General features: G+C 35.1%; 19 protein-coding genes, 1 long non-coding RNA gene and 1 pseudogene across 24 annotated transcripts; 10 read left to right on the top strand and 11 right to left on the bottom strand.

Annotated features, from left to right (window-relative positions):
• Window positions 1-14,680: 14,680 nt before the first annotated feature.
• LOC101893628 (pancreatic lipase-related protein 2) lies at window positions 14,681-47,623 on the bottom strand. The gene is made up of 4 exons (XM_020034913.2): window positions 46,733-47,623; window positions 18,224-18,931; window positions 17,995-18,163; window positions 14,681-15,604 (listed from the first exon to the last, which is right to left on the bottom strand). The coding sequence occupies exons 1-4, from the start codon at window positions 46,818-46,820 to the stop codon at window positions 15,472-15,474; spliced, it is 1,098 nt and encodes a 365-aa protein (XP_019890472.1). The 5' UTR covers window positions 46,821-47,623; the 3' UTR covers window positions 14,681-15,471.
• A 12,713-nt stretch (window positions 47,624-60,336) lies between these two features.
• On the top strand, window positions 60,337-65,383 carry LOC101893792 (pancreatic triacylglycerol lipase-like). The gene is made up of 6 exons (XM_020034912.2): window positions 60,337-60,418; window positions 60,479-60,581; window positions 61,824-62,212; window positions 62,271-62,462; window positions 62,522-62,687; window positions 64,608-65,383. Exons 1-6 carry the CDS (start codon window positions 60,358-60,360, stop codon window positions 64,852-64,854), a joined length of 1,158 nt encoding a protein of 385 aa, XP_019890471.1. The 5' UTR covers window positions 60,337-60,357; the 3' UTR covers window positions 64,855-65,383.
• Window positions 65,164-65,836, top strand: LOC131803021 (probable phospholipase A1 magnifin). The gene is made up of 2 exons (XM_059123911.1): window positions 65,164-65,210; window positions 65,277-65,836. Exons 1-2 carry the CDS (start codon window positions 65,164-65,166, stop codon window positions 65,707-65,709), a joined length of 480 nt encoding a protein of 159 aa, XP_058979894.1. The 3' UTR covers window positions 65,710-65,836.
• On the top strand, window positions 65,836-66,431 carry LOC109611740 (inactive pancreatic lipase-related protein 1; the record flags this gene model as incomplete). The annotated part of the gene is made up of 2 exons (XM_020034916.2): window positions 65,836-66,058; window positions 66,120-66,431. Coding segments are annotated over 2 exons (390 nt in total), but the record flags the coding sequence as incomplete, so codon positions are not given.
• A 3,524-nt stretch (window positions 66,432-69,955) lies between these two features.
• On the top strand, window positions 69,956-76,157 carry LOC101893965 (glycerate kinase). The gene is made up of 3 exons (XM_005178093.4): window positions 69,956-70,383; window positions 74,824-75,705; window positions 75,766-76,157. Exons 1-3 carry the CDS (start codon window positions 70,102-70,104, stop codon window positions 76,099-76,101), a joined length of 1,500 nt encoding a protein of 499 aa, XP_005178150.1. The 5' UTR covers window positions 69,956-70,101; the 3' UTR covers window positions 76,102-76,157.
• On the top strand, window positions 70,505-71,090 carry LOC105261481 (protein PPP1R35 homolog). The gene has a single exon (XM_011292000.3). The coding sequence runs from the start codon at window positions 70,652-70,654 to the stop codon at window positions 71,048-71,050; it is 399 nt and encodes a 132-aa protein (XP_011290302.1). The 5' UTR covers window positions 70,505-70,651; the 3' UTR covers window positions 71,051-71,090.
• Window positions 76,158-114,014: 37,857 nt separating the features above from the next.
• On the top strand, window positions 114,015-348,381 carry LOC101892832 (protein decapentaplegic). Of its 3 annotated transcripts, XM_059123976.1 has the most exons (6): window positions 114,015-114,903; window positions 134,218-134,473; window positions 147,747-148,044; window positions 303,314-303,987; window positions 335,050-336,450; window positions 345,427-348,381. In XM_059123976.1, exons 5-6 carry the CDS (start codon window positions 335,064-335,066, stop codon window positions 346,302-346,304), a joined length of 2,265 nt encoding a protein of 754 aa, XP_058979959.1. In that variant the 5' UTR covers window positions 114,015-114,903; window positions 134,218-134,473; window positions 147,747-148,044; window positions 303,314-303,987; window positions 335,050-335,063; the 3' UTR covers window positions 346,305-348,381. The 3 variants fall into 3 exon arrangements, with proteins under 3 accessions (XP_058979959.1, XP_005178144.2, XP_019890473.2); XM_005178087.4 differs by lacking the exons at window positions 114,015-114,903; window positions 134,218-134,473; window positions 147,747-148,044 and adding an exon at window positions 293,858-294,185; XM_020034914.2 differs by lacking the exons at window positions 114,015-114,903; window positions 134,218-134,473; window positions 147,747-148,044; window positions 303,314-303,987 and adding an exon at window positions 334,713-334,907.
• On the bottom strand, window positions 183,078-184,186 carry LOC101893467 (lectin subunit alpha). Its single transcript, XM_059123977.1, has 3 exons — window positions 184,032-184,186; window positions 183,871-183,973; window positions 183,078-183,806 (listed from the first exon to the last, which is right to left on the bottom strand). The coding sequence occupies exons 1-3, from the start codon at window positions 184,152-184,154 to the stop codon at window positions 183,115-183,117; spliced, it is 918 nt and encodes a 305-aa protein (XP_058979960.1). The 5' UTR covers window positions 184,155-184,186; the 3' UTR covers window positions 183,078-183,114.
• LOC109611739 (lectin subunit alpha-like) lies at window positions 187,654-188,779 on the bottom strand. Its single transcript, XM_059123978.1, has 3 exons — window positions 188,639-188,779; window positions 188,478-188,580; window positions 187,654-188,413 (listed from the first exon to the last, which is right to left on the bottom strand). Exons 1-3 carry the CDS (start codon window positions 188,759-188,761, stop codon window positions 187,722-187,724), a joined length of 918 nt encoding a protein of 305 aa, XP_058979961.1. The 5' UTR covers window positions 188,762-188,779; the 3' UTR covers window positions 187,654-187,721.
• Window positions 190,438-191,272, bottom strand: LOC131803055 (lectin subunit alpha-like; annotated as a pseudogene).
• On the bottom strand, window positions 194,472-196,144 carry LOC101893298 (uncharacterized). The gene is made up of 2 exons (XM_005178089.4): window positions 195,985-196,144; window positions 194,472-195,886 (listed from the first exon to the last, which is right to left on the bottom strand). Exons 1-2 carry the CDS (start codon window positions 196,099-196,101, stop codon window positions 194,678-194,680), a joined length of 1,326 nt encoding a protein of 441 aa, XP_005178146.3. The 5' UTR covers window positions 196,102-196,144; the 3' UTR covers window positions 194,472-194,677.
• Window positions 199,394-201,316, bottom strand: LOC101893128 (lectin subunit alpha). Its single transcript, XM_005178088.4, has 3 exons — window positions 201,160-201,316; window positions 200,982-201,093; window positions 199,394-199,747 (listed from the first exon to the last, which is right to left on the bottom strand). The coding sequence occupies exons 1-3, from the start codon at window positions 201,271-201,273 to the stop codon at window positions 199,428-199,430; spliced, it is 546 nt and encodes a 181-aa protein (XP_005178145.2). The 5' UTR covers window positions 201,274-201,316; the 3' UTR covers window positions 199,394-199,427.
• Window positions 348,382-387,669: 39,288 nt separating the features above from the next.
• LOC131803015 (uncharacterized) lies at window positions 387,670-558,540 on the bottom strand. Its single transcript, XR_009342445.1, has 3 exons — window positions 556,552-558,540; window positions 469,375-469,444; window positions 387,670-387,819 (listed from the first exon to the last, which is right to left on the bottom strand). It is a non-coding gene; the product is annotated as an uncharacterized LOC131803015 (long non-coding RNA).
• LOC131803014 (uncharacterized protein DDB_G0271670-like) lies at window positions 532,430-542,277 on the top strand. Of its 3 annotated transcripts, XR_009342444.1 has the most exons (3): window positions 532,430-532,857; window positions 538,600-540,612; window positions 540,746-542,277. XR_009342444.1 is itself a non-coding variant. In XM_059123889.1 (2 exons), exon 2 carries the CDS (start codon window positions 538,691-538,693, stop codon window positions 540,383-540,385), a length of 1,695 nt encoding a protein of 564 aa, XP_058979872.1. In that variant the 5' UTR covers window positions 532,430-532,857; window positions 538,600-538,690; the 3' UTR covers window positions 540,386-540,687. The 3 variants fall into 3 exon arrangements, 2 of the variants coding, with proteins under 2 accessions (XP_058979872.1, XP_058979873.1); XM_059123889.1 differs by lacking the exon at window positions 540,746-542,277 and having other exon boundaries at window positions 538,600-540,687; XM_059123890.1 differs by lacking the exons at window positions 532,430-532,857; window positions 540,746-542,277 and adding an exon at window positions 535,691-535,814 and having other exon boundaries at window positions 538,600-540,687.
• Window positions 543,507-544,489, bottom strand: LOC101899245 (lectin subunit alpha). The gene is made up of 3 exons (XM_005186542.4): window positions 544,329-544,489; window positions 544,147-544,259; window positions 543,507-543,861 (listed from the first exon to the last, which is right to left on the bottom strand). Exons 1-3 carry the CDS (start codon window positions 544,452-544,454, stop codon window positions 543,543-543,545), a joined length of 558 nt encoding a protein of 185 aa, XP_005186599.1. The 5' UTR covers window positions 544,455-544,489; the 3' UTR covers window positions 543,507-543,542.
• On the top strand, window positions 544,789-548,875 carry LOC101898378 (perlucin-like). Its single transcript, XM_005186537.4, has 3 exons — window positions 544,789-544,944; window positions 548,373-548,485; window positions 548,551-548,875. Exons 1-3 carry the CDS (start codon window positions 544,801-544,803, stop codon window positions 548,843-548,845), a joined length of 552 nt encoding a protein of 183 aa, XP_005186594.3. The 5' UTR covers window positions 544,789-544,800; the 3' UTR covers window positions 548,846-548,875.
• Window positions 551,064-551,832, bottom strand: LOC101899073 (lectin subunit alpha-like). The gene is made up of 3 exons (NM_001305118.1): window positions 551,704-551,832; window positions 551,503-551,615; window positions 551,064-551,367 (listed from the first exon to the last, which is right to left on the bottom strand). Exons 1-3 carry the CDS (start codon window positions 551,830-551,832, stop codon window positions 551,064-551,066), a joined length of 546 nt encoding a protein of 181 aa, NP_001292047.1.
• On the top strand, window positions 555,258-559,463 carry LOC101898892 (lectin subunit alpha). Its single transcript, XM_005186540.4, has 3 exons — window positions 555,258-555,416; window positions 555,523-555,634; window positions 559,083-559,463. The coding sequence occupies exons 1-3, from the start codon at window positions 555,303-555,305 to the stop codon at window positions 559,397-559,399; spliced, it is 543 nt and encodes a 180-aa protein (XP_005186597.1). The 5' UTR covers window positions 555,258-555,302; the 3' UTR covers window positions 559,400-559,463.
• A 622-nt stretch (window positions 559,464-560,085) lies between these two features.
• On the bottom strand, window positions 560,086-560,852 carry LOC101898728 (lectin subunit alpha). The gene is made up of 3 exons (XM_011295466.3): window positions 560,721-560,852; window positions 560,549-560,660; window positions 560,086-560,483 (listed from the first exon to the last, which is right to left on the bottom strand). Exons 1-3 carry the CDS (start codon window positions 560,838-560,840, stop codon window positions 560,125-560,127), a joined length of 591 nt encoding a protein of 196 aa, XP_011293768.2. The 5' UTR covers window positions 560,841-560,852; the 3' UTR covers window positions 560,086-560,124.
• A 2,885-nt stretch (window positions 560,853-563,737) lies between these two features.
• LOC101898207 (uncharacterized) lies at window positions 563,738-566,130 on the top strand. The gene is made up of 3 exons (XM_005186536.4): window positions 563,738-563,904; window positions 563,962-564,073; window positions 565,743-566,130. The coding sequence occupies exons 1-3, from the start codon at window positions 563,779-563,781 to the stop codon at window positions 566,009-566,011; spliced, it is 507 nt and encodes a 168-aa protein (XP_005186593.1). The 5' UTR covers window positions 563,738-563,778; the 3' UTR covers window positions 566,012-566,130.
• Window positions 566,131-572,049: 5,919 nt separating this feature from the next.
• LOC101898030 (protein sly1 homolog) lies at window positions 572,050-575,903 on the bottom strand. Its single transcript, XM_005186535.4, has 5 exons — window positions 575,718-575,903; window positions 575,036-575,195; window positions 574,282-574,970; window positions 572,723-573,432; window positions 572,050-572,659 (listed from the first exon to the last, which is right to left on the bottom strand). The coding sequence occupies exons 1-5, from the start codon at window positions 575,743-575,745 to the stop codon at window positions 572,330-572,332; spliced, it is 1,917 nt and encodes a 638-aa protein (XP_005186592.1). The 5' UTR covers window positions 575,746-575,903; the 3' UTR covers window positions 572,050-572,329.
• Between the last annotated feature and the right edge of the window lie 813 nt (window positions 575,904-576,716).

The raw sequence follows: 576,716 nt of genomic DNA, 5'->3' as shown, positions 1-576,716 counted from the left end.
AAAACGCTCAAAAAATCGAAATAAGCATCCGATTATTTCCAAATTTCGCATATATCTATATTTCTATCAAAACAAGATCTTTGAAACCTTCCCCTCAAAAGGGTCAAAATTTAGAATATCTAAAGCGCTTATAAAATGCGAAATATAATGCAGATTCTCCAATAATTTAACCATTACAAGATGGGGTGTGAAGATGAGGTACACCGGCTCACACCTTCTGGTACCTCCACCACAAAGGTCAACATTTTGAGTAAGATGGCATATATCGACCCACTTCTTCCAATACCTCCTCCACAAAGGGTCAACATTTTTAATAATAATAATAATAATAATAATAATAATAATAATAACAATAACTATTATAAAATAAGTCATACTGACTTCAAACTTTGCACGAGAGAAAATTTGGGGCGAGAAAATTGCAAGATTTAACAAAGGAAGGCCATGGTTTCACAAATAGCCACTTATACGGCGAATATCAATGACAAAGTATCTTGTCCTTGTTCAATTCTAATTTTCTCCTTAAACTATTAATTCACATAAACCGGATATATTAATAAAATGTATTTAACAAGGCACTGTATATAAACTTGCACAAAAACGTAGAAAATAATTTGTTACATTTTTGTTATATCGCACACATTATCAATAATTATGATAATATTTTATTATTATTATATTTATAATATACATATACATAATGTTAAATTTAGTATTTAATTGAAATTAAGTTATTCATAATTAAAAATAACTTGAACGAAATAAAAGTGTCGGGCAATGTGTAATAGGAAAATATTTTTTAGAAAAATGAAAAGCAAGATTTCTATACTTCGGCTCAAATTCAAAATTAATTTCTGCAAACTAACTCAGTAACCATTTTGGAATTACGGACAAATTAAAAATACCACATCTTAATAATATTTCAAAAGATGAATGGCTGCATAATTTTTCATTACATTATTTGAAATATTAATAAAACGTACATTTAGTTTTATGTTTTGGTAATTTTTTAATTATTTCAATATCTTCGTACCAAAATTGAGCCGATTATCTGAAATCTTGATGGTATTTATTAAGACATTTTTCTATTTTTATTTTATTTAGTTTGAAATGAGAGCAACTCACTCTCAGGCTGTGTTGACAATAATAAATCCTCTTTAAAAAAAAAATCTAGTCAAAATTAGTTAATGTTTTTTTTTCGTTATATAAAATCTAAGAAAATTGTAAATTAAAATATTAATTAAATAAATATGTTACTATGTATTACGTTATTTTAGAAATAATTTATTAATTATAGTAAAATATTATAATAAAAAATAAAAACAAAATAATGTATATATGTTAAATGCAAATTAAATATAGCAAATCATTAAATGCTTTTGTGAGTACAATTAAGTTAAACTAATTGTGTAAATAGCTATAAATACAAGAAAAATAAATTTATTTAAATTACAAATAAGAAAATATATTTAGACAAATTTATATAAATAGAGCCATAATATGCATATAAAAAGCTAAAATATTGGGTGTCCTAAAATTTTTATAATAAAAATCATATGGAACAAGTAAGCAAAGGCTACAGTCGAGCGGGGCCGACCGTTGAATACCCTACAACACTATAATAAACGATACAGTTTATATAGACGAGATACTCGAAAGAATTCCACAACATATTGTGACAAATAATAAAAGAAAACCATCAGGTTTCGTTCTCTAATTTTCGAATAATAGCAACTTTAACTAATTTGCTCATTTCCAATTTATTGGAAGATGTTGCACGTAAATGGTCTTCCTAGATCTGGAACCAATATTTCCCACAGACCCATAATCTCTCAGAAGTGGCAAAAGATTAACATTTATTATTGGTTTTTGACTGAAACGCATCTATATGGGATACAGACATATGACTATATTCTTCAACGAAATCAGCGTTAACGACATAGTCAGAAGTGTCTCTTTCCTATATTTGTGAATTCCCCAAAAAGTCACTGGAATGGACATTTTCGTATTTTGTCTATAAAAGTTGGAAAACTCCTTCACACATTGAATATTTTTGGATGGCCATCCAAAACTGCTTGGCTTTGGCAATGTCCGGTAACCCCCACTCAAATATGCGTGAGGATCGGGCGATAATTACGACCTGCTGACAATTTTGCAGTTTTTGGTCCATTTCAACCTCTAAATATATGGCGATCATCTCCAAGGCTTCTATTCTGACCCTCATCTTATCCCCATGCAAAATTTCGTAAGGATCGGGCCATAAATGCGATCTGTATATGATATCCTGATATCCTAACTACTTAGTTTTGTCAGCTGTAAAAATATTACCAAATGTTTAATTCAAAATGAAAATATGCCAAAAATATGACAAAATTGAAAAAATATGAGAAAATTTTACAAAATCAATGTTTTCCTCTTTAGAGAGATATTTTTATGAGATTTTTTAGACGTTATTTCTTTCCTGCCAAGAGGCCATTCTGAATTAATGAGAACTGTCGAAATCAGTTCAGCCGTTCTCGACATATAAGAGATCTTTCAAGCATATCTTCTTTGATAGACATATATATATCACATATTTTGCTATATATCCGATTTGATGGATGTTAACATCAATGTAAAGATCAGAATGACCTTGTCATGACTTTGTGATTTCGCCGGGATTTAAAATATTCGCGGTTTAATGAAAAATTTTGAATTTTTTCAACACAAAAGTTATGGTATATTTCACCCGCTAAATATTATCCGATGACAACCCAAATTGGTAGGCTTCTTCCCCGCCCTAAACTCCAGCTACATGCGAAATTCCGCGTCGATTGGTTTATAATTGCGACCTGCAGAGCTACTGCAAAATCCGAAATTTTTTCAGTATATGGTCCATTTCAACCCCTAAACATTTGGGGATCATCTCCAAAAGAAATAGGCTTCTATTCTGACCCAAACCCCACCTTCGTGCAAAATTTCGTTAGGATCGGGCCATAATTGTGACCTGTAGAAGGATTACAAATTAACATGGACAGACGGACAGACGGACAGACGGACGGACGGACATACATAGCTAGATCGACTCAGCTCGGCGAGCTAGGAAGATCCATATATACTTTCCTATGTGGGAAACCAATATTTCGAGGTGTTACATAATTTTTGGGCCAATCAAACTTATAATACCCCCAACACATAGTGTTGTAGGGTATAAAAATCCTCGTTGATAAAAGTCCTTGAAAAAAATATTTTCCACATTGTTACAGTCCATGAAATTATTTTTTTTTTTAATCCCCGTTGTTGCAGTCATTAAAACAAATAATTTTTAAAAAGTCCACCTTGATAATAGTCTTTGAAAGAATTATAATAGCCCACACATAGCCCACGTTGATAAAAGCTCTTGAACAAATGTATTAAAAAAAATCAACTAATAGAAGTCCTTGAAAAAAATTATGAAATATTTAAGTCGATCCTAGTTCTTGAAAAAAATTATTAAAAAAATCCAACTCGATAATTGTCCTTAAAAAGGACTTCTATCCGAAGACTTCCAAAGATTCTGTGCCCAGGAGATCTCTGAAAGACTTCGTCCATAGCAGGCCCCTGAAAGAACTTATCTTTATTGAATACCTCGGAAAGGACTTCCAACTATCTGACAGGACGTTTTACTTGAGAAGACTTAAAACCCCTTCTGTCAGGAGTTTTTTCCAAATAAGACCTCGGAGGACAATTTTATCTATAAATCTCTCTATAAAAGATCCGAGAGGAATCTTTTGCCTAAAAAAGATCTCTGAAGTTTCTATTACCTACAAAAAGTACTTTGAAAGGTCGTTTCATCGTTAAATGACCTATTAGGAACATTCAGGTTGTTAAATACCTCTGAAGGAGCTTTTGTCTATAAAATGGCTCTAGAAATCTTTATTTCCGTTCCCTCTTAAAGATCTTTTCTCCATATAAACATGAGGAGTATTCTGAATGTTGAAGACCTCTTCAGTACATAGAAGACACCCGAGGGATATTCTGTCCGTCGCAGACCCTTGAACATCTATAGAGGATCTCAGGGAGGTTTTTTCTATAAAAAAATACCCTTGAAGGGTCCTATAAGTGACATTCGGGGGGTCTTCTGTCTGTAGAAGTCCCCTGAGCATCCATAGGCAACACCCGGGGGCCTTTTGTCCATAGAAGGCTCCTGAAAGGACTTGTGTCTGTAGAAGACCTCTAAAAGATCTTCTGTCTATAGAAAATACCCGGAAGGTATTCTGTCTATGAAAGCACTCTGGATGGACAATTTATCCATAGAAAACAAATTACGAGTCTTCTGTCCATAGACGACTACTGAAAGGTTTTCTGTCCATAGAAGACACCCGAGGGGTCTTCTGTTAGCAGAAGACTCCTGAAGGATCTTCTGTCTATGAAAGTCCTCAATTCAGTCAGTCTGGCAGCCATCATCTTTTTTTATACTGTCCGAAATATCTTTACAGAATTCCCAATATTTGTATAAGATTCCGCTTCCGGACTCCTTTCGAACTCCCTTGATTGGCCCCCACCAAAAGTTTCATGGTACAGTTAAGGGAAAATTCAACGGTTTAGTTTGCGTTGTGGTCCATTTAGAGCATGGGTAGCTACTTTTAAACCGGTTTAAGGTATAACTTCCCCTAAGTTTCCCAGGCAGATCAATGTAATCGAGCTTAATTAGGTCCAGCACTGCTGTAGGGTACTTAGTCAAAGTTATACTTCCATGCTTAGATTTTAACACTTTTGCCCTCAACCAAATAAAATCGATTTTTCAGTCAATTTTTCTCTAATCATCGAAATATGAATTTTCGTTTTTTTTAAATTTCAAGCCTAAGGCGACTGAAATAGGTTAGAATTTCTCGATCTAGTTCGTATCCGGATCTAGTTCGTATCCGTCCGTCCGTTCGCATGTCTGTCTGGCTGGCTGGTGCGCACGATAACTCTCGATGAGAGTATCCGATTTAGTCCAAACTCGGTACATCGTAATATTATTATCAAATTTAGATCGAGTTCGGAGATGGGCAATATCGGCCCACTACTTCTGGTACCTCCCCCACAAAAGGTCGATATTTTCAAACAAAATATTTTATGGCACAGAAAGAGAAAGTATAGTCCGATTTTGATCCACAATATTCAATATTTTTAATAAAATGGGATATTTCGGTCCAATCCTTCTAATACCTCCCCAACATCGGGACAACATTTTGCATAATAGTAACTATCACAAAATGTGAAATAAGGGTCCTGTAGTCTTCAAATTTCGCATATCACAATATTCTTACCGGCACAAGATGAGGTATGAGGAACGCATGGAACGAACTTTTCCTTCTGATACCTTCCCAAAAACAGATCAATATTTTGAATAAACAAACATTAGGCAACTTTAAAAAACGTAATGTTACACAAGAACTACTATGGAGATATCGTTCTCTCTTTCTGATACCTCCCCCACAAAGGGTCAAATTTTTGAATAATTATAATTTCCATAACATGCGAAATATATCAATGATTTTTTTGCCCACAAGAGATCTGATTTTACAATATTTTTACCAACAAGAGATCTGATCTGAATATGAAATTTATGGCCCCACTCCCGCTGGTACCTTCCGCACTTTTTAACACTATAAATAATTAACTTTTTAACATTATGAATAATTATGCGAAATAAATCAGCGATTTCATTCAAATATCGAGTCAAAATATATTTTTATAAACGGATAAAGGCTGAGGGTATCAATCTGTCGGAAAACCGATTGGTACTCTTTAACTTGTTTAGCTCTACTTTGATAATCTGCTGGTCTTTCCCTGAAATTATTAAAAAAAATTAATTTTGTAGCACAGTGTAATTTACCCTTCTATAGAACTCTAGTTCACATCAATGGATATATATTCATATTTTGGGACACCCTTTATTTGTGAAACGAAATTTTAACATAAGAAATTTTTATAATTTATTTCCAATATATAAATAAATGTGAATTTTTTTTTTGTTTCTAGAAATAAATTTAAATAAATATTAAGATTTGGAAAGTAACATGAAATTCCTTCAGATGTAACTACAAATTCCATTGCTGAGACAGTGACAATAAATACAATTAGTAAGGAATTCTATGACTTACATAAAATGTAATTAATAGTTAAGGAAATATAAAATAAATAAATAAATTTAGAAATTATTATTATTAAGAAAAAAATTAAACAAATTAATTTTGATGTTTTCGAAAAAAATCGATGATTATGGAAAACTATTAATCAACAAAACTAGAATTGTTAATATAAAATAAAATGTCATAATAAAAATAAATATAAAAAAATAAAACTAAATAAAAATAAAACTAAATATATAAAAAATAATTCTATAATAAATTAATATATACATTGTAGCATCCCCCTTTCTGATAAATAACCGCCCACAAACAAAAAAACAAACAAAAAAATCAAACAACCAACCAACAAATTTATGAGTGTTTTATTCTATTGTTTAAATAATAAAAACAAAATCAAAAATAAAAAAAATTAAAATAATGAAAATGTTATTGAAAATAATTTTTAATTCATTTTAAATGTTGATTATTAATATAATTTATGAAATTAAAAAAATGAAACAATTTTGGAAACTAAAACACACAAAATTACCAAACTAACCTATAAATGTAGCAAAAAATCGACTGAAATAAATTTAAAATAAATAAATGACATTAAAACAAAAATAAAATTTAAATATATCGAAAAAAAACCGAACTTTCAATTTGTATGTGTTATTTGCCATACTTCATCTCTATATTTATATATATATATATATATATATATATATATATATATAAATATTTAAAATTATATATAAAAACTAAAAATTTCAAAAAAGACAAATTTAGACAAATTTTCAAATTATTTTGTTTTTTTTTTTCTTAAAAATAATTATACTCCAGCATAAATGAAAATTGATTGCCTAATTTTGAAAATTATATAATCATAATTAATCAATTAAACCACATAACTATAAATAAATTTATATAAAAATCATCCCTAAATAAAATGTAAATTATTATAAACGAATTAAAAGAAAACACAAAATAATTGTGTTATTTAAAATTAACATTTAACATAAACAAACAACAACAGCATACATCATAACCCCCCTAATATTATATACAACACCATAAAATCAAACAAACAAAACAAAAAAATATATAAAATAATTAATAATCATAAAACGAATGTAATGCAAATATTTAAATAAAATGTTAAATTTATTCAAAAAATGACGATGTGGAAATTTCTCTATTTTCTGAAGGATTATCAAGCTTTGGGTGTTTTAATTTTTTGTACAATATATAATTAAATATTTAAAACAAGTTAAAAAGCAGTAAGTTGGAACTTGAAATAAACGGTGAATAATGTAGCTAAAATCATCAAAATATCGTATATAGGGAGGTACCGTTATATCGGAGCTTTGCGAAGACCTGGACTAGCATAGACAATTTTCTGTCACAGGCTGTAGCACTCATTACGAATTTCAAATTCGACATCTCAAACTATTCCGGTGGGTATTGTACCTAAAATCGTCAAAATACCGAATACAGGGAAGTACTGATATATGGGGACTATACGAAGACCGGGACCTGCACAGATAATTTTCTATCATAGGCTGTAGCATCCATTACGAAATTCAAATACCAGATTTGAAACAATTCCGCTTAATAATGTCGCTAAAATCATCAAAATATCGAATATCGGGAGGTACCGTTATATGGGGCTTTATGAAAACGTGGACCTACATAGACCATTTAGGCACTTAACCTGCCTACTCGAAAAATTAATATGTGTGCAAGATTTTAGCCTTCTATCTCAATTCGTTCGAAAGAAAGCGTGATTACAACAGACAGACGGACAGAGAGACAGAGGGATATCGCTAAATCGACTTAGAATTTTACGCTGATCAAGAATATTTATCGAGGAGTTACAAATATGTATTTGTGCATTTGATTGTAACATGGAGAAAAAAGCCGGATAGACCAATAGATCGTTTCAATGATCTTCAAAGAACCAGATTCTAAGTTGATTTATGCATCACCGTCCGTCTGCAGGTCAAATTTATAATCCGATTTGGATAAAATTTTACAAAGGTCGTTTTTTTTTTGGCCCAAGGGAGAGTCCTATTGAGTTGGAGATAATCGGAGCAGATTTGAATATAACTTCCAAAAATACGTACGTCCAACTTGTTTTTTATCGTGTAATATTAATATTAACCCCAACAGGTTGGAATTTAACACATGCAGCCAAATTGAGCATGGAAGCAAATATGCCAAATTTGGTGAAAATCGGTTAAGATATAGTTATAGCTAACATATATAATGTTCATCCGATTTGATATTCTACTCCCCCACAGCCATAATAAGAACTCCATAACAAATACAGCTCAGAAAGTCACAATTTGCAAAATTTTATCAAGATCGGTTCAGACTTGAATGCATACATATTTTATCCGATGCCAGGCTTATTGTGCACCATATGGTTAAAATCAGCCCAACTCCTTTGTGAGCTGTAGTTAGAAAAATTGGATTTATTATTACAATTCGAGAGTTCCATTTGTAATTCGTACGATTTTAATTATAATTGGAGAGTTACATTCGTGAAATTCCTTATATTTCACTTAAAATGTGATTTTTATACCCTACAACACTATGTGTTGGGGGTATGATAAGTTTGATTGGGCCAAAAATTATGTAACACCTCAAAATATTGGTTTCCCAAATAGGAAAGTATATATTTGGATTTTCCTCTCTCGCCGAGCTGAGTCGATCAATGTATGTATGTCCGTCTGTCCATGTTAATTTGAAATCACGCTACAGGTTGCAATTATGGACCGACAGTCACGAAATTTTGCACGGAGGTGATATTTTTGTCAGAATAGAAGCCTTTTGCTTTTGGAGATGACCGCATAATATTTAGGAGTTGAAATGGACCAAAAACTGAAAGATTTCCTAATTTTGCAGTTGCTCTACAGGTCGCAATAATAGACCAATCGACGTGGAATTTAGCATGGGGCTAGAGCTTAGAACTGTGCAGAAGCCTTTCAATTTGAATGGTCATCGGGCAATATTGAGTGGGTGAAATATGTTAAATAATAATCAAACATTCCATTAAAACGCGAATATTTTTAATCCCGGCGAAATCATAAATAGACGAGAAGGTCAATTCTGACCGTTACGTAGAAGCCGATGGTAAATATATAGGATATACAGGTCGAGATGAAAAAACTGCAAACAACTTCAGACTGTTGTCATTTCAAAACCACTCGTCCGACAGCTGTTAAAATTATTCCAGCGACAGCTCATTATATTGTTTACAAGCGTACAAAAGCATTTTGGAGAGGATTTTCCAGAAAAAAAGTTATTCGTGATGGAATTCAAGCGTGATAGTGTGATTTCTTTAGATTTGGCTGGAAAACCACAAGTGGCTGTCGTTAGAGCACTCCAGCATATAAATGCGAATAAATCTCTAATGTCTCGTACCATCGCTCGTTACCGTGATACTCATTCCAGCAACAGCAGCAGAAATGGTTCGAAAAGTAAAGAAGCGACTTGATCGAACACTGCGTCGCAATGGCCGAAAAATGGCGCGTGAGCTGAACATATCGCAATATTCCATTCGCATTCCGGCAAATACTGGAAAATGAGCTCATGGTAAAGCCAATGAAATTCCAAAAAGTACAAGAACTTACACCACAACAGAAAGAAAATAGACTTAAAAGAGGTAAAGAGTTGCTTAGCGTGGCCGAAAGTGGTGAACTGACGAATTTAGTTTTCTCCGATGAGAAAACATTCGTTGTCCAGCAGTTTGTAACCAAACAAAAATATCGTGTTTACTTGCCTTGTCAAAGAGGTCAGCTGACAATGTGCACCTTCGGTTGGCCACCAGAGCTCACGCGCCGGCCATGGTGATGATGTGGGCCGCCATAATAGCCGATGGTCGCTCTCCGCTCGTATTAGTCGACCGTGGCATCAGAATAAATGCCGAATATTATCGCGAAAATATTCTGGAGGGCGTATTAAAGCCTTGGGCACGCAAACATTTTGGCCGAAGACCTTGGACATTTCAACAGGACTCAGCACCATAGCACTCAGCACGCGCCACCCAAGAATGGTTACAAAATGAGATTCCTCGCTTCATTTCCAGCGCACAATGGCCACCAAAATCTCCGGATACCAATCCGTTGGACTATTGAGTCTGGAGTATTTTGGAAACCAAGATTGGTACTAAAAAATACAAAAGTGTCGATCACCTCAAGCAAGCGCTTTGCCGGTAATGGGACAAAATATCGCAGAGCAACATTCGGGCAGCATGTGACGGCTTCATTGGGCGTTTGAAGGCCATAATTCGTGTCAAAGATGACCAATTCGAAATCTGAACTTATTCTAAAATTTGATGCTATTGCCGACATTTTTATACCCTACACCACAAGGTGGTCAAGACATTATGTCTTTGTGCATTTGTTTGTAACAGGCAAAAGGAAACGAGATAGACCCATAGTTCCTTTTGATGATCTGCATAGAATCACATTATGAGTCGATTTATGTATGTCAGTCCGTCTGTCTGTCCATGTATTTTTGTAAACAAAGAGCAGTTCGCATTTATTGCCCTATCCAGATGAAATTTTACACAAATCATTTGTTTGGCCCAAGGACGAACCCTATTGAAACTGGATATAATCGGTAAAGAATTTAGATATAGCTCCCATAGATATCTTCGTCCGATTTGCCTTTTATTGTGCACCAAACGTGTAATATCAGTCCGAATAGTATGGAATTTTGCACGTACGATCAAACTGGATATAGCTATAGCTCCCATATATATTGTTCATCCGATTTGTTATTTTTGTCCTCCGCAACCGTAATATGCACTCTGTAACAACAATATTTGGGGAAATATATCAAATACAGCTCAGAAATACATTTGCTAAATTTTATCGAGATCGGTTCAGATTTGGATATAGCTCCCATATATAACTTCGTCCGATTTACGTTTTATTGTGCGCCAAGCGTCTAATGTTTGTCCAAATTGGATGAAATTTGGCACTTACGACCGAATAGAGTCTAGAAGATAGTATGTCAAATTTGGTGAAGATCGGTTGAGATATTGCTATAGCTCCCATATATATTGTTCATCCGATTTGTTATTTTTGTCCTCCGCAGCCGTAATATGCACTCCGCGACAACGATATTCAGGGAAATATATCAAATACAGCTCAGAAATATCTTTGCCAAATTTTATCAAGATCGGTTGCGATTTGGATATAGCTCCCATATATATTTTTATCCGATTTCAAATTAATTGTTCACCAAATGGGCAATACAATTCCGAATTTAAAAGATACAAATGCTTCGGCATATTTAATCCTTTGAACTTTAAATTATAATTATAATCATAGCGTGTATGATTGAATTCTCCCATAAAAACTTTTAATTGTTATGCGCAGCTCTACTAAATTTGCAAAGTGGTGTAGGGTATCATAAAGTCGGCCCCGCCCGACTTTAAGACTTTCTTTACTGTTTTTTTTTTTAAATTTTATTGATTGAAAACAAACCAGTAAAGAAAGTCTTAAAGTCAGGCGGGGCCGACTTTATGATACCCTTCACCACTTTGCATATTAAGTAGAGCTGCACATAACAAATAAAAGTTTTATGGGGAATTTGTGAGAATTAAATCATACCAATAATTAAATCATAGCAATAATTAAAAGTCCAAAGGAACTAATATATGTGAGGAGATATTCCCCCTCTGAATCGATATCTACTAGATTTGTCGAGGCATTGCGATTTTTTCAATTCGTGCTTGCATTATTCATTTGGTGTACAATAAACTTGAAATCGGATAGATATATATGAGAGCTATATCTAAATCTGAACCTAGCTCGATAAAAATTGGCAAAGGTATTTCTGAGCTGTATTTGATATATTTCCCCAAATACCGTTACTACGGAGTCCATATTACGGCTATGCTGGGTAAATTCAACAAATCGGATGAACAATATGTATGGGAGCTATAGCTATATCTGAACCGATTTCCACCAAATTTGACATACTGGTTTCCAGACACAATTTGATCGTAAGTGCAAAATTCCATTCCATTTGGTCTAATATTACACGTTTGGTTCACAATAAATTGTAAATGGGACGAAGATATATATGGAGACATATACACATATAGTTATATTTTATATATTTCCCCAAATAACGTTGTTACAGATTACATATTACGGCTGCAGAGGACAAAAAAAAAACAAATCGTATGAACAATATATATGAGAGCTATATCTATATCTGAACCGATTTCGATTATATTTGGCATACTTATTTTCAGGTCCAATCTGATTCGTGCAAAATTACATACTATTTGTTCTGAAATTACAATTTCTGTGAACAATATAAGGCAAATTGGACGAAAATATATATGGGAGCTATACTTAAATTTTGACCGATCATCTCCAATTTCAATAGGGTTCGTCTTTGGATTAAACAAATTATTTGTTCAAAATTTCATCTCAATCTGGCAATAAATGCGACCTGTACTTTGTTTACAAAAAGTACATGGACAGACAGAGGGACGGACATGCATAATTCAGAATTTGATTCTATGCAGATCATCAAAAGGAACTATGAGTCTATGTCGTTTCCTTTTGCCTGTTACGAACAAATGCACAAAGACTTGACCACCTTGTGGTATAGGGTATAAAAATATCGGAAATAGCATCAAATTTTAGAATAAGTTCAGATTTTTTCGAATTTTGCACAAATCTGTCTTTTGTCAAGTTCAAAGATGGACTATATGGGTCCACGATATCGTATTGCCCCCATATAACTCTACCCCCATTTATTCGGTATTTTGATGATTTCATCCAAATTTTTTAATGGAATTGTCCTAAAATCTACACAAGGGGTTGCTTCTGAGTACTTAACCCCCTGAAAGAAAATTGTCTATACAGGTTCACGATATCGTATAGTCCCCATATAACTTCACATCCCGATATTTGGTATTTTGATGATTTCAGCCAATTTTTTAATGGAATTGTCTTAAAATTCATCCAAGGGGTTCCTTCTGAGTACTTTACTGCCTAGAAGAGAATTGTCTAAATAGTTCCACGTTTTAGTATAGCGCCCATATAACGGCACCTCCTGATATTCGGTATTTTGATAATTTTTGTGACATTTTTTAGCGGAATTATTTCGTATTTGAAGTTGGTAATAGCCTATGACAAAAATTTTTGTATCCAAGTCCACGTCTTCGTATAGCCCTTCCCGATACTCCGTGTTGTCATAATTTTTGCGACATTATTCACCGTAATTGTAACAAATTTCGTATTTAAGGTTCGTAACGGGTACTTCAGTCCATGACAACAAATTTCGAATGCCGGTCCATGTCTTTGCATAGTCCCCATATAACGGATTTCATTTAAGTGGCAGTTTTCGGATTTTTCTTTTTGAAAATTTGAAATTATTTTGTAATGGTGGAGGGTATTAAAAGTTCGGCCCGACCGAACTTAGCTGCTTTTTTACTTGTTAACTCCTCGAAATTTGCAGTTGATTTAGCGATGTCTGTCTGTCTGCTGTAATCACGCTATCTTTCGAAGGTATTGCACACATGTGTATTTTGCTATATATATTGCCCTATATAACGATACTTCCGAATAATCGGAATTTTTATGATTTTAGCGACATTATTTACCGCAATTACTTAAAATTTCGTATTTGAAGATCTTAACGGGTACTACAGGCTATGACAAAAAAAAAAACACATATGCAGGACCACGTTTTCGTATAGCCCCCATATAACGGAAGATCCCATTATTCCGTATTTTGCACAAGAATTGTTTCAAATTTGGTATTTGAAGTTCGTAATGGATAATACAGCCTTAGATAGAAAATTGTCTGTGCAGGTCCACGTTATGGTATAACGGCTATATTCGGTATTTTTAAAATTTTAAGATTTTTTTAAGGATTTTATTTTTTGAAAATTTCCAAATTTGTTCCGAACTTACTGCTCGAAATTCTTGGTAATAGGCAAGTTAAGTTCGTAAATGGGCCATGTCGGTTCACCTTTTCGTATAGCCTCCATACAACGGTACCTCCCGATATTGGGAATTTTTATGATTTTAGAGACATTATTTACCGCAATTATTTCAAATTTGGTATTTGAAGATCTTAATGGGTACTACAGGCCGTGACAAAAAAATACATACCACGTTTTTGTATAGCCCCCATATAACGGTATATCCCAATATTCGGTATTTTGATGGTTTTAAGAGACATTACAGACCCATAGTGTTTCAAATCCCTGTCTTCGCATAGTCTCCATAAAACGTGATTTTCATTTAGACGGCATTTTTCGACGGATTTTTTTTTTATTTTTTAAGTTTCTTCCAAATGGTGGAGAATATTAAAAGTGCTGCGCGGCCGAACTTATCTGTTTTTTAAATTGTTTTTGTTCGCAAGAGTACTACTGCTCGAATTTGAGCACTAGAGCTTTGGTTGTAGAGGATTGGCCGGATATAGTTTTGAAAATAATGGCGTAAAAACCTGCAATTTAAAGAGCTTCCTCCAATACCTGAAGTTAAAAATTTAAGTTATCGGATGGTTATTTTCGCTTTCTGTCTTCAAATAAAACACATATGGTATTACTGTCTAATGATTAGAAATCGATAATATTCTTTATTTAGATTTTTATTTATTTTACAAAAATAAAATCAATCAATTTGTTCGGCAAACGAATGTAACAATATTTAAACACACAAACAAGATCCCAACAAAAATAATGATTCAATTAAAAAATCTACTGAAAAGGGTCCGCTAAAATAATTATAATAAAAAAAATGTAATGTTAAATATTTATATAATTTATTATTTTAGGGATATAATTATTAATATTAAATGGCTTAAGATTATCTAATGGGATCATAAGGGAAGGACATTTTATTTTTGTTTTCTTTTATATAAGTACATTATGTTCGCTTTCCTGAAATTCGCACAAATGTCAAACGATTTATCTCGTGAGATTTCTATGTCATATTTAGGCCATAAGACTCGTATTTTTATATTTTGAAACAGTTCGTCTAATATGGCCTCAGCCTTTTTAATTTCTGTGCAAATTTCCCATAACTTTTTCCCCTATTCACCCCCATTAGAGAATCTTAACTTCGATGCTTATAACAATGTGTGTGGACCCTTTTTTCGCGATTAAAATTATTTATTATTTAAACTTAACAATTAGCCGCACTTAATCGAAAATCAATGGTGGAAAATAAATACATTTTACAAAACTGCATTCTGTAATAACAAAATTGCAATAAAAACAAATGGCGTATGAAATTACAATCACAAATAAAATAATAATACAACAGAAGGGACGACGAGGGGAGATGAAGAATTCTAAAATTAAAATCACAACGAATTTTTACTAAAATAAAAGAATATATTTTTTTTCCTAAAATTTAGGGACATGGCGTCGTCTTCGTACTCCCAAATATTCGCCGGTTGCTGCTGATCTTCCCTTGCCGGGAAAGCCGCGGGCAAATGGAGGTTTGGCATTTGTCGTGACGTAGTAGGTACCGCGAGCTCTGTAGAAAAAAGACAGACAACAAAAATTTATTAATTAATTATTAAATTCATTATCTAATTATACATTTTGCAGGGTGGGAATATCGGTCAGTTTGTATGGTATCTGGGTGAATGACTTTCTCCCTGTCTTCTGTTGCTGGAAGACTTTCTTCTATGGATAGTAGACCTTCTACAAGTTCTATAGGTGCTAGACCTTTCACGGGTCTTCTATTGGTAAAATATCTCATAAAAGTGTTTTAAAGGTAGAGGACCCTTTTCAGGTATTCTAATGGCAGAATAGCTTCTATAAGTCTTCCTAAGGCAGAAGGCTTTCCATAGGTCTTCCAAGGACAGAAAACCTTCTACAGGTTTTCCAAGAACAGAAGACCTTCTACTGATTTTCTTAAGACAGTACAACTTCTACAGGTCTTCCAAGGACATACGAACTTTTTCTAGGGATAGAAGATCTTCTACATACCTTCCAAGGACAGGAGACTTTCTACAAGTCTTTTGAGCGTTCCAAAGACAGAAGAACTTTACATGCTTTACATGCAACTTTACATAAGAACTTCTACAGTTCTTTTAGGGATAGAAGACCTTCTACAGGTCTTCTACAGATATAAAACATTCTACAAGTCTTCTAGAGATAAAAGACCCTCCAAAGGCTTTCCAAAGACATAAGAACTTCGACAGGTCTTCTAGAGGTTGAAGACTTTCTACAAGTCTTACAAGGACGGAAGACCTTCTACAAATTGTCTAGAGATAGAAGACCTTCCACAGGTTTTCCAAGGATATAAGAACTTCCACTGGTCTTCTTGGAATAGAAGACCTTCTACAAATCTTTTATGGATAGAAGACCTTCTACAGTTCTTACAAGGACAGAAAACCTTCTAAAAGTCTTCCAAAGATCAAAGAATTTTTGCAGGTCCCTAAGGAAAGGAGACCTTTTACAAGTCTTGTACGGATAGAAGACCTTCCACAGGTATTCCAAGGACATAATAAATTCCACAATACTTCAAACGGCAGAATACCTTCTTCAGATCTTCGAATGACATGAGTACTTGAACCGGTTATCTAGGGATAGAAGACATTCCACTGGTCTTCCATCAGGGACACAAGACCTCCCACAGGCCTTCCAAGGACAGGAGACCTTCTACAAGTCTTCTAGAGATAGAAGTACTTCTACAGGTCTTCAAAGTATAGAAGACCTTATACAAGTCTTCAAGGAGTAGAAGACCTTCAACAGGTCTTCCAAGGATTTATGAACTTCCACAGGTCTTCTAGGGATAGAAGGCCTTTTGCAAGTCTTCCAAGGACAGAAGACCTCCTACAAGTGTTCTAGGGATAAAAGACCTTCAACAGGTCTTCCAAGAATTTATGAACTTCCACAGGTCTTCTAGGGATAGGAGACCGTCTACCGGTCGTCTAGGGATAGAAGACCTTATACCGGTCTTCTAGAGATAGAAGACCTTCTACCGGTCGTCTTCTACAGATCTTTCAAGGACAGAAAACCATCTACAAATTTTCCAAAGATCTAAGAATTTCTACAAGTCCCTAAGGATACAAGTCCCTTCGCAGAAGACCTTCTGCAAGTCTTCGAAGGACATAAGACCTTCTACAGGTCTTCTAGGGATAGAAAACTTTATACGGGTCTTACAAGGACAGAAGACCTTTTACAAGTCTTATCTGGATAGAAGACCTTCTACAGGTTTTCCAAGGACAGAACAATATCCACAGGGCTTCTAGGACTTTGTACAGATCTTACAAGGACATAAGAATTTCCTTAGGTCTTCAAGGGATAGAAATCCTTCTACTGGTCTTCTAAGCCCAGAACAATATCCACTGGTCTTCTAGGGACAGAAGACCCTCTAGGGATAGAAGATCTTTTACAGGTCAAAGGACCGTCTACAACTCTTCTTGGGATCGAAGATCTTCCAAGGACAGAAGACCATCCACTAGTCTCTAAGGACACAAGAACTTCTACAGGCCTTAAAAGGGCAGAAGACCTTTTGTAAATCTTTCAAGGACAGAAGACCTCCAATAAGTTTTCTAGGGATAGAAGACGTCCTACAGGTCTCCGACGGATAGAAGACCTCCAATAAGTCTTCTAGGGATAGGAGACGTCCAACAGGTCTTCGATGGATAGAAGACCTCCAACAGGTCAGGACACATGACCTTCTACAGTCCTTCCAAGGACAGAAAACCTACAGGTTTTCTATGAATACAATACCTTCTATCGATAGAAGACTTTCCACAGATCATCCAAGGGCGGAAGGTCTTTTGCAGGTCTTCCAAGGACAGAAGACCGTCTGCACGTCTTCTATATCTTCATAGAAACTCTTAAGCCCTTTTATTGCACTCCGACTTCCCATCCCTGACTTTAGGCTTTGACATCCGAACAATAACTTACTTATGCGAAACATGCTCCCCCATCAGCACATATTCCGAATCCTTGGGTTCACACCAACCTATTAGATAGGTAAATAGATTGGGACATGGTCCAGCATAAAAGCCCTTGGTTGTTGTTATTGACTCAATGAAGTAGGGCGTGACCTTGGTGTGGTCGCAGGCCAGTGTTTCTGAAAAGAAATTACCAAAATTAATTCAATATTCCACTCCAATCGCAACCATTAACTTACGAAAAATGGTCGGTGATCCCACACAAGCTGGTTGACGGGTGCCACCATTGACATAGAAATCCGCATGACCACTGCTATGCCACTGACCCAAAATTCCTGCGCCCGTGTGTAGCACATCAACGAAATGGGCATCACTGGGATCTAAATCCTTGGAATTATTTGTTCCGGCATAGAAGAAAATTGTTGGATCCAATGCCGTAATGCGTCCTATTTTTCCCTCTTCCGGTCGGAGGTAATTGGCCACCAAACCAGCAATATGGGCACCCACACTATAGCCAATAAAATGTATATCATCGGGACGCACTCCCCGCGGATGTCTCAGCAGATATTTCACCAGCTGTGATATACAGAGGCCACCAAATCTTGGTGCCCATTCCATTTGACTGAGGCATGGCTCCTTCACCGCCGAACCATAATCGACAATAATAATGTTGTATTCACCAATTGTGAAATAGGCTTTTCGTATATCCGGACTTGGACTCAGATTACGACCACCTCCAAAGCCATGGATTACAATCTTCGTGGGATGGCGGGGATTGAAGTGTGTATAATAGAGGGCATTGTCATCGAGTACATCTATGAACTCCGGCTCTTCTTGGGTCCTTCGTGTGTACAAATAGAATTGGATTTTGGGATGGGGACATCGAAAGGGTTTCTCCAGACACGATTCGGTGACGTAGACTTGGGTTTGGTTACGATCTTGGGCAGCTGTAAGTACAAGAAAATGAAAGGATATTATAGTTAGGTTGGTAGGCAATATTCTATAAAAAAAAATCTCAGGAACTAAATAGACTTAGAAAAAATATTTCCACAGAAACTGAAATAGAAAAAAAATTTCCTCAGGAACTGAGGAGACTTTTTTCGTTAGAAAAAAATTTCCTCAGGAACTGAGGAGACTTTTTTCGTTAGCAAAAAAATTTCCTCAGGAACTGAGGAGACTTTTTTCGTTAGCAAAAAAATTTCCTCAGGAACTGAGGAGACTTTTTTCGTTAGCAAAAAAATTTCCTCAGGAACTGAGGAGACTTTTTTCGTTAGCAAAAAAATTTCCTCAGGAACTGAGGAGACTTTTTTCGTTAGCAAAAAAATTTCCTCAGGAACTGAGGAGACTTTTTTCGTTAGCAAAAAAATTTCATCAGGAACTGAGGAGACTTTTTTCGTTAGAAAAAATTTCCTCAGGAACTGAGGAGACTTTTTTCGTTAGAAAAAATTTCCTCAGGAACTGAGGAGACTTTTTTCGTTAGAAAAAATTTCCTCAGGAACTGAGGAGACTTTTTTCGTTAGAAAAAATTTCCTCAGGAACTGAGGAGACTTTTTTCGTTAGCAAAAATTTCCTCAGGAACTGAGGAGACTTTTTTCGTTAGCAAAAATTTCCTCAGGAACTGAGGAGACTTTTTTCGTTAGAAAAAAATTTCCTCAGGAACTGAGGAGACTTTTTTCGTTAGAAAAAAATTTCCTCAGGAACTGAGGAGACTTTTTTCGTTAGAAAAAAATTTCCTCAGGAACTGAGGAGACTTTTTTCGTTAGAAAAAAATTTCCTCAGGAACTGAGGAGACTTTTTTCGTTAGAAAAAAATTTCCTCAGGAACTGAGGAGACTTTTTTCGTTAGAAAAAAATTTCCTCAGGAACTGAGGAGACTTTTTTCGTTAGAAAAAAATTTCCTCAGGAACTGAGGAGACTTTTTTCGTTAGAAAAAAATTTCCTCAGGAACTGAGGAGACTTTTTTCGTTAGAAAAAAATTTCCTCAGGAACTGAGGAGACTTTTTTCGTTAGAAAAAAATTTCCTCAGGAACTGAGGAGACTTTTTTCGTTAGAAAAAAATTTCCTCAGGAACTGAGGAGACTTTTTTCGTTAGAAAAAAATTTCCTCAGGAACTGAGGAGACTTTTTTCGTTAGAAAAAAATTTCCTCAGGAACTGAGGAGACTTTTTTCGTTAGAAAAAAATTTCCTCAGGAACTGAGGAGACTTTTTTCGTTAGAAAAAAATTTCCTCAGGAACTGAGGAGACTTTTTTCGTTAGAAAAAAATTTCCTCAGGAACTGAGGAGACTTTTTTCGTTAGAAAAAAATTTCCTCAGGAACTGAGGAGACTTTTTTCGTTAGAAAAAAATTTCCTCAGGAACTGAGGAGACTTTTTTCGTTAGAAAAAAATTTCCTCAGGAACTGAGGAGACTTTTTTCGTTAGAAAAAAATTTCCTCAGGAACTGAGGAGACTTTTTTCGTTAGAAAAAAATTTCCTCAGGAACTGAGGAGACTTTTTTCGTTAGAAAAAAATTTCCTCAGGAACTGAGGAGACTTTTTTCGTTAGAAAAAAATTTCCTCAGGAACTGAGGAGACTTTTTTCGTTAAAAAAATTTCCTCAGGAACTGAGGGGACTTTTTTCGTTAGAAAAAAAATTCTCAGGAAAAATGTCCATAGGAAAGGAAAATGACAAATATTATCACTTATATTTATATTCATCGTTCGTTGGTTCCGTTTCGTTCCATTGTTCACATAACCCATATACCCACCTGGAAATGGAATGCCATGACTCACTCCATGCGAAAAAATAAATACCATCGATAGTTTATTAAACCACTTCGACACACATGCATGCATTTTAAAACAAGAGGATATAAAAATTATAAAATAAACCCCGCTATAAATATGTATGTCTGTATGTACGTGCAATTATGTGGCGCCACTTGGATTGTTTATTGTTTTGCTTCCACTAAATTGTAAATATTTATAAAAAAATGGGAAAAATACCTTTACAACAACAAAATATATTATGAAGCAACAATTCGGTCCCAATGGCGTCACAACTTGTTGTATTGTTTGTCTCCTGGCTACAAATTGTGGCTTGGCTTGGCTTTTGCACAAAAGCAAAACATAATACTAAAATTAAGAGAGAAAAAACTTCCGGTACTTTTACTTTCAGTTAAGCCTTTCTTTCCTCTTTGCGAACGATAGTCTTCTGAAAATGCAAAAACCCAATAAAAAAACAAAAGCAAGTCGCCAACAAGCAACACGGCCACTAAACAATAACATAAACATCCACAGAAACCAGCTCATGACGTATTGGCCCCAAAAAACGAAAACTAAAACCGCCTGCGTGGCTTCCAAACAAAAAGAGGATGGCGATGGCGTTTTGAGGTTTCCAGAAAGTCCCAAATTTACAAGTTTAAATTGCAACCAAGAAAAAAATATGTGAAGTTTGAATCATGCCAATGTGCTGTTGCATGTTTGTCAAGATGAACATGCCAAGCAGTGGGGTAGGTTTGAGAGGAGAATAAAAAAGTTTTAACATATTTTCACATTTGCTAAATAACATTGCCATTTTTTCCCTAGTAAAGACAATTTTCTCGGAGAATTTCTATTGGAAAAAAATGTTGAAGAAAATATTTTAAGGATAATAAAATTAGGATTTTTTCCTGCTCCTTTTGAGGTTTATTGTGACCCCTCCATTTGTCAGTGGCTACCACACCTCTGTTGCTTTGTTTTTTTTTCGAACATTTTCCATATACGGAAAATTTATTTATGTTTGATAAGCAGTGACACATGAAAAATAGTTTTAAGTGTTATTTCCTTGCAACAAGTTTGACCGGACAAAAGTATTGCATAACATTAACAAGTTGAAATGAAATATAGGCAAATTGGCCTTTTGCAGTTATGTTGCAATGGAGGGAAATAAACAACATAATATTACATAAATAAGTATGTATATGAATGAGATCTTCTACGTGTAGAAGATCTTCAAACTAAGGAAATCCTTAATAAGGTCTCCGATCAAAAGAAGAACTGAAGAAGGTCTTCTTTTTTGGAGACATGGCAAAAGTCTTCTATCTATAAAACACCTGAATGATAGAAAAAAATCAGAAGCTGCACAATTTGGGTATCTCATAAAAAAATTCTAAGAGGGTCTTATAGAAGACCTACAGAAGGCATACATCATATATAAAAGAGTAGTTAAATAACTGACTGAGAATCTACGTCCCGATGAAACGACTGAAGCTAAAACCTTGCTGCGTATACTGGTGATAATATACAGGGTGAGATAAAAAAGATAATGTACAGGGTGAGATAAAAAAAACTGCAACAAAGTCAAACGCCATAATTTTTACATTTTTTCTTTTTAATTTTATTGAAAGCAAAAAATGTCGGAAATGGCATCGAATTTTAGAATAAGTTTAGATTTGGTCACCTTTGGCACGAATTATGGCTTTCAGACGGTCACACGCTGCCCGAATGTTGCTCTGCAGTATTTTTGAACTTGCTTGAGGTGATCGACACTTTCGTATTTTTTAGTGCCAACCTTGCTTTCCAAAATACTCCAGACACAATAGTCCACCATCCAGAATATTTTCGGGATAATATTCGACATTTATTCTGATGCCACTGTTAATTAATACGAGCGGAGAGCGACCATCGGCTGTTATGGAGGCCCACACCATCACCGTGGCCAACCGAAGGTGCACATTTTCAGCTGACCTCTTTGGCAAGTAAACACGATCATTTTGTTTATTTTTAAACTGCTGGATAACGAATGTTTTGTCATCGGAGAAAACCAAATTCGGCAGTTGGCACTTCACCACTTTCGGCCAAGCGAAGCAACTCTTTAGCTCTTTTGAGTCTATTTATACACTACACCACAAGGTGGTCAGGGTATTATGTCTTTGTTCATTTGTTTGTAACAGGAAAAAGGAAACGAGATAGACCCATAGTTCCTTTTGATGATCTGCATAGAATCACATTCTGAGTCGATTTATGCATGTCCGTCCGTCCGTCTGTCCATGTATTTTTGTAAACAAAGTACAGGTCGCATTTATTGCCCGATCCAGATGAAGTTGTGCACAGATCATTTGTTTGGCCCAAGGACGAACCCTATTGAAATTGGAGATAATCGGTCAAAATTTAGATATAGCTCCCATATATATCTTCGTCCGATTTGCCATTTATTGTGCACCAAACGTGAAATATCAGCCCGAATTGTATGGAACTTAGCTTATACACTCAAATTAGGCTTAAAAATATGTATGCCAAATTTGATCGGAATCGGTTGAGATATAGCTATAGCTCCCACATATATTTTTCATTCGATTTGTTATTTTTGTCCACCGCCGCCGTAATATGCACTCTGAAAAAACAATATTTGGAGAAATATTTCAAATACAGCTCAGAAATACATTTGCTAAACTTTATCGAGATCGGTTCAGATTTGGATATAGCTCCCATACATAACTTCGTCCGATTTACCTTTTATTGTGCACCAAACGTCTAATATTTGTCCAAATGGGATGGAATTTGGCACTTACGACCGAATTGAGTCTAGAAGCTAGTATGTCAAATTTGGTGAAGATCGGTTCAGATATATAAAGGTACTAAGTGGTACTAACTTTGATATTGGGTAAAGGGATATAGGTTGAATTCTCAATTTTGATACTAAGGTCTCTGTTGGTATCCGGAATTAAGATATAGAGGTGGTTTTGAAAGTGCAATTCGAAAAGTTCTAAGTGGAATTCCAAAATTGATATTAAGGTCTTTGTTGGTATCTAGGGTTGAGATATGGATGTGAGTGAAGGGATAGAGATAAAATTCTAACGCTATCTCCCAATATTCGGTATTTTGACGATTTTAGGTACAATATTCACTGAATTTGTTTGAAATGTCGTATTTGAAGTTCTTAATAGGTACTACAGCCTGTGAAAAAAGTTGCCTAAGCATTTCCACGTTTTCGTATAGACCCCAATATAACGGATATATTCGGTGTTTTTTAGATTTAAACAAAATTTTTCACGCATTTTTTTTTCTTTAAAATTTCGAAATATTGTTCCAAATGGTAGAGGTTCGACCCTGCCGAACTTAATGCTTTTTTACTTGCTTATATTTATTACATTTAAAATTTTGAAGTCCTGGACAAGCCTTTTAAATTGTGGAAATTTAAGAAGATTCTCTAAGGAACTTTTCATGAGTTTCCAAGTTCTGTTTACAACCCAACTAAGTCTTCATTGGGTATATTCAAAACATATCCGAGTACCTTCATAATTTTTGTACTCAAATTGTTGCTTTAGCTTTTGTCATTTAATATTCCCTATATTTCTCTCTTTACAACACCAACAACAACAACAATATGAAAACGAAATTCCCCCCATCACCATGCATCTCACGTTTCTTTGTGCAACATTTACGGCATTTTGGGGTATGACCACGTTTTGCTAAACAAAATGCTGATCAAGCGATTGCCTTTATGGGTTTTCAAAGCACTCTCTCTTTCCCCCTCTCTCTCTCTCTCTCTCTCTGCAACGGCATCGTTGTTCATACATTTGCTGTATGACGTCTGGCTGCCTGTTGCTGTGGTGGTATTACAGCATTTTAGCCGTTTTGTTTTGTTCGCCACTTTCGTTGTATATGAAATGGCTAAGCGGGTCTGTGCTAGCGCTAAAGAAATAGGAAGTTACATTTCTCGAAGCATTCATCCGCTTAACAATCCCATGATTAGATAATCGTGGAAGTTCAAGTCTGGCTGGCTGTGGGGCTTTGCAACAATAAATGTGTCTTTTTCGTATCGCCAGCTGGATGGGGATACCCGTAGCACTCTCTTCTTCTTATTTGGATTTTTGATTTTTTTGTTGTTGTTTTCTTCTTCGTAATAATATCTGTTTTCAAAGAAGCCCATTTATAGTCGGCGATTTAAAAGTAGAAATGGTTTTTAGTGTCAATATGTTAAGAGTATCGGTGACGATAACCATCGTTTCTGAGACGAATATTTAATGTGACAAATGATCATTTTGTGAGCTTTGCACATGCGCAACATTTCGCAAATTGTGGTTGGCTTTCAATTAATGTCTTTTAATAGAATATGAATCGTTATGACATGCTTAAATGTTGAGGCGCCTAGAAAAACGGGGCAAAAGGTTATTTCGATCCGGAAAACATAAATCATGCGGTGTACAGACAATTAAATATTTTAACACGAAGTTTTACCATTGAGGGTAATTGGCCAAACAAAAGACTTAAGATGCAAACTTCGTAAAACAATTGGCAATTCGTAATGACGGGGAGTCCCAAAACCCTTATCAATTATGGCGGAATTTCGATGTTGTTTTATTAATTGAGGAATATTCAGGATCCAAAGTAATGTAAATTAATAAAAGAGTTCGCCGACTGACTGGACTGATTTATCAGCACCCAAACCAAATGCCTGAAGATTGAAGCTTGACATTTTGAAGGAGGTTTAACGTTGGTGAAGGTTCGAAATGAGGCTGTGTTAGAAATTCTCTACTAGAAGGGTAGGAAATATTCGTACCACCATCAGATCTCAACACCAGATACCAACACATATCTCAATGTCAAATTTCGGGATTCTAGCTCTACCCCAACACCCCATTCCCAATTTAGTACAACTATGTACTTTTTGAACAATTTCAGAATGAAATGAAAAAACGGCAACCAATTTGAGACTGCTGTCATTTCTAAGCCACTGGTCCGACAGCTGTTAAAATTATTCCACTGACAGCTCATTATATTGTTTACAAGCGTACAAAAGCATTTTGGTGAGAATTTTTCAGAAAAAAAATTATTCTGGAAAATTCTAGCGTGATAGTGTGATTTCTTCATATTTGGCTGGAAAACCACAAGAGGCTATCGTTAGAGCACTCCAGCATTTAAATGTGAATAAATCGTAATACTGATAGCCTGGTAGCCCGACATCAAGGATGTGGTCGAAAGAAAACAGCAACATCAGCAGAAATGGTGCGAAAAGTAAAGGAGCGACTTGATCGAAACCCGCGTTGCAGTGGCCGAAAAATGGCTCGCAAGCTGAACGTATCGCAATGTTCCATTCGGCAATTATTAAAAAATGAGCTCGGAGTAAAGCCATTGAAATTCCAAAATTTGCAAGAACTTACACCGCAACAAAAAGAAAATAGACTCAAAAGAGCTAAAGAGTTGCTTCGCTTGGCCAAAAGTGGTGAACTGCCTAATTTGGGTTTCTCCGATGAGAAAACATTCGTTATCCAGCAGTTTGTAAGCAAACAAAATGAATGTGTACCTTCGGTTGGCCACCAGAACTCAAGCGCCGGCCATGATGATGGTGTGGGCCGCCATAACAGCCGATAGTCGCACTCCGACGCCAAGGAAGTGGACGGAAGAACACCGCAACATCAGCAGAAATGGTACGAAAAATGAAAAATCGACTTGATCGAAACCCGCGTTGCAGTGGCCAAAAAATGGCTCGTGAGCTGAACATATCGCAATATTCCATTCGGGAAATATTGAAAAATGAGCTCGGCGTAAAGCCATTGAAATTCCAAAAAGTGCAAGAACTTAAACCGCAACAGGAAGAAAATAGACTCAAAAGAGCTAAAGAGTTGCTTTGCTTGGCCGAAAATGATGAACTGCCGAATTTGGGTTTCTCCGTCTCCGATGAGAAAACATTCGTTATCCAGCAGTTTGTAAACAAACAAAATGATCGTGTTTACGTGCCAAAGAGGTCAGCTGTGGCCACAAAATGTGCACCTTCGGTTGGCCACCAGAACTCAAGCGCCGGCCATGATGATGGTGTGGGCCGCCATAACAGCCGATGGTCGCTCTCCGCTAGTATTGATCAACCGTGGCATCAGAATAAATGTCGAATATTATCGCAAAAATATTCTGGAGGGTGTATTAAAGCCTTGGACGCGCAAACATTTTGGCCACAGACCTTGGACATTCCAACAGAACTCTGCACCATCGCACTCAGCACGCGCCACCCAAGAATGGTTACAAAATGAGGTTCCTCGCTTCATTTCCAGCGCACAATGGCCACAAAAATCTCCACATACCAATTCGTTGGACTATTGTGTCTGCAGTATTTTGGAAAACAAGGTTGGCACTAAAAAATACCAAAGGGTCGATGACCTCAAGCAAGAGCTTCGCCGGGAATGGGCCAAAATACCGCAGAGCAACATTCGGGCAGCGTGTGACGCTTTCATTCGCCGTTTGAAGGCCATAATTCGTGGCAAAGGTGACGAATTCGAAAAAAATTCTAAAATTGTATGCTTTTTCTAACATTTTTGCTTTCGTTCAATAATTTTTTTTTAAAAAAATGTAAAAATTATGGCATTTGACTTTGTTGCAGGTTTTTTCATCTCACCCTCCATTTAGACTCCATAAGTGACCCTCATTCCAAATTTAAGAGTTGTAGCTACTACTGATACTGATACAATGGGAACCATATTTATTACTTTTCGTACCGTTCTAGTACGAATTTCAAAAACCCCAGCCTATCTGACACCTTCGGACCAAGAGTGACCCTTAGGCAAAATTTCAAGATTTTAGTTTCCAGCCGTTTCGTCTGGGCGTCTATGAATCATTAACACAATCTCCATTAGTGACTCTCATTCCAAATTTAAGAGTTGTAGCTACTACTGATTCTTCAAATGCAAAGGGTATCATATTTATTACTTTTCGAACCGTTCTAATACGAATTTCCAAAAACCCTGCCTAAACTGACACTTTCGGACCAATAGTGACCCTTAGCCAAAATTTCAAGAGTTAAGCTTCCATCCGTTTCGTCTGGACACCTATAAATCATTATGTCGGTCAGTCAGTCAATCACTTTACTCTTTTATTACTATCGATTACGACTTTCCATCCCTGGCCTCCACACAAATTATCAATTCATTTGGTGTTCCCCCCTGTAGAGGTCATTTAATGGGTTATGCCCAAATTTTAATGGTCTAACATTTGTTCAGAATTTCAAAGACATGCCATTCAACTACAAATGCTACCGTTAACAAGTAATTAAACAATTTTCGAATAACTAATTAGCAAAAACAAAAAGTGTCCGAATTCAAAACACTGTGCTTAGATTTTGCAAAGGAAAGAAAAAATTGGCAATTTTTGCAAATGGAATGTTAAGGCCTTATTTTACACACCGCTGCTGCTGTTAGGCGGTAACAATTTCTCGATGATTCGTTGCAGTAACTGGCCATCGCCCAGCCCTCTCCCACCGCTTCATAGATTGGGGTTTTAGTTATCCAATTTGGCTATGGTGTGGTGACGGTGGTGGTGGTCTGTTACACTTTTTCTCCATTTGGTTGCAAAATGGTATTGCGGTTTATGTTGTTGTTGTCGGATTCATTTACGGTGGCAGTGATTCCATTTCTCTAATTATGGCAACATTGATGACGATCTCGATATGAATGTGGACGTTGTTTAACACAATTGTCCTAGTTTGTTAATGCAAAAAAAAAAAAAATAATATAAGTTATTGGTTTGATGTACTTGTTACTTCTTGGTTATCATAGTCTTCTTTCACACAGTCATTCGTTTACTTTAAGTAGTGGAAATATTGAACAAAACAAATAATATAAACAAAAAGTAATTGATATTGCAACATTTCAAGCGTAACAATTTTGAATTGAAAACCAGCCGTAAATTAGCGATAACATTACGGAAATATTTTTTTGGACTTTCAAAAATTCTCAAACCAAGGCCGAAAAACTGTTATGGTATGAAGTAGCATGGCACAGCCTACAAGACGAATTCTAATGGCGTCTAATTACAAAATTGAAAAGATATGGCATGCAGAACTGCAAAACATAGAATGTAATTAAAAGCAATTGGGAAATAAATTAAATATATGAAGGTCATTTTATAAATGTAAATTGATAGCTTAGGCCTGGAGTACTCCCCAAGAAAAAATCCTTAAAAAATCCACGCCTTGGGGACTTGTAAAAGTCTAGAAAAAAAATCTTTAAAAAATCCACGCCTAGGGAACTTGTAAGAGTCTAGAAAAAAAATCTTTAAAAAATCCACGCCTAGGGAACTTGTAAGAGTCTAGAAAAAAAATCTTTAAAAAATCCACGCCTTGGAGACTTGTGAGAGTCTAGAAAAAATCCACGCCTTGGAGACTTGTGGGAGTCTAGAAAAAATTCACGCCTTGGGGACTTGTAGGAGTCTAGAAAAAATCCACGCCTTGGAGACTTGTGGGAGTCTAGAAAAAATTCACGCCTTGGGGACTTGTAGGAGTCTAGAAAAAATCCACGCCTTGGAGACTTGTGGGAGTCTAGAAAAAATTCACGCCCTGGGGACTTGTAAGAGTCTAGAAAAAATCCACGCCTTGGGGACTTGTAAGAGTCTAGAAAAAATTCACGCCTTGGGGACTTGTAAGAGTCTAGAAAAAAAATCTTAAAAAAATCCACGCCTTGGGGACTTTTAAGAGTCTAGAAAAAAAAATCTTTAAAAAATCCACGCCTTGGGGACTTTTAAGAGTCTAGAAAAAAAATCTTTAAAAAATCCACGCCTTGGGGACTTGAAGGAGTCTAGAAAAAAATCTTTAAAAAATCCACGCCTTGGGGACTTGTAAGAGTCTAGAAAAAAATCTTTAAAAAATCCACGCTTTGGGGACTTGTAAGAGTCTAGAAAAAAATCTTTAAAAAATCCACGCTTTGGGGACTTGTAAGAGTCTAGAAAATATCTTTAAAAAATCCACGCCTTGGAGACTTGTAGGAGTCTAGAAAAATCTTTAAAAAATCCGCACCTTGGGGAGGAGTCTAGAAAATATTTTTAAAAAATCCACGCCTTGGAGACTTGTGGGATCCTATTAAAAATTTTTAAAAAATCCACACCTTGGGGAGGAGTGTAGAAAATATCTTTAACAAATCCATGCCTTCGAGACTTATGGAAGTCTAGAAAAAATCTTTAAAAAAAATCCATGCCTTGGATACTTGTGGGAGTCTAGTAAAAATCCTTAAGCATCCTCTATTTTTAAGGCCCTCCAAAAAAAAAATTTTTTAAACTCCTCCACTTTATTATAAGTTACCAAAATAACTTTTTGAAATTTCACGATTACTGATGGGCTTTTTAAAAACCTGTTTCTAAAAATCCAAGTCTTAATGAATATTATTTCTAGCCTTTTAATAAAGAATTGTGTATAGTTTTCAAGCCTAATTAAAAACTAAAACTACAAAAATTGTGATTTTTTTATATAATTCTTTTTAAAGGTCTATAACAAGTAGTGTATTTTTCAAACACATTTTTAAAGACCAAGATAAAGTCGAGAATTTTTTAAAAATATTTTTTGGAGTGAAGTCAATGCTTAGACTTAGGCAAAGGCCTAAGAAAAGCTTTGGATTTTTTAAAAACATTTTTTTAAAGTCCAGTTAATGCTAGAATTTGTTTAAAAATATTTTTAAGACACGGAAATAGTTAGAAAATTTTTAAAATGATTTTTAAAGGCTTATGAAAAGAAGTGGATTTTTTAAAATTAGAGGGGTAATGAATAGTCTTTGATTTTTTAAAAATATTTGTAATGCACGGCGATAGCCATAGATTTTTAAACTTATTTTTTAAAATATGTTTTTTTTAACAATATTTTTAAAGGTCTATGAAAAGTCATTTTTTTAAATATTTTTTAATATTTTTTTTTAATATTTTTTATTTTTTTATATTTTTAAAGTTCCCAGTTTTAATATTTTAATACATTTCTTTCAAGCCTTTTAATAATGGATTTTTATTTGTGAGGCCTAATAAAAATACTATTAAAAGTATTTTTTCATTTTTTTTTAATATTATTAAATTTTTCATCCTTCTCCATTAATAAACAAACGTTGTTTTTATAAAAAAAAACAACAATAATGGGATTAAGCCTGACTATTTTGCAACAACAAAATTTTTAAATTCCTATCAATTTTTGACGATTTTTAAAGAATATTTTTATTCCCTACATCACTATGTGTTTGGGGTATTATAAGTTTGATTGGACCAAAAATTTTGTAACACCTCGAAATATTTGTCCTGAGGATAGGATGTTATATACACAGTTCGCATTTATGGCCCTCATGAATGGAGGTGATTGTAAAATATTTAGGGGTTGAAATGGATCAAAAATGGAAAAAATTCCTGATTTTATAGTTTATCTAGAGGTCGACTCGGAATTTAGTAAGAAGCTAGAGTTTAGGAGAGGGCAGAAGTCTAGCATTGGATTATATTTATCGGATAAAATAGACCACAATTTTTGTGTGAAAAATCAAAAGTAAAATTTTATTCAAAAAATATTACAAAATGTGAGCATGGAGTCAATAAATATAAATCAAAGTTACAGAGTTCAACATCAAACAATTTTTGGGTGGTCATGATTTATGGCACGTCCTATGGCTGACAAAACAGAGGCTAAGGTGTCTTAGTAAAATAAAAAAACACAAACACAATTGTACCTTTATAACCACATGTTTATTATACATGACACACAACATGCGGCTTAGACGCGGTATGAATGGCTTCTTCAGTTTTTTTTTTCGGTTTACCAATGACAGCTCATTCTGTTTTGTTATTTTTGGAGATGGCCTTTAAATTAAAACCGACGAAAAATGATGAATCGTTCGAGTCTTCTTTGCTATGGACGGTGGCATAGTTTCGTTGTGGTTCCAAGTGTTTTGGTAGCCACAAGCATTTGTTGTTGCTGCTGTAGAGCTTTGCGTTTTGTTATTACACCAACTTTTTGTTATGGTTTATTGAACCATATCGACAAGTTTGCCATAGAATTCAGCAGAAACATGAAAAATATTTTGTTTTGTTACACCGCATTAAGTGGGTGGTGGAAATTCCCTGATAGATTGCAAATATTATGAAAGACAATGGAAAAAAATTAATGCTATCGAAATACTTATTTCGATATAACAAAAAAAGTGAAAAAGAAAGAAAATGTTGATTCATTGAATGAAGGGTTTAATTCACGAGTTCAAAACGAAAGACTTAAGACACAAACTTCATTGAGAAAATTTCATGTTTTGTTTTTCGTTTTGATGTTTGTTTACATAGTTATTTTGTATATACATATGAATATGTCATATGTTTAGTAGTGGTTATAAGTACACACTTGACTTGCACTAAAATACTAGTTTATTTGTCGTCTGATTAGCTAGGCCTAGTCATGTGTGTCGCTCTCACATACATACTTGCCATAATTTATGCTTGTCTCTATAATTTATGACATATCAATGAAATATTGGAACTATAATCAATTTTCCGGTGAGATTGTGTTTTATACTAAACTATATTATTATGTAATTGATATTATTATATAAAAATGTTTATTTGAATTTTTTGAATTACACTGAGGATGAAAAAGGGGCTTTTAAATTTTTATTGAAAACATGCGGTTTTAATAAAAGCATTCTTCGAAAGATCTAAGACAATAGCACCGACGATTCATAAAATCATATTTTTCAAAACTCTACGATCAAGGCGCTAGGAGGCCAAAAAAAATATTTATAAAAAACCATCAAATGGGTGCTTAAGGGTCTTTAAAATCTTATTGAGTATAAAGATTATTAGATTTTTTAAGATTTTTTTCTAGACTCCTCCCCAAGGCGTGGTTATTTTAACGATTTTCTTAGACTCCCCACACGTCCCCAAGGCGTGAATTTTTTAAAGATTTTTTCTACATTCCCACAAGTTTCCAAGGTGTGGACTTTTAAAAGATTTTTATAGACTTTTACAAGAGCCGAAGGAGTGGATTTTTTAAAGATTTTTTTCTAGACTCCCACAAGTCTCGAAGGCGTGGATTTTTTAAAAAATTTTTCTAGACTCCCACAAGTCTTCAAGGCGTGGATTTTTTAAAGATTTTTTCTAAACTGCCACAAGTCCCCAAGGCGTGAATTTTTAAATTTTTTTTTCTAGACTCCCACAAGTCTCCAAAGCGTGGACTTTTCAAAGATTCTTTCTAGACTTCTACAACGCCCGAAGGCGTGGACTTGGCAAAGGTTTTTTCTAGACTCCTACAAGGTCAAAGGCGTGGAATTTTCAAAGATTTTCTCTAAACTCCTACAAGGCTCGAAGTCGTGGAATTTTCAAAGATTTTTTCTAAACTTCTACAAGGCCCGAAGTCGAGGAATTTTCAAAGATTTTTTTCTAAACTCATACAAGGTCCAAAGGCGTGGACTTCTAAAGCCTCAGAAGGCCCGAAGTCGTGGAATTTTCAAAGATTTTTTCTAAACCTCTACAAGGCCCGAAGTCGTGGAATTTTCAAGGATTTTTTCTAAACTTCTACAAGGCCCGAAGTCGAGGAATTTTCAAAGATTTTTTTCTAAACTCATACAAGGTCCAAAGGCGTGGACTTCTAAAGCCTCAGAAGGCCCGAAGTCGTGGAATTTTCAAAGATTTTTTCTAAACCTCTACAAGGCCCGAAGTCGAGGAATTTTCAAAGATTTTTTCTAAACTCATACAAGGTCCAAAGGCGTGGACTTTTCAAAGATTTTTTTCTAAACCCTCAGAAGGCCCGAAGTCGTGGAATTTTCAAGGATTTTTTCTAAACTCCTACAAGGCCCGAAGTCGTGAAATTTTCAAAGATTGTTTTAAACTCCTACAAGGCCCAAAAGCGTGGACTTTTCAAAATTTTTTTTCTAAACTCCTGCAAGGCTCGAAGTCGTGGAATTTTCAAAGATTTTTTCTAACTCCTACAAGGCCCGAAGTCGTGGACTTTTCAAAGATTTTTTTAGACTGCTACAAGGCCCGAAGGCGTGGACTTTTCAAAAATTTTTTCTAAACTACTGCAAGGCTCGAAGTCGTGGAATTTATAAAGATTTTTTCTAACTCCTACAAGGCCCGAAGTCGTGGACTTTTCAAAGATTTTTTTCTAAACCCTCAGAAGGCCCGAAGTCGTGGAATTTTCAAAGATTTTTTCTAAACACCTACAAGGCCCGAAGTCGTGAAATTTTCAAAGATTGTTTCTAAACTCCTACAAGGCCCAAAAGCGTGGACTTTTCAAAAAATTTTTCTAAACTCCTGCAAGGCCCGAAGGCGTGGACTTTTCAAAAATTTTTTATAAACTGCTGCAAGGGTCGAAGTCGTGGAATTTTCAAAGATTTTTTCTAACTCCTACAAGGCCCCAAGTCGTGGACTTTTCAAAGATTTTTTTAGACTGCTACAAGGCCCGAAGGCGTGGACTTTTCAAAGATTTTTTGCTAGACATCTACAAGATATTTCTCTACAAAATATATTAAAAAATCCACGACTTTTTAGAGTCATTTAAAATATTTTTAAAAAAATCCACGACTTTTTAGAATCATTTAAAATATTTTTAAACAATTTACGACTTTTTAGAGTCATTTAAAATATTTTTAAAAAATCAAAAATAAAAATTCCACGACTTTTTAGAGGCCTTTAAAAATAATTTTAAAAAATCCACGACTTTTTAGAGTCATATGCCTTTAAAAATATTTTTAAAAAAATTCACGACTTTTCATATGTCTTTAAAAATATTTTTAAAAAATTCACAACTTTTCATATGCCTTTAAAAATATTTTTAAAATATCTACGACTTTTCATAGGTCTTTAAAAATATTTTTAAAAAATACACGACTTTTCAAAGGCCTTTAAAAATATTTTTAAAAAATCCACGACTTTTCCTAGAGCCTAAAAAATCCACGACTTTTCACAGGCCTTTAAAAATATTTTTAAAAAATCCACGACTTTTCACAGGCCTTTAAAAATATTTTTAAAAAATCCACGACTTTTCACAGGCCTTTAAAAATATTTTTAAAAAATCCACGACTTTTCACAGGCCTTTAAAAATATTTTTAAAAAATCCACGACTTTTCACAGGCCTTTAAAAATATTTTTAAAAAATCCACGACTTTTCACAGGCCTTTAAAAATATTTTTAAAAAATCCACGACTTTTTAGTCTCATTTAAAATATGTTTTAAAAAATCTACGACTTCTCATAGGCCTTTAAAAATATTTTTAAAAAATTCACGACTTTTTAGACTCATTTAAAATATGTTTTAAAAAATCTACGACTTCTCATAGGCCTTTAAAAATATTTTTAAAAAATCCACGACTTTTTAGACTCATATAAAATATGTTTTAAAAAATCTACGACTTCTCATAAGCCTATAAAAATATATTTTTTTTAAATCCACAACTTTTCAAAGACTTTTATATTTTTAAAAAATCCACATGCCTTTAAAAGTAATTTTAAAAAATCCACGACTGCGATATCCCTTAAAAAATAATTTTAAAAAATCCATGACTTTCCAAAATCCTCTAAAAATAACTTAAAAAAATCCTGACTTTCCCTTAATTTATTTTAAATAACCACGACTACTGATATCCCTTCAAAAATAATTTCAAAATAAATAAATTTAAAAATCCTTGCTTGCTAGGCTAAAAATGAAAAATCCACCCTTAAAAACATTGAAATAAACATTTAAAAAAATCCAAATTTACAGCCCCTTATATGCCTCAAAAAATATTCCTCACAGCTTCGTACGGCTGACATTTACGTTTATGATTTGTTGCATATTTTGTAACGTCAAAAATTAATTTTCCAAGGTATTTTGGAGGGTGTAACAAAATATTTTTGCAATACACACCAAAAATATCTCTAAACTTTAACGAGGGTATTAAAAAAAGTAAACCTGCCAGCCGACAGCAACAACCTGTTCATGCAGCCAGTCAAAAATATTGCAACATCATTTTGGTTTTGTTAACAAAAAATCTGAAACCGCCAACTGCCTTGTCACCTTGATTTCAATTTCGTATAGATTATTTGTTTTTGCATTTATTGATTGAAACTAGTACAGAGCTGTAAAAATAAATTATTTATTTGCAAAATGTAATTATGATTTTATGAGATACTACTCATTTGGAGATAGGGTTTAATGGCCTATTCGATTTTTTTTTTTTTGTGAAAAGGAAAAAGTGTGGGTTGAAATTAATATTTATGAATCTAAATCGATAATTACAAATATTTTTATAAACAACTTTGGAATTAATCCCATATCCAGTAATCATTTACTGTATTTTTCGGAGACGTGAAAAAATTGGATGCAAGTGAAGTCTGATCAAAAAGTGGCTAGATTGAAATATCCCAAATTATTTGACTGATTAATTCTAGTCTTAAACCAGTAAGGAAAGGTCAAAAGTAGTGCGGGACCGACTATATGATACCCTACATCACTATGCGGTGTTAAGTAGAGCTCACGTAAGAAAAAAGGTTTATATTGGGAATTTATGTGAAGTAGATCATACCAACTATTAACCTCATATGAATGGGTATCATGCTTTTAGAATAGTCACAATTTGGGAACTATATCCAACTCTGAAAGGATTTTCAATAAATTTGACGGGGTACCAAATAACATTGCTGCATACTACATGATATGACTTCGATAATGACTACATTAAACAATATTTATTGGAGCAATAGATACATATACCGGACAAAGTTTCACTAAATGGTAAAATTCGGCCGCATATGAAACAAGTAAAAAAGCTGTAAGTTCGGCCGGGCCTCCACCATTTGATACAAATTTGGAAATTTCCAAAAAAAAAAAATAAATAAAACTCCTGTTAAAATCTTAATACCAAATATAGTCATTATAATAGGGTCAATACGACGACGAGGACCTACATAGGCAACTTTTGTCATAAGCTATTAAAATATACAAATGCAAAACTTGAAAAAATCTGTTTATAATGTAGCTAAAATCATCAAAATACCGAATATAGGGAGGTACCATGGGTTATAAAACGTGGACCTGCACAGACAATTTTCTGGCATAGGCTTTAGTATTCATTAAGAACTTCAAACACAAAATTTGAAATAGGTCCGATAAATAATGTTTCTAAAATCATCAAAATACCCAATATCGGGAGGAACCGTTATATGGGGGCTATACGAAGACTTGGACCTGCACAAACAATTTTCTGTTGTAGGCTGTAGTATACATTATGAACTTCAAATGCGGAATTTGAAACGATTCCTGTAAATAATATAGCTAAAATCATCAAAATACCGAATATCGGGGGGTACTGGTATGTGGGGGCTTTACAAAGACGTGGACCTACATGGCTCATTTTCTATCTTATGCTGTAGTATCCATTACGAACGTCAAATACCAAATTTGAAATAATTTCGGTGCATAATGTCGCTTAAATCATTAAAATACCAAATATCGGCGGTACCGTTATATGGGGGCTATACGAAGACTTGGACCTACATGACCCATTTTCAATACCAAAAGTCCTGCAGACATAATACACATTTGAGTAAATATTTATCAACTTACTTCATTTCGTTCGGAAGCTAGAGTAATTTCCACAGACGGATAGACGGACGGATTTTGCTAATTCGACATAGAATTTTATGCTGATCAAGAATATATATATACTTTGTGGGGTCGAAAATGTATTTTTCGAGGTGTTACAAACGGAATGACAATCTTAATATACCCTCCATACTATGGTGGAGGGTATAGAAATATATATTCAATTTGTGCTGATAAAAAAATAAATATCGAAGCTATATAAAAACCTGAACCGATCTCGATAAAATTTGGCAGAGGTATTTTCGAGCAGTATCTGACGCCCGGTATCATAAATCATAGTTGTGGAGTGCATATTACGCATTTGACGGACTTATAACTCCAAATCGGATGAACCATATATATGGGAGCCATATATCTGAATCGATTTTTATCAAAATTTGAAGCACTTGCTTTTAGGTTAAGTTCCGTCGAATGTGTTCATTTGGGCATATATATGTCATTTGGTACACAATAAACCTGAAATCGGATAAAGATATACATGGGAGTTATATCCAAATCTGATCCGATTTTGACAAAGACTTTAACACTTATTTTAACACTTATGTATCGGATATCTGGTACCAAAGATTATTGTTGTGGAGGGCATATTACGCATGTAAGGGACCTTAAACCCAAAATTGGATGAAACATATATATGGGAGATGTAGCTATATCTCAAACGATTTTTACCAAATTTGAAGAACTTGTTTTTAGACTGAATTTTGTTGGATGTGACAAAATTCAGGTCATTTGGATTGATATTGGTGCACAATTGACCTAAAATCGGTTGAAGATTTATATGGGAGCTATATCTAAATTTGAACCGATTCTCACCAATTTCAATGGAGTTCGTCCTGGAGCCAGACAAATGTTGCTTGGAAATTTTCATCTCAATTGGATAAAAAATGGGACCTGCATTTTGTTCCCACAAATACATGGAGAGAGGTCGGACGGACGGACGGACGGACGGACTGACATGCATAAATCGACTCAGAAAGTGATCCTCTGAAGATTCTCAAAAGTAACTAGTCGCTTCCTTCCTTTCGTCATACACAAATGCACAAAGACATGATATAAATAAAAGAACACAGTATATAATTAAATCCCAAGGACTACCTGGCTCTTAAAAATCTCGGATATAAAGTTTACAAATCACCAGGAAATGCAATATAATATTTTTTACAATAATAATAATAAAAATAATAATTTTTGTCAATAAAATAATTATATATTTCGTATGGCCTCAAAACACTTGTCATCTTAATAAATGTTTATAACCACACAAATACACACACATAATTACTCAAACATATTATTAAATAACAAAACAATAAACTTGTTAACAACTTTAGTACCAAATGTTAATTGTTTTTCTTTTTTAACAAAAGCAAAAACAAAGAACAAGAAACAAGAATTCTTACAGCCAACATCAAGAACTATAACAAAGAGTGACCTAAAAACACACGCACACACCTGCACTTAAGGCCACAAGCCGAGCAACTCATCTCCAACTGCTCATCATGATCACCACAGCTTTGAAGTTGAGATCAACAGCAAAGCAAAAACCAAACAAGACGAGCCAAATGTTAATTATTTTTAGTGACACTAAAAGTTTGTGGCCTTTTTCCCTTGGCTAACAATTATACGTTTATGATGATAGCCCCGTGTTAAAGTTAGTCACAACAACAATAACAATGGTAGATATAACAACAACAACATTTATAATAATAATATGGTTACCTAAATACGCACAGTCCAACGACAAAACACAATACCAAAACATATGATGTGCAAATTTCGTTGAGAAGTCTTCACTTGTGAGTGTGTGTGCATGTGTGCATGAGTGGGGTAGGTTCGGGTTATAATGTTAAATTACTGGTTGTTATTGTTATTATTTTGAACTGAGAAGATTTTTGCCTTGTTTAAAGGGTGACAATGTACGCCTAATGTTCAAGGTATAAATTTAATTGTTTATTGTTTTTTAATTATTATCACGAAAAGGTTCTTAATTTAAATGACATTTAATAATACAATTATAGTAGTACTAAGGTTTTTTACTTGGAATAGAATAATAATACTAAAATACATTCAATGTTGTTGTTTAAAAAAACAAGTCAAAAAGCTGTAAGTTCGGCCGGGCCCAACTTTGAATACCCTCCACTATTTGGAACGAATTTGGCGATTTTCAAAATAATAAAATCGATTAAAAATTCTCTTAAAACCTCAAAAATGCCGAATGTAGCCGTTATTTTACGGATTATACGACGACGTGGACCTGCATAGGCAAGTTTTGTCATAAGTCATTACAATATTCAAATGCGAAACTTGATAAAATAGGTGAATTATGTAGCTCAAATCATCAAAATACCGAATATAGGGAGGTGCTGTTATATGGGGGCTATACGAAGACGTCGACCTGCACAGACAATTTTCTGTCTTAGGATGTATTATCTATTACGAACTTCAAATACCAAATTTGGAACAGTTCCAGTGAATTATGTCGGTAAAATCATCTAAATACCCAATATCGGCAGGTGCCGTTATATGGGGGATCTATGAAGACTTAGACCTTAAAATCTTTTGTTGCGAATTACACATGCGATGTTTATTTCATTATACCCTCAGCTATATGGCTAGAGAGGGTATATATAGTTTGATACGTCCAAAACGTGTCGCATCGAAATAGTGGTTTTAGACCTTGGGTCTTTTTGTACCAAATCCGTTTTAGGATATTTGGAGTCGATCTAGAAATGTCCGTCAGTTTGTCTGGCTGGTGCGCATGCTCACTGTCGAAGGGAGTTTGATACGTCCAAAACGTGTCGCATCGAAATAGTGGTTTTAGACCCTGGGTCTTTTTGTACCAAATCCGTTTTAGGATATTTGGAGTCGATCTAGAAATGTCCGTCAGTCTGTCTGGCTGGTGCGCATGCTCACTCTCGAAGGGAGTGATTTAAAAAATCCACTACTAACGATAGGCCTTAGAAAATATTTAAAAAAAAAATCCACGACTATCGAAAGCCTTAGAAAATATTTTAAAAAAATCCACGACTATCGAAAGCCTTAAAAAATATTTTAAAAAAATCCACGACTATCGATAAGCCTTAGAAAATATTTTTTAAAAGTCCACGACTATCGAAAGCTATAGAAAATATTTTAACAAAAACCACGACTATCGAAAGCCTTAAAAAATATTTTAAAAAAATCCACGACTATCGAAAGGCCTTAGAAAATATTTTTTTAAAAATCCACGACAATTGATAACCCTTTAGGAAAAAATCCACGACTATCGAAAGGCCTTAGAAAATATTTTGTAAAAAATCCACGATTATTGATAGGCCTTAGAAAATATTAAAAAAAAATCCACGATTATTGATAACCCTTAGAAAATATTTATTTAAAAAATCCACGACTATCGGTAGGCCTTAGAAAATATATTTTAAAAAGTCCACGACTATCGATAGGCCTTAGAAAACATTTTTTAAAAATCTACCACCATTGATAAGCTCTAGAAAATATTTAAAAAAAGTCCACGATTATTGACAACCCTTAGAAAATATTTTTTAAAAAATCCACGACTATCGATAGGCCATAGAAAATATTTTTTAAAAATCCACCACTATTGATAGTCTCATAAAATATTTTAAAAAAATCCACGACTATCGATAGGCCATAGAAAATATTTTTTAAAAATCCACCACTATTGATAGCCTCATAAAATATTTAAAAAAAAGTCCACGATTATTGACAACCCTTAGAAAATATTTTTTAAAAAATCCACGACTATCGATAGGCCATAGAAAATATTTTTTAAAAATCCACCACTATTGATAGCTTCATAAAATATTTAAAAAAAAGTCCATGATTATTGAAAACCCTTAGAAAGTTTTTTTTTAAAAAATCCACGACTATAGCTTTGGAAAATATTTAAAAAAAAATCTTCGACTATCGATATGCCTTAGAAAATATTTTTAAAAAATCCACGACTATCGGAAGGCCTTAGAAAATGTTTTTAAAAAATCCACGACTACAGATAGGCCTTGGAAAATATTTTTAAAAAAATCCACGAATATGGAAAGCCTTAGAAAATATTTTTAAAAAAGCCACGACTATTGATAGGCCTTAGAAAATTATAAAAAAAGTCCACGATTATTGACAACCCTTAGAAAATATTTTTTAAAAAATCCACGACTATCGGTAAGCCTTAGAAAATATTTTTAAAAAATCCAAGACTATCGGTAGGATTTAGAAAATAATTTTTAAAAAAACCCACGACTAGCCGTAGGCCTCAGAAAATATATTTATAAAATCCACGACTACAGATAGGCCTTGGAAAATATTTTTAAAAAAATGTACGACTATCGATAGTCCTCAGAAAATATTTTTTAAAAAATCCACGACTATCGATAGTCCTTAGAAAATATTTTTAAAAAATCCACGACTATCGAAAGTTCTTAGAAAATATTTTTAGAATTTTTTTAAAAATCCACGGCTATTGATAAACCTAAGAAAATATTTTTAAAAATCCACGACCAAAATTATTTTTTTTTAATTTCGCCCAAAAGTCGTATATTTTTTTTTAATAATATTTTGAATGTAATTATTGGATGGATTTTTGCACATAAGGCCACATTAAACCTAGATTTGAAGAAAATCGACGAAGATATAGCTTTAGCGGCCATAAATAAGTTTAAAGCCGATTTGACTTTAAAGCTACTTGATTTCCCTACACCAAATCTAGCTTAATGGTTCGATTACTTCTACATAACCCTGGTTTGAAAGAATCAAACTTTTTTTTGAAATAGTTAACAAGATGCTGATGGTAGGCATCTATTAATAAAAAAATATTTCTTAAGTTTTTCGAGGAATAGAACATCGTTTAAAGGCCTCTGCAAGCGCCCTCGTGGTTAGCATTTTGAAATAGTGCTTTGTCACGCAAGAAATAAATGCAGGAAACTTCTGGTATATAATAAAAGTAGAGGTAGAAATTTTCCAAAAAAAAATATAATTATTATTTTCTGTGTCTAAAAACAAAAAACTTAGGACACAAACTTGGAAATATTGAATTATGAATTTTTTACCTCTTTTTTTCAAGAGTTATAGAATAATGAGTTCTAAAATACAATTTTTTGCCATAATTTGACATATTTTTAACAGTACAAAGTTAAATTAAGTTATTAAATTAAGTTATATGACAGTTCTCCTCTTTAGTTGTTTCAAATTCATTTAGAAAATTTAGAAATGACTCTATTTTCTTTTCTTAAATTTTAGAAAAAATTAGAAATTACTCTGATTTCTTTTCTTAGATTTTATAAAATTAAAATCCACATTTTTCTTTGCCATTCCAAAAATAAGAATATTACCAAAAAAATTAACACATGTTATATGTCACATTACCTTATTGGAAAGATACATCAAATCCCATGCAGATTTAAAAAAAGACAAAAATTAAAACACATTTTAAATTCACTGACATCAAAATCACCCAATGGATTTTCAAACGCCCTATTATTCCATAAAAAATGTAAGCTATCAATAAAATATGCACAATAACGCATAGCTTCATCCTAATTCAATGGACGTACGCTAACAACAAATAAATAAAATAGAAAAAAAAAACATAATTAAAATGCCACTGAACTAAATATATGTTAGCAAGTTTATGCGACAGCGAAAAAAACACATCAAACAATACATAAATAACCGGCAATAATCAGTTTACAATAAGCGAGTAAGCGACTGGCTTGTGAGTGCCATCCGTAGACAAAATATTACTAGAAAATTCCAAAAAAAAAATATGAACGTCATAATAATCGATGCAAAGCAAACATGCATTGCTCAACAACACAAAACCTTGACCCACAGTCCTTTTTTTATTTTTCGGTGGGAAGAAGAAATTTTTGAGAAATCTGAAAAAATTTTGTGTTGCTGAAGATGCATGGGTTGTTTGTAGATTTTAACTTCGACAGATTTGATTTTGGAAAATGTTAAACTATTTTATCGAATTTTCTTACAAGACAAAAGACTTAAGAAACAAACGTTTTGTTTTCCAAGAATAAAAAGACAAACACGAAATTATAATTCACTTTTTTGGAGAAAATTTTTATTTTATTTTTCTCAAACAAAAGACTTAAGGCACGAACGTGAATGTTTAAAATGATAAAAATTTGATTTAGATTCTCATACAAAATCCCCCATATATTGATGTTTGTTGGCAACTTATAAAAAGAGTTTAATCTATAGCATTCTCTAATATTTTCTTTGTATAAAATATCTTTAAAATACCTTCTGTCTTTAGAAGACCTGAATCTGAATCTTTACATTTAGGGGGACAAGGAAACTTCTACTAAAATACCTTCTTGGTTGAAATCACAAAAGAAGATACACAGATTTTAGGTAAATTCTAAGCTCTACACCATTTCGGGTTTTCATCATTTTGAATAGGCAGATTTTAATGGTGACCCCTTTCAATCAATCGTAATTTAAAAAAATCCACGACTACTCAACGATATTTTTAGTAAATCCATGGATACTAATAGGTCAAAGACCCACCCTTTATGGGTCATAAAAATAAATAAATATATTTGTTTTTTAAATTCATGACCGTTAATTTTTACACCCTCAGCCATATGGCTACAGGGTGAGATAAAAGACTGCGAGAAACTCAAACGCCATAATTTTTACATTTTTTTAAATTTTATTGAATGAAAGCAAAAAATGTCGGAAATAGCATCAAATTTTCGAATAAGTTTAGATTTATTCGAATTGGTCAACTTTGCCACGAATTATGGCCTTCAAACGGCCATTGAAACCGTCACACGCTGCCCAAATGTTGGTCTGCGGTATTTTGGCCCATTCCCTGCGAAGCGCTTGCTTGAGGTGATGGACACATTGGTATTTTTTAGTGCCAACCTTGCTTTCCAAAATACTCCAGACACAATAGTCCAACGGATTGGTACCCGGATATTTTTGTGGCCATTGTGCGCTGGAAATGAAGCTGAGTCCTGTTAGAATGTTCAAGGTTTGCGGCCAAAATGTTTGCGTGCCCACGGCTTTAATACACCCTCCAGAATATTTTCGCGATAATATTCAGCATTTATTCTGATGCCACGGTCGACTAATACGAGCGGAGAGCGACCGTCGGCTGTTATGACGGCCCACAGCCAGCGCTTGAGTTCTGGTGGCCAACCGAAGGTGCACATTTTCAGCTGACCTCTTTGGCAAGTAAACACAACGAATGTTTTCTAATCGGAGAAAGCCAAATTAGGCAGTTCACCACTTTCGGCAAAGCGAAGCAACCGATTAGCTCTTTTGAGTCTATTTTCTTTCTGTTGCGGTGTAAGTTCTTGCACTTTTTGGAATTCCAATGGCTCTATTCCGAATGGAATATTGCGATATGTTCAGCTCACGAACCATTTTTCGGCCACTGCGAAGGGGGTTTCGATCGAGTCGCTTCTTTACTTTTCGAACCATTTCTGCTGATGTTGCTGTTTTCTTCCGTTCACTTCCTTGACGTCGGGCTACGCTACCAGTATCGGGGCAACGAGCGATCATACGAGATACAAAAAAATTATTCACATTTAAATGCTGGAGTGCTCCAACGATTGCCAATTGTGGTTTTCCAGCCAAATATAAAAATATCACACTATCACGCTTGAATTCCATCACGAATAACATTTTTTCTGGAAAATTCCCACCAACATGCTTTTGTACGCTTGTAAACAATTTAAGGAACTGTCACTGGAATAATTTTAACAGCTATCGGATGAGTGTCTTAGAAATGACAGCAGTCCGAAGTTGGTTGCAGTTTTTTCATCTCACCCTGTATACCCTCTCTAGCCATATGGCTGAGGATTCAAGATTTTGTAAACGAAACGCTCCAAGTGAAATAAACATCCAACTCTCTTCAAATTTCACACATACAAATATTTTTGCTAACACAAGATCTGTTGTGAAGATGATATATATCTGCGGACCACTTGTGGGACCTTCCCCACAGAGGGTCACAATTTTCAATAACTTTATTAAACAGAACTTGCGAAACGAGTCAGAGATTCTTTAAACCTTGCTTTTTCTAAATATTTCATTCAACCATAAACCAGACAGACGGATGGACGGACATCGCTAGATCGACTCCAAATGTCCTGAAAAAGATTTGGTCCAAAGAGACATAGGGTCTAAACCCGTTACTTCGATGAGGCATGGAGGGTGATATTTACCCTCTCTAACCTTATGGCGGAGGATATAAAATCGAAAGACTTAAGCCACAAACGTGAATATTTAAAATGGTAAAATAACGTCTACGACTACTCAAACATGTCTTAAAAAAATCCATGACTATTGGTAGGCCACTCTGGTTGGGCCCTAAAAATATTTTTTAGAAAATTTAAAAAAAAAATCACAACTAATTAAAGATTTTTTTTAAAACATCCAGTACTATTAATAGGCTAAAAATCCACTTCTTATGTACCCTGAAAATATTTTTAAAATTAATTTCTTTAAATTTCATTAATTTTTTTTAAGTTCACGGCTTTCCACATTTCAAAAAAAATCTATTGAAATATTGATCAGATACTGATATCTGTCGGCAAAAAATAAAAATGCTTTAAAAAAATCATCAATCCAAAATTTTTCTCTCTAAATAGCACCAAAAGATCTTCAATTTTTTGAAGACATAAATCATCACCAAAATTTCGGGTCAATTTCCAGTATGGGACTTTTCACCATTTTTGCAATATTTAAAAAAATGATTTACAACGAATTCCCTTGCATTGACAACAACATTTTAGCTTTTCGGAAATTGTTGCACAAATTTACATGTTTTTCTCATATTTTTTGCAATTCCAATGAATAAATCAAAATCTTACAAAATCCCAAAACAAAAAATCTTAACCTTGATAAAACCGATTGACCTGACTCCGCAACATGTAGGCTCATCATATTTTTACAAAGCCATGTCATTGGGAATATTCCAAAAGATCTTTTTTATGTAAATTCATATTTTTTGTTTTTATTTTAGATGATTTGACATTTTTTTGGGCAAAACAAAAGACTTGAGCCACAAACTTGAACTTATCAAAAGGGCCAAAATAACCTTCAATTAATACCCATCGCCACTACCACCACCGCAAATGCAAATGCACTGTGGCAGGTGTCAAGCAGGGGTAATGAGTCAGCCATTTTTGGATCATTCGAAAAGTCAACAAAACTCAATCCAAACCCACACAAAATCAACAAAAGAAGAAGATCACTACTTTGTTTGGCAAAGTCAAGGGACCCAAAACTGAATTAAAAGAAATGCAAATAAAAGCGAAAGTAAAAGTTTTTTTTGGAAACTTCACAAATCGAAAAAAGTGTCAATGAAATAAACACACACGCACATTTGAGGTACCTCTTCTCCTCCCCCTCCCGCCCAAAAATACAGTTAAACATTTCAAAAAAAAAAAAACATAAAAAATACAAACCGGCATTTATTATCAAACAGCTGAGCGCCAAGGCAAAAATCCATAAATTCCGGAATTTTGGAATGACAGCAACGGTATCCGCACACATATCTGGCTAATAATTCAGCGGGCTTTTGATCTCTTTTCTCTTATTTTTTGGGGTGTAAATATTGAATAGAAATGGAAGGGGGCTGACTGTTGGATAACAGTTCAGGTCAGAGGATTTTCAACATTAATTAGCAGTTATTGGCTAAATACCAAAACAGTATTGGAAATTTAAAGAATTTTTGGTTTTTTTTTTTTTTTTTTGCCGCTGCAATGGCCTTTAACTTGTTTGGCTTATTTGGCTGGTATTGACTTTTTTTGTGGTTGTTGTACCGCCGTTTTTGGTATGCCACTCAGTTGTTGTTATTATGTAATCAATGATTTTTTGTTTTTAAATTTAACGATTCTGTTATTATTTTCAATTTTTTATATCAATTTATTTTTTAAAAGGCCAAGGTTTTACAACAAACTTTTGAACTTCTTCTTTTTTCCACTTCTCTCTTTTTTTAAATATTATTATTATTATTTTTTTTTGTTATAAAGTTATTTATATATCTTTTTCAAATTAATTGTGTTAATAGCCGCTCAATCTTGTTTTATTTTCGACTTTGTGCCTTTTCGTGCTTTTTTAAGACACCAACAACTATTTTGCACCAAAACCAACAATTTGTTGTTTCTTTTAATTTTTTTTTCTTAACCTAAACCATTGGCACACACTTTGCTGTTGTTACTTTTCCATAAAATATATTTCGTTTTGGTTTTCTTTAAGTTAACGTTTCGTTGAATTTTTTTTCGGTGATTGCTTTTTTCCGTCTTCCGTCTGTTGCGTTTGCGCGCTCAAGTAAATCTGCCGTAAATCGAACTTACAACTTTTGCTTTCATTCAGATGCAGTTCCACGGGAGTCTAGTGGTGGAGAGATATTTAAACATGAGAGAGAAAAATGGAGAGGGAGAGAGATACGATGAGCTTAAGTGCTGCAGAGATTTGTAAAACAGTGATGCCAACCATTATACACTACTTTACGTTTTAAGTAACGTAAACGACAAAACAAAAGACTTAAGACACAAACCTGGCTTTGAATAGATGTAAGACATTGTTGGACTTTTCTAAAGAGGCAAGACCATTTATCGGGTTTTTATAAATAAAAATATATTTTAAAAGTTTTTTAAAGATAAAACAGCCTTTGCGATAATTGTTTTTTAATTTTCAATAGAGAAACTCACTTTTATGGTCCTCTGTAAGCAAATGTCTTTCGAGACCTTCAATGACATTAAAATATTTTCTATTTTTAAACCTGGTCGTCTCGAAAACAGCATCACTTACCGAATAATGAGGAGTATTGTATTCCCAAAAAGTATAAAGAAAGCTCTTTCCAAAAACTTTTGTGCCAATTGGAAGCAAGCCAGGGAAAATGATTTTGGAGGAATAATGTATACTATATTCCCACGAAATCGTCCCTATTCTTCAGAAAAAACGCAAAAATACCACAAAAATCCTTCAGACTTCATTCATCGAAATTACGGGTCAATTTCAAGTATGGAAATTTTTACAATTTTTTGAAATGTTTCAATAAATGTTTCAAGAAATACAACGAATTTGCTTGCGTTACGAATATGTTTTAGCAGCTCTTCTAAGAGGCAAGACCTTTTATCGGATGCTACAGATAGAATTTTTTGAAGTTTTCAAAAGATAAAAAGCCTTTTCAATAATAATTTTCAAATGTTCCATAGAGAAACCCCAATTCACGGCCCTATAGACAAATGGCTTGCGATGACATTAAAGACTTATTGAATTTTAATAGATTTTCTTATAAAATTCTCCATTTTTTGATATCTGTCTTTTCGAAAACTATTTTTTTTGAGGTGTCCTAAAGTACATTTTTTTCAAAGCCCTCTACAACAGGGTTTTACATTTTTCGAGTGTTTTTACACATATGGAAGATATTTACGAGTTCTTTAAAAGATTTAATTGGGTGTGATTGTAAATTCGATAGTTAAGGCAGCAATTTTGAAGAACATTTATAAAAAGAGCTTATGGGGTTCGTTTACTTTTACTTTTCAGTTCTTCCATAAAAGAAATTGTCTTTTCGAGTCCATCCATAAATAGCAGACCTTTTGAAAATCTATCATATGCAATACCTGTTTGTGGTTTTCAATTAAAAAATGTCTGTGAGGCGTTCATTAATATAACGCGTCTTTTTAAAATGTTTAATCCTGACAAAAATGACTTCCTAACCAAAATTATTAGATTTCTAAACATTTTTTTTTGTACATCCTCAGCAATTATCGTTAATTTTTAAGAAATTTGTTTAAGGACCTCCTCCGAAAATCTTGGATTTTAAGAAAACAATTTAAGAAAAAAATGAATCTCCAGACGAAAATATTGGATTTTCAAAAACATTTTGCAAGGCCTAAAAACTGAGATTTATTTTAAAATCCTTTTCATAGAAAACCCGACCAAGACTCGGAAATTAAAAAAAAAAAATAGTCTCGAGGACATTTTAAGCGAAATTATAAATTTGTTAAAGAACTTCCTGACCAAAAATTTTTATATTTCTTTCAGAAATTTTCTTCAAGAATCATCAGTCGATACCGAATATTTTTTAAAAAGCCCTTGTTAAGAATATGCTGACCGAAAATAGTAGATTTAAAAATAATTTCTGGATTTTTTTTTTTTTTTTTGAAAATCTTTTATTTTTGGAGACATAAAATCTTTTATTGTTTAAGAAAGCTTTTCAAAGACCTCCTTCCCGAATATTGTGGTTTATGAAGAACATTTTTACTGACCTTCAAGAACTTTCTCTTAACGGCTATTTTTTAAACATTTTCCTTCCATTCAATTTGGTTTTCTCCGATGAGAAAACATTCGTTGTCCAGCAGTTTGTAAACAAACAAAATTATCGTGTTTACTTGCCAAAGAGGTCAGCTGAAAATGTGCACCTTCTGTTGGCCACCGAAACTCAAGCGCCGACCATGGTGTGGGCCGCCATAACAGCCGATAGTCGCTCTCCGCTCGTATTAATCGACCGTGGCATCAGAATAAATGCCGAAAATGAGGTTCCTCACTTCACTTCCAGCGCACAATGACCACCGGATACCAATGCGTTGGACTATTGTGTCTGGAGTATTTTGGAAAACAAGGTTGGTGCTAAAAAATACCAAAGTGTCGATCAACTCAAGCAAGCGCTTCGCCTGGAATGCGCCAAAATATGGCAGAACAACATTAAGGCAGCTTGTGACGATTTCATTGACCGTTTGAAGGCCAAAATTTTTGCCAAGGGTAACCAATTCAAACAATTCTAAACTTATTCTAAAATTTGATACTTTTTCCGACATTTTTTGCTTTCACCCAATAAAATTAAAAAAAAATGCAGTTTTTTTATCCCACCTTGTATATTAAATAGGGGCTGTTCTGTTAAGACTTTTTTTAGGCCCCAACAAATATTAGAAACATAAAAGACTAGCTGGCCCGGTCCGCGTTGCCGGCCCCTACTTTTAGTTTTTAATGCATATTTTTTAAGGCATTATAGAACACTGATCTGAATGATTTCAAAATAGTCAAAGATAATTGGTCTTTTACACCCATTACCTTAAGATAGGAATTAATTTATTTTTGTCATTTAAATTGTGTGTTGGAAAACCCATAAAGTCCATATTTTTCTTCATAGTATAATTCAATAACGATCCAAAAAATAATATTCGTGATTTTTTCATGTTTCTGCCACAATTTGATATTTCGGAGTTCAAAGCATGTAGACGTACATCCCACTTCTACGTTCCCAGCCAATATTCTCTTGAGAGTTAAAAATTCAATAGTATACCAATTTTTTTTTTCTGACCAAACATTGGTTAGGAATGTGGATTTGCGGGTACACTAATGTGGGAACTATACTTAATAAAATGCCTATGTGGACAATTATCTGTAAGACGATTCTCTATCCCAGAGTAGCCTAAATACAATTTTTTAGCCAAATCAATTGATGAATGTGATCAAGACCAAGATGGACTCTACTCCAAAAGTCAAAATATTATGAGAAGAGGTTTTTTACACCCGTAGAAACAAAGATGTCAAATAAAGGCCTGAAAAATGAAAGAAAAATGTCGAAAACCCCGAATATAGCTTAAATTATATAATGGTTATACCAAAACGTGATCATATTTTGCGAGGATGGTTTCTTCTCAAATTACCAACTTTTGCTAAAATGCGTATGAGTAAAATATGGTTAAAATGTAAACTATACTTGAAAAAGGAGTGTACCCTTATCCGGGGGTCATATATCGTGACCTGCAAAAGCGATTTAAGATATCTTGAAAGTTTTTTTTTTTCCTAAATGTCCAATTCGCTCTACCATTTTGCTCCAATGAATTGCATTTTGAGTTCTCATTGGGCGGATTATTGTAATATGAAAGAAATAGGTTCACATATAAGGGTTATACCAAAGCATGGTCCTATTCTTATAATTATTTGAAAAAATGTGTTGTTCTTCTTAAAATCTCAAATTACCAACATTTGATATACATCTGATATATATTTTTAACAACTGATTATTCATGAAACCCCTAGGAAAAATTTAAAACTCTATGGTAACTTTTGCGAAGTATAGAGCAAAATATTTGAGGCCCTTTGTGTTTGGTTAAACTATATAAAATGGACCCTAAAAACGTTTGATCCCCCCTTTTTGGGATTGTTATGTACCAACCAAACTGACTACTGATGATAGCGCATAGTCACCGTATAACGTTTCATGGGAGTTAAGGTTACTTTTAAGGTTTCGGAAGAATTTTCCGAGGAAATGTATCCTTTTCTTTCCAAATTTTCAATTTGCTCCACTATTTTATATAGTTCGCATATAACAGTGCTCTTCATATTCGGTATTTCACTGGTTGCAGTCCCAATGAATTTTGCATTTTAAGTTCTCATTGGATGGATTATTTCCATATCTAGTCAATTTCCATTGAATTTTTTTTTCGATTTTTCCCGATTTGAGAATTTTTGCCATGAGATCTCTTTTATCGTGTTTTTTAGCGATTTTGAAAAAGTAATTATCTTTTAACATTGGTCTAACCGCGTTAAGTTGTTTCGATATCATTTGACTGACTTCCATGCAACCCGCCATCAATTTCAGTTCTCAAGAAATCAAGTCAATTAAATAAATTGGTATTAATATTCGAATTAAAAAAAATATAAAAAAACACTACAAATGTACATTAGAAAAAAGTAAGTCAAAATGGAAAAAAAATCATGCAAAATAAAACATTACTATTGTACATTTCAAAAGTCAAAATGAAAATTTTAATATATCACATTTTTACGCGATTTTTTTGAATATTATCCTTTTCGGAAAAGAGACAATTCCGAATTTGTATGAATCGTTAAAATCGGATCAGCAGATCTTGAGTTATAAGCGTAGTAACTAACACAACTTACATTTATATATATATATATATATATATATATATATATATATATATATAGATAGATTTGTTTTTGTTTTTTTAAGGAATATTTTTCAAATTTCAACAGAAAAAAGCAAACAGTTTGTGAAAGACGATCCCAGCTGTACCACATGGAGTTTGAAGAGTATTTTGAAGCCAATTCCTAGGCTGACCAACGTGAATTTTTAAATTTTTGTTGTATGGCTATTCTACCTTTACAAAGTTGATTTGATATTCTTAAGGACTAAGAGAATCAGGTAATTTTCTCATATAATTTCTCTAAGGACATATTTTAAACATATTTTTAGAACTATTAGAGTATTGATTATTTGGTTCATAGATTTTTGGTAAAGTACTATTAAGACGTAGATTTCATAAATTATTTTTTTTTGTTAAAAAGTATGGACAAATTTTACATCTTCCAAGGTCCATCAAAGGCCTGAATTTATAAAATTGTTTGTCTAAAGATTTTGAGATTAATGATTTTTAAAAACATCTTGTCAGTTATTAATCGTTGAATTAAAAACTATCAGAGTTATGGATTTCTTAAAATATATTTTCCAAAAAAATGGAATTCAAAATATATTAGTTGTGTATTTTATATATATTTTTAATGTATATTCAAGTTGATTTTTTTAGATATTTTTAAAGAGCGTCATATTTTTAAAGTCTATCGAAGTCGTGGAATTTTTAATGTTTTTGAGGTTTATGAATACCGTGGATTTTTTTGTAAGCTCCTTAATAGTTGCAGATTTTTTTAAAGTTACATAGATTTTTGAAAATTTATATTGTCTGTCGTGTTTTTTTTTTTCAATTTCCCAAGGACTATCAGAGTTGTGAATTTATTTTTAATATTATTTTGTAGGTAGTTTTAGATTTGGGGGTTTAAATATTTTTTTCATGAACTACGAGTCGTGGATTTTTAAAAACATTTTTTCAAGGACAATAACACTAACAGTGTATACACAATGAGATTTTCTCAATTCGGATTTTCACAAAAAAAAACTTTATTCATGCAGAGCGATTTTTTACACAACGTATTTTTAAAATTTATAAAATTTTACAATATTTATTCAAAACGGATTTTCAAAGTGTATTGATTTTTGCCATTTTGTTTGTTTATTTGTGAAAACCTTGAACTATATATTTTCTTTGTGCTATTTTGATAAAACATTATTTGCGTTCTACATTTTTCTAACAATAATAGGAAATATCCAATGGCATGTTTATGAGCGTAATTTGATATACCATATTTATGTTTGAAATTTAACAAGGTTAAATTTTTAAATTCTTCAAAAAATAACATTTACTCGCTTTACATTTAAATACCTATTTTTGGACCTGCGTTCGAATAAAAAATCCAAATAGACGGCAATCATAAATTATTAAGACTCTACAACATTTGTATGCAAATTGCCCTATGAATTGGCAAAAACTAAAATACCAACTATGAATGAATAAAATATGCACTTTCATTTTCAGTGCCAAAATGGGTGTGACGGGTGGGAATTCTGTACAAATTTTCGCATTTCGACAATGAAACATCCAAAAAGATTTGGGTGATTTGGCCATCATATCATTGCCCGATGTAGCATTTAATGGTTCTGCCTTGAAGAAAATATTAGTTATCCACCTTTTCAGCGACAGTTCCATGTCTAAGTTACCTGAGGCTATGATAGTTTTTTTGTTGTTTGTTCAAATCAATAGCCATTATTGATATTAATACAAAAATATTCTTAAAAAAATATAGCCCTTAAGGAATATCCTTAAGGAATTCACGATTACAGGTCTTTTAGTCCTTGCAGAAATATTCTTCAAAATTCAAGATTTTGGTTCTTATATCTTATTAGGAAAAAATCGTAAATAAATCCACGATTTCAGCTCTTATGCCCTTTGAAGAAATTTTCTAAAAAAATACACGATTCTAGCTATTACAGTTTTTTTTGAAAAAAAATCCTTAAAATTCCATTATTCCAGCTCTTATATCCACAGAAGGATCCACGACTTCAGCTCTTATAGTCATTGAAGAAAGGACCTGGAAAAATCCACAATTCTAACACTTATAACCTTTTAAGAAATATCCTTACATTGACCAAGGTTCTAGCTCTTATGGCCTTTGAGGAAATACCCTTAAAACTCTTCAATTCTAACTCTTATAGTCCTATAATGAAATATCTTAAACAGAATCCAAGATTCTCGATGATCCAAATAAGATCGATGATTTTTGTTTTTTTGGTTCTTTGAAAAAATATTTAATATCCACGTTTCTGTTGATCCTTTTAAGAAATATTCTTTAATATCCACGTTTCTGTTGATCCTTTTCAAAAATATTCTTTAAAAAATCCACGTTTCTGTTGATCCTTTTCAAAAATATTCTTTAAAAAATCCACGTTTCTGTTGATCCTTTTCAAAAATATTCTTTAAAAAATCCACGTTTTGGTTGATCCTTTTCAAAAATATTCTTTAAAAAATCCACGTTTCTGTTGATCCTTTTCAAAAATATTCTTTAAAAAATCCACGTTTCTGTTGATCCTTTTCAAAAATATTCTTTAAAAAATCCACATTTCTGTTGACACTTTTCAAAAATATTCTTTAAAAAATCCACGTTTCTGTTGATCCTTTTCAAAAATATTCTTTAAAAAATCCACGTTTCTCTTGATACTTTTCAAAAATATTCTTTGAAAAATCCACGTTTCTCTTGATCCTTTTCAAAAATATTCTTTAAAAAATCCACGTTTCTGTTGGTTCTTTTCAAAAATATTCTTTGAAAAATCCACGTTTCTCTTGATACTTTTCAAAAATATTCTTTAAAAAATCCACGTTTCTGTTGATCCTTTTCAAAAATATTCTTTAAAAAATCCACGTTTCTGTTGATTCTTTTCAAAAATATTCTTTAAAAAATCCACGTTTCTGTTGATCCTTTTCAAAAATATTCTTTAAAAAATCCACGTTTCTGTTGATCCTTTTCAAAAATATTCTTTAAAAAATCCACGTTTCTGTTGATCCTTTTCAAAAATATTCTTTAAAAAATCCACGTGTCTGTTGATGCTTTTCAAAAATATTCTTTAAAAAATCCACGTTTCTGTTGATCCTTTTCAAAAATATTCTTTAAAAAATCCACGTTTCTGTCGGTCCTTTTCAAAAATATTCTTTAAAAAATCCACGTTTCAGATGGTCCTTTTCAAAAACATCCTTTAAAAATCCACGTTTCTGCTGATGCTTTTCAAAAATATTCTTCAAAAAATCCTCGTTTCTGCTGATGCTTTTCAAAAATATTCTTCAAAAAATCCACGTTTCTGTTGATACTTTTCAAAAATATTCTTTAAAAAATCCACGTTTCAGATGGTCCTTTTCAAAAACATCCTTTAAAAATCCACGTTTCTGCTGATGCTTTTCAAAAAATATTCTTTAAAAAATCCACGTTTCAGATGGTCCTTTTCAAAAACATCCTTTAAAAATCCACGTTTCTGTTGATGCTTTCAAAAATATTCTTCAAAAAATCCACGTTTCTGTTGATCCTTTTCAAAAAATATTCTTTAAAAAATCCACGTTTCTGTTGATCCTTTTCCAAAATATTCTTTAAAAAATCCAAGTTTCTGTTGGTTCTTTTCAAAAATATTCTTTGAAAAATCCACATTTCTGTTGACCCTTTTCAAAAATATTCTTTAAAAAATCCACGTTTCTGTTGATCCTTTTCAAAAATATTCTTTAAAAAATCCACGTTTCTGTTGATCCTTTTCAAAAATATTCTTTAAAAAATCCACGTTTCTGTTGATCCTTTTCAAAAATATTCTTTGAAAAATCCACGTTTCTGTTGATCCTTTTCAAAAATATTCTTTAAAAAATCCACGTTTCTGTTGATCCATTTCAAAAATATTCTTTAAAAAATCCACGTTTCTGTTGATCCTTTTCAAAAATATTCTTTAAAAAATCCACGTTTCTGTTGATTCTTTTCAAAAATATTCTTTAAAAAATCCACGTTTCTGTTGATCCTTTTCAAAAATATTCTTTAAAAAATCCACGTTTCTGTTGATCCTTTTCAAAAATATTCTTTAAAAAATCCACGTTTTGGTTGATCCTTTTCAAAAATATTCTTTAAAAAATCCACGTTTCTGTTGATCCTTTTCAAAAATATTCTTTAAAAAATCCACGTTTCTGTTGATCCTTTTCAAAAATATTCTTTAAAAAATCCACATTTCTGTTGACACTTTTCAAAAATATTCTTTAAAAAATCCACGTTTCTGTTGATCCTTTTCAAAAATATTCTTTAAAAAATCCACGTTTCTCTTGATACTTTTCAAAAATATTCTTTGAAAAATCCACGTTTCTCTTGATCCTTTTCAAAAATATTCTTTAAAAAATCCACGTTTCTGTTGGTTCTTTTCAAAAATATTCTTTGAAAAATCCACGTTTCTCTTGATACTTTTCAAAAATATTCTTTAAAAAATCCACGTTTCTGTTGATCCTTTTCAAAAATATTCTTTAAAAAATCCACGTTTCTGTTGATTCTTTTCAAAAATATTCTTTAAAAAATCCACGTTTCTGTTGATCCTTTTCAAAAATATTCTTTAAAAAATCCACGTTTCTGTTGATCCTTTTCAAAAATATTCTTTAAAAAATCCACGTTTCTGTTGATCCTTTTCAAAAATATTCTTTAAAAAATCCACGTGTCTGTTGATGCTTTTCAAAAATATTCTTTAAAAAATCCACGTTTCTGTTGATCCTTTTCAAAAATATTCTTTAAAAAATCCACGTTTCTGTCGGTCCTTTTCAAAAATATTCTTTAAAAAATCCACGTTTCAGATGGTCCTTTTCAAAAACATCCTTTAAAAATCCACGTTTCTGCTGATGCTTTTCAAAAATATTCTTCAAAAAATCCTCGTTTCTGCTGATGCTTTTCAAAAATATTCTTCAAAAAATCCACGTTTCTGTTGATACTTTTCAAAAAATATTCTTTAAAAAATCCACGTTTCAGATGGTCCTTTTCAAAAACATCCTTTAAAAATCCACGTTTCTGCTGATGCTTTTCAAAAAATATTCTTTAAAAAATCCACGTTTCAGATGGTCCTTTTCAAAAACATCCTTTAAAAATCCACGTTTCTGTTGATGCTTTCAAAAATATTCTTCAAAAAATCCACGTTTCTGTTGATCCTTTTCAAAAAATATTCTTTAAAAAATCCACGTTTCTGTTGATCCTTTTCCAAAATATTCTTTAAAAAAATCCAAGTTTCTGTTGGTTCTTTTCAAAAATATTCTTTGAAAAATCCACATTTCTGTTGACCCTTTTCAAAAATATTCTTTAAAAAATCCACGTTTCTGTTGATCCTTTTCAAAAATATTCTTTAAAAAATCCACGTTTCTGTTGATCCTTTTCAAAAATATTCTTTAAAAAATCCACGTTTCTGTTGATCCTTTTCAAAAATATTCTTTGAAAAATCCACGTTTCTGTTGATCCTTTTCAAAAATATTCTTTAAAAAATCCACGTTTCTGTTGATCCATTTCAAAAATATTCTTTAAAAAATCCACGTTTCTGTTGATCCTTTTCAAAAATATTCTTTAAAAAATCCACGTTTCTGTTGATTCTTTTCAAAAATATTCTTTAAAAAATCCACGTTTCTGTTGATCCTTTTCAAAAATATTCTTTAAAAAATCCACGTTTCTGTTGATCCTTTTCAAAAATATTCTTTAAAAAATCCACGTGTCTGTTGATGCTTTTCAAAAATATTCTTTAAAAAATCCACGTTTCTGTTGATCCTTTTCAAAAATATTCTTTAAAAAATCCTCGTTTCTGTCGGTCCTTTTCAAAAATATTCTTTAAAAAATCCACGTTTCAGATGGTCCTTTTCAAAAACATCCTTTAAAAATCCACGTTTCTGCTGATGCTTTTCAAAAATATTCTTCAAAAAATCCACGTTTCTGTTGATCCTTTTCAAAAAATATTCTTTAAAAAATCCACGTTTCTGTTGATCCTTTTCCAAAATATTCTTTAAAAAAATCCAAGTTTCTGTTGGTTCTTTTCAAAAATATTCTTTGAAAAATCCACGTTTCTGTTGATCCTTTTCAAAAATATTCTTTAAAAAATCCACGTGTCTGTTGATGCTTTTCAAAAATATTCTTTAAAAAATCCACGTTTCTGTTGATCCTTTTCAAAAATATTCTTTAAAAAATCCTCGTTTCTGTCGGTCCTTTTCAAAAATATTCTTTAAAAAATCCACGTTTCAGATGGTCCTTTTCAAAAACATCCTTTAAAAATCCACGTTTCTGCTGATGCTTTTCAAAAATATTCTTCAAAAAATCCACGTTTCTGTTGATACTTTTCAAAAAATATTCTTTAAAAAATCCACGTTTCAGATGGTCCTTTTCAAAAACATCCTTTAAAAATCCACGTTTCTGCTGATGCTTTTCAAAAAATATTCTTTAAAAAATCCACGTTTCAGATGGTCCTTTTCAAAAACATCCTTTAAAAATCCACGTTTCTGCTGATGCTTTTCAAAAATATTCTTCAAAAAATCCACGTTTCTGTTGATCCTTTTCAAAAAATATTCTTTAAAAAATCCACGTTTCTGTTGATCCTTTTCCAAAATATTCTTTAAAAAAATCCAAGTTTCTGTTGGTTCTTTTCAAAAATATTCTTTGAAAAATCCACATTTCTGTTGACCCTTTTCAAAAATATTCTTTAAAAAATCCACGTTTCTGTTGATCCTTTTCAAAAATATTCTTTAAAAAATCCACGTTTCTGTTGATCCTTTTCAAAAATATTCTTTAAAAAATCCACGTTTCTGTTGATCCTTTTCAAAAATATTCTTTGAAAAATCCACGTTTCTGTTGATCCTTTGCAAAAATATTCTTTAAAAAATCCACGTTTCTGTTGATCCATTTCAAAAATATTCTTTAAAAAATCCACGTTTCTGTTGATCCTTTTCAAAAATATTCTTTAAAAAATCCACGTTTCTGTTGATTCTTTTCAAAAATATTCTTTAAAAAATCCACGTTTCTGTTGATCCTTTTCAAAAATATTCTTTAAAAAATCCACGTTTCTGTTGATGCTTTTCAAAAATATTCTTTAAAAAATCCACGTTTCTGTTGATCCTTTTCAAAAATATTCTTTAAAAAATCCTCGTTTCTGTCGGTCCTTTTCAAAAATATTCTTTAAAAAATCCACGTTTCAGATGGTCCTTTTCAAAAACATCCTTTAAAAATCCACGTTTCTGCTGATGCTTTTCAAAAATATTCTTCAAAAAATCCACGTTTCTGTTGATCCTTTTCAAAAATATTCTTTAAAAAATCCACGGTTCTGTTGATCCTTTTCAAAAATATTCTTTAAAAAATCCACGTTTCTGTTGATCCTTTTCAAAAATATTCTTTAAAAAATCTGCGTTCATTTTTGGTCCTTCAAAAAGTATTCTTTAAAAAATCAACGTTTTTTGGTCCATAAAAAATATTCTTAAAAAACATGTTCTGTTGGTCCTTTTCAAAAATATTCTTTAAAAAATCTACGTTTCGCTTATTCTACGAAAAATATTTTTTACAAAATCCACCTTAAATAGCTATTGTAGACCTTCAAATCCATGGCGTCACTTTTTTACTGTCTTTGATCTCCATTTCACCACACCATGACCCTGAAACCTTGATCCACTATTTCAACATTGACTTTTGAAACAAACAAAAATTACGATTCAAACAAAAAATCTATAAAAAAAAAAGTCGAACAAAAACGAGCGAGTGCCACCGGTGAAATTTTATGAGGGTGTTCAGAAATTCTAATGAAGCTCTAAATCATTGTGACGACATCAACGCCGGCCTAGCTTCCCAAAGCAAGTGGCAAAAGTGGCTAATTTGAAACAAATAAAAAACCAACTAATCAAGTGATAATGAGTGTTCGCCCACCTGGAGAGTTCACCAACTGGTGTGTCACAACAATGACAGAATCGGGTGGCGAACCAAATTGGGTTGAATTCTGTTTCTTTTTTTTTTGAAAAGAAATTAAGACACTAATCAGAAATAAAATTGGAATTCGTTTGAAAATGCGTAACAAAGTGTGGTCTGTGGGCATTGCAACACTTTACCAGTTACATACATTCCTTTGACGTATAAAAGGCCAGAATTTCCAGGCAATTCCATTTATTTTAAGAAAAGTCTTTACAGAAGTTGGGTGTTACCGAAAATGTTGTTAAGACATTTACAAATAATTTCAAATATTTTTGTATTTATAATTCTGATTAAAGGTGTGAAAGTTGTCTGGTTGTGTTGTGAATTTTTGTCAATAAATTGAAATCTTTGTTTAGGTTTTACAAATGGCAATCCCTTTGTGGGCCTATTCGATCCGAAGTGTGTTGTCATCCAGGGTGACTGTCCCAATGAGAATGTTACATTTTGGCTTTATACAAAGTGAGTGGTTACAGAAAGCAAAAAAAAAAAAAAAACAGAAAATAAACAGTAGAACCTTATTAAAATATACAACGAAGAGAAGTAAACCCTCTCTTAAAATACTCCTTTACTAGAAGATCAATTACATGGCTATTCTATGACACGATCATTTGCTCTTCTATGAGACGAGCAATTGCTCTTCTCTGAGACGAGCAATTGCTCTTCTCTGAGACGAGCAATTGCTCTTCTCTGAGACGAGCAATTGCTCTTCTCTGAGACGAGCAATTGCTCTTCTCTAAGACGAGCAATTGCTCTTCTCTAAGACGAGCAATTGCTCTTCTCTAAGACGAGCAATTGCTCTTCTATGAGACGAGCAATTGCTCTTCTATGAGACGAGCAATTGCTCTTCTATGAGACGAGCAATTGCTCTTCTATGAGACGAGCAATTGCTCTTCTATGAGACGAGCAATTGCTCTTCTATGAGACGAGCAATTGCTCTTCTATGAGACGTGAAATTGCTCTTCTATGAGACGAGCAATTGCTCTTCTATGAGACGAACAATTGCTCTTCTATGAGCCGAGCAATCGATCTTCTATGAAACGAGCATTTGCTCTTCTATGAGACGAGCATTAGCTCTTCTATGAGACGAGCATTAGCTCTTCTATGAGACGAGCATTTGCTCTTCTATGAGACGAGCATTTGCTCTTCTATGGGACGAGCATTTGCTCTTCTATGAGCCGAGCATTTGCTCTTCTATGAGCCGAGCATTAGCTCTTCTATGAGACGAGCATTTGCTCTTCTATGAGACGAGCATTTGCTCTTCTATGAGACGAGCATTTGCTCTTCTATGAGACGAGCATTTGCTCTTCTATGAGACGAGCATTAGCTCTTCTATGAGACGAGCATTAGCTCTTCTATGAGACGAGCATTTGCTCTTCTATGAGACGAGCATTTGCTCTTCTATGAGACGAGCATTTGCTCTTCTATGAGACGAGCATCTGCTCTTCTATGAGACGAGCATTTGCTCTTTTATGAGACGAGCAATTGCTCTTCTGTGAAAAGACCCATGGCTCCTCCATGAGAAGATTCGCTGCTCTTCTATCAGAGGACTCATGGTTCTTCTATGAGAAGACCCATGGTTCTTCTATGAGAAGACCCGCTGCTCTTATATGAGAAGACCCGCTGCTCTTCTATGAGAATCTGTATTTTCATGGAAGGGATCTCCGATTATATTCAGTACCCCCTGTTAATTTCCTCTTTCAGTCAAACACAAAATACTCCCCTGAAATTGGATCCCTTGAATCTCTCCCCCGAACTCTTCCAACCCGCCAAACCCCTGTACATAATTTTACATGGTTACACTGGAGATCGTGATTTCTCGCCGAATACGTATATACGGCCAGCTCTATTGGAGACACAAGATGTCAATGTAATTTCCGTGGATTATGGTCCATTGGTTCCATACCCCTGCTATTTTGCTGCCGTACAAAATCTACCATTGGCCAGTAAATGTTTGGGCCATCTCATCAATACCATGGTCGAGCAGAATATTGTGGAAAATGATGATATTCATGTTATTGGTTTCAGTTTGGGGGCCCAGGTGGCGGGACAGACGGCCAATTATCTCAAGAGACGTTTAAAAAGGATAACAGGTAAGTTTTATAAAAATAAAAATAGCTTTTGTTAAATTTAATAAATTTTAAATTTTAGGTCTAGACCCCGCCAAACCCATGTTCGTCACCGTTGGCTCGGATCGCAAATTGGATGCCACAGACGCGGAATTTGTTGATGTCATACACACGGATGTGCTGGGACGTGGTATGTTAAGGTCTATGGGCCATGTGGATTTCTATCCAAACATTGGTCCCTATCAACCGGGCTGTCAAACGGACAACATGGAGGGTGAGAGGCAAAAATTTATAAAAAAAAATATATTTTTAATAATTTTTCATAACCCTCAGATCCCGGCAGCTGTAACCATGATCGAGCGCCTCAGTATTATGCCGAATCTATAAGAAATCCGGAAGGTTTTTGGTCCTACGCCTGTCCCAGTTGGCTGCACAATGTCTTCGGTCTGTGCAATCCCTATTCAAATGATGAAATAATGGGGCATCGGGTTAAGAGGAGGTAAGCAAATAAAAAAGGGAATTATGGATCAACAAACCTGCATTTTTTTAAATTAATTTTTGAAAGGATCAAAAAACGTGGCTTTTTAAAAATTAATTTTTGAAAGAATCAAAAAACGTGAATTTTTTTAAAATTAATTTCTGAAAGAATCAAAAAACGCGGATTTTTTAAAAATTAATTTTTGAAAGAATCAGAAAACGTGGAATTTTTAAAAATTAATTTTTGAAAGAATCAGAATACGTGGATTTTTTAAAAATTAACTTTGAAAGAATCAAGAAACGTCGATTTTTTTAAAAATTAATTTTTGAAAGAATCAAAAGACGTGGATTTTTTAAAAATTAATTTTTGAAAGAATCAAAAAACGTGAATTTTTTAAAAACTAATTTTTGAAAGAATCAAAAAATGTGGATTTTTAAAAATTAATTTTTGAAAGAATCAAAAAACGTGGATTTTTTAAAAATTAATTTTTGAAAGAATCAAAAAACCTGGATTTTTTAAAAATTAATTTTTGAAAGAGTCAAAAAACGTCGATTTTTTAAAAAGTAATTTTTGAAAGAATCAAAAAACGTCGACTTTTTAAATAATTTTTGAAAGAATCAAAAAACGTGGATTTTTTAAAAATTAATTTTTGAAAGAATCAAAAAATGTGAATTTTCTAAAGAATATTTTTGAAAGAATCAAAAAATGTGGATTTATTAAAAATTAATTTTTTAAAGAATCAAAAAACGTGGATTTTTAAAAATTAATTTTTGAAAGAATCAAAAAATGTGGATTTATTAAAAATTAATTTTTTAAAGAATCAAAAAACGTGGATTTTTAAAAATTAATTTTTGAAAGAATCAAAAAATGTGAATTTTCTAAAGAATATTTTTGAAAGAATCAGAAAACGTGGGTTTTTTAAAAATTAATTTTTGAAAGAATTAAAAAACTTGGATTTTTTAAAAATTAATTTTTGAAAAAATCAAAAAACGTGGATTTTTTAAAAATTAATTTTTGAAAGAATCAAAAAACGTGGATTTTTTAAAAATTAATTTTTGAAAGAATCAAAAAACGTGGATTTTTTAAAAATTAATTTTTGAAAGAATCAAAAAACGTGGATTTTTTAAAAATTAATTTTTGAAAGAATCAAAAAACGTGGATTTTTTAAAAATTAATTTTTGAAATAATCAAAAAATGTGGACTTTTTAAAAATTAATTTTTGAAAGAATCAAAAAACGTGGATTTTTTAAAAATTAATTTTTGAAAGAATCAAAAAAACGTGGATTTTTTAAAAATTAATTTTTGAAAAAATCAAAAAACGTGGATTTTTTAAAAATTATTTTTTGAAAGTATCAAAGAACTTGGATTTTTTAAAAAAAAATTTTTGAAAGAATGAAACGTGGATTTTTTTTAAATTTATTTTTGAGAGGATCAACAAACGTGGATTTTTTAAAAATTAATTTTTTAGAGGATCGACAAACGTGGATTTATTAAAAATTAATTTTTGAGAAGATCAACAAACGTGGATTTTTTAGAAATTCATTTTTGAGAGGATCAACAAGCGTGGATTTTTTAGAAATTCATTTTTGAGAGGATCAACAAATGTGGATTTTTTAAAAATTAATTTTTGAGAGGATCAACAAATGTGGATTTTTTAAAAATTAATTTTTGAAAGAATCAAAAAACTTGGAAAAACTTAGATTTTTTAAAAATTAATTTTTGAAAGAATCAAAAAATGTGGATTTTTTCAGTATTCCAGCTTCATAAAAATTCGTATTTATACCAAATTTAGTAATATTTAGTACACATAAGTACGAATTTCGAATGAGGGGAATTTGTCTACGAAAGTACAGATTTTTCCCAAAAAAAATATTGATTTTGAATATTTTAAATATTACCGTTATGTTACCTGTTTCTAAAAAAATATTTTTTCTATTTCAGTGCCTCCGGTTCGTACTTCCTCAAGACCCGTGATAAGTCCCCCTTTGCCATGGGCAAACTTCAATCCCAAAATATGAATGGACGCCGTCAGCCCATACTCTATGACTACAAGGATATTTACGATGACGATTTCGAACCGCAACTGCGAAAAGCCTTTGTTGACTGGACGGATTATGATTTTGTTGAATTTCGAAAAATGACACATTTCGATGAGCGATCAAGTTACAAAACCGTGAGAACGGATTAAAAACAAAACACCAGCATGCAATTACGATGGCATTTTAGAACTAAAGCACAAAAGGCAAACTTGACCTATTTAGATGTAAAAAAATATGATTATTTATATTTATTGTAGATTTAAAAAATATATTTATATTCGAAGCCATAATAAATAAACGCGAGTTTTATTTCGAGTTGGTGTCTGGTGAAAAATGTTTGTCACGAAACGCTTTGTCTTCTTGCTGTTCGAATGTAAGCTTCTGGGGAAACATATCAAAATTTTGAAAGTAAAAAAATTAATAATTTCTTGAAGTCCTCATTACGTTTAGAATAATTAATGGTTTTCCGTGTTATTTTGCCGAAAATAAATGTCCAAACAAGGATGTTGGATTTTGGCTCTACAAAAGGTAAAACCTATTTTTTTTTTTTGTTTTAGAAAAAATTCTAAAGTTTCTCTCTTCACATTTCCAGCAATTCCCCAGATACTCCCTTTTTGTTGGACCCTTTGAACGTTACAGAGGACCTGCTGCAGCCACAATCTTCTTTGGAAATTCTAATACATGGTTTCACTTTGAACAAGGATAAATCACCCAATGCCGAAATAAGACCCCTTTTATTACAGTATACCGAGGCAGATGTCATCAGTGTAGATTATGAGCCCTTGGTCACTCTGCCATGCCTCTATCCATGGGCCATAGAAAATACTCGGGCTGTGGCCAAGTGTTTGGCTGAACTTGTAAGAGATTTTGTGCAAAGGGGATTTTACACCCCCGCCAGCATTCACATAATCGGTTTCAGTTTGGGTGGTCAAATAGCTGGTCTAATGGCAAATCATTTGGATTTTCGAATAGGAAAGATAACAGGTGAGTCCTCTTGGGAATAATGTGTATTTTTTTTTAGAAAAATATCCATTTGCTTCATTCCGCATGATTTGCTTCCATTTATCAAATATGTAGTATACGTTGTTTTTAATCAATTATATTATAAATAAATCATATTTCACCATTTCCATTCCTTTATCTCTCTTTTTTCCACAGCTCTCGATCCTGCCGCCTGGGGTTTCAAGTCTGATGATCCCAAAGACAAACTAGATCCAACGGATGCCGATTTTGTCGATGTCATACACACCGATCCGTTTATATTTTCATTTCTAACGCCGGTTGGTCATGCCGATTTCTATCCAAATTTAGAGACAATTATCCAGCCGGGTTGTAACTTTGGCGAGGAGAGGAGTATATTTTTTCTACTATCGAATACAATTCCATCATACTAAGTATTCTTCAAAATTTTCAGGAAATTGTAACCATTTCCGTTCCGTGATTTACTATGCCGAATCGATTACAACGGATGTGGGATTTTGGTCATATTACTGCGGCAATTTCCTGCATTTCTTGTTGAATAGATGCTACCATTTCGAAGAGGAAAACCAGTTGATGGGTTACTATGTCAGTAATAAGTGAGTAGATCGGAGCATGCAGAAAGAAAGGGAGAAATCAGGGAAGAAAATATAAAAAGTTGATACAGGTCTTATATTTCATCTGCCTCTGTCCGTTAAATTGGAGTTTCGTTAATGAAACTTTGTGTGTCTGCCTCCGGAAATTTGGGATTTCTGAAAAGAAATGAAGATTAGATTATTATTATAAAAATGTGCATTGCTTTTTTTATCCTTTTCACCTCTTGAACAATTTTCTCCTTATTCCTGTTATTAATTAGAAGCTTTTTCTCATTCCAGGGCACGTGGCTCCTACTTCCTTTCCACCGGCTCCTCATCACCCTTTGCAATGGGGACTCCAGCACAGGCGGAGTTAGTGGTGGTAAATGGTATTATTCAAACCATAACTGGATCATAAGAAATTATTGAGAATTGAATTGAAATTGAATAAGATTTCAAAATAAAAAAAAATTTTTTTTGAACCGTCCATGGCCCTTTGGGCCATAAAATATTAAAATTAGTAAAAAGGAAAATTTTCTTTGATTTAGTCTGTGAAAGTGAATGAATTCCAGAAATTATTTAAATAATTCAGTTAAATTCAGTTTAAAACCCTTTATTAGGGCTACATAAAAAATGTGGACCCTGTTGGTTAGAAATTTGGTCTAGATATGAAAAAAATAGCTAAAAAGTATCCATGTCGACTGAAGCATACCCTTAGCCTTTGACCATACAAATGGTAATATTTGTAAAAATTCCCTGCAGAATATTTTTTCAATAAAATATCAAATAAATATTTGCAGAAATTCCTGAGTAATATCAGAAGCACCTTTACAACTATTCTTTGTCAGGATATGCTTAAAAATCTTCTTCAGAAAGTCCAAGAAAAAATCTTGTGGAAAAATACACGATTTCTTTCTACATTTTTCAATTCTCATTGAGAAAAAAATTTGATACATATCCACGATTTTTTCCTCGATAGCTCGAAACAATTGAAAATAATACACAAAGTGTTTGTCTTTTAAAAAAAGATATCCACGATTTTTTCTTCGAGAGTTCAAAACAAATAAAAAAATCCACAAAGTTTTTGTAGAATATATCTTAAAACAAATAAATATGTGTAAAGTTCAGCCGAACAAAAAAAAAAAACCTTTAAAAATAAAAAAAAATCGGGATTGAATATTAGATCTACCTCTTTTTTGGCCAGTGAAATCGGTTGGTACCAGTTTTCTGCTATAATAGTTATTTTCTAGTGCGAGTTTTAAATACCAAATCTAAAAAATGTTTAAATCTATGGCAAAAATCTCAAAAATACCAAATATTCGGAGGTACCGTTACATGGGTGAAACCTGGACATTTTCTAGCAGTCTTCTGCCACAAAAGATCGAACCCACTACAAACTCCCCATACCGAATTTCAAATAATTCCGGTAGAAAATGTGGCTTAAATCAACAGAATACGGAATATCAGGAAGTACCATTACATGGAGGTTATTGGAAAAAGTGGACATATATACACAAAAATCTGCTACAAGAGGCAGAACCCGATACAACTCTAAATACCTATTTTTAAACAATTCTGCTGGAAAATGTGGCTGAAATCGTCCAAAAACCTGATGCGGGAGGTACTGTTGTATGGGGGCTATACGAAGACGTGGACATGCACTGACAATTTTTCGCCTTAGTCTGTAGTATCCATTACGAACTTCAAATACCAAATTTGAAACGATTTTTGTCAGGAGACCTGGGAAATTTGTACCTAATCAATTTTCTGTATAGAGGCTCCTTTATGGTTTAGGCTTTTTTTAAGTTTTTTTTGCTGCCTATGCAGCAACATGGCCGAGCCACCGCCTGATAATAAACCAAAAGATAATTGTCGTTTTATGATTCCACAGAGTTTTAAAATATTTTCCTGTTTGCAAGGCATCGTATCGGATTGATTATTTTCAGATCCTTCAAATATCCCAAAAAAACGATGTTCTCTTTGAGTGACAGTTCTTTGAGCTCTCGAAACCATTTTTGACTTCCCTGCTAAAGTGAATTGAGAGACCAGTAACTTTTTCATAAAATTAACAAATTAATGCTTACAACTTCTTCGGAGCTTAGGACTTCTCTCTTTTGCACAATTTTGAAAACCTTGTTCTCTTACGGGGAAAAGTTTCCGCATCATGTTGTCTCTCCGATGAGCTGGCAACCACCGAGATCTTCTGCCTTAATACCTTGCCATGGTAGAAAAATACAGGCAGATGCATCAACGCTTGGGAGCATTGATGTGTCAAAAATTTTTAAATTTCTTTTCAAATATAAGTAGATTTTTATATGTTTTCTTATACGACGTCATTCGGAGGTTATTATAAAAGACCTTTTTCAACAATTTTTACAAATTTAAATAATTTTTCATTCAACATTTTCAAATCGAACATTCGTTTGACAGTTCATTGCCCCAGCAGCTGCGTCGATGCGTCTACCTATATTCTTCTACCATGTACCTTGCGAGAAGAGAGATACATCATCAGCCTAGAAAAAATATAATTCTAAATTACTTCGGTATATAGCAGGTCTGTTTGGAGATAAATTTGCCAATTTTGTAGATCTTCGGTATATGCTGGCTGAGTGTTCTTCTTAATATTAAAATGTCTTTTTTGAGTACCCATTACTTGAGAGATCTTAGATTGGAAAGTCGGTTATTAGGTGTGTCTGGTTACCCTAAAATTTGTAACAATTGTTACAAATTGTTACTGGAAGTCGTCTGTTAACCCAAAAGTTCTGCAAAAGAGAGCGGTTGGAGAGAGAAATTTTGACAGTTCTTTCAGTGAGAGTTTGCAAATTCTTGCTGGAAAAATTTCTTCTTGCAATCACTTGCAACCCTTCTTCTTCTCATTTATCGACATTCAATCAGATGTTTTCTATTGTTTGTTTATTTCTTTTTGTGCTTTCAATTTGAAAATATTTTTTTGGAATTAGCAAGACTAATAGTTTTTGGAGAAAAACTTTACAAAATGTGAAAAACGTAAATGTTAATATGTAATAAGAAAATAAAAGACTGGAAATAGACATTTTTATTTAAAAAACTTGTAAAATTAGTATTGCTTCCTTTGTTTTAATTCTCCTTATGGGGGACAAATTGGTTTGTTTTGACAAATCAGCTGATTAGTTGCAAGCTTCTGCAGGAATACCGTCTGTTTACTTTTCGCATTTTCCTTGCAAAAGAGAATAAAACTACCTTACTCTCTCAGAAAGAAGTTACTGGACAATTCCTGCAGGAAAAGTAACCAGACACACCTATTGTTGTTAAAACTTTTACATTCGTGCAGTTGTGGAATATGTTTGAGTTTGGCGCCATTGATTCTTTGCATTTTATTCCGATTATTATTTCACTGCAACATAAACTATTACATCTGGTTTGATTACTTTGACTTTCCCACGCTGATGACAGCTCCGATAACTCCTCAGCTTCGAGATAAGTGTATTCATGGCTCAATTGTTGAGCCATAAGTCTATTAATAAATTTAATAACTAATTTCTCATTATAAATCAGAAGATAAATCAAAACTCAATATTTTTAACATCCCAGACATTTACGATACGTTACCACTAATTTAGATTGTGTGTTCGTGTTATCAATTCCCTGATACTCACAACCCGCTCTTCTTCTTCCTCAATTTGGCTTATCATTGAACCAGCTGTTAGTTTGTTTATCCAACTGCCATTGTTAACTTCATTCATTTAATAAATTTAAAACTTCTTATCAGAAGAAAAAGTAAAAAAAGTGGAAAATAGTTTTATTTATTTGATCGGAAAACGTCGCGTATTTTACGAGTGTTCTAAGTGCGTGTGTCGTTTAAATATGTATAACCGCTGGCAACATCTGCAAAATCTTAAAAACATTTTTCTCAAATCTGTCGAGTCTGTGCGTCCCCACAATCTACTATCGGCACGAAATAACTACAATTTAGAACCGCGTTCGGAAGGCAATCGGGTGTTTATACAGTTACAGGGTAAACGGGTCGATATAACCAATAAACGTTGTCATGCAGTGGGTTTTGGTAAAGCCGTGCTGGGTATGGCGGTGGAATTGGAAAAGGCTTTGGGAGACGCACTGAAACAGGGCATACTCAGTATACCAAAGGTAAGTTATCGATTTTTGTGTTATCGTTGTATATTATAAGGCAAAAAGTGGTTGGTGTATTGGATAATACAGCGTTTATTATCGAATATCGTGGTAAATGAATCGAAGCTTGAGAGGGAAAGGAATCAGTTTCCATATGATAGTTGTTGTTATTATTTAGTTTGTAAACAAAGTGAATCCTCTGCCGCCTAAATCCTAGACGAACACAAAATTATCAAAGTTAAACCTCTCTTAACCCCCGTTTTAATTCAAAATAACGCCAACAATCATGTCCTCATTGGAACGACCAAAATTATACACCACTTTGCGACAAATGCGTCAGGCGGAAAAATTACAACATCAGAAGGTTCCTCCATCAGGCGCCGGCGCTGCCGACAATATTCCCACATTGCCCAGTGAGACCACAAAGAAACTTAATTTCGGTGTTACATATAATGTTTTTAAAAACCTACTGCCCTTGAATGTGAACGACTCCTTTTTGCCACCACAGCAACCATCAACGTCGAAAAGTAGTAAAGTGAAGAAACCCACGGAAACTACATTGCAGCCCGACTTGCGAGACTATCTGAAACCAATGCCGCCACTAAAACACATTGTTCCCGAACCGAAATTACAGCTGCAATTTGATTATTCGCGGGGATTTAATGTCTATGAAAATTTGGATTAATTAATTTTAATATCATTGTATACAAATGCATTATATTTTTTTATAAGGATTTACTTTTTTTAATTAATAAACTACAGGGTTACTGCTAATCTTGGCTTCTTTTAGGTAGGGTTTCGGAGGGTATTTGAGAAAAAGGTATGCCATTAATAATAACCCGGCAAAATGTTTTATGCCAGAGAAATAGTCCAGCTATAAGTTCTGGTGATTCCGGACTATATCATTTTAAGTGAAAGAAGTCATGATTTTTGCAAGGGCGCGCTGCAGCAAAGAAGCAGTCTATTTCGAATAATAATCATGTATTTTGCATAGCTCTTTGGAAGTAGATCAAAAAACAGTCGTTAAAATATTTTTACAAATTAAAAAAAAAAAAAATAATTCCTTTGCATACCATCCTCTAACATTATGAAGGAAAGACCTGTCGATGTAATTTTCTACGTTTTAGGGTTTTTAAATTCAATGATTAGCATCGGAAATCTGATATTGTTGAAATATGTGGACTTCAAAAAGCAGTGAAAGGACTACATCTTATTCTATTTTTTGTTGGGAAAGAAATATGTCTGTCAAATGGCCCCCAGGAGCACAATTAAGGGACCATACCCTTTTTATGAAACCGGACCGAAACAAATCGTAATGTATAATTTCCTCGATTACCAATTTTGAGGTTCTGAATAAAGGCTGGAATGTTGGCATAGACGCTAACTTTTACGGGATCCTTAAGGGAAAATTCGTTAAATCACAAGATTGGCCTAACTGTTCAATCACGCTAAATTTCGGAAAAGTTAGGTTGCACCAAATAATTACACCCTGTGGATAGAGAGCCTTCTGAACAATGCCTTCCGTTCCGTCTCAAATATATGCTTTATTTCTTTAATAAGACATAATTCTAAGGAAACAGAATGATATTTCGTTGTCAATGATTAGCATCCAAAGCCTGATTTTGTTGAAATATGAAAAGCAGAATGTCTCATGACTCATCACTTCATCTGCCGAACATATTCTATTTTATTTTGTTGAAAAAAACATGTCTGTCAAATGGTCCCTCCTTTTTTGTGAAAAAAATATCCATGTCCTCGAACACCATTTATGAGGTTATGAATTTACGCTGAGATGTTGGCATATACGCTAAATTTCATGGGATTTTAGAGGGAGAAGTCGCAAGATATTAAATAACAAGATCTCGTATTGCCCTAACTGTTCATTCACCCTTAAATTCGGAAAAGTAAGTTCCATATACCTTGGCGCTGGATATAGAGAGCCTTCTCAAAAATGCCATCCTTTTCAGCGACAAAAGACTTTAAAGGGCGTATCATTTTACTGCTCTTAGTAGAAGGAAGACAGCAAAACTGAATTTTTTTTGTTGATGACACCGTTTTAAAGTTTAAGTTTATGACCAAATGCTGCCCTACCAAAACAATTTTAACAACTTTCGGAATGAAATCTAGAAAATCGGCTGTAAAACTTCAGAATTCAATAACGAATTTAAAACAATCATTACTAGGTATACAAGCAGCTAAGATAATTCTTTTGAAAATGTAGGTAAAATCATCAAAATACCGAATATAGGGAGGAACCGTTGTATGTGGTTATACGAAAACTTTGACCCCTATATTCAGTTATCTGCTAGAAAAAGCGAAGCCTATTATTACCAAAATTTGAGAGAATTTTGTTAAAAATGTAGCTAAAATCATCAAAAATGCCGAATATTGGCTGTATGGAGCTATATGAAGGCTTGGATCTGTATAGGAAATTTTATGTCGTGGAAGGCTGTACCTATTACGAATTTTCAACAATTGTGGATTTACCATGACGTGAACCTATGCATCCCTATTTCAATACCTAAAGTCCTGTAGATCTAAAAAACGTCTGAACTGCAAACACCAAATTTTTAATAATTGGGGCTATACTAAAACTTGGGCCAATATAGTCCCATTTCAATACCAAAAGTCCTGCATGCCTAAAACAAATCTGAGTGAAATTTTATTAACCTACTTCATTTCGCTCGGAAGCTAAAGTGACTTCCTTGGACGGCCATCGCTAAATCGACATAGAATTTTATGCTGATCAATAACATGTACGCTTTGTGGGGTCTAAAATGTACATTAGGAGATGTTACAAGCGAAATGACAAACTAAATATACCCTCCATACTATGGCGTGTTAAAATATCTCAAGAATTTATTAAACAGTTTAGGACTGGAGTAGTCACAAGGGACCTAGAAATTTCCTTAAAAAAATCAATTCACTAAAAAAAATCAAAGCCTTAAACTCCATTACAAAGCATTAAACAATTCTCATCTAGAGTCGCCAATAGAGATGTCAACATTTTTTTAGGAATGGAATTTAGTTAAAGCCTATAAAAAAATCGTCGTCTGGAGTCTACATAAAGGACATACAAAAATCCAAGCCTAGAACCATATTAAAGTTATTAAAAAACTCAAGTTTTAAGGTCCGATAAAAATTGTATTACAAAATCTACGACTGTATCGCCAATTCTCTAGGAAACCAAGAGTTCGTAAAAAAATTAATTTAAAAATCTTCTAAATTCGAAATTCTTCTAAAATTTTTTAAAAATACCTCGTTTGAAGTTATAATAACATAATAAAAAGTCCTCGTCTGGAATTTCCATAAAGGACCTAAAAATTCTTAAAATTTCAAGCCTTAAGCCGTCTTAAAGTCCATTAAAAATCATAGGCCTAGATGCGATTTAAAGTCCATTAAAAATCATTAAAAAATCCACGACTGAAGTCATCATAATGTCCCTTGAAAATTCCTCAAAAACTCAAGCCTAGAGCTGTCTTAAAGTCCATTAAAAAATCCACAAAAGGCCAAAAAGAACTTCAAAAATTCAAAAAAAAAAAAAAAAACAAGCCTAGAGAGGTCTTAAAGTCCCTTTAAAAATTTTGTAAAGAACGTATGGCAGCAATCATAAAAAATTCTTCAAAAATTCATTAAAAAACCACGCCTCAATCAAATCAAATTAATTCTAAATCTACACTTGAAGTCGTATTAAAATTCTTTAAAAATGCATTACAATTTAATTAATACCCATACCTGTGTTTTTCGACCAATCAGAATTTGGAGTCATAAAAAATCTAAAAAGTACTCGCCTTGAGTGGCTCTGTATTGCCTCAAAATCCACAAATGGAGTAGTGCTAAAGTGTATTAAAAGATCCAAACTTGATTGTCGTTTGATGTACATCATATATTCAATTTAAGACCAAGTCTGTGTTTTCCGAGCTCCACATGCTTGTTAGCTTTCTAAGGGGGAAATGGGTCTCTTTAGCAAAATCAAAAAAAAAAAAAAAAAATAAATAAATAAAATAAAAATATTGGGTAATTCAAAATAACTTCTACTTTGGAAAAGATCTGTCAATTATTTTGGTATTGAAAGACCTTCCAACTGGTCGTTGTCTGTTGATTCTACCAAAATACCAACATTTTACTTGACTTTTTCTGAGAAAATGCATTACCTAGAACACCTTTCAACAGCTCTTGTTTTGATATTAGACTTTTAACTGATCAACAGCAGTCTAAAGACCAAATAAATATTAATGAATTCCTTTTGGATAAATAAACTAAATTAAACACTTCTGTTTTTGATCTTCGCATAGAACGAAGATCAGCCCTGTGCTCAACTTAAGTGATCTCGAAGAAAATCAAACCTAAAAAAATATTCATTAAGTCCATCTTAGACTAAGACTAAATTGTAAGCTCAATTTATAAGTTATCTTCATTATTCTAAAATTTTTCTGAGTTCCCAATTTACTTTTGCAGGGCAGTCAGCAACAGTTCCGAGATCTCAAAGAAATGTGCCTCAAAGAGAACACCGTTTTTCGGGTATTTGAAGGAGCTGAAAATAATCAACCCGACACCACAGCCTTGCAGGCAGCAAAAGAAATTAAGCTTCTGGCAGAATCGCTAAACGGCAATGATATTCTCTTTGTCTTAATTTCGGGTGGGGGTTCAGCTTTGCTGCCATTGCCCAAGGACCCCATAAAACTAAATGAAAAAATGCAGCTTGTGAAAAATCTCTCCAATAAAGGAGCCTCTATACAGGAAATGAATCAGGTGCGCATTGCCTTGTCCGCAATAAAAGGTGGTCAGCTGGCTGCCGCCGCTAGTCAAGCATCAGCTGTGATATCATTTGTCATTAGTGATATTGTTGGTGATCCTGTTGATCTGATTGCCAGTGGACCGACATGGGTTTCGTCGACGGCAGTGGGGACAAGGCAAACGACAGCTGAAGAGATTCTAAATAAATATGACTTATGGCAAGATTTGCCGGATCATATGAAAATCCTAATTACCAGTGGCAGTGATAAGGAAGTGTTGCCTCAGCCGAACAACTCGATTTATGTGGTGGGAGATAATCGTGTTGCCACATCGGCTGCTGTGGCCGAGGCCATGTCATGTAACTACAATCCTTTTATTGCCTCCACAACGATGCAGGGCGACATTGAGGGTCTGACAAAAACCTATTGTGATTTTCTGCGGGCAATTTATGATTTCCAAGAGGGCCTCATTGAGGAATATGAGCTGAGAAAGAGATTTCCATTTGATTCGAGGATATTTCAACATTTTCTAAAAACCCTGCTGATGTGTCAGAAATCAGAGAAGCCTTTGCTGCTAATTACGGCTGGGGAGCCCACCGTGAAGGTTGGTGTTTTTTAGAATTTCATTTTTTTAATGAAATGTTGATAATTTGTTCTTTCCCAGGTCTCCGGCTGTGGTCTTGGCGGCCGCAATCAGGAATTGGCTTTACGTTTAGCCCTGGAATTCTATCGTGAGGAACGATTGCGTAAGGTTTGCTTTTTAAGTGCCGGCACTGATGGCATTGATGGACCTACCAATGCTGCTGGAGCTTTAGCTTGCTCAGAAGTGGTGCAAGACTTTTTGTACTCGAAATCAAAAGAGATTTCTGATTTGATTGCATTTGTGGAGAACAACGATTCCTACAATTTTTATAAGCAACTAAAACAGGGAGATTATCATGTGATGACAGGCCACACGGGGACAAACGTTATGGATTTACATTTATTTTTGTTGTTATGAGTTGAAGAGAAGAAAAAGTGCAATAAAATGGTAGATGGAGTAAATAACTGAAATTTTAAGTGGATTTTTATACCCTCTACTTATTAAATGTATCATTCCATTTTTGACACCTCCAAATAGTCGTAGGAGACCCTATTAGGTATTTATATTCGTAATTAGCATAGGATTCTAAGTCGATTTAATTATGTCTGTCTGTCTAACCATTGAAATCAAGATACAGCCCACATTATGTGACCTTGCTAATTTAAATTCGGCAAAATAGTTTGATGTGTGTCTTGGATTGTTTGGTATTGAAAATGAGCTATATCGGCCCACGTTTTCGTATGTGTAACTCCTATCCCGATTTTGATGATTTTAACCAAAATTTTTCCGCGCATTTGTTTCAATTTTGATATTTAAATTTTAATGTGGCATATTATTGTCCCATATAAGCCCACGTATTCCTATAGCCCCCATATCTTCGGATGTTCGGTATTATTTAACATGAACACGAAGCTTCGAAAATTGGCGTAATATTTATAATTGTATTTAGGATAGTTGGTATTAAATTGAGACATATCGGCCCACGTTTTCATATGGGCCCCATATAACGGAACCTTCTGATTTTCAATATTTTACTGATGTCAGCCATATTTTCTATCAGATTTCTTTAAGATTCGGCATTCGGCTCCGGTGGTCGAACATTTTCTATATAGGTCCAAGATTTCCTAGGACCCCCATATATCGATATCTCCCGATTTTCTTTATTTTATGATTTAGGCAACACTTTTCCACGAAATTGTTTTAAATTTGGTATTTAGAGTTTGTAATGGATTTTACCTCCCGTGACATAACACAGGTCCACGTTTTTCATATAGCCCCCTTAAAACGGTATCTTTGGATATTGAAAATTTAAGTCAGATTTTCTAACGGATTTATTTTAAAATTCTTTATTTATAATTGGCGTTGCTCTCTAATTCCGTTGGTCGAACATTATCTATATAGGTCTGTATTTTCCCAGGGACTCCATGTATCGATACCGCCCGTTTTTTTTTTGTATTTGATGATTTTAGCCGCATTTTTAACAGAATTCTTCCTAATTTGGAATTTAAAAATTGTAATTGGTCTTAATTCCCCTGGCATAACATTGTCGGTATTTTTATGCTTTTAGCCACATATTCTCTAGGATTTGTTTAAAATTCGGTATTTGCAGTAAGTATTAGTATCTAGCTCCGGTGCTCGAAAATTTTCTATATTGGTCTACATTTTCCTTGGGCCTTCGTGTACCGATAGCGCCGAATTTTTTATTTTCGCCACATTTATTGGCAGAAATATTTTAAAGTTGGTATTTGAAATTCAGAATAAATGAATACCCCTGCAGATTCATATGCCCACTTTGTGGCATATTGAAGACATAGCCTGCATTTTTCCATCGATTTCACTGAAAGTTTCAGTTTAAACTGAAAGTTGGTCGCATTTTTAGTTTAGGCACTTTTATTGTTTTCTTTGTCCCATGGCGGAGGTTGTTTAAAGTTTGGACCTGCCGAAATTAAGGTTTTTTATACCCTTCGCCATATGACTGCGGGGGATATGTCCGTTTCAGTACGTTGGGAGTCGATCTAGGGTTGTCTGCCTGGCTGGCTAGTACCCAATGTGATCCAAACCTGATACATCGTAATATTATGATCAAACCTTAGATCAAGTTCAGAGATGAGCAATATCGGTCCACTCCTTCTGATAATTTCCCCACAAAAGGTCAAAATGTTTAAAGAAAATATATCACCTCATAGAAATTATCATTTGATTCTGTGCAAACCTTGCCAATTCCAATATTTTTGTCAGTGCTAGGTCAGGTGCGATAATGGACAATATCTTCCCACTCCAGTATCTCCTCCAAAAGGGTCACAATTTGGAATAATTATAACTTCCATAAAATGTGAAATATTTATCCGATTCTCTTCAAATTTCACATATCCTAATATTTTTATTAACACAAGATCTGCTGTGTAAATGGGATATATCGATGTACCTCCACCACAATGGGTCAAAAGTTTGAAAAACCATGAAACGCGAAATAAGCATCTCAATATTTCTATCAACACAATATTTGCTGTGAAGATGGTAGATATCGGTCCACCTCCTTCTGGTACCTCCCCCCAAGAGGTCAAAATTTTGAATAACCAAATAAATTTGTATCCGATTGCCTTCAAATTTCACACATACCAATATTTTTACTAAAACATGATTTGGTGTGAAGGTAGCAAATATAGGACTACTCCTTGAGACACCACCCCCACAAAGGGTCAACATTTTGAAGAACCATATCGATTATAAAATGCGAATTGAACATCTAATTCTCTTCACATTTCACATATGTCAAAATTTTTAATAAAACAAGGCATGTCTGAAGATGGGATATAAAGGACCCCCTAAAAAAGGACCTCACTAAAAAACGCGAAAGAAGCATCCGATTCATCCTAAGCTTCATACATTCCAATATTTCAACTAACACAAGATCTGGTACCTCACGAATATTTCAACATTTTTTAAAAATCAAATATATAATTTTGGATACAAAATTTATTTTCTTTATCCGATGCATAAGGCAGGAATGTTCCCTAATATTAATTGTCTTATTGTTCTGAGGTAAGACCTGTTTTTATGGGCTTCATAGCAGTGCTAACCCATCCTATCCAACCTATTTATTTATTTGTCTTCATCTCATTTGTTTTCCAAGAATTTACACACATTGTCATATTATTCAAAATAACAAAATTTGTTCCAATTAAAATAGTATTGAACTTTGAATGAGCCACTAGACGTTATTGTGTCATCAATGTTGACATGGAGGCAAGACGACAAGGCACACTCATTTCACGCCTAAAGTGTGACCAGTCGTAATGTGGAGACGATGAAGAAAAAAAAAGCAAAAACAAAAGAAAATTGTATTAGCTGTCCATGCGTAGCCATGTGCCTTCTCGCCGAGCAAATTGGGTTCAATTTTAATTTGCATACATAGAAACACACACACACACACCGCCTGATACATAGTTGCAAGTACATCTTTGTCTGCCATGAAAATCTACAATTTGATTCTAATAACTCAAACATATTGCCCCAGGAATGTTTGTTTTGCTGCTGTGGAGATGGATGGACGGAGGGAGAGATGATGGGGGCCCTGTAAATTAAATAAAACAAATTTTCAATTGAACTTTGCATTCGATGGTGTTGCTGTTGTTGTTGTTTTTGAGTATTCCAACGAAATACCAAATTCCATTTTGTGACAGATGACAATTTATGGCAATTGATTGTCTCCAAATGTGTTTTTCTTCTTCTTTTCAGTTTTTTGGTTTTGCATTATTAGATGTATGTATTTCCCGTATAAGGTATTGTGTTTTAGTTTTTAAAAATAATAATTATTATTATGTGTTGGAAATTCCCTCAAAACCTTGGGACATTTGGAATTTTAAATATTTTTTGCTAATTAATTTTGAAATACATTTTATATTATTAAACAGGAGAAGACGTATTGCACAAATACAATTTTTTACAAATTTAACATATCTGCATTTAAAGTTATAAACCTATATGAACATATCGAAATATTGAAATCATTAATAAGTCGGTATAATGGAACTTTCATCAGAATTAATGGTAAAAACATTCCTCCAAGGCGGACACTCAGAAATATGTCTATATAGGGTGAGATAAAAAAAATGCAACAAAGTCAAACGCCATAATTTTTACATTTTTTTTAAAATTTTATTGAATGAAAAAAAAAGTCGGAAATAGCATCAAATTGTAGAATAAGTTTAGTTTTGTTCGAATCGCTCACCTTTGGCACGAATTATGGCCTTCAAAAGGCCAAGGAAACCGTCACACTCTGCCCGAATGTTGCCCTGCGATATTTTGGCCCATTCCCGGCAAAGCACTTGCTTGAGGTGATCGACACTTTGGTATTTTTTAGTTCCAACCTTGCTTTCCAAATACTTCAGATTTCGGATTGGTATCCGGAGATTTTGGTGGCCATTGTGCGCTGGAAATGAAGCGAGGAACCTCATGTTGTAACCATTATTGGATGGCGCGTGCTGAGTGCGATAGTGCTGATTCCTGTTGGAATGTCCAAGGTCTGCGGCCAAAATGTTTGCGTGCCCAAGGCCTTAATACACCCTCCAGAATATTTTTGCGATAATATTCGGCATTTATTCTGATGGCACGGTCGATTAATACGAGCGGAGAGCGACCATCGGTTGTTATGACGGCCTACACCATTACAATGGCCGGCGCTTGAGTTCTGGTAGCCAACCGAATGCTGCTCGGTGGTATTTTGGTCAATTCCCCTCGAAGCGCTTGCTTGAATTGATCGACACTTTGGTATTTTTTAGTGCCAACCTTGCTTTCCAAAATACTCCAGAGACAATAGTCCAACGAATTGGTATCCGGAGATTTTGGTGAAGCGAGAAACCTCATTTTGTAACCATTCCAAGGTCTGTTTGCGTGCCCAAGGCTTTAATACACCCTCCAGAATATCTTCACGATAATATTCGGCATTTATTCTGATGTCACGGTCGATTAATAAGAGGGGAGAGCAACCATCGGCTGTTATGGCGGTCCACACCATCACCATGGTCGGCCCTGGAGTTCTGGTGGCCAACCGGAGGTGCACATTTTCAGCTGAGCTCTTTGGCAAGTAAACACGATCCTTCTGTTTGTTTACAAACTGCTGGGCAACGAATGTTTTCTCATCGGAGAAACCAAAATTTGGCAGTTCACCACTTTCGGCCAAGCGAAGTAACTCTTTAGCTCTTCTGAGTCTATTTTATTTCTGTTGCGGTGTAAGTTCTTGCAGTTCTTGCTGTTTGGAATTTCAATGGCTTTACTCCGAGCTCAATATTTGAAAATGGAATATTGCGATATGTTCAGGTCACGAGCCATTTTTCGGCCACTGCGACGCGGGTTTCGATCAAGTCGCTTCTCTACTTTTCGAACCATTGTTTCTGCTGATGTTCCTGTTTCTTCCGTCCACTTCATTGACGTCGGGCTACGCTACCAGTATCACGGTAACGAGCGATGGCACGAGACATAAAAGCTTTATTCACATTTAAATGCTGGAGTGCTCTAAGGATAGCCTCTTGTGGTTTTCAGGTCAAATCTAAAGAAATCACACCATCATGCTTGAATTCCATCACGAATAATTTTTTTCTGGAAAATTCTCACCATAATGGTTTTGTACGCTTGGAAACAATATAATGAGCAGTCACTGGAATAATTTTAACAGCTGTCGGACGAGTGGCCTAGAAAAGACAGCAGTCTGATATTGGTTGCAGTTTTTTCATCTCACCCTGTATATAAGGAAATTAATGTATAACAATTCCAGCGTCTCCAAATGACAAACAGCCTGAGGTTATAAAAGGACAGCCCCTATGCAATTATTTGCTTAATAGAGGATCAGTTGGTATTTTTAGAAGTGATCGTCTAATAATACTATACCACTAGGTATTTGGTTTGTCACTTGGTCTTTTTCAAATATTTCTTCCTTTTCTTAGAATCCAATTAAATTCAAAATATTCCTAATAGTTTTGCAAGATTTGGGTCAATGTCGAATGACTCAATCGCTTCTTTGCCATCGGAATAATAAAATTTCTTTTCCCCAACGAAGAAAAAAAAACTACATAAAAATGTTTCAATTTATTTTTTATAGCATAATTTTAATCATCTTCGTTTTTTACGACCCCCATCATTTCGCTGGCATCCTCCATCGTGGCACTTCATTATGGTCGCAGTAATTAACAATGCATTAAGCTAAATAAAATATTAATTTGCAACAATTATACAAAAAACACATGTGTCTATATCAACATTTCAACATAGATTTGGAGATTTTTAGAGCGTGTTGCTAACTACCGTTGACCAATAAAATTTATTTAAAATACAAATTTTTATGATTTCCTACATACAATTTTTATTTGGTTAATTGCTGCATGTCTATAAATTTGGCACGTGGTTTGAAAATAGTCTTCATAGACAAACTGGAGGCTAGGCAGTCTGTAGAGACAAGCTGGAGCCCAAGGGCCTCCATAGACGAGCTGCAGTTCAGGGAGTCTCGAGGTATACCAGGTGGAGGCCAGGGAGACTTCATAGACGCGCTGGGGTCAGGTAGTCTCCATAGACAAGCTGGAGGCCAGAGAGCCTCCACAAATCAGATGGAAGCCAGAAAGCCAAGGAGTCTCTATAGGCGAGTTGGTGGTCAAGGTGTCTCTATAGACCAGCTGGTGGACACGGTGTCTCTATAGACGAGCTGGAGGTCAGGAAGCCTCTATAGACGAGCTGCAGGCCAAGGAGCCTCTATAGACGAGCTGGAGGCCAGGAAGTCTCTATAGACGAGCTGGTGGTCAGGGAGTCTCTATAGACGAGCTGGTGGTCAGGGAGTCTCTGTAGACGAGCTGCAGGTCAGGCAGTCTCTATAGACGACCTGTAGGCCAGGGAGTCTCTATAGACGAGCTGGAGGCCAGGGAGTCTTTATAGAGGAGTTGGAGGCCAGGGAGTCTCTATAGAGGAGCTGAAGAGCCCAGGGAGTCTCTATAGAGGAGCTGAAGAGCCCAGGGAGTCTCTATAGAGGACCTGTAGAGCCCAGGGTGTCTCTATAGAGGAGCTGTAGAGCCCAGGGAGTCCCTATAGAGGAGCTGAAGAGCCCAGGGAGTCTCTATAGGTGAACTGGAGCCCAGGGAGTCTCTATAGACGAGCTGGAGGCCAGGGAGTCTCTATAGACGAGCTGAAGGCCAGGGAGTCTCTATAGACGAGCTGGAGGCCAGGGAGTCTCTATAGACGAGCTGGAGGCCAGGGAGTCTCTATAGACGAGCTGGAGGCCAGGGAGTCTCTATAGACGAGGTGGAGGTCAGGGAGTCTCTATAGACGAGCTGGAGGCCAGGGAGTCTCTATAGACGAGCTGGAGGCCAGGGAGTCTCTATAGACGAGCTGGAGGCCAGGGAGCCTCTATAGACGAGCTGGAGGCCAGGGAGCCTCTATAGACGAGCTGAAGGCCAGGGAGCCTCTATAGACGAGCTGGAGGCCAGGGAGTCTCTATAGACGAGCTGGATGCCAGGCAGTCTCTATAGACGAGCTGGATGCCAGGCAGTCTCTATAGACGAGCTGTAGGCCAGGGAGGCTCTATATACAAGCTGGAGGCCAGGGAGCCTCTATAGACGAGCTGGAGGCCAGTGAGTCTCTATAGACGAGCTGGATGCCAGGCAGTCTCTATAGACGAGCTGGGTGTCAGGGAGTCTCTATAGACGAGTTAAAGCATAGGGAGTCTCTATAGACGAGCTAAAGCATAGGGAGTCTCTATAGACGAACTGGAGCCCAGGGAGTATCTATAGGTGAACTTGAGCCCAGGGAGTCTTTATAGACGAGTTGGAGGCCAGGGAGTCTCTATAGACGAGCTGGGTGCCAGGGAGTCTCTATAGACGAGCTGGGTGCCAGGGAGTCTCTATAGATGAGCTGGGTGCCAGGGAGTCTCTATAGACGAGCTGGGTGCCAGACAGTTTCTATAGACGAGCTTGGTGCCAGACAGTCTCTATAGACGAGCTGGGTGCCAGGCAGTCTCTATAGACCAGGGTGTCTCTATAGATGACTTGGAGGCCAAGGAGTCTCTCTAGAGGAGCTGATGGCCAGGGTGTTTCTATAGACGAACTTGAGGCCAGGGAGTCTCTCTAGACGAGCTGGAGGCCAGGGAGTCTCTCTAGACTTGAAGGGCATCTCTTTAGACGATCTTAAGGACTTTTCTATAGACGACCTAAAGGTCGTCTGAATTCCTCACAAAATAGGAAAACATAATTTAATAAAGAATGCATAATTATCTTATGGAACAAAAAGTGGTATGGGACATGATACCTTGACATCTCCTCTAACCTACAAGTGGGAGACTGGTTGGTGCCATTGACCGATCGCTTGAATATGCGATTGCCTTACAACATCACAAAACAACTACAAGAAAGTATCCACAATCCACATGAATACCTTAACAATGACTTCTTAGCCAACTGGACTCCTTTCCAACGTTTATTATAATTCCTCTTGATGTTGTTGTTATTATTATTGTTGCTGCATTCTGACCGAGACAAATGAATAAAAACAACATTAACCAGCGAATTCCTGCTGTTTAAAAATGTTTAGATCATTTAACAGCAGATGTTGCTTTCATTGCTAAGCTTTCGAGCTAGGATAACTAGACCTGTGCTGCCAACGCTGTTGTTGTTGTTAAAGAAAAAAGAAAAAAAAAAAAGAAAATAATCTAAAAATAAAACATAACATAACAATCACTTGACCAACATTCTTCTTTGAGTTGCTGCACCAACAAAAAAGAAGTAAATAAAATCATAGACTTATTGGTGAAATGCGAGGGGTGGTATTCAAAGGTTGGGGAGAGAATGATATATCCATAGAAGAAGACGAAAGGAGGGAGTCCCTAGAGGCGAGTTGGTAGCCATGTGTCTCCAGAGCTCAGAGAGGCAAGCTGAAGCTCAGGGAGTCTTTATGAAGAAGTTGAAGGGCAGGAAGTCGGTATAGACGAGCTGATGTTCAAAGAGTCGTATAGACGAGCTGAAGCTCAGGGAGTCGGTATAGAAGTGCGGAAGCTCAGGGAGTCGGTATAAACGAGCTGAAACTTAGGCAGTCGGTTTATACGAGCTGAAGCTCAGGGATTCGGTATAGACGAGCTGAAGTTCAGGCAGTCGGTTTAGACGAGCTGAAGCTCGGGAGTCAGTATAGACGAGCTGAATCTCAGGAAGTCGTTATAGACCAGCTGAAGCTCAGGGAGTCATTATAGACGAGCTGAAGCTCACGGAGTCATTATGGACGAGCTGAAGCTCACGGAGTCATTATGGACGAGCTGTAGCTAATGGAGTCTCTATAGACGAGTTGGTGGCCAAGGAATCTCTAGATACGAGTTGGTGTCCAATGATTCTCTGTAGACGAGTTGGTGGCCAAGGAGTCTCTATAGACGACTTGGTGGCCAAGGAGTCTCTATAGACGACTTGGTGGCCAAGGAGTCCCTATAGACGACTTGGTGGCCAAGGAGTCTCTATAGACGACTTGGTGGCCAAGGAGTCTCTATAGACGACTTGGTGGCCAAGGAGTCTCTATAGACGACTTGGTGGCCAAGGAGTCTCTATAGACGACTTGGAGGCCACGAAGTCTCTATAGACGACTTGGAGGCCACGGAGTCTCTATAGACGACTTGGAGGCCACGAAGTCTCTATAAACGACTTGGAGGCCACGGAGTCTCTATAGACGACTTGGAGGCCACGAAGTCTCTATAGACGACTTGGTGGCCAAGGAGTCTCTATAGACGACTTGGTGGCCAAGGAGTCTCTATAGACGACTTGGTGGCCAAGGAGTCTCTATAGACGACTTGGTGGCCAAGGAGTCTCTATAGACGACTTGGTGGCCAAGGAGTCTCTATAGACGACTTGGTGGCCAAGGAGTCTCTATAGACGACTTGGTGGCCAAGGAGTCTCTATAGACGACTCGGTGGCCAAGTAGTCTCTAGAGACGAGCTGGTGGCCAAGCTTCCGGGTCTGGAGTCTCACTTTTTTGATTGAAAAAAATCAAGACCTCTGAAATTGAAGCCCCGATTTTTCACTTTCTTCTTACTACAATAAAGGGTTCAAAATCTATGGTTTCTCCAAGGAGTCGGCATAGACGATCTGAAGGGCAGAGAGCCTCCAGGACTGAAGTCTCACTTTTTTGATGGGAAAAAATCAAGACCTCCGAAATTGAAGCCCCGATTTCTCACTTTCTTCTTACTATAATAAAGGGTTAAAATGCATGGTTCCTGAGCCGATCTCGCCCATTCCCTCAACATATTTTTATGAAGCTGCAACAACATAACAATGTCGGAATCCCAACATAAATTTATGCGAGAAAGAGCAACAACAACAACAAAAAAATCCAATCACTTGCAATAATAACGATCGATTATAGAGGTAACTTGTATAATAGTCGAACAGTCTCCAGCCATGGCAGCAATCAAGGCACCAAGACAACAGCACCACAGGCTACCGGCCTTTGCGGCAGTTGTGTACGCAGGAGCATTTTTGAAGAGTTGAAATGCCAGTTTTTTCGATTTTATTTTCTAGGTACTGATGTGCGCCGGTGTTGTTGGTTATGTCTGTGGCAAGCGGGAAGGTGGGCAGGCAGACTCCTTTAAATCGTTGTTGCTGCTCATGCTCGCTGGCGATGTTGCAATTATGCATTGATGATGTTGTGCAGTTAGCTGTTGCTAGAGTCACCAGCAGCCGCAACAGCAGCTCCAGAAAAAGTAGAAAATTTAAATTAAATGCAACAACAACACAAAAATACCACTTATTTTTAGAGTTAAGGAACAACAAAATGTTGTGTATTTAATCAAAACGCTTATGGGTCGTAGCAAGCTTGCAAGCTTGCGATCTTACACACAGGCCAAGTCAACTACGAAATTTAAAGCCACAACATCTCAATGACAACGAAATAGCGCGCTCGGCCAGTAGCTGCAGGAACAGCCGATGGTAGGGGCCAGTCGAAAAAAGACGTCAACAAGTCTAGCTATGAAAATAGTAATGACGACAACATCATCGGCAACAGCAACATCAGCAACAACAACAACAACAAAAGCAATAAAAATACTTTTTATTACTTTGTACTCAAGTCTCCTTAGCAGCTGCATGGATGGATGGCATGTGCGTCCATCTGTCTGTCCGTTTGCCTATCTGATTGGCCTCCACCACTGGAGATTCTTGTGTACTATCTCCTCACAGAAGCCGTTTGCCTGCTCTCCAACCAAAGAAACAACAACAAAAGAATAAACCAAATGACTGTTTAATGTTTAAAAGATGATGTGATCGGTCATAAGTCATTGCTATAAAAAAAGAAGAAGACTCATCTTTCTTCTGCCATACATTATAGACACACGCAGCACACACACACACACTTACCCACATCGCCACGCAAGTACATAAAACGATAATGATATATGTACATATGATCGAAGCTAACCCCGCCGTGGCGGACAAAAGCACCACAGATGGACAACACACCATTGAGTAGTTGCGGACAGATTAGACCAAAACTAGGCACCTTAGGGAGATAGAAATTACAAATCGGTATCTGAAGGAAGGAAAGTGGAGACTTTTCCTTAAATAATATCAACTTGGATACTTTTCTAAAGAAAATCTTAAAATTGGAGACTTTTTCTAAAGCACACTTTAATCTTAACGATTTTCCTATAGAAAAGCAGGCGAATTGGAGACTTTTCCTAAAGTCAGTTTACACTCGGAGACTTTTCTTAAAAAAATCTGCAATTGGAGACTTTTCTTAAAAAAATCTGCAATTGGAGACTTTTCTTATAGAAAAGTCTTCAAGTGGAGACTTCTTCTATAGGAAAGTTTGCAATTGGAGACTTTTCTTATATAAAAGTTTTCAATTCTCTAGTTTGCATTTGGAGACTTTTCCCTATAGAAAAGTTTGCAATTGAAGAATTTTCCCATAGAAAAGTTTACAATTGGAGACATTTCCTAGAGAAAAGTTTGCAATTGGAGACTTTTCCTAGAGAAAAGTTTGCAATTGGAGACTTTTCCTAGAGAAAAGTTTGCAATTGGAGACTTTTCCTAGAGAAAAGTTTGCAATTGGAGACTTTTCTCTATAGAAAAGTTTGCAATTGGAGACTTTTCTCTATAGAAAAGTTTGCAATTGGAGACTTTTCTCTATAAAAAAGTTTGCAATTGGAGACTTTTCTCTATAGAAAAGTTTGCAATTGGAGACATTTCTGTAGAAAAGTTTGCAATTGGAGACTTTTCCTATAGAAAAGTTTACAATTGGAGACTTTTCCAATAGAAAAGTTTACAATTGGAGACTTTTCCCTATAGAAAAGTTTGCAATTGGAGACTTTTCCCATAGAAAAGATTGCAATTGGAGACTTTTCCTATAGAAAAGTTTACAATTGGAGACTTTTTCTATAGAAAAGTTAGCAATTGGAGACTTTTCCTATAGAAAAGTTTGCAATTGGAGACTTTTCCCTATAGAAAAGTTTGCAATTGGAGACTTTTCTCTATAGAAAAGTTTGCAATTGGAGACTTTTCTCTATAGAAAAGTTTGCAATTGGAGACTTTTCTCTATAGAAAAGTTTGCAATTGGAGACTTTTCTCTATAGAAAAGTTTGCAATTGGAGACTTTTCTCTATAGAAAAGTTTGCAATTGGAGACTTTTCTCTATAGAAAAGTTTGCAATTGGAGACTTTTCTCTATAGAAAAGTTTGCAATTGGAGACTTTTCTCTATAAAAAAGTTTGCAATTGGAGACTTTTCTCTATAGAAAAGTTTGCAATTGGAGACATTTCTGTAGAAAAGTTTGCAATTGGAGACTTTTCCCTATAGAAAAGTTTGCAATTGGAGACTTTTCCCTATAGAAAAGTTTGCAATTGGAGACTTTTCCCTATAGAAAAGTTTGCAATTGGAGACTTTTCCCTATAGAGAAGTTTGCAATTGGAGACTTTTCCTATAGAAGAGTCTGCAATTGGAGACTTTTCCTATAGAAAGGTTTTCAATTGGAGACTTTTCCTATAGAGAAGTTTGCAATTGGAGACTTTTCCAATAGAAAAGATTGCGATTGGAGACTTTTCCTACAGAAAAATTTACAATTGGAGACTTTTCCTATAGAAATGTTTGCAATTGGAGACTTTTCTCTATAAAAAAGTTTGCAATTGGAGACTTTTCCTATAGAAAAGTTTGCAATTGGAGACTTTTCCTATAGAAAAGTTTAAAATTGGAGACTTTTCCTATAGAAAAGTTTGCAATTGGAGAATTTTCCTATAGAAAAGTTTGCAATTGGAGACTTTTCCTATAGAAAAGTTTGCAATTGGAGACTTTTCCAATAGAAAAGATTGCGATTGGAGACTTTTCCTACAGAAAAATTTACAATTGGAGACTTTTCCTATAGAAATGTTTGCAATTGGAGACTTTTTTTTATAGAAAAGTTTGCAATTGGAGACTTTTCCTATAGAAGAGTCTGCAATTGGAGACTTTTCCTATAGAAAGGTTTTCAATTGGAGACTTTTCCTATAGAAAAGTTTGCAATTGGAGACTTTTCCTATAGAAAAGTTTGCTACTGGAGACTTTTTCTATAGAAAACTTTGCAATTGGAGAATTTTCCTATAGAAAAGTTTGCAATTGGAGACTTTTCCTATAGAAAAGTTTGCAATTGGAGACTTTTCCAATAGAAAAGATTGCGATTGGAGACTTTTCCTACAGAAAAATTTACAATTGGAGACTTTTCCTATAGAAATGTTTGCAATTGGAGACTTTTTTTTATAGAAAAGTTTGCAATTTGAGACTTTTCCTATAGAAATGTTTGCAATTGGAGACTTTTCCTTTGGAAAAGTTTGCAATTGGAGACTTTTCCTACAGAAAAATTTGCAATTGGAGACTTTTCCTATAGAAAAGTTTGCAATTGGAGACTTTTCCTATAGAAAAGTTTGCAATTTGAGACTTTTCCAATAGAAAAGATTGCGATTGGAGACTTTTCCTACAGAAAAATTTACAATTGGAGACTTTTCATATAGAAATGTTTGCAATTGGAGACTTTTTTATAGAAAAGTTTGCAATTTGAGACTTTTCCTATAGAAATGTTTGCAATTGGAGACTTTTCCTTTGGAAAAGTTTGCAATTGGAGACTTTTCCTACAGAAAAATTTGCAATTGGAGACTTTTCCTATAGAAAAGTTTGTAATTGGAGACTTTTCCTATAGAAAAGTTTGCAATTGGAGACTTTTCCAATAGAAAAGTTTACAATTTCTAAAAATTCAATTCTAAAAAAGTCTCCAATTGCAAACTTTTCTGTACCAAAAGTCTCCAATTGCAAAGTTTTCTATTGAAAAAGTCTCCAATCGCAAACGTTCTATACGAAAAGTTTTCTTTTGCAATGTTTTATTTTTTAAGAAAAGTCGACTGGAGACTTTGAGGATGTTTCCTCCATTACTTCCCATTAGCATTCCCATCCCTGACCACAACTACCCAGTGAAGTTACATTAAACGGCACATGTTTAATGTTTCTTAACTGGCAATATGTCAAAGCTCTTTATGATCAGTGTGATTAACGAAACATCACCCGGACAATGTTTGTGTGTGCGATTGTATGAGTGTTTGTATGGATGTGTGTGTGTGTGTGTGTGAGAGTTAGTGTGGGCAAGTAACACTTTGTGGGTCTGCGGACAATTAATTTTGCCACTTGAAGCGGCAAGTAAATACTTCATTATTCTTCTAGCAACAGTAGCGGCCGGCGAAGATGATCAGTCATCCAGCTGGCTGGCTGGTGAGTGAGCGATCGACTGAGTGAATGGAGGAGCAACATTTTTTTAATTAATAAATCAACGCGACACTTTTTGTGTTTAATGACATTGCGATGGGAAGCGATGGGGATGTGTCGAATGAGTGAGTGTATTTGAAGTGTTGTCTAAGAGAAGAGAAATTTCTCTTTTCTTTTTTTTTTTTGTTTGTTGCTCAGAAGAATGACTTTTATCAGCCAGTAACTGTGCTTGAGAAAAAACAAGATGCTTAATTTGGTAGCTTCTCATTCATCAGGAGCTGCCATATGACCGTCATAATTATTGTCAACAAGAATTTTGAAATGTTCCTACTTTAAGTCATCATCTGCTGGGGTTAGCTAGGCTTTTGGTTCGTGATTGAGATCAAGATCTCATTATGTTTTTTTTCTTCTTTTTGTTTTTGTTATTATTTTCCATGTGATCTGTTAACATTTATGGTTCACAAAAATTCCGCTTGGTTCTCGTGAATGGGGTCGGTGTAATAATTATGAGGAAATAGATTTTAAGTCCCTGAGAAATATTCTTAAAATATAAAATTTTGATAGTCCTTATAAAAAATTTCATAAATATCTTTGCCTATAGATACGATCATTTTATTAATTTTTTTCTTTCAAAAATCCAGGTTTTTAATTTTGACACTCAATGATCTAAAATTCTTGGAATAAATATTCTAAAAATAATCTACAATATTTCTTTTAGGCATTGAAAGATGGATATTTTCTTAAAATTTTTAGATTCCTTTGCAAGAAAATTCAATAATTCTTGAGTATTTTCTCCAAAATTCGGGTTTTAAAAAATTAGTAAAAAATTCTAAAAATGATCCCCAATAATTTTTGTAGCCATTAATAGATTTTTTTTAAATTACAATTTTCAGATTCCTTCATATTATATTCGATGTTCTTAAATCCTACAATTCTTGATTTTTTTTTTCAAAAACCCTAATTAATCTTAGAAAAAATATTCTAAAAATGATCCTCAATTATTTTTGTAAGCATTAGAAGATTTTGTATACCCTAAGCCATATGGCTACACAGAGGGTATATATCATTTGATGCGGCCAAAATGTACCTCATCAAAATAACGATTTTAGACCTTAGGTCTCATTGGATCAAATCCCTTTTAGGACATTTAGAGTCGATCTAGCGCTGTCCGTTCGTCCGTCTGCCTGTCTGGCTGTTCCGCACGATAACTCTCGAAGGGAGTATCCGATTTGGTCCAAACTTGTTAGATCGTAATATTATTCTCAAACTTAGTTCGAGTTCGGAGATGGACAATATCGGTCCACTCCTTCTGGTACCTCCCCCACAAAAGGTCGAAATTTTCAAAAAAAAAAAAATATTTTACTGCACAGAAAAAGAAAGTATCATCCGATTTTGCTCCAACTTTGCAAATCCTAATATTTACATCAGAACTACGTCAGGTTCGAAAATTGACATTATAGGTCCACTCTATCAATTACTTTCTCCTCAAAGGGTCAACATTTTGAATAATTATAACAAATGACACACATCACAATATTCTTATTAACCCAAGGTCTGGCAGGAAGATGGGATACATCGGTCCACTTCTTACCTACCCCCACAAAGGGTTAAAAGTTTAGAATATCCATGAAGGTCATAAAACGCGAAATTAACATCCGAATCCATCATCATCTCAATATTTCCATCAACGCAGATCTGTTTTAAAGATGGTAGAGATCGGGTACCTCTCGCACAAAGGGTCAAAGTTTTGAATAACCAAAACGATTACAAAATCCGAAAAAAAGCATCCGATTCTCTTCATATTTCACACATCCCATTATTTCGACTAAGACAAGATCTGTTGTGAAGATGGGATACATCGGTCCACACCTTCTGGTACACCCCTCCCCCACAAAGGGCGAATTTTGAATATCCATGAAGCTTATTAAAACGCGAAATGAATATCTGATTCCATTCAGTCTTGGTACATCTCAATATTTCCATCAACGCGAGGCCTGTTATAAAGATGGTAGAGATCGGACCATTTCTTCTGGAACCTCCCCCACATAGGGTTTAAGATTTTGAAAACAATTGCTCGAAAAAGGCGAAATATGCATCCAACTCTCTTTAGATTTCACACATACAAACATTTTTGCTAACACAAGACCTGTTGTGAAGATCTGTCAATCCTTTCTGGTATCTCACCTACAAAGGGTCACAATTTTCCATTTATCTGTCATACAAGTCAGCGATTCTTTACAACTCTCTTCATCTAAATATTTTCCCAATCAGAAACCTGAAATGAATGTGGAATTTATGGTTTCGCATAAAATTGGATATAAATGTTCGATTTTCTTGTAGTTTTGTCCACGTCAATATTTTTATCTGTATCAGATGAAGTGTGGAAAAGGAATAATTCGGTCGACTTTATCTGGTACCTCATGTACAGATTTTCTCAAAATGAGCACATATCTCATATAAAGTGAAGGAAGTAGTCGATATAGTCCAAACTTGGCACGTCGCAATATTTACATCATATTTATTAAGGTCCGATACGAAATTGACAATATTGGCCCATTCCTTCGGAACCTACCTACTCCAGAAATCGAAATATATTTTAACAAGTAAGCAAAGGCTATAATCGTGCGGGTCGACCATGTGATGAAGCCCCCTTATGTCCAAATCCATTTGGGAAGATTTCGTTTTTGAAATAATCTCATTGGGCCCAGATGTTACCCTTAGACTTCTTCCCGGGGACATTTGCCCAATATTTACTCACTACGTCGCGTTGTCAGGTATTCAAAACAATTTCACACGATCCATTTTCCAACTAAATATAATCCAATGGTCATCCAAAATGCTCGACATCTTCCTGTTCTTAACCTCTCCTCATGCAAAATTCCGTGTCGATTGGTTTTCAATTGTGATCTGTAGAGCGACTGCAAAATTAGAAAATTTTCCTTTCTTTTTTGCTAATTTGAACCCCTAAATGAACATCTTCAAACACAATGGGCTTTATTTCTGACTCTAGCCCTACTCCTTTGCCAAATTTCGTTAGGATCCAACGACAATTGCAACCTGTATATAATAACCCCAACGCATGGTATTGTAGGGTATAAAAATCGAATATTGACTGAGGGTATACATATAACGGCAAAACCGACTGATCATTTTTGCTTTGTTTTAATTTACAATTTTTAAGTTCCTTACAAAGTATTCTTAATAGTCCACGTTTTCTTGAATTTTTGAAATTTTCCCTAAAATCCTGGTTTGTATTTTGTACTCTTAGAAAAAAAATTTCAAAAATTATTCACAAATTTTCTAACCCTTGAAAGATTATTTTTTTAAATTTACAATTTTAGGATTTCTTGAAAAATATTCTCAAAAATCCCTAATTCTTGAATCTGTTCTCCAAAATTGAGGTAATTAATTTTGACCTTCATACAGGGTTGCCCATATTCGACGACCTATGACTCTTTGGGCCCATTCCAATCGACGAGGCTTGTCCGCAGGCAACATTCTTTGCGTCAATTGAATTTTGTACGGGAACAAATGCAAATCAATGCGAATAATCCGTTGTAAAGTGGACCGAGCCATGCCCAACTGCTGAGAACGGCGTTTTTGGGATGTTCTTGGGGACCTCTCAACACTGGCTCGTACGGCAGCGATATTCTCGGCCGATCGCCTTGGTCGACTTTTATATGGCCTCTTCGGATTAGAAAGAGCCTTACTAGTCGAAAATTTTTCGTATAAACGCTTAATGGTGTTCTTAGAAGGCGCACTTCTCACATTTTTTTTTCATAATTGACTTCTTCTGTTGAACGTAAATTTCAACTATTTCAGAGTGCTCGCGGGGCGGGTATTGGTTCATGGTAAAAATCTGTTTGGACTAACGCTTCAAACGCGGTATGTCATTAAGCGATGTGACATCTCTGTCAAAAGTTATGGCGTTGCCAGATGGGTCCGTCGAATATGGACAACCCTGTATATCTGAAACTCTTTGAAAACTCTGCTTTTGTAGCTCCCTAAGTTCCTTAGAAATGTGTTTCTTACTTTTTAAAATGGATTTTTTTTTTCAAAAATTACTTTCCTTTTTTTTGATTTTCCACCCAAATTACCACACCACCCTCGTGTAATTCTTTCACAAAACCTCACTTGAAAAAAAAAAAAAAAACTACTAAAAATGTCAACATATTATTTCATTTCAGTTATGTCGTCTGTCTCTACCCAGTTAGGTATGTGTGTGGACAATTATAGAGTCCAAATAGTCGCAGACAATTTGACGCTTTTTGCTCCCTCTTTCTCTGACGCGCTAGTTGTCATTGGGTTTTTCTTGCAGCTGTGGAACCCAATTTCTTTGCATTTTATTCTGTTTTTTTTCTTTTTTTGATTCAAATTTTCTGTTCTCCGTTAAGTCATGCATTTCTTTCATACTTCGAATATTATTACAGTGGATTATTGCGGCAACAATGTTCACATGTGTGCGTGCGTGTGTGTGTTTAAATATAGATTGTGATCTAAGTTAACTCTGATCTGGCTTTGAAGTGAAGCAGTTTTGGAGCTCTGGAATGACGGTTCGCAATGTTCTTGATAGATATACCCTACATCGGAAGGTTACAAAGATTGAAAAAAAAGAGGTGAAAAATAAGCGGACGCTGCCTTCGATAGTTATCACGCGTACTAGCCGCTAGACCGACGGACATGGCGAGATCCACTCCAAATGCCCTAAAACAGATTTTGTTTCATAAAACCTAGGGTATCAAACCGATTTGTTTTTTCATTTTTTTAGCTTTTTTACTGCTTTCGCTATGAAATTTGTACTTTTGTGATAATTTTGAATTGGAGCTTTCTCTAAAAGGAGTGGACCTATGTTGGCTGCACTCGAAAGTATCTAAGACTTTGTAAATGTTCATCACAGGAAGATTATCTGCAGGCCTTCGGTTTATAGAAAGCCTCTATAATATCTTCCATTTACGGAGGACCTACTGAAAGTCTTCTGTTTACAGGACCTTTAAAGGTCCTTTGTAGATATATGACGTTTTCAAGGGTTTCTATCTATAGAAGATCCCTTGAGGGCCCTTAATGCTGAGACTTTTTACCTAACCAAGCGTTTTTAACTACAGTTTACCTTTAGGATCTTTTAAAGGATTTGTTTCTATTGAAGATTCTTCCAAACACTTTAATGTAGAAAATACCTTTTGAGGAACCCATATAGAAGATCATCTGAAATTTTTCTACACATAAAATAATTTTGAAAAAGCTTTAGCCTTTAAAGCCTTAATGCCACAAAGGTCTTCCTAGGGCTCTCCTGATTATTTTAAATCTCCTGAGGGTGTTTTAAGTCTAGGGGACATTTATTGCGTTTTCAAAGTCTATTACCTGTATAGGAACTTTAAAAAGGTTATTTTTATATCTTCAGCCATATGACTAAAAGGGAATAACCAATTCAGGCGAAACTTGGTATATCATAATGTTATTAAAAAAACTTAGATCGAGTGGATTTTTTTAGAGGAATATTTTTGAAATTTTTTAAAGAGTAGTTTTTTCAAGGTTCTACAGAAACGTGGATTTTTTAAATAATATTTTGAAAATAACCAGCAGGAACGTCGATTTTTTAAAAAGTAGTTTTTCAAGGATCAACTGAAACGTGTTTTTTTTTAAGAGTTATTTTTTAAGAACCAGCAAAAACGTGGATTTTTCAAAGAGTAGTTTTTCAAGGATCAACAGAAACGTGGATTTTTTTGAAGAGTAGTTTTTCAAGGATCAACAAAAACGTAGATTTTTTAAAGAGTGGTTTTTCAAGGATCAACAAAAACGTCGATTTTCTAAAGAGTAGTTTTTCAGGGATCAACAAAAACGTATATTTTTTAAAGAGCAGTTTTTCAAGGATCAACAAAAACGTGGATTTTTTAAAGAGTACTTTTTAAGGACCAGCAAAAACGTGGATTTTTCAAAGAGTAGTTTTTCAAGGATCAACAAAAACGTGGATTTTTTAAGAGTAGTTTTTCAAGGATAAACAAAAATGTGGATTTTTTAAAGAGTAGTTTTTCAAAGATGAAGTGAAACGTGTTTTTTTAAAGAGTTAATTTAAGGACCTGCAAAAACGTGGATTTTTCAAAGAGTAGTTTTTCAAGGATCAACAGAAACGTGTTTTTTTAAAGAGTTATTTTTTAAGGACCTGCGAAAAACGTGGATTTTTCAAAGAGTAGTTTTTCAAGGATCAACAAAAACGTGGATTTTTTAAAGAGTACTTTTTCAAGGATCAACAAAGGGAGTATCCAATTTAGTTGAAACTTGGTATATCGTAATATTATTATCAAACTTAGATCGAGTTTTGAGATTTGCAATATTGGCCTGCTCCTTCTGGAGGTACCACAAAAGCTCAAATTTTTCAATGAAAATAATTTACTTTTTAGACCAAGAAGGGATAATCTCCACTCCTTCGGAACCACTTCCCCCATAAAAGGTCAAAAGTTTAAATAATCATAAAACAAAATTGAGGGAAAACATCTAACGGCGGAACCGGTGCCTGATACTTTTTAACTTGTTTAATTGTAAGTTCTTTTGAAGGTCTTCAATCTACATAGCACCTTTCTAAGGACCATTCAAGGCCTTTAAACCATCGAAGATCTTTATAAGGTTTTCTCTATGTTAAAAATCTCTACAGAAGATCCTGTACTTTTTCCTATTAATAACTTATAGTAGGCCTTTCAAATGTGAAATAGTAACCATCTGCTTCTACTCGAATCCACCATGACCTCCTTAAACTGTTTCCATTTACTTTTCGTCATTCATTCCATACTACGAGCCTCTCGGTTTTTTCTCTCAATCAAACATGAATTCATTAAAAGTTCGCGGCAACCAGCCGGTATGACGGCCGCTTGTAACAACAACAACAATAATTTGCCATCTGTTATCAGCAAAATCTGAACCGAATTAAAGCGATACATATCGCGAAGAAGCAGAACAGCAACAACAACAAAATTACAAGTCATGAAGCTTCATCCAATGAAATGAAACTGTCATAAAAATAGTTTAGATGTGTCACATTAATTGCGGTCGTTCGCAGTTTGTCTATTTTCTGCAAACATCTGTGTGTGTGTGTGTATGTTTGTGTTTGAAATTATTCGGAATTATGTGAGATTATGGTACGTACCACCGGACGAAATGTTACGATCGAGGAAAAAAAAGTTATGGCATTTATTTTTGATGACCATTTCCCAAACGCATTTCCTTTTTGTCGTCATCGCTTCGAGGAAACGGAAATTCTGCGGAATTTTTATGATGCCACACTTAAAGCGGATGAGTGGGAAGATGAGTATGATTTTTTTTTGTAGAATGAGATACGCTATCGACAGGAAGTCAAATTTCCAATTACATATGTTAGTTCCTTTTTATTATACCCCCCACCATAGTATGGAGGGTACATTTAGTTTGTCATCCCGTTTGTAACACCTCGATAGAGTTTAGACCCCAAAAAGTATATACAGGGTGAGATGAAAAAAACTGCAACCAACTTCAGACTGCTGTCATTTCTAAGCCACTCGTCCGACAGCTATTAAAAATTTTCTCGTGACAGTTCACTATATTGTTTACAAGCGTACAAAAGCATTTTGGTGAGAATTTTCCAGAAAAAAATTAATCGTGATGGAATTCAAGCGTGATAGTGTGATTCCTTTAGATTTGGCTGGAAAACCACGTCGTTGGAGCATTCCATCATTTAAATATGAATAAATATTTTGTGTTTCGTACCATCGCTCGTTGCTGTGATACTGGTAGCGTAGCCCGACGTCAAGGAAGTGGATGGAAGAAAACAGCTACATTAGCAGAATTGGTTCGAAAAGTAAAGAAGCGACTTGGCTCGTGAGCTAAACATATCGCAATATTCCACTCGACAAATATTGAAAAATGAGCTGGGGGTAAAGCCATTGAAATTCCAAAAATCGGCAAGAACTTACACCGCAACAGAAAGAAAATAGACTCAAAAGAGCTAAAGAGTTGCTTCGCTTGGCCGAAAGTGATGAACTGCTGAATTTGGTTTTCGCCAAAGAGGTCAGCTGAAAATGTGCACCTTCGGTTGGCCACCAGAACTTAAACGCCGGCCATGGTGATGGTGAGGGCCGTCATAACAGCCGATGGTCGCTCTCCGCTCGTATTAATCGACCGTGGCATCAAAATAAATGCCAAATATTATCGCGAAAATATTCTGGAGGATGTATTAAAGCCTTCGACACGCAGACATTTTGGCCGCACACCATGGACATTCCAACAGGACTCAACACAATCCCAAAACTGGTTACAAAATGAGGTTTCTCGCTTTATTTCCAACGCACAATGGTCACCAATATCTCCGGATACCAATCCTTTGGACTATTGTGTCTGGAGTATTTTGGAAAGCAAGGTTGGCACTAACAAAAATACCAAAGTGTCGATCACCTCAAGCAAGCGCTTCGCCGGGAATGGGCAAAAATACCGCAGAAAAACATTCGGGTTACAAATTGAGGTTCCTCGCTTCATTTCCAGCGCACAATGGCCACCAAAATCTCCGGATACCAATCCCTTGGACTATCGTGTCTGGAGTATTTTGGAAAGCAAGGTTGGCATAAAAAATACCAACGTGTCAATCACCTCAAGCAAGCGATTCACCGGGAATGGGCCAAAATACCGCAGAACAACATTCGGGCAGCGTGTGACGGTTTCATTGGCCGTTTGAAGGCCATAATTTGTGCCAAAGGTGACCAATTCGAACAAATCTAAACTTATTCTAAAATTTAATGCTATTTCCGACATTTTTTGCTTGCATTCAATAAAATTTATAACAACTGTAAAAATTATGGCGTTTGACTTTGTTTCAGTTTTTTTATCTCACCCTGTACCTCCCTATTTTCGGTAATTTGGTGATTTAAGGGACATTATTAACCAGAAATGTTTAAAATTTCGTATTTTAAGTTCGTAATAGCCTAAAACAGTCTAAGACAGAAAATTGTGTCTGCAGGTCCACGTCTTCGTATACCCCAATATAACGGTACCCCCCGATATTCGGTATTTTAATGATTTTAGCGACATTTTTCACCGGAAATGTTTCAAATTTGGTATTTGAAGTTCGTAATGGAGACTGAAGCCTATGACGGAAAATTGTCTCTGCAGGTCCACTTTTTCGTATAGCCCCCATATAACGGCACCTCCCGAAATTCGGTATTTTGATGATTTTAGCGACATTGCTTACCGGAATTGTTTCAAATTTGGTATTTAAAGTTCGTAATGGATACTAAAGCCTATGACAGAAAATTTTCTGTGCAGGTCCACGTCTTCGTATAGCCCTGCATATAACGGCACCTCCCGAAATTCGGTATTTTCATGATTTTAGCGACATTATTTACCGGAAATGTTTCAAATTCGGTATTTGAAGTTCGTAATGGGTAGTACAGCCTAAGACAGAAAATTGTCTCTGCAGGTCCACGTCTTCGTATAGCCCCCATATACGGGACCTCCCAATATTCGGTATTTTGATGATTTTAGCGACATTATTCACCGAAATTGTTTCAAATTTGGTATTTGAAGTTCGTAATGGATAGTACAGCCTGTGACAGAAAATTGCCTCTGCAGGTCCTTGTCTTCGTATAACCCCCATATCACGGTATTTATGTTCGGTATTTACATAATTCTAGCTACATTATTCTCCGATTTTTCAAGTTTCGCATTTGAATATTTTAATGGCTTATGACAAAAGTTGCCTTTGCAGGTCCACGTCGTCGTATATACCCAAATATAACAACTACATTCGGTATTTTTAGGATTTTAACAGAATTTTTAACCAATTTTATTTTTTTTAATTGTCAAAGTCGTTCCAAATGGTGGAGGGTATTCAAATATCGGCCCGGTCGAACTTATAGCTTTTTTACTTGTTATAATATAAAATAAATTCAAACTTCATAAAGGTCCTAATACCTGAGTTTTTGGAAAAAAATCTATAGCTTTTGATCAAAAATCTTCAAATTTCATTCGTTTCAAAATAAATTCCCATTTAATTCATATTCGGATACCATCTATTCCATCGATTTATGAATATAAAATAACAACAAAAAGCTAACTTTTAATTAAATTGTTTGATATTGTGCAATATGCCCTTAACTATGAAAACAATAACAACAACAGCAACATCAAAATATCAAACAATTTGTTTAAAAAACACAAACACACACGTACACACCAAAAACGGCCTCATACATATATGGCCATAATAAATAATATCACATTCTCAACGGACCTCGCTTGGATAAAAATAGAACTGCTTCGCTTGCAAACATTTCACGATTCAAGCTATCAATTTATTCGAATTTATAATTAATCTCGCAAAAGTAAATACGACATGACTAGCTGCTGCTGCTGCTGCTAGTGGTGGGTGGGTGGATGGAAGGGAAAAATATGGAAATCATTTTTACCGAGTAGCAGCGCAATGAGCTAGCAAGCTGGCCAGCTAGCCAGCGATTGAGCGAGTTTGGCGAACACAAATGTAACACAAACCATCTGAATTATTTATTAACTCAACACAATTCTGATAACTAGCACGGTGGAGATAATCTGCGAACAATTTGAGTGCCTTAAATAAATTAAAAAGGCCTCAGGCTGAGCCGAACCGAAACGTTTTTTACCCTCAAAAGGGTTTTTTGAAAAAAATATTTTTTCAAGGACCAACAGAAACGTGGATTTTTTAAAGAATATTTTTGAAAAGGACCAACAGAAATGTGAATTTTCGAAAAAATATTTTTGAAATGGACCAAGAGAAACGTTGATTTTTTAAAGAATATTTTTGAAAAGGGCCAACAGAAACGTGGATTTTTAAAGAATATTTTTGAAAAGGACCATCTGAAACGTGGATTTTTTAAAAAATATTTTTGAAAAGGACCAACAGACCAAAACGTGGATTTTTTAAAGAATATTTTTGAAAAGGACCAACAGAAACGTGGATTTTTTAAAGAATATTTTTGAAAAGGACCAACAGAAACGTGGATTCTTTAAAGAATATTTTTGAAAAGGACCAACAGAAACGTGGATTCTTTAAAGAATATTTTTGAAAAGGACCATCAGAAACGTGGATTTTTTAAAGAATATTTTTGAAAAGGACCATCAGAAACGTGGATTTTTTAAAGAATATTTTTGAAAAGGACCAACAGAAACGCGGATTTTTTAAAGAATATTTTTAAAGAATATTTTTGAAAAGGACCAACAGAAACGCGGATTTTTTAAAAAATATTTTTGAAAAGGATTAACAAACGTGGACTTTTAAAAAATATTTTTGAAAAGGATTAACAAAACGTGGATTTTTTAAAGAATATTTTTGAAAAGGACCATCTAAATCGTGGATTTTTTCCAGGAATATTTTTGGAAAGGACCAACAGACCAAAACGTGGATTTTTTAAAGAATATTTTTGAAAAGGACCATCTAAAACGTGGATTTTTTCCAGGAATATTTTTGAAAAGGACCATCTAAAACGTGGATTTTTTTTAAAGAATATTTTTGCAAGGATTAACAAACCGTGGATTTTTTAAAGAATATTTTTTCAAACTGTGGATTTTTTAAAGAATATTTTTTCAAGGATTAACAAAACGTGGGTTTTTTAAAGAATATTTTTTCAAACCGTGGATTTTTTAAAGAATATTTTTTCAAACCGTGGATTTTTTAAAGAATATTTTTTCAAACCGTGGATTTTTTAAAGAATATTTTTTCAAACTGTGGATTTTTTAAAGAATATTTTTTCAAGGATTAACAAAACGTGGGTTTTTTAAAGAATATTTTTTCAAACCGTGGATTTTTTAAAGAATATTTTTTCAAACCGTGGATTTTTTAAAGAATATTTTTTCAAACCGTGGATTTTTTAATGAATATTTTTTCAAACCGTGGATTTTTTAAAGAATATTTTTTCAAACCGTGGATTTTTTAAAGAATATTTTTTCAAACCGTGGATTTTTTAAAGAATATTTTTTCAAACCGTGGATTTTTTAAAGAATATTTTTTCAAACCGTGGATTTTTTAAAGAATATTTTTTCAAACCGTGGATTTTTTAAAGAATATTTTTTCAAACCGTGGATTTTTTAAAGAATATTTTTTCAAACCTTGAATTTTTAAAGAATATTTTTTCAAGGATTAACAAAACGTGGATTTTTTAAAGAATATTTTTTCATGGATTAACAAAACGTGAATTTTTTAAAGAATATTTTTTCAAGGATTAAAAAAACGTGAATTTTTCAAGAATATTTTTTAAAGAATATTTTTTCATGGATTAACAAAACGTGGATTTTTTAAAGAATATTTTTTCAAGGATTAAAAAAACGTGAATTTTTCAAGAATATTTTTTCAAGGATTAACAAAACGTGGATTTTTTAAAGAATGGTTTTTAAAGGATTAACAAAACGCGGATTTTTTAAAGAATATTTTTTCAAGGATTAACAAAACGTGGATTTTTTAAAGAATATTTTTTCAAGGATTAACAAAACGTGGATTTTTTAAAGAATATTTTTTCAAGGATTAACAAAACGTGGATTTTTTAAAGAATATTTTTTCAAGGATTAACAAAACGTGGATTTTTTAAAGAATATTTTTTCAAGGATTAACAAAACGTGGATTTTTTAAAGAATATTTTTTCAAGGATTAACAAAACGTGAATTTTTTAAAGAATATTTTTTCAAGGATTAACAAAACGTGAATTTTTGTAAAGAATATTTTTTAAAAAGGCCGTCTGAAAAATTGATTTTTTAAAGAATATTTTTGAAAAAGGCCGTCTGAAAAATGGATTTTTTAAAGAATATTTTTGAAAAAGGCCGTCTGAAAAATGGATTTTTTAAAGAATATTTTTGAAAAAGGCCGTCTGAAAAATGGATTTTTTAAAGAATATTTTTGAAAAAGGCCGTCTGAAAAATGGATTTTTTAAAGAATATTTTTGAAAAGGACCACCTGAAACGTGTATTTTTTAAAGAATATGTTTTCAAGGATTAACAGAATTTGAATTTTTTAAAGCATATTTTTTTAAGAATTAACAAAACTCGGATTTTTTAAAAAATATGTTTTCAAGGATTAGCCAAACTCGGATTTTTATATATTTTTTCAACGTGGATTTGTTAAAGAATATATTTTCCATTCAACTTTGATTTTTTAAATCCCACTGTAGGGTATTTTTAATTGTCAAACAAATACTTAATTTATTCATTATTTATTCTCGATACCCGAGAATTCATTATTGTCGTTGTAATACTATTTTGTTTTAGATCGTTCTCGTCTCTCGCTCTCTTTGGGCACTTCCCATTGTAAAATTGTTCATTTTTGGAATTCTATTCTAAAAATAAACTTAACTAATTTAAATTTTTAATTGGCAACACTTGTTGTTGTTGCTATTAGTATTCGCCTGGTCTTTTTTTGCGGCCAGAGCTTCTGTGGTTTGTTATCTCGACAACAATTGTTTATTATTAGCGACAACAACAGCAACAACAACACTAGCGATAACGATAACAACAAACAAGCAATACCTCTCCATAACTAAAACAAAAAAACTAGAAACAAATGAAATTTTCCCCAAGCCAGGCCATGTTGTTAGTTTCGAACGAGAACAGCTGTAGTGTGGACGACATATGTATGTATGTGTGGGCATGAGTGTATTTGTGTGGGGAGGAGCAGTAGCAGTTGCAGCAGCACTCCACCACCACCGCACAGTGGCAATCCAGAACAGAAGCAACTAGCAGCAATTGCAATTGTAATGGTTCTTCAGGAGAACAACAACAACAGACAATAATTATTGGAAAAAATTTATTTGTGGTTTTCGTCCAGTCGTGATGCAGTTGTTGCTCTGTTTTAATAATTATAATTATTATTATTATGATTTATTATTGTTGTTCGGCTATTTGTTGCTGGTCACCATGATTTGAAGTGTGAAATGTTTGTTGGTTGGTGATAGGTCGGTAGGTTGCTTAGCTTTTTATCCATTCATTCATTCATTCATGCAATCCCATTTTTCCCATTCATTCATACAGATTTGTTTTAGTCGGCAAACCACACCAATTCAAACAAAGAAAAAAAGTAAGCAAGGCTATAGTCGTGCGGGTGCGACCATGTGATACCTTACATCACTACAATATATTATAACGACGGCAAAATCAGGAACATTTGTAGCTGTTGGTCCATTTCAACCCCTAAATATATTGCGGACATCTTTGAAAACAATAGGCCTAGCCCTTCGCGGTTTAATAAAAAATTGACTTTTATTTATTATTGACTATTTCACCCACCAAATATTACCCGATGACCATCAAAATTTGAAGGCTTCTGCCCAGCCCTAAGCTCTAACTCCATGCTAACTTCCGCTTCGGTCGGTCTATAATTGCGACCTATAGAGCAACTGCAAAATCAGGAAATCAATTTTCAACGACTAAATATTATGCGATCATCTCCAAAAGGAATAGGCTTCTATTTTGGCTTTAGGCCCACCTTCATTCTAAATATCGCGAAGATCGGGCCATAATTGCAACCTTTGGAGTGGCGAGCCAGGAAGATCCATATATACTTTCCTATGTGGGAAACCAATATTTCGAGGTGTTACATAATTTTTGGCCCAATCAAACTTATAATACACCCAACACATAGTGTTGTAGGGTACAAAAATAATATTTAGTTTTTAGTTTCAAAAATGTCGACCGTTGAATTGGGGTACCCCAAATTGCAGCCAATGTGTTTAAAATGTGGCCAACAACTTCAAAATCAGCTAGACGGGACAACTAGATATCAACAGTGACCCCGATACCAAATTTCAGAATTATTTAGTTCTATTTAGTACCTTTCGTTTCAATTCCAGTTACCAACAGAGACCTCAATATAAAATTTTGGGATTCCAGTAACATTTCGTATTTTTCGAACAATTATATGGTTTACAAAATCAACTTCATATCGCAATTCCAGATACCTACAGAGGCCTCAACATCAACTTTGGGGGTTTTAGCTTGGTAATATCCTCAATTACCAAATTTAGAACCATTTAGCACGGTTAGTAGTTAGTTTAGTACACATTTCCAAAACCACTCATATATCTCAATCCCAAATACCAATAGAGACTTCAATATCAAATGCCGGCATTCCAGCTGTATCCCTTCATTCATTCAATACCTAATTTATACTATTTAGTACTTTTCGTACAAATATAGGACGCAAACAATTTTCATTACCAACAGACACCTCAGTATCAAATTTTCGGATTTGAACTCTATTCTTTCACCCAATACCAAATATAGTACCATTCTATACTTTTCGTACAAATATAGGACGAAAAAAAGTCTACATATCATACACTATGAGGTCATACAATACCACATTGTTCCAAATATAGTACTATTTAGTAATTTTCGTGCACTTGTAGTACACATTTCCAAAACCACTTTTTATACCATCAGCCATGTGGCTGAGGCCAAAGCTTGCCTAAACAAACTAACGATTTTTGACTCCAGGTTTTCTTTGGGCCTAATCTAGAAGGGAGTATTCGATTTAATTCAAACTTGGTACATCGCCATATTATTATCAAACTTAGATCGAGTTCGAAGATGGGTAATATCGGCCCACTCCTTCTGGTACGTCCCCCACAAAAGTTCGAAATTTTCAAAAAAATATTTTAATTAATTCGATTTTGCTCCAACTTTGCAAATATTTACATAAGTCTGGTGCGAAAATGGACAATATCGGTCAACTCCATCAAGTACCTCCCTCACAAAGGCTCAAAATTTTGCATAATTATAACTCTTATAAAATGTGATATAAAAGTTCGGACCATTCCTTCTGGCACCTATATTATGAAGATCGTGGAGATCTGACCATTTCTTCTGGTACCTCCCATACATAGGGTGGAAGATATTGAAAAACAAAACGCTCAAAGAAAACGAAATAAGCATCCAAATCCATCCATCCATCTCCTCAAATTTCCCACACACAAACATTTTTGGTAACACAAGATCTGTTGTGAAAATGATATACAGGGTGAGACAAAAAAAGTGCAACAAAATCAAACGCCATAATTTTTACTTTTTTTTTATATTTCACTGCGAGCGGTTAGCGACCATCGGCTGTTATGGCGGCCCAAACCTTCACCATGGCCGGCGCTTGATTTCTGATGGCCAATCGAAGGTGTACATTTTCAGCTGACCTCTTGGGCACGTAACACGATCATTTTGTTTGTTTACAAACTGCTGGACAACGAATGTTTTCTCATCGAAAAACAAATTTGGCAGTTCACCACTTTCGGCCAAGCGAAGCAACTCATTAGCTCTTTTGAGTCCATTTTCCTTCTGCTACGGTGCAAGTTCTTGCACTTTTTGAAATTTCGATGGCTTTACCCCGAGCTCATTTTTCAATATTTGCCGATTGGAATTGCGATATGTTTAGCTCACAAGTAATTTTTTGGCCACTGCGACGCGGGTTTCGATCAAGTCGCTTCTTTACTTTTTGAACCATTTCTGCTGATGTTGCTGTTTACTTCTGTCCACTTCCTTGCCGTCGGGCTACGCTACCAGTATCACGGTAGCGTAATTGGAAATTTTTATGAACTACAAATATTTTTTTTAATAGTTTTATCTTTTAAAGAAACACATCAAACCCAAGGAGAGACATACCAGGCCCATTACAGTGTAGGGTATTATTCGTAATATCGAAAATTCCCATCACACAATTTGTGATAATTATCGATTTAATTGGAATTATTTAATTAGTTTTGTTCGACTTGTGCATTTTCACACTTATTAGAATTTATTAGCACAACAACAGCAGCAAAAAAAAAAAAAAAAAAAAAAAAAAACGAAAACAATGGAAGTCAAGTTAATTCAAGTTAGAACCAGTGCAAAATAACAATAGTTTTACGAACAACATGTGGCGTAGAAAAAAGTCGTGATTAATGTAAAATTTTTATTTATTCTTTTATTTTTTTTTTTTTGTTTACAATGGGAAAGTCATTATTGTTATTTAGAATTGTAGAACAACAATAATTATATTTTATTCGAAAAAGAAAAATCTAATAAGGAAGTTTATAAGGCTGGCCTAAAGCAAAAAAAAAAAAAAAAACATTTATTTATTTTAAAATATGGAAGGCTGCAGGTCATCTTGCTCAATTACTACATTTCCGGTACCCATGGCGTATGATGAATAAAATACACCACACGGGTACACCAGTGCGTATGAATGCTGAAACATTGGATTTTTGGGGTACGAAATGAAAAGCTCATGTTTACAAAATCTCAAAGAAAATACCTAATTATCTACCATACAAGAAGCTGTGAGATTTTCTATACAAGATGTTCTGTGGTCTTCTATACAAAAATAACACGTCGTATTCTATATAAGAAGGCCTCGGGGCTTCTGTGCAAAAAGTCTGTTTGTTCTCTATTGTTCTCATGTACTAGCTGATTCTCCCTGTCCTCTGCACGAAAAGACCCTCTTGCCGTCTGCATGAAGGCCCACTGGACTCTTACATGAGGACCCTCTGATCATTCACTTATAGACCATCTAGCTTTCTATTTGAAGACCCTCTGATTTTCTACAGGGTGAGATAAAAAATTGCAACAAGGTCAAAGCCATAATTTTTACATTTTTTTTTAAATTTTATTAAATGAAAGCAAAAAATGTCGGAAATAGCATCAAATTTTAGAATAAGTTTAGATTTGTTTGAATTAGTCACCTTTGGCACGAATTATGGCCTTCAAACGGCCAATGAAACCGTTACACGCTGCCCGAATGTTGATCTGCGGCATTTTGGCCCATTCCCGTCGAAGCGACACTTTGGTATTTTTTAGTGTCATCCTTGCTTTCCAAAATGCTCCAGACATAATAGTCCAACGGATTGGTATCCGGAGATTTTGGTGGCCATGGGGCGCTGGAAATGAAGCCTGGAACCTTATTTTGTAACCATTCTTGAGTGGCGTGTGCGGAGTGCGATTGTGCTGAGTTCTGTTTGATTGTACAAGGTCTGCGGCCAAAATGTTTGTGTGCCCAAGGCTTTAATACACCCTCCAGAATATTTTCGCGATAATATTCGCCATTTATTCTGATGCCACGGTCGATTAATACGAGCGGAGAGCGACCATCGGTTGTTATGGCGCCCTACACCATCACCATAGCCGGCGCTTGAAATCTGGTGGCCAACAGAAGGTGCACATTTTCAGCTGACCTCTTTGGCAAGTACACACGATCATTTTCTTTCTATGAACCATCTGATCTTCTATAAAGAGACCTTCTGGTCCTCTATTTGAAGATACTGGTCGTTTATATAAAGACCCTGTGGTCTTCTATTTGAAGACCCTCTGGTCTTCTATTTAAAGACCCTCTGGTCTTCTATTTGAAGACCCTGTGGTCTTCTATTTAAAGACCTTCTGGTCTTCTATGTGAAGACTCTGTGGTCTTCTATTTGAAGACCCTCTGGTCTTCTATTTTAAGACCACCTGGTCTGTGGTCTTCTATTTGAGGACCCTCTGGTCTTCTATTTGAAGACCCTCTAGTGTTCTATTTAAAGACTTTCTGGTCTTCTATGTGAAGACCCTAAGGTCTTCTATTTAACAACTTCTTTTATATGAAGACCTTCGAGTTTACTATTTGAAGTCCTTCCGGTCTTTTATTCGAAGACTCTCCAGTCGTCTATATGAGGTCTTTTATTTGGACACCCTTTGGTCTTCTATTTGAAGACCTTCTGATATTCTATTTGAAGACCCGTAGGTCTTCTATTTGAATACCCTCTGGCCTCCTACACGAAGACCATCTGATCTTCCATATGAGGACCTTCTGGTCCTCTATATGAAGACCATCTGATCTTCCATATGAGGACCTTCTGGTCCTCTATATGAAGACCCTCTAGTCTTCTATTTGAGGATCTTGTGGTCATCTATTTTAAGACCGTTTAGTCTTTTATTTGGCGACCCTTTGGTCTTCTATTTGAAGACCTTCTGATCTTCTATTTAAAGACCCTCTGCTCTTCTATATGAAGACCCTCTGGCCTTATATACTGATTTTCTACATAGAGATACTCTGGTCTTTTATATGAAGATCCTCTGATCCTCTATATGAAAACCCTCTAGTATTTTGTGTATGGAGGCCCTTTGGTCTTCTATATGAAGACCCTCTTGTCTTCTACTTAAAGACAATTTGGTTTTCTGTTGGAAGACTCTCTAGTCTTCTATTTAAAGACCCTCTGCTCTTTTACATGAAGACATTCTGCTGACGACCTGGTTTTCTGGTCTTCTATTGAAAACAGATCTTCTAGAAGACCTTGTGGTCTTCAATGCAAGAAGGTCATATCCTCTTCTTTTCAATAAAGCCTTCTAGTCTTTATAAAAGATGATCTTCTGGTCTTCGTTACGAGAAGATCTTCGTATCCCCCAAAAGAAAAGCTCTTCTCCTTATTTACTGTGCTACATCTCAGCCTTGTGGTCTCTTTTTTTCACATTCATAGTAACCGGCAGCTAACAAGTAAAACTCTCCACCTGTTGCTGATTTACTTAACAAAATTCTTCTACTTTTTTGTTTAGCTTGTTCTTGTTGTTTTTGTGTAAAAATATTTAATAAAAAAATATTTTGTTGTTTCTCTGAGAAAACGTGTTAATATTAGAAGTTGTTGTTGTTGCTGTTTTTGTCATACCAAGTAAAATCAAGTTTGTGTTTTTTTGTGGATCTTTGCCTAAGCTATGCTGGCGTTGTTGTATTCTTCGATTCCATCTTTTTTTTAAACGCTAGAAGTCTATTAGAAGCAAAAAAAAAAAACAAAGAAACTAGTTTGATTTTTCATTTTACTGCGGCTGTTGTTGTGGTTGTTTGTTGTGGTTGTTATTGTTCTGCAAGTTATTCGGCTGTGATACATAATCACAGGCAGACAGACAGACAACCAAAGTCTAGAGCCTCAAGTGTTACCAACAATAAATTTATGTTTAGGCTCGAACAGGTGGCTTCCATGGCAATTAAGAAAAAAAGACAAAAACAAAACCAAAACCAAAAAAGAATGAAAAGAGTGTTGCTCAAAATCTCCCAAGAGTTGGCACAAGTGTTTTTTATTTCAAAGCACAACAAAAGAGTGGTAGTAACTTTTGAATAAATAGGAGGGTGGTTACAAAAGGTAATATTGGGATTTTTTCAAAGAATATTTTTTAGCCTATTTTTTAGCCTCGGTAACCCTATGGCGGAGAGTATAATCAGGGTTAGGATTTCAGAAATAATCCTCTATTATATCTTCAAAGGTTTTCAAAAAGTAGCATTAAATTCTTCGGTTATACGACTCCTTAAAAATCAGAGGATTAACCCTAAAGACATATTGTTCAGAATACTTTTCTACAGCATAAAAATCATAAAAATGTCAGGAATTTTGGGTGCCTGGACAAAATCCCCACGGTCTGGTATTCTTTTGGTAATAACCTCATAACTCCCATAATAATGTAGAGATTATGTACACTTCCTAAAACGTATGGCCGTTTTCTGTGCGGATGCATATTATATATACAGGGTGAGATGAATAACTGCAAACAACTTCAGACTGCTGTCATTTTTAAGCCACCCGTCCGACAGCTGTTAAAATTATTCCAGTGACAGCTCATTATATGGTTTACAAGCGTACAAAAGCATTTTGGTGAGAATTTTCCAGAAAAAAAGTTATTCGTGATTGAATTCCAGCGTGATAGTGTGATTTCTTTATATATGGCTGGAAAACCACAAGTGGCTATCGTTAGAGCACTCCAGCATTTAATTGTGAATAAATTTTTTGTGTCTCCCACCATCGCTCGTTACCGTGATACTGGTAGCGTAGCCCGGTGTCAAGGAAGTGGACGGAAGAAAACAAGAACATCAGCAGAAATGGTTCGAAAAGTAGAGAAGCGACTTGATCGAAACCCACGTCGCAGTGTCCGAAAAATGCCTCGTGTGCTGAACATATCGCAATATTCCCTTCGTCAAATATTGAAATTTGAGCTCGGGGTAAAGCCATTGAAATTCCAAAAAGTGCAAGAACTTACACCGCAACTGAAAGAAAATGGACTAAAAAGAGCTAAAGAGTTGCTTCGCTTGGCGGAAGTGGTGAACTTACGAATTTGGTTTTCTCCGTCTCCGATGAGAAAACATTCGTTGTCCAGTAGTTTGTAAACAACCAAAATGATCGTGTTTACTTGCCAAAGAGGTCAGCTGAAAATGTGCACCTTCGGTTGGTCACCAGAACTCAAGCGCCGGCCATGGTGTTGGTGTGGGCCGTCATGACAGCCGATGGTCGCTCTCCGCTTGTATTAATGGACCATGGCATCAGAATAAATGCCGAATACCATCGCGAAAATAATCTGGAGGGTGTATTAAAGCCTTGGGCACGAAATTTTGGGCGCAGACCTTGGACATTCCAACAGGACTCACCATCATCGCACTCAGCACGCGCCACCCAAGAATGGTTACAAAATAAGGATCCTCGCTTCATTTCCCGCGCACAATGGCTACCAAAATCTCCGGATACCATTCCGTTGGGCTATTGTGTCTAGAGTATTTTGGAAAGCAGGGTTGGCACAAAAAAATACCAAAGTGTCGATCACCTCATGCAAGCGCTTCGCCGGGAATGGCCCAAAATACCGCAGAGCAATATTCGGGCAGCGTGTCGGTTTTATTGGCCATTTGAAGGCCATAATTCGTGACAAAGGTGACCAATTCGAACAAATCTAAACTTATTCTAAAATTTTATGCTTTTTCCGACATTTTTTGTTTTCATTCAATAAAATTTAAAAAAAAAAAATAGAAATTAATGCGTTTGACTTTTCTGCAGTTTTTTTCTATCTTATCCTGTACATGGGAGCTATAGCTATATCTGGACTGATTTTCTCCAAATTTGATCCACTTGCTTCTAGTCGGAATTCGGTGGGATGTACCAAAATACAGGTCATTTGGACTTATATTAGCCATTTGGTGCCCATTTATCCCGAAATAGGTTGAAGATATATGGGAGCTATAGCTAAATCTGATCTCTTTATTACCAATTTCAATAGGGTTCGTCCTTGGGCCATACAAATATTGTTTGCAAAATTTCATCTCAATGGGATAATAAATGCGACCTGCATTTTGTTCACAAGAATACATGAACGGATGGTCGGACGGACTGACATGCATAAATCGACTCTGAAAGCGATTCTATGAAGATCCTCAAAAGTAACTATGGGTCTATCTCGCTTTCTTCTCCATGTTACATTTGTTTGTAACACTTGGACATAATACCCTTTTAGGGTATTATACCCTTGAGCCGGGCCGAACTTTGAATACCCTTCACCATTTGGAACGAATTTCCAAATTCTCAAAAACAATAAAATCCGTTAAAAATTCTGTTAAAATCTTATAAATACCGAATGTAGCTGTTTAGGGTCTATACGATGACATGGACCTGCATAGGTAACATTTGTCATAAGCCAATACAATATTCAAATGCAAAACTTAAAAAAATCGGTACTAATGTAGATAAAATCATCAAAATACCGAATATCGGGAGGTAGCGTTTTATGAGGGCTATACGAAGACTTAGACCTTCACAGACAATTTTCTGTCTTAGGCTGTAGTATCCATTACGAACTTCAAATACCAAATTTGAAACAATTCGGGTGAATAATGTCGCTAAAATCATCAAAATACCGAATATCGGGAGGTACCGTTATATGGGGGCTATACCAAAACGTGGACCTACATGGCCCATTTTCAATACCAAAAGTCCAGCAGACATAACATACATTTAAGTAAAATTTTATCAATCTATCTCAATTCGTTCGGAAGCTAGAAGGAAAGAATGGCGGACATCCCTAAATCGACATAGAATTGTAAGCTGATCAAGAATATATATACTTTGTGTGGTCTAAAATGTATATTTCGAGGTGTTACAAACGAAATGACAAACTTAATATACCCTCCATACCATGTTGGGTGGAGGGTAAAAAAGTCATATTTATTAGGTCTGTTCCTCGTTGGAAAAATATGCCTTAAAAGTGCACATTGTATTGGTGCTGGACATTTTTTTCTAAATAAGTCCACATTGCATCGATTAAAGAAATCGAGGAGACTTGTCTGTTGACCTCGGGCGATATGCCATCCAAAGAAGTTCTGTAAAATATAGGTAGGTTAGGAAGCGTTTTTTTCTGAGACTCTCCTCAAATATTTCTCAAATTTGGAATGTTGAAAATTTTTCAAAATTTTTGGAAGTTACATGAGATTTCTTTCCTTTCTTAAACTGTGACAGCTATCCAGCACAAGATATTTCCTAGCATCCTCTGCTTGCACTTGTTCGGCTATGTTACTCTTAGTGTTTTGGTTTCTGTTGTCGTTGGCAAACTGCGTGTAAGCCTGCGGCAATGTTAGGCAAATGAGTTGGAATCTACGCTACTCTACACTACATGGCATACTATACCTCTCTACCCTCTCCCAAAGAAATAAGGCACTTATTCGCATGGTTAGGCATCTCCATCTTCATCTCCGCTCCCAGAGTGTGGTAAACAACGAGCAGGTCCAATACAGAGCTGCCGCAGCATCCAAGGCAACAGCCATCCATCCACCCAGTCAGCCAGCCAGCCAGAGAGCCAGCTGGTTAGCTAGTTAGTTAGTCAACCCAGCTGAATGATACAAAAACCACCAGAGCCAGCGAGACGCAGCCATGAAACCAGCAACTAGTGGAGCAAAACAAGCAAAAATCAACAAGCAACAAAAACAACAACATCGTCGTCGTTGTTGGCGACAACAATAACGCCTGTCCGACCGGCCGACCCACCGATCCATCGACCGGGCCAGGCTGTGTGGCGGAGCTGGAAAAAAAAGTAAAACAGCACACACTGAGCGGCGGCGACATGAGACTGCGCCAGCAACTGCTGCTGCCGCCGCCGCCTCTCTTTCGAGCTGGGCTGAGCTGAACCGAACCGAAATGCTGCTGTAGTACCACAACTGATACAAACGGTTATCTTTTTTTCCAAGTCTCAGTCGTAATCAACAACGTGTGAGACGCGCTCGAGAAACTGAAAAACTACAACTTTCAGGTCGTTTCGAAAAAAAAACAACAGCAAAGCAAGAAGAAAGAAGGAAAGAAAAACAAAAACAACAAAAAATAAAACATCGATTCGAAAATAACAACAAATCGAAAAAAAAAACAAAATATATAAAACATAAATACATCAACAATAACATATTTTATAATTGTTGTTATTAGCCGTCATCGTCGTCATTGTTGTTGTTGTTGTTCCTTTTCACATAATTTAAATGTTGTTTTTATTTTGTCGATGTCTACTTGATTTCAAAACAACATGAAACCCCTCTAATCGCCAAAGTCGCCGCCGCCGCGGAGGAAGAAGAAGAAGAAGCTCAAAAAATTAAAGAAATTTTTGTGAATCCAAAAAAAAAAAAAAGAAATAAAAAATCTTCGGAAAAAAGCTAGTTTTAAGGAAGTGTTGTTCGTTACAGGCACAGAGTGTGGGTTTTTTCTTATCGCCAGCGAGGCGAGTTGTTGTGCAAAAAAAAAGTGAGTGTCATGTTCATGTCCATGATTTTATCCAAAAAAAATTAATGAAAATAAAAAAACAACATTGGAAAAATACTATCAACACCTCAAAATCCCCACAAGTGTTTTTGCAGGTGTTCAGCCAGGAAAATTGTTATCATGCAATGTTTTGGAAAAGCCTTGGCAAAATATCCTAAATCATTTTGAAAATGAAAAACAAAAAAAAAATATTTTTGTGATTTGAAAAAAAAAAAATGAAATGAAATATCTCCCATAGCTCGATAGATGTATTAACACAAAAAATTAAAACGAGAAGCAGAAAAAATTGATTCCAAAAGTGGTATAACTACTATTGTGTTTTCAAACAACGGCAACGGCAAAATTGCCGCAGCAGCAGCAGCAATAACAACAAGTATCACAACAACCCCAACAGCAAAATAAAAAAAAATTAAAAAAAAAATAAAAAAAACAAAAAAAAATGAAAATAAATATTTAAATTAAGTTGATGGTAGAAGGCAAATCACTTCATAAAAAGCAAAAAAAAAATATATATATAAAATAACGCCAACAACAACATCAACAAGCAACAGCAATAATCGATCCAACAGATAAAGCTACAAATCCACATCACTAGCAGACAGCGGTAGCCAGTCTGCCAGCCAGCTATGTCAAGCAAACTACACACAACCACTGACTGACCGACCCAACCAATCAACCAACTCGATCAACAACAACCATCATCTAGATTTACAAACAAACAACGATAACAAAAATATAAACATAAATATAAGAAGAAAAAAATAAAAACACCAAAAATAGTAGAAATTTGACAATAAAACAAATCTCAATTACATACTTTTTTTGTGAAAAAAAAGGAAATTTTTCTCTGAGTGTAATGACTGCAGAAGCCATTGAAATTTACTTCCTAATTTTCGAATAAAACATATTCTGCCCAAGCAAAGCCTTTAAAATTATTATTCAAAATTATCATTAAAAGCCTTTAAAATTTTTAAAATCAAATGGAAATTTTGTAAAGGAGTCTCAGCAGATTCCATTCAATGAGAGAGAAAAATTCAGGGTTCTTCTCACACAAATATCCAGTAACACTTGCTTGGAAATTGTTGATTAAAATTCCCAGAAGATGGAAATGACCATGACCTACAATAGATTTTTTTTTATCACGCAAAGCGTTTTTGATTGATGGTAAATTCTATGAGATTACTAGGCATAGAATACTTTTTGTAGGTTTCTGTAGATACCAAGCCTAGAGGGCCTTTCCAAAGCTTTTATTGAAAAACCCTTTCCCTTTCTCTTTGAACCTTTCGAGACCAACTATAAATGTAACAAGTAAAAAAAGCAGTAAATTCCGCCGCCATTTGGAACGAATTATGGAATTTTCAAAAAAAAAAAAAAAAAAAAAAAAATCCATTAAAAATTTAGTTAAAATCTTAAAAATACCGAATATTGGAAGGTGCCGTTATATGGGGGATGTAATATATTGTGTACCTATATAGACAAATCTATGTCTGAGGCTCAAGTACTTACAAAGAACTCCTTGTGTAGAATTTCAGACAATTCCGTTAAAAAATGTGGCTAAAATCATCAAAATACCGAATATCGGGGGAGGTACCGTTATATGGGGGATATACGATATTGTCGATTTATATAGATAATTCCCTTCCAGGGGATAAAGTACTCACAAAGAACTCCTTGTGTAGAATTTCAGACAATTCCGTTGAAAAATATGGCTAAAATTGCCAAAATACCGAATATCGGGGAGGTACCGTTATATGGGGGCCATACGATATCGTGGACCTATATAGACAATTCTCTTTCAGGGGATAACGTAACCACAAAGAACTCCTTGTGTAGAATTTCAGACAATTCCATTGAAAAATGTGGCTAAAATCATCAAAATACCGAATCATCAAAATACCGAACCAAATACGATTTTTTTTGTCATAGGCTGTAGTACCCATTACGAACTTTAAATACGAGATGTGTTACAATTCCGGTGAATAATGTCGCACAAATCATAAAAATACCGAATATCGTGGGGCACCGTTATATGGAGGCTGTACGAAGACGGGGACCTACACTGACAATTTTCTGTTTTAGAATGTAGTACCCATTGCGAACTTCAAATACCAAATTTAAAACATTTTCGATGAATAATGTCGCTTAAATCACCAAAATACCGAATATCGGGAGGTGCCGTTATATGGGGACTATACGAGAACGTGGACCTACATGACCCATTTTGATACCAAAAGCCCTGCAGACATAATATTCATTTGAGTATAATTTTATCAACCTTCTTCATTTCGTTCGGAAGCTAGTGTGATTTCCACAGACGGACGGACATTGCTAAATCGGCATAGAATTTTATGCTGATCAAGTATGTATATACTAAGAAGCTATGTTCGACCCGGCCTGCATAGACATTTTTCTGTCAATTGAACCTACCTATTAGCAAAATACACATGTTAGCCTTCTATATCAATTCGTTCGAAAGATGATTCGTGATTACAACAGACGGACGGAAACGTTAATTGACATAATATACCATCCATAGAATGGTGGAGGGTATAAAAGAACCTTTGGAGACCTTCAACAGATATAAAAACCTTGCAGGTCTTACTACAGACAACGAAGATGTGAGACCTTCCCCAGGTGAAATGTCTCTGTGGCCTTTATTGGCCTTCTATAAATATAAGATTTCTCAGGCATCTTCTATATTTAAAGGACCTTTCATGGGTAATCTTCCTCCTTCTATGGATGGAAGGACCTTTAGATGGGAGATAGAAGTATTATCGGTGCCCGTGTGTACATATACACTCTATTATAGAGCTTCCTTTGGATAACGACGTTTAGAAGTCTTTTATAGACAGAAAGTCTTTCAGAGGCCGATTATTAAGAGCATACCCCTCTGAAGATTTTGATTGAGACAATTCTGTGGCGTACTATAGATAGAAGTTCTCGAAGATAGAAAACCAATTCTACATAAAGACCTTCTATAGTTGGATGGCATTCCAAATGCCTGTCATCGATTTAAAATCCTCATTTTGTAGCTAAAAAATAGTGAAAAGCACTTAAATTCGGCTGGTTAGAACTTTAAGCATTTCGAAAGTAACACTTGAAACCGTTTCTATAAGTGGCGAGGCCAATTTGTTATGGCGAGGTCAAGAACTTAAAATACCAAAATTGAAAAAATAAAAAAACAAGTAAAAAAGTATCAGTCGGTTTGCCGACAGATTTATAGCCTCAGCCTTGAGTTATGATTGCTCAAACTGTTGTGGGGGAGGTTCGGAATCAGTTGGCCAATATTGACCATTTCGTATCTGACCTATGACTGACAAATATTACAACGTGTCTGATTTGGACTATATCGACTACTTCCTATACTTGATATGAGATATTTGGAAATTATTGTAAAATGTGGAAATATGGGTGAGGTAACAGACATAGCGGACCCAAGTATTCCATTTTCATACTTTATGTACAGATAAAAATATTGGTGTGCGCAAAATTTATAGGAAATCGAATCGAACTTATATCCATTTTTAGGCGAAATCATTAATTCCGATGAATTATATTTTCATCTCAGATTTGAGGTTAAGAAAAATGTTTAGATATAGCAAGTTATAAAAAATCGCCTACTTGTTTCGCAAGTTATGACAGATATAAGTATTGAAAATTGTTACCCTTTGTGGGTGAGGTACAAGAAGGTGTTGGCAAATATATATCATCTTCACAACAGATTTTGCATTAGCAAAAATATTTGGATGTGTAAAATTTGAAGAGTTGGATGCTTATCTCGTTTCCTTTGAGCGTTTTGTTTTTCAAAAATCTTGAACCCTATGTGGGGCAGATACCAGAAGAAATGGTCCGATCTCTACCATCTTTATAACAGATCCTGTGTTGATGGAAATATTTACATGTACCAAGTCTGAATGGAATCGGATGTTAATTTCGCGTTTTATGAGCTTCATGGATACTCAAAATGTAAACCCTTTGTGGGGGAGGTACCAGAAGGAGTGGACCGCCCGACCAAGCCTAGGGTTAATAAAAATACTCTGATATGTGTAATTTGAAGACAATCGGTCTCTTATATCACATTTAACGAGATTTATAATTATTCCAAATTTTGACCCTTTGTGGGGGAGGTACTTGATGAAGTGGACCGATATTGTATATATTTGCACCTGACTGAATGGTGCTGACTGATCGGATTATTCTTTTTCTTTCTGTGCAGTAAAATATTTTTTGCCATTTTCGACCTTTTGACCGATTGTGGACCAAATCGGATATTACATTCAAGAGTTATCGTGAGTACCAGCCAGACGGATTGACGGACGGACACTCTAGATCGACTCCAAATGACCTGAAGCGGACTTGGTCCAGAAAGACGTAGGGTCTAGAACCATTATTCGATGAGACACGTTTTGGCCGTATTTAGCCATATGCCTGAGGGTATAAAAACCCACTATAAAGGGTTCCCATTGTCGGAACACTCTAGCCCTTTTATTAACCTACTATAAAAAGAAGATTTTTTGGGGGTCTTCTATTGGTGAAAGATCATTCATAGGACTTCTACGTTTATCAGAGGTCTTCTATACCAGAAAGGACTTTCATACATATTATGAATGATTATCGGAGGCGTATTTAATAGACTTCCTTTTTGTAGTATGGCTTTAAAGGCTTTAAAGTGCGACCTTTCAGAGACCGATTACACTGTGTCGCAATGACCTGAAACATGGTCTGAGGTGGAGGGAAATTACAAGTGGAGGTGGTATTATTCGATCGGGGCCCTATAGTATTTTGCCCTATACTATATCTCTCGAAGGATGTATCCGATTTGGTACATCATAATATTATTATCATACTTTGATCGGGTTCGGAGACGGGCAATATCTTTCCACTCCACTCTATGGGGTACCATACATGTATTTTTATCTATATTTTTATGAAGTGTGAAAATGGAATACTTCGGTCCATTATAGGAGTATATGGTACCTCACACACATGTTACCATATCTAAAGAGAATTAAGTTGTCAATAAAGTCTGAACCTCGCAACATTTATATCATATCTATTTAGGTCCAAAACGAAACAGACAAAACAGATAGACAATATTGACCCATTTATTCGGAACCTACTCAATTTGAATAATCATACCAGAAGTCAAAATATATTGAAATAATCGAACATTGGCTGAGGGTATACATCTGTCGGCAAAACCGACTGATACTCTTAAAGTTGTTAAAATTCATAAATAATTCCACTATCGTTTTTCGGGTGTACTCTTGTTATGCAGGAAGTTGAGCAAAAATTCAGCAACCCAAAAAAAAAAAAAAAAAAAAACCGAAACTAACATTTGGTTTATTTTTTGTGGTTTGTTTTGATCATGATATTCGTAAAGCAGTTTGAACTGGAAAACGGAAGCAATTTGCTGTGGTATTTTTCTACACACCAATAAAGAAAAAAATTATGAACAGAATTTCGTACCTCTATCAGCTTGATCCAGATCTGTAGTGGTAATGGTTTTGGGCATCTTGGAATATTTTTCATTTCGGGGCAAGGAAACTGTAGTGGTGTTGTCATAGGCTTTTCTTTATATATAAAATATATAGTTTTTTTTTTGGTTTTGATTTATTAGAAAAATTCCAATGAACACGTTTTGCGGTTTCGCTGCTTGCTCTCTCCATCTGTCTCTCTCTCTCTCTCTTTGTGGCATCATTCCTGTTCTATTAAAGCTACTCTTGACTTGCGCCAAGCCAAAGGAAGAACAAAAATTCGCAAATGCAACGGAATGAAGACAACAGAGCATCGTCGAAACAAGTGTAATATTTTAATTATGCGATCAGCAAAAAGACAGAGCAGCAGCTAGCAGTAGCAGCGGCGCAGCAGCTACTGCTGAAATATCGGCCATACAACAACTGCCCCTAACTAGTATTTGAATATGGGAAAGCTACTATATCGCACAAACTATTCAGTGAACTCAGTGGCGGTTTAATGGACAATAACTTACCAGATGATAATAAGCGAGTTTTCGCTGTTGTTCTTTGGTTTTTGTTACTTTTGTGGGAAAATCAAAGACCTGGTCGGAGGAATTTTTTGAAGGATTTTTTTTTGTTGAAAACAGAGCTAAGGTGGTCGAAAGTGTAGAGGCCCTATATTTTCTTGTTCGACCACAGGGAAAGGGAGTAGAACATATTTTTAGAATTGAGAAGGGGAATTAACTCGAGGTGTCGTCTATTCCTAAGGGTTAATTATTATCTACTTCATTTTTAAAAAGTATATCTATCGAAAAACTAAACAAAACGGTCAGTTTTCAAGTCCCAAACTCTTTTCTAAACCAGAACCCACATTCTTTCATCTAAAACGTCATATAGCGGTAAATTCAAATAACAATTAATCTCGAAATTAAAATATTCACAAGGAATGACTGCTAAGTAGGAGCACAATAACAACAAACACAACAACAACAGCCTACAGAAGATCGCGACAAGCTGCCATTTTTGGTAATTGTGAATTTATTCTCTTGCTGATTTTTTATTATTCTAATTAGCTGACATTTAAGCGTTTCCATTTCAATGGTCTCCGCGTGAGACGAAATGAAGAACGAATAAAGAAAGAAATCTACGGACATGAGCGACGACTAAAACAAATCATGAAATCTAATTAAAGGGTTATTTTTAAGGGCTATATGAAAGTTCTTCAATGACAAAAAATAAAACCGTATGGGTTTTATTCATTTAAGAATTTTTGAAAATTCTTTCATGCAAACATTGATCGCGAATACGCCTCACGCGGTCCCTCCACTTAGTCCTCAGAATATCTCACTAAAAATGCATCAAAGTTATCTTCAATGCGTCAATTGGAGCGGGCTCTTCTGTATTGACAGGATCTTTGACATAGCCCCATAAAAAAGTCGTAAGGCATCTGGGGGTTGAAAATTTCTAAAATGAGGTAATCGTATTGGATAAAAAAGTAAATCCCAGTACTGATCATCAACAGAAATTTCAACGGAAGAGAACATTGTTGTGAAACTTGATATGACCTTGGAGGTACCGTTATTTGGAACTGTATCAAAATTTGGAAAATTGACACGAGAATTCATAACCCTTTAAGGGATTTGCTTTCATTACCAGTACGAAATTTTCTAAAAAAAATTCTGTAAGAAGGATCTCTACCCCCAAATAATACTAAATACAATTTTTTGCCAACTCGATTGGAAAATGTTGTCAAGACCTCCAAAATAGGTCTCAGCGTTTTGTTTCTAAAAATCTTCAAACCTAGGTACCAAAAGATATGGCATGATCTCTACCATCTCTATAGCAGATCTTGTGTTGATGAAAATATTCAGATGTACCAAGTCTGAGTGGAATCGGATGTTAATTTCACGGATATGGATATTCAAAATGTTGACCTTTTGTGGGGGCGGCACCGGAAGGAGTGGACCGATATATTCCATTTTTACAGCAGACCTTGGGGCAGTAAAAATATTTTGTGTTTAATTGGAAGAGAACCGGATGCTTATTTCGGATTTTATGATCGTTTGGGTTATTTAAAAATTCGACCCTTTGTGGGAGAGGTACAAAAAGGAATGGTCCGATCTCTACCATATTTATATCAGATCTTATTTTTGTGGAAATATTAAAATGTGCCAAGTCTAAATGGAATCGGATGTTAATTTCGTGTTTTATGAGTTTCATGGATATTCAAAATTTTGACCCTTTGTGGGGTAGGTACCAGAAGGAGTGGACTGATATATTTTATTTTCACACCAGACCTTGGGTTAATAAATATATTGTGATGTATGTAATTTGAAGACAATCGGACTCTTACATAACAGTTATTCAAAATGTTGACCCTTTGTGGGGGAGGTACTTGAAAAGGTGGACCGATATTGTCCATCAGTCCATATAATGTAGCACTGATGCAAACATTAGTTGGAGCAAAATCGGATCACCCTTTCTCTTTTCGTTCAGTAAATTATTTTCTTTGAAAATCTTGACATTTTGTGTGGGAGGTAAGAGAAGGAGTGGACCGATATTGCCCACCTCTGAACTCGATCTGAGTTTGACAATAATATTACGATGTACCAAGTTTGGATTAAATCGGATACTCCCTTGGAGAGTTATGGTGTGCACCAGCCAGACAGACGGACACCGCCTCCAAATGTCCTGAAACGGATTTAGTCTAAAGAGACCTAGGGTATAAAACCGTTATTTCGTATCAAATGATATATATTCTCTTTAGCCATATGACAGAGGCTATAAAAAAAAGGATTTTATCTAACGGTTGTAAGTACGGTCCCATGATGCGATCAGCCTATAAACCTCAATGCTTCTGGCTGATCTTCACTCCAAACTTGATAATTCTGCTTTTTTTCGTATCCATTACACCAAAAATAGTTTTCATAATGTAACTAGAAAGTCCACTCAACTTCGTCATCAAAAATATTCTTTAAAAATCCACGTTCTGTTGGTCCTTGGAGGAAATATTTTAAAAATTTTCAATTTTGTTGGTCCTGAAAAATAGCCAAGTTTTCCCTTTATCGAAAATTTATTACTTTTTTACCAAAAAGTCTTAAAAATCGTTCGTTTTGAAGTTTACCAAAAATCATATTAGCTAAACCCTTGCACAATGGTTCCACATGCAATTCTTCCATCCAACGTGATATCTAATCGTAGAAACCAACTCAACATACCCTCAGTAACAAATTTCAGAATTCCATCTCTATTCCAACATCCAGTCAAACATTTTGTGACATTTGGTAGTTTTCTTAGGTTCATAGTACGCATTTCCAAAATCACCTTCACCACCAACAGTGACATCCAGATTTAATTTCGGATACCCGCTTTATTCCTTCCCCCAATACCAAATATAGTACTATTCAGTATTTTTCGTACAATTATAGTTCCACCTCCACATCTCAATTCCAGATACCAAAAGAGACCTCAATCTCAAATTTGAGGATGTCCCGTCCCTTCACCTAATACATAATAAATATAGGATGCATTTTCCAACTAATCTCCATATCTCAATATCAGATGGCAACAGTGACCTAAATATCAAACTTCAGAATTTATCTCTATCCCTTTACCCAATACCAAATATGATACCATTTAGTATTCTTCGTACATTTATAGTACTATTTTCCGAAACTGCCTACATTTCTTAACCACAAACACCAACAGTCACATTTATATCAAATTTCAGTTTTATGCCTTCACCAAATACCACATATAGTCATTAAAGACAATATTTTATAAAAGCCCACTCTTCTCTTGGTCCTTGAAAAAATATTCTTTAAAAAATCCACGTGACCGTTGGTCCTTGAAAAATATTCTTTAAAAAATCCACGTTACCGTTGGTCCTTGAAAAAATATTCTTTAAAAAATCCACGTTACCGTTGGTCCTTTTTAAAAATATTCTTTAAAAAATCCACGTTTCTGTTGGTCCTTTTTTAAAAATATTCTTTAAAAAATGTACTTTTCTCTTCGTTCGTTTCAAAAATATTCTTTAAAAAATCCACGTTTCTGTTGGTCCTTTTCAAAAATATTCTTTATAAAGGTTACAGTTGGTCCTTTTCCTTTCCTTTCCTTTTGAAAAATATTCTTTAAAAACTCCACGTTTCCGTTGGTCCTTTTCAAAAATATTTTTTAAAAATCCACGTTCCGGTTGGTCTTTTTTAAAAAATATTCTTGAAAAAATCCACGTTTCCGTTGGTCCTTTTCAAAAAAAAAAAAAAAATCTTTAAAAAATCTACGTTTCTGTTGGTCCTTTTCAATAATATTTTTTTAAAAATCCACATTTTGAGGGTTCTTCAAAAAATAGTTTTTAAAAAATCCACTTTCTTATGGTTCTTCAAAAATAGTTTTCAAAAATCCACGTTTCTGTTGGTCCTTTTCAAAAAAAACTTTAAAAAATCCACGTATTGTCTGTTGGTCCTTTTCAATAATATTTTTTTAAAAATCCACATTCTTAGGGTTCTTCAAAAAATTGTTTTTGAAAAATCCACATTCTTATGGTTCTTCAAAAAATAGTTTTCAAAAATCCACGTTTCTGTTGGTCCTTTTCAAAAAATATTCTTTAAAAAATCCACGTTTCTGTTGGTCATTTTCAGAAATATTCTTTAAAAAATCCACGTTACCGTTGGTCCTTTTCAAAAATTCTCTTTAAAAAATCCAGGTTACCGTTGGTCCTTGAAAAATTCTTTAAAAAATCCAAGTTTCTGTTGGTCCTTTTCAAAAAAAAAAAAAAAAAAAAAAAAATTAAAAAAATCCAAGTTTCTGTGGGTCCTTTTCAATAATATTTTTTTAAAAATCCACATTTTTAGGGTTCTTCAAAAAATAGTTTTTAAAAAATCCACTTTCTTATGGTTCTTCAAAAAATAGTTTTCAAAAATCCACGTTTCTGTTGGTCCTTTTCAAAAAATATTCTTTAAAAAATCCACGTTTCTGTTGGTCCTTTTCAGAAATATTCTTTAAATAAAAAATCCACGTTTCGTCTGTTGGATCTTTTCAAAAATATTCTTTAAAAAATCCACGTTTTAGTCTGTTGGTCCTTTTCAAAAATATTCTTTAAAAAATCCACGTTTCTGTTGGTCCTTGAAAAAATATTCTTTAAAAAATCCACGTTTCTGTTGGTCCTTGAAAAAATATTCTTTAAAAAAGCCACGTTCTATCGATCCTTGAAAAAAAAATCTTTAAAAAATTCACGTTTGGCCTGTTGGTCCTTGAAAAAATATTCTTTAAAAAATCTACGTTTCAGCTGGTCCTTGAAAAAATATTCTTTAAAAAAGCCACGTTCTATCGATCCTTGAAAAAATATTCTTTAAAAAAGCCACGTTCAATCGATCCTTGAAAAAATATTCTTTAAAAAATCCACGTTCTGTTGGTCGTTAAAAAAATATTCTTTAAAAAATCCATGTTCTGTTGGTCCTTTTCAAAAATATTCTTTAAAAAATCCACGTTCTGTTGGTCGTTGAAAAAATATTGTTTAAAAAATCCATGTTCTGTTGGTCCTTTTCAAAAATATTCTTTAAAAAATCCACGTTCTGTTGGTCGTTGAAAAAATATTCTTTAAAAAATCCATGTTCTGTTGGTCCTTTTCAAAAATATTCTTTAAAAAATCCACGTGTCTGTTGGACCTTTTCAAAAATATTCTTTAAAAAATGGACTTTTTTTTTTGGTTCTTGAAAAACTATAAAAAAAAACTTTTCTGTTGGTGCTTGAAAAAATTTTCATTGTAAATATTTAATTTTATATAATTATTTTCTATAGATAAATGTCGTCCTTTCATAAGATGTCATTTTGTTTTAGAATATGACAAATACTTTTCACTTGAATTAAATCTGTCTCAACGACAAGAAAAAATATTTATTATTGTTGTTTTTGTTTTTCTGATAGAGAGAAAAATAGACTGTCAGACTGATAGACGGGCGGTCGGATCGACCGATGAACGACGAACAAGAAAGGAGAACAAAATATTTAACCACAAGACAAACACGCTCAATGTATGTAGCAGCAGAAAAACAGTAGATGCCAGACTCAGTTTCAATTTCAGCCCACCAGAAACACCGCCACTAACACCACTATCATCTCGCACAACAACAACAACAGCGATGGCGGATTGTTGTGGCTGCATCGACAAGTAATCTGCCCGTCCTGCAGCTACTGCTTTCCATCCATATATTCATTCCACTGATCTGTCAGCCAAGCAGCCGGCCAGCCAACCAGCCAGCCAGTCAACCATCTGAGCTGAGGCTAATCCAAAACCCAACCCAACCAACCACCCCCGGCCTTGCGGAATTATAATAATCTTAGGCTATAGTGTTTCATTAAGGTTCACATGGCAACACGCACATGTGTATGTGTGTCTGTGTGTAGATGTGAGGTACGCAAATGTGCGTTTTTTGCTATAATGCAGAACGACCTAAGTTTTTTGATGGCAGCATCAAAGGACAAAAGTATGGGTTATAGTATAGCATCGTTTTACACAAACTGGACCACAGTTTTGGAGTATATTTTCGAATCTTTTGCTCCATAAAAGGCCAGGGTTTGACAGTACATTGTGGTATAATTAAGCCACGTTTTGTACAAATTTCTTTTGAAATGAGTTCTACCCCTCACCCCCTTTATAATATAATTTTTTTCTTCTTTTTTTTTAACATTTGATGGTTGGATGTCTTTGTCTTTTTTCCACAACGATAGATGTAAGTAAGCCATTCGGTCTGGAAACATTGTTGAGTGATTAAAAATGATTTATCGCTGCTTATAAGCGAATACAACAGCTATATATATTTATGTGTGTGTGTTTAAAGGTATTTGTATGTGCGTATAGCACAAATAGGCTTGTTGTGTGTATGTGAAGAAAAATATGTGTTCATGTGTGGGTGAATGCTATATATAGCTGCGAAAATATTTCCATGTTAGTTTTTTTTCTAATGCCATGTTCCCAGTTTAATAGGAACAGTAGTAATGATAATAACAACAACAATTATAATAGCAATAGCAAAAATAGCAACAACAACAGCTGATTCTGTTGTAACAAAAACACAGAAAACAAAGAGGCGCTTAACAACATAAAAGTGGATCATTTTGAGCGTAAAGTGTCAATATCAACATTTAGACTTTTCGATATTGAATTTCTTGGAATTATGACAACAACAGCAGCAACAACAACAGCAATTAATACAAACAAATTCTCGGTTATATTGCGGTTTGACAATCAGGCTGTTACTACTACAGCTATGGCAGACTACGACAATGACGATGATGATGATGCTAATAATGATGATAAGTCGTAAAGACTACCAGCCAGACAGACCGAAGGCGATGATGAAGCTGTCGTCTGCGATGCATACGTTGTTGTTGTAAATAAAAATAATTGTTGTACGAACACGAAACCCCCGAATATAGTCAAATTTCAAACACGACATCTGTGCGTGAAACTAATTTCTTTCATTACCTGCAAAATTTTTTAAATATTTTTTTAATTTTTTTAAAAATCAACAGAAACGTAGATTTTTTAAAGAAGATCTTTCAAGAATCGAAAGAAACATATATAACAAAAAAAAAAAACATATATATAGAATATTTTTTCCAAGGATCACAAAAACGTAGATTATTTAAAGAATTTTTTTCCAAGGATCACAGAAACGTTGATTTTATAAATAATATTTTTGAAAAGAAACGTGGATTTTTTAAAAAATATTTTTTCAAGGATCAACTGGAACATGGATTTTTTAAAAGAATTTTTTTTCATATACCAACAGAAATGTGATTTTTTTAAAAAAACATTTTTTCAAGGATCATCTGGAACCTAGATTTTTTTAAGAAAAATTTTTTCAAGGATCAACTGTAATGTGGATTTTTCAAAGAATATTTCTTTAAATACCAACAGAAATGTGCATTTTTTTAAAACGGGAACGTGGATTTTTTAAAAAATATTTTTTTAAAAAACAATTGAAAAGTAAATTTTTTTGGGAATATTTTTTCAAGAACTAACTGGAACGAGAATTTTTTAAAAATGATTTTTCCAAGGACTAATTGAAAAGTGATTTTTTTAAAGAATATTTTTTCAAAAACCAACTGGAACGTGGATTTTTTATAAAATATTTTTTTTAGGGATTAACGGCAACGTGGATTTTTTAAAAAAATATTTTTTCAAGGATAAACGGTAACGTGGATTTTTTAAAAAAATATTTTTTTAAGGATAAACGGGAACGTGGATTTTTTAAAAATTATTTTTTCAAGGATCAACGCGAACATGGATTCCTTAAAAAATAATTATTCAAGTATCAGCAGCAATGTGGATTTTTTAAAAAATATTTTTTCAATTATCAAAGCGAACGTGGATTCTTTAAAAAATAATTTTTCAAGTATCAGCAGCAATGTGGATTTTTTAAAAAATATTTTTTCAAGGATCAACGCGAACGTGGATTTAAAAAAAAAATTAAAAACCAATTGAAAAGTGAATTTTCTTGGGAATATTTTTTCAAGAACCAACTGTAACGAGGATTTTTAAAAAAAATTTTTTCAAGGTCCGATTGAAAAGTGATTTTTTAAACATATTTTTTTAAGGATCAACTGGAACGTGGATTTTTCAAAGAATATTTTTTTCCAATACCAACAGGAACGTGAATTTTTTTAAAAAATTTTTTTTTGTCAAGCATCGACTGGAACGTAGATTTTTTAAAAAATATTTTTTCAAGGATCGACTGGAACGTGAATTTTTTAAAAAAAATATTTTTTCAAGGATCAACTGAAACGTGGATTTTTTAAAAAATAATTATTCAAGTATCAGCGGCAATGTGGATTTTTTAAATAATATTTTTCAAGGATCAACTGGAACGTGGATTTTTTTAAAAATAATTTTTCAAGTATCAGCAGCAATGTGGATTTTTAAATAATATTTTTCAAGGATCAACTCGAACGTGGATTTTTTAAAAAATATTTTTTTAAAAACCAATTGAAAAGTGAATTTTCTTGGGAATATTTTTTCAAGACTTAACGGGAACGAGGATTTTTAAAAAAAGTTTTTTTCAACGTCCAATTGAAAAGTGATTTTTTAAAGAATATTTTTTCAAGGACCAACTGGAACGCGAATTTTTGATAAAATAGTTTTTCAAGGATCAACGGGAACATGGATTTTTTAAAAAATAATTTTTCAAGTATCAGCAGTAATGTGGATATTTTTTTCAAGGATCAACGGGAACGTGGATTCTTTAAAAAATATTTTTTTAAAAACCAATTGAAAAGTGAATTTTCTTGGGAATATTTTTTCAAGAACCAACTGTAACGAGGATTTTTTAAAAAAGATTTTTCAAGGACCAATTGAAAAGTGATTTTTTTAAATAAATTTTTTTCAAGGACCAACTGGAACGTGGGTTTTTTAAAAAATAATTTTGCAAGAACCAACTTGAACGTTTACTTTTAAAAAAATATTTTTTTTATAAGCCAATTGAAAAGTGAATTTTCTTGGGAATATTTTTTCAGGAACCAATTGGAACGAGGATTTTTTAAAAAAGATTTTTTCAAGGACCAATTGAAAAGTGTTTTTTTTAAAAAAATATTTTTTCAAGGACCAACTGGAACGTGATTTTTTTAAACCTATTTTTTTCAAGGACCAACTGGAACGAGGATTTTTTAAAAAATATATTTTAAAATACCAACTGGGACGTGGATTTGAACCAATTGATGAAGTGAATTTAAAAAAAAAAGAAAATTTCAAGAACCATCTGGAACGTGATTGTTTAAAAGAGAATATCTTTGAAAAGGACCAGAACAGAAACGTGGATTTTTTAAAGAATATTTTTTCAAGGATTATCAAAAACGTGGATTTTTTTAAGAAACATATTTTTGCAAGGACTAACAAAAACGTGGATTTTTTAAAAAAATATTTTTTAAGGATTAACAAAAACGTGGATTTTTTAACAAATTATTTTTCACGGAGCAACAGAAAGGAGGATTGTTTTGCTGAATATTTTTTCAAGGATTAACAAAAAATTGGATTTAAAAAAAGAAATATTTTCAATGATTAACGAAAACTTGGATTTCTGAAAAAATAGTTTTTGAAGGACCAACTGAAAGGAGGATTGTTTAAAAGAATATATTTGAAAAGACGAACAGAAAGGTTGATTAAAAAAATTTAATGATTAACAATAACGTAGATTTCTGAAAAAATAGTTTTTCAAGGACCAACGGTAAGGAAGATTGTTTTAAGGAATATTTTTGAAAAGGACGAATAGAAACGTGGTTTTTTTAATTTTTTTTCTTTGAAAATGACCAACTGAAACGTGGATATATTTCTTTAGGAACCGATAGAAGCGTGAAATTTTTAAAAAATATTTTTTTAAGGCTGATATGACTGTTTTTTGGAAATTCCTAATAAAAGGTACGAAAAGTACTAAAATGTACTTGAACATAATACTTTGTATTAAACGCTAGAATTCCGAAACTTCAACGAGAGTTGTTGATGTGCCAAAGGGTTTTTGGAAATTCAATCTTTATGGCTACGAAAAGTTCTCAAATGGTACTTAACATCTTAAATTATACCATTTGGTATAATGTTAAAAGATAAAGCTAAAATCTAAAAATTTGTTATTAGAATTGTTCCAGGAATATGAATGTGGTTTTGGCAATGTGTACTAAGTTTGCGAACTGTACTAAGTGGTAATTAATTTGTAACAGTTTGGGTTAAAGTGAACGGATGAAGCTGGAATTTTTGAAATTTTCTACTGAGGTGCCTTTTGGTGGTAGGTTTGTTATAAAGTATTAAATTGTACTAATAGTACTATATTTGGTACAATCCGGTATTGTGTGAACAGATAGTGATTTAAATCTGAAATTTGGTATCAGGTGTGTAACCTGGATATATGGAGTTGGTTTCGGAAGGATGTACTATAATTGTACGAAAAATACTAAATGGTACTTAATTGGGTGAAGGGATTCGGCTGGAATCTTCAAATTTGATATTGAGGCTTCTGTTAGTATCTGGAATTGAGATATGAAGGTGGTTTTGAATATGTGTACTATAACTGTACGAAAAGTACTAAATTTTACTAAAGTGGGAATTGAGTGAAGGGATAGAGATGCAATCCTTAAATTTGATATTTGAATTACTGATGGTATATATGTTTGAATTGTGGCGGTGGTTTGGATATGCGTACTATATTTGTACGAAAAGTACTAAATGGTACTAAATTTGGTATTGGGTGAAGGAGTAGGGCTGGAATCCGTAAATTTGACATTGAGGTGTCTGTTTGTTTCTGGAATTGAGATATGGAGGTGATTTTAGAAATGTGTACTACACGTGCAAGAAGAGTACTAAATAGTACTATATTTAGCACAATTGGGTATTTGGTGAACAAAAAGTGCTTAAAATCTGAAATTTGATATTGGGGTCGCTGTTCATGGGTAGCTTGGGCATATGGAGGTGGTTTCGGAAATATGTGCTATAATTGTAGGAAGAGTACTAAATGGTACTAAATTTGGTATTGGGTGAAGGTATAAAGATACAGGATAGAGCTGAAATCCTGATATTTGATATTTGGATTACTGATGGTATCCGACTTTTTGATTGGGCGATCGTTTCGAAATGCGTTCTATATTTGTATGAAAAGTACTAAATGGTACCATATTTGGTATTGGGTGAAGGAATTGGGCTGGAATCCTCAAATTTAACATTGAGGTCTCTGTTGGTATCTGGAATTGATAAATGTAGGTGAAATGTGTACTAAAAGTGCAAGACAAGTACTAAATAGTACTATATTTGGTACAATTTGGTATTTGGTGAACAAATTATGCTTGAAATCTGAAATTTGGTATTGGGGTCATGTGTAGCCTGGTTATATGGAGGTGGTTGCGGAAATGTGTACTACAATTGTACGAAGAGTACTAAATGGTACTATATTTGGTATTGGGTGAAGGGAAAGATGTATGATTCCGAATATTGATATCTAAATTACTGATGGTATCTGTCTTTGAGATTGGGTGGTAGTTTGGAAATTCGTACTATATTTGTACGAAAGAGTACTAAATGGTACCAAATTTGGTATTTAGTGAAGGGATTGGGCAGGAATCCTCAAATTGAGCCCTCTGTTGGTATCTGGAATTGATTGATATATGTAGGTGATTGTGGAAAAGTGTACTACAAGTGCATGACAAGTACTAAATAGTACTATATTTGGTACAATCTGGTATTTGGTGAATAAATAATGCTTGAAATCTGAAATTTGGTATTGGGGTCACTGTGTAGCTTGGATATATGGAGGTGGTTGCGGAAATGTGTATTGTACGAAAAGTACTAAATAGTACTAAAATTGGTTCTGGGTGCAAAGTTGAGCTGGAATCCTGAAATTTGACATGGATATCACTGTTGTCGCCTGTAGTTGAGAGAAAGAACTGGTCTTGGATATGCATACTATAATTGTACTAAATGGTACTAAATGGTACTAAATTTAGTAAGGACTGAAATTTTAGAGATAAAATTCTAAAATTTAGTATTGAGGTCACTGTTGGCGGGGCGTTGTATTTGGAAATGCGTAGGAAAACTTTACGAAAGGTATAGTAATGAATTTGAGATTGGGTCTTAGGATAGAGCTGGAATTCTGAAATTTAATGTGGAGGTCACTCTTGATATATAGTTTTCAGACAAGGAAGTAAATTTGGCAATGCATACTATGATTTTTCAAAAAGTACCGAATGGTACTAAATTTGCCGTTGAGTGAAAGAAATTTGATATTAAGGTCACTATTGGTGTCTGGGATATAGATAGGGCGGTGGCCAATTTTTATTACGAAAAGGCGTTGAAATAGTTTTGGCCAGAAAAATTGGATGTGGAACCATTGTGCAAGGATTTAGCTAATATGCTCTTCGGTAAATTTCAAATCGAAAGATATTGAAGACTTTTTGGAGGAGCAAAGGATCAACAATTTTAGGTGAAACTTTCACTGACGAAGTTGCGGGCACATGCAAGCATGTTTTAGAGGACTAACAAACCCACAGATCTTGAATTTCGATTCTTGGAACATTTTTCCAATTTTGTAGGTCAACTGTTTTCCAGAACTTTGAAATTTCGTCAGCTCCCGAGTGTCATGGATAATTAAATCGTTTATTATGAGTTATCGTTTTTTGTTGATAATTTTGCATTCATGTGGATGCGTTACGAGTAAATATCGAGAAAATGAGCTTTGTTGTTGTTGTTATTTTTTATATCTGCATTGCCTTCATTGTCGTCGTCATAATACACATCAGCTGTGCCGGCTGCCTGATTTACTTGCATTTAGTTTCGCAAACTGTTATTGTTGTTATTCAGAGCATTTGAGTTGTCATCGCGATATATATATTTTTGTTGTTGTTGTACGAATACTTGTTGGCGCTATTGCTGCTGCTGCCGGTCGAACAAGGGCTGGCTGCCTTGTTGCACTGCTGCTGATCACTTGTAAAAAGCGTGATATCTTTGCAATTTGTTGTTTGTCTGTATTGTAACCGAGAGAGCGAGAAAGAGAGTGAGAATATACAGCAAAAAAAGAAAACTATATCGACTCAAAACCATCGTCGCTTTGGATTTTCCTTCGATTCGCAATTGGATTTATAAGAAAATTATGTAAATAAATATAAAAAAAAAAAAAAAAAAAAAAAAAAAAAAAAAAAAAAAAAAACAGAAATTTAAATAAATTATCATCAACTAAACTTGACGTTCGCCTCAAGTGGCAGGCAGAGCCAATCAATAAAGCTAATCAAATGTTTATTGTGTTCTTTCTTATTTTATATAATTCTTAATTATTTTTTTTCGTTTTTTTTTGTTCTTTTTTTGCAGTGTGTTCTTCCATTTGGTGGAAATGTAATGCAAAATCCTATTGTGTTGTGTTATAGAGAAGAAGAAGAAGAAGAAAAAAATTATAAAAAATATAAAATTCCAATATATTTTAGTGCAATATGTGTTATGTAAATCGCTGCTCTTCTGCGTATCGCTTGTGATAATGGATGCAATTCTCATAACCAGCTGTAATTGGCAATTATTACGATTGCAGCCCAAGGATTTGTGGATACTGGCGGTTATTTGTGAAAATAAGGTGAGTAAAAGAGTCTTGAAAAATATAACCAAAAAAAAAAAAAATAAAATAAAATAAGTAAATAAATAAAATAAAATTATGGTAACAAATGCCTTCTGCTTCCTCAGTGAAAAATACACCTTAAGATTTTAGATTTATATCAACAGTTTGTGTTAGTCTTTCTTATACCCTTCACCATAGTATGGAGGGTATATTAAGTTTGTCATTCCGTTTGTAACACCTCGAAATATACATTTTAGACCCCACAAAGTATATATATTCTTGAGCAGCATAAAATTCTATGTCGATTTAGAGATGTCCCTCCGTCTATGGAAATCACTCTAACTTCCGAACGAAATTAAGTAGTTTGATAAAATTTTACTCAAATGTGTATTATATCTGCATGACTTTTGGTATTGAAAATGGGCCATGTAGGTCCACGTTTTGGTATGGCACCCATATAACGGTACCTCCCGATATTCGGTATTTTGATGATTTTAGCGACATTATTCACCGGAATTGTTTCAAATTTGGTATTTGAAGTTCGAAATAGGTACTACAGCCTTAGACAGAAAATTGCCTGTGCATGTCCACGTTTTCGTATAGCCCCCATACAACGGTACCTCGCGATATTCGGTATTTTGATGATTTTAGCGACATTATTTTCCGGAATTGTTTCAAATTTTGGTATTTGAAGTTCGTAATTAATGCTACAGCCTAAGACAGAAAATTGTCTGTGCAGATCCACGTCTTCATATAGCCCCCATATAACGGTACCTTCCGATATTTGGTATTTTGATGATTCTAGCGACATTATTCACCGGAATTGTTTCAATTTTGGTATTTCAAGTTCGTAATGGATACTACAGCATATAACAGAAAATTGTCTGTGCAGGTCCACGTTTTCGTATGGGCCCCATACGATGGTTCCTCCTTATATTCTGTGTTATGATGATTTTTGCGACATTATTCATCGGAATTATTTCAACATTAGTATTCGAAGTTCGTAATGGATACTGCAACCTAAGTGTCTGTGCAGGTCCACATTTTGGTATAGTACACATTTTAAAATTCACCACCAGATACCAACGGAGACCTCAATATCAAATTTGAGCATACACCCTTCACCCAATACAAAATATAGTACTGTTTAGTACTTTTCGTACAATTATAGTACACATTTCCAAAACCACCTCCATATCGCAATTCCAAATATCAACAGAGACCTCAATATCAAAATTGAGGATTCTAGCTCTATCCCTTTGCTCAGTACCAAATTAAGTACCATTTAGTACTTTTCGAACAAATACAGAACGTATTTCGACACCACCGCAAAATCTCAAACACAGATACCATCAATATTATAATTATTAAATTTCGGAATTTTATCTTTATCCCTTCACCCAATCTCAAATTGTACCGAATATAGTACCATTCAGTACTCTTCGTACAATTATAGTACACATCTGAGAAACCACCTCCACATGTTCAGGCTACACATGAGTACCAAATTTCAGATTTCAAGCATTATCGGCTCATCCAATACACCAAATTGTACCAAATATAGTACTACTTAGTACTTTTCGAGCATTTGTAATACATATTTCCAAAACCACATTTTCCAAACCACTCCTACCAGCAGCAGCGCCCCCAGGAAAGAATTTCAAAAATCTGCTTCATTCGTTCACCCTAAACCAAACTGTTCCAAATCTAGTACCATTTAGTACAGTTCGCAGCCTTAATACACATTTCCATAACCACCTTCATATATCTAACTTACCTTTCAACCTTGATTCTCATATCCATTACCAAATGGTACCATTTAGAAGTTTAGTACCATTTACGAACTTTTCGTAACTTTAAAGTTCGAATTCGTTCCACAATCCCTATTTGTAAAGGGTGATTTTTTTGAGGTTAGGATTTTCATGCATTAGTATTTGACAGATCACGTGGGATTTCAGACATGGTGTCAAAGAGAAAGATGCTCAGTATGCTTTGACATTTCATCATGAATAGACTTACTAACGAGCAACGCTTGCAAATCATTGAATTTTATTACCAAAATCAGTGTTCGGTTCGAAATGTGTTTCGCGCTTTACGTCCGATTTATGGTCTACATAATCGACCAAGTGAGCAAACAATTAATGCGATTGTGACCAAGTTTCGCACTCAGTTTACTTTATTGGACATTAAACCAACCACACGAATGCGTACAGTGCGTACAGAAGAGAATATTGCGTCTGTTTCTGAGAGTGTTGCTGAAGACCGTGAAATGTCGATTCGTCGCCGTTCGCAGCAATTGGGTTTGTGTTATTCGACCATATGGAAGATTTTACGCAAAGTTCTTGGTGTAAGACCGTATAAAATACAGCTCGTGCAAGAACTGAAGCCGAACGATCTGCCACAACGTCGAATTTTCAGTGAATGGGCCCTAGAAAAGTTGGCAAAAAATCCGCTTTTTTATCGACAAATTTTGTTCAGCAATGAGACTCATTTCTGGTTGAATGGCTACGTAAATAAGCAAAATTGCCGCATTTGGAGTGAAGAGCAACCAAAAGCCGTTCAAGAACTGCCCATGCATCCCGAAAAATGCACTGTTTGGTGTAGTTTGCACGCTGGTGGAATCATTGGACCGTATTTTTTCAAAGATGCTGTTGGACGCAACGTTACGGTGAATGGCGATCGCTATCGTTCGATGCTAACAAACTTTTTGTTGCCAAAAATGGAAGGACTGAACTTGGTTGACATGTGATTTCAACAAGATGGCGCTACATGCCACACAGCTCGCGATTCTATGGCCATTTTGAGGGAAAACTTCGGAGAACAATTCATCTCAAGAAATGGACCGGTAAGTTGGCCACCAAGATCATGCGATTACTATTTTTTGTGGGGCTACGTCAAGTCTAAAGTCTACAGAAATAAGGCAGCAACTATTCCAGCTTTGGAAGACAACATTTCCGAAGAAATTCAGGCTATTCCGGCCGAAATGCTCGAAAAAGTTGCCCAAAATTGGACTTTCCGAATGGACCACCTAAGACGCAGCCGCGGTCAACATTTAAATGAAATTATCTTCAAAAAGTAAATGTCATGGACCAATCTAACGTTTCAAATAAAGAACCGATGAGATTTTGCAAATTTTATGCGTTTTTTTTTGAAAAAAAAGTTATCAAGCTCTTAACAAATCACTCTTTATATCTACGTTGCTCTCCATCAATGTCTCTTATTTCAAATTTCACAATTTTAGCTCATTCCGTTTTAATATAAAGTATTCAATTTTTAGTGCCGTTAGTACTTGTCGTACCATATTTGTACAAATTTTCCAAACCAAGATTCTGTAAAAAATCCACGTTTCAGTTGGTCATTGAAAAAATATTCTTTAAAGAATCCACGTTTCAGTTGGTCCTTGAAAAATATTCTTTAAAAAATCCACATATCGGATTGTCCTTGAAAAAATATTATGTGAAAAGTACACGTTTCAGTTGGTCCTTTTCAAAAAGATTATTTGAAAAATCGTCGTTTCAGATGGTCCTTTTCAAAAATATTTTTTAAAAATCCACGTTTCTGAAGGTCCTTGAAAAAATATTTTTGCAAAAAATAGATGTTTCGAGGAGTCTTTGAAAAAGTATTCTTTCAAAAATAGACGTTTCGAGAGTCCTTGAAAAAAATATTCTTTAATTAATTCATGCTTCAATTGGTCCTGGACAAAATATTCTTTAACTAATCCATGTTTCAGTTGGTCCTGGACAAAATATTCTTTCAAAAACAGACGTTTCGTGGAGTCCTTGAAAAAATATTCTTTCAAAAATAGAAGTTTCGGAGGACCCTTGAAAAAATATTCTTTGAAAAATCCTCATTCCTGTTGGTATTTAAAAAAAATATTCTTTAAAAAATCCACGTTTCAGTTGGACCTTGAAAAAATATTCTTTAGAAAATCCACGTTTCAGTTGGTCCTTGAAAAAATATTCTTTGAAAAATCCACATTCCTGTTGGTATTTAAAAAAAATATTCTTTAAAAAATCCACGTTTCAGTTGGACCTTGAAAAAATATTCTTTAGAAAATCCACGTTTCAGTTGGTCCTTGAAAAAATATTCTTTGAAAAATCCACATTCCTGTTGGTATTTAAAAAAAATATTCTTTAAAAAATCCACGTTTCAGTTGGACCTTGAAAAAATATTCTTTAGAAAATCCACGTTTCAGTTGGTCCTTGAAAAAATATTCTTTAAAAAATCCACGTTTGAGTTGGTCCTTGAAAAAATATTCTTTGAAAAATCCACATTCCTGTTGGTATTTAAAAAAAATATTCTTTAAAAAATCCACGTTTCAGTTGTTCCTTGAAAAAATATTCTTTAAAAAATTCACGTTTCAGTTGGTCCTTGAAAAAATATTCTTTAAAAAATCCACGTTTCAGTTGGTCATTGAAAAAATATTCTTTAAAAAATCCACGTTTCTGTTGGTCCTTTTCAAAAATATTCTTTAAAAAATCCACGTTTCAGTTGGTCATTGAAAAAATATTCTTTAAAAAATCCACGTTTCAGTTGGTCATTGAAAAAATATTCTTTAAAAAATCCACGTTTCAGATGGTCCTTGAAAAAAATATTCTTTAAAAAAATCCACGTTTCAGTTGGTCATTGAAAAAATATTCTTTAAAAAATCCACGTTTCAGATGGTCCTTGAAAAAAATATTCTTTAAAAAATCCACGTTTCAGATGGTCCTTGAAAAAAATATTTTTTAAAAAATCCACGTTTCAGATGGTCATTGAAAAAATATTCTTTTAAAAATCCACGTTTCTTTTGGCCTTTTTCAAAAATATTCTTTAAAAAATCCACATTTCTGCTGGTCCTGGAAAAAATATTATTTAAAAAATCCACGTTTCTTTTGGTCTTTTTCAAAAATATTCTTTAAAAAATCCACGTTTCTTTTGGTCTTTTTCAAAAATATTCTTTAAAAAATCCACGTTTCTGTTGTTCCTGGAAAAGAAATATTTTTTAAAAAATCCACGTTTCTGTTGGTCCTTTTCAAAAATATTCTTTAAACGACCCACGTTTCTGTTGGTCCTTTTCAAAAATATTCTTTAAACGATCCACGTTTCTGTTGGTCCTTTTCAAAAATATTCTTTAAAAGATACACGTTTCTGTTGGCCCTTTTCCAAAATATTCTTTAAAAAATCCAAGTTTCTGTTGGTCCCTGAAAAAATATTCTATAAAAAACCACGTTTGACTGTTGGCCCTTTTCAAAAATATTCTTTAAAAAATCCACGTTTCAGAGATTCGTTGAAAAAATATTTTTTAAAAAATCCACGTTTCTGTTGGTCTTTTTCAAAATTATTTTTTAAAAATTCCAGCTTTCTGTTTGTCATTTTCAAAAATATTCTTAAAAAATTAACGTTTTTTTCCTATTCTTTAAAAAATATTCCGTTTCTTTATCACCCATAAATAAAATGTCAATTCTAATCATTTTTTTATTTTATTTTGTTTATTATTCCCCGAACCAATTAAATGTCAACAAATTGCTTTGTGTTTTGTGACATTTCCGGACATTCCATTCAAATTCTCTCAATTCACGCCTGGCCATCACAGCTACATTGTGGCCGCCAATGACAATTCTAATGAGCCGTGTAAATATAGTTCGACAAGTGTTGAAACGACAACAGAACATTTCAACTGACAACCGAACAACGTAATAACAACAAAAATACAGACACACACCTATTACTGCTACCCTTTTCGCAACTAATTTGTCCCGGCGTGTTATTTGTCATGTCGCTGAAATGGTTGGTCATTTTAATTGCGATTTCTCGGTTTCATAGGTGTTAAGGAATGTTGATTGATTTTCCAAATGATTTATTTGAAATAAGTTGTTTCATTAGCGATTGTCGACAATTGTTGGTTTGTTTTGCTGCTGTTTTTGTTATTAGTGGCAGTGGCGTAAATTGGGGTTAGGGTAACAGCAACCAGGGCAGGATGACATTTTTAAAAACGTAAGGTCCCAATTTTTCAAAATATGAAATTTTCCACATAGCATCTGTAGGAAATCTACAACAACAAGTTATTTTTTGGAGAAGGGGTGCTCGACCCCCGCACTCCACGTTTGGCTCTCCATCTCCCTTTTGTTACACTTCAATATTTATAGTATTCCCCTAGTATCACCCCAGAAGGTGAGCCAATATGTAATTTTAAAATGTAATCTATTTCTCAAACTTTGAGAACTGGGCTAGCTACGTCACTGATTTTGCTTCCACAACATTTTCTCATGAAATTATCATTTCATTTTATTTCACTGTCATTTGTAATAATGTAGGCAATTATGTCGACCAGTGCTTAGGCTATGATTTTTTTTTCAAAATAACATTTCTTAATGGAACTGCCGGTAATGAGAGTTTGACACATGTTCTGAAACAAACAATAGCTTTTAATATTAAAGCTTTTATTATTATCTTTCGACGTGGAAGCAGTCAGAAAATAGACCATGTGGCGTATGAGTCATAACATCCATACGCAATGGGGTCAAGAAGGCCACAGAATGTGTTGGGTATGCGTTGGCCATAGAACATCCAATTCAAATTAAATATTTCATCTGGAAGATTTTTTTTTCTAAAATACCAAGATCCTTTTGAGAAAGGATGCCTTCACAAGTCCCAAAAATGTAGCAAGGTATAAAGATTTGGAATGGGAGAGAAAAACCAAAGTGTGTTTACAACACAAGAGATATTTTATTGATTAGATAGCCATTCAAAGGAAATGTTTTCCTTTTATGCAAATTATTATTGAAATAGTTGGATATTTATATCAACAGAAGGGTCGTAAATATTTTCTGTTAATACTTGTAATGAAAGTGCTCAATGTCGTAATAAACTCAATACAAGGGCGTGGTGAGAAAATCGTGACAATAATTCACTTCAAATAATAAATCGCTATGATAGGCTATATTCGAGTTAAGTCGACTATACAATTGAACTTTTGAAAATTTTATATTAATAGAAAACAAAACAAGTAAAAAAGTAGCTTTTAATACCCTCGGGCCCTTCATCATTTTGAAGGACCTTAAAAATTAAAAAAAAACCCTTATAGAGCGGAGGGGGGCTATACCAAGACGTATTCCTTCATAAGTAATTTTTGTTATAGTCTGTGATACCAATTACGAACTTTAAATACAAAATTTTAAAGAATTCTGGTAAAAAATTTCGCTAAAATCATCACCGAATATAGGGAGGTACCGTTATATAGGAGCAATAGGAAGACGTGACCCTGCAAAGACACTTTTTTTGTCATACTTTGTAGTATCCATTACGAACTTCAACTACGAAATTTGAAACGATTCCGGTAAATAATGTCGCTAAAATCATACAAATGGAGGTACCGTTATATGGGGGGTATATGAACACGTAGACCTATACGGCCCACTTACGAACTTAACCTGCCTACGGACAAAATGCACATGTGTGCAAAATCTTAGCCTTCTATCTCAATTCGTTCGAAAGATAGCGTAATTAAAACCGACAGACAGACATCGTTAAATCGGCTTAGAATTTGACACTGATCAAGAATATACAGGGTGAGATAAAAAAACTGCATTAAAGTCAAACGCCATAATTTTTACATTTTTTTTTTAATTTTATTGAATGAAAGCAAAAAATGTCGGAAATATCATCATATTTTAGAATAAGTTTAGATTTGTTCAAATTGGACACCTTTGGCTCGAATTATGGCCTTCAAATGGCCAATGAAACCTTCCAACGCTGCCCGAATGTTGCTCAGCGGTATTTTGGCCTATTCCCGGTGAAGCGCTTGCTTTTATTATACCCTCCACATTGGAAAGAAGGGTATATTAACTTTGTCATTCCGTTTGTAACATCCTTAAATATTCGTCGTAGAACCCTTGAAGTATATATATTTTCATAATCAGCATAAAATTCTAAGTCGATTTAACGATGTCCGCCATATTATTTGACGTAAAGCGCCAAAATTTAGCAGAGCAATTTGTATTGTGTTTAGGATGGTTGGTATTGAAACGGTTGGTTGGTATTGAAACGGTTCTCATATAACGGTTCCTCACGATATTCGGTATTTTGATGGTTTTGCCAAATTTTTTCACTGATTTGTCTGAAAATTGGTATTTGTAGGTTGTAACGGGTTCCAGCTCCGGTGGCGAAACATTGCATGTATGGGTCCATGATTTGGTATAGCCCCCCTATAACGGTACCTCCCGATATTCGGTATTTTGATGGTTTTTGCCACATTTTTTCACTGATATGTCTAAAAATTGGTATTTGTGGGTCATAATGGGTCCTAGTTTGTGTGGCAAAACATTGTATGTATAGGTCCACGTTTCGATATAGTCCCCATATAACGGTACCACCCAATATTCGGTATTTTGATGATTTTTGACACATTTTTTCAAGAATTTCTCTGAAAATTGGTAGTTGTAGATCATAATGGGTCCCAGTTCGTGTGGCGAGTCATTGTAATTATAGGTCCACGCTTTGGTATAGCCCCCATATAACGGTACCTCCCGATATTCGGTAATGTGATGATATTTGCAACATTTTTTCACGGATTTGTCTGAAAATTGGTATTTCTAGGTCATAATGGGTTCTAGCTCCTTTGGCAAAACATTGCATGTGTAGGATTTGGTATAGCCCCCATATAACGATACCTCCCGATATTTGGTTTTTACCTCATTTCTTCTAATGTTTCTTTTACCCTAAGGTGGAGGATATTAAAAGTTTGGCCCGGCCGAACTTAATGTTTTTTTTTACTTGTTTAGTGCCAACCTTGCTTTCCAAAATACTCCAGACAAAATAGTCCAACGGATTGGTATCCGGAGATTTTGGTGGCCATTGTGCGCTGGAAATGAAGCGAGAAACCCCATTTTGTAACCATTCTTGGGTGGCGCGTGCTGAGTGCTATGGTGCTGAATCCTATTGGAATGTCCAAGGTATGCGGCCAAACTGGCTTTAATACACCCTTCAGAATATTTTCGCGATATTATTCCGCATTTATTTTTATGCCACGGTCGATTAATACGAGCGGAGAGGGACCATACGCTGTTATGGCGGCCCACACCATCACCATGGCCGGCGCTTGAGTTATGGTGGCCAACCGAAGGTGCACATTTTTAGGTGACCTCTTTGGCAAGTAAGCACGATCATTTTGTTTGTTTACAAGCTGCTGGACAACGATTGTTTTCTCATCGGAGAAAGCCAATTTAGGTAGTTCACCACTTTCGGCCAAGCAAAGCAAGTCTTTAGCTCTTTTGTAACGAGCGATGATACGAGACACACAAGATTTATTCACATTTAAATGCTGGAGTGCTCTAACGATAGCTACTTGTGGTTTTCCAGCCAAATATAAAGAAATTACATTATCACGCTTGAATTTCATCACGATTAACTTTTTTTCTGGAAAATTCTTACCATAATGCTTCTGTATGCTTGTAAACAATATAATAAGCGGTCACTGGAATAATTTTAACAGCTGTCGGACGAGTAGCTTAGAAATGACAGCAGTCTGAAGTTATTTGCAGTTATTTCATCTAACCCTGTACTTGTTTAGGGCCTTCTAATAGTCTTCTATGTTTTCAATATCTGTAGAGTATTATCTGCAACAGATCCTCGGTCTGTGTCAAGATCTCGAAAATTGTTCTATGCGCCTTCTTTTTTTCTTCCTAGTAATGCCTCTAGATTGCTTTCAAACAGGTCTCACATCTATATAAAGACTACATGCGGCCTTTAGCCTCACCCAGGCCTATAAATGACCATTTGTCAAGAAAAATTAAACGTTTAGAAGGTATTCGCTATATATAAGACCTTTACAGATTTTTCGTTACAGAAACCCTTCAAAGAGTTTTCTTCATATACCCTGTCTTACTGAATGTAATTCTTTCTATTCTATTATAGGGTGCAATCCACGAGGGATTTCCAATTCCAAGTACTACACATGTATAATTTTTTTAACTAACAATAAATATTGTTAATAAATATTAATGAGCGCTCTAATTTATTTCTATGATTTTGTCTTTGGCTTTCAATTTTCTTTTTAAGATTTGGTTTATTATCAATCGTTCTATCGGTTTGTGGTGGACACCGTTGCATTTGTTTAAATAATTGATGCTAATTAATTTTTAAATGTGCAAAAACAGAAAAATTCCATTATTAATAAACTTTTTTTCCTCAGCTGTCATGGCCTGTAATAGAGCAATTATAAGGAATAGAATTGCATTTATTTGCAAATGATTTATTGAAAGTGAAATGGAAATCTCAGGATAAAAAAGTGAGTGAATTTTTAAGGAAGGATCTAATAATGAATAGCGAACTGTATATTTCTTCTTTTGACGCTTTTTGTGTAAAACGAAAATTTATGCATCAAATCAAAAACGAACAGAGAAAAATGTATTAAAAATGATTAGGGAATATTTCCGTTTTTTTTTTTTTTTGAAATATTGATTCAAACATTTTGTGCATATACAAGGGACATATATATCTCTTCTTCTTCTTTTACTTATAGTAGAATTTGATAAAGAATATTTTTTGCTTTGACGTCATCCGTCTAAAATGATGTTTTGTTGGAGATTTTTGCACAAATTCACAAAAAGTTCGGATTTAAATCAAAATGTGTATTTGATATATATGAAATACTGTCGTTAATGTTTGATTTAGACTATTGACGTCTTCTAGGACGTATTGTAGAATTGTATAACAAATAATTTTGTAGAATATTTCGAGTTGCAACGACTTCTTTTGGAAAGAGCTTTCAACCATTTTGTCACTATTACAGCAGATTCTGAATTGGAAATTTGTTAAACTAACATACATACATTCCGATTGCAATTTTCTTAAAAACTATTCTACCTACATATATGGTTTATTTTGAGATTTTTAGTGAAATTTTGTGTAGAATGTTTCTTGTTTTGACACCTTACGCCTAAAACGAACTTTACTGCCACTTTCAGTCTTCAACTCGAAAAAAGTCCGATGAAAAATTTATCAAAAATTAAGGAATTTTTTTGTTTTTTTTTTTTTTGATATACAGTGGAAAACGAGATTTATTTTCTTTGGTGACTTGTAGTAAAATTAGATGAAGAATATTTTTGTCTTTGAATTCACCCTCCTAGAATGTTGCTTTGTTGAAGATTTTTGCAAAAATTAAAAAAAAAAAAACACTTTTTTAAGCTTATAATGTGTTTTCAATATACATGAATTCTTGGCGCTTAGGTAAGATTTAGACCTTTGATGTCTTCTAGGACCTATAGTAGAATATTTTGACCAATAAATTTCCAAAAGTGTGGAGGAGGGGGGAACTTTTCCTCCCTATATTTAGGTTACATTTCGATGTAAACTTTCAAATCGCCGCTACGCGTGTTTTCTTTTTATACCCATATGGCTAGAGAAGATTTGATACGGCCAAAACGTACCTCATCGAAATAACGGTTTTAGGCTCTAGGTCTCTTTGGGCCAAATTCGTTTCAGGACATTTGCAGTCGATCTAGCGATGTCCGTCCGTCCGTCTGTCGGGCTGGTGCGTACGATAACTCTCGAAAGGAGTATCGGTTTTAATCCAAACTTGGTACATATTATCAAACTTAGATTGAGTTCGGATATGGGTAATATCGGTCCATTCCTTCTGGTACCACCTCCAGAAAAGGTCGAAAGACAGGTTAATCCGATTTTGCTCCAACTTTGCAAATCCTAATATTTCCATCCGTACTAAGTCGGGTGCGAAAATGGACAACACCGATCCATTCCATCAAGTACCTCCCTCACAAAGGGTCGACATTTTGAATAATAATAAATAATTACACACTTCGTAATATTTTTACTAACCCAAGGTTTGGTGTGAAGATGGAATATATTGCACCATTCCTTTTAGTACCTCCCCCAAAAAGGGTCAACATTTTGAGTTACCAAAACGATTATAAAATTCGAAATAAGCATCCGGTTCCATTTATGTTTCACACTCCCCAATATTATTATTAACTCAAGATCTGGTTTATAGATGGGATATATCGGTCCGCTCCTTCTGGTACCTCCCCACAAAGGTTCAAAAATGTGAATATCCATGAAGTTCATAAGACGCGAAATTAAAATCCGATTCCATTCAGACTTGGTACATCTCAATATTTCTATCAACACAAGATCTGTTATAACGATGGTCGAAATCGGACCATTCCTTCTGGTGGGTCAACATTTTGAATAACCAAACCAACCATGAAATCCGAAATAAGCATGCGGTTTTCTTCAAATTACACACATCACAATATTTTTATTATCCCAAGGTCTGGTGCGAAGATGATATATCGGACCCCTCCTTCTGGTACCTTTGCCACAAAGGGCCAACATTTTAAGTAGCCATGAAGCTCGAAATTAACATCCGACTCCATTCATGCTTCGCACATCTCAGTATTTCCATATACACAAGATCTGTTATTAAGAGGGTAGAGATCGGACCATTACTTCTGGTATCTACCCCACAAAGGATCGAAGTTTTGAATAACCGAAACGATCATAATAGCCATGAAGCTCATAAAACGCGAAAATAACGTCCGATTCTATTCAAACTTGGTATATCTCAATATTTTCATCAACAAATCTCTGTTATAAAAATGGTAGAGATCTGATCATTTCTTTAAGTTCGTCCTCCTCATGGGATTCAAGATTTTGGTAAACAAAACGCTCAAAGAAAGCGAAATAAGCACCTAACTCTCTTCAAATTTCACACATACAAACATTTTGCTAATACAAGATCTCTTGTGAAGATGGCATACACCTGAGAGCCCCTTCTGGTATCTCACGCAAAAAGCGTCACAATTTTTAATCTGTCATTACTTGGGAAACAAGTGAAATGTTCGATTTTCTTGTAATTTTTGCTCATACCAATATTTTTACCTGTACTGGATGAAGTATGAAAATGAAATACTTCGATTAATTATATCTGGTATATCACGCACATTTTTACATTTTCTAAAAATTATCACATATCTCATATAAAGCGAAGGAAGTAGTCGATATAGAACAAACCTGGCACGTTGCAATATTTATATCATATTTATTAAGGTCCGATACGAGATGGACATTATTGGCACATTCCTTCGTAACCTACTCCATAGAGGGTCAACAAATTTCAAAAGCGAAATTTTCCAAAATGGATTTGGACATAAGGGGACCACTATATTGAGTGTTGTAGGGTATCATATATAGCCCTTCCATATTTGTTATTATTATTATAATTGTTGTAATCATTATTGATATTATTTATACTTTTTCTAATTATATAGTTTTTCGTCTTTTTTCTTTTCAGTGAAAATTAAAAATAGGTGAAAAATAATAGTGCAATATTTGTGAAGAAGTGAATCCTGGAAATTCCGAAGCAATATTTTATACAAAATATATAATTCAATTGAATCATAATTTTAAATAAGTATTCCTCAAATTCAAATATATATCATCAGAAGCAGCTCAGTTCTTTGGTTGGTGATATTGTGATAAAAATTGAAATTGTGTGATTTTCGATCCTGTATTTAAATGAAATGATATTCAACATAGCAATGATAAAGTGAAAACTTTGGAGTACCACTTTCAACAACACAACAAATAAGGTAAGAAACATATTTTCTTTTAATTTTTTTAAGGAGTGAGTATTCTGAAATAATTTTTTTGTAACTGAACTTTAAATTTTTCCTTAAGTTTCTCTATTAAAAAAAACCTAATTTTTCCTTATACCATAATAAGTTGCACACAACATATCTGATGTTTGTTCCCTGTGTCATCTAACTTTCCATTACCTCTTTTTCCCATTACACATAGAGCTACCTACAAATCAGTTGTTTTTTTTTTTCTATAACAAAAAAGAGCTACACCACACATCTGTGGATAAAACGCCAAGATACATTCCTATCTACATTTGATCGAACAGATGCGATAACTAGATGCGCAATAATTTGCAGATGCGTTTTAGCTACTGGTCATTAGCAAATCAGTCGACGACGTAACAACGGTAGCCATGCATAGGGGCATTAAATAGCCCAAGCCAAAAGAAGCTAATGGAGAAGAAGACAACAACTCACAAAAAATGAACAACACAACTTGAAAAACGACTAACAACAATCTAAGACCGGACCGGTGTGCTGCTTATAAATACAACAACATACTTAGGGAAATATTTTGTATGAATCGCATAAACGGAGAGACATATATACATACCCATGCGACGTATATTACATACATGCGAGCATACATTTGAAATTCAAGTTTATTTTACTAGCGCTCAGATTTAAACAAGTCGTAGTCGACGTTGTTGTTGCTGTTGGAATTTGTAAGATTGGGTGGTTGGTGGAATCTGAGTTATTTTGGTTTTCTTTTTTGCCGATGCCACAGTCGCAGCCGCTGCTGCTGCTGCTTTTAAACAGATGTCTTGTCTTCAGTTTTAAGAAAATATTTAAAGCTCGAAAGAAGCAATTTTTTTTTAAATTTGAAGTCATCAAGAAACCTTGAAAGTACAAGAGAAGACCAACAGGTCTTCTATGGGAGAAGACCAACAGGTCTTCTATGGGAGAAGACCGACTGGTCTTCTATGGGAGAAAACTAACTGGCCTTTTATGGGAGAAGACCTTCGGGTCTTCTAAGAGAGAAAACCACCCGCTATTCTATGAGAGAAGAACACCTTCTTGGACAGAAGTCCATCGGGACTTCTATGAGAGTAGATTAATTGGTTTTCTACAGAAGACGAATAAGTGGTCTTCTATAGAAGAAGACCAACTGGTCTTCTATAGAAGAAGAAGACCAACTGGTCTTCTATAGAAGAAGACCAACTGGTCTTCTATAGAAGAAGACCAAGTGGTCTTTTATAGAAGAAGGTCAAGTGGTTTTCTACAGAAGAAGACCAAGTTGTCTTCTATAGAAGAAGACCGAGTGGTTTTCTACAGAAGAAGACCAACGGGTCTTCTATAGAAGAAGACCAACTGGTCTTCTATAGAAGAAGAAGACCAACTGGTCTTCTATAGAAGAAGAAGACCAACTGGTCTTCTCTAAAAGAAGAGCAACTGGCCTTCTCTAAAGGAAGACCAACTGATCTTCTATAGAAGAAGACCTGCTGGTCTTCTATAGAAGAAGACCTGCTGGTCTTCTATAGAAGAATACCTGCTGGTCTTCTATAGAAGAAGACCAACTGGTCTTCTGTAGAAGAAGACCAACTGGTCTTCTGTAGAAGAAGAACTGCTGGTCTTCTATAGAAGAAGACCAATTGGTCTTCTGTAGAAGAAGACCAATTGGTCTTCTGTAGAAGAAGACCTGCTGGTCTTCTATAAAAGAAGACCTGCTGGTCTTCTATAGAAGAAGACCAACTGGTCTTCTGTAGAAGAAGACCAACTGGTCTTCTGTAGAAGAAGAGAAGACCTGCTGGTCTTCTGTAGAAGAAGAGAAGACCTGCTGGTCTTCTATAGCAGAAGACCAACCGGGTCTTCTATAGAAGAAGACCAACCGGGTCTTCTATAGAAGAAGACCAACCGGGTCTTCTATAGAAGAAGACCAACCGGGCTTTCTATAGAAGAAAACCAACCCGGTCTTCTATAGAAGAAGACCAACCGGGTCTTCTATAGAAGAAGACCAACCGGGTCTTCTATAGAAGAAGACCAACCGGGTCTTCTATAGAAGAAGACCAACCGGGTCTTCTATAGAAGAAGACCAACCGGGTCTTCTATAGAAGAAGACCAACTGGTCTTCTATGGACGAAGACCAACTGGTCTTCTATGGACGAAGACCAACTGGTCTTCTATGGACGAAGACCAACTGGTCTTCTATGGACGAAGACCAACAGGTCTTCTATAGAGAAGACCCACTGGTCTTCTATAGACGAAGACCAACTGGTCTTCTATAGAAGAAGACCAACCGGGTCTTCTATAGAAGAAGACCAACCGGGTCTTCTATAGAAGAAGACCAACTGGTCTTCTATAGCAGAAGACCAACTGGTCTTCTATAGCAGAAGACCAACTGGTCTTCTATAGCAGAAGACCAACTGGTCTTCTATAGCAGAAGACCAACTGGTCTTCTATAGCAGAAGACCAACTGGTCTTCTATCGACGAAGACCAACAGGTCTTCTATTGAAGGAGACCGACCGGTCTTCTATATGAAAGAAGACCAACCAGGTCTTTTATGAGCTGCTGGTTTTATATGAGAGAATACCAACTGTTCTTCTGTGAGAAGACTTACTGATTTTCTTTGATTAGATTCTCTGAGAGAACAACCTCCTCTTCCATGAGACATTGATATTGTCCCTCCACGGACCCCCACCATTGTTGCATGGGTTAAATTGATATGCAAAATCGTGTTTGACGACCATCATCATCTTATCATATAGCCATGCAAATTGGGCCTCGATTGCGCACATGCCTAACTTAGAGCAGTCAACACTGAAACAAAGCAACAACAACAACAGCAGCAACATCAGCAACAACATCTACAAAACACCTTGCATTCCAAACGTGATTGTGTTACAAAAACAAGAAGAACAACAAACTTGCACATTTGGTTAAGGTGACTGAAATCTCAAGTGATGGTGGCTACCAACCAGACTTTGGCGCAGCAACCCAATATTATTTGCAAGCGAAAAGAATGCCAAAAACCATAGCTTCAAACATCTAGGCATGCGTGTAGTACTCATTCAATTGTTGATGTTTGTTTTTTCTGTTGCAGCATTGCAACAGCAACTTTCAGAAAGGAAGAAGCCGGTTGGTGATACCAACAAACAATCGAACAAACAAACTTGTTATTGAAAAAATAGCAACAAGTTGATTTAAATATAACAACAAAATCATTTAAGAGAATTGGTGATGTTAAATAACAGCGATGGGATCAGGCGCTGGATAAGGTGATGTTGTGAGAGAATTTTGTTTTGGGGTTAGGTTGGTCATTTCTTTAAAGGATGAAGTTCTAAAAGAATATTCTTCAAAAATATCCACGATTTTTACTATGTGGGTCCATAAACGATTTTCCTAAAAGTACTCGAGTCTAGCTCTGTTATTCCTTAAAAAAGACATTCTTAAAAATCCATGATTATAGCCCTGCATGTGCGTGAAAATATTATTTTTCCCTTATCCAAAAATATTTTGTGAAAAATTCGTATTAAAAAAATGAAGAATCTGTACCAAAGAATTTAAAAGAAGAAGAAATAACTTCAATTAAACTCCCTGAAAATGACTATCGACATTCGAAATATCATAAAAATAAATTAAATTTTAAAAACAAATTCGTATTTTATTAATTCTGAAGCCAAACCGAAAAAACCTTGAAAACCAACGATTACACTGTGAAACAATATTCAGTTTTCTATTTAAATTTTGAAATTAGAGATGAAAAATGAGGACACGTGTATCGGCGTTTTGAAAGTGTATATTACAAAGTAACCTAAATACAAGGGGCAACTTCCCCTCCCCCCATCACCTCTTTTAGACATTTTCGGATTAGTAGTACTCGTAATCCGTGCATTATAAGCATATAGTGTCTTCGGCAATATTGCCGATAAAAATACAAGCAATATTTTGGTCGAAAATTTTAACCCTCAAGCGAGTCAACAAATGGTTCTTTCTGCTGTTTTTCTAAAGATATGGTTAAAAACTCCCTTCAAACGGGGTCGTATCACAAAATATTCTACAATATTATTTGTCGTAAAATTCTACTATACAGGGTGAAATAAGAAAACTTGTTTGAATTGGTCACCATTTGGTACAAATTATGGCCTTAAAACGGTCAATGAAACCCGACAAACGCTGGCCGAAAGTTGCTCTGGGGTATTTTGGCCCATTCCCAGCGAAGCGCTTGCTTGAGGTGATCGACACGTTCGTATTTTTTAGTGCCAATCTTGCTTTCCAAAATACTCCAAAAATACAATAGTCCAACGCATTGGTATCCGGAGATTTTGGTGGCAATTGTGCGCTGGAAATGAAGCGAAGAACCTCATTTTGTAACCATTCTTGGGTGGCGCGTGCTGAGTGCGATGGTGCTGAGTCCTGTTGGAATGTCCAAGGTCTGCGGCCAAAATGTTTGCGTGCCCAAGGCTTTTATATACCCTCCAGAATATTTTCGCGATATAATTAGGCATTTATTCAGATGCCACGGTCGATTAATACGAGCGGAGAGCGACCATCGGCTGTTATGGCGGTCCACACCATCACCATGGGCGGCGCTTGAGTTCTGGTGGCCAACCGAAGGTGCACATTTTCAGCTGACCATTTCAGCTGGCAAGTAAACACCGTAATTTTGTTTGTTTACAAACTGCTGGACAACGAATGTTTTCTCATCGGAGAAACCAAATTCGGCAGTTCACCACTTTCGGCCAAGCAACTCTTTAGCTCTTTTGAGTCTATTTTCTTTCTGTTGCGCTGTTAGTTCTTGGCTTTACCCCGAGCTCATTTTTCAATATTTTCCGAATGGAATATAGCGATATGTTCAACCCATGAGCCATGTTTCGGCCACTGCGACGCGGGTTTCGATCAAATCACTTCTTTACTTTTCAAACCATTTCTGCTGATGTTGCTGTTTTCTTCCGTCCACTTCGTTGACGTCGCAACCAGTATCAGGGTAACGAGCGATGTTACGAGACATAAAAGATTTACTCACATTTAAATGCTGGAGTACTCTAACGATAGCCACTTGTGGTTTTCCAGCCAAATATAAAGAAATCAAACTACGCTCACGCTTGAATTCCACCACGAATAACTTTTTTTCTGGAAAATTCTCACCAAAATGCTTTTGTACGCTTGTAAACAATATAATGGGCTGTCACTGGAATAATTTTAACAGCTGTCGGCCGAATGGCTTAGAAATGACAGCAGTCTGAAGTTGGTTGCAGTTTTTTAATCTCACCCGGTATTTATGGGCTGAAGCCGTACATTGTGGTAGTTTGTGCTAAAATCTCCCACGAAACATCATTTTAGAAGGATGGCATTAAAGAAAAATATATTCTTCATCAAATTTTACTATAAGTCAAAAAGGAAACGAAATCTCTATTCCGCAGGCAACATTCTTTGCGTCGATTGAATTTTGTACGGGAACAAATGCAAATAAATGCGAATAATCCGTTGTAAAGTGGACCGAACCATGCCCAACTGCTGAGAACGGCGTTTTTGGGATGTTTTTGGGGACCTCCAAACATTGGCTCGTACGGCAGCGATATTCTCGGCCGATCGCCTTGGTCGACTTTTATATGGCCTCTTCGGATTAGAAAGAGCCTTACCAGTCGAAAATTTTTCGTACAAACGCTTAATGGTGTTCTTAGAAGGCGCACTTCTCACATTTTTTAATGTTTTAAAAGCACGTTGAGTTTTCACAATTGACTTCTTCTGTTGAATGTAAATTTCAACTATTTCAGAGCGCTCGCGTGGCGTGTATTGGTTCATGGTAAAAATGTGCTTGGACTGACGCTTCAAACGCGGTATGTCATTAAGCGATGTGACATCTCTGTCAAAAGTTATGGCGTTGCCAGATGGGTCCGTCGAATATGGACAACCCTGTATGTCTCCAAAAAAAAAAAAAAAAAAAAAAAAAAAGAAAATATTCCTTTTTTTTAATCAATTTTTCCAGTAACTTTTTCCAAGTCGAAACCTGTCAAAGGAAGAAATATTCTACACAAAATTTCACTATAAATCTCAGAATAAACCATATATACAGGTGCAATAGTCTTTAACAAAATATCGTTCGAAATTTAGGTACAATAAATGAAAATTATTTTACTGCTTGTTTTTCAAAGTAGGAATTGTTTTAAGGGGTATTTTTTTTTCAGCCCGGTAAAACTTGAAATTGTAAAAAATAACACAAAAAGTTAAATTTTAATCAATTTTTTTTTTGAAAATTATTTCGGGCTTATGGGCACCGCTGCTGTTCTTGACGAAGTGCATTCTGGACGTCCAATTTTTGGCCACTTTTTCGAGCTCTGCTGGCCGTATGTCACGAATAACACGAACAATGCTGGCCTCCAAGGCGTCAATTGTTGCTGGTTTATCAGCATAAGCCAGTGACTTCACGTAGCTCCACAGGAAATAATCGAGAGGTGTCAAATCGTACGACCTTGGAGACCAATTGACAGTTCGACTTCTCGAAATCAACTTATCGCCAAATTTTGATTTCAATAGGTCGATGGTTGCGTTCGGCGTATGGCACGTAGCGCCATTCTGTTGAAACAACATCTCCTCCGGATCAATGTCATCCATATTTTTAAACAAAAAAATCATTGATCATGGTGCGGTAACGATCTCCATTGACCGTAACGCGAACTCCGGCCTCATTTTTGAAGAAATAAGGTCCGATGATGCCACCAGCGTTAAAAACGCACCATAAGGTGCATTTTTTTTGGATGTAATGGAGTCTGTATGGTCTCTTGTGGATTGGTCTCACTGTTGATTTACTGTTAATTTAACACGATCCAATCCAAGTAAAAATCTCCCTTTATACTTCATTTTTATGGGAAATTGTCAAAGTAAGAATTATTCTAGACCAAATTTCATTGTGAGTCTCTGAACGAAAAAAAAATTGTACACTCAATATATTCCATGAAAAAATAGCATCACTTCATAAAAAACCTTGGAATTCGTATAAATTCAAAACACATTTAAGGGTTAAAACCGTACATTGTTTGAGTTTGTGCTAAAATCTCCAACAAAGCATCATTTTAGATGGATGACATCAAAGAAAAATATATTCTTCATCAAATTTTACTATAAGTCTCCAAAGAAACGAAATCTCTATTTCTACTGCATATCAATAAGTTATTTGTTATATATGTTTCCAAAAAAAGCGAAAATATTTCGTATTTTTTTAATCAAATTTTCCAAGAACTTTTTCCTAGTGGAAGCCTAAAAGTTACATAAAATATCGTTTTTAGGCGGAAGGTGTCAAAGGAAGAAATATTCTACACAAATTTTCACTGTAAATCTCAGAATAAACCATATATCCAGATGCAATAGTCTTTAACAAAATAACGTTCGAAATTTAGGTACTATAAGTGAAAATTATTTTACTGCTGGTTTTTACTGTTAATTTAACCCGTTTCCATTCCAAGTCAAAACCACCCTTTAGACTTAATTTTTATGGGAAATTATCAAAGTAGGAATTATTCTGGATCAAATTTCAGTGTGAGTCTCTGAACGAAAGAAATTTGTACACTCAATATAAACCATGAAAAAATAACATTAATTTTTGTTAATTTAAAACTTTGTTTATTTCTGAAAAGACATCACTTTTTTCCATTGCGCTGCAAAATTTCTTATAATTTCACTCTAGAATAGCCAGTCTGGGTTGTGGAAACTGAATCTGGAGTCCTTGTTTTCATTTTTAACAATTTCGACTCATATCCAAAGAATTTGGCTCTCTCTCTTTCCTCATTTGACAGATATTTTTGATCCCAATAGAAAACAAATGCTCACTTTCAATTCAAAACAATTACAATATCAAACAACTTTTGCGGCAATTAGCAGTAACGCTAACTGCCAAACCAAAAATGGATATTCACCCATTACCCATTTTTGCAAAGTAGAAAATCAAATATGTCAATATCAATGATGATAATAATAATAATAATAATAATAGTAGCAATAACAATAGTCATTCATTTCAATATTTGAAAAAAATATTAGCATTTTTTTTTCACTCACCGAATGTTTGTTAAATAACCATAAACAAATGCCAGCCGATAATAAGGAAAATATTTGAATTGCGAAATTTTGTTTTTAAAAATAGCACAACATTTGTTAAATGATTTCTAAAATTAGAAGACAGCTTCGTTTGTTTGTTTGGCGGTTTGTTTTTATTGTCAAATTCCTTATGGGGTTGTAAGCAGATAAGCACCTACAATTATTGGCTACCAGCTACCAGAAATACAGTGGGACAAAGTGTGAGTTTATTTATTATTTTGATGTGAAAGTGTTTTTATTATTATTATTTTTTTTTTAATTTAGAACAAAACTTAGTAGTCAGATTGGCTTAGTTTGATATAAAGTATTTTTTCCAACAGAAATTCTCACAAAATCAATTAAAAACTTGCCTTAGACCTTCAAATCTTATTTGAGATCCAGTATTAAAAAAAAAAAAAAAAACAAGTTAAAAAATATCTGTCGGTTTTGGCCGACATATGTATTCCCTCAGTTAATTTTCGACTATCTAAATATATTTTGACTTCTGTTATGATTATTCAAATTGTTGACCCTCTATGGAATAGGTTCTGAAAGAATAGGCCAATATTGTCCATTTCGTATCGGACCTAAATAAATATGACATATAAATTGCGACATGACAGGTTTGGACCTCCTGCGTGAGGTACCAGATATAGTCGACCGAAGTATTCCATTTTCATACTTCATCTAATGCAGATAAAAATATTGGTATGGGCAAAATTACAAGAAAATCGAACATTTATATCCAATTTTATGTGAAATCATAAATTCCGTATTCATCTCAGGTTTTCCAGTTGAGAGAAATAATTAGATATAGTAAGTTGTAAAGAATTTCTGACTTGTTTCGCAAGTTATGACCGATAAAAGTATGGAAAATTGTGACCCTTTGTGGGTGAGGTACCAGAAGAGGTTTGCAGCTATATATCATCTTCACAACAGATCTTGTGTTAGCAAAAATGTTTGTATGTGTGAAATGTGAGAAGAGTTGGATGGTTATTTCGTTTTCCTTGAGCGTTTAAAATGTTAATTTAGCGTTTTATGAGCTCCATGGATATTCAAATTTTGACCCTCTGTGGGGGAGGTACCAAAAGAAATGGACCGATATGTGCCATCTTCACACCATATTTTGTGTTAGCAGAAATAATAGGATGTTTGAAATATGAAGAGAATCGGATGCATATTTCAGGATTTTATAATCGTTTTGTGTTATTAAAAACTTTGACCATTTATGGGTGAGGAATGTTCCGATCTCTACTATCTTTATAAAAAATCTTGTGTTGATATAACTATTGATATGTGTCAAACTGGAATGTGAATGAAACCGGATGTTAATTTAGCGTTTTTATAAGCTTAATAGATATTGATAATTTTGACCCTTGGTGAGGGAGGTACAAAAAGTAGTTGACCGATATATCCCATCTTCACACCAGTTTTAGGTTCATAAAAATATTGGGATGTGTGAAATTTTAAGACAATCGGATTCTTACGTCACAGTTTATAAGAGTTGTAATTTTTTGCGGGGGAGGTACTTAATAGAGTAGGCCGATTTCTTACGTCACAGTTTATAAGAGTTGTAATTTTTTGCGGGGGAGGTACTTAATAGAGTAGGCCATTTCCTGACCTAGCACTGATGCAAATACTGAATTTGCAAAGTTCCAACAAAATCGGATTATCCTTTCTCTTTCGGAAATCGGAAATAGCATCAAATTTTTGAATAAGTTTAGATTTGTTCGAATTGATCACCTTTGGCACGAATTATGGCCTTCAAACGGGCAATGAAACCGTCACGGGCTGCCCGAATGTTGCTCTGCGGTATTGTGGCCCATTCCCGGCGAAGCGTTTGCTTGAGGTGATCGACACTTTGGTATTTTTTAGTGCCAACCTTGCTTTCCAAAATACTCCAGACACAATAGTCCGACGGATTGTTATCCGGAGATTTTGGCGGCCATTGTGCGCTGGAAATGAAGCGAGGAACCTCATTTTGTAAACATTCTTGGGTGGCGCTTGCTGAGTGAGGTCAAAATGTTTGCGTGCGGAAGGCTTTAATACACCCTCCAAAATATTTTCGCGATAATAATTGGCATTTATTCTGATGCCACGGTCGATTAATACGAGCGGAGTACGACCATCGGCTGTTATGGCGGCCCACCATCACCATGGCCAGCGCTTGAGTCCTGGTGGTCAACCAAAGGTGCACGTTTTCAGCTGACCTCTTTGGCAAGTAAACACTCACATTTTGTTTGTTTACAAACTTGTGGAAAACGAATATTTTCTCATCGGAAAAAACAAAATTCGGCTGTTCACCACTTTCGGCCAAGCGAAGCAACTCTTTAGCTCATTTGAGTCTATTTTCTTTCTGTTGCGGTGTAAGTTCTCGAACTTTTTGAAATTCCAATGTCCGAGCTCATTTTTCAATGTTTGCCGAATGGAATATTGCGATATGTTTAGCTCAAGAGCCATTTTTCAATGCCTTTACTCCGAGCTAATTTTTCAATATTTTTCGAATGGAATATTAGGATATGTTCAGCTCAAGAGCCATTTTTCTGCCACTGCCATGCTTTTTTACTTGTCGACCAATTTCTTCTGATGTTTCTGTTTTCTTCCGTCCACGTCCACTTACTTGACGTCTGGCTACGCTACCAGTATCACAGTAACGGGCGATGGTACGGGACACAAAAGATTTATTCACCATTCATATTCATATGCTGGAGTGCTCTAACGATAGCCACTTGTGGTGTTCCAGCCAAATATAAAGAAATCACACTATCACGCTTGAATTCCAACACAAATAACTTTTTTTCTAGAAATTTCTCACCAAAATGCTTTTGTTCGCTTGTAAACAATATAAGGGGCTGTCACTGGAATAATTTTAACAGCTGTCGGACGAGTGGCTTAGAAATGACAGCAGTCTGAAATTGGTTGTAGTTTTTTCATCTCACCCTGTATACCTTCTCTAGCCATATGGATGGGGGTATAAAAATACATTGGAACTATATATCGCCTTATATTTTATACCTCTTTAGCTGAATGTGCCCACCACGGCTCTTGAACTTTACCTTAAATTTAGTTCTTATTTATTTTTAATATCAAAGGTCTAAGATGGCATTTCTATTCCGATTAAATTTATAACTTTTTCACTTTTAAGTTCCAACATCCAAGACGGTACTTTCCAACTGCTCCATTTATAATTTTTCCCCTTTTAACACCCAAGGCCAACGACGGCATTTAGATTCGACGCGTAATCCGATTTTTGCGTTGAACCACGACGGTGCACTTTGACTGGGCTTGCGTTCCACTTACCTTGTAAAATTGATACATGTTCTGGATTGCTTCTCTGATTCCCCACTGAAGCTTTGTCTGCCGTTTATGTCCGTGGTAGAGGATTCCCGGCTTATTTCAATGGCCTTCCCGATGTCGGTCATTGCTGAATCAACCATGTGGCTTATAAAAAACGGGCCCTGTTTACGGCATTGGTGTCAGGATTTATGGGATCTTGTTTACGACATCTTCATGATAAATCAAATATTTTGGGTACAACTGTACTATTCTAATATGAAATTCTGATGTTTCAACAATCTTATAATAATTATTACTTAAATTAACTTTAACAAGAGATCTTTACATAAAAAAATAAATAAATATTAATAATTAAAATTATTAACTGTAGAATTCAAATTGTTACAAAATTTAATTCACAAAAAACAAAATCATCAAAGAATATTTATTATTTGTGTCAAATTGACAAAATTACTTGTCATTTCACTTTCTATAAAAAAATAAATAAAAAAAATCTGCAGCATCACTAAATCCATAATAAAAATATACGACTTCTAGGAAATCATTCGACGCGCTCCCTCCCTTTCGTTAATTATCTAGAAAATCCATTTAATGTAACTATTTATTGTTGGCATTCTCTCTCTCGTTCTCTGCCATGTCTTTATTCGTTCAAATAAGTATCTTGCCAATAAATATTTATATAACGCTCATATATGGGTTCAATGTGTTTATTGCGTGATCGGTTTGACGATTGATAAATCTGTCAATCATTTATGGCAGCTAATTGATTTGCCATTTGGTACGATTTTAAAAATAGATTTTTATTATAAATAGCAATGTGTGTTTGGTTTTAATTGAGAAATATATAATTGCAATGGAATTTATTAATTTCGTTGTTCGCGTGACCCATTTTTATTAACACCGTGCAACAAAAAATTGAAAATTTTCAGATATGGGCGTTTTTTGTTTCAGTTACAAAAATCTGGAAATTTTTGCTAGAATATCGTTTATTTACTTAAAAAAGTAGTGACACTTGCAGCCAAATTTAAGAGGCAATGAAAAAAAAAAATCCACTTTTGTTTGTCCTTGAAAATATTTGGTTCTTAAAAAATATTTTTTAAATAATCCACGTTTCTGTTGGTCCTTGAAAGCATTTTCCCTAAAAAATCTACGTTTCTGTTGGTCCTTGAAAGCATTTTCCCTAAAAAATCTACGTTTCTGTTGGTGCTTGAAGGCATTTTCCCTAAAAAATCCACGCTTGTTTGTCCTTGAAATATTTGGTCTTTAATTTTTTTTTTAAATCCACGTTTCTGTTGGCCCTTGAAAGCATTTTCCCTAAAAAATCCATGTTTCTGTTGGTCCTTGAAAGCATTTTCCCTAAAAAATCTACGTTTCTGTTGGTCCTTGAAAGCATTTTCCTTAAAAAATCCACGTTTGTTTGTCCTTGAAAATATTTGGTCTTAATTTTTTTTTTAAGTCCACGTTTGTTTGTCCTTGAAAACATTTTCCCTAAAAAATCTACGTTTCTGTTGGTCCTTGAAAGCATTTTCCTTAAAAAATCCACGTTTGTTTGTCCTTGAAAATATTTGGTCTTAATTTTTTTTTAAGTCCACGTTTGTTTGTCCTTGAAAACATTTTCCCTAAAAAATCCACGTTTGTTTGCCCTTGAAAATATTTGGTTTTTAAAAAATATTTTTTAAAAAATCCACGTTTATTTGCCCTTGAAAATATTTGGTCTTTAAAAAATATTTTTTAAAAAATCCACGTTTCCTTTGATCATTGAAAATATTGTTGGTCCTTAAAAAATATTTCTTAAAAAATCCACGCTTTTGGATCCTTGCAAAAATATTTTTCTTAAAAAAATCCACGTTTTTGGGCCTTGAAATAATTTTCCTTCAAAAATCCACGTTTGTTGGTCCTTGAAAATATTTTCATTTTGTTGGACCTTAAAAAAAATATTATTTAAAAACCCCACGTTTGTTGGTCCTTGAAAAACATTCTTTAAAAAAATCACACTTCTGTTGTTCCTTGAAAAAATATTCTTTAAAAAATTCAAGTCTCGGTTGGTCCCAAAAAAAAAAAAAAAAATGTGAAAAAAAAATTCTTTAAAAAACCTACGTTTCTGTTGGTCCTTGGAAAAAACATTCTTTAAAAAATCAACGTTTTTTTTGTCTGTTTGTCCTTGAAAAACATTCTTTAAAAAATATACATTTCTGTTGGTCCTTGGAAAAATATTCTTTAAAGAATCCACGTTTCAGATGGTCCTTGAAAAAATATTGTTAAAAAATTCCCCGTTTCTATAGGTCCTTGAAAAAATATTATTAAAAAATTCCTCGTTTCAATAGGTCCTTGAAAAATAGTCTTTAAAAAATCCACGTTTCTTTGGTCCTTGAAAAAATGTTATTTAAAAAATTCCCTGTTTCTATAGGTCCTTGAAAAATAGTCTTTAAAAATCCACGTTTTTTCGTCCTTGAAAAATAGTCTTTAAAAATCCACGTTTTTTCGTCCTTGAAAAAATATTTTTTAAAAAATCCACGTTTTTTTCGTCCTTGAAAAAATATTTTTTTTAAAAAATCCACGTTTTTTTTCGTCCTTGAAAAAATATTTTTTAAAAAATCCACGTTTTAGATGGTCCTTGAAAAAATATTTTTAAAAAAATTTACCGTTTCTGTTCTGCTGGTCCTTGAAAAAATGGTCTTTAAAAAGTCCACGTGTTTTCGTCCTTGAAAAAATATTTTTTAAAAAATCCACGTTTCAGATGGTCTTTGAAAAAATATTTTTAAAAAAAATCACCGTTTCTGTTGGTTTTTGAAAAAATATTCTTTAAAAAATCCACATTTCTGTTGGCCCTTGAAAAAATATTCTTAAAAAAGAGCCACGTTTGTGGTTTCAGAGGCAAAAAGAACGTGGCTTTTTTTTAAGAATACTTCTTCAAGGATCAACCAATTGAACGAAAGGATTTTTAAAGCCACTTTTTTTTGGCTGTTGGTGGTCTTCTAAAATTATGGACTTTCTATGAATATTTCTAGAGATTTTCTGGTAAAACCCCGTGACCTTTACCACGTCACAGATTTCTCTGACATTTAACCTTGCAAAGTCCCTCGGAAGGTCTTCAGTGTATAGAATACCTGTAAACTGCTAACTTGTCTCCCGACCTGATGTTTATATGAATTAGTTTCCAAACAATTTCATTGGTCAAGGTTATGTAAATATTTTCTTAATTTTAGAAAACATATAAACAACAACAAAGGAGAAATAATAATTTTCATTTCCAATGTATGCAGAAGTACGCGTGATGCCTTTTAATATCGCCGAGAACAGCAGCAGATCGCATCATTTACTTCTGTAGTGCTGTCGTCGTGATCATCATCGCATCTACACCGGCAGCAACAATCTTTTGGGGCATCCCATTCCATCTAATCTTATCTACGCATTATTTTGTTGTACAACCAAAAATATTGTTTCTTGGGGAAAGGGGGTAAGCCCCTCGTCTTTCGTCTACTTTGATTTGCCATGGTGCACCACAGGGTTATCTCCATGGGGCGCACTTGCTGCGTTGCTGCTTAGCAATTAAAGATCGCATCATGCCTTGGAATCAAAAATTTCCCAAGCTTTTTGGAAGTCCAATGTTTTTTTTTTTTATGGATGGTGCTGCAATAGAGGAGGGGAGGAGAGGGGGTTAGAGATTCTAGGTCCATAACAGAGAAGTGTGTGTATTTTTTTTAATTTTCTTCTCTTTTTCTTTCTCTCTCTTTCTCTCTTTGTTGTGAATGATGGCTGTGGTGATGATGGTTGGACTGCTTCTGCTTCCTCCCGCCTTTAATGGGGGCTTGTGGTCATCTTCGTGGTCGTTGTTGTTTTGGCATTTAATGACTTTTTTAATTCAATCGATTAAAAATTGGTTAGTTTTTTGTTTTTTGTTTCTACTCTTGGCTGTGCATAAAAATCTCAGCAGGTGTACAAAGTGGAAAGCTATGGACACCAATGCTGATGCTGTGGTATCATCGAAAATGCTGCGTGTGTATGTATGTGTGTGTTGATTGAACATTTTCGAAATACCAAACACAGTATGCAAATGTCATTATTATCAATTTTGAAAACAAGTGTTATTTTTTAAGAAGAAGAAAAAAAAAGAAGAAGAAGAAAAAAAAAAGACAAAGGTATTTAAAAAAATGTGCTGATGGGGGACGGATGTGTGGGTACGAGGGTCCGATAAAAATTTTCTGAATTTTTTTTTTTCTAAATTTAAGCCAAGACGTCCTTGAAAAATATACAAACAATTTAAAAAGTATCAATGGGTTTTGCCGACAAATGTATACCCTCAACCAATATTCGGTTATTTAAATATACCTTGACTTCTCTTTGGTACTTAAAAAAATATCAAATTTAGAAAACTTTGTTTCGCGTTTGCCGGTGTGGGTCGTACCTAGACGAGAAAATCTCAAGCCCCGGTCGAAGGCCGGCTTCTCACAAAAAGTGTCAAATTTAAAAAAGTTGGGTTCGCGTTAGCCGGAGTTGGTCATACCCAGAGAAGTAAAACTCAAGCCCCTGTCGAAGGCCGGCTACTTACAACAACTGTCAAATTTAGAAAAACTTTAGCTTACGTAGCCGGTTGAACGTACCCAGAAGACAATATCTCTGGACCCGAAAAAGGTATTAGCACAAATTGTAGCTTTTTGGAGAGGTAAGAGTGTCAGCAATAATTTGGTATAAATTTGGCTCACCGCCGTAATGGGCCCTTTTTCGACTTTTTGGTGGTTTTATAAAAAATCCGGGTCCAAAAATCGATAATTTGACTATAACTTCCGAACCGTTCCTATCATGTGACCACTTGGTGGATAGATATGTTCATAAGCTTCCCAATGATACCTATATATATAAGTGGATACAGGTCTAGTTCGGGTCTTGAACTCGGACTTTCGGGTCAAAAATCTGAAGTCCCAAATCCACCCCCCCCCCCCAGGAAAAAAATTCTTTCCCGTAACTTCCGAACCGTTCCCATCATGTCACTACTTGTTGGATAGATATGTTCATAAGCTTCCCATCGATACCTATATATATAAGTGGATCCAGGTCTAGTTCGGGTCTTGAACCCGAACTTTCGGGTCAAAAATCTGGGGTTCCGGATTCGCCCCAAGAAAAAAATAGTTTCCCGTAATCACGGCAATAATACCTACCACTGGAAAAAAATTAAGAGTTTTTACTAAACTAGAGTTAAGCCTTTGATCCTTTGTGGGGGAGATACCAGATCGAATGGACCGATCCCATTTTCACAACAGATCTTGTGGTAGTAGAAATAATGGAATGTGTGAAATATGAAGAGAACCGGATGCTTATTACGGATTTAATAATCGTTTCGGTTATTCGAAATTTTGATCCTTTGTGGAGGAGGTACCAGAAGGAATGGTCCGATCTCTTCCATCTTCATAATAGATTTCTTTTGATGATAGAATTATTGAGATGTGCCAAATCTGAATGGAAGCGGATGTTAATTTCTCGTCTAATTAGCTTTATGTATATTCCAAAATTTGACTCTTTGTAGGGGAGATACAATTCCATCTTCACAGCAGATCTTGTGATCTTATGAAGAGAACTGGATGCTTATTTCGGATTTATGATCGTTTTGGTTATTCAAAATGTTGACCCTTTGTGGGGGAGGTACCAGAAGAAATGATTCGATCTCCACCATCTTCATAACAGATCTTGTGTTGATAGAATTATTGAGATGTGCCAAGTCTGGATGGAATCGGATGCTCATTTTGCGTTTGATGAGCTCCATGGATGCTCAGAATTTTGACCCTTTGTGGGGGAGGTACGGGAAGGAGTGGAACGATATATCCCATCTTCTTTGAAGATCTTATTAGTAGAAATAATGGGATGTGTGAAATATGAAGAGTACCGGATGCTTATTTCGGAATTAATAATCATTTCGGTTATTCGAAGTTTTCACCCTTTGTGGGGGAGGTACCAGAAGGAATGGTACGTTCTCTGCCATCTTTATAACAAATCTTGTATTCGTAGAAATATTGAGATTTGTCAAGCCTGAGTGGAATCTCATGTTATTTTGCGTCTTATGTGCTTCAGGGATATTAACAATTTTGACTCTTTATGGGGGAGGTACCAGAAGTAGTGGACCAATATTTCCCATCTACTCACCAGACCTTGGGTTAATGAAAATATTGAGATGTGTGTAGTTTGAAGATAATCTAACTCTTACATAACATTTTATAAGAGTTATATATAATTCAAAATTTTGACCCTTTTTGGGGGAGTTATTAGAAGAAGTGAACCGATATTGTCCATTTTCGCGCCTGACGTAGAATTGATGGACATTTTGGGATTTACAAAGTTGGAGCAAACTTGAAGTATCCTTTCTCTCTCAGTGCAGTAAAATTTTTTTATTAAAAATTTCGACGTTTTCTGGGAGAGGTACCGGAAGGAGTAGAATGATATTGGCCACCTTCAAACTCTTCCTAAGTCCAATAATAATATTAGTATTATTATAATAATATTATTAAGTTTGGACCAAATCGGATACTCCCTTCGAGAGTTGTCGTGTGCACCTCCCAGCCTGTGACGGAAGGACGGAGAACTAGGCTTTAAAATCGGTTTTTCGATGAGGCACATTTTGGCCGTAATAAATGATATACACCCTCTCTAGCCATATGGATGAGGGTATAAAAATAGTTCAAATAGGGTTTTGAGACTATTCGAATTCCCACTTAGTGAGACTAAATTTGTGGAAAAATAATCAAGTTTTTTTTTTTTAATTTTTTGAGAAAAAAAGTTAATTATTCGCAAAACGCTCGTACACAACAACATAACAAATGTGAGATTTTATGGCGTGCGGAAAAATTAACTAAACAAATATTTTTCTAACACATTGTGTTGCTTGTTGCCAAAACAAGGGAAGCAGTCCTACTGAATTCGAATTCTAACCCCCCGCAAAACGGGGCAGAAGCATCATTATTTCTCATCAGTCGATCGGTCTGGAGTGGATGGAACGAACAAGTGTGCCAAACTCTGGATATGATGCCGGCCGGTATGCCATCCATCAGCACCTCACCTCAGCACTGCCTTGTCTCAATTGCTCCCTCCCTCCATTCCCCCAACGAACAACATCAAAATGATCACTTTTGCTTGTGCCATGGCGGACGAGCGGTCTGCCAGCTCGCAATACTTTGGCGAGAAAATCGTAAATCGCATTTGTGAAATATTTTTTGCGTTTTAAACAAAAATCATTTGGCCAGTTTTGTTTATGAAACATTTTCATAGAAATGTTTAAGCGTAACAACAATAGCAGCAGCAGCAACATCTAGTAGTAGATAAGCAATTTTGCAATTACGAAATAACGTAGAAAAACTCAAATTGTTGTTGCTGTTTTATTGTTGAAACAATTTGGCGGAAAATAAAAGTTATTGCCAATATATTTGGATGGAAAAATCAATACGGTGAAAACATTTAAGTGGTAATTGAAGGCATTTAATGGTTCGCATATTTTCCATGGAAAATGGGGAAAATCGATTTGAGTTCCTCTTCAAAAAATGTAAGTTGGGCCGGGCCGAACTTTGAATACCCTCCACCATTTGGAAAGAAATTGGAAAATTATCAAAAAACAAAAAAAACATTCGCCAAGAATTTAAGTTTATATCTTAAAAATACCGAGTATAGCCGTTATATTTGGGGTCTACACGAAGACGTGGACCTGCACTGGCAACTTTTTTCATAAACCGTTTTTTCATAAGCCCTTATAATATTCAAATACGAAACATGAAAAAATGTAGCTAAAATCGTCAAAATACCGAATATATGGAGGTACTGATATATGGGGCCTGTACAATGGCCTTGACCTGCATAGACAATTTTCTGTCATAGACTTTAGTTCCTATTGCGAACTTCGAATACCAAATTTGAAACAATTCCGGTGAATAATGTCGCTAAAATCATCAAAATACCCAATATTGGGAGGTACCGTTATATGGGGGCTATACGAAGACGTGGACCAGCACAGATAATTTTCTTTCTTAGGCTGTAGTATCCATTTCGAACTTCAAATACCAAATTTGAAAAAATTCCGGTGAATAATGTCGCTAAAATCATCAAAATACCCAATATTGGGAGGTATCGTTATATGGGGGCTATATGAAAACGTGGATCTGCATAAGAAATTTTTTGTCATAGGCTATAGTACCCATTACGAATTCTAGGTACGAAACTTTAAACAATTCCGGTGAATAACGTCCTTAAAATTGGCAAATATCGGGAGGTACACTATACGACATCGTGGACCCAGGGAGTAAAGTGCTAGTATGGATTTTTAGACATCCATTGAAAAATTTTGCTAAAATCATCAAAATACCGAATATAGGGAGGTACTGGGGAGGTATTGGGGATATACGATATCGTGGACCTATAAAGACAATAATCTTCCAGGGTAAAGTAAAGTAAAGTACTCACAAGGAAATCCTCATGTGAATTTCAGACAACTTTATTGAAAAAATTGGCTACAATCATCAAAATACCGAATATAGGGTGAAGGGGGGGGGGGGGGGGGGGGTACCGTTGTAATGGTCTAAACGATATCATGAACCTATATAGACAATTCTCTTCCAGAGGGTAAAATACTTCGAAAGAACTTCTTGTATGGGTTTTCAGACAATTCCATTGGGAAATGGGGCTAAAATCACCTAAATACCGAATATCGGGAGATACCGTGGTATGGGGGCTATACGATATCGTGGATCTGTATAGGAAATCATCCTCCAGGGAGTAGAGTACTTGCAAGAAACTACTTGTGTTTAATTTAACACAATTCCATTAAAAAATGTTGATAAAATCATCAAAATATCGAATATCAGGGGGTATGGTTATATGGGCGCTACACGATATCGTGGACCGATATAGCCCGTCTTCGAACTAGACCTACCTGCAGACAAAAGGCTTATCTGTGCAAAATTTTAGCTTCCTAAATTGTCTTAGAATTTTACGCTGATAAAGAATATATATACTTAGTTATGTCTAAAATGATTAATTCGATGAGCTACAAACGGAATGACGAACTTAATATACCCTCAATACTATGTATGGTGGAGGGTATAAAAAAGACTTATGGTATTTTAACAATTCACTTTAAATGTGCAGATTTTATTTGAACTAAATAAAATCTGAGAAGAAGGAAAAAAGCTAATAATTCCGATTAAATAAAATCAAATTTTGGTTTTTATGAGATTCTATTATTTTTTGGTATCGCGCGGAATTATCTACTACATTGCTTGATGAATATTTTTGCAGCTTTTTCGCATATTTTTATAGTATGGAGCACCGGGCCGTAGGACCAGGTGGCTCGGGCCCCAATTCAAAATAAAGAAAGTTTAGATATTTTTGGGGTATTTTGCTTGAAAATTTCAGTTTTTGTCGGCTGGGCCCCCAACCGAAGTGGTTTCGAAAGAAATTTGTAGCTACTATATGGAGGTCTATTATATAACACCACGACATATAAATTTTAGACCACACAAAGTATGTATATTCTTGATCAGCATAAAATAACTCTAGAAACTGAACGAAATGAAGTAGGTTGATATAATTTTACTTATACCAGTTTTAGGTTTTATGGGCTATATAAAACGTGAGATAAAAAAAAAAAAAACTGCAACAAAGTTCAGACTCCTGTCATTTCCAAACCACTCGTCCGACAGCTGTTAAAATTATTCCAGTGACAGCTCATTATATTGTTTACAAGCTTACAAAAGCATTTTGGTGAGAATTTTCCAGAAAAAAAGTTATTCGCAATGGAGTTCAAGCGTGATGGTGTGATTTCTTTATATTTGCCTGGAAAACCACAAGGGGCTATCGTTAGAGCACTCCAGCATTTAAATGTGAATAAATCTTTTGTGTCTTGTACCATCGCTCATTACCGTGATACTGGTAGCGTAAGCCGACGTCAAGGAAGTGAACGGAATAAAACAGCAACATCAGCAGAAATGGTTAGAAAAGTAAAGAAGAGACTTGATCGAAACCCACGTCGCAGTGGCCGAAAAATGGCTCGTGAGCTGAACAAATCGCAATATTTCACTCGCTTTCCGGCAAATATTGAAAAATGAGATCTTGGTAAAGCCATTGAAATTCCAAAAAGTGCAAGAACTTACACCGCAACAGAAAGAAAATAGACTCAAAGGAGCTAAATAGTTGCTTCGCTTGGCCGAAAGTTGTGAACTGCCGAATTTGGTTTTCTCCGATAAGAAAACATTCGTTGTCCAGCAGTTTGTAAACAAACAAAATGATCGTGTTTACTTGCCAAAGAGGTCAGCTGAAAATGTGCACCTTCGGTTGGCCACCAGAACTCAAGCGCCGGCCATGGTGATGGTGTGTTCCGCCATAACAGCCGATGGTCTCTCTCCGTTCGTATTAATTGACCGTGACTTTAGAATAAATGCAGAATATTATCGGCAAAATAATCTGGAGGGTGTATTAAAGCCTTGGGCACGCAAACATTTTGGCCGCAGACCTTGGACATTTCATCATCGCACTCAGCACGGGCCACCCAAGAATGGTTACAAAATAAGGTTCCTTGCTTCATTTGCAGCGCATAATGGCCAACAAAATCTCCGGATACCAATCCGTTGGACTATTGTGTCTGGAGTATTTTGGAAAGCAAGGTTGGCACTGAAAAATACCCAAGTGTTGATTACCTCAAGCAAGCGCTTCGCGGGAAATTGACCAAAATACCGCAGAGCAACATTCGGGCAGCGTGTGACGGTTTCATTGGCCGTTTTAAGGCCATAATTCGTGTCAAAGGTGACCAATTCGAACGAATCTAAACTTATTCATAAATTTTACGCTATTTCCGATTTGTTTCGCTTTCATTCAATAGAATTTTATAAAATTTAAAAATTATGGCGTTTGACTTTGTTTCAATTTTTTCATCTCATCTTGTATCCCAACAATCAACGGCATATTTTGTAGCATTTTACACGTTCATAGTACGAATTTCCAAAATTACGTCCTTCTCTCAACTACAGACACCAGCGGTGAAGTACATATCAAATTTCAGGATTTCAGCTCTATTCCTTGTCCCAATAATGAATTTAGTGACGTTTAGTACTTTTCGTACAAATATAGTACACATTTCCAAACCACCTCAATATCTCAACCACAGATACCATCAAAATGTCATATTGGAGAATTTTATTTCTATTCCTTCAGCCAACACCAAAATGTCGTACCATTTAGTACTTTTTGTACAAATGTAGGACACATGTAGGACCACTTCCGCATTTCCAAAACATTCTACATGCCCCAAATTCACACTGCATATTTTCAAAAGTACCTCCATACCTCAATCATACAATCCCATAGAAATCATGTTTCTGAATTTCAGGATTCCAGCTCCAAACCCAAATTATACCAAATGTAGTACCATTTAGTAAACATAAGTACGAATTTCCAAAATTTCTACATACTCCAATTCAACACTCCCACAGTGATCCCAATTCTAAATTTCAGGTCGCCCAAATCCAAATTGTACCAAATTTAGTGCATGTAGGTACAAATTTCTTAAACTTCCTACTTATTCCACTGCTACACTCCGAGTGTTATCTTATTTCTAAATTTCAGGACCAGCTCTACTGGGTTACCCAAATCCAAATTTAGTACCATTTAGTACACATATGTGAGGACAAATGTCCATAAACATCTAATTGAAATCTTATTTCCAAATTTCAGGAATTCAACTCTACCAGTTCTCCCAAAATTTAAATTGTACCAAATTTAGTACCATGTAGCACTTTTCATGCACAAAAGTACAATATTTTGAGAACTACCTACATATCCGAATCCTACTCTCCGTTAGCAATGTTAATTTCAAATTTCAGGATACCAGCTCCATTCGTTCGATTTATACCAAATTTAGTACCATTTAGTACTTTTCGTATACATGAGTTCACACTTCCAAAACTTCCTCCTTACATCGACCCTACTCCTCAACCTTTATTCCCGTTCTAAATTCCAAGTTTTTAGATCTAAACGTTCACAAGATACGAAATGGTACCAAATATAGTACATTTTAGTACTTTTTGTACACTCATATTGCGATTTTTCAATTTTCCATTAGTACATCCATCATACACTCCATCAGTGACCCACATTTCAAATTAAAGAGTTCTAGCTCTACTAGTTCCTCACATACAAAGGGTACCATATTTGGTACTATTCGTACACTCTTTTAGTTCTAGTACGAATTTCCAAAAACCCAGCCTAAGCTGACAACTTCGGACCAATAGTGACCCTAAACTAAAATTTGAAGATTCATTAACTCCCGTTTTCTTTGGCCATTAATGAATCGTTATGTCAGTCAATTACTGATTTTTTTTCTACATTTCTGTAACTTTCGAATTCTTTCACAACAAAATTTCCAGATTATTTGCTTTGTGCACCTTCATGTTTTTTATGTGGAGCAAAATTGCAACTTTTCATTTCCAGCATTTTTTGGTTCATTTTTGTTAGTAAGCCAAAACGAAAAAATGTGGTAAGAGGTCGAGGTGAACTCATGCACCCATCATCTTCAAGGTTATGAGTTTTCACAAGGTCCACCTTCTCCCATTTTTTTATTGTGCAATCACAATTTTCCTATGTTGGCATTTCGCATCAAAAAAATATTTCCATTTCATTTTTTTTGCAAATCTTCATTATTTTTCGAATTCTTTCTCTTAACGATTTATTTGTTTACTTTTCCACAACCATAAAATTTTATTAACATCCATTGAGTGTCTAAATCAAACATTAAAGATTTTTTATGCGTGATTCCCCCCATGCCAAACAGCAAAAAAGCGATGGGAAATTATACTGCGAAATATTTGGAAATCCGCAATAAATTAAAAGTGGGCTAATAGAGCAGAATTCCATTCCAAAAATATAACTGCTGGAGAACATTAAAAATATTTTTGTTCATTTTTTAAAAAAAATGTGCTAATTAATAATCCAAAAAACAAAAAGAATTAGGTTCTTTAATAGTCAGCCATTATACCTGTCATATATATCAACATATTTATATAAATATTTGATATAAACATATTTGATATAAATATCAACATAAAAATATTCTATAAAAAATCCACGTTTCAGATGGTCCTTGAAAAATATTCTTTAAAAAATCCACGTTTTAGATGATCCTTTTGAAAAATATTCTTTAAAAAATCCACGTTGGTCCTTTTCAAAAATATTCTTTAAAAAATCCACGTTGGTCCTTTTCAAGAATATTCTTTATATATATCCTTTTGAAAAATATTCTTTAAAAAATCCACGTTGGTCCTTTCAAAAATATTTATTAAAAAATACACGTTTCAGATGGTCCTTTTCAAGAATATTCTTTAAAAAATCCACGTTGGTCCTTTTCAAGAATATTCTTTAAAAAATCCACGTTGGTCCTTTTCAAGAATATTCTTTAAAAAATCCACGTTGGTCCTTTTCAAGAATATTCTTTAAAAAATCCACGTTGGTCCTTTTCAAGAATATTCTTTAAAAAATCCACGTTGGTCCTTTTCAAGAATATTCTTTAAAAAATCCACGTTGGTCCTTTTCAAGAATATTCTTTAAAAAATCCACGTTGGTCCTTTTCAAAAATATTCTTTAAAAAATCCACGTTTCAGATGGTCCTTTTCAAAAATATTCTTTAAAAAATCCACGTTTCAGATGGTCCTTTTCAAAAATATTCTTTAAAAAATCCACGTTGGTCCTTTTCAAAAATATTCTTTAAAAAATCCACGTTGGTCCTTTTCAAAAATATTCTTTAAAAAATCCACGTTGGTCCTTTTCAAAAATATTCTTTAAAAAATCCACGTTGGTCCTTTTCAAAAATATTCTTTAAAAAATCCACGTTGGTCCTTTTCAAAAATATTCTTTAAAAAATCCACGTTGGTCCTTTTCAAAAATATTCTTTAAAAAATCCACGTTGGTCCTTTTCAAAAATATTCTTTAAAAAATCCACGTTGGTCCTTTTCAAAAATATTCTTTAAAAAATCCACGTTGGCCCTTTTCAAAAATATTCTTTAAAAAATCCACGTTGGTCCTTTTCAAAAATATTCTTTAAAAAATCCACGTTGGTCCTTTTCAAAAATATTCTTTAAAAAATCCACGTTGGTCCTTTTCAAAAATATTCTTTAAAAAATCCACGTTGGACCTTTTCAAAAATATTCTTTAAAAAATCCACGTTGGTCCTTTTCAAAATATTCTTTAAAAATCCACGTTGGTCCTTTTCAAAAATATTCTTTAAAAAATCCACGTTGGTCCTTTTCAAAAATATCTTTAAAAAATCCACGTTGGTCCTTTTCAAAAATATTCTTTAAAAAATCCACGTTGGTCCTTTTCAAAAATATTCTTTAAAAAATCCACGTTGGTCCTTTTCAAAAATATTCTTTAAAAAATCCACGTTGGTCCTTTTCAAAAATATTCTTTAAAAAATCCACGTTGGTCCTTTTCAAAATATTCTTTAAAAAATCCACGTGGTCTTTTCAAAATATTCTTTAAAAAATCCACGTTGGTCCTTTTCAAAAATATTCTTTAAAAAATCCACGTGGTCCTTTTCAAAAATATTCTTTAAAAAATCCACGTTGGTCCTTTTCAAAAATATTCTTTAAAAAATCCACGTTGGTCCTTTTCAAAAATATTCTTTAAAAAATCCACGTTGGTCCTTTTCAAAAATATTCTTTAAAAAATCCACGTGGTCCTTTTCAAAAATATTCTTTAAAAAATCCACGTTGGTCCTTTTCAAAAATATTCTTTAAAAAATCCACGTTGGTCCTTTTCAAAAATATTCTTTAAAAAATCCACGTTGGTCCTTTTCAAAAATATTCTTTAAAAAATCCACGTTGGTCCTTTTCAAAAATATTCTTTAAAAAATCCACGTTGGTCCTTTTCAAAAATATTCTTTAAAAAATCCACGTTGGTCCTTTTCAAAAATATTCTTTAAAAAATCCACGTTGGTCCTTTTCAAAAATATTCTTTAAAAAATCCACGTTGGTCCTTTTCAAAAATATTCTTTAAAAAATCCACGTTGGTCCTTTTCAAAAATATTCTTTAAAAATCCACGTTGGTCCTTTTCAAAAATATTCTTTAAAAATCCACGTTGGTCCTTTTCAAAAATATTCTTTAAAAAATCCACGTTGGTCCTTTTCAAAAATATTCTTTAAAAAATCCACGTTGGTCCTTTTCAAAAATATTCTTTAAAAAATCCACGTTGGTCCTTTTCAAAAATATTCTTTAAAAAATCCACGTTGGTCCTTTTCAAAAATATTCTTTAAAAAATCCACGTTGGTCCTTTTCAAAAATATTCTTTAAAAAATCCACGTTGGTCCTTTTCAAAAATATTCTTTAAAAAATCCACGTTGGTCCTTTTCAAAAATATTCTTTAAAAAATCCACGTTGGTCCTTTTCAAAATATTCTTTAAAAAATCCACGTTGGTCCTTTTCAAAAATATTCTTTAAAAAATCCACGTTGGTCCTTTTCAAAAATATTCTTTAAAAAATCCACGTTGGTCCTTTTCAAAAATATTCTTTAAAAAATCCACGTTGGTCCTTTTCAAAATATTCTTTAAAAAATCCACGTTGGTCCTTTTCAAAAATATTCTTTAAAAAATCCACGTTGGTCCTTTTCAAAAATATTCTTTAAAAAATCCACGTTGGTCCTTTCAAAAATATTCTTTAAAAAATCCACGTTGGTCCTTTTCAAAATATTCTTTAAAAAATCCACGTTTCAGATGGTCCTTGAAAAAATATTTTTTAAAAAATCCACGTTGGTCCTTTTCAAAAATATTTTTAAAAAATCCACGTTGGTCCTTTTCAAAAATATTCTTTAAAAAATCCACGTTGGTCCTTTTCAAAAATATTCTTTAAAAAATCCACGTTGGTCCTTTTCAAAAATATTCTTTAAAAAATCCACGTTGGTCCTTTTCAAAAATATTCTTTAAAAAATCCACGTTGGTCCTTTTCAAAAATATTCTTTAAAAAATCCACGTTGGTCCTTTTCAAAAATATTCTTTAAAAAATCCACGTTGGTCCTTTTCAAAAATATTCTTTAAAAAATCCACGTTGGTCCTTTTCAAAAATATTCTTTAAAAAATCCACGTTGGTCCTTTTCAAAAATATTCTTTAAAAAATCCACGTTGGTCCTTTTCAAAAATATTCTTTAAAAAATCCACGTTGGTCCTTTTCAAAAATATTCTTTAAAAAATCCACGTTGGTCCTTTTCAAAAATATTCTTTAAAAAATCCACGTTGGTCCTTTTCAAAATATTCTTTAAAAAATCCACGTTGGTCCTTTTCAAAATATTCTTTAAAAAATCCACGTTGGTCCTTTTCAAAATATTCTTTAAAAAATCCACGTTGGTCCTTTTCAAAAATATTCTTTAAAAAATCCACGTTGGTCCTTTTCAAAAATATTCTTTAAAAATCCACGTTGGTCCTTTTCAAAAATATTCTTTAAAAAATCCACGTTGGTCCTTTTCAAAAATATTCTTTAAAAAATCCACGTTGGTCCTTTTCAAAAATATTCTTTAAAAAATCCACGTTGGTCCTTTTCAAAAATATTCTTTAAAAAATCCACGTTGGTCCTTTTCAAAAATATTCTTTAAAAAATCCACGTTGGTCCTTTTCAAAAATATTCTTTAAAAAATCCACGTTTCAGATGGTCCTTGAAAAAATATTTTTTAAAAAATCCACGTTGGTCCTTTTCAAAAATATTCTTTAAAAAATCCACGTTGGTCCTTTTCAAAAATATTCTTTAAAAAATCCACGTTTCAGATGGTCCTTGAAAAAATATTTTTTAAAAAATCCACGTTTCAGATGGTCCTTGAAAAAATATTTTTTAAAAAATCCACGTTGGTCCTTTTCAAAAATATTCTTTAAAAAATCCACGTTTCAGATGGTCCTTGAAAAAATATTTTTTAAAAAATCCACGTTGGTCCTTTTCAAAAATATTCTTTAAAAAATCCACGTTGGTCCTTTTCAAAAATATTCTTTAAAAAATCCACGTTTCAGATGGTCCTTGAAAAAATATTCTTTAAAAAATCCACGTTGGTCCTTTTCAAAAATATTCTTTAAAAAATCCACGTTTCAGATGGTCCTTGAAAAAATATTCTTTACAAAATCCACGTTGGTCCTTTTCAAAAATATTCTTTAAAAAATCCACGTTTCAGATGGTCCTTGAAAAAATATTCTTTAAAAAATCCACGTTGGTCCTTTTCAAAAATATTCTTTAAAAAATCCACGTTGGTCCTTTTCAAAAATATTCTTTAAAAAATCCACGTTGGTCCTTTTCAAAAATATTCTTTAAAAAATCCACGTTGGTCCTTTTCAAAAATATTCTTTAAAAAATCCACGTTGGTCCTTTTCAAAAATATTCTTTAAAAAATCCACGTTGGTCCTTTTCAAAAATATTCTTTAAAAAATCCACGTTGGTCCTTTTCAAAATATTCTTTAAAAAATCCACGTTGGTCCTTTTCAAAAATATTCTTTAAAAAATCCACGTTGGTCCTTTTCAAAAATATTCTTTAAAAAATCCACGTTGGTCCTTTTCAAAAATATTCTTTAAAAAATCCACGTTGGTCCTTTTCAAAAATATTCTTTAAAAAATCCACGTTGGTCCTTTTCAAAAATATTCTTTAAAAAATCCACGTTGGTCCTTTTCAAAAATATTCTTTAAAAAATCCACGTTGGTCCTTTTCAAAAATATTCTTTAAAAAATCCACGTTGGTCCTTTTCAAAAATATTCTTTAAAAAATCCACGTTGGTCCTTTTCAAAAATATTCTTTAAAAAATCCACGTTGGTCCTTTTCAAAAATATTCTTTAAAAAATCCACGTTGGTCCTTTTCAAAAATATTCTTTAAAAAATCCACGTTGGTCCTTTTCAAAAATATTCTTTAAAAATCCACGTTGGTCCTTTTCAAAAATATTCTTTAAAAAATCCACGTTGGTCCTTTTCAAAAATATTCTTTAAAAAATCCACGTTGGTCCTTTCAAAAATATTCTTTAAAAAAATCCACGTTGGTCCGTTTCAAAAATATTCTTTAAAAATCCACGTTCAGATGGTCCTTGAAAAAATATTCTTTAAAAAATCCACGTTTCAGATGGTCCTTAAAAAAATATTCTTTAAAAAATCCACGTTGGTCCTTTTCAAAAATATTCTTTAAAAAAAATCCACGTTCAGATGGTCCTTTTCAAAAATATTCTTTAAAAAATCCACGTTGGTCCTTTTCAAAAATATTCTTTAAAAAATCCACGTTGGTCCTTTTCAAAAATATTCTTTAAAAAATCCACGTTGGTCCTTTTCAAAAATATTCTTTAAAAAATCCACGTTGGTCCTTTTCAAAAATATTCTTTAAAAATCCACGTTGGTCCTTTTCAAAAATATTCTTTAAAAAATCCACGTTGGTCCTTTTCAAAAATATTCTTTAAAAAATCCACGTTGGTCCTTTTCAAAAATATTCTTTAAAAAATCCACGTTGGTCCTTTTCAAAAATATTCTTTAAAAATCCACGTTGGTCCTTTTCAAAATATTCTTTAAAAATCCACGTTGGTCCTTTTCAAAAATATTCTTTAAAAAATCCACGTTGGTCCTTTTCAAAAATATTCTTTAAAAAATCCACGTTGGTCCTTTTCAAAAATATTCTTTAAAAAATCCACGTTGGTCCTTTTCAAAAATATTCTTTAAAAAATCCACGTTTGAGATGGTCCTTTTCAAAAATATTCTTAAAAAAATCCACGTTTCTGTTGGTCCTTTTCAAAAATATTCTTTAAAAAATCCACGTTTGAGATGGTCCTTTTCAAAAATATTCTTTAAAAAATCCACGTTTCTGTTGGTTCTTTTCAAAAATATTCTTTAAAAAATATTCTTTAAAAAATCCTCGTTCGAGATGGTCCTTTTCAAAAATATTCTTTAAAAAAATATTCTTTTAAAAAATATTCTTTCAAAAAACCACGTTTGAGATGGTCCTTTTCAAAAATATTCTTTTAAAAAATGTTCTTTAAAAAATCCACATTTCTGTTGATCCTTTTCAAAAATATTCTTTAAAAAATCCAAGTGTCTGTTGTTCCTTAAAAAATATTTTTTGAAAAAATCCTCGTTTCTTTGGTCCTTAAAAATATATTCTTAAAAAATCCACGTTGTTGTGGGTCCTTGTAAAATTATTTTTTAAAAAATCCATGTTTGGTGATCTGCTGGTGCTTTAAAAGATATATCCACCATCACCCGTTTTGAGTTCTCCAAAAGAGGAATTTTTCTTTGGGAATAGCCCTTTGGGCTACGATTAACACTTTAGCATTTTTTCGTAACTCCTTACAATGAAGGCAAACAAAACAAATTTGTTTATTTACATAGCTTTGAAATGTTTTGTAGATTTTTTTACCTTGCCTCTTGGCCACAAGTAATCATCGAGAAGCCTCTTCACAAAGGAATCCTTTAATTTGCATAATTCTCAGAAGCAACAGCAGCGGCAAAGAATCTGAAACATTTCGTTGCCGACGACTCGCTCTCTCTTTCTGATTTGAAATGTAAACATGTTGACTGTAGCAGCAGTTCGAACAAACAAGCAGACAATCAAATAAACATACAAGCGATTCCTTTCATAATACCTCTCTTTTAACCAGGCCTACGCTGTGTAAACCTAAATCTTCAGATGCCGCAGTGCAGTAGTTAGGCTTGACACACACACACACATAGACATATATATCCATAACAAACAATCACTTCCCCTACCAGCCATTCAATAATTATTCTCATCAACATTCATCGCCTGGATCGTCAGACAGTTCGGTGGTCAACGGCAACAGGTTGTCAAGAAGATGGTAAAGTACTTCAGTTGCATCAAAACAGTAAAAAATGGACATGACTTTATAAAAAGTGCTTCCTCATGTTTGCTGCTGTTTTTGTTGTTGTTGGTGCACAGGGAAATCTCTTAAAAAAACTGAAATTATGTATAGGCCAGGTCTTTTGTTAAATATTTCTCTTTTTTTTTTCAAATTTTTTTTCGAAATGTGGATTTTTATACCCTTAGCCGTATGGCCACAGAGGGTATATGTCATTTGATACGTTGAAAACGTGCCTCCTGGAAAAAAACTGTTTTAGATCAAAGGTCTCTTTGCACCAAATCCGCTTCAAGGCATTTGGAGTCGATCTAGGCGTGTCCATCCATCTATATGTGCACGATAACTTTCGAAGGGAGAGTCCGATTTGGTTCAAACTTGGTACATCGTAACGTTATTTTCAAAATTAGATCGAGTTTGGAGATGGGTAGTATCCTTGGTCCCTCCTCCACAAAAGTCAAAAGATATATTTATCTTCCAATTTTGGTCAAACTTTGCAAATTCTGATATTTGTGTGAGTGCTTGGTCAGATGCGAAATGGACAACATCGGCACGTACCTCCCCCACAAAGGGTCAACATTTTAATTAATAATAGCTCTCATACAATTTCAAATAGGAGCCTGATCTCAATATTTTCTAACACAAGATCAAAATCAGATAGAGTTAGGAGATGGGTAATATCCTTGGTCCCTCCTCCACAATGGTCAAAAGAAAATATCTTCCAAATTTGGTCAAACTTTGCAAATTCTGATATTTGTGTCAGTGCTTGGTGAGATGCGAAATGAACAACTTCGGCACGTACCTCCCCCACAAAGGGTCAACATTTTAAATAATTATAGCTCGCATAAAATTTCAAATAGGAGCCTGATCTCTATATTTTCTAACACAAGACCTGGTATAAAGATATGTTACATCGGCACCTCTTCGTCTGGTACCACCCCCCACAAAGGTCGCAATTTCTAATAATTTGACTGACTGACTTCATGATTCATGAACGCCCAGACAAGACGGCTAAAGGTAGAATCTTGATATTTTGGGTGAGGTTCACTCTTGGTCCGAAGATGTCAAATAAGGCAGGGTTTTTGGAAATTGGTGCTAGAACGGTAGAAAAGTACCTAAAGGTACTAAATATAGTACCCTTTCTATTTGAGGAAGCAGTAGAGCTAGAAATCTTGAATGAGAATTTGGAATGAGGGTCACTGATGGTGTGTATGATAGATGTACCAAAGAATTTTTGGAAATTTGCACTATAAATGTACGAAAATTACAAAAATGTACTATATTTGGTACCATTTTGTGTCATGAAACGGATGGAGATAAAAACTTAACATTTGGAATAGAAATCATGGTTAAAGAATATGGTCGATATAAGGAAGTAATTTTGGAAGTGCGTACTCATGTACGGGAAAAGTACTAAACGGTACCAAATTTGGTACACTTTGAAATTGAAGGAACGAATGGAGCTGGAATCCTGAAATTTGAACTTATGTACACGAAAAGTAAAATATGGTACTAAGTCCGGTACAATTTGGTTTTGGTAGAATCCCAATGGCAAATTTTAGTCTTCCAGCTCAAACCCCTAAACAAATACCAAATTTAGTACCATATAGTGTTTTTCGTATAATTTTAGAATTGATTTTCAAAAACGGTTCCATATCTCAATTCCAGACACCAAACAGTTATCGCAAAATAAAATTTCAGGGTATCACCCTTCACCACAATATCAAATGTAGTAGGATCTAATACTTCCTATAGCATGCATTGTCAAAACAATCTCCCTATCTCAATCTCAGATTCCAAGAGTGATCTTACTTGATCTTACATTACCGAATTTAGTACCATTTAGTACAATTATAGTACAACCAGGTCCTTCTCTCAATCACAGACACCAATCACAGTGACATCTACAGGGTGAGATGAAAAAACTGAAACAATGTCAAACGCCACAATTTTTACATTTTTTTACATATTAATTTTGTCATTCCGTTTGTAACTCCTCGAAATACTCATGTCCGTCTGTCTGTCTGTCCGTCCGTCTGTCTGTTGTAATCACGCTATCTTTCGAACAAATTGAGATAGAAGGCTAAAATTTTGCACACATGTATATTTTGCCGGTAGGCAGATTAAGTTCGTAAATGGGCCATGTAGGTCCAAGTTATCATATAGCCCCCATATAACGGTACTCCCGATATTCGGTATTTTGATGATTTTAGCGACATTATTTACCGGGATTGTTTCAAATTTGGTATTTGAAGTTAGTAATGGATACTACATCCTAAGTTAAGAAATGTGCCATGTAGGTCTACGTCTTCATATAGCCCCGATATAACGGTACCCCCCGATATTCGGTATTTTGATGATTTTAGCGACATTATTTACCGGGATTGTTTCAAATTTCACATGTGAAGTTCGTAATGGATACTTCAGCACGTCGTCGTATAGGCATTCGGTATTTTTAAGATTTTAACAGAAGTTTTAACGGATTATATTTATTTTTTTTTTTGGAAATTGCCAAATTTGTACCGAATGGTGAAGGGTATTAAAAGTTTGGCCCGGCCGAACTTACAGCTTTTTTACTTGTTTAAATTTTCTTGAATGAAAGCAAAAAAAATGTCGGAAATATCATCAAATTTTAGAATAAATTTAAAATTGTTGGAATTGGTCACATTAGGCCCGAATTATGGCCGAATGTTGCTCTGCGGTATTTTGGCCCATTCCCGGCGAAGCGCTTGCTTGAGGTGATCGACACTTTGGTATTTTTTAGTGTCAACCTTGCTTTCCAAAATACTCCAGATACTATAGTCCAACGGATTGGTATCCGGAGATTTTGGTGGCCATTGTGCGCTGGAAATGAAGCGAAGAACCTCATTTTGTAACCATTCTTGGATGGCGCGTGCTGAGTGCAATGGTGCTGAGTTCTGATGGAATGACCAAGATCTGCGGCCAAAATGTTTGCGTGCTTTAATACACCCTCCAGAATATTTTCGCGATAATATTCGGCATTTATTCTGATGCCACGGTCGATTAATACGAGCGGAGAGCGAACATAGGCTGTTATGGCGGCCCACACTATCACCATGGCGGGCGCTTGAGTTTTGGTGGCCAATCGAAGGTGCACATTTTCAGCTGACCTCTTTGGCAAGTAAACACGATCATTTTGTTTCTCAAACTGCTGAACAATGAATGTTTTCTTATCGGAGAAAACCAATTCCGGCAGTTCACCACTTTCGGCCAAGCGAAGCAACTCTTTAGCTCTTTCGGTTCAATTTTCTTTTTGAATTTCAATGGCTTTACCCCGAGCTCATTCTCCAATATTTCCAAAATGGAATATTGCGATACGTTCAGCTCACGAGCCATTTTTCGGCCACTGCGACGCAGGTTTCGATCAAGTCGCTTCTTTACTTTTCGAACCATTTTTGCTGATGTTTCTGTTTTCTTCCGTCTACTTCCGTGAAGTCGGGCTACGCTACCTGTATCACGGTAACGAGCGACGGTACGCGACGCAAAAGATTTATTCACATTTAAATGCTGTAGTGCTCTAACGATAACCACTTGGGGTTTTCCAGCCAAATATAAAGAAATCACACTATCACGCTTGCATTCGATCACGAATAACTTTTTTTCTGAAAAATTCTCACCAAAATGCTTTTGTACGCTTGTAAACAATATAATGAACTGTCGCTGGAATAATTTTTACAGCTGTCGGACGAGTGGCTTAGAAATGACAGCAGTCTGAAGTTGGTTATATTTTTTTCATCTCACCCTGTATATTTCCTATTTATTTTTTTTTTTTTCAATTTTTGTTTTGATTATTTATTGCATAGAAAATCTATTTTCATTTTACACATATATGTGGTATAACAGAAAAGTGAGCGCCGTACTCAAAAATAAATATAATAATACCTATTTGTGGTATTTCGATTTGAGGTCATCTCCTGAATTGATGTTACATTATCGAGTAACCCCTTTAGTTTACCATCCGTCTTTGCCAATGATTCCGAAATCTTTGCTGTGGCCGCAGACTGTGCAATTACTGCCTCTGATGCCAAACGTTTGGCATGTTCTCTGATCTCATCCTGGCCTCGTTTCAAGGACATCAGCATCTCTTTGTGGGAAGAAATCAAAGCTGTTTGATTCAACGCCACATTCAATAGCCGTGACAGCTGTTCGTTAATAGAATTTTTACCACGATTCATTGCCTCCACAAGCCCTTTGGAATCCATTGTTTTGGTTTCTTCAATTTCTTTCTTTTCCCTTTCCAATTGTTGCACTTTTTTCGCCCTTTCATCCAAGAGGACAGCTTTTCTGGCCAGTTCTTCTTTTAACTTCTTTATTTCCTCATTTTTTTCTTTCGCTGCCGGGGTTTCTTCACATATATAGCCTCGAAACTTGCTACAGCGTACATCGTTCCATCCCAGCGCGGGGAAAGTCATTTCCACACAGTTCTCTTCTTTGCTATTCGGTTCGCCACTGTACCAGTTTGTGTAGTCAAATGATTTACCATTCGATATCCATTCAAATGATCGGCTGCTTTTGAGGTCATGTCCGCCAATCCAAACCTGGGCGTTTGCAGCTGAAAATATTGAAAATTATTTTCGGCCAATGTAGGGGTGTAGATTTATGGCACTGTGGCTTACAAAGTCGCAGAGCATCCAGTTGCATCCGCTTGGAATACGAGTCCACAGTTAGTAGTGTCATTTTAAGGCTCGCACAGGCACTCAAGGCTTCGTACCAGGAAAACTGGGTAATTTTTAAAATTTTAGATTTGGATATATATCGCACTGAGACTTAAACTTACCGCCATGGATGTTTCGACATAGTAACTATTACCGTCACTGGTCGTAACGAATTTGCTATAGCCGGCCACCCACAAAAGCTGAACAGCCAGTAACGTCCACAGTAGTGTTCTTCTTGCCTGCATTTCAATATCTCAACTAAAACTTAGCTTGGAAATCGCTTGTAAATAAATGAATATTTTTCATTTGCTCACTCAAGATGATAAGAAACGAAATTTATCGGAATTTTCTGCTGGGTTTTGCCTTTCTATGCAATATAAAAATTACAAAAAAAAAAAAAAAAAAACTTATTGGGAATTGTGTGTCCTACACTGGGCCAAAGAAGAGGTCTTTTATCCATAGAAGGCTTTCAACAAAACGCAATGCGACAAAATTTTATAAATATTTTTTCCAGGGACTAGAAAGGCGTGGATTTTTTACAAATATTTTTTTCAGGGACTAGAAAGCCGTGGATTTTTTATAAATATTTTTCCAGGGACTAGAAAGGCCTGGATTTTTTATAAATATTTTTTTCAGGGACTAGAAAGCCGTGGATTTTTTATAAATATTTTTCCAGGGACTAGAAAGGCGTGGATTTTTTATAAATATTTTTTTCCAAGGACTAGAAAGGCGTGGATTTTTTAATATTTTTTCCAAGGACTGGAAAGGCGAGGATTTTTTTTTAAATATTTTGTCCAAGGACTAGAAAGGCGTGGATTTCTTATAAATATTTTTTACAGGGACTAGAAAGGCGAGGATTTTTTTTTTTAATATTTTGTCCAAGGACAAGAAGGCGTGGATTTCTTATAAATATTTTTTACAGGGACTAGAAAGCCGTGGATTTTTTATAAATATTTTTCCAGGGACTAGAAAGACGTGGATTTTTTTTTAAATATTTTTTCCAAGGACTGGAAAGGCGAGGATTTTTTTTTAATATTTTGTCCAAGGACTAGAAAGGCGTGGATTTCTTATAAATATTTTTTCCAAGGACTAGAAAGGCGTGGATTTCTTATAAATATTTTTTCAGGGACTAGAAAGGCCTGGATTTTTTATAAATTTTTTTTTCAGGGACTAGAAAGCCGTGGATTTTTTATAAATATTTTTCCAGGGACTAGAAAGGCGTGGATTTTTTATAAATATTTTTTTCAGGGACTAGAAAACCGTGGATTTTTTATAAATATTTTTCCAGGGACTAGAAAGGCGTGGATTTTTTTAAATATTTTTTCCAAGGACTAGAAAGGCGTGGATTTTTTTAATTTTTTTTTTTCAAGGACTAGAAAGGCGTGGATTTTTTATAAATATTTTTTTCAGGGACTAGAAAACCGTGGATTTTTATAAATATTTTTCCAGGGACTAGAAAGGCGTGGATTTTTTTAAATATTTTTTCCAAGGACTAGAAAGGCGTGGATTTTTTTAATTTTTTTTTCAAGGACTAGAAAGGCGTGGATTTTTTATAAATATTTTTTCCAGGGACTAGAAAGGCGTGGATTTTTTATAAATATTTTTTCCAGGGACTAGAAAGGCGTGGATTTTTTATAAATATTTTTTCCAGGGACTAGAAAGGCGTGGATTTTTTATAAATATTTTTTCCAGGGACTAGAAAGGCGTGGATTTTTTATAAATACTTTTTCCAGGGACTAGAAAGGCGTGGATTTTTTATAAATATTTTTTCCAGGGACTAGAAAGGCGTGGATTTTTTATAAATATTTTTTCCAGGGACTAGAAAGGCGTGGATTTTTTATAAATATTTTTTCCAGGGACTAGAAAGGCGTGGATTTTTTTAATTTTTTTTTTCAAGGACTAGAAAGGCGTGGATTTTTTATAAATATTTTTTCCAGGGACTAGAAAGGCGTGGATTTTTTATAAATATTTTTTCCAGGGACTAGAAAGGCGTGGATTTTTTATAAATATTTTTTCCAGGGACTAGAAAGGCGTGGATTTTTATAAATATTTTTTCCAGGGACTAGAAAGGCGTGGATTTTTTATAAATACTTTTTCTAGGGACTAGAAAGGCGTGGATTTTTTATAAATACTTTTTCTAGGGACTAGAAAGGCGTGGATTTTTTATAAACATTTTTTCTAGGGACTAGAAAGGCGTGGATTTTTTATAAACATTTTTTCCAGGGACTAGAAAGGCGTGGATATTTTTTCCAAGGACTAGAAAGGCGTGGATTTTTTTAATTTTTTTTTTAAGGACTAGAAAGGCGTGGATTTTTTATAAATATTTTTTCCAGGGTCTACTTCCAGTCGTGGATTTTTTATAAATATTTTTCCAGGAACTAGAAAGGCGTGGATTTTTATATATTCTTTCCATCGACAAGAAAGGCTTGGATTTTTTATAAATATTTTTTCCAGGGACTAGAAAGGCGTGGATTTTTTAAAAATGTTTTTTCCAGGGACTAGAAATGCGTGGATTTTTTTATAAATATTTTTTCCAGGGACTAGAAAGGCGTGGATTTTTTATAAATATTTTTTCCAGGCGTGGATTTTTTAAAAATGTTTTTTCCAGGGACTAGAAAGACGTTGATTTTTTATATATTTTTTCCAGGGAATATTTCAAAGAGTGGATTTTTTTAAAATATTTTTTCCAGCGACTATTGCATAGCGTGGATTTTTAAAAATGTTTTTTCTAGCGACTATTGCCTATCGTGGATTTTCTTAAAATATTTTTTCCAGCGACTATTGCCCAGCGTGGAGTTTTTAAAAATATTTTTTTCTGCGACTATTTCAAATATTCGACCATTATAGCAGACCTGTTTAAAATATTTGCGGATTTACTACCGGGTGAGATGAGAAAACTACAACCAACTTCAGACTGCTGTCGCTTCTAAACCACTCGTCCGACAGCTGTTAAAATTATTCCAGTGATGGCTCATTATATTGTTTACAAGCGTACAAAAGCATTTTGGAGAGAATTTTCTAGAAAAAAAGTTATTCGTGATGGAATTCAAGCGTGATAGTGTGATTTCTTTATATTTGTCTGAAAGAAATGCCACTATCACGCTTGAATTCCATGACGAATAATTTTTTTCTGGAAATTTCTCACCAAAAATTTTTTGTACGCTTGTAAACAATATGATGAACTGTCGCTGGAATAATTTTTACAGCTGTCGGACGAGTGACTTAGAAATGACAGCAGTGTGAAGTTCATTGAATTTTTTTAAGATTTTTTTTAAATATTTTTATAGAAAAAATGTTGAAATATTTTGAGAATTTCTATATGCAGATTTTTAAAAGAATATTTTTTAAGGATCAACAGAAACGTGGATATATTTTTTCAAGGATCAACAGAAACGTGGATTTTTAATTATATATTCTTTCAAGGATCAACAGAAACGTGGATTTTTAAAAGATATATTCTTTCAAGCATCAACAGAAACGTGAAGTTTTAAAGGATATAATCTTTCAAGGACCAACAGAACGTGGATTTTTTAAAGAGTAGTATTTTTTCCAGTATCAACAGAACGTGGTTTTTTGAGTAGTATTTTTGCAAGGACCAACAGGACGTGGATTTTTTAAAGAGTTTTTTTTTTTTCAAGGACCAACAGGACGTTTTTTTAAAGAAAACGTATTTTGAGGACCAACAGGACGTTTTTTTTAAAGAAAACGTATTTTGAGGACCAACAGATCGTGTTTTTTTAATTATTTATTGCATAGAAAAATCTTTTTTCCTCTTACATTTATTTGCTATAACAGAAAAGTGAGCGACGTACTCAAAAATAAATATAATAATACCTATTTGTGGTATTTCGATTTGAGGACATCTCCTGAATTGATGTTACATTATCGAATAACCCCTTTAGTTTACCATCAATCTTTGCCAATGATTCCGACATCCTTGCTGTGACCGTGGACTGTGCAATTAGTGCCTCTGATCCCAAACGTTTGGCATATTCTCTGATCTCATCCTGGCCTCGTTTCAAGGACATCAGCATCTCTTTGTGGGAAGAAATCAAAGCTGTTTGATTCAACGCCACATTCAATAGCCGTGACAGCTGTTCGTTAATAGAATTTTTACCACGATTCATTGCCTCCACAAGCCCTTTGGAATCCATTGCTTTGGTTTCTTCAATTTCTTTCTTTTCCCTTTCCAATTGTTGCACTTTTTTCGCCCTTTCATCCAAGAGGACAGCTTTTCTGGCAAGTTCTTCTTTTAACTTCTTTATTTCCTGATTCTTTTCTTTCGCTGCCGGGGTTTCTTCACATATATAGCCTCGAAACTTGCTACAGCGTACATCGTTCCATCCCAGCGCGGGGAAAGTCATTTCCACACAGTTCTCTTCTTTGCTATTCGGTTCGCCACTGTACCAGTTTCTGTAGTCAAATGATTTACCATTCGATATCCATTCAAATGATCGGCTGCTTTTGAGGTCATGTCCGCCAATCCAAACCTGGGCGTTTGCAGCTGAAAATATTGAAAATTATTTTCGGCCAATGTAGGGGTGTAGATTTAGGGCACTGTGGCTTACAAAGTCGCAGAGCATCCACTTGCATCCGCTTGGAATACGAGTCCACAGTTAGTAGTGTCATTTTAAGGCTCGCACAGGCACTCAAGGCTTCGTACCAGGAAAACTGGGAAATTTTTAAAATTTTAGATTTGGATATATATCGCACTGAGACTTAAACTTACCGCCATGGATGTTTCGACATAGTAACTATTACCGTCACTGGTCGTAGCGAATTTGCTATAGCCGGCCACACACAAAAGCTGAACAGCCAGTAACGTCCACAGTAGTGTTCTTCTTGCCTGCATTTCAATATCTCAACTAAAACTTAGCTTGGAAATCGCTTGTAAATAAATGAATATTTTTCATTTGCTCACTCAAGATGATAAGAAACGAAATTTATCGGAATTTTCTGCTGGGTTTTGCCTTTCTATGCAATATAAAAATTACAAAAAAAAAAAAAACTTATTGGGAATTGTGTGCCCTACACTGGGCCAAAGAAGAGGTCTTTTATCCATAGAAGGCTTTCAACAAAACGCAATGCGACAAAATTTTATAAATATTTTTTCCAGGAACTAGAAAGGCGTGGATTTTTTATAAATATTTTTTCCAGGGACTAGAAAGGCGTGGATTTTTTATAAATATTTTTTCCAGGGACTAGAAAGGCGTGGATTTTTTATAAATATTTTTTCCAGGGACTAGAAAGGCGTGGATTTTTTATAAATATTTTTTCCAGGGACTAGAAAGGCGTGGATTTTTTATAAATATTTTTTCCAGGGTCTTCTTCCAAGCGTGGATTTTTTATAAATATTTTTTCCAGGGATTAGAAAGGCGTGGATTTTTTATAAATATTTTTTCCAGGGTCTACTTCCAAGCTTGGATTTTTTATAAATATTTTTTCCAGGGACTAGAAAGGCGTGGATTTTTTATAAATATTTTTTCCAGGGTCTACTTCCAAGAGTGGATTTTTCATAAATATTTTTTCCAGGGTCTACTTCCAAGAGTGGATTTTTTATAAATATTTTTTCCAGGGTCTACTTCCAAGAGTGGATTTTTTATAAATATTTTTTTCAGGGACTAGAAAGCCGTGGATTTTGTATAAATATTTTTCCAGGGACTAGAAAGGCGTGGATTTTTTATAAATATTTTTTTCAGGGACTAGAAAGCCGTGGATTTTTTTTAAAAATATTTTTTCTAAGGATTAGAAAGACGTGGATTTTTTTAAATATTTTTTCCAAGGACTAGAAAGGCGTGGATTTTTTTTTTAATATTTTTTCCAAGGACTAGAAAGGCCTGGATTTTTTATAAAAATTTTTGCAGGGACTACAAAGTGTGGATTTTTTATAAGTATTTTTCCAGGGACTATTGCCTAGAGTGATTTTTTTTAAAATATTTTTCCAGCGACTAATGCCTAGCGCGGATTTTTTAAAAATTATTTTTCCAACGACTATTGCCCGTCGTCGATTTTTTAAAAATATTTTTTTCAGGGACTATTTCGAATATTAGACCATTATAGCAGACCTTTTCAAAATATTTGCCGACTTACTCCAGGGTGAGATGAGAAAACTGCAACCAACTCCAGACTGCTGTCATTTCTAAACCACTCGTCCGACAGCTGTTAAAATTATTCTAGTGATAGCTCATTATATTGTTTACAAGCGTACAAAAGCATTTTGGAGAGAATTTCCAGAAAAAAAGTTATTCGTGATGGAATTGAAGCGTGATAGTGTGATTTCTTTATATTTGTCGGAAAGAAATGTCACTATCACGCTTGAATTCCATGACGAATAATTTTTTTCTCGAAATTTCTCACCAAAATGCTTTTGTACGCTTGTAAACAATATGATGAACTGTCGCTGGAATAATTTTTACAGCTGTCGGACGAGTGACTTAGAAATGACAGCAGTCTGAAGTTGGTTATATTTTTTCATCTCACCCTCCATATTTCCTATTTAATTTTTTTTTCATTTTTTTTTTTTTTTTTTTGATTATTTATTGCATAGAAAATCTATTTTCATTTTACATATATATGTGGTATAACAGAAAAGTGAGCGACGTACTCAAAAATAAATATAATAATACCTATTTGTGGTATTTCGATTTGAGGTCATCTCCTGAATTGATGTTACATTATCGAGTAACCCCTTTAGTTTACCATCAATCTTTACCAATGATTCCGACATCCTTGCTGTGACCGTTCCAGTTCTTCTTTTAACTTCTTTATTTCCTGATTCTTTTCTTTCGCTGCCGGGGTTTCTTCACATATAAAGCCTCGAAACTTGCTACAGCGTACATCGTTCCATCCCAGCGCGGGGAATGTCATTTCCACACAGTTCTCTTCTTTGCTATTCGGTTCGCCACTCTACCAGTTTGTGTAGTCAAATGATTTACCATTCGATATCCATTCAAATGATCGGCTGCTTTTGAGGTCATGTCCGCCAATCCAAACCTGGGCGTTTGCAGCTGAAAATATTGAAAATTATTTTCGACAAATGTAGGGGTGTATATTTATGGCACTGTGGCTTACAAAGTCGCAGAGCATCCAGTTGCATCCGCTTGGAATACGAGTCCACAGTTAGTAGTGTCATATTAAGCCTCGCACATGCACTCAAGGCTTCGTACCAGGAATACTGGGAAATTTTTAAAATTTTAGATTTGGATATATATCGCACTGAGACTTAAACTTACCGCCATGGAATATTCGACATAGTAACTATTACCGTCACTGGTCGTAACGAATTTGCTATAGCCGGCCACCCACAAAAGCTGAACAGCCAGTAACGTCCACAGTAGTGTTCCTCTTGCCTGCATTTCAATATCTCAACTAAAACTAAGCTTGGAAATCGCTTGTAAATAAATAAATATTTTTCATTTGCTCACTCAAGATGATAAGAAACGAAATTTATCGGAATTTTCTGCTGGGTTTTGCCTTTTTATGCAATATAAAAATTACAAAAAAAAAAAAAAAAACTTATTGGAAATTGTGTGCCCTACACTGGGCCATAGAAGAGGTCTTTTATCAATAGAAGGCTTTAAACAAAACGCAATGCGACAAAAATCAATTTTTTCGAGAATTATGGGGAAAGTCCAGGAGACTATTTCCAAGCATTTTTTAGAAATATTTCTTTTCAGGGACTAGAAGGTCGTACATTTTTTATAAATATTTTTTCCAGGGACTAGAAAGGTGTGGATTTAAACAAAAATTGCAGGGACTAGAAAGGAGTGGATTTTTTAAAAATATTTTTTCAAGGGACTAGAAAGACGTGGATTTTTTTAAAGATATTTTTTCCAGGGAATATTTCCAAGCGTGGATTATTTAAAAATATTTTTTTCCAAGGACTATTTCCAAGCGTGAATTTTTTCAAAGTATTATTTCCAGGGACGTTTTCAAAGCTTGGATTTTTTATAAATATTTTCTAGTGATTAGAAATGCGTGGGTTATTTATAAATATTTTTTCCTGGGTCTATTTCCAAGCGTGATTTTTTAATAAATATTTTTTCCAGGGACTAGAAAGACGTGGATTTTTTTAAATATTTTTCCAGGGACTAGAAAGGAGTGGTTTTTTTTATAAATAATTTTTCCAGGAACTATTTCCGAGGGTGGATTTTTTGTAAATATTTTTCCAGGGACTACAAAGGCGTGAATTTTTTATAAAACATTTTCAGGGACTGGAAAGGCGTGGATTTTTTAGAAATATTTTCTCCAGGGGCTAGAAAGGCTTGGATTTTTTATAAATATTTTTCCAGGGACTAGAAAGGCTTGGATTTTTTTTAAATATTTTTTCCAAAGACTAGAATGGCGTGGATTTCTTATAAATATTTTTTCCAGGGACTATTGCATAGCGTGGATTTTTTATAAATATTCTTTCCATGGACAAGAAAGGCGTGAATTTTTTATAAATATTTTTTCCAGGGATTAGAAAGGCGTGGATTTTTTATAACTATTTTTTCCAGGGACTGGAAAGGCGTGGATTTTTTTATAAATATTTTTTCCAGGGACTAGAAAGACGTTGATTTTTTTTAAATATTTTTTCCAGGCGTGGATTTTTTAAAAATATTCTTCCAGGGACTAGAAATTCGTGGGTTTTTTAGAAATATTTTTTCCTGGGTCTTCTTCCAAGCATGAATTTTTTAAAAATATTTTTTCCAGGGACTATTACCTAGCGTGGATTTTTTAAAAATATTTTTCCAGGAACTGGAAAGGCGTGGATTTTTTAAAAATATTTTTTCCAGGGACTATTGCCTAGCTTGGATTTTTTAAAAATACTTTTTCCAGGAAATGTTTCCAAGCTTGGATTTTTTAAAAATATTTTTTCCAGGGACTAGAAACTCGTGGGTTTTTTATAAATATTTTTTCCTGGGTCTACTTCCAAGCGTGAATTTTTTATAAATATTTTTTCCAGCGACAATTGCCCAGCGTGGAATTTTTAAAAATATTTTTTCCAGCGACAATTGCCCAGCGTGGAATTTTTAAAAATAATTTTTCCAGCGACAATTGCCCAGCGTGGAATTTTTAAAAATAATTTTTCCAGCGATTATTTCAAATATTAGACCATCATAGCAGACCTTTTTAAAATATTTGCGGATTTACTACCGGGCGAGATGACAAAACTACAACCAACTTCAGACTGCTGTCATTTCTAAACCACTCGTCCGACAGCTGTTAAAATTATTCCAGTGACAGCTCATTATATTGTTCACAAGCCTACAAAAGCATTTTGGTGGGAATTTTCCAGAAAAAGAAGATATTCGTGATGGAATTCAAGCGTGATAGTGTGATTTCTTTATACTTGGCTGGAAAACCACAAGTGGCTATCGTTAGAGCACTCCAGCATTTAAATGTGAATAAATCTTTTGTGTCTCGCAACATCGCTCGTTACCGTGATACTGGTAGCGTAGCCCGACGTCAAGGAAGTGGACGGAAGAAAACAGCAACAAAATCAGGAGAAATGGTTCAAAAAGTAAAGAAGCGACTTGATCGAAACCCGCGTAGCAGTGGCCGAAAAATGGCTCGTGAGCTGAACATATCGCAATATTGCATTCGGCAAATATTGAAAAATGAGCTGGGGGGTAAAGCTATTAAAATTCCAAAAAGTGCAAGAACTTACACCGCAACAGAAAGAAAATAAATTCAAAAGATCTAAAGAGTTGCTTCGCTTAGCCGAAAGTGGTGAACTGCCGAATTTGGTTTTCTCCGATGAGACAACATTCGTTGTCCTGCAGTTTGTAAAAAAAAATGATCGTGTTTTCTTGCCAAAGAGGTCAGCTGAGAATGTGCACCTTCGGTTGGTCACCAGAACTCAAGTAAACAGTTTGGCCGCAGACTTTGGACATTCCAACAGGACTCAGCACGCGCCACCCAATAATAGTTAAATTTTTGCACAGATATCGCAATATATTTGAAAATATCGCAATATTCCATTCGCCAAATATTGAAAAATGAGTTCGGGGTAAAGAGGTCAGCTGAGAATGTGCACTTCGGTTGGCCACCAGAACTCAAGCGCCGACCATGCTGATGGTGTGGAGCGTCATAACAGCCGATGGCCGCTCTCCGCTCGTATGAATCGACCGTGGCATCAGAATAAATGCCGAATATTGTCTCGAAAATATTCTGGAGGGTGTATTAAATACATGGGCATGCAAACATTTTGGCTGCAGACCTTGGACATTCCAACAGGACTCAGTACGCGCCACCCAACAAAATGGTTACAAAATGAGGTTACTCGCTTCTCCACCATAATCTCCGGATGCCAATCCGTTGGACTATTGTGCCTGGACTATTTTGAAAAGCAAGGTTGGCACTAAAAAATACCGAAGTGTTGATTACCTTAAGCAAGCGATCCGCCGGGAATGGGCCAAAATTCCGCAGAGCACCATCCGGGCAGCGAGTGACGGTTTCATTGGCGGTTTGAGGGCCATAATTCGTACAGATCTAAACTTATTCCAAAATTTGATGCTATTTCCGAAATTTTTGGCTTTCCTTCAGTAAAATTTTAAAAAAATGTAAAAGTTATGGCATTTGACTTTGTTGCAGTTTTTTTATCTCACCCTGTAATAACAGGGTCTATCAAAAATGTTTTTTTTTTAATTTTTTATTCATTTAAATTTTTGAGTATTTTTTTAATAGTTTTGAGTGGTACAAAGGAATAAAATGTTAAAAATAAAAACTGTATTTTACGATTTGATATAAAATTGCGTGATGCATCATCCCGCTCATACTGCCCTTAGTAGAAATTATAAAAAATTTTAGAAGGCTTTTGAATATTTTGATTTTCCCCAAGTTTATGAAGCAAAATGTTTAGCTTTTCATTCGTTTCCTTCAATGAATCGGTCAATTGTTTAACATTCGCTAGCGTGAGAGAATTTGTAGCTGGTGGCATTCTGGTCTCGGGCGTATGGAGAGAATTTCGATACATCTGAAAGTAGGACTTTTGATATTCATTATTGGAGGATGACAATTGCGTGTTGGCCATTGATGGGTATTCGTTTATATTTGATATTTTGGGGGTATCGGCTGCATTCGTATGGTAAGAGCGATAAGGCCAATGGGATCCACGAAATCTGATAAATGGCTGCATTGTGGGCGACTCATCCGTTATCGCTTCGGTGGTTTCATCTATATGCGATGTGTCAGTCGTTTCATCTTCGGGGGCTTGGTAAAACGAAAGTGGTGGAGGCCAACGATAACCATCATATCTGGGCGACTCATCCGTTATCGTTTCGGTGGTTTCATCTATATACGATGTTTCAGCTGTTACATCTGCAGGGCCTTGGAAAAACGAATGTGATGAATACCAACGATAGCCATCATATCTGGGTGGCAATTCAGTGGTGGTCGATTCCATCTCAACTGTTTCGGCCGAATTGGTAGTGGTCTCCCACCAAGGTTGCCCAGTATTTCCATAAGATGGATAATTTCTCGACCACCCACCAGCATCTAATAGCTGAGATAATTTTTCATCAAGGTTTTTACCCCAATGATTTATATCCTCTTTGATATCCTTGATGTGTTTAGACATATACTCTTCAACTTCTATAGCGCTTCGGTCCATTCGATTTTCATAGACTTCTTTCAAGAGTATTATTTCTCTTCTTTTCTCTGCCACCGCAGGTATCTCTTCACAGACATAGCCACGTTGTACATCACAAGGTGCATCATTCCAGTTCAGATTGGGATATATCATTTCCACACAACGTTCTTTTTTATCGTTCGGTTCTCCTTTAAACCAATTGGTGTAGTCAAATAATTGACTATTCGATATCCATTCAAATTTCCGACTATTTGTGTTGTCATGACCACCTGTCCATAGATGAGAGGCTCCATCTTCTGGAGATATCAGATTGGCCAGCCTTTGACGTTTACCCTCTGAATCAACGGCCACCAGAGCCATATTCAGGCGTACGCAATCACTCAAAGCCTGGTACCAAGTGAACTGGAAGATATAAGCGATTTTAATATATTTTCAAAACCAATTTCCAAATTACACTTGGAATTTTGGAAAATCCATATCCAAAACAGGACTCATTATACCTTATTTGCGGGTTCAATATAGAACACTTCGCCATCACCAGTTTTCACAAATCTCGAACCAGCTACGCAGTACAGTTGGATGGCCAGCGCTATCCCCAGCAGTATTGTTCGAATCATTTCAATTTTTGAACTGAAACAATTGCAGGATGTCGAAGGTTTTTAAATGTGTAAACAATGAAAAAATAAAGCCCTTATCAGCCATATACATGAAGTCTGAGCAACGGATACAATGTTAAATACATTGTTTATATCTTGAGCTTTATGCTACTAAGTGGCATTTATACAGACTTCGAGATAAATTCAAAAATTTATAAAATTCGAAAAAAAAAAAAAGAAAAAAAAACAAAAACAGTTTAGAAAATATCAGTCGATTTTGCCAACAGATGTACCCTCAGGCAATGTTCGATTTTTATACCCTCAACGATACGGCTACAGAGAGTATATATCATTTGATACGGCCAAAACGTTGAAATAACGTTTTTAGACCCTACGTTTAAAACCAAATCCGTTTCAGGGCATTTGGAATCGCTCTAGAGATACCCATCTGTCTGTCTGTCTGGCTGGCTGGTGCGCACGATAACTCTCGAGGGGAGTATCCGATTTGATCCAAACTTGGTACATCGTAATATTATTATCAAACTTAGATCGAGTTCGGAGATGGGCACTGTCGGTCCACTTCTTCGGGTACGTCCCCCACAAAAGATAAACATTTTCCAAAAAAAATATTTTACTTCACAGAAAGAAAATAATCCGATTTTGCTCCAACTTTGCAAATCCTAATATTTACATCAATGCTAGGTCATGTGCGAAAATGGTCAATAGTGGGGTCCACTCATCAAAATTTTGAATATAAATATAAAATAAAAAAAAAATCTGCAACAAAGTCAAACGCCATAATTTTTAAATTTTTTCAAAATTTTATTGAATGAAAGCAAAAAAACTTCGGAAATAGCATCAAATTTTAAAATACGTTTAGATTTGTTCGAATTGGTCACCTTTGGCACGAATTATGGCCTTCAAACGGCGATTGAAATCGTCACACCCTGCCCGAATTTTGCTCTGCGGTATTTTGGCCCATTCCCGGCAAAACGCTTGCTTGAGGTAATCGACACTTTGGTATGTTTTAAGGCCAAACTTGCTTTCCAAATTACTCCAGACACAATGGTCCAACGGATTGGTATCCGGAAATTTTGGTGGTCATTGTGCGCTGGAAATGAAGTGAGGAACCTCATTTTGTAACCATTCTTGGGTGGCGCTAAGTCCTGTTGGCATGTCCAAGGTCTGCGGGTAAAATGTTTGCGTGCCCAAGGCTTTAATACACCCTCCAGAATATTTTCGCGATAATATTCTGCATTTATTCTGATGTCACCGTCGATTAATACGAGCGGTCCACACCATCACCATGGCCGGCACTTGAGTTCTGGTGACCAACCGATCATTTTGCTTGCTTACAAACTCCTGGACAACCATTGTTCATCATCATTGGATAAAATCAAATTCGGCGAAGCAACTCTTTAGGTCTTTTGAGTTTATTTGCTTTCTGTTGCGGTGTAAGTTTTTGCACTCTTTGGAATTTCAATGGCTTTACCCCGAACTCATTTTTCAATATTTGCCGAATGGAATATTGCGATTCGTTCAGCTCACGAGCCATTTTTCGTTTACTGCGACGCGGGTTTCGATCAAGTCGCTTCTTTAACTTTCGGACCATTTCTGCTGATTTTGTTGCTTTTTTCTGCCGTCTACTTCCTTGACGTCGGGCTACGCTACAAGTATCACGGTAACGAGCGATGGTATGAGACACAAAAGATTTATTCAGATTTAAATGCTGGAGATTTCTAACGGTAGCCACTTGTGGTTTTCCAGCCAAATATAAAGAAATGACACTATCACGCTTGAATTCCATCACGAATCGTTTTTTTTTTTCTGGAAAATTTCCACCAATATGCTGCTGTACGCTTGTAAACAATATAATGAGCTGTCACTGGAATAATTTTAACAGCTGCCGGACGAGTAGCTTAGAAATGACAGTAGTCTGAAGTTGGTTGCAGTGTTTTCATCTCACCCTGTATATATATATATATAACTCTCATAGATTGTGATGTAAGAGTCCGATTGTCTTCAAATTACACACATCCCATTATTTTTACTAACACAAGATCTGCTGTATAGATGGAATATATTGGACCACTCCTTCTGGTACCTCCCCAACAAAGGCTCAAAATTTTGAATATCAATGAAGCTCACAAAATGCGAATTTAACATCAGATTTTATTCAGACTTGGTACATCCCCATATTTCCATCAATACAAGATCTCTTATAAAGTTGGTGGAGATCGGACCATTCCTTCTGGTACCTTCCCCACAAAGGGTCAACGTTTTGAATAGCCAAAACGATCATAAAAGCCGAAATAAGTATCCGATTCTCTCCACATTTCACAAATCCCATTATTTATATTAAGACAAGATCTGCTGTGAAGATGGAATATATCGGTCAACACCTTCTGGTACCTCCCCCACAAAGGGTCAACATTTTGAATATCCATGAAATTAAGATCCAATTCCATTCAGACTTTGCAAATCTTTGTATTTCCATCATCACCAGATCTGTTATAAAGATGGTAGAGATCGGGCAATTCCTTCTGGTACCTTCCCCACAAAGGGTTAACATTTTTAATAACCAAAATTATCATAAAATCCGAAATAAGCATCCGGTTCTTATTCATATTTCACACATCCCATTATTTCTATTAACACAAGATCTGCTGTGAAAATGAGATGTATCGGCGCACTCTTTCTGGTACCTGCCCCACAAAGGCTCAAAATGTTTAATATCCATGAAACTCATAAAATGCTAATTGACATCCGATTCCATTTCGACGTGGCACATCTTAATATTTCCATCAACACAAGATCTATTATAAATATGGGAAGGATGGGACCATTTGTTCTGGTACCTTACCTCAAGATTATGATAAACAAAACCCTCAAAGAAGGCGAAATACGCATCTAACTCTCTTTAAATTTCACACATGCAAATATTATTGCTTACAAAAGATCTGTTGTAAAGATGATAAATATCTGCGAACCCCATAAGTGTACCTCACGCTTATTTTAACATTTTCTAAAAATTATCACATATCTCATATAAAGTGAAGGAGGTTGTTGATATAGTCCAAACCTGGCACGCCGCAATATTTATATCTTATTTATTTAGGTCCGATACGAAATGGACAATATTGGTCCATTCCTTCGCGAAACCTGCTCCATAGAGGGTCAAAAATTTGAATAATCATAGCAGAAGTCAAAATAATTTGAATGATCATAGCACAAGTCAAAATATATTTAAATAATCGAACATTGGCTGAGGGTATGCATCTGTCGGCAAAATCGACTGATACTTTTTCGCTCATTTTATTTGTCTTTGATGTGTTCTTCGCCTTTATTTATCTATGACTACCCAATAGATTCCATATATTAACATTGTATTTTTTCAATTCTTTGGACAATTCTCCATTTTCCAAATCTCCAGACTTGGTATTGGTACACTGTAGAATTTCGCACACGAATCCCAGTTTGCTGGTGCATGGAAAATCATGCCATTGCCCAGTGCTGTCGTGAGTCAAAAGGCAATGATCATTGGCAGCGTAATTCGGTTGATCCTTGGCCCAATTGGTGAACGATAATATTTTACCCGTTGTTGCCCAGGTATGGCGTTTATCCACGGCATTGTCATGGGCTGCCATCCAGAATGTCAATTTTTTGGCTACAAAGAGATACGATAAAATAGAATAACAATTTAAAAAGCAATAAGTTCGGCCGGGCCGAACTTAGAATTCCCTCCGCCATTTGGAACAAATTTCAAAATTTTCGAAAAATAGAATCCGTTAAAAATTCTTGTAATTCTACGACGTGAACCTACATAGGCTTTGTTTGTCACGAGCCATTACCACACTCAAATTCGAAACTTGAAATAAACGGTGAATAATGTGGCTAAAATCATCAAAATACGGAATATTGGGAGGTACCATTATAGGGGGGCTATACGAAGACCTCGACCTACACAGACAATTTTCTGTCACAGACTGTAGCATCCATTCACGAACTTCAAATACAACATCTCAAACAATTTCGGTGAGTATTGTACCTAAAATCGTTAAAATACCGAATATAGGGAGGTACTGATATATGAGGCCTGTACGAAAACCTGGACCTGCATAGACAATTTTCTGTCACAGACTGTAGTTCCCATTACGAACTTCAAATACGAAATTTGAAACCATTCCGGTATATAATGTCGCTAAAATCATCAAAATACCGAATATCAGGAGGTACCGTTATATGGGGGCTATACGAAGACGTGGACCTGCACAGACAATTTTCTGTCACAGGCTGTAGCATCCATTACGAACTTCAAATACCAAATTTGAAACAATTCCGGTGAATAATGTCGCCAAAATCATCAAAATACCGAATATTGGGAGGTAATGTTATATGGGGGCTATATGAAGACGTGGACGTGCACAGACAATTTTCTGTCTTAGGTTGTAGTATACATTTTGAACTTCAAATACCAAATTTGAAACGATTCCGGTGAATAATGATGCTAAAATCATTAAAATACCGAATATCGGGAGGTACCGTTATATGGGGGCTATATGAAAACGTGGACCTAAATGGTCCATTTACGAACTTAATCTGCCTACAGGCAAAGTAAGCATGTGTGCAAAATTTTAGCCTTCTATCTCAATTCGTTCGAAAGATAACGTGATTACAACAGACAGATGACAGACAGACGGATAGACGGACAGACAGACGGACGGACATGGCTAAATCGACTTAGAATTTTACCCTGATCATGAATATATATACTTTGTTGGGTCTGACATGAGTATTTCGAGGAGTTACAAACGGAAGTTAATATACCCTCCATAGTATGGTGGAGGTTGTAAAAAATTAAAATCAAAAATAATACCACCCTCTTTTTAGGCTCTACTCACCATAGTTCATCTGAATTATACCATCAATTTGTTGTTGTTTATAGAACGAGTCCAGGGTAATCAGGGTCATATTCCTATTCAAACACTCCTCCCAGGCTTGATACCAATTAAACTGTCCATTGGGAAATCAAGCAGTTAAAAATTACAGATCCTAATTCAACTATTTTTTCCACCTCACCTTCATCTCGTGTTCCACATAATACAGACAGCCATCACTGCTTCGATGCCACTTTTCAATGGGAGAACTCCAAGCCAACGCTGCTAGGGTACACAAAACAATTACGGCTCGCATTTTGGCGATAGACTGAGGATATTTTTGGCAATGTTCGCGTTTTTATACCACCACAAAATTGTACCGAGAAAAAAGGGGGTATTTTTTCTTAACAAAAATAACAAATATTTTTATCAATTTAAAAAAAAAATATTTAATATTGTTGTTATCAGTATATAAAACAATGGGTTTGGAAATGCCCGAAACCAAAAAAATCGTGTATGCAAAATAAACAACGGCTTGCACATCTTACAAGTCCACACATACATTCATATATATATATTTTTTTTGTGTGAACACAAAAAAAGCTCAAAGGGGTTCCCCTATTCGGTATTTGATATTTTAGGAATATTTTTTGGTTAGTCAGATAAGCATAAATGTTTTGATAAAAAATACGTTTTTCAGGCTTTACCGCGAACTTGGATTTTTAAGAATTTTTTTCCCAGCTCCCCCACAATCTGACTTAGGAATAATATCTGGAACTAAAGTGGTTTTACAAATTCACATTCAGAACATGACTACCAGACCGACTGGAAATTACACGGGGAAAATCCAGTAGGTTATGAAAGTAGCGCTAAACAAAGAAGAAGACACGTGAATCGCCGTATTGAAAGTTTACATCGAAAAGAAACCAAAATAGAGAGGGCAAGTCCCCTGCCCTCTTCCGAATTTTTGGAAATTTTCGAATTAATTTTCCTCAGAATCCGTGCATTTTACGTATCTTGTGTCCTTGGCAATATTGCACATCAAAATATGAGAAATATTTTAACCCTCAAGCGAGACAACAAAGGGACCTTTTTGTTCCTTTTTTTCTAAATGTAATTAAAAAACTTCCCTTACCAAGTCAAAACATTCTCCAAAATTATTTACCATAAAATTCTACTATGGGCCCTAGAAGACATCACAAGTGTAAATCTGACCTAAACGCCAAACTTTATACGACAACAAAGCATCATTTTAGAAGGATGATGTCGAAGACAAAAATATTTTTCATCATATTTTACATACTTTTTCCAGGGACTAGAAAGGCGTGGATTTTTTATAAATATTTTTTCCATGGACTAGAAAGGCGTGGATTTTTTATAAATATTTTTTCCATGGACTAGAAAGGCGTGGATTTTTTATCAATATTTTTTTAGGGACTATATATGCGTGAATTTTTTATAAATATTTTTTTCAAGCACTAGGAAGGCGTGGATTTTTTATAAATATTTTCTTTCAGGTACTAGGCGTGGCGTGGATTTTTTAAAAATATTTTTTCAGGGACTAGAAAGGCGTGGATTTTTTAAAAATATCTTTTTCAGGGACTACAAACGCGTGGATTTTTTATAAATATTTTTTTTCAGGTACTAGAAAGGCGTGGATTTTTTATAAATATTTTTCAGGCACTAGAAAGGCGTGGATTTTTTATAAATATTTTTTCCAGGGACTAGAAACGCGTGGATTTTTTATAAATATTTTTTCAGGCACTAGTAAGGCGTGGATTTTTTATAAATATTTTTTTCAGGTACTAGAACGGCGTGGATTTTTTAAAAATATTTTTTTCAGGGACTATTTCCAAGCGTGGATTTTTTAAAACTATTTTCCAGAAACTATTTCCAAGCGTGGATTTTTTAAAACTATTTTTCCAGAAACTATTTCCAAGCGTGGATTTTTTAAAACTATTTTTCCAGGGACTAGAAAAGTGTGGATTTTTTATAGATATTTTTTCCAAAAAATTTTAAAACCATTATAGCAGACCTTTTTAAAATATTTGCGGACTTACTACAGGGTGAGATGAGAAAACTGCAACCAACTTCAGACTGCTGTCATTTCTAAGCCACTCGTCCGACAGCTGTTAAAATTATTCCAGTGACAGCTCCTTACATTGTTTACAAGCTTAGAAAAGCATTTTGGGGAGAATTTTTCAGAATAAAAAGTTATTCGTGATTTCATTCAAGCGTGATATTTGGATTTCTTTATATTTGGTTGCAGAACCACAAGTGGCTATCGTTAGAGCACTTCAGGATTTAAATGTGAATAAATTGTTTGTGTATCGTACCATCGCTCGTTACCGTGATACTTGACGTCGCAAGGAAGTGGACGGATGAAAACAGCAACATTAGCAGAAACGGTTCGAAAAGTACAGAAACGACCGAAACCCGGGTCGCAGTGGCCGAAAAATGACTCGTGAGCTGAACATATCGCAATATTCCATTCGGCAAATATTGAAAAACGAGCTCGGGGTAAAGCCTTTAAAATTTCAAAAAGTGCAAGAACTTGCACCGCAACAGAAAGATAGAAAAATAGATTTAAAGGAGCTAAAGAGTTGCTTCGCTTGGCCGAAAGTGGTGAACTTCCGAATTTGGTTTTCTCCGATGAGAAAATATTATCTTGTTTACTTGCCAAAGAGCTCAGCTGAAAATGTGCACCTTCGGTTGGCCACTGCCAGAACTCAAGTGCTGGCCATGGTGATGCTGTGGGCCGCCATAACAGCCGATTGTCGCTCTCCACGCGTATTATTCCACCGTGGCATCAGAATAAATGCCGAATATTATAGCGAAAATATTCTGGAGGGTGTATGAAAGCCTTGGGCACTCAAACATTTTGACCTCAGACCTTGGACATTCCAACAGAACCCACAGCACCATCGCACTCAGCACGCGCCACCCAAGAATGATTACAAAATGAGGTTCCTTGCTTCATTTCTAGCGCACAATAGCCACCAAAACCTCCGGATACCAATCCGTTGGACTATTGTATCTGGAGTATTTTGGAAGGCAAGATTTGCACTAAAAAATACCAATGTGTCGATCACCTCAAGCAAGCGCTTCGCCGGGAATGGGCCAAAATACCGCAAAGCAACATTCGGGCTGTGTGTGACGGTTTCATTGCCGTTTAAAGTCCAAAATTTGTGCCAAAGGTGACCAATTCGAACAAACTTATTAACTTATTCTAAAATTTGATGCTGTATCCGACATTTTTTGCTCTCATTCAATAACATTGCAGTATTTCACCCTGTATTTATTTAGGTCCTATACCAAATGGACAATGGGAGGAATGGGCCAATAATTCCTTCGGAACCATTCCATAGAGGGTCAACAATTTGAATTATCATAACAGAAGTCAAAATATATTTAAATAATCGAACATTGGCTGAGGATATGCAGCTGTCGGTAATACCGATTGATTTAATTTAACTTGTTCATCTCATACTTTGGGGGTCTTCGGAATGCTTCAGCCGCTTTCCCCGGGTCATGAAAATGAAATATTTATGAAAAACATATTTATTCATTTATTTTTCTTTTTTATCATCCCCCACCCCCCCTAAAATTGTTCTGCAAATTGTTTAATTCCTCAACACGCAACATGTTGCCATACCTTTTTTTGTTACTATTTATTTAAATTAACAACTTAATTTATATTTCCCACGCGTATATTTTATATTGTCAGCGGTGGTAGTATATATTTTGCCAAGAGTGCAAAATACCACAGCGGAAAGATGGCCCACAAATTGGCCACAGAATAATTAGCACAGAGGTGGGTCGGCTGACAATGTGTTCTTAGCGCGTGCTGGACGACTGGCCGGTGTTCAATTTTTCACAACCGCGCAATTGGGCGATTAATTAATCTTTCATCGCTTCAATTTGGCCAAAGCGATATATTTATGTTGTGGCATACTTTCACTGCATTCCGAATGGCGGCGAAGGAAAAAGAAACAATTATAGCCTTCAATAAATTTTTTAAAAATGATATTCTTTCTTTTTTTGGTTTCTCTGCTAGGGATATTAAAATTTTATTGCTCGATACTATGTCAGGAATGCTTAGCAAATTTTCCACAAGAACTTAATCAATTTCGGAGAAAACAAATGCAAACAATTTTAAGCATAAATTTGTTAAATTCTTTCGATTTTATTTATTTATAATTTGAAGGCTAAGGCTTTGATAATTAAAATGGTTGCAAGAGAGGAATTTCTTCACTACAAGATATGAAAAAATATTTTTATTCGATCCCGAAAAGACCTGAACAAGATTTCTCTTCGTTAGAATACTGGAATAAGAAATTCTGTTGAAAGTCTTTCATTTTAAACAAAGCCTTGATTTTTTATACCCTCCACCATAGTATGGAGGGTATGTTTTTCATACCGTTTGTAACACCTCGAAATATACATTTTAGATCCCACAAAGTATATATAGAGTGAGATAAAAAAAACTGCAACAAAGTCAAACGCCTTAATTTTTACATTTTTTTTTTAATTTTATTAAATGAAAGTAAAAAATGCCGGAAATGGTATAAAACTTTAGAATAAGTTTAGATTATTTCGAATTGGTCACCTTTGGCACGAATTATGACCTTCAAACTGTTACACGCTACCCGAATGTTGCTCTGCGGTATTTTGGCCCATTCCCGGCGAAGAGCTTGCTTGAGGTGATCGACACTTTGATATTTTTTGTGCCAACCTTGCTTGCCAAATTACTCCAGGAACAATAGTCCAACGGATTGGTATCCGGATATTTTTGTGGCCATTGTGCTCTGAAAATGAAGCGAGGAAACCTTGGAATGTCCAAGGTCTGTGGTGAAATGTTTTCGTCCCAAGGCTTTAATACACCCTCCAGAATATTTTCGCGATAATATTCGGCATTTATTCTGATGTTACGGTCGATTAATACGAGAGGAGCGCCACCATCGGATGTTATGGTGGCCCACACCTTCAGCATGGCCGTCGCTTGAGTCCTGGTGGCCATCCGAAGGTGCACATTTTCAAATGACCTCTTTGGCAAGTAAACACGATCATTTTGTTTGTTTACAAACTGCTGGACAACGAATGTTTTCTCATCGGAGAAAATCAAATTCGGCATTTCAACACTTTCGGCCAAGCGAATAAACTCTTTAGCTCTTTTGCGTCTATTTTCTTTCTGTTGCGGTATAAGTTCTTGCACTTTCTGGAATTTCAGTGGCTTTACCCCGAACTCATTTTTCAATATTTGCCGAATGGAATATTGCGATATGTTCAGCTCACGGGCCATTTATCGGCCACTGCGACGCGGGTTTTGATCAAGTCGCTTCTTTACTTTTCGAACCATTTCTGCTGATGTTGCTGTTTTCTTCCGTCCACTTCCTTGACGTCGGGCTACGCTAGCAGCATCACGGCAACGAGTTATGTTACAATCTATAAAAGACCTGTCATCAATTGGCCTCTAACAACTCTTTTCTAAATTTAAAACTTACAAAAGCTCTTCAATCCATTGAATATCTGTAAATTCTCTTCTATCCACATAAAAGCTCTTGTATTCATGGATGAGTTCTAAAAGGTATTCATTATAAGGGAGACGTGAAAAAGCTCTACTATCCATAAAAACCCTATAACTGCTCTTTATCCATTGAAGATCCGTAAATTCCCTTGTATCCATATAACTGTTTTTAAAGCTTTTCTATAAATGAAGGACCTGTGAAAGGTCGTCAAGACAACATATGAAAGCTCTTTTACCTATATTCATAACCCGTAAAAGCTTTCTATCAATAGAAGGCATGTAAAAGTTTCCCTGTCCACATAATTATCTTATAAAGATCTTCTATAAATAGATAACTATGAGGAGATGTGAAAAAGCTCTATTGTCCATAGAAACCCTATAAAAGCTCTTTTATCATAGAATACCCGTAAATTCTCATATATCTTTCTCATAACTGGCTTTGAAGCTAACCTATAAATGGAGGAAATGTAAAAGGTCTTCCATTCATAGATAACATGTGAAAGCTCTTCTATCCATATTCATAAAAGCGTAAACGCTTTTCTATCCATAGAGAACCTGTAAATTCTCTTCTGTTCATATAAGACATGTAAAAGCTCTTCTGCTTACATAATTCTCTTATAAAGCTCTTCTATGCAGATTTGTCATCAATTGGTCTTTCAAAGCTTTTATCTAAATTTAAGACTTGGTAAAGCTTTTCTATCCATTGAAGCCCTGAAAAAGGTATTCACTATAAGGAAGACGTGACAAAAGCTCTGTTATACATAGAGACACTATTACGAACCTTTATCCATAGAAGAACCGTAAACTATGTTATATCCCTAAACTCTGTAATAGCTGTTCTATGAATGGAAGACCCGTAAAAGAACTTCCATTATTATTAGATGACATTGCAAAGCTCTTCAATCCATACCCATAAAACATCTTCTCTTCTATCCATAGAAGATCTGTAAATTCTCATCTCACCACATAACTGACTTAAAAAGCTTTTCTATCCATGGATTACCTGCAAAATGTGTTCTTTATAAAGAAGACTTGAAAAAGCTCTGCTGGCATGAAAGGCCTGTAAATGCTCTTCTATCCATATAACAGCCCTTAAAGCTCATCTGTAAATGGAGGACCCGTATAAGGTCTTCCATTCGTAGAGAACCTTCTATTCATATCCATTAAGCAGTAAAAGTTTTTTATCCACTGAAGATCGGTCATCAATTGAAGGTATTTGAAATCTCTCCTCTGAGCAGAAGACATGTAAAATATCATATATACATAAAAATCATATAAAAGCTCTCCTATCAATTGTAGACCTGTAAGTTATTTTCTATCCATGGAAGACATATAAAAAAGCTCTTCTATCCATATAACCCCATTAGAAAGTTTTTATATCCATGAATCGCCTGTAAAATGTGTTCTTTATAAAGAAGACGTGTAAAATATCATATATCCATAGAAATCATATGAAAGCTCTCCTATCCATGGTAGGCCTTTAAATTCCTTCATATCCATGCAAGCAATATAAAAGCTTCTTTGTCCATATAACCCCCTCAGGTAGCTTTTCTATCAATTTTTAAAGAAGAAGTGAAAAAGCACTGCTAAACATAGAAGACCTTTTAATCCTCTCCTTTCCATACAACTGCCTTTAAAGCTATTCTATAAATGCAGGACCCCTAAATGGCGTTCCTTTCATAAAGGACCCGTTAAGGTTCTTCTATCCATATCCACAAAACAGCAAGCGTTTTTAAGGCGTAGAAGATCTGCCATCAGCTGAAGACCTTTGAAAGCTATTTTTTGAGTAGAAGACATGTGAAATATCCTCTATTCATAGAAAAGCTCTCATCTGCATGGAAGACCTATAAATTCTCATCTATCCTTAGAAAACATGTCTATCCATAAGGTCTTTTATTACTCTTAATGTCCTTTTTTTCTAGAAAACATGAAACCTCTTCTATCCATAGAAAGCATATAAATTCTTTCGGGCCCTTGGACCTGTAAAGGCTTCCATTCATAGAAGACAAATAAAGTCATTTCTTCCTCGAAAGCTGAGAATCTGTAAACGATTTTCGATCATCATTACCATAAGTAATTCAATTTTATTTCTTCTCCTCGCTCGCACTCATTCATTGTTGCAATTTTGACAATTATCGTTGTGGAGAAAATGCAACACGCGCCCCCAGTAAATTGCAGTTAATTTACTGAGGTCAGTCGTGTAATTTATGGCGTTGAAAATACCACAAATGTCGATCGAAATGGCCGGTGTAAAGTTTTTCGATTTTGTTTCGATTCAATTGAATTTCGAATAAAAACAATAATAAATGGTCGATTGGCGGCTGGTTGTAAACAAATGCATGGAAAGTGTAGACGTGTAGCAGCGTGTGTGTGTATGTGTGTGAATAGTTTTCCAGAGAAATTGCAATGTGCCACAATGCTACCCCCACCCTCTCAGCTAGCCAATACAAAAGCGCAACACCACTCGTCCGGCCAAGTTAATACGCAACGTAAATGGCCAATTAGTGGCATTGATAAAACCCATACCACCCACCGCGATAAAGAGCAGATAGGACGACGTTTTTACCTTTTAATATCTTCATTTTAATGGCTCAGTGAGTGAGGGAGCTTTTTGTTGTCGGTTCGCTTTGCTTCGTAAAAAAGCGAAACATTTACTTTGCCAATTCACATCTTGTTTATGTTTATTTACACAACTGCGTAGATGCGAACAAAAATAGCAAATGTTGGTGTGGGGAGAGGGTGTGGAGAAACAAGAAAATCGCTGCCAATCGTTCGACCATAATTAAGCAACACAACATGCCACATTTTGAAGAAGAAGAAGAAAAACACACACACTTTTAAGTGTGCATTATTAAAATTTTGTTGAAACAAGATCAATTGGAATTTATTAGATTCTCAGGGTAGAAACTAGCAGGGAGGGTAGCTTAATGAGTAGGGAAATAGAAGAAAGAAGTAAAAAAACTGTAAGTTCGACCGGACCGTACTTTGAATACTCTCCGCCATTTGGAAAGAATTTGGCAATTTTTAAAAGATGAAATCCATAAAAAATTCTGTTACAATCTTAAAATTACCGAATTTAGCCGTTATTTTAGGGTCTATACGACGACGTGGACCTGCACTAGCAACTCAAATGCGACACTTAAAAAAAAATCGGTAAATAATGCAGCTAAAATCATGAAAATACCGAATATAGGGACGAATCATTATATGGGAGCTATACCAAAACGTAGACCTGCACAGGAAATTTTCTGTCTTAGGCTGTAGTATCCTCTACGAACTTCAAATACCAAATTTGAAACAATTCCGGTAAATTCGCTAAAATCTTCAAATTACCGAATATCGGGAGGTGCCGTTATATGGGGGCTATACGAAGACGTGAACCTGCACAAACAATTTTCTGTCTTAGGCTGAAGTATCCATTGCCAACTTCAATTCAAATACCATATTTTAAACACTGCCGGTGAATAATTTCGCATCAAAATACCGAATATCGGGGGGCTATACGAAGACGTAGATCTGGAGAGACACTTTTCTGTCATAGGCTGTAGTATTCATTACGAACCTCAAATACCAAATTTGAAACAATTCCGGTGATTAATGTCGCTAAAATCATGAAAATACCGAATATCGGGAGGTGCCATTATATGGGGGCTATACCAAAACGTGGACCTGCACAGACAATTTTCTGTCATAAGCTGTAGTATCCCTTACGAACTTCAAATACCAAATTTGAAACAATTCCGGTGAATAATGTCGCTTAAATCACCAAAATACCGAATATAAGGAGGTGCCGTTATATAGGGGGGCTATACCAAGACGTGGAGCTACATGACCCATTTTCAATATCAAAAGTCTTGCAGACGTAATATACATTTGAGTAAAATTTTGTCAACCTACGGATCGTACGAAAGTTAGAATGATTTCCACAGACCGATAGACAGACGGACATCGCTAAATCGATTGAGACCCGTGTCGCAGTGGCTTAAAAATGGCTCGTGAGCTGAACATATCACTATATTCCATTCGCAAATATTGAAAAATGAGCTCGGGGTAAAGCCATTGAAATTCCAAAAAGTGCAAGAACCTTCACCGCAACAGAAAGAAAATAGACTCAAAAGAGCTGAAGAATTGTTTTTCTTGGCCGAAAGTGCGAACTGTCGCATTTGGGTTTCTCCGCTCCGATGAGAAAATATTCGTTGTCCAGCAGTTTGTAAACAAACAAAATGATCGGGTTTACTTGCCAAAGAGGTCAGCTGAAAATGTGCACCTTCGTTTGGCCGCTAGAACTCAAGCCTCAAGTCGGCCATGGTGATGGTGTGGACTGCCATAACAGCCGATGGTCGCTCTCCGCTTCGTATTAATCGACCGTGGCATCAGAATAAATGACGAATATTATCGCGAAAATATTCTGAAGGGCGTATTAAAGCCTTGGGCACACAAACATTTTGGCCGCAGACCTTGGACGTTCCAACAGGACTCAGCACCATTGCACTCAGCACGCGCCACCCAAGAGTGATTACGAAATGAGGTTTCTCGCTTCATTTCCAACCCACAATAGCCAGCAAAATCTCCGGATACCAATCCGTTGGACTTTTGTGTCTGGAGTATTTTGGAAAGCAAGGTTGGCACTAAAAAATACCAAGGTCTCGATCACCTCAAGCAAGCGCCTCGCAGGGAATGGTCCAAAATACTGCAGAGCAATATTCGGGCAGCGTGTGACGGTTTCATTGGCCGTTTGAAGGCCATAATTCGTGCCAAAGGTGACCGATTCGAACAAATCTAAATTTATTCTAAAATATGATGCTATTTCCGATATTGTAGTGCAGGATAGGTGCATCAAACGTTTTTTTTTTTTGGAAACTGAAACTTTAAGGTTACGAAAAGTTCTAAATTGATACTAAACTTCTAAAATGGTACCATTTGGTATTACTTAAACGCATAGAGCTTAAAACTTGACATTTTCTCTGAGAGTCAATGTTGGAAAATAGGTTTGATATATGAAGGTTTTAGAAATGTGTACTAATTGTATGAACTGTACTAAATGGTACTAAATTTGTCAAGTTTGGGGTGAACCGATAAAGCTGGAAGTTTGAAATTTGATATTGGGGTCCTTGTTGGTGCTAGATTTGTGATAAAATGGTGGGCTTTGCAAATGTGTACTACAAGTACACCAAAAGTTCTAAATTGTACAAAATTTAGTTCAATCTGTCATTTGGTGAACATATAGTGCTGGAAATCTGAATTTCGGTATTAGGTTCGGTGTTCATGTGTAGCCTGAACATATGCAGGTGATTTTGGAAATATGCACAATAATTGTACGAAAAGTGGTCAATAGGCAGAGCTGAAATCCTGAAATTTGATATGGATGTCAGTGTTGGTGTCTATGGTTAACATATGGAGGTGGTTTTGGGAATGTGTACTACAATTATTCAATTAGTACTAAATGGTAGTAAGTTGTGTATAGGGTGAAGGGATACAGCTGGAATCCCGAAATTTCATATGAAGACCTTTGTGGTCTTATGGTCTCAAATAACTATTTCCATGAGGTTCATATTGATCGATTTTCTAGCCATATGGCTGAGGCTAGGCTAAGTGCCACTTGAACCTGACCAAATTCACCCGGCCTCTTTGGTTGTTTTCTTTTTCAAAATATTTATTAAACAAAATGTGTTCGATGCTCGATGTACTCACACTGTGGTCCATTCATAAAAACGATAACAGAACGAACGCATGGTGCGCATTGTTATTTCGCACGCTCGTTTTACTTAATAAATTATGATTGAAAATTATGCATTTGTTTTTTGTTGATGATGATGATGTTGTTGATGCCACAACTTATTTTATGTTTAATAAACAACGGTATTGAACGATAAAATAATTTTTGAAATTAGGTATGAGAAAAAATGGCCTCTAATACTGGGGGTAAAAAACCAAACGTGGATTTTTTTAAAGAATATTTTTTAAAAGAATCGACAGAAACGTGGATTTTTAAAGAATATTTTTGAAAAGGACCTACAGAAACGTGGATTTTTTAAAGAATATTTTTTAAAAGGACCAACAGAAACGTGGATTTTTTAAAGAATATTTTTTAAAAGGACCAACAGAAACGTGGATTTTTTAAAGATTTTTTTTGGAAAAGGACTAACAGAAACGTGGATTTCTTAAAGATTTTTTTTGGAAAAGGACTAACAGAAACGTGGATTTTTTAAAGAATATTTTTGAAAAGGACCATCTCAAACGTGGATTTTTTAAAGAATATTTTTGAAAAGGAACAACAGAAACGTGGATTTTTTAAAGAATATTTTTGAAAAGGAACAACAGTCCAAAACGTGGATATTTTAAAGAATATTTTTGAAAAGGAACAACAGTCCAAAACGTGGATTTTTTAAAGAATATTTTTGAAAAGGAACAACAGTCCAAAACGTGGATATTTTAAAGAATATTTTTGAAAAGGAACAACAGTCGAAAACGTGGATTTTTTAAAGAATATTTTTGAAAAGGAACAACAGAAACGTGGATTTTTTAAAGAATATTTTTGAAAAGGAACAACAGAAACGTGGATTTTTTAAAGAATATTTTTCAAGGACTAATAGAGCGTAGATTTTTTAAAGAACATTTTTTAAGGACTAATAAGGCGTGGATTTTTTAAAAAATATTTTTCAAGGACTAATAGAGCGTAGATTTTTTAAAGAATATTTTTCAAAGACTAAAAGGGCGTAGATTTTTTAAAGAATATTTTTCAAGGACTAATAGGGCGTAGATTTTTTAAATAACATTTTTCAAGGACTAATAGGGCGTGAATTTTTTTAAAGAATATTTTTTAAGGACTAATAGGGCGTGGATTTTTTTAAAGAATATTTTTTAAGGACTAATAGGGCGTGGATTTTTTTAAAGAATATTTTTCAAGGACTAATAGGGCGTGGATTTTTTTAAAGAATATTTTTCAAAGACTAATAGGGCGTGGATTTCTTTAAAGAATATTTTTCAAGAACTAAAAGGGGTTGTTTTTTTTTTAAGAATATTTTTCAAGAACTAAAAGGGGTTGTTTTTTTTTTAAGAATATTTTTCAAGAACTAAAAGTGGTTGTTTTTTTTAAGAATATTTTTTAAGGACTAATAGGGCGTGTTTTTTTTTTAAAGAATATTTTTCAAGGACTAATAGGGCGTGGATTTGTTTAAAGAATATTTTTCAAAGACTAATAAGGAGTGGATTTTTTTAAGAATATTTTTCAAGGACTAACAGGGCGTGGATTTTTTATTAAGAATATTTTTCAAGGACTAATAAGGCGTGGATTTTTTTAAAGAATATTTTTCAAGGACTAATAGGGCGTGGATTTTTTTAAAGAATATTTTTCAAGGACTAATAGGGCGTGGATTTTTTTAAAGAATATTTTTCAAGGACTAATAGGGCGTGGATTTTTTTAAAGAATATTTTTTAAAGACTTATAGGGCGTGGATTTCTTTAAAGAATATTTTTCAAGGACTAAAAGGGGGTTGTTTTTTTAAGAATATTTTTTAAGGACTAATAGGGCGTGTTTTTTTTTAAGAATATTTTTCAAGGACTAATAGGGCGTGGATTTTTTTAAGAATATTTTTCAAGGACTAACAGGGCGTGGATTTTTTTAAAGAATATTTTTCAAAGACTTATAGGGCGTGGATTTCTTTAAAGAATATTTTTCAAGGACTAAAAGGGGGTTGTTTTTTTTAAGAATATTTTTTAAGGACTAATAGGGCGTGGGTTTTTTTAAAGAATATTTTTCAAGGACTAATAGGGCGTGGATTTTTTTAAAGAATATTTTTCAAGGACTAATAGGGCGTGGATTTTTTTAAAGAATATTTTTCAAGGACTAATAGGGCGTGGATTTTTTTAAAGAATATTTTTCAAGGACTAATAGGGCGTGGATTTTTTTAAAGAATATTTTTCAAGGACTTATAGGGCGTGGATTTTTTTAAAGAATATTTTTCAAGGACTAATATGGCGTGGATTTTTTTTTTAAAGAATATTTTTCAAGGACTAATAGGGCGTGGCTTTTTTTAAAGAATATTTTTCAAGGACTAATATGGCGTGGCTTTTTTTAAAGAATATTTTTCAAGGACTAATAGGGCGTGGCTTTTTTTAAAGAATATTTTTCAAGGACTAATATGGCGTGGCTTTTTTTAAAGAATATTTTTCAAGGACTAATAGGGCGTGGCTTTTTTTAAAGAATATTTTTCAAGGACTAATATGGCGTGGCTTTTTTTAAAGAATATTTTTCAAGGACTAATAGGGCGTGGCTTTTTTTAAAGAATATTTTTCAAAGACCAACTTGATTTTTTAAACATATTCCAGTCCACGTAGTTTCACCTGCAATATTGCTGAAGTCTCTAAATACCTTTAATCAACGGATGACAAGGAGTCTTAGTCCGAAAACTTCAAAAAATTTGGAAGAGGAGGGAACTTGATCCCTCTACTTATTTAGGTTACTTTGCGGGGTATATTTTAAAAACCTCGATACACGTGGTTTCTATTTTTTAGCTCTGATTTCACAATTCGCTGGATTTTTTTCTGTAATGTTTTTTTTTTTTTTTTGTTTTGCACAGAGCTTTTATTTACTGCTTAAGTCGCTTCATCTGTCAAAGGTTATGCCTTAGCTTCCATATATTTATTAAATTTTTTAAACAGTTTTTGCAGTCCTTATTTCAGATCTAACCGAGGTCCATGTTGGGGGGGGGGACTCCTTTTATAACTCCGTGAATTATTTTACCAATTCCAATTGGCTAAGACTTTCCATAGCCCCAGCATAAAAACGGCGCCCAATTGTTGAACAAATGTTAGCAAATTCTTTTAGTTATTAATATTTTCGTTATCCGAGAATTATTATTTTCGGGATCATTTTCCTTCGACAATCCCTCCGTTCACTCTGAATTTGACTAGTTTCATTTATCATTCAAAATATGGTTGGAAATCGCCCTGTGCAAGAGAATGATCCCAAATCTTAGGTGACCACTTGTCTGCAGTAGAAGAAAAGCATTGGGGAGTCCAAACCACACATTCTCTTAGGCATGGGAATTTTTTCTGGCTGTGGTGGCGTTGTGAAAAAATGTTAAGTGACCGAAATGATTCATAAGTTTTACTTCTTCTTGGAGAAAAGATACATTTTTGTTTTTTTTTTGAAGGAAAAAAATCCGAAACTAAACATTTGTATTTTTTTCATTTTGTTTTAATTAATTTACATTAAAATTATTTCCACGAAAACTCATTCAAACTTTTGTGTCTGCAGAGCACGCAGGGCAAATAATGCCATGTCATTCGGATCCGATCCATAATGTAATTGCTTCTGATTCTGCTTCAACGTACACAGACATACCGATACCACATCTAATTAATATGTTAATTTAATGGAGGGATTTTTTAAAATGTTAACAAGGCATGGGTTTTGTTGCAGGGCAAATATTGTGGAACTTTTGAATTAAAAACGAAAACAAAATTACAAAAAAGATGAATAGTAATTCCAGAAAGACCATAGAGAGAACTTCCATCATTGGTAATCTTATTTACAACTTTAAGAGATTCATAAAATTGATAGATTCGAAAAAAACCTGTAAAGGGTCTTCAGGCCATAGAAGACTTTTAAAGAACTTCTCCCTTCCAAAGTCAGATCGAACTTTGCCAATATTTAAAAAATGCTGAATTTTTGAGCCTGAGGTCCTTTGGCCGTGAAATCCTTGAAAAAAATAAAAAAGTTAAGAAGTATTAGTCGGAGTTCCCGACAGATGTATACACTCAGCCAAAGTTCGATTATTTAAATACATTTTGACTTCTGTTATGATTATTAAAATTGTTGACCATTTATGGAGTAGGTTCCGAAGGAAGGGGCCAATATTATCAATTTCCTATCCAATCTAAATAAATATGATATACAGGGTGAGATGAAAAAACTGCAACCAACTTCAGACTGCTGTCCTTTCTAAACCGCTCGTCCGACAGCTGTTAAAATTATTCCAGTGACAGCTCATTATATTGTTTACAAGCGTACAGAAGCATTTTGGTGAGAATTTTTCAGAAAAAAAGAAAGTTATTCGTGATGAAATTCAAGAGTGATAGTGTGATTTCTTTAGATTTGGCTGGAAAACCACAAGTGGCTATCGTTAGAGCACTCCAGCATTTAAATGTGAATAAATGTATTGGTTCTCGTACCATCGTTACCGTTACTGTGATCGTGGTAGCGTAGCCCGTCAAGGAAGTAAAGTAAAAATAAAGGAGCGGCTTGATCGAAAACCTCGTCGCAGTGGCCAAAAATGGCTCGTAAGCTGAACATATCGCAATATTCCATTCGGCAAATATTGAAATATGAGCTCGGGGTAAAGCCATTGAAATTCCAAACAGTGCAAGAACTTACACCGCAATAGAAAGAAAATAGACTCAAAAGAGCTAAAGAGTTGCTTCGCTTGGCCGAAAGTGGTGAACTGTCGAATTTGGGTTTCTCCGTCTCCGATGAGAAAACATTCGTTGTCCAGCAGTTTGTAAACAAACAAAATGATCGTGTTTTCTTGCCAATGAGGTCAGCTGAATATGTGCTCCTTCAGTTGGCCACCAGAACTCAAGCACCGGCAATGGTGATGGTGTGGGCCACCATAACAGCCGATGGTCGCTCTCCACTCGTATTAATCGACTGTGCACGCAAAGATTTTGGCAATGTTGACCATTTGTCGGGGAGGTACCAGAAGGAGTGGACCGATATATTCCATCTACACAGCATGTCTTGTGTTAGTAGAAATAATGGGATGTGTGAAATATGAAGAGAACCGGATGCTTATTTCGGATTTTATAATCGATTCGGTTATTAAAAACTTTGACCCTTTGTGGGGGAGGTACCAGAAGTAATGGTCCGATCTCTATCATCTTTATAACAGATCTTGTGTTGATAGAAATATTGAGATGTGCCAAGTCTGAATGGAATCGCATATTAATTTCGCGTTTTATGATCTTCATAGATATTCAAAATTTTGACCCGTTGTGGGTGAGTCGAAGGAGGTAGGGGGAGTTATCAGAAGACATGATCCGATGCCTGCCATCTTTATAACAGATTTTGTGTTGATGGAATTATTTGGATGTGCCGAATTTAAAAGGAGTCGGATGGTCATGTCGCGTTTAATTAGCTCCGTTGTTATTCAAAATGTTGACCCTTTGTGGGGGAGGTGCCAGTAAGAGTGGATTCATATATTCCAACTTCACATCAGATCTTCTGCTGATGAAAATATTTGGATGTTTGAAATTTAAAGAGAACCGGATGCTTATTTCGGATTTTATAATCGTTTTGGTTATTTAATATTTTGACCCTTTGTGGAGGAGGTACCAAAAGGAGTGGACCGATATATTCCACTTCACACCAGATCCTCTGGTGATAAAAATATTGCATTTTATGAAATTTGAAGAGAATCAGATGCTTAATCTTGATTTTAAAATCGGTTATTCCAAACTTTAACCCTTTGTGGGGGAGGTACCAGAAGGAATGGTCCGATCTCTACCATTCTTTATACGTTTTGATAGAAATATTGGAACAAACCGAGTTTGAAATATGTCGGATGCTCATTTCGCGTTATATGAGCTTCATGGATATTCAAAATTTTGACCCTTTGTGGGGAAGGTACCAAAAGGAGTGGACCGATATACCCCATCTTCACAACAGACTTTTGGTTAATTAAATTATTTCGATATGTTAATTTTTTATTCTAAATATTGTAAATATTAAATTAATTATTCTAAATAGTGACCCTTTGTGGGGGAGGTACTTAATTGAGCGGAACGATAATGTCTATTTTCACTCACACAAATATTGGATTTGCAAAGTTTGAACAAAATCGGATGATCTATTCTTGTTCTATGAGATAATTTATTTTCTGGGAAAATGTTTACCGTTTGTGGGGAGGTACTAGAAGTGAACCTATATATCCCATCGCCACACTACATCTTGTGTTAGTAAAAATACTGGGATATGCGAAATTTCAAGACAAGTGGTATCTTATTTCACATTTTATAATCGTCGAGAGATTCGCAAAGTTTGCGTAAAATCGAATGAGCTAAATTATTTTCTGTTATAATTTTGATATTTTGTGGGGAAGGTACCAGAAGCAGTGGACCGATATTGCCCATCTCCGAACTTGATTTAAGTTCGATAATAATACTACGATGCACCAAGTTTGGAAGAAATCGGAGACTTCATTCGAGAGTTATCGTGCGCACCAGCCAGACGGACGGATACCTCTAGATCGACTCCAAATGTCCTGAAATGGATTTGGTCCAAAGAGACCTAGAGTCTAAATCCGTTATTGTGATGAAGCACGTTTTGGCCGTATCAAATGATATGTATCCCCTGTGTAGCCATATGACAGAGGGTATACAAATCCAAGACCTTTTGGCTATACAGGAATATAATGGCGTCTTCTCCAATGATCCAGATTGAGAATCTTTATGAAAATAATTATTAAACATATAAGCAGAGTGCGGTCAATTCAGGATGCTGAAAACATTTACATGTTTTCTGATGAAAACAAAAATTCGAGTTGGTCTGCAAAAGCAAGCTATGGGATAATGTTGTTGAGAAGAATCTTGGATCTTTGAAGGCTTCGCAGGTGAACTACATCGAGAATAGAAAGACGTCAAATGAAGCCTGAAAAAAGGCTAAAAGTGCTTAAAAACTCATTGGCTGGCCCTATTCAAAAAGTGTTCTCGTATAAGAAGCTATTAAATTTCAACAACGAAAGGACAACAACATTATATCGGAACATTTGAATACATTCTCCAGCATATTAGATCTAAAACAAAAAAAAAAAAAAACACTTCGCATTTTGTGATTCCCCAACTCCAACTGGGCTGCACAGAATTTCATCATTAAATTGAATACAATCTCCCTATGCTTTGTTATTGTAAGCAAAAGCGTGCCAATAGCATTTTCTTATCACAATTGGCAAGCAAGTCAGTCAGTCAGCCTGCAAGCCAGCCGGCAGCCACAAACAAGTAAATCATGAAAAGAAAATAATATTAATAAAATAAACAATTAATGAAACGAACGAAAAAAAAACAAAATAAATAAATAAATGAAAATGAAATTTTATATTCTTGCGGACGCGCTACACGCAATGCAAGACAATGTTGTGAAGCGCCAAAGCGATTTCTTTGGAACATTGGCGCTGATTGCCCTTCTCAATTTGTTCTTATCAGATTGGTGATTAACCCTAAAGATTTTAATAGAGATCAATATAAAAAAAAATGTAGATATAGAATCTAAAGCTAGAATCTTGAAATTTCGAGTGAGGGTTCGAGGGTAGGAAAAATATAGAAAGGTACTAAATATGGTACCCTCTGTACAGGGTGAGCTAACAAACTGCAACAAAGCCAAACGCCATAATTTTTACATTTTTTTTTAATTTTATTGAATGAAAGCAAACAATATCGGAAATGGCATCAAATTTAAGAAAGAGATTAGATTTCTTCGAATTGGTCACCTTTGGCACGAATTATGGCCTTCAAACGGCCAAAGAAAGCGTCACACGCTGCCCCAATGTTGCTCTGCAGTATTTTGGTCCATTCCCGGCGAAGCGCTTGCTTGATGTGATCCACACTTTGCTTTCCAAAATACTCCATATACAATAGACCAACGGATTGGTATCCGGAGATTTTTGTGGCCATTGTGCCCTGGAAATGAAGCGAGGAACCTCATTTTTTAACCATTCTTGGGTGGCGCGTGCTGAGTGCGATGGTGCTCAGTCATGTTGGAATGTCCAAGGTCTGCGGCCAAAACGTTTTGCGTGCCCAAGACTTTAATACACCCTCCATTTATTCTGATGCCACGGTCGATTAATACGAGCGGAAAGCTACCATTGGCTGTTAAGGCGGCCCACACCATCACCATGGCCGGCGCATGAGTTCTGGTGGCTAATCGAAGGTGCACATTTTCAGCTGACCTCTTTGCCAAGTAAACACCATCGTTTTGTTTGTTTACAAACTGATATATAAAGTTCGTAATGTATACTACAGCCTAAGACAGAAAATTGTCTGTGCAGTTCCACATCTTCGTAAAGTCAGCCCTCATATAAAGGTGCCTCCCGATATTCGGTTCTTTAATGATTTTAGCGACATCATTATTTATTTGAAGTTCGTAATGGATACTACATGACAGAAAATTATCTGTGCAGGTCCACGTCTTCGTATAGCTCCCATATAACGGTGCCTTCCGGTACTTTAATGATTTTAGCGACATTAATCACCGGAATTGTTTCAAATTTGGTGTTTGAAGTTCGTAATGGATACTACAGCCTAAGACAGAAAATTGTCTGTGCAGGTCCACGTCTTTGTATGGCCCCCAAAAAATGGTACCTCCCAATATCCGGTATTTTGATGATTTTAGCGACATTATTCACCAATTTTTTTTTTCAAGTTTTGTATTTGAATATTGTAATGGCTTATGACAAGGGTTGCTTATGCAGGTCCACGTCGTCTTATAGACCCTAATATAACTGCTACATTCGATATTTTTAAGATTTCAAAAAAATTTTTAATGGCTTTATTTTTTAAAAAATTGCCAAATTCTATCCAATTAGTGGAGGTTATTCAAAGTTCGGTCCGTCCGAACTTACAGCTTTTTTACTTGTTTATTATACTATTTGTTCTATACAATTTGTTTATTAACATTATCCTTCTCTCTTATAATTTCAGGTAATGATCAGATAAATCCAATATCAAGGTCTAATATGGTAATTATGATAAGTATTTAATATCCCATCAAATATATTTGGGGTTAATTGCATACAAATAATATTTTACAATCAAAGATCTGCTAAAAATCTTGACATTCGTATGTGTGCGTGAGCTGCGTGCACTTGGCCCATCTATGATTTAATTGCATATCATTCGCTTTTAATTTTTTTTTTGGCAAGTCAAAGTTGGTGGCTGGCTGGCTGCTTGCCTAGCTGGGCTATTTACATTCGAAAATCGTAAACAAAATGTTGATTGATTTTTATTGCAAAATTATTTTTCTTCTGGATCAATTCAATTGAAATTGAGAAAGAAATGCCTATTGACTTGATCGACATGTTGAAAAAATTGGCAATCAGGAGAAGCATTTGTGTGCGCGATAATTTGTTTCGCGTGAATGGTTTCGAGGATAGAGGAGAGGACACAGAAAACAGATGTAAACACCATGAGTGAGTTGTTGGTTGGTTCTTGGCACACAATGTTTGGTTTTCGTTTTTGTTTAATAAAATTTGATACAATATTCTTAAGAACATTTGGTAATTAGATACAAAACACGAGCACTGTTGTTTTGTACTATTTGTTTTATTATTTATTCTGTTTGTACTTTGAATCAAAGGGGTACCTTCGATAAGGTGATGGAAAATGAAAATATATTTTCAGGGGTCAACAGAAACGTGGATTTTTTAAAGAATATTTTCGGAAAGGACCATTTGAAACACGGATTTTTTAAAAAATATTTTTTCAAGGATCATCTGAAACGTGGATTTTTTAAAAAATATTCTTTCAAGGACAATCTAAAACGTGGATTTTTTAAAAAATATGTTTTCTAGGACATATTTTTTCAAGGACCTATAGAACGTGGATTTTTTAAAGAATATTTTTTTCAAAGACCTATAGAACGTGGATTTTTTAAAGAATATTTTTTCATGGACTCGTAGAAATTGGGTTTTTTTAAGAATATACTTTCAGGGACCTATAGATTTTTTAAAGAATATTTTGGAAAAGGATCAATTGAACCAGGATTTCTTAAAGAATATTTTTTCAAGGACCAATTGAACCTGGATTTTTTAAAGAATATTTTTGGAAAGTATTAATTGAACTAGGATTTTTTAAAGAATATTTTTGGAAATGACCAATTGAACCTGGATTGTTTAAAGAATATTTTTTCAAGGACCAATTGAACCTGGATTTTTTAAAGAATATTTTTTTTTTTAAATATTTTTAAAAAGTAGTCCTGTAAAAAATATTCTATCAATAGTACAATGTTTTCCTTAACACCCTTTACGAACTAAAAAAAACTACAATAATTCTACAATGTAATACTGTCGTTTTTATGCTTCAATTAAAAAATTGAAATTAAATTAGAATAAATCACGAAATTTTAAAACTCATTGGAAAAAAAAAACTACAACTGAAAACATGTTATATCAAGAGTGCCTAATCTTATTCCATAAGATGTGTAAACATGTACATCCCCCACTCTTCGATGACGATGGGTGGGCGCTCCGATCACCACGCGCTCTCCTTCATTTCGTTTTGGTTAAATGTCAATCTGTTCACAAAGTCATTTAACAACATCATCATCATCATTTTTTTCTTATCCTGGATACGCACTTGTCCGCTGAAATGTTGTTTGATGGATTTGTTGTGTGCAGTTTGATGTCTCTTGGTGTGTATGTGTGTGTGTGTGTGGGTGATGCTGGCCTTTCTTTGTTTTCCAACATATGCTAATATTTGACAAGTTGTTTATTGACATAACAACTAACACACTTTGTATCACCAGCAGTATACAGCATAAAAAACAACAACATCATCTACCTCATCAGCGTTTTAAGTAAATGTTTGTTGTTTGTATTTTGCCACTGAAGATACAACAAAACAATGAAACCGAAATTCACATAAAAAAATAAGGAACGAGAACGTGTTTTTTTCTTAGAGGGACACAGTGGCCTTTGCGTTCGAAAAGGGGGAAGATTTTTTTCAAAGCTATTTCAAGGACTTTTTGAGGATATTTTTTCAGGGACTTGGATTTTTAGGTACATTTTTATTTCAAAACTTACAATGCACGTTGGTCCTTACAAACAGCACCCTACATGTTTAAAAATTCCATGTTGGCCCCCAAAATCAGAGAGTAGTGACTGACTGTCTGATCTAGAATCAACGCCTAGGCGAAAAGGATGAAACTAGAATCTGGAAATTTTGCAAGAAGATCATCTAGGGTTTTCGGAAATTCGTACTAAAAGGGCACGAAAATGTATTAAAAATTGAATACACTCTTTTAGAGTTCTGGAATTTGGAACGAAAGGCACTGATGGAGTCCAGGATATATGTGCCAAAGGGATTTTTGGAAATTCGAATTTTAATGTTACGAAAAGTTCTAAAATGGTACTAAACTTCTAAAAATGGTACCATTTGGTAGGAGATCAAGTTTGGAAAGTAATTTTGATATACGATGGTAGGTTTGTGATATTGAGGTGGTTTTAGAAATGTGTACTACAACTGTACAAAAAGTACTAAATAGTACTATATTTGGTACAATTTGGAATTGGGTGCATAGATAGTGCTTAAAATCAGAAAATTGGTTTTAGGGTCGTTCATGTGTAGCCAGGTGTACTAAAATTATATAAAAAGTACTGCAGTTCTGAAATTTGATAGAGATGTCACTGTTGGTGTTTGTGGTTGAAAGACGGAGCTGTTTTTGGATATGCGTACTATAATAAATATAGAAATGAGGGAAATTAAAGATCTTATATCCTGAAACTCGATATTCAAGCCTTTGTAGGCATCTGGGATTTAGATATGAAGGTGGATCTATAAATGTATACTGCATTTGTTCGATTTGTGCAGTTGGTGTCTGAGAGAAAGAACTGGTTTTGGATAGGCGTACTATAATTGTACTTAATGGCACCAATTTGGTAATGGAGAATGTTAAAGTGCTGATATTTTGAGAATACGTTATTTAACTGTACAAAAAGTACTAAATGGGTCTAAATTAAGTATTGGGTGAAAGGATAGAGATAAAATACCGAAAATGGGTATTGAATTCTCTGTTGGTATATGAAATTGAGATATGACGCTGGTTTTGGAAATGTGTACTATATTTATATGAAATGTAGTAATAAGTAGTAATAAATTTGGTATTAGGTAAAGGAATAGAGTTTGATATACACACATTTTAACATTTTCTAACAGGTCTTCTTATAGCCCCCTTATAACGGTACGTCCCGATATTCGGTATTTAGATGATTTTAGCTACATTATTCACCGATTTTTTTTTTCAAGTTTCTCATTTCAATATTGTAATGGCTTGTGACAAAACTTTCCTATGCAGGTCCACGCCATCCTATAGACCCTAATATAACGTTACATTCTATATTTTTTAGGGTTTTTCAGATTTTTTTTACTTGTTTCTTTTTATATCCTACAACACTATGTGTTGGGGGTATAATAAGTTTGATTGGACCAAAAATTATGTAACACCTCGAAATATTGGTTTCCCACATAGGAATGTATATATGGATCTTCCTATCTCGCCGAGCTAAGTCGATCTAGTTATGTATGTCCGTCCGTCCGTTTGTCCATGTTAATTTGTAATCAAGCTACAGGTCGCAACTATGAACAGATCCTCATGAAATTGAAAATGTAGGTGGGGTTATGGTCAGAATAGAACCCTATTGATTTTGGAGATGATCGCACGATATTTAGGGATTGAAATGGACCAAAAACAGAATAAATTTCTGATTTTGCAGTTGCTCTATAGGCCATAATTATGAACCAATCGACGCAAAAATTTACATGGAGTTAGAATTTAGGAGTGGGCAGAAACCTACCAATCGGAAATTGACTCTAACTTTTATGTAAGAAAATAGGAAAATGTCCACTAAACAGCGAATATTTCCAATCCCAGTCAAATCACAAATACATTAAAAGATTACTTCTGATCGTTAGAGTAATGCTACTAGCCAAGACATCGGATATATAGCAAAATAGGTACAATACATATGTAAAATAATTGATCTTATTTATACTGCTTATAAATCAAGAACCGCTGAGCCGATTTTCACAATTCCCATCAATTCGGAATGGTCTCTTGCCATAACACGATAAAATCTAAGAAAATCGCGGGAAAATATACCAATAACAAAGTGAATATCTTTTGTCGATTTTTTTCAATTTTTGTCATATTTTTTATCGCATGCGATTTTTTCAATTTGACTTACAATTTTGAATTGTAAATTTCCTAAATTTTTACAACCCCCAACACTACGTTTTGAGGGTATTATATGCATATTGCAATTATCGTCCGATCCACACGAAATTTTGCATGGCGGTGCAGAATTAAAGCCTATTAATCAAATAGACTAAAAAAATATTTTTTTTTCTAATTTTGTAGTCGCCCTACAGGCCACAATTGAAAACTAATCAACACGGAATTTCGCATCAGAAGAGAGTTAAGGACAGGGATGAAGTTTAGCATTTTGGATGACCATTGAATTATATTTAGCTGTAAAATGGACCACAACTTTCGTATGAAATTGTTTTGAATGCTTAACAACACTACAGAGTGCGTAAATATTTGCCAAATTCTCCGGGTCAAAAAACTAAGGGTAACCTCTGGGCGTAACTCTTTGACATTATTTCAAAAACAAAATCTTCCAAAATTGATTTGGATATAAGGGAACTTTGAACATATTGTAGTGCTGTAGGGTATCACATGGTCGGCCCCGCACGACTATAGCCTTTGCTTACTTGTTTTTTTTTTTTTTTTTTTTTGTAAAAATGCGACTGTCGCGAATTTTTCTTTAAGATCCTAAAAATAGTGTTTTTACGATTTCACAATTCACATTTTTTATATTTTTTTTCCAATTGTAGTCCTTTGTCTTTACATGGGACCTCATTGATTTTCTTTTTTTTTTTTTTTTTCAAAATATTGACATTGAAATTCATTTGAATTCTTTCCCCGATCCAATAGTCTGTATTGAAATCATTTCCATATTTCCATACAAAAAAAAAAAAAAAAAACACGTAGACGTGATGTCTGCTTTATACATTTCACATTTGTTCGAATTTTGTTTCTCAATTGCGTTCTCGTTGTTGTTGCTTTTATTTTCAACCAAATTTGCATTGTTGGTTTACATCAAAATTTGCTGTTTTTGTTTGCAATTATTATTAATAATTTGTTGCTAAAAATATGCATTCAGTCTAACAAATTATCGCCGTTATGAAATCGGCGATTTTTCACCATCACCACCCCCGCCGACGCTTTCAATAAATTTCGTAATTTGATTCGAAATTTATGGCCATTTGTTAAATAACAATTTTGTTTTGCGATTACATTGTTGACTGGCAGTTTTGGGTTCTCCAAGAAAATGTTGTGGGAATTTGGTAAACAAAACAATTTTTGACAGATTTTTTTGGAGTGTGGGAATGGAAGGCTTTTTATGGCAGAAATTTGAATATTGTTGCATGTAGGTTGGAAGAGGATTTATTTTTTTTCTGAAACATTTAGAGGACTTTTATAAGGGAAATTATGTAAGAAGTCTTCGGTAGATACTCGAGGCTCCATCGAATTTTTTTTTTTAGATTTTCTTTGGAATATACGACCGGTAGCCTAAAAATTGAAGACCTACTTCCATCATTAGTCGTTTGATCATCGAACATGGTTACAACATGTCTTTCAATCAAAATTCCTCACAACATTTGACATCTTCACTTCAATGCCGATCAGACCACACACAGCCCCACTGCAAAGAGTTGAAAACTCCATCAACTAAATAAAATTCCCAAAATGCATGAAGAATCTTAAAATGACGAAATCGTTTTTTTTTTTTTTTTTTTTGGTAACATTACTTAAGCCAATGACTAATTACTGCGGCACGTTTGATTCAACCAATGATGCAACATGGGTGGGCCAAACAGCCAACCAGCCATACTCTAGCAGTAGTCAAGTCTAACAGCCAAACAGTCAGTCATCTCAGCACCTTAATTGTCATCATCTTCAGTAGTTCATCAAAACAAAAAGAAGGAGGAAAAGAAGAAACGATACAAGAAATCCATCAAATCACCCAAAAATTCACTTCAAGTGGACGAACCAACAGCCAATGACAGATTTTAAGTGATTTCGAACATGCAACAAAACAACAACAAATAACGATGATGCCACAAATACACACGCCAACAACATCAAACATCTTCGTTGTTCGGTTGTTTATTATTTATTATTGCAGCAGCTAAATGTAGTACAAAGTGGTAAATATTTCTGCATTTCCAGAAACACAGTGTTTCAAAACGGGAAAAAAGATTCCATCAAAAATGTACCTTAACAAATGAAAGAGGGGGCTATACAAAGACGTGGACCTGCTCAGAAAATTTCTGTCTTAGGCTGTAGTATTCCTTACGAACTTCTAATATCAAATTTGAAACAATTCCGATGAATAATGTCTCAAAAATCATCAAAATACCGAAAATCTGGAGGTACCGTTATATAGGGGGATATACGGTGACGTCACAGACAAGTTTCTATCTTAGGCTGTAGTATCCACTACGAACTTCAAATACCAAATTTGAAACAACTCCAGTGAATAATGTCGCTATACGAAGACGTAGACCTGCACAGACAATTTTCTGTCATAGGCTGTAGTATCCACTGCGATCCTCAGATACCAAATTTGAAATAATTCCGGTAAATAATGTCGCTTAATTCATCAAAACACCGAATATCGGGGGGTACCGATATATGGGGGCTATACCAAACCTTGGACCTGCACAGACAATTTTCTGTCTTAGGCTGTAGTATCCAATACGAACTTCAAATCCCAAATTTGAAACAATTCCGGTGAATAGTGTCGCTAAAATCATCAAAATACCGAATCGGGAGGTACCATTATATGGGGGCTATACGAAGGCGGGGACCTGCATGGACAATTTTCTGTCTTATGCTGTAGTATCCATTGCGAACTACAAATACCAAATTTGAAACAATTCCGGTGAATAATATAGCTAAAATTATCAAAATACCGAATATCGAGAGGTACCCTTACATGTTGCTATACGACGACATGGACCTGCACAGACAATTTTCTGTCATAGGCTGTAGTATCCATTACGAATTTCAAATACCAAATTTGAAACAATTCCGGTGAATAATGTAGCTGAAATCTCAAAATACCGAATATCGGTAGGTACCGTTATATGGGGGCTATACGAATACCAAATTTGAAACAATTCCAGTGATTAATATCGCTTAAGTCACAAAAATACCGAATATCGGGAGGTACCATAATATGGTGGCTATACGAAAACGGGGACCTACACATACAATTTTCTGTCCCAGGCTGTAGTATCAATTACGAACTTCAAATACCAAATTTGAAAAAATTCCGGTGAAGAATGTCGCTAAAATCATCAAAATACCGAAAATCGGAAGGTATCGTTACATAGGGGCAATACGACGACGTGGACCTGCACAAACAATTTTCTGTCATAGGCTGTAGAATCCATTACGAACTTCAAATACCAATTTTGAAACAATTCCGGTGAATAATGTCGCTAAAATCGTCAAAATACCGAAAATAGGTACGTAGCGTTATATAGGGGCTATACCAAGATATGGACCTATATGACCCATTTTCAATACCAAAAGTCCTGCAGACATAACATACATTTGAATAAAATTTTATCAACCTACTTCATTTCGTTTGCAAGCTACAATGATTTCCACAGACGGACGGACAGGGCTAAATCGTCTTAGAATTACACGCTGATCCTGAATACAGGGTGAGATAAAAAAACTTCAACAAGTCAAACGCCATCATTTTTACATTTCTTTTTTTAATTTTATTGAATGAAAGCAAAAAATGTCGGAAATAGCATCAATTTTTTGAATAAGTTTAGATTTGTTCGAATTGGTCACCTTTCGCACGAAAAAGGGCCTTCATACGGCCAATGAAACCGTCACATGCTGCCCGAATTTTGCTCTGCGATATTTTGGCCTATTCCCGGCGAAGCGCTTGCTTGAGGTGATCGACACTTTGATATTTTTTACTGCCAACCTTGCTTTCCAAAATACTCAAGACACAATACTCAAACGGATTGGTATCCGGAGATTTTGGTGGCCATTGTGCGCTGGAAATGAACCGAGGAACCTCATTTTGTAACCATTCTTGGGTGGCGCGTGCTGAGTGCGATGGTGGTGATTCCTGTTAGAATATCTAAGGTCTGCGGCCAAAATGTTTGCGTGCCCAAGGCACACCCTCCAGAATATTTTCGCGCTAATATTTGGAATTTATTCTGATGCCACAATCGATTAATACGAGCGGAGAGCGACCATCGGCTGGTATGGCGGCTCACACCATCACCATGGCCGGTGCTTGAGTTCTGGTGGCCAACCGAAGTTGCACATTTTCAGCTGACCTCTTTGGGAAGTAAACACGATCATTTATGTCTACAAACTAGACAATGAATGTTTTCTCATCGGAGAAAACCAAATTCGGCAGTTCACCACTTTCGGCCAAGCGAAGCAACTCTTTAGCTCTTTTGAGTCTATTTTCTTTCTGTTGCGGTGTAAATTCTTGCACTTTTTGGAATTTCAATGGCTTTACCCCGATCTCATTTTTCAATATTTGCCGAAGAGAATATTGCGATAAGTTCAGCTCGCGAGCCATTTTTCGGCCAATGTGACGCGGGTTTTGATCAAGTCTCTTCTTTACTTTTCGAACTATTTCTGCTGATGTTGGTGTTTTCTTCCGTCCACTTCCTTGACGTCGGGCTACGCTACCAGTATCACGGTAACGAGCGACGGTACTAGACACAAAAGATTTATTAACATTCAAATGCTGGAGTGCTCTAACGATAGCCACGTGTGGTTTTCCAGCCAAATATAAAGAAATCACACTATCACGCTTGAATTCCATCACGAATAACTTTTTTTCTGGAACATTATCACCAAAATTCTTTTGTACCTTTGTAAATAATATAATGAGCTGTTACTGGAATAATTTTAAAAGCTGTCGGTCTAGTGGCTTAGAAATGACAGCAGTCTGAAGTTGGTTGCAGTTTTTTAATCTCACCCCGTATATACTTTGTCGGGTCTAAAATTTATATTTCGAGGTGTTACAAACGGTATGGCAAACTTAATATACCCTTCATACTATGTACAGGGTTGCCCATATTCGACGGACCTTTGGACCCATTCCAATCGACGAGGCTTGTCCGCAGGCAACATTCTTTGCGTCAATTGAATTTTGTACGGGAACAAATGCAAATTAATGCGAACAATCCGTTGTAAAGTGGATCGAGCCATGTCCAACTGCTGAGAACGGCTTTTTTGGGATGTTTTGGGGACCTCTCAACACTGGCTCGTACGGCAGCGATATTCTCAGCCGATCGCCTTGGTCGACTTTTATATGGCCTCTTCGGATTAGAAAGAGCCTTACCAGTCGAAAATTTTTCGTATAAACGCTTAATGGTGTTCTTAGAAGGCGCACTTCTCACATTTGTTTATGTTTTAAAAGCACATTGAGTTTTCACAATTGACTTCTTCTGTTGAATGTAAATTTCAACTATTTCAGAGCGCTCGCGTGGCGTGTATTGGTTCATGGTAAAAATCTGCTTGGACTGACGCTTCAAACGCGGTATGTCATTAAGCGATGTGACATCTCTGTCAAAAGTTATGGCGTTGCCTGATGGGTCTGTCGAATATGGGCAACCCTGCATATTGGAGGGCATTAAAAGGCCTAACACGAACTCTTAGAACGAATCTAAAATTTAAAAATGGAGTTTTCGCCGACAAAGTAAGTGTAGGTTAGCCCCCTTTAATAAAACAGTGCGGGAAAATTCAACGGTTCAATATTTACAGTCAAACTCCTGAAGATTATGAAAGTATAGCTAAAAATAGAAGTCCCGTGATCCTTAGCTTCTTAATAAATAATGGTATGTATGTAGACACACCATGTATCTATAGAATGTATAATTCATACACATATAAACACACATAAACATACATTACTTAGTATTCCGTATTCGTTATGACGTTCGATACTCATTCAAACGGTTTACAGCTATTCGATATTGACATCCGAAGAAAGAGGAGAAATAAACGACGAACAAAATAATGTTATTCTTCAATGAGTGCTAGACGGCTGATGGTTGTTGGCGCATCCCAAAGAAATCCCCAACTCTTGTGTTGTCCGTCTAATCGCATCAAAAATGGTTCAAGTCATGCCAGTAAATATGCCGCCAATGGTCAACAATTTATCGGCAGAAAACAACATACATTTCTATGTCGTCTGCGATTTTCAAGGATCAACTAGACGAAGATGAATTCTTTAGAGGTTTTGTTGAACTGCTCAATGGAGGAGATGGTGGTGTTGTTTGTGATTATGATGCTGGCGCAGCTGATGATGGACCACAACACAAATACTAAATGAGTGTTAACCATCTAACAACCAGCCATCTATGGCGAGGCGCTTAGCTGTGTCCAAATGCATCATAGCCGTTGGAAAACGATCAGTATGCCACAGTCATAGCTGCAAAATATTTTCGTTTGCATTTCTTTCCAGAAATGGCCAACTTTCAATGTTCAAATACCATGAAATCATGACCATATAATATGGTTGATGTTTTTTTTCAGGGAAAAACAAATATGATAAGTAGTATTTGTATGAAGCGATTTGGATTACAGATATTATATTGTCAGAAGCTTGGCATTGAAAATTTGTTAGTGTTCGAAAATATAATTTATTTTTATAAACTAAAATTGATAATATTTTTTTTATAGCACACATTAAGTATACAAATTTCTCTTGTTCGGAGACTCACAATGAAATTTGATCTAGAATATTTCTTCCTTTGACACTTTCCACAAAAAATGAAGTTTTGAGGGAGATTTTGACTTAGAATAGAAATGTGTTAAATTAGAAGAAAAAGAATTTCAACATATATTTTCCGGTTGAATCACATAGATTTAGAACCTAGTTTCCTTTACCACTATCATACCTAGATATATGGTTTATTCTGAGATTTATAGTAAATTTTTGCGTAGAACATTTCTTCTTTTGACACTCTCTGCCTTAAATGAAATCTTATGCTACTTTCATGCATCAATTCAAAAAAGGCTGAGGAAAAAGTGATTAAAAAGTTTTTTTTTTATGTTTTTTTTTTTTTTTTTGTGCAACATTGATGTAAATATTTTTATACCGTCCACCTTGGAAATGAGGGTATATTAACCTTGTCATTCCGTTTGTAACATCCCTAAATATTCATCATTCATCGTCTGTCTGTCTGTTGAAATCAAGATACAGCCCACATTATGTGACGTAGACCTTCAAAAATTGGCAGAACAATTTGTATTGTGCCTAAGATGGTTGGTATTAAAAATGAGATATATCAGTCCACGTATTGGTAAAGTCTCCATATAATGGTACCTTTCAATATTCGGGTTTTTGTTATTTTTTTTCCACGGATTTGTCTACTTTCACAGCCGGAACATTGCTTGCATAGATCTACTTTTTTGTATAGCCCACGTTATATCTCCCGATATTCGGCATTTTGATGATGTTTGCTTCATTTTTCCACGGATATTTATAAAAATTGGTATTTTTTGATCAAAATGGGGTTTAGCTCGGGTGGAGAAATATTGTATGTATAGGTCCACGTTTTGGTATAGCTTCATATGTAGGTACCTCCCGATATTCTGTATTTTCATGATTTTTGTCAAATTTTTTCGTGGATTTGTATAAAAATTGGTATTGGTGGTTCATAATGGGTTTGAGCTCCGGTGGTGAAACATTGTATGTATCCAAGTTGACATATAGTCCGACATCTCCCGACATTCGGTATTTTGATGATTTTTACCACATTTTCCACGAATTCTTCTAAAAATTGGTATTTGTTGGTCAAAATGGGTTCTAGCTCGTATGGCGAAACATTGTATGTATAGGTCCACGTTTTGGTGTAGCCCCCCATGCAACGGTACGTTCCGATATTCGATATTTTGATTAAAATTGGTATTTGCAGTTCATAATGGGTTCTAGCCCGGTGGCAAAACATTGAATATTTATTTCCACGTTTTGCACATATAACCATACCCGCCGGTATTCGGTATTTCGATAATTCTAGTCACATTTACCCACATAGTCGTTTCAAATTTGGTATTTTTGAAGATTTGATAGATGACAATCCTTAAAGTATAATATAACCTATAGAGGTTCCTGTTTTGGTATGGCCCCATGTAACGGCCATACTCACTTTATGGTTTTTTTTCATAAACTTAGCTTGAATTCAGATTCTTTAATATAAAAATGTTTCCTTTACCCTAAGTTGGAGTGTATTGGAGGTTTGGTCTGGCCGAACTTAGTGTTTTTTTACTTGTTTTGATATGGAGAAGAAATAGAGATTTATTTTCTTTCTGACTTGTTGTAAAATTTGATGCAGAATAATTTTAGGTCCGTTACGATAAATTCCGAATTTAACTAGAGCCACGAATTTAACAGAGAAAATAACATAGCTATGTTAACTTAACAGAGCTACATAAAAATTGTTTTTTCCTTAATATTTTTGATTTTTAATTACTTATCGTAAAAAAACGCTAATAAAATGCATTATATAATCATAATTAAATTATATTCCAAAGATCGTAAGGCAACATACACCTATTAACTCGTAGTACAATACTATGTGCCAGGACAAGTTTACACCAAACTGTGCCTTCCAGAACAATTCTGCCGGCACAATATGGGTATCTACGGAAAGCTTATGAAGTCTACTATCGATTGGCATTAACAAAATTATAGGAAGGTCCGGCCAGTTCCGAGGTATATGGTCATTTCTGGAGGTATCCTTGGAACAGGATAACTCCATTGGCCAATATGCCTTCCAGAACAATTCTGCCGGCACAACATGGGTATCTGCGGAAAGCTTATGAAGTCTACTATCCATTGGCATTAACAAAATTATAGGAAGGTCCGGCCAGTTCCGAGGTATATCGTCATTTCTGGAGGTATCCTTGGAACAGGATAACTCCATTGGCCAATATGCCTTCCAGGACAATTCTGCCGGCACAATATGGGTATCTACGGAAAGCTTATGAAGTCTACTATCGATTGGCAAGGCCAATATGCCTTCCAGAACAATTCTGCCGGCACAACATGGGTATCTACGGAAAGCTTATGAAGTCTACTATCCATTGGCATTAACAAAATTATAGGAAGGTCCGGCCAGTTCCGAGGTATATGGTCATTTCTGGAGGTATCCTTGGAACAGGTTCAAATCCAGATTCCAACAATTTTTTCCACATGTTTTTTCTTAATGCCAATGGATAGTAGACTTCATAAGCTTTCCGTAGGTACCCATATTGTACCGGCAGGATTGTCCTGGAAGGCATATTGGCCAATGGAGTTATCCTGTTCAAGGATACCTGCAGAAATGACCATATACCTCGGAACTGGCCGGACCTTCGTATAATTTTGTTAATGCCAGTGGATAGTAGACTTCATAAGCTTTCCGTAGATACCCATATTGTGCCGGCAGAATTGTCCTGGAAGGCATATTGGCCAATGGAGTTATCCTGTTCCATGGATACCTCCAGAAATGACCATATACCTCGGAACTGGCCGGACCTTCCTATAATTTTGTTAATGCCAATCGATAGTAGACTTCATAAGCTTTCCGTAGATACCCATATTGTGCCGGCAGAATTGTCCTGGAAGGCATATTGGCCAATGGAGTTATCCTGTTCCATGGATACCTCCAGAAATGACCATATACCTCGGAACTGGCCGGACCTTCCTATAATTTTGTTAATGCCAATGGATAGTAGACTTCATAAGCTTTCCGTAGATACCCATATTGTGCCGGCAGAATTGTCCTGGAAGGCATATTGGCCAATGGAGTTATCCTGTTCCAAGAATACCTCCCGAAATGACCATATACCTCGGAACTGGCCGGACATTCCTATAATTTTGTTAATGCCAATCGATAGTAGACTTCATAAGCTTTCCGTAGATACCCATATTGTGCCGGCAGAATTGTCCTGGAAGGCATATTGGCCAATGGAGTTATCCTGTTCCAAGGATACCTCCAGAAATGACCATATACCTCGGAACTGGCCGGAACTTCCTATAATTTTGTTAATGCCAATGGATAGTAGACTTCATAAGCTTTCCGTAGATACCCATATTGTGCCGGCAGAATTGTCCTGGAAGGCATATTGGCCAATGGAGTTATCCTGTTCCAAGGATACCTCCAGAAATGACGATATACCTCGGAACTGGCCGGACCTTCCTATAATTTTGTTAATGCCAATGGATAGTAGACTTCATAAGCTTTCCGCAGATACCCATATTGTGCCGGCAGAATTGTTCTGGAAGGCATATTGGCCAATGGAGTTATCCTGTTCCAAGGATACCTCCAGAAATGACCATATACCTCGGAACTGGCCGGACCTTCCTATAATTTTGTTAATGCCAATGGATAGTAGACTTCATAAGCTTTCCGTAGATACCCATGTTGTGCCGGCAGAATTGTTCTGGAAGGCATATTGGCCAATGGAGTTATCCTGTTCCAAGGATACCTCCAGAAATGACCATATACCTCGGAACTGGCCGGACCTTCCTATAATTTTGTTAATGCCAATCGATAGTAGACTTCATAAGCTTTCCGTAGATACCCATATTGTGCCGGCAGAATTGTCCTGGAAGGCATATTGGCCAATGGAGTTATCCTGTTCCAAGGATACCTCCAGAAATGACCATATACCTCGGAACTGGCCGGAACTTCCTATAATTTTGTTAATGCCAATGGATAGTAGACTTCATAAGCTTTCCGTAGATACCCATATTGTGCCGGCAGAATTGTCCTGGAAGGCATTTTGGCCAATGGAGTTATCCTGTTCCAAGAATACCTCCCGAAATGACCATATACCTCGGAACTGGCCGGACATTCCTATAATTTTGTTAATGCCAATCGATAGTAGACTTCATAAGCTTTCCGTAGATACCCATATTGTGCCGGCAGAATTGTCCTGGAAGGCATATTGGCCAATGGAGTTATCCTGTTCCAAGGATACCTCCAGAAATGACCATATACCTCGGAACTGGCCGGAACTTCCTATAATTTTGTTAATGCCAATGGATAGTAGACTTCATAAGCTTTCCGTAGATACCCATATTGTGCCGGCAGAATTGTCCTGGAAGGCATATTGGCCAATGGAGTTATCCTGTTCCAAGGATACCTCCAGAAATGACGATATACCTCGGAACTGGCCGGACCTTCCTATAATTTTGTTAATGCCAATGGATAGTAGACTTCATAAGCTTTCCGCAGATACCCATGTTGTGCCGGCAGAATTGTTCTGGAAGGCATATTGGCCAATGGAGTTATCCTGTTCCAAGGATACCTCCAGAAATGACCATATACCTCGGAACTGGCCGGACCTTCCTATAATTTTGTTAATGCCAATCGATAGTAGACTTCATAAGCTTTCCGTAGATACCCATATTGTGCCGGCAGAATTGTTCTGGAAGGCACAGTTTGGTGTAAACTTGTCCTGGCACATAGTATTGTACTACGAGTTAATAGGTGTATGTTGCCTTACGATCTTTGGAATATAATTTAATTATGATTATATAATGCATTTTATTAGCGTTTTTTTACGATAAGTAATTAAAAATCAAAAATATTAAGGAAAAAACAATTTTTATGTAGCTCTGTTAAGTTAACATAGCTATGTTATTTTCTCTGTTAAATTCGTGGCTCTAGTTAAATTCGGAATTTATCGTAACGGACCTAATAATTTTGTCTTCCTAAATTATGCTATCTATAATGTATATTCATGACAAATCATATTCTAGTATATACTTCCGATGATCCAGTATTAAGGGAATTTTTAACCCTATTTTTTAAAGGACCAAAAATACCTCTGTGTTGATTCGTTTTATGTATAAAATGTTCGACCAAAATATTGCCGAAGATAATGCACCTAAAATGCTAGGAATCCAAGGAGTCCTTATCCGTAAAAGTGAATAAATGTTGAAAGGGTAGAGTGGCAAATTGTTCTCTTTTTAAGGAGGCCCTAAAATGTTGGTAAATTTTTTAAGGTCCTAGGATTTTTTCAAAGATTTTTGATGATCTCGGTCGATTTTAGAAGGATGCTAATGCGTGACTTTTGCAAAGAAAGGTAGTTTGGGTCCCTATAGCATGGATTTTGAACGGGGACTAGTCAAATATTTTTGTCGATTTTAGGAGGTTTAAGGGTTTTATGAATACCCTAAGACGTAGATTTTTATAAATAGTTTAGTTGATTTTAAGAGATTAAGGATTCTGGTTGATTTTAAAGAGGTCCCAATGACGGGATTTGTTTTTAAATATTTGAGTTGATTTTGAAGTACCTAAGTAGAATTTTTTTTTAAGTTGTTGGTCATGTTTAGAATGTTCATAAGACATGAAAGTTTGGTCCCTAAGACGAGGATATCTGAAAATTATTTGGTCAGTCAGATAAGATCTAGTACTCCTTCTAGTACCTCCCCCATAAAGGGTCCAAATTTGGAATATCTAAAACGATTATAAAATGCGAAATGTACTGCAGATCCTCTTCAAATTTCACACACACCAATATTTTTACCAGTACAAAATCTGGTGTAAAGATGGAGTATAGTGGACCACTCCTTCTGAAACCTCCTTCATAAAGGGTCAAATTTTGAATAACCAAAACGCTCATAAAATGCTAACTAAATATTCGATTCCATTCAGACGTGGCACATATTTATATTTCTAATAATACAAGATCTATTATAAAGATGGTAGAGATCGGATCATCCCTTCTGGTACCTCCCCCACAAAGGGTTAAAATTTTGAGTAACCAAAACGAACATAAAATCCGAAATAAGCATCCGGTTTTCTTCAAATTACATACATCACAATATTTTTATTAATCCATGGTGTGGCGTGAAGGTGAAATATATCGGTCCACTCCTTCTGGTACCTCCCCCACAAAGGGTAAAATTTTTGAATATTCATGAAGCTCATAATGCAGGAAATTAACAACTGACTCTATTCAGACTTGGCACATCTCAATATTTCAATATTGTAGAAATCGGACCATTTCTTCTGGTACCTCCCCCACAAAGGGCTAAAATTTTGAATAACCAAAACGATTATTATATCCAAAATAAGCTTCCGGTTCCCTTCATATTTCACACATACCATTATTTCTACTAACACAAGATCTGCTGCAATAATGGGATATATCGGTCCACTCTTTCTGGTACCTCCCCCACAAAGGGTCAACATTTTGAATATTCATGAAGATCATAAAGCAGGTAATTAACATCCGATTCCATTCAGACTTTGTACATTTCAATATTTCCATTAACACAAGATCATATATAAAAATGGTAGAGATCAGACTATTCCTTCAAGTACCTCCCCCACAAAGGGTTAACATTTTGAATAACCAAAATCCGATATAAGCATCCGATTCTCTTCAAATGACACACATCATAATATTTTTATTAGCCCAAGGTCTGGTGTGAAGATGGGATATATCGATTCACTCCTTCTGGGACCTCCCCCACAAAGGGTTAAAATTTTGAATATATATGAAGCTCATAAAGCAGGAAGTGAACAACTGATTCCATTCAGACTTGCCACATCTGAATATTTCTATCAACACAAGATCTGTCTTACCCCCTGGTAAACATTACCATCGTTCTCCACTAATAAACAAACGTTGTTTTTATAAAAACAACAATTAAGGTATTAAGCCTGACATTTTGCTACAATAAAATTATCACATATCTCATAAAAAGTGAAGGAAGTAGTCGATAATTGTCCAAACCTGGGACGCTGCAATGATTATATCATATTTATTTGGGCCCGATACGAAATGGACAATATTGGCCCATTCCTTCGGAGCCTGCTCTATAGAGGGTCAACAATTTGAATAATCATAACAGAAGTCATAATATATTTAAATAATCAAACATTGACTGAGGCCATACATCTGTCGGCAAAACCGACTGACCGACTTTTTAACTTGTTTCTAGTATCTTTTATTATTTCGATCGATATTATATCGATCCTCTTTTTGTGGAACCCTTAGACAATGAAGCCGATCGTATATTTTTATCTCAAACGATTAACAGCAGTGATAGTCAAAGACGACATGTATAACGGACATGTTGTATTGACCCGCGAACAAATTTCTTCATTGTACCTATCAGACAGGGTTGCCCATATTCGACGGACCCGATGACTCTTTGGGCTCATTCCAATCGACGAGGCTTGTCCGCAGGCAACATTCTTTGAGTCAATTGAATTTTGTACGGGAACAAATGCATTCTTGTGGACCTCTCAACACTGGCTCGTACGGCAGCGATATTCTCGGCCGATCGCCTTGGTCGACTTTTATATGGCCTCTTCGGATTTGAAAGAGCCTTACCAGTCGAAAATTTTTCGTATAAACGCTTAATGGTGTTCTTAGAAGGCGCACTTCTCACATTTTTTAATGTTTTAAAAGCACGTTGAGTTTTCACAATTGACTTCTTCTGTTGAATGTAAATTTCAACTATTTCAGAGCGCTCGCGTGGCATGTATTGGTTCCTGGTAAAAATCAGCTTGGAATGACGCTTCAAACGCGGTATGTCATTAAGCGATGTGACATCTTTGTCAAAAGTTATGGCGTTGCCAGATGGGTCCGTCGAATATGGACAACCCTGTATTGACCTGCCAACAAATTTCTTCATTGTAATTATTAAAGTTCCATTCCTTTCCAATTCTTTCATGAGAACACCATCATTTCCCCTTTAACTTCGTAACACCACAACCTAGTTTGATGGGGGCAACACACAGTTCTTCCTTACCCCTTTTTGCTATTAAGTGTTTAACAATACAATTAAAAATTAATTAAGTTAATAAATTAAACAATTAAAAAGTCGATTTTGCGACAACAAATGAAAACATTAGGTTTATAAACAACACGTTACCCCTTTGCCCCCATCCACAGACACCACAACAGTGTCATATGAAATCTAAACCCTATTAAAGGTTAATGGCTTTCCAGAAGACGTAAAAACCCAAACAACAATCCTCTCTCTCACACACACACACACACACACAAATCCCCAATTCACTTGCAATTCCATTTAGCCACTCTTTATTTGTAATTGTATCGAGGGACCTGGGTTCTTTGGTCTCCCGACGAAAGCGTCGGCTGTGCTGGAGCTTTTAACCATGGCATTGTGAGCATTGTCCACACGTCAAACGGCTTGTTGCCAACATTTATGGCATGTTGTAATGTGACGCATGACAATGAATCACTACCACTGCAGCAGCAACAACAACTTCTACTACTGCGGGGCAAAAAAAAATCAATAACAAGATCGTTGGCAGACAGACAGATGGACGAACAGATCCATGCGGTGGTAGGTGGGGAGGGGGGAACCAAAATCCTAGTCTTCTTCATTCTTTGAAGTCGTTGGCATGATTTGCTTTGTATTTTGGTGAATGGAATGGAACGAACACATGGTATGAAGAGGAGCTCTGACAATATATGAATACCTGGATGGATGGATGGATGACTGGTTCGATGGATGGTTAGACTATTGCCAACATCATCATTGTTGTTGTTATTGCTTGCATTCATAGATTGTTGCAGATTGTCAATAAACAAGAGGCGCTTTTATGTTGACCATCTTTGGCTGCCGTAATGTGGCCTCTGCTGCACCGCACCAACTGCTCCACCGGCAATGGTCCACTCATTTTCTGTGTGCTCCGTGCTTCTGTGCCGCCGTGGCCACAAGGAATTAAATGATCGCGTGTATTTACCTTTTATGGTTTGCAAGTGAACGTTTTAATTAGGATAATGAGTTGTTTCCGGTTTCGACTGAACATAAAATACGTTTTTGCCAAGATGTTGCAGCAGCAGCAGCAGTGCCACAGCTCGAATACGCGCCCGGTGCCAATGTTAATGTGCCACATCTATCTGACGCAAAAGTCGCTGAGTTGTACATCTTTAAGATGCACATGACACTATTCTGAGCTACGAAAAAATAAATGAAACAGATTTAAAGTCATAGGCAGTTAGGTCGGTAATGTAGGGCCTTAAATTTATTCCTAAGGAAAGTCAGTCCCAAAAAGTCGGATTTACGCAAAAAATTCGATTAATGAAGGCTTTAGAGAATGGATTTAAAGGAAGTTGGGGATGTTAAAAGTCGCAGATTTTAAAGGATAATTTATGGTCGCAAAAACTTAAATTTTCGGGACTGTTACTAGATTCTCGATGGACCACATAGACGATTTTATAAGGCTTTTGAAAATAAGTGGTCCTAGGGATGTGTATTTTTAAGACATTATGTATAACTCATAAGAGGTGGATTTTGAAAGACTGAAGTAAAGTTCCACAAATTGGATTTTGAAATGGCATTTCTAGAGATTTTAAAAATCCACGTTTTGGACCACCTAAAATCTCTAGAGAGAACCAAAATAAGTTAATTTTTAAAGTATCTAGAAGGTGCTGGGGTGTGGGGTTTTAAAAGATAATTGAAGGACGCAAAAATTTAATTTTCAGGTGTGTTCCTAGATTTTTGGTGGACCCTAAAGGGTTTGGTTTCTATGAGTCTTAGGAAGCCCCTGTGAACATTTATCTTTAAGTTATCATAAGTTGTGGGATCTCAAAGGATAATTTATGGCCGTAAACAATTGAATTTTCAGGACTGTTACTATATTCTTCCCGGAGCCCATAGACGATTTTTAGGAGGGTTTTGAATAAAAAAAATAAGAATAAAAAATAATAATAAGAAAAAAATAAAAGTAAGATGTGTGTGTTTAAGATTTTCTAGTTGGCTCATCAGATGTGGATTTTGAAAGACTAAAGTAAAAGTCCAAAAATTCGACTTTGAAATGATGTTTAGGTTGCCCAAAACAAAGCAAAGGCCCTAAAATAAGTGAATGTTTTTTAAGACTCTAGCAGGTTCAGACGGTGTGGGATTTTGAAGGATAATTAAAGGATGCAAAATCTGGAATTTTTGAGGGTGTTCTTAGATTCTGGGTAGGCCACATATACGTGAATTTTCAGGAACCTCAGGAATCTCCTAGAGGTGTGGATTTTTAGGAACCTCAGGAAGCTCCTAGAGATGTGGATTTTTCAGAAGACCCAGAAAATGTGGTGTTTTAAAGAAAAGTGTACAGGGTGAGGTGAAAAACCTGCAACAAACTTCAGACTGTTGTCATTTCTAAGCCACTCATCCGACAGCTGTTAAAATTATTCCCGTGACAGCTCCTTATATTGTTTACAAGCGTACAAAAGCATTTTGGTGATAATTTTCCAGAAAAAAAGTTGGAATTCAAGCGTGATAGTGTGATTTCTTTATATTTGGCTGGAAAACCACAAGTGGCTATCGTTAGAGCACTCCAGCATTTAAATCTGAATAAATCTTTTGTATCTCGTACCATCGCTCGTTACCGTGATACTGGTAGCGTAGCCCGACGTCAAGGAAGTGGACGGAAGGAAACAGCAACATCAGCAAAAATAGTTCGAAAAGTAAAGAAGCGACTTGATCGAAACCCGCGTCGCAGTGGCCGAAAAATGGCTCGTAAGTTGAACATAACGCAATATTCCATTCGGCAAATATTGAAAAATGAGGTCAGGGTAATGACATTAAAATTCCAAAAAGTGCAAGAACTTACACCGCAACAGAAAAAAATAGACTCAAAAGACCTAAAGAGTTGCTTCGCTTGGCCGAAAATGGTGAACTGGCGAATTCGGTTTTCTCCAATGAGAAAACATTCCTTGTCCAGCAGTTTGTAAACAACCAAAAGGATCGTGTTTACTTGCCAAAGAGGTCAGCTGAAAATGTGCACCTTAGATTGGCCAGCAGAACTTAAGCGCCGGCCGGCCATGGTGATGGTGTGGACCGCTATAACAGCCGATAGTCGCTCTAATTGAATTAATCGACTGTGGCATCAGAATAAATGCCGAATATTATCGCGAAACTATTCTGGAGGGTGTATTATAGCCTTGGGCATGCAAACATTTTGGACGCAGACCTTGGACATTCCAACAGGACTCAGCACCATCGTACTCAGCTTCCTCACTTCATTTCCAGTGCACAATGGCACCAAAATCTCCGGATACCAATCTGTTGGACTACAAGGTATATCCTCCTGGGGATGTGGATTTTTAAGTTCCAGAAGGTGTTGGATTTTAAAGGATAATTTAAGGCCGAAAAAAACTTATATTGTCGGGACTGCTACTAGATTCTCGGAGGACCCCATAGACGATTTTTGGAAAAATTATGAGACCCTAAAGATGTTTATTTTAAGATTTTCTAGATGACCCATAAGAGGTGGATTTTGAAAAACTGAAGTAAAGGTTCAAATTTTGGATTTTGAAATGGTATTTCTAGAGATCTTAAAAAATCCACTTTTTGGACTACCTAAAAAACGGGGATTTTTAAAATCTCTAGAAAGCCCAAAATACGTTTAAGTCCCTAGGAGATCCAGAAGTTGTGTGGTTTTAAAGGATAATTGAAGGACGGTGTTCCTAGATTCTTGGTGGACCCAAAACTCGCTGTTTTTTAGGATTCTTAGGGAGCCCAGGGGGATTTTTAAGGTGTTTTAAAGGCCCAAATCTGCGGGGTTTATACAGATAATTTATGGCCGCAAAATTTTGATTTTTCGGGACTGTTACTTGATTCTCGAAGGACACCATAGACTTTCAAGAAGGTTTCGAAAAAAAAAATAAGAAGCCCTAAAGATGTGTATTTTTAAGATTTTCTGTATGGCTCATAAGAGGTGAATTTTGAAAGTCTAAGATGAAGGTTCAAATAAGTGGATTTTTAAGGGGTTTAGAAGGTCTACAATTTTCGGTGGGTTTTCCTAGATTCTCAGTAAATCACACTGACGGGCATTTTTGGGAACCTCAGAAAGCTCCTACAGAAGTGGATTTTTCTGAAGGCCCAGAAACTATGGTGTTTTAAAGGAAAATGTGTGGCTTCCATAACTTAAATTTCCGGGGGGTGTTTCTACATTCTTGGAGGATCCAAAAGGGTTAGATTTTTAGGAGTCTTATGAATCCCCTTGGCAAGTTTCTTTTTAAGATCTCCAGAAGGCCCAAAAGGTGTAACGTTTGAAAGGATAATTTATGGCAGCAAAAACTTGAATTTTCGGACCTGTGACTAGATTCCCGGTGGACCCCATAGACGTCGATTTTTATGAGTCTCATGACTCATAATTTGTGGTACCCCACAAAATTAAGATTTTAAGGCGTTTTAAAGTGTCTCAAATATGGAGTTTTTACAGATTTGTAGAACGATTTTAAGGGGGTTTTTGAGAGCTTAAGATATGCACACTTCAGAAATGCAAAGATTTTTGAATCGACAAAGACGCGGAATTTAAATGGATCCAAAAAGGTGGTCTTTAAAGCTTTTAGAAAAATAAAATGAAAAGAAAGAAGTAAAGCCTCTAAGAAATGGTGAAATGATGTGAATATAACTAAATTTCCCATATGTAGCCCATATAAAACCCATTTCCGATTTTTTGTTTCGATGAAGAATTCTATCGACATTGTCAACTGATATTGACATGTGTCTACATTTTAGATTCTTTGGACCCAACATGCTTCCAAAAGTATACCACTCATGGTATATCCATTATTTCATTGTGAAGAGTAAATCGAAATTTAACAGCAAAAAAAGCAAAAAAGAAGCAAATCGCAATCCAAGTTTTATGCTTCCTACAGCATATATGGCATGGACTTGCATGCATTTCATCTATTAATGAAATTCATAGATGGATGGATGGATGAATGAATGAATTGATGTTTTCTACACATTCTTTGACTTCGGTCGCTATGATGTGTGTGCGCATGTGCAACATGTTGCAGCAGCAGCAGCCGCGTCTGTTACCAGTTTGGGCTTTGGGCGATGAGTGGACCAACAGTGTCTGACCATTTATGGTCATTTAATGATGATCATGTTGAATCTGCTTTTTTGTTACATTTTATGCGTTCAGTTTTTATAATTTTTTTGTCTTGAGATTTCAGAGTAGAACTGCGTCCCGGTTTCAATACATTTTCTTGTTTATTGTTGTTGCAAACTTAAATTGTAATCACAAGTATGGTTTTGAATTACAAATCAGTCTTCAGATGTTAAGCAGCAGAAAAAAAATCGGAGAAGAAGAACTAGTAGTGATGGTCGGCATGCTAGCCATACCGGCTGAAATAGGTCTTAGCAAGGCTTTGTGTTAAGGGGGGCCACCACCACCAGCTACTAACCAACGTTCCACAACAACAGCATCATCAACCAGATGCCAAACGTCATAACAACATCAATGACAAGTTCAAGACATTGTCAATAATAGTTTAATGGACAATGCAACGATGATGAATTATTTAATGAATACCTGGCTATGGAATTTCAAAAAAAAAAAAGGAACCTAACCTCAACGATGAATGAGAGTTCTTCAACGACACATGTGTGTGTGTACATGGATATGTACGTATGTCATACCAACAGAATATCTTGAATGAGTTGAAGTAGATCTAGTAGTGAATGATTTTCTTGATATTTCTTTTTTTCGAAAGAATTCACAATTTCTTTATTTGGTTATGGACAAGTATGGCATGTTAGGCAGTCCAAGGAAAGGGAATTTTTTAGAAGGACAAAGAGGAAATAACAGACATGAGTTTCATAGAAATTTTGCAGAACATGAACACGCTGAAAGTACATGTTTGGGACGAACTCAATGGAACTGGGAGGATCTCAGAAATCGGTCTGACGACCCTACTTTCATTTCCGAATTTCCCACGGATATCCATGCAAATTTCGTTCATTTTTGGGACGAATTTAATGAGGGATCTCAGAAATCGGTCTGACAACTCTTATTTCCTTACGAATTTCCCACGGATATCCATGCGAATTAGGTCCAGCTTCGGTTCGAAATTCGGCTAAAACTTCAGACTTTCATCCTTCGTTCCACAACACGTCAACTACTCCATATAACTTTCGTTTAGAATTCGGACCAAATTAACATCCGAAATCGTAAGTTTCTTCCGACTTTCGGTTTTAAGACTGATCGAACTCGACAGTATCGTTCGCTGGGTTGTTACGTATTCTTAGTTTCAAAGGGTAACATCAAGTGTTGACAACACTTCCGGAATATTTGATACAGTGCACGTGAAATTTTTAGGGACTTCTTTAGACTCAAAAAACAGTTGGCAGGTTGTCAATATTTTCGGAATGGTTGTAGATCCCTAAAATTACCAAAAATTTGAGATTATTGATATCATTCGATTTTTGCAGGGCTAAGGAGGTTCACAAATTTTTTAGAAATTATTTGTCAAGAAGATTATAAAAGTAAGTATTTAAAGGAATTTTTTCCGAAATAGACCTATAATGTTTTAGGGATTTATGCAGACCTCTGAAAATGGAGGAAAAATGAAGAATAACCAGGAAATTTGTGAAATTTTCACAGGACCAAGCTAGTTAATAAAAGTGGTCTCTGGCAGGAATCTTTTGATTACCCCAAGAATACTTAGAACAAGTGAATGTTTTCAGGAATTTTGGCTAGCCCTAAGAGCGACGATAAAAGTGAATATTTTCTGGAGCTGAAGAAATGAAGAAGAACCAGGAAATTTGTGGAATTTTCACAGTACCAAGCTGGTTAATAAATGTGGTCTATGTCAGGAATCTTTTGACTACCTCAAGAATAGTTAAAACAAGTGTATGTTTTCAGGAATTTTGGCCAGACCTAAGAACGAGAGATTTTTCAGGCGTAAGCAGAAATAAAACAAGTTAGAGGATATCAGTCGGTTTTGCCGACAGATTGATTCCCTCAGCATTTATCCGTTTATTAAAATATATTTTGACATGTTTTATAATATTTCAAATTTTTTTCCTTCTATAGGAGAGCTACCGATGGAGTAGTCTGATATAATCATTGGAGGTGACAGGACTGGATAAAGTGTACATACTCTTTGAAATTGCTCAACTTTCTTGATAAGTTATGTAACACCTCGAAATATACATTTTAGACCCCACAAAGTTGATCAGCATAAAATTCTATATCAATTTAACAATGTCCGTCCCTCTGTCCGTCTGTGGCCCCCATATAACGGTACCTCCCTATATTCGGTATTTTTATGATTTTAGTGACATTATTTACCGGAATTATTTCAAATTTGGTATTCGAAGTTCGTAATGGATACTACAGGATAAGACAGAAAATGGGCCATATAGGTCCACGTCTTCGTATAGCCCCCATATAACGGTACCCCCTGATATTCGGTATTTTGATGATTTTAGCGACATTATTTACCGGAATTGTTTCAAATTTCGCGTTTGAAGTTCGTAATGCATATTACAGCCTGTGACAGAAAATAGTTCGTGCAGGCTTATGACAAAAGTTGCGTATGCAGGTCCACGTCGTCGTATAGACCGTAATATACGGCTACATTCGGTATTTTTAAGATTTTAACAGAATTTTTAATGGATTTTAATTTTTTGAAAATTGGCAGATTTGTACCAAATGGTGGAGGGTATTTAAAGTTCGGTCCGGCCGAACTTACCGCTTTTTTACTTGTTTCAATTCAAACGGCCAATGAAACCGTCACAACTGTATTTTGGCCCATTCCCGGCGAAGCGCTTGCTTGAAGTGATCGACATTTTGGTATTTTTTAGTGCCAACCTTGCTTTCCAAAATACTCCAGACTCAATAGTCCAACGGATTGTTACCCGGAGATTTTGGTGGCCATTGTGCGCTGGAAATGAAGCGAGGAACCTCATTTTGTAACCATTCTTGGGTGGTCGGTGCTGAGTGCGATGGTGCTGAGTCCTGTTGGAATATCCAACGTCTGCTGCCAAAATGTTTGCGTGCCCAAGGCTTTAATACACCCTCCAAAGTATTTTCGCCATAATATTTGACATTTATTCTGATGGCACTCTCGATTAATACGAGCGGAGAACGACCATTGGCTGTTATGGCGGCCCACACCATCACCATGGCTGGCGCTTGAGTTCTGTGGACCCACCGAAGGTGCACATTTTCAGCTGACCTCTTTGGAAAGAAAACATGATCAGTTTGTTTGTTTACAAACTGCTGGACAACGAATGTTTTTCCATCGGAGAGAACCAAATTCGCCAAATTCGGCAGTTCACCACTTTCGGCCAAGCGAAGCAACTCTTTAGCTCTTTTGAGTCTATTCCCTTTCTGTTGCGGTGTAAGTTGATGCACTTTTGGGAATTTCAATGGCTTTACCCCGAGCTCATTTTCCAATATTTTCCGAATGGAATATTGCAATATGTTCAGCTCACGAGCCATTTTTCGGTTACTGCCACGCTGGTTTCGACCATGTTGTTTATTTACTTTTCGAACCATTTCTGCTGATTTTGTTGATGTTTTCTTCCATCGACTTCCTTGACGTCGGGCTACGCTGCCAGTATCACTGTAACGAGCGATGGTGCGAAACACAAACAATTTATTCACATTTAAATGCTGGAGTGCTCTAACGATAGCCATGTGTGGTTTTCCAGCCAAATATGAAGAAATCACACTATCACGCTTGAATTCCATCACGAATAACTTTTTTTCTTTAAAATTGTCACTAAAATGCTTTTGTATGCTTGTTAACAATATAATTAGCTGTCACTGGAATAATTTTAACAGCTGTCGGACGAGTGGCTTAGAAATGGCAGCAGTCTTAAGTTGGTTACAGTTTTTCATCTCACCCAGTTTATATATATTGGTGATCAGCGTAAATTCTAAGACGATTTAGCCGTGTCCGTCTGTTGTACACTAGAGTCAAAACGAATTAAGATATCAAGCTAAAATTTTGCACCGATCAGTCTTTTAGCTGCAGGCAGGTCAAGTTCGAAGATGAGCTATATCGTATAGCCCCTTTATAAGGGAACCGCCCCATATTCTGTATTTTGTTGATTTTAGAGAAATTATTTAATTAAGTTGTCAGAAAATCTACACCAGGAGTTCCTTCTGAGTATTTTACCCCCTGGAAGAGAATTTTCTATAAGTCCACGATATCGTATAGACCCCCCCTCTATGTAACGGTACCGCCGATATTCCGCATTTGATGAAGATTTTGACATTTTTGACCGGGATTGTTTGAAATTTCATAATGGGTACTACAGCCTGATCTTCGTATAGCCCCATACAACGATTTTCTTTTGAGCGGTATTTTTCGACGACATTTTTTTGACAATTTTTCAAGTTCCTTCAAAATGCTAGAGGGTAAAAATTTCGGCCCGGCCGAACTCAGCTGCTTTTTTACTTGTTTAATCTGGGACTAAACGATCTGAATATTCACCAAACATTTGGAATTATTCAATTCTAATGTCCAAAGAAGATTTTAATAGTAGAAGTCAATTTAAAATTCAAGATTTTTAGAGAATAATAAAATAGTCATTGTTCAATAAATTTCGTTTCCTTTTTTAACTCCGAAAAAATTCTTGGAAGTATATTTCTTTTTTGATATCAAAAAATGTTCTCAAATTTTTCTGAGTGTAGCCCCTCTATTGACACCCACTACATCATACATGTTTTTAATTGCCATTTGATTTTTGTTTCAAGTTTGCCCCCCTTTATTTTGATGTGATTCCTCTTTTTTTCAAAATTTTGAAACTTCAAAGTCATTTCAATTAACACCTTGTTGGGTATCTTTTGTTTGTTCTTTCATGACGCTTTTTTCTCCATCTCTTTTTCCCACATCACATCGCATCACATCATCTTACCTTTCTATATTCTTAAACGATCAGAACTTCCAAACTATTCAAATTCGGTGTCTGTTGTTTCGAAGCGGATTTAGGTTGCACCTCACACCTAATTAGTAATAAAATAAAATCGAATTGGAACGCCAGAGAATTGAAACAATAGCAGTCGGGGTCTGTTCCATGGCTAATATTAGATGCCCAAGAGAAAAACAAATATCATCGGTGATGAATAAAAATTATTCTTCCAAATCGTTCGGCCGTCTTGTTATTACACCGATTAGTGTAACAGTTATGGGGAGCCATTAAGTTTTATTAGAGGCCTCCCACCCGACATTGCATCCAATGGCTCGCGTTGGCCCGATGTCGCTGATCGACTAGCGCCACTAAGTGCTATGGAAAGTGGGCGAAGACAGAAATTTCAGAAATTCTTTCGTTTCATTCATTTGCCTGGCTGAATGGCGGTTCTTTTCAAGTTGATTGGTTTTTATTTTTTCTTCGGGTTTTTTTATTTTTTGTTTTATTTGGAGGTTTGTTGTTGTATCATCAACAATTATGCTGCAATTTATTTTGACGTAAACGATTATTGTAATTGCATTTAAATCTTCTCAGACTGACAAGGAGCGCTGCGGCCGGCCATTGTGTGTTGAGAAGTATATTTACTTAACGATGCGATATATTTTTGGCTTCATTTCGGGTTTTGGGGAATGTGGTAGGCTGAAGAGTATTTCTTTTTTTTTTTGGTAAAGAAATGTCGAAATGTTTTGAAATCAATAAACCATTGCCTGTCAATAAACATAAAGGATGGCTGTTGTATTGAAATTCGCTTTATTGGGTCATATGGCCATATTGAAGTGAAATTTCATTTTCGAAATTTTATTCTGGGCATCTGGTATTTGAAAACAGAGTAAGCTGCTGTAGCTCGATTTTCTTTTTGCTGGTTTCAATCGAAAAGTGAAGAATATTTATAAAAAAAAAAAAAAAAAAAACAACAATAAAGGGATAAAGCCTGACCATTTTGTAACAACAAAATACTACGGTATCCCGAACAAACAAGCCAAAACTGTTCCAAAAAACAATTAAAATGGACGTAACACTTTTCATAAAGGACAAACTTTCAATCTTTTTATATAGAAACAATTAAAAAAGCGGCCCATAATAATCGTAAATGTCGCATTATTCCCGAAGATAATCCCATCACAATCAAATGATATATACGATTTTACATACATTGTGCAACAACGACGCCATTTGGTCTACATGCGAAATTGCCATATTTCCAAATGAATTTAAAACTTGTCATATGACCAGAATGTGGTCACATTGTTTTATTCAAACCTACATACATATGTTTTGTTTAAACTTACAATTCCAAAGAATTTTTTTGTTGCACTCAAATCTCAACTGGTCAACTGAACTCAAATATCAGGTGCTACACGAGCGCTGAGCTGCGACAAATGGGAAAAAATAATGTCCATCTATGAAAGTCGATATAAAAGTACGTTACATATGTACAAGTACATATACAACAATTGCATGCAGTGCATTCTACACGATTGATGTACAGCAAATACGTGTGTCATTTAAAACTCATGAACTGAATTTGAACACAAGTCAATCTAGGTAGTTTCAAAAGTAATGTGAACTACGTTTTTTGTGCAATACGTACATTTTGGAGAACGGGGTATTTGATGATAGCTCTGAATTGAATTGGGAAAATATATCAGCAAATCTTAAAAATCAAGTCAATGTTGTTATTATTGAATTTTTAGTTTAATAATAATGAAAACCGTTTTGGGTCATGAAATTGAATTTAGAAATTACAATTACATTGAGTGCTCAGTCAGGTAATTTGTAATATTTTCATTTCGATTGGTGTAAATTAAAAAAGAAAAACTATAATTGAAAAAAATTATAAATTGAACAAGTAAAAAGCTGTTCGGCCAGGCCGAACTTTGAATACCCTCCACTATTTACATCGAATTTGCCAATTTTCACAAAAAAAAAAAAACATTAAAAATTCTGTTAATATCTTAAAAACCCGAATTTAGCCGTTATATTAGGGTCTATACGACGACGTGGACCTGCATAGGCAACTTTTGTCATTACAATATTCAAATGCGAATCTTTAAAAAATTGTTGAATTACGTAGTTAAATCATCAAAATATCGAATATAGGAAGGTTCCATTATATGGGGCTATACCAAAATGTGGACCTGCACAGACAATTTTCTATCATAGGCTGTAGCATTTATTTAAAACTTGAAATACCAAATTGTAAACAATTCCAATGAAAAATGTCGCTAAAATCGCCAAAATACCGAAAATAGGGAGTAACTATTATATGAGGACTATAGGAAGACGTGGACTTGCTCAGATAATTTTCTGTCATAGGCTATAATATCCATTTCGAACTTTCGGGAGGTACCATTATTTGAGGGCTATACGAAGACTTGAACCTGCATAGACAATTTTCTGTCATAGGCTGTAGTATCCATTACAAACTTCAAATACCAAATTCAAAATAATTCCGGTGAATAATGTCGCTAAAATCATCAAAATACCGAATTTTAGGGGGGTGCCGTTATATGGGGGCTATACAAAGGCGTGGACCTACACGATCAATTTTCTGTCATAGGCTGTAGTATCCATTACGAATTTCCAATACGAAATTTCATTTCCGAAACATTTCCGGTTAATAATGTCGCTTAAATCACCAAAATACCGAAAATTGGGAGGTACCATTATATGGGGGCTATACCAAAACGTGGACTTACATGTCCCATTTTCAATACCAAAAGTCCTGCAGACATAGTATACATTTGAGGAAAATTTTATCAACCTACTTCGTTTTGTTCGGCAGCTAGAGTGATTTCCATAGATGGAAGGACATCTCTAAATCGACATAGAATTTTATGCTGATCAAGAATATACATACCTTGTGAGGTCTAAAATGTATATTTCGAGATGTTACAAACGGAATGACAAACTTAATATACCCTCCGTTCTATGGTGGAGGGTATAAAAAGGACAGGATTAATATCTATCTACCTACTGAAAATTAAAAACAGGGTTTAAAAATACCCTTGTATTTTTCCATTGACACGTTAAGAATCTCAAAAATGTATAGATTTTGTCTATTTTGAGTACTTCTCGAAATATGCAAAAAATCGCGTCTTCTGCTAACGTAGGTTTAAAGGTCCCGTATTTTGTCCTTGTTGTCAAAACACCCAAACTTGCAGTGGTTGTGAATATGTCGCGTAAAAACTGACTTTTTTTGTAGAAATCATTCCACTTGTCGATTAGCTCACGTAAAACGGTACCCAGGATTAATTTGTAGATGTGACGTAAACCCACACAGTCTTTTCGATCTTCTACGAATTCCTAAAATTCGTAATGTCCTTCAATTATACATTCATAAAATTCCAGGAGACTATCCCTATAATCTAGAGATCAAAAAATATTCATAAAAATCTAGATCTTCTATTGAAAAAATACTTTTAAATGACTACTCAAAAAAAAAAAAAAATAAATAAATAAAGAAAAAAAAACGAACCTTTATCGATATTCAGTCAAATGAAACCAACTCATATTAGTCTGTTACACCCAAAAGAATGTTTGATTTTCGAAAAATATGTTTCTGCCGCTCAAATTAAATAATCATTTTAGAATAACTTCAAATACCCCTTCCCTCCCAAAAAAAGAAAAAAATCAAAATTATGTAGAAGGTGAGACCTCTGCACTGATCTAGCCATAAAAATCATCGTTTCACACCCATATAAACCCGAAAAACAAACACATCAAACTGTTGAACTCTCCGAAGTAGTGTCAATAAATATCCGCCATAACCATTCCGATAATCATCAATACTCTCAGAGTAATCGTCATCATAATCGTTACCACGATCATCAAAATCATCATTAACACCGCCATTGACATTACCAGAAGCAGAAGCAGAAACAGCCTCCTCCGCAGCAACACCACCACCGCCAACAAAGCCGCCCAGCTCTGGCAAACAATAATAAAAAAATTGGGCAATGCAAGGCATCCAGCCTTAAATGTCCCAACAACATCAGCCAGCCAACCAACCAAACACCACCAGCGAGCACCAATCACCGAGACGCCGTGATAATTGTGAATTGATCGTAACTGTCAATTGTGGCAAGCGTTTGACAGCAGCCAGAGGAAACATCAAATTTTATGATTTCATAAATACAAAACAACCAAAAACAACAAAGATGACGACAAGATTCACTACCAAATTCCAAAATCTCGCCAAGTGCAATCCGAAATTGGGATGAAATGCCAGAGGGATGTGGATTGATTCTTTTCAGGGGCCAGCCAGCATTGCCCAACTTTCACTTTGTTCTGGAATTGTTTTGAATGTTTCGTCTTTTTTTTCCGGAGATTTGTTTATTTAACTTTGCGTTACGATGTTGATATCAATGTTGAATTGTTGTTGTTTTTGTTGTCCCAATAATATAAACAATCGCTGTCAGGAATTACAGACTGGGGGGATACAATCATACATGTCTGCGCAGATACATGTATGGGCGAACTGACTGCTAAGATTACACAACACGACGATAATGTTTATTCAAATGTTGTTGTTGCTTCTGCTCCTGATTGTAATTTTGTTGTTGTTGCTGTTGCTTGGTTATTTGGAGTCTCGTATAAATATTTTCATTTAAATATGATCGTAAATTATGACATTTCAATTACAGTTATACGATTTCACTTTTTTTTGTTTTGAATGTTGATTTTTTTTTTTTTTTTGGTTTCATCTAACCTAGACCCATTGGAAGATTTTTTTGTCTTGTTGTCTGTTCCAAGTCTAGCTTGGTGGTATGGTGTTGATAACAAGGGTCTCCATGGAGTCTAATAGAAATTCCATGCAGTGGGACTTATAAATGAGCAAGAATATTGAAATATTTAGAAGGACTGTCATTTTTTTCGAAGACTCTTTCAGCTCCCTAGTTGTGGATTGTAAATTTATTATTTGTAGGACAATTAGCTTTTTTTTCGAAAAGAAAATATGTTATTATATCTGAAAAGTGCTGTAAATGTTAATCTGATTCTGACCATTGGGCGACAGGATACATCAATTGTTTAGTTGGACGACAGCATTCTTCAAATCTGTTGTTTGGTTTGTCCTTTTGATGACCAACATGTAATTGTAGAAACATCTGAACTGAATAATCTTTAATATTACAAATACGTGCTGCCTGCTTCAGACCTATATAATGGGGTTTTGGATATTTAATCTTAATTCAAATTTTTTTGTTTCAATATTTTGTGAATTCTAAAGATTTTTGAAAAATGCCATAAAAATTGGTTTACAATACCTCAAATATGTTTTTAAATGAAAAAAGGAAAAGCGCATTAAAATCGGCTGCGGTGATCTTTAAATACCCTCCCCAATTTTGAAAGAATTTGGAAATTTTCAAAAAAAAAAAATCCGTTAAAATTTCTGTTAAAACCTTAAAAATACCGAAAACACCCGATATATTGGGGTCTATAGGAATATGTCAATCTGCATTGGAAACTTTTGTCATATGCTATTGCAATATTAAAAATACGAAACTTTAACAAGTTAAAAAGCAGTAAGTTCGGTCGGGCCGAACTTTGAATACCCTCCACCATTTGTAACGAATTTGGAAATTTTCAAAAAATAAAAAATAAAATAAAATCCGTTAAAAATTCTTTTAGAATCTTAAAAATAGAGAATATAGCCGTTATATTGGGATCTATACATAGGCATTGTTTGTCACAAGCCGTTACCAAAAATAAATCATAGAAATAACATATATTGGGAGGTACCGTTATCTCGGAGCTATACGGAGACCTGGACCTGCGTAAACAATTTTCTGTCATAGACTGTAGCACCCATTACGAACTTCAAATACGACATCTCAAACAATTTCGGTGAGTATTCTAGCTAAAACGTCAAAATACCGAATATAGGGAGGTACTGATATATGGGGCCTATACGAAGACCTGGACCTGCATAAACAATTTTCTGTCACAGGCTACGAACTCTAAATACGTAATTTGAAACTATTCCGGTGAATTATGACGCTAAGATCATCAAAATACCCAATATCGGGAGCTACCGTTATATGGGGGCTATACGAAGACGTGGACCTGCACAGGTAATTTTCTGTCTTAGGTTGTAGTATCCATTTCGAACTTCAAATACCAAATTTAAAACAATTCCGGTGAATAAATTCGCTTAAATCACCAAAATATCCCATATTGGGAGCTACCGTTATATGGGGGCTATTCGAAGACGTGGACCTGCACAGACAATTTTTTGTCATAGACTGTAGTATTTATTACGAACTTCAAGTACCAAATTTAAAACAATTCCGGTGAATAATGAAGCCCAAATCATCAAAATTCCGCATATAGGGAGGTACCGAAATATGGGGCTCTTAGAAAACGTGGACCTGCATTGACAATTTTCTATCAGAGGCTGTAGTACCCATTAAAAACTTCAAATACGTCATTTGAAACGATTTCGGTGGATATTGTACCTAAAATCGTCAGCATACCGAATATAGAGAGGTACCCATATATGGGTTGACCTGAAAATTTGACAATTTTCTGTCATAAACGGTGGTACCCATTACGAACTTTAAATACGATATTTTAAACAACTCACATGAATAATGTCACTAAAATCATCGAAATACCGAATATCGGGAGGTACCGTTGAATGGAGGATATACCAAAACGTGGACCTGCGCAGATAATTTTCTGCCATAGGCTGTATTTCTCATTACGAACTTCAAATACCAAATTTGAAACGATTCCGGTGAATAATGTCGTCAAAATCGTCAAAACGCCGAACTTCGGCAGGTCCCATTATATGGGAGCTATACCAAAACATGGAACTACATGGCACATGTTCAATAATATACATTTGATTAAAATTTTATCAATCTACTTCATTTCGTTCGGAAGCTAGAGTGATTTCCACAGACGGCCAGACAGAGGGACATCGCTAAATGGACATAGATCATCAATAATATATACAGGGTGAAATAAAAAACTGCAACAAAGTCAAACGCCACAATTTTTTTTTTAATTTTATTGAATGAAAGCAAAAAAAAGTCGGGAATTGCATCAAATTTTAGAATAAGCTTAGATTTGTTCGAATTTGTCACCTTTGGCACGAATTATGGCCTTCAAACGGCCAATGAAACCGTCACACGCTGCCCGAATGTTGCTCTTCCGTATTTTGACCCATTCCCGGCAAAGCGCTTGCTTGAGGTGATAGACACATTTGTATTTTTAAGTGCCAACCTTGCTTTCCAAAACACTCCAGACACAATAGTACAACGGATTGGAATCCGGAGATTTTGGTGGCCAGTGCGTGTTGGAAATGAAGCGAGGAACCTCATTTTGTAACCATTCTTGGGTGACGCGTGTTGAGTGCGATGGTGCTGTTGAAATGTCCAAGGTCTGCGGCCAAAATGTTTGCGTGCCCAAGGCTTTAACACACCCTCCAGAATATTTTCGCGATAATATTCGGCATTTATTCTGATGCCACGGTCGATTAATACGAGCGGAGAGCGACCATCGGCTGTTATGGCGGTCCACACCATCGCCATGGCCGGCGCTTGCGTTCGGGTGGCCAACCGAAGGTACACATTTTCAGCTGACCTCTTTGGCAAGTAACCACGATCATTTTGTTCGTTTACAAACTGCTGGACAACGAATGTTTCCTCAGCGGAGGAAACCAAATTCGGCAGTTTAACACTTTCGACCAAGCGAAGCAACTATTTAGCTTTTTTGAGTCTATTTTCTTTCTTTTTCTGTTGCGGTGTAAGTTCTTGCACTTTTTGGAATTTCAATGGCTTTTCCCCGAGCTCATTTTTGAATATTTTCCGAATTTAATATTGCGATATGTTCAGCTCACGAGCCATCTTTCGGCCACTGCGACGCAGGTTTCGATAAAGCCGCTTCTTTACTTTTCGAACCATTTCTGCTGATGTTGCTGTTTTTTTCCGTCCTCTTCCTTGACATCGGGCTACGCTGCCAGTATCACTGTAACGAGCGATGGTACGAGACACGAACGATTTATTCACATTCAAATGCTGGAGTGCTCTAACGATAACCACTTGTGGTTTCCAGCCAAATATAAAGAAATCACACTATCACGCTTGAATTAAATCACGTATAACTTTTTGGAACATTCTGGAACATTCTCACTAAAATGCTTTTGTACGCTTGTAAATAATATAATGAGCTGTCACTAGAATAAATTTAACAGCTGTCGGACGAGTGGCTTAGAAATGACAGCAGTCTGAAGTTTTTTTCATTTCACCCTGTATATCCCATATCTTGGCTATCAGCATCACTATAATGGTCAAAAGTGACATTTATATGTATTTGTGATTTGGTCCAGATGAAAAATATTCGCGGTTTAGTAGAAAATTTCGTATTTTTTACATAAAAGTTACGTTTTATATTACCCGCTAAATGTTGTCCGATGTCCTCCAAACTGGTAGGCTTCTGCCCAGACCTAAACTCTAACTCGATGCTAAATTCCGCGTCGATTGCTTTATAATTGTGGCCTCTAGAGCAACAGCAAAAGCAGGAAAATGTTCTATTTTTGATCCATTTCAACCTCTTAATATTATGCAATCATCTCCAAAAACAATAGGCTTCTATTCCGACCCAAATCACAACTCCATTTTCAATTTCGTGAAGATCGGGCCGTAGTTGCGACCTGTAGAGTGATTTCAAATACCGAATATCGGGAAATACGGATATATGGGCCATACAAAAACGTGGACCTTTAAGTGTTTCGCCAAAGGAACTAGAACCCATTATGACCTACAAATACCAATTTTCACCCAAATCCGTAAAAAAAATGTGGCAAAAATAGTCAAAATACCGAACATCGGGAGGTACCGTTATATGGCGGCTATACCAAATCGTGGACCCATACATGCAATGTTTTGCCACCGGAGCTAGAACCTATTATGACCAACTAATTCCAATTTTTAGACAAATCCGTGAAAAGGTGTAGCAAAAATAATCAAAATACGGAATATCGGGAGGTACCTTTATATGTTGGCCATACCAAAGCGTGGACCTATACATGGACCTCGCCACACGAACTGGGACCCGTTATGACCTACAAATACCAATTTTCAGACAAATCCGTGAAAAAAAGAGACATAAATCATCAAAATACCGAATATCGGGAGGTACCGCTTTATGAGGACTATACCAAAACGTGAACCAATATATCTCATTTTCAATACCAACCATCCTAGACACAATACAAATTGCTCTGCTAAATTTTGGCGCTCTACGTCAAATAATGTGGGCTGTATCGTGATTTCAACAGACAGACAGACGGAAATCGTTAAATCGACTTATTATGAATATATACTTTATGGGGTCTACGACGAATATTTAAGAATGTTACAAACGGAATCCTCCCCTCCTTTCCAAGGTGGAGGGTATAAAAACTTATTTGATGCCTCACACCAAACGGTGGTCTATTTGGAAAATTTCAAGATTCTCGTTCTTAAAACCTGCAATCTCTACGAAATATATTATAAGCCGGATAGGACATTGTTCGGTCAACTCTAAATGTTTGCATTTGTGTTTAAATTTATTAATAAAATCTCTTCTTTGGAGACTATAATGAGAATAGTATATTTCCTAATTTTTTTATATAGTTCCCAACTTTTTTTTTTAATATTTGTTGAAAACTAGTCGTTAGACGTTTCAATATGTATAGACTATGGATTTCACTCTATTTATTCCATATTTGCTCCATCACTTCAATATACGTTTATTTTACCATAGATAAGGAGGTATGTCCTGAAAAAAGTGGTGTAAGACTCAATTTCTAAACATAACTTTTAAAATCATTAACATATATATTATGGTGGTACATCCAGCACTTTATCAAAAAACCTCTCCCTTATCTTATCTCTATGCATATCCCAATTTTTCTGCAGAAAATTCTTTTCTTGAAATTTCGACGAGGATATCAGATGCTTTGGAAATTACCATCAATTAAATTCAGGTATTTGTTTTTCCATTGAAACACTTTCACCACACACAGACATGCTGGTCCACAAAGAAGATTTTGCTATGCAGAAGCGGAGGAAAATTACATAAAAAACTAGTAAATTCATTTATCATTGATGACTTATCTGCACACTTTCGGATTAATGCTGGCTGCTGATTTTAATGAATCGAAGAATTGCAATTCAAGGAAAAAAATTAAAACTCTGCCCTGACACAGAAAAACATTGTCGGAGATAACAGCAAACTATAACAAATCGCTGTAATTTTTATCTAGGCAAGATGCCGGGCAGAGGAGAGCTGCACGGAACTGTGGCAACAGCATGCATGTGCCATTGCTTAAATTATTATCAAATGAAGGCAATTGCATTCGACCTCCTGCAGGTCAAGTACTTGAATTCACAGCATGCTTTATATGGGTATTCGGATGGGACACTCAAAACCCACAAAGAGAGACAGAGAGAGGGAGGGAGAACGAAAAAAAACAAACAAAAAGAATGCTATTGCATCTTTTTAATGTAGCAGCAGGAATGGCTGGCCAAAAATTGCACTCATTTCAATGTGTGTGCGTTGTGAATGTGTGTGTGCTACCTTTAAGGTGTCGTCCGTCGTCGCCTTTAAATGAACGTCACACGACATTTGCAACATCTTTTCCAAGCTGGCAAATAGTAAGGAGTATGGGTATGTGTGTGTGTGTGTGGATGGCAACCCGCATAGAGAACGTGGCCATTATTCTCGCACCTTTGTTGACGTTGTTAACTCAGTTGTTATCGCACACATTCGAGTACCTTTTGAAGTGTCTCTGAGCGTGTCATTCGGCATTTGCCAATAAAAGCAAAGAATAGAAAACAGAAAAAAAGAAGAAAATATCAAGGAATGACGGCTGCTTTGCGGCACCCTGTGCCGTTGCCTAACCAACCAGGCATTTGGCAAACGCGACTTGATGTCTTCTCTCTGCACTTTTTTTTTCTTTTTGGGAAAACAAAAGGCCCAGCCAGGATCACCTTGATTGTCAAGCTGTTTGCTTTGGGTTTCACATTGCCATTGTTAGCTAATGTTATGTTACAGGTTGTTGTTGTTGCTGCTCAGGGCGATATGCCAGGATGATGTTACATCCTTGGAAAATAGAAAATTAAATGATCCAGAAGAAAGGAAATCACACACAAATAGAGAACCTGTTGCCTGTTGCACCACTACATACAATAGTTTTTGTGGACTAAAGGATATTTTTTGGTTATTTATTTTTTCATGGTCAATTAATTTTTCAAGTGTTGTCCTTCTAATTAATTAGTAATTGTTATTAATTGTGTGTTTTTTTTTTTTTTCTTTTTTGGTTGCAAGTATTTAATGCTATAATGCACATGAAAGGGAGAGACCATGAAATTGGAAGTTAAAAAGGTTCCTGTTCTTTATTCACAGGAAATAATTTTCCAGGAAATTTCGATTTTTTAACGAAATTTCCTGTTATTAAACCGATGACTTTTTGAAGGCTAAACAAATTCAAAACACACTATCAGAGCTACATAAACTGACTGTTTACGAAATATTTTGCTAAAAACCAACAGATTTTTAAAAGTGAAGGTTGGAGAATATTTTGTTGTTGGTTGTTTGTGGCCGAAAAATGGCTCGTGAGCTGAACAAATCGGCAAATATTGAAAAATTAGCTCGGAGTAAAGCCATTGAAAATCCGAAAAGTGCAAGAACTTACACCACAACAGAAAGAAAATCGGCTCAAAAGTGCTAAAGAGTTACTTCGCATGGCCGAAAGTGATGAACTGCCGAATTTGGGTTTCTCCGATTGGGAAAACATTCGTTGCCCAGCAGTTTGTAAACAAACAAAATTATCGTGTTTACTTGCGAAAGAGGTCAGCAGAAAATGTGCACTTTCGGTTGGCCACCAGAACTCAAGCGCCAGCCATACTGATGGTGTGAGCCGCCATAACAGCCGATGGTCGCTCTCCGCACATATTAATCGATAGTCGCACTCCGCACGATTAATCAGAATAAATGCCGAATATTATCGCGAAATATTCTGGAGGGTGTATTAAAGGCTTGGGCACGCAAACATTTTGGCCTCAGACCTTTGACATTACAATAGGACCCAGTACGCACCACCCAGGAATGGTTACAAAATTAGGTTCCTCTCTACATTTTCAGCGCACAATAGCCACCAAAATCTCCGGATACCAATCCGTTGGACTATTGTGTCTGGAGTATTTTGGAAAGCAAAATGTGAATCACCTCAAGCAAGCGTTTCGCCGGGAATGGGCCAAAAAACCGCAGTGTATAGGCTGATAAAATTTTACTCAAATGTATATTATGTCTGCAGGACTTTTGGTATTAAAAAAGGGTCATGTAAGTCCACGTTTTGGTATAGCCGCCATATAATAGTACCTCCCTATTTTAGGTTTTTTGATGATTTTAGCGACATTATTCACAGAAATTGTTTCATATTTGGTATTTGTAGTTCGTAATGGATACTACAGCCTTAGACAGAAAATTGTCCGTGCAGATCTAAGTCTTCATATAGCCCCCATATAACGGTACATCCCGGTATTCGGTATTTTGATGATTTTAGCAACATTATTCACCGGAATTGTTTCAAATTTGGTATTTGAATTTCATAAAAGGTACTACAGCCTATGACAGACAATGGTCTGTGCAGGTCGAAGTCTTCATATAACCGCCATATAATGGTATCTCCCGATATTTGGTATTTTGATGATTTTAGCGACATTAATTATAAATTTATAAATTTGGTATTTGAAGTTCGTAGTGGATACGACAGCCTATGACATAAAATTGTGTGTGTAGGTCCACGTTTTGGTATAGCTTTAGCTAATTTATTCACAGAATTTTTTCAAGTTTCGCATTTGAATATTGTGATGGCTTATGACAAAAGTTGCCTATGCAGATCCACGTTGTCGTATATACCCTAATATAACGGCTACATTCGGTAGTTTTAAGATTTCTTTTTTTGAAAATTGCCAAATTCGTTCCAAATTTTGGAGGGTATTCAAAGTCCGACCCTGCCTAACTTAAAGCTTTTTTACCTGTTTTCAACTACTTTAGGAGCAATTAAATTCGATTTTGCAAGAACATTTTTAAAAAATGTCAGACTTATGACAGGGATTGCCGGGGCTATAAACCCACTTTTTTCATGTTTTCAGAAATATTCAAGGACTTTCAGACCTCATTTTTCCATTATTCTTCTAAGAACTACCGGAGTTTAAAACTAGGATTTTGTTAAGGCTTTTTTCAAGGATTTTCAAAAATCCTATTTAGATAATTTTTTATGATTTTTATGATAAATTTGTTAAATTATTGTTTAATTAAAAAATAAATAAATAAATAACAATTAAATTCCCCTATGATTACCAAGAATCCCCTCTTTAAATAACACCCTGTAGCTTGCCTACCCAAGGGCTCAATTCTTGTTCTATGCAAAAGTGAAATGAGAGAAATGTCAAAATTTTATAAAGAAAATATTTTGTATTTCATTCAATAAGAATCCGGCCTCTGGTTTGTAAAAACTAGTATCGCACTGTATAGAAAGCCACACGATCTTCCTTTATAGAATACCCCATACACATTTAGAATTGGAGATCAAATTTATATCCTTTTGTTGGAAGTAGACCAAAGATGGCCTTCCATCAGTCAAAACCTCTAGCTTTCAATTTATGGAAGGCATTTTTAGATCATCTCTTGGTTGGTGGATCTTATTCTGCAGATTGCAGTCCTTTATTATCCTTCATTGAAGGATCTTCTATAAATTTGATTTTCCCTATATAATATTAATTTTTCTACAGAATAAGGCATTCTCTCGGTCTTTTATGGTTTCTTTAGATGTTTTGCAGTCTGCGGCAGATTGGAGCCCCTCTATTGATCTCCTGTGCATAGTCTTTTTATAAATAATATACGATGTTTCAAGGGTCTTAAATTCTGTGAAGTCCCTCTCCAGATTTTCTGGAACAGAGTATATATTTACAAATTACAAAATTCTACTCAAAATTTCCAAAAGCAACTCCACTATCATAAAAATGCTCATTCCCAAATCATTTTTTCCCCTTCTTCATTTTGAGAAAATAAATAAAAAAAGATCCACCATAACGCCACGTAGTCTCTGACAGAATGGTATGATGCAGCAATTTTGGGAAGGCATTTTTTATTTGGTTGTTGTTGTTTTTGATGCTTTTATGTTTCACATTTATTTACCCCCAAATGATGATCTTCATTACCGTCGTCATCATCATCATGATCTTCCCAATGACAATAATGACGTTCCCAACTGAATTCATGAAGTGATTTAACTGCCGCCTATTGGTTGTTTACGAATTTGAGTGGTGCAGTAGGAGGAGGTGCTCCAACGCAGCAGCATCGTCATCATCATCAGCAGCAGCCGTAGCATGGCATTGGCACATTGATCAAGATACGATTGTTGATGTTGTGGCGGCCGCAGCAGAGCAGCATTCGTCGCTGATCCTTTTGTATGTTAATTGCCCTTCAACAACAGCATTTTTTCCTGCATTTTTTTGGTGGTTCGTGTGTGGTTCTGGAGTGTTTTTTTATTTTTTTTTTTTTTTCATTTTTTTGAACAAAGAATGCTCTTCTTTGGAGTTGTTGTTGCTTCTGCTGTTATTGAAGATGAAGCTGTAGCCACTAATGTTGTAGTTCTCTCCTCTTCTTTTCCGTGTCATCACATAGTGGTGTGGCTGTATTTCCATTTTACCTTTTTTCGCTTATTTTAAGATATGAGTTTTGTTGTTGTTGGTTGGTTTTTTTTCCATTCAATTCTTTGTTGATTTGAGTCAGCAATATCGTTTTTTTTTTTTGGTTTTATTTGTGGGGCGGTCTTCACAAATGCACTCTCATCATCTCATTCAGTATTTTGCTTGGATGCCACCACTAAAGTCATCCATCCACAGACAGATAGTTATCGCCGAAATTTGTAGAGGAAAAGAGGGCGTAACGTTGTTGGAAATACACATATTTATAATCTGAATAGGGGTACATGCATACAAACGAAGGTGTTTCATTTGAGTTTTATTAATGTGAAATCGGAAGTGATGTTGGATATTATTTCGTTTTTTATTATTCTTTGAAAATTCGCTGAATAAAATTTCAAAACTTCTTTGGAAGAAAATGTGAAGCTTCTCCAAAACTCTTTTGGAAAAAACAACTTTTAAAAATCTCCTATTATATATTGAATAACACCAATGGTCTCAAATCGCTTTCGAAAAAAAAAATAAAAAATGCATGTTTATAGTCTGAAAACTATAAAAAAAAAAATAAAGTCTTTAGAAATTCTTGATTTTAAATTCTAAACTATTTAAAAAAAATGACGACTCAAATTTTGATTATCTTTGAAAATCTAAACTTATAGCTCCACAATTATAGTTAAAAACCGCTTCCGAAGAAATCTTAAAAATCCATGACATTAATTTACCAAAAAAAAAAAAAAAAAAAAAAAAAAAACAGTAGTTTCGAAACTGCTTTTTAGAATTATACCATTATTATAGCATCGAAAATTCTTCAAAAAATCCTTTAAAAATCATTGATTTTAGATTCGAATCTGTTGTATAGTCTCAAGCTCGCTCCAGAAAAAGTCTTAAAAATCCATAATAAGTTTCATAAAAAACGAGTAAGATAAGGGCATAGCCGTGTAGGGCCGACCATGTGATACCCTAAAACACTATAATGTATTGAAACACTCCCTTAGGTCCAAACTCATTTCGATCGATTTTTTTAAATAATCCCGTAAACTCTTGCAAAATTGTTAACTTTTGGGTTTTGTCTCTGTCGGACTGATAGGCATTTAAAACATTTTCACACAAACTTGTGAATCATGTTACCCAAAATGAATGGCCTCTGTCCTTTCCTAAACTCTAACCTCATCCCGAGTCGATTGTCCTTTATCTGGATCTTTTTCTTCTGGATCTGGATCAATCTGTTTTTTTTTTTATTTTTTTATCAATTTCAAAATTTAAATACTTTGCGATCATCTCTAATATCATAATATCCAACCATATGTAATATTCTGGACACATATTGTTGTAGGGTATAAAAACCACTATTCAAGTTTTATTACTTCAGAAAAAAATCTTAAAGAATCCAATGTTATAGTTTTACGATCATAGTCTCAAAATCATTTTCAAAATATCTTAAAAATTACACTCTGCAAATCAAAAATTCATTACAGGAAAAAATTCAGCAGTTTATGAAGTTAAGCTAAAAAATGTTTTTCAAGTGATCGACGTTTTGAAAGTTTATATGACAAATATTTTTACCTTTTAAACCTAGAACTATTCAAAATCTTTTATTTTGAAGTTTACCAAGGAGGGTATTAGTAAAACCATTGCACAAGGACCCACATCCAATTTTTCCCTCCAAAACTATTTCGACGTCTCCATATACAAACCCTAGAAACAAAAAGAAACCTTAATATAAAATTTTAGGACTCTAGCTCTATAAATTCCTCCATTCCCAAATTAAGTACTATTTAATACAATTATAGTACGCATATTCAAAACCACTTAGTATTTCTCTTACAATTCTATTCTTTTTCAAAATCACCTCCATATCTCAATTCCAAATACCATCTCAGATATCAACATCAAATTTAAGGATTTCAGTTCTATCCCTTCTCCAATATGAAATTTTAATACTATTTAGTACTTTTCGTACAATTACCCAATTTACTTCATATTTTTTGAAAAATTGTATTTCCAAAAAAAAAAAAAAAAAAAAAAAAAAACACCTCCATATCTCAATTCCATATACCAACCCAACTCCAAATTTCGGAATTCCACCTCCATCCCTTCACCCAATTTAGTACCACTTAGTACTTTTCGAAAAATTATAGTACACATTTACAAAACCACTTTCGTATCTCAATCCCAGATTCCAACAGATACCTCAGTACCAAATTTGGGGATTCCACCTAAACCACTTCACCCAATACCCAATTTTGGTACCACTTAGTACTTATCGAAAAATTATGGCACACATTTTAAATCTTTCTCCATATCCCAATTTAAGATACCTCATCAAATATAAGGATTCCTGCCCTATCTCTTTACCCAATACAAAATTTAGTAGCATTTAGTACTTTTCGTACAAATATAGGACGCATTTTGAAACCACTACCAGATATCAAAGACAGATACCATCAGTAATCTAAATATCAAATTTCAGAATATAATATCTATCCCTTCACCCAATACCAAATGTAGTACCATTCATTACTTTTCGTACAATTATAGTAAACATTTCCGAAACCACCTTCATATCTCAATTCTTGATACCAACAGAAACTCCATTCAAATTTCGTGATTCCAGCTCTTTTCGAATAATTATTGTACACATTTCCAAAATCCTGATAATATCAAGTTTGAGATTTCCAGCTCTATCCCTTCACTTAAAACCAAAATATAGTATAATTTAGAACTTTTCGATCAATAATGGGACGCATTCCCAAATTATCTTTAAACTCCACCTAATTCCAAATATAGGACCATTTACTAATTTTAGTACCACCTCCATATGTCCAGACAACACATGAACAGCGGCCAATGTAACGGTCACACGCTGCCCGAATTTAGTTCTCGGTATTTTGGCCCCTTCCCGGCGAAGCGCTTGATTGAGGTGATCGACACTTTGGTATTTTTTGGTGCCAACCTTGTTCTCTAAAATACTCCAGACACAATAGTCTAACGGATTGGTATCCGTAGATTTTGGTGGCCATTGGGTGCTGGAAATGAAGCGAGGAGCCTCATTTTGTAAATATTCTTGGGTGGCGCGTGCTGAGTGTAATGGTGCTGAGTCCTGTTGGAATGTCCAAGGTCTGCGTCCAAAATGTTTGCGGGCCCAAGGATTTAATACACCCTCCAGAATATTTTCGCGATAATATTCGGCATTTTTTCTGATGCCACGGTCTATTAATACGAGCGGAGAGCGACCATCGGCTGTTATGGCGGCCCCCACCATCACCATGGCCGGCGCTTGAGTTCTTTTTTCTAGGGGCCAACAGAAGGTGCACATTTTCAGCTGACTGGCAAGTAAACACGATCATTTTGTTTGTTTACAAACTGCTGGACAACAAATGTTGTCTGATCGGAGACAACCAAACTCGGCAGTTCACCTCTTTCGGCCAAGCGAAGCGTCTCTATAGCTCTTTTGAGTCTATTTTTCTTCTGTTGCGATGTAAGTTCTTGCACTTTTTGAAATTTTAATGGCTTTTCTCCGAGGTAATTTTTCAATATTTGCCGAATGGAATATTGCGATATGTTCAGCACACGAGCCATTTTTCGGCCACTGCGACGCGGGTTTCGATCAAGTCGCTTCTTTACTTTTCGAACCATTGGTGATGATGTTGCTGTTTTCTTCCGTCCACTTCCTTGACGTCGGGCTACGCTATCAGTATCACGGTAACGAGACACAAAAGATTTATTCACATTTAAATGCTGGAGTGCTCTAACGATAGCCACTTGTGGTTTTCCAGTCAAATATAAAGAAATCACACTATCACGCTTGAATTCCATCACGAATAACTTTTTTCGGGAAAATTCTCACCAAAATGCTTTTGTAGGCTTGTAAACAATATAATGAGCTGTCACAGGAATAATTTTAACAGCTGTCGGACGAGTGGCTTAGAAATAATAGCAGTCTGAAATTGGTTGCAGTTTATTCATCTCACCCTGTATCCCTGAGTTCCGAGTCGATTGGACTGAAATTTTTACCCCTAGAGCAACTGCAATGTTAGGATTTTTTTTTTTGTTTTTTTTTTTTGGTTCATATTCAAATATTTTACAATCATCTACCCCCACAACGACCTTCCATTCTGATTTTAACCCCCACCTCATTGTAAAATTTCGTAAGGACTGCGCCATACCGGCGACTGTAGCAAGATTACAATTTAATATGGGCAGACATACATAGCTAGATCTACCTACTAGGTAGGAAGATACATATATAGCTTCCTGTGGTCTGGGCCAATATTTCGAGGTGTTACAGAATTGTTGGCCCAATCAAACATAGTGTTGTAGGGTATAACTTCGATAGAGGTTTTCGATCTCTGTGAAAATTTTCAAAAAAATATTAAATTACACCTTTAAAACTCCTTCCGATTTAGATTAAGTTTTATTATAATTTAAAAATAATACTTTTGACCCATAAACTATATCAAATATGTATTTTTGTTCGCTCCCAACTCAGAAAAAAAAATCCTACAGAAAATGCCAATATCCATATTCACATGGTGGTCTCACGTAACCGAAGGGATTTCGATTTTGCAACAATTTGATGTGCAAATGTTAATCCGCTCACACATTCATTCGGGGTAAAACATAACACACATACACACACTTTGCCACACATGCTCACACAAAGTAAATCCGAAAGTCACGATTTCAATGTAAATCGAATGCTAAGGACTGCCAGAGCAACTCGATGTTGAGGTCGATGCTGCAGAACTTATGCCACAATTTTGCATTACAAAAGAAGAGAAAAAAAAAACACCAAAAAAACAAAGTAAAAGACACCTGTTAATGTAAGCGCCAGGCATTCTTGGGTTGTTGGTCGGTCGGTCGATCGGTTGGTTGTAAGCCATGCTTTGCCAAGTCATATGAGTTACACCAGGCAGACAAAAGAACGTTCAGACGTTGCACAAATGCAACAACAGCAACAACAACAGAACATACACTCATTTTCATTCCGGTGCCTTTGGACGGCGGCGCTAACATGTTGAGTTGTTTGGCATTCTTCCTTCCACTTTTTCTGTGGATCACGTTTTTGTAATGCAAATGCATTTGTATAGGTTTATTACGAGAGTGGTTGCCGTTCATTGCTTTTTGCAGATTTTTATAGAAATACCATGGCCAAAAAATACAGAATACTTAAAGGAAACTTTACAGATTCACTGGAGCCACCACATTGCATGTATGTGGCAATTATTGCAGAACGTAACCCTGATTTGAGATGGAATTTTTAATATTACTTTCAAAAGGATGTTGAAATTGTTACCAAACATGTCCATGAAAAGTCCATCCTAAAATTTTGGATTTGTTCCAACAGTCCATGTTAGGTCTTTTTATACCCTCCACCATAGTATGGAGGATATATTAAGTTTGTCATTCCGTTTGTAAAACCTCGAAACCTACATTTTAGACCCCACAAAGTATATGCATATATTCTTGACCAGCATAAAATTCCGTGTCGATTTAGCGATGTCCGTCCGTCTGTGGAAATCCCTCTAGCTTCCGAACGAAATGAAGTAAATTGAAAGGAATTTACGATTTTAGCGACATTATTCACCGGAATTGTTTCAAATTTGGTGTTTGAAGTTCGTAATGGATATTACAGCCTATGACAGAAAATTGTCTGTGCAGGTCCATGTCTTCGTATAGCCCCCATATAACGTCATCTCCCGATATTAGGTACTTTGATTATTTTAGCGACATTATTCACCGGAATTGTTTCAAATTTGGGATTTGAAGTTCGTAATAGATATTGCAGGTTATGACAGAAAATTGTCTGTGCAGGTCCATGTCTTCATATAGTCTCAATGTAACGGCACCTCCCGATATTCGACATTTTGATGATTTTAGCGACATTATCCACCCGAATTATTTCAAATTTGGTATTAGAAGTTCGTAATGGATGCTACAGCCTATGACAGAAAATTTTCTGTACTGGTCCACGCCTTACGAGTATAACCCCCATATAACGGCACCTCCCGATATTCGGTATTTTGATTATTTTAGCGACATTATTCACCGGAGATGTTTCAAATTTTGAAGTTGGTAATGGATACTACAGCCTATGACAGAAAATTGTTCGTGCAGGTCCACGCCTTCATATAGCTCCCATATAACGGCACCTCCCGATATTCGGCATTTTGATTATTTTAGCGACATTATTCACCAGAGATGTTTCAAATTTTGAAGCTTGTAATGGATACTTCAGCGCATGACAGAAAATTGTTCGAGCAGGTCCACGCCTTCGTATAGCCCCCATATAACGGCACCTCCCGATATTCGGCATTTTGATGATTTTAGCGACATTATTCACCGAAAATGTATAAAATTTGGTATTTGAAGGTCGTAATGGATACTACAGCCTATGACAAGGTCCACGTCTTCGTGTAGCCCCCATATAACGGCACCACCCTATATTCGATATTTCGCTGATTTTAGATACCATAAGCGAACTCAGTACAACATTTGAGGATTTCAGCCCTATTCCTTTACCCAATACCATATTAAGTACCATTTAGTACACATAAGTACATATTTTAATAATATCCTGCATTATACAACCCCATAAAAATTTCATTACCGAATTTCATGATTTCAGCCCTATCGGTTCACCCAAATCCAAATTGTACCAAATTTAGTACCATACGAATGAATTTTCAAAGCTTCCCACATAACCTAATCCTACACTCAATAGTAATCCCAGTTCCAAACTTCAGCATTCCATTCTTATCGGTTCGGCTACATACAAATTGAACTGAATTTAGTACCATATGGTACAGATAAGTACGAATTTTCTACATAACCCAATCCTGCACTTCACAGTAATCCCAATTCCAAACTTCAGTATTCTATTCTTGTCGTTTCATGTAAATTAAAGTTTTACAAAATGTTAAACCATATAGTACAGATAAGTACGAATTTCCAAAGCTTCCTACATAACCCAATCCTACACTCCAACAGTAATCTTATTGCCAATTCAGGATTTCAGGATTCCAGCTGTGAAGTGAACCAATACTTTAAATCAAATTGTACCAAATTTAGTACATTTTAGTATATATTAGTCCAATGGAAATACTACTTTATGTACCTTTCAGTACACATAAGTACGAATTTCCAAAACTACCTACATACCTCTGTCCTACAATGCAACAATAATCCTATATCCAAATTTTAGGATTCCAACTTGGTTGGTTCTCACAAAATTTAAATTGTACCAGATTTAGTACCATTTAGTACACATAAGTAAGAATTTCCAAAACTACCTGTAGAGGTATGTAGGTATGATGCACAATGTCATATTAATCTTATTTCCATATTTCAGGATTCCAACTCTATTGGTTCTCCCAAAATTTAAATTGTATAAAATTTTGTACCATTTAGTACACATAAGTACGAATTTCCAAAACTACCTACATTCCTCAATCCCAGAATTTTATTTCTAAGTTTCAGAAATCCAGCTCTATCGGTTCACCCAAATCGAAATTGTACAAAATTCAGTACCATTTAGTAATTTTCGTGAACATAAGTACACACTCCTAAAACTTCCTCCATATCCCATTCCCACACTCTGCCAGTAAGGTTATTTTCAAATTTCAGGATTCCAGCTTTGTTGGTTCTTCCAAAATTTAAATTGTACCAGATTGTGTACCATTTAGTATACATAAGTACGAATTTCCAAAACTACTGTCCTACAATGCAATATTAATATCTCCAAATTTCAGGATTCCAACCAAATTTAAATTGGACCAGATTTAGTTCCATTTAGTACCCATAAGTACTACCTACATTCTCAGTCCAAGAATGCAATAGTAATATTATTTCTAAATTTCAGAATTCCAGCTCACCCAAATCGAAATTGTACCAAATTTTGTACCATTTAGTACTTTTCGTGCACAAAAGTACAATTTTGGAAAACTTCCTCCATATCCTAATGCTACACTCCGCCGCTAATTTTAAATTCAAATTTCAGGATTCCATCTTCATCAGTTCCTCCAAATTTCAAATTTTACTAAATTTAGTACCGTTTCGTACTTTTCGTATACATGACACTTCCAATATTACACACTTCCATTACTACCTCCCTACATCAGCTCTACTCCTCAACTTTGATTCCCTTTCCAAATTTCAAGTTTTTAGCTTTAACCCTTCCCATGATACGAAATGATACCAAATATAGTATATTTTAGTACTTTTCGTACACGTTTTCGAATTTCCAAAAACCCTTCCGTACATCTATCATACACTCCATTAGTGACCGTCATTCCAAATTTACGAATTTTAGTTCTACTGCTTCCTCAAATACAAAGGGTAACACATTTAGTACTTTTTATACATTTCGCATCGTTCTAGTACCAATTTTCAAAATCCCCAGCCTTATGAGACCCCTTCGAACCTAGAGTGACCCTCAGCCAAAATTTCATATTCTCGTCTGGGCCTTGATGAATCGTTAAGTCAGTCGTAGGCCTCTAGGGCGGAATTGGAGTCGAGTTAACGTTGTCCGTCCCTCTGTCGACTGACTTGTGCGAGGGATTTCCGAACTTAGATCATTCGTAGGCCTCTAGGGCGGAATTGGAGTCGAGTTAACGTTGTCCGTCCCTCTGTCTGACTAGCTTGTGCGAGGGATTTCCGAACTTAGATCATGTTCAGAGATGGGCAACATCGGTCCACTTCTTCTGCTACCTCCCCCAAAAAAGGTCGAAGTTTTCAAAAAATATATTTTTTCCACAGAAAGGGAATGGATAATCCGATTTTGCTCCAACTTTGCAAATCCTAATATTTGTATCGGTACTAGGTCGGGTGTAAAAATAGACACTATCGGTACACTCCATCAAGTACCTCCCCACAAATGGTCAAAATTTTGATTAATTACAACTCTCATAAAATGTGATGTCAGAATCCGATTGTCTTCAAATTTCACACATCCGAATAATTTTACTAACCCAAGGTCTGGTGTTAAGATGGAATATATCGGTCCACTCCTTGTGGTACCTCCCCCCCTCCCCCCCAAAAGGTCGAAATTTTTAATATCCATGAAAAATTAAAGAACATTGAATTATTTTCAAACTCTGCAAACCCTTAAATATTTTACAATGACTTTCCCGAGAAACCACTGTCCTCCGTTCATTATTAGCCGAGGCAATAAGTCTCTCGATGTGAGTTGTGGCGAAATGAGTCGAATAAAAATGTTCGTTCGTTGTATTTGTAAATTGCACACAAAAGACTTTGTGTCGTCGTAGTTTTCGTCGTTCATTCGCTCATGGTTGTTGTAGCTATTGTCGACATCGGCGAGATGTTGTTGCTGCTGCTGCTGCTGCCATTGTGAAGGGTGGCAGTTGGTCTCCTCGAATGGATGGATGGATGGTGGCTTTTATGTAAGACATTTGGACGACAGTCTGGGCCTAAATAAACTCGCAGTCTTCGAGTCTTCCAATCTTGTGGTTTATTTGTTTGCATTTCATAGCTGTTGCAGATGTTGTTGTTGTTATTCGTTGTGGTTTTCAACAACGTTTTGTTTGGGTTGTTGTTTTTATTTTTTTTTCCCTGGCTCAAAGGCTATTAGCGCAAAAAGTAGGTGGAGTTGTGGATAGCAAAAAACAAAAAAAAAAAAACACAAAAAAAGGAAAAACAAACAGCCACCAACAACAATACCAACTATTTGTTTAGTTTGTTTTCAAGCCGTGCTGCAGAGTCTCCTCTCTCCCTGGATCTATTCAATTATGCATTCGATGTTTTTTTCCTGTTTGCTGCTATTGTTGTATTTTTTTACTTTTTGGCATAGTAATGTTTTGAATGTTTTATTCTAGCCTTCGAGGCATCTTCTGGATGGTGGAATTTATGTAGTTTTCCTGCAAATTCTTTCACGCTAATCCAATGGATTCTTACATTGAACCAAACCAAGCATCCAAGTCCAAGTCTTTTGGGATCTCCAATTTCCTCCCAACTTTCAGTGTATTTGTAATATTGCTGATTTGGAATTGTTGATTCATAGCATTGGAGTTGTATGGGTGTGTGTCTTTTGGTTTTTTTGCGGTCTCTGCCTTATGAATTTTGTATTTCCACTCCCATTTTTTGTTTGCTCGATTTTTGTTCGTTTGTAATTCATTTACCATTTCTTCGTCTTCTTCCTCTTCGCTTTGTGGTTTCCTTTGATCATTTTATATCCAGGTGATTGATCGTCATTTTGTCTGCCTGTACCTGTAGTTTGGGTAGACATCTTGGCTGTTTTGACGAACCATATATAGATGGTACGGTTTAGACTATTGGACGACAGAGTTTATGTTGGATGGCTTGATGATGACAATTTTGTGAGTTTGGATTTCAATCGAAAATTTTCTGGAAAAATTCAGATTTGTTTTGGAGATCTAAAAAAAATTCGATAAAAATGACAGTTTTATGGATCAGTACACAAAAAAAAATATTTAATATATAAATATAATAATAAAATAAATAAAGAAAATATTCTTCCAAAATTATATTGTTAGCTCGGCTCGTTCTTTAAACAATTTTTAAAAAATCTGAGAGGGTTTTAAAAAAAAAATTTATTGGCATTTCAAAAAAAAAAAACAAGTTAACAAATAAAGAAAAAAAAAAACAGTAAGTTCTTTGAATACCCTCCACCATTTGGAACGAATTTGGAAATTTTCAAAAAATTAAATCCTTAAAAAATTCTGTTAAAATTTTAAAAATACCAAATATAGCCGTTATATTGGGATCTATACGACGTGGACTTACATAGGCATTGTTTGTCATAAGACATTAACATATTCTAATTCGAAACGTGAAATAAACGGTGAATAATGTAGCTAAAATCGCCAAAATATCGTATATAGGGAGGTACCGTTATATCGGAGCTGTTCGAAGACCTGGACCAGCATCGACAATTTTCTGTCACAGGCTATAGCATCCATTACGAACGTAAAATTCGACATCTCAAACAATCCCGGTGGGTATTGTACCTAAACTCGTCAAAATACCGAATATAGGGAGGTACTGATATATGGACGTATACGAAGACCTGGTCCTGCATAGACAATTTTCTGTCGCAGACTGTAGTTCCCATTACGATCTCTAAATACGTAATTTGAAACAATTCCGGTGAATAATGACGCTAAAATCATCAAAATACCCAATTTTAGGAGGTACCGTTATATGGAGGCTATATGAAAACGTGGACCTACCTGGCCTATTTACGAACTTAACCTGCCTACTGGAAAAATAAACACGTGTGCAAAATCTTAGCCTTCTATCTCAATTCGTTCGAAAGATAGCGTGATTACAACAGACAGACAGACGGACATGGCTAAATCGTCTTAGAATTTTACGCAGATCAAGAATATATATACTTTGTTGGGTCTGACATGAGTATTTCGAGGAGTTACAAATGGAATGACAATGTTAATATACCCTCCATAGTATGGTGGGGGGTATAAAAAAAATACATAAAAACTCTGCGATTGGGTCTTTGATAGGTCGTCAAAACATAAGCATGACAGGCGACGTTTGTAGACTTGATAGGTCTTCAAAATACATATTTAAAAATCGAGGCTCTTATGATTTTTCAAAAATATAAGTAAATTTGCAAGTGCCCGCTACTTCGCCAGCGAAAAGTCCACTTTAGAAATTTAGATTCGTTCCCACAATTCGTGCTAGGCATTTTTAGTACCCAAAACTGCTAAATTTGTTTAGTTTGACAACATCTGTTAATCAATTTCAGCTCTTTTCCTACTTTGATACTATTAAGGACTTTTCTTACAAAGTTATCGCACATTTCCGGAACTACCTCTATATCACAATTGCCGATACCAACAGAGACATCAATATCAACTTTCTGGATTTAAGCTCTATTCCTTCAACCAATACTTAATTTAGTACAACTTAGCACTTCTGTCAACCGCGGACATTATCAGTGACATCTATATAAAATTTTAGGATTCCAGCGCTATTGCTGCACTTAATACCACTTAGTACTTTTCGATCAATTGTAGTATACATCCGTTAAACCATTACCATATCTCAATTTTAGATACAAAATGAGATCTCAATATTAAATTTGATGTTTCCAGCCCTATCCCTTCACCCTACACCATATTTAGTACCTCAATACTAAATTTCGGGTTTCCAGCAAATTTAGTACCATTAGTAAATTCGCACACTTAGCACACATTTTTAAAGTCACCTTCAAATATCAAGCTTAATGTTCAACCTTGATTGTCGTATCATAATTTTGGACCCTAAAGGTCGAATTTCCAAAAACTCTTTCGAACATATATCCCGCACTCCATCAGTGACTCTTATTCAAAATTTTAGCTCATTCCGTTGGTCTAATACAAAGTATTCAATGTTTAGTACATTTTAGTATTTTTCGTACGAATTTCCAAAAATCCAGTCTTTACACAGGCCAACGCACCTTCAAACCAGATTCTAGATTCTTCAGCCGTTTCATCTAGGCGTTGATTCTCAATCAGCCAGTCGGGTTTTTCACTACTCTTTTATATAAAAAGAATGTTAAGAAGCAGTAAGTTCGGCCGGGTCGAACTTTGAATACCCTTCACCATTAGCAACGAATTTAGAATTTTTCAAAAAAAAAAAAAAAAAAAAATCCGTTTATAATTCTTTTAAAATCTTAAAAATACCGAATACAACTCCCTGTACTCGGTATTTTTGTGCCTGTACTAAGACGTGCACATGCATAAGTAATATTCTGTCACAGGCTGCATTACCTATTAGGAACTTCAAATACGCAATGTGAAGCAATTGCGGTGAATAATTTCGCTAAAATCATTAAAATACCGAATATAGGGATACCTCGTTATATAGCGGCTATACGAAGACCTAGACCTACATAGCCAATTTTCTCTCATTACGAAATTAAAAAAAAATTCGGTGAATAATGTCGATATAATCATCAAAATACCGAATTTAGGGAGGTACAGTTATATGGAACCTATTCAGTAGAGCTCCCGTAACAAAAGAATTTGTTTAAAGTAGATCATCATTTAGGAATTTTTGACAGATATTGGTCATTTGGTGGACAATTCACCACAAATCGGTTGAAGATATATATGGGAGCTATATCCAAATCTGAACTAATCTTGATAATATTTGGCAGAGATATTTCCGAGCTCAATGAGATATCTGCTACGAAATATCACTGTTGTAAAATGCATATTACGAATTTGAGGGTTTAAGTCCCAAATCGGATGAACTCTATAGCTATATCTGAACCGATTTTCACCAAATTTAATGTACTTACTTCTAGACCGAATTTGGTCAGATGTTCCAAAATTTAGGTAATTTGGTCTGATATTGTTCATTTGGTGCTCAATTAACCTCAAATCGGTGGACCTGACCTGACTAAATTTGATATACTTATTTCAGATCTGTATCTAATATCTGGTACCAAAGATCATTGTTGTGGAATGCATATTACGCTTGTGAGGGACTTAAAAGCCCCAAATCAGATGAATCATATATATGGAAGCTATAGCTATATCTGAACCGATTTACATCAAATTTGAAGTATTGTTTTCTAGGATTAATTTAGTCGTAATAACCAAAACTCAGTACATTTGGGCTCATATTATTATTTGGTGCACAATAAATCTAATATTGGATAAAGATATATATGGGAGCTATATCCTAATCTGGACCGATCTCGATTAAATTTGACAGTGGTATTTTCGAGCAGTATCTGATGTCCGGTATCAAATATCATTTTTCTGGAGTGCATTTTACGCATGTGAGGGACTTAAAATCCCAAATCGGATGAAACGTATGTATGGGAGCTATAGATATATCTGAACAGATTTTCTCCGAATTTGATGTACTTTCTTCCAGACTGAATTCGGTCAGATGTACCAAAATTCATTAGGATTTATATTGGCTATTTCGTGCACAATTAACCCGAAATCGGTTGCAGATATATGGGAATTATATTTAAATCGGATCCGATTATCACCAATTTCAATAGGGTTTGTCCTTGAGGCAAACAAATATTGTTTGCAACATTTTATCTCAATCGGGTAATAAATGCGACATGCATTTTGTTCCTAAGAAAATGTTGACCGAAGGACGGACTGACATGCATAAATCGACCCCGAAAGTGATTCTATGAAGATCCTCAAAAGTATCTATGGGTCTATCTCGCTTCCTTCTCCCTGCTACAAACAAATGCACAAAGACATAATACCCTTACCACTATGTGGTGTAGGGTATAAAAATAAATCAAAAATAATTTGAAACATATTTTTTTAGAATGTATTTTGGAAATCAATGCCAGATGTATCTCCGTTATCAAACCTCCTCCTGACCTTAATGTCCAATCAAATATTCATCAAAATTTCAAATTTTACCTAGAAAAAAACAAGGCAACATCCATCTGATTGTCACTCAGCCATGCAGTGTTAAAGACATTTGCATTGCCCTCCTTCAGCATTTTTGGCCATACGAAACGAAATTAATACCGAAAAAATCACTGAGGCGACACAGGGTTATTTGTCTATCCAACCAAAAAACAAAGGACCACTTCAAAACTTATTCACCACAATTGATGGTGAAACAGAAACAAAAAAAAAATATATTAAATTGCTCCCAGAAAAAAATGGCAGTGACAACAACAAAAACCTAGTGACCAAATTTTTGTGTTCTGCACTTTTGATTGAAGAACGTATCAAGAAAAGAAGACATCTTTAGGTCGGCGGGGTTTGATGGATATTACACTCATCACTGACATCATTGTTGGATCTCATCGACAAAAGGATACAAACAAAAGGGAAAGGGCAGCGATTGGAGAGGCTTACTGGCTGCCGTTAATGATGGTGGTCCACTTGAGATTCAATACCATCGTTGATAACTGAAACCCAAAATATTTTGTATTTTTGTTATTTTCTTTTCTTTCATCTAATTTGCCGCATCAGATTTCCAACTAATTTGACCGGCCATAGAGCTCTAATGTTGTGGAAAATTAGCGCAAAGGCTACTTAAGTGGACGATGAATGGATGGATATGGATGATGATCTCTTGACATGAGGCATTAAAAAAGAAAACAAATTGACGGTGTATGGCCAGGACACATGTGTGCAGACAACCGCAGAGTTGACGTCGTCCACCACCACCACCATCACCACAGACCTGCAATGAAGTCAGGACAAGAAATTGAACTCTCTAAGAGTGACTATTGTTAGTGAAGAATGGGTGTATGTGTGTATGTATGTGTGTGTGTGCAGGATTTGTTGCACCAAACCGGAAGTAATAAAGTGTAAATTTTGTTAAATTTATGAAGGATAATTGCATTGAAGATAAGTTGTAGTTGTTTGCCCGGAGATTTCAAGTGCTATGTCGCGACTATAGATGAGAATCAAGTGCCACATGTGTGACGACGTAAAACGTATAAAGTTGTAGTTGTGTATAAAAATTCGACAAATTTACCCACCTTCTTTTTACAGATAAACCTTCTTCTTCTAAGGACTTCTTTCAGGTCCTTAGAAGAAGAAGGTTTATCTGACTTTGTAAAACTCTCATAATTTCTATGTATTGAATATATTTTGAATTCCTCCATATACACAAAACTTTTTTTGAAGACATATTCAAACTATAATCGTGATTTTTAAAATAATTATATTTGAATATTTCGAGGATATTTTTAAATATTTTTTTCTTTTTGAAAAGTTTTAAAATTTGACCTTTTTAAATATTCCTTTTTGAAGACCTTTCGTAATGTGGATTTGTTTAAATAAATTATCCAAACCCCCATACCGTGGATTTTTATAATCTCCACCATTGTAGGGAGGGTATATTTAGTTTGCATTCTGTTTGTTACACCTCGAAATTTACATTTTAGACCCCGCAAAGTATTTATAACCTTGATCAGCATAAAATTCTATGTCGATTGAGCGATGTCCGCCACTCTGTCACTCTATCCATCGGTGGAAAGCACTCTAGCTTCCGAACGAAATGAAGTAGGTTGATAAAATTTTACTCAAATGTACATTATGTCTACAGAATATTTGGTATTGAAAACGGTCCATGTAGGTCCGCGCCTTCGTATAGCCCCCATATAACGGCACCCCCCGATATTCGGTATTTTCATGATTTAAGTCACATTTTTCACCGTAATTGTTTCAAATTTGGTATTTGAGGTTCGTAATGGATACTACAACCTACGACAGAAAATTGTCTGTGCAGGTCCACGCCTTCGTATAGCCCCCATATAACGGCACCTCCCGATTTTCGGTATTTTAATGATTTTAGCGACATTATTCACCGGAATTACTTAAAATTTGTTATTTGAAGTTCGGAATGGATATTGTAGCCTAATACAGATAATTGTCTGTGTAGGTCCACGTCTTCGTATAGCTCCTATATAATAGTACCTCCCTATATTCGGTATTTTGATGATTTTAGCTACATTATTCACCGGAATTGTTTCAAATTTGTTATTTGAAGTTCGTAATGTATACTACAGAAAATTGTCTGTGCAGATCCACGTCTTCGTATAACTCCCATATAAAGGTACCTCACTATTTTCGGTATTTTGGCAACATTATTCACCGGAATTGTTTCAAATTTGGTATTTGAAGTTCGAAACGGATACTTCAGCCTACGACAGAAAATTGTCCGTGCAGGTCCACGCCTTCGCATAGCCCCCATATAACGGCACCTTCCGATATTCGGTATTTTGGGCATTTAAGCGACATTATTCACCGGAGTTGTTTCAAATTTGGTATTTGAGGTTTGTAAAGGATACTACAGCGTATGACAGAAAATTGTTCGTGCAGGTCCACGCCTTCGTATAGCCCTCATGTAACGGTACCTCCCGATAATCGATATTTTAATGATTTTAGCGACATTATTCACCTGAATTATTTTTTTTTTAAAAAAAACACATGTGTCCAAAATTTGAGCCTTCTATCCGAAAGATAGCGTGATTACAGCATACAGACGGACAAACACCCAGACAGATCGGCGGACAAATCGACTTAGAATTTTACGCCAATCAAGAAGATATGTACCTTTTTCGATCTGACATGACCATGTCGAGGAGTTACAAAGGGTGGTGGAGGGTTTAACATTTTATATATAGAAAACAGATTATCGACATGTCAGACCTTCTATAGGTCTCCTTAACGTAGAGGATCTACGGGCCCCCTTATATAGGATAGTTTCTACAGGTCTTCTATGCTTAGAAGACACCTTTCCCATGTCTTCTATAAACAGAAGACCTCCTTTTGGTATCCAGTGTCTTCTTTCCTTTTTTTACACGGAATACAATTCTACAAACAGGAGACCTCCTATTGGTTTTCAGTACCTTCTATAGCTTTTCTTTAAACGGAGGTCTTCTACTCTCCGAGTACCTTTTACGGCCCTCCTTGCTATAGAAAACCTTCTATTGAGCTATTAACTTAAAAGTGTCCTGTGACTACAAGACCACTTAAGCTCTCTCTCTCTCTCTCTTTGTAGGGAATTACCTTCCTGTCTGTATATCCAATGAACATCTCTATGGGTCCCTTTTATAGGAGAGTTTCTACAGGTCGCCTATGCTTAGAAGACCTTTTCTAGATTTTTTTTATACAGAAACGACTGTCTATATGTATTCCATGGATAGAAGATCTTATATGGAATTTCAATATATAAAAAAGGCTTCAATGGGTCTTATAAATAGAGAACACCTTCCCCATGTCTTCTATAAATAGAAGACCTCCTATTGGCCTCCAATGACTTCTTTAAGTTTTTTTTTTTTTTACACGGCAGACAATTTATAGGCCTTCTCATACGCTCCGAGGACCTTTTACGGCTCTTATTGCCAAAGAAAACCTTCTATTGGCCCATTAACTTGGAATACCATCTCTAAGTCTCCTGTGTGACTACAAGACCATATTTGGGCTCCCTCTTTGTAGGAAATTGACTTTCTGTCTGCATATTCAATGACCATCTCTATGGATCACTTATATAGGAGAGTTTCTACAGGTCGCCTATGCTTAGAAGACCTTCTCTAGATTTTTTGTACAGAAACGACTGTCTATGTGTATTTCATGGATAGAAGATCTTACAGGGAATTCCAACATATAAAAGGGCTTCCATGGTCTTATAAATATAGAACACCTCACAGGTGGCTTCTATAAACATAAGACCTCCTATTGGTCTCCTATATAATTTATAGCTCTTCTCCTACTCTTTGAGGATATTTTACGGCGCTCCTTGCCATAGAAAACCTTCTATTGGCCTTTTACTTAAAAGACCATTTTTAAGTGTCCTGTGACTACAAGACCTCTTGTGCTCTCTCTTTCTAGGAAGACCTTTTCTAGATTTTTTATACAGAAACGACTGTCTATATGTATTCCATGGATAGAAGAACTTATATGAAATTTCAATATATAAAAAAGGCTTCCATGGGTCTTATAAATATAGAACACCTTCCCCATGTCTTCTATAAATAGAAAACCTCCTATTGATATCCAATGCCTTCTTTAGTTTTTTTTTGTTTACACGGAATACAGTTTATAGTTCTTCTCCTACTCTCTGAGGGTATTTTACGGCCCCCCTTGCCATAGAAAACCTTCTATTGGCCTATTAACTTAGAAGACCATCTCTAAGTGTCCTGTGACTACAAGACCTCTTGGGCTTTCTCTTTGTAGGAAATTACCTTTCTGTCTGTATATCCATTGAACATCTCTATGGGCCCTTATATAGGAGAGTGTCTTCATGCTTAGAAGACCTTTTCTAGATCTTTTATACAGAAACGACTGTCTATCCTTTCTAACCTATCCCGTGGCTCCTATAAACAGAAGGCCTCCTATTGGCCTCCAAGGCCTTCTTTATTTTTTTTTACACGGAATACAATTTATAGGCCTTCTCCTACTCGCCGATGTCATTTTACGGTCCTCCTCGCCATAGAAAACTTTCTGTGGGCCTATTAACTTAGAAGATCATCTCCAAGTGTCCCGCGACTAAACGACCTCTTGGGCTCCCTCTTTGTAGAAAATTACCTTTCTGTCTGTATATCCAACGAATATTCATTCTATTCTGATTAGTTAAGTTTTAATCCTTTAACACTTCTGCCTGCATAAATTCATGCTCATTAACCCACATGAAGCCTGGGGTCAGCTGAGTGTCGCTTGCTGCTGCTTTTTTTTCTGGCACTCTTGATAACTTAATTTGAAAAAACATAAAAATTCAAACACAAGCCCCTTTTATGTTTTACCAACGAGCAGTCATCTCCTCCTCCTCCCTCTTTTCATCTTCATCTTCTCCTCCTTTTTTTGGCAGTCAGGCCATAACGAATTTCTTACAAAAGATGTGTGTCTTGTTAACCAATAAAAATCTGATTCGTAGCCTTATTTAAAATAGTTTTGTATTTTTGTGTTCTGGTTTTTTTTCTTTTTGTTTTTGGATTCGTGAGGTTGTTTTGCTTGAGTTTTCTTGTTGTTGTTGGTAACAATTTAGAAAAAGAATGCAAATTCTTTGGATGAGAAAAAAGACAGAAACACACCGAATCCAACCTCTTTTTTTTGCCAGGCAATTGTGGCTGGCGTTCCAAAGTCTCCTTATAATGGCTCCACAGATACTCCTTCGAACATGGTCAGATGCCGAAAAGGAACAACAAGAACAACAACAACAAGGAGACCAGGTTCTTCCAATTGGCCTTATAAAAGGATGTGCATTGTTGTCGATCAGCACTGAAGATGATCATCATCATGTGTGTTATTGTTGTTGTTGTTGGCGAGCTGAATACTGTTGTTGTTGTTGCTGCTGTTGGTTGGTTGTAGCTTGTTAGTGGCCGTCATCATGTTGTTAGTAAGTAAATCGGTTGTTCGTTTGTTCCTATTCTTCGTATGGCCTGTAGTTTTGGTTTTTTGCTTCATTTTCTTCGTCTTCTTGGAGGAATGTTATGACCGGCCATGAGTCGTCTTCTTCAGCGGCTTCACGCGGGTGGTCGATCATTATATAGCCAGAGAAAGAGGGACAGACATGGGCATCATCATCATCAACCAATACAGCCACAGTTTTCAATACAGACTACTACTCCTTGGTATTCTGTTTTTTATTTCATCATCATCATTACCCTACTCCTTACCCCAACCCCTCCTCCCTTCCTCAAATGCTTTAAAATCTTTGTTTTTGGAGGGGGTTTTATGTATTAGTTTCCCAGGTATAATGTCGTTGTATGGGTAAACACTGAAGCTTTTTGCCCCCAACTTCTTGGCCGTAGCTTTAGTCATGAAGTTTGCTCGTTCGTTCGCTCGCTCGCTCGTTTCCAGTCAGACAGTTTGGGTTTTTCGTAATTCATCTCACTTTGAACTTGGCATTGGTCCAGTGTTTCCGTTTCCCGCGAGACTTTCAGTGATCGGCGTGTGTCTGTGTCTTCTCAATTTTTTGTGTAATTTTTGCCTCGAATGTCCATAGTTCGTTTCTCAATCAATTTCAATTGATAAATACGACTTGTAAGTAAATTGAATAAAGTGAAAAAAAAAAACAAAAATTGTGCATACTAAATAGTACCTAGTAGTGTTCGGTAAGTGTCGTATGAGCGTACGTAAAATGTGTAATGGAGAGAAAAAGAAACGGGTTCAATACTACTTTTAGGTTGGGTTGATGGGTGCTAATTATTACCGTCGGCGTTGTTCTTCTTGGACTTAAAAAAAATTTAATTGAATGTAAAATATATAATATAGTTTTTGTAATTGAAAACTGCGCTTTTTCAAATGTGACTAAGTGAGATTGTTAGATTTCAAAATAGGTAATAACTATCAAAATTCCTGTGAGCCAAAAATGTTTATACCCTCAGCTACGATACGACCAAAATGTGCCTAATCATAAGACATTTGGAGTCGATCTAGCGATGTCCGTCCGTCTGTCCGTCTGGCTGGTACGCACAATAACTCTCGAAGGGAGTATACGATTTGGTCCAAACTTGGTACATGAAAATATTATTATCAAACTTACATTGAGTTCGGAGATGGACAATATCGGTCCACTACTTCTGGTACCTCCCTCACAAAAGATCGAAATGGTCAACAAATATTTTACTGCACAGAAAGAGAAAGGGTAATCCCATTTTGCTCCAACTTTCCAAATCCTACTATTTACAGTCAGGTGCGAAATTAGACAATGTCGGTCCACTCCATCAAGTACCTCACTCGCAAAGGGCCATAATTTTAAATAATTTTCACTCTTATAAAATCCGAAATAAGCATACGATGCTCTTCAAAATACACATATCACAATATTTTTATTATATATTTGGTGTAAAAATGGGATATATCGGTCAACTCCTTCTGGCACCTTCCCCACAAAAGGTCGAAATTCTCAAAAAAAAATATTTTTATTTTCTGCACAGAGGGAGTCCGATTTTGATCTAATTTTACAAATCCTAATATTTATGTCAGTTCTAAGTCAGGTGCAAAAATGGATAATATCGGTCCCCACCATGAAGTGCCTCCCCCACAGACGGTAAACATTTTCAGTATTTACAACTCTTATAAAATGTTATGCAAGAGTCCGATTGTCCTCAAATTTCACACATTCCAATAATTTTATAAACCCAAAATTTGGAGCTAATATGGAATATATCGGTTCACTCCTTCTGGTACCTGCCCAACAAAAGGTCGAAATTTTAAATATCTCATATGCTCATAAAATGCGAATTTAACATCCGATTCCATTCAGACTTGGTACATCTCAATATTTCCATTAACACAAGATCTGTCATAAATATGGTACAGATCGGACTATTTCTTCGGGTACCTCCTCCACAAAGGGTCAAAGTTTTGATTAACAAAATCGATTATAAGATGCGAAATAAGCATCCGGTTATCTGGTACACATCCCATCATTTCTACTAACGCAAGACCTGCTGTGAAGATGGGATATATCGGTCCTCTCCTTTTGGAACCACAAAGAGTCAACATTTTGAATATCCATGAAGCTCATAAAACGCGAATTTAATATTCGATTCGATTCAGACTTAGTACATCTCAATATTTCTATAAACACAAGATCTGTTATAAAGATGGTACAGATTGGAAAAGTTCTTCTGGTGCCTCCCTCACATAGGGTTCAAGGTTAAAAAAAAACTTAAAGAAAATGAAGTAAGCTTCTAACTCTCTTCCAATTTCACACATACAATTATTTTTGCTAACACATTGTCTGCTACGAAGATGTTGTATATCTGTGAACCTCTTCTGGAATCTCACCCACAAAGGGTCACAATTTTCAATACTTTTATATGTCATAACTTGCAAAAGAAGTCAGCGTTTCTTTACAACTTTCAGGGTGAGGTGAGGTCTGTAGGGCGACTGCAAAATTTATACATTTTTTAGGTTTCGGTCCATTTTTAAGATCGAACGATAATTACGAAAAAAATATTATAGAAAAATATTCAAATTTTTATTAGCACATTTTATGTCAATTTTCAAAGTCCGTCCAGCTGTACTTGAGTTATAAGCGGCCTAACTAATATTCCCTTCTTTGATATATGAGATTGTATATTTCTTGGATATCAGCATCAATGAAACGGTCAGAAATGACCTTTTCGTGTATTTGTGATTCAGCTGGAATTCAAAATATTCGCGGTTTGATGGAGATTTCCTTATTTTTTACATTGAAGTTATGGTCTATTTCACCCACTAAATATTATCCGATGACGTCAAAATTCCGGGTCGATTGTTTCATTATTATGACCTGTAGAGTAACTACAAAATCAAGATATTTTTCTTTTTTTTTTTTTTTTTGTTTTTCGTCCATTTGTTCCCCTAAATATTTTGCGATCTTCTATCCCACCAACAAGCTTCCATTCTGACTGAAGATAATCACCCTTTCTTCCAGAGTTCAACAATTATTTAACCAGTGTTTTGAACTGCATATCGATTGATCAATTGATCTTTACTTTTCAAACCAAGGTGGATTTGGATTTCAGAATTTTTGAAGTGTGGTTTTAGCCAACAGAAGTTAAAATCGATTTTCCGGCTTTTTATTTGATATTATTTAAGTAATAACATATTAATTGTTGTATATTATTTGGCTCTTATGAAAATGAAAAAATCGAAAAGAAAAAAAACAGAAAAGAAAGACCAAAGCCAGGCTTGTCCGATTTTATGATACCCTACACCACTGTGCATTAATAGAGCAAAATATAACAAATAAACATTTTATGTGTAATTTATGAGAATTGAAACACGCCAACTATGATCGTTAATGCAGTTATAATTTAAAGCCGAAAGGAACTAATTTATGGCAGGTTTCTATCGTATTCTACTAAATTTGACGGAGACATTAGTGTCTGATCCCGTATTCATCAAAATTCATCCTATTTGAGCTGATATTGCACTATTGCACTGATATGCACTACTGATTAGGCACTATAAACATGAAATCGGATGACGATATATATGAGAGCTATATTCAAATCTGAACCGATCTCTATAATATTTACCAGAGGTATTTCTATGCTGTATCTGATAATTGGCACCAAATATCATTGTTGTGGAGAGGGGTGTGAGGGAGCTGAATACAAAATCGGATGAAACATATATCTGGGACCTATAGCTATATCTTAATCGATTTTTCACCTAATTTGACAGACTTTCTTCCAAGCTAAGTTCATTCGTATGTGCCAAAATCCACTCAATTCGGACTTATATTAACTATATGGTGCACAATAAAGTTGAAATCGAGTAAAGATATATACGAGAGCTATATCCAAATCTGAAGCGATCTCGATAAAATTTGGAAAAAGTATTTCTGAGCTGTATTTGATATATTTTCCGAATATCGTTGATACAGAGTGCATATTACGGCTGTGGAGAAGAAATTTAACAAATCGTATGAAGAATATATATGCGAGCTATAGCTATATCTCAACCACTAAATTTAACGCACTTGATTCTAGGCTAAATTTGTTTATATGTGCCAAACACTCATTCATCAATCAGTTTTTTAGACTCTTAAAGTCAAAACTCGATTGATAGAAAGTCAATTTATATACACCAAATAGCTATGATCTGGTACTTAACATATATATCTCTGGATAGTGTAACCTCTGGTTCCGTTAATATTTGTCTGATCTGTCTAAATCAGGACTATCTGAAACGAAGTTATTTATTTTTTAATATCAATTTTAAATATGGCTCCTATTTAATGGTCATTGGTCTATAGAAAAGGATTTTAAATGCGGTATATAATAGTTCGCCATTTGAAATTACTTATATTAATGCATACATTTCAGGGAAGGTCAAAATCCACATATTCCTCCATTCTCTGTGATACATGTTTAACATATAAAAATTCCCGACGGGCAAATAAATGAAATAAATTTACAAATTTTATTTTTATTTCAAAATTTATTAAATTTTTTTATTTAAAAGAATTCACTATTGCATCAACATCCCTTCAGTGCATTTAAATGTGAACCATAATAAATGTGCCCAAATTTAAATACATGCATACGTATCATTGTTTACGCGCAATACCCGATCGTTTGTAGTGTCTCGTTTATTATGAGAAAAATTAAAGAGATAATCTAACCGAAATCCATGCGATACTCAATGGTAGTTAGTATCTCACGAATGCACTCGTAAGAAATTAATGTGGTGTGGAACAGGTATCTAATAAAATCGTACTCTCTGAGTAATCATTTAATAAATTTCCGGAGAAACAGTCTTTTACTCATATCTGGTTTATCACTCAATATCAAAAGAGTAGATAACAAATCAAATAATTACTCTTGCAGCCAAGTTACTCAATTAAAATGAATTATGAAATTCAAAAGAGCTGGAGAGATAAATTTCATTTTTAAGAATTATGATCTTTTGCAATTTGGTATTTAAGAGAATGTTTATAAAGAGTACGTTTGGGTAGGAAGGGAATATTAATGAATACATCGGGAAAATAAAAGAAATGTAGGCAATAATTAACATATACAAAAAAATATTGTAAAAGTGTTTTTTTTTTTCGCTTTGGTTCTTCAAGTCATTTCGAGTTCTTTTAACAATCATTCAGCTAAAAGGTTTCTTACCTAGAAAAAACATGGAATATTCAAAAGATGATCTTATTATAATAGATTTAGTCAGGTTTCCAAATACAGAAGTGAAAACTTCTTTTGGTAGAAATCCTTTAGAGACCACAGATTTGCTAAAGGTCTTCCATAGGTATGAAGATTTATTCTATGTATAATAGTTCGATTGCTGGACTTTATGGAGATAGAAGATAATTGACAATCCCTAAGGAGTTCGTTTCCAGATCTGCGATATTTAGGATATCTCTACAGTTCTTCTACATATAGGCGTCCTATGATCGATTTTTAAAAACTTTGTTAGATACGTTTTTAAGATCTTGTATATGGACTAACTGATATAAATAAATGTATTCTTCTATAGGCTACCGACCTCTCTCTCAGATCTGTGGACAGCATTTTCATGCAAATATGTGTTCTATATGTAGGCACTCTATGATAGATTTTTTAGATCTTCTATTAATAAATATATTTTTCTTTACGAATTTTCCAGGTAGAATTGAGATCTTTTAACTGGTCTTGATTGATAGATAACCTTTAACAGATCGCCCAGGGTTTCCTATTGGCACTTTTTCAGTACTTTATAGGTTTTCTATATATACGATCTGAATCTTTCAGAGATAGGCGAACTTCTAGAAGGTTTATGCCGAAAATATACCTTTCACATATCTTTTACATGGCTTCAGCAAATAGAAGGGGATCTGTTATGAATCTTTTGTAGAGAGAATACCTTTAGAGTTTTAAAAAGCGTTCTAAAGGCAAAAAGCCTTCTATAGGAGACTCCATTCATTAAAGATCCCCGAGAGTTCTCTGTATAGAATATTCTCAAGAAGTCTTCACCCATGGTAGAACTTAAAGAGACAAATACATAGAAGATTTTTGAAGTTTTTGCATATAGGGTACCTTTCGGAGTCCCTAGAGAGATTTTAGCTAGGATATCTCTACAGCTCGTCTATATGTAGGCTCTCTATGATATATTTTTTAGTTCTCGATATATGGACTAAATCATATAAATAACAATATTTTTCTTTAGGCTAGATACCTCCACAAATAGGACGATTTTTTCATGTATATACGAGATATTTTACCGGGGCTCTTTTGATAGATAACCTTTAACAGATCGTCTCTCAAAAGACAGGTCTTCTCTTGACACATTTTCAAGACTTTACAGGTCTTCTATATATACGATCTGATTATTATAATGATAGGCGAGTTTCTAGAAGGTTTAGAAGAAGGGACGCCATATGGACCCTCTATACCTTATGAAGTAAGACAATTTATTTTTCCCACTTGGGCCAAAAATTATTGATATAACATCAAATCAAATGCTAAGGGTTGATAGACTGGGAGTTGTGTGCGATAATACAGGTGTAGGTTTCTGATGGCAGTGATGTTGAGGTTCGCGTTCTGCGATGGTCGGAACAACGACGATAATGTAATTCGGTAAATTCGGCCGATGATCAGGGAACGAATCATACGATGAGTTTCGAAAATTCGTCTGATGATCGGGAAGCGACGATACGATGGTGTTCGAAAATTCGGTTAATGATCGGGAACGATGATACTATGATGTTGCGGAATTCGGTTGATAATCGGGAATGACAATGCGAGTAGTTAACTGCTCCGTAATTGTGCGAACAGGGAATTAGAGCCCCTGTGGGATACAGTAAACCAAAATGTCTGTGGGGAACGAAAACCTCCTTTGGGTACAGAATATCGAGGTCTCTGAGTGGAACGGAAAGCCGAAGCTTCCGTGTGGTACAGGAATCCAAAAAATTTGTGTGGGACGGAATACCGAAGCCTCCGTGTTATAGGAAGCCAAGTCTCTGGGAGGGACGGTAAACCGAGGCCTCCGTGGGATACAGGAATCCGAAGTCTACGTGGGGAACGGAAACCTCCGTGGGATATAGGAAACCGAAATTTCTATGTTATGTATTGATATGCCTTCCACTGTGGGACGCCTTTCCAAAAGTCGTTAACAACGTCCGTTGTAAACGACAACCAAAAATATGATAACAGGTACTTGAGTTCTGGTGGCCAACCGAAGGTGGACATTTTCAGCTGACCTCTATGGCAAGTAAACACGATCATTTTGTTTGTTTCTCATCGGAGAAAACCAAATTCGGCAGTTCATCACTTTCGGCCAAACGAGGCAACTCTAGCTTTTTAGGTCTATTTTCTTCCTGTTGCGGTGTAAGTTCTTGCACTTTTTGGAATTTCAATGGTTTTACCCCGAGCTAATTTTTCAAATATTTGCCGACGCGAGTTTCGATCAAGTCGCTTCTTTACTTTTCGAAAGAAGTAATTAAAAACTTGCTGTTTTCTTCCGTCTGCTTCCTTGACGTCGGGCTACGTTACCAGTACACGGTAGCGAGCGATGGTACGAGGCACAAAAGATTTATTCATATTTAAATGCTGGAGTCCTCTAACGATAGCCACTTGTGGTTCTCCAGCCAAATCACACTATCACGCTTAAATTCCATCACGAATAAAATTTTGAAAAATTCTCACCTAAATGCTTTTGTACGCTTGTAAACAATATAATGAGCTGTCACTGGAATAATTTTAACAGCTGTCGGACGAGTGGCGTATAAATGACAGCAGCCTGAAATTGGTTGCAGTTTTTTCATCTCAACATGTATTGGCCCATTCTTTCAAAACATACTCCATACAGGGTCAAGAATTTGAATAATCATAACAGAAGTCAAAGTATTTTTAAATAATCGAACATTGGCTGAGGGTATACATCTGTCGGCAAGACCGACGGATACTTTGTTTACTTGTTTACTGACCTCTCATGAATAGAAATCATCTATCGGATTTCTGCACATAGAAGACCTTTCTAAGAACTTGTCTAAATATGGGACATTCCTGAGAACATTTTTATATAGAAATCCTTCTAGAGGAAGATTTTTATACAGAAAGTGATCTACAGATTTCCTTTTGATAAGGAATTTGTGCGGACCTTTCTTTTGCAGAAACGACCCCTAATTTTTGTAAAGATATAATAATACAGATCCTTAAAATAGAAGTTTTCCTACTCGTCTTTCGAACTTGAATTCCCACACCTATTTCATTTTAGTCTTGACCCTTCGAGAATGTGTTAATTTCTCGTGAAATTTCCCATACGCTAAACAAATAGAACCTACACTACAACAACAACAACAACAAAAGCTGCAATGAAATAAACACTTAAGGTAAAGTAGCTGCAGCACACTGCATTTGGCGGCGCTAAGGTTCACCACTCTGGGTACCGACATTAGCGCCGCTATTAAATAAAGATTGCCATTGTTCGAAGGGTGCTAAAGAGTTCTGGTCGACGGAAAAAGCCAAGCCGATAGTCACTTGGTTCTTTTTGAGTGGAATTTATTTAACAAAAGAGCTTTAAGAGAATGTTTTTCCAACGAATTTGAAAAATTCTCAGAGCAGAGAGGATTCCGAAATGAGATCTTTGAGAGTGAGCATGGCTATGGAATGAAATAATGTATACGTACATGATTAGGCATGCATTGTTTTATTTAATTAAATATTTTTTTTTGTTGGTTTTCAACTGGTGGTGGTGGCTCTGTGGTCATACGGTCTGCTCGAGTAGCTTGGGAACTGTGTCCACAGCACTGGGGGCAGTAGTGGAGAGGTTTGGTTTGCATGATTTTGTCTGATTTTCAGACATACCGACAACAGACTTTTTTTGTTGTGGGCCTTCCAACAAAACTGAAACCAAACAAGAATGATGGTTATATGTGTGTGTGTGTGTGAGTTGCCTGCCAACTTGTTGGTGCTTGTGGTGGAGACAGACCCATACCCAACCAACAATAGATGAGATTCTCCGATAGCTACATGTAGAATAATGTTTGCTGGTGGGTTATTTCAGCGATCCAAATCCATCGATCGATCGTTGGATCGAGCGTTTAAATTGTAATCGTTTATAATGTGTGGTAGATATCGCGAGTAGTAGCTGTGTGAGTGCTTCTTAGTTGGATGGATGTCGTGTAGTGTAGGGTAGTGTGTGTACGGTAGTAGTAAATTTTCGCTGGCATTTTTCGCTTTGGCTGGCCAGTGTGAGTGCCCGTGCCCGTGTGTTTTGGCTTTTTCCCGTCGTTTCAGGTAGACAGAAAGGCGTTCTGTCGTTAGTCGTTCTACGGCAATGAACGAGTTTAAAACTATTAAGTTTTTGTTTTCTTTCCTACAACTACTACTCTACAACGATATTTTGGTGTAGAGCATTATTACGTTTTGCGGGTGCTCTGTTTCGCTTTTTTTTTTGGGAGAGTAAAAATAAAAGTTTGTAAAAATACAAAACGAAAAAAAAACTCTACAAAAACAATGAATAAATAAATTACACAAAGATTATTAAAAAAAAAAAAAAAAATGAGCGTCGGTGTCGTCGTCGTGCAAAGGGTGCTGATGGAAAGCAGACCGACCACAAATCCAAAAGGAGAAGTAATTGAAATTCAATTAATTTAAATTAGCTTTTTATAACGGCCAACGAATTTTGAAAGTGGAAAATGAGAATTTTGATTTATTTTCGGAAAAAATTTTGAAAATTTTTCAATTTCGTAGACATTAAAAAATTTAAAGAAATTAAAAAAAAAATTTTAATACTTTTTTTTGAAGGTGGAAAATGAGAATTTTTATTTATTTTCGGGAAATTTTTGAAAAAAAAATTCAATTTCGTAGACATTAAAAAAATTTAAAGAAATAAAAAAATAAAAATTTTAATAATGTGTATGAAATAAAATATATTAGAAACTGCCAGATTTGGACTATATGGACTATCTCCTTCGCTTTATATAAAATATGATAAATTTTTGGAAAAATCTTGAAATGTGCGTGAGGTGCCATATATACTGACAAAATAATGCGATGTGAATAATTTGAAGAAAATCGAACATCTATTTCCAATTTTATGTGAATAATCATTAATCAAAACGAGTTAAATAATAGCAGTCGGTTTTGCCGACAGATGTATACCCCCAGCCTTGAGTTATGATTATTCTAACTGTTGACCCTTGACCCTCCTAAGTCTGATATTAATATTACAACGTGCCATATTAAGACTATATCGTCTCCTTCCAATTTTTTGGAAAATATGGAAATATGCGTGAGGTACCAGATATAGCGGACCAAAATATTCCACTTCATATAATACAGATAAAAATATTGGTATGTGCAAAATTTTGGGGAAATCGAACATTTATATCCAATTTTATACGAAATTATATATTCCGCCAAATTACATATTCATATCAGTTTTTATACCCTCCACCATAGTATGGAGGGTATATTAAGTTTGTGTTTCCGTTTGTAACACCTCGAAATATACATTTAAGACCCCACAAAGTATATATATTCTTGACCAGCATAAAATTCTATGTCGATTTAGCAATGTCCGTCCGTCTGTGGAAATCACTCTAGGTATTGAAAATGGGCCATGTAGGTGCACGTCTTCGTATGGCCCCCACCGATATTCCGTATTTTGATGATTTTAGCGACATTATTTACCGGAACTATTTCAAATTTGGTATTTGAATTTCGTAATGAATACTACAGCCTGTGACAGAAAATTGTCTGTGCAGATCCACGTCTTCGAATAGCCGCCATATAACATTACCCCCCGATATTCGGTATTTTGATGATTTAAGTGACATTATTTACCGAAACTATTTCAAATTCAGTATTTGAAGTTCGTAATGAATACTACAGCCTATGACAAAAATTTTTTGTGCAGGTCCACGTCTTCGAATAGCCGACATATAACGGTACCCCCCGATATTCGGTATTTTGATGATTTTAACGACATTATTTACCGGAATTATTTTACAGTTTGTATTTGAAGTTTGTAATGGATACTGCAGCCTATGACAGAAAATTGTGTGTGTGTGGGTCCACGTCTTCGTATAGCCCACATATAACGGTACCCCCCGATATTCGGTATTTTGATGATTTTACCCATATTATTTACCGGAACTATTTCAAATTTGGTATTTGAATTTCATAATGAATACTACAGCCTATGACAGAAAATAGTTTGTGCAGGTCCACGTCGCCATATGACTTTAGCGACATTATTTAGCAGAATTATTTTACAGTTTGTAATTGAAGTTCGTAATAGATATAACAGCCTATGTCACAAAATTGTCTGTGCAGGTCCACGTTTTTTAACCCCCATGGTACCACCCTATATTCGGTATTTTGATGATTTTAGCTACATTATAAACAGATTTTTTCAAGTTTCGCATTTGAATATTGTAATAGCTTGTGACAAAAGTTACCTATGCAGGTCCACGTCGTCGTATAGACCCTAATATACGGCTACATTCGGTATTTTTAACAGAATTTTTAACGGATTTTATTTTTTTGAAAATTGACAAATTTGTACCAAATGGTGGAGGGTATTCAAAGCTCGGCACGGCCGAACTTACAACTTTTTTACTTGTTTGGTTTCTTGTTTCGCAAGTAATGACAGATATAAGTATTGGAAATTGTGACCCTTTGTTGTTGAGGTACCAGAAGGGTTTGACAGACATCTATCATCGTTGCAAAATTGAGGAGAAAAAATTGAAGGAAATACCAAAAGGAGATCCCCGATATATCCCATTTTCACAGCAGATTTTATGTTAGTAAAAATAATGGCATTTGTGAAATTTGAAGAGAACCGTTTTGGTTATTCGAACTTTTTACCCTTTGTGAGGGAGCTACCAGAAGAAATGGTCCGATCCCTCCCATTTTTATAACATCTCTTGTGTTGATAGAAATATTTAGATGTGCCAAGTCCGGATGTTAATTTCGTGTTTTATGAGCTTCCTGAATATTCAAAATGTTGACCCTTTGTGGGGGACGTACCAGAAGGAGTGGACCGATATATTCCATCATCACACCAGACATTGGTTTAATAAAAATATTGCGATATGTGTAATTTGAAGGCAATCAGACTCTTACATCACATTTTATAAGCATTATAATTTTTCAAAATTTTGACCCTTTGTGGAGGAGGCACTTGATGGAGTGGACCTATATTGTCCAGTTTCGCATGTGATCTAGCTGCAAATTTTAGGATTTGCAAAGTAGGAGCAAAATCGGATTATCGTTTCTCTTTCTGTGCAGCAATTTAGTTTCTTTGAAAATGTTAACATTTTGTGGAGGAGGTACCAGAAAGGGTGGACCGATATTACCCATCTCCGAACTCGATCTAAGTTTGATAATAGTATTACGATGTACCAAGTTTGGACCAAATCGGATACTCCCTTCTAAAGTTATCGTGCGCACCAGCCAGACAGACAGATTGGCGGACGGACATCCGTAGATCGACTCCAAATGTCCTGAAATGGATTTGGTCCAAAGAGACCTAGGGTCTGAAACCGTTATTTCGATGAGACACATTTTGGCCGTATCAAATGATATATACCCATTCTAGCCATATGGCTGATGGTATAATTATAGTCATTTGTGGGGGTTGGGTACCAGAGGGAGTGGTCCGATAAATTCCATATACACATCAGATATCTGGTTCAGAGAAATATTCATATGAGCGACCATCGGCACCATCACCATGGCCGGCGCTTGAGTTCTGTTGGCCAACCGAAGGTGCACATTTTCAGCTGACCTCTTTGGCAAGTAGACACAATCATTTTGTTTTGTTTACAAACTGCTGGACAACGAATTCGGAGAAAACCAAATTCGTCCGTTCACCATTTTCAGCCAAGCGAAGCAACTCTTTAGCTCTTTTGAGTCTGTTTTCTTTCTGTTGCGGTGCAAGTTCTTGCACTTTTTGTAATTCCAATGGCTTTACCCCGAGCTCTTTTTTCAATAATTGCCGAATGGAATATTACGATATCTTCAGCACACGAGCCATTTTCCGGCCACTGCGAGTTTCAATCAAGTCGCTTATTTCCTTTTGGAATCATTTCTGCTGATGTTGCTGTTTTCTTCCGTCCACTGTTCCGTATCACGGTAACGGGCGCTGGTACGAGTCACAGAAGATATATTCACATTTAAATGCTGGAGTTCTCTAACGATAGCCACTTGTGGTTTTCCAGCCATATATAAAGAAATCACTCTATCACGAATGACTTTTTTCCTGGAAAATCCTCATCAAAATGCTTTTGTACGCTTGCAAACAATATAATGAGCTGTCACTGGAAAAATTTTAAAAGTTCTCGGACGAATGGCTTAGAAATAACAGCAGTCTGAAGTTGGCTGCAGTTTTTTCATATCACCCTGTATATATCATTATAATATAGTTGTGAATTGCTTGGATCTGAATATTTATAATTTGAGACATAATGAGAAATTCTCTTTCTTACCCTTCTAAAATTCTATCCGTATGGGGTCCAAGCTTAAAAATATGCCTAAATTCCCTTTTGGACCTCCAAATTTCGAATTTATGTTCAAATGATGACCATATAGAACATAGTCACGATTTCATTTAATATGCAGATTATCTACGTACACGTGTAACAGTTCATCTACTCCATTCGAAAAACATCCCCATTCGAAGACATTGAAGATCGATAATTGCCCAATTGTTTCGCATTACTACAAAAAACGAACCGAAACAACATTGATCTTGATCGTTAATATTTTGTTTTAGTTCATTGCCTTTGGAAAATGTTCTCAGACACTCAGGTGTCTAGAAAAAAATCTACTTCTCTCGGTTCAAATTTGTAGCTCATCTCATGTATGTTTTATTGTTTTAGTTGCTACTTATTGTTTTTTTTATTGATTTTTCAAATTACAATGTGCATGAAAATAACAACAAAAACTACAACGCCAATACAATCTACTACAACATTATCGATCGGTCGGTCGGTCGATGCGTTGTCTTAAACCGCTCATTTGTAAATGATGTATTTTTTCCGTTTTTTTTTTGGTTGGGAAAAAAAATTTCCCCATTTCTTTAAAACATTTTTTCTTCTTTTCTGTTTTGTTTTACGAGCTGCACACATAACAAATTTATTTATTATTTCAATTAGTAGAAGAACGTGAGTTGAACTATATTTTATTGATTTTTGTTCAAATTGGGTAGATTCCAAATGCAAAGATAAAACAGCGATATGCAGAGCAACATAGATGATACGTACACTGCGGATGTTTTACATAAGGACAGTATATATGGGCAATAAGAAAATATAATATCATAGGTTGGTATTTTTGCCAGAAAATCAATAGGAAGGTGTTAAAGTTTGGGAGAAAAATTACTTCTGTTGTAAAAAGGGTGCAAAGTCCACCTTTAAATTTTAGATTCGTTCGACCAGTTAAATTTAGTACTAAAAGTGCACAATTTCGTCAGTATTTCTTGGACAAAATTTCCAAATAAAACCCCTTACATAGTTTAATCATATTCATATTTTTTACCTTTTCGGAAAAGATAATCGAAAAATGATAACTTTTTTACCAAAAAAGTCTTCAAAATCATTCGTTTTGAAGTTTGAAGTAATAAAATTGACCTCTAAAGACTACTATTTATTTCGAAGTTATTGCAAATTCGAAATCCAAAAACAATCTCCATATCTCAATTTCAAATTTCAGGATTTGACCACTTAGTACTTTTCGTACATTTATAGTAGACATTTCCATTACCGCCTCCATATTAAAAACCTCAGATACCAACTGTGACCTCAATATCAAATTTGAGGATTTCAGCTCTATCCTTTCTCCCAACACCAAATTTAGTACTTTTCGTACAGTTATAGTACACATTTCTACAACCACCTCCATATCTCAATGTCAGATACCAACAGTGAACTTATTTAGTATAATTATAGTACACATTTCCGAAACCACCTCCATATATTAACCATGGATACCGACATCCATATCAAATTTCGAGATTCCAGCTTTATCCCTTCATCCAGTTCCAAACTTAGTACCAATTGGTACTTTTCAAACAATTATGGTACACATTTTCAGTGAGCTTAATATTAATCTTTAGAATTCCAAATCTATCCCTTCACTAAATATCCACAGTTACAGAGTTTCAAGATTCCAGCACTATTCATTCGCCCAATATTATGTTTAGAACTATTTAGTACTTTTTCACAAATATGGTACCCATTTTTAAATAATCTTCATATCTCACCCTCAATCTCCTTCACCCTGTATCATTCAGTACTTTTCATGTGACCCTAATACCAAATAGCATACTGTACCATTTTTGAGCTTTAGTGCCGTTTTAGAACTTTTCGTAACCTTAAATTTCGAATTTCCAAAACCTTTGGTACATCTATCCGGCACACCATCAGTTACTCCCATCCCAAATTTCAGAATTCTAGGTCTTTCCGTTGGTCCAATACAATTTATACATTTTTTAGTACATTTAAGTACTTTTCGTACACTTTTAGTACGAATTTCGAATAACGTTCAGCCGTTCCGTCTCGGCGTCGATTCTAGATCAGTCAGTTATTTCACTTCTCTTTGTATGTCCATGAATTTTTATATCCTACACCACATAGTGGTAAGGGTATTATGTCTTTGTGCATTTGTTTATAACATGGAGAAGGAAGCGAGATAGAGACTTAGTTATGTTTGAGGATCTTCATAGAATTACTTTCAGAATCGATTTATGCATGTCAGACCGTCCGTCCGTCCATGTATTATTGTGAACAAAATGCAGGTTACATTTATTATCCGATTGAGACGAAATTTTGCAAACAATATTTGCTTGGCCCAAGGACGAATCCTATTGAAACTGGTGATAATCGGATCAGATTTAGATATAGCTCCCACATATCTTCCACCGATTTCGGATTAATTGTGCACCAAATGGCCAATACAAGTCCAAATGTCCTGTATTTCGGTACATCTCACCGAATTCAGTCTAGCAGCAACTTAATCAGATTTCAAGCAAATCGGTTCAGATATAGCTATAGCTCCCATATGTATGTTTCATACAATTTGGGATTTAAGTCCCTCAAATTCGTAATATGCATTCGACAACAATGATATTTGGTACCAGATATGTTATAGAGCTCGGATATACCTTTGCTAAATATTATCAAGATCGGTTCAGATATCTTCAACCGGTTTCGGGTTAATTGTGCACCAAATGGCCAATATCTTTAAAAAAGTCCTGAATTTTTTGTACATCCGACCGAATTCAGTCTAGAAGCAGGTACATCAAATTTGGAGAAAATTGGTTCAGATATAGCTAGTTATAGCTCCCATATATTTTTTCATCCGATTTGGTGCCCTCAGTCCCTCACATATATATCCTTAATCCGATTTCAAGTTTATCGTGTAAATAATGGCTAATATCAGCCCAAATGGAATGAATTTCGGGACGTAATTTCCATTTTGTGCAACTCGGCTCCGATATATATTTATACCCTACAACACTATGTGTTGGGGGTATTATAAGTTTGATTGGGCCAAAAATTATGTAACACCACGAAATATTGGTTTCCCACATAGGAAAGTATATATGGATCTTCCTATCTCGCCGAGCTGAGTCGATCTAGCTATGTATGTCCATCCGTCCGTCTGTCCATGTTAATTTGTAATCACTCTACAGGTCGCAATTATGGCCCGAAATTTAGAATGGGGCTAGGGTCAGAATAGAACCCTATTTCTTTTGGAGATGATCGCATAATATTTAGGGGTTGAAATGGACCAAAAACTGAAATAATTCCTGATTTTGCAGGTGCTCTACAGGTCGCAATTATAGACCAATCAAAGCGGAAGTTTGCATGGGGCTAGAGCTTAGGGCTGGGCAGAAGCATTCCAATTTTGATAGTCATCGGGTAATATTTAGTGGGTGAAATAGGCCACAACATTTGTGTTAAATAAAAGTCAAATTTTCCATTAAACCACGAATATTTTTAATCCCGGCGAAATCACAAATAGACGAACAGGTCAATTCAGACCGTTACGTAGATGCCGATAGTAAATATATCGGTTATATATAGCGAAATATATACAATGTGTATATACAAAGGAAGGGGATTTTAGTTAGAATGCTTATATCTCAAGAATGGCTGGACCGATTTTGACAAATTTTGTCAATTCAGAATGCTATCTTGACATAAAAATATAAAATCTAAAAAAATTGCATAAAAATATGCCAATACAAATGTTAGTATAGATTTTGTAGTATTTTGTGACATTTCATTTTTTATTTTTTCATATTTTTTATCGCATGCGATTTTTTCAATTTGACTTATAATATTTTGTAATATTTTTTCACCTTACAACACAGGTTGTGGATATTATATAAGTATTGCAAATATCGTCCGATCCTCACGTAAATTTTAAGAAGAGTAAGGTTGGGCTCAGAATTGCTAGGCCTATTGTTTTCTAAGATGTCCGCAATATATATATATATATATATATATATATATATTGAAATGGACCAACAACTAAAAATTTTCCTGATTTTGCATCCGTTATAAAGGTCACAAATAGAAACCAAATGACACGAAATCTCGCATAAAGTTAGAGTGAGTCTAAATTTGGAGATACGGAGGGGCTTCTTGCTTTTGGAGATTATTGCAAAATATTCAGGGGTTAAAATTAACCAAAAACAGAAATGTTTTTCCGATCACATAATTGAAGCCAATCGACACGCCTGTGAAGAGAGTTAAGGACAGGGAAGAATTCTAGCATTTTGGATGACCATTGGATTATATTTAGCTATAAAATGGACTACAACAACTAACAGCCCGACGGAGTGCAGAAATATTGGCAAATGCCCCTAGTCAAAATCCTAATTTCAAAAGCGAAATCTTCCAATATGGATTAGGACATAAGAGGGCTTCTAACATGTTGTAGTGTTGTAGTGTATCACATAGTCGGCCCCGCACGACTATAGCCTTTGCTTACTTGTTTTTTAATATAATCCTCCTCCAAGTGATATCATGCACTCTATAGCAAACTATAACTGCTCGAAAACCAAATGTTGATGGGTGGTATGATCTACTTGAAATAAATTCTTTTGTTACGGGAGATCTACTGAATATGGGTATCATATAGTTGGCACTGCCCGATTTTTTACTTGCCTTACTGGTTTTGAATTATTTCTATCTCTCTCTTTTATATTTAGCTGGAGGTGTCTTTTATAGAATTCAATTTGACCCATTTTTAATTGACCTCTTAATCCATAAAATACCTTTTGCATTATTTCAACCAATGCCTGTGGGAAACTCAATACTTTTATCTATTTCCTTTCAGTTATTGACAATCATACATTCTGTAGGACGGTGTAATGCACATCATTTTTTTATTTTATTGCAACAACAAAAATATTTTTTATTTATTTATATCCCGCCCTTGACGCCACCACCTTCTGGAACATGATACCCCTTCCAGGTGTATTTGCCTTGCAAGACATTTGTTATCTCTTTAAAATCCTTAGAAAAGAACCAGTGACACAATACGAACATAGCCCTTGGCCTTTATTTCCCTTTTCACAAAATAACCCCCACAATTGTAATGGGTTCTTTTAAATTACACCTCTATTTTATCAAATTTATCAATCTCACTAATCATATTAAGTAGTTGAACAAATATTTGCTTCCTCATGTTTTCTAATTTTATGTGTTTTCTTTTCATTTTTTTTTTTCATTTCTTTGCAGTGATTTGTGTGACAGCCCCAAAAATAACCCGAAAAACGGAAGTAATCGGTCTTCGTTCGACGATCTCTCTTGGCAAACATTTGGCATATCAAAATAAATAGAACTCTGTTTTGTTTTTATTTTTATTCCTCTTCAAATTTAATTCCACAACTGAAAGTAAGAAAATAAATATTCGAACAAATCACCTTCTCTCCAACTTCCCGTCCCCCCGTACGATTATCATTAATAGAAACAAAATCGATTGTTGGTTTCATGAGATTTGATCCGTAACTCCGAATTGCAAAGATGACTTGAGATCACATGAGTGTTCGGCAAACCGAAAAAAATATTTGATATCTCCTCATCTCCCGCCTTGCCCAAACTCGAAAAGAAACAGAAATTTTAGAAGTACCGAAAGATAAATTTTCATAACTGTATCTGCCGCAACATAAAACTTACAGTGATCTTCTAACAACAACAACCACCACAACAACAAAGAACACATTCCTTACAACATTGTTGCTGTCGTTTCGTGTTCGACAGTGTGGGTGTACGGTTATCAACGCTCTCTTCATTAAGTCATACATCTCGCCACCAAGTCATACATAGCTACATGTATGCCAGCACCGAATGCGACGCACATCATCGGGATACACTATACGGTAACCGAAGACTTTTGTTTCAAACAACCTGAGGTAAGTTTCGAACGCAAAATTTTAAATTATTAAGATATTTGCCACTCCAGTAATAATTCAGCAACCGCTATGCTCCATACGAGGGTAGTATGATAATGTAACGATTTAACAAGGTTTCTTATGCATTCTAAATATAGAATGAATTCTATAAAGGGATGCCCGGACACAGTCCCCATTGCAATTATGGGGATTGTGTTCGTTTTGGGAGCGGGGAGTATAACAGTTTTTCTGGGGGGATTATGTCCGAAATATGTTTCCCAGCAAGAAAACAAGGCTTAATTTGAGTTTAGGGGCTATGCTTGAAATTTTTATCACAAAGTCATTTTTTCGTGAGGGAAAAGTCGGTTACCTGGTTATTCGATTCGCAGTTCGGATACAAAATGGATATACCTATCCAACAAGTGGTCATATGATGGGGTTGGAGCAATACAAGAAAATTGGCATTTTTGTACCAGAACTTTTTCTATAACCAATTTTTTTACTCTGGGGTATTAAGATATTTATACGAAGATGGTGACAAATGTCCTGATATCTCTTGTAGTTCTGTAGAGATTTGTGATAAAAATCACAGGTTCAGATAACCCCATCATATGACCACTTGCATAATCTTTCACATGATACCCATTCTGTACATATCAATTGTAGAGCCGAATAAAACTTGGATTTTTTATTCGAAATTTCCTGTCGTATAACCGGATAATCGGATATTTCCCCCACGAAAAAAATACTTTCCCGTAATCAAGTTAAAAATATTTACCCCATAAGGGAGTTTATGTCCGCAATCGTTTTTGACATAATCCGCTTTATTATCGGAATTGATATAGAGGTGGTTTCACTCTTACCGGTTGTGTTATCAAAGGCTCCCATTACTTTGTCAAATATACACGAAACTAGCCACATTTGCCAACAATCCTTGTGGATGGTGTAACATCTATTTTATACTACACACTCTTTATATGAAGTTCTTTTCCGGCAAGTTCCTGGTGAGCAGTTATTTTAATTTATTTTTATATAAATTGCACAAGAAAACTAAAATTGCACTGGAAAGAATCAATATTCACTAACACAGCAACGATAATTATAAACAAACCGTCTGTGCTGTTCTAACAAACCACTGATTAAACAGCTGTCCAGCTAATCGATATCCATCATACCGATATCGATAACACATAGGCATATTTACACCGTTCTATAGTTCTGCTTATATGAGTAATAAAAGAACACTATTATCGACATCACCTGATTCATTACAAGGTACACCCAGCAAACGTTTGTTGTCAAAAAAAATGTCGGTTAATAATAACTCTGAGCAAGACGTCTTTTCGTGGAGTAAGCTATGCGAAGTATTGGATGTTAAACTAAAAGATGTCGCAAGGAAAGATGACATAACTGCATTACATGCGGAAATAGAAGAACTTAAGGTGGAAAATGCTAAACTAAAATGTGATGTGAAACTTTTGTCCGACCGTTTGGAAATGGTCGATCGCAAATGTAGATCTACAAATATTGTTGTGAACGGCTTATGTTGCACTAATCCCCATGCTGGTAAAAATAGATTTGTTGACGTTTGTAAAAACATGATTGGAGTTGACATGAACATTTCTCATACCAGAATGCTATCATCTGGAAAAACATTTATATTTACTCTTGACACATATACCGATGTCCATACCGTTTTATCTGCAAAAGGAAAATTAATGGAGCAACAAATATATGTACACAAAGACTATACCCCTGATGAATTGAATACACGTTACAATCTTCGTCGTTTTGCCAAATCCTTGGCGCATAAGAATGAATATAAAGTACGTTTGGGTGAATTCTGTGTATTCATAAATGATAAGAGATACTCCTGGTCAAATGGCAACCTATTGGCTTCTTCTGAGTTAGATGCAAAAATCTTATCCGATATTTTGGCCGACTGTAATAGCGATTACAACGTTTTACACTCTAATTCTAAGATTAAAAAAACCAATAATTTTACACAATAGCAATTTGATAAATGCGATTTATTATCATACAACGTAGCAAATTTCAATAACTCCTTAAATTTCGGCAATTTTATAACATATTTAAACAAATTTGAAATTTTTTTCCTATTTGAAACTCATGTGGTGCACAATAAACGTTCCCAATTTTCATCTTACTTTCGAAACTATTGTATCCAATGGGTTGATGCCAAAAAAGTGAATAACGCTGGTCGAGCTCGCGGGGGTTGTCTGTACGGCTTTAAAAAAGTTATCCAGAATAAATTCAATCTTAAATTCATAAACATCCAGGATGAAATAATCTTATCTGCCAATTTTAACGGAAATAAAGTTCATTTTATTCCAAAATATTTAAGCTGTACTGATTGGAAAAATGAGGCTGAAAAATTTCGCACCTTCTTGCAGAATGTAAACCCTACAAATTTTTGCATCATTGGTGATTTTAACGCTCGTATTGGCGAAGAACAAATATTGGAAAGAAATCTTCTACGCGATTTTCCTAATTTTAACAGTAAGAGAAATTCCAAAGACAAAACAATTAACTCACAAGGGAGGAAACTTTTAAACATTATTGAAGATATTGGGGGCATTGTACTTAACGGCAGGACAACCGGTGATGATTTTGGCGATTTCAGTTTTTGTGGTGTTATGGGAAGCTCGGTTATAGACTATTGCTTTGTTTCGTCAAACTTCCTTACTTATGTCAATAAATTTCAAATTGCATCAGAACCTTTCTCCGACCATATGCCTTTATGCCTTGAAATGAAGATTTCCTCAGTCAGGTTGAATATAGACACTCAAAATGGTTTAGATAGACTCTATTGGAAAAATAGCCATTGTCAGAGTTACCAAGAAAATCTCTCCAACCGATTATGTAATACCTCCATTCTGAATGAGATCTCAGTCGATGAAATGGTCAATGTAGTTATTGCCAATATAAAATCTGCAAATGTAAAAATGCCCAAGAAAAAATACTTTGTACCAAGACAAAAATGGTTCGACTGGCGGTGTTACCGTTTCAGGACTGTTATGCGCAAACATTTAAAAGAATATAGGAGTAATCATTCGATAGAAAATAGACATAGATATTACAGCTCCCGTGTAAACTTTCAAAATGTGTGCAAACAAAACAAAATGAAATACCACAACAATAATTTAAGGAAACTGCAATATGTAACATGTAGCAAAGACTGGTGGCAATTGTCCAACTCATTAAAAGATCGTAGCATTTCTGATATAGGTGATCTCAGGGCGGATGATTTTGTGAAGCATTTTAGCGTATTACTGTTGGATAGTCACGACCAAAAAATTAGTTGGTGTATGCCTCCTTGGTTCGATCCTTTCTTGGACTCCCCTTTCGAATTATGCGAGCTTAACACTGTTTTAAAAAAGCTAAAACTTAGCAAATCACCTGGAGATGATGGAATCCCATATGAGTTCTACAAATATGGTCCTCCTTGTTTACACAATTACATGCTGTCACTTTACAATTACATATTTCTACATGAGGATATACCATCATCATTCAAGAGGTCCATTCTAATTCCATTGCACAAAAAAGGTGACAAGAACGTTGTTACGAATTATAGGGGCTTGTCTCTCATAAATACATTATGTAAAGTATTTTGTAATATCATTCTGAACCGACTAATACACTGGGTGTCTAGAAATAACATTTTAAACGAATTTCAGGCTGGTTTCAGAAAAGAGTACTCTACGGTTGATAATATATTTAATCTAACCAATATTGTCTCACTAAACAACCAAACATACAAACATACATATGCTTTTTTTGTGGACTTTTCGTCGGCATTTGACCTCATTCCAAGGAACAGTTTATTTTATAAATTGTCTACCATGGGTCTTTCATCAAAAATTTTAAGAATTTTACAAGCAATGTATGAATGTTCTGTAAGTAGAGTATGGGACGGAAATACTTACTCCAGTTTCTTCCCTGTAGATTCGGGTGTAAAGCAGGGATGTATCCTCAGTCCAATGTTATTTTCACTATACCTAAATGATCTACACGATATTCTTCCAGGCGGACTTTATGTTGCAAATACCAACATAAAAATCTTACTCTATGCTGATGATATTGTCATATTATCAAATACGCCACAAGGACTACAGGAAATGATTGACGTACTATGTGATTATTGCCTCATGTGGAGCCTTAAGGTCAACCTCGCAAAATCAAAAATAGTTGTCTTCAGAAAAGGTCCGAGAATTTCAAGAGACCTTAATTGGCATTTTGACAATCAGGATATTGAAATTGTGAATAATTATAAATACCTGGGAGTTGATTTGTCCTATAACTTATCTTTCAATAAGCATATAAAAAACAAGCTCTCTGCCTCCAAAATAGCTATAAACTCTACATGGTCAAAATATCTATCCAACAAAGAGATATCACGTAAAAGCAAATTAAAAATATTTGATGCTTGTTCAAAATCAATAATGCTATACGCTGCACAAGTTTGGGGATATAAAAGAAACGACGATATGGAAAAACTGTTTCGCTTTTTTATTAAAAGAGTATTATTTTTACCAGAAAACACTCCGAACTACTTGCTTTATATTGAAACAGGTTGGAATACTCTTTATGTTACTTCACTAAAATTGCATTTCAGTTATGTTAATAAAATACTACGCCTTAACCCCCTAAGACTTCCACGAATTTTAGCCGTGATTATTGCCTCATGTGGAGCCTTAAGGTCAACCTCGCAAAATCAAAAATAGTTGTCTTCAGAAAAGGTCCGAGAATTTCAAGAGACCTTAATTGGCATTTTGACAATCAGGATATTGAAATTGTGAATAATTATAAATACCTGGGAGTTGATTTGTCCTATAACTTATCTTTCAATAAGCATATAAAAAACAAGCTCTCTGCCTCCAAAATAGCTATAAACTCTACATGGTCAAAATATCTATCCAACAAAGAGATATCACGTAAAAGCAAATTAAAAATATTTGATGCTTGTTCAAAATCAATAATGCTATACGCTGCACAAGTTTGGGGATATAAAAGAAACGACGATATGGAAAAACTGTTTCGCTTTTTTATTAAAAGAGTATTATTTTTACCAGAAAACACTCCGAACTACTTGCTTTATATTGAAACAGGTTGGAATACTCTTTATGTTACTTCACTAAAATTGCATTTCAGTTATGTTAATAAAATACTACGCCTTAACCCCCTAAGACTTAAGACCTGTCCAAGGTCTGCGCCAAAAAGTTTGCGTGCCCAAGGCTTTAATACATCATCCAGAATATTTTCTCTACAATATTCGTTATTTATTCTGATGCCACGATCGATTAATACGAGCGGAAAGCGATCATAGGCTGTTATGGCGGCCCACACCATCACCATGGCCGGCGTTTGAGTTCTGGTGGCCAACCGAAGGTGCACATTTTCAGCTGACCTCTTTGGCAAGTAAACACGTTAATTTTGTTTGCTTACAAACTGCTGGACAACGAATGTTTTCTCATCGGAGAAAACCAAATTCGACAGTTGGCAGTTCACCACTTTCGGCCAAGCGAAACAACTCTTTAGCTATTTTGAGTCTATTTTCTTTCTTTGCGGTGTAAGTTCTTGCACTTTTTGGAATTTCAATGGCTTTACCCCAAGCTCATTTTTTAAAATTTGCCGAATCTAATATTGCAATATGTTCAACTCACGAGCCATTTTTCAGCCACTGCGACGCGGGTTTCGATCAAGTCGCTTCATTATTATTCGGCAAATTTCTGCTGATGTTGCTGTTTTTTCAGTTCACTTCCTTGACATCAGGTTATGATACCAGTATCACGGTAACGAGCGATGGTACGAGACATAAAAGATTTATTCACATTTAAATGCTGGAGTGCTCTAACGATAGCCACTTGTGGTTTTCCAGCCAAATATAAAGAAATCACACTATCACGCTTGAATTCCATCGCGAATAACTTTTTTCCTGCAAAAATTCTCACCAAAATGCTTTTGTACCCTTTTAAACAATTTAATGAGCTGTCACTGGAATAATTTTAACAGCTGTCGGACGAGTGGCTTAGAAATGATAGCAGTCTGAAGTTGGTTGCTGTTTTGTCATCTCATCCTATATATTCATTATCAGCATAGAAGTCTAAGTCGATTTAACGCTGTCCGTCTCTCTCTGTCTGTCTCTGAAATCACGATACAGCCCAAATTATTTGACGTAGAGCTTCACCATTTGTCACAATAATGTATATTCTTTCTAGGATGGTTGATATTGAAAATCAGATATATCGGTTCACGGTTTGGTATATCCGCTATATAACGGTGTATTTCGTTGTTCGGTATTTTGACTATTGTCGCCACATTTTTCCACGAATTTGTCTAAAAATTGGTATTTGCAGGTCATAATAGGTTCTAGCTCCGGTGTCGAAACATTGTATGTATATGTCCACGTTTTTATATACCCCCATATACTACAAATTAATATTTGTAGTTCGCAATGGGTTCTAGCTCCGGTGGCGGAACATAGTATATATAGGTCTACGTTTTCGTATATGTTAGGGTACCTCCCGATAATCGGTATTTAGAAGATTTTCGTCACATTGTTCCACGGATTTGTCTAAAAATTGGTATAGGTTCAAGCTCCGGTGACAAAACATTGTGTGCATATGTCCTCGTTTTTGTATAGCACTCACATAATGGTACCCCCGGATATTAGGTATTTTAATGATATTTGCCACATTGTTCTACGGATTTGTCTAAAAAATAGTATTTGTAGTTCGCAATGGGTGAGCGGTGGCGAAACATAGTATATATAGGTCTACATTATCGTATATCCCCTATGTTACGGTACCTCCCGATATTCGGTATTTTAAAGATTTTCGTCATATTTTTTCACAGATTTCTCTAAAAATTGGTATTTGTAGGACATAATGGGTTCTAGCTCCGGTGGCAGAAAATTGTCTGTGCAGGTCCACGTTTTGGTATGGCCCCCACATAATGGTACACCCGGATAATCGGAATTTTGATGATTTTTTTCCACATTTTTCTACAGATTTGTCTAATTTTAAAAAATTGTTGGGCTAATGTCGCTGCAAAATTTTTGAAGCGTCATTATGTAATGGACATTTTTTTTAGCGCTAAAAATGGTTCATATACTTTCTAAATTTTTCCCGGTTTTGTTCAAACTTACCTCCTTTTTTTGCCACATAAATCACCTAAACATTGACACAATTTTTAAAGATTCCACATCAGTAAATGGATCGAAATCTTTTACTTCTCCCTTTCATGTTTTATTATTTTTGTTTTTCAAATTGTTGTACTTGCTTTTTATTTGAAAGAAATTTGATATTTTTCTTGTTTCACATAAATCCGCACATTAAAATTGATACATACATGTAGGCGAATTATGATGTGAAAACATACGACACATTTCTAAAAAACATTTGTTTTATATCAATATTTCTACATAGATATTTTTGATTAAAAAAAATGTATACAAACCAAGTCGTTGATGGTAAAAACGACTTGGTGAAGCGCTACCCAAGAAACTCCAGAACTCCAAACTAGAAAAAATTTCCCTGATCATTTTTCTATGAGAGTTGTTATACAACATACATTTGTCGAAATTGATCACGTACTCTTATATAACTCAATATTCAAATTAAGGTTTTGAATTTCGAAAATTTCCTTCATTCCCGTAAGGATTGAAGGAAATGAAAAAGAACAAGTTAAAAAGCAGTAAGTTCGACCGGGCCGAACTTTGAATACCCCCCATTATTTGGAACGAATTTGGAAATAAAATCCTTAAAAAATTCTGTTAAAATTTTAAAAATACCGAATATAGCCGTTATGTTGGTGTCTATACGACGTGGACCTACATGGGCATTGTTTGCCATAAGTCATTACCATATTCAATTTCGAAACTTGAAATAAACGGTGAATAATGAAGCTAAAATCATCACAATATCGTATATAGAGAGGTAGCGTTATATCGGAGCTGTGCGAAGACCCGAACCAGCATAGACAATTTTCTGCCACAGGCTGTAGCATCCATTACGAACTTCAAATACGCGTCTCAAAAAATTTCGCTGGGTATTGTACCTAAACTCGTCAAAATACCGAATTTGGGGAGGTACTGGTATGTGGGCCCATACGAAGTTCTGGACCTATATAGACAATTTACTGTCACAGACTGTAGCTCCCATTACGAGCTCTAAATACGTAATTCGAAACAATTCCGATGAATATTGTGACGCGAAAATCATCAAAATATCGAATATAGGGATGTACCGTTATATGGGGGCTATACCGAAACGTGGACCTGCACCGACAGTTTTCTGTTTTAGGCTGTAGTATCCATTTCGAACTTCGAATACAAAATTTGAAACAATTCCGAATAAAAATGTCGCTAGAATCATTAAATTACCGAATATCGGGAGGTACCGTTATATGGGGGTTATATGACAACGCGGACCTACGTGATTCATTTACGAACTTAACCTGCCTACTGGAAAAATAAACATGTATGCGAAATTTTAGCCTTCTATCTCAATTCGTTCGAAAGAGCGTGATTAAAACAGACAGACGGACAGACAGGCAGACAGAAGGACATGTCTAAATCCACTTAAAATTTTACGCTGATTAAGAATATAAATACTTTTTTGGGTCTGACATGAGTATTTCGAGGAGTTACAAACGGAATGACAAAGTTAATATACCCTCCATAGTATGGTGGAGGGTATAATCCAGTAGTCGCGTAGGGTATATTATAATATTCAAAAAGGAAAAAAAAAAAAGATTTCAAAATATTGATGGTATTTCACTTTGTTTGAGGTCATCTTACTTGTCAGTATTTGTTGTTGTCTTGTCTTTTTCGTAACATTATATTTGAGAACATTTACATTTAAAAAATGTTTTGAGTGATATTTTATCCGCATTTTTTGCATTCAGCTTTTTTGCTGCTTCATTTCATGGGTGTCTTTTGCTGTTTTTTTTTTTTTTTTGGGCGGGTATCTGTTTGCCGCATCGCAGAGAAGGTTATAACGGAATGTGTTTTGTCATTGATTTTATGAATTGAATTTCATAGTTCTTGTCGTTTTTTTGTTGTATTTGTTGTTGTTGTTGCTTGCTTAATAACATTCTCCACAACCTTTGCGACAAATGTACTAAAGTGCAGCAACAAGTTTCGTAATTTGTGCCAGTTTAAGCAAACCTTTTTTTGTTGGTATGCGATTTTGATTGCAACACTTGTTCCGCATGACTCAAGCCAAGGTGTCCAATTAATGGGTGGGAACTGAAATTTTCTGATTGGCAGTTAAGGAAAATACTGTGAAAATGAAGAGACAGAACATAATCAAACACCTTAATTTAATTGTCATGACAGATTTTTATTCATAGATGGAAATGTAAGATTGAACATTGTAAAAGTCTAGAAATAACTGGTATTCAGTATACAAATATTTTGGACAAGAACTTCGGTCTCCAGAACTTTTTATGGAAAAGTTTAACGGAGCTTCCAAACTTTGTACAAGGCCTTTCACGTATAAAATACACAGTATGTACTAGCAAAGAACGTCATTACCAAAATTCTAATATAATTTTTATTGCGATCTTCTGATTGAGAGTCGAGCACACCATGCACTCGGCTAATATTGAATTCTCACATTGGAAAGTTTATATGGATCTTTCTACCTCGCCGAGCTGAATCGATCTAGCTATATAGGTCCGTCCGTCTGTCCATGTAAATTTGTAATTACGCTACAGGTCGCAATTATGGCCCGATCCTCACGAAATTGAAAATGGAGGTGGGGGTTATGGTCAGAATAGAAGCCTATTTATTTTGGATATGATCGCATAATATTTAGAGGTCGAAAAATCTTCTGATTTTGCAGTAGCACTACAGGTCGCAATTACAGGGTGAAATGAAAAAACTGCAACAAAGTCAAACACCATAATTTTTACTGAATGAAAGCCCGACATTTCGGAAATAGCATCAAATTTTAAAATAAGTTTAAATTTGTTCGAATTGGTCACATTTGGCACGAATTATGGCCTTCAAACGCCAATGAAAACGTCACACGCTGCCCGAATGTTGCTCTGCGGTATTTTGGCCCATTCCCGGCGAAGCACTTGCTTGAGGTGATCGACACTGGAAACAACGCGAGGAACCTCATTTTGTAACCATTCTTGGGTGGCGCGTGCTGAGTGCGTCCTGTTGGAATGTCCAAGGTCTGGGACCCAAGGCTTTAATACACCCTCCAGAATATTTTCGCGACATTTATTCTGATGCCACGGACGATTAATACGAGTGGAGAGCAACCATCGGCTGTTATGGCGGCCCACACCATCACCATACCCGGCGCTTGAGTTCTGGTGCCCAACCGAAGGAGAAGGTGGTTTTCCGTTCAAATATAAAGAAATCACATTATCGCGTTTGAATTCCATCACGAATAACTTTTATTCTGGAAAATTCTCACCAGAATGCTTTTTGTACGCTTGTAAACAATATTATGAATAATTTTAAGAGCTGTCGGACGAGTGGCTTAGAAATGACAGCAGTCTAAAGTTTGTTGCAGGTTTTTTATCTCACCCTGTAAGTACCAATCGACGCGGAATTTAGAATGGGGATAACGTCTAGGGCTGGTCAGAAGCCTTCCAATTTTGATGGTCATCGGATAATATTTCCGTTCCTCACGAACATTTTAACAAGGGTAGGGTTGGTCTCAGAAGGGCTAGGCCTATTGTTTTCATAGATGTCCACATGGATGGAGATACAGAGGGGAATCTTGCTTTTGGAGAGGATCGTAAAATATTTAGGGGTGTAAATAACCAATCGACACCAAAATTAGCATGAGAAGAGAGTTTGGGACAGGGAAGACTTCTATCGTTTTAGATGACCATTGGATAATATTTAGCTGTAAAATGGACCACAACAACTAACAGAACGACGGAGTAAGGAAATATTGGGCAAATGTTCCTGGTCAAAATGCTAAGGGTAATATCTGGGCTTTATGAAATAATTTCAAAAGCGAAATCTTCCGAAATGGATGTGGACATAAGGGTGCTTCTAACATATAGTAGTGTTGTAGGGTATTAAATGGTCGGCCCCGCACGGCTATAGCCTTTGCTTACTTGTTCATCTATATTTTAGTACTTCTTGTACCCTTTGAGTTTAAAATTCCCATTTTGTTGCCGTAAAAGAGCTACGGTCAAAATTTCAAATCATTGATTTTCGCTACTTTTTAATTTAGGTTTCTCAGACGTTTCTGGCAGGTATATCCATCAACAGAGAATCATGCTCCAAATTGAAAAATTATAAATTTACTGTTTGCTGAAGGCACCAATAGTAGCCTTTTAGTACGATTTGGTACGATTCGCCACAATTCCCAACAATGGCCAAAATGACAGACTTTTAGCTTTTTCCTCGTAAAGATGGAGTGTGGTTAGAGTCTGAATATGAGTCGCTCCTCTGTATCCTATAACAGGTCTTCTCCATACGGCATAACTCGCCCCCCATTGTTTTTTCCTATTAGATCTCTTTATGCCTTGAAGACTACAACAACATTGATTTTCCTTTTTAACAAATAAAACAATATTCTTGCAATAAATCCACTAACCTTTCACATCATACTCTCATACCTGATCTCTCTCCACCCGGCAGAAAGGGTAACAATTGCGTATCCTTGATTTAATTTGAAATTTCTCCATATCTTCCAAGCATTTATTGGTATTTTATCATCCTCAGATTGGAATGCAGATTTATTTGGAATTTCCCTTGGACATATGAATCGCGTTTTATGGATGCAACGAACTTTGTCACCTACGTTGCCAAACAGGTAGGATGTCCTCCCCCTATGGCCCAGGTAACAGCACACACACACCTTTTGTTGCTACCTATCATAAAGGACATCATTGTGAAATTCTTGGGAAAATCCTGATAGAGGCGTTGAAACGTTAACTACGCTTTTATTATGAGTATCTGGGTCGGACGATCATAAAACCCATGGCCAGATTAAGTCGCAATGTGTGGAAGGTGTAAAGGAAGAGAAAATATATTGAGAGGGGAAAGGAGATGTAGGACAACAACACAAGAATTGTGTTGCGTGGAAAAAAGTCAATTGCAAACTTAAGTTTTTTTGTGGAAAAACCGGGGGGAAATTTCATTGGTTTCTGTTAATGAAACAACTGATGGAAAATCCATAATCCTTATTATGCCATAGAGGATACAGGAAGTGGTGTTATTAGTTTATTTATTTTTGCGGTAAAAGAAAAGAATTTATGGGAAATTTTCAAAAGCAAACAGCGGCTAAAGCAAAAGGTCAAGTGGTGATTTAGCAGGGGGAAAAATTGGTACGGCTATACTTGGAAGTGGAAAGTCATTGAATTAAAATTGTGAAATTTCAGAAAAATTATCTTTGCCATGCAGATATTTTTATTTCGGCGTCAGAAAATCTGCACGTGTCCGATATGCCTTAATTACCCTACGGATACTGTGGATTAAGATTCTATTTTAAATTTTCATTTAAACAATGCCTTCATAACTTCCATAATTTCCCCCGCATTTAACAGCAACTTAAGTGACCAACAATTAACGACTGCTAACAAGAAGTCAAACATTTCTCAAAAAAGTAGAAGAAAACAAAAAATAAATCTTGAAATTCAATGAAAACCACTTCCAATTGGACATGGGACAGATTTCCTCTAGAGATTAGACAATATCCCCACTCCAAGTAACCCAACAAATTTAGGTTAACTTCCTCTTTGATTTCTAAAGAAATGTTTATCGCCCGAAAAAATCTCTCTCCCCAAAAAACACTTGTATTAATTTAAAGTATTTAAAAAATATTTTTCAAAAACTGAAATATCGCACAACAATAGAACGCCACCTTACAATCTGCCCCCTTGCTTATCGTCTATTTATCACCAAAATACATTTTTATTATACCATCATATCGTCCATCTATTCGAACGCCTGTTCGTCTGTCTGTCCGGCCATCCATTCATTCAGTCATATTTCCAGCGATCGATGGCAGTATGTATTGCATCTTGATTATAATCTTGTACTAATATTTTTGTTGTCGTCGTCGTCATCGTCAGTCATAGTGGCGTTTTAAATTTTTGTTGTTGTTTTTTGTTCTTGGAGTTTTGGAGGGAGAGAGAACGAACGACCAAAGAGATCGATTTTAAACAATAAATTTCATTTCCGTTTCTTGTTGAAATTCTTTCTCTTGTACTTCTGGTTCGTAAAACTTGAAAAGCATGCGGAAAATTGAATGTAATGTGACGTAGATTTTCCACAATAATATTGCCTCAATTATTTATACAACATTGACCGTCTACGTCATAAATAGGAGGAGAGTAAACTTAAAGAGATTTTTCTATTTTAAAATATGGGGGGGGGGGGGGTGCCTATGTTAAAAATAGAGTTGGAGAATATCTTTCGGAAAAACAGATTATATTCTTAAAAACCCATATTTTTTTCCCAGAGATACTAAAAAAATATATTTGTAATACAGAAGTCTTGATATCAAAAAAATAAATAAATAAAACATTTTTACGATAAGCTTGACCTTAGAAAATCTACAACTCAAGCATGAATCCCTCGAACAAAATTGAAAAAAATCATTTTTTTTTTTAAATTATTGCAAAAAGACTCTTTTCCCTTTATGATATCGAAAAAAGTTGCAAAACTTGAAGATTCTTGTAGGTACTGGAACAGAGCAAAAATGAATTCCAATAACTAATGTAATATATTGGGATATCTTTTCTTCTTTCATGATTTCATGAAAAAAACCACAATTTTTTATTCCTAATGACAGGACTGCGTTTTTTTTTTTTTCTAAAAAAAAAATCAAAAACAAAACAAATTTTTAGCAGCAAGGTCCTTCCCTAAAAACACAATTAGTGTCCATAAAACTATATGATTTTGATAACATGCCTTTTCGCACCAAATTTAAGACTAGCTAGTTTCCGCAACTTCGTCAGCGAAAAGTCCACCTTAACATTTTAAATTCGTCCAACACTTCCACAATTGTTTCTTCCTAATTTCAAATGACTGAATATCATTTTTTTTCTCCCAAAAAAAAAAAAAAAAAAAAAAAAAAATCCTTTTTTTTAGCAGCAAGGTCCTTCCCTCAAAAAACACAATTTGTGTCCAGGAGATCCATAAAAATATATGATTTTGATAACATACCTTTTCACACGAAATTCACCAGCGAAAAATCCATCTTAAAATTATAGATTCGTCCAACACTTCGTTTTAGGCCTTTTTATTACTCAAAATGCACAATATGTCCGGTTTGACATAATTTTTTTTATATCAAACATTCATACATCGTACTAAATTATCAGACATTCAGGGTCTTATATATTACTCAAGTTTTTCCTTTTTTGGAAAGAGTAATACAAAAATGTTTATCCTTTATTATGAAAAGGCTTCGAAATCTTTCGTTTTGAAGTTGCTCGAAGAAGACATTTGAAAAACTATAGATTTTGTCTCTCTCCCAATACCAAATTTAGTAACATTTGGTAATTTTCGTACACCTATAGACCCCATTTTCAAAATTACCTCCATCTCAATTCTCAATTTCAACTACCAACCGAATTCCAGTTCTATATCTTCACGTAATACCCACTTACTACTTTTCGAGCAATCGTAGTACGCATTTCCAAAATCAACTGATGATTCCAGCTCTAACCTTTTACCCAGTACTTTATTTAGCACCATTCGTACTTTTCGTACAAATATAGAACCCATTTCCATATAATCGCCAAAAACTCAAACACAGATACCATCAGTAATCCAAATATCAAGTTTCAGAATTTTATCTCCATCCCTTCACCCAATAACAAATGTAGTACCATTCGGCAGCTTTCGTACAATTACCGAAAACATTTCTAAAATCACCTCCATATCTTAACGACAGCCACCGACAATGGCATTCACACCCCATACCATTCCTTCACCCCATACCAAAATTAGTACCATTTTTTGTACAATTATAGTACACATTTCCAAAACCACGTTCAAATCTCGAATGCAGATACCAACAAAGGCTTCAATATCAAATTTCGGATTTCCAACTCCAGTCCTTCATCCAATACCTAATTAAGTACCACTTAGTACTTTTCGAGCAATTATATCACACATTTCCAAAATCACCTCCATACATGAACCACAAACTCCAACAGTGACATCTACATCAAATTTGAGGATTCCAGCCGTATTCTTTCATTCAGTACCTAATTTAGTACAATTTAGTACTTTTCGTAGAATTACAGTACATATTTCCAAAACTACCTCCAGCGACCCTAAAACCAAATTTACGTTTTCAATCACAATCTGTTCACACACTTACTTTTCGCAAACTTGTAGTACACATTTTCAACGCCACCTCATTATTACTAACCTAACACCAAAAAGAACCCCAATACAAAATGTCAGCGTCATCTGTTCACACTAAATTAAATTGTTCCAAATTTAGTACCATTTGGCAAACTTGAACATACTTGATTCTCATAACAAATTTCAAGTTTTTAGCTATATCCGTTCACACGATATTCAATGGTACCATTTTAGAAGTTTAGTACCATTGTAGAACTTTTCATAACCATAAAGTTTGAATTGCTAAAATCGCTTTGGTGCATCGATTTTGCACTCCCATCAGTGACTCTCATTCCAAATTTTAGAATTTTAGCTTATTCCGTTTTTCTAATAAAAAATATTCAAACTGTAGATAAAATGTTTGAACCATTTTAGTACGAAAATCCTTGACAATTTTTATTTTTATCTAAAACGCCTTGGAAAAATATCCAAGGAATCTGACGATAAAATATATTGTAGGATTTCTTTAAAAGTCTAAAAAGCTGTCCTAAAGACCCCTGATTTGTGTCCAGGGGGTACTTTTCATCCGTTTCTTAAAAAATCCATGATGGAATTTTTTGTCCAAAAAAAGTCTTTTACAAAGGTGCGATTTGTCATACATAAATTCATTTTCTTATGAAAACTTAGACCAACATGATTTCTCAAAAAAAAAAAAAAAAATGAAAATATTTTTTGGAAGGGCCTTGAAAATGTTGTCTTGAAATCACGACATTTGTCAAGGAGGTCTTTAATTTTTTTCTTTGAAATTCCAACGTTTTTGGCTTTATGACCTTAATTCGCAACGATTCATGATTTTTAACTGGAAGTCTGGGGAAATCTTTAATTTTAGTCACCAAATATATTTGAACATTTCCAAAAAATTACAATAGAAAAGTTTTCTAAAAACGATTTTAGTACAAGGGACCCTAGACTAAGTACAAAAAACAAAATGGGTTTTGTCCAAAAAAATCTAGATTTTTAACAGAAAGTCTGTGAAAAAATCAAAAAAAAAAAAAAAAAGGAAAAACTATTTTGATATTTTTAATAAAATCCAATATCCACATGTTGTGTTTTAAAATTTCACAAAAGTAGTAAATTTTTGTACAAAATTTCTCCATTAAAAAGAACTGGAGGGTTTATAGAAAATTTTGGCCGCCAAATCTATTTGAAGATATTTTTTATAAATATCCTATTTTTACAGGAGGTCTTTTACAATGTTGTTATAATAACGCGATGTGTCCAGATAGTCCTAGATTTTTTCTCCTTCCAGGAAAAACTCCTTTGTCTTTGAAAAAATCTCAAAAAATATATGTACTTCTTGAAAATTTCGGATTTTGTCCAAGAAAATACCAACAGGAATGCCACACACAATCGATCAGAAACTATCTGATACTAAGAGATCGCTACTAGCAAGTAATTCAAACACTAACTACCACTACTTACCGAATCTGTCTCTATTAATTAAGGTACTCGACAATGGTCGTTGAATGTCGTCGATTTGAGTGCGATTGTCGCAGGGTACCAGTCCCTCTCTCTCTCCCTCGTTGTGGCACGTCCTATCAAACGAAATGAAATCAGTGAATGTCACACAACACCAACCAGCCAACTAGCCGACCAACAGAACAACAAATTACATGTTGTTTTCACACATAAAGATTAAAATCTTATCGTCCAATATTTTGAGCAGCCAAAGAACTTCTACTGATCGTCAAGTAGTGGCATTAGTACAAATATAGTCGCGATATGTCACACTGTACGCGTGTTCGAGTTACATATTTTCTTTTTTTCATTTTTTTTCAGAAAAAAAAAAACTGAAATTCAAATATTATTTTTTGGAAATCACATTTCCAGCATAACGCGAAAAAGTGTGTATCTAATATCCTGTTGAAGGATAAAACGTATTTTGTGATTTGGTTTCCTTCAATTGCACATATTTGGATAAACACGAAACGAGCAAACACATTTGCCAGACAGCGTGGCTGCGATGTGTAAATGTTTGCTTTTTCTTTATTTTGGTTATTTTTTTATCAGCATATTTTGAAAATGCAAATGCATGTGTCTATGTATATGTATATGTAGATTAAGAAATTATTGCCAGTTTGTGTCACTCCAAAGTGCCATTGTGCATGTACACCCTTTTCCTTTCAGGTGGTTTTTCTTATTGTAATAATTAACATATGGAATTTAAGGACAAGTGGCAGTTTGAGTACATTTTTGGAATAAAATAAGATAAAATTCAATTCCGACAAAACAGATTTTTTATTATAATCTACGTGGGCAGATAAAATTATCCATTTATTTTTCTCTGAGGCCCATAAAATTATTATTATAAAAGGCAACTTATAACACTGAACGATAAATTTAATTTGTTTCAATAATTACAAGGAAAATCCAGCAGATTATAGAAGTTGACCTAAGAATAGAAGACACGTGTAACGGCCTTTTGAAAGTTTACATCGCAAAGTAACCTAAAAAGAGGGAACATGTTCAACCCTCTTCCACGTTTTTCGCAATATTTAGATTGAGGGTCTTCGGCAATATTTCTGATAAAAATACGAAGATTATTTTAATTGAAAATTTTAACCCTTAAGCGTGTAAAAAAGGGTCTTTTGGTCCTTTTTTGAAAACATTGTTCAAAACTCCCTTTAAACGGTATCGATATATATTTAACATACATTTTAGTATTTGAACAGTACTTTGTGTGTATATATGCAAAAATCCCCTACAAAACATCGTCTTAGAAGAATGTCATCAAAGACAACAAGTAAAAAGTTCTAAGTTCGACCGGGCCTTTGAACACCCTCCACCATTTGGAATGAATTTCGCAATTCTAAAAAACAATAAAATCCGTTAATCCGTTATATTAGTATAATACCGATTATCGGGAGGTACCATTATATGGGGGCCATACGAAGACGTGGACCTGCACAGACAGTTTTCTGTCTTAAAACAATTCCGGTGAAAAATCATCAAAATACCGAATATAGGGAGTCACCGTTATATGGAGGCTATACGAAGACGTGGACCTGCACAGACAATTTTCTGGCTGAAATATCCATTACGAACTTCACATGCAAAATTTGAAACAATTAAGGTAAATAATGTCGCTAAAATCATCAAAATACCGAATATCGGGAGGAACTATAGGGGCTATACGAAGACGTGGACCTACACGGCCCATTTTCTGTTTTATGCTGCTGTATCTATTACGAACTTCAAATACCAAATTTGGAACGATTCCGTTAAATAAAATACCGAATATCGGGAGGTACCGTTATATGGGGGCTATATGAAGACGTGGATCTACATGGCTCATTTTTTGACTTAGGGTGAAGTATCCATTACGAACTTCAAATACCAAATTTGAAACGATTCCGGTAAACAATGTCGCTAAAATCATTAAAATACCGAATATCGGGGGGTACCGTTTTATGGGGGCTACACGAAGACGTGGACCTGCACAGATAATTTTCTGTCTTAGGCTGTAGTATCCATTATGAACTTCAAATGCCAAATTTGAAACAATTCCGATGAATAATGTCGCTAAAATCATCAAAATACCGAATATCGAGAGGTACCGTTATATGAGGGCTATATGATGACGTGGGGCTATATGATGACATTTACGAACTTAACCTGTCTACTGGCAAAATATACATGTGTGCCTTCTATCTTAATTCCTTCGAAATATAGCGTGATTACAACAGACAGACACACAGACAGACAGACGGACAGTACCAAAACTTAAAAAATCCTGTTCTATCCCTTCACCCAGTACCAAATTTAGTACCACTTAGTAGTTTTCGTACCACTTAGTACACATTTCCAAAACTACCTCCATATCTCAATACCAGATACCAACAGAGACCTCAATATCAAATTTGAGGATTCCAGCCTTATCCCTTAAATTAGTACCATTTAGCACTTTTCGAACAATTATAGTACAAATTTGCAAAACAACCAGCAGATCTCAATCTCACCTCAATATCAAATGTCGTTATTCCAGCTCCATACATTCGCTCAATACTAAATTTAGTACTTTTCATGCCATTATAATACACACTTTCAAAAATACCGACCCTAATACAAAACTGCAACAAAAGCCCAATACCAAATTGTACCAAATGTGGTAACATTTAGTAATTTTCGTACACATTTCCAAAACCAACTTAGAGTCTAAAACTTACCACCAAAGGAATCATAATACCAAAACTTCAAAGTTCCAACTCTACCCCTTTCTCACAATTTGGTACCAAATTTAGTACCATTCAGTACCTTTCGTACAAATATAGTTCATATTTCCGAAACAATCAGATACCAAATTTCAAATTTCAACCAATTCCAAAATGTATCAAATATAGTACTATTTAGTACGTGCACTTGTAGCAAAAATTTAGGTAAACACATTTTTATCAAAAACCTACCACCAACAGGGACTCCAATACAAAATTTCAAAATCCGTTCACCCCAAACCAAACTGTTCCAAATTTAGTACCATTTAGTATTTCCAAAACACTTTTATATATCAAACTTACTTTCCGATTGTGGTTGAACATTTCATGTTTTAAGCTCTTTCAGTTCAGCTAATACCCAATTTAGTACCATTTAGTACTTTTCGTATAAATGTAGGACGCATTTCGAAACAGCCTACATATTTCCAGTCTTCCTACATATAATAATAAACTTCAAGCACTATATGTTCCTCCAGGGTAGCAAGCATTCCCTAAATCATTTCTTTATCACAAACCCACCACCAAACCATGGAACCCAATTTCCCAAAATTTTCAAAATTCCTGATAAAAGATCACCGTAAACCAAACATAGAACTATTTAGTACAGTTGGCACATTTAGTATACATTTCCAAAACCACCTTCATATATCAAATTTTTTTCCAACATTGATTCTCATACCAATTTCTAAGTTTTTAGCTCTATCCGTTCATATAAAACCAAATTGTACCATTTTACAACTTTTCGTAACCTTAAAGTTCGAATTTCCAAACACCCTTTGATATATCTATCCTATGCTCCATCTGTGACTCTCATTCCCAATTTCAGAGTTCTAGCTTCATTCAGTTACAAAGCAATATTTTTTTAGTTCATTTTAGTACTTTTTGTAGCCTTTTTGGTACGAATTTCCGACAAAGACATGCAAAATTTCAAAATTCTAACTTCAGCCGTTTTGTCTGCGCTTTGATTCAGCCAGTCAGTTATTTTTCCTCCACCTCATATAAAATATAGATTAACAGATATTCTAAAATCAAATTTCTTTTTGTACCTCGTCTATATAGACCTTCTCTAGATTGAGATGCACTAAATTTCCCTCTACACTATTGACACAATCAATTTATATCTAGTTTAACGTGCGTATGTAAATATATCAATTTGTCAATCTGTAAAACGAAAATATCAACAGCAACATCGTCATCGTCACCATCATCTCACACACACTTCATGCTATTAGCATTGATTTTCTGTGTGTGTGTGTCTTTTGGGTAGCACACGGATTCCAACACAATTGTAAGGGTTTTCTCGACTGGAACACATCTGGGGGAAATTCACATCTAATCGCGATGATAACCGTTATGTTTAACTAGATCTTAACACATTTCCCATATCGCGCGGACAACAAATTCACTCGACGATGACGCTGACGCTGATGATGATGATGATGATGATTGTCAACCAGTTAGATAGACGTCTAAATGTCTAACCAAACGTTGACTAGCAGAAGAAGAAGCAACAACACCAAAAACAAAACATGAAAAATGTGACAAAATCGATTGTTTATTTTCACACGTGAAATATTTTCGTAACGTTGTATGTGTCACACTGCCGTTCTGTCTTTGGTCGTTGCAGGAACGTGTGTGTTGGACCTGATCTACAATTGTGTTAATAGATACAAAACGGTATTTTCATTGGTTCATGTCGTTTTTCTTATTGTGTTGTTTTTTGTTGTTGTTGTTGTTTTTTTTTTTTTTTTTTGCATTGAATAACCATAGAAGAATGCCCAATTCAATTGTCATAATATTCAGTGAGTGTTCGAGGAACGAAAGACTGCCCGATTGACCATTCAATGTCCTCCAAGGAAATCTGAACAGTTTTATAGAACAACTTCAGAAGTTGTCCTCTTTTTATGAAAAAAAAAAAAACAAGAAAATAACAGAAAAATGAGGGAAAAAGTCTTGTGGGATAATAAAAAATGTCATAACAATTGTGTGCGCCTATTGTTGTCGAATTTTTTATGTTCTAATTTTTTTTTATGAAAATGTCAGCCTTGATTCGTGGAAAAAGTCATAACTGTTCACCACCAAATTCTTTTGCCATCAAATCGATAATAATAATAATGATAATAATAATACCTTGTAATAAAGGTGTAGGATATTAAAAAAAGTCGTTTTGAAATCAGTGTGTGTGTTTGTCACACGCTCTATGCTCCCATTGTTTGCTGTCTGATAGGCAATCAAAAGAAACAACTCCAAATTCCTACAAATTTTGTAGCAATAAATAATGATGGATGACCCATAGGATCGTGCATCAGGATTGGAGGCATTGTCTCGTTACTGATATGCTGATAGCTTTATAAGAGGGGCTATATTTTGTATGCTTATTTAAAACGCATAAAAAAGGCCATAACAGCTGGGTCCACCTCAGTCAGCTCAGATGCAAACCTGGAACCTTTTTGTTTTCGGTTAGCATTTTCTCGGAAGAATGGCTCTCATCATGAAAATTAGTTGGTCACATGAATCACGTCAGTTCTTGTGTTAATAAAAAATATTGGGATATGTGATATTTGAAAATAATCGGACTCTTATTTTACATTTTATAAGAGTTATAATTGTTCCAAATGTTGACTCTTTGTGGGAGAGATTGACTTGATGGAGAAGGTCTATATTGTCAATTTTCTCACCGGACAAAAATATAGATATTTGCAAAGTTTGCCCAAAATTGAATGATCCCATCTGGTTCTATAAGGAAAATAATTGTATGTGAAAATTCTGAACTCATTTGGGGGAGGTATCAGAAGGAGTGAACCCATGTTGCCCATCTCCGAATTCGATTTAAGTATCAAGTTTGGACCAAATTTCGAGAGTTATCCTATGCACCAACCAGACAAGCAGGCAAGAACGGACACACCTAGATCGACTCCAAATGTCCTGACGCGGATTTGATCCAAGGTGACCTAAGATCTAAAACCGTTATTTCGATAAGGCATGTTTTGGCGTATAAATAATATATACCCTGTGTAGTCACATGGCTGCGGGCTTAAAAATGTAAAAAGAAAATCAATTTTAGAAAGTAAGTTGGATGCCTGGACTTGAATTTGGAAATGTGTACTAAGTGTGCGAACTGTACGAAATGGTACTAAATTTGGAACAGTTTGGTTTAGAGTGAACGGATGGAGCTGGAATTTTGCCAATTTTTTTACTGGAATTCCTGTTTGCGATGAGGTTTATGATAAAAGGGTGGTTTGGAAATGTGCACAACAAGTGCCCGAGAGGTACCAAATAGGAATATATTTGGTACAGTTTGGTATAGGATTAACCAATGCGGCTTGAAATCTGAAATTTGATATTAGGGCCGCTGTTAATGTGAACCCTGGACATATGTAGGTGGTTTCGAAAATATGTACCATAATTGTACGATAAGTACTGAATAGTACAAAATTGGGTATTGGGTGAAGGGATTAAGGTGCAATCCCGAAATTTGGTATTGAGGCCTCTGTGGGTATCTGGGATTGGGGTATGGAAATGTGTACTATAATTGTACAAAAGGTACTGAATTGTACTATATTTAGTATTGGGTGAAGGGATCAAAGTGCAATCCCTACATTAAGGTCTATGTTGGTATCTGGGTTTGAGATATGGAGGTTTTCTTGGAAATACGTCCTACATATTTACGCAAAGTACTAAATGGTACTAAAAGTCGATTTAGGTGAAAGACTACAGCTGAAACCTTTAATTTGATTTTGAGGTCTCCGTTGGTAACTGTAACTGAGATATGGAGATGGTATTGGAAAAAGATTGTACGAAAGGTACCGGGTATCGGTATCGGGTGGAGGGATAGGACTGGAATCCTTTAATTTGAAGCTAGGGTCTCGGTTGGTATTCGGAATTTAAATATGGAGGTGGTTTTGGAAAATAGTACCATAATTGTACAAAAGTGCTAAATAGTTCTAAATTTGGTATTGGGTGAAGGGATGGGACTGGAATCTCGAAATTTGATAAGGATGTTACTGTTCGTGTATGTGGTTGAGATAGATTTTTGTTTCGACCTATGTTCGTACGAAAGTACTAAATCTGGTAGTGAGTGAAGGGATGGGGTTGGAATCCTCAAATTTAATAGTGAGGTATCCGTTGGCAACCGAAATAGAGATATGAAGATGTTTTGGAAATATGTACTATAATTGTATTACAGGTACTAAATTTTGTGTTGAATGAAGGAATAGGGCTGGAATCCTCAAATATGATATTGAGGTTTGTATTGTTATCTGGAATTGGAGGTGGTTTTGGAAATGTGTACTATAATTTAGTACTTAATAGTTTGGATGAAGGGGTAGGGCCGGAATCCTCAAATTTGATGTAGAGGCTTTTGTTGGTGTCTAGAACTAATGTATGGAAGTGGATTTATAATTGTCGACTATAATTGTACGTAAAGTACTAAACAGTGCTAAAGTTGGTAATGGATGAAGGGATAGAGCTGGAATCCCGAATTATGATATGGATGTCACTGTTGGTGTATGTGGCTGAGATATGGATGTGTTTCTGAAATGCGTCCTATTGTTGTACGAAAAGTACTAAAGAGTACCAAATTTGGTATTGGGTGAAGGGATAGAACTGGGCTTCTTAAATTTGACATAGTCGTCACTATTGGTGTCTGTGGTTAAGATATAGAGATGGTTTTGGTATGTGTACTACAGGGTGAGAGAAAAATTACAACAAAGAATGAAAGCAAAAAATGTCGGAAGTAGGATGAAATTTTAGAAAAAGTTTAGATTTGTTCGAATTGGTCACCTTTGGCACGAATTATGGCCTTCAAACGGCCAATAAAACCGTCACACGCTGCCCGAATGTTGCTCTGCGGTATTTTGGCCCATTCCCGGTGAAGCGCTTGCTTGAGTTGATCGACACTTTTGTATTTGTTAGTGCCAACTTGCTTTCCAAAATACTCCAGACTCAATAGTCCAACGGATTGGTATCCGGAGATTTTGGTGGCCATTGTGCGCTGAAAATGAAGCGAGGAATCTTTTTTTGTAACCATTCTTGGGTGGCGCGTGCTAAATGCGATGGTGCTGAGTCCTGTTGGAATGTTCAAGGTATGCGGCTAAAATGTTCGCGTGCCCAAGGCTTTAATACACCCTCCAGAATATTTTCTCGATAATATTCGGCATTTATTCTGATTCCACGGCCGATTTATAGGGGCGGAAAGCGACCATCGGCTGTTCTGCCGGTCCACACCATCACCATGGCCGGCGCTTGAGTTCTGGTGGCCAACAGAAGGTACACATTTTCGGCTGACCTCTTTGACAAGCACACACAATCATTTTGTTTATTTCCAAACTGCTGGACTACGAATGCCGATATACGTGTCTCTTTTATCAATACTTTAATAATCTGCTGGATTGTACCAGTAATTATTGAAAAATTGAATTTTGTCGCACAGTGTAATTTTTTTCTCCCATCTGGATAATGATTTTATCCACTAATGTTGATAATAATTGAATTCATCAACTTGAAACATATATTTTAGTATTATTTTCTTAAAATCCGTTACTTTTAACGCTAACCGTGTAAATCCCCCTCTGGATGTTTTAACCTTGTCTCCTTCCCAGAACAGACAGTCAATCAATTGCCTGAGAAAATATGATCTCGTACTTTTTCTTTCACACAAACACAAATTCCCAACCAACTTATGAAGAATTTTCAAAAATGTTTTCACTCAACGCCCCACAAAAAAATTTCCCAAGAAACTTTTGCACTTTCCAAGGATTTTTGCGCTGCAAATATTGGCAGAAACAATTTTAGGAAATCAAATTTAGACATCAATTGTGTAGTGCTTAATTTTCAATATAATTTAGAGATTTTTTCGTTTCATTTGGCTATCGAAAATACAAACAAACATTTTGTTTATTGAGAAAATGCGAACGCACCACGAAGCTGTGGCAGCGACCATAGGAAAAGTTGTTATAAACAATAACGTTTTGTTTTTGCTACCTTTTTTTTGTTTGAAATATACGCTGCTGTCGAGTACGAGGTGAGGGTGCGTTAGGTAAGGGGGAATTGTTGTATATATAATATATATTGAATTATTTATAAGGTAAACACTTTTTTTACAAATAATAATCAAATCGACTGCAGTGCCGGCCACTACCGAACAACAATTTGACCAAATTGTATACAACTGTTTTTTTTTTTTTTTGTTTTAGGTGGTGGTGGAAACAATATGAGCTGAACAAAAAAAACTGAGAATATAAACGCTACGAAAATTCGGAAAATCTAAGCAGTTTGTAGAATTGTGAATTTACGTAACATTTTGTTGTTGTTATTATTTCCATCGAACGATAGCATTTGTTTAGAACTATGCAAGAATTACTAGACAGATAAGAGATAAATTTGAATTGAATTGGATGCGATCGATGGTCAAGTATTAGGGAAAGGTTATTGGCAAAGCGTTGTGAGCAAGGTCTACAATAGCTGTCAGCGTTAAAGGGGCGTTGTTGGCAGATTATGTTATTTGCGGTTACAACAGGTGATGAAAATTATAATTAAAACCAAAAAAGAAACTCTTTATGGTACCCTACACCACCCGGTACCCTACCCACCTACACCTAATTTAGTATAGCTCCGCATAACAATTAAACGTTTTAATGGGAGAATTCAACATACATTAATTATAATTATCCTTTAAAGTTCAAAGGACTATATATGCCGAAGCCTTTGTATCTTTTAAATTCGGACTTGTATTGTCCATATGGTGCACAACTAATTCTAAATCGGATAAAGATATATATGGGAGCTATATCCAAATCGGAACCGATTTCAATAGAATTTGGGAAAAACATTACTGAGCTGTATTTGATATATATCCCTGAATTACGGATATTACGGCTGTGGGTGACAAATATAACAAATCGCATGAACAGTATATATGGGAGCTATAGCTATATCTGAACCGATCTGCAACAAATTTGGCATACTATCTTCTAGACTCAATTCGGTCGTAAGTGCCAAATTCCATACCATTTAGACAAATATTAGACGTTTGGTGCACAATTAAACGTAAATCGGTCGAAGTTTTATATGGGAGATATATCCAAATCCAAATCAGATCTCGATAAAATTTAGCATACTTATTTTCATGCCTAATTTGGTTGTATGTGCAAAATTTCATACTATTCGGGCTGATATTACACGTTTGGTGCACAATAGAAAGCAAATCGGACGAAGATATATATGGGAGCTATATCTAAATTTTAACCGATTATCTCCAATTGAGCCAAACAAATGATTTGTGCAAAATTTCATCTGGATAGGACAATAAATGCGAACTGTACTGTGTTTACAAAAATACATGGACAGACGGACAGACGGCATGCATAAATCGACTCAGAATGTGATTCTATGCAGATCATCAAAAGGAACTATGGGTCTATCTCGTTTCCTTTTGCCTGTTACAAACAAATGCACAAAGACATAATACCCTGACCACCTTGTGGTGTAGGGTATAAAAATTACCACTTTATGGTAGGCATGGGAGGTCAATATAAAATTATCTAACGGTAGAGGACCTGAGTGAGGCCTCATTATAGAGCAAAAAATGTCGGAAATAGCATCGACATTTAGAATAAGTTTAGATTTGTTCGAATTGGTCAACATTGGCACGAATTACGGCCTTCAAATGGCCAATGAAACCGTCACCCGCTGCCCAAATGTTGGTCTAGGTATTTTGGCCCATTTTGTGTGCAGGCAGGTCAAGTTCGAAGATGGGCTATATCGGTCCACGATATCGTATAGCCCCATATAACGGAACATCGATATTCGGCATTTTGATGATTTTAAACACATTTTCAATGGAATTGTCTGAAGTTCTACACAAAGAGATCTTTATGGGTACTTCCTTAAAGAGAATTGTCTATATAGATCCACGATATCTTATAGCCCCATGCAACGGTACCCCCGATATTGGGTATTTAGATGATTTTAACCACATTTTTCAATGGAATTGTCTAAAATTCTACACAAGAAGTTCTTTGTATCGGCTTTAACCCCTGAAAAAGAATTGTCTATACAGGTCCATGATATCGTATATCCCCTATATAACTGTACCGGCATTCAGATAGTTTTAGTCACATTATTCAATGACATTGCCTGAAATTGTACACAAAAAGTTCTCTGTGAGAACTTTACCCCCTGAAAGGGAATTTTCTACATAGGTCCACGATATCGTATAGCCCCCATACAATGGTACCCCCCGATATTCGGTATTTTGATGATTTTAGCCACATTTTTCAATAGAATAATCTGAAAACAGGAAGTTCTCTCTGAACTCTCCCCTGGAGGAGAATTCTCTGTATAGGTCTACGTTTTAGTATACAACCATATATTTCCCGAATTTTTTCCACATTATTCACCCGAAGCGTCAAATTTGAAGTCCGTTCACGGGTCCACGGGTAGTGCAGGTCCATGTCTTAGTATAGCCCCCATGCAATGGTACTTCCCTTTATTCAGTTGATGATGTTGATGATATTAGAGACATTATTTACCGGAATTGTTTCAAATTTCGTATTTGAAGTTCAGAATCGGTATAATTTGTATATTTCGTACGTTATGATGGTTTTTGTTCTTTGAAACGTTGACCTTTTGTGTGGGAGGTACCAGAAGATATGGTCCGATCTCTTCCATACTTATAACAGAAAATACTTGTTTTAATGGAAATATTGAGATGTGCCAAGCCTGAATGGAATCGGATGTTAATTTCGTGTTTTATGAGCTTCATGAATATTCAAAAATTGTGACCCTTTGTGGGGGAGGTACCAGAAGGAGTGGACCGATGTATTCCAACGGCACACTAGTCCTTGGGTTAATAAAAATATTAATTAATTATTAATAAAATTACATCACATTTTATTATAGTTATAACTGTTAAAAATGTTGACCCTATTGTTGGAGAGGTACTGGAAGGAGTGGGCCATTTTCGCACCTGACCTAGCACCGATGCAAATATTAGGATTTGCAAAGTTGGAGCAAAATTATTTTACGGACGGACATCGCTAGATCGACTACAATGATAATTTTTTTTTTTCAAGTTTCACATTTGAATATTGTAATGGCTTATGACAAATGTTCCCTATGCTGCCGAAATCGTCAATTCGAATAGACCCCGAGAAAACGGCTACATTCGGTATTTTTAAGATTTTAACAGAATTTTCAACGGCCGAACTTACAGCTTTTTTACTCGTTTAAGCAAGGAAGTTTTTTAATGTAGTAACCCTCGCGTTTTTTCTCAGGTAGTCCCCAGCAATGTTTTTTTACAAAATCCATGATTTTTTGACAGAAATAATTAAAAAAAATTCTTTGAAAAATTCGGATTTTTTCACTTTTTTGATAAAACAAATATTTAACAAATATTTTTGAAAATATCATTAGTTTTTAGCAAAAATCTTTGAAAGTCCATGAGTTTTGTCCATAAGATCTCAAAAAATATATTTTTTAAGAGAAAACGATTTTTCTCAAAATCGAGGACTTTTCACAAAGAAAATTTAAAATTATTCTCAAATAATTTGAGATTTTTTACTTTAAAAAATATAATTTTAAAAGTCAGCGAAAACTTTTGCAAAAAAGTTTATAATTGAGGAAATCCTTTGAAAAAATCACGACTTGTGGCCAGGTACTCTTTGAAAAAGATAATTAAACAATCGTTTTGCTCCGCCGAAATAGGATAAACATGTACAGATAATCTAAACTTAGATTAAATAGGAGACCTTGTTCGCACAATAACAAATTCATGATTCTTAAAAAAAAATTAAAAGGTTTACAGCCCTTTTAATGCCGAACTTTTGGCAAAACTCCCCATTTGAATATAGTTACGCATGAATCGGTTACCAATCGGTTGTTGTTACAATACAAATGATTTTTTTTTAAATCCTTCGAAATGTGATGATTATATCGTAAGACCTGAAATTACCTGTAATTGCGAGGTAGCATTAAATGGGGATATAGCAAAAAAAATTGCAGCATTTTCCGACACTCAATGGGAGCTCCAAGTCAAATCCATTGGCAAATGTTGTGGGCCCTTTAAAATATTTGAAATTTGAAGAAACAATATTTGGTCCCATTTGGCATGGCCTAAAAACCAATCTAAATCTAATTTCATTTGGAAATGGTGTAAAAAATACTTTAAAATATCCGAATCCTGAATTATTATGTCACTTTAATCATAAAATATCAGTAAAAAAATAAATTTCAAATTTTTTTCGTCAACACCTCCTTCATTTCTAAGACCACCCCACCTTACCCATGAAATCCCTGACACCTTAAAGGTATCTTATCGCATTTCAAATCCTCTCACAAAATATTGGTGCGAAATACATTGGAGATTATGATTTTAAAAAAAGAGCCTTATCAAAGGATGAACCTAAGCATGGAGACTAGAAGTAAATCCATATCTAAACATAAAGCCCCTTCGAGGGGACTAAGCATGTACCATGAGTTCCCATGCCAGCAATATTTTATAAAGCCAGAAAAAAACTGTTAAGATCTTATAGAGATTTATATTGAATATTCGCGTGAATAAGAAAGGTGTGGGTTATATCCTTCTTGACACACACACGAGCGCGATCTTTTGCACAAGTGTTGCACACGCACTCACACACACCAATGCAAGTTGTACCTGAGCCCAATATTATTAATCTTTTACAGGACGATCAATCCAATGACTATAAAAACCGCCGTCGTTCTTCGATGCTCTTCCCCTGCTGCCTAAGTGTGAGTGAGAAAGGGAAATTGTTGCATCGCAGTGCAGAGCAAGTGCAACGAAGGAAAGTAGCCATAAAACGATCCCCGAAGAACAGGTACTTCTTCTGCTGTGTTTTGGTGGTGGGTCTTCTTTTTATTGAACCCCCTCATAAACGCTCTGTGTGTGCTCGCTCGCTTAGGCAGCAGGGCGATGGCGGCAATGGCAGTTCTTTTTGCTTTGAGTCCGTCTCAGTGATTGAAAAATGTCATGGGTTTTCCAGCCTAGCTAACGAATGAACATTGAGCTTAAGAGAAATTATAACACTTTGTAAAGAGAGAGCAAGAGAGGGAGAGATGGCTGAGAGCAGGCCGGCAAAAGAGAGGGATGAAAGAGAGCGCATTTGGAGAGAGAGAGGGAAAAGAGCACTTGACTCATTTGAGTGAAATCGTTGCCATAAGAAACAGATAAGACGACCACAACTAGTGGCTCGTGTCTATCTCATGAATCATTTACCTGCCTGCCAGCAAACAGACGACAACGAAGCAAGTACCAAAAAAATCTCTCGGTTGTCTTGTCTCTGCCCGATCTTCAGTCAGTCTTTCGCTCTCTCTCCCTCTCTTGAGTGATTGAGTGTTTACGGCATGTACGTATCTCGCCTGGCTGGCTGGCTGGTTGGCTGAAAACTTAAGTTTAGTCGTAGATATTTTCGAAATGTAGTTTTAGTTCTTGTGTGTTAACCCTTTAACTAACAACGATTCTGTGTTCATGTTTTTGTATCGTTTTAGAGTTGCAAGCGACCATGCGCGCATGGCTTCTACTCCTCGCAGTGCTGGCGACTTTTCAAACGATCGTTCAAGTTGCTAGCACCGAGGATAATCAAATATCAGTATCGTCGAGATTTATTGAAGCAATACAGCCGATTAATCATAAAAATAAGGATAAAACCGCAACAACAATAACAAAAGTGCCGTCGCCAAGACAAAATAAACAAACGACGACGGCTGTTGTAAAAAAATCAACGGTGCAAACGGCCTTAATGGATTTTCACAACAATCAACAACAAAGTATTGTTTATAAACCACATACAACAAAAAGTTTTACAAGTGATCAGTTAAGTGAAAATTATCAAACAAAAGATAGCAACAACAACAACAACAACAAAAACCTTATTATTGAAATCAAAAATATTGAAGAAATCGAAACAAACGATTTAAACGAAATCCAACAGATTCAAGTGCAAGAAAATCACAAAAACACCAACAACAACAGCAACAACAAAAAACACAAACATAAAGAAAATCTAACCGAAAGTAAGGAAGTGATGAAAATTGAAGAAGTGACAGCAGAAGTGAAGCAACATAAAAAAGTTCATAAAAATCAAAAACATAAAATCTTATCAAACAATAACAACAACAACAGCAACAACATGGCTTTAAGTGTTAATGAAGAAGACAACCAACAACAACAACAACAAAAACATATAAACCAAAAACATAATAACAACAAGCATAGAGAGGATGCCATTACAACAAAACAACAACAACAACAAGAACAAAGTTCCTCCTCCTCCAGCAGCAGTAGCCAGCAACATCAAAAGCATCATAAACACCAGCATCAGCATCATAATAATCATAATCAGCAACAAACAGAACCTGCCTCACAACAACAACACCAACATAAACAACATCATCATCACCACCACCATCATCATCAGTCCAAACAAAACAAGGACTCGGAAGAAACGAGCTCCGCCTCCCACACCTCCCCATCAGAGTCATCTAGTGATAATTTATCCTCCGCCTCACAAACATCATCATCCTCAACAACGACGACACCATCGCCACCACCCACAACACCCATGGATGTTGATGTCCTGGCCGAAGATGATGTACCCCAAGTGGATGCGGTCATACCCGATGATGGTCCACGCACCTATAGCAATAACGAGGTGATCGGTGACAAACTGAAACCGGATCCCTCAACTCTAGTCGAAATTGAAAATAGTTTATTGTCGCTATTCAATATGAAGCGGCCGCCGAAAATCGATCGTTCCAAAATCGTCATACCGGAGGCCATGAAACAGCTGTATGCCCAGATCATGGGCCATGAATTGAATTCTGTAAATATACCAAAACCCGGTTTGCTGACCAAGTCGGCGAATACAGTGCGAAGTTTTACGCATCAAGGTGAGTGTTTGAAACCTTTTTTATAATTTTTTAATTTTTAAATAGTTTGAATTTTTTTGGGTGATTTTAAGTGGGAGACATAGACATAGAGACCGTATTTTTTCTCAAATTGAAAATTTGAAAATCGCTGTACACCTAATATTGAAAATGTTATTGCTTGAAATATTCTGGTTTCAAAATTGTATTTTAAATTATAATTTTAAAAGGCATTTTAAAAATAACTGGGAATGCGTTTGCATATTTTTTTATTTTTTTGCTGATTCTGAGTAGACTGAAGTACTGAAATCTTTTTTCTTTTTTCAACTTTTTTTTGTTAAATTTGGAATTTTAGTTTTTTGGGTGATTCTAAGGCATATTTTTTTTCTTCCTTTTCTCAAATTTAAATTTTGAAACCTTTACAGACTTAATATTGAAAATGTTATTGGTTGATTTGACATCATATTCTCGTTTCAATTTTATATTTTAAAATGCTATTTTGAAAAACATTTTAGAAAAAATATTGTTTCGTGAAGAATTGTAAAATATCGAGTAGTAAGAAATATTGAAACCATTTGTGAATAATTTTTTTTATTTATTTTTGGGTGAATTTGTGTCGATTGGACCGTTTCTTTTTTAAAGCCCTTAAACGCTTAAAATTTTTTTTCTTTTTTATTTACTTTGAAAAAAGTTTTTGGTGATTGAGAGTGGATTGAAAAATTTAATATTATAGTTCAATTTTTTATTTGAAATTATAATTTTGAAAAACAGTTTAGAAATAACTGGGAATTTTTTGGCTTTAATTTGAGTTGATAGTAGTTCTGAAAGCCTTTTTTGATTTTTTTTTTTCAATTTTTATTTTTAATTTTGGAATAATATATTTTTTTGGGGATTCGATTGGACCGCAACTTTTTTTCCCTTTCTCAAATTGAAATTTTGAAAACCGTTACATGCTTAATATAGGAAATATTATTTGTTGATGAGATATATATCTTTACTGGTTTCAGTTTTGTATTTTTTAAAATATAATTCTGGAAAACATTTTAAAAGTAATTGGGAATTATTTTTTTATCTAATTTTGAGGTGACAGAAGAACACCAACTTTTTATTTTATTCCCATTTTTTTGGTTTTGGATTGATTTTAATTCGACTGGATCGCATAGTTTTTAATTCAATTTTTGAAGTCCCTTACAGGCTTTAAGGTTTTTTCCATATTTTATAAATTTTGATAATATTTTTGGAATATTAAGAGTGGAATGAAACATTTGGTATTCTATTGGAATGATAGTTACAATTTTGTATTGTTAGTATAATTTTGAGAAACATTTCAGAAATATGCATTTAATATTTTTGGCTGATTTGGAGCTGATAGAAAAACATAGACCTTTTTCGATTTTTTTTTAATTTATTTTGAAAACAATATTAGGTTTTGTGGAGTGCTCAAAATCTCTTCTAATTCAATTTTTTATTCATAATTTTGGAATCCATTTTGAGTAGTTTTAACTAAGAATCCTCTTGAGAATTTATTTCAATTTCTTATATTAATTTTGAAAACAAAATATTGGACAGTTTTGAATAGACCGAAAAACGTAGAGATCAATGTCTTGATGAAATATATTTCTGAATTTTTTTGATATAAAAACTGGGAGTAAATTTGATATTTTTTGTATTTTTTTTTTTTCAATTTTGAAAATATGTTTTGACCATTTATCCTCACGTTATTTATTATTTGAATTAAATCACTGAGAACTCTTTGATTTTATTTTGGGAGGTTTTAAGGGGATAGTAAACTACAGGGACTAATCTCTTCTAAGTTCATTTTTGACGTACAGTTTGGAAATCTATTTTGAGTGGTTTTTACCAAACAGAAAATTTGAAGACCCTGTTGGTACACATTTTAAAGAAACACTTTTTGAAAGGTTTGATTTGATGATAAAATGTTGTGGACCTATGTTGAACAATAATTTTTAAACCTTTGACTAGTGACTAGTTTTGGGTAGACATAAAAACTGGGACTCAGTCTGATTTTTTCCCTTATTTTGTCACAATTTCGAAAATATATTTCGACTATTTTTTTTTTTATTTTTACCCCTTTTTTATTTTGGGTGATTTTGATGGAAAGCTATTTGAAAGCTGTTGTGACGTGTTTTGTGTAGACATAAAAACTGGGACTCAGTTTTTAGTAGTTTTTTCGATTTTGAGAGGGTATTAAAAGAGAGTGACCATTTTCTTTTTAAACTAAAGCGGTTCTTTAAATTTAAATTCTGTTTTTGCTTTATTAAAATAAATATTTTTGGGTGATATTGAATGGATATTTCATCTAATTACATTTGGATACCCTTTCTACCCGCCGGGCTGAGTCGCTTTAGCTATGTGTGTCCGTCCGTCCGTCTGCTCATGTTAATTTGTAATAATTTGTAATAAAAATAGAAGTCTATTTTGGGGGAGATGATCCCAAAATATTTAGGGGTTCAAATAGACCAAAACAGAGACATTTTTGGTTTCGCAGTTCCTCTACTCGCAGTGGCTCTAGAGCTCAGAATTATAAACAGATCGACTCAGAATTTAGTTTGGAGCTAGATTTAGGGCTGAGAAGGAGCCTACCAATGTGGACAGTCACCGAATATAATTTAGCGGGTGAAATAGATCATAACTTTAATATTAAAAAAATAGGAAAATTTCCACATATCGGAATCGAATATTTTTTTCCTATGCGAAATTACAAATACCTGATGCTGATACTCAAGATATCGTATATAAATAGCAAAATATATCATAAATCAAAGGAGGGGATGTTAGATGGATGCTTGTAACTCAAGAACGGCTGGAGCAATTTTGAAAATTCTCTCCAATTCAGAATTGGCAAAATAGAATAATTTCTCGAAAAATTCATAAAAATATGCTAATATTTTTGCAGGACTGCGTGACATTATTCCAAAAACGAAATCGACCAAAATGGATATGGACCTAAGGGAGCTTTCCAATATATTATAGTGTTGTAGGATATCACCGTAGTCTAATGAATATATTGAGAACGAAAAGTTAGTTTTGCGTCTTTAAGCAGATGGCTCTCAGTACGTCGACATGCTGATTGATCCAGTCGACCTTTTTCGACTTCGAAAACACATTTCATCGTTTTCAAGAACTTCACTTGAAAATTCCCGTATTTTTTCGCATCATTTTGTAGTACGTAACTACATCTTTTAATGGAATAGTTTTCATCTGTCAAATATCCTTCAGTTGTTGATATTTTTATATTGTAGAATTGAATGACTTCAATATTTTCACTTATATTCCTGAAACGATGTAGACGACATCTGTTAATCCGAATTTTTTCGATGAAATGCGGAGAGAGCTTTCCTTCGTCTAAATATCATTGGTCTGTGGTATCACATACTCGGCCAGCCCGGCTATATTCGTTGCTTACTTGGTTTACCATAATTATGAAATTCTTTTTGGGAACATTTCAATCTTCCAAATGCAACCAAAAGAAAATTTGGTTTAAATAATTTCTATGTTAGGAAATAAAATATTTTTGTATATTCAATTTGAAATTTAAAAAAGACGTGAAGGAAATAACATTTCAAAAAAGTCAAAGCTAATATTTGAATTTTTAAAATCGTTCCAAAATTCTGAAAGCAAAATATGCATTAAAATATTTTTGTAACTTTCCACAAAAAAAAAAATTGCCGCATGTATCGAAAAATTACTCTCAGAATATAAAGTTAACTCTATAAAAATTTTAAATAATTGAAATATTTTATAAAGAAATCAAGACGATTTTTTTTTTGCTGAAAAAATTTCAAATATTTTTTTCCCCGCCGTAAACATTTCATAATATTTATTCGTTTGGAATTTTGTTTGTTTTCTTATAACATTTGTCGTCTTAACATTTATTTAGCTTAGTAACCGAACGCTTACTTTGTAAAACACAACACAAAATTCCCACAAAAAATTGTTTCGAGTGTTTGTATGTATGGCCAGCATTAGACATATACACATACTACATATGTATCTCTCAATTAATGAGTTGTACGTGATGTTAATTTTTAATTAATTAATGACCAGCCATGTTGGCTCCCAACGGGCCAGAGCACAACTTTGTTTATTATTAATGCGGTTTTGTGTTGTTGTTTTTCACATTTTCTGTTGAGCGTTCCTGACCATAACCACCACGAAGTATTTAAATTAATTCATATTTTTAATTTTTCCTTATGTTATATATTTTATTACAAGAAATATATTTCATTGGAGATGGGGAATGGGGTTTTTGAAATGGGGTTAGTGGGGAAGAGCAAGGAATGTAAATTAGAAATAATTTAATTCAAATATTCAAGTGAAATTGAAAATCTATTCTATAGCCGAAATTAGTTTTCTCACTATTTTTATATAGGAATTGTCTGTGTACAAAGAAAGACATGACATTGAAAAAGTTTTAGATTTTTGGAATAAGTCAGACTTTAGAAATGAGACAGACAAAGCTGCAGCTTATTGTAAAACCGTAAATCCAGATCATTTACAAATAATGGAATTTGGTTAATTTTTTTAATTCTTAATTTTAATAATTTTTCTTATTAAATTCATAGTTCATTTTTATTTCACTTTTCCGTCGGGGTTTGAAAATTAAATATTTTTGGAGTCTTTTAAAGTAAACCTTTTAACCGTCGGCATAATAAAATATTTTTTTTTTTGGTAATTCTGAAATATGCAAATGGCGCCCAATACAAAGATATTGTTTTAACTAATAGAAAAATGGTAAAAATATTTTTCTTCAATACATTATCTGATGCTGATGATGAAAGCAGACCTTTCTGCAGCCAAAACCTCTGTCTTTTCGACAAGGTGAAATAAAGATAATGGTAGCGTAGAGCAAATATTTCAATGGTGTTAGCCTCGTTTTGCAGATACATCAACTATCCCTCGGATAAAATGACCCACATTTAACTCAGAAGTTTTTAATATTTTTAACCGGTAAAGGTATTTTCAACTAAATCAGATATTTTGGCATTTTATACTCACTTCTCCCCTTGTCCGAAGAATGTAAGAAATATTTTATATGAGGGATGTGCCCCCAGCCAAAATTTACTTAGGGGCCCAAGTCGTACTTCATTAATTTTTTAATGTCTCTCTCCCTTAGACCAAAGGAAATAACATATATTGTTTTAAAATTGATCATTTGAATGCGATGCATATATGTCCAGGAAGAATGGAAGAAAGTTCCTTTTTTATATATTTTTTTAATGTACTGATATGTGGCTCCGTTATTTTCACTTATTGTGAAATGTTAAATATGAAAAGAATGTTATTTCAGATCCAATAATAGTTAATATATTCTGGAATTTTTTTACAATGGGGACTTAGAAGAGTATTGATTTTTTTTTTTTTGATATTTCATCAAAGGACTAAATGATGTAAAATGTCAAAACGGCGCCCAATGTGAGATAAATAATAATAATTTGAGTTTTTGTATTATTTTTTTTTTTATCTAAATGATCTGAAATGTCGAATTGGCGCCCAATGGCGACTTAGAAAAATATTGATTTCTTTTTAAATATTTCATCAAAGGACTAAATGATGCGAAATGTCAAAATGGCGCCCAATGTGAGATTAATAACAGTAATATAATTTTTTTGTATTATTTTTTTCAAGCGTGCAAATGATCTGGAATGTCAAAATTGGCTCCCAATTTTAAATAGATTTTATTTATTCATTTTAATTAGTTTTACATAAAAAGTGGCGCTTACAAAATCCTGAGAAAAAATGAATATATTTTTTTAATTCTTTATATAAGTTCCATTTTTATGTATATTTTGAAAATGGCGCCCAACGTGTCTTTTCGAAAATATTTAATATTTTCCGTTATTTGTGTCTCAACAATTCTCGTAAGAAAAATTAATATATTCCAATTTTTTTAAAATTTTTAATTCTGCATTACAATTTGAAAATGGAGCCCAATGTCAGTTTTTTCAGCAAGTATGTCACAATGTCCAGACATCTATATTGTATACCTCATCAATTCACACAGTGGAAAGACTATTTTCTATTTTCTTTCTTCGAAATTTTTTTTAACCACTTCTTATTCGTCCCTTCAATTTACAAATGGCGCCCAACGATAAATTATAAAACTTAAATTTGCTAATGTTTAAATGTATTTTCAAAGTTGATTTTTTTACATTTCCGTTTTCTGATTATGGCGCCCAACATTTCCCTTTCCCTTAAACATACAATAATGATAACTTCGAAACTCATATTCGAACTTTTTTTTTTGAAAACCCGGTCTTCATTTCACCCCAAACAAATTTTAATTTGCGCCTAACGTTATTTTTTGTGAAAATATTTTTATTTTACTTTAGTTCACTAATGCCTAAAATATGTTTAAAATATTGCAATATTTGATAATGGCGCCCAACGTGAAATTTCTGTGTTTTCAGTATTCATATTCAATTATTTTGGTGCCTGTAATGATTACTTCCAATCAAAAAATTGTTAATATATAATTTCAAAAATTATTACATTTCCATTTTCCTCAAAAAAAAAAAAAAATCATACTGTTAATGGCGCCCAACGTGTAATTGATGTATTTTCAGCAATACACAATTGCTTTTAATGCTTACTTCTCATAAAACAAATGTTGTAAATATTTTTTTTAAGAATAGAGTGGAGTCCAACGTGAAATATGGTTTTTTTTATTTTTTTTTTTTTTCAAAAATATCAGATAATTTCCAAATTAATATTTTAATCTACTTACTCGGAATTATGATTAATTCTTGTTTTGTGATTGATATTGATATATTGAGGAACATTCGCATAGAATAGGCGCTCAATGAACTATTCTAGCTTTTGGAAGATTCTTTTGGTATAAATTATTGTTACAGTTAAACTTCTCATTTTTATACTTTATATAAATTATGGTATGCCTTACATTTCTCATTTCTAAAAAAAATTATCGTTGAATTTCTTAATTTTGGATATTCCTAATTCTTTAATCAAATTAAAACTATTGTGGCGCCCAACGTTTTTTAATTTATTATTTTTTTTTTTCATTTATATTTATATATATACATCTAATTAGTATATCCTCTCGTAAATTGAATTATCAAGTTAAGTTATTGATTTCATATTATGCAATATTCAAATGGCGCCCAACGTAATTTTCTCAACTTCATAGCAAATTGAATTGTTATTTTCTCCTCCTAGGTTTTTGGCTATTTTCAAGTTTCAACAACATTATTAAATATATATTTGAGAGATTTTGAGTTGCTATATTCCAATTCCATTCAAGTTGGCGCCCAACGTAAACGTGTTGTAGTTTTTTTTTTTTTTTTTGTTTTTTTGATAATAAATAATATAAGGTTATCTTACAGCATTTTTGTTCTAAGCTAAAAAAGTATAAAAAATATCGCCCCAATTTGTGGGGAGGTGGTAATTTATTTGGCATTTCTAGAATTTCGAGATTCTTCCAGATTTTTGATATTAGCCTTTCAAATCAATGAAAAGTAAAAAAGTCAGGTCTTTCCGTATTTTTTTCAGTTTTTTGATATAAGTCTTTCAAATCAGTGAAAATTAAATATCAGATCTTTCCCCTGGATTATTTTGAAATAATAAAAATTAAATAACATTCGGATTCGGATGATTATTTGGGATATCCTTGAGTTTCCCAATTAATTTTAATTAATTATTTTTTTTCTTTTTTTTCGTTATTATTTTTGATTGCAAGTTTGACAAGAGCATTTTCACATGAAAAGTACTTGACTGCCACACATGGAATTTTTTGTTATAATCTTCAATTCACTTAATAAAATTTGCCAAAATTTCCCACTGTTTTCTGCACTTGTTACACTTCATTAAGGACATGTGCAAATTTCCCACCATTTCCACACATTTGCATATGCAAAAATGCACTCTCGCACACACATACACACACTGACAGCAAAAACTCATTAACAACAATACATGTGGGATTTCCAATGCTTTTCACAATCGAACAACAACAACTACAACAACACTTCAAGTACCATCATAAAACTAACAACAGCAACGCTAGTAGCAAATACAAAATTCGGGGGATTTTAATTTTACAACAGGTCGTCCTCCTCAAACAGATGCGGCTACCTAAGCGCTGACGTTATCCCTGCAATGACCTTGAAAAAAATTATTTACAACTCTATTTATTGTTGGTTTTACATAATTCACAGGAATTTCGGTACGGAATAACAACAAAAACGACATAAGTGTTTCCATATATGTTTGTATGCATGTGTGTGTGTGTTTATATCGAAATATGTGAGCGAGAACACACGTGATGTGAGTGAAGAAGTGTCGGATGAAAATATGAAATTATGAAATGATATGTGAAATGATTTTTGGGAAATTTTCCGTACCTGTTGAACGGCAAACTAAATCTTCCAAGAGATTTATTCGTTTCATCATCTTTTGGACCGTTGAGCTGTGGCTCGCAGTAGCTCTGCTCCGGAAAGGTGTGGAAACATAAACAAATTTTCAACTTAAATAAGAAAGGAAAAAAAGGTGAAAAAAATAACACAAGCCAGCCAGTCCGGGTGAAAATCACAGTTCTTTAGAGATTTATTGCCTCCCATAAACAAAGTTTTAAAATATTCTAAAAACAAGGTTTACACGTTGGGCGCCAGTTATAAAAATGTTTCCAAAATTAAACAAAACAATGGTGTTGAATCAAAGTTAAAGGTGTGTCGTATACTTTCCGTTTGGCAGACTAACGCTCAACACCAAACGCCAGGGTTTTGTGAGCATGGAATGCCCTAAGCGGATTAGCCTTGGTGGCGCTAGCTTTGTTTTCCATTCTTTTCCTTTGTGTTTCGTTTTTCGGGAAAATGTTTGAACCCATCCCGCTCCATGGCTGGCTAATCAATCCTACTTAAAATCACCCACCCTAATCTATATCTTTTTAAACCTCTCAAATTGATCTGCTTTTTCACTAATAACATCCGTTTGTTCTCTTTTTTTTTCTTTCTCTCTTTGCAGATAGTAAAATCGACGATCGGTTTCCTCACCATCATCGGTTTCGTTTACATTTCGACGTGCGCAGCATACCCGCCGAGGAGAAACTGAAGGCTGCCGAACTGCAGCTGACACGTGAGGCCATCAGTCATGCCACCCTCAATCCCCGCCTGGCCAATCGCACCCGCTACCAAGTGCTGGTCTATGACATAACACGAGTGGGTGTACGCGGCAAGCGGGAGCCCAGCTATCTGCTGTTGGACAACAAGACCATACGGCTGAATAGCACAGAGACGGTGAGTTTGGATGTCCAACCTGCTGTGGATCGGTGGCTGGCTTCACCGAAGAAGAATTTCGGTCTATTGGTGGAGGTGCGGACGTCACGCTCCCTGAAACCGGCACCGCATCATCATGTACGCTTGCGCCGCAGTGCGGACGAGGAACATGACGCGTGGCAGCGCAAACAGCCCCTGCTCTTTACCTACACCGACGATGGACGGCACAAATCGCGTTCCATACGCGATGTCAGCAATCGTTCAAAGCGAGCTGGCCACAATCGTCGATCGCATCGGCGAAAGAATAACGAGGAGATCTGTCGACGCCATTCGCTCTATGTGGACTTTACGGATGTCGGGTGGAGTGATTGGATTGTGGCGCCGCCAGGCTATGATGCCTTCTATTGTCATGGCAAGTGTCCATTTCCGCTAGCGGAACATTTGAATTCGACAAATCATGCAGTGGTCCAGAATATGGTGAACAGCATTAATCCGGGGAAGGTACCAAAGGCATGCTGTGTGCCAACACAGTTGGAGGGCATATCGATGCTCTATTTGAATGATCAGCGTACGGTTGTGCTCAAGAATTATCAGGATATGACAGTGGTGGGTTGTGGTTGTCGGTAAGATGAGGTTCGAGAGAGGAGAGAAGGACAACAACCACACAAAATAACTGAGAAAAAAAAACGTGAGAAAAAGGGGGAGGCGAGAGGGCATACTTTTAGGGAGAGGGAGAGAGAAAAAGAGAGAGTGAGTTGGTGTAAAAATGCTTGGGCGCCAAATTGGTTTGGGAGATGAAAATGACTTATATTTTCATAACTCCCCTGCCAAAGAAGAGTTATCCTTGGCCCTTATTTTTTCCACACCTTTGCACCAATGGAATACCCCCCTTTCCCCTTGGAATTTTTGTTCTTCTTTTGCCTCCCTTTTTGGCAACATATCGTGATATTTTCCTGCAGCCAGCTTTTTGGTTAAAGCTTAAAGCTGCATGCAACCACAACAACAACAACGAAAAAGCAAGCAATAGAGCATCATTTGCTAGAATTGTAAAAGAAATTTGAGAGAGACAGAGAGAGAAAGAAACGCCCGCCCTTTGCTTGGCTGGCGATCTTAGCTTTGTCTTGGCTAAGTCTAGACTTTCTCTGGATCTGTATTTTTTTTTTTTGGTCGTTCTTTCTTTGCTTTTTAACGCTTTAATAAGTTTAAAGATTTTGTTTTTGGTAAATCAAGAAAAAAATATTATTATATATTAAAACAAAACAAACGCAATCTAAATGGACTGAATTATTGAATTTTATTTCTTAAATAAGTGTAAATATTAAATATTAAAAAAAATAAATAAATAAAAAAAAACCGAAATGCTAGGGTTGACAACGAGGTGATATATAGATGTGAGGTGTATAAATGCAAAAATATCAATTCCCCTACAGGTCATAAGTAGTCACTAAATGAGGAACTTTTCTTAAATAAAAAATAAATTAAAAAACACAAGCCGAACTAAAAACGAACAAATTACATCCCCCCTCCCACACACTTGACAGCTAGGCTGTCCGAATAATATTTTCTTTTGTATATTCTTAAGCTTCAATTTCTTTAAAAACAACAACAACAACAATATTCTCACTGTGCCATCCTATTCAATATTCATCAATCCCACATAAAAAAAAAACTTTCCATTTCATATTTTCTCCAAAAAAAATCAAAAATATTTTTTCCTAAAAATATACTCGAAAAAAATTCAAACAAAATTGTGTATAGAACCTAACCTAAAAATAAACGAAACCATGTAAATTTAAAAAAAAAAGAAAGAGATTATTCCATAAAAAAATCTAATTAAAAAATTGTATTTTGTTAAAAAAATAAATAATTAAAAAAATAAAACGGAATAAGTTTTAGTCTAGCGAATATCCATATCCTTACATTTAAGGATTATTATTATTATGATTATTATTACTTTAATTATTATTATTATTTTTATTTTCTATTATTAATAATATTATTATTAAATAAATAATTAATGTAATGTATTTTATTCTATTTTATATATACATAAAAACAACAACAACCAACCAACAAAACAATGTATTGTAATATGTATGTGTATCTCTTTGGCTTAATTTAAAAAAATATATATATATAAACAAAGAAAACAAAAACTTAATGTTAAACAAAAAAAAAAACAACAACAACAATCGATTTTAAGTTTAATTATTAACGAAATTTCAAATTTTTATTACATAGTCAGAGCTATCCCCTTTCCCCACCAATTGTAAATTACTCCTACCCTACTCTACTTTCCAACTTTTTCTTTTCTGTATTCCAAAAAAAAGTATATTTTTTGTAATTTTTTTTTTGTGTGTTTTTTCATCCTCTTCTTGTGTATAATTTTCTATACATTTATTATTAATGTCCTTCTCTTTAAAAAAACATACTTTTTTTTTCTTAAATTCTTTTAAGTGTCCCATATTTTATGTTTATTATTACTGCTCTAATTCGATGTATAATTTTTATTTTTTGCTATTATTATTTATTTATAAAAATTATTTTTTATAATTTTAATTGTAAACGATGTGCCGAGAAAAAGTTTAATTTTTAACTGATTGAGAATGAGATGATGAAAAAAATGAATGAAATGAAATGAAAACCCATTTGAAAAAGCAAAAAAACAATAAAAAAGAAAAAATATTTTATATAAAAAAATAAATTCTTTGTGCCTTATTTTATTTGTAATATGGAGAACTCTAGGTTAAGGGGTACAAGAGGTACTGGTATGACCGAGGGACACATTAAAATCGAATAGGATATTCGGACTTGAAAGCCGAAGTCGGTTTTTTTTTTTTTGCTATTTGAGAGGCTTACTTTTCTTTACATTTTTGCCAAAAATTATGCAATATTTCATCTACAAATAAATAGGTACGGGTGCTAGAGAGACCACTAGAGAGTAAAACAATTGAAAGAACATGGAAGGGCAAGTCTCTGCCAAACCTGGTACAGGGTATAAAAATTAAAATAAATTTAGTTATATGACTTGCAAATAAGTCGAGCTGCGCCAACTTCGTAAAGTAAAACAAATATACGTGCCTGTGTAAGCCAATACTGCCAGGGTTGCCAAAAATTAATACCTAACAAGTTAAAAACTATCAGTCGGTTTAGCTGACAGATGCATACCCTCAGCCAATGTTCGATTATTTAAATATATTTTGACTTCGGTTATGATTATACAAATTGTTGACCCTCAATGGAGAAGGTTCCAAAGGAATGGGCCAATATTGTCCATTTCGTATCGGTCGTAAATAAATAGGATATGAACAATTTTAGAAAATGTTAAAATGTACGTGATGTACCATCGTTATAACAAATCTTGCGTTGATAGAAATATTAAGATGAACCAAGTGTGACTGGAATCGGATGTTAATTTCACCTTTTATGAGTTCATGGATATTGAAAATTTTGGCCGTTTGTGGAGAAGGAACCAGAAGGAGTGGTCCGATATATCCCATATTCACAGCAGAACTTGTGTTAGTAGAAATAATAGGATGTGTGAAATATGAAGAGAACCGGATGCTTATTTTGGATTTTATAATCGTTTTCGTTATACACAACTTTAACCTTTTGTGGGGGAGGTACCAGAAGGAATGGTCTAATCTTTACCATCTTTATAAAAGATCTGGTGTTAATTTCGCAATTTTATAAGGTTCATGGATATTCAAAACTTTGATCCTTTGTGGGAGAGAGACTAAAGGAGTGCACCGATATATCCGATCTTCACACTAGACTTTGGGTTAAAAAATTTTGTTATGTGGGTAATTTTAAAAGAGTTATAATTATTCAAAATTTTTACACTTTGTGTGAGAGGTACATGTTGAAGTGGCCCGATCGAGATTGTCCATTTTCGCACCTGACCTAGAACTGATACAAATATTAGGATTTGCAAAGTTGGAACAAAATTGATTAGTCCTTTCTCTTTCTGTGTAAAAAATGTTTTTTTAAAATGTCGACCTTTTGTGGGGTAGGTACCAGAAGGAGTGGACCGATATTGCCTATCTCCGCATTCGATCTAAGTTTGACAATAATATTACGATGCATTAAGTTTGGACCGAATCGAATAATCCCTTCAAGAGTTATCGTGTGCACCAGCCAGACAGGGAGACGAGCGGACAGACGGATATCGCTAAATCGACTCCAAATGCCCTGAAACGGATTTGGTTCAAAGAGAAACGTAGGGTCTAAAACCGCTATTTCGATGAGGCACGTTTTGGCCATAAAAATGATATATACCATCTCTAGCCATATGATTGAGGGTATAAAAATCTAAAATTGAAGTCGTCTGAAGACGACTTTGGTCAGTCCGGGCCCTTGAGCCTTGAGCTCACAACACAAAAACCTAAAAAGTATACCTGGCAACACCATGAAATATTCCAGTTTAAATCTTGCACCACAAAGTATGCTATGGATTTTTATCTTCATGCAAGCCGATTGTTTTTTCCAACAAATACCAATATTTGGACCATTTTTTAAGAAAAGTCCAAGAGTCTACAAATAAACTTGGAATATCATTTTAATAGAATGTATGTAAGGAATGGTTTTTACTTATTTAGCAAAAAAATACATACCACTGAATTTAATTGTAATCCTAATGAGTCGGAATTTAAAACTTTTATTGTCTACATACATACTTTGTTATTTTTTATTTATATTTATATATAGTTTTACCAAACCTTCGTTGGTAAAACAACGTGGTAATACCTCAAATCTAACATCTAATTCTGAAATCAAGCTCTATTGCAGGACTCCAGGTATTTTCTCCAACACCATTATGCATAAGCCTAAAAATATGCTTCAGAGTAAATCATTTTGTTGGGCGTTACAAGTCTTTATTAAAACATTATTTTTTTACAGGGAAGCAACTGCTACTATCACATTCTGGGCGCCTGGTATGGTATCAAGTGAGATATACAAACCAGTAAAGAAAGTCTTAAAGTTGGGCGGGTCCGACTTTATGATACCCTACACCACTTTGCTAATTTAGTAGAGCTCCGCATAACAAATAAAATATTTCTTGGGAGAATTTAATCATACACGCTATGATAATAATTCTAATTGAAATTTCAAAGGACTAAATTGCCGAAGCACTTGTATCTTTAAAATTCGGACTTGTACTGCCCATTTGGTGCAAAATTAATTTGAAATCGGATAAAGATATATATGGGAGCTATATCCAAATCGGAACAGATCTCGATAAAATTTGGCATCGTTGTTACCCTGAATATCGTTGTTACGGAATGCATATTACGGCTGTGAGTAACAAATATAACAAATCGGATGAACAATATATATGGGAGCTATAGCTATATTTAAACCGATCTTCACCAAATTTGACATACTAGTTTCTAGACTTAATTCGGTCGTAATTGCCAAATTACATCCCATTTGGACAAATATTAGACGTTTTGTGCACAATAAAAGGTAAATCGGACGAAGTTATATATGGGAGCTATATCCAAATCTGAACCGATCTCGATAAAATTTAGCAAATGTACTGCTGAGCTGTATTTGATATATTTCCCCAAATATTGTTATTACAGAGTGCATATTACGGCTGCGGAGGACAAAAATAAAAAATCGGATGAATAATATATATGGGAGCTATAGCTATATCTGCACCGATTTCGATCAGATTTGGCGCAGTTATTTCCAAGCCTAATTTGGTTTTATGTGCAAAATTCCATACTATTCGGACTGATATTACACGTTTGGCAAATCGGACGAAGATATATATGGGAGCTATATCTAAATTTTGACCGATTATCTCCAATTTCAATAGGGTTCGTCCTTGGGCCAAACCAATGATTTGTGCAAAATTTCATCTCAATCGAATGATAAATGCGAACTGTACTTTGTTTACAAAAATACATGGACAGACAGGCGGATGGACGGACACACATAAATCGATTCAGAATCTGATTCTATGCAGATCATCAAAAGGAACTATGGTTCTATCTCGTTTCCTTTTGATTGTTGCAAACAAATGCGCAAAGACATAATAAAAATGAAAAAAAAAAAAAATAACTTCAGTCAAAATGTAATTTCTAATATTTTAGGATAGAGCCATAAGAGATTATGACTACTAGAAACATATTTACTTGATTTGAATAATATTTACTACTATTACACGTTTTTTTTTTTTTGTATACTTCAATCAATAAAGGGTATGAACCAAAATTTGGGAAAAAATCCAAAATGCATTTTCTTGTAATTTCTGAGAAATGGCTGGGCTATGTTTTTGAGGACATTATATGAAGTATTTCTGGACCAAGATCTGGGATGAGTTCTTAAGAATGCTAGGACCTCGTTTTTTTTTAACAATAATGCATTGTCCATGTTTTGAAGGATATTTTGAAACATATCCAGACCATATTTCATACCATAGAATTACACTAAATGTATGGTCCAAATAATGTGTAGCCACATTTTTAGGTAAATTTCCAAGAGTTCTAAACGACAATTTCGGTACATATTTATTTAAAAGAATGTCTGCAACACGTAATTAGTTATATTCCGAATAAGGTTTGAGTCAAGTTCTGTGCCAACTTTAGAAAAAGATGATGAATATGTTTCAAAGAATCTTTGGATCCTTCTATAGGGTATATTCCGAAAAGCTTTGGTGCCATATTTTCGGTTATATTTCGAAGAATTTCCGAACATCTCCAAAAATATTCGTATCACGTTAAGGGGCTTATTTCAAAGATTTTCTATTAAAGATTTGGGTTGAATTTCTGTATAATTTGTAAATACCGAAAATTGAAACATTCCCGGTGAATAATGTCGCTTAAATCGCCAAAATTCCGAAAATAGGAAGGTACCATTGTATGGGGGCTACACCAAAGCGTACATGACCCATTTTCAACAGCAAAAGTCCTACAGACATAATATACATTTGAGTAAAATTTTATCAACCTACTACAATTCGTTCGGATGATGAGGATGATGATTTTCACAGACTGGCAGACGGACAGACAGACGACGTCGCTAAATGGAGATGAATATATATACATTGTGGGGTCTAAAATGTATATTGTGTTATTGAGGTGTTACAAACGGAATGACAAACGTATACTATGGTGGTAGGTATAAAAAGAAAAAAGGCTTATTCAGGTTCAAACCGTCGTATAGTCGCTATATAACGATACCTCCCAATATTCGTCATTTTTATGGTATTAGAGACATTATAGACCGAAATTGTTTTAAATTTCGTATTTGAAGTTCCTAAGGGGTACTACAGTCTACGACAAAATATTGCCTGTGCGGGTCCACGCCTTCGTATAGCCTCACCATATAATGGTACCTCTCCATTTTCGGTATTTTGATGATTTTTGTGACTTTTTTTCACCAGAATTGTTTCAAATTTCGTATTTGATGTTCGTAATGGATACTTCAACCTATGACAGAAAATTGTATATGCAGGTCCACGTCTTCGTATACCTCACATATTACGGTATCTCCCTTTATTCGATATTTTGATGATATTAGGGACAATATTTAACGGTATTATTTTCAATTTTGGATTTGGAGGTCGGCATGACTTTATATAGCCCCCATATAGCGGGTTTCATTTCAACGGGTTTTTTTCGACGACATTTTTTAAAGTTTTCCACTTTTTTAGAAAATTTGTAGGGTCTTAAAATTTTGGACCGGCCTAATCTAGGCTCTTTTCTACTTGTATTAATATGCTTTTAACCAAAATTTTTGGATTTTGTTCACGACTTCAGATTGTTCTTGGCAAGACTGTAATGGATTTTTCCTTTAACCATTTTTTGCAGGTCTTTCCGGCCAATAATCGTTATTTTTTAAAATGAGTAGTTTTTCAGGCTTGTCAGGCAAAATATGTAAATTTTTTCAAGGTTTTATTTAAAGTCGAGGACTTTATAAGAATATATTTCCAAGGACCCCATGCAAAAAACCTAAGTTTTGTAAAAATATATAAAAATCTGACTTTTTATATATATAAGTACGTATTTAATCAGTCAAATGCTGTCGGCAAATCGACAGATATTTTGTGAATTTTTGGAATATTTTTTTGAGACATTTTTAAAATTTTGTATGGAATTCCCTGGAAGAGAAGTAATACTGACTCTCATTCATTTATATGTTTCAAAATTGGTATTTGTTCTTTCCATTAATTTTAACTTCCCAACAAACATGACAGCCACAAACAACACACAAAACATCCCAGATCATCATTCGCCTTCCCATCGCCATCAATCTAATCAACTATCGATCAATTCATAATCTCAAACAATTGATTGATAAAATGTTTTCAAATTTTGATTCATAACTCTTGAATGCCCAAAAAAGAGTTCATTGTCTTTGCCAGCCTCCATGTGGCTCCCTGTGGGTCAACCTGGTGCATCCGTTTTGCTGCGATTGTTTGATTTCTTGATATTTCATTCATTTGATTTCACAACATTTCATTCTTAACCACAATTTGGATTTGTTTTTTCTTCTTTTTTTTGAATGATTGGTTGAATCTGGGTTCACCTGTTCCACACTCATCACCCAGTTGAGGCCTGAGAAGATGGAACAACAAAATGCTACTTAAGCAGCAATTATGAATATTGTTTTTTGTTGTTCTTTTTGTTCTCTGGAGGAGTTATTGTTACAGATTTCATTCGTTTCGAGTTTCGTTTTTACGCTCATTGAATGATTTTCAATTTTTATTGTTCGATCGGATCGCTTAACTGCTGCTGCTGCTCATATTTTTGTATAAAAGGATGTTTAATTGTCCCAACGAACAAAAGAAGTTCAGGGCCGGGAAGATTTCACTTCCCAGCCAAGTTGGATGGCTGATGCTGGCGTTGGTGCTACAGTGTCTGACTAGAATGGCAGTGCGCCTCGTCATCGTTGGATTCTGATTTACAGCTCCAATTAGGCTGTCAGTGTTGCATATATTGAATGGCACAACAACAATAAAAACAACAAAAGGGTAAAAGTAACCACAACAATAAACGCCGATATGTATATCATAATATGATCGGTGTGATGAATAGTTCGGCTGTCGTCTTTGTTGTCTTAACCTTTTTCCACTTCGGTGGTTGGTTGGTTGGATGTTTGATGAAATGTTGTTTGATCAATGGATGGGTAAAAACGAAAATGGTTAGATGGATGGATGGATGAGTGCAATCCTTTTGGGTTCGTTGGGAAATTTTGCAAGTCATTGGGTAGTGTAAAGAAGCTATTCGGTTGGTAGGAGATCCAGTAGCAGCGTTTTTAGGAATTGGAGGAAATGAAATGTAAATTGAGAAGGAAAAAGAATGAAAGGAAAATGTATGGAAGGAAAATGTAAAGGTCTCATTTAATGAAAATCTCCATCCAAGAGGCAGAATATGATGGTATGGTCCCTGATGTAGAGAATAGCTCAAATCTAAGCACTTCTATTTATGTAAGCACATCTTCAGGTCTTCTATAAACTATAAACCCTCTTAAGACCTTTTATATCAGGTTCTCTACACATAAAGACCCTTGAGTTGGTTTATGCCAGTTAGAATATCTTCTTAAAGCAAAAAAAATGTCGGAACAAGCATCAAATTTTAGAATAAGCTTAGATTTGTCCGAATTGGTCACCTTTGGCACGAATTATGGCCTTCAAACGGCCAATAAATTAGTCACACGCTGCCCGAATGTTGCTCTGCGGTATTTTGGTCCATTCCCGACGAAGCGCTTGCTTGAGGTGATCGATACTTTGGTAATTTTTAGTGCCAACCTGGCTTTCCAAAATACTCCAGACACAATAGTTCAACGGATTGGTGACAGGAGATTTTGGTGGCCAGTGTGCGTTGGAAATGAAGCGAGGAACTTCCTTTAGTAACCCTTCTTGGGTGGCACGTGCTGAGAGCGATGGTGCTCTTCCCGTCCTGTTGGAATATCCAAGGTCTGTGGCCAAAATGTTTGCGTGCCCAAGGCTTTAATACACCCTCCAGGTTATTTTCGCTATGATATTCGGCATTTATTTTGATGCCACGGTCGATTAATACGAGTGACCATCGGCTGTTATGGCGGCCCACACCATCACCATGGCAGGAGCTTGAGTTCTGGTGGCCAACCGAAGGTGAAAATTTTCCAGCTGCCCTCTTTGGCAAGTAAACAGGATAATTTTGTTTGCTTACAAACTGTCGGGCAACGAATATTTTCACATCGGAAAAAACCAAATTCGGCCAAGTACGCCACTTTCGGCCAAGCGAAGCAACTCTTTAGCTCTTTTGTGTCTATTTTCATTCTGTTGTGGTGTAAGACAGAAAATTCTCTGTGTAGGTCTACTCCTTCGTATAGCCCCCATATAATGGTATCTCCCGATATTCGGTATTTTTATGATTTTGGCGAAATTATTCACCGGAATTGTTTCGAATTTGGTAGAAGAAGTTCGTAATTGATACTTCAGCCTAAGACAGAAAATTGTCTGTGCAGGTCCACGTCTTTGTACAGCCCCAGTATAACGGAACCTCCCGATATTCGGTATTTTGATTACTTTAGCGACATTCTTCACCGAAATTATTTCAAATTTAGTATTTGAAGTTCCTAATGAATATTACAGCCTATGAAAGAAATTTCTCTGCGCAGGTACACGTTTTGGTATAGTCCCCATATAACGGAACCTTCCGATATTCGGTAATTTGATGATTTTAGCGACATTATTCACTGGATTTGTTTCAAATTTGATATTTGAAGTTCCAAAAGGATAGTACATCCTAAGACTAAAAAATTACTGTGCAGGTCCACGTCTTCGTATACCCCCCATATAAAGGTACCTTCCGATATTCGGTATTTTGATGATTTTAGCGACATTCTTCACTGGAATTATTTCAAATTTGTTATTTGAAGTTCGTAAAGAATGTTACAGTCTATGACAGAAAATTGTCTGTGCAGCTCCACGTCTTCGTATAGCCCCCATATAAAGGTACCTCCCGATATTGGGTATTTTGATGATTTTAGCGACATTATTCACCGGAATTATTTCAAATTTGGTATTTGAAGTTCGTAAAGAATGTTACAGGCTATGACAGAAAATTGTCTGTGCAGGTCCACGTCTCCGTATAGCCCCCATATAACGGCACCTCCTGCTATTCGGTATTTTGATGTTTTTAGCGACATTCTTCACGGGAATTGTTTCAAATTTGGCATTTTATGTTCGTAATGGATTCAAGAGTCTAAGACAGAAAATTGTCTGTGCAGGTCCACGTCTTCGTATAGTCCCGCTATAATAGTACCTCCCGATTTTCGGTAGTTTGATTATGTTAGCGCCATTATTCGTAGGAACTGTCTCAAATTTGTTATTTGAAGTTCGTAATTGATACTACAGCCTTTGACGGAAAGTTGTCTGTGCAGGTCCACGTCTTCGTATGACCCCCATATAATGATACCTCCCTATATTCGGTATTTTGATGATCACAGAAAATCACTAAATTCCTCTGATGATTTCCTCCATATCCTAAATTTTTTGTTTCCACCAAAAACCTGCCCCGCTTTCAATCACAAAGGACATTTAATAACATTCCTTACATTTTGATAAAGCGAACAGATAACCACCACATCCATGGTGGCAATAATATTCATGGTGGCTTTTTCTCCGCCTGGTCGACTTATCTTGTTGTCATTAAGTATGACTCATGCGATCCCTTTTTTCTGGCTCTTCAGCTGAGGCAAAATTTCCTATAAATTAATTTATAAAACAACACTAAAAAGAAACATTCAAGAAGCAGCACGACAAATTCCTCTTATCAATTAAAGGTCAGAATGGAGAAGAACAAAAAACAAACAACAACAACGAAATGAACAAGAAGAAACAGCAATAACGCCATCATCAATAGGGACAGGAAAAGAATGTTGCAGCACAAATTGGTGGTAATAAAAAAACAAAAATAAGAACTGAACTGAAACTGGAAAGTAACAATTTACAGGGATTGCCACCAACAACAAAGTGGACAAGCACTACTACTCGAACAACTACCAATAATCAGGAACATCACGCGGCAACAACAATAACAACACCATACAACACCAATGGCAACAAGGCAGCCAGCCAACAACATCAGAATCAAAGAAATCCAACCAAAAAAATGGGCCATAAAGACAATTAGCAGGAGAGCAACATAAGTGCTGATAAGAAGCCACACACACCGCACGGGACAGGGACGGATGAGAAAGAGAGAGCACAAATACACGAACACACCAAATGATAGCTAGCCAAAATGAGCCCCATTGGATCTAGAAAAGAATTCCGATCAACTCAAAAAGAACAAAAAAAAATTATAAGGCCATCCACCACCAAAAAACAAAAGGTGTTTCATATCAATGATGCAGCACAATTCGTTGTGAATATCAATAAAAAAAAAAATGTTACAACAACACCAACTCTTACATCCATTTCACAACAATTAGTATGTCAGGATAAGGGAAAATTGTTCTCTTCTGGAAAAAGAAATAAATTTTAATCGCCCCCTTTTTCCTGTTTTTTTCTGTTGCCTTTTACAGCAACGATAAAATGGAGAAAGGTGTTCGTCAATGATTTAGGAATCGATAAGTCCTTACATTAATTATGGCTAATTTAGTGGTGTTTCCTTTTTTTCGGACATTCTTCGTCCGAAGGATCACTTATTTACTACTTAATTTGTGGGGCACTTATGGTCTATTAGCGGTGGCTAATGGAAAGTGACTTGGAAAAAATTGAAATTGTTCTAATTTTTATTTTAGGATTTTAAATATAGTTCCGATCACAAAAGGCCAGGAAAACATTTTATCAGAACTCAAAAGATCCTTTCGTCTTGTTTTTTTAATGATCTATTGAGGATAATCTTTATAGGAGGAGAGCATCTGAAAAAAAACGCTTTTTTTTGTCAATTGATTGGTTTCAAAAATTATTTTACCCAATGTAGGCCTTAAATAGGTCCTCCGAGAGAGTATGACATGAGATGAAATTCTCATAAATATCCTGAATTAATTCTCAACACATATAATCAACACTTGTTTTTTTTTAATGCAGAGCAAAAAGTTCCTTTGGTAGAATACTCGTTCAGGATATAATTAATGCAAAATATCTAAATAGTACTTCTACCCATGGAGGAACTTAAAAATATCTGAAAAATCCACGTTCATGGAATTGAATGAGGTCCTTGAAAATATCTGAAAAAATCTACGTTTATGGAATTGGATGAGTTTCTAGAAAATATCAGGAAAAAATACACGTTTATGAAATTAAATGAGGTCCTTGAAAATATCTGAAAAATTCACGTTTATGAAACTAAATGAGGTCCCTGGAAATAACTGAAAAAATCAACGATTATTAAATTGGATGAGATCTTTAAAAAATATATGGAAAAATACACGTTTATAGACTTCAATGGGGTTCTTAAAAATATTTGAAAAAATCCCCGCTCTTCGACTTCGACGAATTGCTTAAAAATGTCTGGAAAAAATCCAAGTTTATTGACTTAAATGAGGTTCTTAAAAATATCTGCATAAATCTACGTTTATGGAATTGGATGAGGTTCTTAAAATATCTGAAATAATTCACGTTTATAGACTTGGATCTAGTTTTAAAAATATCTGAAATAATCCACGTTTAAAGATTTTTATAGAATTGGATGAGGTCTTTAAAATACCTGATAAATCCACGTTTATGGAATTGGATGAGGTCCCTGAAAATATCTGAAAAATTCCACGTTTATATACTTAGATGATGTCTTTGAAAATATCTGGAAAAATACTCGTGTATAGACTTTGATGAGGTCCTTCAAAATTATCTGAAAAATCTACGATTATGGACTTGGAAACGATCTTTGAAAAGACTTGGATTTGTTCCTTGAAAATGTGAGGAAAATAAGTTGTAAGACTTGAATGAGGTCTTAGGAAATATCTCAACAAATCTACGTTTAAAGACTTGGATGAGGTCTTTGAAAATATCTCAACAAATCTACGTTTAAAGACTTGGATGAGGTCTTTGAAAATATCTTAAATAACCTACGTTTACAGACATGGATAAGGTCCTTGAAATATCTGAAAGAATCCACGTTTATAGACATGGATAAGGTCCTTGAAATATCTGAAAGAATCCACGTTTATAGACATGGATAAGGTCCTTAAAGGAGACCCTTTTTATATAAAACTCTTATTGTAGAGAAGACCTACGTGAAGTATTCTCCTCATAAAAGGGCTAAACAAAGTTATTTCCTCAAAGAAGGTCTAACTAAGGTTTGCTTCCTGAAAAAGTCCTTATCCAATAGAACACCGGCCTTCTCCCCATAGAAGAACCATGCCTTCTTGAAAAGTCAACAGAAACAAGGTCTTTTTTTTTTTATGCTCATTTCGCTTTTTTTGGTTTGTTTTTCAAAATCTTGAATCCTATTTGAAAGAGATACCAGAAGGAATGGTCCGATCTTTACCATCTTCACACCAGACCTTGGGTTAATAAAAATATTGTGACGTGTGTAATTGGAATACAATCGGACTATTACATCACATTTTATAAGAATTATAATTATTCCACATTTTGACCGTTTGTGTGGGAAGTACTTGATGGAGTGGACTGATATTGTCTATTTTCGCACCTGACATAGCAATGATGAAAATATTAACATATGCAAAGTTGGAACAAAATCGGGTTATCCTTTCTCTTTCTGTGCAATAAATTATTTTCTTTGAAAATGTTGACCTTTTGTGGGGGAGGTACCAGAAGGAGTAAACCGATGTTGCCCATCTCCGAAAACGATCTAAGTTTGGCAATAATATTACGATGTACCAAGTTTGGAACAAATCGGATACTGCCTTCTAAAGTTATCGTGCGCACCAGCCAGACAAACATATTTCCTTAACGAGCTAGACTAGGTCTTCTTCATATCATTGTTCTACGGAAGAGCGGAAAAAAGATATGTTCTCAAAAGAAATGTTAAAGAGAGTTTTCTTTCTATGAAAGAGCTAAAGAAAGCCCATACTCCATAGAGGACATGAAAAATATCTTCTTTGGTAAGAAAAGCTGAAGTGGAGTTCTATAGAAGATTTGAGGAAGACATTCTTCAATAGTGAACCTAAATAGATATTATTGCAACAGAACAGGAAAAAAATTTCTTTATGTAAAAGAGCTAAAGAAGATTTTCCGGTATATAAAAGGGATAGCAATAAGATAAAAATCCAAACCATAATCCTGAAACCAACGGGAATTTTTCATATACTTCCTCCGACGAAAGGAATTTTGCACTCCCAGACTTTGACCCCCATTTTGTGGCACATTGTATTTAAAGAAAATATATAAAGTTTGTGTCTTAAGTCTTTTATGTTCACAGAATTTTCAGAATTTCTTTTCAAATTTGTAAGAATAAAATAAATATAACAGGTCAACAATATACAACAACAACAGAAAATTTTATAAATATATAAAAACAAGTAAGCAAGGCTATAGTCGTGCGGGGCCGACCATGTGATACCCTACAAAACTACAATACGTTCGAAGCCCCCTTATATCCACATCCATTTTGGAAGATTTCGTTTTTGACATAACGTCAAGGAGCCCCGCACAGAGTTTCCCGGTTCATTAGTTTTTTGACCCGGGGAATTTGACCAATATTTACGCACTCCGTAGGGTTGTTAAGTAATCAAAACAATTTCACACAAAAGTTGTGGTCCATCTTACAGTCATCCAAAATGCTAGACTTCTTCCCTGTCTTTAACTCTCTTCTGAAGCGAAATTCCGTGTCGATTAGTTTTCAATTGTGGCCTATAGAGCGACTACAAAATTAGAAAAAATTTAATTACTTTAGTCCATTTGTACCTTAAAATGTACATCTTAAGAACAATAGGCTTTAATTCTAACCCTAACCCTACCCCATGCAAAATTTCGTGAGGATCGGACGATAATTGCGATATGCATATAATACCCTCAAAATGTAGTGTTGGGGGGTGTAAAATTTAGAAAATTTGCAATTCAAATTTGTAAGTCAAATTGAAAAAATCGCATGCGATAAAAAATATGATAAAAATTGAAAAAAATCGACAAAGATATTCACTTTTTTATTGGTATATTTTCCCGCCATTTTCTTAGATATTATCGTTTTCTGGCAATAGTCCATACCAAATTGATGGGAATTGTGAAAATCGGCCCAGCGGTTCTTGACATATAAGCAGAATAATTAAAATCAATTCTTTTACATACTTATATATTGTACCTATTTTGCTATATATCCGATTTCTTGGCTATTAGAATAACTGTAATGGTCAGAAGTGATCTTTTAATGTATTTGGGATTTGGCTGGGATTGAAAATATTCCAAATATATTTGTGGAAATTTTCCTATTTTCTTACATAAAAGTTAGGATCTATTTTACCCGCTAATTATTGTCCGATGGTTCGATGGCCAAATTGGTAGGTTTCTGCCCACTCATAAACTCTAACCCCATGTAAATTTCCGCGTCGATTGGTTCATAATTGTGGCCTATAGAGCAACTGCAAAATCAGGAAATTTTTCTGTTTTTGGTCCATTTTAACCCCTAAATATCGTGCGATCATCTCCAAAAACAATAGGGTTCTATTCTGACCATAACCCAACCTCCATTTTCAATTTTGTGAGGATCGGTTAATAATTGCGATCTGTAGCTTGATTACAAATTAACATGGACAGACGGACGGACATACATGGCTAGATCGACTCATCTTGGCGGGATAGGAAAATCCATATATACTTTCCTATGTGGGAAACCAATATTTCGAGGTGTTACATAATTTTTGGCCCAATGAAACTTATAATACCCCCAACACATAGTGTTGTAGGGTATTAAAACTATTAAAATGTTTGAAAAAGAATAATCTTTTTATTTGGATTATCACTTTTCACAATTTATTTTACAGAGCCCTTAGGTAGTCTCTTCTCACCATATTGCCCTGTTGTCTATTGGTCACAATGGCATGAATTCGTTCAAATTATAACATATTTTAGAATTTCAATGAATATAACAAAATTCTAAAATAATATCCTCCAAATTGTATTTTCCAAACTGTTTAAGAATTTCCTGAACATTTACTAATTTCCCACCTTTAAGCCCCCTAAAGAACACTACCAAGATTATCGCTTGGTACATCTTCACAGCGTCAATAGGGTATTGCCTTACTTAATCGCAGAAAGATTAATCTTCAAAGAACTACGACGTGGGGCAAAAGATACGAGCATCGAAAATGGACACATGTTAAGATCTTCAAAAAAAAAAAAACTTAGTAACAAAAAAGAAATGCCGAAACCGAATCTACGAAAAATTATGTTGCTGGGTGTGTTTTAGAAGAAATTAGGCAACACTTTGCAACACCGCTGTTATTTCCCGGGAAAAATCATTAAAAATGCAATTTTCGTTACGACAAATTACACCCAAAAAAAAACGGACGACACGTAATCTTGATTATGATCTCTTGGAACATTTGTTGTCTTATCTAATCTACAATTCTATTGACCTTCCATCAGAGAAGAGCCAATGTGAAAAGGGACACTCTGGAAAAAAACAACAAATTATTGTCACTTTAGGAGATCCAATCCAAAGAAGAAGACTAAAAATTCATTCATTCATTGATGATTACCGTTTGCCTCTTGGCTGGGCCAAGAGATGAGATTTTTATCTGGCCCAGCTGATGTGGATCATAGAATGTTGTAATTATAGGTCTTATAATGTAAATCATTTTAGAATGGACGGTAAAGGTAAATTCATGGCTTTGGTGCGTGTGACTGGTTGGCTGGATGGCCAACCAACCAACCAACAGTGCGGGGGCATGTGAGCTGTTCCTCACAAAAATTCTCAAGATTTTGGAACAGAGATAAGGCCAAAAAAAGTAACACAGCAGGAAGGAATCGTGGAAGCCGGCAATAACAACAACACCACTATCTATAACAGCACAGTTAGACAGCAGCATCACCATCATTACAACAACATAAATTAATGTTTGTTATGATGGTTACAACAAACAGACAGACGGACAGACACACTCACACACAACGTTCCCGTAAACGAAGAGCACAAAAATATGAACATTATAATCATCACGGTGGTGTTCGAACACCAGATAACCTTCCACGTGAAGTCACTTTGATCTCAAGCAAGCCAACATGATCATGCCCACTACGATATACCTGATCCAGCTGCCAGCGACCCTTATTTCATCCAAACCAAATGGAGTAAAAGTCACAACTGTTGTCAAATGACTTTTTGAGTTTGGGTTCGGTTTGGATTTCCTTCCAATTTTCACCGACCTTTTCTTTTGGGAAGATATTTCGAAAACAACAGGGCGCTTCAAAAAATCTATAATAATATTTTGTTTTCTTATCACTGGAGAAAAATCTAGGAGGAATATGTTGTAATATGAACGAATACATGCCAGTGTAAACGACAGACAATCGGGCAAAATGGTGAGAAGAGCCAATCTACGGGTTCTGTAACATAAATTGTGAAAAGCGATAATCCAAATAAAGGGAAATTTTTATTTCAAATTTTTTAATTCTTCTGCCGTTTTCATAGTTAAATATAAATAATATTTTCTAATAAATTTGAAGAGAAATTCTGACACTTGTGTGAAATCAAAAGACTTAGGACACAAACTTGCTAGGTTTTTTCTAAAACCCTCTACCATAGTATGAAGGGTATATTGAGTTTGCCATTCCGTTTTTTCACACCTCGAAATATACATTTTAGACTCCACAAAGTATGTATATTCATGATCAGCATAAAATTCTATGTCGAATTAGCGATGTCTGTGCGTCTGTCCGTTTATCCGTCTGTGGAATCACACTAGCTTCGTATAGCCCCCATATAACGGTACCTTCCGATATTCGGTATTTTAATAATTTTAGCGACATTATTCACAGGAATTGTTTCAAATTTTGTATTTGTGGTTCGTAATGGATACAACAACCTATGACAGAAAATTGTCTGTACAGGTCCACATCTTCGTATAGCCCCCATGTAACGGTACCTTCCGATACTCGGTATTTTAATGATGTTAGCGACATTATTTACCGGAATTGTTTCAAATTTGGCAGTTGAAGTTCGTAATGGATACAACAGCCTATGACTGAAAATTTTCTGTGCAGGTCCTTGTCTTCGTATAGCCAACATATAACGACACCTCCCGATATTCGTTATTTTAATGATTTAAGCGACATTAGTCACCGAAATTGTTTCAAATTTGGTATTTGAAGTTCGTAATATCTACTACAGCATAAGACAGAAAATTGTCTGTGCAGGTCCACGTCTTCGTATAGCCTCCATGTAACGGTACCTTCCGACATTCGGTATTTTAATGATTTTAGTTACTATATTCACCGATTTTTTTTCCAAGTTTCGCATTGGAATATTGTAATGATTGATGACTAAAGCCATGGCTACATTCGGTATTTTTAAGATTTTAACAGAATTTTTAACGGATTTTCCAATTCGTTCAAAATGGGGTTCGGCCCAACCGAACTTACATTATCTGAAAGCCATTCCTTAATGCTCCAGAAAATGTCTTCATAATCTTGAGCTCTTCTTCACAAAGGAAATATTTTTTCAGATCGTTTATAAAATTACCTTTTTTAAGGTCCTCAGTTCTCTTTTCAGTTCTTTATTCACAGAAGATGTTTTTCATGTGTTCTATGGATTATGAACTTTCTTTAGTTCTTGCATGAAAATAAGACCCTCGTAAGCATTTCTTTTGAAAGATCTTCTTCGTATCATCGATAAACCGAAGATCTTATTCAGCTCATTAAAGAAAGAAGATCCGCTTGCAGTCAGAACATCCTTCCAACCCTTTTTCAGCAGATAAGTTTTCTCCAGGTTTTCTATTAGGGAAAACCTTCTTCTTCCGGATTTGAATGAAAACCATTCGAATTTGTTAGGGACGATATTTTATATATACTATCAGCTATATGGCTATGGAGGGTGTATAACTTTTTGTACGGCCAAAACGTGCCTCATCGAAATAATGGTTTTAGACCATAGGTCTCTTTGGACCAAATCCGCTTCAGGGCATTTGGAGTCGATCTAGCGATGTCCGCCCAACCGTACGTCTGTCTGCGCACGATAACACTCGAAGGGAGAATACGATTTGATCCACACTTTGTACATCGTAATATTTTTTTCAAACTTAGATCGAGTTCGGAGATGGGCAATATCAGTCTACTCCTTTTGGTACCTCCCCCACAAAAGGTCGAAATTGTCAAAGGAAATGTTTTTTTTGCACACAGAGAGAGAAAGGATAATCCGATTTTGCTACAACTTTGCAAATCCTAATATTTGCATCATTGCTAGGACAGGTGTAAAAATGGACAATATCGGTCCACTCCATTAAGTAGCTCCCCCACAAAGGGTAAAAATTCTGAATAATTAAAACCCTATCTATTATATCTATGAAGCTCATAAAACGCGAAATTAACATCCGATTCCACGCAGACTTGGTACATCTTAATATTTCCATCAGCATTAGATATTTTATAAATATGGTAGAGATCGCACCATTTCTTCTGGTACCTCCCATACATAGGGTTCAAGATTTTGAAAAACAAAACGCTTCAACATTCTTCAAATTTCTCACATCCAAATATTTTTTGCTAACACAAGATCTGTTGTGAAGATGATATATATCTGCCTACCCCTTCTGATACCTCACCCACAAAGGGTAACAATTTCTCATACATACAGGGTGAGATGAAAAAATTGCAACCAATTTCAGACTGCTGTCATTTCTAAGCCACTCGTCCGACAGCTGTTAAAATTATTCCAGTGACAGCTCATTATATTGTTTAGAAGCGTACAAAAGCTTTTGTGTCTCGTACCATCGCTAGTTACGGTGATACTGGTAGCGTAGCCCGGCGTCAAGGAAGTGGACGGAAGGAAACAGCAACATTAGTAGAAATGGTTTGAAAAGTAAAGAAGCGACTTGATCGAAACCCGCGTCGCAATGGCCGAAAATGGCTCATATCGCAATATTCCATTCGGCAAATATTGAAAAATGTGCTCGGGAAAAAGCCATCGAAATTCCAAAAGTGCATGAAATTACAACGCAACAGAAAGAAAATAGACCCAAAAGAGCTAAAGAGTTGCTTCTCTTGGCCGAAAGTGGTGAACTGCCGAATTTGGTGAAAAACCTTCATTGTCCAGCAGTTTGTAAACAAACACAACAAAATGATCGTGTTTACTTGCCAAAGAGGTCAGCTGAAAATATGCACCTTTGCTTGGCCACCAGAAAAAAAACTCAAGCAGCGGCCATGGTGATGGTGTGGCCCGCCATAACAGACGATGGTCGCTCTCCGCTCGTATTAATCGACCGTAGCATCAGAATAAATGCCGAATATTATGGCGAAAATATTCTGGAGGGTGTATTGAAGCCTTGGGCACGCAAATACTTTGGCCGCAGACCTTGGACATTCCAACAGGACTCAGCACTATCGCACTCAGCACGCGACACCCAAGAATGGTTACAAAATGAGGTTTCTCACTTCCAAAATCTCCGGATACCAATCCGTTGGACTATTGTGTCTGGAGTATTTTGGAAAGCAAGGATGGCACTAAAAAATACCAAAGTGTCGATCATCTCAAGCAAGCGCTTCGTCGGGAATGGGACAAAGTACCGCAGAGTAACATTCGGGAAGCGTGTGACGGTTTCATTGGCCGTTTGAAGGCCACAATTCGTGCCAAAGGTGACCAATTCGCACAAATCTAAAATTATTCTAAAATTTGATGCTATTTCCGACATTTTTTGCTTTCATTCAATAAAATTGAAAAAAAAAAATTAAAATTTGACATTTGACTTAGTTGCAGTTTTTTGTTTTTATCTCATCCTGTATATCTGCGAACCCCTTCTAGTACCTCGCCCACAAAGGGTTACCATTTTCAATACTGTTATCTGTCATAGCATGCCAAACATGTCTGCCATTCTTTACAACTTGCTATATCTAAATATTTTTCTTAACCAGAAATCCGATATTCGATTGTAATAATTATATCAGTCTTAGATCAGACACGAATTGATCAACATTGGCCCACTGCTTCGGAACCTCCCCTATAAGGGGTCAAAATTTGGAATATTTATAACTAAAGGTTGGGGGTATACATCTCGGCAAAACTAGTATCAGTCGGTTTTTTTACTTGTCAAACTTATTTTTGGCTATGAAAACTTTCCTAAAATAAAAAATTTCGAACTGCTTATTTTTTTCTTGTTTTGACAATAAATCCACCCCTCTCAAAATTCCAACTGAAATCCGGTATGCATTACATAAATCGATATATGACGAAAATAAAAATTCCTTTGTGGCGCCAATTAAGCCATTAACTGATCTATAACAAATGCTTAACTCTATAAAGATTTCGATAAAGAAAAACTGCAGGATAGAGGTTTCAAATATCTCATCAAATGCCAAACCAAAAAAAAAAAAAAAATCATGAAAAATACCACCAATCTCAAAGCTGTGCATTAGAATCCACCACCAGCCGATGGCCATCGAAAAGAAATTTATTCTGGCGTAATTAAATAAATTTTTTAATAGACATTGAACAATTATTTATCCATAAACATGGAAAATGAGACGAGAAAAGCCAAGCCAAGCCAGGAAAGAACGTGTCATTACATGAAGACGACATCTGTAACATGTGGGGAAAAGTGATTAAAAGGCGAATTCCACAAACCGCAGGCATTCAAGGCATTTCACAAGCGGAAAGCGATTCGATGGATACCTCCTTCTCCTCGTTCTCCCCGCCCTCTCCGGCAGCAGTCGCCACATCAATGTGATTATTTGCATTTAAGCGTATCTAACACCATCTCTCACTCAGTCACTCACTCACTCTCTTTTTTTTTAAGCAGAGGCCACTGGGAAAGGTGTATGAGAGCGGGGGGAGGGAGGTGGCCCAATGAGCCTTGTCTTGTGTGTGGAAATTCCTCCAGTTGCTCTAAATTCCATTGCGAAACGAGACAGACAGTTGAACTTGTGGTGGTGTTGGTGGTGGTATGGACACCAAGATTTCAATTGTGGCTGGATTTACATGTGGCATGATGATAATGAATCTGAAGACTCCAATGAAGACTGCGATGATGACGACAACGGTCATAATGAAGAAGACGTTGGCAACCGCAATGTGATGATTATTGATGATATCAAATGTTAATGAACGCCAATGGAATGTCTTCAGCAAAAGGTGTTAGTCAAAGGGAATAGGAGGGTAGGGGGAGCGAGGTACATTGGGAGGAAAACTGGGAAGAATTTTAATTGCCACACATACCACTTACTTTGTGCACACGTGGTGATTTTTATAACCATCTTGCCATGGGAGAAGGTAAAAAGAATCCCCTCCCAACTCTCTCACTCCCTGTCTCCCCCATAAGATTGGTATTCTTTCTCATTGACAGAATGCATCCAGCCATGTATAAGTGTGTCTGATCGGCTAGAAAAAACTATCAAGCGGTCCAAAAAAAGCAGCCTCATCAGCCTAGCCTCGACGAATGGCCAGAAACAAAAAGTGAGTGCAGGCGAAAATATGAAAAATAGCCACAGCACCGAGAGTATTACATATGACATTCAAACCAGTATTGGCTGACGATGTTTATTTATAGCCGCTCTGCAACAACATGCTTTTCTACTAGACCATATTCACCAAAAACACTAGCCAGGTATCTGCCGGCCAACAGCATTCTTGAGGAGAAAAAAAAATCGATGGTCAAATAAACCAAGAAAAAACGAGTGGAAATGAAAAAAGTGAAGGTCGTTTGAATTGCATTATGAGCGGTGACAAGAATTCCATAGGAATTTTCCAAGAACATTTTTCTTTTGCACTTGTATTTATGGTATGTGGAGGAAACTAGTTTGGAACGGGAATTTGGGAATTAGATTTTACTTTTTTCCCAAACTTTTTTTTTTCAAAAATAAAGTAATGTTAAACTTTTTGCGATTTGATGAATAAAACCATAAAGAATTTCAAACACCTCTAGCTGCTCTATGGCAGATAAAAGAGCTACAGCCCCTCTAGAAGAGCTACAGCCCATCTAGAAGAGCTGCAGCCCCTCTAGAAGAGCTACAGCTCCTCTAGAAGAGTTACAGCCCCTCTAGAAGAGCTACAGCTCCTCTAGAAGAGTTACAGCCCCTCTAGAAGAGCTACAGCTCCTCTAGAAGAGCTACAGCCCCTCTAGAAGAGCTACAGCTCCTCTAGAAGAGCTACAGCCCCTCTAGAAGAGCTACAACTCCTCTAGAAGAGCTACAGCTGTTCTATGCCAGATAGAAGAGCTACAGCTCTTCTGTGGCAGATAGAAGAGCTACAGCTCCTCTATGGCAGATAGAAGAGCTACAGCTCCTCTATGGCAGATAGAAGAGCTACAGCTCCTCTATGGCAGATAGAAGAGCTACAGCTCCTCTATGGCAGATAGAAGAGCTACAGCTCCTCTATGGCAGATAGAAGAGCTCCAGCTCCTCTGTGGGTGATAGAAGAGCTACAGCTCCTCTATGGCAGCTAGAAGAGCTCCAGCTCCTCTGTGGCCGATAGAAGAGCTCCAGCTCCTTTGTGGCCGATAGAAGAGCTCCAGCTCCTTTGTGGCCGATAGAAGAGCTCCAGCTCTTCTGTGGCAAATAGAAGGGCTCCAGCTCTTCTATGGCAAATATAGGAGCTCTAGCTCTTCTATGGCAAATATAGGAGCTCTAGCTCTTCTATGGCAAATAGAAGACATCCAGCTCTTCTAGAGCTTATAAAAGAGAAGAGCTACAGCTTCTCTATGACAAAGAGAAGAGCTACAGCTCTTCTCCTCTATGGCAGATAGAAGAGCTACAGCTCTTCTATGGCCGATAGAAGAGCTACAGCTCTTCTATGGCCGATAGAAGAGCTACAGCTCTTCTCCTCTATGGCAGATAGAAGAGCTACAGCTCTTCTCCTCTATGGTAGATAGAAGAGCTACAGCTCGTCTATGGCAGCTAGAAGAGCTACAGTTTCTCTATGCCAGATAGAAGAGCTACAGCTCTTCTATGGCCGATAGAAGAGCTACAGCTCCTCTATGGCAGATAGAAGAGCTCCAGTTGGTGTTCTTAAAAAAAATTTAAAAGGCTTAATTTTGCTTTCTTTTTTAAGAAATATTTTCCGGTAGAATTTTATTTTATAAAGGCTTGATTTCCTCCATGTGCAATGCCCATGCTCATGAAAAATATTAAGTTCCTTTATCTATCCCTCAACAACCATCTCAATATTACATTGTACCACACCATATTTTCCTTCCGCAGTGAAGATGATGATGATGAGTCATAGCTTTTCAGAAACATTTCAACCTAAATGCTTTTAGTCTAATGTAATACATCTCGATGACGCATTTTATCCATTTGGTCCAAAGTAATTTTGGTAACAAAAGAAGAAAAAAAAAACCCCGATCATCTTTATTCGGTTTAGGTAACGATAAAGGCACATTAATCCCAAAAAAATTCTTTGGTGATATGTGCCGATTATTTCCATTTTACCAAAAACAAACCAAAAAGAGGAACACAAACAGGATGTGGCTGTTAATGCAATGGTTCACATACAGAATAAAAAGCAAACCCAAATCTCTTACACTTGTTCGGTCATGTTTGAATCATGAATGAGATAATCATATGTTTCGAAAATCCATTTGTCCCATCGATATTGAAATTAATTTTGTTTTTTGGTAATGTAAAGGAAATAAAATGAAGAATCGTCGACAAGATAATAAAGGGCTGAGGACAGAAATAAATTGTAACTCTTATGATGACTCATAGAATTAGGTATTACCAATGTGGTAAATCTGGAGGAAATAACTAGTTTGTTAATCAATACCATTTGTTTCAGACGAAACTTGGGCAAAGAAACTTGACTTTTGAAAAGCAATTAATAAATTGACAAACAATTTTTGGAACTAAACAAAAGATTTAAGATACAAACTCATTAAAAAATATCGACGAGTCTCATACATCTGAAAAATATGTCACGACCCCTCATAACAAATAAAATCAGAGGATATACCAAAAGCTGTCAATGATTCTATATGTAATTTAAATATCTCTTTCAAATTTCAAAGCTCTATCCTAAATATTGCGAAATATGCATTAAAACATAGGGCCATCATTTATATGGTCAAAACTATAAAAGAGTCTTAACAACATTTGGTCAAATAACCCAGAACACCTTTGGGGTTTTGATCTAAAAACAAGCGAGTCCACTTGGAATTTTCCACAACCAAGACTGGCTGTTGCACAGTGAAATTATTAGAAATTTACCATACCTCCACCAAAGGGTCGAAATTTTGGATAGCTATTAAGCCCGTAAAACGCGAAATTAGCACCCGATACCTTTCAAACTCTTTACATCTCAATATCAACACAACATCTGGCGTAACGATGAAATATATCGGCACACTCCCTCTGGCACCTCACCCACAACGGGTCAATTTTTTTAATAATCATATCTTTCATAAAATGCGAAATAAGCATCCGATTCTCATCAAATGTCACACATCTCAATATTTTTTTTTAAAAAAAGATTTGATTTGAAAATGTGATGTATCGGTCCACTCCTTCTGGTACCTCCCCCAAAAAGGGTTAACATTTGGAATGAGTGAAACGATCATAAAATGTAAAATTAGTGATTGGATTCATTCTTCTCATCCTCATCAAATTTCATACATTTCTGCCAATACAAGTTCTATTGATAATATGAAAGATATCGGATAACCCCTTTACAAAGGCGACATAATTTTAAATATGAATGGTTCAAATCGGCAATGGTACCTCCTCCGCAAACGATGTTAATATTTTTATTTCTCATTTTATTCATCCAAAGATCTGATGTAAATAATAAGGAATATATCGGCCACCCCTTCTGGTATCTCCCCCACAAAAAGTTAACATTCTGCATATTTGTTCGATTTTCTTTAAATTTCGCACATCCTAATATTTTTATCAATTTTAGAGGAAGTGAATATATTCACCATATCTAGAACCTCACGCATATTTCAATATTTTAGAAAAGTTATAACTTTTTTCAATTCAAAAAATTTCTAGGTCTGAAATTCTTTCTGACTATAAGGTCCATATATTCGAAAAGTACTCCTCGAGACCTTTCATTTCATTTTTAGTTTCTGTTCTCTGGACCCTTTTATCTGCAATTTCCCTAGCATTGATCGATAATTCTTTAGAAAATTCAAAAAATTTCTAAGTCTGAAATTCTTTCTGACTATAAGGTCCACATATTCGAAAAGTACTCCTCGAGACCTTTCATTTGTGCCCAGCCTCGACACCGCTTCATTTTTAAATATTTTATTCTCGGTTTAAATGTAGAGTTAGGGGCTTCAAAGTTTTTCAACCCAAATTTTAATTAGGTTTTTATTTAGCGATTTAATTTTAAATTTGAAATTTGTACGGAAAATTATGAAATTTGATGAAAACGAATATAATTTAATTTACCTTTAATTTTCTCTGGTTTACTACTCCCTCTCTCTCTTTCTTTCTCTCTCTCTCTCTCTCTCTCTTCATTAACCCTTTGCGAACCGGAGAAAAAATCACCTTGGTTTGTGTCTTTGCTAATTACATTTAAATTAAACTTGACGGACATCCCCTTCAGTACCATCCCAATAAAGGATCAATATTTTCATAATCATAACGCAAGTCAAGATTTATTTTAATAAACGGACATTGACGGATGGTATACATCTGTCGGCAAAATCGACTGATACTTTCTAACTTATTTTAGCTCTACTTTTATAAATTGCTGGATTTTTCCTATAATTATTGAAAAATTTGAATTTTATTGAAAAGTAAGAAATCTTTTCAAGTATTTGCAAGTAATTATTGGAAATATTTCAAAATATATATTAAAATATAATATTTCAAACTTCTTCCTCATCTTCGAAGAAAAATGGCCAAATTATGAATCTAGACCAAAATCCGCACCAAACAGTGTTACATTTGTGGCCTTCCAACGTATATGTATAGGGTTTTTGTGCCATAAACACGATAATTTTGCTTCTTTACATACGGGGCTGACGATGCTTCTATTTTTTAAAATCCGAAATCGCACTCATTCCGCAATATTACCATTACTTTCGATGTAATTTCTCAATTTTTCCCAGCAATTTTAAAGCGTATATACAAACATAAGCATAACCGGAAGAAAAAAAACTAATTATCTTTTAAAATCGACATCAATCACGAAAATATTAAAAAAAAAACTTAGATGCCGGACCCTGTATATGAATTGGTCAAAAATATCTTTACATACCTTCTCTATAAATTTGTCAAAAAAAATCGCTGACAAGTATTTTTGAAGAATTCTGAAAACCCTCCCACAAAAAATATTCTGAGAATCCAAAATTATTCTGAAGTCCTAAAAAAATTTCCAATGAAATTCTCCAAAAATAGTCTGAAGAATTCTCTATCAAAATTTTAAAAATTATTCAAAAATCACCTGAACACTGTATAAGCACTCCTGGCATTTCTAGAATAAACTGCTACGTAAAAAAATTGAAAGCGACACCTTGTCTAGAAAATTATATATTTTTACCCCTCCAGCAAGCATTTGATTTTTAATTTCTTGTTAAACAAACACGAGGCGTTAACTGCAATTAACACTTCAAGAAAAATTAAAACAGCAGCATTTCATCATCATTGCGGTGCATTTAGTGGCCATATATCAATTATTTAATTGTTTCAAAACCCAGCACCGGCACATTCTTCAGAACCATTAAAAAGAAGTAGCAGAGAGTGAAAACACACAATGTAATACAAAATTATACAGTTGGCCAAATGAATGACACTTTGCATTAAATGCCAATAGAAATGCTAAACAAATGGACATTCCTGACATAAGTGAATGGCAGGGGGAAGGGGGAGTGGTGGCTCAATAGCAGTGATGGAGCGGCGGTGTACTTTTGTAAATACAACAAGTGTATCCATTGTATGGAGGGTATGTTAAGTTTGCCATTCCGTTTGCAGCACCTCGAAATATACCTTGTAGACCCCGCGAAGTATATATGTTCTTGATCAGCATAAAATTCTATGACGATTTATTAATGTCCGTCTGTCTGTCGGTCTATCCGTTTTTCCGTTTGTGGAAATCACTCTAGCTTCCGAACGAAATTAAGTAAATTGATAAAACTTGCCTCAAATGTATATTATATTTTGGTATATATATATATATATTTTGGTTCTGAAAATGGGCCATGTAGGTCCACGTTTTGGTATAGCCCCCATATGACGGTACCTCCCTATATTCGGTATTTGGATGATTTTAGCGATATTATTCACCGGCATTCATTCAAATTTGGTATTTGAAGTTCGTAATGGAAACTACAGCCTATGACAGAAAATTGTGAGTACAGGTCCACGTCTTCATATAGCCCCCACATTACGACACCTCCCGATATTCGGTACTTTGATGATTTTATCGACATTATTCACTGGAATTATTTCAAGTTTGGTATTTGAAGTTCGTAATGTATATTACAGCCTATGACAGAAAATTGTCTGTGCAGGTCCACGTGTTCGTATAGCCCCCATATAACGGTACCCTCCGATAATCGGTATTTTTATGATTTATTCACCGGAATGGTTTCAAATTTGGTATTTGAAGTTCGTAATGGATACTACAGCCTCTGACAGAAAATTGTCGGTGCAGGTCTACGTCTTGGTATAGCCCTCACATAACAGTATCTCCCGATATTCGGTAATTTGATGATTTTAGCGACATTATTCGCTGGAAATGCTTCAAATTTGTTATTTGAAGTTCGTAGCGGATACTACAGCCTATGACAGAAAATTGTCTGTGTAAGTCCACATCTTCATATAGCCCCCATAAAACGTTAACTCCCGATATTCGGTACTTTGATGATTTTAGCGAAATTATTCTCCGAAATTGTTTCAAATTTGGTACTTGAATTTCGTAATGGATATTAAGTCTATGACAGAACATTATTTGTGCACATATAACGGCACCTCCCGGTATTTTTTCTATTTTTTTTTTTCAAATTTCGCATTTGAATATTATAATGGCTTATGACAAAAGTTACCTATGGAGGTGCACGTCGTCGTATAGACCCTAATATAAAGGCTACATTCGGTATTTTTAATATTGTAACAGGATTTTAACATAATTTTTAACGGATTTTATTTATTTATTTATTATTATTATTTATTTATTATTATTTTATTTTAATTTTTTTGAAAATTGACAAAGTCGTTCCAAATAGTGGAGGGTATTCAAAGTTCGGCCCGGCTGAACTTACAGCAGCTGTGCCTGACAATTATGAATCACTTAGTTGTTTAATTAACGTTGCTTTTTGTTATAGCCAAAGCGTATAATTTTCCAATTAATAAATGATAAATTATTATGGCAATGTGTGGCTTGGCTAACACCAACGTCACCGCTACGGCCACCATCACCCGCACTGGGAACAAGCATCATGCATGCATGCATTGTTCGTGCCAAGTTTTATTTATTTATTTGCCAAGTAAATTCCAATCATTACATTTGTTTATGGAACGCTTTTTTATTAATTTCTCAACTCATAATTCGTATTAAAATAGAATCGATTAGCACACATGTTTGTTATTTTAATGTAAACACTTAAACTATCATTGAGAGTTCAAGAGAGAAAGGCAGAGAGAGAGAGAGAGAGAGAGACAAAGAGAGAACTTAATCAATAGAAATCTAATAATTTCCCCAACACTTGAAAGCTCAGCTATCTCTCACCCACTCTCCCGCTCTCAATTCTATCGGACAAAATGTGTGTGCTTTCAATTTCGAAATTATAATTAGTTTTGAACGTAATTTAAACTCGATAATTGATGATGCTGTCAAATGTTGAATTTATATAATTAATTGAGTTGTCATGGCGTGCATACGTTCGGTCGATCGTTCGTTCGGTCATTTATTAATAAGATTTATTTGCCTTATATTAATCTCCATACAAATTAAAAACACAGTGACAGCTGCGACAACAACAACAATAGTTAGTTAGTTAATTTAAATCAAATGATTAGAAATGAAATGATTTGAACTGAACAGAACAGAAATGACAATGTGTTTAACCTACCGCACAAAGTAGCCGAGTAGCTGCTGATTAACTAAATGGCATTTTGCCAATGTGTGTGCGCAAAACAAAAAACAATAACGTAATTCGCCCGCAACTAAACAAAAGACTTAAGCAACAAACTTGCATTTGTTTAGGAACATTCAATGCGGTGATTGCTATTTTTAACGGTAAGAATAATTATGGCAATAATTTTATGAACACAAAAAAAAAACTGAAATGTAAGCAGTGTAAAATAAACAAGTAGAAAAAAGTTGCAAAATTCGGCCGGCCGAACTTTGATCAACCTCCACCATTTGGAACCAAAATATCGAAAATAGGGAGATACCATTATATGGGGGCTATACGAAGACGTGGACCTGCACCGACAATTTTCTGTCATAGGCTTTAGTATCCATTACGAACATCAAATACCAAATTTGAAACCATTCAGGTGAATAATGTCGCTAAAATCATCAAAATACCGAATATCAGGAGATACTGTTATGTGAGGGCTATACGAAGATGTGGACCTGCACCGACAATTTTCTGTCATAGGCTGCAATATCCATTACGAGCTTCAAGTACCAAATTTGAAACATTTCCGGTGAAAAATTTCGCCTAAATCATCAAAATACCGAAAATTGGGAGGTACTATTGTATGGGGACTATAAGAAGACGTGAACCTGCACAGACAATTTTCTATCAGAGGCTGTAGTATCCATTACGAACTTCAAATACCAAATTTAAAACATTTCCGGTGAATAAATCATAAAAATACCGATTATCGGAGGGTACCGTAATATGGGGGCTATACGAACACGTGGAACTGCACAGACAATTTTCTGTCTTAGGCTGTAGTATCCATTACGAACTTCAAATACCAAACTTGATACCATTCAGATGAATAATGTCGCTAAAATCATCAAAATACCGAATATCGGGAGATACTGTTATGTGAGGGCTATAGGAAGACGTGACCCTGCACCGACAATTTTCTGTCATAGGCTGCAATATCCATTACGAACTTCAAATATCAAATTTGAAACATTTGCGGTGAATAAATAATAAAAATACAGATTACCGGAGGGTACCGTTATATGGGGTAACCTCCGGTAATTTTATCAATCTACTTCAATTCGTTCGGAAGCTAGAGTGATTTCACAAATGTATATTTCGAGGTGTTATAAACGGAATAACAAACTTAATATACCCTCCATACTATGGCGGAGGGTACAATAAAGGAAATACGTGGCGTAAAATTATTTGAAAGACAAAACTGTGTATCGAGGGTTATTATAAGAAGGCACGTTTTAACAAAACTTGGAAAATCCAACAAAATTTTGAGATTTCATGAAATAATCCATAATAACACACAAAGTATTAGAATTAGTAGACATGGTGACAGACAGGACAGACCCTGAAAAAATTTTCTTAATGAAAAATCGATTTTTTTTTAGAAATATATTTTTTAATAAAACCCAGAATTTTTGGCCGCAGTCTTGGAAAAAATATTTTTAATAAAAAAATCCCAAACTTTTGGGGAGGCACTCTCGAAAAATAAAGTCCATTTTGTGCCATGAAAATAAGTTAAAAATAAATTAAAACGTATCAGTCAGTTTTACCGACAGATATATACCCCCAGCCAATGTTCGTTTATTTAAATATATTTTAACTTCAACATACACAAATATTGCCAGGTTTGGACTATATTGGTTACTTCCTCAACTTTATATGAGATATGTGATAATTTTTACAAAATTTTAAAAATTTCGTCAAGTACCAGAATTATTCCATTTTCGTACTCCACCTAATACAACTATAAATTTTGTATGGGCAAAATTGCAAGAAAATCGAATATTTATATCCAATTTTATGCGAAGTCATAATTTCTATATACATCTCACGTTTCTAGTTGAGAGAAACATTTAGATATGACCTATACCTGACATATTTCGCAAGTTATGAGAGATTTAAGTATTTAAATACATTCACTATGTTTGTGGGGAAGGTAGCACAAGGGGCCGATATATCTCATCTTCACAATATATATCAGAAATATTGAGATGTGTGAAGTTTGAAAAGTTTTGTTTTTAAAAATGCTGATCCCTCTGTGGGGGAGCTACCAGAAAGGGGATTATTAGAAATATTGTGATGTGTGTAATGTGAAGATAATCAGATGTTTATTTCAGATTTTATAATCGTTTTTGATATTCAAAACTTTGACTCTTTGTGGGGGGAGGTACCAAAAGGAATGATCCGATCTCTACCATCTTTATAACAGATCTTGTGTTGATGGAAACCTTGAGATGTGCCAAGTCTGAATGGAATCAGAGGTTAGTTTCGTGTTTTATAAGCTTCATGAATGTTCAAAATGTTGACCCTTTATGGGGGAGGTACCAGAAGGAGTGAACCGATATATCCCATCTTCAAAGCAGACATTGGGTTAATAAAAATATTTTGATATGTATAATTTCAAGAGAACCGGATGCTTATTTCGGATTTTTTAATCATTTTGGTTTTTCAAACGTTTGATCCTTTGTGGGGGAGGTATTGGAAGGAATTGTCCGATCTCTACCATCTTTATAACAGATCTTGCGTTGGTGGAAATATTGAGATGTACCAAGTCTGAAAGAAATCGGATGTTAATTTCGTGTTTTATGAGCTTCATAAATATTCAAAATTTTGACACTTTGTGGGGGAGATACCAGAAGGATTGGACAGGTATATTCAACCTTCACACCAGACCTTTCGTTAAAACAAATATTGGGATGTGTGTAATTTGAAGAGAACCGGATGCTTATTTCTAATTTTTAATCGTTTTGGTTTTCCAAATCTTTGACTCTTTGTGGGGGAGGTATTAGAAGGAATGGTCCGATCTATACCATCTTTATAACAAATCTTGTATTGGTGGAAATATTGAGGTGTATCAAGTCTGAAAGAAATCGGATGTTAATTTCGTGTTTTATGAATAGCATTCCTTCATGAATATTCAAAAATATTAGGATGTGTGTAGTTTGAAGACAGTAGGACGCTTACATCACATTTTATAAGAGTTATAATTATTCAAAATGTGGGGGAGGACCCTTTGTGGGGGAGTTACTGGATGAAGTGGACCGATATTATCCATTTTCGCACCTGACCTAGCACTGATATATGACAATCGGATTATAGTTTCTCTTTCTGTGCAGAAGATATATTTTTTGAAAATTCGACCTTTTTTGGTGGAGGTGCCAAAAAGAGTGCCCATCTCCGCATTCGATCTAAGTTTGACAATAATATTACGACGTACCAAATTTAGATCAAATAGGATACTCCCTTCGAGAGTAATCATGCGCATCAGCCAGCCAGACAGACGGACGGGCATCGCTAGATCAAATCAAAATGTCCTAAAACTGTTATTTCGACTAGGTACGTTTAGACCTCCATATGACTGAGATAAAAATAGAACTTTAATTTGTATCATATTTAATTTCTTTTAACTTTCATCTTAATGACAATATAATTTCCAATATAAACAATAAATGTTTCTATAAATAGTTCATCAATCATCCTACCAACGTAGTTTCAAACTCCCATGAAAAATTCCCACAATATTTGCTGTTCTTATTACCACTTCATTGTAACCGGGCATAAAAGGAGAAGAAAAAAACGCAATACGAATGAGATTCTTTCCCACTATAACCATTTCTTTATTTCTGGTCTGTTGTTACATTGAGTGTGGTCATAAAAAACGTAAGTTCAATACCAAAAAAAAAAAAACCACAACAACAACATTTCTGACCAACGGCTATAAGCTTCACACTCAGGGTGGTCCTTATTTGCCAAAAACAGACGAAAAAAACACAAAACATCCAGCTAACCAACCAATAAACACAGAACAAATGCCAAACCGTCACAAGAATAACTTTCGGATGAAACAACTAAAACAACAACAGTGCAGTGCAGGTTCCAGTACATTCAATTCGAACTATTCAAATGGAGAGAAGATGGTTACGTACGTACGTAGGTATGTACGTGCCTATTGTTTTTTTTGGCCACCATCATCATCATCAACATGGCCAATTGTAAGTAATGCTGGTCAAAAATCACCAGAACCAAAAACAACAACTAACTTCAAGAATAAAACAAAAACAACAACATTAAGGGAAAAGAACAACAACCATGACCATTGTTGTTCTTGTTTGGCGATGGTGGTTTGAGTTTGAAGTAAGTTGCATGTTGTTGAAAAGAGGAGCGGATTTCGGCATCTCCTCCTTGGGAGGAGGGCATTCATAAGGAAACAAATATTTTTAAAAATTCTCGATAATTATCTATCAAAAAATTTAAAAAAACAAGTTTAAAAGTATCAGTCGGTTCCGCCGACAGACGTATACCCTCAGTCAACGTCCGATTATTTAAATATATTTCGACTTCTATTATGATTATTCAAACTCTTTACTCTCTATGGAGTGGGTTCTGAAAAAATGGGCCAATATTGTCCATTTCATATCGGACCTAAATAAATACGATATAAATATTGCGACGTGCCAGGTTTGGTCTATATTGGAAACTTCATCATAAAATCCATATTCATCCCAAGTTTCTAGCTGAGAGAAATATTTAAAATTATAAAAAATTGGGATGTGTGAAGTTTCAAGACAATCGTACGCTTACATAACATTTTATGAGAGAGAGTAATTTTTTAAAGTTTTGGCCCTTTGTGGGGAAGGTACCAGAAGGAGTCGACCGATATTGTCCATGTTCACACCTGACCTAAAACTGACGCAAATATTAGGATCTGTAAAGTTGGAACAAAATCTGATTATCGTTTCTCTTTCTGTGCAGAAAATATGTTTTTTGAAAATCTCGATCTTTTGTTGCCGATATTGCCAATCTCCGAACTCGATCTAAGTTTGATAATAATATTACGATGTAACAATTTTGGATCAAATCGGATACTCCCTTCGTGAGTTACCATGCGCACTAGCCAGACAGGCAGACAGCTAGATCGAATACAAATGTCCTGAAACGGTTCTAAAACCGTTATTTCGATGAGGCACGTATCAAATGATATATACCCTCTCTACCCATATGGCTGAGGGGATAATAAAAACAAGGAACGTGTATCGGAGTTTTGAAATTTACATCGCAAAGTAACCCAAATAAAGGGAGCAAGTTCTCCCCTCCCCTTCAAAAAATATCTTTAAAATTACATGTTTTGTAGCTTCGATGGTCCTTGAAAAATATTTTTAAAAATTCACGTTTTGTAGCGTCGATTGTTTTTGAAAAAATATTTTTAAACATCCACGTTTTGTAGCTTCGATATTCCATGAAAGTCCTTGAAAAAATGTTTTGAAAATCAATGTTCGTCCATCTCCAAAAAAAAAATTTTAAAAAATCCCCTTTATTTGATCCTTGAAAAAATATTTGAAAAAATCCACGTTTATTGATCCTTAAAAAATTATTTAAAAAATCCACGTTTATTAATCCTTGAACAAATATTTAAAAATATCCACTTTTGTTGATCCTTCAAAAAATACTTGAAAAAAATCCACGTTTATTGATCCTTGAAAAAATATTTAAAAAATCCACGTTTATTAATCCTTGAAAAAATATTTAAAAATATCCACTTTTGTTGATCCTTCAAAATATATTAAAAAAATCCACGTTTATTGATCCTTGAAAAAATCTTTGAAAAAATCCACGTTTGTTGATCCTTGAAAAAATATTTGAAAATATCCACTTTTGTTGATCATTAAAAAAATATTTTTAAATATATTTAAAAAAATCCACGTTTGTTGATCTTTGAACTTTTTTTTAAAAATTCACGTTTGTTAATCCTTGGAAAACAAAATTAAAAAAAAACACTTTTTTGAACCTTGAAAAAAATTTAAAAAAAATCCACGTTTGTTGATCCTTTAAAAAAATGATAATCCACGTTTGTTGATCTTTTCAAAAAAGGTAATCCACCTTTGTTGATCTTTTGAAAAAATGATAATCCATGTTTGTTGATCCTTGAAAAAATGTTTTTTAAAATCCACGTTTGTTGATCCTTGAAAAGTGTTTTTTAAAATCCACGTTTGTTGATCCTTGAAAAAATGTTTTTTTTTTTTTTAAATCCACGTTTGTTGATCTTTGAAAAAAATATTTTTTTAAAATCCAAGTCTGTTGATCCTTGAAAAAATATTTTTAAAAATCAACGTTCTGTAGCTTCGACAGTCTTCGAAAAAATATTTTTAAAATTCCAACTTTTGTAGCTACGATATTCTTCGAAAAAATTTTAAAAAATCCACGTTTTGTAACTTCTGTTGATCTTTGAAAAAAATTTAAAAAAATCCACGTTTTGTAACTTCTGTTGATCCTTGAACAAATATTTAAAAAATCCACGTTTTGTAACTTCTGGTGATCTTTGACAAAATATTTTTAAAAATCCATGTTTTGTAACTTCTGGTGATCCTTGAAAAAATATTTTTTAAAAATCCACGTTTTGTAACTTCTGGTGATCTTTGAAAAAATATTTTTTAAAAATCCACGTTTTGTAACTTCTGGTGATCCTTGAGAAAATATTTTTAAAAATCCAAGCTTTTTAGCTTCTGGTTTTTAGCTTCGGTGATCCTTGGAAAAATATATTCAAAAATACAGGTTAATTAGCTTCGATAATCTTTGAAAAAAAAATTTAAAAATCCACGTTTTTTAGCTTCTGGTGATCCTTGAAAAAATATTTTTAAAAATCCACTTGTTTTAGCTTCTCGTGATCCTTGGAAAAATATATTTAAAAATCCACGTTTTTTAGCTTCTAGTGATCCTAGATTCGATGGTCCTCGAAAAATATTTTTATAAATCCTCGTTCTGTTAGTCTTGGAAAAATATTTTGAAAAATCCCACGTTTATTCGTCTGTAGATTCTTGAAAAAATATTCCTCAGTTGTTCCTTAAAAAAAATTTTTCAAAAAATCCATGTTGATATTCCTTAAAAAATTGTAAGGACAACCAGGTCCTTAAATTTCATGTTGATAGTTTTTGAAAATAAGTCTCTCCAAAAATATTTCTAAAAGGCCCCCATACCCTTACCACCCTTCGCAACAGTCCTGCTATTGTCATGTGGTCTTTTGGATGGATGGATTGTTTGGCACGCTCACGAATTGCATTAAAAATTGCAATTTTAAGCGCACAAAGTTCATGTCAGGCAACAATGAAAACAGTAACAACAAAAAAAGAAAAAAGGAAGAATTCACACACAGCGTCCAGGTCCCAAAAACAATGCACCAAAACAAAAGAGAAAAATCCAAGGAATTTCCCAAAAAGAAAAAAAACAACAACAACTTCCTCCTAAACGCCATTTTCCCCTTTGGCAGACAAAACTTACATGGCGAGCTAAGAACTTAAAAAAATGAAACAAACAGAAATACTTGAGCAATTCAAAAACGTTTATCAAGCAAGTGTATCACTTGAGGAGTGTGCGGGTGTAGGTGTGTGTGTGGCAGCGTTAAACATAACCACGATTTCAGCGCTTTTTGTCGTGTTCATGTTACTTTTTTGTTGTTGCTGCATTTTTATTGGAATAAATCCTATAACGAAACGGAATTATAGTCTTTGGAAGAAACTTTACAAAAATCCACGCTTATACTCCTAAAAAAAAATTTATTAGAAATTCACGAAAATTGCCTTTGACAAATATTTATACAAATCCAAGATTAAAGATGTGAAAATTAAAAAAAAAATCTAAAAAATCCACATTTATGTTTTTTATGAAAAATACACGTTAATACTCTTGGAAAAAAATTTTTTTTTAAAAAATCCACACTGAGAGTCTTTAGAAAATATATTTATATTTATATATTATTTATAAAAAAACGCTTATAGTCTTTGAAGAAAAAAATTAAAAAAAAAAAATACTTATTTAAAATCCATGTTTGGTGTGTGGTAAAAATATTTATAAACCAGTAAAGAAAGTCTCAAAGTCGGGCGGGCCCGACTTTATGATACCCTACACCACTTTGCTAATTTAGTAGAGCTCCGCATAACAATTAAAAGTTTTTATGGGAGAATTCAATCATACACGCTATGATTATAATTCAAAGGACTAAATATGCCGAAGCATTTGTATCTTTTAAATTCGGACTTGTACTGCCCATTTGGTGCACAATTAATTTGAAATCGCATAAAAATATATATGGGAGCTATATCCAAATCGGAACCGATCTCGATAAAATTTGGCAAAGATATTTCTGAGTTGTATTTGATATCTTTCTCTGAATGTCGTTGTTACGGAGTGCATATTACGGCTGTAGGTAACAAATATAACAAATCGGATGAACAGTAAATATGGGAGCTATAGCTATATCTGAACCGATCATCACCAAATTTGACATACTAGCTTCTAGACTCAATTCGGTCGTAAGTGCCAAATTCCATCCCATTTGGACAAATATTAGACGTTTGGTGCACAATAAAACGTAAATCGGACGAAGTTATATATGGGAGCTATATCCAAATCTGAACCGATCTCGATAAAATTTAGCAAATGTATTTCTGAGCTGTATTTGATATATTTCCCCAAATATTGTTGTTAGGTAGGTAGGTACTCATAATCTGATTCCAGGGAAGTATTTTTTCCGGAAAGTATTCGGAAAGTCCGGTTCAAAGAACCGGGTTAGACCTATCCAGCAAGTGGTCATATGATGGGGCTATTTAAAACGGGAGTTCGGGAGTTGTATCAAAATTATTGATTATTTGGACCCGGATTTTTTAAAAAAAAACCCCAAAAAGTTGAAAATGGCCCCATTTAGGAAGTCCACAAAATACATGCAGAATTATAGTTGACACAATAGCCTTTTCAAGATGCTGCAATGTGTGTTATTACATTTCTTGAATCCAGAGATATGAGTCTTTCAACTCGGACGAGCCGATTATGTCCAGTACATTGTAATGATGCTTTAAGTATAAGAAATTTTACTTTGCGCAGCCTGATTTTAACATATCCAGAGGAGAAAACCTCAAACCTTAAAATGAGTATAAAATTTAGAAAATTTTTGGTTACCATAGCCGTTGTTGAAAATACTCAGAGGAGAAATTTTCAAAGTCCGGCTGCTAAGGAAGTATCAACTTTTGCAAAACTTTAGTTCGCATAGCCGCAGTTGGACTTACCCAGAGTAGAAAATTTTGCAGTACATAAAAACAAGTAAAAAAGAAGCTAAGTTCGGCTGGGCCGAACTTTTAATAACCACCACCATTTTAAAGGATCTTGAAAATTTTGAAAAAAAAAATCCTTGGAAAAATACCACTTAAATGAAAACATAACGGTCGACCTTCAAATACTAAATTTTAAACAATTCCGGTGAATAATGTCACTAAAATCATCGAAATACCAAATATCGGTTGATATACGATGTCTTGGACGTATATAAAAAATTCTTTTCCAGGGGATAAAGTACTCACAAAGAACTCTTTGTGTAGAATTTCAGATAATGCAATGGAGAAATGTGGCTTAAATCATCAAGATACCGAATATCGGAGAGTACCGTTATATGGAGGCTATATGATATCGGTGACCGATATAGCTTATCTTTGACCTGCCTGCAGACAAAAGACTGATGTGTGCAAAATTTTAGTGTTCTATCTTATTTCGTTTTTAATATAGCGTGACTACAACAGACAGACGGACGGACGGAAGGGCTAAATCGTCTTAGAATTTTACGCTGATTAATAATGGGTATACTTTGTTATGTCTAAAATAATTATTTCGATGAGTTATAAACGGAATGACAAACTTAATATATCCTCCATACTATGTATGTTGGAGGGTATAAAAACGTATCAAATATAGACAATTTTTGTTCGCATAGCCGTGTTGGACATAGTTAAAGAAGAAAATCTCAAGGCCCGGAGTATCAATTTGGAAAAGCTTGAATTCGGATGGCTGGCGTTGGACATACCCAGAGGAGAAAATTTCAAACCTCGGCCGAAGGCCCGCTACCTAAAACAGCATTAAATTAAGATAAACTATACAGACTGTGCTGAATAGAACAAACGTTGAATAACCCCTATCTTCTCAATCCTATAATGGGAAATTTTTCGACCTTTTGGGGTTATTATAAAAAAATCGGCTCTGAAAATTCTTGTTGGATGGGTATTTTCATTGGCTTTCAAAAGTTACCAATGTTGCCAATATCATCTCAGTAGATCCAGATTCAAACCGGAATTTTGGGTCAAATATCCAGGTTCGTCCCCAAGAAAAAAATACTTTCCCGGAATCAAGGTACAAACCTTCTTCTAGTGAATTCGATAGTTTTTACTAAAATAGAATTGTTCCCAAAATCCACACCTAAAATTATTGAAAAATTTTGTTGTTGCAAAATGGTCAGGCTTAATCCCCTTTATGGTTGTTTTTATAAAAACAATGTTTGTTTATTAGTGGAGAACGATGGTAATGTTTACCAGGGGGTAAGGCATTGAGTACCCAGGTTTCGGAAAGAGCCACCAATCCTCATCAGTTCCCTTGTTTTCTGTCTGGGATATTCCCATCAGAAGTTATTTTAAAAATAACTTCTATGACAAAAAACATTTTTGTACCCAAGTGACGAGATCGTAACCCCAATAGAAGAGGAACCAAAGAATTAAATAAAACTTTAAAAATGTTTAAAAGTGCGGTTGTAAGATTTTGAAGACTTTCCAAAAGATTTTTAGTTTTATTTAATTCTGTTCTATTATTAAAAAATTTAAAAAATGCAAGCTCAGTCTTGGTAAAAAAATTTTTATATAAAATCAAGCATGTGGTTTTTGGAAAAATTTATCAATTTTTTATAAAAAACACGCATATAGTCTTTAAAAAATATGTTTAAAATCATAATTTCAGTCATTAAAAAAATAGTTATAACAAATTTGAGAAAAAATTTACAAAAAAATAAGTAAATAAATAAATAAAAAAATAAAAATAATATTTCGAAAAATTAAAACTTATTTACCTGTTGCAGGACATCGCATCCATCGCTCGAATTTTAATATTTGATTTTGTGCCACCCCATTGACGTTGAGAATGATAAACCTGAAGCTGAACCATTATTGTTGGGGTATCGTTTCATTCCATAGACGTTGTTGTTCTTTTTTCGTCGTTTCAAAATCTGGAATTGAAAGTAATTTATTTCTTTATTGTTTTACGAATTTACATTGCAACATTTAACTAACAACTTCAACATCAACGGCAAGGCAGCATCACAGCAACAGAGGCCAACAAAAAAAAAAAAAAAAAAAAACAAACAATCAAGCCGAAAAACATTAAAATTGTTGAATAAAACGCGACAAAAACAACAAAATGCCGTAAACGACAAAAAATGCACAGTGGTTTTGTAAAGATATTTTTAGGATTTTCTACTTAGGAAAGTATTAATTTTCTTGAGATACATCAGGAATTTCTACAATTATTTAAAGTATTAGTCGTGAGGTTTTAAAAATATTTTTTCAGAGGTTCATAGATTTGTTGATATTTCTAAAATAACTTTGAAAGCTTTTTAGAATAGTTTCAGAGCTTTAGAAGTCGTCTTTTTGGGCAGTCTCTAATAATTGGATACCTATTTTCTTGTGGATAATTATAAAAGCTCTTTTCGTGGTTTCTTAAATTTTCAGGTGCTCCAGAATTGGATCCATTCAATTACTTTTTCAATGGTATTCAGAGGATCTTTGGGTGGTTTGAAACAGGTGAATTCCTAATATACTGTGGAGAATATTCAGAGGTTTTTTTGTGGTTTCTTAAAATAATCTTTTGGGATATTTTCAAAAATTCCATCATCAATATTTTATTTCAAATATTTTTTTGTCAGGATTTTGAGAGCTTTAACTGCTCTCATAAAGATTATTGGCCAATGCGTAGAGTATGCTAACTAAATATTTTCGAATATTTTCAGCGATCCAGCAGTTAATTTAATTTTTTTTCTTCGAAGTATATGCAGGATTTTCAGTGCTTTAGTTGCAAGTCTTTATGATATTTTTGAAGATTTTTTAGAATTTTAAATTCAGTTTCTTAAAATTATTTATTGAAATTTATTTATAGAATTAGACTATTCAGAGCTTGCGAAGTCTAAAAATTATATCTCGAAAGAATGTTGAGGACCTTTCATCGAGGATTCATATAAATATCGATTTGTTAATTTTTAAAAGAAATCCACAGGAGATCGGGTCCCCAATCTTGGAATTTGATAACATTCTTTGAAACGTTTGGAATAAAATCTTGTAATTTTATTTAGAATATTTTCGGAAGTTAAGAAAATTAGAGAACTTTAATTTCGCGCGCCAATTTTGTAAAAAATATATTAATTTAGTATTTTCAGATTTTTTTATTTAATCGAAAGACATCTAGCCTTACATTTTTCTGCAGAGCTTCTGAACCGTGGATTTTTGATAGAAATGACATTTCGAAACAAAAGGGAATACATCACTCGATGCAGCAAGGTCTCTTTTTACGAAATCAATCTCAGGACATCTGTCTGTCTGGCTGGTGAGCACGATAACTCTCGAAGAGAGTATTCGATTTCGCCTAGACTTCGTATGTGCTAATATAGGCTGAAATAAAAAAAAATGCAACCAACTTCAGACTGCTATCATTTCTAATCCACTCGTCCGACAGCTGTTAAAATTATTCCAGTGACAGCTCATTATATTTTTTACAAGCGTACGAAAGCATTTTGGTGAGAATTTTCCAGAAAAAAAGTTATTCGTGATGAAATTCAAGCGTGATAGTGTGATTTCTCTATATTTGGCTGGAAAACCACCAGTGGCTATCGTTAGAGCACTCCAGCATTTAAATGCGAATAGAACTGTTGTGTTTCGTACCATCGCTCGTTACCGTAATACTGGTAGCGTAGCCCGACGTCAAGGAAGTGGACGGAAGAAAACAGCAACATCAGCAGAAATGGTTCGAAAAGTAAAGAAGCGATTTGATCGAAACCCGCGTCGCAGTGGCCGAAAAATGGCTCGTGAGCTCGTGAGAACATATCGCAATATTCGATTCGGCATATATTGAAAAATGAGCTCAGGGTAAAGCCATTGAAATTCCGAAAAGTGCAAGAACTTACACCGCAACAGAAAGAAAATAGACTCTAAAGAGCTAAATGTAGCTAAAAACATTTAAGTACCGAATATTTGGGAAGTGCCTTTATATGGGGGCTATACAAAGACGTGGACCTGCACAGACAATTTTCTGTCATAGGATTTAGTAACCATTACGAACTTCAAATACCAAATTTTGAAACAATTCTGGTGAATAGTGTCGCTAAAATCTTCAAAATACCGATTTTTGAGGGGTAACGTTATGGGGGCTATACGAAGACGTGGACCTGCACAAACAATTTTCTGTCATTGGCTTCAGTAACCATTACGAACTTCAAATACCAAATTTGAAACAATTCCGGTGAATAATGTCGCCAAAATTATTAAAATACCAAGTTGCTTCGCTTGGCCGAAAGTGGTGAACTGCCTAATTTGGTTTTCTCCGCCAAAGAGGTCAGCTGAAAATGTGCACTTTTGGGTGGCCGGCCACCAGAACTCACGCGCCATGGCCACGGCCATGGTGATGGTGTGGGCCGCCATAACAGCCGATGGTCACTCTCCGCTCGTATTAATCGACCGTGGTCAGAATTAATGCCGAATATTTTCGCGAAAGCATTGTGGAGGGTGTATTAAAGCTTTGGGCACGCAAATATCTTGGCCGCAGACCTCGGACATTCCAACGGGACTCAGCACCATCGCACTTAGCATGCGCCACCCAAGAATGGTTACAAAATGAGGTTTCTCGCTTCATTTCTATCGCACAATGGCCACCAAAATCTCCAGATACCAATCCGTTGGACTATTGTGTCTGGAGTATTTTGGAATGCAAGGATGACACTAAAAAATACCATAGTGTCGATCACCTCAAGCAGGTGCTTCAGGAAATGGGCAAAATACCGCAGAGCAACATTCGGGCAGCGGGTGACTGTTTCATTGGCCGTTTAAAGGCCATAATTCGTGCCAAAAGTGACCAATTCGAACTAATCTAAACTTATTCTAAAATTTGATGCTATTTCCGATATTTTTGCTTTCATTCAATGAAATTTTAAAAAAATGTAAAAATTATGGCGTTGGACTTTGTTGCAGTTTTTTTTTTATCTCACCCTGCAGATATAGCTCCCATATATGTGTTTTATGTAATTTGGGGTTTAAAGTCCCTCACAAGCGTAATATGCATTCCACGAAAATTAACTTTATACAGCTCTGAAATAAGTGTATCATATTTTGTAAATTTGGATATAGCTCCCATATATATCCTCAACCGATTTCGGGTTAATTGTGCACCAAATAGCCAATATTAGTCCAAATGACCTGAATTTTGGCACATCGAACCGCAAGTACATTAAATTAAGTGACAATCGGTTGAAATATAGCTATAGCTCCCATAAATATATTTAATCAAATTTGGTGTTTAAGTCCCCCACATTCGTAATATGCAGATAGGCCCAGAAATACAACTGCCAAATTTCATCAAGATCGGTTCAGATTTGAATATAACTCCCATATATATCTTCAACAGATTTCAGGTTAATTGTGCACCAAATGGCCAATATCAGCCAAAGAGTCCTAAATTTTGGTACATCCTACAGAATTCAGTCTAGAAGCATATATATTGAAATTGCTGAAAATCGGTTCAGATATAGGAATAGCTCCTATATATATGCAAATCGTCCGATTTGGTGTTTAAGTCCCTCAACCTTTCGATTTAATACTTTAGCACAAGTTTTTGGTCGATCTTGAGGCCCAAGCATCAACTCATGTTGAATTTCAATTAATTGAACCCCTGTCCTTCATCATTTCTATGGCATGTCGTTTGGGTGATGATACTCCATCGGATTTTTTTCTTTATTTCTTCCAACACACAAAAAAATGCCACACAGCTTTGGGTGAGTGAAAACAAAACGAAACATTAACGAAAAAGACAAAATAAAACAGAAATTAAAAACGCCAGAATGGAACTTAAATATCTGCAGAACCGAAACATGTGCAGCAGTTAAGAAAATAATGCGTGTAGTTGGCTGGCTGGTTGGCGATTTGCCTCATTGTGGTCACAATGGAATTGTTTGTTTGGTAATAGTGTCAGTCGGTGCAGCTAAACTGCCAGATGCTGATGTTGTTGGTGGTGGTGGTGATGCTGCAGCCATCCACTAGCGTCATCTGCAACAAGGAGAATTGCCGCAACAACAATATCATTGTTGTTTAATAGTTGTCGACCGAAAACGACAACAAAGCCAACAAAAAGCCAACATGCCTGAGAACAAAACAACGGCAGCGAATCACAGTAGAATTACACATCACAAAAAAACCAACAACAACTACAGCATCACAGACCAACTCCAAGACTCACACAATGCGAATGAGACCCGGCAACGAAAAAAAAATGCAGAACAAGTAGAAAAACTGTAAATTCGGCCGCGCCGAACTTTGAATACCCTCCACCATTTGGAACGAATTTGGCAATTTAAAAAAGAAATAATAAAATCCGTTAAAAACTTTAAACATTCCGAATATATCATCAAAAAATATACGAAGGCGTGCATCTGCATCGACAATTTTCTGTCTTAGGCTGCAGTATCCATTACGAACTTCAAATACCGAATTTGAAACCATTCCGGTGAATAGTGTCGCTAAAATCATTAAAATACCGAATATCGGGTGGTACCGTTATATGGGGGCTATACGAAGACGTGGGCCTGCACCAACAATTTTCTGTCTTAGGTTGTAATATCCTTTACGAACTTCAAATACCAAATTTAAAATAATTCCGGTGAATAATGTCGCTAAAATCATCAAAATACCGAAAATCGGAAGGTAGAGTTATTTGGGGGTTATACGAAGACGTGGATCTGCACAGACAATTTATTTTCATAGGCTGTAGTATCCATTGCGAACTTCAACTACCAAATTTGAAACAATTTCGGTGAATAATGTCGCTAAAATCACCAAAATACAGAAAATAGGTAGGGCTATACCAAAACGTATACCAATACCAAAAGTCCTGCAGACATAATATACATTTGAGTAAAATTTTATCAACCTACTTCATTTAGTTCGGAAGCTAAATCGACATAGAATTGTATGGGATCTAAAATGTACGTTTCGAGGTGTTACAAACGGAATGATAAACCTAATATACCCTCCATACTATGGTGGAGGGTATAAAAAAGAGGCACCCAACTACAAGCGAGACCGCTCTTGATCATCAGTGTCAATGTTAAATAAACTCCATGTACTCCAACTCCAGCGCCTGGGACTATTAAATGTTGTTCAACAGCGGCAACAACAACTACAACAACCACAACAACGATGGCTACAAAATGGTTTGTTTATTTGGCCCGAATGTTGTCGTTGGGTGATGGAGGGGGACTGTGTTGCTGGCTCTTCGCTAGCTTGTCATTGTTGTGGCTGGACTCTGCAGATGTTGTAAATGCTGCGGCATGTGTGTGGCACTGCTTTGCGCCCACCACCACCAACCATCCATTCAGCCATCCAGCAGCATCTTCATATATGATCGAACAGATTATCCTCCACACAAATACGGAACACACACATTCAGACACGCTCACTGCTATTTAAACTCCAATCGATAATTCGCCCTAAAGGAATGCGCTCGAAATGCAAAATGTCAGCTCTTTTAAAATTCTTTTCGAAACGTTTGCGTTTTGGTATTTCTTTTGTTCTCTGTGAGAAATTTCAGGCCAACTAACATAAATTACAGTCAAACACAGAAGGTGATGCGACACACACACAGAATGGCAGCCAGGCGGACAGACGGACGAACAGAGAGATATTAAGGTTCATGTACACGAAGCTTAAAGTTTTCAACTGACAATGAAACAAAAGACAACAAATACCACCGAGTGACTCTAGGGTTCTTTCGAGGGTGGCAAATTTCAAAGGGACCGGGAGGGGGAGAGGGAAGCTGCAAATTGCCAACCAAGTACATTTATTTTCATGCACACACACACACAAATAAAGCTCCATTGACATGACATTCTTCGGCAGTGGTAAGTGGTAGGACACCCCTCTTCACTCACCATTAAAATATTTGTACAACTACTTTATTCTCCAAAATAAATTTTATTTTGTTAACAAAAAATAAAATTTATTAGCTTGCCGAACATTTTTTATTGTTATTATTTCATTTTGAACAAATTGTTAACGAATTGACTTCGAAAAATTAAAAAAAAAACAATAAACAAATTACTCAAAACAAAAGACATAAGACACAAACCTGAAAACAGAAATTCAAAAAATTTCCAAATTTTCAGAGGTGGTTCGGGAGATATTGCAAAAAATTTGATAACTCTTGGTGGCCCCTTTTAATGACTAGTATAAAATATATTTTGTTGAACTTATTTCCTACTCGAAAGTATCTGAAACTTTTTCACCTTTTGGGAAAAACGAAGGAGGCCACTGGCATTTTTATCAGGATTTACAAGATTCACCAATTGTATGCCATATGGCTGGAGAGGGTACATATCATTTGATACGGTCAAAACTTGCCTCATAGAAATGACGGATTTAGACCCTAGGTCTCTTTGGACCAAATCCGTTTCAGGACATTTGCATTCGCTCTAGCGATGTCCGTACTGACTATTTCGCACGAAGGGAGTATCCGATTTGATCGAAACTTGATACATCGTAATATTATTGTCAAACTTAGATCGAGTTCTGAGATGGGCAACATCGGTCCACTCCTTGTGTTACCTCCCCCACAAAATGTCAAAATTTTCAAAGAAAATAATTTACTGCACACAATATAAACGATAATCCGATTCTGCTCCAACTTTGCAAATCCTAATATTTGCATCAATGCTAAGTCAGGTACGAAAATGGACAATATCGGACCACTCAATTTAGTACCTCCACCACAAAGGGTCAAAGTGTTTAATAAACAAAACTACCATAAAATCCGAAATAAGAATCCGCTTCTCTTCATATTTCACACATCCTAGTATTTTTACTAACACAGAATCTGCTGTAAAGATGGAATATATTGGTCCACACCTTCTGGTACATCCCCCACAAAAGTTCAAAATTTTTAATACCCATGAAGCTCATAAAACGTGAAAATTAACATCCGATTCCATTCATACTTGGTATGTATGTCCATCAACACAAGATCTCTTATAAATATGTTATATTTTCGAACCCCTTCTGGTACCTAACCTGCAAAGATTCACAATTTTCAATAGTTTTATCTGCCATCTGGTGATTTTTTGAAACTTGCTTTACCTAAATACCACTCTTAATCGGAAATCTGATATGAAGATGTGATGTATCGAAATTTATTATTTTGCACAAAATTGGATATACAGGGTGGGGTGAAAAAACTGCAACCAACTTCAAACGGCTGTCATTTCTAAGCCACTCTTCCGACAGCTAATTAAGGGTAAATTAGGGACAGCTCATTATATTCTTTACAATCGTACAAAAGCATTTTGTTGAGAATTTTCCAGAAAAAAGTTATTCGCGATGGAATTCAAGCGTGATAGTGTGATTTCTTTATATTTGGCGGAACAAACACAAGTGTATATCGTTAGAGCACTCCAGCATTTTAATGTGAATAAATCTTTTGTGTCTCTTAACATCGCTCGTTACCGTGACACTGGTAGCATAGCCCGGCGTCAAGGAAGTGGACCGAAGAAAACAGCAACATCAGCAGATATGATTCGAAAAGTAAAGTAGCGAAAACGAAAACCGCCTCGCAGAGGCCGAAAAATGGCTCGTGAGCTGAAAATATCGCAATATTCCATTCGGCAAATATTAAAAAATGAGCTCGGAGTAAAGCCATTGAAATTCCAAAAAGTGAAAGAACTTACACCGCAACAGACAGAAAATAGACTTAAAAGAGCTAAAGAATTGCTTCGCTTGGCCGAAAGTGGTGAATTGCCGAATTTGGTTTTCTCCGATGAGAAAACATTCGTTGTCCAGAAGTTTATAAACAAACAAAATGATCGTGTTTACTTGCCAAAGAGGTCAGCTGAAGCAAGGTTAGCACTAAAAAATACCAAAGTAGTGCTTCATCGGGAATGGGCCAAAATACCGCAGAGCAACATTCGGGCAGCGTGTGACGTTTTCATTGCCCATTTAAAGGCCACAATTCGTGCCAAAGTTGACCAATTCGAACAAGTCTAAAATTATTCTAAAATTTGATGCTATTTCCGAAATTTTTTGTTTTTATCCAATAAAATTTAATTTTTTTTTTTAAATTTGTCGCAGTTTTTTTTTGTCTCACCCTGTATATATTTTTTGTACAGAAAGTGAAGCGATAATCCAATTTTTCTCCAACTTGGCAAATTCTAATATTTGCATCAGTTCTAGGTCAGATGCAAAAATTAATAATATCGGTCAACTCCATCAAGTACCTCCCCCACAAAGGATCAAAATCAACTCTTATAAAATGTGACGTATGAGTCCGATTGTCTTTAAATTTCACACATCCCAATATTTTTTTAACCCAAGGTCTGGTGTTAAGATGGAAGATGTCGGTCCATTCCTTCTGGTACCTCAAAGTTTTGAATAACCAAAACGTTAATAAAATTCGAAATAAAGATTAGGTTCTCTTATATTTCACATAACTCATTATTTCTATTACCACAATATACGTCGAGAAAGTGGGGTATATCGGTCCACTCCATCTGGCATCTCCCCCACAAAGGCTCAAAATTTTGAATATCCATGAAGCCCATAAAACGCGAAATTAGTATCCGAGCCAATTCAGACTTGGTACATCTCAATATTTCCATCAACGCAAGATATGTGGTAGAGATCGAAAATATTTTTTTTGTTTTTTTGTTTGGTACCTCCTTAAATACGGTTCAAGCTTTTGACAAACAAGACACTTAATGAAAGCGAAGTAAAGGAACTTTCAATACTTTTATCTGTCATAACTTGAGAAACAAGTCAGCGATTCCTTACAATTCAACCAGGAACCCGATGTAAATATTAAATTAATCAGAATGTATGATTTTCATATAAATAAATTTTATATATAAATATTCGGGTTTTATGTAATTTTGCCCATATCAATATTTGAATCTGTATTAAATGAAGAATAAAAATGGAGTATTTCGGTTTATCGATACCTCACGCACATTTTAATATTTTCTAATAATTATCACACAAATCTCATATAAAGTGATGGAAGTGGTCGATGTAATCCAAACCTGTCATGCCACAATATTTATATCATATTTATTTAGGTCCGACACGAAACGTACAATATTAGCCCACTCATGTGGAACCTACTTCATAGAACAGTTTGAATAATTATAACACAAATCAAAATATATTTAAATAATCGAACATAGGCTGAGTTATACATGTCTCGGTAAAACTGACTGATACTTTTTAACTTGTTTTTTTACAGCACGTCTCTTGGGCTGCTTCAAAAAAATATTTCGTTCATAGGGAACTCAAAACAAGCAAAGGCTATAGTCGTGTGGGTTACCTACCCTACATCACTACAATATGTTAGAAGCCCCCTCATGTCCAAATCTATTTTGGAAGATTTCGATTTTGAAATTATGTCACGGAGCACTGCCCAGATATTACCCTTAGCATTTTGACCAGGAACATTTTCCCAATATTTATGCACTTCGTCGTGATGTTAGTTTTTGTGGTCGATTTTACGACTAAATATAATCCAATGGTCATCCAAAATGCCAGAATTCTTCCCTGTCCTTACAATTACAATTATTTCCTCCCTTCTTGAGCGTGTCGATTAGCTTCAATTGTGTGTTCAGGAATTTTTTTCGGTTTTTGGTCCATTTAAACACCCAAATTTATTGCGGACATCTTTGAAAACAATAGGCCTATCCCTTCTAAGCCTAACCCTACCCTTGTGAAAATTTTCGTGAGGATCGAACGATAATTGCAATATATATATATATAATATCCCCAACCTGTGTTGTAAAGTGAAAAAAAACAAAAACAATCACTTCAATATTATAAGTCAAATTGAAAAAATCGCATGCGATAAAAAATATGAAAAATAAAAAAATCCACAAAATACTACAAAATCTATATTACATCATTATTGGTATCATTTTATGGGATTTTTTTAGATTTCATACTTTTATGCCAAGAGGGTTTTCTGAATTGACAAAATTTGTCAAAAATTTGTCGGTTCAGCCATTCTTGAGATATAAACATTCTAGCTAACATCTCCTTTGTATATACGCATTGTATATATTTCGCTATATATATCCGATATATTTACTATCAGCATCTACGTAACGTCGGGATCTACGTCGGGATTAAAAATATTGGCGGTTTAATGGAAAATTTGACTTTTAGTTAACACAAATGTTATGGTCTTTTTCACCCACTAAATATTACCCGATGACCACCAAAATTAAGCCCAGCCCTAAGCCTTAGCCCCATGCTAAATTCGGCGTCTATTGGTCTCTAATTGCGATCTGTGGAGCAACTGCAAAATCAGGAAATTTTTCAGTTATTGGTCCATTTTAACCCCTGAATATTATGCGATAATCTCCAAAAGTTGTACTCTGGTTTTAGCCCCACCTCCATTCTAAATTTAGTGAAGATAGGGCCATAATTGCGACCTGTAGAGTGATTACATATTAACATGGACAGATGGACGGACGGACATACATAGCTAGATCGACTCAGCTCGGCGAGATAGGAAGATCCATATATACTTTCCTATGTGGGAAACTAATATTTCGAGGCGTTACATAATTTTTGGCACAATCAAACTTGTAATACCCCCAACACATAGTGTTGTAGGTATAATTAACATTAATTATGATTTTAGGAAAATTTAACAATTTATGGGAATGTTCCATAAAGAGGCAAAATATTTTGCGATGATCTTCAATAGGCTTCCATCCCAACTCTAACCGAATACCCATGAAAAGTTATGTGGGGATCGGACCATAATTGCGACCTGTATGTAAAACCCCTGGGTTTAAGAGGCTTTCTTTTTCTATTCAAACGTCTTCAATCTACAGAGCATCTTAAAATTTCTCTTGCCTATAAAAGGTCCGAACCTACTCTAGGGCAATATAAAACCCCTTCAATTTTTTTTCCAATGAAGCGTATGAGTATTTTTGTAAAGTATACGCATGGAGGAAAACCAGAGAGGGCCTTAAAAAATTAAAAAATATATATATATTTTTTTTTGAGTTTAGTTTAAACGCACTTTTCATCTCTCTACAACGTTAAGTAAAAATGTCAAAGACAATTTTTTCTTGCCCACTTCACGTCGTTGGGTCCGGAGATGCATTCTCCATTTAAAGTCATCATTAGCTCATAATTTAAGATTTCTTCAAAGTCCTTGGAATTTATACCTATGTTTGCATTTCTCCTTGATTTTGACATATTTCGTGACATTTTCTTTTAAAAAGAAGAGGTGCAATGACACTAGGGCTTTAAAATTGCTGTCCACTAAGCTCATTTAATCATCACATCGTATTTAAATTAATCTTCATTGCCTTGAGAAAATGTCAGAATTTATGTTTTGACATTTCTTTCTTTATTTATTCTTTATTTATTTATTTATTTTTTTTTTTTTTTTTTTGATGTGAAAAAATAAACAATCCAAAGAATTAATAACGAAACTAAAAAATCATGACTGCAATTTTGAAAAAAAAAAAACAACCAAACACATGTTCGCAAAGAAAGATAGACAACAATAAAACATTTCAAAATAACATTTTGCAAAATAATTACTGAACATGTTTTTATTTTGACAATTTTTCAAAATAAAAAAATAAAAAAAATCAGAAGGCACACAAAAAATAGCAAACACCAAAACACGTACACACAGATAAACAATAATAGCTATGAAAGGTTGAGACAGCTAAGCAAAAAAAAAAAAAAAAACAAAAAAATACTCAAATGACTTTAGCAGACTGCTAGACTCCATTGCACGTTGCAATAGTTCGAAGTAAAAAAAAAGATCGAACAAAAAATTCAAATGACAATGTCTGAGAACAAAGCTGATTAGTCTGAAACCCGTTGCAGTTTAGTCGAATGGTTTTACTAGCGATATTGAAGTGTATTTTGACAAAAAAGAAAAAAACAGCAGAGAATTAGAAACATTGTCGCGCAATTGTGAAATAGTTATACTAAACCTTAGACGGTTTGGGAACATATTCCTTTGCGAAATATTTTAACAATTAAGTTTGTCATATAAATGATTTATAAGCAACAAGTTCAAATATAAAACATTAATCCAAATATCTCATAATTTAGGAGAATATATTTTGCTAAACAAACGCAATTTTAATAGAATAGCTTTTGAAGAACACTTGGGTTCCCTTGTAGCAATTGGCCAATATTGACCAAGTCGTGTCTGACCTAAGACTGATATAAACATTGCAAGGAGCCAGATTTGAACTATACAGGGTGAGATAAAAAAACTCCCACAAAGTCAAACACCATAATTTTTACATATTTTTTTTTCAATTTTATTGAATGAAAGCAAAAATGTCGGAAATAGAATTAAATTTTGGAAAAAGTTCAGATTTGTTCGAAGTGGTCAGCTTTGGTACGAATTATGTCCTTCAAACGGTCGATGAAACCATCACATGCTGCCCGAATGTTGTTCTGCGGTATTTTGACCCATTCCCTGCGAAGCGCTTGCTTGAGGTGATCGACACTTTGGTATTTTTTAGTGCCAACCTTGCTTTCCAAAATTCTCCAGACACAATAGTCCAACGGATTGGTATCCGGAGACTTTGGTGGCCATTGTGCGCTGGAAATGAAGCGAAGAACCTCATTTTGTAACCATTCTTGGGTGGCGCGTGCTGAGCGCGATGGTGCTGAGTCCTGTTGGAATGTCCAAGGTCGGGGGCCAAAATGTTTGCCTGCCTTTAAAACACCCTCTAGAATATTTTCATGATAATCTTCGGCATTTATTCTGATACCACGGTCGATTAATACGAGCGGAGGGCGACCATCGGCTGTTATGGCGGCCCACACCATCACCATGGCCCGCCCTTGAGTTCTGGTGGCCAACCGAAGGTGCACATTTTCATCTGACCTCTTTGGCAAGTAAACACGATCATTTTGTTTGTTTACAAACTGCTGGGCAACGAATGTTTTCTCATCGGAGAAAATCACCACTTTCGGCCAAGCGAAGCAACTCTTTAGCTATTTTCTTTCTGTTTTGGTGTCAGTTTTTTGCACTTTTGGGAATTTCAATGGCTTTGCTTCGAGCTAATTTTTAAATATTTGCCGAATGGAATATTGCGATATGTTCAGCTCACAAGCCATTTTTCGGCCACTGCGACGCGGGTTTCGATCAAGTCGATTCTTTACTTTATGAGCCATTTCTGCTGTTTTCTTCCGTCCACTTCCTTGACGTCGGGCTACGCTACCAGTATCTTGGAAAGGACAAAAGATTTATTCACATTTAAATGCTAGAGTGCTCTAACGATAGCCACTTGTGGTTTTCCAGCCAAATATAAAGAAATAACACCATCAGGCTTGAATTCCATCACGAATAACTTTTTTTCTGGAAAATTCTCACCAAAATGCTTTTGTACGCTTATAAACAATATAATGAGCTGTCACTGGAATAATTTTAACAGCTGTGGCTAGAAATGACAGCAGTCTGAAGTTGGTTGCAGTTTTTTTATCTCATCCTGTATATATCCTCTTTAGCCATATGGCTGGGGGTATAGAAATTGTTTTTTGGCGTTTGGAGCGTCTTGGAAAATATTTTTAAAAAATCCACGTATGTGCCCTTTAAAGATCTTGGAAAAGTGCATTGAAAATTTCATATATATGAGCTTAAAAAAATTTCGTGAAGCTAGTCGAAACTTCTCCTCGAAATTTGACGATCAGTATTTAATATTTTGAGGTCCTACAAAGTTATGGGTCAAAACATTCGTATTTCGATGACATCGTCGACTGAATATTTTTCTGCCTTTTCTTTCCAAGATTGATGAAAGTCAGCAATTAGTTATATATAACTAATAAAAACAAGTAAAAAAGCAGTAAGTTCTGCGGGGCCGAACTTTAATACCCTCCACCATTTGGAACGAATTCGCCAATTTCTTAAAAAAAGAAAAAAATCTCTTAAAATCTTAGAAATACTGAATGTAGCCAATATTTTAGGGTCTATACGACGACATGGACCTGCATGGGCAAGTTTTGTCATAAGCCATTACAATATTCAAATGCGAAACTTGAAAAAAAAAATCGGTGAAAAATCTCGCTAAAATCATTAAAATACCGAATATATAGAATATATAGAGGTACCGTTATATGAGGGATATACGAAGACATGGACTTGCACAGACAATTTTCTGTCATTGGCTGTAATATCTATTACCAACTTCAAATGCCAAATTCGAAACAATTCCGGTGAATAATGTCGCTTAAATCACCAAAATACCGAAAATATGGAGGTACCATCATATGGGGGCTATACCAAAACGTGGACCTGCATAGACAATTTTCTGTCTTAAGCTGTAGTACACATTACGAACTGCAAATACCAAATTGGAAACATTTCAGGTGAATAATGTCGCTTATGTCACTAAAATACCGAAATTAAGAAGGTACCATTATATGGGGGCTATACCAAAACGTGGACCTACCTCGCCCATTTTCAATACCAAAAATCCTGGAGACATATACATTTGAGTAAAATTTTATCAACCTACTTCATTTCGTTCGGTAGCTATAGTGTTTTTCACAGACGGACTGACATATAGACGGACGGACATCGCCAAATCGACATAGAATTTTATGCTGATCAAGAATATATGTACTTTGTGGGGTATAAAATGTATATTTCGAGGAGTTACAAACGTCAAACTTAATATACCCTCCATACTATGATGGAGGTTAAAAAAAATTACAATTACTCTGAGAATCCTGTAGAGCCTTATTTGAGTTTGTTAACATTGAAAAAATGGGCATTCTCATAAAGTGTTTAAAGTCCATTCCCAAGCCATTAATACAAAATAATCAATATTTCTTAAAAAAATATTTTTATATTTTTAATCCCAGAAAAATGTGTTTCAAAACAAACAAAAGATTTTAAAGAGATGCCGCATTGCCATAAAAAACGCACAGAGCACACACCATGTAGTTAACTTTCATTAACCAAAAAAATCAGAAGAAAACAAAAAAACTCACGAGAAAAGAAAGAAAAGGGCCATCAACAAACAAAAGACTTAAGACACAAACACCATAATCACATCAATAAAATACAACAACAACTACAACAAGAAAAACAAACGTTAAGCTTGTCGTTGAGACCACATCATCATCGACATCTTCGACATCATTTATTAAAAGATTAAATTATTAAAGAGCAAATAAATGAAATCGCTTACTAAAGTCTTTATTTAAACTTTCACACACCAGTGGAAAAATATTTTTGGTATGCTTTTGGTTGTTGTTGTTGTTGTCGGTGCTGATGATTGTTTGCCCCGCTGATGTTCGATTTTAATTGTTTTTTAAACAGATTCTTGTTTATTTTTTAATTTGTCATGGCAAAATGAGATACTCGTGGCAATCTTTATGTTGCTCTGCTGGTCGGCTATGTGACTGGCGGACTGGGGGACTGAGTGAATTGAGTGGATTGAATGGATGGTTCCTTACAATATGCCAGTCATAATGCGGACAGCTTGGGCAAAAAGATGAAATAAATTGTTATTCCAACTAAAATGTAAACAAACGTCAATACCTGGGGAGTTGCCAGGGTGGGGAGGGGGGACTAATGGAGTACGGCTCAAGCAAAGGAACTGGAAAAAAAGTACCTCAAATATAAAACAAACACAAAAAGAATTTAACGACTACCGTCTTAAGAAACAACAAAAAAAGGAAAAACTTTAAAGTCATGACGACAATACAAGCATGAACAAGCAGACAATAAGCAGCCAAAATCATCGTGTATGCCATTATTGTGTTGTTGTTGTTGCTTTTGTTCCTTAGTCTCACAGTAGTTGTTTCTGCTGCTGCTGGCGTTGAGTTATAAACGTTGCCTTAAAGTTATAAACGTCGCATAAGTCAGTCTTAGCCTCATTTTATTAACGCTTAGGCTGTCAGTGCCAAAAAGCAAAAAAAAGGGAAAAAACTATTATTATTAGGTAAATTGAAAAAAAACCTACATCACCATAAGGCAAAGCTCTCAGAACCAAGCAACCAGAGACAGACTGGACCCATTACGACCCAGCTCCACTCATATGATATGGCAAATCTAGCCTAGCCTCAAACGTGGAAAGAAAAAACAACAACGAAATAATAAGCAAAAATCAGGTACCCTCCGAACAATATGTGCGACTCATGTTCTACGTGGCGTAGTTCATTAAAAACCAATAATAAACTACAACAACAAAAATAAACACAAAAGCAACAAAAAAAGGGAAATGACAACGACAACAAGTCTGGAACATCGAAACACCGCAGTTTATTAAAATAATGTAACATGAACCAAGGTTCGCAGACAATCGGAACTTGGGATTTATTTTTGTTAGAGTCAGTCGAGGGGATGGTATAACAATTTGGGGTCAAAATGGGAAATTTTCGCAAGAGGCAATATCTTTTAGGGTTTAATGAAGGTGGACAAATTGTCTGTAGTGAAATTCTCCAAATTATTTCTATATCCTTAGCCATATGGCTAGAGAGGATACATATATTTTAATGCATGCCTTAACGAAACTACGCTTTCAGACTCTAGGTATTTTTGGAGCAAATCCATTTCAGGACATTTGGAGTCGATCTAGGGCCGTCCATCCGTCTCTCTGTCTGGCTGCTTGGTGCAGACGATAACTCTCGAAGAGAGTATTGAATTTGGCTCAAACTTGATACATCGTAATATTATTATAAAACTTAGATCGAGTTCGAAGATGGTCAATACCGGTCCACTGCTTTTGGTACTTCCCCTACAAAAGGTTAACATTTTCAAAAAAAGAAAAAAATATATTTTATTGCACAGAAAGAGAAAAGATAATCCGTTTTTTCTCCAACTTCTCAAATCCTAATATTTGCGTCAGTTCTAGATCAGGTGCGAAAATTGACAATATCGATCCACTCCATGAAGTACCTAGCCCACAAAGGGTCAACATTTTGAATAATTATTACAACTCCTATAAAATGTGATGTAAAAGCCCGATTGGCCCAATAATTTTATTAACCCAAAGTCTGGTGTTAAGATGGAATACATCGGTCCACTCCTTCTGGTACCTCCCCCCAAAAAGGTGGAAAAATGTTTTAGAAAATTTTCTTTTTCTGCACAGAGAGAAGCAATAAATCGATTTTGTCCCAACTTTGCAAATTCTAATATTTGCGTCAGTGCTAGGCCAGGTGAGAAAATGGACAATATCGGTCCCCTCCATCAAGTACCTCCCCCATAAAGGGTCAAAATTTTGAATTATTCTAACTCTTGTAAAATGTGATGTAAGAATCCGATTGTCTTGAAATTTCCCATATATCACAATATTTTTATTAATCCAAGATCTGGTGTGAAGATGGGATATATCGGTTCGCCCTTTTGGTAACTCCCTCACAAAAGGTCGAAATTTTGAATATACATTAAGCTCATAAAATTCTAAATTGCCATCCGATTCCATTCAAACTTGACATATCTCAATATTTCTATCAGCACAGGGTCTGCTATAAATATGGTAGATATCGGACCATTCCTTACGGTACCGTCCCCACAAAGGGTCAAAGTTTTGAATAGAAAACGATTATAAATCCGAAATAAGCAATCGGTTCTCTTCATATTTCACATATCCCATTATTCCTACTAACACAAGATCTGCTGTGAAGATGGGATATATGTGTCTACTCCTTCTGGCACCTCTCCTATTAATGGTCAAAATTTTGAATGTCCAAGATCATAAAACGCGAATTAATATCCGATTCCATTCACACATCGCAATATTTCCATTAACGCAAGGTCTGCTATAAAGATGGTAGAGGTCGAACCATTCCTTCGGGCACCTCTCCCACAACGGGTCCAAACTTTGAATAACCAAAACGATTATAAAATCCGAAATAAGCATATGGTTCTCTTCATATTTCACACATCAAATTATTTTTACTAACACAAGATCTGCTGTGAAGATGGTCGGTCCACTCCTTCTGGTATCTCCCCCATAAAGAGATCAACATTTTGAATAACATAAAACGCGAAATTAACATCCGATTCAATTCAGACTTGGCATATCTCAATATTTCCCTCAACACAAAATCTGTTTTAAAGATGGTATAGATCGGACCACACCTTCTGGAACCTCCCCCAAAACGGGTCACAATTTTGAATAATTATATCTCCCATAAAATGTGAAATAAGCATCCGACTCTCTTAATATTCCACACACCCCAAAATTTATATTAAAACATGATCTGATGTGAAAATGAGACATATTGATCTACTCCTTCTGGCACCTCCCCCACAGAGGGATCAAATTTGTAATAACAAAACGCCTTAAAAATGTGAAATAAGCATCAGATTCTTTTCAAACTTCACACATCTCAATATTTCTACTAACAAAAGATCTGGTGTGAAAATGGAATATATCGGACCACAACGTCTGGTACCTACCCACTACGGGTCAACATTTTGAATAATTATATCTCTCATATAAAGTGAAATAAACATCAGACTCTCTTAAAATTCCAAACATTCCACTATTTCTACTAACACAAGATATGGTGTGAAGATGATAACTATCGGCCTTCCCCTTGCGGTAACTTACACCTCCCCCCACCGCCGAACATTTACAATTTGAAATACTTAAATCTCTTATAAGTTACAAAACAAGTTTTCGGAGATTCCATTCATACCTGGTATATCATAATATTTCCATCAACATAAGATCTGATGCGAATGAATTTTTCTGCCCACTCCCTTCCAAACATCCTCCTTGCAAAAATTTAAAATTTTTAAAATTTTATAATTATTCGCAAAGAGAGAGAGAGAGAGAGAGAGAGAGAGAATAAAATAAAAACCTTCTCTAAATAGAAGTCCATAAAAATACATTCAGGAAGGTCAGGTAAAATACTTCAATAAAATTCTTGACAGAAGACCTTATGAGGATATTTACTTCTCAGAACAGAGGTCGTTTTAAAGGACTTCCTTTACACAAAACATGTTTTAAAGCATACAGGGTGAGATGAAAAAAAACTGCAACCAACTTCAGACTCCTGTCATTTCTAAGCCACTCGTCCGACAGCTGTTAAAATTATTCCAGTAACAGCTCATTATATTGTTTGCAAGCATACAAAAGCATTTTGATGAGAATTTTCCGAAAAAAAAGTTATTCGCGATCGAATTCAAGCGTGATAGTGTGATTTCTGTAGATTTGGCTGGAAACCACAAGTGGCTATCGTTAGAGCACTCCAGCATTTAAAATTGAATAAATCTGTTTTTTTTTTGTACAATCGCTCGTTACCGTGATACTGTTAGTGTAGCCCGATGTCAAGGAAGTGGACGAAAGAAAACAGCAACAGCAGCAAAAATGGTTCGAAAGTAAAGAAGAGACTTGATCGAAACCCGCGTCGCAGTGACCAAAAAATGGCCGGTCAGCTGAACATATCGCAATATTCCATTCGGCAAATATTGAAAAATTACCTCGGGGTAAAGCCATTGAAATTCCAAAAAATGCAAGATCTTACACCGCAACAGAAACAAAATCGACTCAAAAGTGCTTAAGAGTTGCTTCGCTTGGCCGAAAGTGGTGAACTGCCGAATTTGGTTTTCTCCGATGAAAAAACATTCGTAGTCCAGCAGTTTGTAAACAAACAAAATGACCGTGTTTACTTGCCAAAGAGGTCAGCTGAAAATGTGCACCTTCGGTTGGCCACCAGAACTCAAGCGCCGGCCATGGTGATGGTGTGGGCCGCCATAACAGCCGATCGTCGCTCTCCGCTCGTATTAATCGACCGTGGCATCAGAATAAATGCCGAATATTATCGCGAAAATATTCTAGAGGGCACGCAAACATTTTTGCCGTAGACCTTGGACATTCCAACAACTGAGAACCATCGCACTCAGCACGCGCCGCCCAAGAATGGTTACAAAATGAGGTTCCTCGCTTCATTTCCAGCGCACAATAGCCACCAAAGTCTCCGGATACCAATCCGTTGGACTATTGTGTCTGGAGTATTTTGGAAAGCAAGGTTGGGACTAAAAAGTACCAAAGTGTCGATCACCTCAAGCAAGCGCTTCGCCGGGAATGGGCCAAAATACCGCATTACAACATTCGGGCAGCATGTGACGGTTTCATTGGCCGTTTGAAGGCCATGGTTTACGTTAAAGGTGACCAATTCGAACAAATCTTAATTTATTCTAAAATTTGATGCTATTTCCGATATATTTTGCTTTCAATCAATGAATTAAAAAAATCTAAAAATTATGGCATTTGACTTTGTTGCAGTTTTTTTTATATCACCATGTAGTACCTTACACGGATCTTCTATAGAAAGGAATCCTCACAACGGTCTAATAATAATAAAAAAAAAACCCTTTGACCTACAATTGCGTTTTAGAGACCAGAGAAAAGGGGAGAATATAGTGTAGCCTTTTGGCAGATCTTTTAGAAATAAAAGTCCTTTTTCAGAATCTTCATGGATAGAAGACTCTTCGAAGACTTTTTACAAAAAAAAAATAAAATAAAATAAGCCTTTGAGGCCACAATACCTCACATAAAACATTTCTTTCAAATTAGGTCACTGCGATTCCCAAAGCCTGGGAATTGTTTTTTCTTTCGAATATTATCTCTCTTTCAATTAAATTACAATTTAATTAAATTACATTTGAGTCATGTACTCATATAACCAAAAACAAGAGAACACCAAAACATAAAGAGGCGATTCCATATCGCCAATGATGATCTCTGATCTCTCGGCTAAATTGAATTGTATCTTTTCATCTTTGTGTGTATGCGTGTGTGTGTGTGAGGTTGGCAAAGTTAGTGGAGGGCAGTTTTGGCTATGGTGATAACCATGGAACCATCCGATGCTGGTGTCTTGACATGATAACCATTTTATTTGGTTGGTTGTTGGTTTTGTTTGTTGGGGGGTCTGTCGGTTCGGTGAGTTCTGGAAAACGTTTCAATTCTGTTGTAGATCTTTGTTGTTTTTGTTATTTGCTGCTGCTGTTAATCGTTGGTCATGAAACATAACATAACAATCATTTATTTCCCATCTTGTTGTTTGTTTTTTTGTTTTGTTCTTTCTCAGCCACTCAGCCGGCTTTGACCATTTTGCTCACCACCATCGCTTTGCATCACTCGAGTTGGATCGGTTTCATTCCATTTGGTTTTTGTTGGGTTCGCTTGGCAATGCCTTCATAATTATAGTCACGAAAGGAAATAAAGATTTCATTTCAGTTTGATTGTTGAAAAATAAAACCAACAACGTTTGCCGAGCAAATGCTCAAAAGTAATGCTGAGAATAAGAAAAAAAAAAAAACAGTAACAAACAAATACAAATCGCTCGATTGGTAAGGTTTGGAGAGGGAGGTGAGGTGAGATGGGGTGGGAATCGAGGTTAGGATTGAGGTATTTTTTCGGACCACCCAAATTGTATGTAACTGGGGTCCAAGCTTCTTTTGCCTTTAAAGTGGTGGTACAGTGGTTTCAAAGGTGGAAGTTGTCGTTACCTTTTTCGGATTTTTTTTGAGAATTATTTTTAAAAAAATTATCAGTCGGTTTTGTCGACAGATGTATACCCTCAGCCTATGTTCGATTATTTAAATATATTTTGAATTGTATTATGATTATTTAAATTATTGACCCTCTATGGAGTAGGTTCTGCAAGAGTTGGCCAATATTGTCCATTTCATATCGGACCTAAATAAATATGATATAAATATTGCGACGTGCCAAGTATTTCAAAATCTTGAACCCAAAGTGGGGGAGGTACCAGAAGAAATGGTCCGATCTCTACCATCTTTATAACAGATGATGGATATAGTGAGATGTACCAAGTCTGAATGGAATCGGAAATTAATTTCGCGTTTTATGAGTTTCATGGATATTCACAATTTTTACCCTTTGTGGGGGGGTACGGGATAAATGGTCCAATCTCAACCATATTTATATCAGATTATGTGTTGATACAAGTATTGAGATGTGCCAAGTCTACGTACCAGGAGGAGTAGACCGATATTTTCCTTTTTGGATATTCAAATTTTTGACCCTTTGTGTGGGAGGTACCAGAAGGTACCATCTTCGCAGCAGATCTTGTGTTAATAAAAATATATTGGCATGGGTGCATTTTGAAGACAATCGGACTCTTATTTGAGATTTTAACGGAGTTATAATTATTCAAAAATTTGAACCTATTGTGGAAAGGAACCAGAAGCAGTAGACCGATATATCCCATCTTCACAGCATATTCTGTGTTTGCATAAATAATAGGATGTGTGTAATATGAAGACAACAGGATGATTAATTCGGATTTTATAATCGTTTTGGTTATATAAAACTTTGACCCTTTGTGGGGGAGGTACCAGAAGAAGTGGTCCGATATCTACCATCTTCATAACAGATCTTGTGTTGATGGAAATATTGATATGTACCGAGTCTGTAGGTCCACGTTTTGGTATAGTCCCCATATAACAGCACCTCCCTATATTTGGTATTTTGATGATTTTGGCGACATTATTCACCGGAAATGTTTCAAAGTTGGTATTTGAAGTTCGTAATGGATGCTACAGCCTATGACAGAAAATTGTCTGTGCAGGTCCACGCATTCGTACAGCTCCGCCCGATATTCGGTATTTATATTCAAATTTGGTATTGGAAGATCCTAATGGGTACTACAACCGATGGCAAAAAATTTCGTATGCAAGTCCACGTCCACGGGAGGTGCCGTTATATGGGAGACATACGATCCCATATAACGGCACCTCCCGATATTTGGTATTTTCATGATTTTTGCGACACTATTCACTGGAATCGGTTAAAATTTGGTATTTGAAGTTCGTAATAGATACTACAGAATATGACAGAAAATTGTGTGTGCAGGTCACAGGCACCATATAACGGTGCCTCCCAATATTCGGTATTTTCTTGATTTTTCCGACATTAGTCACCGGAATTGCGGAAATTGCGTATTTAAAGTTCGTAACGGGTACTACAGCCTATGACCGAAAATTGTCTGCGCAGGTCCACGTTTTGGTATATCCCCCCTTTATTGGTACCTCCCGATATTCGGTATTTTGATGATTTTAGCTACAGTATCCCCGATTTTTTTCAAGTTTCGCATTTAAATATTGTAAATGCCCATGAAGGTCCACGTCGTCGTATGGACCCTAATATAAGGGCTACATTCGGTATTTTTAAGATTTTAAAAGAATTTTTAAAGGATTTTATGTTATTTATTTTATTATTATTTATTTATTTATTTATTTATTATTATTATTTTTTTTTTTTTTGAAAATTGCCAAATTCTTTCCAAATAGTGGTAGGTATTCAAAGTTCTGTCCGGCCGAACTTACAGCTTTTCTACTTGTTTTTTTTTTTTTTTTTTTTTTTTTTGAAAATGTCGATCTTCTGTGTGGTAGGTACCAGAAGAGGTGGACCAATATTGCCCATCTCCGACGTCGATCTAAGTTTGATAATAATATTACGATGTACGAAGTTTGAACCAAATCGGAAACCCCCTTCGAGACTTATCTGGCACACCAACCAAATAGACGGACGGACGTGCATCGCTAGATCGATTCCAAATGTTCTGCAACGAGTTTGGTTCAAACAGATCTAGAGGCTAAAACTATTACTTAGATGAGGCACATTTTGGACGTACTAAATGATATATACCCTCTCTAGCCATATGGCTGAGTGTATAAAAATGCTCGAATACTGTTCTGTTGGTCCTCGAAATAAATTTTTAAGGAATCAACGTTTTTTGGATTATTTGGAAACAATTATAATAAAAATGGACTTTTTTGGTCCTTGAGGGATCCTCTACCTCAATCTCAATATTGGAACATTTCTACCGTCCATGGAGAGATTTTTTTTTGTTTCTCGAAATAAATTTTTAAGGAATTCAAGTTTGTTGTCCTTAAAAACTAAATTAAAAATCGTCGTTTTTGATCCATGAGAAAACGTTGTCCTTCAAAAATACTTTTTTTTAAATCCAAGATCTTTTGGTCTTTCAAATCCTTTTCTTTGAAAATACATCTATACAGAAAATTTGAAGTTTAAAAATGAATTTCTCTCCCTCTCTACCTTTGGCATCTTTCCTCGGCATGAATATTTCTATTGGACACATCCTATCAAAAACATAATAAAAGGGAACCTTAATCTGAATTTGATCTCAATATTCAAACATTTTTAACCTTCATAAAGATAATTTGTAGATTTTGTTCTGTTGGTCCTCGAAATAAATTGTTAAGGAATCCACATTTGTTTTCTTAAAAAAATGATTAAAATCGACGTTTTTGGTCCTTGAAAAAATGTTCTGCTTCAAAAATATTTTTTAAAAAGCCACGACTTTTGGTCCTTGAAAACCTTTTATCTAAAAAAGCTTCCATAGAAAAAAAATTTCAAAGTTTTTGGTCCTTGAAAAAATATTGTTCTTCAAAAATATTTTTTTAAACCCACGTTTTTTGGTCCTTGAAAACCTTTTTTTTTAAAAAAAAAAAACTTAGGGTAAGTGTACCAGTAGTCGGCACTTTTAGGATTTTCGCGTTTTTAATCGCTCACCATTCTGAGTGGAACATTTCAATTATTACAAAGTTAATTTATTCAGATTCGAAATTTTGTATAGTTTTTGCAATAATAAATAAAGTTTTAATAACTTTTTATTAAATGTCATAAATTTGTAATTTTATTAAAACAATGCTTTTTTGCCAGTAGTCGGCACCACTTGCCAATTGTCGGTATGGCATTTTCCAACAGTTGGCATAACAATTTTTATTTTAAGAATAATTAATAATAATAATAAATTAATTCATTAAAATATTATATTTTTGTTTAGTTAAACTGATTCGACGTCTTTATTGTACTTTTCTTAAGAATATGAATTGTTAAGGAACTTCACAGACAAAAATTTAATTTTTATTAGAATAATTCATTTTTTATTAGCGAAATTGTGCACAAAGATAGCTGACAATATATTTGAAGTAAACAAAATACATTTAGTTATAATAGTTTCATTTATGTAGGCTTAAAAATAAAAAGTGCCGACTACTGGGGCATGCCGAACTTAGGCACGCTTACCCTACATAGAAAAAAATGAAGCTAAAAAATATCTCCCTTTGAAATTTTTCATCGTCCTGAAAATTTCATTTGGGGACCTCTTATCGAAAACATTGTAAAAATCATCCTAAATCTCAATTTCTAATTTAGAACATTTTTACCTACCGCGGGGAGAATTTGTAATTCCCAATCTTTTCCCCAAAATCACCACTGTGCCACCAACAACAACAATAACATTATATCATGCGACGAAAAGCGAATTACTATGGAACTTTGCTCAGGAATCCGTTCTGCAGTCCACAACGGCCGCTTGCCATAGATAACCAAAAAAAAAGAGCATAAACAAATTGATGAAAAAACACTACACTAAAAACTACAACAACAACAGCAAAAACAACAAAAGCACACCAGCAAGCGTGTGTCGATCATTTACCCAAATCAACAACAGCAGCAGCATCAAACAACATACAACACCCAACAGCAACAACAACAACAACTGCAGCTATCAAACAAAAATTATGCCCCAATAAAAGCCCATCAGCTACTACAACAACAGCAACAAATGCAACAACAAAAAAAAAAGAAAACACTACAACAGCAATAATAATCAGAAAACAACAAGAAATATTTAACTTTGGCAACAAGCAGCAACAACACACAGACAGGAGAGCCAGAGCCCATGGTGTTCCACAGTGGAAATACATGAGTTTTTATAAATGTGTGAGTGTGTTGGGGGATACTATTTGGTTATGCAGAGCATTTTTGTTGTTGTTGTTGTTTTAGCCTTAAGGCTAGCATCAATTCAAGCCATAGCATAATCAAATATATTGGCCCCCATGAAGGAGCTGGAGTTGTTGGAGGGAGGCAGCCTGCTTGGCGTGTGGTGGCCATTCGGCAAAATCGTAACACAGCCAACCGGCCAGCCAGCCACCACTCAATTTCGTCTGCAGCAACATTATTAAGAAATTAACTTAAATTCTGAGATTTTATGTTGTTTGTTTCTCCAACATCACAGCAATCAATTTCGATTTTTAAGCAGAAAAACACTCGAGAAAAATAGGTAGTTGAAATTAATTATACCGGCAGCCAAATGGCTATAGAGGTTACATATCGTTTGATATGGCCAAAACCTGCCTCATCGAAATTACGTTTTGAGACCCTAAGTCTCTTTGGACCAAATCCGTTTCAGGACATTTGGAGTCAATATAACAATGTTGGGGAGCATGATAACTCTTCGATTTGGTTCAAACTTGGTACATCGCAATATTACTGTCAAACTTAGACCAAGTTCGGAGATGGGCAACATCGGTCCACACCTTCTGGTATCTCCCCCACAAAATGTAAACAAATTCACAGGAAATTATTTAATTTATAAAATCTCCTAATGCAGTGCAAACTTTACAAATCTTAATATTTTTATCAGTGCTAATTGAAGTATTAAAAAGCAGTAAGTTCGGCCGGCCCAAACTTTGAATACTCTCCACCATTTGGAACGAATTTGGAAATTTAAAAAAAAAAATAAAATATATTGGGGTCTATGCGACGTGCACCTACATAGGCATTGTTTGCCATTAGCCATTACCATATTCAAATTCGAAACTTGAAATAAACGGTGAATAATGTAGGTAAAATCATCAAGGGAGGTACCATTATATCGGAGCTGTGCGAATGCGACTCTGGTCAACCTTTAACAATTCTCAGAAATATTCTGGAAAATCCTTTGAAAAATCCACGTTTAATGGTCTATTGGTCCTTGAAAAATATTCTTTAAAAAATCCACGTTTAATGGTCTATTGGTCCTTGAAAATATTCTTTGAAAAATCCACGTTTAATGGTATATTGGTCCTTGAAAAATATTCTTTAAAAAATCCACGTTTAATGGTCTGTTAGTCCTTGAAACATATTATTAAAAAAATCCACGTTTATTGGTCTCTTGGTCCTGGAAAAACATTCTTTAAAAAATCCATGTTTATTGGTCTCTTGGTCCTGGAAAAACATTCTCTAAAAAATCCACGTTTATTGGTCTCTTGGTCCTGGAAAAACATTCTTTAAAAAATCAACGTTTATTGGACTCTTGGTCCTAGAAAAACATTCTTAAAAAAATCCACGTTTAATGATCTATTGGTCCTTAAAAAATATTATTTGAAAAAGATTGCAGTTCTGAATTCTGAAATAATTTTTTGTGATCGAGTGTGGTGCTGATCCCCCCACCACCACACCTCTGCATCCTACCATGTATTGTACCTATACTCGTATTGTATTTGGGTATTGTACCTAAACTCGTCAAAATACCGAATATAGGGAGGTACTGATATATGGGGCCTATATGAAGACCTGGACCTGCATAGACATTTTTCTGTCACAGACTGTAGTTCCCATTACGAACTCTAAATACGTAATTTGAAACGATTCCGGTGAATAATGGCGCTAAAATCGTCAAAATACCGAATTTTGGGAGGTGTCGTTATATGGGGGCTATAGGAAGACGTGGACCTGCCCAGATAATTTTCTGTCATAGGCTGTAATATCCATTTCGAACTTCAAATTCCAAAGTTGAATAATGTCGCTAAAATCATCAAAATACCGAATATCGAGAGGTACCGTTATATGTGGGCTATATGAAAACGTGGACCCATTTAAGAACTTAACCTGCCTACTGGAAAAATAAAAACGTGTGCAAAATTTTAGCCTTCTATCTCAATTCGTTCGAAGGATAGCGTGATTATAACAGACAGACAGACGGACAGACGGACATGGCTAAATCGACTTAGAATTTTACGCTGATCAAGAATATATGTACTTTGTTGGGTCTGGCATGAGTATTTCTCCATAGTATGGTGGAGGGTATAAAATGGACAGTATCGGCCCACTCCATCAAGTACCTCCTCCACAAAGCGTCAAATTTCGAATAATTATAACTTTTATAAAATGTGAAGTAAGAATCCAACTATTTTCAAATTTCGCACACATCAGTATCTTATCAACACAAGATCTAGTGTTATGGTAGAACAAATCGGCCCGCTTCTTCTTGTACCTCCCACACTACAGATGAAAATGTTGTCTCATGATTCTCTTCAAATTGCACACATCCAAATATTTCTACTACCAAAAGTTCTGATGTGAAGATGAGATTTATCGGTCCACTCCTTGTAGTAGCTCCCCCACAAAGGGGTCAAAATTTTAAACAGTTACATCTCTCATAAAATGCGAAATAAAAATCTGATTCCTTTTAAACTTCGTACATTCCTATATTAATACTAACACTAAGATCTGATATGAAGATGATAGATTTCGGCCCACTCCTTCTGGTACCTCACCCATAAAGTTCACAATTTTCAATACTTATATTTCTCACTAGCAAGTGCCCGCTACTTCAACAGCAACAGTGAACGTAAAGTCAAATTTCAGGATTTCAAATCTGTAATTTTCCCCATTAAAAAAAAATAGTACAATTTCAGTACGCATACTCAAAACCACCACCAGATCTCAATCTCAGATACCAAGAGGGATCTGAATATTAAATATCGGCATTCCAGCGCTATCCCTTCACCCACTACCGAATTTACCTCCACATCTTAACCGCAGACACCGAGAGTGACATATATATAAAATTTCAGGATTTCAGCTCTATTTTTTCACCCAATACCCAATTCAGTACCATTTAGTACTTTTCGAACAACTATAGTACGCATTTCCAAACTCCCCTCCAATTCTCAATCTCAGATACCAACATAGACCTCAATATCAAACTTGGGGATTCCAGCCCTATCCCCACACCCAATACACAAATTTAGTACCATCTGTCAACCACAGACACAGGATTTCAGCTCTATCCATTCACACAATACCCAACTTAGTAACTCTTAGTATTATATTACACATTCCCAAGACCACCTCTTTATCACAATCGCAGATACCAACGGAGACCTCAATATCAAATTCCGGAATTCCAACTCTATCCCTTCACCCAATACCAAATCTTAAACATAGATACCATCAGTAATCTAAATCCAAATTCTACCAAATTAAATACTATTTTGTACACATAAGTACGCATTTCCATAACTTCCTACATCATACAATTCAATATAAATCTTATTTCCAAATTTCAGGATTTCAACTCTATTGGTTCTCCCAAAATTTACATTGTTTAAACTAAAGTACATAAAAGTAAAACTACCTTCATACCCTGGCCTCCTACAGTGCAATAGAAAACATATTTCAGCATTTCAGCTCTGTAAACGTTGCTATGGAAACGTACGTCCCGAAATTCACGCCATTTAAGCTGGCATTAGCCATTATTTCCACAATAAATCTGAAATCAGATTGAGGATATATATGGGACCTATATCCAAATCTTAGCAGATCTCGATAAAATTTTGCAAAGGTATTTTCGAGCAGTATCTGATGTCCGGTACTAAATATCATTCTAATGTGAGTGGCTTAAAACCCCAAATCGCATGAAACATATGTACGGGAGCTATTGCTATATATGAACCGATTTTCTCCAAATTTGATTTACTTGCTCCTGGACTAAATTCGCTGCGATGTACCAAAGTACAGGTCATTTGGGCTTATAATAGCCATTTTGCACAATTTACCTGCAATCGGTTGAAGATATATGGGAGGTATATCCAAATCTGAACCGATCTTTACAAAATTTGATACACTAATTTTAGAGCTGTATATGATGTCTAGTACCAAAGATCATTATTATGGTATACGTATTAAGCTTGTGATTTACTTGCTTCTAGACTGAATTGGGTGCAATGTACCACAATACAGGTCATTTGGGCTTATTTTAGCCATTTGGTGCAAAATTTACCGGAAATCGGTTGAAGATACAGGGTGAGATAAAAAAACTGCAACAAAGTCAAACGCCATAATTTTTACATTTTTTTTTAAATTTTATTGAATGTACAAAATATGTCGGAAATAGCATCAAATTTTAGAATAAGTTTAGATTGGCCACATTTGGCACGAATTATGGCCTTCAAACGGCAAATGAAACAGTCACATGCTGCCCGAATGTTGCTCCACGGTATTTTGACCCATTCCCGGCGAAGCGCTTGCTTGAGGTGACGACACTTTGGTATTTTTTAGTATCAACCATGCTTCCCAAAATACTCCAGACACAATAGTCCAACGGATTGGTATCCAGAGATTTTGGTGGCCATTGTGCGCTGGAAATGAATGAATGATATTGTAACCATTCTTGGGTGGCGCGTGCTGTTGGAATGTCCAAGGTCTGCGGCCAAAATGTTTTCGTGCCCAAGGCTTTAATACACCCTCCCTCCACCATAGCCGGCGCTTGAGTTCTGGTGGCCAACCGAACACAACCGGTGCACATTTTCAGCTGACCACTTTGGCAAGTAAACACGATCATTTTGTTTGTTTACAAACTGCTTGACAATGAATGTTTTCTCATCGGAAAAAACCAAATTCGACAAAACCAAAAATCGAAATTCGACCAAATTCGACAGCTTGGCCGACAGGGGCAAGCGAAGCAACTCTTTAGCTTTTTGAGTCAATTAGTGTAAGTTCTTGCACTTTCTGGAATTTCAATGGCTTAGCCCCGAGCTCATTTTTCAATATTTGAAAAATGAAATATTGCGATATGTTCAGCTCACGAGCCATTTTTCGGCCACTTCGACACGGGTTTCGATCAAGTCGCTTCTTTACTTTTCGAATCATTTCTGCTGATGTTGCTGTTTTCTTTCGTCCACTTTCTTGACGTCGGGCTACGCTATCAGTATCACGGTAACGAACGATGGTAGGACAGACAAACGAATTAATCACATTTTAATGCTAGTGTGCTCCAACGATAGTCCCTTGTGTGAAATAACACTATCATGCTTGAATTCCATCACGAATAACTTTTTTTCTGGAAAATTCTCACCAAAATGCTTTTGTATGCTTGTAAACAACATAATGATCTGTCACTGGAATAATTTTAACAGCTGTCGGACGAGTGGCTTAGAAATGACAGCAGTCTGAAGTTGGTAGCAGTTTTTTCATCTCACCATTTTTCACCTATTTTCAATACGAAAAGCCCTGCAGGCGAAACAAACATTTGAGTAACATTTTATCAACCTACTTCAATTTGTTCGGAAGCTAGAGTGATTTCCACAGAAGGAAATCGCTAAATCGATATAGAATTTTATTCTGATCAGGAATATATACTTTGTGGGGTCCAAAATGTGTATTTCGAGGCATTACAAGCGGAATGACAAATTTAATATCCCCTCCATACTCTGATGGAGGGATAAAAATCGTATATCGTGCAAATTTTCAAAGCTGTATCTTTAACAGTGCTACCTTTAGCGGACTTTCAACAGAAGGATAGATAGACCGACGGTCATGGCTAAATTGACATTTTATACTTTATAGGGTAACCGAATATTTCGAAGTGTTGCCAATGGAATAACATATTTAATATATAGATCCCAATATATGACTCAATTTCAACACACATTTTTCCCTGAGTGTCACTGAATTAACTCACCCAGTCGATCAACGAAAAACATTGACTATATTTTCGTTGAGTATGTGCTTCTTTACATATGTTTGTTATCTGTTACTCTTTTTTTGTTTCTTTGCCTTGGTGTGTTGAAATTTATTAGCGGTTATTTCTCTCGCAGCTCAATTTGGGGAGGGGTACTGCAGCGACAAGCAGAGGCAATGATTGAACCAATCTACTCTTTTTTTTTGGTTCGGCTATCGAACGGCTATGCAACTGATGACGGACGGACTGACTGCCGGACCATGTATGCGGTCAATTTTCATTTTATGACTTCTTTAGTTGGCATTTTTTTGCTGATCGGCATTGGGATGCTCCTTTGGCCAGAGCAACAGTTTAAAACACCATTGAAGTGATGATGGTGGTCGAGGTATGTTCTCATAGACACTTTGGGTGTTGTGTCCGTTTTGTTGTTTCTTTTGATTTCCTTTTTTGTGATTTTTTTCGATTTTCGATTTTTTTATGAAATAATTTCATTAACTATTCGAAAATCTCCCGCTTTGTCTACGAGTCACTGGGTTTGTTAAGTGATTTCCCTAAGCAGTTGTTGCTGTTGAGGTTTCATCGGTTAATTATTTATAACTTCTTCCTTGCCCCCTCCACACACACACAAACACATATAAATATGTATATGAATTTTTGTGAGTATTTGTCACTCCCATTAACCCTGGGATTAGGGATGCCTTCATCATCATCATAATCATAGCAGTCAATGGTTTAAGTGGCTTTAATTTGTTTGGCCAAGTAACAAATCACAGGGGTCGCTGTCTGTCCGTCCCCCGTCCGCATTTTTGGAAACCACAAATTTGTTAAAAAAAAAAGTTTTCAGTTCGCCTAAGTGCCTATAAGGGGTGGGGTAACTCTCTTTGTTCGGTTCGATAGGTTTCTACTGCTTCTCTGTTCCAAAAAACATTATAAATACATAAATTTTCAAAAAATTAAAATGATAACCACAACAACGAATGTGGCCGCCGAACGTGGACCACCCCTGTAGTGAAATACCTAGCAAATGATCGACCACCAGCATCAGAGTTCCAAAAAAAAAAAAAAAAAAAAAAAAAAAACACAAAAAACGACACACCACGATTCCAATGGCGAACCACCCAAAAGTCAGTGTATCCGTAGCCGATACTTCAACACGAAAATTTATCTCATTTTAATAACCTAAAAATTAATAATCTCAATATTTTCTTTTCCACATTTTTATGGCGAATGAATCACCTTCGGAGTTGGTCTGGTATTATTGAGAGATAATAAGGTGCTGCTGCTGCTGCCTGGTCATTAGGTCGACCATAGCTAACGAGCCTGATTTGTTTTATAGACCATTTTAATGACTTTGTTGTGGGGGGAGGGAGGCCGAGTGTGTGTCTGTGATCTCCATGAATGATGCAAATAATTGGGTGAGAATGAATGAAAGGTATTGTCGAAAGGACTGTGGGAAATATTTGAGAAGGAAGCAAAAAAAGATTAAGCTGTGGAACTACACGGCATGGTAGGGACAAAGAAGATGAATCATATTCTATGTGAGGAGTATGGACTCAAGGTTTTCCCAACAAATTTGGCTTGTAGGTAAAATTTTGCCTATGAAAGACCTTTCATGGTAGGCCTACAAAACGTCCTTTATTCATAAAAGACCTGTTTGAAGCCTTCTATTTTTGGAGGATATATTCAAGATTATGCCCGAACATGTACAAAGAACAAATTTTTGAAGGAGGTTTAAAAGACAAGAAACCTGGATGCTTGAAATAATTTTCAAAGGACCCCCAAATGACAATAAGCATTGATTTTTTAAAATTTTTTGAAGGACATTTAAAGGATAAATTAGGTTTTTTGGAGAATTTCTGAAAGCTCCTCAAAGGAAAATCCACATGGATTGTACAAGAAATTTTTAGTGTCTGGAGCTTTACTATTTGCCATAGAAGAGCCGGAGCTCTTCACTTTATCCTGCCATAGAAGAGCTGAAGCTCTTCTATTCGCTATATAAAAAAATGTCTTTAAGTCAAAGTCTTCAAGTTGCTATAAAAGACCTAGAGGTCTTTTATTTGCTATTTTTGAAGGACCTTTAAAGGACAAGAAGTGTAGATTTCTTTGAAGGACTTTTCAGGGATAATAATGGTAGATGTTTCTAAAATTTTAAGGTACATCCCAAACTACATTTATTTATAAAAGTTATCCGCGAAAAATAACTTATCTTTTTAAACTTATTAAAAATATCACAAATTAGCAAGGATATTTGATCGACCACTTACGGACAAAAAAGAGCAATAAATAGTTTTTTGAAGAATTTTTGAAAAATCCTTAAATGACAATAAAGATGCATAGCTTAAACAATTTTTGAAGAACCAATTATTGATAAAACTTTAAAGGACGAAAAACGTGAATTTTTTAGAATTTTCAAAAAATTAAAGCATAAATATCGATTTTTGGAGAATTAAAAAAAATTTTTGCGATCATCTCCAAAAGCAAGAGGCCCAAATTTGGAGATAATTTAGACTCATCTATATGATTTGCTTCTCTACGATATTTGGCTATATTCTTCAACGAGATCAGCATAAAAAGTCAGAAGTTCGCCATTTGTGTATTTTGGATTTCGCCTGTAAGTTATTTTCAGCGTTTCGGTAATGGTCCATGCAATTCGCTGTCCTAAACTCTAACTTCATGCGAGATTTCGTGTCCTTTGGTTTCTACTTGTGATCTTCATAACGGCTGCAAAATCAGGAACATTTTTACTTGTGGGTCCATTTCAACACCTAAATATATTGCGGACATCTTTCAAAGCAATAGTCTGAGTCTAACCCTATCCATATGAAAATTTTCGTGAGGATCGGACGATAATTGCAATTTGCATAAAATACCCCAACCTGTGTTGTAAGGTGAACAAATATTACAAAATATACACTTCAATATTATAAGTCAAATTAAAACAAGTAAGCAAAGGCTATAGTCGTGCGGGACCGACTATGTGATACCCTACAACACTGGAATATGTTAGAAGTTCCCTTATGTCTAAATCCATTTTGGAAGATTTCGCTTTTGAAATTATGTCATAGAAAACTGCCCAGATATTACCCTTAGCTTTTTGACCAGGGGCATTTGCCCAATATTCACGAACACTGTCGTGCGGTTATTTACAGCTAAATATAATCCAATGGTCATCCCTGTGCTTCAATCTCTTCCCATGCAAAATTCCGTGCCGATTGATTTCAATAGTGTGATCAGAATTTTTTTTTTCTGTTTTTGGTTAATTTAAACCCTCAAATATTTTGCAAGAGGCCCCTCTGTATCTCCAAATTTAGACGCATCTATATGATTTGCTTGTCTACGATATTTGGCTGAAAAAATATTACAAAATGTACATTCCATACTATAAGTCAAATTCAAAAAATCGTATGCGATAAAAAATATGAAAAAATCGGAACTGGCATCACATTTTAAAATAAGTTTGATTTGTTCGAATTGATCACCTTTGGCACGAATTATGGCCTTCAAACGGCCAATGAAACAGTCACACGCTGCCCGAATGTTGCTCTGGGGTATTTTGGTTCATTCCCGGAGAAGTGCTTGCTTGAGGTGATCGTATTTCTTAGTGACAACCTTGCTTTCCAAAATACTCCAGACACAATAGCCCAACGGATTGGTATCCGGAGATTGTGCGCTGGAAATGAAGCGAGGATCCTCATTTTGTAACCATTCTTGGGTACTGGTGTCTTCAGCGCGTTCTGAGTGCGATGCTGCTGAGTCCTGTTGGAATGCCAAAATGTTTGCGTGCCCAAGGCCTTAATACACCCTCCAGAATATTTTCTCGAAAATATTTGGCATTTATTCTGATGCCACGGTCGATTAATACGAGCGAAGAGCGACCATCGGCTTTTATGGCGCCCACACCATCACCATGGCTGGCGCTTGAGTTCTTTTTGTCTGGTGGCCAACCGAAGGTGCACATTTTCAGCTGACCTCATTTTGTTTGTTTACAAACTGCTGGACAGCAAATGTTTTCTCATTGGAGAACACCAAATTAGGTAGTTTACCACTTTCGGCCAAGCGAAGCAACTTTTAGCACTTTTGAGTCTATTTTCTTTCGGTGTTGCGGTGTAAGTTCTTGCACTTTTTGGAATTTCAATGGCTTTACACCGAGCTCATTTTTCAATATTTGCCGAATATAATATTGCGATATGTTCAGCTCACGAGCCATTTTTCGGTCACTGCGACGCTCGTTCTCGGTCTCTTTCAAGTGGCTTCTTCACTTTTCGAACCATATCTGCTGATGTTGCTGTTTTTTTTCCATCCACTTCCTTGATGTCGGGCTACCAGTATTACGGTAACGAGCGATGGTACGAGGCACAAAAGATTTATTCACATTTAAATGCTGAAGTGATCTAACGATAGCCACTTGTGGTTTTCCAGCCAATTATAGAGAAATCACAGTATCGCGCTTTAATTCCATCACGAATAACTTTCTTTTCTGGGAAATGATCACCAAAATTCTTTTGTACACTTGTAAACAATATAATGTGCTGCCACTGGAATAATTTTAACAGCTGTAGGACGAGTGCCTTAGAAATGACAGCAGTCTGAAGTTGGTTGTAGTTTTTTCATCTCCCTGTATGTCTGATATATTTACAATCGGCATTTACGTAACGGTCAGGTATGACCTTTTCGTCTATTTTTGATTTCGCTGGGATTAAAGATATTCGCGGTTTGATGGAAAATTGGACTTTTATTTAACAAAATATTATGGTTTATTTCAACCAGTAAATATTTCCCGAAGACCATCCAAAATCTTGCCCCATGTTTACTTCCGCGTTGATTGGTCTATAATTGCCACTGTAGAGCAACTGCAAGATTTTTTTCAGGTTTTGGTCCATTTCACCCCCTAAATAGTATGCGATCATCTTCAAAAGCAATAGGCTTCTATTCTGACTTTAACCCCACCTCCATTCTCAATTTCGTGAGGATCGGGCCATAATTGCGACCTGTAGAGAGATTACAAAATAACATGGACAGACACCTACCAATTTGAGCGGCCATCGGACAATACTTAGCGGGTAAAATTGACCCTAACTTTTATGTTAGAAAATAGGAAAATTTCCACTAAACCGCGAATATTTTAAATCCCAGCCAAATCACAAATACATTAACAAATCACTTCTGACCATTAAAGTAATGCTAATAGCCAAGAAATCGGATGTATAGCAAAATAGGTACAATATATATGTAAAAGAATTGATCTTATTTATTCTGCTTATAAATCAAGGACCGCTGGACCGATTTTCACAATTCCCATCAATTCGAAACGGTCTCTTGTCTGAAAAAGATAAAATCTAAGAAAATCGTAGGATAATATACCAATAAAAAAGTTATATCTTTTGTTTCATTTTTTTCCATTATTGTCATATTTTTTATCGCATGCGATTTATTCAATTTGACTTACAATTTTGAATTTTAAATTTTCTAAATTTTTACACCCCCTAACACTACGTTTTGAGGGTATTATAAGTATGTCGCAATTATCGTCCGATCCTCACGAAATTTTGAACGGGGTGGGGTCCGAATTGAAGCCTATTGTTCTTAGGATATGCATCTAGAGCTTTAAACGGCTAAAAATTTTTAAATTTTTCTAATTTTGTAGTCGTTCTATAGGCGACAATTGAAAACTAATCGACACGGAATTTCGCATCGGAAAAAATTTGAGCACAGAGAAGAAGTCTAGCATTTTAGATGACCATTGGATTATATTTAGCTGTAAAATGGACCACAACTTTCGTAAGCAATTGTTTGGAATACTTCACAACACTACGGAGTGCGTAAATATTGGCAAAATTTTCCTGGTCAAAAAACTAAGGGTTACCTCTGGGCGGAACTCTTTGGCATTATTTCAAAAACGAAATCTTCCAAAATAGATTTGGATATAAGGAAACTTCGAAAATATTGTAGTGTTGTAGGGTATCACATGGTCGGCCCCGCACGTCTATAGCCTTTGTTTACTTGTTTTTGACTATCTTTTACTGAAGTGGCCGGAAAAATATAAATAAAAACGAAAAATCCACGTTGTTGAATAGTCTCTGAAATGGTATTATTTAAAGAAATACAGGTCAAAGGACCTCAAATTTATTTTAACTTCCCACTTTGACGGAGATTTGAAAAATATTCTTTAAAAAGCGACATTGAAGGACTTTTGAAATATTTTTATCAGTAAAAAGGATTTCCTGAAACAATGCACATAGAAGGGCCTTTGATAAATATTTCTAATGCAAGATCTTTGAAAATTAGTACGTAAATCCTAGTTAGTTTGCCTGAGGGTCCTTGAAAAAAATAGTCTTTAATAATTCGTAGATTGGAAGGAATAAAGGCCCCTTATTCTTAAAAAAATCCACGCAGGTAGGCCTGAAGATCTTTAAAAACTATTTTGTTTTTAAATCGAGGTTAATAGGCCTGGAGATGAATGGAAAAAATATTTAAAGGAATACAAGTGTGCAGATCCAAAGATCCTTGGAAAAAGTTTTTTTAAAGAGATTTTTCCTTTTGTTTTAAAATATTTTTCCAATTTTTTTAACTATAAAAAATATACTCAAGCAACCGACATACAGTCTGGACGAGACATTTTTACTACTTATTGGCATGTTGTAAAATAAAATAACAACAATTTTATATTTTTATTGTTTTTATAGTTGTTGTTATTCCCAAGAATTCTCCGGCAATCATTCAATTCCCTACATTAATGAATTGTTATGGGGGTGTGGAACAAATCGGAATCCCATAATATTGATATTGAACTAACATTTCCCACTAGTTAACAACAACAACATCCATCCCTCCAATAAACTTGGTTACAACTGGCAACTGGTTAAATTTTTTTTTTTTCGCCGGACAAATTCTCTTACCTCACCCACAAAACTGTTGAGAAACAACAACAACAAAAAATGCCAGTATTTGATCCGAAATACGTCACAAGGAATTTTTTGCCATAAATCACACAGCATGTAAACGCAACTCAGCAGATTTCCTATATCGATCCGCCGGCCTGTAAATCGCCAACATTTGTTTATCAGCCAGCAGCAATAGTTGTGACTGACTGACTGTCTGCCGCGTCAAAGCGCAGATCACATTTTAATATCTGTTTTCGAAATTGACACACGTTTAACCAATCTGTCAAATAAAATGTGACACTGTTGTTTAACAACAACCACAACAACAACAACTGACAATTACAGAAAACAGGCATGCGCTTTGGGCCAATAAGTCTGGGAGGACGGCGAAAAAAAAAACATTGCCCACAAATAAATGGCCGTAAATTTGATTTGACAAACAAGTTGCGGCGAATGAGGGATTCTGGGGAAAATTTTTTCCAAGGGATATGGGGGCCTCTACGGAATTAGAGAGCTCATTTATTATAAGAAGGTTCATGACCCATTTTTCACTATGGAGAGAAGATAATGTTCCCAGTAGATAATTTAGTTCCATGCAGAGAAGAATATGACCCTGGTGGAAATAAATTGACGGGACCTTTTTATACCCTACACCTCGTAGCAGGTTAGGGTATTATGCCTTTGTACATTTGTTTGTAACAGGGAGAAGGAAGCGAGATATACCCATACCTATTTTTGAAAACCTTTATAGAAACACTTTCTGAGTCGATTTATGCATGTAAGTCCGTCTGTCCATCCGCCCTTCCGTCCATGTATTCTTGTGAACAAAATGTAGGTCGTATTTATTATCCGATTGAGATGAAATTTTGCAAAAAATATTTGTTTGGCCCAAGGACGAACCCTATTGAAATTGGTGATAATCGGATCATATTTGGATATAGGTCCCATATATATCCTCAAACGATTTCGGTGCAATTGTGCACCAAATGGCTAATATAAGTCCAAATGACCTATATTTTGGAACATCCCACTGAAATAAGTCTAGAAGAAAGTAAATCAAATTTGAAGAAAATCGGTTCAGATATAGCTATAGCTCCCATATATATGTTTCCTCCGAATTGGGGTTGATATGAATGATATTTCCTACCGGACATCAGATACTGCTCGAAAATACCTCTGTCAAATTTTATCGAGATCGGTTCAGGATATTTTTTTTAATTTTGTTGAATGATGGCTAAAAATGTCGGAAATAGCATCAAATTTTAGAATAAGTTTAAATTTGTTCGAATCGGTCACCTTTGGCACGAATTATGGCCTTCAAACGGCCAATGAAACAGTCACACGCTGCCCGAATGTTGCTCTGCGGTATTTTGGCCCATTCCCGGCGAAGCGCTTGCTTGAGGTGATCGACTCTTTGGTATTTTTTAGTGCCAACCTTGCTTTCCAAAATACTCCAGATACAATAGTCCAACGAATTTTTATCCGGAGATTTTAGTGGCCATTGTGCGCTGGAAATGAGAAACGGGGAACCTCAGTTTGTAACCGTTCTTGGGTGGCGCATGCTAAGTGCGATGGTGCTGAGTCCTGTTGGAATGGCCAAGGTCTGCAGCTAAAATGTTTGCTTGTCCAAGGCTTTAATACACCCTCCAGCATATTTTCGCGATAATATTCGGCATTTATTCTGATGCCACGGTCAATTAATACGAGCGGAAAACGACCATCGGCTGTCATGGCGGCCCACACTATCACCATGGCCGGCGCTTGAGTTCTGGTGGCCAACCGACACATTTTCAGATTTCCAGCTGACCTCTTTGGCAAGTAAATGCGATCATTTTATTTGTTTACAAACTGCTGGACAACGAATGTTTTCTCAACGGAGAAACCCAAATTCGGCAGTTCACCACATTCGGCCAAGCGAAGCAACTCTTTAGCTCTTTTGAGTCTATTTTCTTTTTGTTGCGGTGTAAGTTCTTGCACTTTTTGGAATTGCAATGGCTTTACCCCGATCTCATTTTTCAATATTTGCCGAATGGAATATTTGCGATATGTGCAGCTCACGAGCCACTTTTTGGCCACTGCGACGCGGGTTTCGATCAAGTCGCTTCTATACTTTTCGAACCATTTCTGCTGATGTTGCTGTTTTCTTCCGTCCACTACCTTGACGTCGGCCTACGCTACAAGTATCACGATAACGAGCGATGGTACGAGACACAAAATATTTATTCACATTTAAATGTTGGAGTGCTCTAACGATAGCCCCTTTTGGTTTTTTAGCCTAACATAAAGAAATCACACCATCACACTTGAATTCCATGACGAAAATTTTTTTTTCTGGAAAATTCTCACCAAAATGCTTTTGTACGCTTGTAAACAATATAATGAGCTGGCACTGGAACAATTTTAACAGCTGTCGGATGAGAGTGTCTTAGAAATGACAGCAGTCTGAGGTTGGTTGCATTTTTTTTCATCTCACTCTGTAGAGTACAGATGATGACCCAAAGGGATATACATATTCGAGTAGGCAGCGCTAGGTCTCTTCTCATCTTCTCTGTAGAGAGAAGATGCAAAGGACCTTATTTCATTTCCCTAAGGGAATCATGACCCCTGAAATCTGATTTCTTCCCTAAATCCAGAAAATTTACTCTCAAATATTAAATTATGTACTAATATATTTGGATGACATCCCAAAATGTAATTTCTTCACTTTATTGCAAAAAACTGGGAGATCATCTCCCAAGGGCCCCTTCGTCAGTAACCCTTTCGAAAACGTATCCCCCCGAATCGAACCTGCCAAATCGACAACAACAACGTAAATTGTTAATATTTAATTAGTTTTCTTTTGACGATCTTCTAAATTAATTTATGTGTTTGGAATGGCATTTGTTCTCGCTGAACAAGCTCCTGTAACGATGTTCCGAAACAAATTGCCGCACCGTTCACTGTGCTGCTGTTGTTGTTAAAAAGTAATTAAAATTTTTCAAATATCTTTGCGGTATTGACGTATTTTACATTTCAATTGTTAATTTGTTTTTCGCTAAAAAGGAATTTTTCTATTGTTGCGGAAAAAAGTTAGAAATTTTGTATGCGACAGCTTGAGCGGGTAATTAAATTATAATGCCTTTTATGGAAATTCTCGTATTTACACAAACTTGAAAAATTTTAAAATTCCTGATGTCTGCTATGGCTATTTAAATGATATGGATGTTATATGTTATCTTGGAATTACAATTATGTTATCTTTTAACATGTAAAAAACTATTAAGTTCGGCCGAACCAAATTTTTTATTACCCTCCACCTTAGGGTAATGGAAACATTATGACCCACATATACCAATTTTTTGACATATTCACGGGAAAATGTGCCAAAAATCATAAAACTACCGAATATCTGGAAATACGGTTATATGGGGGCTATACCAAATCGTGGACCTGTAATGTTTCGCCAGAGGAGCTAGAGCCCATTATGACCTACAAATACCAATTTTCAGACGAATCAGTGTAAACATGTGGCAAAAATCATCAAAATACCGAATATCAGGAGGTACCGTTATATGGGGACTATACCAAAACGTGGATCTATAATTACAAGGATTCGCCACACAAACTGGGACCCATTAAGACCTACAACTAACTACCAATTTTCAGAGAAATTCGTGAAAAAATGTGTCAAAAATCATCAAAATACCGAATATCGGAAGATGCTGTTATATGGGGACTATACCAAAACGTGGACCTCTACATACAATGTTTCGCCACACGAACTAGGACCCATTATGACCTACAAATACCAATTTTTAGACAAATCAGTGAAAAAATGTGGTAAAAACCATCAGAATACCGAATATTGGGAGGTACCGTTATATGGGGCTATACTAAATCGTGGACCCATACGTGCAATGATTCGCTACCGGAACTGGAACTCATTATGACCAACAAATACCAATTTTTAGATAAATCCATGAAAAAATTTGGGAAAAATAATCAAAATACCGAATATCGGAAGGTACCTTTATATGGGGGCTATACCAAAGCGCGGACCTATACATGCAATGTCTCGCCACACGAAATAGAACCCGTTATGATCTACAAATACCAATTTTCAGACAAATCCGTGAAAAAATGTGGCATAAATCGTCAAAATACCGAATATCGGGAGGTACCGTTATATGGGGACTATTCCAAAACGTGGACCGATATATCTCATTTTCAATACCAACCATCCTAGACACAATACAAATAATATGGGCTGTATCGTGATTTCAACAGACAGACAGACAGACGGACATCGTTAAATCGACTTAGAATTTTATGCTGATTATGAATCCCCATCCCTTCCAAGGTGGAGGGTATAAAAAGTTAAGGTCTTTAACAGACCTTCTATAGAGAAAAAGTCCTTCTTATGGTCATATGCACACAAGTGTCTGTGACTATTTACCTATATAGGAGAATTATATAATGTTGGAAAACCAGCTAAGGCACAATTTTACATATGCCATACATACCTGCACAATTGTTACCTTTAGTTTCTAACCTTTGGCGTTTGCCCTATATTTACGCTCTCTGTCGTGTACTTATTCAACACACCTCTGGCTTATAGAAAAACTATTATTTTACCCTCTGTAGGGGATGTACCTGAAAGAATGGGCCGATGTGTTTGAAATGCTTTGTGAGAAGTTAGAATAAAAATCGAATATTTATTTTTAATTTTATGATGTTTGACTTATCTAAAATGTTGACCCCTAGTGGGGAGGTATCAAACGGGGAGAGTCGAAAAATTCCATATTCACATCAGATCTCGAGTTTAGTCAAATATTGAGATAAGTATAAGTTTAAAGACAATCGCTAACTTATTTCGCTTGTTGTCGACCCATTGTGGGGGAGGTACCAAGAAGGAGTGGTTCGATATGTTCCATATTTAGAACAGATCTTGGGTTAATAAAAATATTAAAATGTACGAACTTCGAAGATAACCGGACTTTCATTTAATGACTTGTTTCGCTTGTTGTCGACCCATTGTGGGGGAGGTACCAAAAAGGAGTGGTTCGATATGTTCCACATTTACACCAGATCTTCGGTTAATAGAAATATTAAAATGTGCGAACTTCGAAGATAATCGGACTTTCATTTAATGACTTGTTTCGCTTGTTGTCGACCCATTGTGGGGGAGGTACCAAGAAGGAGTGGTTTGATATGTTCCATATTTACACCAGATCTTGGGTTAATAGAAATTATTATAAGAGATATTATTATTCAAAATATTGACCCTTTGTGGGGGGCTTATTTGATGGAGTGGTTCAATGTATTCCGTATTCACACTAGATCCGCTATTGATAAAACTATTAGCATATGCAGAATTTGAATGGAGTGCTTTTCCCGATTTATGAGTTTCGTGGTTATTCAAAATTCTGATTCGCTGTGGGGAAGGTACCAAAAGGAATAGAACGATATATCCCATCATCACACCAGATCGTGTCCTAGTAAAAGTACTGAGATTTGTGAAATTTTAAGACAATTGGATGCTTATTTCACATTTTAAGAGAGATATAATTTTTCAAAATTTTGACTGGTTGTGGGGGAGGTGCCAGAAAGATTGGTCCTATAAATTCCATACCAGACCTTGGATTAACAAATTTTATTGTGATATGTGTAATTTTAAGACAATCGGACTCTTACATCACATTTTATAAGAGTTAAAAGTATTCCAAATGAAGATCCTTTGTGGGGGAGGTACTTGATGTAGTGAACCGGTATTGTCAACTTTCTCACCTTACCTAGCACTGATGCAAATATAAGGATCTGCAAAGTCGAATCGAATTATACTTTCTATTTCTATAAGGTAAATTATGTTCTTAGAAAATTTTAACCTTTTGTGAGGTAGGTACCTGAAGGATTGGGTTAATATGGCCCATCTCCGAACTCGATCTAAGTTTGACAATAATATCACGATGTATCAAGTTTGGATCAATTCGTATATTCCCTTGAAAGTTATCGTTCGCACCAGCCAGACAGACAGATATACATACGGACGGACACCCCTACATCGACTCCAAGTGCTCTGAAACGGATTTCGTCCAAAAGAACCTAGGATCTAAAACCGTTTTTTTCTATGAGGCACGTTTTGGGCGTATCAAATATTATATTCCCTCCGTAGCCATATGAATGAGACTTTAAAAACAAGTAAAAAAGTATCGGTCGGTTTTGCCGACAGATGTATACCCTCAGCCAATGTTCGATTTTTTTAAATATTTGGACTTCTGTTATGATTATTCAAATGTTTAACCCCTAATGCAGTAGGCTTCGAAGGAATGGGCCAATATTGGTAATTTCGTATCGAATCTAAATAAATATGACATAAATATTGCGACGTGCTAGGTTTGGACTGTGTTGTGTTGATGAAAATGTTTGGGATGTACCAAGTCTTGAATAGAATCGGATGTCAATTTCGCTTTTTATGAGCTTTATGGTTACTCAAAATTTTGAGCCTTTGTGGGGAGGTACCAAAAGGAGTCGGCCGATATATCCCATCTTCACAACGGATCTTTTGTTAGTGGAAATAATGGAATGTGTAAAATATAAAGGAACCCTGATACTTATTTCGGATAAGTATCCGATAGTATCAACATTTTGGTTATTCAAAATGTTGACTCTTTGTAGGGGAGGTACCACAAGGAATGATCCGATCTCCACCATTATTTTTAAACAAATCCTGTGTTGATAGAAACATTCAGATGTGCCAAGACTAAATGGAATCCGATATTAATTTCGCATTTTATGAGCTTAATGTATATTCAAAATTTCGACCTTTTGTGGGGGAGGTACCGGAAGGTGTGGACCGATATATTCCATCTTAACACCAGACCTTGGATTAATATAAATATTGGGAAGTGTGAAATTTGAAGACAATCGGACTCATACATCACATATTATGAGAGTTGTAATTATTTAAAATTTTGACTATTTGTGGAGGAGATACCTGATGGAGTGGACCGATATTGTCCTTTTTCACACCTGACCTAGCACTGACGCAAATATTAGGATTTACAAAGTTAGAGCAAATTCGGATTATCGTTTCTCTTTCTGTGCAGAAAAAATATTTTATTTTGAAAATTTCGACCTTTTGTGGGGGAGGTACCAGAAGGAGTGGACCGATATGCGCCATCTTAAAACCAGACCTTGGGTTGATATTAATATTGGGATGTGTGAAATTTGAAGACAATCGGACTCTTACATCAGATTTTATTAGAGTTGTAATTATTTAAAATTTTGACCCTTTGTGGGGGAGGTACCAGAAGGATTGGATCGATATTGTCCATTTCGCACCAGACCTAGCACTGATGTAAATATTAGGATTTGCACAGTTGGAGCAAAATCTGATTAACTTTCTCTGCAGAAAATATATTTTTTGAAAATTTCGATTTTTTGTGGGGGAGGTACCAGAAGGAGCGGACCGATATTGCCCATCTCCGAACTCGATCTAAGTTTGACAAAAATATTTCGATGCACCAAGTTTGGACCAAATCGAATACTCCCTTCGAGAGTTATTGTGCGCACCAGCCAGTCAGACAGACAGATGGACGGGTGGACGGACATCGCTAAATCGACTCCAAATTCTCTCCAAATTCTAGGGTCTAAAACCGTTATTTCAACTAGGCACGTTATGGCCGTATCAAATGATATATACCCTCTCTCAGCCATATGGCTGAGGGTAGAAGTATATATGCAATGTATCAAATCGGATACCTTCAACGATTTTTGCGGAATTTAAACTTCTTGAATATTTGAAAGGAGTGGGCCTATATTTTTTCATAATTCAAAGTTTTACTACAATTTTATTCTCTTTTGATGAAATCAGATTTCTTTTAACTACTTTGGGGTATCAGGAGAGAATAAAATGGGTCGCTATTACTTATCTTCGAACTTGATCTAAGTTTGACAAACATATTGTGTTATGCAGACTTGTACTCCCTTATTGTGCGCAACATCCAGACAAAGATTATTGAGATATACTTATACTCTCTGTAGACGTATGTCTGAGAGCATAAAGAGTATCCGTTTCGTTTTTTGAGAACCAATGTTCCGGACATTTGCCATATAAAAAATGGAAGTTGTTGTTGTCATTGTTATGCTCCACACTGGCGAAAATCAACTATTTAGGCTCAGCCGTTCGCCTCAAATGCCATAGAATTTAAAGTTTCAAATTTGGCCATAATTAAGGCTTCCGTGGCCGCTGTGCTTTATGCTTTATTCAGATTAACTGGCCTGGGGCTATTTGAAAACCGTTCATTATTCATTGAAATCAAATGAAATGTTGGATCGATGGATCGATTATTTGATCTTGCGGTTTAGTGAACTTTTTTCCTTCAAACACGCACACACATAAAAATGTTATTTGTGGACACCCAAAAATACCAACAACGATGATGGATGTGCTATTGATAAATCTTGAAATCTTGTATTCAAAATTTGTAGCGAAATACCCCCAGCCAGCCAGTGTTGGTCGGTATACCAGCCAGACATTTTGGCAATTTCTATAAGCAAAAGTAAATTATATGATAACGTCATCGCCAGCAACATCACGCTATGAAGTATGGAATGAAATAAAAAGAAACAAAAACTACAACAGCAACAAAAACGTAGTTTAAAAATATTTTTGATAGATCGATCAGCCTTCCCCAAAAAACCCGCATTTCTTTGTTCCAAAAAAAAAAAAAATTGTGTTAAACAGCACAAATTTATTAACCACTAGTTGAGATTATTGTTATTAAAAAATCACACACACACACACACACGCACACATGCATATCACATATTCAACCATTGGAATATAAATAAATGCAAGGAAACCCAACAAAACCACTTAATTTATTTTTGTTAAATAAATTTTCAAAAATTTTCTGCTAGACATTATGGCAACATCAGCAGTGAACAACAACAACAAAAACAAAAAAGATATATAGCACCTCGAGGCAAATATTTACGTTCATGGGTGTGAGCATGTGTGTGTGTGTGCGTTGAGGGTATGCGAATTATCAAGCAAATGAGTACATCGATGCAGGAGGAAGGGGGAAAAGCGAATAATTTTAAACGAAAACAAAACAAAAGATTTAAGGCACGAACTTGAAATTGGAATTTTTGTGTGTTTCTTTTATTGAACAGCACAGCAAGCAAACACACACACACACGCACACACACATCGACATCTACATCAGCAGCATAAAAACGCTCACATATGAATTTTTTAGACATTATCAGTGTTGATTTATGTAGCCATAATTTTGTGATTAGAATATTTGAGATTCTCATAGCCACCATGCATGCACACATAAAACAATTCTCCATGGCCTACAACACCTACAACATGATCCGAAGTAGACTGGTTGGCGAGTTGCGAGCTTGACGAACTAGCTGTCTGGCTGGCCCGGAGATGTCTGAATATTGAAAATTAAGTCAAACAAATGTAAAAATATGTAGACATTGCTGGTATCTTTGTATTTTTTTGTTCCAAAAACCGCCACATCAATAAATCATTTAATTTCAATTTCATTTGAATTCAAATTCAAATATTTTCCATGGCAACTGTAAAGTATTCAAGACAGGAGAAGGGGTAGCGGTATTGCAATTGGAAAAGAATTCACGTTAATATTCAAAAATGCAAACGACTGTTACCAAGCCAATAAAAAAAATAATGAATGGCAAAGCTATTTTTGGAAAAAAAAAGTTATCCGCAAGGGGTGTGTCATGGGTGTACTGCGATTTGATGGGGGGTAACACCAAAGAGAAATTCTTGAAAAGAGGATGTTTTGGCTTCGGTATCTAGAAAGGGAACAATTTTGAATAAAATTTTAGGAAATGTCTTAGAGACAATGAATTTAAAGACATCAGCTGTAATCCATAAATAGTGTAGTTATAAGTACTTTTCGAACGATTATAGTACACATTTCCAAAACCACAGCCATATATAAATTCCAGATACCAACAGAGACCTGAATATCCAATTTAAAGATTCCAGCTCTATTCCTTCATCCAATACCAAACTAAGTACCATTTAGTACAAATTTAGGATGCGTTTCAAAGCCGCCACCAAATCTCAAACACAGACACCATTAGTAATCTACAAATAACTATCCAATTTCAAATTTTTTCTTTATCCCTTTACCCACCACCCAATATAGTTCCACTTAGTACTTTTCGATCAATTATAGTAAACATTTCCAAAACCTTCCCATACCACAGACACCACAAATGGCATTTATATCAAATTTCAGTATATCTACTCCATTCCTTTACCCAATACCAAATATCCATCCATTTGTCTAGACAACACATGAAAAGCTACCCTAATACCAAATTTCCGGCACTATTTGTTCACTCAATACAAAATTGTACCAAATATAGTACTATTTTGTACCTTCCGTGCACTTGTAGTACACATTTTCAAACTACCTCAAGATCTCAATTCGAGATACCAACATAGACCCAATCACTGTCAAATTTGCCAAAACGGTACCATTTTGGAAGTTTAGTACCATTTTAGAACTTTTCGTAACCTTAATATTCAAATTTCCAAAAAAAAACCCTCCAATTCATCTATCTTGCACTCCATACGAGACTCACTCCTATTCCAAATTTAAGCTCATACCTATTGAAAGTTCTAGGAAAAAATCTACGTTGGTAATTGGTCTGACTTTTCTCTGGGTTCTAGAAAAAAATCAACTATGCCCTGTGAGTCCTAGGAAAAATCCATGTTGTTGCTGGAAAAAAACTAACATTCTGCTGTTGATCATAGAAAAAATCCATGCGGACCGGTGAGTCCTAGGAAAAAATCCACGTTGGTACTTGGTCTGACCGTCCTATGGGGCCCAGGAAAAAATCCAAGTTGGCCCTTGGTCCGATTGTACTGTGGGTCCCAGATAAAATAAACGTTGATTCTTGGTCTAATTGACCTGTGAGTTTTAGGAATAAATCCACGTTGGTCCTTAGATTGACTTTCCTATGGGCCCTAGGAAAAAATCCAAGATGGCCCTTAGTCTGACTGTTCTGGGGTTCTACGAAAAAATCCACGTAGGCAATTGGTCTGACTTTCCTCTGGGTTCTAAGAAAAAATCCACGCAGTCCTGTGAGTCCTAGGAAAAAATCCACGTTGGTACTTGGTCTGACCGTCCTATGGGGCCTAGGAAAAAATCCAAGTTGGCCCTTGGTCCGACTGTACTGTGGGTCACAGAAAAAATCAACGTTGATTCTTGGTCTGATTGATTGACCAGTGAGTTTTAGGAGTAAATCCACGTTAGTCCATAGATTGACTGTCCCATGGGTCCTAGGAAAAAATCCAAGCTGGCCCTTGGTCTGACTGTACTGGGGTTCTACGTTGGTCTTTGAAAAAATAATTTTAAACAAAATCCAAAATGGTTCTTGGATTGACAATCCTGTGATATTAGGAAAAAATCCACGTTGGTCCTAATTCTGACAGTCCTGTAAATCCTAAAAAAATCCTCGTTGGTCCTTTCATTTTTTATAGCCTCAGCCATATGGCTAGAGAGGATATATATCATTTGATATGACCAAAAGGGGCCTCATCGAAGTAACGGTTCTAAAACCTAGGACTCTTTGGACCAAATCCATTTCAGGACATTTGGAGGCGATGTCCGTTCGTCGATAACTCTTGAAGGGAGTATCCGATTTGGTTCAAACTTGGTACATCTTAATATTATTATCAAACTTAGATCGAGGTCGGAGATAGGTGACATCCGCCCACTCCTTCTGGTACCTCCCCCATATAAGATCAGTTATCAAAAAAAGCGATGTAAGCATCCGGTTCTCTTCATATTTCAAACATCTCATCATTTCTACCAATACAAGATTTGCTGTGGGTATATGATATATCGGTCCACTCCTTCTGGTACTTTCCCCACAAAATGTCAAAAGTGTTTATCTCCCACAAAGGGTTAAAAATTTGAATTTGAATAGCTCATCAAACGCGAAATTAACATCCGATTGTTATAAAGTGGGTAGAGATCGGACCATTTCTTCTGGTACCTCCCCCAAACAGGCTACAGGCATCCAACTTTCTTAAAATTTCACTCATACAAACATTTTTGCTAACACAAGATCTGCTATGAAGATGATGATTTATATCTGCAAACCCCTTCTGGTACCTCACCCACAAAGGGTCACAATTTTCAATTCTTTTATCTGTCGTAACTTGCGAAACAAGTCAGCGATTTTTTACAACTTGCTATATCTAAATATTATTCTCAACCCGTATCCTGTGATGAATATGGAATTAATGATTTCGCATAAAATTGGAAAAAAATGTTCGATTTTCTTGTAATTTTGTCCATTCCAATATTTTCATCTGTATTAGACGAAGTATGAAAATGGAATACTTCGGACGACTATATCTGGTAGCCCACTCACCATACATCTCATACAAAGTGAAGGAAGTAACTAATATAGGCCAAACCTGGCACGTCGCAATATTTATATCATTTTAATTTAGGTCCGATACGAAATTGACAATATTGACCCATTACTTCGGATGCTAATCCATAGATGGTGAACAATTTCAATAATCATAACAGAAGTCGAAATATATTTAAATAATCGAATATTGATTGAGGGTATATATTTGTCGGCATAAACCAACTGACTGACCGACCTTTTTTAATTGTTTAATGCACAATTGCAGTTTCGAAGGTCTTTGAAAAAATGTCAAGATATATGTTTGGTATTTTGTCCTTGGAAAAAATCCACCTTGACTCGGGCTTGAAGCATTATTCTGTTTCACAGAACAAAAAGTACGTAATGGAAAAAAATTACATTTTGTTTTGTGGGCACTTCAAATATCCACTGATCTTTGTAAAGCAAATTTTATTTAAAGAACTCCGATCCGTTCCTAATTGATATAAAAATCATGTTTAACAAAACTTTTCGATTAACTTTTACATTAACATCAGTTGTGGCAAATTAAACGATCAAGGCTGGTCGCGTACAAAATTAAGATGTAATTAATGCAAAACAAAAGACTTAAGACACAAACTTTACATTACCGAAAATGTCCATGTGCATCTAAATCATTTTTAATATTCTCGAACAATAATCGGCAAATTCAAAACCAGTCGATAATTACAGAAAAATCACAAATTAAAGAAATTTTGCGATAACCAAAAGCAACCACAGCAACAACAACAGCGGCTGTTTTACTTCCCTGAAATGGAAGGACAGATGGGAAGCCAGCCATTCACAGCCAAGCCGGCAGTCGTTACAAAATGATGCGCCTACACAAAAAATGCATTTTAGCTTAATTATTAATTACGTGTAAATTGATAATTAACATAAAAATGCAACCAGCAACAACAACAACAAAACCAATGGCAGGCACTCCATTTACCATATTTGTGTAATTTATGTTAAAGAAGAAGAAGCAGGAGACGGAAAAAAAGAGACATTCAACTGGCCTCCTCTTCGTTCATTCCAATCACCCAACCAACCAACCAACCAACAGTTGGATTCCATTGATGACAAGCGGCATTTGCTGTGCGATGACGTCTGGTTTTTACATTTCAAAAATCACCAATCTGAAGCGTTGACTGTTTGTGGGCTATTTAAAAACTCATAAATATTGAGTTTGTTAAACGAAAATGTCGAAATAATGTGAATACCGCCTGTTGATCAGAACCTGGTTTAAATTGCAGACCATATCAGAAAAAAAAATCCAATCGAATCCAAGTGCAAGAAAAATGTCGATGACTATGATGATCGCCGGCCTGTTGCTGTTCCTGATGTTTGGGACGATGCCAATTGCCAAGAGTATTCAGATTTTGTTTTTTTTTATTGTTTTGAACAACAAAGAAATGACACTGAGTGAACGTGACTAAGGTGGAAATTTGCGGTGGTTATTTTTGTAAGACAAGTTGTAGTTGTGTTAAGCGGTAAATGTAAAAAGTAACAATAGTAGATTTTTAAAAAATAACTTTCGAAGCATAAACCGGGACTAAAGACAAATGTTGATTTATTAAAAATATTTTTTAAGGACCGAAAGAGCACCAAACATGGATTTTTTAAAAATATTTTTTAAGATTAAAAAAAAAATTAAGGACCAAGATACAAACTTGAATTTTTTAAAAATATTTTTCAAAGACCTACAGACAAACGTGGATTTTTTAAAAATATTTTTCAAAGACCAACAGACAAACGTGGATTTTTTAAAAATATTTTTCAAAGACCTACAAACGTGGATTTTTTAAAAATATTTTTCAAAGACCTACAGACAAACGTGGATTTTTTAAAAATATTTTTCAAAGACCTACAGACAAACGTGGATTTTTAAAAATATTTTCAAAGACCTACAGACAAACGTGGATTTTTTAAAAATATTTTTCAAAGACCTACAGACAAACGTGGATTTTTTAAAAATATTTTTCAAAGACCTACAGACAACGTGGATTTTTTAAAAATATTTTCAAAGACCTACAGACAAACGTGGATTTTTTAAAAATATTTTTCAAAGACCTACAGACAAACGTGGATTTTTTAAAAATATTTTTCAAAGACCTACAGACAAACGTGGATTTTTTAAAAATATTTTTCAAAGACCTACAGACAAACGTGGATTTTTTAAAAATATTTTTCAAAGACCTACAGACAAACGTGGATTTTTTAAAAATATTTTTCAAAGACCTACAGACAAACGTGGATTTTTTAAAAATATTTTTCAAAGACCTACAGACAAACGTGGATTTTTTAAAAATATTTTTCAAAGACCTACAGACAAACGTGGATTTTTTAAAAATATTTTTCAAAGACCTACAGACAAACGTGGATTTTTTAAAAATATTTTTCAAAGACCTACAGACAAACGTGGATTTTTTAAAAATATTTTCAAAGACCTACAGACAAACGTGGATTTTTTAAAAATATTTTTCAAAGACCTACAGACAAACGTGGATTTTTTAAAAATATTTTTCAAAGACCTACAGACAAACGTGGATTTTTTAAAAATATTTTTCAAAGACCTACAGACAAACGTGGATTTTTTAAAAATATTTTTTTAAGGCCCCACAGACAAACGTGGATTTTATAAAAATATTTTTTTAAGGCCCCACAGACAAACATGGATTTAAAAAAAAAAAATTTTAAGGACCAACGGGTAAAAGTGGATTTTATAAAAATATTTTTTTAAGGCCCCACAGACAAACGTGGATTTTATAAAAATATTTTTTTAAGGCCCCACAGACAAACGTGGATTTTATAAAAATATTTTTTTAAGGCCCCACAGACAAACATGGATTTAAAAAAAAAAAATTTTAAGGACCAACGGGTAAAAGTGGATTTTATAAAAATATTTTTTTAAGGCCCCACAGACAAACGTGGATTTTATAAAAATATTTTTTTAAGGCCCCACAGACAAACGTGGATTATAACGTTGATTTTAAAAAAAAAATATTTTTAACAGACGAATGTGTTTTTTTTTTTTCAAAAATCTTGTTTGAAGTACCAACAGAAAAAGTCTGGATTTTTTAAAAATATCTTTTTCAAAGACCAACAAACCACCGTGGATTTTTTAAAAATAATTTTCAAAGACCAACAGACAATCATGGATTTTTTACAAATATTTTTTCAAGGGCCAACAAATAAGCGTGAATTTTGAAAAATATTTTTTCAAAGGAACAACAGACCTCCAAACGTGGATTTTTTAAAAATATTTTTTCAAGGACCAACATACAATCAAACATCGACATTTTAAAGAATATTGTTTCTAGGACCACCAAACATGGATTTTTTCACATTTTTTTACCTATAGAAGCACCCGTGTACTCCTCAATAACTCCATTACTTTCAATTTTCAATCGCCATCATCACCCTAATCCCCAACAAAATCGCTGTCATTACCACCATCATCATCATCATCCTTCTTATGGACACAACTTTTGTGAACAAAACTACCTCAGCAGCCGGAGCAGTTGTTACTACCTGACATTATCGTTTCGATGGCAATTTGAATAATGTCTTGTGGACATTTTAGGCCCAGTTCAGGAAATTTATTAAAAGTGCTAACAAAACAATTTATGCCTTTTTAATGGCTTATTAGCCGGGGCTTATCGTGTCACCTTTGCAACTCTATACCCCTTCGAACATACATAAACACTTAACATTTGTTGCAGAGAATAGCAGACAACAAACAAAGCCATAATCCTTTCGTTTCCAGGGACCTCATCTCCTACCCTCCTTTGGGGGATTGTGAGTCTGAGGAGGGCAGGAGACTTACTGTTAAAGGTGGTCCCCCTTTTTTTTTGTTTGGTTGTATGTGGTGTGGTGTTGATGGGTCTTTTTGGGTCTTTCATTTTCGACGAACGTCTTGAGAAAATGAAAAATTGTTGCAATAAATTTAATTTGATATCACCACACACACTCACAACACACATGCAAAATTTATGTTCCATTCAGTGATCTTGTGGAATTTAAAAAACGCTTTGTTTTCAACTTCGTATTAGATGGAAGTGGCTTAAACCGATTTTTTTTTTTGTAGAGGAGTAAATGAAAAAAGAAGAAAGCAAAATGAAAACGCAAGTATTCGGTATGTGATAGTTGCAAAAAATTTGGAATATCGATTGTATATTTGTAGGTTTGTTTGATGACTCATGACCTTTATATGTCTTTAACCCTCAAAAAAATATTTGTTTAAAAGTCCACGTTGGTCCACACATTTTGTTTAATCCACATTTATTGCTTTGTTGGCTCTTTATCTGACTGACCAAGGACCACGCTAGGAAAAACCGAACGTTGTTCCTTGGTCTGACTGTCCTGTGCGTCCTGGGAATGGTCCAATCTCTACCGTTTTAATAACAGTTCCATTGTTGATGGAAATATTCAGATGTGCCAAGTCTTAATGGCATCGGATGTTAATTTCCCGATTTATGAGCTTAATGGATATTCAAAATTCCGGCCTTTTTTGGGGGAGGTACCAGAAGGAGTGGACCGATATATTCCAATTTATCTTGTGATCTTGTGTTAATAAAATTATTGGGATGTGTGACATTTGAAGACAATCGGATTCTTAAGTCACATTTTATAAGAGTTATAATTATTCAAAATTTTGACCCTTTGTGGGGGAAGCACTTGATGGAGTGGACCAATATTATCCATTTTTGCACCTGACCGAGAACTGAGGCAAATATTACGATTTGCAAAGTTGGAGCGAAATCGGATTATTGCTTCTCTTTCTGTGCAGAAAAACATTTTTTTTATTTTTCCCCTTTTGTGGGGGAGGTACTTGATGGAGTGGACCGATATTATCCATATTTGCACCTACCGATAACTGAGGCATATATTAAGATTTGCAAAGTTGGAGCAAAATCGGATAATTGCTTATTTTTAAGGGCAAAAAAAAATGTTGTGACAATTTCGACCTTTTGTACCAGGAGGAGTGGACCGATGTATTCCATCTTAACACCAGACCTTGGGTTAACAAAATTATTGGGATGTGTGAAATTTGAAGCCAATTGGACTCTTCACATCACATTTTATAAGAGTTGTAATTATTTAACATTTTGACCCTTTGGGGGAAGGTACTTGATGGTGTGAACCGATATTGTCGATTTTCGCACCTAACCTAGCACTGAGGCAAATATTCGGATTTGCAAAGTTGGAGCAAAATCGGACTATCATTTCACTTTCTGTGAAAAAAAAAATATTTTTTTTTAAATGTCGACATTTTGTGGCGGACGTACCAGAAGAAGTGGACCGATATTGCCCATCTCAGAACTCGATCTAAATTTGACAAATATTTTACGATGTACCAAGTTTGGATCAAATCAGATACTCCATTCGAATGTTATCGTGTGCACCGGAAACCGGACGGACGGGCATCGCTAGATCGACTCCAAAAGTCCTGTAACGGATTTGTTTCAAAGAGACCTAGGGTCTAAAACCGTTATAATGATGAGGCACGTTTTGGCCGTATCACATGAGATATACCCTCTTAGCCATATGGCTGAGGGTATAATAAAAAGCACTCACATATTTATATGATATGTTATGAAAGCCATTTTAAAATACTTAATTTCGATGAAGGGAAATGAGAGAACTAAACTCCTAATTTAGAAAATGTTGATATTAAACTGTTGCAAGTTCGTTTCTTAAGTCTTTTGTTTGAAACATTCTTATTAGGGAAAATATTTTATATACATTTAATTTTAAAAATTTAATAAATTCTTATGAACACGAATCAAGAGATCTCGTGTATAGTTTTCATTATTCATTTTTTTTTAAATTTTCAAAGAAAATATTTTTTTTTCATCCATTATTTTACACCATCGCCTCCCTCTGATTCATACCACGGAAAAATTAACCAATAAATGTCAAAGATATTAACCTACTTATAAATTTAGTTATTATATCAAATCTGTTCGAAAAACATGCCAATAATATATATTTAACGACAAAAATACAAATCTACATATGAATGTCTGTTGCCGTTGCCGTCATCGTTGTTTTTGTTGTACTACTTTTCATAAATTATGAAAAAAAAAAAAATAAACATCAGATATTAGCATTTTTTCCATTCGAATGCTTGTTTCATTTGCCGTTGTTGTTGTTGCTTAATATTATTGGAAATCTCCATGAAGGCAAGATGAAAACCATGAAGTCGAAGCATGACAACAAAATGATTTTAAGCGGCTTTTAAAAGAGCATTAACCAAAGACACCAAAAAAAAAGACACGAAAAAACTTCACTTTTTAAAGAGGGTGGAGTTTGAAAATTGTGAGAAAAAATCTATAAATTTGATATTCTCTTATAGGTCTTAAAATTTTTGTAAAAAAATATTTAACGTATAAATTGAAATAAATCATTCAAAAACATAAAGGTCTATAGCCGGTCCTGAATTACATATTTTAAGCAAGTAAGCTGAGGCTATAGTCGTGAAGGGCAGACCAGGTGATACCCTACTACAATTTTTCGATAATGTTTCAACAGATCTGAAACCCTTTTCACTAGGAGAAGATTCCCCCAAATAGCATCCCCAGGTTTTGAACCTAATTGCTCCTAAATTATATATCTGGAATCAATATTTTTCAAAAACATACCATCTCTTAAAAAGGATGGGTATTTGACTACTACGTGAAATATATAATTCAATCTTTCGGAAAGAACATAAATTTTAAATTCATTTTTTCCTTTTTGACCTATGTTGTGTTAATGGGAATAAAAATTTATTTTTGAACATTTAGATTCCCCTATATGATTCCTGTATCCCGATATTCGTCAAAGAAATCAACATCAATGTAAAGGTCAGACATACGCCTTTCATGTATTTGTGATTTAGATAATTTAAATTTCAAAACAGTGTGGCTTGTTTGTTCGGGATACCGTAGTATTTTGTTGTTGCAAAATGGTCAGGCTTTATCCCTTTATTGTTGTTTTTATAAAAACAACGTTTGTTTATTAGTGGAGAACGATGGTAATGTTTACCAGGGGGTAAGGCAGGGAATACCTAGGTTTCGGAAAGAGCCACCAATCCTCATCAGTTCCCTTGTTTTTTGTCTGGGATATTCTCCCCAGAAGTTATTTTAAAAATAACTTCTATGACAAAAAACATTTTTTACCCAAGTGACAAGATCGTAAGCTCAATAGAAGAGGAACCAAAGAATTAAATAAAACTAAAATTCTTTTGGAAAGTCTTCTAAAAAAAGTCTTCAGACAAAAAACAAGGGAACTGATGAGGATTGGTGGCTCTTTCCGAAACCTAGGTATTCCCTGCCTTACCCCCTGGTAAACATTACCATCGTTCTCCACTAATAAACAAACGTTGTTTTTATAAAAACAACAATAAAGGGATAAAGCCTGACCATTTTGCAACAACTAATTTAAATTTCTTTTTCACAAAATTGATGTCGATTTCACCAGCTAAATATTTTTCGATGTCCAACAAAAATGCGCTCTCCTAAACTCTAACCTCAAAATCTGGACAATTTTTATGTTTTTTGACCATTTTGCGAACATCTCCCAAACCAATTGGCTTCTATTCTAATCCTAACCCATTTCCCATGCAAAATTTCACGAAGATCGGACGATAATTGCCACCTTAATATAATAACCCAAACACGTAGTGTTGTAAGGTGAAAAAAAATATTACAAAATGTACAATTCAATATTAAAAGTCAAATTAAAACAAGTAAAAAATCAGTAAGTTCGGACGAGCCAAACCTTGAATACCCTCAACCATTTGGAACGAATTAGAAAATTTTCACAAAAATAAAACCCATTAAAAATTATGTTAAAATCTTTAAAATACCTAATATCGGAAGTAGCCGATATATGGGGAGATATACGATATTGTGGACCTATATAGACAAATCTATGTCTGGGGGTAAAGTACTCACAAAGAATTCCTTGTGTGGATTTTCAGACAATACCATTCGAAAATATGGCTAAAATTTTTTATGATTACCGAATATGGGGGGGGGGCGATATAGCCCATCTTCGAACTTGACCTGCCTGCAGATAAAAGAGGGATATGTGCAAAATTTAACCATTCTTGGGTGGCGCGTGCTGAATGCGATGGTGCTGAGTCCTGTTGGAAGGTCCAACCGATGGTGCACATTTTCAGCTGACCTCTTTGGCAAGTAGACGCGATCATTTTGTTTGTTTACAAACTGCTGGACAACGAATGTTTTCTCATCGGAGAAAACTAAATTCGACAGTTCACCACTTTCGGCCAAGCGAAGCAACTCTTTAGTTCTTTTGAGCCTATTTTCTTTCTGTTGCGGTGTAAGTTCTTGCACTTTGTGGAATTTCAATGGCTTTACTCCGAGCTCATTTTCCAATATTTGCCAAAGGGAATATTGCAATATGTTCAGCTTACGAGTCATTTTTCGGCCACTGCGACGCGGGTTTCGATCAAGTCGCTTCTTTACTTTTCGAACCATTTCTGCTGATGTTGCTGTTTTCTCCTGTCCACTTCCTTGATGTCGGGCTACGCTACCAGTATTACGGTAACGAGCGATGTTACGAGACACAAAAGATTTATTCACATTTAAATGCTGGAGTGCTCTAACTATAGCCACTTGTGGCTTTCCCACCAAATATAAAGAAATTACACTATCACGCTTGAATTCCATCACGAATAACTTCTTTTCTTGAAAATTCTCACCAAAATGATTTTGTACGCTTGGAAACAATATAATGAGCTGTCACTGGGATAATTTTAACAGCTGTCGGAAGAGTGGCTTAGAAGTCTGAAGTTGTTTGCAGTTTAATAATCTTACCCTCTAGTTTTGTGAGTGATTTTTGCGTAAGCTCGCATTAAGTGCAGGCTTACCCCTAACATTCCTCTTTAATATATTAGAATTCCTGCATTTAGGTAATACACTATATACACCTAAAATCAACAGATTCCAAGGAATTTTAGTCCGAAAATGTCCAAAAGTGTGGAAAGAAGGGAAATATTTCCCCATCTATTTTGGTTACTTTGCGATGTAAAATTATTAAACGTTGATACAGCTGTCTTCTACTATTAGCTGAACAAATTGCATTTTGTCGCACAGTGTATTTATAAAACCCATTGTCTTTAATTATTTCTTTAGCCATATGGCGTTGCCAGATGGGTCCGTCAAATATGGGCAACCCTGTATATCATTTTATACGACCATAAGGTGCCTCATCAAAATAATGGCTTTAGACTCTCTTTTTGGACAAAATCCGTTTAAGGACATTTGGAGTTGACCTTGGGGTGTCCTTCAATCCATCTTTCTGTTTATCTCGCTGGCTGTTCTGCAAAATAATTCTTGAAGGAATTGTCCGATTTAATCCCAATTTGGTACATCGTAATACTTTTATCAGATCGTATTCGAAAATGGGCAATATCGGTATCTTGTACTTATAAAATTAGTAGGATTTGCAAAGCTTCCACTAAATTAAATTGTTGTATGAGGTAAATTATTATCTATTAAAACTTTGATCTTTTGTTTGAGGGGTACCAGAAAGAGTGGACTGACATTGTCAATCTCCTGCCAGTACCTCCCACATAATTTTGAATAATGTTAATTCGTATAAAATGTGAAAAAAGATTTCAATTATCTTCAAATTTCGCACATTACAATATTTCTCCCAATACAAAATCTGGTATGAAAAACAGATAGAACGGACCTCCCCACGAAGGAGTTTAAGAGTTGAATTACAAAACGCTAATATAAACGAAATATACATCCGAGTCATTCTAAGTTTCCCACATTCCAAAATTTTCCCTAATGGAATATCTTGTGTGAAGTTGAAATATATTGTCATATTCCTTTTGGTATCTCAACTATAACAGGTCAACATTTTGAACTATTACAAAGTTCATAAAATGCGAAACAAGCTTTCGACTCCTTTAAAATTCGACACACCCCAAAATTTCTTCCAACAGAGAATCTGGTGAGAAGATGGAATATATCGGCCCACCTCTTCCTCACAAAGGCTCAGGAGCATTCAATTCTTTTCAAAATTCCCACATTCCAATATTTATCCCAACACAAGATCGTCCCACTACTACTGGTACCACCACCACAAAGGGATCACAGTTTTGAATAATAAAGCGCTCAGAATGGCGAAATAAGCACTCGATTCTCCACAAAATTCCAATATCGTAATATTTTTACAACAGAAACATATGGTGTGTAGATGTGATGTATAGGTCTTCTCCTCCCCTTCATAGGGGTTAACATTTTTATTAAAAATGCTTATAGTCCTTGAAAATAATATTTTTCGAAAATTGCTTGTATCATTAAGAATAGAGCTAGTTTTTTATACCCTCAGCCATATGTTTTTACTAATCCAAGATCTGGTGTGAAGATGAAATATAGCGGACCACTCTTTCGGGTACCTCCCCCACAAAGGGTTAAAAAAATGAACATCCACGAAGCTCATAAAACTTGAAATTAACATCCGATCCATTCAAACTTCAACACAAGATCTGTTATAAAGATGGGAGAGATCGGACCATTCCTTCTGGTACCACCCCCACAAAGGATTAAAATTTTGAATAACCAAAACTATCATAAAGTCCGGTTCTCTTCAAATTACACACATCACAAAATTTTTATTAACCCAAGGTCTGGTGTGAAGATGGACTATATAGGTTCACTCCTTCTAGTTTCTCCCCCACAAAGGGTCAAAATTTTGAATATCCATGAAGCTCATAAAACGTGAAATAAAGATCCGCTTCCATTCAGACTTGGTTCATTTCTATATTTTCATTAACACAATATCTGTTGTGAAAATGGCAGAGATCGGACTATTTCTTCTGGTACCTCCCCCACATAGAGTTCAAAATTTTGGAAAAGAAAACGCCGAAAGAAAGCGAATTAAGCATCCAAATATTTCATCCATCTCCTCAAATTTCCCACATAAAAATATTCTTGCTAACATAAGACCTGTTGTGAAGATGATATATCTGCCAACCTCTTTTGGTACCTAACCCATAAAGAGTCACATTTTTCAATACTTTTATCTGTCATAACTTGCGAAACAAATTGACGTTTCCTTTTTTTTTTTTTTGGTTTTTTCTAATTTTTTTTATAAATTCTTAATTTGAATTCACAAAAACAATCGAATTTCAGGTACCCACATAGAAGTTAAATTAACAATTTCCCTCGTTTAGATAAACTTAAATTTCCTCAAATCTTCAGACCAAATTCCAGTTTCAAAGAAGAGAAAAAAGAAACAAGAAACTCCTCTAACAACTCAATATTCGAAATGAAAAAGGTATATATTTTTAATCACATTAAAATGTATTTAGATACAGTACATCGTATTAATAATTTTAAAATGTTAATTTATTTTAAACACAACAGCAGCAACAACAACAAGAAAATTGAATTAGCTAATGAGCATGTGGGGGAATTCAAACAAAGAAACTTTTTGTGGAGATGTTGGGGTTTGAAGTTGAAAAGCAGTGCGCTTTCAAGTTTCACTGCCAGACTTTGTGGCTCCGCTAAGCGCTGGCCAAAATAAATCGAATTCCACACCAAAAAAAAAATACGTATTCACATTTATTTTGTTGTGGGATTTTTTACACATCGCGACAACAACAAAATACCAATATTGAAATTAATAAATTTTTGGTTAGATTTTTAAAATATTTTTTTGTTTCTTTTTTCAAAATTTATTTTTTTTTTTGGTTTGTTTGCTTGGCAAGCACAAATACCTGAAATCTTGCAGACCAAACAAGAAAATAATAAAACAAAGAACAACAACAAAAACAAGCCAGAGAAACTGTCACTATATTTAGAGTGTTTGTGTCAGAGCACGGCAGCGGCAGTCACAAACTGTCGCAGAATCATAATTTAAGCTCATTTCAAAGCCAGCGAAACCTTGACTGGGAGCACACGCCTTTTCTTTGTGGTTGTTGTTGTTGTTGTCGTTGTCACAACGAGATTTGAGTCAAATCGTTGAGTCTTTTCAATTTTGCTCGCTGGTGGGTTTCTTTGGCCATTTGTTTGTTTTATTTTTTTCTTCTTTTCTTTCAATCTTTTTTTTTTCTTTTTTTCTGAAAAGAATAATTTATTGAAATAATGGATAATGAGGTATTAATGATATTTATTTAAAAATAAATATGATTTCACATCCAGCCAAATGATAAATAGATGTCAAACTCAAAACACACAGATGAAATATTTTGTGAAATCATTAAAACAAAAAAAAAGAGTTTGAAACAATAATCGAAACTGGAATTTGGCGAATGGCATTTGTTAGCCATACATTGTTTTTTTTTTTTTTTTTTTTTTTTTGGCTTAAAGCCTATTTGAATTTTTTTGGGGTTAAATTTATGTCTATAGAGTGACAATTTGATAATAGGGGATAATAGTGGTTTTAGGGCTAGGGTTTAATATTACTAACGAATTTCAGGAGTTAACATTTTGAAAGAGTTTTGATATCGCTTTTGATATTTTTGTACGTCCGTCCATCTGTCCTCATGAGTTGCACGGAGTTGGGTCACAGGAGATAAGCGTTATGACTATTCAAACGGTTGACCCTTTTTGGGAAAGCTTCTGTTTAAGTGGAAGCTAATTTCGTCTCTGACCTTTTTTAGGTCTTTGTTCAGTTAAAAAAAAAATCAACAAAAAAAATAATCAAACCTTCATCATCCTACAAAATTTTGGCAAAATAATAAAAATTTACCAAATTTAATAATAAAAGGTAGGCAAAGGTTATAGTCTTGCGGGGCCGACCATGTGATACCCTACAACACTTCAATATTGTAGAATTCCCATTATGTACAAATCCACTTTGGAAGATTTCGCTTTTAAAATTGCAGGGTGAGATACCCACCCATAATTTTTGATACGCCATAATTTTTACATTTTTGTTTTTAAATTTTATTGAATGATAGCAAAAATGTCGGAAATAGCATCAAACTGCAGAATAAGTTTAGATTTGTTCGAATTGGTCACCTTTGGCACGAATTATGGCCTTCTAACAGCCAATGAAACCATCACACGCTGCCCGAATGTTGCTCTGCGGTATTTTGGCCCATTCCCGGCGAAGCGCTTGCTTGAGGTGTTCGACATTTAGTATTTGTTAGTTTCAACCTTGCCTTTCAAAATACTCCAGACACAATAGTCCAACGGATTGCTATCCGGAGATTTTGGTGGCCTCACCTCATTTTGTAATCACTCTTGGGTGACGCGTGCTGAGTGCGATGGAATGTCCAAGGTCTGCGGCCTAAATGTTTGCGTGCACTGCCCAAGGCTTTAATACACCCTCTAGAATATTTTCGCGATAATATTCGGCATTTATTCTAATGCCACGGCCGATTAATACGAGCGGCGAGCGACCATCGGCTGTTATGGCGGCCCTCGCCATCACCATGCCGGCGCTTGAGTTCTGGTGGCCAATCGAAGGTGTACATTTTCAGCTTTACTCCGAGCTAATTTTTCAATATTTGCCAAATTGAATATTGCGATATGTTCAGATCACGAGCCATTTTTCGGCCTGCGACGCGGGTTCCGATCAAGTCGCTTCTTTACTTTTCTATTCGAACCATTTCTGCTGATGTTGCAGTTTTCTTCACGGTAACGAGCGATGATACACACACAAAAGATTTATTCACACTTAAATGCTGGAGTGCTGCAACGATAACCACTTGTGGATTGTCAGCCAAATATAAAGAAATTACACTATCACGCTTGAATTCCATCTCGAATATCTTCTTTTCTAGAAAATTCTCACCAAAATGCTTTAGTACGCTTGTAAACAATATAATGAGCTGTCACTGGAATAATTTTAGCAGGTGTCGGAGTGGCTTGGATTTGACAGCAGACTGATGTTGGTTGCAATTTTTTCATCTCACCCTGTTGTACATATTTTATACTTTTCGTGTCGTTCTAGTACGAATGTCGACAAACCCAGCCTAATCTGACACTTTCGAAAAACGAGTGATCCTCACCCATAGTTTTAAGATTCTAGCTTCTGCCATTTCGTCTGGGCCTTGATGAAATATTATGGCAGTCAGTCAATTACTTTGTTCTCTTATTAATATGGATATATTTTGAAAGACTAACAAAGGAAACTAGAACGTGCATTTTTGTAAAATTTGTTTTAGTTTTTTTCCAAATAGATATAAGATATAAAAAACATTCAAATGTATATATTTTTTTTAATCAATAGCCAAAAATACCTCCTATTCCATCATCCCTTGTCTAATTTAAACAAGTAAGCAAAGGCTATAGTCGTGCGGGGCCAGCTATGTTATACCCTACAACACTACAGTATGTTAGAAGCCCCCTTTTCAAAAGCGAAATGGACATAGGGAAGATTTCGCTTTTGAAATTAGGATTTTGACTAGGGACATTTGCTCAATATTTACGCACTCCGTCGTGCTGTTAATAATTTTACAGCTAAATATAATCCAATGGTCATCCAAAATGCTAGAATTCTTCCCTGTCCTTAACTCTCTTCACAGGCGTGTCGATTGGTTTCAATTTTGTGATCAGGAAGTTTTTCTGTTGGTTCACTTGAACCTCTAAATATTTTGCGATCATCTCTAAAAGCAAGAAGCCCCTCCGTATCTCCAAATCTAGACTCATCTATATGATTTGCTTGTCTAAGATATTTGGCTAAATTCGTCAACGAAATCAGCATAAAAAAGCCAGAAGTTCGCCTTTTGTGTATTTCGGATATCGCCTGTAAGTAATGCTGGTATTTTTCCACACAAAATTAGTGGTCCATTGTACCCGCTGTCCTAAACTCTAACTTTATGCGAGATTTCGTGTCCTTTGGTTAATATTTGTGACCTTTATAACGGCTGCAAAATCAGGAAAATTTTCAGTTGTTAGTCCATTTCAACCCCTAATATATTGCGGGCATCTTCGAAAACAAAAGGACTTGCCCTTATGAGCCCAACACTACCCTTGTAAAAAATTTCGTGAGTATCGGACGATATTTGCAATACTTATAAAATATCCCCAACCTGTGTTGTAAGGTGAACAAATATTACAAAATATACACTTCAATATTATAAGTCAAATGGAAAAAATCGCATGCGATAAAAAATATGAAAATATAAAAAAATGTCACAAAATACTACAAAATGTAAATTAACATCATTATTGGCATATTTTTCTGCGATTCTCTATCGGTTCGCCCAAATACAAATTGTACCAAATTTAGTTCCATTCAGAATTTCCAAAACATCCTACTTACCCCAATCCTACACTCCAACTGTAATCTTTATTGAAAATTTCAGGATTCCAGCTTTATTGGTTCACCAAATCCAATTTGTATTGCAAATTTAAGAGTTGTAGCTCTACTGCTTCTCAAATGCAAAGAGTACCATATTTAGTACATTTTGATACTTTTCGTACCGTTCTAGTACGAATTTCCAAAAACCCAACCTTATCTGACACCTTCGGACTATAAGCGAGCCTCGCCCAAAATTTCAAGATTCCAGCTTCTACCATTTCACCTGGGCCTTGATGAATTATTAAGTCAGTCAGACAACTACTTTTGCTCTTTTAGTAACACAGATATATTTTCAAGAACTAGGAAAGGAAGCTAGACCGTGGATGTTTGTATTTTTTTATTCAAAAATTATATCACAATTTCAAATCTCTTTACAATATTGGAGAGATACTACAAACGACACACAAAAATTTAGTTAAGTTTGATATAAAAACTTTCAAATAATTTTTTTAAAATAAATAACCAAAAATACCTCCTATTCCATCATCCCTAACTGTTGACATTATTGTCTAATTTTAAAAATATTTAAAAAATACTCAAAAAATTCCGAAAAAAAACTTGGTAAATAAATCAATGTTTTTTGGGTAAATAAATATTTTTAGCCATTCAGTGGCAGACATTTTGTCTGCATGCGGCTAAAAAATCAATATTGTGGCATAATTTTTTGTTGAAAACATTGGCGATTTTAAACCGATTATCCATTCATTTTAGACAATAATGGCCAAAAAAGCTTTGATGTCATATCGCGGCGAACCCGAAAAAAATGACTTGAGATTTGAAAACAATGCCATTAGTTAAATAAATAAAAAAGAGAAAAAAAAAAAAATAACAACAAAAAGCCACAGCTACATTGTCAAACGAAAAACAAAAGAAAAAACAACAGTATTTCCTCACACCAAGGTACAGAGAGATATCAGTTATAAAGATGACAGCAACAACAAACAGCCGAACAATATGGAGCTATTATTATTGTTATTAGTATTGCTGTTGTTGTTGTTATTATTGACACAACGAAGGTGTGACAATAATTGAAAAATAATTTATCATTTTTTAATTAATAAATCAATCTCAAGTGGAGATCATCGAATAGCGAAAAAAAAAACGAAAAACAATGACAGCAACAACAACTATAACATCAATAATCAACGCTAGGACAACAACAATGACAACAAATAACATGCAAATAAAAAAATCGCACAACAACAACAGCAATAAGAAACGAGGGAGTGTTTCAAATCAATAATCGATTCGAACACAAAAACATTTTTCCAATACTGGCCACAGGCCTCGACGACAGAAGCAGAGGCAGACAGACAGACGCTGGAATGATGATTGGGAGATAATAGCAATAAAGCCAATGGCAAAACATACACAGGCAAATGAATTAACATTACAAATATATGTAATGCAACAAATAAACACTCACACACCATATTAACCATAAAATCGTAAAAATGCCGTTATATGGGAAATTTCATAGGTCGACATAAACCGAAGGCCTTTGAAAAACAATCGTGAAGGAAACAGCATTTTTTTAAAGCATTTTCTAGGACCTAAGAACGAAGTTTTTTAAGGAAATTCTTTAAGGACCAGAAAACAAAAAAACTTGGATTTTTAATGAAATTTTTTCAAGGTCCAACTCCAAGGACATTTGGAGCCGATGTAGCGATGTGCGTCCATCTGTCTGGCTGGTGCACTCGATCACTTTCGAAGGTAGCATCTAATTTGGTCCAAACTTGTCCACAAACCTGTCCACTCCTTCTGGTACCTCCCCCACAAAAGGTTGAAATTTTCAAAAAAAATATATTTTCTGTACAGAATGAGAAGCGATAATCCGATTTTACTCCAACTTTGCAAATCCAAATATTTGCATCAGCGCTAGGTCAGGTGCGAAAATGGACAATATTGGTCCACTCTATCTATTTTAAATCATTGCAACTCTTATAAACTGAGAAAAAATGTGATGTATGAGTTCGATTGTCTTCAAATTTCACACATCCCAATAGTTTTATTAACCCAAAGTCTGTTATTATAATTACAATATCGGTCCAATCCTACTGGTACCTCCCCCCACAAAAGGTCGAAATTTTGAATATTCATTAAGTTCATAGAACGCGAAATTAACAATCGATTCCTGTTAGACTTGGTACATCTGAATATTTCTATCAACGCAGGATATGCTATAAGGACGGTAGAGATCGGACAATTACTTCCCCTACCTCGCCCACAAAAGGTCACAGTTTTCAATAACAAAAACGTTTATAAAATCCGAAGTAAACATCACGTTCTCTTTATATTTTATACATTCCATTATTTCTACTAATACAAGATCTGTTGTGAAAATCGGATGTATAGGTCCTCTCCTTCTGGTACCTCCCTCACAAAGTGTCAACATTTTGAATATCCATAGAGCTCATAAAACGCGTAATTAACATCCGATTCCATTCAGGCATATCTCAATATTTCCATCAACACAAGATCTGTTATAAAGATCGAATTATTTCTTCTGAAAAAAACCAAACGCACAAGGTTAGCCAAAGAGGCATTCAATTCTCTTCAAATTTCACGCAAGATCTGTTTTAAAGATGCTATATATCTGCGAACCCCTTCTGGAACTTTACCCACAAAGGGTCACAATTTTTAATACTTTTATCTGTCATAACTTACGAAACAAGTCAGCGATTCATTACAATTTGATATATCTAAATATTTCTCTCAACTAGAAACTAGGGATGAATATGGATTTTATGATGAAGTTACCAATACAGACCAAACCTGGCACGTCGCAAAATCTATCGTATTTATGTATTAAGGTTCGATATGAAATGGACAATATTGGCCCATTCCTTCCGAACCCACTTCATTGAGGGTCAAGAGTTTGAATAATCATAACAGAAAACAAAATATATTTATATAATCGAACATTGGCTGAGGGTATACGTCTGTCGGTAGAACCGAGTGATACCTTGTTCTTATACCCTACAACACTATGTGTTGGGGGTATTATAAGATTGATTGGGCCAAAAATTATGTAACACCTCGAAATATTGGGTTTCCACATAGGAAAGTATATATGGATCTTCCTATCTCGCCGAGCTGAGTCAATCTAGCTATGTATGTCCGTTAGTCCGTCTGTCCATGTTAATTTGTAATCACTCTACTGGTCGCAATTATGGCCCGATCTTCGCGAAATTTGAATGGATGTGGGGCTAGAGCCAGAATAGAACTCTATTGCTTTTGGAGATGATCGCATAATATTTCGGGGGTCGAAATGAACCAAAAACTGAAAATTTTCCGAATTTAGCATGGGGCTACAGCTAAGGGCTGGGCAGAAGTCTTCCAATTTTGGTGGTAATCGGGTAACATTTAGTGGGTGAAATAGACCATAACATTTGTGTTAAAAAAAATTCAAATTTTCCATTAAACCGCGAATATTTTTAATCCCGGAGAAATCACAAATAGACGAAAAGGTCACTTCTGACCGTTACGTAGATGTCGATAGTAAATATATCGGTTATATATAGCGAAATATATACAATGTGTATATATAGAATGGAAGGGGATGTTAGCTAGAAGGCCTATATCTCATGTATGGCTGGACCGATTTTGACAAATTTTGTCAATTCAGAAAGCCCTCTTGATATAAAAGAATAAAATCTAGAAAAATCACGTAATCAGGATATCAATAATGATTTTATAAAAATATTTTCTGACATTTTTTTATTTTTTTATATTTTTTATCGCATGCGATTTTTTCAATTTGACTTATAATATTGAAGTGTACATTTTGTAATATTTTTTCGCCCTACAACACAGGTTGGGGATATTATATGCAGATTACAATTATTGTCCGATCCTCTCGAAAAATTTCATAAGGGTAGGGCTAGGCTCAGAAGGGCTAGGTCTATCGTTTTTTTTTTTTTTTTTAGAATGTCCGCAATATATTTAGGGGTTGAAATGGACCAACAAATAAAAATGTTCCTGATTTTGTAGCCATTATAAAGTTCACAAATAGAGACCAAAGAATATGAAATCTAGCATGAAGTTAGAGTTTAGGACAGCGGACTTTTTTGTGAAAAAAATACCAAAAATTTCCATTCTACAGAAACGCTGAAAATAACTTACAGGCAATATACAAAATACACAAAAGGCGAACTTATGGCTTTTTTATGCTGATTTCGTTGACGAATATAGAATCATGTAGATGAGTCTAAATTTGGAGATACAGAGGGGCCTCTTGCTTCTGGAGATGATCATAACATATTTAGTGGTTCAAGTTAACCAAAAACAGAAACATTTTCCTGATCACACAATTGAAGCCAATCGACACGACTGAAAGGAGAGTTAAGGACATAGAAGAATTCTAGCATTTTGGACGACCATTGGATAATATTTAGCTATAAAATGGACCACAAAAACTAACAGCACGACGGAGGGCGTAAATATTGGGCAAATGTCCCTGGTCACAAAGCTAAGGATAATATCTGGGCAGTACTCTGTGACATAATTTTAAAGCGAAATCTTCCAAAACGGATTTGCACATAGGGGGGCTTCTAACATATTGTAGTGTTGTAGGGTATCACATGTTCAGCTCTGCCCGTCTTTAGCCTTTGCTTACTTGTTTTTTTTTTTAATATTTTGAATAGTTCTCTGTTTTTAACAAATCAAATTATATACCTCATATTTATTACAACAAAAAAAGGCTACTCGCTGTCGCAAAAATAATAGACAAATAACACAATTTATTAACAATTAAAAAACATTTGAAGAAATCTATTTGATATTGCGCGTTAACCATTTAAATGACAGCAACAACGACAACAGAAGAACAAACAAATTAATGGACCTCCAGTTGTTGCTGGGACTCGAGTTAACATACACATGCACATAGATACCTACATACTTACATACTCGTAGAATTCAAACACTCCCACACACCAACGCAACACAAACAAATATTTCATTTGTTAGCGCAGACATAGCTGCGCCATTCAATGGTCCGGCGATAATTTGCATACTAAACGGTTGAATTTCTAAGACGACAGTTAATAAATCGATTCGAATTGAATGGAATTGAATCGAATCGAAACGAATCACGTCTCATCTTTAGCGATTGATAGATCAAATCTTTTGATCTTTTTGTTGCAGTTGTTGTTGTTTGGGAATGGAACCAACCAACGATCATCAGATGGATAGATGGATGGACAGTTGATGTGGACGTGGATAAGATAAGTGGTTCCGATAAAAATTCCATTGTAATCGACATGCCTGTGTGTGTGTCTTGGCCTCGAAGGAATTTAATGACACAACTATTCTAAGAAATTCTGAATACAAAATAATTCAATATTTTGTTGCATAAATAGAATTGAATTAATTTGTATCGATGCAGGGGATATTTTGAATATTGTAGGTGAGAAGGAAAAAAACAAATCGAAACAAAAGACTTAAGACACATACATGATATCATAAATCAAGTGGGGGAGGGTGTGTTGTCCTTGAAATTAGTTTTTTTTTTCTTGGGAAAATCCAATTTGTAATTGTTTGACTTTGGGAAAAAAATTGTTATTATTTATTAGAAAAGGTGCGACAAATTTCGATAAATATTCTATTAATGACTTCCGAGAATATGGGATGGGTAAATAGCCAGAAGTATAAAAAAATCTCTGTTCGATATTCTTCTTCGGTTTGTTTGACATTTGTGCATTTTTATACCCCAAGCAGAGGGTATATATCATTTGATACGGCCAAAACGTGCCTCCTGATTTTTTTTTTTTTTTTTTTTTTTTTTTTTTGAACCTATGTCTCTTTAGACTTAATTCGTTTCTGGACATTTGGAATCGATCTAGAAGAGTCTGTCCATCCGTTCCTCTGGCTAGCTGGTCTGATACAGATTCCTTCGGAACCTCAGCCATGACGGATCGAGTTTGAATAATAATGACACAATTGAAAATATATCTAAGTAAATGGACCGACTGATACTTTCTAGCTTTTTTCAAGGATCAACAGACCATAAAACGAATATTTTTAAAAAGTATTTCTTTTCTTGATAATATAATCAAAAATTCTGTCGTTTCTATAAAGTTTCGGTCCAAAACAGGCGTGTAAAATTTGGAGTCGTTCTAGCGATGTCCGTCCGTATGTCTCCTGGCTTGTGCGCACGATAACTCTCAAGGGGAAATCCGATTTTTTCCAGGCTACGTAAATCGTAATATTATTATCAAACTTAGATTGAGTTCGGATTCGATTCCAAAAGGTCGAAATTTTCTACAAATATATTTTACTGCACAGAAAGAGAAAGGATAATGCGATTTTGTTTCAACTTTTCGAATCCAAATATTTGCATCAGGTGAATGATGGACAAATCGGTCCACTCCATCAAGTACCTCCCCCACAAAGGATCTAAATTTTGAATAACCTTAATGATTATAAAATGTGAAATAAAAGTCGTATTATCTTCACATTACATACATCACAATATTTTTATTTACCCAAGGACTGGTGTGAAGATGGTAGAGATCGGAACACTCCTACAGGCACCTCCCAAAAAAAACATCAAAGTTACACACATCACAATATTCTTATCTACCAAAGGCCTGGTGCGAAGATGGAATATACAGGGTGAGATGAAAAAAACTGCAAGCAACTTCAAAATACTGTAATTTCTAAGCCACTCTCTGACAGCTGTTAAAATTATTCCAGTGACAGCATTTTGGTGAGAATTTTCCAGAAAAAAAGTTATTCGTGATGGAATTCAAGCGTGATAGTGTGATTTCTTTATATTTGGCTGGAAAACCACAAGTGGCTATCGTTAGAGCACTCCAACATTTAAATGGGAATAAATCTTTTGTGTCTGGTACCATCCCTCGTTATTGTGATACTGGTAGTGTAGCCCGACGTCATTAATATTCTGGAGGGTGTATTAAAGCCTTGGGCACGCAAACATTTAGGCCGCAGACCTTAGACATTCCACCGGGACCCAGCACCATCGCACTCAGCACGCGCCACCCAATAATGGTTACAAAATGAGGTTTCTCGCTTCATTTCCAGCACATAATGGCCACCAAAAATTCCGGATACTAATCCGTAGGACTCTTGTGTTTGGAGTATTTTCGAAAGCCAGGTTGGCACTAGAAAATACCAAAGTATCGATCACCTCAAGCAAGCGCTTCGCCGGGAATGGACCAAAATACCGCAGAGCAACATTCGAGCAGAGTGTGGCGGCGGTTTCATTGGCCGTTGAAAGGCCATAATTCGTGCCAAAGGTGACCAATTCGATCAAATCTAAACTTATTCTAAAATTTAATGCTATTTCCGACATTTTTGGCTTTCATTCAATAAAATTAAAAAAAATGTAAAAATGACGGCTGTAAAGTGAGAAAAGAATACGACCGAATGGTTTGGCTGTTGATTCAATTCTGATTTTATTTTTAAAATATGTTCCTTACGTACTACTGAAACTAATCTGACTTAACCTAGTCGCAGCCACACAATTGTTCTTATCTATTCTAATATTGGATGGAGAACATTGCAGGACAGCTTGACATCTCATTCAAGTGGTCTTGTGCATCTACTGAGCGCATCGATATATGTGCGTGTGGGTCATAACATTTATTATCTCACGCATTATCGTATGCGTCAGCGCACAAGATCACCGAATTCCTCCCATGTGATATTTTATGGCGGCTGGGAAATATTTAATTTTATAACATTTATTTTTTATTGCTACATTTTCCAGCGGCTCAATCGCACTCAAAAGTATGTACAAAGTATTTTGTACAACGGCTTTTGGCTTTGTTGCAGTTTTTTATCTCAGGTTCACTCCTTCTAGTTCCTGCCTCACAATGGGTCAAATTCAGGAAATAACCATCCGATTCCATACACACTTGGCACATCTCATCAACACAAGATTTTTTATAAAGATGGTAAAGATCGGACCGTTCCTTCTGGTATGGGTCAAAATGTTGAATAATCAAAACGATCTTAAAATACGAAATAAGCTTCCGATTCTCTTCATATTTCACACATGGCATTATTTTTACTAACACAAGATCTGCAGTACTTCCCCCCACAATAGTTTCAAAATTTTGAAAAACAAAACGCACATAAAACACGGGCAAGTATGCATCCAACTCTCTGCAAATTTCACACATTCTAACATTTTTGGTAACGCACAATCTGTTGTGAAGCTTATATAAATATGCAAACCTCTTCTGGTACCTCACCCACAAAGGGACACAATTTCCAATACTTATATATGTCATAACTTGCGAAACAAGTCGGCGATTCTTTAAAACTTTCCTAAATATTTCTAAATGTCTAAATATTTCTTTTGGCCAGAAATCTAACTTGAATATGTAATTTATGGAATACTTTGGTGAGCTATATCTGTTACCCCACGCATAATACCACATTTTCCAAAAAAATTGAACATATTTCATATAAAGTATAGGATATAGTCGATATAGTCCAAATCTGTCACGTTGTAATATTTTTATGAGTCTTATATCAGATACGAATTGGTCAATATTGGCCAAGTGCTTCGGAACCTCCCCCATAAAGGATTAACAGTTTGAATAATTCTAACTCAAGGCTGAGGGTATAAAACTGTCGGCAAAACCGACTGATACAATTTTACTTGTTTTTATACCCTACAACACTATGTGTTGGGGGTATTATAAGTTTGATTGGGCTGGAGGTGAGGCTAGAGCCAGGATAGAACCCTATTGCTTTTGGAGATGATCCCCTAAATATTAGAGGTTGAAATGGACCAAAAACTGAACAATTTCCTGATTTTGCAGTTGCTTTACATGACGCAATCATAGACCAATCGACGCGAAAGTTAGCATGGGGCTAGAGCTTAGGGCTGGGCAGAAGCCCTCCATTTTTAATGGTCATAGGGTAATATTTAGCGGGTGAAATAGACCATAACATTTGTGTTAAATAAAAGTCCATAAAAGTCAAAGTATAGCGAAATATATAAAATAAATGGGATGTTAGCTAGAATGCTTATATCTCAAGAATGGCTGGACCTATTTTGACAAATTTTTGTCAATTCAGAATGCCCTCTTGGCATAAGAGAATAAAATCTACAAAAAATCGCATAAAAAGATGTCAATAATGATGTAAATATAGATTTTGTAGGTGTAGGACCAACAACTAAAAATGTTCCTGATTTTGCAGTCGTTATAAAGGTCACAAATAAAAACCAAAGGACACGAAATCTCGCATGAAGTTGGAGTTTAGGACAACTGGAAGAATTGACCACCACTTTTGGACCATAATAACTAACAGCACAAAGGAGTGCCTAAATATTGGGAAAATGTTCCTGGTCAAAATACTAGGGGTGATATCTGGGCAGTTCTTCGTGACATAATTTTAAAAGCGAAATCTTCCAAAATGGATGTGGACATAAAGAGGCTTCTAACATATTGTACTGTTGTAGGGTATCACATGGTCGGCCCCGCACGACTATAGTCTTTGCTTACTAGTTTTTTTTTTTTTTTTTTTTTGAAAATTTCGACCTTTCTTGGGGCAGGTACAAGAAGAAGTGAACCGAGCTCGATCTGAATTTAATAATAATATCACGATGTACCAAGTTTGGACCAAATCGGATACTCTCTTTGACAGTTATCGTGAGCACCAGCCGGCCAGTTAGATAGACTTTAAATGTCCTGAAACGGATTTTGCCCAAGCAGACCTACGGTCTAAAACCGTTATTTTGACGAGGTACGTTTTGGTTGTATCAAATGACCAATACCCTCTCTCTAGCCATATCGTATATTGTATAAAAATAAAAATTTTCCTACAAAATTGATGAAAAATCCACAAAATCTGGAAACCCCATTACACCACTCTCCTAAATTTGCATTCCCTTCAATAATCAAGTTGTTGCTCTTCCTTCTGGTAATCCAAAATTTGTTTCCAACTGCAACGCTTATCGAAAATTGCATCAAATTAATTAGTCTTTTATTCGATAATAATCAGATATTTTAATGTGATTTGAGCGAATATTAAGAACGATTTCTAATACGGGTTGGCTCGTTTATATTGACTCTATTTTATTTTGTATTTTTATTTTTTGTCTTCATTGTTTCGAAATATTTATTCAAACAAAAAAAGATTATTGGTTTTTATTTCAAATGAATTAAAAACAGCCATAAATTAATCGATATTTTTTATGATTGTGAATGAGAAGGTATCTCTATTATCGTCATCATCATTGCCGTCATCGGTACCATCATCTTCAACATCAACATCATCATCGGTTCTATTGGCATAGATACCGCTATTACGTATTTTGAATTGAATTTTTTCTTCTTTCAAAGAACTTTCATTGGCATTTCCATGCCATTCGTAAGATGATCACACAGCCTGACACCCAAGAATATCTCCCTCCCTCCAAACAAATCAAATCAACTCATCTCATTTCGATCAATAAAAATGTAATTAATTAATATTTTATTGACTTAGAGAGAGAGGAGAGCTTGCATTCCCTGGCACTGGGTGTGCTTGTGTCTTAAGTCTTTTGTTTCGCTGTTCTTTTCTCCTCTCCTCTCCACATAATCATTTTCAGGCAACACATTATCAAAAAGATACAAATATTTATGGTCTAACAACAAAAAATGAGCTTCTTGTTTACAAGCCGTTGGAGACTCTTCCCCTTCCCCCTCACAGCGAAGTTGAATTCCTGCCTTCAATTATTGTTGGGTGGCATTGTTATGGCCTGTTGTCTATTCTCTGCGGTCTTTTGTTGTGGTTTGTCTAATTTGATTTAAGAATTTCTTTTTCTGCCTCGCGTTTCGAATTAATTTCTTTAATTCAATACTTCAATTCAGGATTTATTTGCTTTGGAGGAATTTCGGGTGATGATATCATGATATCAGATAACAACCAAATATCCACTACGGACTGAGGCGTGTGAGTTCGCACAGCAGGTGTTTTGCATTAAATTAAAGAAGACGAAAAAAAAAAGAAAGACTCGCCATCCAAATGCCAACAATAGAAATATTTTTGAAAATATTTGTGGTTTTGTTGGGCGTTTTTTAAATTAACTTAAACAAAACGTTATATCAAATTTATATTGTAAAAAAAAAAAATAGATAAATATAAAAAGAGACACGAAAGCAGATATTATCGCTCGTTTTTTTTTTTTTTTTTTTTTGGACATACATAATACGTAAATCATAACAAATAAAAAAACGAACAAGAAAAATAAACTAAAAATAAAAATTGTTGGTACAGTTAGGAAAACAAGTTTTCGTAGTCTTTTTTTAATGGTCTCAAAAAAATCTCAGATTAGATTGATTAATTTGATAAGAGCTATGACTTAAAAGTTGATTGTGGAGATTTGATTTACAAAAACAACAAAAAGAAAACGGAAAATAAGGCCAATGGCTGAGCGAATACATGGTCGTGTTTGTGCCTTAAGTCTTTTGTTTGAGTTATTTAAAAAATGTATATAAAAAATGTGGATTTTTAAAAAATATTTTTGAGAAGGATTTTTTAAATAATAATTTTTTAGGGACCAAAAGAAACTTGGATTTTTTAAAGAATATTTTCGGAAAGGTCCAGCAGAGACGTGGATTATTTAAAAAATATTTTTGAAAAGGACCAATAGAAGCGTGAAATTCTTAAAAGATTATTTTTTCTACGAACTAAAAGAAAAATGGCTTTTTTAAAGAATATTTTTGGAGTCGACCAACAGAAACGTGGATTTTTTAAAGAATATTTTTAAAAAGGTTCAGCAGAGACGTGGATTTAAAAAAAATATTTTTGAAAAGGACTAAAAGTGGATTTTTAAAAAATCTTTTTGAAAAGGTCCAGCTGAGACGTGGATTTTTTAAAGAATATTTTTGAAAAGGTCCAGCTGAGAAGTGGATTTTTTAAAGAATATTTTTGAAAAGGTCCAGCTGAGACGTGGATTTTTTAAAGAATAATTTTTGAAAAGGACCAACAGAAACGTGGATTTTTTAAAGAATATTTTTGAAAAGGACCAACAGAAACGTGGATTTTTTAAAGAATATTTTTGAAAAGGACCAACAGAAACGTGGATTTTTTAAAGAATATTTTTGAAAAGGACCAACAGAAACGTGGATTTTCAAAAGAATATTTTTCCAAGGACCAACAAAAACGAGGATTTTTTAAAGAATATTTTTAGAGACGAAGATTTTCACAAGAATATTTTTCCAAGGACCAACAGAAACGAGGATTTTTTAAAAACATATTTTTTCAAAGACCAGAAGGCACGTGGATTTTTTAAAGAATATTTTTGAAAAGGTCCAGCTAAGACGTGGATTTTTTAAAGTAATATTTTTGAAAAGGTCCAGTAGAGAAGTGGATTTTTTAAAGAATATTTTTGAAAAGGTCCAGCTGAGACGTGGTTTTTTAAAGAATATTTTTGAAAAGGTCCAGCTGAGACGTGGATTTTTTAAAGAATATTTTCGAAGAGGTCCAACAGAAACGTGGATTTTTTAAAGAATATTTTTGAAAAGGACCAACAGAAACGTGGATTTTTTAAAGAATATTTTCGAAAAGGTCAAAAAGAGACGTAGATTTTTTAAAGAATATTTTTGGAGTCGACCAACAGAAACGTGGATTTTTTAAAGAATATTTTTGGAGTCGACCAACAGAAACGTGGATTTTTTATAGAATATTTTTGAAAAGGTCCAGCAGAAACGTGGATTTTTTAAAGAATCTTTTTGAAAAGGTCCAGGCGAAACGTGGATTTTTTAAAGAACATTTTTGAAAAGGACCAACAGAAACGTGGATTTTTTAAAGAATATTTTTGAAAAGGACCAACAGAAACGTGGAATTTTTAAGTAATATTTTTGAAAAGGACCAACAGATACCCGTGATTTTTAAAGAATATCTTTGATAAGGACCAACAGAAACGTTGATTTTTTAAGAAATATTTTTGAAAAGGTCAAAAGAGATATGGATTTTTAAAGAATATTTTTGAAAAGATCAACAGAAACGTGCATTTTTTAAAGAATAATTTATGAAAAGGACCAACAGAAACGTGGATTTTTTGAAAAAAACCAAAAGAAACATGGAATTTTTAAGGAATATTTTTTTAAGGACCGATAGAAATATGGAATTTGTAAGGAATATTTTTTCGAGGACCAACATAAATATGGAATTTTTAAGGAATATTTTTTCGAGGACCAACAGAAATATGGAATTTTTAAGGAATATTTTTTCAAGAACCCGTGAAACGTGGATTTTTTGGAAAATATTTTTTCAACGACCAACAACAAAGTGGAATTTTAAGGAAGAATGTTTTCAAGGCCCGTGAAACGCAGATTTTTTCAACGACGAACAACAACGTGGATTTTTTAAGGAATATTTTTTCAAAGACCACCAGCAACGTGGAATTTTTAAAGAATATTTTCTTAAGTACCCGTGAAAGGAGGATTTTATAAAAAATATTTTTTCAAGGACCGAGAGACACGTGGATTTTTTAAAAAATATTTTTTCAAGGACCGAGAAACACGTGGATTTTTTAAAAAATATTTTTTTCAAGGACCAAGAGTATGTGAATTTTTTAAAGATTTTTTTTCAAGGATCAACAGAAACGTGAATTTTGTAAAGAATATTTTATCAAGGATCAACAGAGCCTGGATTTTACTAAAGAATCTCTTTTTAGGGACCAAAGAACGTGGATTATTTAAAGAATATTTTTTCAAGGACAACCAAGAGTTGATTTTTTCCAAGAAATTTTCAAGTCTTCTCCCCATAGTAGACCTTTACGAGGTCCATCTACCCCTCACATGTCATTTCCCCAGCTGTCACATTTGTGACATAAATTTGTATTTTTTGTGTTGTTATTATTCCTGTTAGTATTCTTTATTTTTATTATGATTGTTTATGATGTTATTTGTTGTCGTTGTTGAACAAATAACCCAACATAACATGTTGACAAGACATGGCAGCAGAACAACATAAACGACAACAATAACTACGGCCTCAGTCAGAACATTTCAAATGTCATCGTAATATTCATATTTACAATCTAAATTATAATCTTTGAAAATATAACACACAATTAAATGGACAACAACATGAAGAATGCAAAACAACAGCAACAACAGCAACAAAACTTGGTACTTTTATTAACATCGACAACATAAGTTACATAGTGTCATGCCATGGAACGGTCGGTCGGCCGAAGAAAACAAGTTGGACCATTTTAAGGTTGAAAAAGAGGACTGGGTCGACAAGAGAGAAATCTAATATCTGAAATGGCTCTAAAACTGGACTCTAATATCCACTCGTGGATTTATTAAGTATTTATTTCAAGGACTCCCGAGGCTATAGGCGTAGAATTTTGAAATATTTTTTCAAGGACTCTCAAGGCTATGGTCTTCGATTTTTTAATTTTTTTTCAAGGACTCTCAAAGCTGTAGTCTTCGATGTTTTAATTTTTTTTCAAGGACTCTCAAGGCTATAGTCTTCTATTTTTTAATTATTTTTCAAGGACTCCCAAGGTTATTGTCGGGGATTTTTTAAATATTTTTTCAATGACTCCCAAGGCTATAGTCGTGGATTTTTTAAATATTTGTTTTCAAGACTCCCAAGGCAATAGTAGTGGATTTTTTTTATTTTTTTTTAATGGACTCCCAAGGCTGTAGTCGTGGATTTATTAAATATTTTTTCAAGGACTCCCAAGGCTATAGTCGTGGATTTTTTAAATATTTTGTCAAAGACTGTCAAGGCTATAGTCGTGGATTTTTGAAATATTTTTTAAGTACTCTCAAGGCTACAGTCGTAAACTTTTTAAATATTTTTTAAATATTTTTTTCAAGGACTGCCATTCTGTCTTGGATTTTTTAAATATTTTTGTCAAGGACTCCCAAGGCTATAGTCGTGGATATTATAAATATTTTTTTTCAGAGACTCCCAATGCTATAGTCTTGGATTTTTTAAATATTATTTTCAAGGACTCCCAAGTCTATTGTCGGGGATTTAAAATTTATTTTTTTTTCAAGGACTCCCAAGGCTGTATTCCGGGATTTTATTTTTTTTTTCAAGGACTCCCAAGGCCGCAGTCGTGGATTTTTTTTTTTAAATATTTTTTTCAAAGTTTCTCAAGGGTATTGTCGTGGATTTTTTAAATATTTTTTCAAGGTTTCTCAAGGGTATTGTCGTGGATTTTTTAAAATATTTTTTCAAGGTTTCTCAAGGGTATTGTCGTGGATTTTTTAAAATATTTTTTCAAGGACTCTCAAGACTATAACCGAGGATTTTTTTAATTATTTTTTCAAGGACTTTGAAGAACAATCAAAAGTGTTCCATATGCTCTCAGTAGGGTATTTAAAAATCAAAATGCAAACATGTTTAAACAAATCTCACAAAAAAAAAAAACTCAAATCGCTTACTTACCCAAAATGAAGTGCATTTTTGTAGTCAAAGCGCTGCAACAACATCAATTCATTTCAAAAAACTTGTCGGCCTAAAAGGGGAGAGAAATAAAAAAAATAAATATGTAACATTAATATAAAAAGAGAGTTGTGCTGGACCCGTAACATATATACATAAATATTTGTACACATATAATTATATATTCGTTTGCTATTCACATTCGCATATTCAATTTATCGTCCAGTCCAGTCGTACGACGGATTGTCTATAGCTTGTCGTTGTTTTGATTTTTTTTCTCTGTTTTGGTCTGAGTTACTCTCCAAGATTAGATACAGTTGCAATCAGTTGTCAAATCAATTTGAAGTTTTATGAAAATTGTGGTGCACATACGTTTGACTTTTGTATTCATAACTGATGGATGGGACAGTGGTTCAAGAAGGGATTAAAAGGATCAACGGACAACCACACGTGGATTTTTTTAAAGAAAACAATTTTTTAGAATCAGCAAACGTAAATTTTTTAAGGAAAATTTTTGAAAAGGGCCAACAGAAACGTGGATTTTTTAAAGAATATTTTTTGAAGGACCATCAAAAACGGAGATTTTTTAAAGAATATTTCTTCAAGGACCACCAGAAACGTGGATTATTTAAAGAATATTTCTTCAAGGACCACCAGAAACGTGAACTATTTAAAGAATATTGAAACGTGGATTTTTTAAAAAACATTTTTTTTCAAGGATTAACAAACGTGGATTTTTTAAAGAATTTTTTTCAAGGATTAACAAAAGTAAATTGTTTAAAGAACATTTTTTTTTCAAGGATTAACAAACGTGGATTTTTTAAAGCATTTTTTTTCAAGGATTAACAAAAGTAAATTGTTTAAAGAACATTTTTTTTCAAGGATTAACAAACGTGGATTTTTTAAAAAACATTTTTTTTTTTCAAGGATTAACAAACGTGGATTTTTTAAAGAATTTTTTTCAAGGATTAACAAAAGTAAATTGTTTAAAGAACATTTTTTTTCAAGGATTAACAAACGTGGATTTTTTAAAAAATATTTTTGAAAAGGATTAACAAACGTGGATTTTTTAAAGAATTTTTTTCAAGGATTAACAAAAGTAAATTTTTGAAAGAACATTTTTTTTCAAGGATTAACAAACGTGGATTTTTTAAAAAATATTTTTGAAAAGGATTAACAAACGTGGATTTTTTAAAGAATTTTTTTCAAGGATTAACAAAAGTAAATTGTTTAAAGAACATTTTTTTTCAAGGATTAACAAACGTGGATTTTTTAAAAAATATTTTTGAAAAGGATTAACAAACGTGGATTTTTTAAAGCATTTTTTTTCAAGGATTAACAAAAGTAAATTGTTTAAAGAACATTTTTTTTCAAGGATTAACAAACGTGGATTTTTTAAAAAACATTTTTTTTTTCAAGGATTAACAAGCGTGGATTTTTTAAAGAATTTTTTTCAAGGATTAACAAAAGTAAATTGTTTAAAGAACATTTTTTTTTCAAGGATTAACAAACGTGGATTTTTTAAAAAATATTTTTGAAAAGGATTAACAAACGTGGATTTTTTAAAGAATTTTTTTCAAGGATTAACAAAAGTAAATTGTTTAAAGAACATTTTTTTTCAAGGATTAACAAACGTGGATTTTTTAAAAAATATTTTTGAAAAGGATTAACAAACGTGGATTTTTTAAAGAATTTTATTCAAGGATTAACAAAAGTAAATTGTTTAAAGAACATTTTTTTTCAAGGATTAACAAACGTGGATTTTTTAAAAAATATTTTTGAAAAGGATTAACAAACGTGGATCTTTTAAAGAATTTTTTTCAAGGATTAACAAAAGTAAATTGTTTAAAGAACATTTTTTTTCAAGGATTAACAAACGTGGATTTTTTAAAAAATATTTTTGAAAAGGATTAACAAACGTGGATTTTTTAAAGAATTTTTTATATATATATACATATATATTTTTATATATATTTTTTTAAGAATTAACAAATGTGGATTTTTCAAATAATAATTGTTCATAGACCTTCAGAAACGTGGATTTTTTTGAGAATATTTTTTCAAGGACCAACAGAAACGTGGATTTTTTAAAGAATTTTTTATATATATATACATATATATTTTTATATATATTTTTTTAAGAATTAACAAATGTGGATTTTTCAAATAATAATTGTTCATAGACCTTCAGAAACGTGGATTTTTTTGAGAATATTTTTTCAAGGACCAACAGAAACGTGGATTTTTTTAAAGAATATTTCTTCAAGGTCCATCAGAAACGTGGATTTTTTAAAGAATATTTCTTCAAGGACCATCAGAAACGTGGATTTTTTAAAGAACATTTTTGAAAAGGACCAACAGAAACGTGGATTTTTTAAAGAATATTTTTTAAGGAACATCTGAAACGCGGATTTTTTAGGGATTTTAAGGATTAACAAACGTGGATTTTTAAAGAATATTTTTTTCAAGGATTATCAAATGTGAATTTTTTTAAGAATATTTTTTCAAGGATTAACAAACGTGAATTTTTTAAAGAATATTTTTTTCAAGGATTAACAAACGTGGATTTTTTAAAGAATATTTTTTTCAAGGATTAACAAAAATGGATTTTTTAACGAATATTTTTGAAAAAGTCCAACAGAAAAAAAAATCTAAAAATAAAGGGGGTATCTGACAGTGTTTTGAAGTGAAATCAAATAAATATTTAAAAAAATGGAAATGAAAAATAGTTTTTATTTTATAATTAACAATATCTATTATTTATAAGATTTTAATTTGAAAATATTGCATGCTTTTAGGCGCTTCAATGAGAACTACTATTAATTTAAAATTTAAAAATTATATGTTACTAGAAATACAAGAAGAAAAAAATAAAAATATTAAAAAATCCAGGTCCTTTTCAAAAATATTCTTAAAAAAATAGGTTTTGTTGGTCCCTTTCAAAAATATTTTTTTAAAAAATATTTTTTTTTAATAAAAAATTAAAAAAAAATCCAGGTCCTTTTCAAAAATATTCTTAAAAAAATCTAGGTTTTGTTGGTCCCTTTCAAAAATATTTTTTAATATTTTTGAAAAGGATTAACAAACGTGGATTTTTAAAGAATATTTTTGAAAAGGACCTGGATTTTTTAATAATTTTATTTTTTTTCTTCTTGTATTTCTAGTAACATATAACTTTTAAATTTTGAATTAATAGTAGTTCTCATTGAAGCGCCTAAAAGCATGCAATATTTTTATATTAAAATCTTATAAATAATAGATATTGTTAATTATAAAATAAAAACTATTTTTCATTTCGATTTTTTTTAATATTTATTTGCTTTCATTTCAAAACACTGTCAGATACCCCCTTTATTTTTAAATTTTTTTTGTATTTATCATAAATTTCATTTAACAAATAACAGTTGTCACATTTTGTGCCAAATGTTGTTTCGATTTTTTTCTGTTTTTTTTTTTCACTCGAGCCGTCGCAAGTTGGTTCGAATCATAACAGCCAGTGGCAGCAGCAACAGCAGCCGCTCTGTATGTTTTTCCCTCCAATGACTGTTGCTATTTTAAATAGACAACCGTGGAAAATCACACAAAGTCTGGCAAGCAATTGATTAAGTGAAGGGTATGTAGACGACAAGTCCGTGTGACAGCGCTACTAACGAAACATGATTTGTTGTTGTTGTTGGTTTTGAGTTTTTTTGTTTTGTTTGGTTTTGGCGTTTTGTTTTTCGGCAGTGTTTTGTCCACGGCCAGACTGCATGGACTCGGAATGTCATGAAGTTTGTGTCTTAAGTCTTTTGTTTTGTTTTCTTTGATTTGATTTGTGTAACGTGCAAACGTTACAAATTAAAGGTTAAAATATTTCAAGAATTTTTCCTACTCAATTAAAATGGATTCTTCAGAATCATAGAAAACACTTTTGCAATTTTTCCAAAATTTAATTTTGCCGCATAACCTTTTCTTCATTTTTTTTTTCAAACAATTTTACTTTTTTTTTTTGTTTACATTTTCGTTTTTAATTAAATCTACATGAATATAACGTGACAATGTTGATTTCATTTAATTTTTAAGATGTGCAATTTTGGTTGCAATTTGAATGTTGCTCGGTGTGTTTTTTTTATGGCCGCCAGACGACGACGGCAACAACATCTGCCAGGTGGCAGCATGTGAGCGAGCAAGTATGTGTGCTGGTGCAGATTTAGAGGCACAGGTATGAGAGTTGTTTGTTAATTTTCAAATTGTATTCACCGCAAAACAAAACACAAAAAATTGAAGGAAAAAAACATCGCTGCAATCGTTGACACATCGCAATGGCCGTAGTAACAATTTGTGAGTGCATTCGTTGTGCGCATGCTTAGACGTTTGATTTGATTTCAGATGGCAGCTGGTTTGGAATATTTCAAATGGATGTTAGAGTGGTGCGCATCAAAAATCTATGTAACAGCGTGGATAAGTTGTGCTACAACAAGTTAAAAAAATATATATCAGTCGGTTCTGCCCACAGACGTATACCGACTCAGCCAATGTTCGATTATTTCAATAAATTTTGACTGCTGTTATGATTATTTAAGCTCTTGACCCTCTATGGTGTGGATTCTGAAGGAATGGGCCAATATTGTCCATTTCATATTGGATCTAAATAAATACGTTTTAAATATTGCGATCTCCCAGGATTGGCCTATATTGGTATCTTCATCATAAAATCCATATTCATCCCAAGTTTCTGGTCGAGAGAAATATTTAGATATAGCAAATTGTAAAAAATCACTGGCTTGTTTCGCAAGTTATGACAGATTGAAAATTTTGACTTTTTGTGGGTGAGATACAAGAAGGGTTTCGCAAATATATATAGTCTTCACAACAGATCTTGTGTTAGCAAAAATGTTCGGATGTGTGAAACTTGAAGAGAGTTGGGTGTTTATTTGGATCACTCCGAGCGTTTGGTTTCTCAAAATCTTGAACTCTATGGAGGGAGGTATCAGAAGAAATGGTGCGATCTCCACCACCTTTATAAGAGATTTTGTGTTTATGGAAATATTGAGATGTGTGTAGTCTGCATGGAATCGGATGTTAATTTCGCGTTTGATGAGCTTCGAGGATATTCAAAATTTTGACCCTTTAAGGGGTAGGTACCAGAAGGAGAGGGCCGATATATCCCATCTTCACAACAGATCTTGTGTTAGTAGAAATAAAGGAATATGTGACATTTAAAGAGAATCTGATGCTTATTTCGGATTTTATAAACGTTTTGGATATTCAAAACTTTGACCCTTTGTGGGGGAGGTATCAGAAGAAATGGTCCGACCTCCATCATATTTATAACAGATCGCGTGTTGATGGAAATATTGAGATGTGCCAAGTCTGAATGGAATCGGAAGTTAATTTCGCGTTTGATGAGCTTCGAGGATATTCAAAATGTTGACTCTTTGTGGGGCAGGTACCAGAAGGAGAGGACAGATATATCCCATATTCACAAAAGATCTTGTGTTAGTAGAAATAAAGGAATGTGTGACATTCAAAGAGAATCGGATGCTTATTTCGGATTTTATAAACGTTTTGGTTATTCAAAACTTTGACCCTTTGTGGGGGAGGTATCAGAAGGAATGGTCCGATCACCACCACATTTATAACAGATCTTGTGTTGATAGAAATATTGAGATGTGCCAAGTCTGAATGGAATCGGATATTAATTTCGCATTTTATGAGCTCCATGGATATTCAAAATTATGACCCTTTGAGGGGGAGGTACCAGAAGGAGACGACGAAGATAAGCGGAATCTTACATCACAGTCTATAGGAGTTATAGTTATTCAAAGTTTTGTGGGACAAGTACCACTTTCGCACCTGACCTAGAACTGATGCAATTATTAGGATTTGCAAAGTTGGAACAAGATCGGATTATCGTTTGGATCAAATCGGACACACCCTTCGAGAGTTATCGTGGGTACCAGCCAGCCAGATAGACAGACGGAAGGACGGTCATCGCTAGATCGACTCTAAATGTCCTGAAACGGATTTGTTCCAAAGAGACCTAGGGTCTAAAACCGTTATTTCGATGAGGCACGTTTTGACCGTATCAAATGATATATACCCTCTCTAGCCATATGGCTGAGGGTATAAAGATTATACCACAAAATGGTTAGAATATCCAAGCAATTGGATAATGTTCGCTAATGCGAAAAATGAGGATAACCAATGAGGATAATTTTAGCATATACGTGGATAATTTTATCCACCCATTTGAACCATATTATCCACCAATGAGGATAATTTTATCCACCAAGGAGGATAAATTTATTCGCCAATGTGGATAATGTGATGCACCAATATGGTAAACTTTATCCACTTACATGGATAATTTTATTCTCATTCGCGGGTAATTTTATCCACCTACGTGGATAAAAATATCTACCAACGTGTATAATTTTATCCACTAACGAGGATAATCTTATCCACCAAAGTGTATAATTTTATCTTCCAATGCGGATAATTTTATCTTCCAATGTGGACAATTTTATCCATATACGTGCATTATTTATCCACCAAAGTGGATAATTTATCAAGCAACGTGGAAAACTTTATCCTCCAATGTGGATAATTTTATCCACCAGAGTGGTTAATTTTATCCACCGGCGTGGATAATTTTATACACCTACGTGGATAATGTTATCCACCAGAGTGGATAATTTTATCCACCTTCGTCGCTAATTTTATCCTCATGTCTGGATAATTTTATCCACCTGCGTGGATAACTTTATCCACCTACGTGAATAATTTCATCCACCTACGTGGATATTTTTATCCATCATCGTGGATAATTTTATCCATAATGTGCATCATTTTCTCGACATACACGTGGATAATTTTATCCACCTAAGTGGATAATTTTATCCTCCAATGAGGATAATTTTATCCTTCAATGAGGATAATTTTATCTATCAACGTGGATAATTTTATCCACCTTCGTCGATAATTTTGTCCTCATGTCTATATAATTTTATCCACCTACGTGGATAGTTTTATCCACCAGCGTGGATAATTTATCCACCAACGCGGATAATTTTATCCACCAACTTGGATAATTTTATCCACTTACGTGGATTATTTATAATGTGCATCATTTTCTCGACATATACGTGGATAATTTTATCCTCCAATGTGGATAATTTTATCCACAAATGTGGATAATTTTATCCAGCAATGAGGATAATTTTATCCATCAACGTGGATAATTTTATCCACCTTCGTCGATAATTGCATCCACCTGCGTGGATAATTTTATCCACCTACGTGGATAATTTTATCCACCAGCGTGGATAGTTTATCCACCAACGCGGATAATTTTATCCACCAACTTGGATAATTTTATCCACTTACGTGGATTATTTTATCCACCTACGTCGCTAATTTTATCCTCATGTCTGGATAATTTTCCACCAATGGGGATAATTTTATCCTCCAATGTGGATAATTTTATCCACTTGCGTGGTTTGTTTTTCCCCATATATGTGCGCATGGAATAAGATCACCCCACTTTATAATCCCATTACGATTTATGGCATTTCCCTGTTTCCATTTTAATGTTTTCGTTTTTTTTTTTGCCATAAAATTTTATTTATTTATTTTTATTAATAAAAATTATAGCTGAGAGATATAAATAATATTCACAGAGCTATAGAAAACCTACGATAACTTTTTCTTGTTCAATCCGTCGCTCGTTCGTTAAGTCGTAGATTAGCCACCAGGCATCGTTTACCACACAAACTTGCATACATACGTTTTTATGTATAAATGTGTGTGTGTGTTTGTGTCATTTTGTTGCTTCATTACAGCTGACAATCAATAAAATATTTTGCATTACGATGCGTATGACCAATCAAAATGCTGTTATTGGTGTTGTTGTTCGTGTTGTTGTTGCTGTTATTATTTTTTTAATGTTGTTGCTGCTGGCTGTTTACATTTTCCGTCTGTACCGAGTGCCGGTTGTTCGTTGAAAATATCATTTCATGTTTCGGTGCACATTAATGCGCATGCGCACACATTTCATTTCGTTTCAATCTATCAATGTTTTGTTTTGTCGTTTTTTTTTTTTTTTTTGTTTCGTGAATTTCAAATCCAATTCCTGACTCGTCGTTTCACTTGGTAATTTAGCTGAACTGACATTTAAGCGTTTTTTTTTTATTTATTTTTTTTTTTTTTGTATTTTATTTATTTTTGGTTGTAATGACGACATCAAATTTGTAATGGGATTTGCAATGATTCGTATGTGAATATAAATAGATTTATATAAAACAAGTAAAAAAAACATTAAGTTCGGCCGGGCCAAACTTTTAATGCCCTCCACCTTAGGGTAAAGGAAACATAAGAGCCCATTATGACCCACATATACTAATTTTTAGACATATTCATGGGAAAATGTGCCAAAAATCACCAAAATACCGAATATCGGGAGGTACCGTTATATGGAGACTATACCAAAACGTGGACCTATAAATACAATGTTTCGCCTCACGAACTAGGACCCATTATGGCCTACAAATACCATTTTTTAGACAAATCAGTGAAAAAATGTGTGCAAAAATTATCAAAATGCCGAATATCGGGATGTACCTTAATATGGGGGCTATACCAAAGCGTGGACCTATACATGCAATGTCTCACCACACGAAGTGAGATCCCTTATGACCTACAAATACCAATTTTCCGACAAATCCGTGAAAAAATGTGGCATAAAACATTAAAATATCGAATATCAGGAAGTTACCGTTATATGGGGACTATACCAAAACGTGGACCGATATATCTCATTTTCAATACCAACCATTCTAGACACAATACAAATTTCTCTGCTAAATTTTGGCGCTCTACGTCAAATAATGTGGGCTGTATCTGATTTCAACAGACAGACAGACGGACATCGTTAAATCGACTTAGAATTATATGCTGATTATGAATATATATACTTTAATTGGTCTACGACGAATATTTAAGGATGTTAGAAACGGAATGACAAAATTAATATACCCTCCTTTCCAAGGTGGAGGGTATAAAAATGTACACAAGTAATCAAACACTTTGTGTTCCAAATATTCAGTATGGGTTCAGCAGAAGATCTCCTATTCATATTCTAACGACCTTATGTTTATAACAAAAACCTAACATTCTTAGAAAATCTACATTAAATTAGACCTCTGAACGGTATCTTCTTCATAAAACATCTGTGGAAAACTGGCAAAAGGATGAGCTCTGTTGCAAGCGATCGATACCAGTAATGACTCACAAGAACTAAAAGTAAACAAAACTGTAGATTCGGCCGGGCCGAACTTTGAATACCCTGCATCATTTGGAACGAATCTTAAATAACCATTTTCAAATGCGAAACTTGAAAAAAATTGCAATCAACTTCAGACTGTTGTCATTTATAAGCCACTCGTCCGACAGTTGTTAAAATTATTCCAGTGACAGCTCATTATATTGTTTACAAGCGTACAAAAGCATTTAGGTAAGAATTTTCCAGAAAATAAGTTATTCGTGATGGAATTCGAGCGTTATAGTCTGATTTCTTTATATTTGGCTAGAAAATTACAAGTGGCTATCGTTAGAGCACTCCAGCATTTAAATGTGAATAAATCTTTTGTTACTCGTACCATCGCTCGTTACCGTGATACTGGTAGCGTAACCCTAGTGCAAGGAAGTGGACAGAAGAAAACAGCAACTTCAGCAAAAATGGTTCGAAAAGTAAAGAAGCAATTTGATCGAAACCCACATCGTGGCCGAAAAATGGCTAGTGAACTGAACATATCGCAATATTTCATTCGGCAAATATTGAAAAACGAGCTCGGGGTAAAACCATTGAGGTTCCAAAAAGTGCAAAAACTTACACCGCAACCGAAAGAAAATATATTCAAAAGATCTGAAGAGTTGCTTCGCTTGGCCGAAAGTGGTGAACTGCCAAATTTTGCTTTTCTCCGCTCCGGTGAGAAAACATTCATTGTCCAGCAGTTTGTAAACAAACAAAATAATCGTGTTTACTTAGGTCAGCTGAAAATGTGCACCGGTTGTGTTCGGTTGGCCACAAGAAATCAATCGCCAGCCATGAAGATGGTGTGGGCCGCCATAACAGCCGATAGTCGCTTTCCGCTCGTATTAATCGACCGTGGCATCAGAATAAATGCCGAATATTATGGCGAAAATATTCTGGAGGGTGTATTAATGCCTTGGGCACGCAAACATTTTGGCCGCAGACCTTGGACATTTCAACAGGACTCAGCACCATTGCACTCAGCACGCGCCACCCAAAAGTGGTTGCAAAATGAGGTTCCTTGTTTCATTTCTAGCGCACAAGGGCCACCAAAATCTCCGGATACCAATCCGTTTGACTATTGTGTCTGGAGTATTTTGGAAAGCAAGGAGGGCACTAAAAAATACCAAAGTGTCGATAACCTCAAGAAAACGCTTCGCCGGGAATAGGCCAAAATACCGCAGAGCAATATTTGGGCAGCGTGTGACGGTCTCATTGGCCGTTTGAAGGCCATAATTTGTGCCAAAGATGGCCAATTCGAACAAATCTAAACTTATTCTAAAATTTCTTTCATCTTTTGCTTTCATTCAATAACATTTAAAAAAAATCTAAAATTATGGCGTTTGACTTTGTTGCAGATTTCTGAAGACATTTGTTGTTGCAGACCTCTGACCTAACATTCTTAGAAAATCTGCATTAAATGAGAACTCTAAAAGGTAAGAAGACGCCTTTCAGATCTGTGGGAAACTGGAAAAAGAATGACTCACAAAAACTAAAAAGATCAGCATGAGACTGTCAATAACCTGGGTAAAGGACAAATATTCAATCATCTACTACATGGGCGGATGAAATAGAAATTATGCTGTAGATGAACTTTGCCTGACGGGCTATCAGGCAAATTACCATCAGATCATTTGGGTAGCCTTCCAACTAAAGCTGATTTGGATGAATGTTGTTCCTAGCCTAACTAAAGTGGCGGAGTTCGTTAATGGATGAGACAGCAAAAACAAAACGGATGACACGTCTCAAATCAGTGATCATCAAACAAATCTTTGGATATGAAGAGAAAGGAAGTCTTCCACATGACGGGGCTACAATAGGGGTAGTTTTTTGACACATTAAATGCTCTTATCTTCAAAATAGAGAAGATAAAAATCGGTGCCGATCTCTCGGAAGATATTGAAGTGAGGGGAAGAATTTTACTTTTGTCCACATAACTCGCCTCAAAGGTCATCTCTCTATAGATGGTCCAAAAAAATATTTTGGAAATGAAATGCCGCTCAAATCTCTTCTGCCGATGGCAGGACTCTCCCAGATCATTTATGTATGAAAGGAAGGAGATTATTGTTAAGACATTATCTATAAAAGAGCTTCTAGCTTCCGAACGAAATGAAGTAGGTTGATAAAATTTTACTGAAATGTATATTATGTCCACAGGACTTTTGGTAATAAAAATGGGTCATGTAGGTCAACGTTTGGATATAGCCCCCATATAACGGTACCTCCCGATATTCGGTATTTTGATGATTTTAGCATCATTATTCACCGGAATTGTTTCAAATTTGGTATTTGAAGTTCGTAATGATACTACAGCCTGTGACAGAAAAGTGTTTGTGCAGGTCCACTTCTTCGTATAGCTCCCATATAACAGTACCACCCAATATTCAGTATTTTGATGGTTTTAGTGACATTATTCACCGGAAATGTTTCAAATTTTGTATTTGCAGTTCGCAACGGATATTACAGCCTATAACGGAAAATTGTCTGTGCAGGTCTACATCTTGGTATAGACATATAATGGTACCTCCCGATATTCTATATTTTGTTGATTTTAGCGACATTTTTGCCGGAATTGTTTTAAATTTGGTATTTGAAGTTCATAATGGATACTACAGTCTATAACGGAAACTTGTCTGTTCAGGTCCACTTCGGTGTTTGAAATTTCTTATTTGAAGTTCATTCTCGATATTCGGTATTTTGGTGATCTAAGCGACATTATTAACCTGAAATGTTTCAAATTTAGTACTTGAAGTTTGTAATGGATACTACAGCCTAAGACAGAAAATTTTCCGTGCAGGTCCACGCCTTCGTATAGCCCCCGTATAACTGTAGCTCCCGATATTCGGTATTTTGATGATTTTAGCAACATTATACAGCGGTATTATTTCAAATTTGGTATTTGGAGTTCGTAATGGATACCACAGTCTATGACAGAAAATTGTCTGTGCAGGTCCACTTCAGCGTATAGCCCCCATATAACTGTAGCTCCCGATAATCTGTATTTTGATGATTGTAGCGACATTTTTTAAAGGAAATGATTCAAATTTGGTATTTGAAGTTCGTAATGGATATTACAGCCTATGACAGAAAATTTTCTGCGCAGGTTTACGTTTTTGTATAGCTCTCATATGACGGTACCTCCCGGTATTCGGTATTTTGATGATTTTAACTTCATTATTCACCGAAATTGTTTCAAACTTGATATTTGAAATTCGTAATGGATACCACAGCCCAAAACAGAAAATTGTCTGCGCAGGTCCACGTCTCCGTATAGAACCCCATAAAATGGTACCTCGGTATTTTGATGATTTTAGCGACATTATTCACCGATTTTTTTTTTTAAATTTCGCATTTGAATATTCTAATGGCTTTTGACAAAAGTTTCCTATGCAGGTCCATGTCGACGTATAGACCCTAGTATAACGGCTACATTAGTTATTTTTAAGAATTTAAAAGAATTTTTAACGGATTTTATTTATTTATTTATTTATTTATTTATTTTTTTGAAAATAGCTTTAAGAGTTTCTAAGCCTTCCATTTCCAAATCTGTTTAAATTCCTCACCTGATCTCTCCAAAAACTGTCCCTTCTCCCCATGATCATTAAACCAAAATAAAATTAATGTAAATGAATTCATGTCCACCCAAAGTCTAAAACGGAAAAACATGAACTCTGCAATTGTCACTGAAATAAACATTCCGCAGGTTGAATTTTTACATTGACTTGTTTGCCCGCCTGATGTCCCTTTGGAATGTAACATTTTTACAACTGCCACTACGGGAGTCAAGTGATTCCGACATCCCCTCCCCCTTCTCCCCACCAATTCCTTACTTGGCTAGAAAAATGAAAGAACCCAGGTTGTTACAGGTTTTACAGGAAAATATCGTTGTCGGTGCTGCTGTTGTTGTCGCTGTTGCAGTTAATGTTTCAAGTCACATTCCCCAGACCTGGTCCCATATGAAAAGTGAATTACAACAAAATGTTCGAAAAATAAGTTAAATGAGGCTTTTAACATCAACATCAGGCTAGGCAAATGATGCAATTTACAGTAGATCTACGGCGTTAATCTGGGCTGCAAATATTCTCCATAAGAGAGGAGAAGAGGAGAGAAGTGGGGGGGAAGGAAAATAGGGACCAGGCAGAAGATCTGAGCTTTGTGAACAATAAATGTAACCGGTTGGATGCAATGAGATGGCCAATAATGGGCTACCACCAGAATGTCTGTGTGCAACATTTCGGCAGTCAGTAACAACCAACATTTTACAAGACATATGTTGTTGTTGGTTGCTGTTGTGTCTGTTGAATTTCACAAAACCGAAAGCAACACAACTGCCGCATGTTGCGGTTGAGGGAAAAATTTCAATTAATTTTTTTCTTGTAGTTTTTTTTCGATTTGTGTTTTCTACAATTTTTATTTGCTTGCCTAGAGATGCCTGGTTGGCTGGCAGGCTGGCCGACTGCATGGCTGGCTGGTTGACTCCTTGTGCGAAAGGCAACCATTACGATCACTCGGTACTGCAAGGTACAATTCGCACAACAGCCAGCCAGCAACGGCAAACAGCTAAAACGTGCAACTGGCGTCTGATTGTCTAAAAAAGTTTTAATTCATTATGCATTAACAAAGAACAACCAACATCGACTGTAGCAACAACAACAATAATAATAATAAAACAGGCAAGCGATTACCGCAACATATCACAACATACAGACAGCATAAAACATGATCACATATCGGCATGAACTGCAACATAACTTGAAATTGTAGATTTCGTTTGGTTTTTTATTATTTTGTTGTGTTGCGCATGCGCACCATCCACTTGCCGGATTTGCTGCGATATCCATCGCATTACAGCTGACTTCTGTGCAGCGCAGGAATTTCTGAGATTTACACATTTACATGCACCACCTCCTGCCAAGTATGAAGTTTTATTTTCGAGGGAGGCGGAGGGGGAGTGGTTGTTTTAAGGAAGATCTTCTCCTTTGGAAAATGCAAATTAAAATGTCTTGGTTTGAATGTTCATTTACAAAATGAAAATTAAATATTTTCTAAGGAAATTCTTTGAGCTATAAATCGTAGATTTTTTAAAAAAAATAACAAGTAAAAATGAAGGAGCCGAACAGACAATTTTCTGTCGTAGACTATAGTACCCATAACGAACTTCAAACACCAAATTTAAAACGATTCCGGTGAATAATGTTGCTGAAATCGTCGAAATACTGACTATCCGGAGGTACAGTTATATGGGGGCTATACGAAGACGTTAGATGGTCTTAGAATTTTACGCTGATGGTGGAGTGTATAAAAAAGGAGGCAAAGGCTATAGTCATGCGAGGACGACCATGTGATACCCTACAACACTAAAATATGTTAAAAGCTCCCTTATGTCCAAATCCATGTCGGAAGATTTCGCTTTTGAAAGCACAGTTTTTTCACCAGGGGCATTTGCCCAATATATACGCACTCCGTTGTGTTATTAGTTGTTGTGGTCTATTTTACAGCTAAGTATATTCCAATGGCCATCCAATATGTTGGAGTTCTTCGCTTTCCTTAACTTTCTTCTCAGGAAAAATTCTGTGTCGAGTGGTTTCAATTTTGTGATCAGGAAAATCTTTCTATTTTTGCTTCATTTGAACCTCTTAATATTTTACGATCACCTCCAAGAGGCCCCTCTGTATCTCCAAATTTGGACTCATTTATATGATTCGCTTATCTACGGTATTTGGCTATATTCGTCAACGAAATGAGAATAAAACAAGTAAAAAAAGCTATAATCGGCTCGGCCGCCGATTTTCGAATACCCTCCGATACGTGGAACGAAATTGGCAATTTTCAAAAACAAAAAACCTTAATCCTTAAAAATATCGAATGTGGCCGTTATATTAGGGTCTATACTACGACGTGGACCTGCAACTATCTTCTTAAGCCATAATAATATTTAAATGCGAAGCTTAAAAAAATCTGTGAATAATGTAGCTAAAATCATCAAAGTACCGAATATCGGGAGGTACCGTTATATGGGAGCTATACGAAGACGTGGATCTGCATATGGAAATTTTTGTCATAGGCAGAAATATCCATTACGAACTTAAAATACCAAATTTGAAACAATTCCGGTAAATAATGTAGCAACAATCATCGAAATGCTGAATATCGGGAGGAACCGTTATATAAGGGCTATACGAAGACGTGGACCTGCACAGGCAATTTTCTGTCTTAGGCTGTAGTATCCACTACGAACTTCAAATAGAAATTTGAAACATTTTCGGTGAATAATCTCGCTTAAATCACCAAAATACCAAAAAAAAAGAAGGTACCATTATATGGTGGCTATACCAAAACGTGGACCTACATGACCCATTTTCATTACCAAAAGCCCTGCAGACATTATATATATTTAAGTAAAATTTTATCAACCTATTTCATTTCGTTCAGAAGCTAGATTGAATTCCACAGTCAGACAGACGGGTAAGATGAAAAAACTGCAACCAAATTCGAACTGCTGTCATTTCTAAGCCACATGTCTGACAGCTGTTAAAATTATTCCAGTGACAGCTCATTATATTGTTTACAAGCGTACAAAAGCATTTTGGTGATAATTGTCCAGAAAAAAATTATTCGCCATGGAATTCAAGCGTGATAGTGTGATTTCCTTATATTTGGCTGAAAAACCACTAGTGGCTATCGTTAGAGCACTCCAGTATTTGAAGGTGAATAAATATTTTGTGTCTCGTACCATCGTTCAATAACGTGATACTGGTAGCGTAACCCTAGTGCAAGGAAGTGGACAGAAGAAAACAACAACATTAGGAGAAATGGTTCGAAAAGTAAAGAAGCGACTTGATCGAAACCAGCGTTGCAATGGCCGAAAAATGGCCCGTGAGTTGAACATTCCGCAATACTCCATTCGGCAAATATTGAGAAATGAGCTCGGCAAATATTGAGAAATGAGCATTGCTATTTCAAAAAGTGCAAGAACTTACACCGCAACAGAAAGAAAATAGACTTAAAAGAGCTAAAGAGTAGCTTCGCTTGGCCGAAAGTGGTGAACTGTCGAATTTGGTTTTCTCCGATGAGAAAACATTGGATATTCCAACAGGACTCAGCACCAACGCACTCAGCACGCGCCACCCAAGAATGGTTACAAAATGAGGTTCCTCGTTTTATTTCTAGTGCACAAGGGCCAAAATATCGGGCAGCCTGTGACAGTTTCATTGGCCGTTTAAAGGCCATAACTCGTACCAAAGGTGACCAATTCGAACAAATCTAAACTTATTCTAAAATTTGATGCTATTTCCGACATTTTTTGATTTCATTCAATAAAATTTAAAAACAAAATTAAAAAAAGGCGTTTGACTTTGTTGCATTTTTTTATCCACACTGTAGTACCATTCAACACTTTTCGTACAATTATAGCACACATTTCCGAAACTAAATCTACATGTCCTGGCTACACATGAATAACTATCCTAATATTAAATTTCCAAAAACCAATAGAGATCTCAATATCAAATTTGAGGATTTTCAGCCCTACCCCTTCAGTCAATGCCAAATTCATTACCATTTAATATTTTTGGTACAAAAATATAGTACACATTTCCACACCCATTTTTAAACCTCAACCTCAGATGCCAAAAGTTATGTGAATATCAAAATTCAGAGACTTATCTCTATCCCATATTTAGTACCCTTTAGTATTTTTCATACAATTATAGTTCACATTTCCAAAAACCACCTTCATATTTAAATCGCAGAGCCAACAGATATCCCAATATCAAATTTGAGGATCTCAGCCATATCCCTTCATCCAATACCGAGACCACCAAACAGCAACCCTAATACCATATTTCAGATTTTGAGCATTATCTGTTCACCCAATACCAAATTGTACCAAATATAGTATTATTTAGCACTTTTCTTACAAATAGAGGACACATTTCCAAGACCACCTCTTTATCACAATCCTGCCACAAAAAGGGGCCTCAATACAAAATTTCAAAATTCGAGCTTCATCCGTTCATGTTAAACCGAAATGTGTCTAATTTGGTACCATTAAGTATAGTTCGCAAAATTAGTACACATTTCCAAAACCACCTTCGTATATCAAGCGTACTTTCCAACCTTGATTCTAATACCAAATTTATAGTTTTAGCTCCATCCGTTTACACAATACCAAATGGTAACATTTTAGAAATTAATTACCATTTTAGAACTATTCGTAACCTTAAAGTTCGAATTTTTAAAAAACCCTTTGGTACATCTATCCTGCATTTAATCAGTGATTCCTATTCCAACTTTAATAATTTTACCTCATTCCATTTGTCCAATACAAAATATTAAAGTTTTCGTACCCTTTTAGTACGAATTTCCAAAAATCCAACCATATCACACGCCTACGCACCAAGAATAGCCTTGACAAGATTTAGATAAATATAGAAGAAAGCTCAAATTAAGGATCTTCTGAGACTGCAGGTCTTCTACAGGGTTTTTATAACTAAAAGACATCCTATAAGTCACCGTTTTACAGTTTCTCCTCTCCTACCCATTCTTTTCCTGCAGGTATCACTGTTCCCGCTATTATAAAAACAAACATTATATTACGGGCAATTTTCAGCACGAATATTTTAATTTTCAGTTTATCCAACCATCTCCATGATAATCTTTACCCATTACCATGATCAAGATTTAATCTTATCTCCGGTGCGTATTATGATTTTATTACATTCTTCCTTTATTTACTTTGCGATCATTTAGGTTAATGTAAGCACACACACACACACACTGAGAGACGTTGCACCACAGATCAACTCTGGCTGAACATCGGTCATGCCACTAAAAAGACATTAAATCAACCTTTCGACCAACCAACCATCCATCCATCCACCTATCCATCGAGCCGTGCAGCGAAACAACATCAGGTTCTGGTGGCATGAAGCACATCTGTCATATTATCATCGCATGCAAGTGAAGTTATTGCGAAGAGTCCTTTTTCCCATCTCATCACAGCACTTACCGACCTACAACTCCATCCAAATCAAAGTCTGTCTGACTGGCTGTCTATGAAAACGGACGGCTTGCGTGCTCTCATCCAGACGAGACTTCAAGTCTCTTGCGAGCCGACGTTAATGGAGCAAATGTTGTAAATGGATGTGGATGTGGCCGGCAAGAAGAGGCTCACAAGAAAAACGGAATGATCACTAAACAAACAGGATACCAGTCGAAAATTGATACTTTAACCTGGTCAAATGATGGGGGTCAAAGTAATTTATTATTATATTTTAAGGCTAATCCACCAGGATGATTGCAGATGAAAGGGAAAAAGGCGAAAAGTTATTTTTAAGACACTTAAGGTTATTTAGGTGTTCTGTAACTATGATTCATAAATAATTTTGAATCATGGTCCTTGAAAAAAAAATATTCCTTAAAAAAAACTCCACGTTTCTGTTGGTCCTTGAAAAATAATCTTTAAAAAAAATCCACGTTTCTGTTGGTCCTTAAAAAATAATCTTTAAAAAAATGCACGTCTAACTCAACTGGCCCTTGAAAAAATTACACAATATTCTTAAAAAAATCCACGTCTAATTGGTCTTTGAAAACATATTCCTTAAACAGTCCCCGTTTATTTGGTACTTAAAAAAATATTTAAAAAAAATCCACGTCAAACTGGTTCATAAAAAATATTTGTTTAAAAATTAAAAAATATTTAAAAAAATCCACAAACAGTTGAAAAAAAATTTAAAAAAATCCACAAACTGGTTGTTGAAAAAAATTAAAAAAAACCACGTCTAACTGGTTCTTAAAAAATATTTTTTAAAATATCTATGTCTAACTGGTTTTAAAAAAATCCACGTCAAACTGGTCGTTGGAAAAATATTTTTAAAAAATTCAACGTCAAAATGGTAGATGAACGAAAACTTTAAAAAAAATATCCACGTCTAAGTGGTTGTTAAAAAAATATTTTTTAGAAAATTTATGTCTGACTGGTTCTTGAAAAAATATTGTTTAAAAAATCCACGTCTAACTTCTCCTTAAAAATATTTTTTAGAAAGTCCAAGATTAACTGGTCCTTAAAAACATTTTTTTAAGAAATTACACATCTAACAAGTTCTTGAAAAAATATTTTCTAAAAAAATTCCACATCTAACAGGATCTTGAAAAAATATTTTTTAAAAAAATTCAACATCTAACAAGTTCTTGAAAAAATATTTTTTAAAAAAATTCCACATCTAACAGCATCTTGAAAAAATATTTTTTAAAAAAATTCAACATCTAACAGGTTTTTGAAAATTATATTTTTTTTAAATATCCATGTCTAACTGGTTTTATTTTTTTTTAAACTCCATGTTAAACTGGTCGTTGAAAAAATATTTTTTAAAAAAATTCAACATCTAACAGGTTCTTAGAAATTATATTTTTTTAAATATCCATGTCTAACTGGTTTTATTTTTTTTAAACTCCATGTCAAACTGGTCGTTTAAAAAAATATTTTTAAAAAATTCCACGTCTAACTGGTAATTGAAAAAATATTTTAAAAAAAATCCATGTCTAACTGGTAACTGAAAAAATATTTTTAAAAAATTCCAGGTCTAACTAGTAATTGAAAAAATGTTTTTAAAAAATCCAGGTCTAACTAGTAATTGAAAAAAATATTTTTTAAAAAATCCACGTCTAACTGGTAATTGAAAAAATATTTTTAAAAAATTCCACGTCTAACTGTTAATTGAAAAAATATTTTTTAAAAAATCCACGTCTAACTGGTAATTGAAAAAATATTTTTTAAAAATTCCACGTCTAACTACTAATTGAAAAAAATATTTTTTAAAAAATCCACGTCTAACTGGTAATTGAAAAAATATTTTTTAAAAAATCCACGTCTAACTAATAATTGAAAAAATATTTTTTAAAAAATCCTCGGTCCTTGGTCCTCGAAAAAATATTCTTTAAAAAATCCACGTCTAACTGGTAATTGAAAAAATATTTTTTAAAAAATCCACGTCTAACTAATAATTGAAAAAATATTTTTTAAAAAATCCACGTTTCAGTTGGTCCTCGAAAAAATATTCTTTAAAAATCCACGTTTCTGTTGGTCTTTGAAAAAATATTCTTTAAAAAATCCACATTTCTGTTGGTCCTTTTCAAAAATATTCTTTAAAAAATCCACGTTTCTGCTGGTCTTTGGAAAAATATTCATAAAAAAATCCATGTTTCAGGTGGTCCTTCAAAGTATTCTTTTGAAAAATCCACGTTTGGTCTGTTGGTCCTTCAAAGTATTCTTTTGAAAAATCCACGTTTGGTCTGTTGGTCCTTTTCAAAGATATTCTTTAAAAAATCCACGTTTGTCCTTTACAAAAAAAAATTAATTATGCCGGATATACAAATCCATTAACTTCTTAAGTACATAAGTACTTTTTTATCCTTATAGTTTTCCATTAAGGGAATAACAAACTATTTTCATGTAATTAGCAAAAAGGCCATTAGTCATGGCGGTGGAGAATGTGGATCTGTTAGGATCCTCTATGAAATATTGAGCTATCAAAAGGCCGCATCTCATAAATATAGCCATTTGGTCAATATACCTTTGTTTGGATATCCAACGCTTAAAACATTTTCCGTTTTTACTAAATACGCCCCCACCCATTTGAGATGGCCAATAAGGGAAAAATGAAAAATTATTTTCGAACAAATTACCTATCGACCGCACAAAAGCAATTAATAACCTGAGAAAATGGGACGGTAAACTAAGAATGAAAATATCTCAAGAATGTAACTTTCACACACACACAGACACTCACACTCAATAAATGATTAATTACCCACACTAACAAAACATAATATCTGTGTTAACTGCGTTTTTCCAAGAACAAAACATAAATTGACCTTTTTAATGATTTTAATGGCTTAATTTTCATTTAAAGCCGAAGAGGCAACACAAGTGGCCTGCCTCCTTGACAGAGACGCAATTGGCCAGGAAAAAAAATGAAATACCAAAATATTTATTCATAACTCAAAGGAGGGAAGAGAACACAAGTGGAAAGAGAGCCGGCAGATAATCGAAGTGACTGCCTGGCCCATGTGAAAGGCCAGCCAGCCAGCCAGCCACCTAAGAAAGTATCAATAATTGGGCCTAAACAGTTAATTGCCAAATAACCCCTATAACCAATTTTATTATTGCCTTTGTTGCTGGTATTGTCCATTCGTAGTGCAGCCCAACAACACCAATGTTTGATCGATTAATTGACCTTTGTTCTACGGCTGCTACCTTTGAATTGTTTGATGTATCCATCCATCCATGCCCACATGTTGCAGAGCTCTATACGGTCTGTTCTCTTTCATGGAGCGTGTATAATTTTTGTTGATATACACAATTTAGGGTAGGAGGAGTTTTCCATGGAGTTTTTCATTGTTACGATTTTCTTAAACCAAGATTCCCGCTGAACGCCTTTTGTTTTTCCATGGAAAATTGAATATAATAAAATATCCATTAAAATGGTTTAATGATGATGTTGTTGATGTTGGAACACTGTGGTGCAAGGTGCATCTTGTCGGGGGGTGTAATAAACATGTGGTGGGTTGTATGATCGATTGATTGTTCGCTGGTCTTTTCTCGACAATAATAACAACAGCAGGGTTCTTAAGCGTGAGAAATTCTTTGTCATATCGGCGCTTGGAGTTATTGATTTTTTCACTTTGTTTTCAATTTTTAAGCGCCAGAAGAATAAAGGGGTCATTGACGTGGTTAGCTCTATTCTGGGGCATTTTTTGAAAAATACAAAAGGACCAACAGAAACGTGGATTTTTTAAAGAATATTTTTGAAAAGGATCAACAGTAACGTGTTTTTTTAAAGAATATTTTTGAAAAGGACCAACAGAAACGTGGATTTAAAAAAAATATATTTTTGGAAAGTACCAACAGAAACATGGATTTTTAAAAAAATATTTTTGAAAAGGACCAACAGAAACGTGGATTAAAAAAAAATATTTTTGAAAAGGACCAACAGAAACGTGGATTAAAAAAAATATTTTTGAAAAGGACCAACAGAAACGTGGATTTAAAAAAAATATATTTTTGGAAAGGACCAACAGACCAAACGTGGATTTTTTAAAGAATATTTTTGAAAAGGACCAAAAGAAACGTGGATTTTTAAAAAAATATATTTTTTCATGAACCAGTTTGTCGTGGATTTTTTAAAAAAATATATTTTTTCATGAACCAGTTTGTCGTGGATTTTTTAAAAAAATATTTTTTCAAGGACCAGTTAGACTTGGACCAGTTAGACGTGGATTTTTTAAAAAAATATATTTTTTCAAAGACCAGTTAGACATGGATTTTTAAAAAAAAAATTATTTTTTTCAGGGACCAGTTAGATGAGGATTTTTTTAAAAAAATATTTTTTCAAGGACCAGTTAGACTTGGATTTTTTAAAAAAATATTTTTTTGGGGACCAGATTTTTTAAAAAAAAATATTTTTTCAAAGACCAGTTAGACTTGGATTTTTTAAAAAAATAATTTTTTGGGGACCAGATTTTAAAAAAAAAAATATTTTTTCAAAGACCAGTTAGACATGGATTTTTAAAAAAAATTATTTTTTTCAGGACCAGTTAGATGAGGATTTTTTTAAAAAATATTTTTTCAACGATCAGTTAGACTTGGATTTTTTAAAAAAATATTTTTTCAGGGACTAGTTAGATGTGGATTTTTTTAAAATATATTTTTTCGAAGACAATTTAGATGTAGATTTTTTTATATTATTTTTTTAAGGACCAGTTCAACGTGGATTTTTTAAATAATATTTTTTAAGCACCAGGAAGTTGTGGATTTTTTTACAGAATATTTTTTCAAGTACCAGTAAGACGTGGATTGTTTTAAAATATATTTTTTCATGGACATGAATTTTTTTTAATGTTTTTTCTGGGACCAGTTAGAGGTGGTTTGTTTTGAATATATTTTTTTTCGAAGACCATTTAGATGTGGATTTTTTTGAAAAAAAAACATTTCAAGGACCAGTTAAACGTGGATTTTTAAAATAATATTTTTTCAAGCACCAGTAAGTCGTGGTTAGACGTGAATTTTTTAATATATATTTTTTCAGGGATCAGTTAGATGTGGCTTTTTTAAATATTTTTAAGGGACCAGTTAGACGTGGATTTTTTTAAAATATATTTTTCGAAGACCATTTAAATGTGGATTTTTTAAAAAATATTTTTTCGAGAACCAGTTAGACTTGGATTTTGTAAAAAATATTTTTTCGAAGACCATTTAGATGTGGATTTTTTAAAAAAATATTTTTTCAAGCACCAGTAAGTCGTGGATTTTTTTAAAGAATATTTTTGAAAAGAACCAACAGAAGCGTGGATTTTTTAAACATACTTTTGAAAAGGATAAGATTTTTTTCTGTAGAAAATAGTTTGAAGTACCTACAGATTGAATGAAATACCTTCGCAATACACTATTTGCTAATTGTACATCACCTTACCTTCAATCAATTAGAAGAAATCTTCACCTGGTCCTTCCCTGAGTGTGTGAAAAAGGCGGCATATGGTCACTTTAGTTTTGTGGGCATTGTCGACCATCCTTTGTTGGTCTTCACTTGATGAGACTTCAGTCAATTTTATGTCGATTTGCCGCTTCAACCCATCTTCAATTCCATCTTAATCAAAAGCAGAGGAATATCCGAGGTAATATCTTCAAAAAAAATGCGAATTTATTGCTTGATTAGCTTCTTAAGTAGACTTTATGTCGCTTGAAAAAACAAACAAATCCGCCTCCTTTGTTTCGTGGCCTTTTCATTGACGAATCAAAGGCGCTGACAACCGAGACATGAAGTTGAGAAGGTATTCCTTTTCATACTTTTCAATTTGGATGTTGGGATATAGAGGGAAGGTATGTTAAGTTCATCATTGTGTTGGAAACAACATCTTATGTCTTTAAGGTTTGAGGAGCTGTTGAAGACTGAATACTGTCGGAGGGCAGTAAAAGCTCTTCTATTAATGATCTATGGCCACCTAAATCTCCGGATACCAAACGGATGGACTATTGTGTCTGGAGTATTTTGGAAAGCAAGGTTTACACTAAAAAATACCAAAACGTCGATCAAATCAAGCGCTTTGCCGGGAATGAGCCGAGATACCGCAGAGCAACTTTCGGGCAGCGTGTGATGGATTCATTGGCCGTTTAAACCCATAATTTGTGCCAAAGGCGACCATTTCAAACAAATCTAAACTTATTCTAAAATTTGATGCTGTTTCCGACATTTTTTTTGCTTTCATTCAATAAAATTGTTGCAGTTTTTTATCTCACCCTGTATTTATATCATATTTTCTAGGTCCGATACGAAATGTACAATATTGGGCCATTCCATCGGAACCTACTCCTACTCTAGAGGTCAAAATATATTTAAATAATCGAACATTGACTGAGGGTATACATCTGTCGGTAAGACCGAATGATACTTTTCAACGTTTTTTTGCTGTTTGGCAATTGTCAAGGTTGACATAAGGCTAAACGAAGCATCCTCAATCAATTTCCAACAATGTGCCCAAACCATAAAAGGTATTCATTTCGGTTTTACATACAGACAATTTCAATTTCACATTGACAACGAAGACGATAATGACGTTCCAAAAATTTGATCTTGAAAAGAGTACTGTCGGACAGTGGTATTAGAGGGATATTTTTCGAAACATTGAAGGAAAGCCTTTTTTGTGTCCTCTGGGAGTAGTTGCTAGGTTAGGTTGAGCCTTTTTTTCGAAGAATCAACGCTTAAGTCTTGCTATGGAAATACGCCTACTGAACGGATGGCATGGAGCTTGGAGTTTCTACTAAACAATCGGAGTATGTTAAACAGGTCTTGAAGTTTGTCCCACCGGGAAGATATGGATGTTCGATATCCTTTACCATTAATTCAATGCCGGCAAATAGACAAGATACATTCCGAGTTCTGCATCGATTCTTCAAAGGAATTCCTTATCTGCATCCACATTTGTTATCCAAAATTGTAAGGATTTCAGCTTTCCTGATTCCACCATTCTATGGAGGGTATATAAGTTTTGTTATTCCATTTGTAACTCCTCGAAATTTTCATAATAGAAAGTATATATTTTCAGGATCAGAGTAAAATTCATCTGTCCGCCTGTCTGTCGGTTCGCCTGTTGTAATCACGCTATCTTTCGAACGATTTGAGATAGAAGGCTAATTTTGCATACATGCATAGTTTACCAGTAGGCAGGTTAAGTTAGTAAATGGGCCATATCGATCCACGTTTTTGTATAGCCCCCTTATAACGGTACCTCCCGATATTCGGCATTTTGATGATTTTAGCGACTTAATTCTCCCGAATTGTTTCAAATTTCATATTTGAAGTTCGTAATGGGTACTACAGCCTATGACAAACAATTTCGTAAACAGGTCCACGTCTTGCTATAGTCCCCATACAGGGTAATATAAAAAACTGCAACAAAGTCAAATGGCATAATTTTTACTTTTTTTTTTAATTTTATTGAATGAAAGCAAAAAATGTCGGAAATAGCATCAAATTTAAGAATAAGTTTAGATTTGTTCGAATTGGTCACCCTTGGCACGAATTATGGCCTTCAAACGGACAATGAAAACGTCGAACTCTGCCCGAATGTTGCTCTGCGGTATTTTGGCCCATTCTCGGCGAAGCGCTTGTTTGAGGCGATCGACACTTTGATATTTTTTAGTGCCAACCTTGCTTTCTAAAATACTCCAGACACAATAGTCCAAGGGATTGGTATCCGGAGATTTTGGTGGCCATTGGCGCTGGAAATGAAGCGAGGAACCTCATTTTGTAACCATTCTCGGGTGGCGCGTGATGTTCGAATTGATCACCTTTGGCAGACACAAATGAAACCGTCACACGCTGCCCTAATGTTGCTCTGCGGTATTTTGGTCCATTCCCGGCGAAGCGCTTGCTTGAGGTGATCGATACTTTGGTTTTTTTTAGTGGCAACCTTGCTCTCCAAAATACTCCAAACACAATAGTGTAACAGATTGGTACCCGGAGATTTTGGTGGCCATTGTGAGCTGGAAATGAGGCGAGGACTCTCATTTTGTAAGCATTCTTGGGTGGCGCGTGCTGAGTGCGATGGTGCCGAGTCCTGTTGGAATGTCCAAGGTCTCCGGTCAAAATATTTGCGTGCCCAAGGCTTTAATATACCCTCCAGAATATTTTCGCTATAATATTCGGCATTTTTTTCTGATGCCACGGTCGATTAATACGAGCGGAGAGCGACTAACGGCTGTTATGGCGGCCCATACCATCACCATGACCGGCGCTTGAGTTCTGGTGGCCAACCGAAGGTCCACATTTTCAGCTGACCTTTTTGGCAAACAAACTGCTGGACAACGAATGTTTTCTCATCGTAGAAACCCAAATTCGGCAGTTCACCACTTTCGGCCAAGCGAAGAAACCCTTTAGCTCTTTTGAGTCTAATTTCTTTCTGTTGCGGTGTAAGTTCTTGGACTTTTTGGAATTTCAATGGCTTTACCCCGAAATCACTTTTCAATATTTGCCGAATGAAATATTGCGACATGTTCAGCTCACGTGCCATTTTCGGCCACTGCGGCGCGGGTTTCGATCAAGTCGATTCTTTAATGTTCGAACCATTTCTGCTGATGTTACTGTTTTTTCCCCTCCACTTCCTTGACGTCGGGCTACGCTACCAGTATCGCAGGTTAACGAGCGATGGTACGAGACACAAACGATTTATTCACATTTAAATGATGGAATGCTCTAACGATAGCCACTTGTGGTTCTCTAGCCAAATATAAAGAAATCACACTATCACGCTTGAATTCCATCACGAATAACTTTTTTCTGGAAAATTCTCACCAAAATGCTTTTGACCGCTTGAAAACAATATAATGAGCTGTCACTGGAATAATTTTAACAGCTGTCGGACGAGTGGCTTAGAAATGACAGCAGTCTGAAGTTGGTTGCAGTTTTTTCATCTCACCCAGTATAATGGTTTTCTTTTAAGTGGTAGTTTTCGGAATTTTGTGGCATTTGTTTAAGTTCCTTCCAAATGGTGGAGGGTATTAAAAGTTCTGTCCGACCGAACTTAGCTGTTATTTCCCTTTAAGAGAAAGTTGAATATATATTGTACCACTGTTCCACATCCCCATCCCCATCCTAATCATCATCATATTGGTCATTCCTACCAAAATCATTTGCAACTACCTTTGAATGTCTGGCTCTGCCATGTCTGATATAAACGATTAACCCACTCTCTATTTCTCGTTAGCAACCAAGGAAGCGTACTAAACACTTAATCTTGTCTTTTGTCATCTCTGCGAAAAAAAAGAGAAAAAAAAAAAAAACGCCAATTGAATTTCTTTTGTTTTAAGCCCATCATCATTGTCATCATCATCCGATGAATATCTTCAGCGGTTCTTTAGCATAATTCTGAAATTGTTTCTCAGCGATCAAATTGTATTTTACGGCTCGTTTGATTTTTGAAGAAGACGACGAAATAACCAATCTTTTTGATGTTTTGTTTTAAGAACTCTCGTTTTTTTTTTTTGTTGGTTCCATAAAGTTATCTTAAGAGATTTACCGCCACCGCCGCTGATGCAGCCTTTGGCATTTGCAAAACAAATAGCTTGCAAAACAGAAAAACCAAAAAAAAAACAACAAATTATTCATCAGCATAAATTTGGTAATATAATCTTCTAATAAGATAATATTTCATCGCTGGATAAATGGCGGCAAATATTTGTACTTTCATGTTTCGGGCATTCATGTATTGCAGCTTTCTTTGGAAACAGATCATTTCATCAAAATATGGAAAACATTTGTGGGAATTATTTAAAAAAAAAAAACGGAATTTCGAAAGGAAAATATTGAAAACATCATTGTATTGGTCTTTAAAAAAATGCCATTTTTGGAGGAGATACCGAAAGGTGGCCAATATTATCCACTTCGGATATGACCTATCTCTGATGTAAATATTACAGCATACAAGGCTTAAGTTATACCGACTTCTTCCTCGACTTTATATGAGATCCGATTTTTAGGGAAATGTTGAACCTTTGTGGGGGAGGTACCGTCGGAGTCCATTGGGACTATGGTTAATAGATGGCTGGGACACACGAAGTTTATTAAAAACCATTAAAGAAAGTCTTAAGGTCTGGCGGGCCGAATTTTGATACCCTACACCACTCTGCTAATTTAGTAGAGCTCCGCATAAAAATTAAACGTTTTAATGGGAGGATTCAATCATACACGCCATGATTATAATTATAATTTAAAGTTCAAAGGACCAAATATACCGAAGCGTTTGTATCTTTTCAATTCGGACTTGTATTGCCCATTTGGTACACAATTAATTTGAAATCGGATAAAAAATATGTATGGGAGCTATATCCAGATCGGAAACGATCTCGATAAAATTTGGCAAAGATATTTCTGAGCTGTATTTGATATATTTCCCTGAATATCGTTGTTACGGAGTGCATATTACGGCTGTGGGTAACAAATATAACAAATCGGATGAGCAGTATATATGGGAGCTATAGCTATATCTGAACCGATCTTCACCAAATTTGACATACTAGCTTCTAGACTAAATTCGGTCGTAAGTGCCGAATTTTATCCCATTTGGGATAATATTAGACGTTTGGTGCACAATAAAAGGTAAATCGGACGAAGTTATATATGGGAGCTATATCCAAATCCGAACCAATCTCGATAAAATTTAGCAAATGTATTTCTGAGCTGTATTTGATATATTTCCCCAAATATTGTTGTTACAGACTGCATATTACGGCTGCGGAGGACAAAAATAACAGATCGGATATATGGGAGCTATAGCTATATTTGAACCGATCTTCACCAAATTTGACGTACTAGCTTCTAGACTCAATTCGGTCGTAAGTGCCGAATTCCATTCCATTTGAACAAATATTAGACGTTTGGTGCACAATAAAAGGTAAATCGGACGAAGTTATATATGGGAGATATATCCAAATCTGAACCGATCTCGATAAAATTTAGCAAAGGTATTTCTGAGCTGCATTTGATATATTTCCCCAAATATTTGTTGTTACAGAGTGCATATTACGGCTGCGGAGGACAGAAATAACAAATCGGATGAAAAATATATATGGGAGCTATAACTATATCTGAACCGATTTCGATAAAATTTGGCATACTTATTTTCAGGCCTAATTTGGTTGTATGTGCAAAATTCCATACTATTCGGGCTGATATTACAAGTTTGGTGCACAATAAAAGGCAAATCGGACGAAGATATATATGGGAGCTATATCTAAATTTTGACCGATTATCTCCAATTTCAATCTGGATAGGGCAATTAATGCTAACTGTACTTTGTTTACAAAAATATATGGACAGACGGACGGACAGACGGCCATGAATAAATCGACTCAGAATGTGATTCTATGCAGATCATCAAAAGGAACTATGGGTCTATCTCGTTTCCTTTTGCCTGTTACAAACAAATGCACAAAGACATAATACCCTGACCACCTTGTGGTGTAGGGTATAAAAACGGAATTTTGAAAGGAAAATATTGAAAACATTAGGTTTGTCTAAATATTGGTCTTTAAAATATACCCTTTTTGGAGGCGATACCGAATAATGACCAATATTATCCACTTCGTATATGACCTAGCTCTGATATAAATATTACGGCATGCAAGGCTTAAGCTATACCGACTTCTTCTTCGACTTTATATTAGATCCGATTTTTAGGAAAATGTTGAACATTTGTGGGGGAGGTACCGTTGGAGTTCATTGGACTATGGTTGATAGATAGGATGGGACACACAAAATTTGATTTATTAAAAATTTGACCCCTTGTGAAGGAGATGTCGAAAGGAGTGAGCCAATAAATCCCATATTCACATCAGACCTTTTACTGGTAGAAATATTGAAGTGTGTCAAATTTCAAAAAAAAAAAAAAAAAAAAGGCAGCTCATTTTGAATTTTATGGAGTTGATGGGTATTCAAAATGTTGATCCATTTTGGGGGTGGTACAAGAAGGACTGGTCTGATCAATTCCATTTTCATAAAAGATCTAGAATTGCTGAAAATATTGGCCAGTCGAATGCTAAATTCGCTTTAAAAAAAGTCATGTTTTTTTTAAATGTTGACAATTTGCGGGAATAGTACCATACTAGTTCCAGAGTTGTAGGAAATACTGGGATATGCGAATTTTGAAGTCAATTAGATTATTCTTTCACTTATAAAAGAAAAACAACTATGATTATTACTTTGCCCTTTGTGGGGGAGGTCCCAGAGAGAGTGGTCCGATATATCCCATCTTCATGCCAGACCCAGAATTGTTAGAAATATTGGGATACACGAAATTTCACATTTCATAAGCTTTACGATTATTCAAAATTTTGAGGGTGTGAGGGAGGTACTAGAAGAAGTAGGCCGATACTGATGATACTTTTTTTGACCTATGAGGTAAAGTATTTTCTTAGGGTATAAAAATTACGTATATTTGACTACTGGTGCTGGAAAAAAAATTAAAATCGAGGTTTGTCGGTCCTAAAAAATATAGTAAAACGTCAAATTTGTTGCCGTTGAAAAAATATATATTTTTATACCATCCACCATAGTATGGAGGGCATATTAAGTTAGTCACTCCGTTTGTAACACCTCGAAATATACATTTTAAACCCCACAAAGTATATACAGGGTGTGATGAAGAAACTGCAACCAACTTCATATTGCTGTCATTTCTAAGCCACAGCTCATCATATAGTTTATAAGCGTAAAAAACCATTTCGGTGAGAATTTTCCAGAAAAACATTTCTTCGTAATGGAATTCAAGCGTGATGGTGTGATTTCTTCATGTTTGGCTGGAAAACCACAAGTGGCTATCGTTAGAGCACTCCAGCATTTAAATCTGAATACATCTTTTGTGTCTCGTACCATTGCTCGTTAGCGTGCTTCTGGTAACGTAGCCCGAGGTCAAGGAAGTGGGCGGAAGAAAACAGCAACATCAGCAGAAATGGTTCGAAAATTAAAGAAACGACTTGATCGAAACCCGCGTCGCAGTGACCAAAAAATGGCTCGTGAGCTGAACATATCGCAATATTCCATGCGGCAAATATTGAAAAATGTGCTCGGGGTAAAGCCATTGAAAGTGCAAGAACTTACACCGCAACAGAAAGAAAATAGACTCAAAAGAGCTAGAGAGTTGCTTCACTTGGCCGAAAGTGGTGAACTGCCGAATTTGGTTTTCTCCGATGAGAAAACATTCGTTGTCCAGCAGTTTGTAAACAAAGAAAATGATGGTGTTTACTTGCCAAGGAGGTCAGCTGAAAATGTGCCACCAGAACTCAAGCCCCAGCCATGGTGATGGTGTGGGCCGCCATAACAGCCGATGGTCGCTCTCCGATGTATTTTGGAAAGCAAGATTGACACTAAAAAATACCAAAGACTCGATCACCTCAAGCAAGCACTTCGCCGGGAATGGGCCAAAATACCGCAGAGCAACATTCGGGTAGCGTGTGACGGTTTCATTGGCCGTTTGAAGGCCATAATTCGTGCCAAAGGTGACCAATTCGAACAAGTCTAAACTTATTCTAAAATTTGATGCTATTTCCGAAATTTTTTCTTTTATTCAATTAAATTAAAAATTATATGAATATTATGGCCTTTGACTTTTTGCAATTTTTTCATCTCACCCTGTATATTCTTGATCAGTATAAATTTATATGTCGATTTAGCGATGTCCCTCAGTCTGTAGAAATCGCTCTAGATTCCGAACGAAATGAAGCAGGTTCATAAAATTTAACTCAAATAAAGTCTGCATGACTTTTGGTATTAAAAATGGGCCATGTTGATCCACGTTTTGGTGTAGCCCCCATATATTGATACCTCCCAATTTTCGGTATTTTGGTGATTTAAGCGACTTTATTCACAGGAATTGTTTCAAATTTGGTATTTGAAGTTCGTAATGGATACTACAGCTTAGGACAGAAAATTATCCGTTCAGGTCCACGTCTTCGTATTGCCCTCATTAGCGACATTATTCATCGGAAATGTTTCAAATTTGGTGTTTAAAGTTCATAATGGATGCTACAGCCTGTGACACAAAATTGTCTTTACAGGTCCACTTCTTCTGTAGGTGGACATATAACTGTACCTCAGGTCCACATATAACTGTACCTCCCGATATTCGGTTTTTTGATGATTTTAGATACATTATTCACCGATTTTTTTTAGGTTTCGCCACGTCGTCGTTACATTCGGTATTTTTAAGATTTTAACAGAATTTTTAACGGATTTTATTTATTTGACAATGGCTAAATCCGTTCCAAATGATGGAGTGTATTGAAAGTTCGGCCCGGCCAAACATACAGCTTTTTTACTTGATATTTTTTATTTATTATTATTATTATTATTATTATTATTATTATTATTATTATTATTATTATTATTATTATTATTATTATTATTATTATTATTATTATTATTATTATATTATTATTATTATTATTATTATTATTATTATTATTATTATTATTATTATTATTATTATTATTATTATTATTATTATTATTATTATTATTATTATTATTATTATTTTATTATTATTTTATTATTATTTTTATTATTATTATTATTATTATTATTATTATTATTATTATTATTATTATTATTATTATTATTATTATTATTATTATTATTATTATTATTATTATTATTATTATTATTATTATTATTATTATTATTATTATTATTATATTATTATTATTATTATTATTATTATATTATTATTATTATTATTATTATTATTATTATTATTATTATTATTATTATTATTATTATTATTATTATTATTATTATTATTATTATTATTATTATTATTATTATTATTATTATTATTATTATTATTATTATTATTATTATTATTATTATTATTATTATTATTATTATTATTATTATTTTTTTTTTTTTTTTTTTTTTTTTTTGAGGAATCTTAAAGAATATAGTTCATTGTTTGCAACTTGGAAAAAATAAAAAAATCCATGTTCGTTGGTCCTTAGATAAAATAATATTTGCCACAATTACCACATGGTATTGACAAAGACATCTGCCACACAAACAGGAAAGTGGCCTAAAGCCATTTACGCTGTTTTATGGACCATATTTTCAAATATAATTACCCTGGTTCTTGTCACACACATGCACACTGAGGTTTCCAAGACATTTATTTGCATCCTCGAGTCGACTGCCATTTCTTGGGAAGATTGGATGTAGGGTTAAAGGAATCAGAGTTAAAACACTTTGTGGTTACATTTATCGTTTATGTTGCTATGTTTTATTTTTGTATATTAACGATAATGTTGTTGTGTTAAGCTGCTGTTGTGTTCGACTTGCTCGCAGGGTGTTGTGTTGGACTCCACACCATGCAACGCAACATACCAGAGTAATAACATCATAACAATTTCGTTGACTCTCCGTCATGGGTGTTATCCTGAAATTGAAAATAATTTTTTTCGAGTCTTTGGTTCTCATACAAACCCCAATAACTTTTATATGCGTCACTTGGGTTTTTTGTTGGTCGTTGGCAAATGTCAGCAAGATTGTTAACATGTTTGGTGGCCCTATTGCCATGCCCATTTGTTGCATGTTCGAGGTTCATTCATCATTGCAGGAAATGGTTGTGAAACGTTGCTTTTATCATCATTGTAAGGACTGAACTCAAATAGGTCTAAAGGAACGTGGTCAAGGAAGCTACACAATTGGTTGGGATTACCTCATTGAACCAATTTTGTTTAAAAAAATGATTTGAGGATCGCTCCCAGAAAGGACATTGTTCGCGATCCTTAATACTTTTCGGTTTTAAAATCAAAAGTTTCTCAATTGATAAAAATTTTGACTACAATTCACCCGTCAATTTTTTGATAGTTTTGGTGTTTATTGGTTAAAAACCCGGATATGAAGATCTTTGTCAGGAAGCCCAAGCACAAAGGTCCTGGCAAGATATCGTCCAAAGAGACATATACAGCCATGGGGATGACTCTATAACACTATGCAACACATACCATAATTATTGGGAAAATCCAGCAGATTAAGAATGTAGAACTAAAAATACAAGACACGTGTGCCGGCGTTTTGATAGAAAATTAATCGAAATTGAGAAGGCCATTCTCCTCCCTTTTTCACATTTCTTGAAATTTTTGGATTAAAATTCCCTCAAATCCATTGAATTCAAGTATATAGTGTTTTCAGCAATTTTGTAGAAATGTTAACCCTTAGGCAAGCCAAAAAAAGGGGTCTGCTTGGTCCTTTTTATACCCTACACGACATAGTGGTAAGGGTATTATGTCTTTATGCATTTGTTTGTAACATGGAGAAGCGAGATAGACCCATAGTTACTTTTGAGGATCTTCATAGAATCATTTTCTAAATCAATTTATACATGTCAGTCAGTCTGTCTATCCGTTCGTCTGTCCATATATGTTTCTAAACAAATTGAAGGTCACATTTATTATCCAATTGATATAAAATTTTGCAGACAACATTTGTTTGGACGAACCCTATAGAAATTGGTGAGAATCAGTTCAAATTTAGATATAGCTCCCATATATATCTTCAACCGATTTCGGGTTAATTGTGCACCAATATCAGTCTAAATGAACTGAATTTTGGCACATCCGACCAAATTCAGTCTAGAAATCGAAAATAGATGTTTCATCCGATTTTGGGTTTTAAGTCCCTCACATGCTATATTTTCATATAGCTCTCATACATATTTTTATCTGATTCCAGGTATCATATGGCTAATATCAGCCCAAATGGATTGCATTTTGGCAATTCCGACTTAATTTATCCTGAAATCAATTGATCCATTGCCATTTGGTGAAATTCGGCCCGGTATATCAATTTTTCCAAAAATATTTTTACACCCTCCACAATAGTATGAAGGGTATATTAAGATTGTCATTCCGTTTGTAACACCTCGAAATATAAATTTTAAACCCCACAAACAGGTATATACAGGGTAAGATAAAAACCTGCAACAAAGTCAAACGGGATAATTTTAACATTTTTTTTTAAATTTTATTGAATGAAAGCAAAAAATGTCGGAAATAGCATCAAATTTTAGAATCACTTTAGATTTGTTCGAATTGGTCACATTTAGCACGAATTATGGCCTTTAAACGGTCAATGAAACCGTCACACACTGCCCGAATGTTGCTTTGCGGTATTTTGGCTTATTCCCGGCGAAGCGCTTGCTTGAGGTGATCGACATTTTGGTATTTTTTAGTGCCAACATTGCTCTCCAGTCACACAATAGTCCAACGGATTGGTATCCGGAGATTTTAGTGGCCATTGTGCGCTCGAAATGAAGAGAGAAACCTCACTTTGTAACCATTCTTGGGTGGCGCGTGCTGAGTGCGAAGGTGATGAGTCCTGTTGGAATGTCCAGAGTCTGCTGCCAAAATGTTTGCATGCCCAAGGCTTTAATTCAACCTCCAGAATTTTCGCCAGAATTTTCGCGATAACATTCGGCATTTATTCTGATGCCACGGTTGATTAATACGAGCGGAGAGCGACCACCGGCTGTTATGGCGGCCCACACCATCACCATGGCGGCGCTTGAGTTCTGGTGGCCAGCCGAAGGTGCACATTTTCAGCTGACCTCTTTGGCAAGTAAAGCAACTCTTTAGCTCTTTTGAGTCTATTCTTCTGTTGAGGTGTAAGTTCTTGAACTTTTTCGAATTTCAATGGCTTTACCCCAAGCTCATTTTTTACGATATGTTCAGCTCACGAGCCATTTTTGAGCCACTGAGACGTGGGTTTCGATCAAGTCGCTTCTTTAGTTTTCGAACCATTTCTGCTGATATTACTGGTTTCTTCCGTCCACTTCCTTGACGTCGGGCTACGCTACCAGTATCACTGTAACGAGTGATGGTACGAGACACAAAAGATTTATTCACATTTAAATGCTGGAGTGCTCTAACGATAGCCACTTGTGGTTTTCCGGCCAAATATAAAGAAATCACACTATCACGCTTGAATTCCATCACGAATAACTTTTTTTCTGAAAAATTCTAACCAAAATGCTTTTGTACCCTTGTAAACAATATAATGAGCTGTCACGGGAATAACTTCAACAGCTTTCGGACGAGTGGCTTAGAAATGACAGCAGTCTGAAGTTGGTTGTGGTTTTTTTAATCTCACCATGTCTTACCAAAAATCCGAATACATTTCCTTATTTTTTTGATTAATTTTTCTCGGCCTTTTTTTTGAGTAGATGTCTAACATCTAGAAAATTTGTGAAAATTACAGAATCTTGGGAGTATTTCGAAAACCTCGATTTAAAAAGGCTCTTTACTAGAATTAACTAGAGATTTGCTTTCTTAGTTATATTTTCATACTCCCTAACTCTAAATACCGCCAACACTCTCAAAACCTCCTCAACTCTGTCACCCATCAACAGATGTCTAAATTGAAATATGATATGTTTATTTAATGTTTTTTAAGTTCGTTTTATTATTCCTTTGGCTAAACTTCCATTATGAGCCATAATGACAAACTGCGCATTTATAGCCCGGCTGAGGACTGAGGCGTGAGAAAATTTATTTTTAAACCAAAGGATTAACAGCACCATTTGTTATCGAGAACCACAAGTTACAAATAAGCCACAGAGGCTTCAATTCATTCAAATTTTCAAAAAAAAAAAAAAACAGACTCACAAAACGTTTAACTTTACCACCAATTTATGAGGGTGGCCAACAATCGATGGTGGCCATAAAATGCTTATTAGTGTCATATTCGATTTCTAGCAGGGGGGAGATTCATACTCATTATTAACTTAGTGTGTGGGAATTGTCTTTATCGAGTTAATAAATCACCTGGAAATCACCTTTTGAAAATTTATAGCCAAACATTTTAATGGAGATGCAGACAAAACATAACAATTCTGTTATAAAGGAGATGAGTCACATTTCCTAGCTGAACAAGCGATCAAGAGTCTTGGCAGACTCTTTTTTCAAGGACAACGTAGTTTTTTACCATATTGTTTAAAAGAACCAACAATAGTGGACTTTGAAGTTTTTTTATTCAGGGATCAAAAAAGGCGGATTTTTTTACAATTTTTTTTTCAAGAACAAACCAACGAGAATTTAAAAAAATAAACAATAAACGTGGATTTAAAAAATCAAGGATCAACAAACGTGGATTTAAGAAAAAATCGATCACCAACAAACCATGGTTTTTTGCAACATATTTTTTTCATAAAAAAAATAAAATAGTATCAGTCGACTTTGCCGACAGATGTACATCCCCAGCCTTGACTTATGATTATTCAAACAGCTGACTCTTTATGGTGGAGATTCCAAATATTAACCAATTAGTATCTGACCTAAGACTGCTAAAAATATTACAAAGTGACAGATTTGGACTACATCGACTATTTCCTGTATTTTATATGACATATGAGCAAATTTTTGGAAAATGTGGAAATACGCGTGAGGTAACATATGTAGCGGACATACTTCGTCTATGCAGAAAAAAATATTGGTATGAGGAAAATTTAAAGAAAATCAAACATTTAGATCCATTTTTAAGCGAAATCATAAATTCCGATAAATTACATATTTATATCAGATATCTGGTTAAGAGAAATATTTAGATATAGCAAGTTGTAAAGAATCGCTGACTTGTTTCGCAAGTTATGACATATATAAGTGTTGGAAATGTTAACCCTTGTGGGTGAGGTACCAGAATGGGGTTGGCAGATGTATATCATCTTCACAACAGATCTTGTGGTAGCAAAAATGTTTTTATTTAGGAAATTTGAGGAGATGGAGAATGGATTTAAATGCTTTTTCGCTTTCTTTGAGGGGAGGTACCAGAAGAAATGGCGCGATCTCTACCATCTTTATAACAGATCTTGTGTTTATGGAAATATTGAGATGTATCAATTCTGAGTGGAATCGGATGTTACTTTCGCGTTTTATGAGCTTCATGGGTACTCAAAATTTTGACGCTTTGAGTGGAAGGTACCCGAAGGAGTGGACCGATGTATTCCATCTTCCCAACAGATCTTGTGCTAATGAAAATATTGTGATGTATGTAATTAGAAGAGAACCGAATGCTTATTTCGTATTTTATGGTCGTTTTTGTTATTCAAAACTTTGACCCTTTGTGGGGGAGGTACCAGAAGGAATGGTCCGATATCTACCATCTTTTCCATAGATTTTGTGTTTATGGTAATATTGAGATGTGCCAAGTCTGAATAGAATCGAATGTTAATTTCGCGTTGTATGAGCTTTTAGGATATTCAAAGTTTTGACCCTTTTGTGGGGGAGGTGCCAGAAGGTGTGGACCGATATATTCCATCTTTACACCACACCTTGGACTAATAATTGAAAATATTGTGCTGTGTATAATATGAAGAAAATCGCATCATATTTTATAAGAGATACAAATATTCAAACTTTTGATCGATTGTGGGGGAGGTACTTAATGGAGTGGAACGATATTGTCCATTTTTGGATCGAGTTATCGTACGCACGGGCCAGAGAGATGGATGGACTAGTCTAAAACCATTATTTCGATGAGGCACGTTTTGGCCGTATCAAATGATATATACCCTCTTTAGCCATATGGCTGAGGGTATAAAAGTTGTTTTTTTTATCGAAAAATATGATTTTTAAGAATACTTTATCAACGATTATTACGGATCAGCAGACCAACAAAGCTGGTCTTTTAAAAAAAAAATATTTTTTCTAAATCAAGTCCTTTTTTCAAGGAACAAGAATTTTCTAAACTTGGAAAAATATTCATAACAAGTCCTTAAAAAAGTACTCATAAAAAGTCCACGTTGTAGGTCCTTAGAAAAATATTCTTAAAAGTCCACGTTTTAGGTCCTTGAAAAAATATTAAAAAAACACGTTTTAAGTACTTGAAAAAAATGTTCTTTAAGTCCTTGAAAAAATATTCCTAAAAAGTCCACGTTTTAGGTCCTTGAAAAAATATTCATAAAAAGTCCAAATTTTAGATCCCTGAAAAAATATTCATAAAAAGTCCACATTTTCAGTCCTTGAAAAAATATTCATAAAAAGTCCACGTTTTAGGTCCTTGAAAACAATTAAAAAAAAAACAAGTTTTAAGTACTTGAAAAAAATATTCTTAAAAGTCCACATTTTTGGTCCTTGAAAAAATATTCATAAAAAGTCCAAGTTTTAGGCCCTTGAAAAATTATTTTTAAAAAGTCCACATTTTAGGTCCTTGAAAAAATATTCTTAAAAAGTCCAAATTTTATGTCCTTGAAAAAAATATTTAAAAAACCACGTTTGAAAAACTTGAAAAAAAATGTTACTTAATCCTTGGAAAAATATTCATAACAAGTCCTCGTTTTAGGTCCTTGAAAAATTACTCTTAAAAATTCCGTCTTTGAAAAAATAAGGGTTCTTTTCATATGCCAGTGAACCGTCAGATGTGGATATTTTCACGGACTAAAAAAACATCGAAACAATCATTTTGAAAGGACCAGCAAGCCTCCAAACGTCGATTTTTTTCAAGATCAAAATACCTAGACTAATAATTTTTTAAATGACTACAAATTCTTCTAACGGCGATACTTTTTTAAGCATCAACAATTTTTAAACGAATTTTTTTAAGGACCAGCAAACATCCAAATGTAGATTTTTCAAGGATCGACTCACCCCCGAACGTGGATCTTTTCAAAGACCAACAGATGTCGGAAAATTGAATTTTTTTTAGAACCAACACACTTCCCTTCTGGGTTTTAGGGACCTATAACAATGTTCTATTAACAATAATTTTCTATTAATAATATTTTTTAAAATTTTTTTATCTAAGCCTAACAAATTGTTTTTTAAGACCAACAAAGACCGGTAACATCAAAATATTTCTTCAAGAATAAAGCATACTTTTTTATACGCTCAGCCATATGGTTAGAGAGGGTTTGTATCATTTGATACGGCCAAATCATGCCTTATCGAATCACGGTTTTAGACTCTAGGACCAAATTCGTTTCGGGACATTTGGAGTCACGATAACTCTCGAAGGGAGTATCCGATTTGGTCCAAACTTGGAACTTCGTGACATTATTATCAAACTTAAATCGAGTTCATAGATAGGCAATATCGGTTCACTCCTTCTGGCACCATTTCCAAAACTGGTCGCAATTAAAATAAAAATGATTTATAGCACAAAAAGAAAAAGTATAATCCGATTTTGTAAGTCCTAATATTTGCATTAGCGCTAGGTTAGGTGCAAAAAAATGGACAATTTTTATAACTATAACTCTTATAAAATGTGATGTAAGAATCCAATTGTCTTCAAATAACACACATAACAATAATTTTATTAACCCAAGATTTGGTGTGAACGTGGAATATGTCCGTTCATTCCTTCTGGTAACTCCCACACAATGGGTCAAAATTTTGAATATTCATGAAACTCATAAAACGCGAAATTAACATCCGCTTCCATTGTGATTTGATACAACTCAATATTTCTATCAACACAAAATCTGTTATAAAGATGGTAGAGATCGGACCATTTCTTCTGGTACTCCCCCACAAAGGGTCAACATTTTGAATATCCAAAACGATAATTAATTCCGAAATAAGCATCTGGTTCTCTTCACAGTTTAAACATCCCATTATTTATACAAACACAATATCAGCTGTGGATGTGGGATATATCGGTCCACTCCTTCTGGTACCCCCTAACCCACAAAGGTTCAAACATTTTTAACATCCCCCAAAAGTGTTAAAAATTTAAATAACATTGAAAGTCATCAAACGCGAAATTAACTTCCGATTCCATTCAGACTTAGTACATCGCGATATTTGCATGGGATGAATATGTAACTTATGACTTCGTATAAAATCGGATACTAATGTTCGATTTTCTTGTAATTTTGCCCATACCAATATTTTTATGTGCATTAGATGAAGTATGAAAATGGAATAGTTCGGCCGACTGCATCTGGTACCTCACGCACATTTTCAGATTTTCTAAAGATTATCACATATTTCATATAAAGTGAAAGAAGTAACCCATATAGTCCAAACCTGGCACGTCACAATATTATATCACATTTTTTTAAGTCCGATACGAAATGGACGATTCCTTCAGAACCCACTCCATAGAGGGTCAACAATTTGAATAATAGTAACAGAAGTCAAAATATATTTAAATAATCGAATATTGGTTGAAGGTATAGATCTGTCGGCAAAACCGACTAATACTTTTTAACTTGTTTTGAATACCTGTCAGTACGACAGAAGGCTTAAATATATAGATTACAATAGCTTATATTTACAAAGCAAGGTGTAAGTTAGCAGAACTGTATGTCATTATTTAAAAACCGAAATCCACCAAAAACAAGGTTTGGACCTAAGGGAGTTTTCCAATATATTATAGTGTTGAAGGGTATCGCAGGTCTTTGCTCATGTTTTTAAATTATTTTTAAGGGCTAACAGATTTTCTTATAGAAATATACTTTTGTTTATCCAATCACTTCGTCTTCTTAAAACTCAATCACTTCCACCATATGTCGTCCCTCTAAGCGCCACTAAAAATGATTTATAATTTTCAAAACTATTCTAAAAATTTGTTCTGCTACCTTCAAACTGCAGCTAACAGAAAAGCCAAAGATCGACATGTCATTAATACCAAAATATTTGTTGAAACGTGTTTTGAAATCACCAATACACACACACATACACACACATTGTTAAACCAAAAGGAAAAAACGCTTTTACTTTAAGGCCAAAAGTAACAAATTTATGGCTAAATTATGAAGACATCTTGTTGGGTCAAAAACGGACAAACCAAAAAACTAAAGCAAAAAAACAATAACAACTACAAAGGAAATTAACAAAAAAACAGGAGAAGTTGTTGCTGCTGCTGCTGGAATGTAACCCGATTCTTATTAACTCATCAACAAAAACTTCAGCCAAGAAGTCTAAAACAGCAAAACAAGATATTAAGTTTTTTTGTTCATTGGCAAAACGGCCAATGGTTTGGAAGAGGGCAGAGGGATGGGGAACCTACTGCTGCATGCAACCAAAACAAATTTCAAATGTGTGTGGTCCAGTCCTTAAAGGACGGTTCTGGTGGTGGCCACAACGTAAAACGGCAGGGCAACAATTTTCGATATCCCTATCCAAAGCACGGAGAGGGAGAGCGAAAGCGAGGGTTTTGGATGGACAGACATTGGGACGTCTTGCAGTGAACTGTCCCAAAAAAGAAAGAGCCAACAACTGTGTCCGGTATCCCAAAAACGTTGGTCAGGCAGATATTTTGCTAATAGGCCATAAATAATAACCACCAAAGAGATAATATTGAAAGGTTAAAACACACACAAAAATATCTGCAAGAAACAAAAAAAAAAAAAAAAACAACAGCAACAACAACAACAACAACAAAGAGTAATATGATCAACAACAACAGGGTTTGGGGGCAGCTACAACAATATATTGAGGCTGTATTTGTGCAAAAAGGTTTTAAAGTAGTAGATTTTTTTAAATTAGCACCCTTTAGAATACCTTTTGTGGGGGAGGTACCAGAAGAAATGGTCAGATCTCTACCATCTTTATAACAGATCTTGTGTTTATGGAAATATTGACATATATCAAGTCTGAATCGGACGTTATTTTCGCGTTTTATAAGCTTCACGAATACTCAAAATTTTTACTCATTGCGGGGGAGGTACCAAAAGGAATGGACCAATACATCGCATCTTCACGTCAGGACTTGGTTTAGTAACATTTTTTTGATGTGTGTAATTTGAAGAGAACCAAATGCTTGTTTCGGATTTTATGACCGTTTTAGTTAAACAAAATTTTGACCCTTTGTGGGAGAGGTACCAGAAGAAATGGTCCGATCTATAATATCATTATAACAGCATTTGTGGTGATGGAAATATTGAGATTTACCAAGTCTGAATGGAATCTGATGTTAATTTCCGGATGCTTATCTCGGATTTTATGATCGTTTTGGTTATTCAAAATTTTGACCCTTTGTGGGGGAGGTACCAGAAGGAATGGTCCAATCTCTACCACCTTTTTAACAGATTTTGTGTTGATGGAATAATTGAGATGTGCCAAATCTGAATGTAATCGGATATTAATTTCATGTTTTATGAGCTTCATGAATATTCAAAATTTTGACACTTTGTTGGGTAGGTTCCAGAGGGAGTGGAACGATATATTTCATCTTCACACCAAACCTAGGATTAATAAAAATATTGTGATCTATGTAATTTGAAGACAATCGGACTCTTACATCGCATTTCACAAGAGTTAAAATTATTCCAAATTTTGATCCTTTGTAGGGGAGGTACTTGATGGAGTGGCCCAATATTGTCCATTTTCGCACATGACCTAGCACTAATGCAAATATTAGAATATGCAAAGCTGGAGCAAAATCGGATTATCCTTCCTTTTTCTGTGTAGTAATTTATTTTCTTTTAGAATATTAACATTTTGTGGGGGTGGTACCAGGGGTGGACCGATATTGCCCATCTCCGAACTCGATCTAAGTTTGACAATAATATTACGATGTACCAAGTTTTGATCAAATCGGATACTCTCTTCGAGAGTTACCGTGCGCACCAGCCAGCCAGCAAGCCAAGCAGACGGACGGACATCGCTAGATCGACTCCAAATGTCCTGAAACGGGTTTGGTCCAAAGGGACCTAGGGTCTAAACCCATTATTTACATATCGCAATATTTCATTCGACAAATATTGAAAAACTGAAATTCCAAAAAGTGCAAGAACTTATACCGCAACAGAAAGTAAATACTCAAAAGAGGTAAAGAGTTGCTTCGCTTGACCGAAAGTGGTGATTGGTTTTCTCCGATGAGAAAACCTTCGTTGTCCAGCAGTTTGTAAACAAACAAAATTATCGGGTTTACTTACCAAAGAGGTCAGCTGAAAATGTGCCCCTTCGGTTTGCCACCAGAACTCAATCGCCGGCCATTGTGATGGTGTGGGCCGCCATAACAGCCGATGGTCCCTCTCCGCTCGTATAAATATACCGTGGCATCAGAATACATGCCGAATATTATCTCGAAAAATATTCTGGAGGGTGCTTTAAAGCCTTGGACACGCAAATATTTTGGCCGCAGACCTTGGACATTCCAACAGGACTCCATCCATCGCACTCAGCACGCGCCACCCATGAATGGTTACAAAATTAGGTTCCTCGCTTCATTTCCAGCGCACAATAGCCACCAAAATCTTCGGATAGCAATCCGTTGGACTATTGTGTCTGGAGTATTTTGGAAAGCAAGGTTGGCACTATAAAATACCAAAGTGTCGATCACCTCAAGCAAGCGCTTCGCCGGGAATGGGCCAAAATGCAGCAGAGCCATATTCGGGCAGAGTGTGACGGTTTCATTGGCCGCTTGAAAGCCATAATTCGTGCCAATTCGAACAAATTGATGATATTTCCGACATTTTTTGCTTTCATTCAATAAAATTTAAAAATTATGGCGTTTGACTTTGTTGTCGTTTTTTATCTCACCCTCTGTAGCCTCTGTAGCCACATGGTTGAGGGTATAGCACTTAGCACCCTTTAGAATAACTTCTTAAATCATGATAGAAATCTTGGCGTTCCTGGGGACCTCCAAAAATCCCTGAAGTAAGGAATCCCTCCAAGTAAGGAAGAGAGACGATTGGACGCATGGACCCAATACTCGCTCTCTTTAACAAAATGACATCTCTAAAAGAAAATTTATGTTTCTGAACAGAGCCTCAATACAGCCTCAAAATTTTCTCTTTCCTACGCCCATATTCCAACTAAGGCAGAGAGACGATTGGACGCATGGATCAACTACTCGCTCTCTTTAACAAAATGTACTCTCTAAGAGAAAATGGATGTTTTTGGAAAGAGACCTAATTCTGCCTCAACTTACTCGCCTCTCTACGCCCATGGCAAATAAGTCATCCAAAAATTAAAGACGTTTATTTTTCTGTCTCATTGAAAAACACCGATGAAGAAGGATATGACCAAGATGATGAACAAAACTGACTAAATTACGGTTAATGGAGCGAATTAAGTTAAAAGCCACAATGCAAAAGAAAAAAAAAAAAACGAACATAGGGACCAACCAAAAAAAAACTGATGTATTTCAACACATGATGCCGTGGTTTGTGGTTTGCGGGTTACTTCTTGGTATATCAACCATTGGCTGAGAAAATAACTTAAATTTTTATTTTTTTTTTTATGAATCCATTTTAGGTAAAAAATCCACGTTTCAATTGGTCCTTGAAAAAATATTTTTTTAAAAAATCCACGTTTCAATTGGTCCTTGAAAAAATATTTTTTTAAAAAATCCACGTTTCAATTGGTCCTTGAAAAAATATTTTTTTAAAAAATCCACGTTTCAATTGGTCCTTGAAAAAATATTTTTTTAAAAACTCCACGTTTCAATTGGTCCTTGAAAAAATATTTTTGTAAAAAATCCACGTTTCAATTGGTCCTTGAAAAAATATTTTTTAAAAAAATCCACGTTTCAATTGGTCCTTGAAAAAATATTTTTTTAAAAAATCCACGTTTCAATTGGTCCTTGAAAAAATATTTTTTTAAAAACTCCACGTTTCAATTGGTCCTTGAAAAAATATTTTTGTAAAAAATCCACGTTTCAATTGGTCCTTGAAAAAATATTTTTTAAAAAAATCCACGTTTCAATTGGTCCTTGAAAAAATATTTTTTAAAAAATCCACGTTTCAATTGGTCCTTGAAAAAATATTTTTTTAAAAAATCCACGTTTCAATTGGTCCTTGAAAAAATATTTTTTAAAAAATCCACGTTTCAATTGGTCCTTGAAAAAATATTTTTTTAAAAAATCCACGTTTCAATTGGTCCTTGAAAAAATATTTTTTAAAAAATCCACGTTTCAATTGGTCCTTGAAAAAATATTTTTTAAAAAATCCACGTTTCAATTGGTCCTTGAAAAAATATTTTTTTAAAAAATCCACGTTTCAATTGGTCCTTGAAAAAATATTTTTTTAAAAAATCCACGTTTCAATTGGTCCTTGAAAAAATATTTTTTTAAAAAATCCACGTTTCAATTGGTCCTTGAAAAAATATTTTTTTAAAAAATCCACGTTTCAATTGGTCCTTGAAAAAATATTTTTTTAAAAAATCCACGTTTCAATTGGCCCTTTGGAAAAATATATTTTAAAAAAATCGACGTTTCAGTAGGTCCTTTAGAAAAATATTCTTTAAAAAACTCCACGTTTCAGATGGTCCTTTTCAAAAATATTTTTTAAAAAATCCACGTTTCAGATGGTCCTTTTCAAAAATATTCTTTAAAAAATCCACGTTTCTGTTGGTCCTTTTCAAAAATATTCTTTAAAAAATCCACGTTTGGTCTGTTGGTCCTTTTCAAAAATATTCTTTAAGAAATCCACGTTTGGTCTGTTGGTCCTTTTCAAAAATATTCTTTAAAAAATCCACGTTTGGTCTGTTGGTCCTTTTCAAAAATATTCTTTAAAAAATCCACGTTTGGTCTGTTGGTCCTTTTCAAAAATATTCTTTAAAAAATCCACGTTTGGTCTGTTGGTCCTTTTCAAAAATATTCTTTAAAAAATCCTCGTTTGGTCTGTTAGTCCTTTTCAAAAATATTCTTTAAAAAATCCACGTTTGGTCTGTTAGTCCTTTTCAAAAATATTCTTTAAAAAATCCACGTTTGGTCTGTTAGTCCTTTTCAAAAATATTCTTTAAAAAATCCCCATTTGGTCTGTTAGTCCTTTTCAAAAATATTCTTTAAAAAATCCACGTCTGGTCTGTTAGTCCTTTTCAAAAATATTCTTTAACAAATCCACGTTTCTGTTGATCTGTTTTCAAAAATATTCTTTAAAAAATCCACGTTTCTGTTGGTCCTTTTCAAAAATATTCTTTAAAAAATCCACGTTTCTGTTGGTCCTTTTCAAAAATATTCTTTAAAAAATCCACGTTTCTGTTGATCTGTTTTCAAAAATATTCTTTAAAAAATCCACGTTTCTGTTGGTCCTTTTCAAAAATATTCTTTAAAAAATCCACGTTTGGTCTGTTAGTCCTTTTCAAAAATATTCTTTAAAAAATCCACGTTTGGTCTGTTAGTCCTTTTCAAAAATATTCTTTAAAAAATCCACGTTTGGTCTGTTAGTCCTTTTCAAAAATATTCTTTAAAAAATCCCCGTTTGGTCTGTTAGTCCTTTTCAAAAATATTCTTTAAAAAATCCACGTTTGGTCTGTTAGTCCTTTTCAAAAATATTCTTTAAAAAATCCACGTTTGGTCTGTTAGTCCTTTTCAAAAATATTCTTTAAAAAATCCCCGTTTGGTCTGTTAGTCCTTTTCAAAAATATTCTTTAAAAAATCCACGTTTGGTCTGTTAGTCCTTTTCAAAAATATTCTTTAAAAAATCCACGTTTGGTCTGTTAGTCCTTTTCAAAAATATTCTTTAAAAAATCCACGTTTGGTCTGTTAGTCCTTTTCAAAAATATTCTTTAAAAAATCCCCGTTTGGTCTGTTAGTCCTTTTCAAAAATATTCTTTAAAAAATCCACGTTTCTGTTGGTCCTTTTCAAAAATATTCTTTAAAAAATCCACGTTTCTGTTGGTCCTTTTCAAAAATATTCTTTAAAAAATCCACGTTTCTGTTGGTCTTTTTCAAAAATATTCTTTAAAAAATCCACGTTTCTGTTGGTCCTTTTCAAAAATACTCTTTAAAAAAACCACGTTTCTGTTGGTCCTTAAAAAATATTCTTTAAAAAATCCACGTTTCTGTTGGTCCTTTTCAAAAACATTCTTTAAAAAATCCACGTTTCTGTTGGTCCTTTTCAAAAATATTCTTTAAAAAATCCACGTATCTGTTGGTCCGTTTTCAAAAAATATTCTTTAAAAATTTGTTGGTCATTTTCAAAAATATTTTTTTTTAAATATTTTTTTTAATATTCCATTTTTCGAAAAACTTCTTAAAATAGCCTTGCCCCTAGAAAAAATGTCAAAACTAGATTTTCGCCTTATTACCAAATTTTGTTTTACTGTTGTTTGATTTTGAGTTTGTTTTGCTCTTGCCTTTTATCACTTCACCACATTGGCTGTTATTTAGACATTAATCAAAGCCTGCCTGGTTTTCAAGTTTTCGTATTGAAATGTTCAAAACAAAATTGTCCCTGAAACAACAGCAATCAGCAACAACAACGGCCAACCAAATTCATTTGCATATTTATTGCACTTAAAGATTTTACACTTGCCCGTGGTTAGGCAATGTGCGAAAATAAATTTGCATAAAGGCAGGCGATAAGATAAACCGCCAATTTATTAATTGAAAATCCACAAAAATAATGCTCTAAACAAATTTTATTTCTGTGCTCTCGTTTGAAAGGCAAGGACAAATGTTGGCTAGAAATTGGCAAAAAGCTATTCGGGGGAATTTTCACAAATCAAGGCTATTGAGTTGAGTTGGCTTTGGCCTGGATTCCTTGAAGAGTATGAAAAAAAATATGGAAAATTTGTGGAAGCTGTTTATTTTCCTTTTGTGCGATCTGGAAAATCTATCAAAAATCAAAACACACTTATCACAATCTAAGTTCCAAAATTTCCCAAGGACCACAAATTTTTAAGAGAAAAATTGAGTCATTTTTAATGCGATGAAAACGATGACGTGTTTTCATGTTTTGTTCCCTATGCCAGTTGACATTTATTTACCAGCCACAATGCCAAATGAACTCCAATTTACATTTATGAAGCTGTAAGGTTGGAACGACAACAATAAAGATATTCAAGATCAGATCTTGATTTCGCCTTTCCGGCTTCTTTTTTGGTAGCGCAACTGCTGTCCAGAAGATCCTGGAGAAAACTGATTGTGTGGTTGCTTGGTCAAATGACTTGTTGGTTGATGGAAGCAATGGTGGTGCTGCTGTCTTACCCTGTTGCCCCTGTGCGCTTGTTATCATTGTCTCGTTAAAAGATCACATCTTATTTCGTTAAACGAACGCCTTTGTTTGCATAGACAACACTGATGGCTTTGCTCCCGTTTTCCAGTTGCCTTGTTTTCCAACTCCTTTGAGCTTAAGGTAGCACGGCGGGTTGTTTTATAGATCATGGCATGTTGATAAGATTAACAAAGTACCGTGTTTGTCGTTTTTAAACTGTAACAAAGATACAGGCAGACGATCGACAAACGAAAGAACACTCAACCCCCTCCCCCCCCCCCCCATTCATTGCTTGCTTCCTTCCTTTCTCCCTTGAGCTGAGCTATGGTCCGACCATGTCCCAATGCTGTTAAATAGATGCACATAAATTATCCCAATGCTGGTGGTACTGGCGAACCTTTTTAGACCACAAGGCTCCAATTTAGACGGGGCGTTCAAAAGGGATGCCTGGCATGGCGATAAAATATTTCGATTTGTTTTGTTCATTAACTTGGCACAATCATCACAGCACAGATACATACATAAGCAAACACACACGCACACACTCACATACCTGTTCAACGATGAAACAGATAATTGGTGAGAAATCAGCAAATCATCGTTAACATAAAACACAATAATCAATTTGGATGTCGATAGAACTGCAATGGAAGAGCATTGGAAGTTATTAATAGAAGGGCTGCAGAAGCTTCGAAGACCTAAAGAAGACCTACAGCAGTTATTTTAATCATAAAAAATCGACAACAGCTCTTCTAGTCACAGAAGTGCTGCAAAAGCTTTTCTTGCTCATAGAAAGCTATAGAGGCTGCTCTAGCCATAGAAGAGCGGGAAAAGTTCTTCCATAGAAGAGCTACGAAAGCTCTGCTAGCCATGGAAGAACTCCAAAAGCTCTGCCAGCCATAGAAGAGCTACAAAAGCTATTCTAGCCGAAGAAAAGATGCTTAAGAACTTCTATCTTCCATCTGCTCAAGCTCTTCTAGCTATAGGAGAGCTTAACTGTTTTCTTTATAGAAGTGCTACAAAAGCTCTTCTAGAGGTAGAAAAGCTATAGAAACTCTTCTAACCATAGAAGATCTGTAGAGGCTCTTCTAGCCCATACAATAGCTACAGAAGCTCGTCTAGGAATAGATCAATAGAAGAGCCGCTGAATTTCTTCTGGCCATAAAAGATATACAGAAGCTCTTCAAGACATAAAAGAGATACAAAAGCTCTTCTAGCCATAGATTACCTACAAAAGTTCTTCTGGCTATAGACGAGCTACAAAAGCTTTTCTGACCATAGACTAGCTACAAAAGCTCTTCTGGCTATAGAACAGCTGCAGAAGCTCTTCTAGGCATAGAATACCTACAAAATGTCTATCTTACCTCTGCTGAAGCTCTTCCAGCCATAGGAGAGCTGAACTCTTTTCGCCATAGATGGGCTACAAAAGCTCTTCTAGAGGAAGAAAAAGTAATAGAAGCTATTCAAGCCATAGAAGATCTGTAGAGGCTCTTTTGGCCCATACAATAGCTACAGAAGCTCGTCTAGGAATAGAGCAATAGAAGAGCCGCTGAATTTCTTCTGGCCATAAAAGATATACAGAAGCTATTCAAGACATAAAAGGGATACAAAAGCTCTTCTAGCCATAGAATACCCACAAAAGTTCTTCTGGCTATAGACGAGCTACAGAAGCTTTTCTGACCATAGACTAGCTACAAAAGCTCTTCTGGCTATAGAACAGCTACAGAAGTTCTTCTAGGCATAGAATACCTACAAAAGTTCTTCTGCTTACAGAATACCTTACAAAGTTGTTATGGCTATAGAAGAGCTACAGAAGCTCTTCTGGCTATAGAATACCTACAAAAGCTCCTCTAGGCATAGAATGGCCACAAAAGCTCTTCTAGGCACAGAATATCTATAGAAGCCAGAACAGCTTCATAGAATAGTTACAGCTTTTGTAGCTAGTCTACGACTAGGAGAGGATATAATACCTACAAAAGGTCTTATGGGCATAGAATTCCTACAAAAACTGTTTTAAGCATAGAATAGCTGTTGACGCTTATCTAGGTGTACAAAAGCTCCTATAGGCATAGAGGAGTTACAGAAGCTTTTCTACCTATAGAAAAACTACCGAAGCTCTTATAGCCATTAAAGAGCTAAATAAGCTTTTCTTGCATAGAAGTGCTACAGGAGCACTTCTAGTCATTGAAGAATTACAAAAACTTTTCTATCCATATAACAGCTTTTGAAGCTCTTCTAACCCATATAACAGCTTCTGAAGCTCTTCTAGCCCATAAAAGAGCTGCTGAGATTTTTCTATCCCATAGATGAGCTGCTGAAGCTCTTCTAGCCTATAGAAGAGCTGTGGAGGCTCTATCGCCATAGAAGGGCTGTGAAGGCTCTTCTAGCCCATAGAAGAGCTGTGGAGGCTCTTCTAGCCCATAGAAGAGCTTTTGAGGCTTTTCTCACCATAGAAGAGCTGTGAAGGCTGTTCTCACCATAGAAAAGCTATAGAGGACCTTCTCGCCATTGAAGAGCTGTGGAGGCTCTTCTAGCCACAGAAAAGCTGTAGAAGCTTTTCTCGCCATAGAAACCATACAATATCCATGGAGGCTCTTTTCACCATAGAAGATCTGTGTAGATTCTTCTCGCCATAAAAGACCTGTGTGAATTCTCTTCTCACCATAGAAGAGTTGAAGAGGCTCTTCTCGACATAGAAGAGCTGTAGAGGCCCTTCTCGCCATAGAAAAGCTGTGGAGGCTCTTCTCGCCACAAAAAAGCTGTGGAGGCTTTTCTCGCCATAAAAGATCTGTGGAGGCTCTTCTCACCATAGAAAAGTTTTAGAGGCTCTTCTCGTCATAGAAGAGCTATGGAGCTGTAGAGGCTTTTCCCGCCATAGAAGAACATAGGATATCTATGGAGGCTCTTCTCGCCATAGAAGAGCTGTGGACGCTTTTCTCGCCACAGAAAAGCTGTAGAGGACCTTCTCGCCATGAAGAGCTGTGGAAAAGCTGTGGAGGCATATTTCGCCATGTAGAGCTGTAGGTGCTCTTCTTGCTATAGAAGAGCTGTGGAGGCTCTTCTCGCCATTGAAGAGCTGTAGAAGCTTTTCTCGCCATAGAAACCATACAATATCCATGGAGGCTCTTTTCACCATAGAGGAGCTGTGAAGATTCTTCTCGACATAGAAGACCTATGTGAAAGCCCTTCTCGCAAGAGAAGAGTTGTGAAGGCTTTCCCCACCATAGAAGAGCTGTAGAGGCTCTTTTCACCATAGAAATGAGCTGTGGGGCTCTTCTCACCACAGAAAAGCTGTTTAGGCTTTTCTCGAAGTTTATCAGTGTATGGAAGATCTCCAGAAGATCTATCCTTCATGGAAACTTGGTCTTCTAACAATAAATTACATGCGGATTTGTTTTATATCCTTAATATATTTCAGAAATACCCTTGCAACTAATTTGAATTTCAAACAAAATTTTTTTGGGAAACCAAAGGCAACCACCAATCTCACATAAACGAGAAAAAAAGAAGAAGAATTTAACCTTTTCATCATTGCTATCAGTTAAATCACCACAAATATGTATTTAAGGGAACCATAAAATGATGCAGAAACAACAGCAACAAGAACAACAACAACACCAGTACCAACAAGAACAAAAACAATAAAAGAACTAAAAACACGCCGATATAGTTAATCATAACATTTGGGTGGCCCACGAAACAATGCGAATTGTTTTCTGGGCAGAAGGTTCAGAATTGCAACAGCCAACCAAAAGCCAAAAAACAAAACAAAAAATCTGCAACATAAAAACATACACGCGCTTCGAAAATCAGAATCCAACCTACCAACCGACCGACCGAGCAAACAGTCCATTGAAATTTGGCATGAAAGGAAAAAGACCCAAACTGAAGAGAACGACAACTTCTTTGGCCACTAATAAAGTCAAACAGCCTACCTGGCAGCCGGGGATGAGATGCATGCAAGGCGGGCAGGACAGCCTAACAACAGCAAACACCAGTCATCGCCAAACACCAAGCAACAAAAGGGCTACAGGTAAAGATAAGGCCAGTAACAGCAACAACACAAAAATTGGCAATATCAGATCGCCCAATGAATTGGGGAGAGAACAACATAATATCATTGTTAGCATATCAACAGAGTCATCAGCGGGATGATGGTCATCATCATCAGCAGCAGCACCGTCTTCATTATTGTCTTTATATTCATTTGCTTTGACCAAATTTTGGTTTCTTTTTTTTTTGCAAGAAAGAAAAACAGTGGCTAAAATAAATGTTTTGGGTTTTTGGTGTTAAAATTTGGCCAGAGAAGGTATATCATTTGATACGGCCAAAACGTGCCTCATCTAAATAACCATTTTAGACTATAGGTCTCTTTGGACCAAATCCGTTTCAGGACATTTGGAGTCGATCTAGCGATGTCCGTCCACTGCGCACGATAACTCTCGAAGGGATTATCCGATTTGATCTAAACTTGGTACATCTTAATATCATTATCAAACCTAGATCAGGTTCAGAGAAGGACAATATCGGTCCACTTCTTCTGGTACCTCCCACAAAAAATGTCTACATTTTCAAAAAAAAAAAAAAATAATTTACTGCACAACTTTGCGAATTCTCATAATTGCATTAGCGCTACGTTCGATGCGAAAATGGGAAATATCGGTCCACTCCATCAAGTACCTCCCCCACAAACGTTAAAAATTTTGAATAATTATAAACCTTATAAAATGTTGTATTAGTGTCCGATTACACACATTACAATACTTTTATTAACCCAAGGTCTGGTATGAAGATGGAATATATCGGTCCACTCTTTCCGGTATCCCCCCACAAAGGGTCAAAATTTTGAATACCCATGAAGCTCATAAAACACGAAATCAACATCTGATTCCACCCAGGCTTGGTACATCTCAATATTTCAATAAACACAAGATCTGTTATAAAGATGGTAGAGATCAAACCATTCCTTCTGGTACCTTCCCCACAAAGGGTCAAAGTTTTGAATAACTAAAACGATCATAAAAACCAAAATAAGCATCTGGTGATCTTCAAACTACCCACATCATAATATTTTTATTAGCCCAAGGTCTGGTGTGAAAATGGGTTATATCGGTCCACTCCTTCTGGTAAATCATCCACAAAGGGTCAAAATTTTGAATATCCATGAAGCTCATAAGACATGAAATCAACACCCGATTCCTTTCAGGCTTGGTACCTCTCAATAATCTCATAAACACAAGATATGTTATAAAGATGGTAGAGATCGAACCATTCCTTCTGGTACCTCTCCCACAAAGGGTCGAAGTTTTGAATAACCAAAAACGATCAAAAAATCCGAAATAAGCATCTGTTGCTCTTCAAATTACCTACATCATAATGTTTTTATTAGCCCAAGGTCTGATGTGAAAATGGGATATATCGGTCCAGTCGATCATAAAATCAGAAATAAGCATCCGATTCTCTTCTTATTTCACACATCCCATTATTTCTACTAACACAAGATATGCTGTGAATATGAAATATATTGGTCCACTCTTTCTGATATCTCCCCCACAAAGGTTCAAAATTTTGAATATCCATGAAGCTCATAAAACACGAAATCAACATCCGATTCCATTCAGGCTTGGTACATCTCAATATTTCCATCAACACAAGATATGTTATAAAGATGATAGAGATCGGACCATTCCTTCTGTTACCTCAACCACATAGGTTTCACGACTTTTTAAAAAAACAAAACTCTAAAAAAAGCGGAATAAACATCCGACTCTCTTCCAGCTCTATCGGTTCACCCATATCGAAATAGTACCAACTTAGTACCATTCAGAACAGATAAGTGCGAATTTCCAAAACTACCTACATACCTCAGTTCCGCAATGGAATTGTAATCTTATTTTTAAATTGCAGAATTCCAACTCTATTGGTTTTCCCAAAATTTAAAGTCTACCAAATTTAGTACCATTTTGTACACATAAGTACGAATTTCCAAAACTACGTACATTAATCAGTCCTAGACGGCAATAGACGGATTGGGATATAAAGGAAATTTTGGAATTTTTTACTTATGTGCAATTCTCCAGCTCTATCGGTTCACCCAAATCGAAATTGTACCAAATTTAGTACCATTTTGTACTTTTCCGTGCTCATTAGTGCAAAATTCGAAAACTTCCTCCATATCCCAATCCAACATGGAAATAAGAGTACTATTGCATTCAAGGACTGAATTCCAGATCTATCGCTTCACCCAAATCGAAATTGTACCATTTAATACAATTTAGTACCATTTAGTACTATTTTGCACATAAGTACAAAATTTCGAAAACTTCCTGCATATCCCAATCCTACTCTCCACCAGTAATGGTAATTTAAAAATTTCAGTATTCCAGCTTCATCCATTCCTCCAAATTCAAATTGTACTAAATTTAGTAACGTTTAGTACTTTTCGTATAGATGAGTACAAACTTCCAAAACTCCCACCTTACATCGACTCTACTCCTCAACCTTGACTACCATTATAAGTTTTTAGCTCTAACCGTTCACATGATCCGAAATGGTACCAAATTATTAGTACATTTTAGTACTTTTCGTACACTTATAGTGCGATTTTCCAAAAACCCGTTGGTACATCTTTTATAAAGTCTTTTAATAATTTTCGTACCGTTCTAGTACGAATTTCCAAAAAAACCCAGCCTTATTAGTACCCTTCGGACTAAGAGTGACCCTCGCACAAAATTTCAAGATTTTAGTTCATTCCAAAATAGTTCTAGCTCTACTGCTTCCTCAAATACAAAGGAGGTTACCATATTTAGTACCTTTTAATACTCTTCGTACCGTTCTAGTACGAATTTTCATAAACCTTGCCTTATCTGACCCCTTCGAACACCCTCACCCTAAATTTTAAGATTTTAGTTCATTCTAAAATTAAGAGTTCTGCACTACTGCTTCCTCAAATACAAAGAGGGTTACCATATTTAGTACCTTTAAATATTTTTTGTACCGTTCTAGTACGAATTTCCAAAAAAACACAGCCTTATCTGACCACTTCGAACCAAGAATGACCTTATTTAACCGGAATTGTTTCAATTTTCGTAGTTGAAGTTCTTAATAGATACTACAGCCTATAACGGACAATTGCCTATGCAGGTCCGCGTCTTCGTATAGCCCCTATATAACGATACCTTCCGATATTCGGTTTTTTATGATTTTAGCGTCATTATTCACCAGAATTGTTTCAAATTTCGTAGTTGAAGTTCCTAACGGATACAACAGCCCATGACAGAAGATTGCCTATGTAGGTCCACGACTTCGTATAACCCCCATATAACGGTACCTTCCGACATACGATATTTTGATGAATTTAGCGGCAGTACTCACAGGAATTGTTTCAAATTTCGTAGTTGAAGTTCGTAATGGGTACTACAGCCTATGACAGAAAATTGCCTATGCCGGTCCGCGTCTTCGTATAGCCCCTATATAACGATTCCTTCCGATATTCGGTATTTTGATTATTTTAGCGGCATTTTTAACCGGAATAGTTTCAAATTTCGTAGTTGAAGTTCCTAACGGATACTACAGCCTAAGACAGAAAATTGTTTGTGCAGGTCCACGACTTCGTATAGCCCCCATATTACGATACCTTCCGATATTCTGTATTTTAATGATTTTAGCGGCATTACTCAACGGAATTGTTTCAAATTTCGTATTTGAAGTTCGGAATCGGTACTACAGCCTATAGAAGAGGCTTTATGTGAAAGGTATTTTTCTACGTATTATTTTAGAATTTTTCAAGTTCCTTCAAAATGGTGGAGGGTAATAAAAGTTCGGCAAGGCCGAATTTGGGGGAATTTTAAACTAGGATTTCTAGGACTCCCCTTTCAGAGCCACAGTTCATCTCTTGCCATCATCTATACCAAATTCGATACACCAAACAACTACAACAATAACAACAACAAAGTGGTGCAACACAGACAAACGGCAATAAAGATTTGATCTGTTGTATCTTCCCTTGGTTGATTTTGAGTGAAATACTGAAACTATTACAGAGCTCCTCGATGGCCGAATTGACTCTCTTCAACAACAACAAATGGCAACGTTTTGCCCGAATCAGTAGTGACACGGAGTGTAGGGCGTTTTGTATGCTCCAAAAAAATTGTTGTTGGTTTTCCAATTTTTTTTTTTTTTGTTGCTGGCTACCTTCATGGTGGTGGTCATTATTAAAGTTAAAAGCGTGCAAAGTTAATGCTTGCGTTGCGAACATTTTTATAACTTCATTTGTGCAGAGGCCACCAAACAAGATAATGTTGAGCCAGCGATCGAGCGAATTAAATGATGCCGGCAAAACAAGGGACCCTCAGAGAACAGAAGACATACTTTCGAAAAAGGAAGAAAAATTCTCAGAAGAATACTTGTACAGCCCCCTTCCCCTTCCGTCTCCCCTTTCTGGTGTTGGCGGAAGGTAATTTAAGAGAGAACCTCTTTGAAATTTACAGAAAAGGGCCAGCAATTCTATGAATTATTCGGTATTTCAGATGTTTCACCTATTAATTTGTGTCTTCATTTGTGCGGTAAATGGGTGCCACAATGAGCAGCTGTTTGTGCGGGTGGTCGTCAATCGGTCTCGGCAGCAGATGTTAATGCGATCAAAAAAAGAAAAGAAAACAAACTAGAGAGTATCAGTTGGTTTTGCCGAAAAATGTATATCCTCAACCAAAGTTTCATCAATGGCCCAGACGAAAGGGGTCAGATAAGGCTGGGTTTTTTGAAATACGTACTAGAACGGTACGAAAGGTATTAAAAGGTACTAAATATGGTACCCTTTGTATTTGGGGAAGCAGTAGAGCTAGAACTCTTAAATTTGGAATGAGGGTCACTGATGGAGTGCACGATAGATGTACCAAAGGGTTTTTGGACTATAAGTGTACGAAAAATACTAAAATGTACTACTAATTTGGTACAATTTCGTATCATGTGAACGGTTAGCAATAAAAACTTGAAATTTGGAATGGGACTCAAGGTTGAGGAGTAGAATCGATGCAAGGAGGTAGTTTTGTATGCGGCAAAGAAGTACTATGTACTAAACGGTACTAAATTTAGTGCAATTTGAATTTGGAGGAACGGATGGAACTGGAATCCTGAAATTAAAAATTAACAATACTGGCAGAGTATAGGATTGGGATGTGGAGGATGTTTTCAACATTTGTGCACGAAAGTACCAAATGGTACTAAATTTGGTTCAATTTCGATTTGGGTGTACCGATAGCGTTGAAATTTTGAAATAAGTTTACTATTGCATTTTATAACTGAGGTATGTAGGTAGTTTTGGAAATTCGTACTTATGTGCACTAAATAGTACTAAGTTTGGTACAATTTAAATTTTGGGCCAACCGGTAGTGTTGGTATCCGGAAATTTGGAAATAAGATTTTTATGAGATTGAGGTATATAGGTGGTTTTGGAAATTCGTACTTATGTGTACTAGATGGCACTAAATTTGGTACAATTTCGATTTGGGTCTACAGATAGAGAAATTTGTAAATAATTTTCCTATAGCATTGTAGGACTGACGTCGGTAGTTTTGGAATTTCGTACATAGGTGTACTTGAAAAAAATATTCTTGAAAAATCCAAGTTTGTTGATCCTTGAAGAAAAAATTCTTAAAAAAATCCACGTTTGTTGATCCTTGAAGAAATACTCTTAAATCCACGTTTGTTGATCCTTGAAAAAAATATTCTTAAAAAATCTGCGTTTATTTATCCTTGAAAAACAATATTCTTAAAAAATCTACGTTTGTGAATCCTTGAAAAAAATACTCTTAAATCCACGTTTGTTGATCCTTGAAGAAATACTCTTAAATCCACGTTTGTTGATCCTTGAAAAAAATATTCTTAAAAAATCCACGTTTGTTGATCCTTGAAAAAAATATTCTTAAAAAATCTGCGTTTATTTATCCTTGAAAAACAATATTCTTAAAAAATCTACGTTTGTGAATCCTTGAAAAAAATATTTGTAAAAATCCTCGTTTGTTGATTCTTCAAAAAAATATTCTTAAAAAATTCACCTTTATTAACCTGATGGTCCTTGAAAAAATATTCTTAAAAATTCCGCGTTTATTGATCCTTGAAAAAAATATTCTTAAAAATTCCGCGTTTATTGATCCTTGAAAAAAATATTCTTAAAAAATCCACGTTCATTGGCCTGATTGTTCTTGGAAAAATATTCTTAAAAAATCCACGTTCATTGGCCTGATTGTTCTTGGAAAAATATTCTTAAAAAATCCACGTTCATTGGTTCTTGGAAACATATTCTTAAAAAATCTACGTTTGTTGATCCAAGAAAATAAATATTCTTAAGAAATCCACGTTAGTTGATCTATGAAAAAAAATATTCTTAAAAAATCCACGTTTGTTGATCCTTGAAAAAATACTCTTAAATCCACGTTTGTTGATCCTTGAAAAATACTCTTAAATCCACGTTTGTTGATCCTTGAAAAAATACTCTTAAATCCACGTTTGTTGATCCTTGAAAAATACTCTTAAAATACTCTTGTTGATCCTTGAAGAAAAAATTCTTAAAAAAAATCCACGTTTGTTGATCCTTGAAGAAATACTCTTAAATCCACGTTTGTTGATCCTTGAAGAAAAAATTCTTAAAAAACACAAGTTCGTTGATCCTTGAAGAAAAAATTCTTAAAAAACACAAGTTCGTTGATCCTTGAAAAAAAATATTCTTAAAAAATCCACGTTTGCTGATCCTTGAACAAAATATTTTTTTAAAAAAAATCCATGTTAGTTGATCCTGAAAAAAATATTCTAAAAATATCCACGTTCATTGGCCTGATTGTCCTTGGAAAAATATTCTTAAAAAATCCACGTTCATTGGCCTGATTATTCTTGGAAAAATATTCTTAAAAAATCAACGTTTGTTGATCCAAGAAAAAATTTTCTTAAAAAAATTCTCTTGAAAAAAATAATCTTAAAAAAATCTACATTTGATGATCCTTAAAAAAATATTGTTAAAAAATCCACATTTGTTGATCCTTAAAAAAATCCACGTTGGTTGATCCTTGAAAAAATATTCTTAAAAAACCAATTTTGTTGATCCTTGAAAGAAAATTCTTAAAAAAATATTCCTTAAAATCCACGTTTGTTGATTATTGGGGAAAATTATCATTTATTTCCAATTGTCGTCAATTTAATGAACATTATTTTGATATAGATTAATAGTTAGTCCTTTATATTTTCCACTTTCAACAGCGGGACTCAGCCGAATTTCACAAACAAACCCGATTTTTCGCAAACAATCCAGATCGTTTAGAAATTTTTTCGAATGCCAAATTTGCAGGCAATGCTCTATGTCCTTGGAATTGTCCGGATTATTTTCGGCCCACAAGTGTAGTTCTTCAAAAAAATATTTTTAAAAAATTCAGCTTTATTAACCTGATGGTCCTTGAAAAATATTCTTAAAAATTCCGCGTTTATTGATCCTTGAAAAAAATATTCTTAAAAAATCCACGTTCATTGGCCTGATTGTTCTTGGAAAAATATTCTTAAAAAATCCACGTTCATTGGTTCTTGGAAAAATATTCTTAAAAAATCCACGTTCATTGGTTCTTGGAAAAATATTCTTAAAAAATCCACGTTCATTGGTTCTTGGAAAAATATTCTTAAAAAATCCACGTTCATTGGTTCTTGGAAAAATATTCTTAAAAAATCCACGTTCATTGGTTCTTGGAAAAATATTCTTAAAAAATCCACGTTCATTGGCCTGATTGTTCTTGGAAAAATATTCTTAAAAAATCTACGTTTGTTGATCCAAGAAAATAAATATTCTTAAGAAATCCACGTTAGTTGATCCTTGAAAATAAAAATATTCTTAAAAAATCCACGTTTGTTGATCCTTGAAAAAATACTCTTAAATCCACGTTTGTTGATCCTTGAAAAATACTCTTAAATCCACGTTTGTTGATCCTTGAAGAAAAAATTCTTAAAAAAATCCACGTTTGTTGATCCTTGAAGAAAAAATTCTTAAAAAAAATCCACGTTTGTTGATCCTTGAAGAAATACTCTTAAATCCACGTTTGTTGATCCTTGAAGAAAAAATTCTTAAAAAACACAAGAAATACTCTTAAATCCACGTTTGTTGATCCTTGAAAAAAAATATTCTTAAAAAATCCACGTTTGCTGATCCTTGAACAAAATATTTTTTTAAAAAAAATCCATGTTAGTTGATCCTTGAAAAAAGCATTCTTAAAAAATCCACGATTGTTGATCCTTGAAAAAAATATTATTTAAAAATTCACGTTTGTTGATCCTTGAAAAAATATTCTTAAAAAAGGCATGTTTGCTGATACCTGAAAAAAAATATTCTTAAAAAATCTACGTTTGTTGGTCCTTGAAATGAATATTCTTAAAAAATCCACGTTTGTTGGTCCTTGAAATGAATATTCTTAAAAAATCCACGTTTGTTGATCAATGAAAAAAAATATTCTTAAAAAATCCAAGTTTGTTGATCTTTGGAAAAAAAATATTCTTAAAAAATCTACGTTTGTGAATCCTTGAAAAAAATATTTGTAAAAATCCACGTTTGTTGATTCTTCACAAAAAATATTCTTAAAAAATTCAACTTTATTAATCTGATGGTCCTTGAAAAAAATATTCTTAAAAATTCCGCGTTTATGGATCCTTGAAAAAAATATTCTTAAAAAATGCACGTTTGTTGACCTTGAAAAAAATACTCTTAAAAAATCCACGTTTGTTGATCCTTGAAAAAAATATTCTTAAAAAACCACGATTGTTGATCCTTGAAAAAATACTCTTAAGAAATCCACGTTTGTTGATCCTTGAAAAAAATATTCTTAAAAATCCACGTTCGTTGATCCTTGAAAAAAAAAAAAACATTCTTAAAAAATCCACGTTTGTTGATTCTTGAAGAAATACTCTTATATCCACTTTTGTTGATCCTTGAAGAAATACTCTTAAATCCACGTTTGTTGATCCTTGAAAAAAATATTCTTAAAAAATTCACGTTTGAAGATCCTTGAAAAAAATACTCTTAAATCCACGTTTGTTGATCCTTGAAAAAAATACTCTTAAATCCACGTTTGTTGATCCTTGAAGAAATTCTCCTAAATCCACGTTTGTTGATCCTTGAAGAAAAAATTCTTAGAAAATCCACGTTTGTTGATCCTTGAAGAAAAAATTCTTAAAAAACGTTCATTGGCCTGATTATTCTTGGAAAAATATTCTTAAAAAATCAACGTTTGTTGATCCAAGAAAAAATTTTCTTAAAAAAATTCTCTTGAAAAAAATAATCTTAAAAAAATCTACATTTGATGATCCTTAAAAAAATATTGTTAAAAAATCCACATTTGTTGATCCTTAAAAAAATCCACGTTTGTTGATCCTTGAAAAAAATACTCTTAAATCCACGTTTGTTGATCCTTGAAGAAATTCTCCTAAATCCACGTTTGTTGATCCTTGAAGAAAAAATTCTTAGAAAATCCACGTTTGTTGATCCTTGAAGAAAAAATTCTTAAAAAATCCACGTTTGTTGATCCTTGAAGAAAAAATTCTTAAAAAATCCACGTTTGTTGATCCTTGAAGAAAAAATTCTTAAAAAATCCACGTTTGTTGATCCTTGAAGAAAAAATTCTTAAAAAATCCACGTTTGTTGATCCTTGAAGAAAAAATTCTTAAAAAATCCACGTTTGTTGATCCTCGAAAAAAAAAATATTCTAAAAAATCCACGTTTGTTGATCCTTGAAAAAAAATATTCTTAAAAAATCCACGTTTGTTGATCCTTGAAAAAATACTATTGAATCCACTGTAACGCCCAAAAGTCATGCTTTCGTTTTTGGGGTACATTATTATTTTAAATACCATTTTTACTTACGTATGTTATATACATCAACTATGAATTATATTTTTTGTTTGAAAATGAATTAAAATATTTAAGTTATGAATTAAACTAACAGCTACTCAGGGTCATGTAATTTAAATGTATTTGAATATTAACGGTCACACAGGTCCCCTAGTAGAAAGAAGTATACTTAAAATACAACATTGGAACCCCTGGTGGCAAATGGCGGAACTACGCAAAACTGTCAGATTGGGATCAGCTGCTGTCATGAGAAAACAACAATCGTTGTCCAGCCAAAAAGGTATAAAAGGAGACGCATTTCACACAATCGAGATCAGTCTTCTGTTGATGGCTGGTAAGTCAAGTGTGATTGGGAGGAAGAAAAGGCGCGCAACCTCGGTTGAATTGAGTCTTAGTAAGCCAAACAATAAGCCTTGACTATTTGTGGTGACTGGACTGGACTGAACGCAGGGTCAAGTGAGGGTTGTAGCAATACTCCCTATTCTTCGGGCTGCGTTGACGGCGACTGAACGCAGGGTCAAGTGAGGGTTGTAGCAATACTCCCTATTCTTCGGGCTGCGTTGACGGCGACTGAACGCAGGGTCAAGTGAGGGTTGTAGCAATACTCCCTATTCTTCGGGCTGCGTTGACGGCGACTGAACGCAGGGTCAAGTGAGGGTTGTAGCAATACTCCCTATTCTTCGGGCTGCGTTGACGGCGACTGAACGCAGGGTCAAGTGAGGGTTGTAGCAATACTCCCTATTCTTCGGGCTGCGTTGACGGCGACTGAACGCAGGGTCAAGTGAGGGTTGTAGCAATACTCCCTATTCTTCGGGCTGCGTTGACGGCGACTGAACGCAGGGTCGAGTGAGGGCTGTAGCAATACTCCCTATTCTTCGGGCTGCGTTGACGGCGACTGACGTACTCATCGGGCTGCTGCTGTGCCAAAGCTGCCGCCACCCGATTCGTCGTGCGCGTATTCATCAGGCCGCCGCTGTGCCAAGCTGCCGCCACTACTCCTCGCCGCTGACGTATTCATCGGGCCGCCGCTGTGCCAAAGCCGCCGCCACCCTATTCGCCGCTCGCCTATTCATCGGGCCGCCGCTGTGCCAAAGCCGCCGCCACCCTATTCGTCGCTCGCGTATTCATCAGGCCGCCGCTGTGCCAAGCTGCCGCCACTACTCCTCGCCGCTGACGTATTCATCGGGCCGCCGCTGTGCCAAAGCCGCCGCCACCCTAGTCGCCGCTCGCCTATTCATCGGGCCGCCGCTGTGCCAAAGCCGCCGCCACCCTATTCGTCGCTCGCCTATTCATCGGGCCACCGCTGTGCCAAGCTGCCGCCACTACTATTCGTCGCTCGCCTATTCATCGGGCCGCCGCTGTGCCAAGCTGCCGCCACTCTATTCGTCGCTCGCCTATTCATCGGGCCGCCGCTGTGCCAAGCTGCCACCACTGCTACCCGTTTATTAACATTTCGACTGAACTTTGTGATTTAGTGTTCTTCGTAAAACGTTCTGAACGTGATTTTATTGTGTTTAGTGTAGTGTTTAGTGTTATTTAAGGAAATAAATTTATAACGTTTTAAGAAAATATTTTTGCTTCGCTCTCTCTCTCTTTATGTCCTAACAAATAAATTTTTGTGACGACTCTGGCCCCCGCTGAACCTACCCCAGCTTCAAAGTGAAAACACGTCGTCACAATGGCGCCCGAGCAGGGACCTGAAAGAGAGAAAGAATAAATAAATGAGTGAACAATAATTAGACAAATACAGATGAAAACCCAGTGAAAAAAAAAACAGTTAAAAAAAAAAAAAAAAAAAAAAAAAAAAAAAAAATGTCAAACGAAAAGACAATGTTGAAGGTCTCCTGGGCCTATATGCTAAAGCAAGAAGACTTGGTAACATATCTTACTGAATTCAATCTTGATCCAGTTGGAAAAGTGGACGATCTCCGAAAAAGATGGGCTAAATTTCTCCACAACGACCATGAAGCCGATGTATACAGACGGCTTATAGAGTTGCAGAACAAACATGAAAGTACCAGTCCGACCAAATCGCCGACATTGCGAGCCGTCACAAAACAACCCCTTATAACCGTAACACCGTGTGGAGCAGAAGCAATAGTATTATCCCCAATAAAAACAGAGTACGCCCTTCCCCACATTTCCGCGGAAAGGTCACATGGAGAGTCAAGCACAGGGGTAACAAACGATCAAAAAGTACAGAAGATGTCGCCAACAAACCCCGAATATGGATTTCAAAAAGATTCTCCGCCCAAGCCATCCAATAATTCGTCGTTACTCGTAATTCTCGACCAAATCCGAAAATGGAATATTACTTTTGAAAATGGAATGGACCCTATTGGATTCGTAGAACGTGTAGAAGAAATGGCTGAAATGTACATCGTGGAATTGAATCAAATAATTAAAGTAATGCCAGAGTTGTTACGAGGTAAAGCTTTAATCTGGCTAAGGAACAACAACCGACACTGGACTACCTGGAACGAATTTAAGAGTGATTTTCTGAAATTCTTTTTGCCACCGAGATACTTTGAGAAATTGGAGGATGAAATTAGGAGAAGGATACAGCGTAATAAGGAGCCGTTTAAGGAATATGTACTCTCTATACAGCATCTTATGCAGCACACCAATATGACCGAAGAACAAAAATTGGAACGAATTTTTAGAAACGCGCATTCGGATTATCAATGGTACATTCGCCGTAAAGACTTTACCACACTTTCGGAATTGATCTCCTTGGCAGACGAACTCGAAAGCATACCAAATAATTCTCGGTCAGAACAGCCTCGAAATCAACAAAACTATAATCGACGTGCGGACAACTCTAGAAATAACCTGTATTGCACCAATCAAGGTGACCAAGTGCTAAACGAAAGCTCATCCAATCCAGAAACGCAGCAGGATGAACCCCCGGCAAAGAAGAGTAACCAGAATGTTACATCATTGCAATGTGAAGAATATCGCCTTACTGCAACTGTCTTAATAGAGGGGAAAGCTATTAAAGCAACTGTCGACACTGGTGCCACTAGCTGTTTTATAAAAAGAGAATTTGCGGAAAAAATCAAGAAAAGGTTTACTTATTCACGGCATGAGGCAAATGTTATCCTCGCAGACGGCACCACGGTGAACATCACAAGATCAACAGTGTTACCGGTTACATTTGGAAACCAAAGCTCAGATGTTACATTTCTCATCATGCCGCAATTCAAGGAAAACATCATATTGGGATTGGAATTTCTAAAACAGTTCCACACGACCATTCACTGCGCCGGTATAAGTGTCAAATTAAGTAAGCCAACCACCTCAACGGAGCATTGTACCGTGGCTATAGGAGAGGAAACCCCATCAAAAGAGGTAATAGATACAATGACAGCTACGAATAATGTATCCCCCAGACCTAAATTCTTAAACGATGAATTGAGTAAAACGCAATGTGAGATCGTTGAAAATTTTCTGGCACAGGAACTCCCTAAGTTCCAACAATTAAATGGCCTTTCGTCAATAGCTGAACATAAGATTGTAATGACCGACGATCGACCCATTAAATTAAGATATGCTCCGCGAAATCCTGCAATGCAAGCCGTGATTAATGCCGAAGTGAGAAAGCTCGAAGAACGAGGATGTATAGAGCCGTCTACAAGCCCATACTGTTTCCCCATCACATTAGTCAGAAAGAAAAATGGGAATTGGAGAACTTGTATGGATTTTCGCCAATTGAATAAACGTTCTGTTCCAGATGCCTACCCTTTACCCCGCATCGACACAATACTGAATCGACTACGGGATGCCAAATACGTGAGTAGCCTGGACCTTAAAGACGGATATTGGCAAATACCTATGGCGAAGGAGAGCAGAAAATACACGGCCTTTGCGGTAGCTGGTAAAGGTCTATATCAGTGGAAAGTGATGCCTTTCGGTTTGCATTCAGCACCGGCAACCTTCCAACGGGCATTAGATAGTGTGATTGGGCCTGAAATGGACCCCCACGCTTTTGCATACCTTGACGATATCATCGTCATTGGAAAAACGTTTGAGGAACACTTGCGGAACTTGAGAGAAGTGTTCAGAAGATTGCGATCAGCTAACCTGAGAATAAACATTGAGAAATGCGAATTTTTCAGAAAAGAAACGAAGTATTTAGGCCATGTTGTGAGTAGCGAGGGAATAAAGACGGATCCAGATAAAGTTGCCGCAATAGTGGAAATGAAACCTCCAACATCGGTAAAGGAGGTACGAAGATTTCTTGGAGTAGCATCTTGGTACCGAAGATTTGTCCCACAGTTTGCAACAATTTCACAACCATTGACTAGTCTTCTTAAAAAGGGAAAACATTGGAAATGGGGTCCCGAACAACAAGAAGCATTCTCAGACCTAAAAGCAAAGTTAACTGAAGCCCCCGTTCTGGCTTGTCCGGATTTCACAAAGACGTTCATATTGCAAACCGATGCCAGCAACTATGGCCTTGGAGCAGTTCTAACACAGGAGTTAGATAACGTGGAACGTGTCATAGCCTACGCCAGCAGACATTTAAAACAGGCTGAAAAGAACTACTCAGCGACTGAAAGGGAATGTCTAGCCATACTGTGGGGCATCAGACACATGAGACCCTATTTAGAGGGTTACCAGTTTATAGTTATTACCGATCATTTGGCCCTAAAATGGTTAAATTCTATTGAAAGCCCTACAGGTCGACTCGCACGTTGGGCTCTCGAGCTACAGCAATATAATTTTTTGATCAGATACCGTAGAGGAAAACAGAACGTTGTGGCAGATGCGCTTTCGAGAACACCTTTGGAAACGTTAGACCTAGCCACAGTAAAATATGACACCAGTCCGTGCCCATGGCTAGAAAAGTTGAAGGAAACCATAACCAAGAATCCGAAGAAGTATCCAGACTATACAATCATTGAGGGAAATGTTTATCGACATTTTCCCAAGCAAATAAACGATGAAGATTGCACACCATGGAAGCTGTGTGTGCCCACCGGATCAAGGATTCAGGTCCTTAGAGAAAATCATGACAGTGTCACCGGAGGTCATTTGGGAGTGCGAAAGACTAGCAACAAGGTGGCGAACCGATATTTTTGGCCTGGTATGTTCCAGGACATCAAACGTTATGTCCAGCAGTGCGAATGTTGCCAAAAATATAAAGTCAGCCAACAGAAACCAGCAGGGGAAATGTTGATAAGAATCCCGGAGGAACCATGGGCCACTATTTGTGCGGACTTCGTAGGACCCCTACCGCGATCTAAGCACGGTAACTCAATGCTACTCGTTATTATGGATAGATTCTCAAAATGGACGGAGTTGGTTCCATTGCGGAAGGCTACGACAGAGGGATTAATAAAGGCATGCAGAGAAAGAATTATTTCTAGATATGGGGTTCCAAAAATATTGATAACCGATAACGGAACCCAATTCACTAGCAACCAATTCGAAAAATTCCTAGCAGAAATGGGTATAAAGCATCAACTTACGGCTCCTTACACCCCGCAAGAGAACCCTACTGAAAGGACAAATCGGACAGTGAAAACAATGATAGCACAAGTTTCGAAACAACATAATACATGGGACGATATGCTGCCCGAAATAATGTTAGCCATAAACACTAGTGCATCAGAATCCACTGGATATTCGCCGGCATACCTGACACAAGGAAGAGAACCGCGACTGCCCCAGGCATTATATGATCAGCTCACAACAGGAACTGGTGCTAGAATAGTCTTACCAGAAGACCGTGCCCAGGAGTTGAAAGAAATATTTAAGATAGTGCGTCGAAACTTGGCAAAAGCATCTCAAAACCAGCGGAGACAGTACAACCTTAGACGACGAGTTTGGAAACCAAAGATTGGGGAGCAAGTTCTAGTTCGTCTACATCCTCAGTCGAAGGCCGTCGAAAATTTCGCCGCCAAACTAGCGCCCAAATACGGAGGGCCGTTTGTCGTACAAAAATTCCAATCTCCAGTAATCGTGGTAGTCCGAGGAAAAGACAACCTCACCCGCGTCGCGCACTTAAGTGAAATTAAGCCTTTTTATGAAGAACAAAATTAAATTGTAGACATAGAAGTAGAATGTTGATTGTAGTTCCACTTACGTTTATGTGATGCCATTTCATTATAATTTCGTATTTTATTTTTAGACATTAAATTGACAATACCCAAACTAATCAGTGTCCTAATATAAGCCCATACTTCAAAAACCATCGCAATTCTCAAAATTTCAACATCACGATGGAGCAAGATAGCCCCAACACGAAAAAATTCAAACGGGCGAAGGAGAAATTTCGAGCTCATCTGGAACAAGTCGAGGCTCAAAGGCGAAGGACAATATTTTTAGACGAAGGTCCTAGTACCAGCCGAAAGAGGAGAACAAATCAATACCGTAAGCCCAATCCAAGAAAGGGTAGCAGTCAATCCTCATCGCCCCAGCACCAAATATTTTACCGAATGTGCAGCACAACCCCGAATGACGTTCCACAGCAAAAGTGTAACACGACCGAAAACAACAGCGACGATATCGATGAAACTGACTCTTTGAACGAGGAAACCCAGCCTAGTAGTGACGTCCCGCGTACACCAACCTACGCCCCGTGTTTTGGTTCGCCAAATAGCTTTAAGCCGGCTTCCGATGTGCTCTCAACACCCACTTCAAGGTGCTCAGAAATGCCTGTTACACCGGGTAAAGAATGGTGTCGTGACTCAGATGACGCATCAACTCTTCCTCGGCCCAATATGGAGGAGTCGGGTGAATCTCAATCAAATTTCGAAATGGATGAAGAATGTCGGCGTATGTTTTACGGTTACTTAGAAACCTCAGTGACTCGGCGAGCACAGTCACCCTTATCCTCGAATAATTCCTCGCTGGATGAGTCGGATAACGAAGATCAACGTTCCTCGTCTCCGCCAAAAAGGTATGGTCTGGGATTTGTCCGTCAGAAAGATAGCCAATACAAATATCTCGGATTTCGCTGTTATGAGAGAACAGTTACTGTGCAGCTTTTGGTCCCCGACTCCGGGGAAAATCCAATATATGAAATAACCAACCCACCGCCGGATAATCATCGTACGCCCTCACCCACACCCGCGATAGGGGAAGAGATCAACACCGAAGATATCCATTCAATATCCAACACCTCACACAAACATGAGGAGGTTCCTACTTCATCCTCACATGCTTTCGCACATTTAGAAGAAGACTCCAGATCGACCGCAAGTAGTTTTGTGACAGTTTCCGAAGATCCTAGTTCTGAGTGGTGGACCCAATGGCAGACGCTGGTTGGTGTTCCTCCATCATCACCGCTATATAACATAACCGAACAAGCAAATCTGTTGCATAGTGATGACGTACAAATTCCATCGCAATCCAATGCTGCCGTCATATCGGACGATCACAGGTCCCCCAACGTGAAGGAAGATAAATCATTACCAGGAACGCCGGGACACGTTGTCGAACTGTCATCACCATCGATGTCTTCCCGATCGTCATCCTCATCCTCATCAGCCTCGTCGTCTTTATCGTCATCCTCATCCTCATCAGCCTCGTCGTCTTCATCATCATCCACAAGCCAAACGATGACACCTCATCAGCCAACATTGTGTAGCAGTCAACCTTCCATCGATGAAGTGTTTATACCCAGTAAGGAGAATAATAGCACACCAAGTACAATCAAATTGCCAGTCACTGAAATCCCAACTGAGTCAACGCCATCGTCCTCGACAGACAATCCCGTGAACGATAACACATTTCTCGAACTGCCAAATTATCCCGAAAACCTACAAATCCGTATCGAGAAGTTTAAAAACAATTGGAAAAAGGGACACAAACTGAAGCGAATTGTTAAACAAGATGGCAAGCAGTACCGCATAATAATATCAGCAGACGGGGTAGTGAAGGTATCTCTCCGAATTTCTGCAATTGGTCTCTAACATACCTTCCTATTCGACCGAGATATAGTCGAACCAAAGTGCCCATGTCGGAGAAATAAAAGGTTACATAACACCCTAGGGCTTCCTGGCTATTGAAACCCAATAGCAATAGAGAAAGCAAATCAAGGAATCAAAAATCAGAGGGAGGAAGAGATGCCATGTAACGCCCAAAAGTCATGCTTTCGTTTTTGGGGTACATTATTATTTTAAATACCATTTTTACTTACGTATGTTATATACATCAACTATGAATTATATTTTTTGTTTGAAAATGAATTAAAATATTTAAGTTATGAATTAAACTAACAGCTACTCAGGGTCATGTAATTTAAATGTATTTGAATATTAACGGTCACACAGGTCCCCTAGTAGAAAGAAGTATACTTAAAATACAACATTGGAACCCCTGGTGGCAAATGGCGGAACTACGCAAAACTGTCAGATTGGGATCAGCTGCTGTCATGAGAAAACAACAATCGTTGTCCAGCCAAAAAGGTATAAAAGGAGACGCATTTCACACAATCGAGATCAGTCTTCTGTTGATGGCTGGTAAGTCAAGTGTGATTGGGAGGAAGAAAAGGCGCGCAACCTCGGTTGAATTGAGTCTTAGTAAGCCAAACAATAAGCCTTGACTATTTGTGGTGACTGGACTGGACTGAACGCAGGGTCAAGTGAGGGTTGTAGCAATACTCCCTATTCTTCGGGCTGCGTTGACGGCGACTGAACGCAGGGTCAAGTGAGGGTTGTAGCAATACTCCCTATTCTTCGGGCTGCGTTGACGGCGACTGAACGCAGGGTCAAGTGAGGGTTGTAGCAATACTCCCTATTCTTCGGGCTGCGTTGACGGCGACTGAACGCAGGGTCAAGTGAGGGTTGTAGCAATACTCCCTATTCTTCGGGCTGCGTTGACGGCGACTGAACGCAGGGTCAAGTGAGGGTTGTAGCAATACTCCCTATTCTTCGGGCTGCGTTGACGGCGACTGAACGCAGGGTCAAGTGAGGGTTGTAGCAATACTCCCTATTCTTCGGGCTGCGTTGACGGCGACTGAACGCAGGGTCGAGTGAGGGCTGTAGCAATACTCCCTATTCTTCGGGCTGCGTTGACGGCGACTGACGTACTCATCGGGCTGCTGCTGTGCCAAAGCTGCCGCCACCCGATTCGTCGTGCGCGTATTCATCAGGCCGCCGCTGTGCCAAGCTGCCGCCACTACTCCTCGCCGCTGACGTATTCATCGGGCCGCCGCTGTGCCAAAGCCGCCGCCACCCTATTCGCCGCTCGCCTATTCATCGGGCCGCCGCTGTGCCAAAGCCGCCGCCACCCTATTCGTCGCTCGCGTATTCATCAGGCCGCCGCTGTGCCAAGCTGCCGCCACTACTCCTCGCCGCTGACGTATTCATCGGGCCGCCGCTGTGCCAAAGCCGCCGCCACCCTAGTCGCCGCTCGCCTATTCATCGGGCCGCCGCTGTGCCAAAGCCGCCGCCACCCTATTCGTCGCTCGCCTATTCATCGGGCCACCGCTGTGCCAAGCTGCCGCCACTACTATTCGTCGCTCGCCTATTCATCGGGCCGCCGCTGTGCCAAGCTGCCGCCACTCTATTCGTCGCTCGCCTATTCATCGGGCCGCCGCTGTGCCAAGCTGCCACCACTGCTACCCGTTTATTAACATTTCGACTGAACTTTGTGATTTAGTGTTCTTCGTAAAACGTTCTGAACGTGATTTTATTGTGTTTAGTGTAGTGTTTAGTGTTATTTAAGGAAATAAATTTATAACGTTTTAAGAAAATATTTTTGCTTCGCTCTCTCTCTCTCTTTATGTCCTAACAAATAAATTTTTGTGACGACTCTGGCCCCCGCTGAACCTACCCCAGCTTCAAAGTGAAAACACGTCGTCACACCACGTCTGTTGATCCTTAAAAAAATATTCTTAAAAAATCCACGTCTATTGATCCTTGAAAAAAATACTCTTAAAAATTCCGGGTTTATTGATCCTTGAAAAAAATATTCTTAAAAATTCCGCGTTTATTGATCCTTGAAAAAATATTCTTAAAAAATCCACGTTTGTTGATCCCTGAAAAAAATATTCTTAAAAAATCTACGTTTGTTGATCCTTGAAAAAAAATATTCTTAAAAATCCACGTTTGTTGATCCTTGAAAAAAAAAACATTCTTAAAAAATCCACGTTTGTTGATTCTTGAAGAAATACTCTTATATCCACTTTTGTTGATCCTTGAAGAAATACTCTTAAATCCACGTTTGTTGATCCTTGAAAAAAATATTCTTAAAAAATTCACGTTTGTTGATCCTTGAAAAAAGATATTCTTAAAAAATCTACGTTTGTGAATCCTTGAAAAAAATATTTGTAAAAATCCACGTTTGTTGATTCTTCAAAAAAATATTCTTAAAAAAATTCACCTTTATTAAAAAAATTCACCTTGAAAAAATATTCTTAAAAAATCCACGTTTGTTGATTCTTGAAAAAAAATATTCTTAAAAATTCCACGTTTGTTGATCCTTGAAAAAATATCCTTAAGAAATCCACGTTTGCTGATCCTCGAAAAAAATATTCTTAAAAATTCTACGTTTGTTAATCCTTGAAAAAATATCCTTAAAAAATCCACGTTTATTGATCCTTGAAAAAAATTCTTAAAAAATCCACGTTCGTTGATCCTTGAAAAAAAAATATTCTTAAAAAATCCACGTTTGCTGATCCTTGAAAAAAAAATATTCTTAAAAAATCCACATTTGCTGATCCTTGAACAAAATATTTTTTTAAAAAAAATCCATGTTAGTTGATTGTTGAAAAAAATTTTCTTAAAAAATCCACGTTCATTGGCCTGATTGTTCTTGGAAAAATATTCTTTAAAAATCAACGTTTGTTTATCCAAGAAAAAATTTTCTTAAAAAATTCAAGTTTTGTTGATCCTTGAAAAAAATAATCTTAATAAATCTACTTTTGTTGATCCTTGAAAAAATATTCTTAAAACAACCACATTTGTTGATCCTTAAAAAATCCACGTTTGTTGATCCTTGAACAAATATTCTTAAAAATCTACTTTTGTTGATCCTTGAAAGAAAATTCTTAAAAAAAATTATCCTTAAAATCCACATTTGTTGAGTCTCGGAGAAACTTATCATTTATTTCCACTTGTCGTCAATTTAATGAACATTATTTTGATATAGATTAATAGTTAGTCCTTTATATTTTCCACTTTCAACATATCCAGTAGCAGCGGGACTCAGCGCCTCGGCATCTCGCCGAATTTCACAAACAAACCCGATTTTTCGCAAACAATCTAGATCGTTTAGAAATTTTTTCGAATGCCAAATTTGCAGGCAATGCTCTATGTCCTTGGAATTGTCCGGATTATTTTCGGCCCACAAGTGTAGCTCTGTCATGGGCTTTTGATTTTTTATCCATATAAATTTTCCCTTAACACCGACAGCACCGATCCAGGCATGCGGCGGTTTATCTGGGCTGTAAAATCATGAAATTATGAGTTGGACTACAAGGTTTACCATTGAGAACACAATGAGGATGAGGGATTAAGCAGATCCAGAGATCTTCTAGAAGACCAACTGGATTCAAACGGGACCTCAACGATTATATCAACTGGGCTGACTTTGAGAGACATAGTGATCTCTCATGGCAGACCAGTTCGTCTTCTCATGGGAATTCCGTTTGTCTTTTCATAGGAGACCACTTAGTCTTCTTATTGGGGGACCACTTGGTCTTCTTATGGAAGACTTGAGATATACATACAATTTATCACTTGTCAGCAGCTCATACAAGTCATTGAATTCAGCCTGACTTCCATATGTGTAGAGACTCATATTACGATAGGCACACTCGAAATAGGCTTCGAACCAGGTGTACTGGAAAAAATGGATCACATTGAATATTCCACAGATGTTATTTAAAATTAAAAAAAAATATTCAATTACTTGATACAGATGTTCAATGTAGTACTGGATGCCCTTCTTTGTGGTATAGTGTTTGCCGGCCAGGGCATGCCATCCCATTAGGGGGACTATGAGAAGCGAGCCCAAGAGAAATGTTGTAGCTTTCATGGCGACAAATTAAATGAAACTAAGCGAGTCGAATTCGCCGTGGAGTAAATTTATATTCAAAATATGCGATAAGTCGATTTGTTTATCTGACATTTTTTTCTGTTTATTGTTTGATTTAAAAGGAAATGTGTTGTTGGGTTGTTGCTTTTTGGGAATGTGGTGAATTCGAAATCAATTCGGGGGATTTTCTGCACCCCATTTTTATTGCGGAGAGCTGTGGCAAATTATGGAACAAGGCAACTTGGTGATTATTGTTTATTATGGCTTTGCCCGGTCAATTTTTTTCCCTCATTCTTGAAAATAAAATTTCATTAATATATCTTTCATTTCTCGGTTTCTCGAGATTATGAATTCTAAAAACAGTTCACTTATAGTTTTCAACATGAGAGCATTACTGTTTTTCTTCACTTTTTATTTTGTCGGATTATCAGAATCTAAATATTTTAAAACACAAAATGGTCGGACATTTTTTATAGAAAAAAGGGAGCAGGTAATTCTTTTTTTTTGTCCTTAATGAATTATTTGAAAATTCAATTTGGTTCTTCTAAAATAGTTTGCAAAATTCCTTGAAAAATATTAAAAAAAAATAAGCTCGTTGAAATATTTTTTAGGATCCTCATTTGTTGATCTAAATGACCGTAAAAAAATATTTTTTGAGAATCCGCATTTGGTAGTCCCTGAAAACATATGTTTTCAGTATCTACAGTTGTTTGTCCTTGAAAAATATTTTTTCAGGATCCAAGATTGTTGATCTAAATGTCCTTAAAAATATTTTTCAGAATGGACGTTTGTTTGTCTATTCATCCTTAAAAAAATATTCCCCAAAATGCCCCTGAAAAATTATTTTCAAAATCAAAATTTCATTGAATTTATTAATCCTTCACAAAGCCGCAATTATTGGGCCTTCTAAAAAAGTTTAAAAAAATTTCTGCGAAATTGTTTGACCTAAATGTCCCTCAAAAAAATATTATGTAAGCATCCGCATTTGGTAGTCCTTGAAAACATATTTCTTAAGGATCTACATTTGTTTGTCCTTGAAAAATATTTTTTCAGTATCCAAGTTTGTTGATCTAAATGTCCTGCAAAAACTATTTCTTCAGGATCGGGTTCGTTGGTCTATTGATCCTCGAAAAAAATCCTAATAGATTATTGGGCCTTCTAAAAAAGTTTAAAAAAATTTCTGGGAAAAATATTTATAAAAATTGAGTTTGTTTAAAATTTTTTGACCTAAATGTCCCTCAAAAAATATTATGTAAGCATCCGCATTTGGTAGTCCTTGAAAACATATTTCTTAAGGATCTACATTTGTTTGTCCTTGAAAAATATTTTTTCAGCATCCAAGTTTGTTGATCTAAATGTCCTGCAAAAACTATTTCTTCAGGATCGGGTTCGTTGGTCTATTGATCCTCGAAAAAAATCCTAATAGATTCTTTAAAAAACACTCTTAAAATAGTTTATTTTTTATTGGATTGAAAGTCCTTGAAAAATATTTCTAAAAAATTCACGTTTATTGGTTCAATAGCGCCTGAAAAAGGATTCCTTACAAAATCCATTTTTATTGCTCTAATAGTCTTTGAAAAATATCCTTAAAACATAATGTTAAGTGGTCAGATGGTCCTTGAAAAAATACTCTTAAAAGGTCCATGTCTAATGTTCTGATAGTCCTTGAAATAAATAGTTACAAACGTTTGTAATGTTTGGTCCTTGCATAAATAAAATCTAATATTGTTGGTCGGACATCTAATCTAATAAAATTGGCCGGACATTTTTTATGGAAAAAAGTGAACAGGTTATAACTTTTTTTTGGTACTTAAAAATATGGTTTATTGGCACTTCTAAAATATTTTATTAAAATCCTTGAGAAAAAAATATGTAAATGTCCCTAAAAACATATTTCTTCAGTATCCATGTTTGTTGGTCTATTGATCCTCGAACAAATGTTCCTAATAAATTTATAAAAAAAACTCTCTCTTAAAACAGTTTATTTTTTATTGGCCTGAGAGTCCTTGCAAAATATTCCTAAAAATTCCAAATTCGTAAAAAAATCCATTTTTATTGCTCTAATAGTCTTTGAAAAAATATCCTTAATCCTTAGTGGCCTTAATGTAATGGTGGTCCTTGAAAAAAAAAATTCTCTTAAAAGATCCACGTCTAATGTTCTGATAGTTCTTAAAATAAATTGTTGCAAACGTTTGTTGGTTCTTCTATAAATAAAATCTAATTTTGTGGGTCTGCTAGTTCTTTAAGAGATATCCTTAAAACATTTAAACACAAATTGGCCGGACATTTTTTATGGAAAAAAGTGAACAGGTTATAACTTTTTTTGGTACTTAAAAATATTATGTAAGAACCCACATTAGGTAGTTATTCACAAATTCGCGGTTATTGGTACTTCTAAAATATTTTTTAAAAATCCTTGAGAAAAAAAAATATGTAAATGTCCCTAAAAACATATTTCTTCAGTATCCAGGTTTGTTGATCTATTGATCGTCGAACAAATATTCCTAATAAATTTATAAAAAAACTCTCTTAAAATAGTTAATTTTTCTTTGGCCCTAATAGTCCCTGAAAAAGGTTTCTTAAAAAATCAATTTTTATTGCTCTAATAGCCTTTGAAAAAATATCCTTTAAACACAATGTTTAGTGGTCAGATAGTTCTTGAATAACTCTTTAATACTCTTAAAAAATCCGCGTGTAATGTTCTGATAGTCCTTGAAATAAATTATTACAAACTGTTGTTGGTTCTTGAATAAGTAAGAAATATAATTTTGTTGGTCTGCTAGTCCTTGAAGAGATATTCTTAAAAAATCTAAATATATTTCAAAACACCAAATGAAGGACATTTTTTTATAGGTAATACATTTTTTGGTCCTTAAAAATATTATTTAAAAAATTCACATAAGATAGTACTTTGCAAATCGGCGGTGGTACTCCAAAAAAAATCTGGAAGTTTTTTCATGGACAGTCTTGACTTGAATAGATTTGGTTTTCAGGACATTTTTTCAAGGACAATAAGGATAATAAATGTGTTTTTTTAAATATTTTTTTCAAGAACCATCAGGACCATTTGGATTTTTTGGAATATTTTTTTTCAAGGATCATCAGGACTAAAAACGTGGATTACTAAGAATTTTTTAAAGGATCATCAGGACTACAAACATGGATTCAGAAGAATATTATGTTTAAAGGATCATCTGGACTATAAACCTGGATATTTAAATACATCATTTTTCAAGAACAGTCAGGACAATAAATGTGGCTTTTCAGGGATGAACAGGACAATAAACGTATATTTTTAAGAATATCTTTTTTTCAAGTATCGTCAGGACTTTCAAACAATAAATGTTGTTAAAAATGTTTCTTAAAAATTAATAAATGTTGTTAAACAATTCAAATATAATTTCATTGGTCTGTTCTTTTGGTTCTTAAATAAAATACTAATTCCTGTCCTGATAGTCCTCGGAAAAAAAATATTCCAAATTCACGTTTGTCAATAAACTTGAATTTTTTAAAAATATTTTCTCAAGGACTGTCAGGACAATGAACGAGGATTTTTTTAGAATTTTTCTTTTCAAAGGATTATCAGGACTATTAACGTGGATTTTTAAATACATATTTTTTCAAGAACAGCGAGGACAAGGATAAACAGGACAAGAAAAATGGGTTTTTAAGGATATCTTTTTTTTCAAGGATCGCCAGGACTTGCAAACAATAAATGTTGTTAAAAGATGTTCCTAAAAATGAATAACTGTTTTAAAAAATGCAAATCTACTTTTTGTTGGTCTGTTCTGTTGGTTCTTAAATAAAATCCTCCTTTAATGTCCTGATAGTCCTTGAAAAAAATATTCTCAAAAAACGCTGGTTTTGGTAATCCTCTATAATGAACTGTTAATATTCTGCATTCAATATTCATTTCAGTATACCTGGTTTGATGCCGTTTTTGAATGTAGCTACCGATCCATGCATTTATTTTCGCTGGAAAATGATATCCAATTTAAGGATTTGCAAACGCTTCTGATAAGCGATGATTTGTAAGTTGAATTTCATGCATATCTTGAATATAAATAAAAATCGATTGAATTTTCATTTTCTTTAGAAACATTGGAAATACCAGCATTCTCTGGTTGGGGGCAGTCGGGGTAAATGGTAAATTTACCTGGCTGAACTCTTGGCGCCCTTTAACCGAATTTCATTTATGGAAGCCTGGAAATCCCGACAATTATCGCGGCAAAGAAAATTGTCTGAATATTAAAAAGGATATGCTGATCAATGATTTGGATTGTGAAACTCAGTGTGGATTTATTTGTGAAAACAACAATAATGCGTATCAAAATCCAAACAAATACAATCATTTAAAAATTGTTATACAAAATAATCGAAATGGATTCTAATAAATGTGTAAGACAAGATTGAGCTCTAAACTCTCAAGATATATCTACTATTTCTCAAGGACCATCAGTCCAGTAAAGGTGGATTTTTAGAAATATTTTTTTTATGGACCAAAAAGGAAGTTTTTTTGGATTAAGTTTTCCAGGACCATCAGGCCAATAAACGTTGATATTTTAAGAATTATTTCTCAAGGACCATCAGACCAATAAAGTGGATAATTTGAACAATATTTTTTCAAGGACCATCAGGAGAATAAACATGGATTTCTAAGAATATTTTCTCTAGGATCATCAGGACAACAAACATTGATTTTTTAAGAATATTTTCTCTAGGTCCATCAGGCCAATTAAAGTGGATTTTTTAAGACTATTTTCTCTAGGACTATCAGGACAATAAATTTGAATTCTAAGAACATTTTTTCAGGGATAACAGGCCAGGATTTGGCCTACAATTTGGATTCTAAGGGCTTTCAGGCCAATGAATGTGAATTTTTAAGAACATTTTTTTCAATGACCATCAGGACAATAAATTTGGCTTATAATTTGGATTCTAAGGGCTATCAGGCCAATTAAAGGTGGATTTTTAAGGATATATTTTTTTAATGATCATCAGGACTTTTTATTATTTTAATTTGTATTCTAAGGCTATCAGGCCAATAAATGTGAATTTTTAAGAACATTTTTTTCAAGGACCATCAGGACAATAAATTTGGCTTTTAATTTGTATTCTCAGGTAATTAGGCCAATAAATTTGAATTTTTAAGAACATTTATTTCAAGGACCATAAGGACAATAAATTTGGCTTATAATTTGGATTCTAAGAACATTTTTTCAGGGCTATCAGGTCAATAAACGTGGATTTTTCAGAACATTTTTTCAAGGACCATCAGGAAAATACACTTGGTTTATAAATCCCCATCAGATCAATTAACGTAGGGGTTTTAGAAATATATTCCCGATTTTTCAAGTACTTTTAGATCGACAAACATAGATTTTTTAAGAACATTTTTTCAAGGACAATACACTTGGTCTATAAAGCACCATCTGATCAATTAACGTAGGGTTCTTCAGAGTACATATATTCCCAAATTTTCAAGTACGATTAGATTAATTTCTGAAGGACTAACGGGTCAGTAAACGTTTTAAGAAAATTTTTTTAAGGACCATCAGACCAATAAACGAGAATGTCTTAAGAATATTTTCTCAAGGAACATGAGGACAATCAGCAGGAATCTTATAGGAATATTATTTCAAGGACCGTCAGACCAATGAACGAGGATTTTTTTTAAATGTTTTTTCAAGGAACATTAGCCAAAAAACTTGAATTTTTTAAGAATATTTTCTCAAGGACCATCTAGACAATGGACGAGGATTTTTTAAGATTTTTTAAAAACAATAAATTTTGTTTTTTAAGAATATTTTTTCAAGGACGATCAGGACTATAATGTGGATTTTTTTTAAAAATATTTTTATTCAAGAACCATCAGGGCTAGGATCATCGGGAATATAAACGTAGATTTTTAAAAATATATTTTTTTTTTCAAGGATCATCAAGGAATTTTTTTCATTCCATAAACGTGGATTTTTAAGAATATCTTTTTTTTTCAAGGATCATCAGGACTATAATTGGATTTTTAAGAATATCTTTTTTTCAAATATCATCAGGACTATAAACGTGGATTTTTAAGAATATCATTTTCAATGAAACGGGTGTAATAATAAACGTGGATTTTTAAGAATATCATTTTCAAAGAAACGGGTGTAATAATAAACGTGGATTTTTAAGAATATCTTTTTTTTTTCAAGGATCATCAGGATTATAAACGTGGATTTTTAAGAATATCATTTGCAAAGAAACGGAACGTTTTGGTATAGCCCCCATAAAACGGTAGCTCCCAATATTCGGGATTTTAATGATTTCAGCGACATTATTCACCGGAATTTTGGTATTTGAAGTTCGTAATGGATACTACAGCCTATGACAGAAAGTTGTCTGTATAGGTCCACGTTTTTGTAGAGTTTCCCCATAATGGTACCTCTCTATATACGGTATTTTGATGATTTTAATTAATTTTTGAATATTGTCAAATTCATTCCAAATGGTGGAGGATATTTAAAGTTCAGCCTGGCCTAAATTACAGCTGTACATAAAGCTTTTTACTTGTTAATATATTTTTTTTTGTTCTAAAATTAAAAATCAAAACTTTTTTGGTTTTTCTTTTTATTCATTATTTTCCTTGATTAAAATTAAACACCAATCCCCGAACTTTCCAAAATCCGCCAAAGGTTTTTCCTCGTCATTACCTGGCTTTTTCTCACAAACAAATCCCATTTTCTCGAAGCACTTGATGTCATTCAGTTTATTTGTATTCTCGAAGATTTGAACACAATTTTCCACATTTCCTGAATTATCTGGATTGCCAATGCCCCAGGTGCGAGTGGCAACTGGGGTGCCCGTTGAAAACCAAATAAATTTGCGATTTGAGCCGACACCTCCTGTCCAGAGATGAGGTGGCTTTTTGGCACTATTCAAAACAAAACAAAAAAACGAATTACAATAAATTGGAAAAAAGAGAATGCGGAGGACTATTGCTCTAGGAGATTCTAATTTGGGTGGCAAAATTCCAAATAAATTCACTTTATGTTCACACAAAACTTACAAATTATTTTTGATCGCAATTTGATAAATATCCAGCAACTCGACATCCTCTTCCAGGGTCAGCAGGGACATATTTCGGCTGCTACATTCTATGAGAGCCTCAAACCAGGTGTACTGCAAACAGGTTTGCCATTTTTTTTATTATTTTTTTTTTTATTATTTTTTAATATATATTCTATTATAAAACACAACAACACTTAACTGTATAATCCTGATTAATAAAATATGTAACATTGTTGGGCGTTTGATAAAGTTTTGCCCTCACTGCCAGCACTTGAAATTTTGTATGAAAAACGCCAGCGAGAAACACCAAGATAATCAAAGTTCTCATGTTGAATGCTTGCTCGAAACTATTTTGAAATACGTGTGTACTTTGTAAGTACTATTTATTCATATGTAGTTTAAAGTATATTTACAGAGATGGCCTAGGTTGGGAATTAATGGGTGCCAGGTATCATATTTCCAAGTTTTCTGAAATTTTCAAATCAAATTTGAAAAAATACATAAAATACCATTCATGGAAGAACGTTTTTGAAAAAAAATGGAAGAAAGAAGAATGACACCAAATGCTTGAAAAAAGAATGGAATTTGTTTGTGAGTAGGGGAGAAGAGAAAAAAAAACATGGGCAGATTTTGGAAAGGGGATTACTGTATAATTTAATCTGAGACACCAGTAAATTAAAATTCTTGGGAAATCCATAATTATGGACAATATATAAAAAGGTTCTAACAAAATCACATTTGTTGCCAGGTAACTCTTATGAAAGGATTCCTTGTCAGATTGAAAAAATAATATTAAAAATATACTTTTTTAACCTGGTAGTCCTTGAAAAATTATTCTTAAAAATATACTTTTTTAACCTGGTAGTCCTTGAAAAATTATTCTTAAAAATCCACGTTTATTGGCCTGAGAGTCCTTGAAAAAATATATTTAAAAATCCACGTTTATTTTCCTGGGAGTCCTTGAAAAAATATTCCTAAAATCATCATTTATTGGTTGAGGAGTCGTTGAAAAAATAATCTTAAATATCCACGTTTATTGTTCAGATAATATTCTTAAAAAATCCAAGATTTTTATCCTGGCAGTCCTTGAAAAAATACTCTTAAAATCCACGTTTATTGTTGAGAAAATGTTCTTAAAATCCACGTTTATTGCCTTGATAGTCTTTTTAAAATATTCCAAAAAAAATCCAAATTTATTGGCTAAAAGAGTCTATTAAAAATGTTCTTATAAATTCAGGCTTATTGTCCAGAGAGTCCTTGAAAAAATATTCTTATAAATTCAGGCTTATTGTCCAGAGAGTCCTTGAAAAAATATTCTTAAAAATCCAAGCTTATTGGCCTGATAGTGAAAAAATACTCTTACAAAACTTCGTTTATTGGCCTGAGAGTCCTTGAAAAATATTTTTAAAAATCCACGTTTATTGGCCTGAGAGTCCTTGAAAAATATTTTTAAAAATCCACGTTTATTGGCCTGAGAGTCCTTGAAAAATATTTTTAAAAATCCACGTTTATTGGCCTGAGAGTCCTTGAAAAATATTTTTAAAAATCCACGTTTATTGGCCTGAGAGTCCTTGAAAAATATTTTTAAAAATCCACGTTTATTGGCCTGAGAGTCCTTGAAAAATATTTTTAAAAATCCACGTTTATTGGCCTGAGAGTCCTTGAAAAATATTTTTAAAAATCCACGTTTATTGGCCTGAGAGTCCTTGAAAAATATTTTTAAAAATCCACGTTTATTGGCCTGAGAGTCCTTGAAAAAATATTTTTAAAAATCCACGTTTATTGGCCTGAGAGTCCTTGAAAAAATATTTTTAAAAATCCACGTTTATTGGCCTGAGAGTCCTTGAAAAAATATTTTTAAAAATCCACGTTTATTGGCCTGGGAGTCCTTGAAAAAATATTTTTAAAAATCCACGTTTATTGGCCTGAGAGTCCTTGAAAAAATATTTTTAAAAATCCACGTTTATTGGACTGAGAGTCCTTGAAAAATATTTTTAAAAATCCACGTTTATTGGCCTGAGAGTCCTTGAAAAAATAATTTTAAAAATCCACGTTTATTGGCCTGAGAGTCCTTGAAAAAATAATTTTAAAAATCCACGTTTATTGGCCTGAGAGTCCTTGAAAAAATACTTTTAAAAATCCACGTTTATTGGCCTGAGAGTCCTTGAAAAAATAATTTTAAAAATCCACGTTTATTGGCCTGAGAGTCCTTGAAAAAATATTTTTAAAAACCCACGTTTATTGGCCTGAGAGTCGTTGAAAAAATATTTTTAAAAATCCACGTTTATTGGCCTGAGAGTCCTTGAAAAAATATTCTTAAAAATCCACGTTCATTGGCCTGAGAGTCCTTGAAAAAATATTTTCTTAAAAATCTGCGTTAATTGGCCTGAGAGTCCTTGAAAAAATATTCTTAAAAATCCAAGTTCATTGGCCTGAGAGTCCTTGAAAAAATATTTTCTTAAAAATCTGCGTTAATTGGCCTGAGAGTGCTTGAAAAAATATTCTTATAAATTCAGACTTATTGGCCTGAGAGTCCTTTAAGAAATAATCTTATAAATCCAAGGTTATTGGCCTGAGAGTACTTGAAACAGATACTCTTAAAAATCTACGTTTATTGTCCTGAGAGTCCTTGAAAAATATTCTTAAAAATCCACCTTTATTGTCGTGAATGTCTTTGAGAAACTATTCTTTAAAAATCTTAGTTTATCGTCCTGATAGTCCTTGAGAAAGTATTCTTAACAATCCATATTTATTGGTCTTTGAAAAAAATCCTCGAATATCCACCTTCATTGTCCTAATTGTCCTTGAGGAACTATTCTTTAAAAATCTTCGCTTATCCTTCTGATGTTCCTTGAGAAAATATTCTTAAAAAAATCCACATTTATGTGTCCTTGAAAAATATTCTTAAAATATCCACGTTTATCGTCCTGGACCATCAGGAGAGAATCTATTTTTAAAAAATCCACGTTTATTGTCCTGATGGTCCTTGAGAAAGTATTCTTAAAAAATCCACGTTTATTGTCCTGGTGGTCCTTTAGAATCTATTATTAAAAAAACACGTTTATCGCCTTGATGGTCGTTGAAAAAATATTCTTAAAATATATACGTTTATTGTCCTTGGTGGTCCTTAAGAAACTATTCTTAAAAAAAATCTCTTTCTAGGTCAGTCTTTGAAAACATAGTTTCTGAAAGCCCTGCTTTTCTGTCTGATAGTCACAATTCTTTTTAATACTCAGACAATTTTCTTTTTGGCGCAATATGTGTCGGGATTTCCAAACTTCCATAAATGAAATTCGGTTATAGATCTCAAGAGCGAAACAAATATATGCAAATCTTTTTGAAGTACCAAAACAACCAGAATTTTTCAGGGAACAAATATGTAAAATGTGCATTGTAGTATAAAATTTTTTTAGAAGGTTTTTTAAAAGAAATCTGGAAATGTGCCTTCAATTGGGCACCCCTGTCGCTTTTGATAGTTCTTTGATAGCAATTTTTAAACGCCAAAGCAGCTTATCATTCTTGTGGTTTAACTGCAAAACACAACTGGATGTCTATGTTATTCCCCTTTTTGGGGGGGCTATTTTTGTTGTGGATAATAAAAATTCGAAAGAACGAAAAAAACATATTTTTTACAAAATTTTAAAACAATTAGAATTTGCATTTCTTATCGCAAGGATTTCCTCTTCTGCAGAGGGTACTTCACATTTCTTTATCATAAAATGATGGATTTTTCGAAATCCACCGTATGTTTTAATATAAATTAATGTTGCATTAAAATTCCAAGTATCAGTTCTCAAAATGAAGTGCATCGCAATTCTGGTTTTGCTAACGCCATTGGTGACGGGTGCCGTGATAAAGAAATGGCATAAAAGCGATGATGGAAGTTTATATTATGTCGAAAATGAACAAAAGGTAAGATATCCGTATATACATACATTCATAGATACAGATACATATAAATCTTAAAAAGTAGAAACAAATCTTATTATTTACATCAATAACATCAAAACAATTTCAGTTCAACTGGTTTGAAGCCTTGCATGAATGTGCTCGCAAGAATATGTCATTGATTGCCATCGATCGCTATGACCGCCATTTTCAGATTGATACACTTATCCGAAGTTTATTTCGTAAGTATGATATATGCTTTATAAATATTAACAACTAAAAAAGCTGTACGTTCGGCCGGGCCGAACTTTGAATACCCTCCACCATTTGGAACGAATTTGGCAATTCTCAAAAACATTAAAATCCGTTAAAAATTATGTTAAAATTTTAAAAATACTGAATTTACCTGTTATATTAGAGTCTATACGACGACATGGACCTGCATAGGTAACTTTTGTCATAAGCCATTACAGTATTCAAATGGGACTTTACAAAAATCGGTAATAATGTAGCTAATGTCATCAAAATACTGAATACCGGGAGGTACCGTTATAAGGCGGCTACACGAAAACGTAAACCTGCACAGACAATTTTCTGCCATAGGCTGTAGTATCCATTACGAACTTCAAATACCAAATTTGAAACAAACAATCATAAAAATACCGAATATCGGGAGGTACCGTTATATTGTGGCTATACCAAAACGTGGACCTACATGGCCCATTCTCAATACCAAAAGTCCTGCAGACATAATATACATTTGAGTAAAATTTTATAAATCTACTTAATTTTGTTCGGAAGCAAGAGTGACATAAGACGGACAAATCGACATAGAATTTTATGCTGATCAAGAATATATATACATTTTGAGGTCTTAAATGTATATTTCGAGGTGTTACAAACAGAATGACAAACTTATATACCCTCCATACTATGGTGGAGGGTATAAAAATTTAAATGTGTGGGCGGGAAAGGATATGAATGGGCGTGACGTCATTTGAGCTTAAAATGTAATGAATGTGGGTTTAGGGATGTATTAGTTCAATATTCAAATTCATTTCCTTTAACGTAATTTATATTATTTGAAACAACGAGACGTTATTCGTTTTGTACATCGTAACCCCTTATTTTAAAATGGACATATAGAGTAAATACTTACCAGCCTGCCAGCCAAATCCAAATAATGAAGTTAAAAATAAACTGTCTTTAAATGATTGGAAAACTTGAATTGAATTTGTCTCAAATTCCAGTACACTTCATGTTTAGTTTTCTTATTAAGTTTGCCTGTTGATTGGATTAAACTTGCGATTTTCTAATTAGTAATTTGACACACCATGCCCTCAGCCTCCGTTACGAGCATTAATTGTTGTTTGTTTGCGCTTTTTTTTTCACTCTCTCCCTCTCTCATTCTCACGTGTTGGTCAAAAATTAATTGATTTTAGAAATAATTGATTGACAAATAGATCCAAATGAATTAAAACACTCGACCATAATTTCGCCAATATTTGTAGTCTATTCTTTCAAAAAACCAACCGAAAAAGATATCGCTAATTAGGCCTCAAAAAAAATTCGCATCGTCATCTTTCTCACATAACACAAACACACGCACTTAATTGTAGTAGCCAAAGGGACAACACAACATTGCAATTACATAGAAAAATACAAATTTATTAGCGTAATCCAAAGAAATCGGATTTATTTAAGCACTATTTTGTTAACAAGCGAATAATTTATTTGAATTCACTACTTTTATGTACAATTTAACTAATTTTTAGTTAATATATTAACACTCGTTTTACGATTAAAATTCACGACCGACCGTTGTTGCGTGCACTGACAACTGAAGGAAGAAGCAATTGAGAGACAACAGTGTTGTCAATGCTACAAAAGGAACATAGTGCAAGTAATGTGCGAATAAAAGCCCATAAAGGTGTTTTTTCGTAATAACAGGTGATAGCATCACAAATATTTTTACAATTTAATATTGCTGTTATCATTCATTATTTTGCCCATTCTTGCTCTTGATGACTCTTTTATTCTCAATTTTTGTGCGGCTCTTTTTCACTCTCTCTCACGTGTTGGTCAAACATTAATCAATTTTAGAAAATATTGATTGACAAATAGATCCTCCAAAATATATTATATATTAAAACACTCTTCTATAATTTCGCCAATATTTGTAGTCTATTCTTTCAAACAATCAACCGAACAAGGTATCGCTAATTAGACTTCCAAAAAACTAGCATAGTCATCTTTCTCACATAAGACACACACACGCACTTAATTGTAGTAACAACAGGGACAACACAACATTGCAATTGCATAGAAAAAACACACCTATTTTGTAGCGTAATCTAAAGAAATCGGATTTATTTAAGCACTATTTTGTTAACAAGGGAATAAATTATTTGAATTTACTACTTTTCCGTACAATTTAACTAATTTTTTGTTAAAATATTAACACTTTCGTTTAACGAGTAAAATTCACGACCGACCGTTGTTGCGTGCACTGACAACTGAAGGAATAGGCAATTGAGAGACAACAGTGTTGTCAATACTACAAAAGGAATATAGTGCAAATAATGTGCGAATAGAAGCCCATAAAAGTGTTTTTCGTAATAACAGGTGATAGCAATACAAATATTTTTACAATTGCACATTGCTGTTAAATATTTGAATTATTTGTTTGTTTATATTCACATATTAAGTGAAGGCAAAGAATAAAATTCGCAACATCATCTTTCTCGCATAACACAAACACACGCACTTAATTGTAGTAACCAGAGGGACAACACAATATTGCAATTGCATTGTAAAGACATACATTTTTAATGTTACCCAAAGAAAATGTATTTATTTAACCGTTATTTTGTTAGCAAGGTAATAAGTTATAAAAATTCACTAGTTTTTAAACTAATTTGTTTTCTTTAAAATTATAACGCCTTCGTTTAACGAGTAAAATTGCCGACCGACCGTTGTTGCGTGCACCGACAACTGAAGGAAGAGGCAATTGAGAGATAACAGTGTTGTCAATGCTAAAAAAGAGACGTAGTGCAAATCAAAGCCCACAAAGTTGTTTTTTGCAAAATCAAGTGATAGCAATACAAGTAATATTTTAACAATTAGACAATCTTCTAAAATATTTGAATTATTTAACTAAATTTTAATATTAATAATAAAATTTAACACTACTGTTCTTCTACGAAAACAGTTCACAACGCATCGTATTTACAAATTAAGTGAACGCAGGAAATAGAATTAGCGAAATAACCTTTCTCACATAACACAAACACACGCACGTAATTGTAGTAAGCAAAGGGACGACACAACATTGCAATTGCACACATTTTTAATTTACTTTAAAATGATTAATTTAAGCAAATATTTTGTTAACAAGGGTATAAGTTATTAGAATTCACGATTTTTTCTTACATTTAAACTAATTCATTGTCAATATGTTAACATCTTCGTCGTTTAACGAGTAAAATTCACCACCGACCGTTGTTGCACGCACTGACAACTGAAGGAAGGGACAATTGAAAAATAACAGTGTTGTCAATGCTACAAAAGGAACATAGTGCAAATCATTTTTTGACAATTAGATACATAATTTGGAAAAATAATTGTAAACATAAGATTGTATATATATAATATAATATAATATATATTTACAATTTTGTTAATTTTCAGCCACAAGCCCTCCATTTTGGATAGCTGGTCACGATATGGCCGTTGATACACGCTATCAATGGGCCACAACTGGTGAAATATTCACCTTTACAAATTGGGGTCAAGGCCAACCGGGTCGTTCGAACAATAATGAACATTGCATTTTAATTTGGACCACCTGGGATTGGCATGATTTGCCGTGTACCTCCTCTAAACTGGGTTTCATATGCGAAGAAAATCGTCTGCTGAAAGCCAAATCGAGAGAGCAAGACCAGGATGATCTCAGGGCATTGGCGAAAACATTCATATGGAAGAACTATAATGGAAATTGTAATTAAAGAGGAAGTGTATTACCATACATGATAACTGCAAAATACAGTAAAATAAAAACATATAAAAAAATTAGTAGCAAAAATAAATAAAAACTAGTTTGTTTTATGCATGGGAAATAATGCCATGTTTACGTTAGAACTTTTTGCAGGGTTAACCCACTTAAAGAGGATTTATTTGAAGTACAAGTAATGTCTATGACAATTGTAATCCAACTAACTCATTTATATATAAACGTACTGTAAGTTCGTAAATGTGTGGCCTATATTGGATTATTTTGGTTTTATACCCTCTATGAAGGAAGAATGTACTATAATACAAAATACCATATTGGAAATGATTTTTAGGTTGACTTAGTTTGATTCTGGCCTTATCTTCCTTTGTTCTTTTCCCAAAAAGCAAGCCGATTACTTAAGCCAGCCAAAAAGCGTTTTATGTATTCTCACCCTTAAGTCTTCGGCTAGCTTCTTCGCAGAGGAACAAAGTAGTCTTAGGTTGACTTAGATCGATTTTGGCCTTACTCTCCTTTGTTCTTTTCCAAAGAAGCCAGCCAGACGATGACTTAAGCCAGTCAAACAGAAAAAAGTTTTATGTATTCACACCTTTAGGACAGGCAAAAAAACCTTTTATGTACTCTCACCTTTAGAGCCAAAATAGCAAATGAAACGATTTATTCAATAACAAAAACCACACGTAGTTGAACAATTTCAAAAAACTAATAATCTTTATTTTTTCAATTTGAACTCTTTAAATATTCAAAAGTTGGCTTCGAATTAATAAATAAAGCAATATTCTTAGATTTGCCCACATCATCATCTTTCTGGCACTCTTTTTTAAGAATTTCCAGTTCCTTGGCCTTTTCTTTGATATAACGATTCTCTTCACAAATGAAACCCAATTTATGACCACAGGGTAAATCGTACCACTGCCAAGTATTTTGCCAAATCAAAATACAATGTTCATTGTTGTTCAGACGATCCGGCTGGCCGGGACCCCAATTGGTGAACGAGAAAATCTCACCACTGGTGGCCCATTCATAACGCAAATCAATGGCATTGTCATGGCCGGCAATCCAAAATGAGGGACATGCAGCTTGAGGGAGAAAATTTCAACATTAATTTGCATTTGTTTTGGAAAACTTCGAAGAAAACCATTACCGAATAATTTTTTAATCAATGTATCGATCTGCAAGTGTTTATACCGGCTATCAATTGCAATCAGTGACATATTTTTCCGTGCACATTCATTCCAAGCACCATGCCAATTGTACTGTTATGAAAATAATTAATTCAATTAAGTATCATGTGATAGTTCGAAGATTTTACTGACCTTAGCTTCCGTATCGATATAAAAGAGACTGCCATCTTCACTCTTATGCCATTTTTCAACAGCTATACCTGTGGCCATGGACAAAAGCGTCACGACAAGTACAAGAATTATTCTTTTCATTATGGTTTCTTGCTAAATGAAGTGTGGTCGTGAGGAATACACCCGTATTTATATGAAACTTTATCGGTAGCTCTGATCACTTACCACTTTTTGTGGATTTCTCCCTGGTTGGATTTTGATAAATGTTATTTAAAATTTTTAAAGAATAATAATAATAAGGCCGGTTATTATATCTTTCCGATAAATATAAAAATATTTTCGGGCAAATAAATCGTTTTTCGTTTTGTTTATTATTTTAAGCTAAAGTGAAGATGCCAGTTACAAAAGTCAATTCCATAGCATATATGTCGAGTAAATCGTATTCATAAATTTAGCGGGTATTATTTGACGTATACGTTATGAAATTGACATTTGAGATCAAGTGGATTTCGTAAATGTAAACGTACTTGGAGCTTTAACAGCTAACATGGTAGAATAATGTAGGTAGATGTATCAACGCTTGGGACAATTCAAGGTAAAAGAATACAGACATCGACACAGCTGCTGGGACAATGAACTGTCAAACCAATTTTGAAATTGGAATTTTTGAATGAGAAATTAATCAAATTTATAAAAATTTAAAAAAAAATGCAAACCACAACAACCTCCGATTCGCATCGTATAGGAAAACATGTAATACACTTATTTTTGAAGAAACATTAAAAAAAATTGACACATCAATGATCCCAAGCGTTGATGCATCTACCTGTATTCTTCTACCATGGGACCATGTCAAAAGCATTTGTACATTTTTTATGTGTTCTTATACGACGCCAATCGGTTGTTATGATAAGAATTTTTCAACGATTTTATCGAATCTGCATAGATTTTTATTAAAAAAAAATTGTCTTACAATAGATCCAAACGAAACTTGTAAGGCTAGGGTAAATTTTTTGCCATTCTTCCAACAAAGCTTTCTTCAAATCTTCTTTGCAATGTATGGTATGCTGGCGGATTTTTCCACCGAGATAGCTCCATAATTTCTGTGCGAGGTTTATGTCTGGACTCTGAACTGGTGTATCCATGACATGGGGACAATTATATAGCAGCCATGACCGCACTTTATAAGCCTTGTGTTTCGGATCATTGTCTTGATAAAAATATTAATCTTCGCCAAGCCCGAGCTTTTCCTTACAGAGTGGCAAACTTTTTGATCCATAATATCCTCAATAAAATGCAATACACCAACCCTGATCCAACCCGTGCTTCTCTGTAGGCTTCATATTTTTTACAAGGAGCGCTTCATTTGCCTTTCTGCATCCATAAGGTCTGTCATCTAAACCAAAAAGGTGAGTTTGCTCTTTTGATATGTGTTTCTTGGCACATTTCAATTTTACTTCTTGATTTCGCTTACTGATTAGAGGTTTATGACTAGCTCTTCTTCTTCCATTGTAATTCGACGTATGCAGTATATTTCTTATTGTTTGAGGGCAGCATACTTTTCCCAAATCCTTTTCAGCAATTTTTTCCAGCTGCGGTGCACTCAAAAATGGATCCTTTTTGATCTGCCGTAAAATATACTTCTCATAACTCAAGGTAAATATTTTATTATTTGCCGTTTTGACCTATTTTCGACACAACCGTCTGTTTTGAACTGAACTGTAGATCGGCTTCTATTAACAATCTCACTTAGCGATTTATGGTTTTTGTAATGATTAATTACTAAATTTCTCACCTCTGCTGTGGTTTGTCCTCGCTGTCTTCCCATTTTTTTTTCTATTTTGTTTTCTAATATTTACGTCAGTAATTTACACAACGCGATCAAGTTTGAGATGAATTAACTTTTAGGGACTTCCCCAAATACATTTTCCAACAATCACGTGAAGTTGGCCGCAGTTCGAAACAGGGTTGCCGTATAAATGAAAGCTGTACGAGTTTAGCTTTTGCATAGAAATTTGTTGAGTGTTAGAATACAAGGTGAGATAAAAAAAAACTGCAACAAAGTCAAACGCCATAATTTTTAATTTTTTTTTTTTTTTGTTTCCTTGAATGAAAGCAAAAAATGTCGGAAATAGCATCAAATTTCCGATTTGTTCGAATTGGTCACCTTTGGCACGAATTATTGCCTTCAAACGGCCAATGAAACCGTCACACGTTGCCCGAATGTTGCTCTGCGGCATTTTGACCCATTGCCGGCGAAGCGCTTGCTGGAGATGATCGACACTTTGGTTTTTAGTGGCCAATGTGCGCTGGAAATGAAGCGAGGAACCTAAATTTGTAACCATTCTTGGGTGGTGCGTCCTAAGTGCGATGGTGCGGAGTCCTGTTGGAATGTCCAAGGTGTGCGGCCAAAATGTTTGCGTGCCCAAAGCTTCAATACACCATCCAAAATATTTTCGCGATAATATTCGGCCTTTATTCTGATGCCATGGTCGATTAATACGAGCGGAGAGCGACCATCGGCTGTTATGGCGGCGCACACCATCACCATGACCGGCGCTCGCACATTTTCAGCTGACTTCTTTGGCAAGTAAACCGATTATTTTGTTTGTTTACAAACTACCTAAAACTCCTTTGTTCATCTACGAAGAAGCCAAATAAGCGCTTTATGTATTCCCATCTTAAAAAGACCATGTCATTTGGTTAAAATTGTAGATTCTTGTACGTGAAGGAACAAAGCTTATGTGTTATCAACAAAGCCTCCCTTGTAAAATATTCACAAAAATGTTTTAGATTAGAAAAAAAATGTATTCCATAATCACATTTTATTAAAACCTATATGCACATGCATGTCGATTGGGTTTGCGTTTGTTTTTATTTTCTCTGATAAACTTCAGCTTAAATTTTCAGAAAAAAACCCTTTCAGTATCAGCCTTTGCATGTCAACAAAATGTCTTATACTTCAATTGTTTTTAATTTTAAAACCACATACATATTTTGATAAAAAATACCCTCTTTCGAGCATTAAAAGAAAACTTACAATCAGTTCTGTTTCAAGTTCAGTTGAGCCAAAACCATCATGAGAGTGACTTGGATAATTGTACTGGCTGCCTTGGTGGGCCTACAGAATTTCTGCGAAAGTGCCCCACTTACTAAATGGTTTAAAACCGACAATGCTACCTATTATATTGAGACGGAACAAAAGGTAAGTAAATTATCGGGAGGGCAAGTTTGTTGAATTTATTTTATATATTTATTGCAGTTCAATTGGCAACAATCCTATGCTGAATGTAAATCAAGAAATCTCAATTTATTGACTCTGAAACAATTTAATGGCGATGAGATTTTGAATCAATATCTGAAGCAATCTTTTGGTAAGTTTGAAATTTTATTCACATAAAATTCTGGGATAGCAGTAGCTTTAAGGTGAGAGTACATAAAAGGCTTTTCTGGCTGGCTTAAGGTGGGAATACATAAAGCGCTTATTTGGCCTGTCTTCTTCGTAGAGGAACAAATGAGTTTTAGGTTGACTTAGTTCGATTTTGATCCTAGGCTCATTTATTAATTTCCGAAGAAGCCAGCCGATGACTTAAGCCAGTCAAATAAGCGCTTTATGTATTCCCACCTTTAAGTCATCGGCTGGCTTCTTCGTAGAGGAATAAACGAGTTTTAGGCTGACTTAGTTCGATTTTGGCCCTTGACTTAAGCAAGTCAAAAAAACGGTTTATGTATTCTTACCTTAAAAGTACGTTTAGATTTAGGAAATCCACTCGATCCGAAATGTCATTTCAATACCGTACAGGGCGAAATAAAAAATCAACTGCAACAAAGTCAAACGCCATAATTTTTAAACTTTTTGAATGAACGCACAACATGTCGGAAATAGCAGCAAATTTTAGAATAAGTTTAGATTTGTTCGAATTGGTCACCTTTGGCACGAATTATTGCTTTCGAACGGCCAATGAAACGTCAAACGCTGCCCAAATGTTGCTCTGCTGTATTTTGCCCATTCCCGGCGAAGCGCTTGCTTGAGGTAATCGACACTTGCGTATTTTTTGGGGCCAACCTTGCTTTCCAAAATACTCCAGACACAATAGACTAATGGATTGGTATCCGGAGATTTTGGTGGCCATTGGGCGCTGGAAATGAAGCAAAGAACCTCATTTTGTAACCATTCTTGGGTGGCGCGAGTGCGATGCTGCTCAGTCCTGTTGGAATTTCCAAGGTACAAGCCTTTAATATACCCTCCAGAATATTTTAGCGATAATATTCGGTATTTATTCTGATGCCACGGTCGATTAATACGAGCGGAGAGCCACCATCGGTTGTTATGGCAGCCCACACCATCACCATGGCCGGCGCTTGAGTTTTGATGGCAAACCTAAGGTGCACATTTTCAGCTGACCTCTTTGGCAAGTAAACACGATCATTTTATATGTTTACGAACTGCTGGACAACGAATGTTTTGTCATAGGAGAAAACCAAATTCGGCAGTTCACCACTTTCCGCCAAGCGAAGCGACTCTTTAGCTCTTTTGAGTCCACATTCTTTCTGTTGCGGTGTAAGTTTTTGCACTTTTTGGAATTTCAATGGCTTTACCCGAGCTCATTTTTCAATATTTGCCGAATGGAATATTTCGATCAAGTCGCTTCTTTACTTTTCGAACCATTTCACCTGCTGTTGCTGTTTTCTTCCGTCCACTTCCAGCCTAAAGTTGGTTGAAGTTTTTCCGTCTCACCCTGTATACCATGGTAGAAGAATACAGGTAGTCGCATCAACACAGCTGCTGGGACAATGAACTGTCAAACCAATTTTGAAATTGAAAACTTTGAAGGAAAATTTTTTCAAATTCGTTAAAACTGTTGAAAATGCATATCATAACGACTTCCGATTGGCGTCGTACATGAAAACATATAAAAATCTACGATTTACGCGACGTATACGCTATGGAATTGACATTTGAAATCAAGTGGATTTAGTTGTCTAAACATACTATAAGTTCTTAAAATGTTTTAATAATTAAATCCCCCTTTCTCTTTGCAGATCCAATTCCAGAATTTTGGCTACGCTCGGACATTGCGGTCGACCTCACAAACATCATACCGTCATTGACTGAGGAGTTCTTTAAAATAAAAATGGAAGATGTCGAAGAAGCTGATGTTTTGCATGCCGATAATCCAAATAACTGTGTCCTAACCAAGGACGGTTCGGCCAAGGCCTGTGACATCACTCATGGCTTCATTTGTAAAACGAGCAGTAACGACTGCATTGGCGGACAAAATATTCAAAACATTGTTTTGAAGTTTGCATAGTTTTTCAAAACAGACGTATATTTAACTTAAAAACATTTTACATTTTAAAAAGTGAGCAACCATATAGAATAAGAAGCAAGCAAACAAATTGCTCTCAATAAATGTGATCTTAAAATGGAGTTGCTGTTTCTAATGGGAAAATATTAAGATAGTTTAGAGTTTAAATCAAAAAAAGGACAAACAGCCTTTTAAATTCTTGCAGGTTCTAGAACAGACTAATAACAGGTGTGTCTGGTTACTTTTGCTGTAGAAATTGTCCACCAACTTCTTTCTGACAACTAGGCAGAAGTAACGAATAAACCGGAAAAAAAGCTTCTTTCTGAGAGAGCAACGCCATTTTATTCTCTTTTGTGAAAAGTAAACAGACCCTGCAAAAACTTGCAATCAATCAGTTGGTTTATTAAAACAAAACAATTTGTGCGTCATAAACAGAGGTAATTCAGGCAGAAATTAAAAATGCGACGAAAAAAACAAAACAATTGCGCTTGCGATTTCCAAAATAAAAATGTTTTTAAATTGCTTGTCCAAATATAAATCACCGGAAGGAGAAGAAGAAGAGTTGCAAATGATTAGGTGTGTCCGGTTACCCTAAAATTTGTAACAATTGTTACAAATTGTTACTGGAAGTCGTCTGTTAACCCGAAAGTTCTGCAAAAGAGAGCGGTTGGAGAGAGAAATTTTGACAGTTATTTTAGTGAGAGTTTGCAAATTCTTGCTGGACAAATTTCTTCTTGCAATAGGTGTGTCTGGTTACTTTTCCTGCAGGAATTGTCCAGAGAGTAAGGTAGTTTTATTCTCTTTTGCAAGGAAAATGCTAAAAGTAAACAGACGGTATTCCCGCAGAAGTTTGCAACTAATCAGCTGATTTGTCAAAACAAACCAATATGTCCAACCAATTAAAAGAAAAGAAGATCACCAATTTTACAAGTTTTATAAATAAAAAGGAAATTAGCAATAAAATAAAAATATAAGCAATAAAATAGAGATAGGTTTGATGTGTTCCCTGGAATCCATTAAACGTGTTCCTAATGGCGTTTGTATAAAAATGTTGGAAATAGTCTTTTATTTTCTTATTACATATTAATATTTGCGTTTTCCACATTTTGTAAATTTGTTCTCCAAAAGCAATTAGTCTTGCCAATTCCAAAAAGATATTTTCAAATTGAAATCACAAAAAGAAATAAACAAACATTAGAAAACATCTGATTGAATGTCGCAAGAATTTGCAAACTCTCACTGAAACAACTGTCAAAATTTCTCTCTCCAACCGCTCTCTTTTGCAGAACTTTTGGGTTAACAGACGACTTCCAGTAACAATTGTTACAAATTTTAGGGTAACCAGACACACCTAATCACTTGCAACTCTTCTTCTTCTCATTCATCGACATTCAATCAGATGTTTTCTATTGTTTATTTATTTCTTTTTGTGCTTTTAATTTGAAAATATTATTTTGGAATTAACAAGACTAATTGTTTTTGGAGAACAACTTAACAAAATGTAAAAAACATAAATATTAATATGTAATAAGAAAATAAAAGACTATTTCCAACATTTTTAGACAAATGCCATTAGCAACAGGTTTAAAGGATTCCGCGGAACACATCAAATCCATCTTTCTTGTTTTGCTCATATTTTTATTTTATTGTCAATTTCCTTTTTATTTATAAAACTTGTGATATTGGTGATGGTTCCTTTCGTTTAATTATTTTAATGGGGGACAAATTAGGTGTGTCTGGTTACCCTAAAATTTGTAACAATTGTTACAAATTGTTGCTGGAAGTCGTCTGTTAACCCAAAAGTTCTGCAAAAGAGAGCGGTTGGAGAGAGAAATTTTGACAGTTCTTTCAGTGAGAGTTTGCAAATTCTTGCTGGACAAATTTCTTCTTGCAATCTCTTGCAACTCTTCTTCTTCTCATTCATCGACATTCAATCATGTTTTCTATTGTTTATTTATTTCTTTTTGTGATTTTAATTTGAAAATATTGTTTTGGAATTAGCAAGACTAATTGTTTTTGGAGAACCACTTTACAAAATGTGAAAAACGTAAATGTTAATATGTAATAAGAAAATAAAAGACTATTTCCAACATTTTTATTTAAAAAACTTGTAAAATTAGTATTGGTTCCTTTGTTTTAATTCTCCTTATGGGGGACAAATTGGTTTGTTTTGACAAATCAGCTGATTAGTTGCATGCTTCTGCAGGAATACCGTCTATTTACTTTTCGTAATTTCCTTGTAAAAGAGAATAAAACTACCTTACTCTCTCAGAAAGATGTTTCTGGACAATTCCTGCAGGAAAAGTAACCAGACACACCTATTGCTAGTAGAAATCTGTCCAACAAGATTTTGCAAACTCTTTAAGAGAATGAACTGTTAAAATTGTTCTCTCAAATCGCTCTCTTTTGTAGATCTTTTGTGTTAACAGACGACTTTCAGTAACAATTTGCCACAATTGATACACATTTTTGGAAAAATGGTCACTAAAATACACAAAAGTCACTAAAATACAGAATATCCGTAGGTACCATTATGTGGGGCTAACCGAAAACGTGGATCTATACATCCTATGTTTCACCACAGGAGCTAGAACACATTATGACCCACAAATGCCAATTTCTGGACAAATGCGTGAAAAAATGAGGCAAAAATCATCAAAATGCCGAATGTCACGATATACCGGTTTATAGGGCCTATGCAAAGACGTGGACCTGCACAGAAAATTTTCTGTCTTAGGCTGTAGTATTCATTACGAATTTAAAACGCCGAATTTGAAGCAATTCCGGTGAATAATGTCGCTAAAATCTTGAAAATACCGAATATCGGGAGGTATTTTTAGACAAATCCGTGAAAAAATTTGGCGAAAATCATCAAAATGCCGAATATCGGGAGGTGCCGTTATATGGGGGCTATAGACGTTGACCTGCACAGGCAATTTTCTGCCTTTGGCTTTAGTATCCATTACGAACTTCAAGCACCAAATTTGAAACAATTCCGGTGAATAATGTCGCTTAAATCTCCAAAATACCTAAAATTGGGAGACACCTGTATATGGCCGACCTAATATAGGCTTTGAATTGGATATTGCATTTGAAACTGGAATCAACTGGAATATTCGTTGTTTCAGCTAGTCAGGTATTTATTTATAAATATTTTTTTTTTTTTCAAAAAAATATTCCCGAGCATTGGCCATTCCTATGGGGCAGAGCTTTCTGACCACACGTTACCGATGATCACGCATTAAAATGCTTCGACATTTACACACCTGGTATTTATACGAGCTTTCAGTCAGTCAGCCAGTCCGTCAGTCACATTTGTGACGTATATCAAATCCAACAATTCATTATGCCAAAGCAAAACGATCAGGGGGAGAGGGAGGAGTTGGGGAAAAAACAAAAGGAGCAGTACATGAAAAACGTTTCCAAAACAATTTGTTGTTGTACACATGTACTTACATCATGGCCCGTTTGTTCGTCCATCAAGCTATCCATCGATCTAAATGTTTGTCCACGACTGGACACCAATGAATGAATGAATGATTGACAAGGTGCTAAAATAGGGCATAATTGCGACATCGAATTCAAGACCCCAGTAGAAGTTTGGTACATTCTTTTTCATTGGTTTTGCTTTTTTGCTCCGTCCTGCTCCGTTCAGTCGCAATGACGAAGTAAACGATTTACTTGGAAAATAGCTCGTAATTCCAAGAGCAATACAAGAACACAGTCATGGCTGCCATGTTACGTGTTGCAATGTACCCATAATGCAACTTGAGTTAGTCACGTCACGCACATCCACACTTGCATGTCAGTCACATAGTTTTTGTTTTTTTCTTCTGTTCATGTAAACAGCATAAAAACCTATTACAACAACAAAAAATTAGTCTAAATATCTGAACCATCACCACCACCACCGTACGCCTTGTCTACCCGAGCTTCTTGTGGAACGAGCCTGCTTTTAGGTGTCATGTGTTGTGCCAGTACCACACTTGGTAAATCTCCTCATCGGCGTTATAAGTTCAAGTTTATCAAGTCGACACATTGATTGACAATTATGCAGCTGATTGTTTGCTATTTACAGGAGGAGGACATGGACGCCTATAAAGAAGCAATAACTAACAGTCGGTAGGTGTGAATACAAAAATAAATCTTGATTTAAAGGTGTTTATTTTTTTTTTTTTATTATTGTACACCACTAAGCCAGTGCCAATGTGTGTTGGAAATGTCGTAAAGGTAATATACATGGTATATATTACATACATACATTGATGTATATGTAAATGGTCGGAATAGGTTACGAAATTATAAGCTTTTGCCAAGGAAACTTTGCAAGGTGGTACTTGAAGTCATGATGCAATGAAACCAAAGTAGGATAAGTTTGACAAAGTTGTACCAGTGAGGATTGCAATGTCAAAAATGCTGTCAAAACAAATGCAATAAGAATTACAATGTATTTTTAAGGCATTTTTGCGAAAGGGCTCCTTCACTTCCACCATTTGATCGAGGTTATATACGAACCTAATGAGCACTAACTCAGAAGGATATTGAGAAGATAAGGTGAAGGTGATAACCTTAGCCCCTTCGGTACAAACACAAATTCTCCAACAAAAACAGTCTGACAATTCTGTTTGTATGATAATCAATCCATTTTTCCATTTTCATAGTTTACGACAAACCATCACTGGCTAGAAGCTTCTCCATGCAAAGAAAAGACATGTAAAAAAGCTGTAAGTTCGGCCGTGTCGACCATTGAATACCCTCCACAATTTGGAACGAATTTGACAATTTTCAAAAAAATAAAATCCGTTAAAAATTCTCTTATTATGGTCTTTAGGACGACGTGGACTTGCATAGGCGACCTTTGTCATAAGCTATTACAATATTCAAATGCGAAACTTGAATAAAAAAATCCGGTGAATAATGTAGCTAAAATCATCAAAATTCCGAATATAGGGAGGTAGCGTGTTATATGGGGGCTATACAAAGACGTGGACCCGCACAGACAATTTTCTGTCATAGGCTGTAGTACCCATTACGAACTTCAAATACTAAATGTGAAACATTTCCGGTGAATAATGTCGCTAAAATCATCAAAATACCGAATATCGGGAGGTGCCGTTATATTGGGGCTATACGAAGACGTGGATCTGCGCAGACAATTTTCTGTCATAGGCTGTAGTACCCATTACGGACTTCAAATACTGAATTTAAAACATTTCCGGTGAATAATGTCGCTTAAATCATCAAAATACCGAAAAAAGAGAGGTACCATTATATGGGGGCTATACCAAAACGTGGACCTACATCACCCATTTTCAATACCAAAAGTCCTGCAGACATAATACACATTTGAGTAAAATTTTATCAACCTACTTCATTTCGTTCGGAAGCTAGAGTGATTTCCGGACAGACAGATGGACAGAGGGATCGACATAGAAATTTATGCTGATCAAGAATATATATACTTTGTGGGATCTAAAATGTATATTTCCAGGTGTTACAAACGCAATGACGAACTTAATATACCCTCCATACTATGGTGGAGGGTATAAAAGAACGCCAAACATTATTGAAATTCCCTTTTGGTTTGAAATGCAACAGCAAAAGTAGAAAATATCCAATATTAAAAAAATGGAATTTTAAAATAGCAGTTCATTTTTCAAACCTAAACAATGATCACTGATGTTTAATTCCAAGATCTGGCATTACTTCAGCGACATTCTAAGACTATTTGGAGTTGTTGTTAAACATGGTGTCACAGCATTGTCAACAAGATGGGGATGGGATGAAAGAAAAACAATTTGATGTTTTACATTCCATACCAGAGGTGTAATTAAGGTGCGTACAAAGAATGTATTAGGACGGAGGAAGGTTTAATAAAAATTCTACAGATGGTTGGGGAGAAGTTAAAATAAAATAAAGAGTTTCATATTCCACAAATTGTATGATCATTGTGAAGAAAGAGTCCTTTAAACCAATTTCGAATACAAGCTAACACACAATTTTAATCCCACTGATTGTATTTTTGTTATAACATAAAGTAATAGGATTTTTCTTTTATTTATCATTTTTTAATTATAAAATATAATTATAATATACCAGTTTTTTCTTCAATTAAATATAGTTAATGAACAGAAATCTAAACCAAAGGCGCATTAGTCTTTTTATGTCTAAATTAAAAGCAAGAAGGTTTCATTATCGATTCGTTTTTTTACTTTATTTTATTTCGTAAAAATATTGCCTATTATCATTGGCTCGTGCCCCACACACACACACTGTTCAACAGCATTTGAAACGGAAAATATCCAAAACTCCGACAAGATCCTAACTTAAAACTGGACCTTGAATTTCCCGACCCAAGGCCGAGAGTTCTTTTAAGAATTGCTGGGCATTTGTCAATGTCGATGAACCATAGACAATACGTTTACTAACATTGGCTGTTTGTTTTTGTCGTATAAAATCCACTAAATTCTGGTACTCAATGTAATTGCCGCCGCCGACAACAAACACCACAGCATCCTGGAAGGGGGCACGATTTTTGGGCATAATATCACCACCCTTTAATAACTTGGGATCCAAATAGAGATAGTCATCGGTTTCGGGATTGCTACGGCATTCCATTACTTGTTCAGTGATTTTCGTTACAGGAAGATTCTATTTAAAAATTAAATTAATTAATATTTTTTCTTTTTCCTACATTATTTTGTTGTTACTTACATGTTTCTTAACTACCAAATTCTTTACGCCCTCCATTACAAACGATGAGCCCTGTGAAACCAATTTGGAGAACATGGATACCGTTTTGGTGCCACCACCCTCATATTGTGCAGCCTGATTCAGACTCGGTGTGCGATTCATAATTGCCTTCCAACGTTGGATATACGACAACGATGACAAATCACAACCGTTCTCCTGCAGTACCTCCTTCAAGCGTTCTATCTCGAAATCAGGAACATTTTGCGAACATATATAGTAGATAATGAACAAACGCAATTTATCCTCAGGTGTACCAAATTCTGGATCTTTTAATAGATCCATCAGTGGTTTATCTAAAGTTTGCTTTGACATTATTTTCTCTTCGAGTTCAAAGAAAGAATCCAAACGTCGAGATTTAATGCAATTCAAAATTGCCGTGGCAATTTTCGTGTGCATATCGATGAGACGTTTCTTCTCCATTAATTGTGGCAATGAATTGACAGCATTCGTGAGACGTGCCGTAGCATCATTGACCATTGAGAATGCCACCTCAGCTTCACCATCAATACCCATTGAGGTTTTCAGACGTTTGATTTCCTCCTCAGAACTGCGATACGATTCTAGTTCTTCTTGAATAGCCTCGGCAACGGTTGGAAATGGGCTGCCCTTGTGATTAGCCCAGAAACGATCATTACGATCTAAATCACATGGTTTGGGTTTTTTGCGGGTGCCTAGGAAATGAAAAGGAGTTATATTAGTATTCGATCTGCATGAATTCCCTATCAGTTTTTCCTATGATATTATAATACCATTTTGGTCTACTACTAAATTACTTTTTGGGGTTTTATTTGAAGACATTTAATCCCTTGGTTGAAGACTTTCATGGACTTCTATTTAGACCCCTTCTTGGTTTCCTATAATAAGTCATTTTTGTCCTTTTATTAGAAGTACCTTTCTAAAAGCTTTTTTCTCCAAGAAGCTGCTCTCAATCTTGGACAATTGGACGTTTATTTAATGTTCTTAAAAACCCCGATATGATATGGTCTTGTTTGTGAGGACCGCCTTCTTTTTTATGCAAATAACTATTTGATCATTGATATTCTATGGACGACATTTAAGCCTTGGACGACAATGAAGCCTTCCTTACGAAAGTCTTTTTTGTTTGTTTGCTTTATTGGTCTTCTGTATAAGGATTGTCATCATCTTTGATATTAAGTCCTTTTTGGGACTTTTGCCAAACAATTAAAGAACTTCCTAACAATATATATATATATATATATATATATACATATATTTTTTTTTTTTGGTTTCTGTAAGAATTTCTTTCTGGTCTTCTACAAACACATTATCAATTCCATTAAGTCTTCTTGGTTTTCTATATCAAAGCTTTGTATTATCTTTGTGGATTCTTCTCTATATGGACCTTTTTGGTATTCCATATTAAATCCCGCTTTATATATAAAATGTCATATAAATCAATGAGAACGGAGGTTGGGAACAGACGAAGGTTTGCATCCAAACATTCATTTCCTAAAATTACAGGATAGTTATGGTTTTATATCTAATAATTAACCACTCACCTCCAGCTGGTTGATCATCCTCCACATAGACCAAATTCAAACCCAAATCTAAAACATCATGTACCAAAGCCTGGTACGACCATGTGTGATGCAGTGGCGTAGCCAGATCCATGTTACGATCAAGTAACAATAATACGGGTCGTTGAAAGCTAAATACACCACCACCGGCTTGTGTGGCATCCATATGGAATAGATTTGAACGTGCATCCCAGAGATTTTCTCGCAGCTTCTTTTCCAATTTTCGAGCAACCATTTCAGCGGCAGTATTGCGGGGACAGCGTATAATTGGAACATTGCCCAACGTTACAAAGACGGCAAACAATGAGTCAACAATTGAATCCATTAGCGTTTCCATTTCATCGTCCCGTGTATTGGCACGATTAATTGAATAGTATGACAGCTGATCAGATTTTTGATGTTTCAGTATAAAGAAATCATCTTCTAAACTGATAAAATTCACATATTGATCATAAACTCGGTGTATGTTGGCCACACAGCCGGCTTGCAGGGCACTGGCAGCCAAGTCTTCGATTTTTTGTCTTGAAATCGGTGCCAGAAAATTCAAATGATATATATCATAAAGGCCATTTTGAAAATCTTGTTGTATGCGATCCAAGTTCTCCTCTGTGGGCATGCAAAAATATATTGCCGGAACATCGGGTATGGAATCACGATCAGAATGTAGCTGCCTATAATTTAAGGAGAAATATTATTCTTTTATTTTATGTTATTTTTTACTTATCGATACACTTACACATGCAGCGTCACCCCCAACTCTCTTAGTTCCTTTATTGAAATTATGGGTGATATTATATCCTGACCTACGCGATCATAGATCAAGATTTTCCATACCGGTTCAGCCGCCAGTACTTTTGGCTGTTGGGCATTTAAATTAAGCATTTGCTTAATAGCATCTGGAAAATAAAACAGAAATAATTGTCTTAGTGGTTTTGAATTTATAAAGAATATGTTTAGTTTTCTGGCTATTCGGATTGCATTTCCCACCAGCAATCACAGCTGAAGTTTATTAATTTGTCAGAAATAGGGTCGTTAGGCGATAAATTGTTATTGTAATGCGTAGACTGGGAAGACATTCCAAACCCAATCCAGAGATGTGATGATATAAATGAAAACCGAAACGCAGGGAATCACTTCATATTTTAACATAATAAAATTCCCCCTTCCACCTCTTCACAACATAAATCATAGACCCGGGTGGGACGTCTACTTAAATCAAGAGATTCTAATCAACTCAATACCCACATATACCCCAAGATTCTCATGGAATGAAAGTGCAACATCATCATTGTATCAAGCTGGGAATTAAATTGCATTTTTAAAACAATTCCATTTATTTATGACACGACAAGCACAACCCATATCATCGGTACGCAATCCATTGATTCATTGTCATATTCTTCTTGTTTTTGACATACTTATTTGTCTTTCTCTTAATGTCAGCATACTGCAGCCTTTCGGTTCCTTGTAATTTTACAATTTTTATTTAGAATTATTGACAAAATCTATTAATATTTGATTTATTTTTATTGGAATGAAAACATTTTTATTGAACAAAAAAATAAACTTGGAATTTATGCCAGCTGTCAAAGTACACGTCATGAATGTTCGAAACAAATGACACAGCTGTTTACGAAAACAAAGCGTTGCCATATTGTTAATGGGGTAAATGCAAACCAACTCTACAAAGTGGCATTTCTTTACAACCGTTACGTTACGAATTTAATTTGTTTTTTTTCGGTTTCTTCGTTACTTCTGCCTAGTTAGAGATGGAAGAATAGTTTAATTTGTATTTGAGCTATTAAAAACAAATATCAGAGGCGGTTTTTCACGTGCTACAACATGACATATTGATATGTCAACATTTTTAAAAAGTGTTGTTTTTCTCAAATGTTGCTATCAAAAGGAAAGTAATCAAGGATTAGAAAAATTATATTGATGAAAATGTTGATTTTAATAAAAAAAAAAACAAAACATGATTACTTGGAGTCTGCGAACATCCGGCATCATTTCAACAAGAGTAATGGCATTACAGTAGCTCCAAGCAAAACTCATATTGCTAAAGAACAATTTTTATTTTTCTTATAACTTCTAAAAATCAAAATTTACAAAAAAGTGATTTTTTACATTTTATTAGTACACTATTGGTCTCTTTCAGAACTGCAGTAATGCAAAACTTTACTTCGATAACCGATTTTCCCTTTATAAAATAAAAAAAAAAATGGCCAAATAGTAGATTTTTGCAGTCTCTGGAACAGAGCATGTGTAAGTCATTTAAAAAGCAAAATAACTTAACATTTTAATTCATTTAAAGTAAAAAAATAAATATTAAAAGAGATTATATTTCAATGCCAAAGCCAAACTCGTACACTTCGTATAATTTAAAGTATTTCCAGACATTAATATTTTGTATGCAT

This window comes from Musca domestica, unplaced genomic scaffold, assembly GCF_030504385.1.
Source record: "Musca domestica strain aabys unplaced genomic scaffold, Musca_domestica.polishedcontigs.V.1.1 26, whole genome shotgun sequence".
NCBI classification, from domain to species: domain Eukaryota; kingdom Metazoa; phylum Arthropoda; class Insecta; order Diptera; family Muscidae; genus Musca; species Musca domestica.
The sequence above is the reverse complement of the archived record's forward strand: the minus strand, read 5'-3'. Positions and strand labels throughout refer to the sequence as shown.

What these genes read in the sequence shown, in the direction of transcription:
- LOC101893628 (XM_020034913.2), bottom strand. Translation starts at nt 46,820, where the DNA reads ATGTGTGCGGATACCGTTGCTGTCATTCCAAAATTCCGGAATTTATGG. An exon ending in CTGTTTGATAATAAATGCCG is followed by an intron (nt 18,932 to 46,732) that starts GTTTGTATTTTT and finishes TTGTACTTACAG; the next exon opens with CTGCCCAAGATCGTAACCAA. An exon ending in GGGGAGCATGTTTCGCATAA is followed by an intron (nt 15,605 to 17,994) that starts GTAAGTTATTGT and finishes TTTTTTCTACAG; the next exon opens with AGCTCGCGGTACCTACTACG.
- LOC101893792 (XM_020034912.2), top strand. Translation starts at nt 60,358, where the DNA reads ATGTTGTTAAGACATTTACAAATAATTTCAAATATTTTTGTATTTATA. An exon ending in ATTTATAATTCTGATTAAAG is followed by an intron (nt 60,419 to 60,478) that starts GTGTGAAAGTTG and finishes ATCTTTGTTTAG; the next exon opens with GTTTTACAAATGGCAATCCC. An exon ending in TCAAACGGACAACATGGAGG is followed by an intron (nt 62,463 to 62,521) that starts GTGAGAGGCAAA and finishes CATAACCCTCAG; the next exon opens with ATCCCGGCAGCTGTAACCAT.
- LOC131803021 (XM_059123911.1), top strand. Translation starts at nt 65,164, where the DNA reads ATGGTTTTCCGTGTTATTTTGCCGAAAATAAATGTCCAAACAAGGAT. An exon ending in ATAAATGTCCAAACAAGGAT is followed by an intron (nt 65,211 to 65,276) that starts GTTGGATTTTGG and finishes AAAATTCTAAAG; the next exon opens with TTTCTCTCTTCACATTTCCA.
- LOC101893965 (XM_005178093.4), top strand. Translation starts at nt 70,102, where the DNA reads ATGTATAACCGCTGGCAACATCTGCAAAATCTTAAAAACATTTTTCTC. An exon ending in GCATACTCAGTATACCAAAG is followed by an intron (nt 70,384 to 74,823) that starts GTAAGTTATCGA and finishes TTACTTTTGCAG; the next exon opens with GGCAGTCAGCAACAGTTCCG. An exon ending in CTGGGGAGCCCACCGTGAAG is followed by an intron (nt 75,706 to 75,765) that starts GTTGGTGTTTTT and finishes GTTCTTTCCCAG; the next exon opens with GTCTCCGGCTGTGGTCTTGG.
- LOC105261481 (XM_011292000.3), top strand. Translation starts at nt 70,652, where the DNA reads ATGTCCTCATTGGAACGACCAAAATTATACACCACTTTGCGACAAATG.
- LOC101893467 (XM_059123977.1), bottom strand. Translation starts at nt 184,154, where the DNA reads ATGCAGGCAAGAAGAACACTACTGTGGACGTTACTGGCTGTTCAGCTT. An exon ending in ATGTCGAAACATCCATGGCG is followed by an intron (nt 183,974 to 184,031) that starts GTAAGTTTAAGT and finishes AAAATTACCCAG; the next exon opens with TTTTCCTGGTACGAAGCCTT. An exon ending in ACTGGATGCTCTGCGACTTT is followed by an intron (nt 183,807 to 183,870) that starts GTAAGCCACAGT and finishes CAATATTTTCAG; the next exon opens with CTGCAAACGCCCAGGTTTGG.
- LOC109611739 (XM_059123978.1), bottom strand. Translation starts at nt 188,761, where the DNA reads ATGCAGGCAAGAAGAACACTACTGTGGACGTTACTGGCTGTTCAGCTT. An exon ending in ATGTCGAAACATCCATGGCG is followed by an intron (nt 188,581 to 188,638) that starts GTAAGTTTAAGT and finishes AAAATTTCCCAG; the next exon opens with TTTTCCTGGTACGAAGCCTT. An exon ending in AGTGGATGCTCTGCGACTTT is followed by an intron (nt 188,414 to 188,477) that starts GTAAGCCACAGT and finishes CAATATTTTCAG; the next exon opens with CTGCAAACGCCCAGGTTTGG.
- LOC101893298 (XM_005178089.4), bottom strand. Translation starts at nt 196,101, where the DNA reads ATGATTCGAACAATACTGCTGGGGATAGCGCTGGCCATCCAACTGTAC. An exon ending in ATATTGAACCCGCAAATAAG is followed by an intron (nt 195,887 to 195,984) that starts GTATAATGAGTC and finishes TATATCTTCCAG; the next exon opens with TTCACTTGGTACCAGGCTTT.
- LOC101893128 (XM_005178088.4), bottom strand. Translation starts at nt 201,273, where the DNA reads ATGCGAGCCGTAATTGTTTTGTGTACCCTAGCAGCGTTGGCTTGGAGT. An exon ending in ATGTGGAACACGAGATGAAG is followed by an intron (nt 201,094 to 201,159) that starts GTGAGGTGGAAA and finishes CCCAATGGACAG; the next exon opens with TTTAATTGGTATCAAGCCTG. An exon ending in TATAATTCAGATGAACTATG is followed by an intron (nt 199,748 to 200,981) that starts GTGAGTAGAGCC and finishes ATCTCTTTGTAG; the next exon opens with CCAAAAAATTGACATTCTGG.
- LOC101892832 (XM_059123976.1), top strand. Translation starts at nt 335,064, where the DNA reads ATGCGCGCATGGCTTCTACTCCTCGCAGTGCTGGCGACTTTTCAAACG. An exon ending in GCGAAGTTTTACGCATCAAG is followed by an intron (nt 336,451 to 345,426) that starts GTGAGTGTTTGA and finishes CTCTCTTTGCAG; the next exon opens with ATAGTAAAATCGACGATCGG.
- LOC131803014 (XM_059123889.1), top strand. Translation starts at nt 538,691, where the DNA reads ATGGAGCAAGATAGCCCCAACACGAAAAAATTCAAACGGGCGAAGGAG.
- LOC101899245 (XM_005186542.4), bottom strand. Translation starts at nt 544,454, where the DNA reads ATGAAAGCTACAACATTTCTCTTGGGCTCGCTTCTCATAGTCCCCCTA. An exon ending in ACATTGAACATCTGTATCAA is followed by an intron (nt 544,260 to 544,328) that starts GTAATTGAATAT and finishes CATTTTTTCCAG; the next exon opens with TACACCTGGTTCGAAGCCTA. An exon ending in CTGCTGACAAGTGATAAATT is followed by an intron (nt 543,862 to 544,146) that starts GTATGTATATCT and finishes ATGATTTTACAG; the next exon opens with CCCAGATAAACCGCCGCATG.
- LOC101898378 (XM_005186537.4), top strand. Translation starts at nt 544,801, where the DNA reads ATGAATTCTAAAAACAGTTCACTTATAGTTTTCAACATGAGAGCATTA. An exon ending in TTATAGAAAAAAGGGAGCAG is followed by an intron (nt 544,945 to 548,372) that starts GTAATTCTTTTT and finishes TATTCATTTCAG; the next exon opens with TATACCTGGTTTGATGCCGT. An exon ending in CTTCTGATAAGCGATGATTT is followed by an intron (nt 548,486 to 548,550) that starts GTAAGTTGAATT and finishes CATTTTCTTTAG; the next exon opens with AAACATTGGAAATACCAGCA.
- LOC101899073 (NM_001305118.1), bottom strand. Translation starts at nt 551,832, where the DNA reads ATGAGAACTTTGATTATCTTGGTGTTTCTCGCTGGCGTTTTTCATACA. An exon ending in TTATTAATCAGGATTATACA is followed by an intron (nt 551,616 to 551,703) that starts GTTAAGTGTTGT and finishes ACCTGTTTGCAG; the next exon opens with TACACCTGGTTTGAGGCTCT. An exon ending in ATTGCGATCAAAAATAATTT is followed by an intron (nt 551,368 to 551,502) that starts GTAAGTTTTGTG and finishes TGTTTTGAATAG; the next exon opens with TGCCAAAAAGCCACCTCATC.
- LOC101898892 (XM_005186540.4), top strand. Translation starts at nt 555,303, where the DNA reads ATGAAGTGCATCGCAATTCTGGTTTTGCTAACGCCATTGGTGACGGGT. An exon ending in ATGTCGAAAATGAACAAAAG is followed by an intron (nt 555,417 to 555,522) that starts GTAAGATATCCG and finishes AAACAATTTCAG; the next exon opens with TTCAACTGGTTTGAAGCCTT. An exon ending in ACTTATCCGAAGTTTATTTC is followed by an intron (nt 555,635 to 559,082) that starts GTAAGTATGATA and finishes GTTAATTTTCAG; the next exon opens with CCACAAGCCCTCCATTTTGG.
- LOC101898728 (XM_011295466.3), bottom strand. Translation starts at nt 560,840, where the DNA reads ATGAAAAGAATAATTCTTGTACTTGTCGTGACGCTTTTGTCCATGGCC. An exon ending in ATATCGATACGGAAGCTAAG is followed by an intron (nt 560,661 to 560,720) that starts GTCAGTAAAATC and finishes TTTTCATAACAG; the next exon opens with TACAATTGGCATGGTGCTTG. An exon ending in ATTGATTAAAAAATTATTCG is followed by an intron (nt 560,484 to 560,548) that starts GTAATGGTTTTC and finishes TTCTCCCTCAAG; the next exon opens with CTGCATGTCCCTCATTTTGG.
- LOC101898207 (XM_005186536.4), top strand. Translation starts at nt 563,779, where the DNA reads ATGAGAGTGACTTGGATAATTGTACTGGCTGCCTTGGTGGGCCTACAG. An exon ending in ATATTGAGACGGAACAAAAG is followed by an intron (nt 563,905 to 563,961) that starts GTAAGTAAATTA and finishes TATTTATTGCAG; the next exon opens with TTCAATTGGCAACAATCCTA. An exon ending in ATATCTGAAGCAATCTTTTG is followed by an intron (nt 564,074 to 565,742) that starts GTAAGTTTGAAA and finishes TTCTCTTTGCAG; the next exon opens with ATCCAATTCCAGAATTTTGG.
- LOC101898030 (XM_005186535.4), bottom strand. Translation starts at nt 575,745, where the DNA reads ATGCTGACATTAAGAGAAAGACAAATAA. An exon ending in ATTAAGAGAAAGACAAATAA is followed by an intron (nt 575,196 to 575,717) that starts GTATGTCAAAAA and finishes TTTATTTTCCAG; the next exon opens with ATGCTATTAAGCAAATGCTT. An exon ending in ATTTGGTAGTTAAGAAACAT is followed by an intron (nt 572,660 to 572,722) that starts GTAAGTAACAAC and finishes ATTTTTAAATAG; the next exon opens with AATCTTCCTGTAACGAAAAT.